A 576,716-nucleotide genomic window follows, 5' to 3' on the forward strand; every position below is an offset into this window, starting at 1 on the left:
TCTCACTTGGATCTCATACAATTTGTTCGGGAGAGATCTTACATTTGCAATAAATAAGCTGGGAAGCACTGGTCTATGGGGGCACAAATAAAGTATTACTCTAATACCTGCTCTTTTACCCCGCTTCTGCTTCCTCTCTCTCCGCGGTCTGCATTTCCATCTGGGCTTGCCTGCCCTCCGGGAGCTAGGCGACCTCCAATCATGAGCAGAATCTTGTTGCTCAGGCTGCTCGGGCTGCTCAGGCTGACCAGACTTCCTGGCCTCCTCCAACTTCCAGCAGCTGGAGCCCTCCTGAAACCACTGCAGGATCCCCCACAATTCCCCTTCCCAGAGGAGCATCCAGCATGCCCCGGGTCATCACCTCCTCCGACCTCAGAACTAACTTGTGGGCCTTCAGTAGCGGCAGCGCCCAGAAGCTGGCCAACGTCCCGCCAGCCTCCACATCGGCACCCGCCACCCGCTCTCTCCTACCGCCGAGACATTGGAAATCAGCAGGGTCCCCACGTGGCTTCCTCCGATGGCAGCGTCATCACAGAGGGACCAGAGCCAGAAAAGATCACAAGCAGCTCCCACTGTGAGTATGTAGTCCCGCATAGACCACACGGCAGCAGAGCCCCCAGGCCCCCGATCCATAAAACCAAGATAAGGGAGAATGAAATGACAGGTAAAGATGCTCCTGCTCCCATGGTCCTGTTAAACTCACAGCCACTGCGTCTGAATGCACTGCCAGCAATTGAGATACAAAGTGATAGCAAATGCTGGTGTACTTCAACAGTGACATCTTCAATTTGAATATCAGAAACTGGACTATGGATGCTCCTTCCAGCACTTGCAGAGGGCTTGCAAATGGTAGAAGGAGCCACCTCTTCCTGTCCAGTGTTGGGAAGGTCAGTCATCGCAACTGCCGACACACTTGGACTCTCCTTGGAGATTTGTGATACCATCTTAGAATGCACAGTTCTTTGCTGTGCTTTTGCCAGCTTAACTCATCATTTTTCTAGCGGCAGAATGAGGGCTTCTATCATCATGTCAAACTGAACCACTAGTCATGTGCATAGGCCAGGGCCTTAGCCATTCCTTGCTACTTCATGTTGTGAATGGCATATTGGCAAGTTTATGTTTCTCCTCAGACCATTTAAATTTCTTTTTTGGGGTCTTTTTACTGAACTTTGGCTTTTTGGATTTTACATACCCTCTACTTTCACATTGGGCATCAGCCTTGGCAGACAATGTTGATGGCATTTCATCGTCTATGTCATGACTAGTGGCAGCAGCTTCAGCACTAGGAGGAAGTGGTTCTTGATCTTTCCCTATTTTATCCTCCAAATTTTTGTTCTCCATTATTTTTCTGGCGTTATATAACACAATATGCAGCAAAGGAGAGCGTACCCCTACACCACACAGGACAAACCCTGTAAAACTTTTTTGGAATAAATATGAATAACACCTTTATTTGGAGTAAATAATACACAGCACAAGACAGTACCACTGTACTTATACGGCAGTATCACAGGAATTATATGGCAGTACCACTGGACATATACATCAGTACCACTGGACTGGATTTATACGACAGTACCACTGGACTTATACGGCAGTACCACTGGACTTATACAGCAGTAGCACTGGAATTATACGACAGCACCACTGGACTTATACGGCAGTACCACTGGACTTATACAGCAGTATCACTGGAATTATATGGCAGTACCACTGGACTTATACTGCAGTACCACTGGACTGGATTTATACAGCAGTATCACTGGACTTATATGGCAGTAAAACTGGATTTATACGGCAGTACCACTACACTTATACAGCAGTGCCACTGGACTTATACGGTAGTATCACTGGAATAAAATGGCAGTATCACTGCAATTATATGGCAGTGCCACTGGACTTATACGGCAGTACCACTGAACTGGATTTATATGGCAGTACCACTGGAATTATATGGCAGAACCACTGGACTTATAAAGCACTACCACTGGACTGGATTTATATGGCAGTATCACTGTACTTATACAGCAGTACCACTGGACATATACGGCAGTATCACTGGAATTATATGGCAGTACCACTGGATTTATATGGCAGTATCACTGGACTTATACAGCAGTACCACTGGACATATACGGCAGTATCACTGGATTTTTATGGCAGTACCTCTGGACATATACGGCAGTATCACTGGAATTATATGGCAGTACCACTAAATTTATACGGCAGTACCACTGGACTTATACAGCAGTACCACTGTCTTGGATTTATGCAGCAGTATCACTGGACTTATATGACAGTACCATTGGACTTATACGGCAGTACCACTGGACTGGATTTATACGGCAGTATCACTGGATTTATACAGCAGTACCACTGGACTTATACTCAGTATCACTGGACTGGATATTTATTTGGCAGTACCACTGCATTTATACAGCAGTACCACTGGAAATACATGTCAGTATCACTGGATGTAGGGGAAAATACAGACATGATTGTAGCAGCAAATATGTTAGCAGTTCTGCACAACCATGTGCACTGTAATGGGGCAAATATAACACATGCAGAAAGAGTTAGATTTGGGTGGGTTATTTTGCTTCTGTGCAGAGTAAATACTGCCTGCTTTATTTTTACACTGCAATTTAGATTTCAGTGTGAACACACCCCACCCAAATCTAACTCTCTCTGTACATGTTATATCTCCCCCCCCCCCCCTGCAGTGCACATGGTTTTGCCGAACTGCTAACAAATTTGCTGCTATGATCAGGTCTGAATTACCACCATATATGGCATTAGCACTGGACATATACAGCAGTACCCCAAGACTTGTACGGCAGTACCCCAAAATTTATACAGGTGCATCACTATACTGGACTTATACAGCAGTACCCCTGGGCTTATACGTTAGTACCCCTGAACTTATGCAGCTGCACCACTGTACTGGACTTATATGGAAGTACCCCAAGACTTATATGGCAGTACCCCTGAACCTATACAGCTGCACCACTATACTGGACTTATACAGCAGTACCCCTGGGCTTATACAACAGTATCACTGGACATATACACAGTATCATTGGACATATATGGCAGTACCACTGGACATATACGGCAGTACCGCTGGACATATATACGGCAGTACCGCTGGACATATATGGCAGTTTCACTGGACATATACAGCAGTACCACTTGACATATACAGCAGCACAGGGACACCACCACTGTACTGATGCAGGGCAACACAGCACCACTGCAATGGACTGGACTTGTACAGAAGCACTGGACATATGGCAGCAGAGGACACCACCTCTGTGACTGGACTGATGCAGCACAAGACACTACCACTGTACTGATGCAGAACAACACAGCACCACTGCACTGGACTTATACAGCTACACTGGACATATGGCATACAGGACATCACCACTGTGACTGGACTGATGCAGCATAAGACACTACACTGGACTGAGCAGCACAAGGCAACACTGGAATCGCCACCCCACTTTCCCTCCCACACAGACACTGAGGACAGAGACACGTCCTCTAGCTACACTCTCCAATTCTGGAGTGAATATGGTGGTGACACACGGCTACTTATATGCAATCCAAAACCCGCAAGAATCTGACAGCGGGATGATGAACTTTTGCCTCATTCTGGTTTCTGAATCTGGCAGGAAAACCCGAGCCTGACTCGGATCTGTGCTCGGGTAGTGAAGTGCGGTAGGGTTCGGTTCTCAGGGAACTGAACCTCCTCATCTCTAATATATATATATATATATATATATATATATATAGGACAGCATTGAGGACAGCACCAGATTACAGCTACTACTGTGGATAAAAAATCAGAACAGTCCTGTATGCTGTCCATATGAAATTTGGATTGTCTTGCACTGAATGCTATATCGAGTTAAATACTGAGACTTTTAATTGATTCATAGGGACTCCATCCCAACTTCTACTTCTCTTCAGTCAGAGAGTTTTTGTACTTACATATAAAAAAACACCCCTGAGGAAGTCTGTTTAGACGAAACGCGTTGGCTGATAAACATTGTGGGCGGACTGGCTGTCATATGAGCTCCTCCCCGGCTGGGGTGGACAGCAAGTCCATTTAAGATCATACCACACGATTGTTAAGATCGATGTATATGGTTTTCTATTTTAGAAAAATTTTTTTAATAAATTTTATTGGAAGCTATGGATTAACGAGTGTTATCGCTGTCTGGGTGAATCTGGTGAGAGGGTCTTTTTCAGAATCACTACTCCGTGGTCAAATTCGTTTAGGAGTATCCTTGAAGGAACCACAAAGAGACTGTTTACACAATAGAGCGCTCTCCGTACAACCATCTCTTTTTTGCTGAATTACTGGTTCTCGACTGGCAGGAGGACTTGTATTGGAGATTAGCAGCTGCTGCTCCCCAAAGACTATTGGGTCTAAGGCGGGGATTCTACAAATAGCGCAATTTGGTTATTTTATTGTTTGATAGATAGATATATATATATATATATATATATATTAGAGATGTGTAACGAAAATTTTTCGGGTTTTGTGTTTTGGTTTTGGATTCGGTTCCGCGACCGTGTTTTGCATTTGGACGCATTTTGGCAAAACATCCCTGAAATTTTTTTATTGGATTCGGGCGTTTTTTTTCCAAAAACCCTCAAAAACAGCTTAAATTATAGAATTTGGGGGTAATTTTGATCCTATAGTATTATTAACCTCAATAACCATAATTTCCACTCACTTCCAGTATATTCTGAACACCTCACAATATTATTTTTAGTCCTGTAATTTGCAGCGAAGTCGCTGGATGACTAAGCTAAGCGACCCAAGTAGGCGGCACAAACACCTGGCACTAGGAGTGGCACTGCAGTGTCAGACAGGATGGCACTTAAAAAAATTGGCCCCAAACAGCACATGATGCAAAGAAAAGAGAAAAAGAGGTGCACTGTGGTCACTGGATGGCTAAGCTAAGCGACACAAACACCTTAATATCACAGGAATTATTCATTCTATTCAATGGTATTATTGGTCCAAATCACTGGAAGAAAATGACAAAATCACTGGAATTATTTGGCAAGATCACTGTAATTAATAATTATAAATCACTGATATTAATTGGTAAAATCTCACTATCACCTGCCTAGTGAAGTGGAATCTAGATGGGATTTTGTACCGAGGACACAATAACTTCATCAATTGCCTAAATCCCAATGCACTAATGGTGGAAAATGGGCGCACGTCTAACAGCGCACGGATTATACTGAGAACTGATTATACTGATCACTGATGATACTACGGAGAACTGATACTGAGCAGCGAGAACAGCACTGGACTATTGTACTGTAGTATACTGGTCCCCATAATGCAGCAAAGATATTGAGCACTGATCCGGTGAATAGTCTGACACGGAGCTGCAAGATACAGCAATGGCCTACTGTGCTATACTACTATATATACTGGTGGTCACCAAAATGCTGCACTGTACTACTATATACTGCTCACAACAATGCAGCACAGATATGGATACTAGAAGTGACACAGAGCTGCAAGATACAGCAATGGCCTACTGTACTGTACTAATATATATACTGGTGGTCACCAAAATGCTGCACTGTACTACTATATACTGCTCACAACAATGCAGCACAGATATGGATACTAGAAGTGACACAGAGCTGCAAGATACAGCAATGGCCTACTGTACTGTACTACTATATATACTGGTGGTCACCAAAATGCTGCACTGTACTACTATATACTGCTCACAACAATGCAGCACAGGTATGGATACTAGAAGTGACAGAGCTGCAAGATACAGCAATGGCCTACTGTACTGTACTACTATATATACTGGTGGTCACCAAAATGCTGCACTGTACTACTATATACTGCTCACAACAATGCAGCACAGATATGGATACTAGAAATGACACAGAGCTGCAAGATACAGCAATGGCCTACTGTACTGTACTACTATATTTACTGGTGGTCACCAAAATGCTGCACTGTAATACTATATACTGCTCACAACAATGCAGCACAGATATGGATACTTGAAGTGACACAGACCTGCAAGGTACAGCAATGGCCTACTGTACTGTACTACTATATATACTGGTGGTCTCCAAAATGCTGCACTGTACCACTATATACTACTCACAACAATGCAGCACAGATATGGATACTTGAAGTGACATGGAGCTGCAAGATACAGCAATGGCCTACTGTACTATACAACTATGGGGTAATTCCAAGTTGATCGCAGCAGGACATTTTTTAGCAGTTGTGCATAACCATGTGCACTGCAGGGGGGGCAGATATAACATGTGCAGAGAGAGATAGATTTGGGTGTGGTGAGTTCAATCTGCAATCTAAATTGCAGTGTAAAAATAAAGCAGCCAGTATTTACCCTGCACAGAAACAAAATATCCCACCCAAATCTTACTATTTCTGCACATGTTATATCTGCCTCCCCTGCAGAGCACATGGTTTTGCCCAACTGCTAAAAAATTTCCTGCTGCGATCAACTTGGAATTACCCCCTATATACTGGTGGTCACCAAATGTTGCACTGTACTACAATATACTGCTCACAACAATGCAGCACAGATATGGATACTTGAAGTGACATGGAGCTGCAAGATACAGCAATGGCCTACTGTAATGTACAACTATATACTGGTGGTCACCAAAATGCTGCACTGTACTACTATATACTGCTCACAACAATGCAGCACAGATATGGATACTTGAAGTGACACAGAGCTGCAAGATACAGCGATGGCCTACTGTACTTTACTACTATACTGGTGGTCACCAAATTGCTGCACTGTACTACTATATAGTATATACTGGTCACACAACAATGCAGCAGATATTGAGCACTGATCAGGATACTGTCTAGAACTGAGTCTGACACGGAGCTGCAAAATACAGCAATGGCCTACTGTACTGTACTACCATAATATACTGGTGGTCACCACAATGCAGCACACTGAGCACAGATATTTGCAGCACACTGAGCACAGATATTGAGCTTTTCAGGCAGAGAACATAGCCACGTCCTCTCCGCTCAATCTCCAATGCACGAGTGAAAATGGCGGCGACGCGCGGTTCTTTACATGGAATACGAATATTGCGAGAATCCGACAGCGTGATGATGATGTTTGGCCTCATTCGGGTTAATCGAGCAAGGCGGTAAGATCCGAGGCTGCCTCGGACCCGCGTAAAACACGTGAAGTTCGGGTGGGTTCGGATCCTGACGAACCGAACCGGCTCATCTCTAATATATATATATATATATATATACTGTTTTGTTATCTGCTGGGAACAGTCCTCAAATCTGAAAAAGGGTACTAAATCTATGCCTAAACTCACTGTTGAGAAAAAGTAAAAGCTCAGCTTGCTTACATATTTTTTTTAAATCAAATTTAATAAAAGTATATTACCTACAGTGCATCCACTGTGCCTGCATCCAGATACACTGTATAGCCAAATAAGACCTCACAGAAAAGGTTATACATATGCAATGCAAGCATAGCAGGTTATGCTGTTGGCAGCAAGTACAAATGGAGAAAATGCAGAAAATTTCTGTACTGTTCTAACCTCCTATAAGGCAATTACATTTTTAATGCTTGGAGACTAAGTTTCCCTTCATAGTCAACACTAGACATGATTAAATATGGGAAGAATTTACTTAGTCAATCTGTTTGTTACTAAATATGTATTTTGCAGGTACCATCTGTCTATTAAAAAGCTGTGGAAAATGTCTATTTCCTCATTTATCTACAGGAACAATTGCTTAATAACAGGGATATGCCTGAATTAATGATTTATTTATTTATTCATAATATCTACACATTATGAAAAACCACTAAAATACCAGTATACATAAGATGTATTAGAACCCATAATATTTGTAATAAGTTTTGAAGGTCTGAAAATTCTGGTCATTCATCTAATTACAATGGATCCTTATTTACAGTAGTACCGGAGTAAAGAATCTTTCCTGTTATTCCTGGCCAATACCCCTTCAGATACCCTGACCTCTCAAGACCCTTTAAACTATAGCCAAATTGTTTATTGTATTGAAAGTGTATTTCATATATTGGATAGGTGTATCCATATGTTTAAATAAATGTTCTGGATAAAAATCAAGCAAAAAAGTTCAATAAATGCTAGCATGAATCACTTGGGGCAATATTTACTAATATTCATGTTTGATTCGGTTTGTGTAGTGTTTAAACTCGTTTTGTATCGGGTGCATTTTCATGCAACTTTTTGAATCCATATTCGCAAAGTTACGAAGCAGTCGACTTTATGGTTTTCGTGTTTTACGATGTCGATGCCAGTCGTTTTTTTTTTGGCACATTTCCGGCCGTCATTGTCGTTTGCGCATGTGTTTTTGTTGTATTTGCTGGTTTTTTTCCTAAGTTAAACGCGGCAGGGTTTTTTTTTCCCGCGGCCGCATTTTCACTTTCAGTTTTGTTTTTCATCCCCGTTCGTGATTGGTTGTGTTTCAGATGGTAGGAGTGTCTGTGCGCAACCATATAAATACGCCCCAAACCGTCCGCACCTCGTGGGTTTAGTTAGTGGTGAGAAGGAGGGAGGTTGTGCTGTGGAGGTAGGTGAATTTGTAGTTTGGTGAGGAGTGTTGGTAGCGATTTCTGAGTGTGGTAATGTGTTTAAAAGTCGTCTTGTCATTCTTGTAGTCTTGTATTTTGTGGTTTTGTTTCATTTTTAGTCCAAGTTATTTTTCTTTATAGTCCCTTGTCAGTGTTTGTTTGTGTGTGTGTGTGTGTGTGTGTGTGTGTGTGTGTGTGTGTGTGTGTGAGTTGTGTAGTGGAGGAGTGTGTTGTTTTTTTTTTTTCTGTGTTAACTGTTTAGACACACAATTATGTGTGACTCAGAGGTGGGTGAGGTGGAGGGTGTGAGTAAGGGGGAGGAGGTCGGTCAGGTGGGGAGGTGAGTGTTAGTGAGGTTGGTGAGGTGGAGGAGGTTGGTGAGGTTGCTGCAGCAGCCTCAAGTGATAGTGACAGTCAGAGTGTCCGCAGCCACGCACCACTACTAAGACTGGGCGGAATGTAAAGTTTAGTTTTGCTGAAAATGTGGCATTGGTGGTCAGCTGATGAAGTATCAGAGGCAGCTATTTGGCCCTGAGTCCGCCAAGGTGCCAACACGGAGGAAGACGGTGTTGTGGGTGAAAGTTGTTGCTGCTGTCAATAGTGAGGGGGTGGTCAAGCGGACGGAGGACACGTGCCGCAAACGGTACTATGACATAAAGCGACGTGTCAAGTCCAAAATGGCCAAGGAGGTGAAGTCGGCTCGAAAAACCGGTGGTGGGCAGCCCTATATTGCAAGATTTCTGGAGTATGAGAAGCCCATGCGGAGTGTAATACCTCCTGAAGTAGTCTCTGCAACCCATGTCCGGGATTCAGATAGGCCCAGGAAGAATGGTGAGCATGTGTATTTGCATTTACATTCTTTGACCTTATTTTTTTATTTTTAAATGTGTGTCATGTGAAGTTGCATATTACTCCCATCTTCAAGTTTTATACAAAAGCCAATGTAACATCTTACTTTATTGTATGTCATGTGTTTTTATGAAAGATATTTTGCATGTGTAGTTTGGACTTGGTGTGTCTCTGAATTGTCCTGCAATAATGTTTTCCTTTTGGCCCTTTTTTTTTTAAATAATTGTGACTATGTTTTATATTTATGTGATCCATGTGCAATGTTTAAAAAACAGTGGTTGTCATGTTAGTGGCTGGAGTAGTGGAAAGTGGTTTGGAAACCACTTGCATGTGTAATGTCATTATTAGATAATGTAATATTTTTTAACCAAATACCACTATTTCTTTGATAATTTTTAGTTTGTATTTGTACCGTGACACCACACTGCAGTGTAATTTTTAAAATATTTATACATTTTGGTTTGGCTCATATAGTGGTAATGTGTGTTTGGAGTGCCACATCACAGAGCAATTAATATATTGCATCTGTAATATTTTTCCTTTCAATACAAAATGAAGATGTGTGTGTTTTTGGTTGGTTATGTTTTTTTTTTACTTGTGGCCTATGTCAGTGTCCTGTACATGTTTTCCTGTGTTGATTTTTCCATAGTGCATATGTCTATTGGACAATGTTTATTGTTTTATGTATTGCTTTTTTTGTTTCCGGTCCTTATGTTTTTTTTTTTTTTTAAATAAAGCAAGCATTTCTTAAAGAATAAATGTTTATAAGTATAATGGGTGGATGTATCAACAATAGCATGAATATTTTTTTTTTTTTTTATACAGTGTTTGAAAAAATGCAGTACTACTCGTCGGCCAGTAACTCCTATCACATCTGATGATGATGACGCTGCGGAAGCAGGTAAAGTGTCCATTGTAGTATAGAGTATGTTTGTAAAGGAAAGGCCATAACAAAATTGCACTTTCATTAATAGGTCCATCAAAAGAAGTATAGAGCAGCAAAAGTGGGACTTCTGTAAGACATCACCACAAAAAACCTGTGGCCAAAAAGAAAGCAAGGTTGTATGGGCCAACCACAGCAGGCTACCCCGCCACGAAGATTATCGTCCGTTTGTTCTGTCCCCCCACTCCAAATTTTGGACACACTTCCAAGACGTCATCCACACTCCCCTCATCTTGATTGTGAGTATCAAACTGAAATAAATGTAAAAAAATTCTGAACGTAATCCAAATTTTTCTTAACCGCATTAAGTCAAAACACATCAAAAACTTAGATACTTACCGCAGTAAGTAAAACCTGAAATGGAATCCACGCTAAATGGCATTGTCCACATCCAGTAAAGATATGTATGTCCACTTGAGCCATACAGTATGACATTGTGTGTAAGATGCTGCAACAAAAAAGCATGCTTTTTTTAGAAAAAAGTAAGGTTGTTTTTCCAAATTACACATATGTGTTTGAGGTAACATTGCAAAATACATATAAAAACATTACTATGTTTGTTTGATCAAAGCTATAAGGTAACACATTATGGATTCCAATGTGTTTTTATGGTGGAGTATGTGTGAGCTACAATAAAACTTAAGTGTTTGCTTTCACAATTAAGTAACCAGACACATTTGCCACAAACAGTCATATGTATGTATTTAAGTTAAGAGTGATGATGTTGCTAGGCAGAATAGTTGAAAGCAACAGTGAATGACATGTGTTCCATGTGGAGTGATTTGTTTACATTTCTCAAACATATGGATAGCTAACGGAGATTTGTTTAACATTTCAGCTTCTAGTCCTGGGAACAGCATCCCTCCGCAACAACAGCAACACAGTGACATGGAGGAGACAAGCATCTTAGAAATGCAGCCATTAAGCCAAGGAATGAGCCCCCCAGCACCTGTGAGTACACCACCACCGCAAAGCACACCACCACCACAACACAGCCCAACAACACCAGTAACACAAGGCCCTGATCAGGTGTTTTGGACCATTTGGACTAAACAGCAGGCCACTAATAAAGATTGCCTGCATAGGTAGACACAAATGTTTGCAAGCCTACCATGTCACCTCAGAAGAATATCAAGAAATCTGAGTAGACAAAATGAATAAACAACCAGAATTGGCAATACCATGGAACTCATGCATACAGAAATTACACAGGTCATGGGCAACTTACAGCGCATAATGGAAGAACAGCACAGACTAATGGAAGAACAGCACAGACTAATGGAAGAACAGCACAGACTAATGGAAGAACAGCACAGACAACAGCAAAGTTATATGAACATTTTTCAAAACAATCAAAAGATTAATGAAAGTTTATTCCGAATTGTAGACAATCAAAATGCCGCTACACGTGAACTCAATGCCACCCTCACTAACCTGAATGAAACACTCAGATGCATGAACCAACAGCAAACAAGCAGCAGTTCTGGTACGACTACTCCAAATATCACGCCAGTCTCATCACCACCAAGACGCTCCACCAGAGCACGACAACATGACAGTGCTAAAGGCAAAGGGCAGGACAAGCAGCCACCAAAAAAAATGTGAAAAAAATACAAGTTAGACATTTGTGATAAGTAACTCGAAATAGTTAGTAAGTGTATGTTTGGCAAAAAATATATAACACTTAGCTCCTTGACAATTTATACATCATTAATTATAAGTGGTACAAACAACATCAAATTTGTACGTACATTTATTCTTTACCATTTTTCTTTGGTATTGGAGGAGGGAAATGTTGATGGGGCCGCATATACATGTTAGCAGGAAGTAAACAGACCACTTGATTTTTTTCTAAACATTACTCTTTCTAGATTCCAATCATTCTCATATCCTGCAGACACAATAATTGGTAGCCAGGCAGAATGTCTTTAGCAGGAAGTAAACAGACCACTTGATTTTTTTCTAATCATTACTCTTTCTAGATTCCAATCATTCTCATATCCTGCAGACAATACAAATTACAATGTTATTGATAACTATTTTACCTTTCTTCTCTATACAACATTACAAGAAGAACACAATTGAGTTGCGTAAAAAGATTTTTAATATGTTGGCATTGAATTTAAAAAAAAACATTGACAAAATGAATGTCAGTATTGTTGGGACATGTTTGTGTGTGTTAAAAATTTGTAAGAATGTTATTACACATGATGCAGAAACCAATAAATAAGAACTTTTTAATCAAAAAACAAAGAATGTGTATAATAATGTATATATGTGGCAAACTGTGTATTTACTTACACATCAGCAAGTTTACTGCATCAAACATTAGGAAATAAATTATTTCTGATTACAGTAAGTTTGTGTCCCTTAAATATGATGGAGCATCACACATAGGGACACATGTATTCCTCAAGGCTAACATATTATATGTTGAGGAGTGTTTTTTGGGAACACAGGTTCTCAAACTCGGCCCTCAGGACCCCACACAGTGCATGTTTTGCAGGTCTACTCACAGAATCACAAGTGACATAATTAGCTCCACCTGTGAACCTTTTAACATATGTCTGTGAGTAATTCATACACCTGTGCTTCTACTGGGTTACGTGAAAAACATGCACTGTGTGTGGTCCTGAGGGCCGAGTTTGTGAACCTGTGCATTAGGACGTTACACACAATGATAAAGTAAAATCCTAAATGAATTATGTGTGCTTGTAACTGCAAGTTTAAGATCACTTATCCAGACTTAATGCATGCCACTCATAATCTGTTGTTTTGAGTTTTAAAATACACACAATACACATGCGACATTTGTTTTGCATAAAGCGAGGGTATGTTTGTATGTGTCAAGGAGACAGACACATTCTGAGTAATGGTTTTGCCAATAAAAATGGCAAAACATCTATTTATGATTACACAACAAATGAAATAAGCAAACCAAACTTACCTTAGAAATAGCGAGTGATGAGCTCTTGCCTAACATGCCTCCCTACATCTGTACTCCAAGTATCACCAGATGTCTCTAATTCCTCTGCTTGCTGGCTGCTTTCTTCCTCCTCCTCCTACTCCTCAACATGTGGCAGATGTTGTTGCAAACACATGTTATGAAGAAAGCAGCAGCAGAACACAATTTGAGTCACCTTGGAGGGACTATACAACAAAAGGCCACCAGACTTATCCAGACACCGAAACCTAGATTTCAGCACACCAAAACATCTTTCTATCACATTCCGCGTGGACTTATGTGCATGATTGTAATTGTGTTCAGCAGGGGTATCAGGTCGGGACAATGGAGTTAGAAGCCAAGAGAAACATCCATATCCTCCATCACCTAAAAGACAGATATAGTAACGTGATTCATGTTAAGATACAGCAACACATAAGTAACACACTGTGGGGCAGATGTATTAACCTGTACAAGGCATAAGGAAGTGATAAACCAGTGATATGTGCAAGGTAATAAAGGCAGCAGACAATCTGTTCCTAAATGTTCATTTACATATTGGAGCTGATTGGCTGGTGCCTTTATCACCTTGCACATATCACTGGTTTCTCACTTCCTTATGCCTTCTACAGGTTAATACATCTGCACCTGTATTTGGACAAAGTATACGCAGGCCTACACATATCAAATTACATACCCAGCAGCCATCCATCTGGCATTTGTCCGTCCCCAAACTTATCAAAGAGGGGTAACTGACTGAGGATGAAGGAGTCATGGCAGCCCCCAGGGTAACCAGCAACAACACTCATTATTTTGAGATTTGCATCACAAACCACCTGCACATTTGTGGAGTGTTCGAAATGGGGATTAGTATATATGTGCTGCCTGCCCCTAGGTGGTCTCAGCTGAATGTGTGTGCAATCTATGGTCTCCAAGCACATTGGGCATGCCAGCCAGCTCATAGAAATCTACCCTGACGGCATGCCACTGAGACTCCTGGGTAGGGAAGCAGATTGAGGCCTCGATGTGGGGCTGCAAAACAGCTAACACCTGTGTGTATATTTTAAAGAACAATAAACATGAGATTTTAGGACAGAACTGGCCACCGAGAAATTAAAACAAACAAAAAACAGAAGAGGTAGTTAGGTACAGTATACATCACCTGTGTTTAGATTCTGGAAAACGAGGGCTGTGAGATTCCTATGACATCCCCAGACACAGCCTGAAAGCTGCCAGTAGCCATAAAGTGCAACACAGCCAGGAGTTATTGCAGGCCTGAGACAGAGCGAGAGCGTGCTGTCTCAGGGTCTAGGCCCAGTTTGACAAGGTCATACAGACGGAAAATGTTGTTACGATTTAGACGGAACATCTGTATGACCTTATCATCGGACAATGCGTTCAAGTTTAAACACCCCTAAAAACCGAGGCCTGCGCAGCCTCCGCGGAACCTGTACAACCTGCTGACCATGTTCAGTTTCTTGGCCCTGGGTACTTACAGGCTGATGTCTGAGTCTGAGGAATCCCACAGCACACAAAAGATCACTGGCCCACAGTCCTGCTGCCATTTCTGAGTGTAGGTGTATTGAAATGGGACTAACATCCTTTTATAGGCATCCTAATTCAGGTGTGATTGATTTTTGAGTTGCAACACATGTAAACACGATTGAAAAAAGCAGGGCCAATTCGAGTTTGTCCGATTTGTGTTTTTTTTTTCTAAGTCCCAATCCGTGAATTCACTAAGCACCAATCTCGGCAGTGTTTGGACTATTCGTAATGGTTTGATTTGCAAAATTCCGAAATACGAATGAATAGACCATCGGTCAAACGCGGCTGTTATTTCATACAATACGGGAATTCACTATCCATTCGTATTTGGGTGTTAGTTTCTGAGTGCTCAATTGCGGTCATATTTTTTTGTGAATCGGTAGAAAAAAGGCAAAAAAATAGACCTGGGGCAATATTTACTAATATTCGTGTTTGATTAGGTTTGTGTAGTGTTTAAACTCATTTTGTATCGGGTGCATTTTCATGCAACTTTTTGAATCCATATACGCAAAGTTACGAAGCAGTCGACTTTATGGTTTTTGTGTTTTCCGATGTTGATGCCATTTTTTGGAACATTTACGGCCGTCATTGTCGTTTGCGTACGTGTTTTTGTTGTATTTGCTGTTTTTTTCCCCAAGTTAAACGCGGCAGGGTTTTTTTTTTTTTCGCGCCCGCATTTTCACTTTCAGTTTCGTTTGTCATCCCCGTTCGTGTTTGGTTGTGTTTCTGATGGTAGGAGTGTCTGTGCGCAACCATATAAATACGTCCCAAACCATCCACACCTCGTGGGTTTAGTTAGTGGTGAGGAGGAGGGAGGTTGTGCTGTGGAGGTAGGTGAATTTGTGGGTTGGTGAGGAGTGTTGGTAGCGATTTCTGAGTGTGGTATTGTGTTTGAAAGTCGTCTTGTCATTCTTGTAGTCTTATATTTTGTGGTTTTGTTTCATTTTTAGTCCAAGTTATTTTTCTTTATAGTCCCTTGTCAGTGTGTGTGTGTGTGTGTGTGTGTGTGTGTGTTAGTTGTGTAGTGGTAGTGGAGGAGTGTGTTGTTTGTCTTTTTTTTCTGTGTTAACTGTTTAGACACACAATTATGTGTGACTCAGAGGTGGGTGAGGTGGAGGGTGTGAGTGAGGGGGAGGAGGTTGGTCAGGTGGAGGAGGTGAGTGTTAGTGAGGTTAGTGAGGTGGAGGAGGTGGGTGAGGTTGCTGCAGCAGCATCAAGTGATAGTGACAGTCAGAGTGCTCCGCAGCCACGCACCACTACTAAGACTGGGCGGAATGTAAAGTTTCGTTTTGCTGAAAATGTGGCATTGGTGCGTGAGCTGATGAAGTATCAGAGGCAGCTATTTGGCCCTGAGTCCGCCAAGGTGCCAACACGGAGGAAGACGGTGTTGTGGGTGAAAGTTGTTGCTGCTGTCAATAGTGAGGGGGTGGTCAAGCGGATGGCGGACACGTGCCGCAAACGGTACTATGACATAAAGCGACGTGTCAAGTCCAAAATGGCCAAGGAGGCGAAGTCGGCTCGAAAAACCGGCGGTGGGCAGTCCTATATTGCAAGATATCTGGAGTATGAGAAGCCCATGCGGAGTGTAATACCTCCTGAAGTAGTCTCTGCAACCCATGTCCGGGATTCAGATAGGCCCAGGAAGAATGGTGAGCATGTGTATTTGCATTTACATTCTATGACCTTAATTTTTTTATTTTTTTATTTTAAATGTGTGTCATGTGACGTTGCATATTACTCCCATCTTCAAGTGTGTGTCAGCAAATACATTGTTTTGGTTAACGTTTTATACAAAAGCCAATGTAACATCTTACTTTATTGTATGTCATGTGTTTTTATGAAAGATATTTTGCATGTGTAGTTTGGACTTGGTGTGTCTCTGAATTGTCCTGCAATAATGTTTTCCTTTTGGGCCTTTTTTTTTAAATAATTGTGACTATGTTTTATATTTATGTGATCCATGTGCAATGTTTTAAAAACAGTGGTTGTCATGTTAGATGCTGGAGTAGTGGAAAGTGGTTTGGAAACCACTTACATGTGTAATGTCATTATTAGATAATGTAATATTTTTTAACCAAATACCACTATTTCTTTGATAATTTTTAGTTTGTATTTGTACCGTGACACCACACTGCAGTGTAATTTTTAAAATATTTATACATTTTGGTTTGGCTCATATAGTGGTAATGTGTGTTTGGAGTGTCACATCACAGAGAAATTTATATATTGCATCTGTAATATTTTTCCTTTCAATACAAAATGAAGATGTGTGTGTTTTTGGTTGATTATGTTTTTTTTACTTGTGGCCTATGTCAGTGTCCTGTACATGTTTTCCTGTGTTGATTTTTCCATAGTGCATATGTCTATTGGACAATGTTTATTGTTTTATGTATTGTTTTTTTTTGTTTCCGGTCCTTATGGTTTTTTTTTAAATAAAGCAAGCATTTCTTAAAGAATAAATGTTTATAAGCATAATGGGTGGATGTATCAACAATACAGTGTTTGAAAAAAGCAGTACTACTTGTCGGCCAGTAACTCCTATCACATCTGATCATAATGATGATGACGCTGCGGAAGCAGGTGAAGTGTCCATTGTAGTATAGGGTATGTTTGTAAAGGAATGGCCATAACAAAATTGCACTTTCATTAATAGGTCCATCAAAAGAAGTATGGAGCAGCAGAAGTGGGACTTCTGTAAGACATCACCACAAAAAACCTGTGGTCAAAAAGAAAGCAAGGTCATATGTACCGGGCCAACCACAGCAGGCTACCCCGCCACGAAGATTATCGTCCGTTTGTTCTGTCCCCCCACTCCAAATTTTGGACACACCTCCAAGACGTCATCCACACTCCCCTCATCTTGATTGTGAGTATCAAACTGAAATAAATGTAAAAAATTTCTGAACGTTATCCAATTTTTCTTAACCGCATTAAGTCAAAACACATCAAAAACATAGATACTTACCGCAGTAAGTAAAACCTGAAATGGAATCCAAGCTAAATGGCCTTGTCCACATCCAGTAAAGATATGTATGTCCACTTGAGCCATACAGTATGAAATTGTGTGTAAGATGCTGCAACAAAAAAGCAAGTTTTTTTTTAGAAAAAAGTAAGGTTGTTCAAATTTCACATGTGTGTTCGAGGTAACATTGCAAAATACATATAAAAACATTACTATGTTTGTTTGATCAAAGCTATAAGGTAACACATTATGGATTCCAATGTGTTTTTATGGTGGAGTATGTGTGAGCTACAATAAAACTTAAGTGTTTGCTTTCACAATTAAGTAACCAGACACATTTGCCGCAAACAGGCATATGTATGTATTTAAGTTATGAGTGATGATGTTGCTAGGCAGTATAGTTGAAAGCAACAGTGAATGACATGTGTTCCATGTGGAGTGATTTGTTTACATTTCTCAAACATATGGATAGCTAACGGAGATTTGTTTAACATTTCAGCTTCTAGTCCTGGGAACAGCATCCCTCCGCAACAACAGCAACACAGTGACATGGAGGAGACAAGCATCTTAGAAATGCAGCCATTAAGCCATGGAATGAGCCCCCCAGCACCTGTGAGTACACCACCACAGCAAAGCACACCACCACCACAACACAGCCCAACAACACCAGTAACACAAGGCCCTGATCAGGTGTTTTGGACCATTTGGGCTAGACAGCAGGCCACTAATGAAGATTGCCTGCATAGGCAGACACAAATGTTTGCAAGCTTACCATGTCACCTCAGAAGAATATCAAGAAATCTGAGTAGACAAAATGAACAAACAACCAGAATTGGCAATACCATGGAACTCATGCGTACAGACATTACACAGGTCATGGGCAACTTACAGCGCATAATGGAAGAACAGCACAGACTAATGGAAGAACAGCACAGACTAATGGAAGAACAGCACAGACAACAGCAAAGTTATATGAACATTTTTCAAAACAATCAAAAGATTAATGAAAGTTTATTCCGAATTGTAGAGAATCAAAATGCTGCTACACGTGAACTCAATGCCACCCTCACTAACCTGAATGAAACACTCTGATGCATGCACCAACAGCAAACAAGCAGCAGTTCTAGTTCGACTACTCCAAATATCACGCCAGTCTCATCACCACCAAGACGCTCCACCAGAGCACGACAACATGACAGTGCTAAAGGCAAAGGGCAGGACAAGCAGCCACCAAAAAAACTTGAAAATAATACAAGTTAGACATTTGTGATAAGTAACTCAAAATAGTTAGTAAGTGTATGTTTGGCAAAAAATATATAACACTTAGCTCCTTGACAATTTATACAACATCATTAATTATAAGTGGTACAAACAACAACATAAAATTTGTATGCACATTTATTCTTTACCATTTTTTCTTTGGTATTGGAGGAGGGAAATGTTGAAATCTTTCTAGATTCCAATCATTCTCATATCCTGCAGACACAAGAATTGGCAGCCAGGCAGAATGTCTTTAGCAGGAAGTAAACAGACCACTTGATTTTTTTCTAATCATTACTCTTACTAGATTCAAATCATTCTCATATCCTGCAGACAATCCAAATTACAATGTTATTGATAACTATTTTACCTTTCTTCTCTATACAATATTACAAGAAGAACACAATTGAGTTGCGTAAAAAGCTTTTAATATGTTTGCATTGAATTTTTTAAAAAACATTGACAAAATGAATGTCAGTATTGTTGGGACATGTTTGTGTGTGTTAAAAATTTGTAAGAATGTTATTACACATGATGCAGAAACTAACAAATAAGTACTTTTTAATCAAAAAACAAAGAATGTGTATAATAATGTATATATGTGGCAAACTGTGTATTTACTTATACATCAGCAAGTTTACTGCATCAAACATTAGAAAATAAATTATTTCTGATTACAGTAAGTTTGTGTCCCTTAAATATGATGGAGCATCACACATAGGGACACATGTATTCCTCAAGGCTAACATATTATATGTTGAGGAGTGTTTTTTGGGTACACAGGTTCTCAAACTCAGCCCTCAGGACCCCACACAGTGCATGTTTTGCAGGTCTACTCACAGAATCACAAGTGACATAATTAGCTCCACCTGTGAACCTTTTAACATATGTCTGTGAGTAATTCATGCACCTGTGCTTCTACTGGGTTACGTGAAAAACATGCACTGTGTGTGGTCCTGAGGGCCGAGTTTGTGAACCTGTGCATTAGGACGTTACACACAATGATAAAGTAAAATCCTAAATGGATTATGTGTGCTTGTAATAAATTAGCACTGCAAGTTTACGATCACTTATCCAGACTTAATGCATGCCACTTATAATCTGTTGTTTTGAGTTTTAAAATACACACAATACACGTGCAACATTTGTTTTGCATAAAGCGAGGGTATGATTGTATGTGTCAAGGAGACAGACACATTCTGAGTAATGGTTTTGCCAATAAAAATGGCAAAACATCTATTTATGATTACACAACAAATGAAATAAGCAAACCAAACTTACCTTAGAAATAGCGAGTGATGAGCTCTTGCCTAACCTGCCTCCCTACATCTGTACTCCAAATATCACCAGATGTCTCTAATTCCTCTGCTTGCTGGCTGCTTTCTTCCTCCTCCTCCTCAACATGTGGCAGATGTTGTTGCAAACACATGTTATGAAGAAAGCAGCAGCAGAACACAATTTGAGTCACCTTGGAGGGACTATACAACAAAAGGCCACCAGACTTATCCAGACACCGAAACCTAGATTTCAGCACACCAAAACATCTTTCTATCACATTCCATGTGGACTTATGTGCATGATTGTAATTGTGTTCAGCAGGGGTATCAGGTCGGGACAATGGAGTTAGAAGCCAAGAGAAACAGCCATATCCTCCATCACCTAAAAGACAGATATAGTAACGTGATTCATGTTAAGATACAGCAACACATAAGTAACACACTGTGGGGCAGATGTATTAACCTGTACAAGGCATAAGGAAGTGATAAACCAGTGATATGTGCAAGGTAATAAAGGCAGCAGACAATCTGTTCCTAAATGTTCATTTACATATTGGAGCTGATTGGCTGGTGCCTTTATCACCTTGCACATATCACTGGTTTCTCACTTCCTTATGCCTTCTACAGGTTAATACATCTGCACCTGTATTTGGACAAAGTATACGCAGGCCTACACATATCAAATTACATACCCAGCAGCCATCCATCTGGCATTTGTCCATCCTCAAACTTATCAAAGAGGGGTGACTGACTGAGGATGAAGGAGTCATGGCAGCCCCCAGGGTAACCAGCAACAACACTCATTATTTTGAGATTTGCATCACAAACCACCTGCACATTTGTGGAGTGTTCGAAATGGGGATTAGTATATATGTGCTGCCTGCCCCTAGGTGGTCTCAGCTGAATGTGTGTGCAATCTATGGTCTCCAAGCACATTGGGCATGCCAGCCAGCTCATAGAAATCTACCCTGACGGCATGCCACTGAGACTCCTGGGTAGGGAAGCAGATTGAGGCCTCGATGTGGGGCTGCAAAACAGCCAACACCTGTGTGTATATTTTAAAGAACAATAAACATGAGATTTTAAGACAGAACTGGCCACCGAGATATTAAAACAAACAAAAAACAGAAGAGGTAGTTAGGTATACATCACCTGTGTTAAGATTCTGGAAAATGAGGGCTGTGAGATTCCTATGACATCCCCAGACACAGCCTGAAAGCTGCCAGTAGCCATAAAGTGCAACACAGCCAGGAGTTTGTGCAGGCCTGAGACCGAGCGAGACGTGCTGTCTCAGGGTCTAGGCCCAGTTTGACAAGGTCATACAGATGGAAAATGTTGTTACGATTTAGACGGAACATCTGTATGACCTTATCATAGGACAATGCGTTCAAGTTTAAACGCCCCTAAAAACCGAGGCCTGCGCAGCCTCCGCGGAACCTGTACAACCTGCTGACCATGTTCAGTTTCTTGGCCCTGGGTACTTACAGGCTGATGTCTGAGTCTGAGGAATCCCACAGCACACAAAAGATCACTGGCCCACAGTCCTGCTGCCATTTCTGAGTGTAGGTGTATTGAAATGGGACTAACATCCTTTTATAGGCATCCTAATTCAGGTGTGATTGATTTTTGAGTTGCAACACATGTAAACACGATTGAAAAAAGCAAATTACGTTCAGAAATTTTTTACATTTATTTCAGTTTGATACTCACAATCAAGATGAGGGGAGTGTGGATGACATCTTGGAGGTGTGTCCAAAATTTGGAGTGGGGGGACAGAACATACGGATGATAATCTTCGTGGCGGGGTAGCCTGCTGTGGTTGGCCCGGGACATACGACCTTGCTTTCTTTTCGGCCACAGTTTTTTTGTTGTGATGTCTTACAGAAGTCCCACTTCTGCTGCTCCATACTTCTTTTGATGGACCTATTAATGAAAGTGCAATTTTGTTATCGCCATTCCTTTACAAACATACTATATACTACAATGGACACTTTACCTGCTTCCGCAGCGTCATCATCATCATCATCATCATCAGATGTGATAGGAGTTACTGGACGACAAGTAGTACTGCTTTTTTCAAACACTGTATAAAAAATAAATAAAAAAAATATTCATGCTATTGTTGATACATCCACCCATTATGCTTATAAACATTTATTCTTTAAGAAATGTTTGCTTTATTAAAAAAAAAAAAACATAAGGACCGGAAACAAAAAAAACAATACATAAAACAATAAACATTGTCCAATAGACATATGCACTATGGAAAAATCAACACAGGAAAACATGTACAGGACACTGACATAGGCCACAAGTAAAAAAAAAAACATAACCAACCAAAAACACACACATCTTCATTTTGTATTGAAAGGAAAAATATTACAGATGCAATATATAAATTGCTCTGTGATGTGGCACTCCAAACACACACATTACCACTATATGAGCCAAACTAAAATGTATAAATATTTTAAAAATTAAACTGCAGTGTGGTGTCACGGTACAAATACAAACTAAAAATTATCAAAGAAATAGTGGTATTTGGTTAAAAAATATTACATTATCTAATAATGACATTACACATGTAAGTGGTTTCCAAACCACTTTCCACTGCTCCATCCTCTAACATGACAACCACTGTTTTTTAAACATTGCACATGGATCACATAAATATAAAACATAGTCACAATTATTTAAAAAAAAGGCCTAAAAGGAAAACATTATTGCAGGACAATTCAGAGACACACCAAGTCCAAACTACACATGCAAAATATCTTTCATAAAAACACATGACATACAATAAAGTAAGATGTTACATTGGCTTTTGTATAAAACTTTAACCAAAACAATGTATTTGCTGACACACACTTGAAGATGGGAGTAATATGCAACGTCACATGACACACATTTAAAAAAATAAATAAAAAAAATTAAGGTCATAGAATGTAAATGCAAATACACATGCTCACCATTCTTCCTGGGCCTATCTGAATCCCGGACATGGGTTGCAGAGACTACTTCAGGAGGTATTACACTCCGCATGGGCTTCTCATACTCCAGATATCTTGCAATATAGGGCTGCCCACCACGGGTTTTTCGAGTTGACTTCGCCTCCTTGGCCATTTTGGACTTCACACGTCGCTTCATGTCATAGTACCGTTTGCGGCACGTGTCCACCATCCGCTTGACCACCCCCTCACTATTGACAGCAGCAACAACTTTCACCCACAACACCGTCTTCCTCCGTGTTGGCACCTTGGTGGACTCAGGGCCAAATAGCTGCCTCTGATACTTCATCAGCTCACGCACCAATGCCACATTTTCAGCAAAACTAAACTTTACATTCCGCCCAGTCTTAGTAGTGGTGCGTGGCTGCGGAGCACTCTGACTGTCACTATCACTTGATGCTGCTGCAGCAACCTCACCCACCTCCTCCATCTCACTAACCTCACTAACACTCACCTCCTCCACCTGACCAACCTCCTCCCCCTCACTCACACCCTCCACCTCACCCACCTCTGAGTCACATATAATTGTGTGTCTAAACAGTTAACACAGAAAAAAAAGACAAACAACACACTCCTCCACTACCACTACACAACTCACACACACACACACACACACACACACACACACACACACACACACACACACTGACAAGGGACTATAAAGAAAAATAACTTGGACTAAAAATGAAACAAAACCACAAAATACAAGACTACAAGAATGACATGACGACTTTCAAACACAATACCACACTCAGAAATCGCTACCAACACTCCTCACCAAACCACAAATTCACCTACCTCCACAGCACAACCTCCCTCCTCCTCACCACTAACTAAACCCACGAGGTGCGGACGGTTTGGGGCGTATTTATATGGTTGCGCACAGACACTCCTACCATCTGAAACACAACCAATCACGACCGGAGATGAAAAATGAAACAGAAAGTGAAAATGCAGCCGCGGGAAAAAAAAAACCCTGCCGCGTTTAACTTAGGAAAAAAAACAGCAAATACAACAAAAACATGTACGCAAACGACAATGACGGCCGTAAATGTGCCAAAAAATGGCATCGACATCGGAAAACAGAAAACCATAAAGTCGACTGCTTCGTAACTTTGCGTATATGGATTCAAAAAGTTGCATGAAAATGCACCCGATACAAAACGAGTTTAAACACTACACAAACCGAATCAAACACGAATAATAGTAAATATTGCCCCAGGTCTATTTTTTTGCCTTTTTTTACCGATTCGCAAAAAAATACGACCGCAATTGAGCACTCAGAAACTAACACCCAAATACGAATGAATAGTGAATTCCCGTATTGTATGAAATAACAGCCGCGTTTGACCGATGGTCTATTCATTCGTATTTCGGAACTTTGCAAATCAAACCATTACGAATAGTCCAAACGCTGCCGAGATTGGTGCTTAGTGAATTCCCGGATTGGGACTTAGAAAAAAAAACACAAATCGGACAAACTCGAATTCTTAGTAAATATTGGCCTTGGTGTTAATATACGAAACATGAAATATAGCTATAGTGTTAATAATGAGATTTAGTAAAATATCTTGATAAAGAAAAAGAACATTGGTAAGTTGAAATGATTGGCGTTATTGTTTATGTTCTCTGATGAATAATAAATAAAACTATAAACCCATATCACAGAGTGCAAAATACATTATATTATGCAAAATTTAATTTCTGTGGAAAACAACATTTTTACTGTAGTTCGCCTGTAGTCATTACTAGACACAATTTTGCTTTAATCAAAGAGGGGAGGAGAGATGTTTTTTATAATTACATCTAATATGATAAACAAAATCTAAAAGTTTGCATAATAAAATTAGTGTTGACATCTAGTGATATATAATATCCATAACATTTGTCATATGCTATTGGGCAAAGCATTATAGCCATAAGCAGACTGTTTAGTACATTTGATCAAGCGCATTAAGAAGGAAAAGAAAAGATAAACATTTAACATATTTGAAAAGTAATTAAAAATATATTTCACCATATGGTCTATCTCTGTTACTCCTCAAAAACAAGTGCCTAAAGCATTTATTTTGTTTTATAATTTTAAAGGAGGCATTTCACTGGGAGACTTAAAATGAATCTCCATTAAAGAAAAGACTGTGAAATGACTGGCCTGAAATTAACTAGTTTTAACTATAAGAAACCACAAAATGAATCTATATATATTTTTCAAATAAATCAAAACTAAATAGCAGAAAAATATTGTATATGTAGTTTAGCAAATTGTATTATATAAGCAATTGCTATATCTCAAAAAATAAATATCAGTATATTGCATGTTATTTGGATTTCTTTAATATAGTAATCTGGATATTTGCCAACATTAGTCATTTAGGGACTTTTTACCGCTATGAAGCAATAGCAAACATAAACTATTGCAGCACTGAAACCCATATGTCAACTTCTAGTTTCACTGTCAATAAAAAATACAAGAGAATTCACTTTAGATACTGTATATGCATTAGCGCTTCTATTATGGGTGCAATATCTGCAGTGCACATGGGCCCCTGGGTCCAGGGGGCCCCACACCACACACACTGCACCCATGTTTCAATACTTACCTTTCTGGAGTCCTGCATAGGGATCTGCAGCCATGGCAATAATCACAGTCAAAATGTGAAATTAGTCTCCAGAACATGGCAGGCACCTTGATTAGATCTGCACATGCGCAGTAGACTCTGGCAATATGCAATGTGCAAGTATCTGCAGTATGCAATAATCTGCCAGGAAACATTTACATTATATGGAGGGACAGGGCTAAGAGGTCCTAGTGGACAACAGCACAGTGCTGGTGCTCCACCTTCACCTTCTGCTTGAGGCTTACCTGCACATTTCAGAAGCTTCCTTCAGCTGAGGGCAGACACCTATGACATAACTTCTTAGACCTGGTGACAAAGAGGTTCACTCTCCTGGTACCCAGAGATGTGGCATCTCTCTCAGAACCCTGTGGTTGCACCTTTGATTTGCAGAAGGTCTGCATCGGTACCCATGGTGTTGGCAGGTGGTCAGGATGCTTCATAGGGGCCAGCTCTACTACCAGAGCTGACCATTCACTACCAGAAAAGTATTTTTATTATCCTTTTTTTTTATAGAAATCTCATTTAATTCTAATATGTCTCTATGCAGATGTTTTTAGATATTTATTATAATGTTTATATAGTATTTTGATGGTTTTTGCAGTTCCAGATGGTGACTGGTGCTGCCCTACCCCAGTTGGGTAACTCTGCAACCCACTCTGTGATTATAGGTTTTAGTTTATTGCCTATCTGGTCCAACAGCAGTCTTTCTATCCAATTCCTGTTCTTTTACAGTATGTGTTCTAATTAAACTCTATGTCCTCTTCTCTCCCCCACACCCTTTCCTTCTGTCCCTCTTTCCCTTATCTCTCTGGTTACCATACCTTCCCCATCTGGGGCTCATGAATTCTTACATAACAGAAGTAGCTCCTTTATACATTTTCTTCACTAACACTTCGCTCTTGCTTCTATGGTTAACACCATTCCTGATTTTTAAAATTATGTTCCATTAACGTACAGGAGCTCAATGTACCCTAAAGTGCTCCACCCATTTCAAAGAGCTTCACTCATCTATCATGAATTCTGCAGTTCTCCAGGAAACACACTTTAAGTTACAGTACATGTTGCCCCACTATTAAGTAACGACTAATACCCCCATGTGTTTTGTAACAACAATACTAATGGTAAATCATTGGGAGTTGCAATCTTATTTCCCATAGGCAGTGTCATGGCTAAGTACTGGCCTAGGCCTCGGCATTTACCTGTCTGGTTGACTGTGAAAGCACGCTCGTCCCAGCAGCAAGCACTCTGGCCTCATCACTGTCACCGGAGGTGGTCGATTGCAGGGCAGAGGGGAGACTGTGTCATGCTGCTGCAGCAATCCCCATGACTCTGGCCTGTCGGACATGTGTTGATGGTGCCATCTTGCTTCAGGTTACCTGACCAGGATCAGCCTAATCCTAGTCAGGTTGTGAGTCAGATGATTCCTGAAGCCAATCCAGATTCACTTGAGGGTATACAGCTTCCTGCTTCACAGGACTCTGGTGCCAGTTCTATAGTCACACAGCAGTGTGAGAATTGTAGCTGCACTCACTTAGTGAGACTCTAGAAACCCTGCATTTTTGAGTCCAGCTACACTCCAGTGTAGCTCCAGTCCATTTGCACTTTAGTCCGGTTTTAGTCCGGTTCCAGTCCGATTACACTCCTGTCTGGCTCCAGTCCTTTTTCACTTCATTCTGGTTCCAGCCCGGTTACACTCTAGTCCGGCTCCAGTCCGTTTGCACTCCAGTCTGGTTCCAGTCCAGTTCCAGTCCATTTACACTCTAGTCTGGCTCCAGTCTATTCACACTCTAGTCCGGTTCCAGTCCGGTTCCATTCCAGTCTGGTTCCAGCTTTGTTTTTCTCCAGTATGGCTCCAGTCTTGTTACATTCCAGTCCAGTTCCAGTCAGGTTTCACTACAGTCTGGTTCCAATTCAGTTGCACTCAAGTCCAGATCCAGTATCATCATTCTTGTACCAGCTTGGTCAGCATTCCAGTCCTGTTCCAGCTGGGCAGACCACTAACCTAAAGCTAAACCTCTCCTGAACATCTAGACCAGGTAACCCAGGCAGGGGGTGCAACTGGCTCACTGGGTGCAGCAAAGCCTAAAGTTCCTCGTGGGTCTTCCTGGTAAAGACCATCGGTGGGGTAAGACTCTACATACCTATTCTGGGTCTCATCAACCTCCTGGTACTAGTTATGCCCATATTCCAGTAATCACCAAGGACTAATTCATTCTATGCAAAAGCACTATCTCCGGCCTCCCAGTTTCCAGTACAACAATACCCAGAGGACCAGCATTTTTGACACCAGTCCAGAAATGTCTAAAACCCATAATCAGATATGTAGCCTCACTGTCATGTCTCTCCCATAGATTTGAGGAGCGGCGGGTGAAGACGGAGGACAGCAGCAGCAGCAGCTATAGTGGTCGGGAAGCAGGAGTGGGGCTGGTGAGTATTTTTGTTATTATTATTTTTAAGTAAGCGTCTACTAGGGGCACATCTACAGGGTTCAAAACTACTGGGGGCACATGTTCTGAGGGCACAGCTATAGGGGAAAAACTACTGGGGGCACATGTACTGAAGGCACAGCTACAAGGGGCACATGTACTGAGGGCACAGATACTGGGGGAAAAACTACTGGGGGCACATGTACTGAAGGCACATCTACAGGGGGCAAAACTACTGAGGGCACAGCTACTGGGGGCAAAACTACTGGGGGCAAATCTACTGAGGGCACAGCTACAGGGGGCAAAACTACTGGGGGCACAGCTACAGGGGGTAAAACTACTGGGGGCACATATACTGAGGGCACAGCTACTGGGGGCACAGCTACTGAGGGCACATCTACAGGGGTAAGACTACTGGGGGCACAGCTACTGAGGGCACAGCTACTGGGGGCACAGCTACAGGGGGCAAAACTACTTGGGGGCACAACTACTGAGGCACAGCTACAGGGGGTAAAACTACAGGGGGGAAGTCTACTGGGGGCACAGCTACAGGGGGCACAACTACAGGGGGCATAACTGTGACCACACACCTTCCCTGTGAAGTCACACCCCAATTTTTTTTTGCCTATGGGGGGGACACCAAAGGAAATTTTTGCCCTGGACGCCACAAGGCCTAGAACCAGCCCTGGTCATACTGACTATCTTGCACTACAGATGTTTTTATGATTAGAACATGCGCTAATGTTGAACACACAGGCTGTAATATTACAACATATGAGGCCAACATTAGTGTATAGAATGGTAAATGAAAGCATGTGGAGCATATTTTTATGACTTATCTGTAGCTGCCCCATATATGTTCTTTTAATAGTAATATGGCTGCATATATTAATTCTAAGAAAAATAAAAGTAGCATTTTCCATTTTGAAATGACAATATTGCCAGAAGTACAGATTGTATCAAGATATTAATAATGACTGGTTATTGTAAATGTTAAACATTGACATTGTAATTAATTGTATATAATGTTCAAAGGATTACACAAATCACAGCAAATAATATAATACTGTTTTAAAATTTCATTATTTATAAGGGTTTGAAGAACATTATGTAAATATTTTTACAGTTATTTTTGGAAATACAGTAGCATGAATTTCATAATGGAAAACCTCTGCAATGCACTGTAGATGTTCTTGGCATTGTGCAGGTGCTTCTTATTTATGACAGAGCACCTAAAGTAAACTTGAATCCATCAAAATTCTTTCTTGCCTAAGTCGTATTGCTGTTTCTGAATTACTATTTGATCATTTAAATTAATTGAACAAATATATTGTGTGATATGCAGAACAATGAAGTAATTAAGCAAATAACTTTTCTACAAAAAGTTGCTTCTTTGGGACAATTAAACATGTAAAAAAATTCAGGGGGCAATTCAGATCTGATTGCTGCTGTGCATTTTCGCACAGCGTGCGATCAGATCAGAACTGCGCATGCGTACGCACCGCAATGTACAGGTGCGACGAACGGCTGCAAAGTGGATCGCTGGTCAGCAACGGGTTTGTGCGAAGGATCCATTCGCACAGGCATTCGCAAGGAGATTGACAGAAAGAAGGCATTTGTGAGTAGCAACTGACCATTTTCAGAGAGTGTCTGGAAAAACGCAGGCGTGTTGTTCAAGCGTTTGAATGGAGGGTGTCTGACGTCAAATCCGGTCCAGGACAGGCTGATGTGATCACAGCGGCTGAGTAAGTCCTGGGCTGTGCAGAGACTGCACAGAATCAGTTTGTGCAGCTCTGCTACACATGCGTTCTCACACTTGCACAACGAAAATACACTACCCCTGTAGGTGACAACTATGTGATCGCAGGACAGCAAAAATAGCTGCCCTATCGATCAGATCTGAATTACCCCCTCAGCTAGGTCAGTTAATATCGTCTGACTGAAGCAGAGGCCAGCATTTTGGAAATTATCACGAATACTCTTACCCTGGAGTGGGCTTTATGGGACATATACATGTCTCCTAGTCAAGATAAACCTCCCTTGGGTCAAAAATTTTTACTTGCCAAATTAGCAGCTGCAGTGCGGAAAACAATCTTGTTACACTGGATATCACCTGACCCTCTACAATTGTCTCTATTTTTACCTAGTATCATATCTATTTTGTATGGACTGGCTGGAGATGTCCCTTAATAGAGAGACATGCTGACAATTTTTTAAATATCTGGCTTCCTCATGTTAAATCTTTGCCCCCATCTCTCCAAAATTCTCTACGAACGGCTATATCTTTAACTTCATGGTATAACTTAGCCATACTTGGGACTGGTAGTCCTCCTTTCTAATTATGTTCAATGGGCCTAATTCAGAGTTGATTACAGCAGCAAATTTGTTAGCAGATCGGAAAAACCATGTGCACTGCTGGGGGGGCAGATATAACATGTGTAGAGAGAGTTAGATTTGGGTGGGGTGTGTTCAAACCGAAATCTAAATTGCAGTGTAAAAATAAAGCAGCCAGTATTTACCCTGCACAAACACAAAATAACCCATCCAAATCTAACTCTCTCTGCAAATGTTATATCTGCCACACCTGCAGTGCACATAGGGGGTCATTCCGAGTTGTTCACTCGCAAGCTGCTTTTAGCAGCTTTGCACACGCTAAGCCGCCGCCTACTGGGAGTGAATCTTAGCTTATCAAAATTGCGAACGAAAGATTAGCAGAATTGCGAATAGACACTTCTTAGCAGTTTCTGAGTAGCTCCAGACTTACTCGGCATCTGCGATCAGTTCAGTCAGTTTCGTTCCTGGTTTGACGTCACAAACACACCCAGCGTTCGGCCAGACACTCCTCCGTTTCTCCAGCCACTCCCGCGTTTTTCCCAGAAACGGTAGCGTTTTTTCACACACACCCATAAAACGGCCAGTTTCCGCCCAGAAATACCCACTTCCTGTCAATCACATTACGATCACCAGAACGAAGAAAAAACCTCGTAATGCCGTGAGTAAAATTCCTAACTGCATAGCAAATTTACTTGGCGCAGTCGCACTGCGGACATTGCGCATGCGCATTAGCGACTAATCGCTCCGTTGCGACAAAAAAATAACGAGCGAACAACTCGGAATGACCCCCATAGTTTTGCCCAACTGCTAACAAATTTGCTGCTGCGATTAACTCTGAATTACCCCCAATATGCAGTTATGTTCCTCCTATTACTACTCCTTTAGGTTCACATCTTGATTCCTGTATGTTCTTCACTGGCTACTTGTGTTATGTGAATTTTGTTCATATTGCTGTTCCTTTTACATCTTTGTTTGACTTTTAATTGTATTGTGTTGTACTGTCTAAACGATTGTTTGATATACATATGCAGTTCTCCAATAAAATATTATGAATAAAAGAACATAGAAAAATTGCAATTGCTGGGATGCTTCCGCCATTCTGGGTGGGCTAAAGATGTGTTGGGACCTACACTAGTGACTATTTCCAGTCACTCCCCCACCAGCCAATTGGTCCCACAGTAACTGTAGAGAGAATGAAATGCCACCGCACTACATGTCGGGTGTTTTCCACTTGTGATTGCCAGCACACATCAGCCTCTTTGTTGCAGAATTGTGCTTTGATTATACTGTGGCAATAGCATTCAGGTGATCTTAAGAGGAAATATGTTTTGTCCTGCTCACTACTGCTTACTGTGTACTTGTGTGATTATTGCAAGTAACCATAGCTCAGTCCCAATTTTCATTACGCTAGATGTGAGATTGCCCCCTATTTGGCAATCCAAAAGATGTATTGTCCTCTCAGCTTCCCACTTATGAGGATGTCCTTAGATGTTGTTTCCATGAAAGACAAAGTCTGAGAGTTGTGGAAACAAGGAACAACAATTATTGGTAATTGCCAACAAAGTAACAAAGAAAGTGATTAGTATTTATGAAAAAGCATATATTCCTTCTGTTTCTTTCACACATTGTACAAATTAGTGCAGAGGTCTACAATAAATACAGGATAGTAAAAAGGGGATTGTACAGCGCACATAGAAGCCCAGCTCTTCAAAAACATGCTGACAAATTAAGGCAAATGCAGGCAAACTATTTGACATTGTGGCCTACAAGTGAAAAAGAACTTGAAATTTACATTCCAATGTGGTACAAAATAAGGAGTAACAGTTCAATTAAGGCACTTCTTTGCATTTATCCAGTGTACTCATTACCTACTCCAGAAGTACTTATGTGTTGTTCACGCTTTAATTGCCCGAAATGCTTTCTTCACTCTCCCGGAAAATTTGCTTTTAGCCATGATGACAGACAAGTGGCTTGAAGTTCATTTAGAAGCATTAAGTAAAATTTTGGAAGCTGGAAGGATAGTCACTGGGATTGCTGGAAGTGGAAATGTACCAAGCCGTGATCTGCAGAAAATCAATTTCTATGCTGATGACTACCACAGAATGATCAATTGGTCCTCCGTTCAAATTTTGACTCCAGCAGTTTTCAAGAATGTTCTGAACAAAGAGCAGAAAGAAAAGTTGTTAGGTATCCATGAGAATGGAAATTCTCCTCCTATCCCTGTCACACTGCTACAGTGGAACTTATAGTCAAGCTTGTTACAGAAGCGTCAACTCAAGCATGCTGCAGTGATGCAATGCTTCATCTATTGCTAATTGTTATCCCGACAGTCAGTTAAGTTTTATAGTTTTACCCATACTGGGTAAGAAATTATATATTTTTCATTACTCATCATGTACATTATTCATCATTTACAAGAGTGCTCCCAAAAAACGTTATTTTTTTATTTTCTCTTTCTATCCTGTACGCCCAGAAAATGGTCATTTGACACCCACAAACGCCTTCTCCCTGTCAATCTCCTTGCGAATGTCTATGCAAATGGATCCTTCGCACAAACCCATCGCTGAGCGGTGATCCACTTTGTACCCATGCAACGCACCTGTGCATTGCGGTGCATATGCATGCGCAGTTTAGACCTGATCACTTGCTGTACGATAATGCAGCATAGCGATCAGGTCTGAATTACCCCCATTATCATGTTGAAATGGTTAATAGAGATTTGGCAAACTGTACACATAAAAGGATGCATTGCTCATTGCCATCAACATTACTCATGTAGTCTGTAACATTTAAACAATGATCAGTTGGTACTAAGAGACTTAGGGGCATATGTATTAAGCATGGAGAAGTTTTAAAGCAGTTATAAGTACAAGGTGATAATGCACCAGCCAGTCAGCTCCAATATGTAAATTTTCCTCACACCATTATTCCAACATGATCAGCCTGAAAAATGACACAAAGCAGAATTTAGCCACAAATTCATGTTGTTAATACCAAATTCTTACTCAAAAATCTGCAAGTCAAAGCAGAAGTCAAGATTTGTCAGAACAGTTGAAGTTTATCCATTCTTTTGGAGTAATTTGATTGATTGTAGAGATTGCTGAATTGTGCTATGAACATCACAGATTTGCCTTTGTGGCCCATAGTATAGGAAAATATGTGATGTTCATGTACCATAATTCCAGCAAGGTGCATACTCATATCACAGAGACCTGAATTGTTTCTTTCAACAGTCCCATATCGGTGGTAGTGTGTTCAATATAGCATCTTTACTTAGCTGATGCTATTTCACCCAGTTTGGACTGCTGCTGTAGCCCATCTAACAATGATTAATCTGGGTAATTCAGATCTGATCGCAGCAGCAAATTTGTTAGCTAATGGCCAAAACCATGTGCACTGCAGGGGGGCAGAATAACGTGCAGAGAGAGTTAGATTTTGGTGGGTTATTTTGTTTCTGTGCAAGCTAAATACTGGTTGCTTTATTTTTACACTGAAATATAGATTTCAGTTCGAACACACCCCACCCAAATCTAATTCTCTCTGCACATGTTATATCTGCCCCCCCCCTGCAGTGCAAAGGGTTTTTCCCATTAGCTAACAAGTTTGCTAGTAGTGACCTTGGTTGACATGAGAATGAGCTGTGTAATGGGGCAGTATGAACGATCTGATCTGGGTCCCGTTTACAGTATAGGAACAGCTGGATCACCAGCACTTGAAGATGACATCATCTCCATGTGCCAGCAGAACAGTTAACACTGCACAAATGTGTAGTGTAAGAGGAGCTGTCCCGTGAAAAACCAAGGTCGAAGCTGTGGTGTTAATGGTGTCTGTCCCAGGTATGACTCGGATTGGAACTGTATTCGGAATGCTGGGTTGGACCCGGGATTTTGATGTGAAAGAGGTATTAGTGTCCACTTCTTTTCAGCTTGAAACAATCTAGCTATTCTCCTCTGACCTCTCTCATTACCACATAATTTTACCCAGAAATCTACTTACTGGATGTTTTTGATTTCTGCACTATTCTCTGTATATGTTGGGGAATGTTTTGTAAATTGTGCAAGAATGTTGTGCAATCTCTAAGAAAGTTAAATTACCATGTCTCGTACTACTGTATAAATCTTTCCACTGTTAGTCATTTTTATCACATTTCTTTATCATTCTGGTGTTTTGTCTGAATAACAATCTACCCTCTTGGCCATTCCTGCATGTCTCTATCATTTACACCTGTGCATCTTCTCTTTAGTGCAAATATTTATCAACAAAACATGTTTCAGCAACTCAGTGCATTACGTAGACAGTGAGCGTACATAATAAACATAGCAATATTCAGTAATGTAATGAAAACTTTATACACATGGAGGGGTATTCAATTGTTTGAAAATCAGTTGTGTGTCTGTTTCTTCCTATCTAATAAACAGGAAAAAACAGACACCCAACCAACTTTTCAAACAATTGAATTCCACCCATGGATTTTTGTAATAGGCACAATTCTAATGAAAATGTACTCATGAGAGGAAAGTTATTTTTCATTTAGTTTTAATAAATTGTTATGACGTATGGACCTGGTGCCAGTCAGTTTTTAATTTGTGTTAAAAAAAAACATACTTTAATTGTCCTGCATTTAGGATCATCTGGAAGTGAACATAAAATAAGACATCTAACTACAGATAGGATCTGTGAAGAACATTTTTGCTGAAGGTGTGCTAATATTTGAATGGACAGTAATCTATAATTAGAACAAAAAATCATGCTGAAAAAAGCCACAACCTCAATAATTATGGCTTGGGCCAATTTTCAACAATGAGGCAATTGCATAATCTTTGCATGAAGTAGTCAAGCATGCCACAGATTTTACATCATAAATGGAAGAAATCCTCATAGATTTTATGTAATCTGCAAGTTTTGCACAATAATTTATATGAATTTTCTTTCACCACTGTACTAATAAAAAAAGTCCAAGATGTCTCCAAGATTTTGAACCCCTTCTCAAATGAGATCTCTTCTGCTAGGTATTTTTTACAGATTCAACAAATGTTCCTAATGCTGTTTGGAAGGATAAAAATAACCAGCAGATTATAGCGATAATACCTTTTAGGCTCCATTAAACACCGCAATATTGTTATGAGTGGGAACACTTGAGGTAGCAACAGAGAGAGAATGACATTGCAGATTACTGAAAATGGAAATGTTTTCTGACAGCTATGTTATATTACACTTGAATAAGTTCAATGGCTGTTAACTTAATTGTTTTGTGAAAATGAGTCCTGTGGGAAGGGTTATTTGCTCCCAAAATAAATAAATAAGGACATAAAGTTAGGGGAAAGCCAGGGTCCCCCAAAACTGTATGTATGGTGATCTGACTTAAAGTGGGCCCCACAATAGTAGGGTTACATTACTTTATGAATGTTGCATAGGCCTTAATATCCAAAATAATTCAATATTTGTCAATGTAGGGTTTTTGGTGTCCTCCAAATCCTTTTGACTCTCTTTGCACACAGATGTAAAGTTCAAGTTATAAATAGCTTGTATTTGTGGATAGCCCCAGATACCCCATCCAAATTATATTTCTATTTAGAAGTGGTTTTGTTCTACCATTTCTTTGATGGTTTATGTACAGTCATTTTAAGTGGCTTTAGTTTCAGTTGATCATATGTCACCCCTGTTGAGTTATAGTAGTAACACTCCATTGTTTGACTCCTGAAGAAGTTTAAGATTTTTATTTGTCTTTTCTTGTTTCTTTTTTGACTCCCTTGTGATTTTGAAAAGAGCATTATTTCTATTTAATTTAATTTCATTGAATTACATATAATCTAAACAGGATGGCACTAACTAATTCTAAGAAACTGTTTTGTCACAAAACTGGAGAGCAGAAGCTTAAAGCTGGGTGCTAAAGAAAGGCTTTCTATGTAAAAGATACAGCATTGCTGATGGTTACAGGTACAGCATATATTACAGTATATACTGTATTAAGTACAGAGGATGGATCTTAGAAGCTGGAAACCACAGTGGACTGGTAGAAGGAGTAGAACATGAATATTAGAGATGTGCACTAACCCCCATGTTTTGGTTTTTGGATCTTGATTCCTCTTCATGTTTTGGATGTGTAAAACCCACTTCACTTATTTTGTTTTTGGTAATTGCTAAATACATCTAAAATCTTGTAATTTGTGCCTGATTTTGGACCTACAGTATTATTAATCTACTTAACATTAATTTCCAGTCATTTTCAGTAAATTGTGACCACCTCACAGCTCACAATATTGTTCACCAATATAGGCCAATGGCTTGCTGGCTAAACTAAGCCACAGAGCAGCACAAACACATTGCAGGTTTTTTCTGTTTACTTATGGCTGGCAAAATAGTAATGTATTATAGCAATGACCAATAAAAATTATTCTGAGTGCACAATGGAGGGTGGACAGCTTAAGTAAAGCAAAGTTACATTGTACAGGGGTACCAAAATGTTTCCTCCAAGTAGTCAAAGGGACTGTCTGACCTGCTAACTTGTACATTGTTGTTAAAATAATCCCCCATCATTCTAGTGATGGTTACTGTGTTAGTTGTGTCAATAATTTTGTACAATTCTTTTAGGCCTGATCAGATGTAATCGTTTTTCACTCTGGTGCACTAAGTATACTCATCCCCATCACCAGTGGGTCTCTGGGAAAAGGTTATTTTTTTCCTGGCAGCAGTAGTTGTAGGAGAAACTGAATTAGTAGACTTTGCTATGTAATGTTCCACTTGAGCTGACAACTTGCTCTCAAGGAGCTATTTGCATCTCTTAAGATTTGTGTCAACATGTAATACATTACATACACCTTAAACCTAAGATCAAGCATGGTTGCCAAAATGTAGAGTGATATGACTGCAAGATGTTGACAATCCTTTGGTCCTGGCATTTAAACACAGAACTTGATCTACAAGTCTCACATACTTAGCGGAATTGCATAGTTCAACTCCTCCTTCAGTTTCTGCTGCATTTGTATTAGTTTAATTAAGGCAATAATCTGGCTGGCAGTGTCTGAACTCACTTCATTGGTTGCTATAAATGATTTCATTACTTTGTATAAACCGGAAAGTAGTCTCCACTATGATGGACTAAGAAACATTCCCCCTCCTCTTTCTCTGTCATGACTTCTTGTGTATGCTTGTATGGCTTGTTGCTGTTCCTCCATTCCATGAAGCATATAAAGGGTGACATTCCACCTGGTTACCACCTCTTGCTTCAGCTGGTGGCACAGAAAATTGCTGTTCTTATTACTGCAATCTTCTACATGCAGTTGCTGAATGGCGAAAACATCCAGCAATTTTTAGGGCCACTAATAACACCTTCTGCATTCCTCTCTCATTTGTTGAAAAATTCTGTACCACCAAGTTATTTCTGTTTTCAAAACATTGGACATGTTCAAATTCACCCAGTTGTATAGCTCTCACAATTTTATCCAAGAGGTGGGCTTGGTACCAGGTAGTAAGGAGTATCTGATTATGTACCACAAAAAAACAAGAGATTTGGAGAGACATGGGACAAGGTCAGGTAACAGGCACAAGACTTGAGTCAGTTGAGGAAAAGCTGAATTATTTCAGGTTCAAAGACTGCAACATAGAATAATCTGACAAAACAAGAAAAAGTTGCCTTACAGAGGGAGAAAGCCATTCTGTAAAAAAAACTGGAAAGTAGAGTAAGAAAGCATTTTGGAAATGTAAGTCATGAGAATGTTGAGAATGTCCATATGCTTGGCATGTAGATATTGGCCACATTGAAATTTTGACACTGATGAAATGTCAATATGAACAGAATGTCAACAAAAGGTTCCTGGTGGACTAGCAGTAATTTATCTGGTACGGCGGGTCCAGTGACTCCACCTTTATCTTCTGGGCCTAGCAAAGATGTCAATATGATTTCTACTGATCCTGCAGCACCTCTGGCAGAGAGTATCTCTAATCCTTAACCCTAACCACACCTTTAGTACCTAATGCTCACCTCCCCTTCCATAGCTTAACTCTCCCCCTTGTGCCTAACAATGACCCTCCACTTCAACAGCAAAACCCTATCTGTCTGGTGCTGCAGCCTAACCCACCAGTTCTTGCAGAATGTTTAAATTTAACATGTTGATATTTCACGTCATTATTGAGAATATGTCGACATTCTGCAGATGACAACATGATCAATGTTGACATATCAATGATTTTGACATAACTGTCGACATCGTGTTGGCAACATAATATACTATATATGTCAACATTATGAGTGCACCCTGTTTTTAACAGGTACAATTTTATATTCCTGTTATGGTTGGTTCTGTAAACTGAGAAGAACCCTGTTCTGCGGTATTATTCAGAATAAGGACTAAACGCCTTACAGTATGATCAAGAAGAATGTTTCTGCTTACTCATCTACAATATTTGTGTAAATCATTAAATAAAATACAAACAAAAAAAGAGAAGATTGATCATATAATTCGGGAACACCTCAAGAACCAAGGAAATGAGTTCCAATATCTTCAATGAAAAAGGAGATTTTATGTATATTTTCAAGAAAATTACACAAAAAACTAATTAAGAGTAAAACATTAAATTTGTACAGTATTTCATTCATTCAAAAACCATACATTCAAAATATATAACTGCTATATAATGCTTTTGAGCGTTTTTGAAAAATACTGTTATCGTACAAGAGACTTATCTTTTCCTGTATTATGTTTTCTTCATACCAATAATGAATGTGTATTTTTAAACAAAAATGTTTAATAACGTGAATAAGTGCATGCCAATTATGCCTGGCAACTGTGCCTCCAAGACCCCATTCCTATCAACTCCTGAGATTTGTCCTCCTGAAACATGCTCCCATCTTACAAACATACCTGTAGTATCTGTTCTTCATCATTCAAGCATGGTCTGGTCTCCCACATTCTTAAGAAACCCTAACATGACCCCTCCAAAACTTCTATCGTCCCATTTCACTTCTCCCCTATACCCTCAGCTCCAGAGAGTGGTGTCTAACCAACTAACCTCCTTCCTTACCTTCAGCTCCATACTATAGCCTCTCTGATCAGTCTCTTTATTCCAACAAGGTCACTGAAAATCACCCTAAAGCACAATTTTCTATTTATACTCCTTGACCTATAAGTAGCATTTGACACAATTTATCAGCCACTAGTTTTCCTAATCCTACACTCCATTGGGCTTCATGTTTTTCTCCTGGATTCCCTCATACTTGTCCAACTGCTTATCTGCATCCTACTTTTCCTCCCCTACACTTTCCCTTCCTGTTGGGGTCTCCCAAGAATCTGTCCTTATCTCTTTTCTCCCCTTCCTCTCTAAATCTTGCCTTGGTGAACTTTTCAGTTTCTTTGAACTTCACTACACATCCAGGGCCAGAATGGCCCACTGGGGTATAGGGGAAAACCCAGTGGGCCCCAGTGCCTGAAAGCTCACCTCCTTACATTACACTGCACAGGACTATGCTGTAAATTCTACAGTACATTCCCATTATTAATATGTACTTTATTTTGCATGCGCTAGCAGTTTTTACTTTATATATTTAACAATATATTTAACAAGTGACCTAGACAATGCACTCCTTAATGGTTAGCTCCTCTGGAGACACCCCTACCACTGCATTCCCCCGGTGGGCCCTTCATACCCCAGCCTGACACTGTACACATCTATCTAGATGATGCCAAAATGTACTGTTCTTTCCTGACCTCTCTCTCTCTGTCCCATTCTACAGTATACGGTGCAGTATGTCACCTTTTGTCTGTCAGCAGCTCATCCTTCATTACACTATACTTCCTAAAATTCAATATTTCGAAAGTTGAAATTATCTTCCTTTTCCCAGACTGGGCTCTCTCTATTACCCCTCCCTCTCTCTCTCTCTCTCTCTCTCTCTCTCTCTCTCTCTCTCTGTTGATAATCTCTCAGTCTCTTATATTCCTCAAGTAAACATAATAAACAAAGAAACATAGAATTTGATGGCAGATAAGAACCACTTGGCTCATCCAGTCTTCCCATGCACACTTACAAACTACAATTAATTTTGTTGGGGAACAATTAACATACTAGTATATTTTTGCAGGCACTGGGATATTATATACACACTCCACACAGTTAGAGCCATGGTGGGAATCAAACCCATGACCGTAGTATAGTGAGCCATTAATGCAAACCATTAGACTATCCATACTTCCCATAGTAAATGTACAGGTGTCCCCATTGACTCTGCACTTTACTTATAAACAGAACAAGAACCCTTCCACGATCCACTTCCACAACCCCATCATTTTCATGCTTGATTGGTGTGATTTGTTCCTCTCTGGCCTTCCTAACTCCTGCCTCACCCCTCTCCACTCTGTTGCCTGCCTCACTTTCTTTTCTCACCTCTACCCCTCTCTGCCAGTCACTCCAATGACACCACTCAAAAAAAAATTCACAATTATATCTCTCACCCACAAGTCTGTCAAATCTCTCAACCTCACCATTTTTCCCTACATCTCCAATCTAATTTACTCACTTTCTCTATCCTGCTCTCTTCAGTCTGCAGATTGCAATCTCACCTCCCCACTGATTAAAGCCCCGTACACATGGGGGAGATGTATGCTGAGCGATCTAGCACAGACCTCTCAGCACACATCTCTCCCCCCCACTCAGCACTCAGCGTGATGTGTGCTGAGCAAGGGGTGTGGGGGGATGCTCATTTCACCCAGTGGTGAAATGAGCGATGTGCTAGATTTAGGCATGCATACATGCCAAATCTAGAGCTGGCGATAGCGACACACAGAACTATGCATCGCTGTCTCCGGCACCCTACACACAGAGAGATCGGTGCTTAATTAGTCAGATTGCTTAGAATTTAAACACGTATCTCTCTGTGTGTACCTCCCCCCTTAACACTTCAGACTCTTAAATTCAGGATTTCTTTTGAGCTGCTCATGTCCTCAGGAATGCCTTGCACACTTCACTAGACTTTCATACAGACTCCCAACCGTCAAACTATTTTTAATTTCATTATAGCTTACTCTGCAGTCTCTGCCTTCTTCACTCATTGTGTCCACCTACAACCTCTGGAGATTGAAAGCTAGTTTGAGCTTTGCTCTCTTCTCTTTGTCTTGTCTACATAATAATGCGAGCTCTACACTGTAACTTAATATATATGTCAATTTATATCCTAAAAAGCAACAGAATTGCAGCGCACAGAAAAAGCCTCAACCAATGAATAAAAAGGTTTTTTTATTTAATTAAAACAATTTATTATAACCTTGGGACAAGTGTATAAACTTTAAAACACATCACTATCTAATAAAATTGTCTGCATTAAATAATCCAGCAATTTTAACCTATAGTTTAAAGCCAAACATATATGCAGGAAAAGCTCTGTTTACATATCCAGCGCTACCTTGTAGCTAATCTTCAACAATGTATCAGCAGTATTACTTTTATGGAGCTGCTGCCAGTGTATCACCCAAGTCAATTAAACTACATTCAGATGGACATAAATTAGTTAATGGACACCCCTGATGTAATTCTTGACAACCAGAGAGTTACGGACATTCGATTCCTATATTCGTAAGTACAGTGTCCACAATTGTGCAATTGTATGTAATCAGCTGGCCAGCTACTTTAAATATCACTGATGCAGTAAGGAGCTATAAACAATGCTCACGTCCTCCCCGGCTGCTGGTGCTGTACCTTTTTTGTGGCAGTCTTTTCAGGGGGACTGAGATATCTAATTTCCACACATTAAGTTTCAAACCCCCCTTCCTCCCCGACTGCTAGGTGCTTGATCCTTACGTGGCAGTCTTTTCTGGGAGACTGAGGTACAGAGATCCAAATGTGGAATGGTTCCCAGTGCAAACATGCAGATGCAGTCTCGTTTAGGTGGTGAGCGTCTCGGATAGAACTTTACGCGTTTCTCCGCCTTCCCTACGGTCTCAGCGGCTTCGTCAGAAGTGTTTCCATGTCTGTCTTAGATTATATTTAAACACCGCGGCTCATTAGCCGCGCAGGTGCACTCCATGTACTTCACGCCTCGTTGTCACTGCGGAGAGCAATCATCACGGTTTTGATTGCCGCATGTGTTCAGTAACTCTTTCACACTTCCAATGTAAATAGCGCTTTCATTAATGCTTTAATCATTACACCTGCTACATTAGGATACCTGTTATCAAACACTAAACACCTTGCTTTATTCCTCAATTAATATCATCTATCTTGCAGACATTAAATATATGTATAAGATTATATTATTTCAAAAATACACACTTATATTTATTTATTCTAAAATTATATATATTCCATTGATTGAGTATATACTCATATAAAAACCTTTTAACATAAAAATTAATCATATGTCACCCCTGAATGCATATAAATATAACATTTGGAGAGTTTCTTCCTCCGTCATACACAGTCTATATAAGAACAGAATAAAATAATGCTACTAGTATAACAAGAAATATTACTATAGACTTCTCCTTAAAGTATATACAAATACCCATTGTATAAGGAAAATATATATACCTATTTATCTATAAACCATAAGAGAGAAATACACAGGAACCACTTTAACATTAAAATTAAGATCTACTACTAAGGACAGATAGAGAAATTGTCTTCTATCCACCTATCAGTACACACAGTTAATTATATCCTCTGCTATTTTCTATCATATCCATGTTATTCCCACTCCAGAAAAAGACTGTTGGTATTTCACATGAATACAGCAAAGAGAGATGAAGATAATGAAGAAAAGTGAGGGGAAAGAGAGAGAAAACCCTGAATACTGGAACTGAAGGAAGATAAACTTAAAATATTATCCATCTCAATAACATCATTCAGTCCATTAGGAAATAGTGTATTCATTCTGTAGATCCAGAAGGCTTCCCTTCTACATAACCTTCCATAGCGATCACCTCCTCTTGATGTTTTTTTTATTTGTTCAATTGCCACAGCAAAAAGTCCATCAATGGTTTGATTTTGACACATTGCAATATGATTTGAAAGGGGATGTAGTTTATTTCCACTTAAGATGTTTCTCTTGTGTTCCATAAATCTAATATGGAAAGTACGTATGGTGCGGCCTATATATTGTTTTCCACATTTACATCTTAACAGGTAAATTACATAAGAGGATTGGCAGTTAAGGAATTCTTTTATCTGAAACCTCTCTCCTGACACTGATGAACTAAACTCCGTGACCTTCCTAGGTGTATTCGTGCAGACCAAACATTTTGTATTCCCACATCTGTGATATCCTAGTGGCCTGCTGGGTATCCTATTTACAGTAGGCTCACTTGAGGATTCTTTTTTTCTTTTAAAATGACTCTGAACTAATTGGGACTTCAAGTTATCTGACCTCCTAAAAGTCACCCCCCCCCCCTTTTAATTGAATTTCTGTTTTCAATACATCATCTTGTAGTAACATAAAAGTGTTATTTTTCACTATATTCCTAATTTCTTTAGCATATCAATTATATTGTGTAACAAAGTTAACTGAACGGTTATCCCTTGTTTGATTTTTATTTTTATTCTTACTTTTATTTTTTATTTCCATTTTTAACAGGGATGACCTTTCCATTGAGCTTACTTCATTGTATGCTTTTTTAACAACTACCTCAGGATATCCCTGTTGCAATAGATTATTCATGAGTTCCTTAGCTTGTTGTTGATAAGTGGCTTCTAGGGTACAGTTCCGTTTCATCCGAATCAGCTGTCCCTTGGGTATATTATTTTTCCATGAATCTAAATGCAAACTATCATAATTAAGATATTTATTACTATCTACTGACTTCTTATATGTTTCCGTAATGATTTGATCATCCCTCACCGAGAGGGCGATATCCAGAAAATTAATTTGTGAAGAACTAAAAGTGGCAGTGAACTTTAAACCATATGTGTTAGTATTAAGATCATAAACAAATGATTGGAGTGATTCTAAATCCCCTTCCCAAATAATGAATAAATCATCTATAAATCTAACGAAGAGGACCAGATTCGCATCGTAGCATACATTCCACACATGTTCGTCCTCAAAGGCGCCCATGTATAGATTTGCATAGCTCAGCGTGAACCTGGTCCCCATCGCAGTCCCCCATGTCTGTAAATAAAACCGTGTATCAAACGTGAAAAAATTGTGTTCTAAGATAAATTTAATGGATTGAATAATGAACCTACGTAGAGAGTCTGATATGTCACTTTTCATCAAAAGATGATTTTCTATTACTTTAACTCCTAGATCATGAGGTATATTTGAGTATAGAGATTCAACATCAAGGGTTAGCATATAATAATTTTGTTTCCACTTGATCGTATTAATTTTATTAAGAAAATGTTTTGTATCTCTAATATATGACTTCAGACCCTCTACGCATTACTGTAAATAAAAATCAACAAAGGAAGACAAATTATTAGTGAGGGACCCTACACCCAAAATTATGGGACACCCAGGTGGTTGAGAAAATGTCTTGTGAATTTTAGGTAAATAATAAAAAGTAAGAGTGACGGGATATTTATTAAATAAAAATGAAAATGTTTCTCTGGATATCACCCCCTCGTCCCGGGCCAAATCCAACATATTCTTTAATTTCTTTTGATATTGTGGTATTGTGATCCTTAACACTACGGACTACATTGTTGAGTCCATGAGACAGCTTGGAGATGAAACATATTATATGAAAATGGACCACAATCCCACCACCCAATATCAAAAGAAATTAAAGAATATGTTGGATTTGGCCCGGGACGAGGGGGTGATATCCAGAGAAACGTTTTCATTTTTATTTAATAAATATCCCGTCACTCCTACTTTTTATTATTTATTTATTTATATGATTAATTTTTATGTTAAAAGGTTTTTATATGAGTATATACTCAATCAATGGAATATATATAATTTTAGAATAAATAAATATAAGTGTGTATTTATGAAATAATATAATCTTATAGATAACATATTTCATGTCTGCAAGATAGATGATATTAATTGAGGAATAAAGCAAGGTGTTTAGTGTTTGATAACAGGTATCCTAATGTAGCAGGTGTAATGATTAAAGCATTAATGAAAGCGCTATTTACAAACTTGGAAGCGTGAAAGAGTTACTGAACACATGCGGCAATCAAAACCGTGATGATTGCTCTCCGGAGTGACAACAAGGCGTGAAGTACATGGAGTGCGCCTGCGCGGCTAATGAGCCGCGGTGTTTAAATATCATCTAAGACAGACATGGAAACACTTCTGACGAAGCCGCTGAGACCGTAGGGAAGGCGGAGAAATGCGTAAAGTTCTATCCGAGACGCTCACCACCTAAACGAGACTGCATCTGCATGTTTGCACTGGGAAACCATTCCACGTTTGGATCTCTGTACCTCAGTCTCCCAGAAAAGACTGCCACGTAAGGATCAAGCACCTAGCAGTCAGGGAGGAAGGGGGGTTTGAAACTTAACATGTGGAAATTAGATATCTCAGTCCCCCTGAAAAGACTGCCACAAAAAAGGTACGGCACCAGCAGCCGGGGAGGACGTGAGCATTGTTTATAGCTCATTACTGCATCAGTGATATTTAAAGTAGCTGGCCAGCTGATTACATACAATTGTACAATTGTGGACACTGCACTTACGAATATAGGAATCGAATGTCCGTAACTCTCTGGTTGTCAGGAATTACATCAGGGGAGTCCATTAACTAATTTATGTCCATCTGAATGTAGTTTAATTGACTTGGGTTATACACTGGCAGCAGCTCCATAAAAGTAATACTGCTGATACATTGTTGAAGATTAGCTACAAGGTAGCGCTGGATATGTAAACAGAGCTTTTCCTGCATATATGTTTGGCTTTAAACTATAGGTTAAAATTGCTGGATTATTTAATGCAGACAATTTTATTAGATGGTGATGTGTTTTAAAGTTTATACACTTGTCCCAAGGTTATAATAAATTGTTTTAATTAAATAAAAAACCTTTTTATTCATTGGTTGAGGCTTTCTCTGTGCGCTGCAATTCTGTTGCTTTTTAGATTTTCTATATACAGTGTTGAGTAACCTCTGTTTTTCTGCTAGCTGCACAGAAAACTGCAATTGATTAGCGCTGGTCAACCATTTTTTTGTCTATTCAATTTATATCCTGTCTGTAATAGAATAAAACACTAAGATGTGCTAAGATTAAATAGTTCTCAAATTATATATATATATATATATATATATATATATGAACCTACAAAACAATTGTAATACATTTTATAACATACTTATATAAAGAAATAATTGTAATAAAAATGCAGTAATACAGCATATCAATTCATTAATATTACATTATATTATATGCTATCATAAACGTACTTTAATATACAACATGTTCATACATAAGTCATTATATACCGTGGGAATAATCTCATAAGATATATTACTAAAATCGCTAAATATAAAAGGTGGATCACAATTGGTCCATGAATGTAAATGTCCAATAGATAATGCTGTCAGTTTAGGGCAATAATTGAGGTGGAATTGATATTACCATCTATAAGAAGTCCAGTTCACTGTGGTAGATGGGGAATTTCTAAAGGTATGAAAACAAATCCACTGGTGACTGGTTAGAATGGTATGAAGTAAGGGCCTGATTCAGAGAAGTATGCTAATGGAGCTGTAATTGTGATTTTCTATGCAACTGAACTGCAGATCTCAGCAAGTGAAATAAAAAAATAAAGAAATAAAAATAGATGCCCATCGGAGCTACCTCAACTCATTCACAATTACATACACTTACTCTATACACTTACTCTATACACAGGGACAAGGAACATCGGGTTTAAGGGTAGACCTATGGCTACAGAAGCCAAAAGAGGGAAGTACTCCTTTTTATGGGCACTCTCGGACAAATGGGTTCAAATAATTACTTAAAGTCAGATATCCTTGGATATATGACCACTAATGTAAAACAACTTTTTTTAATTGTCATAAAACATCTGCGAAAATATAGTGCAAAGTGAAAAGATATATGTGAAAAAAACTTAAAGTGAAATAAAATACTCAAACACTGTTATCTCTTATTTCTTCACTGTCTCTAGTGTTATTCTAAATGTTTCAGTATTGATGCAATATTCTTTTGCTAATACGTTTAACTGATACAGTTGTATCTAGTAGGCACCACTATGCAATAACTGTGAATCTCCTGATTTCATTCAAGGGCTGTTATCACTAATATGAATTATTCAGTGTTGGCAGCGTGCGCATCACTGCACATAAAAGCACCCTCATTTCTTTCAAAATAAATTGCCCTGTTATTCCAATAACTAGTATATTGTGTAATGTTCTAATGTCCATTGACTAATATGCCTAATTGCCTTGCGGCTTCAGATAGAAGAAGGGAAAACCATCTCTATATCATTTTTCTGTGGTTCTTGTTAATGCAGCCTCACTGAGATCGTGTTAAGGAACCATGACCATACTGTAAATTAAGGTGTACATTAGAATTAATTACTTTTGCGTTGATCCTTTATTAAACCATACGCACATTATATGCTATGTCTCATAGATCCTTCCATTCACATAGGTTTCACAAAGTTGTTGTATTGTTCATATCAATATAAATAATTTATTAAAAGATGACATCAATTGATCTATATGATACTAGACGTCTTCTAATATGTACCCTGATTTATATTTACAGTATGTTTGAGTAGTACATTTTGATATTATGTATTTCAGTGAATAAATCTGTTTCATTCAGTAGTCTTATTCAAATGTATCTCAATATGGGGTCTATTCATGCAGCAGTGAAAAGCCCTGTTTTTCGTTAAACAGGGCTTTTCTCTGCCTACTGCAATTCACAGAGCCGGTTACCATGGATAAGTCTCTGACTTCTCCAGCGGTACCCCCGCTCTCTGCCTGAATCGCATCACCATACCTTTGTATGGTGAGTGCGATTCATGAAGGTGCGGAAAGCTCTGCTTTCCGCTTCTCCATGGAGTTCAGGTTCGCCATCTCAGGACGGCGTAACCTAAACTGTAGTGCGGAGACATCAGGAAAGCTCAATGCTTCCCTGATCGCTGCTCGGCACCTTGCGCTGGCTCCGCCCCCCAACCTCCCAGCAACCACTGCGGCCTGCCAGGAGGTCAACACCCTGTGCATGCGCAAAGGTACCTGCCGCTGGACCCCGCGCATTGCTGGGAAGGACCGCTGGAGATGACCTCACCGCAGGAGCCCCAGACACCGCAGCGTATCATCGGAAGGGTGAGTATACATGAATTGCTACTTATTACAGCTATACATAGCATCGAAGCAATGCGATGTATAGTGATAAGTAGCAATTCTGTTTTCGTTTTCTGTATGAATAGACCCCTATATGTTTACTGTACACAGTTCCCTCCTCCGGGGTCACCGTCCTATATTAGTGATGTTTGAATGCCGTCCCCAGGCCTCAGTAAATGGACTACTGGATACCGCGTGTCTCAGCGCTATCCTGCAGACCGCAGCTCCAGTGACCGAGACCACACACATGGCTGACAGCATCTCTCACTGTGATTCCATCCCCGGCTTCAGCACACGGTCATCTGGGTACCGCGTGTCTTGGTATTAACCTGCAGACCGCGGCTCCAGTGACCGAGACCACACACAGGGCTGACAGCGTCTCTCACTGTGATGCCGTCTCTGGCATAACAGGTCCACGGCTGCAGTCACGATTAATATCACCTACACTAGTTATCTGGACACAGTATTGCATAAGAAATATATATATATATATATATATATATATGTATGTATATATATATATATATATATATATATATATATACAGTGGCTGAGTAACTTAAAAAGACAGACACATAGTGTTTGTGTCCTGCCTTCTAACGATCGTTTCGCATTTGCTTAATCATAGGAAACCCGAGATCCCGGTTGAAGGAAGCTATATAGCCAGTGTCAGTCTCCCATTGGTCATCATTCTTGATTGATGGGTTATTCCACCAATTAGTAATTTGAATAGGATTTTAAATGTCTATATTCACGTTCTTTTAGCTACAGTTAAGTAATCAAAAATAATTAAATTCTGTGTTTTATAAACCCACATGATTTGGTTTTTTCAAATGAGTGACCATATATCTTTTATCCATTATAAAACTGCTTTGGATATGATGTAAACTTTATTTTTCACTTCCTATACTCATATTTTTATTATTATTATTATTATTATTATTATTGTTGTTAAAAAAGCCATTCCTTGTATATATACACACCAACACTTCATAATGTTCTATAAAAACTAAATAACATGGGTGAATAGTGTTTTTTATATTTATAATAAATGTTTAAGTGTGCTTTTTTAGTGTATGTAGTGATAATAAATTGAGACTACATATACAGTACTCCCAAAATAATAATAAATCATATAACAGTGATTTCATTACAAACTATATTCTCAAATATGTGTCATCGTGAATTTTTTTTGTCAAATGATTGATTTATACCTCATATGCGACTCTCAAAAGATGTCGCACAGAGGTTTATTAGATATAAATTCATATGTGAACAGTAAAAATAAATGTGTCCATATTCTTGTCATGATTGTATACATCCAAGGAATATGGCCTTATTCATCAACAATTTTTTAAATATAATTTTCCCATCTTCCTTGCTTATATTATGCACAATCTATGTTACATGGTTCATTCCCCATGAAGGTTTCTGCTGGGCCCTTTATTTGTCCAAGAATGTTTAGGAATTTTTTCCTACCGGGCCCTTTATTTGCCCAAGAATGTTGAATAATTAATATATTCATTTAGTCCATGTGGTTGAAGTCCATCAAGTAAAAAAGTCCATCGACTTTCTTTTTTCAGTAGTTCTTGTGTAATGCTGCCTCCTCTGATCCCCAATTGTATACGTTCTATTCCAAATACTTTGAGACCAGTATGCACTACTAGCATGTTTTTCATAAAAAATGTTTGGCCACAGTTGTTAACAGTTTAAATTTATAATGCTCTTTTTTGCAGTTCCAAATGGAACCCACATGTTCTAACACTCTCTGTTTCAAATGTTGCATCATAATGCTAATATATCTTTTCCCACAGGTACAGGTGAGACAGTACACTACTCCAGATGTTTTGCAATTAATATAGTCCTTGATTTTGTGTCTTAAGGAATTTATCCTTAAACTCTGTCATTTTAATCATGAACTTGCATGCTTTACAGCTACTGCATTTATAGGATCCCATAATTGTCCTATTTTTAGTTGTTCTATTGGAACTGTTATGGCTATGGACTATTTAATCTCTTAGATTGTTAGTTCTCCTCCAACTGATAGATGGTTTTGGACCCAATTCTCTAGCCAAATCAGGATCAAATTCCATAATTCCAGAACAATTTCTGCTCATTCTCAGGAACTCCCCTTCGGGAATTCCTTTAAGTACTGGGGGGAAATGTGCACTAGATCTATGTAAGATGCTGTTTGTTGCTGTATGTTTTTTAAATAAGTCTGTTCCAATCCGACCATCCTCCATTTTTTTCACCTTCAAATCAAGAAATGTCACTTCTGACTGACTTATCTCACAGGTAAGTTTCAAATTAAAGGTGTCATTATTCAACATGTTGATAAATTCTTTAAACTTATCCCTGGGACCATCCCACAGTATCAGAAAATCATCTATATACCTCATCCAGATCAACACATGTTGGGTATATTGTTCCTTTGTATCATGGAACACAATTGACTACTCTCACCAACCCAAATATATATTTGCATAGGTGGGGGCACAAGCCGCACCCATAGCTGTGCCCCGCACCTGTAAATAATATTTGTCATCAAAGACAAAAAAGTTTTTTGGTAGTACAAACGTCAGTAATTTTAACAGGAATTCTCCGAATTCAGTTTTACCTTCTTTCTGGAGGAAATAATCAACAGAATCAATACCCCTTTCATGTTGGATGCTCGTAAACAATGACTCAACATCGCAAGAATACTTTCTCATTCACATGGGTCTCATTCAATTTACACAATACGTCTGTAGTGTCTCTTGTATAAGATGGTAAGGTGTTTACAAATTTCCTCAGGTGAGTATCCCAAAATTTACTGGCCTTCTATCGCTGAGACTATAGGGTGTCCCGGTGGTATTTGTTCATTTTTGTGGACCTTTGGGAGTAAATAAAACATGGGGGTCTTAGGTTCTTCCACTTCCAGAAATTTAAATTCTGTTTTGTTTATAATGCCTGTCTCATATGCTGTGGTTATCATTTGATCATATTTTTTTTTGTTTATCTTCATGGGATGAGATGGTAAACATTTGTATCATCGTATGTCATTAAGTTGTTTTTTGCCTCCTTTAAATTCAATTAATTATCCCAGATGATTATATTTCCTCCCTTATCGGAAGGTTTAATTTGGACATGATCCCAGCTTTTAATTTCATAAAGAGCTTTCCTTTCATTTTGCGTCCGCTTGTCGTTCAAGTGACATCTAGACTTATTTGCCCTCCATAGTGCGTCCAAATCTTTAGACACAGTCTCCATAAAAATTCCTACATTGGGGAAAATATTCCACTGAGGATAAAAGGTTCCCTTTTTCTTACATATTGGTCTAGCATTGTAATTGGGATTTTCTTCTTGATCTAATAGTTCTTGTAGTGTCTGGAGAGCTTCCAGATCTTCCACTGTGAGCTCTTGGATCACTTCTAGTTCCCCTTTATCATAACTCTGACCAGAATTAGATTTTTTCAATGAATAAAATTTATTTAAGAGCACTTTTCTTCCAAAAAAATGGTGATCTTTCTCCCATTTAAACCTGTCAAAACTCTTGACAGGAGAAAACTTCAAACCCTTGCTCAACACTGAAATATGGGACTTATTAAGTATAATATTTGAAAGATTAATAATTCTTAACTGATGACCTATGGCTACGCAGACTGGACCTGGCAGTAGTCACGCAGGTGCCATGTTTTTGTACATTAACTGACATCAGATTCATGCCCCCCAAAAAAGCCATGACATGCCTGCATTTTAACAACCACTCCCCGCTAACACCATAATAACATCCCCAAATTGACACATGCATAGTCTACAGATATTCGTTCAATTCCATGGAACATGAGCTTTGCATACTGTACTTCTGATTCAGGCCCTAATTTCCAAGTCCAATAAGTAATCCTTCTATTAAAGCATTTCCCTGCACAAGAGCATGCAGCTCCTTCAGAAGCATTCTTTACATAGCTTTTGTGCAACCCGTGGATGTAATATCAGGGCATCAGTGCCAACATCACAGAAGAGACCCCTTAGTAATTCCACATCTACCACTAGTTGTGTTTCTGTTCTCAAATTGATTTTCAGCTTGCTTCAGTTCAACTGGATGTTTCTTTCTTTTCCTATATTTCCTAAATTTGTCATGTATAGCAGCTTTGAATACTTCCCATACTATTCTTAGTATTAGGCTACTTTAACAATAATCCATATTAAGAAATGCCACTCAGTGTAGTACAAGAAGCACACAAAATTGTCATACATGGAAAATTTAGAAAACAAAGCAAAAATGAGAGGGAGAAGCATCCAAACAAGTTGAAGCTGTAAAAAAATCCTACCTTGGCTGCTTTCTTCTTGATGCTAGTACCAGTACCTACCCATGTATGTGGAATAATAAAAAAAAACATCCACTATAGATATGAAAACTTCCTTTAAAAAATGGGAAGAATGTTTAGATAACTATTTATTCCTGCTCATATAAATAATCATGTCATGTTAATCAGAAACATGTAATCAAATTAAAACTGACATTGAGACTTTACACCTCATTTTCAGGGTATACTGTATGTACCAAGCCCTTGATTCCTGGGCTTCGGTGCTGAAGCCTATGACCTCTTTCCACATTCTTCATGAGAGAGATCCCCCCCCCCCAGCACCACCTGTGGCAGCCTCATCACTCTGTGTATACGTAGACCTGACTCGTGGGTCATAAACCATATGCAGTGAAGTCATTTTTATCTATCTGTATCAGAAGACGGCAAAACTGCCATTGATCCAGTCCTTTACACAAAACCAGGATGCCTATTTCAGTTTAATAAAGAGAGAAAAGTGTACAAGTGCACTGTCAGCAGCAGCTGGTAAAGGTGTTGTCTAAACCCCAAATGGTTAAAGAGTATGTGAAAAAAGAGGATATACCAGCACTGGCTGTATAGGTTAATACACAAGTATTTAATTAACTGATAACATTTATTATCACAAATTAAAAAGTTATAATATTATCAAAAACATTAAGATCACATATAAAATAAGTATTGTGCCAAGAGTGGTCAGTGACTAGTTGCCAAGTAATAAATTTGATTTGCTTGGAAGTAGCAATCATCCCCTTGTTATCAGCTGGAATGTCCTTTTTATGCTGGTGGGGTATTCAAACCACTGAGACAACAATAACTGGTTGGGAGAAAGCAATCTCCTGTTAGGTCAGCTGGAAAGTCCTATGTGTGCCGACAGTTACTGCTGATGATACAAGTAACAAATTTCCAAAAGGGATAATAATTCCAAAGTGTTGCCGGAATAAGGAGCATCTCCTCTTGTTAGGGTACAGGTGTCAGCAGGCTCAATGTGTTTCGCTGGTATATGTCGGATTTGTCCGCTCACGGTGTCACCTCCTACTGCTGCTAGTGGCTCCCGGGTGTAGCTGTCAGTGGTGGCAGGGAGGATCTATCACAGGGGACCTGTCAGGCAGCTGGGGGGGACCCATCAGCGGTGGCCAGGGAAAGGTATCTGCAGTGGCTGGGGGTACCTGTCAGGTGGCCAGGGATACTCATCAGCAGCGCCGGGTGAGACATCTGCGGCGGTTGGGGAACTTGTCAGGCGGCCGGGAGGACCTGTCAGTGGCAGCCAGAGGAGGCATCTGCGGCGGCTGGGGGACTTGTTAGGTGGCCGGGGGGAATCATCAGCGGTGCCCGGGGAGACATCTGCAGTGGCTGGAGGACTTGTCAGGCAGCCGGGGGGACCCGTCAGCGGCAGCCGGAGGAGGCATCTGCAGCAGCTGGGTGACTTGTCAGGTGGCCAGGGGAACCCATCAGAGGTAGTGCCCTGCAGCCCGTCACCCCACTCCTCCATCTCATGTCCTCAATCTGACTTTTTTTAAAGTCAGATTGAGATGGTCGAAAAGGGGGCCAAAGCCGATGACAGAAGCATGTGGATCGGCAGCTATTCCACCGATCCACTTGCTTTTCGACATGTCGAATTCCTCGTCTTGTCAAATAATTTTGGGTTATATTGAATAGGTCGAAACCTCCTTCTTACCTAAAAAAGTTGAAAACTGCCGTCTTTTCGACAGAAGGCAGCTTTCGACTTCAATTGAATATACCCCTAAATCTGATTCAGTTGATAAAATCCACCAAATACAATTTTCTGTAATAATGTAGAAAATATCAGGGCTACAAGCTCCCCCTTCCTTCCTTCCCTGCCTTTCCATCATACTAGTATGGGTGAATAAGAAGTAGTAGCTTGGTAAGATGAACATACCATAGGCAATAACAAATAAAATAAAACAAAAGAGACTTCTTTAAAAAAAAACAACAACAACCCACGGGAGTCCTAAACTGGGCAAGATAGTAAGCAGTGCCACAGAATGCATAAGCCATTTGAATTACATGGTGTGATTTACACATAAAACAGAGCCTAATTCTATAATTATGTTTTACTCTTTTTTAATCCATTAATGTAATATGCTTTGTTTGGTCTCATTACATGCTGTGCAAAATTCATACTAGCAATTTATGTGAATTGAATCTAGAAAAGCAAAAATGAATCAGATTATTAATTTATACACATACTGTTAAATACTTATTAAGAACTCCTAGCTATAATAAAAATTATTTCTCAAAATGTATATTTACTAGGGAGTGAGTAGGTCACTAAATATCTCTGACCTTAACCACAATAACATTTCAAATGCCTAACCTTTACATTGGATATTTCTAGAGAGTTTGAAGATGTGCTCCATATCTCGAAAAAGCAATATCTTTTTCCATAATGTAGCAATAAAAATGAATAGTGGAAAGGGGAAACATAAATTACTTATATTACTACCAAGGCGATAAAATCTTTCTATGCTTTTAGTGTTGGATGTATTCTATCTGAAACACAGAGGATATTTTAATTCTGTTTTAATCTCTTATTTGTTGTTTTTCTTTTAAGGCTCTATTGAAGATCTGTGACAAAACTATTATCACTAACAGTGAGATTAATAGTTGTAAAACAAAACATCAGATACCACATAATTACAGAATTGCAGACAAAACATGATATTTGTAATAGATGATTTTCAATACAGTGCGAAGATGTTTAGAAAATATCAGGGCAATAATGTATACCCATTGTAAAAAAAAATAAGAAACATTAGATGTCATTGAGAAATGGGTGGATTTTATGGAGGACCTGAGGTTTTTAAATTATAGAAATAATAGTAAATATAATAATAGAAATAATAGTAAAGCTAAATTCTGTAATCATTACACCTAGGTAAATAAAGTGAAATAAAAAATATATCGTTTTCAAATGTTAACCAAAAATAATAACATACACTTGAACCACATACTCCAAACACTTGAACCACCTGCTCCAAACAATGTATTGTATTGTATTGTATTGTATTGTATTGTATGTAAGCAAACAGTATATGGCAGATCCATTTCAGATAAATGCCATCTTGCAGGGGTGGATTGGGATGGAAAACCAGCCCAGGATATTTATGAAAGCAGCCCTAATGTGGGTGTGGTCTGTTGAGTGGGTGGAGTCTGTTGACAGGGGTGGGATCCCTCCTCATAGGGCCTGATTATATGCAATTGTGGCCTTCCTTTCGTCTTTTGCTGCAGTTGTGTATCAGACCAGGGGCAGATTGGGAACTAAAAGTTGCCCTGTAAAATGGTGGCACGACATGAGTAGTGCAAGAGGTATACCGCATTACTGGAAGGCAGCATTGCTGTACCGCAGAGATGGAATAACAGAATGAATGGAAACAATGCAGTGTACTGAGTGCAGCAGGCTGCCTGTCATGTAGGGGGTAGGGCCACATGACAATACACAAAACCGACCCCACATACAAGTCAGCCTACCAAGAATTTTCCTGGTGAGCCCTATGGCCAATCCGCCCCTGCCGTCTTGTTTGCCACTCCATGGATTATTTATCCATCATAATTAATACATTTACTTATGTTTTATCTTTATTTTAAAAATGTAATCAAAATTCCACTGAAAAATAATGCATCCAGGGCCCCATAAGGCCATCCCAAGACCCAACTCACCTTTGTCAGCCAATAACAGAGATGGTGGTGATGGAAACTGGGCTCTGATAGGGGGAGAAGTGCAAAATGCAGTGGGGGCTGGGGCAGCTTCCCTCCAGCAGCTGACAGGGTGACACAGGTGATTATATCTTCCTTAGCTTTATTTAGCCTGTGAAAAAAGTTTGTGGCTGCAGGTTTTTCCCTGCACTATGCGAGGGTCAGCTACATACAGGATGGGTCCTCCGTTATCTTGAATGTTTCTGCACCTAGATGGAGGTTTAGTCATGCTTAGGCGATAGCTTAGGTTGTTGAGTTTATTCACGGACAGGTGCATTGAGGCACAACTAGATACTCAGCATGCAATACACATCTCCACCACTGGGTGGCTAATGCTTCACTAATCCAGTGCTTTAGTTTGAATAGCGGCGGATTGATCTATAGTACAAGCTCTGGCAAATGGTCAGTAATGACTGTAATGTTAATATACAGTCCTGTACTGCATAGTGTACACACAGATGGTGACCAATGGACAGAGTTAAAAAAAAGTTTATTCAGATGCAAACGAACGTGTTAAAACACTTGTGTATGCAGACGCAACTAATATGTGAACACTTGTGCATGCAGACGCAACTAATGTGTGAAAGGAATAATGTAGCTCATTGACTTTACAGTATGTACAGTGCACTAAATGAGCATCCGAGTCCCTTAATGGCATAAACAAACACCAATGGGAAGGAATCACTCTTTGCAGTACTTTTATGTATAATGAAGAGAGATAAAAGCTCCTCCCTAAGTTCCTGCATGCCAAATCACCTTCCTTTGTATCTCTGTACAGTATTTTCTACAGAAAAAAAATAATAAAGTGAATGTCACGGGAACACAAAAAAAAGATTGGCACTTTGGGAATAGAACTCGGGACTCTAGTGTGGCAGACAGGAGCCTTCATCGCTAGCCCACAACACTGCATGGAAGATTCTCAAGTTCATGTGTAAAAGTACTGCAAAGAGCGATTCTTTCCCATTGGTGTTCGTTTGTGCCATTAGGGGACTCGGACGCTCATTTCGTGCACTGTACATACTGTAAAGTCAATGAGCTACATTATTCCTTTCACACATTAGTTGCGTCTGCATACACAAGTGTTTTAACACGTTCATTTGCGTCTGTATAAACTATACACACAGTGATTTGGCATCCAGGAACTTAGGAATGAGCTTTTATCTCTTCCCATTATACTCAATACTATGGGATTTGGATGCTCACATATCCCTAACATCAATAGACCATACTATATCTGTAACTTGTTCATTTGCATCTGTATAGGCTGTACTATTTGCATCTGTACAGTATATACTGTTATAGACTGTATTACACACTTTAGCATAATGTAGCGTAATGAGATGCACCAATAAAGTAGTTCTTACGCTGTAGTACAGTATTGTATTTTAATGGAGAACATACGCTTGCGCATTGGTGATTTTAAAAAGCGACATCTGGTGGATGATCTTAGGTATTACACTCAAAGGTAACGCCAAACGCTCTGTGCGCCTCCCTTCGACTAGGCGCGCCTCCTTGCGCCCAGGCATGCTGCGTATGCCTGATCGTGGCTAATGCCTCGGTCAGCCAAGATAACGGAGTACCCATCTGTAGGCAGATTAGGGGTTGTCAGACGCAATAGAGACTTGGTGGTGGTAGCACAGCCTGCACAGAGAAGAAGCAGAGTTCTAAGATTCCAGTAATAAGTGTCTGCCACTGAGATTATAGTTTAAATAATTGAAATGCAGGCAATTACAGAGTGTACTTAGCAATAACCTTTGCTGCAGACTGTCATCAGGAAGCCAGGCATAAATGGGCATGAGGGGTTTCTTCTCTTGAGTTTAAAGGGGCATTACTTGGCTCTGGGCTGGCATATAATGGGGCATTACAGTATAGTGCTCGATGCTGGCATATTGATGGGCATTATGGGGCTCAGGGCTGACATATAAAGAGTCATGAGGTAGTTATGCGGCATCATATAAAGTGTGGTTTTGACCACTCCCTGGTCCCAATCAGGGAATATGAAAATGATAAGGTGGTAAACCTATTTGCCCTGCATAATATACTTACATCCAACCAAAACATACATATTATAGTGTAATAGTCAAAGTAATATTATACAAGACATATATAATGTTGACTGAGTATAATCGTATTTACAGCTGGGTGTTTTATATTAATTTGGCCAATATATATATGTGCCTGGTGTAAACCTGGTGAATATAGGGGTTATTCAGAGTTGATAGCAAACAAAAAAGTTAGCAACTGGGCAAAACCATGTTGCACTGAAGGTGAGGCAGATGTAACATGTGCAGATAGATTACATTTTGGGTGGGTTATATTGTTTTTGTTCATGGTAAATACTGGCTGCTTTATTGTTACACTGCAGTTTAGGGCCTAATTCAGACCTGATCGCTAGGCTGGGTTTTCTAACAGCCTGCAATCAGGTCTGTACTGTGCATGCGTATGCACCACAATGCGCAGGCATGTCAGACGACTGCACCGGGCATTGGTGCATAGCGACGGGATGGTGCGAAAAAAGTGATCACACGGGCGATCGCAAGGAGATTGATAGGAAGAGTGCGTTTGTTAGTGGCAACTGTCCGTTTTTTTAGGGAGTGTCTGGAAAACTGCAGGCGTGTACAAGCGTTGGATGGGAGGGTGTCTGACATCAAAAAAGGTCCTGGACCGGCTGAAGTTATTGAAGCAGCTAAGGAAGTCCTGGGCTGCACAGAGACTGCACAAAATCAGTTTGTCCAGCTCTTCTACACATGCGTTCGCACACTTGCACAGCTAAAATACACTCCCCAAGTAGGTGGCAACTATCTGATCGCAGGGCTGCAAAAATCGCTGCCCAGTGATCAGGTCTTAATTAGGCACTAGATTTCAGTTTGAACACAGCCCACCCAAATCTAACTCTCTTTCTGCACATGTTACATCTATCCCACCTTCAGTGCAACATGGTATTGCCCAATTGCTAACTTTTTTGGTTTGCTAATAACTCTGAATAACCACCATGGTATGTTAGTATTATACAGTTGGAAGCATTGTGACACGTTTACAACTGAATATATGGGATGTACACATTTTGCCACTTCTCTTTTCCTGCATATGTTCTGACGCATATGCAGCAAAAATATAAACAAGCGAATATTTCTTAAGGTATTTAAAGAGGTGTAAGTGACATATACATTTAAGAACACAAATTTAAGATACTGATCCCACTTTAAGATACTGATCCCACTATACAGCTTAGTATACCTATTTTCAATTCATGCTTTTTTTAATGTAAAGGCACTTTGATAGTACTCTAATACAGTATCCTTTCATTGTTTCTTGTGTCTATGTTTTGTATGTGTCCACAGTTTGGAGAGGGAAAGGTGAGTACAAGGAGGCATAAACGCTTTGCAGAATTGCCTCACTCAGCATTTTTATTTGTAATAACAGAAATTCAAGTACTCTCCTTATCTTCCCAATGAAAGCACATAGAAATAAAAAAATATGTAACGTACAATCTCAAATTTGTATGAGGCCTGATAACACCCCACCCCCACCCCCTGTATGAAAGAACTTCATGTTGTGAGCCAAGATCACAGTAGTATGAATTTTAGATGAATAGCTCTTTGCCTTTCCCAAATGTTCTGTCTATAGCTGGCTAATTATGAGTACCGTAGCCTGGTCTGATGATGAGCTGCCTGGTGTTTATCAAGGAATATGGTGATGCAGTGGACTAACTTTGTAGGATTTTACTGTATGTGTCAAAATAAATCATGTTGTCTTAATCTGTCTGCATTCCTTTTTCTGTATCTATGTTATCTCCCATTAATCACAGCCTATTGCTATGGAGGAGCTACACTAATTAGAAAGGAATAAAGGAGGTCAGGCAAGGTTGATAGAGGATTGAATCTTAACAATGGCTATTTGCATAATGTGATAAGGTGAAGCTTTGTATGATTGTAAGAAGTTGTGTCCTTCAAAAATCAAATGTACTCAGTAATTGTTATTAACACTAGTAAACATGGCGTGATCATATTCATAATATTTTATCACAACTTAAAACAGGTTGAACACGATGGGCAATTTGCCTCTATTCAATCTCATATACTATGTATGTTACTATGTATGTTTTTATTATGATATAGCTGAACGCTTTTCACAGCATCATGTGTTTTATACACGTCTTAAATACACCTTTCTTTGAATATGATTGTTATGGCAATATTTGTATTGTTTGCAGGTTGCCACAGTGACAGCCCCGGTGCCTGCAGGACGGCCCGTGTGACTTCACTTCCGGACACATGACCAGAAGTGGATCAGAAGTAACGGCAACGGGATCCGAAAGCGTGAAACGGAGGCAGCTGGAGGTGACTCCTGGTAAGGTATATAATGTTTGTTTTGTGCACAATTCACTGTTGTGTGTCCTGAAGATGGGGCTCAGACCTGAAACATTGACTGCAAATACACCATCGTTTTGATCACTGATTAGGACTCCAGAATGCCGCCTTATTTCGCACTGCATGCTACATACCTGGGAAGCCAGGGGATGGAGGGAGGGCACCGGAGCACATCTACTTTATAACTCAAGTGCCGGACCAGCACAGCATGCATATATATATATATATATATATATATATGGGATGGGATGGGATGCTATATATGTTGTACTTCTGCTGCACCATGATGAGTATATGCTGGATTTTATCAAGTTTCTTCAATTATATTGTTTGCTCAAATATAGAACAGTGTGTTGGTTCTGTTCATACCCACATGTGTAAGCTGTGGGATGGATATGGATATATATATATATATATATATATATATATATGAAAGCAAGATGACCGGCACTCCGTTAATAATAATATGTGCCCTGGTGCCCTTCTGAAAAATTGCACAATGAAGGTAGGAAGGTGGAATGGCACTCACGGGTCATCAAAAATTATGTAAAAATGGTCAGTCACACTGTGATTGCCGTTCCACCTTCCTGCCTTCATTATATATATATATATATATATACATACACAGTACAGTATACATTAGTAACCATCCCATCAAAATGATGGAAAAAAATGACTCTATTGGCAGCGCCATCGGCTGTGCATGCCCCAACAGAGCAACACTTGAATTGCTCTGTTGGGCACCCTCTAGTTGCTGCCAGCTTGCAAAAATTTTGAATTCCCCCCATGGTGAGGAGCAGCATTAGACTTTTAGTATATAGGTGTTACATCTCTACCATTTATAGTGTCTGGCCTGCAGTACCTCTGTGCTACCAGAAGTGCTGCTGTCTTGTGTCTACCTGCAGTACCTCTGTGCAGTCAGAGGTGCTGCTATCAGGTAGCATTAATTGTTCTGTTTGCATCCCTGCTGGTGTTAATTAGCTGTAACACTCTATACTGCTCTCCTATGTGCAGCATGTCCACTGCAATGTATTCTGTAATCAAAACTGGGTTGCCTGGCACATTGGTCTCTGCTCCTGATAAAAGGCAACCATGACTGCACAGAACTGCCAGTTATATTACTTGTGTTACCCTGTCTTGTGAACACTGTCCTGCCAGAATCCTGAGATCCCTGTATCGCCTGATTCATGAGAAACATGTCCTGCCTGAATCCTGAGAATCCTGTCCTGCAGGAATCCTGAGTACATTACCTGAGCTCCTGACTGTGTATCTGAGACCTAGTCTGAAAATCTGTTCAGCCGGCTCCAGTACCAGCCTTACCTTGGCTTGCCTGAAATCCAGGGGACTCCTTCAGCCAAGTTACCTTGTTTACTGTGCCTTGCTTTGCCCTGTCAAGTTCCATAAAGACTCACCGCTAAGTTGTTCATTGCTTGTGCTTATACATTTTTGTGGACATCATCTGTGCCTATATGCATCAACCAGAGCAACCACCGTATGCAGCATGGACAGCAGATAGTCGGGCTGGACTGTTATTGTAGACACACATCTGGTAGACACCAGGTTCATTATGACAATGAGCTGCTCCAATGTAGCGTGTTGGTCATCCCTCCCGTACCTTCGTAGCCAACGTTCATCTCTCTCATCAATGTCACATGCTGCTCAGCAGTTTTCATGTCAGTAATTTGCAATCATGCCATTTGTCCAGTCACTATACAATTTCACCACAGCAGCACACGGACAGTTCACATACTGTGCTGTTTCAATAATACTGCCACCCTTGGCCAAAAAGCTGATAATCATCCTTTTTTGCATCTTTAATAAAAAAAAACCTTTTTACCCATAACAGTAATGAGTGATATGTGTGCAGATGGTATGTTGCACACCTCAGATGCCCACCAAGCCAGCACATTACCTGTGTATTCACAGCACTTCACTTTTTCCACATTTTGTTATGATACAGACTTATTCCAAAAAATTTATGTTGTGAGGCTAAGTGAGCTTGCTATGGTGAGTGCTGAACTTTCTGTTTGTATGTATTTGGGTAGGTGGCCATGGGCTGCATGCGCCCCACCCTGTGAGTGGTGAGTGCAGACATTGCACCCCGCTTCTGGGGTGGCAAGTGCTGTGGTTTTCTATATTTGTTTGCATATATATATATATATATATATATGTAGAGAGGGGGATAGGGGTATCAGCGACCGACAGTGTCTGATAAAATATGTTAAAAATATGAAGAAACTTGCTGGATACGTAAAAAATAACAATATATTTATTTATACAATTTTAAAAAATTAATAGGGTGGGTTAAAAACCGGAGGATATATACTGCTAAATGATACCAGGTAAAAAATAGCTAAAAAAACTTGATTAAATAAATACAGTAAAAAACAATAAACAATTAAATATTGGATAAGAGAGTGCTGCTTATCTTAAAAATGGAGAGTCAATTGAGGTACACCCAACGCATTTCGTCCATCAGACTTCATCAAGGGGTAAGGGACCACTGAGCAGGCACTCTTATTTATAGCACATACAATTAGGAATAGATAATTGTGACATCACTTCCTGTAAGGACTGATACTACTGTTCTATACAAAAAAATTTTTATATAAACATATTCAAATGGTAGTGACCTAAATGACAACCTCAGAAAGCTGAAAATGATGTGAAAACGAGTTTTAAAATATGTGATATTGTAAAAACTAGTCCGGGGATGGATCCGTCGTCACTTCCGCCCCACTTTCTTTGTCCGAATCTTCATATTGTGCATGCGCATTGCGCCACACTTCCGGTAAGTGGGTCACTGTGATTGTACTCCTCTGCCCCACTTCCGAACAGGTCACCGCGTCACTTCCTGTCTCGGCCGGGATCATCGTCTATGTTAGGTATAGGCTGGGGAAGGCTGTCAATCATCACGGCGGCCATCTTTTTGGAGCCTCTTTCATCACGGACATGTAATAGTACTGAATGCCGATGCGGGAGCAGCTCGCACACAGAAACAAACAAGAATACATATATTAGTGTGTTAATTCATCTTATTAAAAATGTTTATTAATGCTATATACTAGCTGGATTCTTTATGTTAGGGGAGTTTAATAATGGTCTAGATAGATATTGCTGCAAAAAGGGGGTATTTCTAGCCACATCAGAATATAAATAGTGGAGGTTAATTGAGACAATAATTTATATAGTGCTAGATCTAGTATTACGATTGGCATTTGTCAGGATATCTAGGCCAATTAAAGTCTTATAGTTTCCAATAGTATATTACACCAGGAAGCTCTCCTCGTTCTCCATAAAAACATAGGGAATGAGAGTTTCATAGAGAGAGAGTGATAAGTGAAGAATGTGGAAACGTGTTTAATTAAAGGAGGACATCCATCAATAAATATGTGCATATGTGATAGATAGTAGAAAATGATATACATATAATATTAAACAATGCTTAAACAAGTTTGACACCTTCATTGATCTCAATAAGTTTGTGCGAAAATTAACACTAAAGAGACACTTCATGAAAAAAGAAAATACCGTCATTTCAAACTATGAAGCGAACTCCAAATCCGGACTCAAACCAAAGAGCAAGTATTACCCAGTAGAATCGAAAGGGAGCAACATAAGCGTATTCTACGATCTAGTGAAAAAAGACCTGTGCGAGACAGAACCCACACCAGTGACGAACAAGAATCTACATAACAGAGAAATAGAAGCAATGAGAAAACTCCAGAAGAACAACCAAATCGTTTTAAAACCGCCTGACAAAGGGGGATGGGGGGTTGGTGATCATGGATCGGGACATCTATGTCCAAGAAGCACAAAGACTCTTAGGAGATTCCAACTCCTATACCATGCTGCCAGACGATCCGAAAGATCTATATATAGATGAACTAAGGTTCCTACTTCTACAGGGCCTGAGAAATGATGTCATCACAAAGGATGAATTTTCCTTTTTAATGCAATCCAACCCAACGACACCCGTATTTTACTTTTTACCTACAATCCACAAGAGCCTATCCAATTCACCCGGGAGACCAATCGTCGCAGGGATAGACTCCCTTACATCTAATTTATCTAAATATGTGGATATATTTTTAAACCCGTACGTCAGGAAATTACCATCCTTTCTCAAAGACACCACCATGGTTTTGAATGAAATAAAGAATGTGAAATGGAAATTTATGGATAACCATTGACATCCAATCTTTATATACCTGTATCGAGCATAAAAAGGGAATTGAAGCAAGCAGAGAAAATTTGGACAAAGATAACTCCCTCACAGAATCCCATAGGAATTTTATCTGCGATTTATTGAAATTTATTTTTAGCCGGAATTATTTTAAGTTTTTAGATAAGTTCTATCTGCAACGGTGTGGCACTGCTATGGGAACCATTTTTGCACCCAGTTTCGCTAACTTATTCATGGGACAATGGGAGGAGAAGCACATATGGACCACACAGCACTTCAAGGAATCTATTGTCATGTATAAAAGATACATTGACGACATCTTGATTATATGGGATGGGAGCGCTGAACAGTTTACGGACTTTTTTAAACTTTTACAAACTAATGATTTTAACTTATCATTCACCTACAACCTAAATAAAAAGTCAATTGAATTCTTGGATTTGATCTTAACCAGAGAGGAAGGGATGGTGTCTACGAAAAACTTTATAAAAGATGTTGATAAGAGCAGCTGCCTTCATTATAAGAGAAATCACTCTAAAAAAATGGAAGAACAACATTCCTTATTCACAGTTCCACAGAATAAAGAGGAACTGTTACAAAACTAAAGACTGTGAGGAACAATTTGGTACATATAGAAAAAGATTTGAAGAAAAACTATATCCTAAGGCCATACTAGATGAAGCTGTTACAAAGACATGAAATTTAGAGAGACAGAACCTGCTGACATATAAGGACAAGACGGCAAAGAAGGAGTCTCTATCTACCTACAGTAATCACGAGCAAGCCATCAGGACTTCATTAAGAACTCACTGGGACATACTCTTGATGGACCCGATCCTAAAAAAGATCCTTCCAACCCAACCAGAACTTGTTTTTCGGAAGTCACGAAATTTGAAAGACATTCTCGCACCCAGCATGTTACGGGAAATATCATCAGAAGGAAACCCTCACTCTCTCCCTAAATGCACTGCATCCTACAAATGTGGACATTGCAATATCTGTAAGTTCCTCAACCCTAATAGGAAAACCTTCAGCAATACGGATGGCACTCAGGAATTCAAAATCAAAGAGTTCATGAACTGTAACATCACATCAGTGATCTATCTGCTAGAATGTACATGCCACAAGAAATATGTGGGTAAAACAAAAAGAACTTTGAAAATCAGGATACAAGAACATGTACGCAGTATTAAAAACAAAACAGAGACTCATCTGCTGTATAGACACTTCAAACTGAAACATAACTCCAATCCAGAAGAGATGACCTTTAAAGCCATCGAACACGTGACCACTGGTGAAAGGGGTGGAAACCTGGCTAAGAAGCTCTCCCAGAGAGAGATGTTTTAGATATTCCAACTGAAAACCACACACCCCATGGGCTTCAACGAGGGATACGAAATTGCACCATTTCTATGAGAGAAGTACCTTCGCCAAAGTTCCTCCGGTTACAGACTGACACTTCTTCCTTTTCTCAAGCACAATTCACCTCACTATAGAATTATCCTACGGCTAGTCACTTTTCAATAAAACACTGTATGTAATTTATTAATGTTAATAATAAAAATCTCATTACTGTGTGCCTAAGTCATTTCGCCTCAAGGTACAGTCATACCGCACTGGTTTCACGCCCAATCCTGCCAGATCTTGGAAGCTAAGCAGTGTTGGGCCCAACCAGTACCAAGTGGGTAACCACTTGCGAAGATTGGGTACTGTATAAGAGTGGACCTTGGTGGGCTCCTAGCAGTATTCATATTTGTAACATAGATATACATATACTCCATCACCACACAGAGTATTATCACTCTTTTACGTATCGTATATATAATTTAGTATGTATAAATCTCCAATATCAGTCATACACAGATGCACTATCCTTATATATATCACTAAGCTTTAGTATATGACTGATTATTCTCATTATAAATTCACCTACTATATCTCTTAGATATTTAATATTATATGTATATAATTTTCTACTATCTAGCACATATGCACATATTTATTGATGGATGTCCTCCTTTAATTAAACACATTTCCACATTCTTCACTTATCACTCTCTCTCTATGTAACTCTCATCCCCTATGTTTTTATGGAGAACGAGGAGAGCTTCCTGGTGTAATATACTATTGGAAACTATAAGACTTTAATTGGCCTAAATATCCTGACAAATGCCAATCATAATACTAGATCTAGCACTATGTAAATTATTGTCTCAATTAACCTCCACTATTTATATTCTGATGTGGCTAGAAATACCCCCTTTTTGCAGCAATATCTATCTAGACCACTATTAATCTCCCCTAACATAAAGAATCCAGCTAGTATCCTTACCCCTTGATGAAGTCTGATGGACGAAATGCGTTGGGTGTACCTCAATTGACTCTCCATTTTTAAGATAAGCAGCACTCTCTTATCCGATATTTAATTATTTATTGTTTTTTACTGTATGTTTTTAATCTAGTTTTTTAGCTATTTTTTACCTGGTATCATTTAGCAGTATATATCCTCCGGTTTTTAACCCACCCTATTCATTTTTTTAATTTGTATAAATAAATATATTGTTATTTTTTACATATCCAGCAAGTTTCTTCATATTTTTAACATATTTTATCAGACACTGTCGGTCGCTGATACCCCTATCCCCCTCTCTACATATCCAATCCAAGGCAGTTTATCCCTGCCTAATACTTAGGGGTTAGCTGATGCCTTATATCACTAAAGGAGTGTCTGAATTGTTGCATTTACCACTGTATTATTCTATTTCACATACACCTGTGGCGCCATACTTCCGCTTTCCAATATATATATATATATATATATATACAATGTGATGATCCCGGCACTCCCTCTCCCACTGATAACGTGCTGCGGTGCCCTCCTAGAGAAGCAATGCTGATCCTCAAAATATGCAGTGGAGACCGGCGGCACTCAAGCAGACTCAAATCATGTAGACAAAAAGCGGTTTGTTTATTCCGACATGTTCCCTGAAATATGTCGGAATAAACAAACCGCTTTTTGTCTACATGATTTGAGTCTGCTTGAGTGCCGCCGGTCTCCACTGCATATATGTATATATATATATATATATATATATATATAGTCTTTTGTAAAAGAGGGCACTCACCAAATTTGTAAAAAGAAGTCAAAAGGTCATTTATTGGTACAACATCAGGTTGACGTTTCGATCATATCCAAATGATCTTTGTCAAGACATCAAAGCAGTGTTGTTGGTGACAGAGCACCAGAAGCAGCATGTTTGGCAAGCTCACATACACAGCTATTTATACCATCATCAATCTGAGTTGGTCAGACACACCCACATGTGGCACTTCCTGTAAGACCATTTAGTGTGGAAGGGCAAATGACATAGATAATAACCTTACACAAACTTCTATAAGTCAGAAGAGTACACTTACAAACTTCTACTTAGTACCTAATGAAAAAACGAAGGCATAGAACACAATAACAGTGTCTTAGTGACTCAATAACGGAGAAGCAGGAAGTGCGCATGCGTTCCACCAGCCCATGGAATGCACGCGAGGGGCGGACATGATGCACGCCTGGCCGCGAGTAGCTGGAATTGACGTGTGCTGCCATGACAACGGGCTAACAGACGTGCTGTAACAGGGGCGGAAATGACGTACCGCCATATTGTGACATAATCTGTTGTCATGGAAACAGCGGACGCCGATTAATAGACTCATAGTTCAGTGCACATAGAAGTGATTTAAAGGGGTATACTCTGCAATATATCAATAAATCCATGAGTGGTGTGCTGACCCAATACTCAGATCTGTGATGGCACATAGAATACCAAAATGATGTCTAACTATCATAAAACATAACTTTTAATAATATTACAAAGAAAAACTACTAATAAAACAATATAGACTACAGTGTCATGAGATGTGAAACTGGTCTGGCATAGCCGCCATAGTAACGGCTGACATCCGCCAGGCCCGCAGACAACCACAACATACTGGGCCAAAGATACATATATATAGAACAAGACCAGGGATTTGACTATTCAAGAAGAAATGACACATCTCTAAATCATTGTAAAAATATCCCATATGGATTCGCTTCATTTAGACCTTGTGGAGTAAGTGTCTCTAACTCAAAGATCCACCGTGATTCACGTCATTTAAGCTTTAATTCCCTATCGCCACCACGGATAGAGGGAGGGATATGGTCGATCAGCATGCATTTGAGGCTGGATACTGAATGTTTATATTGTAACCAGTGTTTTGCTACTGGTTTATCATATATATATATATATATATATATATATGTATATACAGTGCATCCAGAAAGTATTCACAAAGCTTCACTCTTTCCACATTTTGTTATGTTACAGACTTATTCCAAAATGGGATAAATTAATTTTTTTCCTCAAAATTCTACACACAATACCCCATAATGACAACATGAAAAAAGTTTTTTTGAGATTTTTTGCAAATTTGTTAAAACTCGAAAACTAATAAGTCACATGTACATAAGTATTCACAGCCTTTGCCATGTTGTTCAAAATTGAGCTCAGGTGCATCCTGTTTCCACTGATCATCCTTGGAGTTCACCTGTGGTAAATTCAGTTGATTAGACATGATTTGGAGAGGCACACACCTGTCTATATAAGATTCCATGCTTGACAGTGCATGTTTGAGCACAAACCAAGCATGAAGTCAAAGGAGTTGTCTGTAAACCTCTGAAACAGGATTGTCTTGAGGCACAAATATGGGGAAGGGTACATAAAAATATCTGCTGCTTTAAAGGTCCCTATGAGCAAAGTGGCCTCCATCAGCCATAAATGGAAGAAGTTCTGAACCACCAGGACTCTTCCTAGAGCTGGCCGGCCATCTAAACTGAGCAATCAGGGAAGAATGGCCATAGTCAGGGAGGTGACCAAGAACCCAGTGGTCACTCTATCAGAGCTACAGCATTCCTCTGTGGAGAGAGGAGAACCTTCCAGAAGGACAACCATATTTGCAGCAATCCACAAATCAGGCATGTATGGTAAAGTGGCCAGACGGAAGCCACTACTTAGTAAAAAGCACATGGCAGCCCACCTGGAGTTTGCCAAAATGAACCTGAAGGACTCTCAGACCATGGGAAACAAAATTCTCTGGTCTGATGAGACAAAGATTGAACTCTCAGGCCAATACCATCCCTACAGAGAAGCATTATGGTGGCAGCATCATGCTGTGGGGATGTTTTTTAGTGGCAGGAACTGGGAGACTAGTCAGAATAGAGGGAAAGATGAATGCAGAAATGTGCAAAGAACACCTACTCCAGAGCGCTCTTGACCTCAGACTGAGGCATCGGTTCATCATTTAGCAGGACAACGACCCTAAGCACACAACCAAGATATCAAAGGAGGGGCTTCAGGACAACTCTGTGAATGTCCTTGAGTGGCCCAGCCAGAGCCCAAGCTCGAATCCGATTGAACATCTCTGGAGAAATCTGAAAATGGCTGTGCACCGACGCTTCCCATCCAGCCTGATAGAGAATGAATTTATTCCATTTTGGAATAATGCTGTAACATAACAAAATGTGGAAAAAGTGAAGCGCTGTGAATACTTTCCAGATGCACTGTATGTATGTATATATATATATATATACAGTATATCATGACAAAAAAAGTTGATACACATTATTTCAAGCACTCCAATAAATACCCAGTTACACCAGTGAGCACCAATAGGTGAACAAAAAAAGAATTTTTTTATATGGAGTTTTTTTCAGGTCTTCTGCATGAGTAAAAAAGCTTTAACAGGACCACTTTAACCAGAATATACTCCTTTCTTAGCAGAACCTGTAATAGATCGTGTCACCCTTTCATATATAGCTTAGATAGCTCGTAAAAGGGTACACCAAAGATGAGATACAATAGTGCACACTGGGCATAATTCAGTATGGATAGCAAATTCTGCTAATCAGCAGAATTTGCTCTCCATTTGCACGCACCCCCTGCAACAAGCAGAAATTGCGATCGCCTCGCAATTTCTGCTTGTCAGCAGAAACTAAGGTTGACTCCTGCCGGCGCAGCTTAGCTGCAGCCGCAGGAGTCCCAGCGCCATCTTACCTGTCACGGCGGCTGCATGTGATGTCACGCAGCCACCGTGGCCACGCCCCAACATGCCCCATTCGCGTCGCACTGCACACCGTTCAGGATGCCCGGCCCCGCACACTCCGTTTCCTCCCTTAAAATGGAGCGTTGCCGCCCCACTCTCACCCTGCGACCGCCCCTGCCTGATTGACAGGCAGAGGCGAACGCATTTTCTGCGTCCACCCACAGAAAGTGCAGATGCATGCGCAGTACAGCCCACCGCAAAAATTCCGGTTGGATCATTATTGTGATCTAACCTGAATTAGCCCCACTATCCTTTAAAAAGCACAGATTTAATAGTACATCACACTTACAATAAAAAGACGAATTTGCGCACATAAATGTATCCCCACGGGCATGAACTGCAGCTTGGTGTAGAGTCCTGGAAACACCCAGATGGACACAGGCAGTCCTGGACAGGCTCCGGTACTGAGATCCAGACCAGCAGCTCAGTACCAGCAAACAATGTCAGCCTTCTCGTGGGTCACAAAGACGAGAGACTTTCACACTTAACGTGTTTCGGACCGTAGTCCTTCCTCAGAAGCGTATATATATGTATACATAGAATTTGACGGCAGATAAGAACCACTTGGCTGATGTAGTTTGCCCCTTTTTTATCCTTTAGGTCATAGGTCTGCAAACTCGGTCCTCATTACCTCACATAGTGCATGTTTTGCAGGTCTCCTCACAGAATCACAAGTGAAATAATTAACTCCACTTGCGGACCTTTTAAAATGTGTCTGTGAGTAATTAATACACCTGTGCTAGGTTACCTGCAAAACATGCACTGTTTGGGGTAATGAGGACCGAGTTTGCAGACCTATGCTTTAGGTAATCTACATATACAAGGACAGTAAGAACAAAGGGGGTCATTCCAAGTTGATCGCTCGCTAGCAGTTTTTTGCTGCTGTGCAAACGCTAAGCCGCCGCCCTCTGGGAGTGTATATTAGCTTAGCAATAGTGCGATTGCTTCCATAGCAGAATGGCTACAAAAGAAAATTGTGCAGATTTAGAGTAGCTCCAGACCCACTGTTATGCACACCAGTGCCAGCAGGAAAGTACTGGTGTCAGAACTGTTATGCACTCCAGTGTCTGCAGGAATGTACTGGTGTTTGAACTGTTATGCAAAACAGATGGACTCACAGACAAACTGGGGGATATGACATAACGTACACAGAAGGTGATAGGGTAACAAAATACACACAAAGTGAACAGAGAAGCCCAGAGGCTAAGGAACTGGGTATCTCCCTTGTATTAGAACTGCTAAGATGGAAAAAGCAAGATGTTGTGTTTTAATACGTAGAGTACCCGAAATGCTGTTGCTAAGGGCAACAGCAAAACCCTAAAGGGTTACCAACGGGTGTGGCAGTAAACTCCTTGGTCAGAGATGGAATGATAGACACAAGGAGAATCTCCACAATCCAAATTCTCACTTGCAGTGCACAGGTTTTAGCTTACTGCCACTAAACTGACCCCTGACACCTAGCACAGTGAGACAGGATTAGACAGGCAAGTCTTAGAATACAGCCGCAAACTTGCTAAGTTCACAGAGTAGTAACAGAACCCCAGCAAGCTAAACGACTGACTCCAGTCTTACTGCTAGGTCTGGATTGGCAGAGTGTAATGCCAAATTCCCAGGCCTATTTGCAGTAAGCAACAAACAAATACAAAGCTACACAGTACTGGCTAACGTTCATGAACTGACTAACCAACAAAGATTCAGCAGCATCTGCTTACCCTGAAAAGAGGCCTTATAAAGCAGGTGCTGTCCACGCCCCACTCAGACCTCACAGACTGTGAGCACAAAAACCAGCACCGGATCCCCTGCCGTGCACAGAGCCTATAACCACTGCACAGCAAAAGACCCGAACCGGAGTATCAGCTGCGCTCAGGTTACTCCACTAGCACTTGTCTCCCGGTTGCCATGACGACGTGGCAGCACAGGGCAGGAGACCCTAACAGTACCCCCCCTCTGACGAGGGGTCAAAGAACCCCTACCACCGGGTTTATCGGGGAACTGCGAGAAGAAAGAGCGTATCAGTCTGGGGGCATGAAGATCACAACTGCGCACCCACGACCGCTCCTCCGGGCCATACCCCTTCCAGTGCACCAAAAATGACAGCCGACCCCGAGCCACCTTGGAGTCAAGAATCCTTTCAACAACAAACTCCCTCTGGCCACGTATCAGAAGAGGGGAAGGTCTTCCACTGGTAGAAGGATTACTAATCGCCCGTTTTAAAAGGGAACAATGAAATGTTTTATTGATACCCAAAGAACGGGGCAGATCTAACTGAAATGCCACCGGATTGATAACCCTGGTGATCTTATAAGGGCCGATGAACCGGGGCCCTAACTTATGAGATGGCTGTCTCAACTTCAAATTCTTGGTAGACAACCAGACGAAGTCTCCTAATTTGAAGCTGCAGGGTCTTTTCCGCTTATCAAAAACCCTTTTGGTCACTAATGACACAGACACAAGGGCTTTCTTCACTTTCCGCCAAATACCTCTAAGGACCGAAACCACAGAGGAACCACCAGGCGTGGAGTCCACGGGGTCAAAAGAATTGGCCTTAGGATGATGCCCATACACACAAAGGAAGGGAGAGATCCCTGTAGCAGAGTGAGCCGCGTTGTTATAGGCAAACTCCGCCATGGACAGATGAGCAACCCAGTCAGTCTGACACTTGGAGACATAACACCTGAGGAACTGCTCCAAGGACTGGTTCACCCTTTCAGTCTGTCCATTAGACTGCGGATGGTAGCCTGACGACAAGCTGACAGAAATCTGGAGATCGGAACAAAATGCCCTCCAGAATTTGGCCACAAACTGGGATCCGCGGTCAGAGACCACATCAAGTGGCAACCCGTGGAGACGCACAACATGCAGCATAAATAATTCAGACAGGCGTCTGGCTGATGGCAGCCCAACCAGTGGAACGAAGTGCGCCATCTTCGAAAACCTGTCAACGACAACCCAGATGGCTGTCATCCCCGAGGATTTGGGCAAGTCCACCACAAAATCCATTGAAATGTGGGTCCATGGGTTAGATGGGATAGAGAGTGGATGTAATGGGCCAACAGGAACCCCTCTAGGAGTCTTATTTCGGGCACAGATGTCACATGCCCGAACCCACTGATCCACATCCTTAGCCACCGAGGGCCACCACACCGCCCTAGATAGCAACTCCCGAGTTCTGGCAATACCCGGGTGACCTGCCGACTTCTTGGCATGGAATTCCAGGAACACTCGCTGTCTTAACCTAGGAGGCACAAACAAAAGACCTACCGGAAGGTCTGGAGGAGCCTGCTCCTGTGCTCTAAGGACTAATGATAAGAGGTCCTGGGTAATGCCCACTTTAATACATGATGGGGAAACAATGGGCAACGGCTCCTCGGTGGTCTCCTGGATTGGAGCAAAACTCCGCGAGAGCGCATCAGCCTTGATGTTTTTTGACCCAGGGCGATATGTTATCAAAAAATTAAAGCGAGCAAAAAACAAAGCCCATCGTGCCTGCCTGGCATTGAGACGCTTCGCTGACTCTAAATATGCCAGATTCTTATGGTCAGTGAGAATTGAGACCACAAACTTAGCCCCCTCAAGCCAGTGTCTCCACTCCTCGAGTGCATCCTTAATAGCCAACAATTCCCGGTTACCCACGTCATAATTCATCTCGGCAGGCGAAAATTTACGGGAAAAGTAAGCACAGGGATGAAGGCGATTATCAGACACTCCCATCTGAGAAAGCACTGCCCCAATACCCATCTCAGAGGCATCCACCTCCACCACAAAAGGACGCTCTTGATCTGTGTGTCGCAGCACCTTGGCCGAAACAAATGCCCTTTTGAGACGGGCAAAAGCCGCTTTAGCCTCACAAGACCAGTGAGCAACATCCGCCCCTTTCTTAGTGAGTGCCACCAAGGGCGCCACTATAGACGAAAATCCAGCGATAAATCGTCTATAAAAATTCGCAAAGCCCAGGAAACGCTGAAGCGCCTTCAAACTAGTGGGCTGCACCCAATCCAGGACTGCCTGTACCTTGGAACCCTCCATTTGGAAACCTTCTGGGGAGATAATATATCCTAGAAATGCGATTTGCTGAACTTCAAATTCGCACTTCTCCAGCTTTGCCCCAAGCCGGTGGTCTCTGAGTTTCTGGAGGACTAAGCGTACATGCTTCCGATGTTCCTCCAGGGAATGGGAGAAGATTAGGATGTCATCTAAGTATACAACTAAGAATCTATCCAAATATTCCCTGAGCACATCATTCATGAAATCCTGGAAGACTGCCGGGGCATTACAGAGCCCAAAAGGCATCACCAAATATTCATAATGCCCTGAGTGGGTATTAAAGGCAGTCTTCCATTCATCCCCCTCTCTTATTCGGATTAGATTGTACGCACCGCGTAGGTCAATCTTAGAAAAAATGGTGGCAGTACGAAGCTGGTCAAACAAGACCGAAATGAGAGGCAGTGGGTATGAGTTTTTAATCGTGATACGGTTCAATTCCCTAAAGTCGATGCAGGGTCGCAACGAACCGTCCTTTTTACCCACGAAGAAGAACCCCGACCCAACTGGAGACTGTGAAGGTCTGATAAATCCCTTAGCCAAGTTCTCCTGAATGTACTCTGCCATAGCCTGAGTCTCAGGACGTGACAGGGAGTACAACCTGCTCTTGGGAAGCTTAGCATTTGGCAACAAATCAATGGCACAGTCATAGGGGCGATGGGGAGGTAGTACCTCTGCAATTTTTTTGGGAGAACACGTCCGCAAAATCTGCATAACACCCTGGCAATCCTGGCAAACTTAGCTGCGAGAGCCTGACTGGAAGGCTCAAGCAACTCCTGAAACAATCAGTACCCCAACTAAGAATCTCCCCAGAGACCCAGTCAAATTGAGGATTGTGGGCCCTTAACCAGGGTAACCCCAACACCAATGGGGCAAAAGTACAGACAGTCACATAAAAGGACAATTTTTCAGAGTGTGTGGCTCCAATAAACAAAGAAATCTGGCTAGTGCAAGAGGTAATTTTACCTTGGGATAATGGTTCCCCGTTTAACCCACAAATCTCAATTTCCGATGCCAAGGGTACTAAGGGAACAGAGTGTTTCAGGGCGAATTGGCGGTCCATAAAAACCCCGTCGGCCCCACTGTCCACAAAGGCCTCAGTCTTGACAGTTTGACCGAGGATCTTCAAGGTCACCGGAATGATAAAAGTCTTCTTGGGAAATTCTGACTTCTGGCCTGACAGGATATTTCCCATCACCCTCAGGCCCTGAAGTTTTCCGGCTTTTCTGGGAATGATACTACCACATGACCTTTATTCCCACAGTACAAACACAACCCCTGCTGTCTCCTCCGCGTCTTCTCACGCGAGGAGAGGCGGGTAGCCCCAATCTGCATAGGCTCCTCAGAAAATTCCTCAGAGTCTGAGGTTCCCTTGGGAAGGAAGGAAATCTCAGTCTCCCTTTCAAGCCTACGCTCTCTCAGCCGTCTATCCACCCGGATGGATAACTGCATGAGCTGATCCAAGCTATCAGGCAAGGGATATTGTACCAGTTGGTCCTTTATCTGGTTAGAAAGACCTCTTCGGTACTGGTGTCTCAGGGCTGGGTCATTCCACTGGGTATCATGGGCCAACCTCCGAAACTCCGTACAGTAAACCTCAACTGACCTGCGCCCTTGCTTAAGGATCGAAATCTGAGCCTCGGCTGAGGCCGTCTTGTCAGGGTCATCATACAACATGCCCAGTGCCGTAAAAAAAGCATCAACACTTTTAAGCGACGGACAGTCAGGCTGCAACCCATATGCCCAGACCTGTGGGTCTCCTTGTAGCAAGGAAATCACTATGCCCACCCGCTGAATCTCCGACCCAGAAGACTGAGGCCTAAGCCGGACGTATAGCTTGCAGCTCTCCTTGAAACAAAAGAACTGCGAGCGATCTCCAGAAAAACGATCCGGGAGATTTACTTTCGGCTCCTTAACCCCTGCAGGTGCTGCTGCTGCAGGAGCTCCGCCAGCAGCCTGGGAGGTGTGCATTTTAATGGACAAATCATTAAATTGTCGAGTCAGGACCTGCACCTGATCGACCACCTGTTGCAACGTATTTTGAGGGGTATGCTCCATATTCCCACAAAATTTCAACAGGAGTATTAGGCTGCTGAATATGTTATGCACACCAGTGCCAGCAGGAAAGTACTGGTGTCAGAACTGTTATGCACTCCAGTGTCTGCAGGAATGTACTGGTGTTTGAACTGTTATGCAAAACAGATGGACTCACAGACAAACTGGGGGATATGACATAACGTACACAGAAGGTGATAGGGTAACAAAATACACACAAAGTGAACAGAGAAGCCCAGAGGCTAAGGAACTGGGTATCTCCCTTGTATTAGAACTGCTAAGATGGAAAAAGCAAGATGTTGTGTTTTAATACGTAGAGTACCCGAAATGCTGTTGCTAAGGGCAACAGCAAAACCCTAAAGGGTTACCAACGGGTGTGGCAGTAAACTCCTTGGTCAGAGATGGAATGATAGACACAAGGAGAATCTCCACAATCCAAATTCTCACTTGCAGTGCACAGGTTTTAGCTTACTGCCACTAAACTGACCCCTGACACCTAGCACAGTGAGACAGGATTAGACAGGCAAGTCTTAGAATACAGCCGCAAACTTGCTAAGTTCACAGAGTAGTAACAGAACCCCAGCAAGCTAAACGACTGACTCCAGTCTTACTGCTAGGTCTGGATTGGCAGAGTGTAATGCCAAATTCCCAGGCCTATTTGCAGTAAGCAACAAACAAATACAAAGCTACACAGTACTGGCTAACGTTCATGAACTGACTAACCAACAAAGATTCAGCAGCATCTGCTTACCCTGAAAAGAGGCCTTATAAAGCAGGTGCTGTCCACGCCCCACTCAGACCTCACAGACTGTGAGCACAAAAACCAGCACCGGATCCCCTGCCGTGCACAGAGCCTATAACCACTGCACAGCAAAAGACCCGAACCGGAGTATCAGCTGCGCTCAGGTTACTCCACTAGCACTTGTCTCCCGGTTGCCATGACGACGTGGCAGCACAGGGCAGGAGACCCTAACACCCACTCAGTGCTTGCGATCACTTCAGACCATTCAGTTCCAGATTTAACATCACAAACACGCCCTGCGTTCACCAAGCCACGCCTGCATTTTTCCTGGCACGCCTGCGTTGTTCCGAACACTCCCTGAAAACGGTCAGTTGACACCCAGAAATGCCCACTTTATGTCAATCATTCCTGTATCATGTGAATTATAAGGCAATATCACTGGAATTATTCGTTATAATCAATGGAATTATTGGTCCAAATCACTGGAAGAAAATGACAAAATCACTAGAATTAAAAGCCAGTATCACAGGAATTATTCGTTCTAATCAGTGGTATTATTGGTCCAAATCACTGGAAGAAAATGACAAAATCACTGGAATTAAATGGCAGTAATGTCGGGAATTATATAAAATGGCATTACCACTGGACATATACGGAAGTGTCAGACAGGATGGCATTTTTAAAAAAAAATAGTCCCCAAACAGCACATGATGCAAAGAAAAGAGAATAAAGAGGTGCACTGTGGTCGCTGGATGGCTAAGCTAAGCAACACAAACACCTCAATATCACAGGAATTATTCATTCTAATCAATGGTATTATTTATTGGTCCAAATCACTGGAAGAAAATGACAAAATCACTAGAATTACAAGCCAGTATCACGGGAATAATATCAAATGGCAGTACCACTGGACATATACGCAGGGCCGTCTTAACAGCAGTGTGGGCCCCTGGGCACAGCAATACACTGGGGCCCCTACCCATCCTCCATGGGTGGGGGTGCTATCAACGGCAGATTTGATATCCCACGGGCGGTAGGGGGTGTTCTAGCTTCCGCTCAGCATGTAGGACCTGGAGCAGTAATTTCTGCTAATTACTCCTTTACTCCAAAGATGGGGCGGGAGGGAGAACACTAAACTGTAGAATGTGGCATTGGGCTGAATGAAGGGGCCCCGGTACATGACTTCCAGGGTGGTATGGGGTGTTTAATATGTAAGGGATGGGTCGATAGTGGAGTGGGCTTCATTTTCATCATTTTCTGGTGGGAGGGCAGCTTGCTTGACTGCAGATATGTCAAGTTCCTGGAAAAATATTTCTTAGCTTTGCATGGGATAAAAAAATTAGAGTGTCTCACCTGTCAGGAGGTTCTGGGGAATTGGGGATCAGAGTTCAGAAGCCAGAACAATCCACCAACAAATTTACAAAACTGCATATTAGGCGTGTGGAGCTTGAGCAGGGACCAGCTGCTTGAAGGCTGACTTCTCTGGTTCTGAGCATAGTAGAGACAAGCTGCTAGTGTCCACCGAAAGGGAAGAGTCACAGCTTTTGAAATGTACCATCAGAAAAACTCTAATTCATACAAAGCCTGAGATATCTTGATGGTAATAGCAATTAACAGGCTTGGATGGGGACCACTGCTTTGAACTCGGATATCTCTGGTTCCCTAGGGCCGATTTTCAAAAATCTAGTACCCCTGGAAAGAGGGGACCCTCAGCTATCAGCCTAGGGCCCTTATGCTCCTGGGGCTCTTGGGCAAGAGCCCATTGAGCCCATACGAAAAGACGGCCCTGCATATACGGAAGTGTCAGACAGGATGGCACTTTTGAAAAAATAGTCCCCAAACAGCACATCATGCCAAGAAGTAGCTTTCCCACATGTACCAAGAAGTAAGAGGGCAATGAGGTAGCTCTGTGACTAAGCTAAGCGACACAAGTGTGTGGCACAGTGTCTGATAGGAGGTCACTTTTAAAAAACTAGGCCCATACAGCACATGATGCAAATAATAAATAAAAAGAGTTGCAAGATGGAATTGTCCTTGGGACCTCCCACCCACCCTTATGTTGTATAAACAGGACATGCACACTTTAACAAACCAATCATTTCAGCGACAGGGTCTGCCACACGACTGTGGCTGAAATGATTGGTTTGTTTGGGCACCCACAAAAAAAGAAGAAATTAATCACCCCACCAAAAAAGAAGCAATTCATATCTGGGACTGGTGGAAACAGGCAATCCTGATTACCTGGTACAGACTCCTATGAGGAAGACACCTCCACAACCTCCAAAACATTTTGTTCTGACATGACACTAACCAGTGATACTGAGCACTGATGATACTACTGAGCAGTGATACTGAGAACTGACACTGAGCAGCACAAGACACTGACCAGTGATTCTGAGCACTGATGATACTAATGAGCAGCGATACTGAGCACTGATGATGCTACTGACCAGTGATACTGAGAACTGACACTCAGCAGCACAAGACACTGAGCACTGACCAGTGATTCTGAGCACTGATGATAACACTTAGCAGTGATACTGAGCACTGATGATGCTACTGAGCAGTGATACTGAGAACTGACACTGAGCCGCACAAGACACTGAGAACTGACCAGTGATACTGAGCACTGATGATGCTACTGAGTCGTGATACTGAGAACTGACACTGAGCAGCATGATGCAGCACAAGACACTGAGCACTGACCAATGATACTGAGCACTGATGATACTACTGAGCAGTAATACTGAGCACTGATTATACTACTGAGCAGTGATACTGAGCACTGATAATACTACTGAGCAGTGATACTGAGAACTGACACCGAGCAGCACGATGCAGCACAAGGCACTGAGCACTGACCAGTGATACTAAGCACTGATGATACTACTGAGCAGTGATACTGAGCACTGATGATACTACTGAGAACTGACACTGAGCAGCACGGTGCAGCACAAGACACTTAGCACTGACCAGTGATACTGAGCACTGATGATACTACTGAGCAGTGATACTGAGCACTGATGATACTACTGAGAGCTGACACTGAGCAGCACAAGACACTGAGCACTGACCAGTGATACTGAGCACTGATGATACTACTGAGCAGTGATACTGAGCACTGATAAGATGATACTACGGAGAACTGACACTGAGCAGCATGATGCAGCACTAGACACTGGACTAGTATTAGTATTAGTGAGCAGCACAAAAGCACTCTGGAATTGTCACCCCCCAGATACCACTGTGACTGGAATGATGATGACCGATGCACAGTCACAGGACACTACTACCACAGCACCCTACAGCAGCAAGATGCAGCACAAGAGAGACACTGTACTAGTATTACTGAGCAGCACAAAAGCACTCTGGAATTGTCACCCCCCAGATACCACTGTGACTGGAATGATGATGACCGATGCACAGTCACAGGACACTACTACCACAGCACCCTACAGCAGCAAGATGCAGCACAAGACATTGTACTAGTATTACTGAGCAGCACGATGCAGCACAAGACAATGAGCACTGATACTGAGAACTGACACTGAAAGAACGTAGCCACGTCCTCTTTGTACTTTCTACAATGCCCTAGTGAAAATTGCGGCGATGCGCGTCTCTTTATATGGAATCCGAATCCTGCGAGAATCTGACAGCGGGATGATGACATTTTGCCTCGTTCGGGTTTTCCGAGTAAGGCGGAATAACCGAGCCGGGCTTGGCACCGTGTTTGACACGTGGAGTTCGGTAGGGTTCGGTTCTCAGCGAGCCGAACCCGCTCATCTCTAGTTTTTTGGAAACATTTCAACATATATTTAAAGCCATATATAAATATTTAAGCAGTAAAACTATTTACAATGAGTATTTTTTTTTATATCCCAGCATTTATAAATGCATTAAGGGACAATTCAAGGACCTATCAGATGATTTGCTTATCAGAAAAATGCTACATAAGACACGATGACACCCCCTGAGGTTAGAAGAAAATAAATTTCATACACCACCTAGAAAAGGGTTCTTTACAGGAAGAGCAGTAAGGATTTGGAATTCTCTACCAAAGGAGGTAGTAATGGTGGATTCACTAAATAAGTTTAAAAATTAATTAGATAAATTCCTAACGATAGAAATATCCAAGGTTACAGCATCTAAATGATATTTAATTTTATAATACAGGTTGAACTTGATGGACATTTGTCTTTTTTCAACCTCACCAACAATATAACTATGGGCCTAATTCAGACCTGATCGTAGCAGCAAATTTGTTAGCAGATGGACAAAACCATGCGCACTGCAGGTGGGGCAGATATAACATGTGCAGAGAGAGTTAGATTTGGGTGGGGTGTGTTCAAACTGAAATCTAAATTGCAGTGTAAAAATAAAGCAGCCAGTATTTACGCTGCACATAAACAATATAACTCAGCCAAATTTAACTCTCTCTGCACATATTATATCTGCCCCCCCCCCCCCCAGGCAGTGCACATGGTTTTGCCCATCTGCTAAAAACTTTGCTGCTATGATCAACTTTGAATTACCTCATATGTAGCACAAAAAAACACATTGGCCCTCATTCCGAGTTGTTCGCTCGGTAAAAATCTTCGCATTGCAGCGATTTTCCGCTTAATGCGCATGCGCAATGTCCGCACTGCGACTGCGCCAAGTAAATTTGCTATGCACTTAGTAATTTTACTCACGGCTTTTTCATCGTTCTGGCGATCGTAATGTGATTGACAGGAAATGGGTGTTACTGGGCGGAAACAGGCCGTTTTATGGGAGTGTGCGAAAAAACGCTACCGTTTCCGGGAAAAACGCGGGAGTGGCTGGAGAAACGGAGGAGTGTCTGGGCGAACGCTGGGAGTGTTTGTGACGTCAAACCAGGAACGACAAGCACTGAACTGATCGCAGATGCCGAGTAAGTCTGAAGCTACTCAGAAACTGCTACGAGGTGTGTAATCGCAATATTGCGAATACATCGTTCGCAATTTTAAGATGCTAAGATTCACTCCCAGTAGGCGGCGGCTTAGCGTGAGCAACTCTGCTAAAAGCGCCTTGCGAGCGAACAACTCGGAATGACCTCCATTGTGTGGCAATACAAACATGAGTGATTTCATCAAAGCTGTCTTCACAAAAAAGCAAATAATTATGGAAATGTGTGAAGCTGCTTCTGTTTCATGACATAGTGGCGGGAAGACATAGCGGTTTCAGATGAGATACAATCTCCATCTATTGTAGAAAGGAAAAAGCATTTACTTCCTATGTTGAATATTTAAAGCACAAATAGCACAATATGGTCATAGATAAAATTATGCAATTTCAATAATGTCATTAAACTGGTCTTTTAACTCAGCATAAATATTACAGAAGTATAAAAGGAAAAATCAAAATATAGTATACTGGCTTCAGGTTATTATGCACACTGATTACAATAAACAATATAAATAAATATATATATATATATATATATATATATATATGTATATATATATATATATACATATATATATATATATATATATATATATACATACAGTATAAATGCGAAAGACCTCACTCACTGACTGACCAACTGACTCATCACTAATTCTTTTTTTCCCCAATATGTTAGGAAGCTGAAATTCAACACAGGTTTCCTCCAGGTGGGAAATAGGAAAACTACGTAATCGGAATTTTAAAAAACCTCCCCTAAGGGGGTTGACATAATGACATCATTACCGATGAGTGGCTTGCATTGCGTGAACGATAACGCCCAAATGGACAATCGGTTTAAAATTTGGATTGCACCCTGAGTGTGTTTAATTAAATAAACTACAAAAATAGTCCTGTCACTTTTTACCGTATCTATCGCAGGTGCTCCTCGGGGTAACGTTACGAAACATGGATTAATATTTACTTTCATTAAGACGTCTCAAATTTACATCTCTATAGATTTACCAAATTTTTAATACTCATTTATATGTTCAAAGAAAAAAATCAGAAACACCCGTGTGAAGAATGGGCAGAACAACTAGTAAAACCGTATATAAACAATGTGTCTTCATTGGAAGGAAATTAAAATATCATCAATTACCTTCAAAAGCTATTATATATTGTGTAAACAACATGATTTGTATTTTAGATGCACTTTCTACATGCAAATTTTTCAGTAGGTGTGAAATCAATCAATAAATATAAATGGAAATTGGCTGTACCATTCATCTTTTAACAATGTGATGATATTTTGCTGCTGATTTTCCCACTTGCTTAGCATTTACTATTAAATCTATATTAAAGTTGTGTAAAAACAGGATACAGATTCAGCCAAGGTTAATTAAAATAAGAAATAAATGGAATTACTGTAACATGCAAATAATGTTATTGCCCTGTACAGTTTATTTTGGCATCTGTGATTTAAATTGGCTTTTGCACTATGTTTTTTTTATTTTCATTTTATTTTTCTCAAACATAAATCTGAAAATCTTTTGCTTTTGATTGTACAATCATCCATTGCTATTATATATAGGGGGATGTAGTTAATATCCCGGCTGTCGGGATCCCAGTGTTTAAGATCCCGACACCGGAATCACAACAGCCGAGAAAGAAGACAGCCTCACCAGGGCTATTCCCACTCATGGGTGTTCACGACACCCATAGTGTGGGAATAAAACCTTTGACAAGCGCAGCGTGCCACCATGCCCGCAGCATGGAGAGAGAGTTAGATTTGGGTGCAGTGTGTTTAAACTGAAATCTAAATTGCAGTGTAAAAATAAAGCAGCCAGTATTTACCTTTCACAGAAACAAAATAACCCACCAAAATCTAAATCTCTCTGCACATGTTATTTCTGCCTCCCTGCAGTGCACATGGTTTTGCCCATTAGAGAACAATTTTGCTGATGCGATCAGGTCTGAATTAGGCCCTATGTCTCCTAGCACAAATTTGTGCTATTGAGTGCAAAGATAATGCCTTTCATAAGTATAGTAGCATTACTGTACTATGTATAAAAAACCTGCATGTATCCACACACCTGCAGAGAGAATACATAAATAACCACAGCACTCCATTGGTTTTTCTTGTGGTTTCTGATTAAGCACACTTGGCTACTTTTGACTGGTATGTGACTGTCACAAGTTTACCTTATTGCTACCTGCATCAAATCTTCATCTTTGAGCCTGAATATTCTTTTTGTCACCTGGACCCTATTATGTCTTTGACTTCTGTTCTGCTGTACTTCTATTAGTTTCATTTGCACAAATACTGTATGCTACTTATTATGATTTTTACCTCTACAACAGACTTTCCTTCACTAATATCAGTGCATGTTATCCCACTGACGTGTCATCTGGCCGAATACCTAACTTTTACTTTTTTGGACATTACATTACTTGGATTACTGTTTTGTTCACTACTTCTGATTTGCCTAGTAACTACTCAACCATCAAAGTACTGCAACAGCATTGCTGGCCAAATGTTTGATCTACAACCTGGTATTTACTGAACATATGATGCCAAGAGAAGTACTGGTTGTACTTGGGTACTGCATCCACCTCATTTAAGGCTTGTGGTAGATTTACTACTGACACTTATTACCATAAAATCCTTGTTTTCCAAAGCCACCAATGATCTACAACTTTGACTGATAGATTTCAAAGGACAGTAGTAATTAAGATCCTGTCTTTTGACTGCTGTCTGGATTCTGGCATCTGTATTTCGACCGCCAGGATCTCGACTGTCGGGAACTTAACTGCATCCCATCATTAATACTAAACAAGGCCAATTTACCATTAATCACTAATGCTTTTAAAATCAATTGGGGGTTTTACAAAACTATCTTTGCTCTTTGACTAAAACATAATAATCTATAGTTGCAGGAATCCACAAATTATTGTCAATTTAACATCTAAATTTTAAAGTGGCAATTATTTAATTTGCTATACTAAAGATGAGTGGTTTGGATTACCTTAAGTCCAAATGCACCCGAATTTCTAAGATCTGCGTAAATCTGAGCCGTGGATTGGGTTTTCCTGTCAGGCTTGGATTCCAAATCAACACAAAATGTCATCCTCCTGGTGTCGGATTCTTACGAGTTTTGGATTCTATGTGAGGACCCTCATAGGTGACTAGGCAACATTTCACTCTATTCTCAGGCATGCTGCCGTGTACTGCACTGTACTCTGCTTATTAATTTGAATGTACTGTGTCCAGACTCATAACAAGTGACTGTGCTGTGTGGGTGTGGTTTATTAGATCTACACTAAAAAGGTCTACAGTCAATAGGTCTACCACTAATGGTAGACATGCATTAGGTCAACAGGGTCAAAAGGTCAACAGTGTCAAAAGGTTGACATAGAATAGGTAGACAGTAGGAAAAGGTGACCGGTTCAAAAGGTCGACATGTAAATGGTCAACACAACAAAGGTATACACAATTTTTTTTGTGTTTTGTCACTTTTCTGCCACAAACAAGCCCCATTAATGTACCACAACCCCTCGCATGGCTTGTTTCGCTTACCATGCTCCAGGCAAGGTGCCTCGTTCTGCTGCCGCTGCGCTCAGAACAGGTTACTGTTCCCAATTGTTGTCCACATGGATGGTAAAGTATCTTGGGCCTAATTCAGAGTTAATCGCAGCAGCAAATTTGTTAGCAGTTGGGCAAAGACATGTGCACTGCAGGGGGGGCGATATAAAATGTGCAGGGAGAGTTAGATTTGGGTGGGGTGTGTTCAAATTGAAATCTGAATTGCAGTGTAAAAATAAAGCAGCCAGTATTTACCCTGCGCAGAAACAATAAAACCCACCCAAATCTAACTCTCTCTGCACTTGTTACATCTGCCACACCTGCAGTGCACATGGGCCCTCATTCCGAGTTGTTCGCTTGCTAGCTGCTTTTAGCAGCATTGCAAATGCTAGGCCGCCGCCCTCTGGGAGTGTATCTTAGCTTAGCAGAATAGCGAACGAAAGATTAGCAGAATTGCTACTACTTAATTTCTTGCAGTTTCTGAGTAGCTCCAGATCTACTCCTAGATTGCGATCACCTCGGTCTGTTTAGTTCCTGGTTTGACGTCACAAACACGCCCTGTGTTCGGCCAGCCACTCCCCTGTTTCTCCAGACACTCCTGTGTTTTTACCTTGCACGCCTGCGTTTTTTAGCACACTCCCTGAAAACGGCCAGTTGCCACCCAGAAACGCCCCTTTCCTGTCAATCACTCACCGATCAGCAGTGCGACTGAAAAGCGCCGCACGAACAACAGCAAAACTGCTAAGTTTTTAGTTAAATAACTAAGCGCATGCGCGCTGCGTACCATGCACATGCGCATTTAGAAGCAAATCGCAGCATAGCGAAAATCGGCAACGAGCGAACAACTTGGAATGACCACCATGGTTTTGCCCAACTGCTAACAAATTTGCTGCTGCGATCAACTCTGAATTACCCCCCTTGTCCCATGTTTTGCTCACACAATCAACTTGGTGGTACAGGTTTTTTTTAAATGAAAGGGGCATGCAGGAGATACTGTCTGTGGCACAAATATTTTTGGAACATTTTAAGTATTCAGCAGCTGCATACAGGAGATTGCAATGGTTCCAATATTAGGACCTAATTTAAGGTTGATTGCAAAACAACATTTTCCTCTAATGGGCAAAGCCATGTGCACTACAGGTGGGGCAGATATAACATGTGCAGAAAGAGTTAAATTTGGCTGGGTTATATTGTTTCTGTGCAGAGTAAATACTGGCTGCTTTATTTTTACACTGCAATTTAGATTTCAGTGTGAACACACCCCACCCAAATCTACCTCTCTCTGCACATGTTATATCTGCCCCACCTGCAGTGCACATGGTTTTGCCCATTAATAAAAGAAAATATTGTTTTGCAATCATCCTTGTATTAGGCCCTTAGTTCAAGTTTTTCTGAAACCAACTGAAGCAATAGGTGGTAACAAGGTGGAATTCCACGCTTTACAAGCTGTAGCGGATGGAGGAACAGGAAAAAGCCATCCACAGGTACACAAAAATCTATGACATTGGGAGAAGAGAGGGAATGTGCACTACAGGTGGGGCAGATATAACATGTGCAGAGAGAGTTAGATTTGGGTTGGTAATATTGTTTCTGTGCAGGGTAAATACTGGCTGCTTTATATTTACACTGCAATTTAGATTTCAGTTTGAACACACCCCACCCAACTCTAACTCTCTCTGCACATGTTATATCTGCCCCACCTGCAGTGCACATGGTTTTTCCCATTAATAAAAGAAAATATTGTTTTGCAATCATCGTTGTATTAGGCCCTTAGTTCAAATTTTTCTGCAATCAACTGAAGCAATAGGTGGTAACAAGGTGGAATTCCACACATTACAAGCTGTAGTGGATGGAGGAACAGGAAAAAGCCATCCACAGGTACACAAAAATGTATGACATTGGGAGAAGAAGGGGAATGTATCTGACTCCAGCAAAGTGGAGAATACTTTATATCTCATGCAAGGTGCTCAAACAATTCTAATTAGTCACATGTAAAGTGAGTTCATACATTGTCAGTTAAGCCAGTGATTCTCCTAATTAAACTTCTGGAAAATCAGTTCAAGAAATTAAAGGAGGAGATGAAACAAAGCAATTCTGTTACATATGTCAGACTTGTAGATCAAGTCCTTTATTCCCTGTGCCAGGATCCAAGGGTTGGCAATATCTTGAAATTGGACCACTACATTTTGGTGACATTGTGTCTTTCTTTCCAACAGACCAAGATCTTAAAAGATGCAAAGAACTCCTGGCGAGCAAGTTGGTAGCTCAAGTGACACATTACACTATGACATCTCCTCCTTCAGTTTCTCCGGCAACACAAAAAAAACCCGAAAAGAATCCCAAAACCAAAACCAATTTTTTGCAAAACTAAAACCGGACAATGAATTAGAACCAAAATTAAAACCAGCAAAAATGATCAGATGCATAGCTTTAGGTTGTTACCTTGACAGAAATGTTGCAAGCTGAGGACAGCAAATGTTTATTTGTACTGTAGCAAAGGTCAGTATTACATTGACAGGTTCTATAACAGGTATACCAGCAGGGGTAAGAGTTACAGACACACGATTGTTAATTAGTATGCAGAGGTCAGGATCAGAGAGAAGATAATAGAGAGTACAATAAGAAAACTGGAGCAAAGAAAAGACAGAAAACAAAGTTAACTTAAATATGCAATGTATTTACACTTGTTATATGACTGCTGCTTTAAATCACCAACAGACATCTACTGAAGATACTCATCCATGCTTATCAAAAGTTTATTGAAAAAGATAAAGAAAGGCAGGGAACTTGTGTAGAAGTTTTTATTACAATATGGTGGCTCATGAGAAACAAGCCATCACATCCATGTCTGTATGTTGGCCTATTGCTGCTTAGTTTCCAGTATACCTGTTTATATACTACAGCAGATTACTCAGCTGAATACTTCTGTGCAGGTATTCTTTCATTAGGTTCATGGAATTAAAAGTATAAATGGGACTGGCCTCCCCACTGATGATAATTTCCGCTACTGCGGTGACTATCTGTTCTCTTTGATTCAGTTCTGTATAGTGATAATTTATAATGACTTTAGCTTTCACTGTTTTGACTTTGATTGCATGCCGCTGCCCTGATTTTTTGAAAAGTTTTTAGATACGCAATCTGTCTTTAATTCTACTCTTTTGAATTATTTCTATCTCTTTAACATTGGAGTTTGGCCAGAACAATTAGATGCACACTAAGCAATTTATTTTCATATTTTGGGCCCATCATTCCCTGAGTCACTAGTATAGCTATTGTGACTGGCATTACAGGCTTTTCTTTCACCTCTCTATCCCCTCCTTCCCATCTCTACTTACCCATATTCCCCTCTTCCTTCCACCACCCTCTTACTCTCCCTTTCTTTCTCCAATATCCTTGTTCTTCACTTACTCCATTCCTCCCCCACTCCTCTTGTACAACTGACTCAGCAGCTATAGTCTCACACCTGCTAATAAGCTTCTATTACACCTGTGTTCATGGTGGCTAGTTCTACAGGAAGGGCTAACCAGGATTTAGCATTCATAGTAATGTTATTTGTTACCTTAGGAGCACTGGCGTAACTATAGAGGGTGCAGGGGGTGCAGCTGCTATGGCCCCGTTGGCTTGGGGGACCCCAAAGGCAATCCCACTTCATCCTCTAAAATATTTTTTTTTTCTTTTTAACATTTTTACTTACTGAGGGTGCACCGAGTTCGGGGCCCAGCAGTGTACTTACTGGTAGGAAAAAGGGGGAAATAGAGCCACTTGTTCTACAGAATCTGGAAGCATGGCTGCACCTGCAGTAGCAGCACCGGAGCAGTGAGGCTGATGGATATACCTTCGAGAAAGACGCCCTGCTGGCGTTGAAACGCGTTAAAGAAAGGATACAGGCTTCCTATCATAAGGACTTATACTCTAAAGCTACGGAGAGCTTTTACACATAACAGCGACAAGCCCTGCATTTTTGGATCCACTGCTCACCACTGCGACTGGGAACATCTATGCTGCATCTCTTCACCTTTTGCAGCCAGACCGCACACGCTAAGCTGAGCGGTGGAAGCCGTTAGCCGCCTCTCCAAGTCCGGCACAGATCGGCGAACGGAGCCCCTGTCGGATGCCCGCCCAATAGAAGTTAGCCTCCTTGTGGGTCACACACACCAGGAACGTTTACCCTATTCAACTCCGGATATACCAGCTAATAGCCCCCGTTTGCAAAACACGGAGGTACCGGAGACGGTGTGAATTGGGCTAGGACGGCGCATTGAGATACCCCGCACCGCACGGCTTCCAGATTGTCCACTGAGGCTCTGGTGAGTGTCTCCATCCGGACTGTGGGACAGCACCAGGGAGCAGAGACCGTAGGAGCTCCTGCCCAGTGGTAACTGTGTGCACACAGCTATTAATATACACGTGTCTTTTTTCTGCAATAGCTACCTACTGTTATGAACTTATATTTTTGCAATTGGCTAATAGAAAACAGTTGCTAGTGACTTTTGTTCTATCAATTAGTAATATTAGTGTGCATATACATAACCCACAAAAGGCTGTTTACCTTCCAGGTGTTATTTACAAATTAATTATATGCTATTAATTAGGCTCATTCAGTGTTAATCCAGACATTGTGATGTTTTAAGATTTATTACCCCCGGGAGGTTGTTGTAATTTTTACATGCATTTTAGAAAATAAATGTTTTAATTTACTCTGGTTGTCCAGCGCCACTTGTTAATTGTTTTATTGGTTTTGTTTTAAGGGATTGGCAATTCCCTTTTTCAAGAGGCTGCTGACAACCAAGTGCAGTGCTACCCACCTGAGCGCATAGCTTTTTCCACTTTACCTAGGCTGATGGATATGCCCTGATTGTGCTTATACAGTGCCACATCCATCAGCCGCACACTGCCGGTGCTGCTACTGCTGGCGCAGCCATGCTTCCAGATTCTCTAGAACAAGTGACTCTGCCTCCCTACCAGTAAGTACACTGCCAGGTCCCGAACCCAGCATGGCAGCAGTAAAAAAAAATAAGAAAATTAATTAAAAAAAAACTACATTTTAGAGGGTGCAGTGGTATAGCCTTCGCCCTTCCCCCCCAAGCTGCCAATCCCCATAACAGCTGCATCCCCTGCACCTTGTATAGTTAGAGGGTCTGGCCATGTCTTTCTGTCTATGCAACCTCTCATCCATCCATCTATTCACCCTCCTGTCTGTCCATCTATGCCCTGTCCTGTCCATCTATCTGTCTGTCTATGCCCCATAGGGTGCTCTGTCTGTCTGTCCACCCATGCCACTGTCCATACATCTATGCCCCCTCCTATCCATCCATACACCCATATGGTGCTTTGTCTGTTTGTCTGTTTATGCCACATCCCGTACGTCCATCAATCCATCTATGCCGCTTCCTTTCTGTCTGTTTATACCCCCATATGGTGCTATGTCTGTTCATCTGTCTGTCTATGTCCCCTACCGTCCGTCCATGCCCCCTTATTGTGCTCTGTCTGTCCATTTGTCCATCAATGCCACCAACAGCTGTCTAAACTCCCATATGGTGCTCTGTCCATCCGTCTGTCCTCCCATGCCCCGTCTGTCCATCCCCCCGTCCGTCTGTCTGTCCATCTATGCCCCCACCCTGTCCTCCACTGGATCCAAGTAGTATCTCTTCTGGATGCTCATTCTCTCTCTCTCTCTCTCTCTCTCTCTCTCCCTCTAACACTCTTGCTGCTCTTTCTCTCTCTCCTTAATACTGTTTCTCTCTCCCTTTCTCTCATTCCCTCCTTTTCCATGAAAACCTCTCTCCCTCTCTCTTTAACTCACCTCCCTCTCTATCTGTTTCTCTCTCTCTCTCCCTGGCACCCTCTTTCTCTATCACTCACCTCTCTCTCCTGCCCCTAAGGGACATGGTAGTGAAGGGTGGGGAGGGGGGTACTTCCAAGATTTAACTATGGGGCCCACAAAATTCCAGTTACATCCATGCTGAGGAGGTATATGAGGGGTGTGCAGTGAAGAGGTAGATTAGACAAAATCTGACTGCCTGGTTGTGAACTGTATTCTCTGACTAAAATTCCTCTGAAATGTCAAGGCACATAATCTTATATAAGAATTACACACTAAAAAAGTCAGCATGCTCACTTCCTTTACAAACTCATAATGGAGTGCAACAGAGGCCAATGGAGAGCAATCATCTTCTATGACTGCAAGAATGGTCTGCAACAGTAGAAGAATTTTAACTGACTACGAGCTGATTTTGGGCACAAACACTGTCCCAAACCACAGTATTTGAGTGTTTTGCAGAACTTTGCCACAGGAGACAGTCTCTGAAAAAAAAGGAGTGATGTGTCCAACCTATGTCAGCCATCAGCAGGGACAATGTTGCTGCCATGGGGACTATAGTTGAGGTGCATGTCAAGTTATAGTGGCCAAGATAGAGAATGATATAGTCATCTAAGTGAATCCTTCCACTAAAAACTCCACAAAAACTTGGCTTGAGCAAGGTTTCTGCACACTGGGTGCAACATCAGCTGACTCAAGAGCAGAAGGAGGCTCAGGTGACTTGGTGCTGCAAAATACTGGTAAGGTTTTATGGCTCGAACTCTGTCTGCTAGATTATCTGTGGTGATGAATCCTGGATCACCAGTTTTGATCATAAGACCAAACAACAGCCGGCTCAGTGGACCCCTGTTGGAAGTATGCCACCACAGAAGTTCTGATGTGAGTGCAGCATGGCCAAGAAAATGGTGTCTGTTTTTGTGGACAAGACTGGTTGTGTAGCAAACGTACCACTCGTGCGGCAGTACATCATCACCGGGGACTGTTATGCTAACCAATGCCTGCCACAAGAGCTGGAAGCCTTTTCCAGGTGCTGCCCAAAAACTTGCATTTGTTTTGTCCTTCTCCATCATGACAGTGCACCTACTCACAAGTCTAGGAAAGTGGTGGATTTTCTGGCTCATGAACGCTTGGGGCTTAGTTGCAAGGAGCTTGGTACAGTCCAAACCTGGACCCCTGTTACTTCGATGTGTCCCCAAAAATTAATTGAAAGATACGTGGGATACATTTTGAATCCCCGCAATCAGCAGTGAAGACCTTCTATACAGCATGTAAAATACATACTGTACCTGCTTTGTACTGGTCCAGCTGCTTCACCAAGTGGTTTGAGTGCAAGCAACTTTGCATAGACTCCTCTGGCGAAAACATAGAAAAAAAATGATGTTCACTTTGCCATAATAGAATATGTATAAAGTAACATGTTAAAGAAGCAAATTAAGAAAAATCACAAAGCATGGCTAAATCACTAAGTCTATGGCATGCAAAACCGAGCCATACATGGTGGGATACAGCAAAAATGTATGTGGACACATCTGTACTATACTAGCTTTTTGCGAATCCAGAAATGTATTGCACTTCACTCATATTGTTAAAAATAGGGATACAGTATGATAACATAAGAAAAAATCCAAACATGAATATAGAGCACAGAAAAGGCAATCTGGTAAATTAGTCAATTACCAGATGGGCTGAGAACTGACAACGTACAGCTGTCAAATGCACTTAGTTGGTATAGGCAGCAGAAGCCATCCTGGGTAGGTATACTGATGCTTTAACAGCCTGTTCCATCAGATACCCCATCAGTCCCATCAGATACCACTAGCATCAGGTTGTCCTTTTAATGCCAACATGTTTCAACCCACTCTGGGGTCTTTTTCAGGCTATAAAAAGAAAAACCCTGTTGCAACTGTTTAAACTGTACAATACTGTATGTGATTGGTCCACCTGCCAAAACTTGCTACACTACAGTATGTATTGTCTTCTCTTTCCACTGCTATTGTACACTGTACTGTATTCAGGACTGTAGTTTTCATCAGTGGAGCATTGCTACCTGGTGGTTAAGCTGTGTATTGCATTTCATGTTTCTCTCACTTCTTAACAAGCCAAAAAGCGCTGTTAACAGTACATACCGCTTGTAGGACACCTAAATTGTACACCCAGAACAAAGATGTATGTGGACACATATGTAGACCATTTTTTGCATCTCTGGCTTTTCAAAATAAGGAATGTGATGAATTTTTTAACGAATATAGAATTGGAAGATGGATTGCTTTTGAAAAGTACTGATTCAAGCGCACTTTATACTGTGATTGGATATAAATTAGGTATTTAGGCACTAAAAAAATTGAACATTCATTTTTAAAGAACTTTTTTAAACAGTTATTTCAATTTTAAAGATGATTTTTATTTGCAAAAGCACATCAATTGGGACTAGGTTGAGCCAAGTAATAATATTATAAATATTTTATGCATTAAAATGAACTTCGGCAGACATGGCCTAATAACCCGTATAGTATGTGGTGAATCTAGGGTTCTGGCCAGGACACAGTACATGGACAATACTTTATTTATATGGGAAGGTGTCCTTTTAATACTACAGTATTTTGCCTTATTTTGATATAAGTGAGGTGTTAATCAACTTTCTGGATTTCTGGATAGAGTAATATGTACAAGTAAAGGATTCACAAAAACAGTAGACTCTAGAACATATAACTTGATACTAGCTGTGATCATACTAACTTTTTAAACTATGTTACAATTGGTCATTTAAAAAGATGAAGGAGAAACTGCACAGATCCCTTGGCTTTTTTTGAATCTGACAGATGGGACCAATTTTTTAATCAGGTAGTTGGGACGAATTTATAAAAATCTGCCACAGTATGACAAAGTAAATGTTGAAAAAGCCTTTCGAGAAGTGACATCTTTAGATACAAATACAGTGTTGATAACCTAGGAAGAGAGTAAGGAGAATAACACAACACACTTGATATGGTTTTTATAGAAGTCTGTATAATAAAATATTTGCTGATTTTAAGAACAGATCCAATGAATTTTACCTCAACCATTACATTTTTGATCAGCAAAAATTTTGTAGAAGTCAGCGTTGAAACCATCAGGGCCAGGAGCTTTTGCTTGCTAAAGGATCTAATGACTCCAATTACCTCTTGAATTGGGATTGGTTTAGATAAAGAGTCAGAGAGATCAGAAGGAAGAGAGGTATATTGAAGGTTGTACCAAAAGTCATTGGAGGATGATGCATCAGAGTTAGTAGGATCAGAAATGTGTGAGGCAGGGGACGAGTACAACTGAGCGTAAAAATCACTGATTAACTAGGAGATTTCAGCATTGGAAGTGGTGAGAGAATCATCCTGAAGATGATATATAGTCATGGGAGTGGAGGAGCCTTTTAACATAGTAGACAGAAGTTTACTAGTTTTGTTTCCATATTTATGATATTGAAAAGCAGAAATAAAATGGTATTTATCACTCATTGTCTATAATAATTCATTGAATTGGGTCTTAGCTACTAGATACAATTTTTTGTGAAGTGGGGAGGGATTGGCTATATAGGAGGAGTAGGTTTCTGTTAGAGTCCATTGAAGTGTGAGATAAGAATTGGAATTGGACTTACATAGGATAGATTCATAGGATATAATAGAACCTCGCAAAACTGGGCATATGTAGTGTATAACTGAGGACATAAAGGATCACATTAAGTAGGCCGGAAATGAGTTCTGACCAGACAATGCACAGTGATCAGGGAGAGCATGGCATTAAGTTCAGCAATCCAGATTGAAGAGGTATTATGGCAATCACGAAGAATCAAAATCTTATGTATGAGATTGTGGGGGATCAGATATACCAGCAGAGTCACTGCCACGAGAGTCGTTCAGAAATGTTCTTGCATTGTCCGGGTTGGTAAAGTCATTGTGAGTGTCACCTTCAAACAGACAAAGTCTTGCGGGGTACATTAGTGCAAATTTCTTTTTCTTGGAAACACGGCGTGAACAAATGGGGGGAAATGACTTGCAAGCTCTTGTTAACTCCACAGAAAAAATCTTGAAAGAGGCAAATCCTTTTATCTTCCCAAATAATATCTTGTTGTTTCCTAGACGCTCGCAAAAAAAGCAACCTTGTGTACAGTACCTAGTTAAATGGCATTAACCTAGGATAATTATCAGTATATTGTAACTATAAACATATTTCCCATGAGGCACTGTAAAGGTATGACATGTGATTTTGACAGTTAAACATGCTAAAAGTGAAAAATACTTTTAACAGGAACAAGTGTCCAATAGTTGAACCCACACTGATAAAACATTTTAATAATCTGACATCTGTCTTTCCACTATCATGTAAGTGAATACAGAGACTTGTAATTAGAATTAATTACAGCATAACATCTGAATGTTATATTATAGACTATAGACAAATAATGAGTAATATAGATATACTAACCGACTGTTAGATATTCCTAGAATCTTTATATTTGATGCCTATCTTTTCTGCGCATCTCTGATCAAAACTCACCAAATTTCCAGGAGTTTATACTGCTGCACCTGTGTATTATGCCCACATGTACCATTTGGCTCATATATTGCTTGTAAATATGGTTCTGGTGCTAGCCAATGCCTCCTGATCAAATTACGTGACCACACGTGTGGACCTGGGGGCACAGCTACAGTAATCTTATCAAGCTGGACTAACTTTTTGACAAAGCAGCAGCCACACTTTCGCAATTGACCACCAATAAGCCAGATAATAAATCTAATTTACTGCTATAGATAAAAATGTAGGTCTTGGTAATGGCGTCTGAGTTAGCCGGAGATGTGGTATGCCGTCCACACTCAGACATTTTTTAAAGAGACAGTCATTTACAATTATGGTTTTGCTTTAAAAAAAACAGGCAAGTTCGGCCAGCATCCCACATCTCAGCAAACTCAGAAGCCATTATATCCCACCTATAGAGTTTGTTAAGAGTGCATGCTATTATTTATAACAGTGGTTAGTTATGCTCTCATAACTATGCACCCAGTCCTCGTAGAGAACATAAATGATGAACAATACTTTGGTATTTTAAGAGGAAAATTTCCAGTAGTTTGGAATGTATTGAGTATGAAACAAGTGACACTTCTTTGGAGCCCCTTTGAATTTTGGAAAATTTGGTATGCTTAAGTTTGTAAGTAAAGCAAATTAACAAGCAACTGAGCAAAACCATGTTGCACTGTAGAAGTAACATGTTTAGACAGATTTAGATGTGGATGGGTTAGATTTTTTTCTATGCAGGGTAAATACTGGCTGCTTTATTTTTACACTGCAATTTAGATTCAGTTTGAACACACCCCACCCAGATCTAAATATATCTGCAAATGTTCCATTTGCCCCACCTGCAGTGCAACATGGTGTTTCCCAGTTGCTTGATAATTTGCTTTACTTACAAACATGAATCAGGCCCATAGCTGACAGTGAAGGAGTAATTCTACAGTATAACACAAAGTGCAGCATAAGACAAACAGATTTCAGGGTCACAGGCATAGAATTGATAATGAATATGGAGGAGGAGGTCAGGGCAGGATCTGACTGGCCCATAGGGGTACCAGGGAAACCACCGGTAGGCCCCACTGCCTGAGGGCCCACTCCTTCCTCTAGGGATAAGGTTCCAGACTGTGCACTTGTATTATACATGGTAGATATGTTGCATTACACTACACTAAACTATTGTATATTTCAAGCCTCTGTGGAGGCTGGCCACACCCCCTTTGTAGGCTGGCCACACTCCTAATTATGGGCCCCTATAACTGCTTTTCCCCGGTGGGCCCTTCATGTCCCAGTCCGACACTGGGTCAGGGTCAAAGGCAGAGATTTGATAATGAGTATACAAACAAACATCAGAGCAGATAGGGTGTGATAAACACTAGAGCGAGAACATTGGAACAAAGTATGAAATCTAACATTATAACACTGGAGGGTGTACAGATCAGGCCAAAAAGCAAGTGGGTATTTTGAATTTAGCACCAGTAAAGACAATACTAAATCACCAGCTGTTTCTTGCATTCATGGGTCAGGCACTGGGAGCTGGATGGACAGAACCCTGGAGAGCTGACAAGTTAGCAGCAGTGATAGCAGATCTTGGTGGACGGAGGAGGCAGTAACAAATCAAAGAAGCTGGCAGGGGCTGAGGCTGAGCACTGACTTCTTTTAAATGTTGATTAGGAATAGTGTACTTTAGGTCACATACAGTAGATGACTCACTGTAGTAATATAGGGTTGACTTTAAGTTCTAGCATACTTATGTGCATATTGATGCAAAGCTGATGAAACAAGTTAAACTACTTTGTCCCTCTACTCAAGTTCTGGATTTTTTCTTAATTTATCAGACTCGATTTCTTTTTTGTAATATAAATATATTGATTTATTTATTATCAATTAGTTATATAGCGAACACATATTCTGCAGTGCTTTACAGAGAATATTTGGCCAATCATATCAGTGCCTGCCCCAGTGGAGCTTACAATCTATATTCCCTACAATATATTATGTACACACACACATTCATGCAAGGGTTAATTTTGTTGGGAGCCAATTAACCTACCAGTATATTTGTAATGTTGGGGGAAACCGGAGTACCCGGAGTACACCCACGCAAGAACGGGGAGGATATACAAACTCCACACAGTTAGCGCCATGGTGGGAATCCCATAACCTCAGTGTGGTGAGGCAGTAATGCTAACCATTACCCCGTCCATGCTGCCCAATTCATTACTTACTACCAATTCCATTCATTACTACAGAGGTTAAATACCATTCATTACTACAGAGGTTATGCTGACGGGATACGGTTACATTGCCGGCAGTCGGGATCCCGGCAGTCAGGATACCGACGCAGGAATCCCAACCAATGACAATGCCAACAGCTGGAATCCCGGCTAACAGGGGCTATTCCTATTCAAGGGTGTCTACAACACCTATAGAGTGGAAATAGGACCTGTGGTGAGTGCATCGATCCGCCAAGCCCACAGCATGGAGAGCACAGCGAACCAGCAAGGGGCTTCGTTGCACTGGGCCCCCTGCTGGCATTCTGGCGGGCAGGTTGCCAGCGTTGGTATGCTGACCGCTGGTATCCACCAGCAAACCATACCCAACGCATACAGGCAAGAAACTGCTATAAAATAAAAATGACTTCTGATAAATGAAAAATAAAGCTCAAATAGGCAAATACAATATAGTATGATATTGATTACCTATAAAATTGTGTGAATCTGAGCTGACTTTTAGATCTCCATTATTCTTTCATGATAGACACTTGCTTACAGTCAATTGATCTGTACAAGGCTGGCAGATTGTTTTTTCATTCACCTTATCAGGTAATGAACTTTTTATTTTTTAATCAATTGATTTAAATGTTGAATACTAGTGCAGTTCCACTGTTAGTGACATACAATAGTTTCACTGTACAGTAGTTATATCATTAATTCTCCGTACAGCTTTTCATTGTGAAACTGTTATTTAAAATCAGTGTACAGCATAATACAGATTGAATGTTTGATAATAGAATTATATTTTCCACAAATGTAGCTGTAATCTTCGGATCAATACATGTTGTCAGCCTGTCATTTAAGATGTTACTCAGCTTCACATCAATCATCTTAACTGATGTTTATCTTCTTTCTACATCATTTTGTATCAAGTTTGCTTTTCTACTACAGTACTGTAGATTAAAATGCTTTGCTTGAACTTTTGCTTCCCAGATATACTGTACTGGCTGCTAGAAGTTGTAATGCCATCATCAGTAGATGCAGAGGCAGATTTAGACCTCATGGGGCCCTAAGCAAGACACCAATTTAGGGCCCTCCTTCCTCAAACATCCCCCACTCCCCAGTCAGTTTTCAGGCAGAGGTCATGACTGTGATATATAAAGGAACAACTAGGCACAAAAGAGGCACTCCTATCCTGTGGCTATCCAGCTATAGAGCACTGCAACAGTATGCCCTGACAAACCAGCCATGCTGTGTTTTGTAATTCTGTAAGAAATAAAGAGTCACAGGTGGCCTCATTTTGCAAACAGACTCTCCTCAGTGGGAGACATATTAGTGAGATGTACTAAACCTTTGACAGTGAAAAAAAATCACGGTGATAAAGTACCAGCAAAACATCTCCTAACTGCCATGTTACAGGCTGGGTTTGAAAAATGACAGTTAGGAGCTGAATGGCTGGTACTTTATCTCCATCCACTTTATTACTTTCTGAGGCTTAGTACATCTGGATAATTAAGATTTAACAATCACTACAGCTCATAAAGTGATGGAGTGCAAGATATTGTATTGAGGCATGGATCCACCCCACCAGACATACACAATAATGGCCAAGAGTGCCATCCCCTTCCCAGAATCCTACAAAGAAACCAAAGCATGGAAAAAAAACTCAGCCACAGCCCAGAGGGTTAATGTGCATCCTCTTCTTGGCTCCCAGGGCCCTGCTCACCTCTGCAGTATTGTGACTTCAGGGACTCAAGGTGGTAAAGGGTAATGCTGAGCAGAGAGATGAAGTTGGCCAAGCAGGAGATTACAGGCAGGAAGTGGGTCGGTGGTTCGTTAGTCCTTGGCTGTGATCTGGTCTGCTTGCACTGTCATGACACAATGCTGGCACGTCCCTTCTACTGGCAAAACAGTGCGCACGGTATGGGGAGGGCCTGTACACTTCCACAGAGCTCTATGGAGGGGACAGGGCTGAGGAGGCTGACCGGCAGCAAAGGCTGCTGAGAACTGTAATTGTTTTCATTTTCTTCATTGTAGGGCAGTGCAACTGCAGTGCCAGACACCGGCGCCAGTAACAGTGGCACTTGCCTGGATTCAGGCCTGTCGGTGGGACCCCTGGGACCTTCCAGGCCTAAGTGACCACTTGTTTGCCTAGTGGTAAATCCATTACTGTGTAAATGAATTTCATAATTAGTTTTTTTTTTATAATAGAAATTTTTACACATATTTGCAAATGTATTTGCTTTAAATACTGTTTTATAATTTTATCAAACAAAGAACTAATTCAACCAGAATTTAATAATCATTTAAGCTATTCTTATGGTACAATAGTTCATAATATAATGGAGTTCGGAAGTGGAAAAAGAAAGGGGTGGTGGAATAATATGCAGGGCAAGATGATATGTGGGTTGCGATTGACACAAGGGAAAAGTGGGTGGTGAGGAAATGAAGGTTGGGAGATAGACAAAAACTGTGTATAAGACAGTGAGACACAAAATGTAGGTACATGGAATTACATGGATTTTTGATAAGACAAGTGCTGTTGAATTAAGGGATATGTACTAATCAAAAAAAGTTTTAAAAAATAAAAGGGGTTAAAAAAGGAGAGAAAGAAATGGTACAATTAAAATCACGTTTTAATTATTTAGCTCCTTTGTAGTATTTGATTATGGAGACCAGGGCTGTTGATGAAGTATATAGTAGTAAGTTCAGCTGTCCCTATATATTTTCCCTAGCTTGTCTTCCTGGCAGTCTAGATAGGCAGGGTTTCTCTCCCTGTCCCAGCCAGGGCATATGTGCTCCTAGCAACAATGAATAGCAGGTTCCAGGTGCTTAATAGTGAATTCACTTTCTTCTGTGCTGTGAATCTATGATCTCCTGATTATCTCTCTCCAACACTTCTGCCACACTGGGTACTTTTTCATTTTTCACCTTTTTTTTCATTATCAGTGTCTATTCATATCCTTTAATTAAAAAGTGGTCATCTTATCAAAAGTCAAAGGAATCAAATCTGAGAAGCTGAACACTACATTAAGTGTGGAATACTGTTTTCTAATATACAGTAGTGGTATATATGATAGAGGTACAAATAGGAGACAAGGAGACAAACGCAAAGTGTGAAACAGGGAGTGATGAATAGAGGCACACTGACAGAAGCATGGGGTGCAGTAAATGCCACCAACCAGTGTAGTAGGAAGAAGAAACCAGTATAGAGATGTGCGGAGGGCACTTTTCGTGTTCTGTGTTTTGGTTTTGGATCTGGATTGGTTTTGTTCAAATCACCCTTTCGTGTTTTGGTTTTGGATCTGGATAATTTTTGAAAAAAACACAAACACAGCTAAAATAACAGAATTTGGGTGTAATTTTGATAATACGGTATTTTTAACCTCAATAACATTCATTTCCACTAATTTCCAGTCTATTCTGGACACCTCTCACCTCACAATAATGTTTTTAGGCCAAAAAGTTACAACGAGGTAGCTGGATTACTTTGCTAAGTGACACAAGTGTGCGGCACAAACACCTGGCTCATCTAGGAGTGCCACTGCAGTGTCAGATCGGATGGCAGATTTAAAAAATAGGCCCCAAACAGCACATCATGCAAAGAAAAAAAGAGGTGCACCGAGGTTGCTGAGCCACCAGTCATGAACATAGGCCAAGGCCTTAGTCTTTCCTTGCCACTTCGTATAGTTAATGGGATATTGACAATTTTACGTTTCTCATCAGATTTTTTTTTCTGATTATTAATTTTTGCTTTTTGGATTTTACACGCCCTCTATGACATTGGGCATCGGCCTTAGCAGATGACGTTGATGGAGTTGCATCGTCAGTGTCATGACTGGTGGCAGCAGCAGCTTCAGCACTATACTAGGAACTAGAAGTGGTTCCTGATCTTCCACTATTTTTTCCACCAAATTGTTGTTCTCCCTTTCACAGGACAGCACCCCTTTATCATTACAGCATATAGAACAGTGCCCCTTTATTTTTACAGCACCCCTTTATTTTGACAGCATACAGGAGCAGTGTGCATTAATTTTTAACTGCACCCAAACTTTTATAGCAGACATGACTAGTGTAATGTTATTAAGACATTAGTACCCCTATATTTCACAGCATACAGGAACAGTGTGCCTTTCATTTTTAACTGCACCCAAACTTTTATAGCAGACAGGGCCAGTGTTATGTTATTAAGACATCAGCACCTCTATATTTCTCAGCATACAGGAACAGTGTGCTTTTCATTTTTAACTGTACCCAAACTTTTATAGCAGACAGGGCCAGTGTATTGTTATTTAGACATCAGCACCCCTATATTTCACAGTGCCCCCTGTACAACACATTGACAGCCAGGACAGCAACACGCATGTACAGCTGAAGCACCCAGCAGTAACACCAGTGACAGCCAGAACATCAGGGACAGCCAAGACAACACCCCTAACACAGCACAGATAAACCACAGTGACTGCAGCAGCACCCCACCCGAGAACACACTAACCCCTCGCCAACACCCACAGAGAGACAGAAGTCTGTTTCCCTCACTCGCCAAGTCCAGAGTGAAAATGGTGGCAATGCATGGCTGTTTATACGGGATCCAATGCCCGCAAGAATCCGACAGCGGGATGATGGTGTTTTGCCTCGTTCTGGTTTCCGAGTCTGGCGGGAAACCCAACTAGGGCTCGGATCCGGGCTCGGGACTTGAAGTTTGGGGGGTTTCGGTTCTCAGGGAACCGAACCTGCTCATCCCTAGTATAAGTAGAGGTAGGAGGTACTGAAATAGGGTCAGGGGGTATACATGTACAGTGTGCACATGAATATATGTTGTGATTTCTCTGTAGATAGAGTGCCCACATATGGAAACAGGAAGCATTTGGCTAACTGTGAAGAGGAATGGGGTTATTTTGCTGAAAACCTACAGTATAAGGTAGAAAATATTTACGGAGTAGCCTAACAGTGTGAAGTGCAATGGAATGATGTTAGCTATATTTGTTATCTAGGCAGATTACCAACCAGGATGAAATATAATTGACCAGAGTATATGTGATGTAAGGTGTGTTTGTGCAGTTGTTTGGTGCTGGTGGCAGTTAGTCCACATGTGGTATATCTTAACTAGTTCTTAAGTTTATTGAACCAAGTAGAACAACAACACAGGGATAGAACAGGTTTAATAGCAGCAAATGAGTACTCTGAGTTTACGGTTACTGCTAGGCTTTGTAGCTTGGTAAAAGCACCACTGGATGGTTGCACTATGACAACTCATTAGAGTTGTGGTGGTGTAGTATACAGGTTTTCTCGCAGCAAACATATTGAGGTCTCAGGGATGCATCTGTCCATGATAAATGCCAGGGAAAAAGATGTGCACAGACACCACGCATATGGATGGGAAGAGGTGGCTACTTCCACCATTTGCATGCCCTCTGCAAGTGCTGGAAGGAGCACCCACAGTCCAGTTTCTGATATTCAAATTAAAGATGTCACTGTGGAAGTACACCAGGATGAGGATATGGGTGTAGCTGGCGCTGAGAAGGAAGTTGACGATGAGGATTCTGATGGTGATGTGGTTTGTTTAAATCAGGCACCGGGGGAGACAGTTGTTGTCCGTGGGACGAATAAGCCCATCATCATGCCTGGGTAGAAGACTATAAAATCCACCTATTCAGACTGGAATTGTTTCTATCCAGATCTGGACAACAACTGTCTTCCATATGTACCTTATTTAAAGGTGTAATAAGTAGGGATAAGGATGTAAACCATCTACGAGCATCCTCCCTTACATGTCACCTGCAGCGCATTCATAAAAATTTCATTGTCAAATTCAGAAACTGAGGCTAAGACCGTAAGCAGTCCAGGGACACCTAAATCCCTTTGTCCTGTTGTTTCCAAGAGCCTGCAAATGACACCAGCAACTCCCTCGATGTCCTGAAGGCCATGTCACTGGCATGACTGACTCCTCTCCTATCCGGTATTCCTCCGGAGTATCCTGCATTGCTACGCCTACTGCTGTCGCTGCTGCTGTTGCTGCTGGGATTAGTTCATCATCCCGGAGAGTAATTTTTAACACCACTACTTCTTTCACTTAGCAATTGACCATCCAACAGTCTTTTGTGAGGAGGATGAAGTACGAAAGCAGTCATCCTGACCCCATACTGCCCCACTCGATTACTGCGATCTGTAGATGAAGGACTTTTAGCAGTGCCTAGAATCTCCCGTAATTCATCTGGGGGTTGAGTTTTTAGTCATGCGGGTCCAACTGTATGGAACTCACTTTCCTGCACAGTGCGAGAGGCCCCAACTACAGAATCCTTCAAAAGTAGACTCAAGACTCCTCAAGAATTTCCATATTGTCCCTTTTAGTATCTTCATGCTTCTGTATTTTATGAAAATGTACTTCATTATTTTCTGTACTATATTATGTATCTGTTAAGCGCCTTGAGTCCTATAGGAGAAAGAGCGCTATATAAATAAAATTATTATTATTATTATTATTATTATTATTATCATCATGTTGTAAAGCGGATAACTGAATCCTTGATAGCTATGCTGGTGTTAGACGTGCGTCCGGTATCTGCCATTAGTGCAGTGGGATTTAGACAGTTGATGGAGGTAGTGTGTCCCGGTTACCAAATCCCATCTAGATTCCACTTCACTAGGCAGGCAATACTGAGAATATACAGAGACATCAGAAAAAGTGTCCTCAGTGTCCTAAAAAATGCAGTTGTACCCACTGTCTACTTAACCATGGACATGCGGACAAGTGGAACAGGGCAGACTAAGGACTATATGACTGTGACAGCCCACTGGGCAGATGTATTACCTTGTGCAGCAACAACAGCAGCGGCACCAGTCGCAGCATCTCAGAAATGCCAGCTCGTTCCAAGGCAGGCTACGCTGTTTATAACTGGTTTCAGTAAGAGGCACACAGCCGACAACCTCTTAGAGAAACCCAATGGCTTATTCCACTTAGACTCTCCTGGGGATTTGTGATGTCAGACAACACCACCAATATTGTGTGGGCATTACATCTGTGCAAATTCCAGCATATCCCATGTTTTGCTCACACAATAAATTTGGTGGTGCAGCATTTTTTTTTTAGAAACGACAGGGCCATACAGGAGATGCTTTCGGTGGCTCGAAAAATGTTGGGACACTTTTGCCATTCAGCGACTGTGTGCCAAAGACTGGAGTGCCAGCAAACACTCTTGAACCTGCCCTGCCATCACCTGAAGCAAGAGGTTGTAACATGGTGGAAATCAACCTTCTATATGCTTCAGAGGTTGAAGGAGCAGCAAAAGGCCATTCAAGCCTATACATCCACCTATGACATAGGCAAAGGAGGGGGTATGCACCTGACTCAAGTGCAGTGGAGATTGATTTCTGTGTTGTGCAAGGTTCTTCAACCCATCGAACTTACAACACGTGAAGTCATTTCAGACACTGCCAGCTTGAGTCAGGTCATTCCCCTCATCAGACTTTTGCAGAAACAGCTGGAGAAAGTGAAGGAGGATCTAAGATGGAGCGATTCTGCTCAGTATGTTGGACTTGTGGATGAAGCCCTTCATTCGCTTTGCCAGGATCCGAGCATGGTCAATTTGTTGAAATCCGAGCACTACATTTTGAATTGTCAACTCAAGAGGAATGTGACATGTTAACAGCTCCTCCATTTCCTCCCGTAACTGCGGCTGCAAAGAAAAGGATAAGATTTCCTAGCCCACTCACTGGCGGTGATGCAGGGCAGTCAGGAGCAAGTGTTGACATCTGGTCCGGACTGAAGGACCTACCAATGTTTACTGACATGTCTACTGTCACTGCATATGATGCTGTCATAATTGAAATAATGGTGGAGATTTACATCGGTGACAGCATCCAAGTAGACATGTCAGATAGTCTATACCTGCACTGGCAGAAAAAAGAGGCAATTTGGAAGCCCCTGTACAAACTAGCTCTATTTTACCTAAGTTGCCCCCCCCCCCCTCCAGTGTGTACTCCGAAAGAGTTTTTAGTGTAGCGGGTAATCTTGTCAGCGATAAGTGTAGGTGGTTACTTCCACACAGTGTGGAGAAGATGATGTTCATCAAAATTAATTATCAATACTTCCGGGAAGACCGTCCTCCAGAAAGTACAGAGGTACCTGTGGTGGTGGATTCCAGCTGGGATGAATTAATACTCTGTGAGGATGAGGATGTACACAACACTGAAGTGGAATAGATATTGGTCGATGAGGATGAGGATAACATCTTGCCTCCGTAGAGCCAGGGACAGATTAATTGTCAGCTTGTTTTGTGGGGGCCCAAATGAACCTATGATTTCAGCCACAGTCGTATAACAGGCCCTGGTGCTGAAATAATTGGTCTGTTTAAGTGTGCGTTTCCTGTTTTTACAAGATAATGGTGAGTAGGAGTGCCCAAGGACAATTCCATCTTGCACCTCTTTTTTTTCTTTGTGTACTCTTTGTGGCCTAGTTTTTAAAACTGCCATCCAGTCTGCCACTGCAGTGCCACTCCTAGATGGGCCACGTGTTTGTGCCGCCCACTTGTGTCGCTTAGCATAGTCATCCAGCTACTGTACGTCGGTGCAACCTTTTGGCCTAAAAACAATATTGTGAGGTGTGATGTGTTCAGAATAGACTGGACTTGAGTGGAAATTAATGTTATTGAGGTTAATAAAGGGATAGGAACTATGTTTTTATGCTTTTTAAAAAAAAATACAGACACAAAACCAAAATCAAAACCCGCAAAGGTGGTTTTGGCAAAACCAATCCAGATCCAAAACATGAAGAAAGATCCAGATCCAAAACCAAAACACAAAACACAAAAAGTTGCCGGTGCACACCCCTAGTTTAACGCCCTTCTATTGCTTTGACTTTTATCTTTGGCAGTACGGTTGGTGTAATGGTTAGCATTAATGCCTCACAGCACTGAGGTCATGGGTTCGATTCCCACTATGGCTCTAACTGTGTGGAGTTTGTATATTCTCCCCGTACTTGTGTGGGTTTCCTCCGGGTACTCTGGTTTCCTCCCACAATCCAAAAATATACTGGTAGGTTACTTTGATCCCAACAAAATTAACCCTAGTGTGAATGTGTGTGCATGTACATGTGATAGGAAATATAGATTGTAAGCTCCACTGGGGCAGGGACGGATGTGAACGGGCAAATATTCTCTCTCTGTAAAAGCGCTGTGAAATATGTGTGCCCTATATAAATAACTGGTAATAAATAAATAATAAATATCTTAAATTTGCATGAGAAAAAATTGGATAACATTTTACCATCAGAATCAGAATCAGCTTTATTGTCCAGGTGTACTCATGTACACTAGGAATGTTTTGTGATACAATGCATTGCCAAGCAGCAACATGAAGGGGGAATACATAGCATTTGAAGGGGGAAAAAACGTAGCATATATTACACATATGAGTTCATACTGAACATTGCAACTGTAGGATAGACTCAACATATTAGACATATTATACATGTAAAACTAAAAACGAAGCAGCACTGAGGCAGCCCTCCACGACGGCATCTTGAACCCAAACAATGCATATAATACAGAAGATTTAAGTAATACATCAAAAGATAAACCACACAGGCATACAAAAAAAAGAACCTTGATCACACAGAAAGCATAATGCATAATTGGTGTAGGCATTTTGGGTATTAACCTCCAAAGGTTGTGTATTCCACCCTCACAAGGTACCAGGTGCGGCAGCCATCTTGGGCACACTGCGTAGGATTACCCAGGGTGGAATAGTCCACCCCTAGAAGAGATAACACAAAATGGGGAGATTGCAGAGTAAGGTTCCAAAAAAACCATCAGGTCCATGTATTTTTCATCCCATCCACAAGCGCACCAGATAAGGCAGCCATGTTGGGCACACTACAAAGGTTACAAAGTGGTAGATGAGCCATATAAGGGCCAAATGCATGTATGAGAAAACTGACACATATGTAGGAGTATGCTATACCCTGCATGGAAAGATACAAATGAAGCACACCCTGCCCATGGAGGAACCATCCGAGGCAACCATGTGTGGTGCACTGCATAGGTTGCTACTGGCAGGGTGTTCAATTGATGGAGGGAAACATTACAGGAAAAGCACACAGTGGGGTGGAAGTACGCTGTAAGAAGAAAAAGAAGAGAAAAACACATTTGGAGAAAAACTGTACTAACATTATTTAGCAAAAATTATAAATGTCCTGGTCTCAAGAGAGCAGTGCGGGTGGGTGTGAGAATGTGGGGAGCACACTAATGTCCAATGGAAATGATCCAGCAAAGTCTGTTCATGGTGCGCATGCCCATCAGTTCCCTGTTAAGCTTGAGGGGTAGTCCTGGGGGCAGTCATGATGTTCTTGGACAGAGGAGTGGTAGGCATTGGTCCTGGTATTCTCAGGGCAGAGGCGAGGAGAAGCCACATAATGGTCCTGAGTTGCAGTGTTTGGGGAACTAGCTTAATTAGAGATTCTAGCATAGTCCAAAGTCCAAATCCAGTTCAAACTCCAATTCTAACTTCATCCTTAAAATACAGTTAACAAATGCTTAAGAGAATGTTTAGAGAATAGAAACATGCAAATGCATTTTTAGAGAATAGAAATGTATTGACTTATTTTGCCTTTTGTTTATTCTCTATTCTATTCTCTGCAATTTTTTAATCACAAAATATGGTCCCCACTATTCTGTTATCCCTATACCTTTGACCACATAATTACACAACTCTCCTTGTCATCCTGGGAGAAGATCATTGGGCAATAGAAGTTTATTTCAGCCAGATAGACCTGCCAGTGGGCATCTTCTAGAGAGATGGAAACCTGTACTCCCACTCCAAATGAACCTCTATTGAAAGTTTATCACTTATGTAAAGTGAAATCTAAAAAAGTAATATTTTTGAAAAATCAATAACAAACCTAAAGAAAATGGAATCAATCAGCATTTTAGAGGGTTATCTTTAGCATTTATCAAAATAATACAAATGATACATGCACAGTGCTCAATATTTTTTTGCTCAGAAACATACCAAGACAAGTTTCATATTGTAGAATATGAGCGCTGGGACAGTGCAAGCTCTGGGGTGCCCAAGGCAACAGTGACTTGTGGAGAGGACAATGGCTGGGTAGTCCCTGGCTAGTATCATAGTGAGATTTACAAACATAGAGCCAAAAAGGAGAAAAGGAACCTCCGGCGCTACTGGATAGGTTGTGGGTCGTTATTGAAAGACTTCAGTTGTGTTTAACATAAAAGAAAAATGTTTTTTAATTTATTTTAATTATGAGTAAATATGGGTAGGTAAAACAACAGTAATGTAAAAGTAATAATATAAAATTGTGGTTGGTGTTGAAACCTAATGCTATCTACAACTGCCTATTGTCAGTGTGAATCAAATATAAATACATATACTGTACATAAATTTTTTTATTAAAAACACATAGGTTCAGAGTGCCATTAATCTCAGTTGCATGTGAATGAAGCGGGTCTGAAAACTGTGAACACCATGCAACTGTGATTCCCTTGTGGTTATCTACAAAGGGTTTGCAGTGGATACAAATCAAAACATTTTTGACACAGTATTCTAAAACAGAATACGGATAGATACTGTTGCTGAAATGTTCCTCTGTTAAAAAAGTCTTTAGAGTGCATGCACAATCTGGTCGGAGGGGGAGTGCTGTCTTTCCGTTCCTAGGGTTTTCTCTAATGTCGCTCCTGTTCCATGTAAAAAATAGTGTCTTTTAATGTTTATTAGCGGCTTTTAACTGATGCAAAAAACTCACATATCTTCGTCCCCTACGGGACTGGTGAACTCGGTTCCGAGCAGTGGCGGGTCGTGTGTGCCTTTTTCCTCCGGAGCCGTGATGTTACTGCAGGCGCCTGCAGTGCTGATCCTCGTGGAGCTTGAGCGGCTGGCGTCTTCCAGGGGAGACAAACAATTTGGAAGCTGCTCAATCATACCTGGAGATAATTATATATCAGGTGCTGGAAGGGGGAGGGGTCACTGACAAACAAACAAAGAGGAAGGGGGGTGCAAATCCCCACCCCCAAATTCCCTTCCGCACACTGAAAATTACCTGTAACCATCCCTGAATCTATCTGGTAATAAAATTCAGAGAATTCGTCACAAATGTTTGCAAACACATGTTTAGCTGCTGGCCACTTCACGGCTTCTCTGATACAGCAGTCCTAACTACTTGATAGCAGTACCCACATTGGGCCATGTAATTTGTCACAGTATGCCTCATAATAAAGGCCATTACTAAAACAGTTCCAGACTGAGAGCTAACTTACCAGGGAGCCACCCCCAGGATCTCCCATTGGCACTACAAGGAATATCATGCCTTCCAAATGCTGCTCCCATTCAATGCCTCATGCACACAAGCAGACAAACAATTTGGAAGCTGCTCAATCATACCTGGAGATAATTATATATCAGGTGCTGGAAGGGGGAGGGGTCACAGACAAACAAACAAAGAGGAAGGGGGGTGCAAATCCCCACCCCCAAATTCCCTTCCGCACACTGAAAATTACCTGTAACCATCCCTGAATCTATCTGGTAATAAAATTCAGAGAATCAGTCACAAATGTTTGCAAACACATGTTTAGCTGCTGGCCACTTCACGGCTTCTCTGATACAGCAGTCCTAACTACTTGATAGCAGTACCCACATTGGGCCATGTAATTTGTCACAGTATGCCTCATAATAAAGGCCATTACTAAAACAGTTCCAGACTGAGAGCTAACTTACCAGGGAGCCACCCCCAGGATCTCCCATTGGCACTACAAGGAACAGCATGCCTTCCAAATGCTGCTCCCATTCAATGCCTCATGCACACAGGCAGACAAACAATTTGGAAGCTGCTCAATCATACCTGGAGATAATTATATATCAGGTGCTGGAAGGGGGAGGGGTCACAGACAAACAAACAAAGAGGAAGGGGGGTGCAAATCCCCACCCCCAAATTCCCTTCCGCACACTGAAAATTACCTGTAACCATCCCTGAATCTATCTGGTAATAAAATTCAGAGAATTCGTCACAAATGTTTGCAAACACATGTTTAGCTGCTGGCCACTTCACGGCTTCTCTGATACAGCAGTCCTAACTACTTGATAGCAGTACCCACATTGGGCCGTGTAATTTGTCACAGTATGCCTCATAATAAAGGCCATTACTAAAACAGTTCCAGACTGAGAGCTAACTTACCAGGGAGCCACCCCCAGGATCTCCCATTGGCACTACAAGGAACAGCATGCCTTCCAAATGCTGCTCCCATTCAATGCCTCATGCACACAAGCAGACAAACAATTTGGAAGCTGCTCAATCATACCTGGAGATAATTATATATCAGGTGCTGGAAGGGGGAGGGGTCACAGACAAACAAACAAAGAGGAAGGGGGGTGCAAATCCCCACCCCCAAATTCCCTTCCGCACACTGAAAATTACCTGTAATCATCCCTGAATCTATCTGGTAATAAAATTCAGAGAATTCATCACAAATGTTTGCAAACACATGTTTAGCTGCTGGCCACTTCACGGCTTCTCTGATACAGCAGTCCTAACTACTTGATAGCAGTACCCACATTGGGCCATGTGATTTGTCACAGTATGCCTCATAATAAAGGCCATTACTAAAACAGTTCCAGACTGAGAGCTAACTTACCAGGGAGCCACCCCCAGGATCTCCCATTGGCACTACAGGGAACATGTTCCTCTTTTAAAAAAGTCTTTAGAGTGCATGCACAATCTGGTTGGAGGGGGAGTGCTGTCTTTCCGTTCCTAGGGTTTTCTCTAATGTCGCTCCTGTTCCATGTAAAAAATAGTGTCTTTTAATGTTTATTAGCGGCTTTTAACTGATGCAAAAAACTCACATATCTTCGTCCCCTACGGGACTGGTGAACTCGGTTCCGAGCAGTGGCGGGTCGTGTGTGCCTTTTTCCTCCGGAGCCGTGATGTTACTGCAGGCGCCTGCAGTGCTGATCCTCGTGGAGCTTGAGCGGCTGGCGTCTTCCAGGGGAGTCAGGATCTCCGGATCTGAGGCGGGTGTCAGGGTGCGTGGTCAAATGCGTTTCACTCGGCTAAGGATGCCGTGCTTCGTCAGGGACTGTGACACAGTCATTGGTTAGGCAGTGGGAGAAAACTAATTGGTGGAGCAATGGGAGACGCTGGGCGTGCAGCTCCCATCAGCGGCTCAGCTAGAATGGAGCCGCTGCCGGGGAGGAGGAGCAATGTTCACAGTGTGAACATCGCCCATCGCGGCTCTGTACACACCTCGTGATGAGCAATGTCACAACTGACATTGATCATATTGAGCATGCTACACAGCTAACCATCAACCTCCAATCATTGAGCATGGGTGTGCACATTGTTTATTGGTAGGGCTATACACACTAGATGATGTGAATGATATATTATTTATAATCATTGTTATCGGCCATATCAGCCAGAAAAGTCATCTAGTGTTTACTGTATGGCCCTTTTACAGTTTCAGATTGTAGTAGGTAGATTGCAGGATGAAAGAAATGAACATACTTATGACATTGCTGAGCTGTACATTTGCAGTTGTATTAGCTGTTGGATGCTTCTAGTTAAGTTTTTGTCCATGTTAAGTCCAATGTACAGATGTAGCCATGCTTATCTTTGCTGCAATGCAGCATGCTGCATCATGGCTTAATGCATGGCATGCCAGGCTGTGCCTATTCACAGCTGGTGATTGCTCTATTAATTCTTAATGAAATTAATGGAGCAATCACAGACTGTGAATAGTCACAGTATGGCACATGATGCAGCATGCCACATCATAGTAAGCTGAGCATGGCTAAGGGGTATATTCAATAAGTGTCGGATCCGACAACGGCTATTCAATGAATGGCCAAATCTGACTGTCGGATTTGGCCGTTCCCAGTGTCCTATCCTGCAGCTGCTGTCAGCAGCAGTGGGAGGGGCTGGCAGCAGCTGTGTGGGAGATCTCTGCGGCGGGGGGGAGCTGGCAGGGCCAGGATCGTGATGTCTGCAGTGGGAATGTGCTCTGTCAGTGGCAGTGGGAGGAGCAGGCAGAGGCAGGGGGTAGATCTCTGCAGCAGGGGGAGCTGGCAGCATCCACAATCCTGATATTCCGCCGATCCACGTGTTTTCTAACTAGTCAGAAAAAAACTGCCCATACTGAATAGGTCAGAACCCCTCTCGACAGAAATCTGTCGGAAGCTGCAGCCTTTCCGACAAAATGGCAGCTTCTGACAGCTATTGAATATGGCCCTAAATCTGTAAATCCATCTTAGTTATCAAATTGTAATCACACTTATAATCTTCACACTTTGAATCTACAGACTGACTATACCAGCTTCCGGCTATTCAGCCTCCTATACCCTAATAAGTATGGCTACAAACGTGTATATGTGTTAACTGATTGAGACTCCACCCCAATACCCAACACCCATTAGTGTGGATAGCAAAAAAATCTAAACCAAACAAATATTGAGAGGGGAAAATACCATCACCGATTCACAATAAATCATGTCTTCAATCAGTCTTAAGGCTCCTAAAAAATAATGACACATTGTCTAATTTAAGCAGTAAAGTTATTCAAAGCTGTGCTGTTTAAACAAATGCATCAGTGACTTTTGAAAGCAGTAGTGGCACATTATCTAAATTAAGCAGTTTTGTTATTTAATGCTGTGCTATTGAAACACATGCATTAGTGTCTGTTGGGAGCAGAAGTTTCACATTACTGTAGATGAGAAGAAGAACATGGAAGTTACGTCATAGTCTTTTCAAGGTTTGCATATGCCACAGAACACAGAGTAAAAACACCACTGATTGTTTCCATCATTGAGTAGTAGCTCATCAGCAGATTAGTGCACAGAAACTGCTCAATGTCTGTAAGAAGCATGGATGCATGATCTACTGTACACCAATAATGGGGTACAGTATATCAAGCTAAAAGGTGCAGATACTTATACAACCTGGAATTTTGCTGTGGAAATGTAATTAACGTTTTAGATATTGTAGAAGTGACAGAATACCCTAGTGACAATACAAACCCACACTACATACAGAAAGCCATGGGCATTATTTGTTTAAGTGTAGAGCAACATGTGTACTTTATAATGCAGGGCAAATGTTAGTAAAAGCCATGTGGACAACACTCCAGACAGGATACCAGGATTGGGCCGTCATGTTTGGAATATGTATATTTAAGCTATGTGAATGAATTAGTATGAGTGACTATATTGAGAAAATTATGTCTAATTCTCAGCAATTAACATTTGTTTGAGTGCAAGTAGATGATGAAGACATTGGTATAGCAATGTTTGCAGAACTTGATACTGTACCTGAGTTTGACTTTCTAAATTAACCACATAAACAGTCACAGGAAAGTTACTACAGTTCCAAGAATGTGTGTCCAGTGAGTCAAATGCTGAGACTACTGCATTGCTTATATAAAGTGAAAAATTCAGAAAATTTAAGTTCAAGTTCTACAACTGTTGCAAGATAGGTCACAGCGCATTTGAGTGTAAGCAAAAGAATGTGAATCCTATGCAAAGAAAAAATGCAATGGCAAATATGAAATGGTCCTGAGTACCACAGATGGCCAATGAAAAGATTACTGGTAGCTTGGAAACATAGATGCATATGCAATAGAGTTTGAGTATGCCAGAGGTGCTGGATACTGGCCGAACTCTGACTTTTTTTTTAAGGAGCAATCATTTACAAGGCAAACCCATGCCTTGTAACTAAATGGTCCGTGAAATTTTTTTTCCATGTCCGGCCAGTATCCCAAACCTCTGGCAGACTCAGACACTCTTACATATGCACCATACAATTTGATAACAGATAAGAACCGCTTGGCTTATCTTGTCTGCCCATATACATACACTTACACACTAGGGTTAATTTTTTTGTCAGGAACAGATTAACTGACGAGTACATTTTTGCATTGGGCTGTACAGATGGTGTAATGGTTAGCATTACTGCCTTACAGCACTAAGGTCATGGGTTTGAATCCCACCATGGCCCTAACTGTGTGGAGTTTGTATATTCTCCCCATAGATGCATGGGTTTCCTCCAGGTACTCCGGTTTCCTCCCACAATCCAAAAATATACTAGTAGGATAATTGGTTTCTGACAAAATTAACCCTAGTATGAATGTGTGTGCTATAAATGTGCTAGAGAATATAGATTGTAAGCTCCACTGGGGCATGGACTGATGTGATTGGCCAAATATTCTCTCTGTAAAGCACTGGGGAATATGTGTGCACTATATAAATAACTGGTAATAAATAAAATAAATAATTGTGGGAGGAAACCAAAGTACATAGAGAAAACCCATGCAAGTACAGGGAAAATATATAAACTCAACATAGTGGGTATTCAAAACCATGACCAGTTGATTTGGGTCCACCAAGGACCCAACTATATTTAAGTTCAAATTAGAAGTGGCTGACAAAATTAGCTAAATGTGACTTGCAATCAAGTACTTACAGTTACAAATGTTGGAAAAATAAAAGCCTGCTTGAGAGTTGGAACAGAGACGAACGTTATAGAAATCTAAGAGGTAGAATTCTTTTTAAGAAAATATGGAATAGAGCATTACAAAGCAATTACCTATACTATTGAGCAAAAATGGTGTAATTGAATGAGTAATCCAGACACTAGTGGAGGAAGCAAGATGTATGCTAAGGTTGCAAGCCTAGACAAACAGTTTTGGGTGGAAGCCATATTCACAGCAATTTATCTTAAACTCTGTTCTCAGACAGTTGTCTTATAGGACATAATACTTATTAGAGCATGATCAAAGAAAAAACCAACTGTAAAACATCTCAGGACTTTTGGAAGTAACGCCTATGTGCACATACCAAAAAAGAAGAGGCAAGTTGGATTCAAAATTAGTGAAATGCATCATGCTTTGCTATTGAAAGTAAAGGTTGCAAATTATGGAATCCAAGTCCAAAAAAGCTTGTCAAGTCTAGAGATATAATATTCAAAGAAACCGCACAAGTCAGAAAAGTTGGAAGGTAATATGTAGAACAAGTATGTGTCAGGTGACATGCCAGCAGCTGGAGATGTATCTGAACCAGAGGCTACCACTGTGGAAGTTCAGATGCAGAAAAGTTCTTTTTCAAGATGAAAATTTTGACAAACCACCTAATAGGAATAATGAAGAATTTGCAAATATTACATTCAGTAAACCACAAGACATCCAGAGGACAAGGTCAAAATATGATTGTTTGAGGTCCAAAATGGTCCAAAATACCAAAGGTACTTTGCAAGATTACAAGGTCACAACTGATTCCAGAGTCATGAGAGTAACAGCAGTCCTGATTTTGTGAGTCAAGAGACAGTTTTAATGGTCCATGCTGTCAGTAGAATGGATCAAAACCACGTAATACAGTGTGCTGTTATTTTTCTATGTGTTTAAGCCTGTTTCCTTTTCAGGTCACTACTAGAAAGATTTATTTGAATATTTGTGTACCATAAAGAAGCATTTAGGGAAGGAGGTTGTTTAAAGTGTATGCTACTTCACAGACTCCATGTTGTTTCTCCTCAAGGGAAGCTTCATTTCCTGTTCCACCGAATCTACAACTGACCAAGTGCAGAGCCATCTATGGACTATGTGAGAAATGCCACAGTGGAAGACAGTAGTCTTGTATCCTTCAACTTAGCTCTAATGAGACTTGCAATATAATTGCTGATCCACTATCCTGCACCACTACCCGATACCTACATACACTCTCCAGTTTGTTAGCTCTATAACACTCCACTCCAGGTACTAGACCATACAGCTGTTACAGCTTTTTCTTCAATAAAACAACTCCACTGGTTAAGTAACTGTGCTGTTCATAGTTGTAAAGCATCCATTATTGTGCATGGAATCTCTGCTACATCCTCAAGATTGTCCACATATTTCCAACTCTTACCCTGGTCCCAAGATCCTGGTCCTGTGTATCCTTGTGAAATTATCTGTATTTAGTTGAGCAATATAATTATATAATGTTTACATTATTCTAGTACTGTTTTATGCTACTGCAAATTGATGTCCATATTTTAAAACATCGTCACATTTTTTATTCAAATCTGAGTTCATAAAAAGCATTTATGCAGTTCTAATATCTGTTTGTTATTTCACATTACTCAAAATATTCATATCTGTATAACATATACACCATGGTATCTAGAACAGCCTCTGCATAGAATTGCTTTCTACATAATATATAGTGGTCACTTAAAATGATATATTGCAGCATACATTGTATTAGAGAACAGAATAGATATTACAGTAAATACACAATTTAAAATAATTTATCTGAAAAAAAAATCCTCACCAATACATGCAAAAACACTTGACTTTGAAACATTTGAATATTAGCTTTAAATGATTAAATTGCACATAGTTAACATTTGGTTGCTTGAGCAAATAAGTGTTTAAGCAGTTGAAAGGAGACCAAATGAGCTATTATGAGTTTCTGAAAGAAAATACAGTTCAGAAAATGTTATTAATCTTGTTTGAGGATTAAATGCCCATTTATTGTGTCCTTCACTAAGTTTACAATTTAGTAATTTCCACTTCAATTTAATGTAGGCACATTTATAAATGTCAAGAAATCGATAAATAGTAAGGTTCTCACAGAAAAGGATAAAATAAACAAAAGAAACCATAATGATATGATGTAAAGAGGGTGAGTGCAACTGTCAACACCCTATATCCAACTATCAATTGTTATTGCTTTAGCTTTACATAGATTCTAACCCACTATATTAAATGTGTAGAACCTACATAAATGAAAATAATTTAACTCTTATTCATTCCATAATGTTTTCTAATATGTAAATGATAAATTATGAATACACAGTATGATAAATAATAAAAGCAATGACAAGCAAGGTGACACAAATATTCTAAGCATGCATCTAATTTTTGTAATCACAGACAGAAATAACATTTTGTAAAGATAATTGCCATATAAATCTTACTAAGATTATAAAAGTAAATGAATAGAAAATAAATAACACTTTTGAAATATAACTGTGAAAATGGTGATGAACTTTAACTGGGTTATCTACTAGCTCAGCTGAATGGAGATAGTAATTAAAAAAGACACACCTGCACTGTATAGCCAGTCTCCTCTCATCCCTAGGCTAGCATGGAGTATTTAAGCAAAATAAGTTAAATGGTAAATATAATAGTCTTGTAAACTCCACCATAGCCACACTGAATTGAATGTATCAAAGCTTATCGCATGGGTGGGTTAAATTGGACAACACTAAGCATGAGTGCAGAATAATAGTCTTTTTATTTAAGCAGAAATCTGAAGAATATCTTTCTCAAACTGCACCTCAGCATAGTATGCCACATCCAACAAGCAATACGTTGTAAAGTGGTTAGTGGTGGAGAGACAACCATGCAACTGTTTTCAGATTTCTTCAGCAGGCATGTATTGCCCTATACTATGTCCATGAGGTTGCCACTGCTCTGGTAAAATGCACTTTGACCATTAAGGGTAACCATAACCCTTTCTTCTCATAAGCCTTCTGTATGACATCTGTGATCCACCTTGTCATGGACTGTTTCGATGGCATAAAGCCTTGTCAATTCCCGGAAGGTATTACATAAAGGCTTAACTGTCTTTTTGAATAGTTCAGTTCTTGAAACATAGACCACAATACATCTTGCAAGATCTGGAGTATGCAATTGATGTTCTCTGTCACTGGATGAATTGATGCAAAGAGCAGGAAGAAAAATCTGTTGATTGACATGGAAATGGACAAAATATTAAGAAAGGAATCTGGGTTGATCTTAAGCACAAGTCTATCCATGTATGATGAGGAAGGGCTCTTTGTACCACAGTGCATGTAACTAATTGATGCATATTACTGAAGTGATTGTGACCAAAAACCACATTATCTGAGTCAGTCTTTTTAATGGAACATCTAGAAAAGGTTGAGATACTTATTTAGATTGTACATCAAATGCAATATTCATATCCCATGATGGAACAAATGGGATATGATGGTCTTATGTATGGCCTAATCATCCTGCAATAATTGTGTAAACAATTCACTGGATGCAAGTCCTGTGTCAAGAAGAAGAGGGAGAGTGTACACCACTGATGACACGGAGTCCCTGCGTCTGGAGAAGAATTTGGGAATTCTGTTCCATGGCCATTTGTCTACCAGTAGAAGGCCAAAAATATCCATGATCAGTCAACATTTTTCCTTGCTCAGTGCCCACTCTCCTGGGTGTACCTATGTGTTTCTGAAACAATACACCAACTATTTGTCCTGTCCTGCTACATGGAGATCTGAGACACTTCTGAGAATGTATTCTACCCAGCATATTAAACCCAAAACCTCACTGATAATTTGTCACATCTTTTGCTATATAGTCTGGTTGTCTGAAAGAACTTTGAGCTACTTATGAATCTTATGATCCACCAAGCAGACTGCTCTCATCTCATGAACATTTCTTTGGAGGTTGTACACGGATTTTTTTTCCATTTGGTTATTCTTGCATCTTATAGCTTTAATAGACAGAGATTTTTAGAGCCTGAGTATTTAAAATAGACACTGGAACTTAAAACTTTTCAAAAAATATAGCCTTGGTTTGTTTTTAGAATTCTATTTCAGTAAGTTGATTACCCAACAATCCTGAGTAGTTGAAAGCCACACATCCATAAATCTCACACTTTTTCCATGTATAGTGTTACTCAACTGACTGTAGTCATTTAGGACATCTCACTGCACCTATATTGGAACTGAAGAGACAAAATAGTTTTAGTTTGTGTTGTAAATGTAGAAAACCTCATATCCGAAAGAAGCAAAAACAGTTCCTTCAGGCAACTTCTTCACCATGGAGTCATTCACCAAACATAAGCAAAGCTTCAACTAGTAAAGTAGACAATTTATGATTAGACATGGGATTATTGGACCAAGGTTTCAGTCACAGAGACACAATGTTTCTGGCCTTAGAAAATAACAAAGTCTATAGATAACTTCCAGGGAATATCCCCACTCTTCTGAATTATATCCATGCATTGCAACAGAGCGGCTTTGCTTATACCTTCTTACATTTCTTCATATAGGCCTTCTGGTCATACTCTGAGGCAAACACACACTGCAGATGTTTTTAGAAAGGCATTTGAGTAGATGTGCATCTTCTTAAAAGAGGCCTTTATCTTCTAGTCTATGGGACTCCTTAAGGGAACCCTGTCTTCTAACAGAATTGTGGTCCTAGAATAAACGCTGAATATCATTGTATCCACTTTGGGCACAGTACACCACTTTAGCAGCAAATCTTCTCTAAAATCTTTATTATTAACCAATTAAGATATGATTTAAGATGTAATAAACTTTTTCTAGACTGAATGACCTACTGTACTTCTTTCCTTAATATTGCCAAACTCTGTCCCTGAAGAGACATACTGACCTTCCATAACACGGTTCAAATTATGGATCATTCTCAAATAATGGATGATTCTCTTCCAAATCAATTTGAAAAGGAGCACTGGTTCTCTGTTCCCTTGCTTGCTATCACAATTTTCTTGTATCCAATACAACCTCTGGGATTGCTTTATCACAACCTCCACAGCTAATAATTCTTGCATTCTTGGACTTCTTGCATGGAATCAGATCAATGCGAATACTGAATTTAGAAAAATAATGGAGCAATTGTGAACTAAGAAAATAAAAAAGAAGAGAAAAACTATCAGGACTCACCTAGAGCTAAAGCCTCTTAGTCCCCTTGCAATCAGGAGTAAGCTTAGTATCCAAAAACATTCCCTCCATTCCTTCTGATGAAACCACTTCACAGCTACAGGGGAGAAAAATGTTAAGGGTCACCCCCTGTGGAGCTGAAGATCTTCATCTAGAGATTGCCATCAAAAACATACCAGCGCTATCCCTTTGGTCCTTTCACCTCCAATTACTCTGCGGCTGTGCACAGCATTGCGGCTTTAATTTCTGCCCCGACATCCAGTGGATGCCAGCCACTTTGCCTCTACTTTCAATCGCTCCATGGATCTGTGCCACACCACTGCTGCAAAGCCCTGTCTTGGTGGCCAGACCCTGATAGCCGCTCTGCAATGTGACACGCCAGCCTTGAAACAAACCACTGCATTATTCCAGCTTTAGACATCCAGCTGTGGAGCACACAAACTCGGCTGTGTTACCCTGGTGCCTGCCCTTTTGACAGCTGTTTACTATTGGAGCCATTTCACAGGGTTATTGGGCACTCACCTGTGTTTCCATCTTCAACTGTGTCAACCACGGCCTATGTTTCAATATCACCGCTGATCGGGACCCCTACAGCAGTGAGCACTGAATTCATAACTTGAGGTGAACATTGTTACCATGTTTAAGTAGCTACACTGTTTCAATATCAACTACTTCATATTCTAAGGCATCATATAACTTCAGATGACAGAACAAACACCTTTTAGCATTAAAGGAAAGCTACAGCAGAGAAATTGTAAAATAGGAATACATGCACACTGCTTAGCACTACAACAGAGTACGGTGTAAAAGAGGAAATCCATTCTGCACATGTGCAAAATGGATTTCCTCCTGCTGCACTGCCCCCTGGGAGTGATATCATGGTCTGTTACCACCAAAATCACTCCAGAAATCATGACCCAGAATGCTATACGAAAGGCACTCTTGTGGTATCCAAAGTGTGAAAATGGGAACTTAGAACCTTATTCAGGTTTGTTAGCAAACCAAAAAAGCACACTAATGGACAAAACCATGCTGAACTGCAGGTAGGGCAGATGTAACATGTGCAGAGAGATTTAGATTTGGGTGGGATGTGTTCAAACTGAAATCTAAATTGCAGTGTAAAAATTAAGCAACCAGTACTTACCATGCACAGAAACAATATAAATCATCCAAATATAACTCTCTCTGCACATGTTACATGGATGGTATGGATGGTGACACTCGCTTAGGTTTGAGGAGAGGAGATTTCACATACAGAGATGGAAAGGTTTCTTCACAGTAAGGACAATACGTATTTGGAATTCCCTGCCTGAGAGAGTAGTAATGGCGGACATGGTCTTTACTTTTAATAATGGGCCAGATAAATTCCTAATGGATAAGGATATACAGGGTTATGGTGGGTATATCATGCACTGTAATATTAACTTAACAAAAAAAAATTAAAAGGAATTGACATAACGGCTAAACATTCACCACAGTTAAATTAGTCTTAAAAATATTACAGTGTAGGAGATCATTAACAGGTTGAACTTGATGGACAAATTAGCTTGTTTCAACCTTAGAAACTTGGGGCAGGGGGATCACTTGGTAATTTCATAGAGGGGGTGGTAGTGCCCCACTATATAATTATTGTTAAGAGGTGGTTATATACAATATATAAGGGATGTGTGCTGACCCCTGTGTTTTGGTGTTAGTTTTGTATTAACTTCATGTTTTTGGTTTTCATTGTGCCAATACTGCCTTCAACTGTTTTGCTTTTTAATCTGTATGTATTTTTAAAAAAATGTATTAAAACTGCTAAAATCACATAATTTGGGCATTTTGTGTTACGACAGTAATATCAACATCAATAACATTAATTTCCAGTCATTTCCAGTCACTTTTGACCACACACATATCATAATTTTGTTTTTACCAATATTGGCCAAAGGTTATAGCAAGCTGGCTCCTTACTAAGCAACATAACAGTGGCACAAACACAATCAATAGCACATCTGTGAAACTTTGACACACAGCAGTGACAGCACAGTATCCGGAGGTCCTCAACCACCATCTTCAGGTGACCATAACATTCCTTGTTATGAGAAGAAAAGTAGTGCAAGATGAAATTGTCCTTGGGCCCTCCCATTATGTTGGATGTTAAAAGGACATGCACATTTTTACAAACCAAGCACTTTAGCAACAGGGCCTGTCAGTTTTGTGGCTGAAGTGCTTGGTTTAAAGTAGGATCTAACCTCACTTAAAAAGTGGGTTACCACGTGCTTAATTAGAGTGATCTCTCTAAGCAGCTGTGAAAATTGTATAGTCAATCCAAATAATACACTTATACAAAAACAAACAGTGCTAGCAAAATATTATAAGTAGACAGATGTATGTGATAAAAAGCAAATGGAATTTATTTCATATTTCCCATAAGATTAATAGTAATCAATAAGTACACAATAAAAAACAGCAATACATTATAAAAAGATGTATGTATATATATATATATATATATATATATATGGAAAAATGGAGCTATTTAAAAAAAACAGTCTATTGGTTTAAACTTGGACACATAGGGCGATGGCAGTATTTATCCAGTGGTAGGTGGACCTTATTGTTAATTTGCCTTTTGCTGGTGGGACTGTCTTATTCCACAATATTAACAAGCAGAGATGGAGTACTTCCCTTAGCGGTGGTCCAGATGGCACAGGCTCCAGCGCACAGATGAGGGAAATTAGGTAGATATTTCACAGGATGGCACATCAATAAGTCCCGGGCTTTGAGGGTCCCTGTCCAATTTTTCGGGATGCTGCAATAAAGTTCTTTTAGGGTCCAAAGTGTAGTTCTTATGCGTTTCGCTGTCACAAGGGGCAGCTTTGTCAAAGGTAAAGCTCCTTCTTCCTTTTGTCCCTTTTATAGGGCTAGTGATCACATATCCTCACAACACCTATCAGCAATCATCAAAATTTACATATATGTAACATTTTATAAAAATCATATTTTCTTAAACACCACTATAATACCTATTTGTATATGTATGTTTTTTATTATGTACTTATCTAATATTGATTACTATTAATCTTATGGGAAATATGAAATAAACTTCATTTGCTTTTTATCACATACATCTGTCTGCTTATAATATTGTACTAGCGCTGTTTGTTAATGTAGAAGTGCTTGGTTTGTTTCATCTCCCACAAATCAAAGAGCTTAAAACAGCCAAGTTAAAGTGTTGTCAATGACCTCTATAGTGGCAAGATGATATCATTGACATTATCATCATCATCCTCATCAGTGTGTACATCATTCTCGCACAATATTAATTCATCCCCGCTGGAATCCACCATTACAAAAGTCTCTGTACTTTAATATGATTGACAGTAAAGCTGACTAGAATCAATTTACAGTACATGTGGAAAATTGAGGTACAAGAAAGGAAGCGCATGAAGCAGATCTATAACCAAATGATAGAGGGAGGCACCATGACAGGGCAAGAGGGTGTGTGTGGTTATTTAGTGTCTGGAAAGGTGGGCATGATCTGGAAACAAGGGCATGACCTCACAACAAGGTAGAGGGTGAGGCTGTGGTTGACTGGGAGAAATAGTGGGAGATGGAGAAGCAATATTGTGGCAATGGGTGACAGGGAGAGATAGTGGGAGACAGAGAGGCAGAGGTTTGGGCAGTGAGTAACAGGGAGAGATATATGGAGACATAGAGGCAAGATGGTGAGGCAGTGGGTGACGGAGTGATGATGTGAGATGGAGAGAAAAAGGGTGAGGCAGTAGATGACAAGTAGAGATAGTAGGAGATGGAGAGGCAGAGTGTGATGGGAATAGGCAGGAGTGAAAGGGAGATAGTGGGTGACTGAGGAGGCAGTATATTGTATGACAGCTGTGTGCCCCTCAGCCAGGGGTAGTTTCGGAATCAGGGGGTGATCAGTGAAGCATCAGTCTCCCTGTATCCACCACAGCCCAGCAGACAGCAACATGTGCAGGGCTGTGCTGCTGCTATATATGTATGAATATATATATATATATATATATATATGTACATACATACATACATACATACATATATACAGTATATGTAGGCTTACCATCCCATCCCTTTAAACTGGGACACTTATGTAATACTCAGGTGATTAAAACCAGGTGAAATGAAGGCTTTAAATCAGTCAACCACAAGACTGGTGTAATTTCTGTATTTACCCCAGATTAAAAGGATAGTATGGTTAGCTTATCAACCCACCACTGCTGGCTACCTGTTTCAGCTTCCTCAGCTTGATTTACTGTGGTAAGAGGGGCTGCCTGTGAAGCGATTGCAACAATGGCAACAATATATAAAGACACATCTGTAGCATTTTTTTTTAATATCCAGATCCAACCCCAAAACTAAAACACATAAGGGTGGTTTTGCCAAAACCAGAAAATAACAAAACACCTAGAGCGGTTTTGGTAAAAACAACCTGACGTATTTTGGTTTCAGGTTAGGATATCTAATTTATAAATATTATAAAGTATATTATATTTACCTATAAGAGACCTTCCTCATAAAAAAGTATAGAGACTTCAATAGTAATAATAGATCAGGCTGTTGTTTTTGGATATGGTTACATGATTAGATACATTTTGTATCTACAGTAAATTAATATTTAGTTACAGTGTTGCTATATTTATTACCTACTAGTTTGTTTCAAATATACAAGAAGAGAGAGTTAAGAATTGCCTTTACGTGGTGCACGTTACATAGTATAAAATATAACTTTTAATTCAATTGATATTTAAAAACTAGCGAACTAACTAGAATAAAAATAAAGACAGGTGAAAAAAGATAAGAAAAGTGTTTAAATGTGTCCATTCCACACACGAGATAACCACTGACTATAAACCTGATATGACTTGTATCAATAATATATTAGTGTGTTCATGCCAGTATTTATTCATATTGGATGTTATACTGTGTTGGTATAAATTAATATTCTTCGCCATTAAACAATATTTTGACTGAGGAGTGTCCAGTATATAAATAACATGGAATCTAACACCAACATAAGTGTCAAGGTCTCAGTTATCCGCTTTGCAACAGGATGACTGCTGTCATATTTCATCTTCCTCACAAAGGACTGTTGGACAGTCAATTGCTTAGTTGAAGTAGTACAAGTGGTCTTCTGACTTCCCCTCTGGGATGACGATCCACTCCCAGCAGCAACAACAGTAGCAACAGCAGCAGTAGGCGTTCCACTCAAGGATCCATCGGAGGAATCCCAGTTAGGAGAGGACTTGTCAGTCTTGCCAGTGACATGGCCTTCTGGACTATTGGCGTTCCTGTCTAAGGAGGAAATTGACATTGAGGGAGTTGATGGTGTGGTTTGCAGGAGCTTGGGTACAAGAGGAAGAAGGGATTTAGTTGTCAGTGGACTGCTTCCGCTGTTACCCAAAGTTTTTGAACTTGTCAATGACTTCTGATGAATGCGCTCCAGGTGACGTATAAAGGAGGATGTTCCTAGGTCGTTAACATACTTACCCCTACCTATTACGGCTTGTCAAAGGCAACACATGGCTTGACACCTGTTGTCCGCATTTCTGTTGAAATAATTCAACACCGAAGAGGTGATTTTTTTTGTATTTTGACCAGGCATGTCAATGGCCTTATTCATACCACGGACAACAACTGTCTCCCCGGGTGCCTGATTTAAACAAACCACATCACCATCAGATTCCTCATCGTCAACTTCCTCCTCAGCGCCAGCAACACCCATATCCTCATCCTGGTGTACTTCAACAGTGACATCTTCAATTTGAATATCGGGAACTGGACTGTGGGTGCTCCTTCCAGCATTTGCAGGGGGCGTGCAAATGGTGGAAGGAGCCACCTCTTCCCGTCCAGTGTTGGGAAGGTCAGGCATCGCACCCGCCGACACATTAGGACTGTCCTTGGGGATTTGTGATTTAGAACGCACAGTTCTTTGCTGTGCTTTTGCCATCTTAACTCTTTTCATTTTTCTAGCGGAAGGATGAGTGCTTCCATTGTCATGTGAAGCTGAACCACTAGTCATGAGGCACATAGGAGAAGACCTTAGCCATTCCTTGCCACTCCGTGTCATAAATGGTATGTTGGCAAGTTTACGCTTCTCCTCAGACGATTTTAATTTAGATTTTTGGGTCATTTTACTGAACTTTTGCTTTTTTGGATTTTTCATACTCTCTACTATCACATTGGGCATCGGCCTTAGCAGACAACGTTGATGGCATTTCATCATCTCTGCCATGACTAGTGGCAGCAGCTTCAGCACTAGGTGGAAGTGGATCTTTATCTTTCCCTATTTTACCCTCCAAATTTTTGTTCTCCATTTTTTAATGTGTGGAATTATATGCCAGTAATATATCTGGAATTAGATGGCAGTAATGTCTGGAATTAGATACCACTAGATAGATACCAAATACCACTGTGACTGGAATGATGATGACCTATGCACAGTGACAGGACACTACCACAGCACCCTACAGCAGCAAGATGCAGCACAAGACACTGAGCACTGACCAGTGATACTGAGCACTGATGATACTACTGAGCAGTGATACTGAGCACTGATGATACTACTGAGAACTGACACAGCAGCACGATGCAGCACAAAAAACTATACTAGTATTATTAATGTAGTACTACTGAGCAGCACAAGACAATGAGCAGTGATACTGAGCACTGATGATACTAGTGAGAACTGACACTGAGCAGCACGATGCAGCACAAGACACTGTACTAGTATTAGTATAGTAGTATTACTGAGCAGCACAAGACAATGAGCAGTGATACTGAGCACTGATGATACTGCTGAGAACTGACACTGAGTAGCACGATGCAGCACAAGACACTGTACTAGTATTAGTAATGTAGTATTACTGAGCAGCACAAGACAATGAGCAGTGATACTGAGCACTGATGATACTACTGAGAACTGACACTAAGCAGCACGATGCAGCACAAGACACTGTTCTAGTATTAGTAATGTAGTATAACTGAGCAGCACAAGACAATGAGCAGTGACACTGAGCACTGATGATACTACTGAGAACTGACACTAAGCAGCACAATGCAGCACAAGACACTGTACTAGTATTAGTAATGTAGTATAACTGAGCAGCACAAGACAATGAGCAGTGATACTGAGCACTGATGATACTACTGAGAACTGACACTGAGTAGCACGATGCAGCACAAGACACTGTACTAGTATTAGTAATGTAGTATTACTGAGCAGCACGATGCAGCACAAGACAATGAGCAGTGATATTGAGCACTGATGATACTACTGAGAACTGACACTGAGCAGCAAGATGCAGCACAAGACACTATACTAGTATTAGTGAGCAGCACAAAAGCACTCTGGAATTGTCACCCCCCCAGATACCACTGTGACTGGAATGATGATGACCGAAGCACAGTCACAGGACACTACTACCCCTGCAAATATCTAGCCACCAGCACTGGTTTTGCCTATTACATTGACAATAAATCATTTGAATTGGTCCTGGACCACCAATCAAAGGCATCCCTGCAAGTACCCCAAGGCACCCCAGGGTGCCATGGCACCCAGTTTGAGAACCACTGAGTTAATGTAAAGCCACATAAACACAGTGCAATTCTGCCTTATGGCTGCTTTTGACTTTGCAATTTTCCTTGAACTCCCCGGAGTCCAGAACCACTGATATTGACAATACACATGGTGCAAATTTGGCTATGTACAATTTTGACTACAAAATTGGTCTGCCTGCACAGTCTATTTTTTCTTGCGATAACGGCCCCATGGTAGCTTGTATCGGCATCGCAAGCTGTATGCACATGGTGTGATATGTACTATGTTTTCTACTGATATGGACTATATAGTCCATATCGATAGTTTATATTGCACCATGTGTATGCAGCTTAAACCCCAGTCATTTTAGTTCACATAGCAATAGCATATAGAAAAGAAATAAAAAACAAACTAAATAAATATATAAATAAATGTATAAATATTTATTTTTGTTAAACTGGTTTACTATAACTAATTTCATCTCCCAATGAATGCACTGATGATGGATTTGAGTGATGAGTGCTATTATCAGAACACAACACACTTCTTACATTCCCTTTATTGTTACTAGTAAAGTAAAACAAATAGTAACATCATTGAATGAAATGTTATGCATGACTTTTGCAATGAGGGTCCAAGCAGCCAGTACTGGAAATGACACCTCCTCCTCTAGAGATAAATTACCACACTGTGCACTTGAATTGCACATCATTCAAGTTACCTTATACTTAGGGATGAGCGGGTTCAGTTCACTGATAACCGAACCCGCTGAACTTGGGGATCCGAGCACGGATCTGAGTCATGCTCAGTTTTTTGCACCTAACTCGGATCCAAATACAAAGCAAACATCATCATCATGCTATCTGATCTCACAGGTTTTAAATTCTATATAAATTCCCGGTGATCAGCACAATCTTCACTCTGGACTTGGAGATTGCACAGGACGTGTTCCTTCTGTGCTTTATAGTTAAGGAAGGGGCAGGAGAGAGCAAAGGGGGGCAGGGGAAAGCATAGGGGAGTAAAAGAGAGCAAAGGGGCAGGAGAGAGCATAGGGGGGGCAGGAGAGAGTAGTGCTGCTTATGTAGGTTTGCTGTGTCAATCAGTGTGTAGGGATCTGCACAGTACAGTAGCGCACTGCACTAGCATACTGTTGCTGTGTATAGGATGGACCAGATTTTGTTCTCTGTCTATAAGGGGATGTGTACTGCTGTAGACTACTGCTATATATCTCTGTGTGATCCAAAGCCAAAAATATATTTCATTTAATTGGTGTGTCACTCAGTACTGTGTCTGCCATACACTAACACTACTGCTATATCTGTGTGTGATCCAAATTCAAAAATATATTTAATTGGTGCATCATTTTGATTACTAGTACTACGGCTGCCGTACACTACTGCTATATATCCTCTGTGTTTGATCCAGAGCAAAAAATATATTTGTATTGGTGCTTCACCCAGTGACAACTACCAGTATAGATGTACACTACTGCTATATATTCTCTGTGTGTGATCCAGAGCAAAAAATATATTTCTATTACTGCGTCACTCTGACTACTAGTACAATGGCTGCCATATACTACTGCTATATGTCCTCTGTGTGTGACCCAAAGCCAAAACTATTTCTATTATTTATTTGAAAGAGGTGCTCTGTCTTCTGTATCTGAATGGGCTGAACTGTCCATCCATCCAGGGGCTCCACCCCAGTGTAAAATGAAAATAATAAAAGCTAAAAACACAAAGCCTAAAATTATAATTATAAAAGATATTTTTTTTTTGTGCTGTACCCCAGTGTACTATACAATTTATATTTTATTTTTATAAGTACTGTGACACTGTCAGTCAGACTGCAGTATATTATTTTCTACTCATAAATGCATTGTGCGACACTGTTGGTATAGTCAACCGCAGTGTGTAACTATTTTATATATTTCTGATTCATTTGTGCAACACTCTAACTGCCGGTGTGTGATATACAAAAATGCTTCTACATATTTCTGACTCATTTGTGTGACACTGTAATCGCAGTGTGTGATATAAAATATAATATGTATATGTATATTTTGATTTAAATTAATATTTTGTGCTGTGTCATTCTAGTATACATCCAGGGACTGCAGCTGCACCATCTATCTAGGAGTGTTCTGTCAATGCACCCAAAATAAAATACATATTTTTTAATATTTTGTTCTGTATCCTCCCAGAATACATCCAGGTGTGCTCCATACATTTCAGGGTGTGGTGTCTGTAGCTCATATTCTTATTATAACTTATTGTCCTATTTTCATAAGTCTTCTTATCACCACATTGTAATTAATTCAAATTAATATTACTAATAATAATTATAAATTAGCTAAATTTAAATTAAATAAATATAAATAAACTCTTCACACTCATGTACTGATTTTTCTGCATATCGAAGATATCTTTGAGGAGGAAATTAAGAATTTGATTCTAATAAATTAAATTGAATAAATTAAATTCAAATAAATTTAAATTTAAATAAATTTAATCGAAAATATTGTCTTTTCTTATTCTTCTTTGCCTTAATCATCTTTTTGTGAGATGAAATCTTGAGCCTTGCCTAATGCATCTTTTTTAATACAGTACATTTTTTATATTTTGTCCTCCCAGTATATACATCCAATGGCTGCTGCTGCTCTGTTCAGCTACCTCAGTGCAAACTTTTGGACTAAACTAGATAAAAACATTATTGTGAGCTGTGAGTTGTTCAGAATAGTCTGGAAATGAGCGGAAATGAATGTTATTGAGGTTAATAATACTGTAGGAACAAAAATAACCCCAAATTCTGTTATTTTAGCTGTTTTGATGATTTAAAAAAAATCCAGATCCAAAACCAAAACCCGCAAGGGTGGTTTTGGCAAAACCAATCCAGATCCAAAACACGAAGGAGATTCAAATAAAAAACCAAAACACAAAACCTGGAAAATGGCCTGGTGCACCCCCCTGCTTATACTATACAAGACTATGGTGTATGGTTAGCCAAAACTCTAAAGACAGGTTACACCCCTAAACTTGAGCCCTTACAAATGCATTCCCACAGTGGGACCTTCATATTCCAGTACAACATTGAACATAGGAGATGTAGCAAGACTCATGACTGTATTAATAATAAATGCTAAATTTGAATTATACAATTAACCAAATTGAAAAGAATTTAGCAATTTCTAAAAGTATGATATACATAAGGCTATCTGTATCTGGACAGTGTTATTAATGAATACATATTTACTATAAAAAATAAAATTACATTTAGAAGCATAAACAAATTACAAGTACTAATTTGGTTCAATGAAATACAAGCATTGGCTGTCTTACTTTTTTTTAAAAGCATCGCTAGTGTCAGTGGGAGGAATCAAGACATACTCAGCCTATCAGAGGTGGCTGCCAATTATCAATAGTGTGTGACATCTGAAAGATACAGTAAATACACTTCCTGACATGCATTCTGTATATGTGTTTTGATCTGTTTGAGATGAATTTGCTAGAAAATGCACTTAATGGCAATCATTTACATGTCCACGGTCTGTGAATTTGCTCAGAAATTTTATAAATACTGAATTTCAAAGTAAAACATCTTTAAAAATGCTCTGTGTACACTGCATTAGGTCTAGCACAATAAAATAATTCCTACTGAATTAAGCATACATTACTTTAATAAAATATAATATCTACAATGAGGAAATATTAATAACTGGTACTATTGACCTGCAGCATATGCTGGTTCACCTCAGCCAGCCACCACCCAGCTACCCAGCTACCAGGAGACCACCAGTTACTATACTGGCTCGCTTAAAAGCCTGAAAGTCCACAACACTGATAGAGTGAGAATAGAACCTGTGGCAAGTACAGCGAGCCACCTAGCCCGCAAGAGACTTTGTTGTGCTCACCCCCCCCCTTCCCCCGCCGGCAATCTAAAACTTGGAATCCCGGCGTTGGTATGGTGACCGGCGAGATCCCAAGCGCCAGTCACACAAACCCAGTCCCATCATACCACTGTCTGCTATATTTTCCACATGTTTCTGGCAAAACAGTCCTCCTATAATCTTGTGATAGTCTGTCCTGTCACTGAAGTGGTGCCGTAGAAGGGGTTATCCCCCACTCTCACTGCGCAGGATGGAGATGGGTCAGATTAGCATCAATTATTATATAGATAATGCTAACTAATGTACATCTAAAAATAATAATTTTCAATTATGCTTTTAAAGTATTGTAAGTCTCTTTACATGGGAATAGTACAGCAAAGCACATTCTTGCTGTAAATTGTTTACATGTGATTTGGTACTCTTTTGAATTGAGTCTCTTAATTGCAATTTTTGCTTCTATCATTTATGGGACATCTGGCCTTATTAATTTATGCATATGCCCTTGTGCTGTAGTAAACTGTCAGCCTAGTTTAAGCTTTAATAAAAGTGTGAATTTTACTGGCAGCAAAAAATGTATCTTCAAAGATAATTATGTTTTGCTTTATTTTCTATTTATCAAAAATTTACATATAGTAGTAATGTAATATTTGTAAATAAAAAAAGCATGATATCACTGCATATATTTTAAAGTCTTCTGTGTTTTATGTTTACACTACAAATATATACTGTATGTATATATATATATATATATATATATATATAATCGTGTATATATATATATATATATATTATTTTTTAATATAACTTTTTATTAGACAGTTAGACAGCAGTAAAAATGACAGAAGATACACATGAGTAACACGTATAACAGACATACGTTCAAAATCACAATATACAGTAATAACATAAGAACAATAGTGGCTGTACATTTTTTCTTTTGGAGAAAGAAATTCAAGCACAGTTGAATGAAGATTAGACATAGCTCTCCGACATGCCTAAACACCCTATCTAACACAAGGAAATAAACACAAAATACATATAAATAGTTCCAACAACACTAAATATAATACAACAAAAAAGAAATGTTAAGAGAAGAGTTAGGATAATAAGAGAGAAAAAGAAAGGAAGAAGAAAAAGAAGGAAAGAGAAAAAAGGAGAAAGTGAAGAAGAATAGGGACAAGAAATAATGTCAGAAAAAGAAGGGTCAAACATCAATTCCACAACAATGAAAGCACATAGTAGAGACTGGGAAAGACATAAAATTCCAGGAGTAGAGGAGGATCGGAGCCCTCACAGGAAGGAATTTTGAAACATACATATAGTATCAGGAGGAAATCCTCAACTGTTTCCCCGGAAATATGGTTAATCAAGCACCACGAGGTATCCTGAAAAACTTTCCAGATACGATTCCGAGTGTCCACAGGCAGACTATCTATACCCAGAGGTTCTCAAACTCGGTCCTCGGGGGCCCACACAGTGCATGTTTTGCAGGCCTCCTCACAGAATCGCAAGTGAAATAATTAGCTCCACCTGTGGACCTTTAAAAATGTGTCAGTGAGTAATTAATACACCTGTGCACCTGCTGGGTTACCTGCAAAACATGCACTGTGTGGGCTCCCGAGGACTGAGTTTGAGAACCTCTGATCTATACAGTCTAAACACCCCATTTTTTGTGAAAAAGTTCCACTCCCTTGTCAATTCGGAAAGTGGCCGTACGTCTCTCACAAAAAAGAACATCCCATTCTCAGACTGTCGGAGCTGTTTTGGAAAACCAATGCCATAATATTACCTGTTTCGCTACCATAATCATAACTGTCAATAAGGGAACCACATGAGAGAGATAAAACTGCGAAACCCAGGGTGAGAAATCTGCAAATAGAAGAGGGCCAGCTTGTCTAGGAAGATTTATCTTGAGAGAATGTTTCAAGTATTGTAGGAGTTTATATCAAAACTTTCTTATTTTCCCACAATACCAAAAGTTATGTGAAAGGGAAGCTCCACTAACTCCACACTTAGGGCAACTATTTCCTCAGGATGAAAATGCTTCCTATGAGAAGGTGAAACATACATTCTGTTTATAACTCATAAATGCACTTCTCGTTATTTAACAGATTTCAAAACTTTCAAGACTGACTCAGTATTTGCAACTATCTCCTTCATCAAGGGTGCATCTGGGATTTTCTTTTTACAGGATAAATAAAGATAAGACCAAGAGGGAGTGGTTGCCTCAATAAGGTCATTGTAGAAATTAGAGATGAGCGGGTTCGGTTCGTCGAGAGCCGAACCCCCCGAACTTCACGTGGTTTTCACGAGGCAGCCTTGGTTCTTCCCGCCTTGCTCGGTTAACTAGAACGAGGCCAAACGTCATAATCCCGCTGTTGGATTCTCGTGAGATTTGTATTCCATATAAAGAACAGCGCGTCACCGCCATTTTCATTCATGCATTATAGATTGAGCGGAGAGGACGTGGCTACGTTCTCTGCCTGAAAAGCTCAATATCTGTGCTCAGTGTGCTGCATTGAGGTGACCACCAGTATATAGTAGTAAAGTACAGTAGGCATTGCTGTATCTTGCAACTCCGTGTCAGACTCAGTTCTAGTATCCTGATCAGTGCTCAATCTGTGCTGCATTGTTGTGACCAGTATATAGTAGTACAGTGCTGCATTGTGGTGACCACTAGTATATAGTAGTACAGTACAGTAGGCCATTGCTGTATCTTGCAGCTCTGTTTCAGACTCAGTTCTAGTATCCTGATCAGTGCTCAATCTGTGCTGCATTGTGGTGACCAGTATATAGTAGTACAGTGCTGCATTGTGGTGACCACCAGTATATAGTAGTACAGTACAGTAGCCCATTGCTGTATCTTGCTGCTCTGTGTCCCTTCTAGTATCCTGATCAGTGCTCAATATCTGTGCTGCATTGTGGTGACCAGTATATAGTAGTACAGTGCTGCATTGTGGTGACCACCAGTATATAGTAGTACAGTACAGTAGGCCATTGCTGTATCTTGCAGCTCTATGTCAGACTCAGTTCTAGTATCCTGATCAGTGCTCAATATCTGTGCTGCCTTGTTGTGACCAGTATATAGTAGTACATTGCTGCATTGTGGTGACCACCAGTATATAGTAGTACAGTACAGTAGCCCATTGCTGTATCTTGCTGCTCTGTGTCCCTTCTAGTATCCTAATCAGTGCTCAATATCTGTGCTGCATTGTGGTGACCACCAGTATATAGTAGTCCAGTGCTGCATTGTAGTGACCACCAGTATAGAGTAGTACAGTACAGTAGGCCATTGCTATATCTTGCAGCTCCGTGTCAGACTCAGTTCTAGTATCCTGATCAGTGCTCAATCTGTGCTGCATTGTTGTGACCAGGATATAGTAGTACAGTGCTGAATTGTGGTGACCACCTGTATATAGTAGTACAGTACAGTAGGCCATTGCTGTATCTTGCTGCTCTGTGTCACTTCTAGTATCCTGATCAGTGCTCAATATCTGTGCTGCATTGTGGTGACCAGTATATAGTAGTACAGTGCTGCATTGTGGTGACCACCAGTATATAGTAGTACAGTACAGTAGGCCATTGCTGTATCTTGCAGCTGTGTCAGACTCAGTTCCAGTATCCTGATCAGTGCTCAATATCTGTGCTGCCTTGTTGTGACCAGTATATAGTAGTACAGTGCTGCATTGTGGTGACCACCAGTATATAGTAGTACAGTACAGTAGCCCATTGCTGTATCTTGCTGCTCTGTGTCCCTTCTAGTATCCTGATCAGTGCTCAATATATGTGCTGCATTGTGGTGACCAGTATATAGTAGTACAGTGCTGCATTGTGGTGACCACCAGTATATAGTAATACAGTACAGTAGGCCATAGCGTTATTTTGCTGCACCGTGTCACTTCTAGTATCCTGATCAGTGCTTAATATCTGTGCTCAGTGTCATTGCTGCATTGTGGTGACCAGTATACTACAGTACAATAGTCCAGTGCTGTTCTTGCTGCTCAGTGTCAGTTCTCCGTAGTATCATCAGTGATCAGTATAATCAGTGCTCAGTAAAATCAGTGCTCAGTAAAATCAGTGCTCAGTATAATCAGTGATCAGTATAATCAGTTCTCAGTATAATCAGTGCGCTGTTAGACGTGCGCCCGTTTTCCGCCATTAGTGCATTGGGATTTAGACAATTGATGAAGTTATTGTGTCCCCGGTACAAAATCCCATCTAGATTCCACTTCACTAGGCAGGCGTTAGCGAGATTTTACCAATTAATATCAGTGATTTATAATTATTAATGACAGTGATCTTTCCAAATAATTCCAGTGATTTTGTCATTTTCTTCCAGTGATTTGGACCAATAATACCATTAATTAGAACGAATAATTCCTGTAATTTTGTAATTTTCTTCCAGTGATTTAGACCAATAATACCATTGATTAGAACGAATAATTCCTGTGATATTGAGGTGTTTGTGTCGCTTAGCTTAGCCATCCAGCGACCACAGTGCACCTCTTTTTCACTTTTCTTTGCATCATGTGCTGTTTGGGGACTATTTTATTAAGTGCCATCCTGTCTGACACTGCAGTGCCACTCCTAGATGGGCCAGGTGTTTGTGCCACCCACTTGGGTCGCTTAGCTTAGTCATCCAGCGACCTTGTTGCAAATTTTAGGACTAAAAATAATATTGTGAGGTGTTCAGAATAGACTGGAAATGAGTGGAAATTATGGTTATTGAGGTTAATAATACTATAGGATCAAAATTACCCCCATATTGTATGATTTAAGCTATTTTTGAGACGCTTTTGAAAAAAAAAACACCCGACTCCAAAACACACCCAAATCTGACAAAAAAATTTCAGGGAGGTTTTGTCAAAACACGTCCGAATCCAAAACACGGCCGCGGAACCGAATCCAAAACCAAAACACAAAACCCGAGAATGTCCGGTGCACATCTCTAGTAGAAATATTGAATCTTGAACAGGTTACATTTGCAAAACTTCAGAGTATCGTGGACTATATAAGTGTTCAATGACCTACCCAGTGGGTCTATGGGGATTGGATGTAATGACGCGTCTGGAGATACATAAAAAAGTGTTAGCGAGGCAGGGAGAACCTGTCCTGTAGTTGTGTAAAAGAGATCATCTGTCCACCAGGGTCAAAGACATCTTTGATAGCAGTTATTCCCCAGCATTTCCATGTGTAAAAGTGTCTGTTATTAAATGATGGGGGGAAATTAGGATTGCCCCATAAAGGAATATATGGGGATTCAAAAGGGTTACTTCCAAATGTCTTATGAATAAAGATCCATGCTTTATAGGTATGCCAAAATAAAATATTATTCTTTATGTCATGTGGTAGTTTAGAGAGAGGGGTGTGAAGCTATGCCGCTGCGAATATGGGAAGAACATGTCTTCCTCCAGCTCCAAATTTGTAAAGAGACTCGATTGGAGAAGCCAATCCGAAGAGAATTTGAAAAGCGCCGACCTGGCAAACATCGACACGCTAGGTCTACTTAGACCACCATTACGTTTATTAACGTAAGTATGGGCTCTGGGCATACAAGGTTTACCAATTTTCCAAATAAACTTAAAAAATAGTTGCGAGCAGAGAAGGGCATCTTTTCTAGTCATCGAGATAGTGAGCATTTGAAGCAAATAGGCCAGTTTGGGAAAGATAATGGCTTTTATCACTGTGATCCTACCCATTAGGGAAAGTTTAAGATCCATCCAGTTCTCTAAACGCTTTTTAATTTTTTTTAATAATTGGGGTATAAGTAAACGAATATAACTGAAGAAGGTGCAATGGAATATAGATTCCCAAATATTTAATTTTGGTAGGGGTTAATGTGAATTGAGAAGAGAAATCAGCATAAAGAAGTGGGTCAGTAAAATTAGTTAGAGGGAGTAGCTCAGATTTTTGAATATTTATATGATAGCCAGCAAAGTTACAAAAGCAATGTATAGTGTGAAAAATATCCGGAATGGAAGTACGAGGGTTGGATATAAATAAAATAATTTCATCAGCAAACAATCCAATCTTGACCTCCCTCCCTCCCTCCCTCCCACTAAAATCCCAGAGAAAGCCGATTGCTGTCTCAGGGCAACAGCTAGTTACGAAAAGTAATGGAGATAATGGGCAACATTGCCTAGTCCCTCTATGGATTGTAAGGGGTTGAGAGAGAAATCTGTTAGTGATAATTTGAATAGAAGAAATGTGGTATATGGTACGTATAATGTTCACAAACTGTTCAGGGAATCCAAATCGTCGAAGCGTCTTGAACAGGTGTTCCCAAGTCATTAGATCAAATGCTTTTTCTGCATCAAGTGATATCAGTAGTGTGGGACCACCTGCCGCAGTACCCTCCAAGGACAGGAGAATTATCAAAACTTTTTATGATATTAGTCACCGATTGCCTCAGAGAAAACCGTTTTGGTATTTATGAATTATCCCAGGCAAAATAGATTTCAATCTATCAGCCAGCAACTTGGTGAACAGCTTGTAATCCACATTGAGTAGGAAAATAGGTCTGTATGAGGAAGGTAGAAGGGTATCTTTACCTGGCTTGGGTAAGACACGAATCAGAGACGAAATGTAATGATGTGGGATAGCATGGGTTGAAATAATAAAATTATAAAAGGCAGTCAGGAACTCAGATATTTTATGGAAAAGTAGTTTAAAGAATTCACTAGACAGACCATCAGGATCCGGCGATTTTAGAGTCTTGAGGGTTTTCATAGCTTCCACAATTTCAGTAACTGTAAAAGGCACAATAAGGGAGTCCGACTGATCAGAGGATAGTTGTGGTAGCTGAAGATTCTTCCTAAAAATCTTTTGTTGTTAAGATCGATATCACCTTGTGAGTATAACTCCTTATAGAAAGAATGGAAAATGTCAGCTACCACTTGCCCCTCAAATTGTATGTCAGCATCGGAGTCCTTTAGAACCATTACATGATAGGGACCTCCCTCAGAGTTAAGAAGATTAGAGAGTATACGGCTAGGCTTATCCCCATATTGAAAAAACTTATATTTGACCATAGTAAGAAACTTATTACCCATCTGTGTGAGAGTGTGGTAAAAATGTTGTTTAGCTTCCCTATACTTCCTTTTATTATCTAAAGTGGGTGAAGCCTTGAAAGATTGAAAGGAATTGGCGAGTGTAGATTGTGCCTCCCTATAAGCAGCGTTCTGGTCCTTCCTATACTTCGTCATATATGCAATTATATCACTCCACATAACAGCCTTAGCAGCAGTCCAGAACAAGGCAGGGTCCGGCACATGATCAGAATTATTTAAGCAATAGGAGTCCCAGGAAGCTATCAGCATGGATTGGAAGCTTTTAGAAGCCACCAATTTAGCAGGAAATCTCTAATGAGAAGTAGTACCTAGAGTAAATTTACCCATGCTCTAAAATAGAAATAGGAGCATGGTCCGAAATACTGATGGGATCAATATTTGCTTCAATGACCCAAGGAGACAGATCGGTGGACACAAAAAAATAGTCAATACGTGAGGAGTTATAAGTTGCAGAGAAGCAAGTATATTCTAACTCAATGGGGTTACGTAATTGCCGTATATCAACTAGGCCCAGTTGGTCAGACACATAATCCAAATTAATTTTGGGAAGCCAGGCCCTCCGAGAAGAGGAACCCTTTTTATCCAAAATCAATGAGGATTATAGGTTCATATCCCCACCTAAAATGAGGGAGGTGTGCGAGTAAGACCGTAAAAGATTTGTTATCTCCAGATAAAACATCTTAGCATATACAGCAGGAGCGTAAACATTTCATAACGTAAACCTAGAACCTTCTAAGGTAATATCCAATATAATGTATCTACCTAAGGTATCAATAGCCTGATGATGGATGTCAGATTTAATACCCTTATGGATGAGTATCGCAACACCCCTCACTTTTGAAATAAAATACGAGGATGCAAGAACCTTATGTCGATGCATACCAAGTTTAGCATGTTCAGTAGGGGTCAAATGGGTTTCTTGCAGTAGCGTAACATCTGTCTTCATTTTATTTAAAAATGTAAGAATGAGTCGTCGCTTGATAGGGGAGTTAATACCCCTAACATTCCAGGAATGCAAATTTAGTTGGGACATTTATAAAAGGAGATTCAAACACAGTAATGAACCTACAAATGGTAGACTCATCCATCATCAGGGTACAACAGACAATATATCGCAGCAATTCTGAAAAACTATGAGCAAATAAATGTGGAAGAGACCGTATGCTCCAACAACCCATACGACCGAGTTGTTGTAGAGGAAAAAAGACAGAGAAGAAGAAAAACAGGAAAGAGAGAAAGACAAAGAGAAAGCAACAAGAAAAAGAGATGAAAACATTTTCATAAACAAACAGTAACTTAAGCGACTAACATATAGCAGCTGTGATGTATAACAAACAATAAATAAGCAGTACCGAAATAGAAAATCTAGAGAGAAAAAAACAATGCCCCCGAAAGGGGGGGAACTTCTGTAATCAAGAACCTCATGACAGGAGAATTATAAGCATTCCAATCCATCGGAAGGGTATAAACAATCTCTAAAAAGAGTTACAAAACCATAGATCCTTGGATCAATCATTATGATCTATAGAGACTGAACGGAAAGTCGACTCCGACCTTGACAATTCCATATTTTTGGACACAAAGCCTATAGCAGAGTCCACTGACGTGAAATCCTTTGGACATTATGAAGTGAAGATGCGCAGTCATGCAGGATAGAGAAGAGTAAATCTAGTGCCATTCTTCACCAGTTGTGAGCAAATCGATGACATTTACTTTCTGGCTCTTGAAACTTCCTGAAATAGGAATAGTCTCTAACCATCAAAGTGAAGAGGTCCTTTATTCCTGGCGTCAGCCCATATCAGTTCCTTATGTCTAAAATTCAGACATTTAAAGATAACTCGGCGGGGTCTGGATTGGGTGGAATCGCGAGGTGAGCCCAATATATGAATTCTCTCAATTTCTAGAAAATATAAGTCTTCCAGGATGCCCAAGAGATCTGGTAAATCTGAAAGAAGGAATTTACGGAGTTCAGGACCTTTCAACGTCTTCTTGAGGCTAATATTGAGCCTCAATCTGTTCTCAAGGTCATCAGTTTTTTTTACATCATATGTTGGAGAAAAAAGGAAAGAGAGGCGACTTGTTCTTTGAGATCTTCGATTTCCTTGAAATTCACTCCAATCTTATTTTCATTCACCGATATCCAGCGCGACATGGAACCAAGTTCCCATTTCAGGTCAGATACGGCTTACATAAATTTATCCACCTGAGTTTGTAGGAGAGGCTAAACTATTTCTTTAATTGCTTTCACTAGTTCCGAGTAGGAAGGGGAAGTGGGAGGTGCTTTTGGAGGCATGACAACTTGAAAGTCTGCCGCTGTACCCAAGCTGTCTGAAGCAGATGACAAGAACACAGATTCTGGGCACAGCTGTCTTTGTTTATTACCACTCTTACAGCGTTGAGGTTTTGGTGCCAAAGAGTTTAAGAATTTGTCTATAATATAACTTACAGGCACAGGAAACCATGAGGGGGGTAACGGTATGCCACTTGTAATCCACCTGGACGACAGAGATATTCAACTGTGTGTATCCGTTGTCACAAGAAACACCTCCAGCAATTGTGAGAGACTGGACAACACAATTGAGAGAGTGTCACAAACAGTAATAGTATTGAAGTGCCTTGGAGATCACGGTAATCAGACCAGCAGCATCACTGTGTAAATAGTGTGACACATAGAAAATTGCTATTAAGCAATAGTATACAGTCCTCCTCACACGTACGGGGTGATTGGGGGGTATAGGAGTTATGATTCGCTTTGTGGTGATGGACTGGAGTAGGATTTGTTAGTAAAAAGAAGCACAGGGAGAGCAACATTCTAATTGATGGAGTTTAGGTAAAGGTACCTAAAATCAGCAAATGTCCAAAAGTGCACACATACAGCAGGGGATATGCAGCAGTATTAAGGAGTAAGGCACCAATAAAGGAGTGAGCAGGAGAGAGTATAACCCCAGGAGCACAATCAGTAGAACAGTTAGGAATACGGTCATCCACAGAGGTCCACAGAGTGTGCATAGGTAAGGGCAGATGGAAATGCTGCACTCTATAATATTCACCGCAACACAATATAATGAGGAGGCTCCATACAGTACCCTTTATATCACCTCTAGAGAGCAGTGTGCTGATAAAATAATATGTGCTGGGAGGTATTGTGAGGGCAGGGAAGAGCGAGATGCCCACCAACCTTATAGTATGTCTTTGGATGCCAGCCACCCATTGCGCTTACAGACGCAGGCAGAATGCTGGAAGCGCGGTGCCGTGTCTTCTCCCGCACTGTCTCTCTGGGTCCCAGCCGCTCATCCACTGGTCATGGATAGTATAAGGGGAATAAATAAAGGAAAGTAAGCAATTGTGCCTGAAAATAAATAAATGAATGCCTATGTTCAAGCAGTAGTATATCAAACTTTAGTATAATAATATTAAAATTTTCACATTGTTACTCACAGTGTATGGCAGAGGCTCCCAAACTGTGTGCCGTGGCTCCCTGGGGTGCCTTGGGACACATGCAGGGGTGCCCTGGGTTGGTGGTCCAGGTCCAATTCAAATTATTCATGGTCAATATAATAGGCAAAACCAGTGCTGGTGGCTGCCAGTCATAAAATATGTGGCCAAACAGAAGCAAATCTTGTCCCTCACCACACAACTGACCCTAAGGATAACATATAAACGTGATCAACTTAATGTAATGTTTCCTACTCAATAAGACATTTTTGGCCTAAGGGTGCCGTGAAAAAAAATCTGATATTCTAGGGCGCCGTGATTCCAAAAAGTTTGGAAACCACTGGTGTATAGCAAAAGAAATAAAAAAGAAAAGAAAAACAGGGAGGGTATTACACAATGAGGGGAATTAGTGAACAAAAGGGGGGAACTTTCTGTAATCAAGAACCTCATGACAGGAGATTTATAAGCATTCCAATCCATCGGGAGGGTATAAACAGTCTCTAAAAAGAGTAACAAAACCATAGATCCTTGGATCAGTCATTATGATCTATAGAGACTGAACGGAAAGTCGACTCCGACCTTGACAATTCCATATTTTTGGACACAAAGCCTATAGCAGAGTCAATGACGTGAAATCCTTTGGACATTATGGAGTGCAGATGCGCAGTCCTGCAGGATAGAGAAGAGTAAATCTAGTACCATTCTTCACCAGTTGTGAGCAAATCGATGACATTTACTATCTGGCTCTTGAAACTTCCTGAAATAGGAATAGTCTCTAACCAACCCAGTGAAGAGGTCCTTTATTCCTGGCGTCAGCCCATATCAGTTCCTTATGTCTAAAATTCAGACATTTAAAGATAACTCGGCGGGGTCTGGATTGGGTGGAATCGCGAGGTGAGCCCAACCTATGAATTCTCTCAATTTCTAGAAAAGATAAGTCTTCCATGATGCCCAAGAGATCTGGTAAATCTGAAAGAAGGAATTTAAGGAGTTCAGGACCTTTCAACGTCTCCTTGAGGCTATTATTGGCCTCAATCTGTTCTCAAGGTCATCAGTTTTTTTTACATCATATGTTGGCGATAAAAGGAAAGAGAGGCGACTTGTTCTTTGAGATCTTCAATTTCCTTGAAATTCACTCCAATCTTATTTTCATTCACCGATATCCAGCGCGACATGGAACCAAGTTCCCATTTCAGGTAAGATACGGCTTACATAAATTTATCCACCTGAGTTTGTAGGAGAGGCTAAACTATTTATTTAATTGCTTTCACTAGTTCTGAGTAGGAAGGGGAAGTGGGAGGTGCTTTTGGAGGCATGACAACCTGAAAGTCTGCCGCTGTACCCAAGCTGTCTGAAGCAGATGACAAGAACACAGATTCTGGGCACGGCTGTCCTTGTTTATTCCCACTCTTACAGCGTTGAGGTTTTGGTGCCAAAGAGTTTAAGAATTTGTCTATAATATTACTTACAGGCACAGGAAACCATGAGGGGGGTAATGGTATGCCACTTGTAATCCACCTGGATGACAGAGATATTCAACTGTGTGTATCCGTTGTCACTAGAAACACCTCCAGCAATTGTGAGAGACTGGACAACACAATTGAGAGAGTGTCACAAACAGCAATAGTATTGAAGTGCCTTGGAGATCACGGTAATCCGACCAGCAGCATCACTGTGTAAATAGTGTGACACATAGAAAATTGCTATTAAGCAATAGTATACAGTCCTCCTCACACGTACGGGGTGATTGGGGGGTATAGGAGTTATGATTTGCTTTGTGGTGATGGACTGGAGTAGGATTTGTTAGTAAAAAGAAGCACAGGGAGAGCAACATTCTAATTGATGGAGTTTAGGTAAAGGTACCTAAAATCAGCAAATGTCCAAAAGTGCACATATACAGCAGGGGATATGCAGCAGTATTCAGGAGTAAGGCACCAATAAAGGAGTGAGCAGGAGAGAGTATAACCCCAGGAGCACAATCAGTAGAACAGTTAGGAATACGGTCATCCACAGAGGTCCACAGAGTGTGCATAGGTAAGGGCAGATGGAAATGCTGCACTCTATAATATTCACCGCAACACAATATAATGGGGAGTCTCCATACAGTACCCTTTATATCACCTCTAGAGAGCAGTGTGCTGATAAAATAATATGTGCAGGGAGGTATTGTGAGGGTAGGAAAGAGCCAGATGCCCACCAACCTTATAGTATGTCTTTGGATGCCAGCCACCCATTGCGCTTACAGACGCAGGCAGAATGCTGGAAGTGCGGTGCCGTGTCTTCTCCCGCACTGTCTCTCTGGGTCCCAGCTGCTCATCCACTGGTCATGGACAGTATAAGGGGAATAAATAAAGTAAAGTAAGCAATTGTGCCTGAAAATAAATGAATGAATGCCTATGTTCAAGCAGTAGTATATCAAACTTTACTATAATAATATTAAAATTTTCACATTGTTACTCACAGTGTATGGCAGAGGTTCCCAAACTGTGTGCCGTGTCTCCCTGGGATGCCTCGGGACACATGCAGGGGCGCCCTGGGTTGGTGGTCCAGGACCAATTCAAATTATTCATGGTCAATATAATAGGCAAAACCAGTGCTGGTGGCTGCCAGTCATAAAATATGTGGCCAAACAGAAGCAAATCTTGTCCCTCACCACACAACTGACCCTAAGGATGACATATAAATGTGATCTACTTAATGTAATGTTTCTTTCTCAATTTCTCAATAAGAAATTTTTGGCCTAAGGGTGCCGTGAAAAAAATTCTGATATTCTAGGGCACCTTGATTCAAAAAAGTTTGGAAACCACTGGTGTATGGCAAAAGAAAAAAAAAAAAAGAAAAACAGGGAGGGTATTACACAATGAGGGGAATTAGTGAACAAAAGGGGGGAACTTTCTGTAATCAAGAACCTCATGACAGGAGAATTATAAGCATTCCAATCCACCAGGAGGGTATAAACAATCTCTAAAAGAGTAACAAAACCATAGATCATTGGATCAGTCATTATGATCTAGATAGAAATCTAATAGAAATGATCTAATAGAAATGAGCGGGTTCAGTTCTCAGAGAACCGAACCCTACCAAACTTCACTACCCGAGCCCAGATCGGAGTCCGGCTCGGGTTTTTCCATCTGACTCGGAAACCAGAATGAGGCAAAACATCATCATCCCGCTGTCGGATTCTCACGGGGTTTGGATACCATATAAGGAGCTGCACGTCACCGCCATTTTCACTCCAGTCCTGGAGAGTGTAGTGAGAGTACGTTTCTCCATCCTCAGTGTCTGTGCGGGTGGGAAAGTGGGGTGGCGATTATAGTGCTGTCTTGTGCTGCTCAGTCCAGTGTAGTGTCTTAGCTGCATCAGTCAGTCCAGTCACAGTGGTGCTGTCCTCTGCGGCCATATGTCCAGTGCTGCTGTATAATAAGTCCCTTACAGTGTCTCTGTGTTGTCCTTCATCAGACCAGTGGTAGTGTCCTGTGCATCAGTCAGTCCAGTGACCAGTCACAGTGGTGGTGTCCTCTGCTGCCATATGTCCAGTGCTGCTGTATAATAAGTCTCTTACAGTGTTGCTGTGTTGTCCTGCATCAGAACAGTGGTAGTGTCCTGTGCATCAGTCAGTCCAGTTACCAGTCACAGTGGTGGTGTCCTCTGCTGCCATATGTCCAGTGCTGCTGTATAATAAGTCCCTTACAGTGTTGCTGTGTTGTCCTGCATCAAACAGGTGGTAGTGTCCTGTGCTGTATATTATTTACTCCAAATAAAGGGGTTATTAACATTTAATCCAAATATAATTTTTTACAGTGTTTGCCCTGTGTGGTGTAGGGGAACACTCGCCTGTGCTGCATATTATTATGATAGCACCAAATAAAAGGGTTATTAATATCCAAATTAATTTTACAGGCTTTGCCGTGTGTGTGTGTGGTTTAGGGGTACGCTCTCCTGTGCCACCAATATTGTGCATGTATTACATCTGGGCAAATTCCAGCACGTCCCATGTTGTTAATGCCGCACACTTGTGTCACTTAGCTTAGTCATACAGCTACCTTATTGCACCTCTTTTTTATCTTTGAATCATGTGCTGTTTGGGGCTTACTTTTTAAATCTGCCATCCTGTATGACACAGCAGTGCCACTCCTAGATGGGCCAGGTGTTTGTGCCGCACACTTGTGTCACTTAGCTTAGTCATACAGCCACCTCGGTACAATCTTTTGGCCTAAAAACAATATTGTAAGGATGTGAGGTGTTCAGAATATACTGGAAATAAGTGGAAATGAATGTTATTGAGGATAATAATACCGTAGGATTAAGATTACGCCATAATTCTGTGATTTTAGCTGTGTTTATGTTTTTTTTTTAAATCATCCAGATCCAAAACCAAAACACCAAAGGGTGGTTTTGGCAAAACCAATCCAGATCCAAAACATGAGGATGGAACCAGAACCAAAACCAAAACAGAAAACACAGAAAAGTGCCTGCCGTACATCTCTAATATTTAACCACATATTCCATAGTAGAACTGATGGATATATCCCACGATGTTAAGGAGTACCCCCAGAGCCGGATTAAGGCTATGGGTGCCCAGGGCACTCAAAACAGCAGTGCCCCTAAGAATGAGGCAGGCAAATTTATATATATATATATATATATATATATATATATATGCACATATATATATATATATATATATATATAAATATATAAATGCAGTGGATAAGATGCTTTAAAGTGACCAATGGTGTCATTCAGTTTTAAAAAGGAGGCTCTTATTAAAAAAAAATTTCATCAAATAAGATTTGCACCAGTAAAAAGTATAACACAAAACCACATATATAAAGAACCAAAGACTATTAAAAAGTGTCTTTGGAGATATAAAAGATTGCTCAAGTTCATATATAACAGTATTAAAAAATATATATTGTACAACATAGGAGGACCCAATCATCAAATGATAAAAGTTAATATAAGACCAACGTAGGTAAAAAATAAATATCTTAACTTAGAGAAGGTGGGTATCCCCGACGTGTTTCGTCCTATCTGGACTTCATCAAGGGGTAGTCAATTAGTGGGACAGCTCAAGTATATATACACATAGTAATAGGGAAGTGATTACTACATCACTTCCTGTCAATTAGCTGATCCAGAAATGAATACATTGATACATAGCTCAAAATAAAGTGTCAGAGGGCCCTCTCTGACCCTTGAGGTATGCTGTGCAAAACAGCTACATTAAACACTTAATTCTGTGCGCTGGAAGCTTTAAAAAGCTCCACAAATATAGACGTTCCCGGACTTCCTGTCCGTATAGTGGGTGACATCACGTCCGCCCCACTTCCGGCATCGGACCTTCGTTAATGTGCATGCGCCGGGTACGGGTGCTCCGGATCAATAGCGCATGCGCCCGCGAGTGGTGTCGGACAGTTCATACTGCGCATGCTCGGATTAAAGTTCATCGATTCTCTCTATTGTGCATGCACCCGCCTCCAGCGCCGGGCAGTTCGTATTGCGCATGCACCCGTGGTAGTTAAAGAACGATTCAGGGTTCAATCTTAACATTGCCAGTGCCCGCTTATCCCTGATACAAGATGGCTTAAGGAACCAACACAGCCATGTTCCTGGAGGATACTATTGGCAGAAATTTGTTTTGTATGGTCCCGGTGGCCATCTTTGATATGATATTCCTCAGTTGAAATTCCCAATCACATACCGAAAAAGAGAAATAGTAACAGGGTTACATAATTATAATTAGAAGTAGCTATTAAAAAACTACATGCAGCATTCTTAATTATTCATTTAGGGATTATACCCTCAGGACTGAAAAGATGTTTTTATATATCCGTGACATTAGACCTACATATGTCTCATATATAGTGAAAAATACGTACATATATAAGTATGTATATATAAACAATATGTATAAATAAAGAAAAATCTTTTAATATATATATGCAGGGAAAAACAGAACACATTCCCCTTGAAAAAAGGAGCAAGGGGGGCAGGGGATGGTGGTGAAAATTAACAGCAATAGGAGTAAGTAGAAAATTGCAAGATTTAAGGATAGTGGACGTAATTAGGGCTGTAAGAAGGATTGCATATATTTAAAGCTCATTTGCATCACCTCCAAAACACCAGAATTCCCAGATAAAGTATGAAGAGGGTAAAAATGTGGCATTCTCGCATCCCTTTTCCCAGCATACAGCACCCAGTCTTCCATAATGGTTCCCCATCCATGTACTGGCTGGGCCCAACACTGCTTGGTTTCCAAGATCGGGCGGAATTGGGCATCTCCAGTGTGGTGTGGCTGTAGTAATGGTGTAATATAGGGGTCTGCAAGATGAGACAGCGGACAAGATAAAGAAGGTCACCCTGGTGAGATGGAAGAAAGTGCAATGGGCTTACGTCACAAAAACGGGGCTATTTCATAGCCCTCGTAAAAGCCATCAGGATGCAGGGTGTTCAATTCGAAATTCCAGTACATTTCCCTCTTGGATAGGAGGTTGCCAAGATCTCCACCTCTCTCACCCAGTGAGACCAGTTCGATGCCTTTAAATGTTAGTTCATCAGGACCCGAGTCATGACACATGCGGAAATGTTTTGATACCGCGTGTGTTAGTACTTTATTTTTAATGTTCCTCACATGTTCCTGGATGCGAATCTTAAGAGGTCTCTTGGTTTTTCCTATATATTTCATTCCACATGAGCATTCCAGCATATAAATTACTGAGACCGTGTTGCAGTTAATGAATTCCTTGATCTTGTAATCTCTGGACCCGTTGGTATTCTTTAAAGTCTTTCTGTTGGGGTGCAGATACCGACACACATTGGAACGACCACACTTGTAGCACCCAATGCATTTGGGCATCCCTGAAAGTGTGTCTGGCTTTCTCAGCATGCTCGGTGCTACCAGGTCTTTAAGATTTTGTGATTTCCTAAATACCACAGACGGCTCTTTTGGGAGATAGTCCTTCAGAACGGGATCCATTAGGAGGATGTTCCAGTGCTTTTTCAGAGTTTTTTTGATGAGGTTATCATGTCTGCTGTAAGTAGTGATGAATCTAACTGTATCCTCTCTCTTTTCTTTGGATTTGTATCTCAAAAGTTGCTGTCTCTCCAGATTCTTAGCTTTTGAATTTGCTTCTCCCAAAAGGTGATTCAGATAGCCTTTTTCCCTGAATCGTTCAGTATACACCTGCAATTGTTGGTCACGATCTTCAGGGTTCTTGCAGTTTTGGGCAATTCTGGTAAACTGAGAAAACGGGATATTGTTCTTCCATTGTTGACTGTGATTACTTTTATAGTGTACGTAACAATTCATATCAACTTCCTTAATGTAGTTCTTAGAGATCACTTCATTGCCCTCATGTGTCAGTATCAGATCTAGAAACTCAATCTTTTCTGTGTTTTCATTGGCGGTAAAATGAAGATTCATTGAGTTGTTAGATAAATAAGTAAAAATTTCATTAAAACTTATATTGTCGCCATCCCACACAATTAAAATATCGTCTATGTAACGTTTATAAAAAACGATGTTCTGCTGGAATGGGTGGTCCTTAAAAATATACTCGTTTTCCCAATGTCCCATAAAAAGATTTGCGAAACTGGGCGCAAAAATCGTGCCCATGGCGGTTCCACAGATTTGTAGGAAGTCAACATCTAAAAATTTTAAATAATTGCGTTTCAAAATAAAATACATCAATTCGCATAAAAACAGTCTGTGTTCCTCTGTGATAACAGCATATTGACTCAGGAATTCATTGCAAGCCTCTACCCCCTTCTCATGTTCTATACAGGTGTAAAGTGATTGCACATCTATTGTAATCCATCTATAAGTTTCTTTCCACTCAAATGACTACATCAGGTTAAGGACCGATGTAGTATCTTTTAGGTATGCCAGTAGGTTCACCACATGTTTTCTTAAAAAAATATCAACATATTCTGACAAATGTGACGTCAGTGAATTAATCCCTGCCACAATTGGTCTCCATGGGGGGGTTACCCATGGATTTGTGTACTTTGGGTAAAAGTAGAAAATGGGGGTAGTGGGGTTGGAATTAAAAAGGTACTGGTATTCATCTTTAGTTAAAATCTCACATCTGAAAGCTTTCAGAAGTATGGTTCTTAGTTCTTCCACAAAACCTTCTTTTGCGTCTGTCGGGAGTGGGGTATATGAAGTTCTGTCGCCCAATAGTCTGTTTGCCTCTGCGATGTAGTCCTCCCGATCCATAATGACCAACCCCCCCCTTTGTCAGCAGATTTTATAACAATATTTTTATTGGCCTGTAGTTCCTTAATGGCTTTTGTTTCTCTATTTGTCAGATTCCTCTCTTTGATGGGTTCTATTTCAGTATCGCATAAATCTTTCTTCACCAGGTCGTAAAAAATGCCCACGTTGTGGCCCTTTGATTCCAGAGGGTAGAATTTTGAGACGGGTTTCAATCCTGATTTTGATTGTTCATAATTATGAATCACCACATTCTCCTTCTTGAGAAAATGTCTTTTGAGAGTCAATTTCCGAACAAATTTGTTCAGATCTATAAAGACGTCAAATCTATTCATTCCTTTAGTGGGTGCATAGGAAAGTCCTTTGTTCAATACTGATGTTTCATAATTCGATAATGTATGACTTGATAGATTGAAAATTCCATTAGGTGCCACACATCCTACTGTAGATGTCTCCTTTTGCTGTTGTAAGCATATGTTCCTCCTGCCCCCGCATCATCCTCTTCTTCTGCCGCCAATCTTCTTTTCACAGGTGTCGCATTCGTGACTCTTTCTTTCGTGATGTTTTTTGATGATTGGGTCCTCCTATGTTGTACAATATATTTTTTTTTAATACTGTTATATATGAACTTGAGCAATCTTTTATATCTCCAAAGACACTTTTTAATATTCTTTGGTTCTTTATATATGTGGTTTTGTGTTATACTTTTTACTGGTGCAAATCTTATTTGATTAAAAAATTTTTTTCAATAAGAGCCTCCTTTTTCATATTTGTGGAGCTTTTTAAAGCTTCCAGCGCACAGAATTAAGTGTTTAATGTAGCGGTTTGGCACAGCATACCTCAAGGGTCAGAGAGGACCCTCTGACACTTTATTTTGAGCTATGTATCAATGTATTAATTTCTGGATCTGCTAATTGACAGGAATTGATGTAGTAATCACTTCCCTATTACTATGTGTATATATACTTGAGCTGTCCCACTAATTGACTACCCCTTGATGAAGTCCAGATAGGATGAAATGAGTTGGGGATACCCACCTTCTCTAAGTTAAGATATTTATTTTTTACCTACATTGGTCTTATATTAACTTTTATCATTTGATGATTGGGTCCTCCTATGTTGCACAATATATATTTTTTAATACTGTTATATATGAACTTGAGCAATCTTTTATATCTCCAAAGACACTTTTTAATAGTCTTTGGTTCTTTATATATGTGGTTTTGTGTTATACTTTTTACAGGTGCAAATCTTATTTGATTAAAAAAAATTTTTTAATAAGAGCCTCCTTTTTAAAACTTAATGACACCATTGGTCGCTTTGAAGCATCTTATCCACTGCATTTTTTAGATTGTTTTTAAAGCACCTTACCAATGCTTTTTATTTAAGATGTAGCTGATGCCCTAACATAGTAAAGGGAGAGTCTTTTAAGGAGGATATTTTTCAGTTTATTGTACTAGCACTTTGGTCTACATACACACACACACACACACACACACACACACACACCCACACACACACACACACATTACACATACATATGCACACACATTACACATACATATACACACATAAAGCCAACACAGAGAGCCAAAAATTCCAATTTTATTAAAAGGGCACATAATAAATAAAATAACATTATGACAGCATGACGATTAAAAAAAACAAAACAGCCAGCTTACTTTTTTTCTCTGCAGCTGGCACGCTGCTTCAGACACAAGAGCTTGATCTTCCATGCACGCACTGGCTCCACACTCTTTTTTCCTGCAGCCTGCGTGCCTAGCCAATGACTGAGCCGCAGGTTGCACCTTCATACACCATTCGACAGCTGAGCCGTCGCTCAGCTGGCCTGTTCTTCTACATTGTGTTGGTGCCGCTGCTGTTCCATTGCTAGGGAAACCTATAGGGAGACACCGTATGAGCGCAGCACCGCAGATCGGAGGTTCGATCTGTGTGCGGGGGACCCTTTTAAAAAGGGGGGCCCGGGGTACTTACACCCAGGGCTCCCCCCTTAATCAGGCTCTGGGTACCCCTGTGTTAGTCTGGGTGGAGGGAATGTTCATCAAAGGTACAAATGATAATAACTCTGCACAAACTAACCTAACTGGGGTCTGGGAATGAGCAGGGTGATGCTCTTCCACAAGCGCCCTCCTTGTCCCCAGAACCCCCAGGGCTCAGTTGCAGTCTTAGGTGGGGGTAAAACTGCACCAGCTTCAATGCCTGTATAGGGATGTCCGCCAGGCCCAACCCCTCTCCTTACGGAGTCTTACCTGTGATCCCAGCGTGCACCGACTTCAGTTCTCTACACCTCCTTCTCCAGCTGCTGCTGTTCCCTGGTGGCTTCCTGGTGCATGCTCCTGCTCCTGTGGTCCAGCGGTCACGTGATCACAGCAACAGCTTTGTCCTGTCTTCACACACCGGTGTGGCTGGTGGGGCCCGAAGGGGGGATATTTTCAATGGAGCTCTGTGAAGTATTAGTTCTGCTTGGATGCATATAATGTTTCTCCTATGCGCATCAACCCATATGGGTTGATACGTGTAGGAGAAAAATTAAATGCATCAGAGCATAACTAATACTCATATATAGTGTGGCAAATGCTCAATTAGCTTAGTTATATCATTCAGGTGCTTGAAAGGGAGGGGTATTTCTAAGCAAGAAAAAAAGGCATTTTGTTTCCCCAAGCACACTGAATGATAACAGTAACCAGATGTAAATCCCACACATTATTAGAATTCAGAGATCTCGGTTACATATACAGTATTTGTGCAAATGTATGAATAAGCCCCAAAGCCGCATCAAGGTGTCTCTGTATATTTGGGGTCCCTAGGCTAGCGTTATATCTAGGTGCAGGGTGTGGCACCCCAAAACACAAGCGTAAGACAGAAAGCATAGGGCAGCATACCAGTGAAAAAACTATAGTGTTAATAAATTAGTGTTAGTAAGCCGAAGCTATAATGAAGGTGATACAAAAATGAGATGTAATTAAAATGGAGAAATAGTGTTAAAGACATTAGTGTGTTAAAAGTGTTAATAGAATGTAAAGGTATGCCACACTTAAGCCATCCAGCTCAGACAGTCCAGAGGCACCACACCTCACACCTCCATTACCCCAATCTGGGTCTATGATTAACCAGCAAGGAGCCACATGATAATGGCTCCTTACTTAAATATATCTAAGCTAAGAGCTACCTACCTTGGAGCAACCCCATAATACTCCATATGGCATGTCAGGGCCTGCACCTCCTCCTAATGCAGGAAACTCTCTGCCTCTTATAACTAATACTCCACACAGATCCATTGAAAAAATCCCCCCCTTCGTGCCCCACCAGCCACACTGGTGTGTGAAGACAGGACAAAGCCGCGGGATTCATAGCAGCCACGATCACGTGACCGTGGGACCACAGGAGCAGGAGCGTGCACCCAGAAGCCACCAGGGAACAGCCAGAGAAGGAGGTGTAGTGAACTGATGTAGGTGGATGCTGGGAAACAGTAGTGGATCACAGTTAAGACTCCGTAAGGAGAGGGGTTGGACCCAGCGGACATTACTATACAGGCATCAAACCTGGTGCAACCTTCCCCACCTAAGACTGCAACTGACCCCCAGGCTCTTGTGGCAGAGCATCATCCTTCTCGTTCCCGGACCTCAGTTAGGTTAGTTTGTCCGGAGATATTATCATCTGTACCAGACTAACACAGGGGTACCCCTTAACATTGTGGGATATATTCCTCAGCTCTACTCTAGCATATGTGGTTAAATATCCTGTGCACAAACTGCACACTGGACCTTAAAAGATTTTTTATTTTTGGAGCTCATTTTTATTTTTACTTCAATACCGTCAGCACAGATAGGTGGGACGCCACCATCTAGTGGACATTATTTTTATTCAATACCAATATAACAAGAGTACTTTTAGTACCAACCTTCCTAATATCACTCCACCATATTTTGTTCACTAATTCCCCTCATTGTGTAATACCCTCCCTATTTTTCTTCTTTTTTTTTGTTTTCTTTTGCCATACACTGTGAGTAACAATGTGAAATTTTAAATATTATTACAGTAAAATTTTATATACTACTGCTTAAACAAAGGCATTCATTCACTTATTTTCAGGTACATTTGCTATCTTTCCTTTATTTATTCATTTGTTAGGGAGGAAGTAGAGGTAGCTTCCCCCTTGCAATTTTGATGCCCCCACTTTATACACCTGTTGGTGAACACGAAGTGGAACAGTCTATTCAGTATGAGGGGAATGCAGGCGTAGTCCCAGGTGGGCGAAGTGAGGTCTGTCGGCCCGGCAAGTAAGAGTGTGGTTCGTGCTGGGTGGAGTTACATGACAGGCAGGCATGGGAAATGGGAGTCCGTGGCTGTAGGTCCCGGTGTCGGCTGCAACCCGTGAAAGCCAGAATAATGGCCCACCGGCTCCGCAACTTCACACCAGGGTACCCGTGCACATGGATAGGCAAAGAGGGATCACAGAGAGGTAAACTAACCATAGTTACATAGTTACATAGTCAGTGAGGTTGAAAAGAGGCAAAATGCCCATCGGGTTCAACCTGTATTCTGCGTTAATCTGTTCATATTATACTGTGCATGCTGAAGTAATGGTTTAGTACCAATTTACAGCAATGATTCCAACCACTCCCAGATTATTAATGTTAGTATGCTAAATGCTAAAGCCCTTGATACGTTTTCCAGTTAGAAATTTGTTCAATCCGTTTTTAAATGCAATTACAGAGTCTACCATTACTACCTTCTCCGGCAGTGAGTTCCAAATCTTTATTCCCCTTACGGAGTAGAACCCTTTCCTACGTTGTGTACGGAATTTTCTCTCTTCTAGCCTCAGTGAGTGCCCACGCGTCTTATACAGAGTTCTTTTAATAAACAAATCCGCTGCTAACTCCTTGTAATGACCCTTTACATATTTGAAGATATTAATAATGTCTCCTCTTAGTCTCCTCTTTTCTAGTAAATACATGTTTCATTTAGTAAGCCTCTCCTCATATTCCAGTGTCTCTAACCCTTTAATCAATTTAGTAGCTCGTCTTTGAACTCTTTCTAGTTCCCCGATATCCTTTTTGTAATATGGGGCCCAGAACTGAATGCAGTATTCCAGGTGTGGGCGTACCAATGATTTGTACAACGGCAGAATTACATCCTCATCCCTGGTCTCAATGCCCCGTTTAATGCCCGCAAGCACTTTACTTGCCTTCTTTGCTGCAGTTTGGCATTGTGTACTGTTACTAAGCCTATGGTCTCTGAGCACCCCCAAATCTTCTCCATCTAGAGTGTAGGATGCAAGTGTGTTTTTTGTCCCAAAATGCATAACTTTGCATTTTTCTATGTTGAACCTCATTTTCCAGCGTGGGCAGTTTAAATGGTCGTTATAAGCAGGAGCTCTCACTTCCTGCATCTTGCTCCTTCTCCAGTCAGGCCACGCCCCCTATATATATATAAATATAAATTCATACCCCATAGATTTTGTTACACGCCATTTATGGGCCCTCTACAAATCCAAATACAATCTGGCAGTCCCCCTTGTGGACACCAGTAGGCTAAATTTTTAGGTGGGTACTTACTCCATAAGTATGTGTTTCTAATATCCCTCACAATCTTCCCTTCTCCATAAGTAATCCTTTACAATTTTTTCACCCAGACACTTTTTTATCCCCTGAAGAAGTCCGTCAGGACGAAACACGTAGGGTTCCTCGATTATTGTACACTATACTTTTGCTTTGAGTGTCCTCCTTGAGCTCACACCGTTAGGTGAGGAGGTTATCTTGTTATACCATCTAAGCATTTTGGTGTGTGTCCAATTGATCGTGTATTTTATAAAAAACCTTGTAATGAAAACTTTTTTAATAAAAATTCTATTATTAATCTACTGTATCTTTTGTTGGGTGACTATTTCTTTCTGGTGAGTGCATTTCTCTGTAGGCACAATTGAGAAGGCAATAAGTGGAACAGAATCCAAGAGAACCTGCGATTACGTTTTGTGAATTGAATATTATTCAATCATTGTATATGCTTTAGCGCACTCTGTCTTTTATTGTTTTTATCAATTTCTAAGTTCCTACTAACAGGGGGACTATCAGTAGTGCTGCTCACTGTCAGCGCAGGAAAGGTTTTTCTCTTCTTTTGTTTTATATATATATATAAATATATGTATATATATATATATATATACATTTAAACATACTGCACCTTTTTGTGTACAGTACACATACATAGAAAACATTCTGAATGCTGATACACTATTCATCGTTAAAATTTTCATAATGTGGTGTTCAAAAGCCCCTCCTACTTCTTAATAATGTTATTTCCAGAATGAATAGTAAGACAAAATTAAACTGATGTGTGGAGTGTGTCACCTAGATCCATCCTAGTTTTTATATTGTATAATTATATTTTTATAACCTACTGTAACAGGAGTCTTGCTAGAATGTGCTCTGCTACAAAAATTCCACCAGCGACCAACTCCAGGCTTGTGCAAAAACAACAAATACCTTTTATTCAGGTTGCTCAAAAACAAAGATACACATAAAAAAAGATCAATGTCTTTAGTATAAACAACCAGGGAGGTTAAGCCTTGCCTCACTCCCTCTTACTAAATAAGGAACCCTTCAGGTCCCGGCATCCTGACACTAGTGCCCCAGTCTTCCAGATCCCACTGTCCCTAGCAGGTCTATCACCTGGACACTAACTGCCTTCAGGAGCCCTGACTAATGGGAGAGACTCTGCTTTAAACCCAGCAGGCAGGTGCTGGCTGATGAAGCAGCTTCTTGGGCTAAGAGGCCTATAAGACCTGGTCTGGCCCCAATGGATGGGAACACTGTCCATCCACACTTCCCACCTACTCCCAGGACCCTGTGAGTAGCTTACAGGTGGCAAAGTACCTCTCCTGCCAAATACCCTTTCCCTTAGCTCTTCCTGTCTCAGAAAAGTGGCATGTGACATTGGCAAGGTTTCACATTTGCTAATTATTTTGGGCTGACAAATCTTTGGGACATAACTTGGGCCCATACACCTTGGTCCCAAGTTCCTCTCCCAAGTGCACACCTGGGGCCCTTTTAACTGGCCTTGGAATCTATTTCCACTAAAGGTTGGTGGCACCGACTCCACTGTGCCACCTTCTCTTTCCCTCCACTTTGGCATAGTAGCCAAAGTGGTTGTTTTATTGAACAACTTCCCGTTGCCCACTAAACTTCCCCTCCTCTTCACCTTTCCACCTTTAGGGACGTTTCCCTTATCAGGCTAGGATTTACTGGCTACTGAGGAAGTCGCTTCATTCTTGTCTGGGTGTTTGTGACACCTGACCTTAACCAACTCTGGACTGGGCAAGGCTTTTAAGTTCACTCTGGGCCTAGTAGTCACCCCGACCCTCAGTGGTCTTGGCCTATATGGACAATTCCACCTTTTATGGTCAAGCTCTTGGCACCGGTAACACCTAGTCTCTGCCCTAATGGTTCTGAGGTCATGGTCCAATTTTGTCCCCACCCTTTCCCTCAGAGTGAGGCACTGCTCCCGAGTCTCAGAAAGTCCTTTCATTTGTTGAACTTTTAGTGCTTCCTTCAGTCTTTCAAGCTTTGGTAACATTTTCTTCATTAACGTGACTGCTTCCTCCTACAATTTCCCATCTTTGACCCTAGTCACCGACTCCTGCCGTTCTATGACTTGCACATAACCCATTTTGAGTCTCTTGTCCAGGTCTCTTATTCGACTCTGTAGTCTAGGAATCTCCTTCACTGTTTCTTTTAGCTGGCTGTTACTTAGGGCCAGCTTTTGTAACTCTCCCCTCAAAGTTTCCAGCTCTCGTGTCTCATATAGAGAACTCAAACTGCGTAGGGCAACCTCAGAAATGGGACTCTGCACCGATTCCTCTGAGACAGGTTCTTGCTCCTTACTTAGTGTGTCCTTTATGAACTGTCCCTGTTCAGGCGCCATTTGTAACAGGAGTCTTGCTAGAATGTGCTCTGCTACAAAAATTCCACCAGCGACCGACCCCAGGCTTGTGCAAAAACAACAAATACCTTTTATTCAGGTTGCTCAAAAACAAAGATACAAATAAAACAAAGATCAATGTCTTTAGTATAAACAACCAGGGAGGTTAGGCCCTGCCTCACTCCCTCTAATTAAATAAGGAACCCTTCAGGTCCCGTCATCCTGACACTAGTACCCCAGTCTTCCTGATCCCACTGTCCCTAGCAGGCCTATCACCTGGACACTAACTGCCTTCAGGAGCCCTGACTAATGGGAGAGACTCTGCTTTAAACCCAACAGGCAGGTGCTGGTTGATGAAACAGCTTCTTGGGCTAAGAGGCCTATAAGACCTGCTCTGGGCCCAATGGATGGGAACCCTGTTCATCCACACTTCCCACCTACCCCCGGACCCTGTGAGTAGCTTCAAGGTGGCAAAGTACCTCTCCTGCCACAATACCTACAAATATGAAACTTTTTCTAAAAGCATACTACTGTACTTTATACAGTGAACCAGTTAGTATTGTATGTTGGATTTTGTAGTTCTATTCATGGTGGATCATGGGAGATTTCATTTCTGAAGTTGTGCGTACATTCCATATTCCTTAATTTACTGTGTCACATGTGTATTGGGAATACCTCATGTAAGACATTAAAACTTACAGTGGACAGCACTGTGGCCGACCACTGGTGCTTAATGATCATGACCAGAGGAATCTGTCCAGAACTGTCTGCTATACAGATAAGAGACACTGACTTAAAATACATCCAAATTCAATGCAAGATGTACCAGACGCATTTCCAATGGGTTACTGCAGTGTTCTTTAGCATCTATGGGATATACAACAGAAGACCCACCAGAGTGCACTTGTTAACACTAAGACACTAGACACAGCACCACACGTGGGCATGTGATGTTGCTAATTGGACCCCAGAGTGTGTTGCCTTTGTCAATCCGTAATAAGTAGGGGTAAGGAAGTTAACCACCTAGGAACATCCTCCCTTATACATCACCTTCAGCGCATTCATCAGAAGGCATTGTCAAGTTCAGTAACTTTGGATAAGAGCGCAAGCAGTCCACTGACACCTAAATCCCTTCTTCCTCTTGTACCCAAGCTCCTGCAAGCCACACCACCAACTCCCTCAATGTCAATATCCTCCTCAGTCAGGAATGTCAGTAATCCTGCAGGCCATGTCGCTGGCATGACTGACGAGTCCTCTCCTAACGGGGATTCCTCCAAAATATACTTGAGTAGTATGCCTACTGCTGCTGCTGCTGCCGCTGCTGTTGTTGCTGATTGGAGTTGATCATCATCCCAGAGGGGAAGTCGGAAGACCACTTGTACTACTTCAACTAAGCAATTGACTTTCCAACAGTCCTTTGTGAGGAAGATAAAATTTGACAGCAGTCATCCTGTTTCAAAGCCTATAACTGAGGCCTTGACAGCTATGTTGGTGTTAGACATGCATCCGGTATCTGCCATTAGTGCAGTAGGATTTTGACAATTGATGGATGTAGTGTGTCCCTGGTACCAAATCCCATCTAGATTCCACTTCTCTAGGAAAGCGATTCCCGGACTGTACAGGGACATTAAGAAAAGTGTCCTCAGTGTTCTGAAAAATGCAGTTGTACCCAGTGTCCACTTAACCACGGACATGTGGACATGTGGACAAGTGGAGCAGGGCAAACTAAGGACTACATGACTGTGACAGCCCACTGGGTAGATGCCTCCCTCAGCAACAACAGCAGCGGCACCAGTAGCAGCATCTCACAAATGCCAGCTCGTTCCTAGGCAGGCTACGCTATGTATCACCGGTTTCCATAAGAAGCACACCATTGACAACCTCTTATGGAAACTGAGGGACATCATCGCACAATGGCTTACCCCTCTTAGATTTTCCTGGGGATTTGTGATATCGGACAACGACACCAATATTGTGCGTGCATTACATCTGGACAAATTCCAGCATGTCCCATGTTTTGCACATACAATTAATTTGGTGGTGCAGAATATTTTGAAAACTGAAAGGGGTGTGCAGGAGATGCTGTAGGTGGCCCGAAAAATTGTGACTGAAGCAAGAGGTGGTAACGAGTTGGAATTCAACACTCGTTATGCTTCAGAGGATGAGGGGCAGCAAAAGGCCAATCAAGCCTATATATCCACATACAATATAGGCAAAGGAGGGGGAATGCATATGACTCAAGCGCAGTGAAGAATGATTTCCGTCTTGTGCAAGGTTCTCCAACCTTCGAACGTGCCACACGTGAAGTCAGTTCAGACACTGCCAGCTAGAGTCAGGTAATTCCCCTCATCAGGCTTTTGCAGAAGCAGCTGAAGAAATTAAAGGAGGAGCTAACATGGAGCGATTCCGCTAAGTATGTGTGACTTGTGGATGGAGCCCTTCATTCACTTTGCCAATATTCAAGGGTGGTCAATCTGTTGAAATCAGAGCACTACTTTTTGGCAACAGTGCTCGATCCTAGGCTTAAAGCCTACATTGTATCTCTCTTTCTGGCAGACACAAGTCTACAGAGGTTGCAAAGACCTGCTGATGAGAAAATTGTCAACTCAAGTGGAATATGACCCGTCATCACCTCTTCCTTCTTTTCCTCCCTTAACTGCGGCTGCAAAGAAAAGGATAAAATTTCCTAGCCCTCCCACTGGCGGTAATGCAGGGCAGTCAGCAGCAAGTGTTGACATCTGGTCTGGACTGAGAGACCTGCCAACTATTACTGACATGTCTACTGTCACTGCATATGATGCTGTCACCATTGAAAGACTGGTGGATGATTATATCAGTGACAGCATCTAAGTAGGCATGTCAGACAGTCTGTATGTATACTGGCAAAATAAATAGGGAATTTGGAGGCCCTTGCACAAACTGGCTTCATTTTACCTAAGTTGCCCCCCTTCCAGTGTGTACTCTGAAAGAGTGTTTAGTGCAGTCGGTAACCTTGTCAGTGATCGGCATAGGAGGTTACTTCCAAAAAATGTGGAGGAGATGATATTCATCAAAATTAATTATAAATTCCTCCAGGAAGACCTTTACCAGCAATTGCCTCCAGAATTTACACAGGGACCTGTGATGGTGGATTCCAGTGGGAACAAATTAATACTCTGTGAGGAGAATGTACACACTGAAAGGAGTGAGGAATCGGAGGATGAGGTTGACATCATGCCTCTGTATAGCCAGTTTGTGCAGGGAGAGATGAATTGCTTCTTTTTTGGTGGGGGGATTAATTGCTTCTTTTTTTGTGGGGGCCCAAACAAACCAATTATTTCAGCCACAGTCATGTGGCAGACCCTGTCGCTGAAATGATTGGTTTGTTAAAGTGTGCATTCCTTTTTATATAACATAAGGGTGGGTGGGAGGGCCAAAGGAAAATTTCATCTTGCACCTTATATTTTTTACTTTGCATTATGTGCTCTTTGGTGCCTAGTTTTTAAAAGTGCCATCCCATCTGACACAGCAGTGCCAGTCCTACATGGGCCAGGTGTTTGTGACACCCACTTGTATCACTTAGCTTACTCATTCAGTGACCTTGTTGTAACCTTTTGGCCTAAAAACAATATTGTGAGGTGTGAGGTGTTCAGATTAGACTGGAAATGAGTGGTTCTGAATGTTATTGAGGGTAATAATACAGTTGGATTAAAATTACTTCAAAATTCGGTGATTTTAGCTGTTTTTGTGTTTATTTTCAAAAATCATTTAGATCCAAAACCAAAACCAAAAAGGGTGGTTTTGGCAAAACTAATCCAGATCCAAAACATGAGCGGGGATCCAGATCCAAAACCAAAACACGAAAAGTGCCTGCCGCACATCTCTATTTTAAACCCGCCATTTGTATCTATGCTCAGAGGTCGGTCTGACCCGGGGGTAAGTTTACTAAGGTTGGAGTTTTTTTTAAACTGGAGATGTTACCCATAGCAACCAATCAGATTATATATATTATCTTATAGAAGCAGCTAGATAAATGTTAAGTAGAATCTGATTGGTTGCTATGAGCAACATCACCAGTTCTAAAAAAAAAACTCCCACCTTAGTAAATTTACCCCTCAGAATCAGTCCCAAAGCGCAGTTGCTTTACTTCTGACCAGATAGCATTCTGACTAGATGATCATTTTATACAGCATATTATGGGCCTGATTCAGAGCGTCACTCAAACTGCACACATTACCAATGTTCATTTATTTGAGCAATGTTTCTCAACTGCGCATGTGCCACAATTCCTAGAAACTCCTGCAGCACATGCAATACATATAGTGTATGCATAAAGGTGCTGTAGCAATCAAGGGTGGTGATTGGGAGGTTACTAGACATGGTCCATTCAGTGGGTGTGTTATGGGAGACTTACTGGCATGTCACTGAAAGCCACTGTGTACAGAGATGCATATCCCCAAGAATATTAAACCATAGTCAGGCAAAGAGACTGCACCTGGCAGACTGCTTGTGCAAGCCTCAATGCTACGATAGATAGTGGTGACTAAGGACACTCTAATCATTATTACTATGTTTACAGAGCTCAAAGTGGGTGTCTCAGTCCTTGAACATTTGGTCACAAACTTGTACAACTGCGAAGGACTTTGTAGTGGCATAAAAATGCAGATGGGTTACCACCAGTAGTCACTACTGTGTGTGCTTCAGCGTCAGACTCTCAATGAGGCCCTTAGTTTGCATAATTTAGTCCGTTACTGTTTTCTTGTACAGTGCTATGTACACTTTATGGCACCTTTTTAAATAATAATATTAATAATAATAATAATAATAAATGATTTGAATATTACCAACTTGACTGATAGCACGTAGTGCTGCTATTGAATAGAAGTCTTGAAGAAGTTCTTTGTATAAGACCGAAACATCCAACGTACACTATGGTGAATAAACTTTGTCTTTGTATGCTTAGATTGAGACTAATGAATGTCTTCTTAAGTTATCTGTTTCTAGGCAGTAGCCTAAAGAAACAGTACTTCTCTAAAGGACTCACTTTGTAAATGAGAATCCCAGTGGATGTTTAATTGTGCTTGTGTACTGTACTTTCATGAAATATATGTATATATATATATATATATATATATAGAGGGCTGTAACCTCGTGTGTGCAGAGTGGGCATTGCACACAGCGCACTTGTGATGGAGGCGCATTGTGCGCTGACCCCCCAATTGGCTGCCCTGTTGTGTTTTAATAAGGCAGCACTGGTGAGTCCCCCACTGTGCAGAAGTGAGTTTCGCTGCGGATGCAGGCACACCTGTCTGTGTGGTTAGCTGGGGGGAGAGGCAGCTGGCAGCAGCTCCGGAACAGGTTAGCCGTCTGCTGTTTGTGTAACAGCGTGGGCTGCGCGTCTAACTGCGGCAGGGCTGACTGTAAAGGAGAGGGGGTGGGCTGCAGGGGGGGAAATGCTGCCGGACTCCGGAGTCTCAGACCACCCACCAAGCAGACTTGCCTACCCGCGGAAGGCTCCCGTATTTTGCCAGAGTGCCTCGCAAACTGAAGAGCAACCCCCGGATTCACACTGCACGCGGCCCCCCTCACCGCCCCCTTCTCACTTACCGGAATTAACGGAGTAGAAGCCAGTAGGACGGAGGGACCGAATGCTATATGTGGCCCCGCCTCCAATAGCACATCAGTCACCATACTAAACTGTACGCTGGCACCTTCCAGAGGCCTTCAGTTTGGAGGAGTCTGTGGAGCTCCTCCAATACCCAGTTTCCCCCAGCATCCACTCAGAGTTGCCAGCACCACAATCAGTGACAGGCAGCAGAACCACTTCAGTCCCATCATCCAAAAGTTCGGAAGACCCGCGAATCACAGCATTTTGGGGGCGAAGCCTAATAGAATGTTGCTTTGTCCTGGATGCAGCTGATCCCCTGCTTGGCGAGTGAGGAGGTGTGTGTGTTATATATGTGTGTGTGTATGGTGTATTGATATGTGTGTGTATGCATGCATGTACTATATATATATATATATATATATATATGTGTGTGTGTGTGTGTGTGTGTGTGTGTGTGTGTGTAATTGTACGCACCCCCCAAATAAATATCTTCACAGCCCCAAACCCCCCTTCTCCATCCGTAGAACTGACGACCCCCTGTCCCCCACCCAGATTCCCCTCTCCTGCTCTCTCTCTCTTCACATCTCTAATCCCTTCTTCTCCATCTGTAGCACCCCCGACCTCCTGTACCCTACCCAAATTCCTCTCTTCTACTGGCTCTCTCTCATCACAGCTCCAACCCTCTCCTCCATCTGCGGCATCCTCGACCCCCTGTCCCCCACCAAGATTCCCTTCTCCTGCTCTCTCTCTTCACAGCTCTAAACCCTCCTTCTCTATCTGTAGCACCCCCAATCACCTGTCCCCCACCCAGATACCTATCTTCTGCTCACTTTGTCTCCACACAGCTCCAACGCCCCATCCACTTCTCCATTCGCGGCATCCAGAATCCCTGCCCCCCTTCTGGATTACAATCTCCTGCTCGCTGTCTCGCTTCACTGCTCTAAATCCCCCCTTCTCCATCCGTGGCACCCCCGACTCCATGTCCCCCACCCAGATTCCCGCTTCTGCTTGTTCTGTCTCCTCACAGCTCCAATCCTACCCCCACCACATGTACACAGGTTCAATTCTCCTGCTCTCTCTCTCTCCTCACATCCTCCTCTTCCATCCACGGCACCCCCACTGGCCCGCAAATCTACTTGCAGCTCCTGGATTTCCGCAGTCTGCACCCCCTCCGGGAAAACATACTGTAAAATTGTTTAAAGGCCAGTGACCGCCACAGGGTTGTGAGTAGTGGTGGCTGCCTAGCACAGTAGCGCTAGCACACTGGGTGAGGCTGTTTCTCAGCAGCAGTGGGAGTGGTAGCAGTGGCATCCCCCCAAGGTGGTCTGTTTAAAAAGAAAACATGTAGGAACATTAAAGCTTAAACTTTAAAGTAGTAGGCTGGTTTAATGTCTGTCACATGTGTATGTGTGTCACATATACTGCATGTGTATAATGATGTAGGTGCAATGTCAGTATGTATCCATGCTGTGTAATGTAGGTGTGATGTCGGCAGGTATCCCTACTGTGTAATGTAGGTATGATGTCGGCGGGTAGCCCTGCTGTGTAACATAGATGTGATGTCAGCATTTAGCCCTGCTGTGTAAAGTAGGTGTGATGTCAGCGGGAAGCACTGCTGTGTAATGTAGGTGTGATGTCGGCAGGTAGCCCTGCTGTGTAACATAGATGTGATGTCGGCATTAAGCCCTGCTGTGTAATGTAGGTGTGATGTCGGCAGGTAGCCCTGCTGTGTAACATAGATGTGATGTCGGCATTTAGCCCTGTTGTATAATGTAAATGTGATGTCAGTGTGTAGCCAGTACTGCATTTTGTACATTAGTTTTCACCCCTGTGTAACAATAAATATGCCCATAGGTGGAGAGAAACATGCCCCTTGGGTGGAATGTGACACGACCCCTCAGCGGCATTCCGCTAAAGTGCAATCTATAATCTCCCTGAAATTACTTTTCAAAAGTAGGCAAGAATGCAGTAGCTGCCGCAAACCGCCGGAGGCCGAATTGCCAGGCACCCGCTGTGATATATGCTCTGCTATCAGTGTGCCTAGCCTCGGCTGACCCAGCTATCTTCATCTTCATGTCCCCAGCAGCCCAGTCTTCATGTCTCCACTGTGCCACAAGTCTGTGGGACTAGAAAGCATGCAGGAAGCTAACATTTTGGAGTTTCCTCCACTAGCCACATCATGCCAGGAAAGGTAAGTTATAAGTGTGTTGAGGCATATAATACACACACTACACCTTGCACCTTGCTCTCACACATACACACACACACACACACACACAAACAAACACACACAGTACATCTTGCTCTCACACACACTACACTTTACTCACACACAGGCCTGAAACTAGTACGCCTTCCACACTGCACATGGTGGGTTGCACCTGGGAGCTGTACACGGGTGCTTCCCGGGTGTGGACCGCCTCAGGCCCCTTTACACTGGTGTCTCCAGCCTGGCATATTGCCAGGTTTGTGATGTCAGCAGTGATGCGTGCTGGAGTGGCATTTGGAGATCAGATGATCTCCAAGCGACACCCATCCATTCAGTGTGAACAGGAAACAGGTCACATCGACCTGTCATCCCATTCACACCGCACAGCGACCAGTTTTGAAACCATGTTCAACCCCGGTTGATACCAGGGTTAAAATACCGGGTTGCTCCATGTTAGAAGCTGGCAGTCTGAAAGAGATATACATGTGTGCCAGTGGTGCCTGGCCATAATGTGTAAAAAGGTGGACTCTGCTGCCGTATTGTGTGTAAATGGGGGACACTACCTGCTGTACTGTGTAAAAGGGGCTCTACCTGGCATAATATGTGACAGGGGCTCTACCTGGCGTAATGTGCAAAAAGGGCTCTACCTGGTGTCATTTGTGTTAGTGGTACTACTGTGTGGCATAATTTGAATAATGTAGACTACTGTGCAGTGTAGTATGAATTGGTATTATTTAGTGGCCACGCCCCTTTCCCCATGAATCATGACCCTATTTTTTTGCGCGTGCACACTTGCCCTTCTTTTAAATATGCAGGGGGGGCGTTAATGCTGGTTCTTGCACACAGCGCCAAAATGTCTAGTTACGGCACTCCCGAATACATCCAAAAATTTGTGTATTCACAAGGTCAACTTATTAGTCAGGTGCGGCGTCAATGTTTCAAAGCCCGCAGGCTTTTTTGTCAGGATGTGAGACAGAATGTGCACTGGAAAAACATAACACAACAAACTTGTAAGTCCTACCTTTATATGCTGAGTGCAGCCCGGTGCACGGACAAACGTTGCGATGGTAGGAGGGATTTCCATATTGACACACATCCGGTCAGTCGGTCTCTAAGGACGCGCTCTGACTAAGCTCGTCCTCTCCAGTTGCCAGGGGGACAGCGCCGCGGCCGCTCACTCCAGCTGCACACAGCACACAAATACAAAATACAAATACTGTATAAAATACATAAACCAGTGATAAAACAATACTTTGTGTGTACATAAAGTGCATACAAATAGTGCATAAATAAAAATGATTAAAAACTGGATTGGAAAGTTATATCAGTGACCATACTATGTATATTAGGGGATATAAATTGATACAATGCATTAATAGAGTATATATCTCCCTATCCCAAGTTATATTAATCAGATTCTATTGGAAATTATGAAATCTCTAATTGATCAGATATATTTTTAGAACTACTAATTGATCAAATGTTTTATTTCAGCCTATTATTACACCATGGGTACCACTACTCAAACTCTATAGATTAACCTCAATGTTTACAGGAATATATTCCATGCTATTTTTTCATTTAGCTCCTTAGGGAAAATAGTGTCTAAAACGTGAATACATTTTGACTCACACTGGCTGAGCCATTTCTTACGCCCCCCCCCCCCTCGAATATCTATAGGGATGTGATCCACGATTTTATATTGCAAGGAGGTCAAAGTATGTTAAGCCTCCTTAAAATGGCACACTACTGGTTGGTCACAGTCTTTGTCCTCTAATGCAGCTTATATGGCAGAGCGGTGCAAAGCCATACGCTCTCTAAAAGTATGTGTAGTTTGACTGACATAATACAGCCCGCACGGACACATCATAATGTAGATCACATATTGCATTGTACAGCTCAGGACAAAGTACATTTTAAACTTGCGACCTGTATGCGGATGCTTGAAATAAGACCCGGGTTCCATAAAGTTGCATGTCGTACAAGACACACACCTATAGCAACCCGGCTTCTTTTTTTGTACAAAAAATGGAGTGTTGGAATTAGGGGAAGTATACATGGTGTTGGTTTTAACCAACAAATCCCATAAATTCCTCCCCCTCTTATAGCAGGGCATAATGCTTTTGTTCTTAAAAACAGGTAGTTCATTGTCACCTGTCACGATTGGCCACAGTGCTTTGGTAGCACGTGGCAATACCTGGCTGGCTAATGTAAATTCAGAAAAAAATTGAATATTTTCTTGTCTTTTTACTGCCTGATCCGATGCTAATAAGGTATGTCTTGGGATTTTTAACACCTGTTGTTTAGATTCTTTGAGTAGGGCGGACGGATATCCCCGCATTGCAAATTTATCAGTGACAAAATCTAAAGCTGGCTCTAACAAATGAACATCGCTAGTAATCCTAGCGGACCTGAGCATCTGCGATTTCGGTAATGCTTTTTTCATTGCGGGCAGGTGACAACTATTGTAACAGGGTATTTCGGTCTGTATTCTTATGGAAAATTTCAGTAAATATAATGTTATCCTTAATTTTGACCATAACGTCTAGATAGTTGAACTCTGTGTAGCTATAGTCAAAGGTAAATTTTACAGGGTGATTAAGAGAGTTAATCTGTGTGATTAACTGTAGCAGTTCCGACTCTGAGCCTGCCCAAATTCAAAAGAGATCATCTATATATCTCATATACAGCATGATCTATTTGGCCACATCTTGATCAGTAAAGAAAAAATTTGCGCTCCTGTTCAAACAGAATACATTGGCATACGATGAGGCTACGTTCGTCCCCATCACACAGCCAGTGCATTGTAAAACATATTTACCATTATGCAAGAAAATTTTTTTTGTAAGTATAAACTCCAATAATTCTAAGAACAGTGCTATATCAAAATTACTGAAGTGGTTAAGTTGTAGAAACAGTGTCATGCAATTACGACCAATATCATGCGGTATTATCATATACAAATTCTTGGCATCCAAAGTACAAAGGATAGCGCCTACCGGGATGTTTTTCAATTCATCAAGTTTTAACAAAAATTGAGTGGTGTCCTTTAAAAATGTTCTCTGTCTCACCACAAGGGGTTATAACAAATGGTCAAGAAACTGAGATATAGGTTGTAACAAGGACCTTCTCGCCAATATAATTGGCCTTCCCAGAGGATTCCGGGCATCCTTATGTATCTTGGGGATGGTGTATAAAATGGGGGTTATTGGATCAGACTGTTAAGGCATCAAATAGTTTTTTATTTATTAAAACATTCTTCACAGCAGTTATCAATATTAAATTAAGTTCACCCCTAAATTGATGATTGGGATTATACAAAAATTTCATATAGATATTAGAATCTGCTAACTGTTGGTCAATATCTTCTATGTACTTGCTAGTGTCCATAATGACAATCGCCCTGCCCTTATCCATGGGGCGAATGATGATATCAGAATACTTTAAGTCCCCCAATGCCTGTTTCTGTTGTCTATCCAAATTATGAAAATGTTTCTTAGGAGTCATATCAAACTTAGTGACTGATTCATCTAACAGATGGGAAAACGTCCTTGGTGAGGGATTATTCGAAGGTGGATCAAATTTTGATTTAGGGTATTTCCTGTGGAAATCCTGGAATGGAGTACCAAGAGGTTTATCTTGAAAAAAACTCTTTAATCCGAAGAGATTGGTTGAACCTATGCAAATCAATTTTCCAATTAAGATCATTATGTGGGTTACTGGGAAAAATTAGAGTCCTTTATTCAGCAATGATAATCCTATCGTAGACAGGGATCATGATGACAAATTAAACACTAATTCTTGGCCTTGTTTCTGTTTACAGGTGGTTTTGTGTAATCTTTCTGACTGCGCCCCCCCCCCCCCCCCCGTCATGTGGGCTGGGTCCAGGGGCCTCACTTTTTGACCTACTAAACCTACTTACAGGGCTTTTTGTGAGTATGATTTGTCAGAGTCATTGATATTGAAATCGCTGTCACTATTGGAATAATTCCCTCTTTGTTGTCGCTTATCATGCCAGGCCTGACGGGGGCAGCTGTATACACGATTACCATTAGGGGTGGTACCTGACAGCCACCGGTATACTCTTTGATCCTCATAATCTGTCTGTACCATGGTTAATTTCTTTTTCTTAAATTTAAGTAACTCCTGGGGATATGATTCACACTGATTAGATAGTTTTTCCCAAGTGGCTTTATGTTTTTTGTCATCCATTAATGATTTATGGTTTGTATTTATTTCGTCAATTTTGGATTTTGATATTTGTAATTCCTTCCCTCCTTCTTGTATAGCAAGGAGCATTAAGTCCAAACTACACTTCTTAAGGATAGCGATCCATTGTCAGCAAAACTCAGCACTGGGACGGCCAATAGTAGGACTATTTCATACCCGTGGTACCCGTGGTGTAATAATAGGCTGAAATAAAACATTTGATCAATTAGTGGTTCTAAAAATATATCTGATTAATTAGAGATTTCATAATTTCCAATAGAATCTAATTAATATGACTTGGGATAGGGAGATATTTACTCTATTAACGCATTGTATCAATTTATATCCTCTAATATACATAGTATGGCCACTGATAAAACTTTCTAATCTAGTTTTTAATCATTTTTATTTATGCACTATTTGTATGCACTTTATGTACACACAAAGTATTGTTTTATCACTGGTTTATGTATTTTATACAGTATTTGTATTTTGTATCTGTGTGCAGATGGAGTGAGCGGCCGCGGCACTGTCCCCCTGCCAACTGGAGAGGATGAGCTTAGTCAGAGCGCGTCCTTAGAGACCGACTGACTGGATGTGTGTCAGTATGGAAATCCCTCCTACCATCAGCAGGGCAGGAGCAGCGGGCGTCCGTGCACCGAGCTGCACTCAGCATATAAAGGTAGGACTGACAAGTTTGTTGTGTTATGTTTCTCCTGTGCACATTCTGTTTCACATCCTGACGAAAAAGCCTGTGGGCTTTGAAACGTTGACGACGCACCTGACTAATATGCTGACTTAGTGAATACACAAACTTTTGGATTTATTTGGGAGTGCCGCCTCCTCCTTTCTTGTAAAGACATTGGTAACTATTGATTGATTTGGGATGGCACCTCTATATTGTGTTCTATGAGTCCTGAGTGCCAAGCTACATTGCAAGTATATATATATATATATATATATGTATATATATATATATACACACATTAGGGATGAGCGGGTTCAGATCTCAGAGATGTGAACCCCCCCGTGTTTCAGGATCAGAGTCCTCATCCAAAACTGACTCAGGACTTTCCACCAGACTGGGGTCCCAGAATGAGGCAAAACTTCATCATCATGCTGTCGGATTCTTGCGGGTTTTGGATTCCATATAAGAAGCCGCATGTCTCTGCTATTTTTAATCTGGACTTGGAGAGTGAGACAGACCTCTGTCTCTCTGAGTGTGGTGGCATACAGGGGTGCTATTGTCCTGTGCTGTCCAGGGGTGGTGCCCTGTGCTGTTAGGGCTGCTGCTGTCCTGTGCTGTAAAGGGGTGCTGTTCTGGGGTGGTGTCCTGTGCTGTTTGGGGTGCTGTACAGTAACGCATGCAGGGGGGGTTTCTGGGTACCCAGAAACCCCTCCTGATGGACTGAATTCCTTATTTTAGAAACAGAAACAGCTGTGTGTACGTTTAAAAAAAAAAAAGAATTCACGACCGCAATTGCAATCACAGCTACCGCTGCAAGTATCTATCTATCTATTGCCGGCAAAGCTCTCTGCCTAGTGACCTGCAGATACTGGGAGCTGCTGCGCATGCACAGCACAACAACTCCGTATGTCTTCACAATTCCAGTGGCTGGCAGTGTCTCTCCTCTGCAACCCCGAGTACGTATGTGTGCAGTACAATGTACAGTATATTTTTAATTAAATGTACAGTATGTGTGTGGTCAGTGGTGTGTTATGTATGTTTGTGTGTGGAGTGTATGTGCAGTCTGTGTCTGTGTATTTTGTCATACAAAACACACATATATAATGATATATATATATATATATATATATATATATATATATATATATAATATATATGTCCAAATCACGGCACTCCCGGTTCCCAAAACTGCTGGTAAACTCCAAGTAAATGGCCGGTGCCCTCCCTGGTTGCAGCCGAAGGCTGTGTCCAAATGTAGATGCAGAGTCTGGGCGGCACTCACGGCGCAGAAAAAACAGACAAGCAAGTCTGAGAGTTTGCGGTCAACGTTTCAATGTCTTTTATAACATTTTCGTCAGGATAACAGTGCATAGTTTTACTCACCCTTTTATCTCCGTCTGACTGTCCATGGCGCCTCCTGCACGACGCGTCGCGTTCTGTCCAACTGATGACGTCATCACGGGACGCCCGCCGCGGCGTCATGGAGAGTACGGACCGGAGCACAAAAATACCAAATACATACATGAAATCTAAATAAAGTGATACAGACAAAAACACACATTAAAACTCAGACAAGACAATATAGGGTACAAAAAATGATACTTTGAAAAAAATGTAACAACGTTATAATATAGAACAATATTCCAAGATATATAGCAACAGATTATTGCACCCCTACTGCTTGAAAGGGAGTGATGCACAGAACACAATCAGTGACACCCATCAGGAATCAATGACGTAAAAATGACATTTGCTAAAAAATGAATGAATAATAACATAAGTAACAAATGAGAAAAATAATAATTTTTAGAAAAAGTGATAGTAGTAACAACGTAAATGGTTACTGATACATGTATTATAAAAATGCTGATAACCCAGTTTGTTCATTGAGCCCTTTAGGGGATAAAGTATCCAGTATAAATATCCACCTAGCCTCAGCTCTGAGTAGAATTTGAGCCCTATCTCCTCCTCGTTTTAATGGAGGAATGTGGTCAATGATCCTATGTCGCAAGGCTGCCACAGAATGTTTTGCCTGCAAAAAGTGTCTAGCGACAGGTTGGTCACTTCGACCGGACACTATAGCAGCCATGATGGAGGCACGGTGTCCGGCCATTCGTTCTTTGAACATACACTCCGTTTTCCCCACATAGTGGAGACCGCACGGACAACTCAGTGTATATACTACAAACTTGGTAGTACAGGTGACACGGTATTTAATTTTGAATTTCTTCCCCGTGAAGGGATGATGGAATGTATCACCTGTTAGCATGTGGCTGCAAGTGGTGCAGCCCAAACATTTAAAACAACCTGGACAAGAGGACTTAAGAAAAGTAGTTACGGGGATTTTTTTAGGTATGCTTTCTATGTTAGTCTTGACAACAAAGTCACGAATGTTTTTGCCTCTCCGGTAGGCTGGCATAATCCGTGTGTTAGGCTGGAGGCCAATTTGTTTATCAGTTTGTATGATGGGCCAGAATTTTTTTGTAATTCTATTAATTTCTGAGCTTAAGGTGTTAAACTGATTAACCCAAATTAATCGGTTACTTTGATCAGTTTGCTTAACAGGGTTGAGAGTGGCTTGTCTCGGTATTTTGAGAACCTTTTCTTTAATTGCTAATAACTCAAGACGATTATACCCTCTCTGTACAAATTTAGAAATCAAATTATCACATTCCACGATAAAGTGGAGGTCATCGCTGATGATACGTTTAAGGCGTAGCATCTGGGAATAGGGAAGTCCCTTGCGTAATGCGATAGGATGGTGACTAGATGACAATAATAAATTGTTCCTATCGGTGTCTTTGGTGAATAAAGAGGTGGTGATAAGGCCATCACAAATTGAAATCTGTACATCCAAAAAATTGATGCTTTCATCATGTATGGTGTACGTAAATTTAACTGGGGAATCAGACAAATTATGAGAATCAAGCAATGACTCAAGTACATTACGTGGTCCGGTCCACAACATGAGCAGGTCGTCGATGTAACGCAGGTATAACAAAACAAAGGGTTTGATAGTATTATTGGACAGGAACAACTCGTCCTCAACCACCAACATGTAACTGTTGGCGAATGAGGGCGAGACGTTACTGCCCATGGAACAACCGGACAACTGCAAATAAAAATCATTGTTAAATAAAAAATAATTATGTTGTAGGGTTAATTGTAATAAAGACATAAACAACTCAATATTTGGTCCTGAAAAAAAAAGAGTTATTACGAATCAGGGTTTCAACAGCTCAACCTGCATCCCTCATATGGAAGGACTCAAAGCTGTTGAAACCCTGATTCGTAATAACTCTTTTTTTATTACAATTACAACGTAATTATTTTTTATTTAACAATGATTTTTATTTGCAGTTGTCCGGTTGTTCCATGGGCAGTAACGTCTCGCCCTCATTCGCCAACAGTTACATGTTGGTGGTTGAGGACGAGTTGTTCCTGTCCAATAATACTATCAAACCCTTTGTTTTGTTATACCTGCGTTACATCGACGACCTGCTCATGTTGTGGACCGGACCTCGTAATGTACTTGAGTCATTGCTTGATTCTCATAATTTGTCTGATTCCCCAGTTAAATTTACGTACACCATACATGATGAAAGCATCAATTTTTTGGATGTACAGATTTCAATTTGTGATGGCCTTATCACCACCTCTTTATTCACCAAAGACACCGATAGGAACAATTTATTATTGTCATCTAGTCACCATCCTATCGCATTTCGCAAGGGACTTCCCTATTCCCAGATGCTACGCCTTAAACGTATCATCAGCGATGACCTCCACTTTATCGTGGAATGTGATAATTTGATTTCTAAATTTGTACAGAGAGGGTATAATCGTCTTGAGTTATTAGCAATTAAAGAAAAGGTTCTCAAAATACCGAGACAAGCCACTCTCAACCCTGTTAAGCAAACTGATCAAAGTAACCGATTAATTTGGGTTAATCAGTTTAACACCTTAAGCTCAGAAATTAATAGAATTACAAAAAAATTCTGGCCCATCATACAAACTGATAAACAAATTGGCCTCCAGCCTAACACACGGATTATGCCAGCCTACCGGAGAGGCAAAAACATTCGTGACTTTGTTGTCAAGACTAACATAGAAAGCATACCTAAAAAAATCCCCGTAACTACTTTTCTTAAGTCCTCTTGTCCAGGTTGTTTTAAATGTTTGGGCTGCACCACTTGCAGCCACATGCTAACAGGTGATACATTCCATCATCCCTTCACGGGGAAGAAATTCAAAATTAAATACCGTGTCACCTGTACTACCAAGTTTGTAGTATATACACTGAGTTGTCCGTGCGGTCTCCACTATGTGGGGAAAACGGAGTGTATGTTCAAAGAACGAATGGCCGGACACCGTGCCTCCATCAGGGCTGCTATAGTGTCCGGTCGAAGTGACCAACCTGTCGCTAGACACTTTTTGCAGGCAAAACATTCTGTGGCAGCCTTGCGACATAGGATCATTGACCACATTCCTCCATTAAAACGAGGAGGAGATAGGGCTCAAATTCTACTCAGAGCTGAGGCTAGGTGGATATTTATACTGGATACTTTATCCCCTAAAGGGCTCAATGAACAAACTGGGTTATCAGCATTTTTATAATACATGTATCAGTAATCATTTACGTTGTTACTACTATCACTTTTTCTAAAAATTATTATTTTTCTCATTTGTTACTTATGTTATTATTCATTCATTTTTTAGCAAATGTCATTTTTACGTCATTGATTCCTGATGGGTGTCACTGATTGTGTTCTGTGCATCACTCCCTTTCAAGCAGTAGGGGTGCAATAATCTGTTGCTATATATCTTGGAATATTGTTCTATATTATAACGTTGTTACATTTTTTTCAAAGTATCATTTTTTGTACCCTATATTGTCTTGTCTGAGTTTTAATGTGTGTTTTTGTCTGTATCACTTTATTTAGATTTCATGTATGTATTTGGTATTTTTGTGCTCCGGTCCGTACTCTCCATGACGCCGCGGCGGGCGTCCCGTGATGACGTCATCAGTTGGACAGAACGCGACGCGTCGTGCAGGAGGCGCCATGGACAGTCAGACGGAGATAAAAGGGTGAGTAAAACTATGCACTGTTATCCTGACGAAAATGTTATAAAAGACATTGAAACGTTGACCGCAAACTCTCAGACTTGCTTGTCTGTTTTTTCTGCGCCGTGAGTGCCGCCCAGACTCTGCATCTATATAAATATATATATATATATATATATATATATAGAACCCAGAAGATGTCCGGCACTCCAATGCAGCCATTAGCAACCTGTCTGGGTGCTTTTCCAAAAGGTAATGCAGGAATATGGTGTCACGGACGGCACTCCAGTAAACAAATAAAACCACAGAAGCCACTGGTGTAGTCAACGTTTCGGAGCTATACTCCTTTATCAAGACTTAGAGAATAATAACAAAAACATACATTTAAATACCTTACTGTATACTCACCACGTGCATCAGGAACCACCGCAGCCGCCTGCTCCGGAGTCCACATGACGTCATCGGCAGCCGCCGGCGCCCAGGACCCGTCACAGTGGCACGGGGCGGGGGGAGTGAAACCGTCACCATGGGAACAAAATAAACAAAACTACGGAGGAGAAAAACTGTGTCTTAGACAAAAGTATATGCTCAAATGAGATGCTGCTAATACTGTAATTGAAGAATGTATCTAACATGGCTGTTGTGTCCAATGACATGTACCAGAAAGTGGCATATACATATACAGCGTGCCCAGCGTGATGCACAGATGTAAACACAAGGAGCTGTCGATCTCATGGGGGAAAACAAATAATGCCCTAAGGACCATATGCACATGCCATGACACTAAAATAATGACATTAAGTGCAAATTATGCCTAGAGCTATGTGTCCATGGAAATACACTAAAACACAGTGTGACCTGCAACAGTAATTGACAATATATTCTGTGCAAACATCATCCCATTCATGGCATAAACTGTATATGTATACCATCATATAAAGCATGTTATAATGAAAAGAACAACCAAATAAATATGATCATAAAAAACAAGTGAGTGCAAGGGATTCATTGAGTCCTAATGGTTGGACGGTTTGTAAAATATGGATCCACCTTGCTTCTTTTTGCAATAGAATGCGGCCTCTATTGCCACCTCTGGGATTGGGAGGCACCCAATCGATAATACGATATCTGATTGAGGACAAGTTGTGATGTGCATCCCTAAAGTGGCGTGCCACCGGCTAGTCACAATCTTTTCCTTCAAGGGCGGCACGTATACTAGACCTGTGTTGGGTCATGCGTTCCTTCATTTGTCTAGTGGTTTTACCCACATATAACAAACTGCATGGGCACTTGATGTAGTATACCACAAATTTTGTAGTGCAGGTTACTGGATGCTGTATTTTTAATATCTTGCCTGACCACGGATGGGAAAAGGTATTGCCTGTCTCCAAAAAGCTGCAAGTAATGCATCCCAAACACCGATAATTGCCACCTTTCCTGGTCATAAAATGGGTGGCAGTTTTAACCGTGTGTTGTGTAATGTCATTGTGGACCACTACATCTTTGATATTTCTACCTCGAAAAAATGATGGTAGGATAGATGTGTCCTGAAGAGCTGGTAAACTGCGATCCCCAGAGATGATAGGCCAAATGCCCTTAGCGGTCTTCATTAACGTGCTGCTTGAAGTGGTATATTGCTGAGTCCATATAATGCGGTCATCACGTGTCTTGGGATTAATTTTATGTAATGCCTGTTGTCTGGAAAAGGCCAGAGCCTTTTGTTTAGCTGTTTTCAATGCTCTGGGGTGATAACCCCGGGCTAGGAACTTTATCAGCATGGCATCAATTTGTTGAATGGTATCAGTTGGATCACTACAGATACGGATTATTCTCAAAAACTGTGAGAAAGGGAGACCTTTAACCAAGGAGGGTGGATGATGACTGGCTGCATGTAGCACCGTATTGCGGTCCGTAGATTTATAGTACATAGTGGTGTGCAAGGAATGATCATCTTGTTGATTAACTGTTACATCTAGATAGTGAATGCTCTCAAAGCTACTGTCCGTGGTGAATTTGATGGGGCTGTCTCGACCATTGATGTCCTGCATCATGTCCTGGAATGATTCTGGCGTCCCATTCCAGAATAAGCAGATGTCGTCTATGTATCTAGTGTAGCCAGTGATGTACTGGCGTCGAGTGTCATCCATGAAGAAAAAGTCAGGGCGGATGACTATATCCCGATATGCTCCCAGATTTTTTAGGGCAGTTCTTTCAGATAGGGTCAAATTGTGATCAACCTTGTTGTTATGTGAACATTGTTGTTCCATGACACCCTCCATGTATCCAGTGAAACTTTTGATATTACAATTGAAAGATTGTGGTATAAACATGGAAGGTTTATGAACTGGTGCAGTCGTCATAGAAGGGGCAGTTTTTCCAAAATACTCTCTCAGTTTCAGGCGTCTGTCAAATTTGAAGATAACTACTTTACTTTGGAAGCTGTCTGGCTTCTGTGTGGGTGCAAAAGAAAGACCTTTACGTAGCACCGCAAGTTCTTCAACAGTAAAGGTACGAGATGATAAATTAAAAATTATCTCTTCTTGTTGTAATTGCGCTTTGGCTTGGCGCGCCCACTGACCCCCACGCCTGGTGGGGGCTCCCTTGTTAAATCTAGAGTGGTACGTGTGTCCACTCCTAAAGGGGGTTTTTGACTGCTGGATTTTGCCCCTCGTTCTGTACCTTCTGTCTCACTGGAAGATGCTGCTCCACTAGATTGATCAGTCTCTAATGGGAATCTGCGAGTTCTACGAAAAAATCTGGGAGCATATCGGGATATAGTCATCCGCCCTGCAGATAAGGGCGGGGGTATTGTGATCCAAAATCTTGAAGATTATACCAAGGAAATATATCGACAATTATCTGACACACAAATCTATGAACAGCTCCCCTCTGATCCAACTGCAACATACAAACGAGAGGTAGATGAAATCCTACTGCAAGGTATGGATATGCATTTCATCGATTCCAAAATCAAAGAAGCACTTACAGTTGATTGGCCAAAAGTGCCAGTATTATACACGATACCAAAATTGCATGAAAATGCTGAAAGGCCACCCGGTCGCCCCATTATTGCGGCCAGGGACTCCTTATACTATAACATTTCCAAATACCTGGATCATTTTTTGCAGCCCTTAATCACCAAAGAAGCAACTTTTCTCAAGGACACAACCGCATTTATTCTATGGTTACAGCAACTATCACCACTACCAGCAAAACAGCTTATGTGTACCATCGACGTCGTGAGCCTGTATACTTCGATTCCACAAGAACATGGCATAGAGATGGTAAAACGTTTCATCAGTAACCATCCATTATATACAGGGCCTGATGTGGAATTTTTCATACAACTATTACAACTAACGCTCATGTGGAATTATTTCATCTTCGATGGTAAATTTTACATCCAACGCTCAGGCTGCGCTATGGGCTCGTGCGTAGCGCCAAGTTTTGCGAATATTTACATGTTTGCGGTAGAAAATGACTTTTTCTTCATGGATAACACTCGACGCCAGTACATCACTGGCTACACTAGATACATAGACGACATCTGCTTATTCTGGAATGGGACGCCAGAATCATTCCAGGACATGATGCAGGACATCAATGGTCGAGACAGCCCCATCAAATTCACCACGGACAGTAGCTTTGAGAGCATTCACTATCTAGATGTAACAGTTAATCAACAAGATGATCATTCCTTGCACACCACTATGTACTATAAATCTACGGACCGCAATACAGTGCTACATGCAGCCAGTCATCATCCACCCTCCTTGGTTAAAGGTCTCCCTTTCTCACAGTTTTTGAGAATAATCCGTATCTGTAGTGATCCAACTGATACCATTCAACAAATTGATGCCATGCTGATAAAGTTCCTAGCCCGGGGTTATCACCCCAGAGCATTGAAAACAGCTAAACAAAAGGCTCTGGCCTTTTCCAGACAACAGGCATTACATAAAATTAATCCCAAGACACGTGATGACCGCATTATATGGACTCAGCAATATACCACTTCAAGCAGCACGTTAATGAAGACCGCTAAGGGCATTTGGCCTATCATCTCTGAGGATCGCAGTTTACCAGCTCTTCAGGACACATCTATCCTACCATCATTTTTTCGAGGTAGAAATAGCAAAGATGTAGTGGTCCACAATGACATTACACAACACACGGTTAAAACTGCCACCCATTTTATGACCAGGAAAGGTGGCAATTATCGGTGTTTGGGATGCATTACTTGCAGCTTTTTGGAGACAGGCAATACCTTTTCCCATCCGAGGTCAGGCAAGATATTCAAAATACAGCATCCAGTAACCTGCACCACAAAATTTGTGGTATACTACATCAAGTGCCCGTGCAGTTTGTTATATGAGGGTAAAACCACTAGACAAATGAAGGAACGCATGACCCAACACAGGTCTAGTATACGTGCCGCCCTTGAAGGAAAAGATTGTGACCTGCCGGTGGCACGCCACTTTAGGGATGCACATCACAACTTGTCCTCAATCAGATATCGTATTATCGATTGGGTGCCTCCCAATCCCAGAGGTGGCAATAGAGGCCGCATTCTATTGCAAAAAGAAGCAAGGTGGATCCATATTTTACAAACCGTCCAACCATTAGGACTCAATGAATCCCTTGCACTCACTTGTTTTTTATGATCATATTTATTTGGTAGTTCTTTTCATTATAACATGCTTTATATGATGATATACATATACAGTTTATGCCATGAATGGGATGATGTTTGCACAGAATATATTGTCAATTACTGTTGCAGGTCACACTGTGTTTTAGTGTATTTCCATGGACACATAGCTCTAGGCATAATTTGCACTTAATGTCATTATTTTAGTGTCATGGCATGTGCATATGGTCCTTAGGGCATTATTTGTTTTCCCCCATGAGATCGACAGCTCCTTGTGTTTACATCTGTGCATCACGCTGGGCACGCTGTATATGTATATGCCACTTTCTGGTACATGTCATTGGACACAACAGCCATGTGAGATACATTCTTCAATTACAGTATTAGCAGCATCTCATTTGAGCATATACTTTTGTCTAAGACACAGTTTTTCTCCTCCGTAGTTTTGTTTATTTTGTTCCCATGGTGACGGTTTCACTCCCCCCGCCCCGTGCCACTGTGACGGGTCCTGGGCGCCGGCGGCTGCCAATGACGTCATGTGGACTCCGGAGCAGGCGGCTGCGGCGGTTCCTGATGCACGTGGTGAGTATACAGTAAGGTATTTAAATGTATGTTTTTGTTATTATTCTCTAAGTCTTGATAAAGGAGTATAGCTCCGAAACGTTGACTACACCAGTGGCTTCTGTGGTTTTATTTGTTTACTGGAGTGCCGTCCGTGACACCATATTCCTATATATATATATATATATATAAATAATATATATATATTTATATATATTTCATTTGCTACTGACCTCTTTGAATTTCACACACACACACACACACACACACACACACACACACACACACACACACTCCAAGAGTAGGGGTAGCACATCTGTAAACCTTGTAATACTGTCTGTACCATCCGCAGGATCTCTTGGCACGGAGATCACAAACAGCGATACAGCATGGCAGCACACAGTGGAATAAATTAGTCACAACAAGCGGGTAACTGCAACATTTCAATGCTGTACTGCATCGTTATCAGGCACCTGATTATGCAATAAAACATCAGAATGTTGCAGTTACCTGCTTGTTGTGATTAATTTATTCTACCGTGTGCCGCCGTGCTGTAATGATAGATATATATATATATATATATATATATAAAATTATGTATGTGTGTTTGTGTACTGTATGTGGGTTCAGTTATATATATATATATATATGTGTGTGTAGAAACCCCCCCCCCACCCCCTGGAAATCCTGCATTTGCCACTGCTGTACAGGGGTGCTGCAATCCTGTGCTGTACAGGGGCACTGTTCTGTGTGCTGTAAAAATAAAGGGGCACTGTTCTGTGTGATTCAAAAATAAAGGGGTGCTGTGTCCCTGTTCTTTGTGCTGAAAAATAAAGGGGCACTGTTCTGTGTGCTGTAAAAATAAAGGGGTGCTGTACAAATAAAGGGGCACTGTTCTGTTTGCTGTAAAAATAAAGGGGTGCTGTGGCCCTGTCCTGTGTGAAGTAAAAATAAAGGGGCACTGTTCTGTGTGCTGTAAAAATAAATGGGTGTTGTGGCCCTGTCCTGTGTGCTGTAAAAATAAAGAGGCACTGTTCTGTGTGCTGTAAAAATAAAGGTGCACTGTTCGATGTGCTGTAAAAATAAAGGGGCACTGTTCTGTGCATTGTAAAAATAAAGGTGTGCTGTGGTCCTGTCCTGTGTGCTGTACAAATAAAGGTGTGCTGTGGCCTGGTCCTGTGTGCTGTAAAAATAAAGGTGCACTGTTCTGTGTTCTGTAAAAATAAAGGGCACTGTTCTGTGTGCTGTAAAAATAAAGGGGCACTGTTCTGTGCACTGTAAAAATAAAGGTGTGCTGTGGCCCTATCCTGTGTGCTGTACAAATAAAAGTGTGCTGTGGCCTGGTCATGTGTGCTGTAAAAATAAAGGGGCTCTGTTCTGTGTGCTGTAAAAAAGAGGGGATCAATTTCCTGTGAAATGGAGAACAAAAATTTGGAGGAAAAAATTGTGAAAGATCAGGAACCACATCCTAGAACTAGTGCTGAAGCGTCTGCCACCAGTCATAATATTGATGATGCAATTCCATCAATGTTGTCTGCTAGGGCCGATGACCAATGTCATAGAGGGCATGTAAAATCCAAGAACCAAAAATTAAGAACCAAAAATAAAATGCAATTATCTGATGAGAAATGTAACATTGGCAATATGCCATTCACGACACAAAGTGGCAAGGAAAGGCTAAGGCCTTGGCCTATGTTCATGACTGGTGGTTCAGCTTCTCATGAAGATAGAAGCCCTCCTCCCTCTTGAAAAATGTAAAAATAAAGCTTGTTAAAGCACAGAAAATAACTGTGCATTCAGAGATATCACAAATCCCCAACAATAGTCCAAGTGTGTCCACGGTTGCGATGTCTAGGCCTGATCTCCACAACACTGTATGGGAAGAGCAGGCTCCTACCACCATTTGCACACCCTCTGCAAGTTCTGGAGGAGTACCGCTAGTCCAGTTGCTGATATTGAGATTGAGGATGTCACTGTAGAAGTACATCAGGATGAGGATGATATTGGTGTAGCTGGTGCTGAGGAGGAAGTTGACGATGAAGGTTCTGATTATGATGTGGTTTGTTTGAATAAGGCACCAGTGGAAACAGTGGTTGGCCATGGTATGAAAAAACCCATTGTCATGCCTGGGCAAATACCAAAAAATCCACCTTCGGTGTGTAATTATTTCTCTGTGGGGATAAGGATGTAAACACTGACGGGAGTGAGGAATTGGAGGATGAGGACGACTTCTTGCCTCTGTAGAGCCAGTTTGTACAAGGAGAGTTTAATTGCTTTTTTTTTTGTGGGGAACATAACAAACCAATCATTTCAGCCAGAGTCAAATGGCAGACCCTGTTACTGAAATGATTGGTTTGTTAAAGTGTACATGTCCTGTGGAGCGTGATTTATGAAAAGTGGGGAGATCTTTGTCACTAGAAATGATGGGCCTCAGCGCCCTACTAGCCTTTGGAATCGCAGAACTGGACTAATCAAAAGTAGTGGTCCATGTGAAAACCTTCTGTTCCTCCACTTGATTTTTGGGCCATAGTAATTGCTCACGACACAATGAGAGTGCTCTATGTTTACTTGCTTCCAGATCTCTATATATACATTGCACACACACATTCATTCATACATACATACATACATACATACATACAGTACAAACATACACACACACAAACATACATACATAAGCACACACACAAGCTTCAAACTTTGATATTCGGATATACCAGGGACTGAAGTTAGACAGGCAGCATTGTGAGGACAGAGCTGCTGTGTTTAAACTTGAGCAACCAGCAGCTACCACCAGACATTCTCTTTGCAGATAGCTACAGAGCTCTGTTTTGCTGCAGCTCTGTGATTACAATTCCTAGAATGTTAGGGATTGCCCAATGAGGGGACCTGGATATTGGTGGGAAGGCCCATAACCTTTGCCAAATGTTTGCTAACAACCTATTTTATCATATTTAATTGTAATTTTCTTTACATTTTGAGTAGTAATGTTTGCAACTTGCACCTGCATCTTTTTTCTATGTGTAGTACTATAAATCTCAGCAAGGTAGCAGCTTTCATTACAAGCAGCTATGGTGTGCATTCTGGAGCCCCTCCCCCTATATATCCAATATTATGTATATATAGGTTGAGTATCCCTTATCCAAAATGCTTGGGACCGGAGGTATTTTGGATATCGGATTTTTCCGTATTTTGGAATAATTGCATACCATAATGAGATATCATGGTGATGGGACCTAAATTTAAGCACAGAATGCATTTATGTTACATATACACCTTATACACACAGCCTGAAGGTCATTTTAGCCATTATTTTTTATAACTTTGTGCATTAAACAAAGTGTGTCTACATTCACACAATTCATTTATGTTTCATATACACCTTATACACACAGCCTGAAGGTCATTTAATACAATATTTTTAATAACCTTGTGTATTAAACAAAGTTTGTGTACATTGAGCCATCAAAAAACAAAGGTTTCACTATCTCACTCTCACTCAAAAAAGTCTGTATTTCGGAATATTACGTATTTCGGAATATTTGGATATGGGATACTCAGCCTGTATATGTATATATATATATATATATATATATATATATATATACTGTATATATGTATATAAGATTCAGAGACTCAGTCGCACACTGATATACAAGTGTCACATATCAATTTAATCATAACAGTTTGCTGGTACATCATAGTCACATGATATTGTGGCTAAGATGCATTTTCAGGTAAAAGAAGGTAAAAAAGATGAACGGCACTAGTAGAGTGACATGGAACCTGACACACCAAGAGGGATGGTTTGGTGCGACTGAAGCAATATTGTATGATGACACATGTGTACCTCTACTCATTTTAACCTCATTTAATTTAATTTTGCCCAGGTGCACAGTTACTTATTTTTGCTTTACTTAGAATTCAGAATTAGGCCCATTGTTACAACAGGGGTGATTTAAGACTTTGGCAGGCCTGGGACACTAAAGATAGGAGTGCCCCTTCCCTCCTTTCATGTCAGCACTGCAATCGTGTCTCTGCCCACTGTGTATTTATACATCTATCTATCTAATTAGTAATATGTCATTATGTATATATATATTCTATTATGTGTAGTAAATGTACAGTGCCCACCCTTCCCATATATATATATATATATATATATATATATATATATATATGAAATTAATAGAGCACCACATAGTTGTCAATTAATTATATGGGTGCAGAGTTTTTTAATTATATATATATATATATATATATATATATATATATATAAAATTCAAAAACTCTGCACCCATATAATTAATTGACAACTATGTGGTGCTCCATTAAGATCCAAAGGATCAATCACTAAAAAGAATATAAATGTGCACCCAGTAAGTGGCTAATTATTACATTCTAATGTCTAGAGCGAGGATTTCATATGATGCTGGTTATTTATGGATATAGCACAGTGTGTTGACACTATTGGTCATATTGCACTGTCCTAGAGTGATTTATTAATGCCCATTAAGCATATTATTGCATTTGATATCCCATGATGCATTGGTTGTTGAGACAGGGAACTCTGGGTAATTGATGTTGGTATATATTTATGTTGGTGGTGATGGTGCTTCAGTCTGCTCTCCTGCTGCTGTGGTGATAGGATTTATTGCTGCTGGTCCTGATGATGGTCCTTTGGGGACCGAAACGTCACGTCGACAATAGATGCACACTTGCACTTTTCTATGGTCTGTGAGTACATAAAAGAGACTTTTTCTTCATTCAAGAAAATGTCATTTTTTGGATACTGAGTGCCCATTTATATTCTTTTATACATATATATATATATATATATATATATATCTATCCAGTCTCTGAGTGCCACTGCCTGTCTGATGTGCATGCTATAGCTTCTTTCCTGATAGCACCGGAGCAGATATCTGTTGTAAGAGGGTGAGTGCTGATTCAAGCTATGTGTATATATATATATATATATATATATATATAATTTAATGATCCCCCTCCCTCTTATATACTTATTGATCTCTCCACTCCTTAAATATTTAATGGCCCCCCTCAACCCACCCTTTATATATTTTATGAAACTCTCATGCCCACCTTATAAAACATATTCAATGATTTTCTCCCCACCATACTTACTGAACTCAGTGCTGACAGGACTGTCCCAGAATGATTTGGCAGCTTCAGAGTTCACTCCAGACAGTGTCAGTTGCAGAGTGCTGTCGGTGACTGCCGCAACCAGAGAAGGGGAGCAAGTAGAGCCACGAGTCAGAGCATGTGCAGCATGCACAAGTCCTGAAACTTTCTACTTCTCTCCAGGCTAAACCGCTAGCAGCAGCTCTCCCAACAGCTGCTGCTGGCTGTGGAGTCTGGAGAAGGCAGAATCGTCCTTGCACATCAGCTCAAATCTGGGGGGGACCTGAGCTTGGTGGACTTGGGGTATTTACCCCCCCCCCCTTAGTCCAGCACAGGTTTTGTACTTGCAATTTGTACTAGTAAAATTAATTTTTATGTTGAACTTGTATTTTCTTGATTTGTGTGTTGATTGTCCAGTGCTGCAGAATTATTTGTGCCCTACAAATAAATATTGATTATTCTATCACCTATCTATCTATCTGTCTATCTATCTATCTATCTATCTATCTATCTGTCATTATATAACATATATCCGTCATTCCTTATATAAATAAAATGACTATATCTTGGTTACAATAGTGTAACCTACTCCTGTCACGGAAAGACTAGTTAGAAGGTATAAGACTGTATGGAAATAGAAAGAAATGAATGCATAAAGACAACAATTAACTATAAAAACTGTCAAGGTGTCTGAGTGTCTGGAGTTGTTCATATAAGTGAACATTTTATATATATATACAACACAGAAAATTCAGCACTCACCAAAGCAAGCTCACTTATCTTCACAACATCATTAAATAGATGATGGGGGTTTAGTTAGTGAATTGGCCAATGCATTGAAGCCTGCAAACCGCTCGCCAAGGTACCCCACCTTCATGCAGGTCCTACACTATCACAGAGTCTTAAAAATTAAAACCTGGCAACTGTATCACACATAACATAACTACAAATATGCCTACTTGGTTTAATGTGTACCTGTCACACTCCTTATGGCTTTTAAAAGGTACACTAGTCACCTGACAATGGCTGATAAATTACTAAGGAACAGCTGACATAGGTTTAGGAAAATTGAGTTTACATAGGGGTGCATGAAAAAGTTTGTCACCACAGTTAATAAGAGTTAACCAAAGATTAACCCTGCAATATACAAACAAATATAAAACCACAGGACTCGCCACCCCAGAAGTGGGGTACAATGTCTGCACTCATCACTCATAGGGTGGGGTGCATGTAGCCCATGGTCACCTACTGAAATATATACAAACAGAAAATTCAGCACTTACCAATGCAAGCTCACTTATCTTCACAACATCAATAAATAAATATATATATATAAATATATATCTTAGGTTGCCTTTAATCAAATAACTCCCCATCCTTAATTATGGTAACAAATGAAAAATATAAAGGCTGCAAAAAAAACAACAACTTGCTATTAGCAAAATCTTTGCAGAACGATCAGTTTCAGTAGAACATCAAGCCCTTCGTTTGCTGACCCTTGCTTTAATCAATAATACTGTATCTCATTAAAGTATTCTGGTTTGTTTGGACAATATAACAATAAATCTTGTGGTTTGACAGACCACAAAATGAATTTCAATAAATTTCAGAGTTACAATCAGCTACTGAAGTAAAATATTTGAAACCTCAGCAACCTGGTGAAATTGAAGTATAAATTCCAAAGCTGCAGATATCTTTGAACTTACATGCTTGTAAGACAAACTGCAAGTAGCACATTTATTTATATATTTATTTATATATCAAACAGAAATATTAAGCTGTGCTAAGAAAAACAGCTATTGCTTTTATACATGTGATTTCACAAGTTTAATTTATAAGTATTAAATTGATGGAACTTCTAGACATGACAACATACAGTGTTGAGGATTAAAACAGATTGCATTTTACTAGTAGCCGGGCACTGTTCCTCACCATTCATAGTTGTGCATGAGCTCATGAACTGTACTATTGAAACACTAGGCCCTCTGAAACAGAGGATAAACTTCAATTTCTCCTTAGTTACCCAATGTACAGCACTCAGAAGATTGCTCCTAATGTATAGCATTATTACTGTGCAATTATAATAGCTGGACCATTGCTGAAATATGTTAGCATCTGGCATATAGCACTGTACAGTATATAAAGGAATTATTCAGATGTAACTTTGAAGAAAAATAATAAAATTATGAAATGTAAATAGAACAATTTTGTCAATACAATATTAGAAAGCTGCTCATTTATAAACTCCCAATAATTATATGTTCTGTAATTGTATTATTTTTATTAGTATTACTTTTATTGCAACTGAAATTGTTTAAAATTATCCCTCATTTTGGTGAAATTTAAAAGTATACGGATTCTAGTGATGAGAAAGTTTTGATAGATTTGTAAGGTATTTTTTTTTCTTTTAAGACCTTAAGGGGAATTATATAAAATTATATAAAATAGGAGAAAGCTAAAAGTTTAAGTAAACTGTCCTTAAAATACAGTTGTTTTATTAAAAATATAGCATCACTTTTACCTCCAGTTTACCATGGCTTTCTGGTTATAATATCAAGATAAATGTAGCATTTTATATATTATGTGGCCTTAATTTACCACCATATTAAAGTAATATTACCTCTACATTTTGTTTCTTCCAAATGTAAACAATTATTACCTTTAAAGTAATACTTGTACTGGTATATATTGAAATTCAAGCCTGTTTGGAAGCATTTAACAGATATTATTTGAATAATAAATTATAAGACCATAATAGTGTATCTGGAAGGAACACATAAAAATAAGAAATAAGATAAATAGTAGTACCTTGAGAAAAAAACCTCAAACAAGAAAATGTATATTTTTATTTATTGCGACCCCACTAAATATAATTAGTGTCCTATGAAGCTACATACACTTGTTATTGTTGAAAAGTGATGATTTAAGATTACATTTATTTTACTTTATTTCTGTCAAATTTTTCTGCATATAACCCAAGTTAAATGAAGATATATGTATTCATTTGTGCCACTAAAAATAAAATATTTTTTTTTTAAAGTCACTAAGAACATGCCATCGATTTCTAAGTCACATATATCGCTGGTTTCATAATCATTTTAGTAAACATAAGTGGTTCACCCCTTTCACAACATGATTTATGGGATAGCTGTTAGCACCTTTTAAAGTGGCATAGTTTGCACAAGTGAATGTACAGTAGGCAGATATGTATTTATGTGATAAGGGAGTGTAAGCAAACTGAATTGTGGTAATACTCTGTAAAGTAATGAACTTTAGTTTGCTTAATCCATCATCATTTAATTTATTCAGCTGCAGAAAAACCAATTTAAAAAAATCACTCAATATCACTGACATAGGCAATAATAGAAGTTCCTGAGTTAACGGCACTCTATTAAGAGGTGCAAAGAAATGATATTGCTTAACTTAAAAATATAATAATTTTGTAACATAAAGATTATTTGGCAAACAATCCATGACTTGCAATACAGGTCAAAGCCAACAGAAAAAGGCAATCAAAATAAAACACACTACAAGTCTATTTTTTTTTTACATGATTTAGCTATATCGAGTCAATTATTTTTTGGTTTCTTTTGGACACTTCTATGACCATCATGTTTTCTATGTACATATACATGTAGCACTTGTGCATCCAGGCCTTTATAAATTACTGCTAATGTCAAGTGTGTACTTGGGTTGAGGGGTTCCAATTGTTAAGGAACCCTCCCTCCTGGCCTATGATTGGGGTTGAGTACCATGGGGGTAATTCAGATCTAATCATCTGCGCATGCATTTATACCGCACTGTGCTGGCAAGTCGCACAGCTACAACGGGCTTCGCCGGTCAGCGACGGGATGGTGCAAAGGATCCATTCGCACAGGAGTTCACAAGGAGATTGGCAGGAAGAGGCCATTTGTGGGTGGCAACTGACCATTTTCAGGGAGTGTCCAGAAAAATGTAGGCGGTCTCAGGAGTTTTCAGGGAGGATGTCCACTGTCAGCTCCAGCCCCGATCAGCAGGATTCAATCACACTAGAAGAGTAAGCCCTGAGCTGCACAGAGACTGAGCAAAATCAGTTTGTGCAGCTCTGCTACACATGAAATCACACACTTGCACAGTGAAAAAAACACTCCCCCTGAAGGCACCGACTATCTGATCGCAGGACTGCAAAAATCGCTGCCCAGTGATAAGATCTGAATTAGGCCCCATGTCTGGTATGCATTTTCCTCTGGCTCTCTTGCTGACTTTGGATCTGGCCATGGTGCACAGCATCTAAAATGAGTGCTACACTAGTTGATTAGAAGTGAAGGTAGAGAGTAGATCCTATGGAATGTGAAATGGTTTCCTATCCAGAGCCTCTGCTTTCACATGAGCTGTGTAACCTAATTTAAGTGGCTAAGATCACTTTTGCTTAGTATCTTTAACCCAATATGTATTTTTTGATACAGTACTTCAGCCTCTGTCAGTAATATTGTATCAAGAAAAATCATTTTCCCAACAGAATGAAATAAAATAAAAAATAAAAAGGAAAAATAACTTTTCATATTTTTTCTATCTTTACAGCAAGCCTGTTGAAATCATTCTTAATTGTTTAGTCTATGTTGTCTTTAAATTCTTTAATTCTATGTTCCTAAAGTGGATATTTGGCAACAATTTTGTTATGCATACCCTCAATCCAAAGGACAAATTCAAAGGGTACAGGATATCAGTCTTTTTAACAATCTAATAAAAATTACATTTATAGACAATTTGGTGGTCCGTCTTCTTAGAGCTGAATTTGTAATGATAACTTGCAATATTCTTCAAATTCCTTCTAAAACAGTTACTCTAAATTGACTGATAACCACTGAAGTTCCCATGCAGCCAAAAGCAACAGCCTACCCTAGAACAATCAGAAAATGTAACAGTAAATATTAAAGTTAAAGAACAAGGAGATTCCAGATTTTTCTGCACTCTGTAACCCCTGCGCAGATAGCTACAAATACAATCCTGGTGAGTGACCTCCTCCAAGTAGAACACTCTCTAGCCAGTCAAGACCCAGAGACTTTCCAAGCAACTGTAACCCCTCTATTTTCCCACCATTCACATGGTTCTAACATTTTGAAATGCTCTGGCTACAACCTATCAATTCTGCAGTACAACAGACCTGCTATACATGCTCTCACATACAGCATTAGCCTGTCAGTAAAGAGCCTGAATTTGTTCTATTGTACAGTTTCTGAAAATGTAACCCTGATGGCATGCAGAAGGATTCCATTGCTGCAAGCTCAGTTCATTCTGCACCAGTGACCAATCCCTCATACTTAGTGATCTACATTTACAGGTTACACAACCGAGAAGTGAAAATTGTGAGAGCCTTACTTACATCAGGACCCTTCCTCCTAAACAAGATGTACTGTAAGGACACTTAAACAAGAGTCAATCGAAACCGAAGTTACGCAGGTTCATGTGGGCATTATACACAGGTGCAGCATTATAAACTCCTGTAAATTTGTTGTGTTTTGGTCAGAGATGTGCAGAAAAGATAGGCAGATGAGGCACTGACTCCCCTGCCATAGAGTTTTTACTCCAGAGTTTTGACCATAAAAATGATTAGAATAATTCAAAGAAGATTTTCAAGCAGATATTACACACATGGTATCATGGCTTACTAACCTCAAAGATGAAAAGGAGGTCTCTTATATACTGTACTCCTCATGCAACTGATAGACATGGTAACTTAACAAATCACAAATATATACTGTAAAATAAAAAAAAGACATGGGGGTTGGTGAAAACAACTCTGCAAAAAGTTTTTGGGACTGTCTGATGCTAAATGTAGAGATACTTTTGTTATACCAGACTTTGAAAACTCCTAACAGACAATTAGCTAAAAAAAAGATAACTGCTGAAAATAATAGTTAATGAGTACAGTATGGTAAAATGCTGCTCCTGCTGATGTATATAATATATACTGTCCAATGTGTGATTCAGAGTCCTTATAACTCATAAGTCCTCATAGCGCCTTGAGTCCTGTTGGAGAAAGAGCACTATATAAATTAAATTATTATTATTAAAACCTTAAAAAGATAAACAAGAAGGGAAAAAAAACATATACTTTTTATTGTAGTAGTCAATAAACACGCTCAGGAGGTACTGTATATATGGTTCTTCTCACACAGTAATCACTAGCAACACTGCATATAAGAGGCCTTTAAGGGTCTGCTGCTTCCTACCCACATACGATGGCCTCAAACTAATAGATACATATTTTTAATAGTGTAGTACAGGTGTGTCCACATACATCTTTGCTATATCCCCCCATGTATGGCACAGTTTTGCATGCCATAGACTCGGAGATTTAGCCATACCTTGTCATTTTTCTTAATTTGCTTCTTTAATATGTTACTTTATACATATTCTATTATGGCAAACACACATTTTTAAATTCATCCACTCGCTACTTGTGAAAAACAGCCGTGTTTTGCATGTTGTGCCAAATTTGTAAAAAAGCAAAGATGTAAGTGGACACATCTGTATATCAATTTATTAAACATTTTCTGTATAAACAGTAAATAAAATACAATTTGCTGTTTTGCTTGCTGAGTATTAATTAGTCCCAGATGGAAAAAAACAACCCTTCATTCCAGGAAATGTTCAGAAGGTAATGTTTTCTGACCCTGGTCCACTCTATTCCAGTTCTGGTCATCAGTTGCTTCCTTTTTAAAGGCTTGGAATACTATTAAGGAAGTTGTAAAGAAATTTTTAGTGAACTTTAAAGCTGTCAACTATAAGCAAATAGTGCAAAATATGCTAGAAAAATACAAAATATAATAGTTAAAAGCTTGAAAATTGAATTTTTTTAAACAATCGCTTGGAATACTTTTCTGAGAACATTGGCACTCTTACTTATGAGCTAAAAGAAATATGCCACCAACCTACAGTATAAAGGAGATGGATCTATGATACTAGGGAAGATGGAATGTCAACATGATAGGTCCTCATGTCCGCACACAGTGCATGTTTTCCATATCTCCTTGCAGAATCACAAATGAAATAATTAACTCCACCTGTGGATCTTTTAAATTGTGTAAGCAATGAACACACCTGTACACCTGTTGGGTGACCTGGAAAATGTGAGCTGTTTGGGGTCCTTAGGGCCGATGTTTGAAAACCTATATGGTAAGCTACAATGTGTATTCATACTTCAGCACTTACAGAAAAATACGACATTCCCCAGAGTTAAAGAAATTAATTGTATGGTCAAACTGTGTGAATGTCCTAATCAAAATAACTATTACATTTACAATATTTAATACAATGAAAATATAAAGCTATTCAGTAGTGCTGTATCAAGAAGAGGCACAGGGAAGGAGAGAGGTACAGGGAAGAAGAGGGAGAGGCACAGGGAAGTAGAGGGGGTACAGGGAAGTAGTGGGAGGGGTACAGGGAAGTAGAGGGAGGGGTACAGGGAAAGAGAGAGAGAGGAGAGGAAGAGGCACGGAGAAGGAGAGTGAGAGGCACAGGGAAGGAAAGGGAAAGACTCAGGGAAGGAGAGGGAGGGGTACAGGGAAGGAGAGAGAGAGAGGCACAGGGAAGGTGAGGGGGTACAGGAAAGGAGAGAGAGGAGAAGAGGAACAGGGAAGAAGTGGGAGAGGTACAGGGAAAAAGAGGGAGAGGCACAGGGAAGGAGAGGCAGAGGCACAGGGAAGGAGAGGTACAGGGAAGGAGAGACACAGGGAAGGAGAGAAAGAAGTACAGTGAAGGAAAGGGAGAGGTAGCAGGAAGGAGAGGAAGAGGCACAGGGAAGGAGTGGAAGAGGCACAGAGGAGAGGCAGTGAATGTGGGAACTGAAGAACACAGGGTGAGGGCTCTGTCCACATCCCCACACATGTGTGACAGCAAAGGGTTAAAGTTCAAAACATGGGGTACACTAATCTAAGTAAACCCATTATATAAACTATCACAAGTAAACTTTTACACTCTCTCTTTCTCTCTCTCTCTCTCTCTATATATATAAATCTGTATATATAGTGTACCTGATGTTCTTAGCTTCAACCCAGCAGAGGTCACACAGTGATGCAGGAAGGTCTGCATGGTGTATAGTCCTGCTACTGGGGAACTAGTAAAATATGGTGTTCCCACTTCTACTGTGGAAGTAGTAATATGGGATGCGTCATCACAGCACTCACCAAGCGCTCTGGTGATGATCAAGGCAGCAGCTGAAGAGAAGAGAGCCGCACTGAGAGGCCATGTTCCGGTTCCCGTCCTTGCCATGGGTGCTTCAGGGCTCAGCAAGGGAGTGATGATGGAAGGAGGAGCACACAATGCCACTATCCAGTTAAATCTCACCCCACACACTCACGGCTCCAGCAGCTTCTGGGTCACCTCCACTCATGGCCAGGACTCGCTCCCCTGGCCGTCAGATTTGCTGATACTGCTTGCGCCCAGTGCGTTCTGACTTTTTCCACTGCTTTGGGGGGTATTCTAAATGCATGGCGGGCAGCGGGTGCCAGCGGGGCATACGGCGGGGTGAGTGTGGCTGCGCCCTCAGGTCGCAGCACCCCGGGCCTAGAACTGCCACTGCACATTCAGTGTCACAATACATGTATGAGTCACAGATAATAATTAATACTTTTAAATCACTTCTTTACCCTCGCTCACCTCCCCCACTAGCTACTATCCGTGCACAAGAACTTGCTTCCTACTTCAAGGATAAGATTGATAAAATCCGAGATAAAATGGTATGCTTTAACTCAGCCAGTGACTTGCTCAATTTACTACCTGAACCCTCTGGTTCTTTCTCTTTATTTGATCACACAAGTGAAGATGAAGTAGCAACACTCTTTTCATCCTCTTACTCCACTACCTCTCCTCTTGACCCTAAACCCTCACAAGTCACTAAAACTTTGGCTTCTGTGCTTATCCCAACCTTAACTAAAATCTGTAATCTCTCACTTTATATTGGTATTTTTCCTTCTCTGTTTAAGCATGCAGTGATTACTCCCATTCTGAAAAAACACAATTGTGACAGAAACACTCTTTCTAACTACCATCCCATTTCTCAGCTCCCATGTCTCTCCAAGCTACTTGAGAGACTTGCCTACACTCGCCTTACACACTTTCTTAACTCCCACAACTTACTAGACCCACTTCAGTCAGGCTTTCGTGCCCAAAACTCCCCAGAGACGGCACTGGCCAAAGTAATGAATGATCTGGTCACTGCTAGATCGAAAGGCCATTACACACTTCTTATTCTTCTAGATCTCTCTGCTGCTTTTGACACTGTTGACCACTCTCGTCTCCTACAAATACTAAAATCCCTAGGTCTTCAGGACACAACCCTTACTTGGTTCTCATCCAACCTCTCTAATCACTCTTTCAGTGTTCAATTCTCAAATTCTACCTCCTCTTCCCTACCTCTATCAGTTGGAGTATCACAAGGCTCAGTCTTGGGTCCTCTGCTTTTCTCAATCTATACCTTATCTCTTGGTAAATGAAACATCTCCTTCGTATTTCAGTATCATTTGTACGCTGATGATACTCAAATCTACCTATCCTCCCCAGATTTATCACCATCTGTATTGGTCCATGTCACTGAATGCCTGTCTGCCATTTCATCTTGGATGTCATCTCGCCACCTCAAACTCAACATTTCCAAAACAGAATTATTTTCACACCAGCCAAGAGTAGTTACCAATCTGATATCTCCATAACTGTTGACAATGCAACTATCCAACCTACCCCACAAGCTCGCTGCCTAGGTGTCATCCTTGACTCTGAACTGTCCTCTGTTTGACACATTCAATCTGTCTCCAAATCATGTTACATGCATCTAAAAAACATATCCAAAATACGTCCTTATTTTACACAAGACACTGCATAAACGCTAATCCATGCACTCATCATCTACCACATTGATTATTGCGATACTCTCCTTACTGGTCTTCCCATACATATGATCTCACTACTACAATCCATTTTGAATGCAGCTGCGAGGCTAATCTTGCTCACTAGATGTTCTTCATCTGCAGATCCACTCTGTCAGTCCCTCCATTGGCTACCAGTATTCTACTGTATTCAATATAAAATACTGTTACTTACATACAAGGCTATTAAGCAAACTGCACAAACAAACATCTCCTCACTCATCCCAAAATATCACCCTACCGTACCTCTCAGCTCTGCACAAGATCTGCGTCTCTCATCCACACGTATTACTTGTTCCCACTCAAAATTACAGTACTTTTTCCTGGCTTCACTCACTCTGTGGAATGCCCTCCCACGCACAATAAGACTCACCTCTAGTCTCCAAACCTTTAAACGTTCCCTGAAAACTCACCTCTTCAGACAAGCCTATCACATTCCAGACCCATCCACATAACCTTCAATGCTTCCCTATCTAATCTTATCTAATCAAATCCTCTCTGTACAGTACACATAACCTCACATTTTGTCTTCCAACATTGCTGGGTGAAACCCCGAGCCACACTCGGATATGGACTTGAATCGGGAAGTTCGGGTGGGTCCATTTCTATGGGGAGCGGACCCGCTCATCACTAATGTAAGATACTAGAATTTTTACCTAGCTACTGACTATTGCTATGTTTTCTCACTTTTTTAGGTTGGCAATTTCACAACTCCTCAGTTTGCTCTTTTTGCAGTTTATACTTCTGGGACATTGGTGTTCAAAATCAGTGTTATTCCCCACAACAGTTTAATAATACCCATAGTAATATGCTATCATGTACAATATCACATAATGTTACGCTATCTTGGGTTTTGATCAACCTAAGACATTTTACCTTGTTATTCCTTGTACCTGTCCATAGAAACATAGAAACATAGAATTTGTCGGCAGATAAGAACCACTTGGCCCATCTAGTCTGCCCCTTATTTTTTTTTTTTATATTATTTTTATCTTTAACCTTATTTGATCCTTATTTCTTTGTAAGGATATCCTTATGTCTATCCCATGCATGTTTAAATTGCTCTACTGTCTTAGCCTCTACCACCTCTGATGGGAGGCTATTCCACTTGTCCACTACTCTTTCTGTGAAATAATTTTTCAGCAGATTTCCCCTGAACCTCCCCCCCTCCAGTCTCAGTGCATGTCCTCGTGTCCTATTGCTTCTCTTCATTTGGAGAATGTTTCCCTCCTGGACTTTGTTAAAACCCTTGATATATTTGAAAGTTTCTATCATGTCCCCCCTTTCCCTTCTCTGCTCCAAACTATACATATTGAGATTTCTTAGTCTTTCTGGGTATGTTTTGTGATGTAGGCCATGCACCATTTTAGTTGCCCTCCTTTGTACAGTTTCTAATGTATTAATATCCTTTTGAAGATATGGCCTCCAGAACTGAATACAGTATTCTAGATGAGGCCGTACCAATGACCTATACAGTGGCATTATTACCCCCTCCCTTCCCTCTTTATACCTCATACTGTCAAATCACCATGTTAATTTCTCCATTCCAGCACGTAACTTTTATCCTCATTACTTTACCTTTTCATTGCATGCAATTTAAATATTATCTCTCTAAATGCTACAGTGCTAAATTTCCCCAGAAAGGGACCCAAAGTGCTAAATCTCTTTATTCTCTGGGGACTGGCAAAGCATAAATAACTTTGTATCACGATACCCACTATAAATGTTCTGCCCTTGCCCTTGCACATATCTATTACTTATTATCCCATTGCATTTTTCTGTAACATCCTTCAAAGCAAATCTAAAGGTGTAGCCATTTTGTTCCCCAAACAGTTGCCTTTGTCCAATGTTCAAAACATTTATAACCCCAATCAGGGCAAACCTAGCTTCATTGACATGATTCTAGCTAAGATCAACTCAAAGCAGGAAGGGACCCGGATCATTGGTGATAATTCCAACTGGGTAGTGGATCTTCAATAGGACACATCCACAGAACTGTGAATGCTTCTAGGTCAGATCACTCCATAGTCACCAGCTATCAATTTCTGGCATATACTGCAGTCACTCAATATTCACACATACCTGGGACCTAGATACTGTGTATGTTGCCTCCAAAACCCAACCTGGCTTGCCTGTCTTAAGGAGCTGCAAAGTCATGTTTTCTGGAAAAATAGAGGTGCATTTAAAAAAGCAAGTAGCATCCAAATAAAGAGGCAACTTACATCCAACCAGTGGCAGATTTTACATAGGGGCTGAAAGAATGCATTCTCCTTAGTAAAATCTGCCATCTTCAGTTACTTCCCATTGGAAGTACTTTATGCCAATTACAAGGTGGAAAGGCCAGAGAGCACCTACCATGGAAAACAATTCCCCTACTATCATGGCAGCCCTACCCAGCTTCTAGTGGCTGCAACCGATTCAGTCTTTAGATGTTGGCCATATTGTTAATTTATGTGCATGTATAGGATGATGATCCTGTACATACGCACATTTATAGACCCCTTGCCAGCCAAGGTAGGTGTTTCCACTGCATCCAACTCTGAGTAATTTCACACATTTCAATATGACTCCTGAACTCTCGAAAACCACAGTTTGGGAAGTGCATAAATGCATAGATTAAACAAAGTGCATTCTATTTGACTAGGTCAAGTGGAAGCCCTGCTACAAAAATCCAGACTCTAGAGACTTCGCACAAAGCCTCACTTTTATGTGAATCCCTAGCAGAACTAGTTGTGCTAGATCTGCTCTTAATAAACAATACTTAATAAGATTAAATTATAACGAAAATGCAATGGGTGATTAATTTGCTATGATAACAAACCTGGAAAAATGTTATAGCTTTTAGCACTCACAGAGCTGTATACTTATACAGTGTATTGAAGAGGATGCTGTGAAACGTCATCATACAGCAAACAGGGATCATTTCCTCTGCCTTTTGATCCTATTACACCAAATTATATAATTTGTCTAGAGATGCTACTCATCCCACAATACTAAGCAACATGAGTCCATTAGCTACACTTATCTTGGATAAGGACTGGGGCTTTAAACAGAGGATATTGGTACAGTAGAGTAGAAAAGTAATTTACTCTTGAGAGCAAGAAGATGCCATCACATTTATCCCTTTAATCCAAGGTGCTTTCCATCCTATTAATGCCTGTTGTTCAGACAGGAAACTGTAAATCTAAGGAAGGAGAGAGGAAGGTGTCTACTAGTGTAAATAAAAAGAGTGCTCAGACAAATTAAAATGTATTTAACTTAGTTCATATGAAACTCTTGCATCCAGAAGCCCAAATACACAATCAAATTATAAGCACACTGATGAAATAATGTAGTGCACAACCCCCAGTGCAAAATAATAATAAATATAAACAGCTAGAGGTCCTAATACATTCCTTGGTCCCCATTAAAAAAGTTTGTATTAAATGTCCTAATTGCATTACCTGTAGATCAATGATCAGCGGGGACACATTTAGACACCCCAGATCAGGCACAGCATATAAAATCAGGTATCAGTTAACATGTACAACACGTTTTGTCATCTACATGATCACATGTCCCTGCAGTCTCAATTATATTGGTAAGACAGAGACCATGTTTAAAGAGAGAATCGCTAATCACAAGAGCGCCATAAAAAATGCGTTAGCCAAAAAACATAGTGATCAACCGGTCGCACAACATTTTCTAACAGCAGGCCATAATATTTTGCTAAGATATCGTATTATAGATCACATTCCCCCTTTAAAGAGAGGAGGAGATCAGGGTGGGGCCCTTCTTCGTTTGGAAGCAAAGTGGATTTTTCGGTTACAAACCTTAACCCCATACGGTTTAAATGAACATTTGGGTTTGAATTGCTTCTGACGTTAACTACTTCTCCCCTGTGCAAGCTTAAAATCTACAAGCTAAATACACTATTGCGAGTGTACACTGCATTCAGCCTTTCTATGAAAGTCTTTACAGTTTCTTTTTTGTTTCTTTTTTTGTTCCTTCTTCTGATGTAGCATATTTCATAACTGTTACTTAATATCAGTCCTTTGTATGCTTCTCACTCACAGCAACTACAAATGTTTTGAGGACGTTCTTCTTATATATGCTTGTTTATATTAGGACAGTTATCTGCTTAAGAGGTTTTTTAATTGCATTTTGCACATTTTAAATATAATGCTAATACTATGTATGTAATTTTTCACATATTTTTAATCATTTGTATTGTAATGATATTGGGATTGTAATTGATCCTGCTTTCACAGGTGTTTGTTTCACACCACATGATCACAATTACTTTTTACCCCTTCCGGCCGTTGAGGCAGGAGGAGGAGTTCAATGACGTGTGTTCCCTATATATTTCACTAATGTCGATTCACTTGTATCCTGACGAAAGAGTTAAAGTAAACAGCTCTGAAACGTTGACCCACCATGGGAGTGCACAAGTTCTTCACTTTAGTCGTATGAGTGCTGCCGTTTGTTTGATATATATATATATATATATATACTGGTAAGGGCTGTGTTATCGACGGCCAGGATCCCGGTGGTCAGTATACCAATGCTGGGATCCTGGCCACAGAATACCAGCAGGGGGGGCATGTGCGATGAACCCCCTTGCAGGCACAGTGGTGAGCAGTGCTTGCCACAGGTTCTATTCCAACTCTATGGGTGTCACGGACACCCATGAGTGGGAATAGTCCCTTTTATTTGGCATGCCAACTGTCGGGATTTTCAGGGTTCGGGATGCAGGTGGAGGTATTGTTACCACCGGTCACATAACTTTATCCCATATGTACCTACATACCAGAGATACAAGTAAAATGTGTTTATTACAAAGAACAGCTTGAAAGTGGACAAATATATAGAAAAGGTAAACTATTATGAGATTATTATATATTTATTAACAGTTTCTTTTGTAGCGCAGCAAATTCCATTGTACCTTACAATTGGAAACAACAGTGATAAAAGAATACAATTGGAAACAACAGTGATAAAAGAAAACTGGGTAATAACAGACAGCGATAGATAGGAGGTTTAGTAGGAAGGTCATGCTTGCAGGCTTATAATCTATAGATGACATGAGCATCTGCAAAGCAACATTTTTTTTGTAAGCACATTAAAGTCTCAGCCATTTAATTTTGAGCAACTCCATATTATAGTATGATATGGTTTGTACAGGCATAATAATGTATTACGTCTCAGTTTATTCTTAAAATTAAAGTAACATGAAAGTAATTTATTGCAATCTGTTTGTTACTTTGCTCCAAACACTGTAGAACAACAGGAACTGTGACAAAAAATTGCCATCATGTATGAGATATCAGTGCAACACTATGAATATTATTTTACAAGTCATTTATGAATACGTCTTGTTTAAAATATGTGCTTTTTGTTGATATGCTATCAAATATAATATAAAATTCTGAAAAGTACAGGTATACTATCACATTTTATGTTAACCCTTTATGACCCATTGCATGTTTTCGGTGTATCCCAGTGATGACGCTGGAAATGTAGATAAATGAGGCTCTAAGTAAACCAAAATAAAAATATGATTTGGTCATTTTGGTTATTTTCATTTTTAGTACATAAAGCAATGTACCTCGTACACCAAAACATTACGATTCAATATTTTTATACTCTAGCACCTGCTGGAAATGTTCACAGTATTTTTGCATATTTAAAGGGACATCGGGATTTGAAAAGCAGCCATCATCACAATACAGTCTATGCAATAATTGTTTTAATAATGCCCATGTAAATTGACAAAGGATCATGAAGGGTTAATCTAAAAAATAATAAAATGATAGACAATTTGATGTATCTGTACAATCCTTCACAATAAAAAATTATGACAAAAAAAAGATAGACAAATGTATGTTTTACTAGTTCATAAACAGGGTTTGCTTAAACCTGATAATCTGTGATTTATACATATACAGAATATCAAACTTGGAAACAGTTATTAATGCTACATAAAATTCTAAAATAACGATTAATATCTTGTATACAGTACTTCAATAGACTCCTTTGTAAGCCAATAGAGGACATATTACTGTGTGTATTTCAATCACACCACAAGAAGCTTATTTTTTATTTTTTTACTAAATTTTCTATTTGAATTCAGCGTATGGTAATTTCTGTGCCCAGTAATGCGGTGCTTACAGCTGTGATTTTTTTCCCCTTTATCTGAAATAAAAGGCTAAACTGCTAATTGCCATATTAATAGTAAGCAATCAAAGAACTCTGAATGAATATAAATATGCCATTTTCTAAAAGTGATCATGCATTGTGCACTTTGATTTACATGTAAAAGTGGTGATGGCAAAAAGTGTGACAATGGCAAAACATTTAAAAAAAGAAATACTGTCTTGCATACATAAGGAGCAAAAGAGATCAAAATACTTTCAGTATACTGTGTATGCTGTATGAAAATGAACTATTACAAAAGTATTATTTTATAAACAAAGAAGTAATATACAAGGCAGTGGTGTAAGTGCATACAAATTGCCTGGAGGGGAAATAGATGGTAGTGCCCACCCAAGCTAGCTCATCCTCTTTTGTCTCAACAGTCCCACAGTGTTCTGCATTACAACTTTTGTCTCCTGAGCCAGCACCCCTTCTGTCTCCCTATCCTGCACACGTTCTGTCCCCCTATCCTGCACCTTCCAGTCAGATTCCCTTCTGAATTTGCAGTCAACCCCCCTTTATTTCTCTCTACAGCCAGCTCCCTTTGTCTCTCTGCAGCCAGTACCCCTAGGGCACTCTCATTGTATTTGTGCAGACATCCCATCTCTGTCTCTCTGCAGTCACTCTTTTTTTTTCGTTTTCTGCAGCCAGCATGCTTGTCTCTGTGCAACCATCCCACCTCTGTCTCTGCAGCTAGCCCTCCCCCTTCTGTTTCTCTACAGCCCCCTCCCTCTGTCTTTTTGCAGCCACACCCCCTTTGTTTCTCTGCAGTCACCATCTCTATTCTCTGCAGCCAGCTCTCCTGTCTCTCTGCAGACACCCCCTCTGTTTTCTGCAGCCATCCCCCTTGTCTCTTTGCCATTCCCCTTCTCTATGCAGTCAGCCCCCCTATGTCTCCTTGCAGTCAGTCCCCCCCCACCCAGTTTCTCTGCAGCCACCCCACTTCTATCTTTTTGCAGCCACCCCAACTTTGTTTATCCATAGTCACCAACTCTATTCTCTGCAGCCACTTCCCCATGTCTCTGTGCAGCCAGCCCCCCTCTGTCTCTATGAAGACACCCCCCTGTTCTCTGCAGCCAGTCCCCCTTTTTCTGTGCAGTCAGCCACAGCAAATCAGCTTCTACAGCCTGCATACAAGCTTACCCTGTCTTCTGGGTAGTGCTGCCAGCTCCTCTATCAGTAGTACGGTGTGATAAGATCATGCACGCTTGTCTCAGTACAAAAACAAACAAACTTTATTGTACAAGGCAGCCGCCAAGTGACAGCAGTTGCCCGGTCCTCCCCACAGGTAGATCCAGCTGTAACTGCTGTCTAAATGGTTGTAAACTGTAATCTCTGACTAAAGTACTTGTGAAATGTCAATGCACAGAACAGTATATAAGCAGCACTGCACACCAAAGAAGTCAGCATGTTCACTTCCTTTACAAACTTGTTATGGAGCTCAACAGAGGCCATTGGAGAGTCATGATCTTCTATGACTATAACAGTGGTCTGCGACAGTAGGAGAGTTTTGAAAAACTGCAAGCTGCTTTGGGGAGGAAGCACTACCCAGAACCATTGTGTGGTTTGCAGAATTTTGGTGCTGGAGATGGTCCCTGCAAGATGAGGAGGACTGTGGCCAACCTGTGTCCACCATCACAGAGGACAATGTTGCTGCCATGTTGGCCATAGTTCAGTTGGACACTAGGGTAACCATGGCCCAGTAAGTGAAAGATATTGGCATCTCATCTGGATTTATCTGCATGATATTCCACAAAAAGATTGGCCTGAGCAAGGTTTCGTCACACTGGCTGCTTCATCAGCTGTCTGGAGAGCAGAAGATTGCTCGGGTGACTTGGAGCGGCATCATGTTGGCCAGGTTTGATGACAACTGCCCAAACTCTTTCTGGGAGACCATCAATGTTGATGAATCCCGGATCTACAGTTTTGACCACTAGACTAAACAATAGTGATCCCTAGATGGAGGTGCACTGCCAAAGAAGATCTGATGTGAGCGCAGCATAATCAAGCATATGGTTTCTGGTTTTGTGGCCAAGATTGGTAATGTAGTTACCGTATAATTTGTGCAGCAGTTCACCATTACTGGGGACTGGTAGACTAACCAATGCCTACCGCAAGTGCTGAAAGCCATTTCCAGGTGCTGTCCATGAATTTGCAGTTGTGGTTTCCTTCTCCATCATGACAATACATCTCCTTACAAGTCCTGTAAAGTGGTGGATTATTTTGGCTAAGATCAAATCTAGGAACATGGTTATCCACTGTATGGTCCAGAAATGGTCCCTTATGGTATGATTTCTTTGTGATCCCATAAGTCAAGCGAAAGATGTATTATTCTACCTTAAATAATTGCTATCAACTCAGCATCCACTGCCCAAGAGTGCTGGGGATAGCCCCAGGCTTTATCGTAGCCCTGGGAGATCCTTTGGCGGGGTGACCACTTTATTGAGGTTTCCCTATTTTTGAGGAGTCCCAAGGCTGGGGTGACTAGGGATAGTCATAGGGATAGTTAATGCTTTGGCTGGGATGACCCCAACAAGTGTGTCCCCTGGCTGTGGCATTACACCTGGCTACAGTATATAAGAGCCCAGTGCTGATTGTTTGAAAATTAGGGGACTTTAATTCATTTTACGTCCGTATTTCCAGAACCTGGTGCTGGTTCAATGAAATATGGAAACACCCACACCATCCCCCCATACTTCTTGAACCAGGAACAACTCAGAAAGCCCATTGCTTGTTTTAGTTTGGGGGCACACTGACTAAAAAAACCAAACTTTTTACTACACTTACAGTAAAACAATGTGATAGAAAAAAGGATTTTTAAGTGCTCACAGACAATACACCATTCATCCATCAAAAGAAAATAAAGGATATCACCACCGTTAATGTAACACAGATTTAAACAAGATCCCTTGGTTCTGGCTGTCTTTCGTCTTTATGTTTCTCAAAAAGAGTACTTCATAGTGTCATTTGCTTTTTTTTTTTTTAAAGGGAGACATATTCACCATGGGTAAAAAAAACTCCACTCTTGAAAATTGTATATAGGATAGCCCAATACAGATACTATGACAATCACACACCTGAAACTGAAAGGTGTTTCTGTGCGGGAACCTTGTGGGATTTGGATGCCTGTATCATGGCAATCTATTTCTTGCCATCTGGTAGACATTCTAACATACTGGAATAAGTTTTGATTAATATATTTTTAAAGTTTTAATAAATTTCATACAGTATTATATTATTTTAAGGTAAAATAAAAGGTAAGAACAATGCCTGAGGGGTCCTAAAAGGTGTGTGATTGCCGTACTACAGTTATAACGCAGAAGCCTGCATGATCTCACTGATCCGTGCAGGCTACACATCAAACATGCTTGCTAAAAGTACATTGACTTGGTGCATTGAGATGAGATTTTGGAAACATTTTGAGGGATTTTGCAAAAAAAAATAAAACATTCTTAGTAACTTTGGGGTTTGCAGAGGTACCAATTTTATTTTGACTATGTTTTTTTCCATTGGTGATTTGTGGATTTGGAGTGCAACGCCAAATTTAACATGTGATTACTATGAGATTTGGTCCTTAAATTGCAGCATTATTGCAAAAAAAAAAGAAAAAAAAAAAGAAAAATCGATCAGAATTGACTGCTAGTAAATTTCCTCCGATTGGTCCCCTCAGGTGCCTAAGAGCTAATAATGTAAAGTATGAAAATACAAGCTCAGTGGTAAATGAGGGACTGAGTAATGCCCTTTTCCAAGTTATCAATTATTCTTATGCTATTAATTCTGTGTATATTTTTTTTATTTACAATTTTGTCACTATCCACCATATGTATCATCTGTATATGCTTAATGATTAATTAGATGCTTAAAATGGGTATGGGACTCCAGGTCGACATCAAAAAGGTCAACACACCCTAGGTTGACACCAATTGGTTGACACACCTTAGGTCGACACCTGGAATAGGTCGACATGGAAAAAATGTCGACATGAACAAGGTCAACATGGAAAAAGGTCGACATGAGTTTTTTTAATGTTTTTTGGTGTCGTTTTCTTTGTACGTGGCTCGCTTCGCTGGCTATGCTTCGTGCAAGATGTCTCGCTCCACTACCGCTGCACTTGGCACAGGTTACTGTTCCCAATTGTAGTCCACGTAGATCGTAAAGTATGAAAAAGTTAATAAACTCATGTCGACCTTTTTCCATGTTGACCTTGTTCATGTTGACCTTTTGTCCATGTCAACCTATTGCAGGTGTCATCCTAAAGTGTGTCGACCAATTGGTGTTGACCTAATGTGTGTCGACCTTTTTGGTGTCAACCTGGAGTCCGGATACCGCTTAAAACTTGAGCAACTGGTGTATAATGGGAAAACTTTTGCTTTCTAGACTTTTACACAATTAAAATGGGTTTATTAAATGTGTTCCTTGTTTAAACAAGTATTGCAGGTAGAAATATAACCATAGTGCATTGCTTATTCTGTATAAAGAGAACATAAAGTATTATGGGGCAGATTTATTAAGCTGGGGGAAGTGATAAAGTGGAAGGTGATAAAGGACCAGCCAATCAGATCCTAACTGCCATGTCACAGGCTGGGTTTGAAAAATGACAGTTAGGAGCTGACTGGATGGTCCTTTATCACCTTCCACTTTATCACTTCACGAGGCTTAATAAATCTGCCCCTATATTTTTTCTTAGACTATAATAATCTACAACTTTTTACAGAACAACCAAATTACTTATAACAAATTCTACTAAAATAAAAGTTATACTACAGTGTGTACAATATATATATATATATATATATATATATATACACATACAGAAATGAATCGGCACTCTCTCCTATCACAGTTCACAGCCCTGGTGCCATCCAGAAAAATCCTATATACAACAAGCCCAGCAGCAGCGGCACACACGGGTCTATTCACAGTCAATAAAATGCATAAAGTGCATTTATTTCATCACTCAGTGTCCGACGTTTCGGGGCCACAACGGCCCTTTTTCGAGGTGATACAACAAAATAAGTGAACACAACATACCTTTTATAAAGAAGAAGAAGACCTGCGAACGGGACGAGCTCCCGGCCCCAGGCGTGAGACACACCCCCGGCCTGGCTCTACATTGCTGTGCGATGACGTACTTCCGCCCTGGAGTCGTGGAGACGTCGGCTTTCTGGAGACCAGGGTTGGTAGCGTCGCCTTGGCGATCAGCGCGTCCTGGCAACCAGGTGCATGACGGAACCCTCGCCAAGGGCTGGAATGATATGAAATGTGCAATAATTAAAACATAGAAAATGTGTACAATAAAAACATTGCTGTGCAAACTAAAATGCTTGAGACTATATCAATCATATATATTGGTTAAACTACCAGCAGTACTAACATTATATCGTAAACTTGTACTAGGTCAAGAATCTGCATGCACGACCTAACTGAATGATAGCTATATATTTACTGGAATGTATTCCATAGAATTTTGTCATTAAGCCCAGCCGGTTTAATGGTGCCGAGGGTATAAATCCACGTGGCCTCCATCTTTAAGAGGAGGCTGCCCCGATCGCCCCCCCTCACCGATTTGGGAACATGATCGATGATTTGAAATCTTAAATCACTCAGATCATGTTTCTTCTCCGCATAGTGTCTGGCCACAGGTTGGTCAGACACCTTGCCTGATAGCGCACTTTTAACAGCTGATCTATGTAGAGCTTGTCTCTCTCTGGCAGTTCGCACTGTTTTGCCTACATACTGCAAATGACAGGGACACGTAATCATGTATATAATGTGAGATGTAGTACAGGTAAGGACATGTCTAATTTTAAAAGATCTACCTGTCACACTTGAAGTAAAAATCGGCCCTGTCTGTAAACTATTGCACGTCTTACACCCAAGGCAACGATAGCAGCCCGGTGGTTTGGATAAAAAGTTGGTAACTGGAGAGACTTCAAACCCTGTGATATCAGTGTGTACCACATGATCTTTAATGCTCTTTCCTTTAGTGAAACAGGTGAGTGGTCGCTTAAGTTTAAATGCCGGTAAGCTTTTATCAGTGGCCACTATTGGCCATAAGGCCTTAAGTGCCCTGGGAACTACCGGACTAGTAGTGTTATACTTAGTGACAAGAGGTAGGACTTGTTGTCCTATTTTCTTTCTGGGTACCAGCAAGTCAGACCTGGGTATGGCCATGACTTCTGATTTGGTTCGCACTAAATCTTTGCGGTCATATCCTCGTGCGGCAAAATGCTCCACCACTGTGGTGAGTGCTTCCTCAAGTTTACTGCCGTCGCTTGTAATTCTGGCTGCCCTAATGAGCTGTGATCGTGGAAGAACCTTCTTAAGAGCCCTGGGATTATGGCTATTATACCGCAAAAGGGTATTTTTGTCGGTGGGTTTATAATAAACCTCCGTATGGATCCTGCCATCCTTCACACACACCTTGACGTCCAGATAGTTAATGGACTCAGGGTCACATTGAGCTGTAATTCTAATGGGCGAGGGCCTATTGTTGATCCGGGTTACCAGTGCATTGAACCTATCACACCCTCCCGTCCATAAGATGAAGATATCATCAATATATCTTGAGTAATGCAAGATATATTGGCTGACTTCTGGTACGCTAAAAAACATATCCTGCTCCTCCTGCAACATGAAAATATTTGCAAAGGATGGGGAGACGTTGCTCCCCATCGCACACCCACTTGTTTGTCAGTAGAATCTGCCATCACAAAGGAAATAATTTCTACTCAATGTGAGCTTCAACAACTGTAAGAATAAATCAACGTCAATTGCAGTCACATTTTCACTGGTTAAAAAAGATCTCATAGCTGCCAGTCCTTGTGCATGTGGTATACTCGTATAAAGACTGCAAATGTCTATTGTGCAAATTATTGTGCCACTAGGAATATCGCTCAAGTTCTTGAGGTGGGTCAGAAAAGAAGTAGTATCCTTGATGAAATTAGGTTTCTTCTGGATCAGAGGTTGCAAAATACTGTCCAGGAAAATAGAAATTGGCTGATAAAGTGACTGACGTGCAGAGATTATAGGCCTACCCGGTGGCCTAGTAAGGCTCTTGTGGACCTTGGGTACAGTGAAAAACACTGGTACCTTGGGGTACTCCTGTTTCAATGCTAGACATAATTTTTCAGAAATCCTACTGGATCTCAATGCTTGATCCAGGATGCCATCAATCTCTAATTTGAAACTTGCTGTAGGGTCTATCGTCACTGGTTGGTACACTGCGGTATCCGATAGTTGAGCATAAATCTCCGCCTTGTAATCATTTAGGTTCTGAACAGCACTAAGGACACTTTCTTGCTGTGAGCCTGCGAGACTATACAGGCATTATGACTACCAGTACAGCAGATTTATATAGCTTCACTGAAGCAGATACATCAAGATTACTTTTTACGGAGGAACTGGCAGAGACTGAGAGAGGCCTTAGCATGGATGATATTTACCATCAATTGCATAAATTGAAGAGGCAAGAAACGGACTATCTGATGCATGGCATCTCGTTATTGGATTATTTCCGGGATAGAATGATGCCGCGTGGGTTCAGAATCCGCAACGTGCCAACGATTGGTCGTTTCAATCCTGAGTTTTGTACTAAGTGGATGGGCATTTTGAACAAGTGCAGCTTCGACTTGGTATTATTAGTAATAGAGGAAGCTGGACGGGAGTTAAAAGTGACCAGGGACAAGATACAGGAACTGGAGACGGAGCACAAGGACACTTTATTATCAGAGACCAGCCAACAACTATTGCACAAACTGCAGACCGAGTGTGAGAATTATAGAAAGGAACTCATTAAATTTAAATGCAGTAAACATCTGACTGTTAGGGAAGATTATGAAAACAATAGAGTTTACCGCTGGGTCTCAGGTGGAGAGCCGGGCAACCATAGGTCGTATAATTATAGGGCCAAGCATAGTTGGCGGAACCGTCGTGAAATGCACCATAAGGATTCTGCCACGTCTAATAGTGACAACGAGTTTGCAGTGGCAGAATCAGAAGTCCCCTCTGACAGCAGTAATAGGATCCCTTTAGGGACCTCTCTGGTTCCCATAGAACCGGCAAAAGCAAGAGGACGCCCACCCGCAGGGGCCACCAGAACTACCGTCCAGAAATGCCTCCACCAGAAGGAAAACTTAATCTACAATCTTTCCGATAGACAGTTAAGTAGCCTATAGATGAAGGTACTTAACAATAGGCTATCTTTCACAACCACCAATAGATTCGATGGTTTTGAGTGGCAGATGGAATTGCACAAATTTGCACGCAAAATGCGACTTCAAGAATTTTTCCAAAACCGTGAGGAGGAAGTCACGAATGATCCACACCAGCACTTTATTAACCAAAGGCACAAGTCCACTTTTGACACGCAGTCCAGTAATTCTTCGATTAAGACTGTGACACGTTTACTGGATGAATTGGTTGGTAAATATACTAGGGCAAATACCAATCCTAATTCTAACCTCTTCAAATCTGAATTTAGAAAGTTGAAACAGCTGGGGTCATATAAGCATATAGTGATCCGCCCCGCCGACAAGGGGTGCGGGATTGTTGTTCAGAACCTAAATGATTACAAGGCGGAGATTTATGCTCAACTATCGGATACCGCAGTGTACCAACCTGTGACGATAGACCCTACAGCAAGTTTCAAATTAGAGATTGATGGCATCCTGGATCAAGCATTGAGATCCAGTAGGATTTCTGAAAAATTATGTCTAGTATTGAAACAGGAGTACCCCAAGGTACCAGTGTTTTTCACCATACCCAAGGTCCACAAGAGCCTTACTAGGCCACCGGGTAGGCCTATAATCTCTGCACGTCAGTCACTTTATCAGCCAATTTCTATTTTCCTGGACAGTATTTTGCAACCTCTGATCCAGAAGCAACCTAATTTCATCAAGGACACTACTTCTTTTCTAACCCACCTCAAGAACTTGAGCGATATTCCTAGTGGCACAATAATTTGCACAATAGACATTTGCAGTCTTTATACGAGTATACCACATGCACAAGGACTGGCAGCTATGAGATCTTTTTTAACCAGTGAAAATGTGACTGCAATTGACGTTGATTTATTCTTACAGTTGTTGAAGCTCACATTGAGTAGAAATTATTTCCTTTTTGATGGCAGATTCTACTGCCAAACAAGTGGGTGTGCGATGGGGAGCAACGTCTCCCCATCATTTGCAAATATTTTCATGTTGCAGGAGGAGCAGGATATGTTTTTTAGCGTACCAGAAGTCAGCCAATATATCTTGCATTATTCAAGATATATTGATGATATCTTCATCTTATGGATGGGAGGGCGTAATAGGTTCAATGCACTGGTAACCCGGATCAACAATAGGCCCTCGCCCATTAGAATTACAGCTCAATGTGACCCTGAGTCCATTAACTATCTGGACGTCAAGGTGTGTGTGAAGGATGGCAGGATCCATACGGAGGTTTATTATAAACCCACCGACAAAAATACCCTTTTGCGGTATAATAGCCATCATACCAGGGCTCTTAAGAAGGGTCTTCCATGATCACAGCTCATTAGGGCAGCCAGAATTACAAGTGACGGCAGTAAACTTGAGGAAGCACTCACCACAGTGGTGGAGCATTTTGCCGCACGAGGGTATGACCGCAAAGATTTAGTGCGAACCAAATCAGAAGTCATGGCCATACCCAGGTCTGACTTGCTGGTACCCAGAAAGAAAATAGGACAACAAGTCCTACCTCTTGTCACTAAGTATAACACTACTAGTCCGGTAGTTCCCAGGGCACTTAAGGCCTTATGGACAATAGTGGCCACTGATAAAAGCTTACCGGCATTTAAACTTAAGCGACCACTCACCTGTTTCACTAAAGGAAAGAGCATTAAAGATCATGTGGTACACACTGATATCACAGGGTTTGAAGTCTCTCCAGTTACCAACTTTTTATCCAAACCACCGGGCTGCTATCCTTGCCTTGGGTGTAAGACGTGCAATAGTTTACAGACAGGGCTGATTTTTACTTCAAGTGTGACAGGTAGCTCTTTTAAAATTAGACATGTCCTTACCTGTACTACATCTCACATTATATACGTGATTACGTGTCCCTGTCATTTGCAGTATGTAGGCAAAACAGTGCGAACTGCCAGAGAGAGACAAGCTCTACATAGATCAGCTGTTAAAAGTGCGCTATCAGGCAAGGTGTCTGACCAACCTGTGGCCAGACACTATGCGGAGAAGAAACATGATCTGAGTGATTTAAGATTTCAAATCATCGATCATGTTCCCAAATTGGTGAGGGGGGGGCGATAGGGGGAGCCTCCTCTTAAGGATGGAGGCCAGGTGGAGTTATACCCTCGGCACCATTAAACCGGCTGGGCTTAATGACAAAATTCTATGGAATACATTCCAGTAAATATATAGCTATCATTCAGTTAGGTCGTGCATGCAGATTCTTGACCTAGTACAAGTTTACAATATAATGTTAGTACTGCTGGTAGTTTAACCAATATATATGATTGATATAGTCTCAAGCATTTTAGTTTGCACAGCAATGTTTTTATTGTACACATTTTCTATGTTTTAATTATTGCACATTTCGTATCATTCCAGCCCTTGGCGAGGGTTCCGTCATGCACCTGGTTGCCAGGACGCGCTGGTCGCCTAGGCGACGCTACCAACCCTGGTCTCCCGGAAGCCGATGTCTCCACGACTCCAGGGTGGAAGTACGTCATCGCACAGCACTGTAGAGCCAGGCCGGGGGTGTGTCTCACGCCTGGGGCCGGGAGCTCGTCCCGTTCGCGGGTCTTCTTCTTTATAAAAGGTATGTTGTGTTCACTTATTTTGTTGTATCACCTCGAAAAAGGGGCGTTGTGGCCCCGAAACGTCGGACACTGAGTGATGAAATAAATGCACTTTATGCACTTTATTGACTGTGAATAGACCCATGAGTGCCGCCGCTGCTGGGCTTGTTGTATATATATATATATATATATATATATATATGAGAAATAATGCAATTTCATATTATAAAATCTTTGCATTACTCTCCTTTTATAAAGTATTTGCATATCATATACAGCATATAAATGGAAAGACTGCAATTTAAGTGAATTAGGAGAGTACATTTCATATAAAAAATAAACACTTTTTTTATTCAATAAATTTTTATTGGATTTTGAATTTTTTTGCTTTAATAACTTACACAATGACTAACAGCAACAAAAATAGACAGACTAACCAGCATACAAACAGCTGCATATATACAAAGAAAAATAAAATAAATAAAAAAAGCACACAGTACAACAGACGGATGAGAATTCAGACAACGCTATATAACTGCAGAGCACTGGTGACCTGGAGCAAAACATTCCTAATATACAGTACCACTTCCAATTTAAGTACATGTATTGCAGAGATAGCATAATAATATTGTAATATAACATAACATAACACGGCTCGCCATGGGTTATCCACCTCTTAAATATCCCCCCAAAAAAAGTAAATACAAATCTGAGCCTTATTTATCCTTGAAATATCTAGAGACCATCCACTTTCCCCAAACTATAAATAATTTTTTTCTGCTTTCCTGGCCAGGACAAAAACTTTTCATGTACACTTGTTTCATTGACCAAAGAGATCCATGCCTTAGGTGTTGGAGCTTCCCCAGCCAACCACAGCCTAGCTATGCAGACCTTAGCCAGAGCACATAGATTAACAACATACCGCCTGCTGGGCGGATCTAAAGCCTCCTCGTCTATAACCAGCAATACACACATTACAGGCGTAATTACAGGAGAGGGAATACCTGTATCAATTATGACATGTATAACTTCTTTCCAGAACAACGATAGTGTAGGGCATGACCAAAGCAGATGCCAAAAGTCAGCTCCTAGCCTTCCACACTTAGGGCACCTCGAGCTATGAGATCCCCCAATATGCGCCAGCCTCACTGGGGTCATATACACCCTATGCAGCATATATAATTGTATTTTGCTGGTATCTAACGGAAGAAGTGGAGAGCCGATGGGACCCCAAAGCATTCTTCCATACATCATCCGACAACAGACCTACATCCGACTCCCACTTACCCCGAAGAGAAGTTAGAGGGTCGGTATGATGCATCTGGAGCATACGACCATATATCCTAGAAACTAAGTGCCCAGATTCCAGCATCTGCAACATTGATTTAACCAGGGAGTCAGCGAGGATTGGAGGGCCATCAGGAAATTGGACAGCCAAAGCATGTTGCAGTTGAAGGAACCCGAAAGAAAAACCCTTGCTCTTGTTGAAGTTGCTGAAATGATTTAAGTATCCCATCACTATATAAATGGCCCAAAGAGTACACTCCCCATTTCCCCCACATCTCCCAGACTTGGAGCTGACACAGTGACGGCAGACCTTATATATTATCTAGTGGGGTATCAGGATCGATACCATGACCCTGCATCACAGAGTGCACCAGTTTCCAAATCAAAATGGATTGTTTTATAAGCGGTAGTGTTGACATTTTGACGCTGCCGCAGAGGAGTAGCTGTAGCGGGGAACCACCGGGGTAGTCATGAATCACCATTAGTGAATGCAGAGCCAAGGCATTGAGATCGTTAACCCATTCCCAAATATGTGTCACTTGCGCCGCATAATAATAAAAATGGAAGTTGGGAAGAGCCAAACCCCCCAATTCCCGTGTCCTGGTAAGGGTATCCAGTCTCAGACGTGCCCGCTTACTAGCCCATATCAGAGAAGAAAGCAAACCATCTATTTGTTTGAAGAATATAAACAGGAGACTGCTGTAAAATATATAGAAGTTTGGGCTGGAAAACCATTTTTACTATATTGACTCTCCCAGTGACCATCAAAGGTAGCTTCCCCAGGTCTTCACTTTACCTCGAAGGTACGTTATTTGTGGTGTGATGTTAAGGAAGGAGAATTTCTGAGGATCATTAGACACCCAAATGCCCAGATATTTGAAGGAGTCCACCCACCATAATGGGAGAGTAATTAATGGGGAGGCAGGAATCTCGCCCCGGAGTGGGATAATAGAGGATTTCTCCCAATTAATCAGGAGCCCAGAGTATCGCCCAAACTCATTAATAATTTTTAAAATCCTTGGCATAGACTCAGCATAGCGATCCACAAACAACAGAATGTCATCGGCATATAAGGCTACCGTATCCTCCCGACGACCCAATTTAAAACCAGAGATCCCCACATCTGTCCTCAAGAGGCATGCAAGGGGTACAATAGCCATAGCAAACCGGATAGGAGATAAAGGGCATCCCTGTCGCGTACCTCTAGATAAAGGAAAGGATTGAGATACAAAACCATTTACCACCACTCTAGCTGAAGGAGAGGAGTACATTAATCGGACAGATTTAATAAAATTTGGGCCTATACCAAATCTGCGCATGATTTCCCACAAATAATCCCACTCCACAGAATCAAAAGCCTTAGCGGCATCCAATGAAACAACCATGGAGGAGGAATAGTATTCACGGGGAATCTGTAAGTGTGTAAACAAACGTCTAAGATTAATAGAAGTTGATTTATTGGGCATAAATCCCATCTGATCCGGGTGTATTATGTGAGAGATAACTATATTCAATCAACCCGCCAGTACCTTGGCCAAAATTTTTACATCAGTGGGCAAAAGGGATATGGGGCGATAGGACTCCACTTTCTGAAGATCCTTGTTAGGTTTAGGAAGAACAACAATCATTGCCTCCACCATATATGGAGGAAGAGACTCCTGTGCAAAAATTTGGCTATACAACTCAAGTAGGTGAGGGACGAAGAAATCCAAATGTTGCTTATATACCTCAGAAGGTATGCCATCTAAACCCAAAGTCTTACCACTAGGGGAGGACTGAAAAGCGGCCATCATTTCTTCAGGTGAGATGGGTGCCTCCAAAAGCAAAAAGAGAAAGACAAAACTGCTAAATAGCGCCTCAAATAATGAATATAATATAAATGATTGTACAGTTGTTCTGTCACCTGCGCTGCCGTAAAACAATGTGTGTGTGTTTAAAATGAATAAATAATATAAAGAAGAAACGGCTGCGCAAAAAGTGGAAGAGCAACTGACAATGGCTAATGGGGAATAATTATTAATAAGAGCTGACGTAGAAGAAAAATTTATTCTGTTAATAACATTAATTAAGACATTTGGAGTCTAAATATAAAATACAATAAAAACATAGGAACAAAATTTAAATGTGTCAACACCTTGATAATAAGATGTATGAGCTGCAAATTCTCAATCTGCTTGTTGAGAATGGGAACCACAGAGTCCAGAATTGATGTAATTGAAGTGTCCACAGTTCCAGATAAACAGCCGATCAGTGTGTGGCTGATAATGAGTGTCGTGAGATATTTTCACAGACAGGTGGGCGACTGAATAAATATGAATTGGATTACCTTCTCCTAGGGCTGGTCCGTACCGAGCGTCCTCGGTATTGCGGTCCTGCAATGCCCAGTGTTCGTCTGCGCGGCAGGGAGATAACTTTGTGGTAACCAGGCAACCAGCGGTAAATAGTGTAGTTTTAGCCGCGTTCTGAGAGAGGATGTCAGAGGCCGTGTACGGGGCAGGTGTGTGGGGCTGGAACGCCGGATGGCTCTGCGAGCAATTCACTGCCTCATCCGTGGTGGTCTCCACAATATACTGAGAAGAGTAGCTTACGGCCGTATGATGAGCCGAGAAATGCAGCCGGTGTGGGGCCGGGATGTCTGTGGTTCAGTGGGCAGTCTGAGCCAAGATGTGAGGCTGGTGTGGAACCGGGATGTCCGTGGCTCAGTGTGCAGCTTGCTACCTAATAGGTAGAATGATCAAGGTGTGCAAAGAGGCGGGGTCCTGATGCATTTAATCACAGATCATGTGACTTTGTCAAAGGTATATCCAGCCTCAGAAGTAATCAGTATTTAAAGCATCAGTGTAACAATCAACATGTGTCAATAGTTAGATAATTAATCAATCCAATGTAAAAACAGATATACGTCAGCTCATGGGGATTTCACTCTCTGATGGTACAGATAATTATAAGCCCTAAATTCAATAGACCTAATGTAAAGAATACATATAGACTAAATATAAAGAGATAAGGAATAATAAATAATGAATACACATAATTAAGGTAATAAATAAACCACAGATAGAGAGGATATGCCTGTCTGAGTGTACATAAATAAACATCAATAAAAAATTATGCAACAAACATAGATAAACATAATAATAACAACAATAAAGGGAAAAAAACGAGATACAGATAATGCATTTCCATAGCCTGTAATAAAATTAATATAACAATGGAATATGTAGTGATGTAAAATTGTATAGGAGTTTATGGTGATGTTGGGCTTCGAACCCCCTATCAAGCTGAAATGTATTAACATCTACAGTCAGAGAGTCAACTGCATATCCATTGCACCACAGGGCTCTTAGATAAGTTCCACTGGAGGGGATAGTGTAAGTAGTTGAAAATAACTAATATATATAGCAACTATGTGCCAGAATCCCAAAAATAGAAAATATAAAGATAATAATAATAAAAAATGAATATAAAAGTGAATAGAAATACCATGTTTATCTGAGTGTACATGATTAGCCATTAATAATAAATAATAAATTGTATACCAGATATTAGTGAACATAATAATGACAATGAGAGAGACGAAATACAGAAAAATTTCAGAAACATTTCTATGACTTATATCGGAATTATTATAACAGGAAAATGAACGATGATGATGAATATATAAAAATTTGTAGTGGTGTCGGGAATCAGACACCCAGAATCGAACACCCAGTCAAACTAGAATAAATTGAAATCTATGGTAAGAGAATCGACCATATATACATTGCGCCACTGGCGCTCTCAGATGAACTCCACTAAAAGGAATGAAATTAACTAATATATATAAAACAGCTGTATCTCAAAATCAAATTAATGACATATAGAGAATGTATATATAAACCGTAGGGTATTAACATAAATCCATTTCAATTGATTCATTGAGTCCTTCAGGGGTAAGGGTCCTAAGTTTATGAATCCAATAGTTTTCTCTAAGGCAGAGTTTCCTGTATCTATCACCACCACGAGGGGTGGGGAGTATGGTCTCAATGCCAATGAGTTTAATGACTTCAGGATTCTTATGATGTATTTCTGAAAAATGACGGGAGACACTGTGAAAAAGAAACCCTTTAAGAATGTTACGTCTGTGTTCTAGGAATCTAATGCGTAGTTTACGTGTAGTTCTACCTACATATATGAGATTACAGCTGCAGACCAGCACATAAATTACATATGTACTATTACAATTAATAAAAGAACGAATACCAAACTGTAAATGATTAGATGAAAGAAAAACCTTAGAGTTGTTCTGAATGTAAGAACAAGAAATGCATTGTTTGGCGCTACATTTGAAGCAGCCAATGATTTTAGGGAGCCACTGTGAAGATTTCTCCACAGTAGCAGTAAGTTTAGAGGTTCTATTGTCCTTAAAGAAACTGAGGGCAAGATGTTGCTGTAGATTGTTTGACTTCCTGAAGATGATTGACGGAATGTCGCGTAATTCAGTTCAGAGGACATGATCCGTGAGGAGAATAGAGTGATTATTATGAATAATTTTCCTAATCTTTGAGGAAGAACTATTATACTGAGACATGAAATGTGGTTGGTCATTATCAAAGTTGTGCTTTTTTTCTGACTCCCCCTTATAAGTCAGAAGGGCTGTTCTGTCTAAAGAGTCCACTCTTTCTCTAGCAAAAGGTCGTAAGCTTCACAAGACAAGGTGGGGAAACGAATGGTGTCTAAATAATCGTCCAATTGCGATGAAGTACAGTCTAGTTTGGAACCGTATAGACATCTATAATATGACACAAATTCTGACGCAATCTGTGGTGTCTGCATCAAAGAAACACCATCCGAGGCTATAATCTCAATCACAACATTAGTTGCCCTATCACCCCGTGCAAGGGAAGCCAGATACATCCCTGGCCTATCACCAGTAGCGTAAAAGGTATGGGAAGAGAAAAGGAGTCTATGCTGAGTCTTTTCCATTAAGTAATCTTTCCATTCTCTGTGGGCTGATAGCCAGGTTAATTTAGAACTATCCAAAAAATCCTGCAAATATTGTGCATCCGCAGCAACACTCTGGGCCTCCAGCTCAGCCTCCCGATGCTTATAAAAGGACTTCAAATTAGACACCCGTTTAATCAGAGTTCCCCTCAGAAATGCCTTGAACGTGTCCCATAGGTTAGCGACAGCTTTTTCGTCAATATTCTTTTCAAAGAACTACCGCCAGGCGGCCACCAATTCAGAGCCATCCCCCATGTGTACAAGCCAGAATGGATTAAACTTCCATATGGCCTGGCCCTTAGAACAGTGAAAGTCTAAGGCAAAGATCAAGGGGGACTGATCCAATATACCCCTAGTCTTATATCTAATACCACCAACCCGGGGAACCATGTCGCTCGAGAGGAAGGCCAGGTCAATCCTAGAGAACGAAGAATGAGAATGAGAGAAACAGGAGTACCGTTGAAGAGACGGATGTCTCAATCTCCAGGGATCGACCAGGCCCAACCTCGATATCACGTCAGCAAAAGCGGATTTCCCAGGATACGCAACACGTGTAGATACAGAGAACCTGTCCAATGCCACATCTAACAGATTAATGAAATCCCCCAGGCAAATAACAGATATCCCGGGATACGAGGCCATAAACCCAGCAGCCTTCTTAAGAACGTCAGAAGAGTAAGGGGGAGGCACATGTATAGCTAGAAGGAGTACAGGAGCATAAAATAATCTACATTTCAAAAATACATATCTCCCCCAGGGGTCCGTTTGTATAGATTCCAGCACAAAGGGGACGGTCCTTCTAATAAGAACTGAAACTCCATGAGAGGCAGAAGTGTGCATTGAATGGTACAGTACGCCCATCCCACCCAGGGTCTCTTCAAAGAAAGAATCCTACCGCCCACCAAATGAGTTTCCATAAGACAGACAATGTCAGCAGCATAATGTCTAATCTGTCGAAGTACCAGGGACCTCTTAATTTTATCGTTGAGCCCTCTCACATTCCACGACATTACTTTAAGGCCAGCCATGAGAAGTCAGAAAGCATAAGGACCTCACCCTGCAGCCAGCCAAATCCGCTATGCAAGTGCACAAATGCCAGACACCAGTGCCTAAAAAGCACAGCAGCAATCCACATACAATCAAAACATAAATGTTCATACATAAAACAACCACAGCCTGGAGAAACCCCCCTCCCCCCACCCTATATACCACCCCCAACATGTAGCATACTTGTATCCCAGAACAAAATGCAAATTCCTAACAAATAAAACAAACAAAAACTCGTCGCACTATGGACTGGTGCAGACACACCCTAAATGAGGCCAAGAATATAATTGCTCTCGGGAAAAAGAGATAGCTTCCAGACACCAACCACAACACCCCTGAAAAAATGTAAGGGTGAATCATAAAGCTCCTCCCCCTAGGACTGTATAACACACAAAATAAAACATATACGGATAATGTAGAACCATATATATCGAACCACATATAACCCCCCAAAAAATAAGAAAAGACATATCAGATAAGTTAGACCAAAAAAACAACAACAACAACAAAAAACATATCTAAACAGTGGTAACAGAGCAGCAGGGGAGGAAAAAGAAAAAAACAAAAACAATTGAACACTCCCTCAACTTGCTACCCTACATCAAACAGCACATGATCATATCTGATACATCAAAAAAGTCCTGCAACCAGAGCTCCATGGAAGAATCAAGGATCAGCAAGAGCACACCTTGCCAGGAAACATCTGTCCAGCCATATCATAGCCTCACGAGGAGTCGCAAAAAAAAAATTTCACCATCAGCCACCACCCGCAGTCTCGATGGAAATAGCATAGCATATGGCAGGTCAAGTTCCTGGAGCCTCCATTTAACAGGCAGGAATTGAGCCCTATCCTTCTGTACATCCACCGCGAAGTCCGGGAAGACCGATATTGGCGACCCGTTCCATTTTAAAGGGGCTTTCGTGCGAGCAAGTTTCGGAACAATGTCCCAGTCACGGAAATGGAGGAATTTTGCAATGAAGGTACGGGGTGGGGACCCCAGGGGTAATGGGCGCATCGGAACTCTATGAGACCGTTCAATGTGAAGTAAGGTGAAAATTCCTCAGACCCAAAGGCATCCCTGAGCCATTTTTCGAGAAACTCTTCAGGAGACGAGCCCACCTCCTTCTCAGGTAAGCCGATGACACGGACATTATTGTGCCGTAAACATCCCTCAATATCCATCAGCTTTTTGCGCACATTAGTCATCTGAGATTCCAAAGCATCGACATTGGAGATACGGGTCTCGGCCTCTCCTACCCTCTCCCTCACCCGCTGGAGATCCTGATGAATAATTGAGAGATTAGACTGCACCTGCCAGATTTTATCATCCAAACACGCCTCACTGGCAGTCACCGCATCCAATACTCTCTGTAATGCAGCATCTGGTGGGTCAGAGGAGGCAGAACTATATGCAGGAGATGGGGGCGATGCCTCAGATCGTACAGTCTCTCCCCTCTGCTGCTGAGGGCCAGGGTTACGAACAAACTTTTCCATTGCGCCCGCCGCACTATGCTGGCGGCCTCTCACCATTTTGGACAACACGATGCCACACCACTTGACCAGCAGGATATATCAAAGCAAACGCAGAAAAAGAGGGTGGGTGCTTGCACCAACACACTATGAAAAGGGCAGCAGGTGCGGGAAAGTATATATATAGAGGATAGGACCAGGGTTCCCGGCTATATTTCCAATTATCTTCTTGATGGAGCCTGGCGAATATGGGCCAGAGCAGGGAACCAAGCAGTATCCCACTTAAGCAGATTCTGCGAGGCACAAGGGATCAGTTCCACAGCACTGTCTCCCGGGCTTGGCAAGGGAGCCCGGACCTTGCAGCAATATGGGCAGAGTCAGATAGCCTCAGGAGTAGAGCAGGAGGAGGGGGGAGAGGGTGCACACACCGCAGGAATCATCCAGTAAAACAGTGCAAGCTCCCAAGGATAGTCCTCCCCACAGCAACAGACTCACGACCCTTGTACCTGGATCACATATAGAGTGTGGGCGTATAGCACATCAGGGGGTCCAGGGAGCGATCTGCAGGCTGGCAGCGGCAGACAGTGCAGGACGATCAGGGCAGCCACTCAGTGGACACTCCGGGCGCTCACTCAGCCAAACGGAGCGGCAGACGCTGTTTCCCCACTCCCTCTCACCAGTGGCTCGGCTGGCTGTAGCGGGCGGCGGCGAGTAGCGGGAGGCTGAACTTCCGGGTATCAGAGAGTGCGAGCCCGTTGCGTCACACGCGGGCTCAGCGCACACCAGGGCACCTGCACAAAAATGGCTCCAACAGCTCTGTATATGGCAGCAACTGGTCCAAATCCACTCCAGGGGGGCAGCAAACATCCATAAAGCTATGGCCCAAATAGCAGACCCATTGGGGAAGTGCAGGATATTACTTCAGGATATAGTGGCTGGAGAGCTGCACAGTGTGAGTGCTACTCCATGCCCGTCCTGGCCACGCTCCCCAAAAATAAACACATTTACTTTAAATAAAATGTGCAGATGGAGTAGCTTTGTTTAAGATTGATAATGTTTTAATACATCTTATCAACAGAAGACTTAAGGGGTATTCAATTAGGGCCATTTATTCACCTAGGCAAAAAAGGCAGTTTTCACTATTTTTAAGGGCAAATGGGGATTTGGCCTATTCAATAGCAGGGCCCTTTTTTCAGCAGGAGCGAAAAACATGTGGATCGGTGAATCCATGTGTTTTCTCCCCTGCACCGGTGAAAACATGGGCTATTTTCACCAATTTTGAAGACTTTATCGCCAATGCCTTTTCACAAAAAAAAGTGAAAAGGTATTGTCAAAAATGCCTTAAAAACAGGCAAAAATGGCCCACGATTGAATACTCAGCAGGATAAATTTTATAGCTCCAAAATTGCTGGAGCTAATTGAATACCCCCATACTACTAATGCAGTATTCTAGCATTACAGAGGATCTCCATCTCTACAAATATACAATATATAATAATAATTTTCCTGCAAGATTGGGGAGTTAAAGCATTTTAAGGAATTTGCTGCAGAAAGCTTTTAAGGTAAAATAAATAAATAATTAACAGCAAACAATTAAAGTAAACCATCAATGAGTTATTTAATTGCACTACCCATACAGGAAGTGATGAGCAGGGAATGTTATCATGTGCTCTAGCACTGCATTTGTTCTAAAGGGTACCTAAGCTTGCACCACCTGTAGCTTTTTGAAAATAGTAAAACTGTACCTAAATACTCAAATTGCAAAGTGCTCTAAATACAGTAGGTGGTAAAACAGATATGTTCTCAAGTATTGTATATGTTTGTAAGTATAATTTTATTATAGTTCCCACTTTTTTGCAAAATGTATTCATTTCAATTAAATGTGGTACATTTGTTTTGGAAACAATGTGATTTTACAGTGTAAGGATTAAATAAATAATTTTCCAATTTTGTAGATTATTGCTAAGTGTAAAACACTAATTGATAATAGTTGAGGGAAATTATTTTTAATTTTTTTACCATATGCTACTTATTGTTATTGAAAAAGAAATGTTTTTGTGCCTGTAGCTATATTCCATACAACAAAATGGACATTATAGGTCTAATAGAAAATATTAAATGTGTTGGCCAGCCTGGCAAAAAGGCTACTGGGTAGCACTGGGCCTGCCATGGTAACCATGGCCATTAGTATTCTCGCATTCTAATGCTTGTAGAACAACAAGTGGAAGCATACTCATTACTGCCAGAGTATACTTGCACTTGTAGTACCACAAGTGTAAGAAATTAAAAATGATTGACTAATCATAAATTAAAGAAGCAATGTCCCTTAATAATAATAATAATAATAATAATAATAATTTATATCTGACTAATAAAGTTCCTAATTATAAAGATATATGCAGATAGTGAATAAGTAAATTAATGTCCCTGATATCAAATACATAAATAATGTCACAATTAATAACATCAATAGGATTGGGCCACCATAAAAATGTCTAGAATAAATACTTGCTGAACATCATAATTCATTCTTAGTCTGTTTTAATTCAATGGCAAATTAACTAGAGATGAGCGGGTTCGGTTTCTTTGAATCCGAACCCGCACGAACTTCACTTTTTTTTTCACGGGTCCGAGCGACTCGGATCTTCCCGCCTTGCTCGGTTAACCCGAGCGCGCCCGAACGTCATCATGACGCTGTCGGATTCTCGCGAGACTCGGATTCTATATAAGGAGCCGCGCGTCGCCGCCATTTTCACACGTGCATTGAGATTGATAGGGAGAGGACGTGGCTGGCGTCCTCTCCATTTAGATTAGATTTAGAAGAGAGAGAGAGAGAGAGATTGCTGTGATACTGTAGATTAGAAGAGAGTGCAGAGTGCAGACAGAGTTTAGTGACTGACGACCACAGTGACCAGTGACCACCAGAGACAGTGCAGTTGTTTGTTTTATTTAATATATCCGTTCTCTGCCTGAAAAAAATGATACACAGTCACACAGTGACTCAGTCTGTGTGCACTGCTCAGCCCAGTGTGCTGCACATCAATGTATTGTATATAAAGCTTATAATTGTGGGGGAGACTGGGGAGCACTGCAGGTTGTTATAGCAGGAGCCAGGAGTACATGATAAATAATATTATATTAAAATTAAACAGTGCACACTTTTGCTGCAGGAGTGCCACTGCCAGTGTGACTAGTGGTGACCAGTGCCTGACCACCAGTATATTAGTAGTATTGTATACTATCTCTTTATCAACCAGTCTATATTAGCAGCAGACACAGTACAGTGCGGTAGTTCACGGCTGTGGCTACCTCTGTGTCGGCACTCGGCAGGCAGTCCGTCCATCCATAATTGTATTATATACCACCTAACCGTGGTTTTTTTTTTCTTTCTTTATACCGTCGTCATAGTCATACTAGTTGTTACGAGTATACTACTATCTCTTTATCAACCAGTGTACAGTGCGGTAGTTCACGGCTGTGGCTACCTCTGTGTCGGAACTCGGCAGGCAGTCCGTCCATCCATAATTGTATTATAATATATACCACCTAACCGTGGTTTTTTTTTCGTTCTTTATACCGTCGTCATACTAGTTGTTACGAGTATACTACTATCTCTTTATCAACCAGTGTACAGTGCGGTAGTTCACGGCTGTGGCTACCTCTGTGTCGGAACTCGGCAGGCAGTCCGTCCATCCATAATTGTATTATAATATATACCACCTAACCGTGTTTTTTTTCCCGTTCTTTATACCGTCGTCATACTAGTTGTTACGAGTATACTACTATCTCTTTATCAACCAGTGTACAGTGCGGTAGTTCACGGCTGTGGCTACCTCTGTGTCGGCACTCGGCAGGCAGTCCGTCCAACCATAATTGTATTATATACCACCTAACCGTGGTTTTTTTTTCATTCTTTATACCGTCGTCATACTAGTTGTTACGAGTATACTACTATCTCTTTATCAACCAGTGTACAGTGCGGTAGTTCACGGCTGTGGCTACCTCTGTGTCGGCACTCGGCAGCCCGTCCATAATTGTATATACCAGTGACCTAACCGTGGTTTTTTTTTCTTTCTTTATACATACATACTAGTTACGAGTATACTATCTCTTTATCAACCAGTCTATATATTAGCAGCAGACACAGTACAGTGCGGTAGTTCACGGCTGTGGCTACCTCTGTGTCGGCACTCGGCAGCCCGTCCATAATTGTATATACCACCTAACCGTGGTTTTTTTTTCTTTCTTTATACATACATACTAGTTACGAGTATACTATCTCTTTATCAACCAGTCTATATATTAGCAGCAGACACAGTACAGTGCGGTAGTTCACGGCTGTGGCTACCTCTGTGTCGGCACTCCGCAGCCCGTCCATAATTGTATATACCAGTGACCTAACCGTGGTTTTTTTTTCTTTCTTTATACATACATACTAGTTACGAGTATACTATCTCTTTATCAACCAGTCTATATATTAGCAGCAGACACAGTACAGTGCGGTAGTTCACGGCTGTGGCTACCTCTGTGTCGGCACTCGGCAGCCCGTCCATAATTGTATATACCAGTGACCTAACCGTGGTTTTTTTTTCTTTCTTTATACATACATACTAGTTACGAGTATACTATCTCTTTATCAACCAGTCTATATATTAGCAGCAGACACAGTACAGTGCGGTAGTTCACGGCTGTGGCTACCTCTGTGTCGGCACTCGGCAGCCCGTCCATAATTGTATATACCAGTGACCTAACCGTGGTTTTTTTTTCTTTCTTTATACATACATACTAGTTACGAGTATACTATCTCTTTATCAACCAGTCTATATATTAGCAGCAGACACAGTACAGTGCGGTAGTTCACGGCTGTGGCTACCTCTGTGTCGGCACTCGGCAGCCCGTCCATAATTGTATATACCACCTAACCGTGGTTTTTTTTTCTTTCTTTATACATACATACTAGTTACGGGTATACTATCTCTTTATCAACCAGTCTATATATTAGCAGCAGACACAGTACAGTGCGGTAGTTCACGGCTGTGGCTACCTCTGTGTCGGCACTCGGCAGCCCGTCCATAATTGTATATACCAGTGACCTAACCGTGGTTTTTTTTTCTTTCTTTATACATACATACTAGTTACGAGTATACTATCTCTTTATCAACCAGTCTATATATTAGCAGCAGACACAGTACAGTGCGGTAGTTCACGGCTGTGGCTACCTCTGTGTCGGCACTCGGCAGCCCGTCCATAATTGTATACTAGTATCCAATCCATCCATCTGCATTGTTTACCTGAGGTGCCTTTTAGTTGTGCCTATTAAAATATGGAGAACAAAAATGTTGAGGTTCCAAAATTAGGGAAAGATCAAGATCCACTTCCACCTCGTGCTGAAGCTGCTGCCACTAGTCATGGCCGAGACGATGAAATGCCAGCAACGTCGTCTGCCAAGGCCGATGCCCAATGGCATAGTACAGAGCATGTCAAAACCAAAACACCAAATATCAGTAAAAAAAGGACTCCAAAACCTAAAATAAAATTGTCGGAGGAGAAGCGTAAACTTGCCAATATGCCATTTACCACACGGAGTGGCAAGGAACGGCTGAGGCCCTGGCCTATGTTCATGGCTAGTGGTTCAGCTTCACATGAGGATGGAAGCACTCAGCCTCTCGCTAGAAAACTGAAAAGACTCAAGCTGGCAAAAGCACCGCAAAGAACTGTGCGTTCTTTGAAATCCCAAATCCACAAGGAGAGTCCAATTGTGTCGGTTGCGATGCCTGACCTTCCCAACACTGGACGTGAAGAGCATGCGCCTTCCACCATTTGCACGCCCCCTGCAAGTGCTGGAAGGAGCACCCGCAGTCCAGTTCCTGATAGTCAGATTGAAGATGTCAGTGTTGAAGTACACCAGGATGAGGAGGATATGGGTGTTGCTGGCGCTGGGGAGGAAATTGACCAGGAGGATTCTGATGGTGAGGTGGTTTGTTTAAGTCAGGCACCCGGGGAGACACCTGTTGTCCGTGGGAGGAATATGGCCGTTGACATGCCAGGTGAAAATACCAAAAAAATCAGCTCTTCGGTGTGGAGGTATTTCACCAGAAATGCGGACAACAGGTGTCAAGCCGTGTGTTCCCTTTGTCAAGCTGTAATAAGTAGGGGTAAGGACGTTAACCACCTCGGAACATCCTCCCTTATACGTCACCTGCAGCGCATTCATAATAAGTCAGTGACAAGTTCAAAAACTTTGGGTGACAGCGGAAGCAGTCCACTGACCAGTAAATCCCTTCCTCTTGTAACCAAGCTCACGCAAACCACCCCACCAACTCCTTCAGTGTCAATTTCCTCCTTCCCCAGGAATGCCAATAGTCCTGCAGGCCATGTCACTGGCAAGTCTGACGAGTCCTCTCCTGCCTGGGATTCCTCCGATGCATCCTTGCGTGTAACGCCTACTGCTGCTGGCGCTGCTGTTGTTGCCGCTGGGAGTCGATGGTCATCCCAGAGGGGAAGTCGTAAGCCCACTTGTACTACTTCCAGTAAGCAATTGACTGTTCAACAGTCCTTTGCGAGGAAGATGAAATATCACAGCAGTCATCCTACTGCAAAGCGGATAACTGAGTCCTTGACAACTATGTTGGTGTTAGACGTGCGTCCGGTATCCGCCGTTAGTTCACAGGGAACTAGACAATTTATTGAGGCAGTGTGCCCCCGTTACCAAATACCATCTAGGTTCCACTTCTCTAGGCAGGCGATACCGAGAATGTACACGGACGTCAGAAAAAGACTCACCAGTGTCCTAAAAAATGCAGTTGTACCCAATGTCCACTTAACCACGGACATGTGGACAAGTGGAGCAGGGCAGGGTCAGGACTATATGACTGTGACAGCCCACTGGGTAGATGTATGGACTCCCGCCGCAAGAACAGCAGCGGCGGCACCAGTAGCAGCATCTCGCAAACGCCAACTCTTTCCTAGGCAGGCTACGCTTTGTATCACCGCTTTCCAGAATACGCACACAGCTGAAAACCTCTTACGGCAACTGAGGAAGATCATCGCGGAATGGCTTACCCCAATTGGACTCTCCTGTGGATTTGTGGCATCGGACAACGCCAGCAATATTGTGTGTGCATTAAATATGGGCAAATTCCAGCACGTCCCATGTTTTCCACATACCTTGAATTTGGTGGTGCAGAATTTTTTTAAAAACGACAGGGGCGTGCAAGAGATGCTGTCGGTGGCCAGAAAAATTGCGGGACACTTTCGGCGTACAGGCACCACGTACAGAAGACTGGAGCACCACCAAAAACTACTGAACCTGCCCTGCCATCATCTGAAGCAAGAAGTGGTAACGAGGTGGAATTCAACCCTCTATATGCTTCAGAGGTTGGAGGAGCAGCAAAAGGCCATTCAAGCCTATACAATTGAGCACGATATAGGAGATGGAATGCACCTGTCTCAAGTGCAGTGGAGAATGATTTCAACGTTGTGCAAGGTTCTGATGCCCTTTGAACTTGCCACACGTGAAGTCAGTTCAGACACTGCCAGCCTGAGTCAGGTCATTCCCCTCATCAGGCTTTTGCAGAAGAAGCTGGAGGCATTGAAGAAGGAGCTAAAAGGGAGCGATTCCGCTAGGCATGTGGGACTTGTGGATGCAGCCCTTAATTCGCTTAACAAGGATTCACGGGTGGTCAATCTGTTGAAATCAGAGCACTACATTTTGGCCACCGTGCTCGATCCTAGATTTAAAGCCTACCTTGGATCTCTCTTTCCGGCAGACACAGGTCTGCTGGGGTTGAAAGACCTGCTGGTGACAAAATTGTCAAGTCAAGCGGAACGCGACCTGTCAACATCTCCTCCTTCACATTCTCCCGCAACTGGGGGTGCGAGGAAAAGGCTCAGAATTCCGAGCCCACCCGCTGGCGGTGATGCAGGGCAGTCTGGAGCGACTGCTGATGCTGACATCTGGTCCGGACTGAAGGACCTGACAACGATTACGGACATGTCGTCTACTGTCACTGCATATGATTCTCTCAACATTGATAGAATGGTGGAGGATTATATGAGTGACCGCATCCAAGTAGGCACGTCACACAGTCCGTACTTATACTGGCAGGAAAAAGAGGCAATTTGGAGGCCCTTGCACAAACTGGCTTTATTCTACCTAAGTTGCCCTCCCACAAGTGTGTACTCCGAAAGAGTGTTTAGTGCCGCCGCTCACCTTGTCAGCAATCGGCGTACGAGGTTACATCCAGAAAATGTGGAGAAGATGATGTTCATTAAAATGAATTATAATCAATTCCTCCGCGGAGACATTGACCAGCAGCAATTGCCTCCACAAAGTAAACAGGGAGCTGAGATGGTGGATTCCAGTGGGGACGAATTGATAATCTGTGAGGAGGGGGATGTACACGGTGATATATCGGAGGGTGAAGATGAGGTGGACATCTTGCCTCTGTAGAGCCAGTTTGTGCAAGGAGAGATTAATTGCTTCTTTTTTGGGGGGGGTCCAAACCAACCCGTCATATCAGTCACAGTCGTGTGGCAGACCCTGTCACTGAAATGATGGGTTGGTTAAAGTGTGCATGTCCTGTTTTGTTTATACAACATAAGGGTGGGTGGGAGGGCCCAAGGATAATTCCATCTTGCACCTCTTTTTTCTTTTCTTTTTCTTTGCATCATGTGCTGATTGGGGAGGGTTTTTTGGAAGGGACATCCTGCGTGACACTGCAGTGCCACTCCTAAATGGGCCCGGTGTTTGTGTCGGCCACTAGGGTCGCTAATCTTACTCACACAGTCAGCTACCTCATTGCGCCTCTTTTTTTCTTTGCGTCATGTGCTGTTTGGGGAGGGTTTTTTGGAAGGGACATCCTGCGTGACACTGCAGTGCCACTCCTAGATGGGCCCGGTGTTTGTGTCGGCCACTAGGGTCGCTAATCTTACTCACACAGCTACCTCATTGCGCCTCTTTTTTTCTTTGCGTCATGTGCTGTTTGGGGAGGGTTTTTTGGAAGGGACATCCTGCGTGACACTGCAGTGCCACTCCTAGATGGGCCCGGTGTTTGTGTCGACCACTAGGGTCGCTAATCTTACTCACACAGTCAGCTACCTCATTGCGCCTCTTTTTTTCTTTGCGTCATGTGCTGTTTGGGGAGGGTTTTTTGGAAGGGACATCCTGCGTGACACTGCAGTGCCACTCCTAGATGGGCCCGGTGTTTGTGTCGGCCACTAGGGTCGCTAATCTTACTCACACAGTCAGCTACCTCATTGCGCCTCTTTTTTTCTTTGCGTCATGTGCTGTTTGGGGAGGGTTTTTTGGAAGGGCCATCCTGCGTGACACTGCAGTGCCACTCCTAGATGGGCCCGGTGTTTGTGTCGGCCACTAGGGTCGCTAATCTTACTCACACAGCTACCTCATTGCGCCTCTTTTTTTCTTTGCGTCATGTGCTGTTTGGGGAGGGTTTTTTGGAAGGGACATCCTGCGTGACACTGCAGTGCCACTCCTAGATGGGCCCGGTGTTTGTGTCGGCCACTAGGGTCGCTTATCTTACTCACACAGCGACCTCGGTGCAAATTTTAGGACTAAAAATAATATTGTGAGGTGTGAGGTATTCAGAATAGACTGAAAATGAGTGTAAATTATGGTTTTTGAGGTTAATAATACTTTGGGATCAAAATGACCCCCAAATTCTATGATTTAAGCTGTTTTTTAGTGTTTTTGGAAAAAAACACCCGAATCCAAAACACACCCGAATCCGACAAAAATAATTCGGTGAGGTTTTGCCAAAACGCGTTCGAACCCAAAACACGGCCGCGGAACCGAACCCAAAACCAAAACACAAAACCCGAAAAATTTCAGGCGCTCATCTCTAAAATTAACCCATATAGCAAAAAAAAATAAAATAAAAAAAACTATACAAATGCAGTAAATTACTCTAAGTTTCATCAAACCATTCAGCTAGCAGGAGCAGTCTCTTATTGGCTGTGTAAATCCTCCAATTTTGGTCTGAAAACTACATCAGATAGTGGGCGGTATTCAATTCTTTTCACCCTCTTCCACACCCATTCTGTTTCTGCTGACAGGCGTGGTGTAATCATTTCACCTTGCTACGCACCCAACCTGTTATGCAGCTAAACCTGATTACTATGGGTGCTATAATGGGGAACGAGTTAGTAAGGAAATTGGGTGTGATGTATGATTTGAATTCCCCCCACTGTATGTAAAATTTTGTACCATTTTAGTAATGTATACATTTGTCAATTGATAAAAAAATTGTAAAAAAGAGTTTATATTACTACAAAGTTCATAACACTAATTAAAATAATTGCAGTAATATATATTATAACCTAGAGCAACTCATTAGGTTAGAGATACAAAAACAAGAGTCTCTCATAAATCCATGTTTAATTCTATATGTCTCAGTACTTATATACATATAAATTCCATCCACACATCACCTTCATATGGTTTGTCTTGTTTCCTCTGACTCCCAGCTGTTGACAGTAATTTAGTGTATGCAAGGGGTGAAAACAATTGATTTCACAATAGTGAAATACTGTTTAATAAGACACAGGTGGTTGAAATTCAACAAATACTTGAACTAATACATCTACAATCTACCAGATGGGGCATTATACCAGAATGTGTGGGTCTACACAAGCACACCTAGATTCTATTACACATGTCCAAACACCTCCTGGAAACAGGAATCTGCAGCACTGTCTAGGAGTGACCAATGTCCCCCAGATGTTACCATCAGACTGGCAGAGTTCCCTCTGGATAATCCACCAATGTGTTTCAACTCTATCTGAGTATTTTTCAATGTGTTGATGTGTTGATTGCTGAAAAACAAATATGTACTAAAGTGAATTAGTAGGGGAAAAGAATACTTTTCTATAACACTGAGTAAATTCTTTGAAGTGAGTCAATATTCCAAATGCAGACACTGACAAATATTTTTCTTAGGCTTAAAAAATACTTGGAAGTGGGTCATTTTGTAGGTTATTGGTTATGTGATAATTGATATTGTATTGTGATTGATTCATGCCTGTGAACATTACTTGGAATTTTCAGAGTCTATAGAGGTGTTTTTTGACAGCTTTCATTAAGATCAGGCCTTAGGGAGAGATGTATCAAGCCTTCAAAACAGTGGAAAATCAGACAAGTGGAGAAGTTGCCCAATAGCAACCAATCAGCTTCTAGCTAACAATGAAAAAAAAAATCATAAAAATGATAGGTAGAATCTGATTGGCTACTGTGGGCAACTTCTCTACTTGTCAACTTCTCCACTCTTTAGAATGTTTGATACATTTCCATTTATTCACAGATTGAATCAGTTTATAGAAATGTTAAGAAACAATTTTCTACTTTACTCAGATCGTCTCTAATGGTAAGGGAACCAGAACAAAGATTATAGACCTGATTCAGTAGTAGATACTAACTGAACATAATGCCAATGTTTGTGCAGGTGAACAATAATTTGCTACTGTGCAAATTATTTTAAAAACCCACATAGCACATGCTTTACCAGCTGTTGCATATGGAGGTGCTGGCATCAGAGATGGCATGGGAAATTGATGGGCGTTCCTGGGTGTTGTTGAGAGATGACCTAAAGGGAGTGCAAAAAAGGACATTTTATAGGATTGTAATGGGAGGGTTGCAGTCCTGTCAATGCAAGTGATCTGCATTCTCAGACACAGAGCTGCCTCCACAGAGGCAATGATGTTTCAATGAAGACACTGCACCTGCCATTGCTGGGGGTCATAGTGCACCTATCAGGAACTGTCTGGAAACACCAATGCTGGTAATGTTCACAGGAGCACAAAATAGTTGACATCTCGGTGCTAGCACATGTCGGAATCAGCAACTGGGATGGGCTTCACCCAGCATTTGCATATTTTTGCTGATGCTACACACAAAAGTAAGTGCAAATGCAGCATCGTCTAACTCTAAGGGAAATTTACAAAGCTCCTGATTTCATTCAAGTTTGCATTTGCATCATACAAAAATGCAACGCGGTAATGTACTAAACGTAATCACAGCAGAGTTCTAACAATTTGCATTGAGAAACATAGCCGTCCACACAAATACGAATCAATAGACCATCGGCCAAACATGGTTGGTTTTTCACATATACCTCATAGAACAAGGGAATTTACTAAGGATTCGTATTCTCAATCACTGCTGACAATAGCCATACACTGAATGGAATTCATACACAAATAGAACATTCAAATAGACCTGCTCCTCTATGGTGTGTTTGGAGAATCATGCACAGATCGTAAAAGTGTGGTAAAGACTTAAAAAAAGTTGGGTGATACATTTATATAGGTTCCTATGGCCATGGCATTAGCCTCCCAACTAGTCACTACTAGCCAGGGTTCCCTGGAGGAGTGGGGACCCCTAAATAAAGGGGTCCCATCTCCAGGCACCCAAGGACCAAGGATGAAGCCTGGGGCTATGGCTGCCACCCCTGGACTGCGGGTGGTGACTTAATACTTCTTTGTGTATAAAAATAATTAAATATTGTATTTTGCTGTGAAACTACAAGTCCCAGCAAGCATCCACCGCATGCTGGTACTTGGAGAACCATGAATATGATTTTGCCTCATATGAAAAGGACTTCTTGTTTAAAAGAAATAAAAGTACCAAAGAATTGAGGGAGAAAAAGCAAAAGAAGTACTTTAGAGATACCAACCCACCTATAAATCCAGAGGATACACCAGGTCCTATAATAGCTGAACCTAATTCACAGATAGATGAATCTGCCACCCCTATTAGGAAACATACAAATGATCATCTGTGGCGAGATAGAAGTAATGAACATAGGTACCCTAATGAATATAGTAATTATTCGGAAAAAAAGAATACTAGGCCATATAACCAACAATGGAGTACTAGGAGGCATCAACATAGGAATAATTATAAATCTTGGTGACAAACTGGTCAAAATAAGTGGAGAAATACAAAAAGAGATTGGGGAAACAACAGATGGGAAAGAAGGAATTCTGACTATACACGATTTAATCAACCCAATAGATTCTCAGGTTTAGATAACCTGGGATCTCAGAGATCGTATCAACCAGAACAATCTTTTTTTATGGCATCCCAGAACCTCAAGGAGGCACAAACATTAGAAATTATTAGAAAGAGAACTAGGAGAGGAAAAAAGAGCAGGATTAAGATCAAAAGAAAAATTAAAACAAAAATCTCACAAGAAGAAAAAACGTGGTATTCGAGTAAAGGATAAAACCAACTTAAGGGTTAGTGATGACCCTTCTGAGGGAAAGGTATTTAACCTTACAGATAGAGAATTTGGATTTGGATTCTCCAAAAGGGACTTAAATTTGCCCCTTCCTTCCATCCTAACTCTTTTAACTTATTTATTGATGTCCAGAAATATATAAGAAAATTAACCATCAAACGCTTCTTTTTAAATAAATAAAAATAAAAAAATGATGCAGAATATATACCTACTACCTCCTCTACATTTAAACCACCATCCACCTTTTATCCTTCAAATTTTAAAGGAAGTTTTTTAGACTGTTTCAATAATGTTGTATGTAATGAAATTAATAAAATACTACAAAAGGACCAGAAAAACAGATATAAAAGCAAAAATAAAAATCTCAATTTGTCAAAGAAGGAATTTAGTGCATTAAAAATGTTTAAAGAGGATAAGTCGATAATTATAAAACCCGCAGATAAGGATGGGGGAGTGGTCCTATTAACACGTGAAGCATATATGGGAGAGATACACAAACAATTGGGTGATGGTGTCACATATAAAAAACTTAAGAGTGACCCTACCTTAAGAATTAGTAGAGCACTTTTGGAGTTAACCACTGATGCCCTTAATCAAAAAGTGATTATTAAGAATGAGTTTGATTTTCTGAATATAAAAGAACCAACTAATCCTTGTATATATGTACTCCCGAAAGTGCATAAGGACCCCCTCCACCCACCAGGGAGACTTATTATCTCCGGTTGTAATAGTATTACAAGTAACCTATCAGCTATGGTGGAAAATTGTCACTATATAATTGGCAGGAGGGTGACTTGCTGTGTAGTGTTGACGTGAGTACACTCTACACCATTATTAATAGGGAGAAAGGACTAATAGCAGTATCATATTTTTTTAAAAAAAGCACTTTAGATATTAATTTAAGTAAATTTATTTTGGATAGTATTGATTTTATCCTCACCAATAATTATATTTGAAGGATCCTTTTATCTACAGTGTGTAGGGACTGCTATGGGAACCAGGTTTGCCCCCAGCTACACCAATCTCTATATGGCCTATTGGAAATACAAAGTGACTTGGTAAGATGGCGTGCTGGCGGCGGGCCTGGTGTCCTGGCACCGGTTTATAGATAATGTGCTTTTTATTTGGAGAGACAATGAGGACCTTTTTAACCAATTTTGGGGGTCATTATGACCCATTCGCACGCAGCAGTTTGTGCATGCCCTGTGGCCACACTGCACCTGCGCGACAGGGGTCACCAGGTTACGTCCAGGACAATGAAGAAAGCGGTCACAGAGCTGACCTCAAGAAGATTGACAGAAAGTAGGCGTACCTGGGCGTCACCGGACCATTGCCAGTTGTTTTCGGGGAGTGGAGAAGAAAACACAGGCATGTCCATGAGAACGGCGGGCGGATGTCTGATGTCAAAGCCAGCCCCAGCATCGCTGAGATCGCCGCACAGGGTAAGTAGGTCCAGGGCTAGTCTTGTTTTGCTTGAAATTTTTTTAGCTTAGCAGGGCTGCACAAGCAATCACAGCCATGCTGAGCTAAAATACACTCCCCCATAGGCGTGTACTAATTGATCGCAGCAGCAGCAAAAAGTTGCTGGCTGCGATCAACTCGGAATGACCACCTTTGTACTAACCTTAATTCTAATGCCTTTTCAATTACATGAACTTTCTCTCATAACCCTCTAGAGGTTTATTTTTTAGATCTTAATATTTATATTGAAAAAGTTTTTTTTGAAGACTGATTCTAATCAATACATCCAGCCAACACCATAAAAACTAGCTGGATGCATTCCCATTCGGTCAATTTTCCCGAATTAAACGCAATTGTACAGATGAGTCTGTTTGTGAGGTACAACTTAATGAAGTGTCCTCTAGGTTAAGTATTAAGGACTATTCAAACGATCTCCTACAGAAGGCAAGAGACAGGGTCGATAAAATTGACAGAAATTACCTATTAGAAGAAAAAACCAAAGAGGTCAAATCAAATAACAAACATGAATGGGCATTCATTAGTCAATACAACAAGTGCCATCATGAGATTGAAAAGGTATTCAACAAGAATTGGAAATTATTACTACAGGACCCTATAATAGGTGAAGTCATGCTATATAAACCTGTTTTTGTTTATAGGAGGGCACCTTCCCTAAAGGATCATTTGGTTAGAAGTAGTTTAGAGAATGAAATGCGACAAAGTGTTAGAACAAAAGGTTTTCATCAGTGTGGGAATTGCCTCATGTGTAAAACTGTGAAAACTAAAGATAGAAAAATAGTTAGTCTCCACATAGGTGATAAAACATATCGTATTAATGAATTCATCACTTGCTATGCCAAAAATGTTGTCTATCTTTTGGAGTGTGCTTGTGGCTTGCTATATGTGGGTAAAACCATGAGAAAATAAAAAGTTAGAACAGCGGAGCATATTTATAATATTCGGAAGTCTCTTGAAACTCACAATGTCTCTGCTCATTTAAAATCTCATCATAAATCAAAGGAATGTTACAGTAAAAATTTTTGGGGCATTCAATTAATATTACCTAAATCTAGAAACCGCGATATTGAAAAACGGATATCACAAGGTGAGATGCGGTGGATACATTTTTGGGGGACCCTTGTGCCCAAGGGACTCAATGTGGATTTTGAGCCCAAATACTTTTTAACTTAAGATATTTTCCACCGATTAACAATTTTTATCCTTTGTCCCCATTGGCTTATTCATTTGATTTTTGATTTAATCTATCTCTCCTAAGCATTTTATTATTAAAATATTGTTTTTAATCTGTTGTTCTTAATCTATTTTTAATGTTTAATACTGGATGTACTGTGCCTTATATTCTGTGTTATTCAGCTACGGTGTTTTTATAACAATTTGTTTGCTTAATCTTGGAAGTACTACATCGGAACTGTTTTCAGTAGTCATAGTTTGGGAAACGGACTCTGGAACACAAAATTACCATTTCCGGTAAAGTGGAACGCAAATCGTGACATCACTTCCGGTTCTGGCTATGGCGCGCATGCATGGTCTGCAGGTGGCGCTGATGGGCATTGACCTGGGACACCTGTGATCACTGATTTCTGGAGGATATAAGGACAGTATGGAGAGCTAAAGCCATGCTACTGAGGAAGGACTTTGGGTCTGAAATGTGTCTAGCGTGGCTTCTTGAGGATACCCTATTTGGCTATAACTCGTGGGTGTGCTACCGTACTCACAATCCAGAAGTGAGTTCTGGTCGATTCCTTTGAAACATCTTGGAGATCAGAAGCTACCTGTGCTGTTTTGCCAGTGGGGGACCTATCATGCTGCGTCTTGTACATATGTTTGTAAGTGCATGATTAAGTGTATTAAAACTCTGTTTGTTTATACTTATTTGCATTATCTGCATTTCTTTTTTATGGTATATATTGCTTTACTATGGAGTCTACATGAAAGGCTGATTGTTAACATCTGGATTGATACATTTGGTACATGCTGCATTGCCATTGTGGAATTACCATCAAGCTGATTTTAAACCTTCTGTTTGTAAGTGGATCTCTTGAATAAATTCTCAATCTTGTTTTGATAGCCTGCACTATTATAGATTTTTTGTTCTTTACATGTAAACATTTTGGAAATCTACGAATTGAGAATAGCCTGCTGGCTCATATTCCAACTTCCTGATGTTAAGTTTCACAATTTAATTGAATTTCTTGTTGGTGATAGGGGTTTGTGTGGAAATCTACACAGCACAGGGTTGAATGTGGTATTTTCCCTAGTGTTGGAGTGTGTGTATCTATCGTCTTTCTATCCAGAACCACAAGTACCAGCATACATGGCAATAAAGGGCCAGCTGGTACCTGTAGTTCCACAGTAAAATAAATATAAAAAAAAAACACAGGACACACACACACCATGATAGTGTAGCTTTATTAAAACATACTTGCACACTCACATACATACATACATACATACATACATACACACACTTACACATACTGTACTTTCCTACCTCCCACGCAGCCATTCACGTCCCCTTCTCCAGTAGAATCCATAGGGTACCTGTAAAAAATATATATATATGCTCACCTATTTCCAGTGTAGGTCGGTGCTCTTCAGTCCATGTAGGCACCAAGGTGTTAAAAAAAAATGCATCAACCGAAACCAGCCAAACGTATTCATGGATCCCCTTTTTCCTCATGACTTCTGTCACTTGGAGACTTGCCAGCCAGTCAGGGAGCACCCTGTCATAGCGCTTTCCTGATAGCCTGTGCGCTCCCGGCCTGTCAGCCAAGCGAAGTGCATAGTCTATAATGGGAAAAAAATCCACATTATACACTATGGGGTATATTTACTAAGGTCCCGATTTTGACCGAGATGCCGTTTTTTCATCAAAGTGTCATCTCGGTAATTTACTAAGCAATAATCACGGCAGTGATGAGGGCATTCGTAATTTTTTGGAAGTCCAACAAAAAAAATACGAATGAATACACCATCGGTCAAAACGCGGCTGTTTAAGTATGAATCTCGGTAATTTACTAAGAAGTGCAAAGCAAAAAAAAAAAAAAACACTGCCGTGAAAAATTACAACTCGTAAAAAAGTGCTAAAAAAAAACAGACCTGCTTTTTTAATCCGTGATTGTATAGGCATGCAGGGATCCATGAGATCCGTGCATGTATATCAGTGGGAAGGGGTGGGAAAGTGGTTATTTTCTTAAAAAAAATTGCGTGGGGTCCCCCCTCCTAAGCATAACCAGCCTCGGGCTCTTTGAGCCGATCCTGGTTGCAGAAATATGGGGAAAAAATTGACAGGGGTTCCCCCATATTTAAGCAACCAGCATCGGGCTCTGCGCCTGGTCCTGGTTCCAAAAATACGGGGGACAAAAAGAGTAGGGGTCCCCCGTATTTTTAAAACCAGCACCGGGCTCCACTAGCTGGACAGATAATGCCACAGCCGGGGGTCACTTTTATATAGTGCCCTGCGGCCGTGGCATCAAAAATCCAACTAGTCACCCCTGGCCGGGGTACCCTGGGGGAGTGGGGACCCCTTCAATCAAGGGGTCCCCCCCCAGCCACCCAAGGGCCAGGGGTGAAGCCCGAGGCTGCCCCCCCCATCCAATTGGCTGCGGATGGGGGGCTGATAGCCTTTTGTGAAAATGAAAAGATATTGTTTTTAGTAGCAGTACTACAAGGCCCAGCAAGCCTCCCCCGCATGCTGGTACTTGGAGAACCACAAGTACCAGCATGCGACGGAAAAACGGGCCCGCTGGTACCTGTAGTACTACTACTAAAAAAATACCCAAAAAAAGACAAGACACACACACCTTGAAAGTAAAGATTTATTACATACATCCACACAAACATACATACATACTTACCTTATGTTCACACGAGGGTCGGTCCTCTTCTCCAGTAGAATCCATGGGGTACCTGTTGAATAAATTCTTCTCACCAGATCCAGGGTCCCAGGCTCCTCGTAGCATCCATTTGTAATCCACGTACTTGAATGAAATAAAAAAAACGGAGAGCCGAGCCACGCACTGAAAGGGGACCCATGTTTGCACATGGGCCCCCTTTCCCCGAATGCCAGAAACCCACTCTGACTGATGTCTAAGTGGGTTTCTTCAGCCAATCAGGGAGCGCTACGTTGTAGCACCCTCCTGATCGGCTGTGTGCTCCTGTACTGTCTGACAGGCGGCACACGGCAGTGTTACAATGTAGCGCCTATGCGCTCCATTGTAACCAATGGTGGGAACTTTCTGCTCAGCGGTGAGGTCACTTTCGGTCAACCGCAGGGCAGAAAGTTCCCACCATTGGTTACAATGGAGCGCATAGGCGCTACATTGTAACACTGCCGTGTGCCGCCTGTCAGACAGTACAGGAGCACACAGCCGATCAGGAGGGTGCTACAACGTGGCGCTCCCTGATTGGCTGAAGAAACCCACTTAGACATCAGTCAGAGTGGGTTTCTGGCATTCGGGGAAAGGGGGCCCATGTGCAAACATGGGTCCCCTTTCAGTGCGTGGCTCGGCTTTCCGTTTTTTTATTTTATTCAAGTACGTGGATTACAAATGGATGCTACGAGGAGCCTGGGACCCTGGATCTGGTGAGTAGAATTTATTCAACAGGTACCCCATGGATTCTACTGGAGAAGAGGACCGACCCTCGTGTGAACATAAGGTAAGTATGTATGTATGTTTGTGTGGATGTATGTAATAAATCTTTACTTTCAAGGTGTGTGTGTCTTGTCTTTTTTTGGGTATTTTTTTAGTAGTAGTACTACAGGTACCAGCGGGCCCGTTTTTCCATCACATGCTGGTACTTTTGGTTCTCCAAGTACCAGCATGCGGGGGAGGCTTGCTGGGCCTTGTAGTACTGCTACTAAAAACAATATCTTTTCATTTTCACAAAAGGCTATCAGCCCCCCATCCGCAGCCAATTGGATGGGGGGGGCAGCCTCGGGCTTCACCCCTGGCCCTTGGGTGGCTGGGGGGGGACCCCTTGATTGAAGGGGTCCCCACTCCCCCAGGGTACCCCGGCCAGGGGTGACTAGTTGGATTTTTGATGCCACGGCCGCAGGGCACTATATAAAAGTGACCCCCGGCTGTGGCATTATCTGTCCAGCTAGTGGAGCCCGGTGCTGGTTTTTGAAATACGGGGGACCCCTACTCTTTTTGTCCCCCGTATTTTTGGAACCAGGACCAGGCGCAGAGCCCGATGCTGGTTGCTTAAATATGGGGGAACCCCTGTCATTTTTTTCCCCATATTTCTGCAACCAGGGTCGGCTCAAAGAGCCCGAGGCTGGTTATGCTTAGGAGGGGGAACCCCACGCATTTTTTTTCTCCGTTTTACAGTGTTTATTTAAAAAAAAAAAATGAACCCCAGCACGGATCACACATATCCGGCCGAGATTCATTGTGATAAAGTCGGCAGTGTTTTGCTAATCACTGCCGTAAAAAACGGGAAAAAAACACGAATGACATCGACATCGTAACAAATGAAAAATCCGAATACGGCAGCTTAGTAAATTAGGCGTAATAAATTCAAAAAGTTGCAGTTTTACACTTTCGATGTCATTCGTGATTGAACTTTGACCTTTTTCCGAAAATTACGAATGTTAGTAAATATACCCCTATGTTGGGAACCTGCAGTCTACCGCAGACTGCAAGGTTAATTGAGGTCACTTTTGATGAGATCATCAGGAACCTCCTCTTCTTTGATGCAGAAGCAATATGAAACAAATACTGCTGATCTGTACTTAGAAGGGAAAGATCTATGTTGGGGAGCTCACAATCAATAGACTGAAATTTCACAAAGGGAAGGTCCTCACAACCACTCAAGAGCGTCCCGATGGGGCCAGGCAAACCCTTTGGGTCATAAGTTTTTCTATCAACATGGGTGAAAAGGTACAAAGTGGCAGTTCATTAAAATGCAGAAGGCAGATGACCCACTAAATGAATGACACCCCCATAAATGCCAGTGTTAGTATTCATTCCGCCAACGATATGAATATATATCACGCAAACATGTACCTCCTTATCATTGTAAGTATAAATACTTTCTAATATGTCAGCACTACAGCCTGAGCTTGGTGACACATGTACACTGTATTGTGAACCTGGTTCCTTAACAAGAGACTAATGTTCTTCTCTAATGGTTCTTTGGTAATACTTAACACCCTGTTTTTCTCTAAACATTGTGCTGTCACAACAGCCATCAAAGTACAAACCACCTGTACCTAAATTGAACTACTGTATGATTACACTGACTACATTGATATGATTAACAGGTATACATGTCAGATTACATCTCCTCGTATGCTGGCACACAATTTTTGGAAGAAGTGCTTTAGAAAAGAGAAGTCCCTGTGACCTGGGACTTTGAGGCTTATCTCTGCCACAGGCAAGCAGTTGAGTGCACTGTGAAACTAGTCACAGATGCTTCCAGCAAAGTCGTTGGAGCTGAAGCAAGAGATGGCTTCATTCAGGCCACTCTGCAATCAAGGAAACAAAATGCCTCATTATGACAACAAATCCCAATTCACAATATAAATGCTGATAATGATCATATACTTACCTTATACTTACCTTACACCTACTTACTTATATGTGTCTTCTTTAAATCTGACTATTACTTTAACCAATTTTGTCCATATGTCCACAAGGTAGGGTGGTTGGGTTGGGCATAGGATGGAACTCCAAGTGCAGATACCTTCATATGGTGAGTTCTGAGTCACCCAGCAAGTATAGTGTGGGCTAAAGGCAGCACAAGACACAATTTGATTTGTTTGAAAATCCTCATATTTCACTACTTTCAATGAACTCTCCACACCAATCACAAATGATTATCTGGTCATAGCAATTTTTTTTTGTACATTGGGATACCTAAAGATCAGTTTTATGACCTCCATGCCCAAGTTTGAGGTTGGACCGACAAAACTTCAAATACATTTTCACATTTTTTGCTAAAAAATATTACCTTAGAGATTTTACATTTTGCACAGTTAATATTGACCCTAAATGGCAACTTTTGGGTAATTACGCCAAACTCCACCATGACATTTGTGTTTTTTGACCCACCTTAATGTGCAACTACCTCACACACATAGCCATTGAGTCCACAAATCAGGGAAATACTCAATTGTCATTTACCTCTACCACTCTAAACCCTGCACACAGAGACTTTAAGCTAACTATAAGCAGAGACATTTTGCTGACAACTAAATTACACAGTTAAGCTCCCACAGCTTGGAGTCACTTTGATACTCTGTGCCATTTGATAGCAAGTTGTTGAACCAGTTCAAGTTCCTGACTCAGCCTGCACATATTACAAAGCATAACCCAGTCCACAGAACATTTGGCATTCAACTAAATGGACCATCTCAGTATACTTACAGTCTACATAGACTTTATCAATATAAAGTGTCAGCAGCACTGACAGGTAAAAGTGTTATTGTTGCATGCGGAAAACAGCACCATTTTCACAGTTCTTATACCAGTGTTACTGAATTACTCCATTGTAAACAATTGCAGAGGTACTCAGTCAGCACTGGGTATCATAGTATACAAGTGCCTCTTACCCCCTAGCCTTTTGCATGCACCAAGGCAAGCCTGGCCAGTGAAGTCACAAGATTGCATAGGACCTGTCAGGTCACTCACGGCATGCATCTTGCTCTGCATGGCATATTGAGGCTAGATGTATAAGGACACATCTGTACATATTACGTGTCTCATTTCGGATGTAGATTTATTGTGAACTTTGTTTATTTTGCATTGCATTGCTTACATGTTGAATGTTTATTTGTATAGTGTATGCTCATAACTATTGCATGCTTATAATTAAATATAATCTAGTTATATAGTACAACAGTCACAATGCAAATTACTCTTAAACTTTCAGTCACATAACATTTATCTAAGGTACTTATAGAACAGTAAGCATTTAAAGTAATGTGTGGAATTAATACTGAGATAGTTTTTATATGTACACAAAGAAAGGGAGATGATATAACTATGAAATATGTTCCCAGGCTCAGATGAGCAGGGCTACCTACCAGAAATGCAGTAAATTCTGCTATGTTTTTCTTTTTGATATACATCAACCTTAATAAGCTGGTATCTTATATATTAAATTCTCAAAGGAAATAAATAAATAGTCTCATTGTGTAGTTTTTAAAGGCATTTTATTTAAATGAAAGACAAACAATGTACAATCAAAACAAAAAAGTCTAATGGCGTGTCTGTTATAGGGAAGATTATCACTGAGGTGGTGTGTACCTTTACCTTCTGCCTTTTACATATCTCAGAAAGGGGATTAGGATGCATGACCGGTGGACAGGATGACAGTGGTCACAGTACTGATGCCGGAGTCACATTGGTGACATTCCCTGCAGGGGCGAAGTGAGTATTTTAACTTACCCCTAACCCTCCCTTTCCACAGCCTTACCCTAACCACCCCATTAGTGCCTAACCCTAATCTCCCCCTTAGTCCCTAAACCTAACCCCCAGTCGTGCTGAACCCTAATCCCCATCCGGACAGCCTAACCCTAACCTCTCTCAACCTGCAGCCTAACCCTAAATCCCCTGGGTGGCGCCTAAACCTAATCCCCTCCCTGCCGCCAAACCCTAATTCTCCCAGCTATACTTTCCTTTGGGATCTGGCATTGGAATGTTGACCTGGTCTGGATTCCGTTGTGTTCTGATGGGCAACAATATTCCGGCATAGGTATTCCGACTGCCGGGATCGCAACAGCTGGTATCTTGAATGTATACCCTCAGAAGCAATCCCAGTGATCGCAAAAACGCGATATAGCACGTATTTTACCCCAGAATTGACAGTGTGGATCCAAAAATAAAAAAATGCCGGGTCCTTCAGGATGTGCTCTGGCCAGCAGCACTGCCCGTGTCCTGTGCCACATGCTGCCTATAGCATGTGGTGGTGATGTGCGCTCCTGTTGGCGCTCGGTACCCGTTGTCATGGAGCTATATGGGTGCCGTGTCCATGCTGCCTGTGGAGTCTGGAAGTGAGTGCCGCACACGCATGCTGTGGCTGTGCACCACGCTGGTCAGTAGCGGGAAGGCACATGGAGCAGAGCACCCGCTACCCACCCCTCGTGCTGCAGCCCCCAGTGTTCAATGCCGCCCCCAGTAAGCTTACAGTCTGTACATGCCGTAGAGGATATAGACACGTACGCTAGGGCTATAACCTACCAGTATGTCTGAATTGTGGGAGGAAGCCAGAGAAGTTGCCCACAGCCCCAATCTGCTTCATAGACTAGACTAGATAAATGACAGTGCTGATGGGCCACTGTGGGCACAATGCCTCTCTCCACTCTCTCCCCATGGCATGATACATCTCACAGGCACTCATCCTGCAGTCCCCCAATAACAGGCTGGAGACTGGCTGGTTGTAAGAAGCAGCTGAGTGAGCCCAGATTTCCAGTGACTGCAGGGTATGACCTCCCTCAGGGACTCTCATGGGCAGAGGGACTTACCATGCTGCGGCAGCTCCAGGTATAATGCATGGAGCTATTTATTTAGTAGCCAGTTTCACCATTTAGTAGCCCCGTGATTGACACCAGGATAAGTGCCAGGACTCCAGGACCACACTACTCTATCCTACCCACAAACCTTCCCTTCCCGCAGCCTAACCCTAACCTCCCAGCAGCAGTGCCTAAACTTTTCCCTCCCCGTGGGTGCCTAACCCTAACCCCCCTACCCGCAGCCTAACCCTAACCCTCCCCACTTTCCCCGCAGACTAATCCTAACCTCCTCGGGGGTTGTTTAAAGTAACCCCCCCAGCCCCAAATGTAACGATGTAGGTATACTTACATAGGTCAGAATTCAGATGTTGGTGGTCCGACCTTTTCGGGATACCGGCGCCGGCATTGACACAGCTGTTGGGATTCAGACAACCAGTAAATTAAATGCATGTCCATTATTGTCCTGGTGCAATGTGTATAATGTGCTCTGCCTGGCGCAAAGTGCATAACGTGCTCTGTCTGGCATAATGTGTATAACGTGCTCTACCTGGTGCAAAGTGTATAACATGTTCTGCCTGGTGCAAAGTGTGTAACGTGCTCTGCCTGGCGCAATGTGTGTAACGTGCTCTGCCTGGCGCAATGTGTATAAAGTGCTCTACCTGGCACAAAGTGTATAATGTGTTCTGCCTGGCGCAATGTGTATAACGTGCTCTGCCTTGTGCAAAGTGTATAACGTGATCTGCCTGGAGCAGTGTGTATAACATGCTCTGCCTGGCGCAATGTGTATAACGTGCTCTGCCTGGTGCAAAGTGTATAACGTACTCTGCCTGGTGCAATGTGTGTAACGTGCTCTGCCTGGCGCAAAGTTTATAACGTACTCTGCCTGGTGCAATGTGTATAAAGTGCTCTACCTGGCGCAAAGTGTATAATGTGTTCTGCCTGTCGCAATGTGTATAACGTGCCCTGCCTGGTGCAAAGTGTATAACGTGATCTGCCTGGAGCAGTGTGTACAACATGCTCTGCCTGGCGCAATGTGTATAACGTGCTCTGCCTGGCGCAAAGTGTATAACGTGCTCTGCCTGGTGCAATGTGTGTAACAAGCTCTGCTTGGTGCAAAGTGTGTAACGTGCTCTGCCTGGCGCAAAGTGTATAACGTACTCTGCCTGGTGCAATGTGTATAATGTGCAAAGTGTATAATGTGGTCTACCTGCTTCAATGTGTATAACGTGCTCTACCTAGTGCAGTGTGTATAGGAGGTTCTACCTGGTGCAATGTGTATAAGCGCACTACTGTGTGGTGTCATGTGAATTGGCATGATTATGTGGCACCGCCCCTTACCCACGAAGCCACGGCCTTGAATTTTTGATGCACGCCTCTGACGTGCACTGTGCTTGCTTTGTATTACAGGAGGGGGAGCACGCATTCACTTTCTGCCAAAGGGCGCCAAAATGTTTAGTTACAGCTCTGATGCAGAGCGTCCTATATGCTACACAGCCCAGCAGCATTGTCATACCCCCTTCCCCTTGCAACACTTTTGTAGTGTCCACATCATTAATAGGATTAATAAGAATATTCATTCCAATGGGACTCAGAAAAGGACATGTTGGACCCCAACTTTTAAAAGTGAGGGGTCCCTGGGACTCACTTTTTTTGGGCTCAGCATGATCACTGTGAATCCCCTAAAACCATATTTAGCAGATGGTCTACGGTTCCTATGTAGTTATGAATATTAAATAGATTTAAGAATTCCATACGTGTTTTGTCCTCCAATGGAGTTTATCGTAAATATTTATATTTTTGAAAATCAGCATGATACCTTTCCTCAAATTATTATGAACAAATTCATTCAACAATGCTTTTTTAATACATCTCAAAGAAACAACTTCAGTTTTAAGCAATATATTATATAATCTACTGTAAATAATATAAATAATTAAACAATAATAATAATAATAATAATAATAATAATAATAATAATACATTTTCCACAGTAGTTCCATTCCTATGCTGACTGATGGTATATTGGAAAAGCAATTCAGGACTGCAGAGCTTCTCTATCTTGAATCATTTTTGAAAAGGGTTTGATGTGTGGAACAGTGAAGAAGTTTTTAATTTTCCTTATTAATGGAAATGCAATGAACAGACTGATGGATTCACACATTGCCAGGGAAGTTACTGCAAGTTTATTTATATGTTATTACATGTTGTGAACATTCTGAGGTAATAGATACTGTATGCATTAATTTACAATACAATGAAAGACAAAAATTAAACACTACATTTAGGACCTTATTCAGCTTCAGTTGCAGTTTTGCTAATTTAAACTACAACTGTCTGCGTTCGCATGTTGGGGGCTGGCCAGCACGGGGCAAGGCTGCCCAAAATGCAAATACCCATTAGTGATACATCACTGATTTGTGGAAGCCCCCGTGCCTCTGCAGCCAGGCTGTGAAGGCAGGTGCAGGTCAGCCATTTTTTGGGTCGCAGCGGACACGTGTGATGTCACATGGCCGCCCGGAACTTGCCCACATTTCCCATGCCACACCTGCCCAATGCAGAGTTGATGCCACTGCAAGACCCTGTCACAGTCCCGTGAATGCCTCTGCCTGTCATTAAGGCAGGGGCGTTCACGGCAACCAAAAATGTTTATGTCAACTCCCAAACATCGTAATATGTGGCCAATATTGTCATGTCATCTATCTGCACTTGCTTTCATATATATATATATATATATATTTATATATAAATATATATCGCAAGCACAGAGACGGCACTCCTATGACCAAATAGGTAGAATAGCTGCGGTGCCCTCCAGGTGACAGAAAATCACGAAATTGCATGTGGGGATGGCAGGCACTCGAACAGACTCAGAAGAAAAGCAAGTAGCTAGAACATTTAATGAGACCAGGCGGCCGACATGTTTTGAGGTAGTCCCCCGTCCTCAGGGCCAAACAGCAGTAAAAAAAAAACAACTGTCAGTGCACACATAAATACCTATACATCCACTTAACCTAAACATACTCATCTGTTCCACGGCACCACCGCCTGCCAGCCCACTCTGCTGTCTTCCGCATCACTGGTTGATGATGTGTGGATGATTGAAAGTCGTACCTGTAACCAGGGTATTGCATGTTGCACATCCCAAGCATTTAAAGCAGACACTTTTCTGCCTCAAAAAATGCATTGATTGAGTTTTAGTGAATTGAGTAATGTCTAATTTCAAGACGTGATCTCCAATGTTGTTGCTACGCGTAAAGCTAGGGAGTAAACAGGTTTCTGCTAAGTCCGACAGTGCTTTATCAGTTTGAATCACTGGCCAAAGCTGCTTGGCCTTCCTAATCGCTCTCCTAGAGGCTGTAGTATACCTATTAACCCAGGGTAACAGTTTTACATCTCATTGCTTAGCTTTAGTATTCAATGTCTGAGCCCTGGTTAGGTTCAAAACCTTAAGCTTAGCAGCCTCTAGTTCACCAAGGGGATAACCACATTGTGCAAATTTAATTACCATGGCATCCAATGCAGTTATAGTTTCTACCGGGGCTGAGGTGATGTGCCGTACCCGCAAAAATTGCAAAAATGGGAGCCATTTGCGTAATGGAAAAAGATGAAAGCTTTGGTAACTCAACAGCGTGTTCCTATCTGTTGGTTTAATGTAGAGGGATGTATTGAGCCTGTTATTGCTACATCTAATAGCTACATCCAGAAAGAGAATAGAGCAGTTATCTATAGCATAGGTAAACTTTACCGGCTGCCCCATGGTGTTATATTGGTCCCAGAGCTAAATAAGCTCATTTTGGGGTCTCTGCCAAAGCACCAGTAAGTCATCTATGTAACGTTTGTAATACCAAAGATGCACTGATATAACTGGATTCATGTAAAACATACTCTTCTCTACCTGGTACATGAATGCGTTGGCATATGATGGGTCCACTGCTGACCCCATCACACACCCCGCCACCTGCAGGTAGTACTGGCCATTGAAATAAAAGTAATTCATGTGAAGAACTTTGTTCAAAAGCAGCAAGAATAAACTGAGGTCTGGGCCTGTATAGTTATCATTGCCTTCAATAAGTAACCTAACAGCCTCCACACCTGCATCTTGGGGGATGCTTGTGTAGAGGCTGGGCACATCTGCACTACATAACAGTTGGTCATCTGGCAGAGGGCCCAGTTGTTCCAATTGAACTGTTGGACAAGTCCTTGAGGGTAGTTTGTTCTACTTTAGACAGATTGAAGTATATTGGCTCATTCGATGCTTGTAGTCCCTCTTGTTCCAACATTCAAATAAAAGTTTGTATATATGGATTAAGAGAAGGGGGGTCAAACTGAGACCTGGGTGCAATACTCCACACCTGTGGTGGAATGTCAATAGCAATGGGCAAGGAAGGTTTGCCATTAAAGTATTCTTTCCTTTTCAGTGTTCTGTTTAAATGATAAATGTTAATCTTCCAATCGAGGGGATCAAGGGTGTGAGTGGGAATAAATGACAGTCCCTTTGCAAGCAGGCAATATTCTAAATTTGTTAAAGGCACCAAAGACAAATTGAATACCAGCTCTTTCAGGGTCAAGATTGTTTTGGTACGTAGGATCCTCTGGTTTTGGCGCGCCCTCTGCGTCCTCTTGCGCGAGTAGATGTTGGGGTCCGATTGGACCGTGTCTGTACTCCTGAGGGCGGTTGTCCTAAAGGGAGTGAACCTTCTGTTGCTGTCATTGCTTGTGATGATGTATATTTAGAATCACTTGCTGATGTACTGGTACTGAGCTGCTGCTCCCGGCGTCTGCGTGACTGGAAGCGTCTGTTATACTGGTGTTGGTCTTGGTTAGATCTAGCATTGCTGAGTCAGGGATACACCAATCTCTGTTTGTAATCTTTCTTAACCTTGGTAAGCTTGTCATTTTTAAAACGCAGGAGGTCTTGACGATATTGCTCCATCTGTGTGGTTAATTTATTGAACCAATCAGTCTGCGTGTCCTGGCCGAGTGTCACTTTGTGTGAATTTTCAAATGCTGATAGTTGGTCTGTTACTAGGCCGAGCTCCTTAGTGAATTCTTCCACGACTAATAAGATCAAGTCCATGGAGCTTTTGTTAAGGATAGCAAACCACCTACGGCAGAATTGTGCATTGTATCTACCTATCTTAGGTGAGTTGTGTATCCTAAACCTTTAGGAAATCAAATTATTGCGGTAGTAGTCCGACAGCGAAATTCCGTGGTAAGTGTAATCGCACTCTTTATTCTTTAATTTCAACCATGTTCTAAAAAGCTCTTCATTTGAGTCTTTAGCGGGTTCATCCATCATAATGCGTTTAACAAGTATGGCTTGAGCTTCTGCATCTGAGAAGCTCAGGCGTTCGCTGTCATCTTTGTGTACCAGGTCCAGTGCTGCTTCCAGTAATGGATATAAATCAGCCATTATGCTCTGGGATAGTAGATGTCCCAATAGGCTATAATCAGATGTCTAAATAGCAGTAGTAGATGACTACTGATGAAAAGATCTGAGCAGAATAAAAACAAATATAAAACTTGAATGCTGCGTGGTTATTCAGGTCAAAGGTACATGTCTATAGGTCGGTGGGTGCCTTGGTTGATGTCCACAATGTAGTTATATGGCAGTACCGTATGTGGATCCAAATAGTAATTGCAAGCACAGTCCCGGAAATCCTATTACCAAATAGGTAGAATAGCTGCGGAGCCCTCCAGGTGACAGAAAATCACGAAATAGCATGTAGGGATGGCAGCACTCGAACAGACTCAGAAGAAAAGCAAGAAGCTAGAACATTTAATGAGACCAGGCGGTCAACATGTTTCGGGGTAGTCCCCCGTCCTCAGGTCCAAACAGCAGTACAAAACAATAACTAACAGTGCACACATAAATACCTATACATCCACTTAACCTAAACATTCTCACCTGTTCCATGGCGCCACTGCCCGCCAGTCCCACTCTGCTGTCTCCCATGATGCAGGTGTGTAGGCTGTTAGGTTACTTATTGAAGGCAATGATAACTATACAGGCCCAGACCTCAGTTTATTCTTGCTACTAAGTCAAGTTCTTCACATGACTTACTTTTATTTCAATGGCCAGTTCTACCTGCAGGTGGCGGGGTGTGCGATGAGGTCAGCAGTGGCCCCATCGTACGCCAACTCCTTCATGTACCAGGTAGAGAAGAGTATGCTTTACATGAATCCAGTTATATCAGTACATCTTTGGTATTACAAACGTTACATACATGACTTACTGGTTCTTTGGCAGGGACCTCAAAATGAGCTTATTCAGCTCTGGGACCATGGGGCAGCCGGTAAAGTTTACCTGTGCTATAGATAAATGCTCCGTTCACTTTCTGGATGTAGCTATTAGACATAGCAATAACAGGCTCAATACATCCCTCTACATTAAACCAACAGATAGGAACACGCTGTTGAGTTACCAAAGCTTTCATCCTTTTCCATTACGCAAATGGCTTCCATTTTCGCAATTTTTGCGGGTACGGCGTATTACCTAAGACCCGGTAGAATTTATAACTGCATTGGATGCCATGGTAATTAAATATGCACAACGTGGTTATCCCCTTGGTGAACTGGAGGCCGCTAAGCTTAAGGTTTTGAACCTAACCAGGGCTAAGACATTGAATACTAAAGCTAAGCAACGAGATGTAAAACTGTTACCCTGGGTTAATAAGTATACTACAGCCTCTAGGAAACCTATTAGGAAGGCCAAGCAGCTTTGGCCAGTGATTCAAACTGATAAAGCACTGTCGGACTTAGCAGAAACCTGTTAACTCCCTAGCTTTACATGGAGCAGCAACATTGGAGATCACGTCATGAAATTAGACATTACTCAAATCACTAAAATGCAATCAACGCATATTTTGAGGCAGAAAAGTGTCCGCTTTAAATGCTTGAGATGTGCAACATGCAATACCCTGGTTACAGGTACGACTTTCAATCATCCACACTCAGGTAAAAAACTCAAGCTTATGCATAGACTTACATGTACTACCACACATGTGGTCTATGTATTAACCTGCCCATGTGGCCTTGATTACGTGGGAAAGACTATTCGCCAGTTTCGGGAGAGGATGGTGCTACACCGTAGTGCAATAAAGAAAGCTTATGAGAAAGGTAGCAGCGACCAGCCTTTTGCGCATCACTGTGTACAAGCCAAGCACGGGGTGGCTAGTATAAGAGCAATCTTAATTGACCACATACCTAATATCCCAAGGGGTGGCAATAGAGCCAGGATATTACTGCAGAAAGAAACATGTTGGATATTCCCCCTGGGGACATTGTTGCCTAGGGGTTTGAATGAAAAGATGAGCCTTCAGTGTTTCTTTAGTTACCAATAGTATACTAGTCCAGACCAAGGTTCCCCAGGGGTATCTATGGTTCCATAAATCATATTCCCCTTATGACAGTTAGTACTATAGGGGATATATAATGGTTTAACTTTAACTTACTAGCTAATGTTGGATGTCCTGTTATTTTCATTCCATGTATCATGTGTTTTTAATGCTTAACTCACTTCTTTTGTAATTGTTTACTTCAGGGTTGCCAGGGCAGCGTTAGAACGGACGTTCCAATGTTTTCCATGGTTACTCCCCTGTTCACACGGCGCACCTGACACGTCATCAACCAGCGATGTGGAAGACAGTAGAGTGGGCTAGCGGGTGGTGGCACCAAGGAACAGGTGAGTATGTTTAGGTTAAGTGGATGTATAGGTATTTATGTGTGCACTGTCAGTTGTTGTCTTGTACTGCTGTTTGGCCCTGAGGACGGGGGACTACCCCGAAACTACTTGCTTTTCATCTGAGTCTGTTTGAGTGCCACCATCCCAACATGCTATATATATATATATATATATATATATATATATATACACACACAGTCCAAGTACCGGCACTCCTGCTGTCAATCAGTATAGCCCAGGTACTCTCCCAGGTAAAAACCTAGCATATCACCCCAAAATCAGGTGGCACTCACGGGTCTTCACTTCAATGGAACCGATAATAGATCAGGTAGATCAACGTTTCGATTTATTATAAAATCTTCATCAGGATCAGATAAATACAAAGACAAGATAAACAAATTTATAGCTCACCCAAAGTGATATCCCCGCCTCCTCACCATGCTGCCGGGCTCCGAGTGCCCAGCGTCTTCCGGTGATGTCACCGCCGCCGGCGTCCGTACGTACGTCACCGCGTCAGCCCGGCTTCCCGTTGCCCGGCAACACAGGTGGGCGGGCTAATGTCAGTGCTCCCTTCACCAATGAAGGCCCTCCGCCACTCCTCCTAAACCTGGTAGCGAACCCGGAGCGCCCAGCGCCAGATGACCATCACCCCGCCTCCATGTGATCAGCTCCGCTCGGCGTCCCGTTGCCCGGCAACCATGGGGGAGCAGACAATGCGGAAGCCCGTACATCAACTAAAAACAATGTAACCACAGGGAAAATTGACACAGAGCAATATATTCAATCCTGTCTAGTCAGGACTATTTCTAAAATATAGGACACCAAACAGACTGATTCTATATTGGTAATATAAACAACAACACTACACTGAAGCAGCAGATTTGCAAACACCCAGAGTTCACAGGCTGATCAACGGAGTATTTCAAAGGAAGCAATTAAGGCCTAATGATTCATTAAGGCCGCGAGGGGCCACAGTATCTAAGCGATGTATCTATTTAGCTTCCCTCTGTAACAGAGCCCGATCCCTGTCGCCTCCTCTAATGTTTTTAGGGACCTGATCGATGATTTTATACCGCAATGTAGCCAACCCATGTTTAAAAATCCTAAAATGGCATGCCACTGGTTGTTCTTGGGGCACCACCAGGCCTTCCACCGCTTTACGTATCGAGGACCTATGCATGTTCATGCGTTCCTTAAACTGTCTCATGGTCTTCCCTATGTAGAGAAGACCACATGGGCAGCGAATGAAATATATGACATGCGTATTAGAACATGTCAAAACCTGGCGAATGGAAAAACGCTTCCCCGTATGTGGATGGGAAAACGAATCCCCACTTTCCAGGAAACTGCAAGTGGTGCAACCAGTACACCGGTAGCACCCAGGACGGCGACTCAAAAAGTGCATAGAAGAAGGGATTTTTGTAAACCCTGAAATATCATTTTTCACAAGCCAGTCTTTTAAATTCTTATTCCGTGAGAAACTGGGCATGACCTCGGTCTCATGAAAGACCTTCAAGTCAGGGTCACTTTTCACTAAAGGCCACAACCTTTTTATATGCCTTACAGTATCAGCACTTTGGTTGTGAAATTTCTGTACAAACGGAATTTTTTTTAATTAACTTAGAATTCTTAGTGGTAGATTCCAGGGCCTGTTCTCTAGGGATGGCCAATACCTTCTGTTTGATGCGTATTAATTCATCAAAATTATACCCTCTGGCCACAAACTGACGGATCATTACATCTATATCCCTTTCAGTTGTCATCAAATTATCCGAAATTCTATGCACCCTGAGAAACTGTGAAAATGGAAGACCTTTTGTCATACTAATGGGATGTTGACTAGAAAAATGAGGTATGTTTATTACTAATAGTATAGGTGAATGTGTGGCCCCGGCATTCGCTAATTGTTATATGTTTGATGTCGAACGTGAATTTTTTTTTGCAGATCAAAGTATTTCTTCTAAAATTTTGTTATTTTTGAGGTATATTGATGACCTGTTGATCATATGGTCTGGTAGTGAGGTTGAGTTTCATGATCTTATGTCTAAGGCCAATAACAACAATGAATTTATTAAATTCACCTATACTATTAGTAATAAACAGGTGAATTATCTGGATGTGTCCATCCAGTTGGATCCAGATGGTCTCCATACCTCATTATTCAAAAAACCCACTGATAGGAATAATGTTTTACATTTTTCTAGTCAACATCCCATTAGTACGAAAAAAGGTCTTCCATTTTCACAGTTTCTCAGGGTGCATAGAATGTCGGATAATTTGATGACAACTGAAAGGGATATAGATGTAATGATCCGTCAGTTTGTGGCCAGAGGGTATAATTTTGATGAATTAATACGCATCAAACAGAAGGTATTGGCCATCCCTAGAGAACAGGCCCTGGAATCTACCACTAAGAATTCTAAGTTAATTAAAAAAATTCCGTTTGTACAGAAATTTCACAACCAAAGTGCTGATACTGTAAGGCATATAAAAAGGTTGTGGCCTTTAGTGAAAAGTGACCCTGACTTGAAGGTCTTTCATGAGACCGAGGTCATGCCCAGTTTCTCACGGAATAAGAATTTAAAAGACTGGCTTGTGAAAAATGATATTTCATGGTTTACAAAAATTCCTTCTTCTATGCACTTTTTGAGTCGCCGTCCTGGGTGCTACCGGTGTACTGGTTGCACCACTTGCAGTTTCCTGGAAAGTGGGGATTCGTTTTCCCATCCACATACGGGGAAGCGTTTTTCCATTCGCCAGGTTTTGACATGTTCTAGTACGCATGTCATATATTTCATTCGCTGCCCATGTGGTCTTCTCTACATAGGGAAGACTATGAGACAGTTTAAGGAACGCATGAACATGCATAGGTCCTCGATACGTAAAGCGGTGGAAGGCCTGGTGGTGCCCCAAGAACAACCAGTGGCACGCCATTTTAGGATTTTTAAACATGGGTTGGCTACATTGCGGTATAAAATCATCGATCAGGTCCCTAAAAACATTAGAGGAGGCGACAGGGATCGGGCTCTGTTACAGAGGGAAGCTAAATGGATACATCGCTTAGATACTGTGGCCCCTCGCGGCCTTAATGAATCATTAGGCCTTAATTGCTTCCTTTGAAATACTCCGTTGATCAGCCTGTGAACTCTGGGTGTTTGCAAATCTGCTGCTTCAGTGTAGTGTTGTTGTTTATATTACCAATATAGAATCAGTCTGTTTGGTGTCCTATATTTTAGAAATAGTCCTGACTAGACAGGATTGATTATATTGCTCTGTGTCAATTTTCCCTGTGGTTACATTGTTTTTAGTTGATGTACGGGCTTCCGCATTGTCTGCTCCCCCCTGGTTGCCGGGCAACGGGACGCCGAGCGGAGCTGATCACATGGAGGCGGGGTGATGGTCATCTGGCGCTGGGCGCTCCGGGTTCGCTACCAGGTTTAGGAGGAGTGGTGAAGGGAGCACTGACATTAGCCCGCCCACCTGTGTTGCCGGGCAACGGGAAGCCGGGCTGAAGCGGTGACGTATGTATGGACGCCGGCGGCGGTGACGTCACCGGAAGACGCTGGGCACTCGGAGCCCGGCAGCATGGTGAGGAGGCGGGGATATCACTTTGGGTGAGCTATAAATTTGTTTATCTTGTCTTTGTATTTATCTGATCCTGATGTCGATTTTATAATAAATCGAAACGTTGATCTACCTGATCTATTATCTGTTCCATTGATGTGAAGACCCGTGAGTGCCACCTGATTTTGGAGTGATATATATATATATATATATATATATATATATAATGTAAGGACAAACAGTATGAGCGTGAATACCAAGGTAAATGTTTTTAGTCCCGTGGAACTACAAGTCCAAAGCTGGACAAGAAACAATGTTCCTCAAAGTCACTGACGAAGTCGAATGACAAAACGCGTATGGGCGTGGTCTGACGTTTGTATCTGGAATTGAGAATGCTGTTTTGCACAGTGGGGTAAATTCTATGCTGGTTATACGAGCGGTGGTTTGACCGCCTTTTATGGTACGAGTTTTTACTTGTCAGTGATTTGGATTTTTTAAATTAAAATTACTTTACTCTTTTAATGCACTATTGGCGCTCCCTACTTCTTCAATTTCTTGGCATATATATATATATATATATATAGAAATATATATATATAAATATAAATATATATATAAATATATATATATTTATACATACTGTATATAAAACATTTGCACATCTCAACTATTTGCCGACACTCTTTGCTTATAAGTAAAGTTATGCAGCTCTAGTATACATTTCTAGTAAGAGCTGCATTATGTAGCATGTTTAGAAATTGCATCCTACAGTAAATACATTTAAAGAGCTATACCAACCAGTCCTAGGAGCGCTGCAATAATTTACTTACAGCATTGAGGTTTATTGTGCTGTTTACATCATGATACAATATGCTTACATTTGTTTTATTATATTTAAATTGCTTTCTATGCATGCTTGAGGAAAGGCAATTTTTATTCAGATATATTGTTACAGATTCATTGGAGAGTTTATTCTATAGTAAAACAGCTATTCAAATATGTATTAATCAATTCAGTTTAAATGCTTATGGGAATATATTTAGCAGTACCTAATATTAGAAATTAAGTGCTAATGTAACCATCTGAAAAGTGCTAGCATTTATACATGGGGTCTTGACTAGACTCCCTGTATATGGTATGCTTTCATATTTTGATTCATTTTATATGAGCTTTAAGAATTCTAATACCCCAGAAAAGTGTTCTTTATTTCCACAATTTTTCACTTTAGTCTTAGCATTATACAAACATGTAATATACAAAACATTTTGCAATATATATTATAAAACTGGAACTACAGAACTCTCCAGTACAGGCAGCTTTATTTTATTATCAGCTGGATTGCATATGATTAGCCTCAGAGGTTAAAGTGAGCTGGAACGGAGTGGAACTGCGTTCCGTCAGTTCTACTTGGAGACAGAACGCAGTTTCTGCCTCCTCTTGCTCACCTAACCCAATGTGTGCCCGGCACTGCACAGGAAGATGCCGGGCAACCACTGATATTGTATTACCAGCGGGAGCCCGGCTCTCTCTCCACAGTGGAAGCTGGCAGCAGGAGCTCACTACTGAGCTCCAGCTTATGGCTCTGTCAGTGTGCACTATGGTAGAGACATCATAATGTCTCTCTCCCATAGCGCCGAAGAGCGGGCGCCAAAAGGAATGCAGCGGTCGGACGTGGGAGTTGGGCTTGGTGAGTATGGTGTAGTATGCCCCCTGTAGTTATGCCCCCTGTGGTGCATAACTACAGGGGTCATAACTACAGGGGCATTACTACTTTTGGGCCCTACTACTGGTGGCAAACTACAAGGGGGCATAGCTACAAGGACTAAACTACTGGGGGCATTACTACTTGGGAGCTAAACTACAGGGGGCTGAAACTACAAGGGGGCAAAATACAGGGGGGACATTACTTTAGGGGACATTACTACAGGTGGGCAAACTACAAGGGGTCTAAACTACTGGGGGCATAACTAAGGTCATAACTACAGGGGCTAAACTACTGGGGGCATTACAACTTGGGGGCTAAACTACAAGGTGCAAACTACTGGGGGCAAACTACAGGGGGGCATTACTACTGGGGTTATTACTACTGGGGGATAAACTACAAGGGGACTAAACTACTAGGGGCATAACTACAGGGGCTAAACTACTGGGAGCATTACTACTTGGGGGCTAAACTACAGGGGGCCGAAACTACAAGGGGGCAAACTACAGGGGGGCATTACTACTGGGGGCATTTTTACAGGTGGGCAAACTACAAGGGGACTAAACTACTGGGGGAATAACTACAGTGGCTAAACTACTGAAGGCATTACAATTTGGGGGCTAAACTACAAGGGGGGCAAACTACAGGGGGGCATTACCACTGGGGGATAAACTACAAGGGGGCTAAACTACTAGGGGCATAACTACAGGGGCTAAACTACTGGGGGCATTACTACTTGGGGGCTAAACTACTGGGGGCAAACTACATGGGGGCTAAACTACAGGGCTAAACTACTGGGGTCTAAACTACTGGGGGGCTAACCAATGTGGGCAAAACTGCAGAAGCTAAACTACAGGGGGCATTACTATGGGGGCTAAACTACAGGGGCTAAACTACTGGGGGCATTTACCAATGGGAGGCTAAACTCAAGGGGGGGTAAACTACTGGGGTCATAACTGCAGGGGCATTACCACTGGGGGCTAAACTACCATGGGCATAACTACAGGGGCATAACTACTGGGGCTAAATGACTGGGGGCATTACTACAGGCAACATTACTACTGGGGCAATACTACACAGGGCCATTAAACCATTAAGGGCATTACTAATGGGGGCACAACTAATGAGGGCATTGTAAAGGGGGCACTTCATAAGGGGCATCACTCCTTGGGACATAAGGGGCACTACTACTGGGGGCATTGCATAAGGTGCACCACTACTTTGGGCTCTATATAAGGGTCACTACCACCGTGGGCACTACCAGTACAGTCGACATTGCATACGGAGCACTACTACTGTGGGCATTGTATTTGGGGTACTACTGATGTGGGCATTGTGTGTATTACTTGGTGCTACTACTGTGGGCATTATGCATATTAGGGGTGCAACTATTGTGGGCATTATAACTATGCCCCCTTTATATACCTTTATTACATGGGCGCCGGTGGGAGTTCCACCACCTCTCTAGGACCACCTAAAGCACTGATTGGCCTTATATAAATTATTTTACTGAATCCTATAAGCAATAAATGAGATTCGAGAATATATTCTAATAATAGTTAAATAGTTAAAACAGCCTTTATGAATAGGTAATACTGCAATCCAATTGTAAAGAATTACCAGAAGAGATTCCAAAGTTTGAGTTCAGAATAAGGTACTGTATTTCATCAGTAGATAGAATGACAAGCAAATATTATATCTAATGTGGTCAACACTTCTATAGGTGAGTGAAAGGTAGCCCTGGTTACCCACATTGCACACCTTCAATTTAAAGATCATTTTATTTTCTTAAATAATCAGCAATACAAATCCACTCAAACCTTCTCTTTGTCAATTAAAAAAAAAACTATTGAACACAATCAGGTCCTTAAGAGTAGCCACACAGAGAAAAAGAAAAAATGCAGGAACACACCCTAAACCACTAAGAACACTGGCAATCTGAACAATTATAATAAACTTTGCAGTTTAACATGGAGTAAAATTGAGGTACTTAACATAATTTTTGATATGGGCCCACCTACAAATTACCAGGTGACCTCATCAGGTGGGTATCTAACATTGGTGTTTTTATTTAGTATAGGGTCCATGCATATGCAGACTAAATCTTGGAATAGGCACTATGAATGGTTATGTCTGGATAAATGTATATATTATGTCAGTATTAGGAAGGGGTTTGAGGTGTGGGGCCAACATGATTGGTGTGGCCAGGCTGCTTTGGGGAATATGTATTGTAACAATTAATCTTTTAATACCAAAACTGCATTTCTCCAATGTACATTAACACTTTTTAACATCCTACTTACTATATATAACCTAGGTAACACTTTTAGTACTGAGTTGCTACTTATTAATGTATATTACAGTACTTATCACTAGTGTGATACCTTGGGGTGATTGGGTTGTGCTGGCCCAGTGGTCCCATGCTCTGGACCTGAACCTTAGATTGTTTGGGATACAAATGATGAAGTCCCTTGGTAGTGGTAAGTAGGCCCACAATTTTTGGCCAAAAATTATGCTAAGTACCTCAATTTTACTCAGTTATAAAGTACAGAGTTTATAATAATTGTACTGATTGCCAGAATTCTTAGTTTTTAGAGTGTGCACCTGCATGTTCTCTTTTTTCTGTGTGACTCTACAAGTGTCAGCATGGTAGCACCTCTTATTATGATTAGAATTAGGGTGTGCAGTCCAGCCCCCCCCCCCTTCCTATTTAGAGTTGCCACAAGCATGTTTTTATAAGGTAAATCACTCTTTGTACAGTATGTAAGTATATTTAAGGAAAGCTATTTACAGTACACATTCAAATATATAACATGTTAAGAGATGCTTGAAAATATATCTAGATAAAAGGTCTGGGAAAGTGGAAATTTTATTCGAGCTATTTAAATAAATAGGTTTCTTTACTCGATGATTTACAATGCATTTTTTAATATTCTAACATGGATTTCTAAACTCTTCCTTTCCATGAAATGTTAAAGGCTTTCAGTATTTAATTACATTTGTTTACTGAAGTTTGACAACAATAATAAAAATATAATAATAATAATAATAATATTTTCTTTCTCCAATAGGACTCTAGGCACTTAACAGATATAATGAATATAATACAGTATAGAAGTACGGCAAAGCTTTCCATTAAACGCTGAGAGCATGGAGATGCTAAAGACACAGTAAGAGAATGCTTGAGTAAATATGAAATCTTAAGTATGTTTTTGAAGGATTCTACAGTGGGGGCCTCTCAAACTGTTGGGAAGCGAGATACATAGTGTTGGAGCCACATGGCTAAAAGCTTGACTCACAGATTAATTCTGGGAGATTCCAGTTGCTGCTAAAAGTCCTTCATCTAAACATCACAGTGAGTAGGGCAGTATGGAATTGGAAGCTGCTTTATGTATCTTAGGCCCTGGTCTGAAAGGTCTGAAAGTGAGTAATCCTATCTTGAAATAGACTCGCCATCTTACAGGTAGCCACTGGAGGAGAAGAGAAAGGGTGTTATTTGGCTATTAGTTAGAGGGTATTGCAATAGTCTAATTGAGATGATACTAAATGCATGTATGACTTTTACCAAGAGTAATAATGCAATGTAATTATTCTCTCGTTGACAAGAAAGGAAGTTTAATTTTTTCAAATAAATAAGAAACATTAGATTAACATCTGTGTCCTGGACATAATGAGTAACTGCTACAAGACAAAAAATCCACAAATCCGTAGAACAACAAAGGGTTTCCTTTAGATGCTGAAGCCAAAAGCTGACCATGGAGGGAGCAATCAATGAGGTGATCACCACGTCTCTCAGATAAATATGTGACAAATGAAAGCTGAATGCCTTCTCCAATGTTGCTTCTAAGTACAGCAGTATATCATAAGATATATATATATATATATATATATATATCAGGAGAAAGTCAATACATTCCTTAATATGTTAGTATTTCTGCCTCAATAGCCGGTAATTGCCTAATTTCTACCACAGTAGGATGTTCCATTTAAGTGCTCTACTATTGGGAACCTAGTTTTCCACATTGATCTGTTTTTATCCATTGTCATATTCAAAGTATTATTTTATGGCCATGCTTTTCTATGACATTGGAAATTGGAGGTAATTTGGAAACCAGTGAATGAATCCTCTGCTTTCATTGAAGTGGAGGAATTCATGTTGTAAGAAATATTAGCATATTAAGGAATGCATTGATTTACTCCTTTTATGTATATACATATCATATGTTATACTGTTGTACTTAGAAGAGCCAGTGGAGAAAGCATCCGATTTGGTTTGTCATGTAAAAATTCAACAAAGTTAAGATGTTGAGAATGGATTTTGGATATCTAAATAGCAAAACATGGATTGGAGTCAAAATAAATGTTCTCAGTATTATCTTCTCTTTCTGTTTCTTACTTTAAATTATAAAGATTTAACATACTGTACCATCTGAAACTTTAGACATACAGACTAATCAAAATTAATGTATTTCTAACATTTACTCATTTAACTCATACTTGCCTTCTCTCCCAGATCCTGTTGGAGGCACCTGATTTTTCAGGTAATCCCCTGCACCTCTGGAAGAGTGTGCAACCCTCCCACATGCTGCCCACATCTTTTTGAAGCGGGCAGAATAGGAGAAACAATTAATCGTTTCTATTTTAATTGCATCATTTAGCCCCGCCCCTTTGCAAATTGCAACATTGTACTATGGGGTGGAGCCTAATGATGCAACTGGTCTGGCGCCACCCCTTCACTGCCCACCTTCTTCTTTGCTGTGGGCTTCTACCAGAGAGTAGAATTTAAATATTGGCAAGTATGTTTAGGGGGTGTATTTAATGGCTGTCTGAAGCTGCCGTCTTGTTGGAAAGATTGCAGCTTCCAACAGATTTCGGTTGGAAGGGGTTTATGACCTATTAAAAATGTGCAGATTTATTCCAACAAGTCATAAATTCCCGACTTGTCAGAAAACAAGTGGATCAGCGGAATAGCCGCTGATCTGCGTGCTTCTGTCAGAAATGGGTCCAAATCCAACAGGGTTTGTCCCACTTTCCGACAAACTAAATCTGACTTGAAAACAAGTCGGATTGAGGTGAGGAGATGGGGAGCGGTGCAGTGGGCTACGGAGATGAGAGGTACCTTGATGGCCATCCCCCAGCCAGGCACCTCTCTCCCTGTAGCACCTCCCAGCACCGCTGCAGACTTCACCCCCACTGACACAGATGCTGAAAGCTCCCCCCACCACCTGCCACCATCCAGCTCCCCACGCTGCCGTCACCTCCCACTGCCGGACAGCAGCAGCAGGACAGGACCCTGGTACGGATAAATCTGACAGTCGGATTTGGCTCAAATCCGACAGTCAGATTTGGCCGTCCATTGAATAGCCCTTGTGTGGAATGGATCTGACACTTATTGAATACACCCTTTATCTCAGTTATGTTTAAAATAATATGTTTGAGGATTACAGCTCAGACTTCTCTCTGAAATCTTATGTTTAAAACTAGTGTAGTTATGCATGCTGATTTAGTAGTCTGAATGATTTTTAGTTTTAGTAAAGAAATCCCTTTTATTCATCACAATTAGCAGTGGTCATTAGAAATCATTATTAATGCTTTAAAAGGTGGGGGCTTGGATCTGGTCTTTCTTTATCTCAAGGTCACGGATCCTGTTTGCCACATTATTATCAGGTACTGGAATAGTGCTGGCTGTCTTAAGATACAAACTATCTTATTTTATGCCTCATTTTCCCTGTATGTTGTAATAACATAGTACATCAATCAGTGCTTGTTGAGTGACAGTTATGAAGAAGGATTTGAAAAATTATGTTGTAATAAAAATTGGTTATATAGAAGTTTTCTTGAACTGTCATTAGGCACAAAATATTTATGTTACTGTTACAAACTAGTAGTTGTACGGTACAGTATGTTGTACATAGAGACAATTGCTCAACAGATGATAGCTTGGTTTCATTGTAGTGATTTATAAGACTTTTCAGGCTTTTTAGGATGTTAGAGACTAGTTTAGCATGGTGTAAGTTAAATTCAGGAGATACTTTCAGCAGAAGCAGCTTGTGCGTTGTCTTAACATGATTAACACAGTTACATTTTGTAAAAAAATTACATAAGTAGAATAAATAAAGTAAATGGTGTTTCTGTATGCAGCTTTATGAACAGTATTTGGTTTGGTACATAAAAGATAAATTATGCCAGTTCAAGAAAAGGAAGATGAGCTCAAATGAAAATTATTAATTGATGGAAAATTTGTTGTCAAAAACAGAAACTCTCTTGTTAACAACACCACTGCATTATACAGTAATATAATACCTACTGCTCCTCTTTCACAATAAAGAGGGTTATACTCCATTGTGTTGGAGGTGATTCTAAGATCCAGGCTACATATGTCCAAAAATATATGGGAAGAAAATAAAAAATGAGCAACACTAAAGTTGATTTTATGATGTTAGCAGCAATACATAGGCACCAGACTGCCCTAGCTACACAGGCTCTCTCAAAAGCAGTGCTACACATATGTGGTGCTGCAAGACAACACATCTGGTGGAAGATAGCCAGTTAAATTTAACAGACCCTCCTCCTCATACCACCCAGACTCCCCTGTCCATAGTAACCAAACATATGTCAGAGTCATAGGGGAGATACAAAAGCCTGTTAAAAGTAGGAATGTGTGCTGGCCCAAATCTTATGTTTGGGTTCATGTTTTGGATCTTTATTTGTTTTGACAAAACCTCCCTTGCAAGTTTTGGATCTGTGTTTGTTTTGAAAAAAAAACCCCAAAAAATCATAAAAACAGCTAAAATCACAGAATTTGGGTTTGTTTTTGATCCAATAGTATTATTAACCTCAATAACATTCATTTCCACTCATTTTCATTAAATTTTTACTTCACAGCTCACAATATTGTTTTCATCCAGTATAGGCCAAAATGTTGCACCAAGGTAGCTGGATGACTAAGCCAAGTGACAGCAGTGGGCAGCAAACACATGGTAGATAATTATATATTTTAAAATGCTGTAATCATCTTTTAAATTTATTTTCAAATTAGGATCAAGTTATTCTGTTCTTCAAGGATATATTTGACATGGAGAAGGTTCGCTAATCATCCATTCAAATTATTTTCAAATTAGGATCAAGTTCTTCTGTTCCTGAAAGATATAGTCGACTTGGAGAAGGTACGCTATTCAAGCGTGGTGAGTTTATCAGAAGATATCATGCAGTGTTTGACTTGTTTGTACAACTGCACAGAGATGTTTTGGGAGTATATCGGAGCAGGCTCACTGATGCCAGTTTGTGTCCAATCCTATGTGAATTGTGAACCAAGTTCAACCAACTATCTAAAACATGATCTGAGTGACATCTACAGAGCACCTGTCACTAACACACAATCTGGCAGACATTTTGTGCCATATCCTTATGAATATTGATAACCACAGGGAGCAGACCATAAATGGCTGCTCCCAGTGTGAATGAGTGACAGCTATGCTATATATTTTTTGTACATCAAATAGAAAGGTGGTGGCCTTTTTTTGAGGTGCTAATAGTACATGCTGTAAACAGATATTTATTTTATGCTCTGGGTGATTATTGGGAATAATGAGACCAAAATTTGCTGCTCTACATCAGAGAAAAGCAGCCTGTCACTCTCCAGCTGAACTCTAACTCTCAGAATCTATGCTGTTTGACGGCCCTGCTCAAAGTTGTTTGTCAACAATGGGTGGAGCACCTCAGGTTGCCTCAGCCACCTTTACACACAGTAAGTATGTATGTTGTAAATATGTATGTTTTTGACCAATATACACAACTAATTTTTGTGGTAATTAATTAACTAACTAGATCAAGGGCCAACTGAAGGTAGAGTTTCTATGTGGCGGAAGGAAAGATTGATTAGTAATTTGATTTAATTTGTTTGATTTTAAAAATTTAAATTAATAATTGGAGGTTTATTGCATAGACAACAATTTTTATTGGTTATTGCACTAATCTGACTTTTACTAATCTGTCTTTTACTTTTTCTTTGAATTTACATGCCCTGACTTAAGCCGTCTATGCTGTTGTGCATCGGCCTTAGTAGATGACGTTGACGGATTTGTATCATCATGACTGGTGGCAGTACCTGCAACTCATCTCTATTGTTCCCCCGCCATATCTATCAACAAACACGAACCAAGTGGTGTAAAGCACACAATACAATTTGTACAAAAAAAATGTACCACCTACAGTGTCACAATACATGTATGAGGCAGAGATAATAATCAAATGATGCAGTTTAATTTCACCAACAGTGTTGCACAATACGTGTATTAGTAGGAAATAAAATATATTACTCTGGTACCACCTTCACCCACAGTGTCACACCATACATGTATGAGTCAGAGATAATAATCTAATGCTACGGTTTAGTTTCACCAAGTGTTGCACAATACCTGTATGAATAGGATATAAAATATATTACTGTGGTACTACCTTCACCCACAGCATCACACAAAACATGTATGAGTCAGAGATAATAATGTAATGCTACATTTTAATTTCACCAACATCGTGTATGAGTAGGAAATAAAATGTATTACTGTGGTACCATCTTCACCCACAGTGTCACACAATACATGTGTGTATCACAAATAGTAATAGAACACTGCGGTTGACCTTCACCAACAGTGTGGCACAATTCGTGTATGAGTATGAAATAATAATATACTGCATTCAGACCGGCAGTGCCACAGTACTTATTAAACTAAAATAAAAATTGTATAGTACACTGGGGTACAGCACAAACAAACTTTTTTGTACTTATATTCTTAGGTTTTTTGTTTTTAGCTTTTAATATTTTAATTTTACACTGGGGTGGAGACCCTGGATGGACTCACATAGCACCCCTTTCATATACAGCAAACAGAGTACCCCTTTATGATACAGCAGACAGGACACCCCACCTTGACTGATACAGCATGGCCCCCCTTTTAGGTACAGCAGGCAGAGCACCCCTTTTTCAGATACAGCAGACAGAGCACACCTTTCAAATACAGCAGAGCACCCTTTTTTCAGATACAGCAGATAGAGCACCCCTTTAAGATAGAGCAGACAGAGCACTCTGCCTGGACTGATACAGCAGAGCACCCCTTCCAGATAAAGCAGACAGAGCACCCCTTTCAGACATAGCAGACAGAGCACCCGCCCCATGCCAGACTACACAGTACTGAGACGTACATGTCTATCCAGTATACTCTCCACAGCCGGAGTGAAGATAACAACAATCACTGGGGACCTTTATAGAATCCAAAACCGAGTAAAGCGGGAAGTCCAGAGCCGGACTTGGACCCAGATTCGGAATGCCAAGTTCATAGAAACATAGAAACATAGAATTTTGGGTGGGTCCTGTTCTCGGAGAACCTGACCCTTTCATCTCTATTTAAAAGATGTCATAGTAGTATACAGTAGCTATTGATAGACATAATTGTATTCACTGGAATAGCTATTGTACAGTACATCAAAATTAACTACATGGACACCTGCGCTCATACAAACTTTTAGAACCATAATTATTCACAATATACCAGTGGTAGGAGCAGGAAAAAAATAATCTTGCCTCAACAGATCAGGTTTGGAAAATAAATCAATTTTGGAAAATTATTTTTTCAAATCAGTACAGAGTTTGCAAACACTATAACAAATCAGACTGTTTAAAATACATTAGGAGTCCACATAATATTTACAGCATAATCTGTACTTATATGATTCAGTTTCTGCTCTCATGATTGCCAGATGCAGGGCCTAAAATTATAGATGACTCCCCTGTCTATAGCAAGAATGACATAGATACTATTGTGCAACAATGACATGGATACTATTGTAAATGCTATCATTTCTGAAATTAAGAAAAAAGTTTTCACACAGACCAGATTGCCTGGTGTTCACAATTTTTCAAAAGTCATAATGTCATATAAGTATGTTAAATTACATTCAGAAATATACTAATAATGATTATATATATGCTGTTTTAGATGTGAAAGTGTTAATTAAAAAGCAATGACTTATCCTAATAGAAACTAGGTGAAGAGCCAAGCTGGGGGTGAGCAGGCAGACAAAGGACTTACGTAGTTACCGGGGATAAGAAATTTCCATCCTGCTTGCTTCCCAGAATGCGCCTGAGTGATTTTCAGTAACAATTTTTTGCATACATACTGAATGATTTTTTTTGAACGATTTGACATTGCAAACATCTATATCAAGGGTGGCCAACCAGTCAGAGGCAAAGAGCCAGAAAAGATCTGTAGTCAAGGGCAAGAGCCAGTATCATGCGCATGCCAAAGGCGCGCGAGCAAAAATGGGGGCGTGGCCTAGTTTTCAAAGACACACCCCATTTTGTACGCACACCTTTCGTTATGACGTTTGTAGGAGTATGACCTTGTGTCATAACTCCATTTTTAATCATGTTGTACAGTGCCAAATACATATAATGCCCCAGTACAGTGCCACATACATGTAAAAATGTCAAAAAATTGGTGCCTCCACACTGCCAGAAACATATGTCCCCACAGTGCCACATACACATATGTCCCCACAGTGCCAGATGCATATATGCCTCACAGTGCCAGATACATATGACCCCCAGTGCCAGATATACATGTCCCCCCTGTGCCAGATATACATTTCTCCCAAGTGCCAGCTATGCCCCCAGTGCCAGATATATATGTCCCCACAGTGCCAGCTATGCCCCTAGTGCCAGATATATATGTCCCCAAAGTGCCAGCTATGCCCCCAATGCAGTGTCCCCACAGTGCCAGATATGCCCCCAGTGCCAGATATACATGTCCCCCCAGTGCCAGATATACATGTCTCCCCAGTGCCAGCTATGCCCCCGTGCAAGATATGCCCCCAGTGCCAGATATATATGCCCCCACAGTGCCATATATGCCCCCCAGTGCCAGATATACATGTCCCCCAAGTACCAGATATATATGTCCCCACAGTGCCAGATATATATGTCCCCACAGTGCCAGATATGCCCCCAAGTGCCAGATATACATGTCACCCAAGTGCCAGATATACATGTCCCCACAGTGCCAGATATATATGTCCCCACAGTGCCAGATATATGTCCCCACAGTGTGAGCTATGCCCCCCAGTACCAGATATACATGTCTCTCCAGTGCCAGCTATGACCCCAGTGCCAGGTATACATGTCCCCACAGTGGAAACAATGCCCCCAGTGCCAGATATACATGACCCCCCCAATCCTTCCCCCATGCTGCTCACCGCGCTGCTGCTGTCTGTGAGGGGAGGAGAGCAAAGCGGGCGCCTCTCCTGCCCCTCACTCTCCGGTGGCTGTGTCTCTCTTCGACTCAGTGCCGGTCCGTGAGCCAATCAGAGCTCGCGGACCGGCAGCTGCCAGACCGCGAGCACTGATTGGCTCACGGACCGGCGCTGTGAGCAGCACGGGGGGAAGGGGTGTCCAGGGCAGCGGTGGCCAGGACCCAGCTGAGCCGCATGCGTCTCGAGAGCCGCTGGTTGGCCACCCCTGATCTATATCATCCAAATTGGCTTGCAATGATAAATGATGATAGACTAACGTTGAATGACTGTGGGGCGTGCAACTTTCATCATCGGTGCCTCCACACTGAACAATATGAATGATACAGTATATTGTTCATTCTTGAACGATATCGTCCATACCGTTCTTAAATATCTACAGTACCAGTATGTAGAGCCCTTTTCACACTTTAGGAATTTTATGAGGCTACACCGTTACCCATGTCACTCAAAGGGTAGGGGGTTCTAGAACCACTCTACAAGTTCAGATCCCTTTCCTACAGTCAGGCCCTGCTCAGCTTTATTGCCAATGACAGTTAGGCGATACCCCAGTTATAACACAGGTAAGCACATACAATACACACACTGACAATGAGATGGAGCCAACCATTGATGAAAACCCATAGCTTTTTTGGGAGACAATGGGGTGGACAGATCTGCATTGTCTGGACTAGTCCGACTCCCACCTTCTGCAGACACCACACTTGGGGGTAAATTTACTATGGTGGAAGTTTTTTAGAACTGGTGATATTGCTCATAGCAACCAATGAGATTCTTCTTAACATTTATCCAGCTGCCTCTAGAAGATAATAGATAGAATCTGATTGGTTGCTACAGGCAACATCACCAGCTTGGTTGCTATCGGCAACCTCCCACCTTAGTAAATTTAGCCATAGGAGTGAAAGTCTCAGGTATTCCATAGGAAAATCCTATATATACTCCAACCAAAGTCACAATTGGGCCTTCAACCACAAAGCATTTATTTCTTCTACCTCAAGCTAGCACCAATATATTTCCTTGGCAGCTATTTGCTTTGTAAATTCACTGTACTACTGATGGGTTATTTCTTTTTTTTTTTTTTTGCATGATTTTTTTTTTTAAATGGAGATAAACAGGTATACAAATAGGAAATGACAACAAGAAAGACATTTTCAGAACCTTGTAATCTCACACAATAACATACATCTTGCAAGAAAAAATGTTGCAGTCAAGTTCAAGGATAATGTGTAATACATTTGATGTTTAGAAAACAAATTTACCCAATTCCTGTTTCTAAAATATATAATAGAAAATACATTTAAGCTAAGTAAGAAGAGAGTAGAGGTGCTAGAAGATAAAAGAGCGAAAGAGAGAAATAAAGATAAAGAGAGAAATGATGAAGAGGAGAGAGATAGAAAAAATGAAAACAGGAGGGATAGAAGAAATTTTGGGAAAGATGGGATGAGTGAGGAACCACCATACAAATAATTGAAGTAATCAATGCTGTTTCCTTTCATATATGTGTCTGAGCTCAAAATAAGGTGCACTGGCAATATGTTTATATTTATCCATTTCACAATATTCTAACCAAGGAAGCCAAATCATTGAATATGTGTAGAAATTATCAGAGGAAGACATTATTATTTCATCCATGAGAGCATCAGTAGTTCTTCATAGAGAGGACCCCAGAGAGCCCTCTGCCAGGTTATAGAGGCTAGAATAGTAGGCCTGTAAGGCCTTCATGATCTTAGATGTCAAGTGGAATTTCCGCCCACCAACATCCACTATTACTTGAATATGCATGGAAGCCCTTTGCACCCTCAACGCCCTCGCTAACATTTAACTGGGGTTTATTGCCCCATTGGAAGTAATGACTCCTGCATTTACAGTAGTCTAATTTAATCTTATCCAACATGAGTTTGTTGATGGCATGTCTCATCTTAGTAAGCACCTGAAGAACTACATGGGATAGGGAAGACATGTTTAGTTTATAAAGTCTGAATCTTTTGTAACAGCCTCGACTTTTGTTCCTGTTTTTGTTTAATGTATGAACCAAGTTGAATCAGCTTTCCCCTAATAACACATTTATGTGCCTCCCATAATGTGATAGCTAAGGTATCAGAACTGTCATTAAAAACAATATATTCATTAATGCATTGTTTTAATTGATCCATACAATATGCCCAATCTCTGCATCAACAGGCATGTATAAATGTTTGTGTTCTAGTAAGAGGTAGTCTATCCTAGAGTGTGTTTTATGGGAATGAGAAAAAAATGAATAATCCCGATCTGTTGGATGACATATTCTCCATGTGTCTGAAAGTTGGTGTTCATGTAGCGATCGACATATGCCATTTATCTGAATGATTTGAGTGAGTAGAGGATGAATCTAATATTGGATGTATTCGCCAATTTAGGTCTCCACCAAATATCAAAATACCAGCCTTCAAGGCATGAATTTGCTGGAGCATGTTATTTATAAAGATATGTTGAATTGAGTTTGGGGCATATATGTTCACGAATGTGAAAATTTAGTGATATATTTTGCATTTAACCAGCAAACCTCTACCTTCAGTGAGAACATGAGATTCTACATTGGATGGGGAAAGTCTATGGTGGAAAAGTATTGCCACTCCAAGTGTCTTACTAACGCTATTGTTACTATAATATGACTCAGTATAGTCACGGTTATACAGAGAAGGAGCATTGCGTTCCCAAAAATGGGTTTCCTGGATAAAATCTAAATCTGCTCTACCCGCCCTGAGCTTTCTCAAAAGTCTGGATCTTTTTTTCTGGGCTGTTTAAACCTTTAGTGTTGATAGAATTAGTTATAAGAACTGGAGCCATCAGGAGGGATGGATAGAAAGACAATCAACTGCGATCCAGATCTCTAAAGTAGCAGTTAGAAAATTAAGTTAGTCATTAAGAGGAAAAAAAACACAAAACAAAGTATTAAGAAAAACATCTGGAAAAATACCGCTCCTAAGAAGCATGGAGAGAAAACGAAAATGTCCCTCTATGTTTAGGAAAAACATTTGCAGTATAGGGACACTGGGTTGTTAGTGCCAATAATCACTCATAAGAAAAAACACATGTAAGGAACATGTCAACAGTTTGTACAAAATATAATAATACACTATCTTGAAGAAAATGTAGAAAACATTAACTATGTAGCAGAAAATCAAGCAAACAGTCTAACCAGTCTATCACATAAGGCCACTATAAAAATGTTTATATACAATTGAGAATATATCAAGATTACTTGAATTCAACTTACTCATAAGGTGGATATACAACAATCCTAATAAGTAGAGCATAGATAATTTCAACATTAAGGGACCACATGTGATCTGTGTCGATTCTTGAGACAATCTGATCTCTATCTATAACACCACTGATAACATAATGATTAGAAATCAATATGGTCTAGTTGAAGGTGATAGAATCTCAGTAAAATCAAGAAGAGCAACAACTAAAAAAAGTGAAACCTGTCCGTTGAGAAAGTCAAATAGCGTCAGATGTCCCGTCTTGGAAATTCTTTCTCTGTTGGTGTCTGCAGCCATGAACCAGTTGGAGTCCCCTCTCGTTTGAAATATCTCTTGGGGGTTGAGGCACCAAGTAGTTTTTATCCCAGTTAGGTACAGTAAATCTGAAACAGGGATTCCCAAAATGGAGCAGAAGTTGTCCAGATCAGGTCGATCTCGGAATATTGCAGACTTGGCATTGTGAGTTGATTGTAGGCCAAAAGGGAATAGCCACTTGTATTTCCTATCTTGTGAATGCAGAGCTTCAGTAAGAGGACTGAGTAGACATCATAGGTGCAAGGTGCACCATGATAGGTCTTGAAATATTTATATCTTGTTTCAATTAAAGTTCACCTCATCCAAATTATGCAGTTTACGTAATATCTCATCTTTTTGGGCCTAATTCAGACCTGATCACTAGCAAGCAATTTTTGCACTGCTGCAATAAGATAGTCGCAGCCTACAGGGTGAGGGTGTTTTAGCTGTGCCAGTGTGTGGACGCATGTGTAGCAGAGCTGTACAAAAAGATTTTGTGCAGTCTCTGGGCAGCCCAGGACTTACTCAGCTGCTGCAATCACATCAGCCTGTCCAGGACCGGAATTAACATCAGAAACCATCCCTGTTAACGCATGGACACTCCTGCATTTTTCCAGACACTTCCTGATAATGGCCAGTTGACACGCATAAATGTTTTCTTCCTTTAAATCTCCTTGCGATTGCCCGTGTGAATGGATTCGTCACACAAACCCATCGCTGAGCGACGATCCGCTTTCTATCCATGCAACACACCTCTGCATTGTGGTGCATACGTATGCGCAGTTTGTCCCTGATAACCTGCTGTGCGAAAACGCACAGCAGCGATCAGGTCTGAATTACCCCCTTTGAATATAGTAATGCAATTAGCAAATCACATCTCTTGGCTTAGCTGAGGGGTCACCATGAGGTTTCAAAGCTCTGTGTGCTCTGTCGAATGTAATACAAGCACTTGGATCATTTTCCAGGATTTCATTGAAGATCTTGGTCAAAACTTTGATTGGAGACTGTGTTGATATATCTTCAGGAATACCCCGGATTCGTAAGTTATTCCGACACCCTCTGGTGTCCATTTCATCCATTTTCTGCTGCAAAGAAAGGATACCCATGGCTTGGATTTGCACAGTGTCTCTTAAGATTTGTACTGTATTTCTTCTGCCAGTGCATCCTTGTTGTCTTTCAAGAGAACTAATCTGCTTGACAACTGAGATATGTCAGCTTTAAGTGCTGCCACCTCTTTGCAGACTGTGTAGTGGAGGTCGATTCTCAAGTAACACAAAGTCCTTTTTAGAAGGAAGTTCCTGCTTAGTTGGAAATTATTCATGAAGCTGCAGTATTGCAGTACGGTCAGGAACTCCATCAGTAGCCATGCCTGGATTGTCATCTAGTTGAGACAAGCACAGAGTTGAAGAAGTATTAGGAGAAGATGGATGTGAGGTAGCTTCTGAAGAAGCAATGCATTGGCCAGACAATCTCAGAAACTGATGTAATTTAGGATGCAGAGTGTAACCCAGTTGTTTAGGGGTATTGATTCTCAAAGTGCTTTTCCCGTGTTTACCCATGTGGTCTGCACCACTTTAGAGTCGACACTGATGTATAGAATTCAAGTGAATGAAAACTAGGTCAGACTGTAAATGCGTACTTCAGATCATACATGATCACTGGTCATATATCCCAGAGGAAAAGAGGCCTAAGCAGCCATAGGACACAGCAGTGTCAAGGCATCAGTATTAGGATCACCACACTATGGGGAGGACTTCACCTTTTTCTGTCAAATTTTTAATAACCTTTGAAGTGCTTTCAATAAATATATAAAAGCACAGGGGGAGGATTGGTTGTAATTATTAGATTTGGCCACAAGTAGGCATTGTGATCTCAGGAATAATGTCTAGGGCAGTGTTTCCCAACCTTGGTCCTCAATGCACTCTAACAGTCCTGGTTTTAGTGATATCCAGGCTTGAACACAGGTGACTATATTACTACCTCAGTTATTTTGATTTAACCATCTGTGCTGAAGCCTGGATATCATTAAAACCTGCACTGTTGGTGTGCCTTGAGTACCACGGTTGGGAATACCTGGTCTAGGTGTAAGCAGAACCAACAACTATATTAAGGTTAATAAAGACTCAATTTAGCACAAGAAAAGCAGCTCATTGCATTGTAATTAAATATAAGCGAGTCAGGGATTACATCCATATACAAGGTATGGTAGTATATATCCACAGCTGAATAGAAAGCTAATACTCAATATAAGCATCGACCATGAGTGTGACCTTTTAAGTTTAAAACATATATGTGTATAGGGGCAGACTACCCCAATGACTACCATGCTGCACAACTCAACAAGCCTCAGATATCCCCAGAGAGTAAGAGAGCTATGGGGCTTATGGTTCACACACTGTAAGGCTCAGCCGCATCTGCTCACCACTATCAGGCAGCACTATACAAGCATCCGTGGTGCATCCCAGTCCACTGCCCCGCGGCCTCCAGGAGGATCTGGTTCAGCCCAGTCATCTCCCCCTCTGCAGGCTCACCCAGCAAAGTGAACCGCCCCGCTGCCCGGCAGGTATGTGGCAGGAAGAGTCAGGGGCTCACTGCAGCAGTGGCCATCTGCAGCGCTGATCAAATGATGTAGCAGCAGGTGGGCATTAGAAATTTGGTCCCCGGCCTCCGGAGAGACGGGAGTCCACAAACCTGCGAGGACACATAAAGGGTGGAATTCAATTGTTTTATAAGTCAGTTGGGTGTCTGTTTTTTCCTGTCTATTAAATAGGAAAAAACAGACTCCCAATGGACTTTTCAAACAATTGAATATCCCCCAATGTGTCACCCGGCTCCACAGCCACCTATGTCTGCGGTGGGCAAGCACTGGGGAGACAGAAGGCTAACCTCTGGGCTCTCAAAGGGTACCTAAGAAAGGTTTTTAGGGGGGTCTCAGGTAAGAGATCCTGTGCGCCACGTCTGTCTCCACTGGCTGCTAGGCCACATCCCCAACTGATGGTGTATTTCTTAATATCACATCATCAGGAACAATTGACCTACACCCTTGCTGCTGCAATTCAAGTGAAAGCTTCAGGACCACTAACTTGCAGATGATATACTTAGTAAGGGTAATAAAAAGTGTCCTATCCTGATTCTGGGCCACATACTGTATGAAAATGATAATTGACTTATGAAACACATATCATTCGCATTAAAGGTGACCCACATTTCTATCCATTTAAACAAGTAGCTGCATTAGGAACTGTTTTGTAATTCAGTAATTACTGCTACATGGTAATCAAATTAGAACACTGTCAATTATTATTATTATTTTTCATGTAAATAAATTGTAATGGGTTGGTGGCTGCCTGATACAGACCTAATGGAGGTAACTTCATTAACTGGCAGTCCTCAATCCAGTAACAATCCTAATGTGGATAACACCAGAAGCCTATTTTTCAAATACACTACAAGGTCCAATATGCGTACCTGGGTCCCATTTCACCAGGGATTTTTAGACAATACCAGTATCTTTTTACAATAGCATAGGTTCCCAAAACATGGGTCTGTCCCCATTTATTATGTATACAATTTGTCATTGTGTTCAAAATAATGTTTACAATAGACTAAAGCTATCCATACTCCCCAGAGGGGAGTATGACAAATAGAGAGTGAAGGGAGTGAGAGACAAAAATGGTCAGTGGGGAAGAGAGAGAGAGAGGAGTAAGAAGAGAGAGCGAAAGAGGGGCTCAGGGGGAGAGAGAGAGAAAATTTAATGGAAAAAGGGAATGAGAGAAAGAGAGAGAGTGTGTCAGGGAGATAGAAGGGATGAGAGGGAAAAGAGAGAAAGGGCATCAGAAAAAGAGAGGGTGTCAAAGAGAGAGAAGTGGGATTTGCAAGAGAGGAAGGGAAATGAGAGGCAGTGAAAGAGATTGTGTCATGGAGAGAAAGAGGCAGAGACAAAGAGGGAGAGAGTGAATGAGAGAGATTTAATGAGAGAAAGAGAAAAGGGTATCATGGTAAGAGAGTTGGGGAGAGAGACATGGTGTCAGGGAGTCATGGAGGAAGAGAGTATCAGGGAAAGTGTCAGAGAGGGTGTCAGAAAGAGAATGGGGGCAGAGGAAGGGAGGGAGGGGTATGAGAGGGAGTGGGAGAGATAGAGAGTGTCAGGCATGGAGACATAAAGAGGGGAGCAAGAGAGAGTAAGAGAGTGTCAGGGAGAGAAAGTGGGAGATACAGACAGGGAGAGAGAACCAGAGAGAGAGAGAGAGAGAGAGAGAGAAATAGTCAGGTAGAGAGAGAGAGGGTGTCAGTGAGAAAGAGGGAGAGAGAGTGTCAGGGAGAGAGTGATATAGAGAGAGACTGTCAGGGAAAGAGAGATATGGAGTGAGACTGTCAGGGAAATAGAGAGACAGTGCCAGAGAGAGGGAGAGAGAGACATGTTAGGAAGAGAGGGAGAAAGAGTGTCAGGGAGTGAGAGGGAGAGAGACAGTGTCAGGGAGAGAGAGGCAGGGAGAGAGACAGTGTCAGGACAAGTGAGGGAGAGAGAGAGTGTCAGGCAGAGAGAGTGAGCATGTTGGGGAGAGAGTAAGGGAGAGAGATAGTGTCATCATGGAAAGAGAGAGAGAAACAGTGCCAGGAAGAGAGGAGCAAGAGAGAGAGAGACAGATTTAGGGAGAGAGAGAGGGAGGGGGGAAGTGAGCACTGCCTGACTCCAGCAGAGGTCTCTGATAGGGGTGGGCATTTCCCCGCATTAGACCCAATCCACTAAATGCACATAAATTGTGGTACTCAGGACTGGCCAGTTAGCCCCCATCCCAGTGCTGCATCCTCTGTGTGCTGCAGCCTTGCAGAAGGGGTGGTATTTTGCTATCAGCTGCCATTATTATCAGGGAGCTGAAAGGGAGCTACAGTCCATCGGAGGCATTCTATACCTTGGTGCATGGGAAGCAGCATGCCCTTGAAGCAGCCAGGGCCCCATAGCAGCTGCACCCCCTGCCACTGTTTGCTAATTAAACAATGATTAATACAGCAACCAGTCTGATATTTTATGACACGAATATACTAATACACTTATGGTATAATACACTTGTGGCCTAGTTAGTGGTTGCTATTTATTCCTTATGATTTTATTCATATTTGTTGTGGTTTTTAATAAAAGTACATTTTCTTTTCCGTACACCATCCATTATATATTAATTGTTTATAATACTGTAGCACTAGTTTTACTAATTATTCTTCTTCACAATTTGTGGGGGCTAACATCCCTTTTACCAGCTGCTTTGTGAAAGCATGAATAACCTTGATTTTTTTCATAACATAAATTGAGGATGCTAGTGAGACAGGATGAGGGGATATTTGTGTACTATCGAATGCTAATGAGGATGTTATTTGTGTAAGTCAGTTACCAGTTCTTGCTTATGATTAAAAAAAGTAATTTTCATGCTTGGGCATAAGACCAAAAAAATCGACCTCTTGGGTTTGGAATTATTTTTAACCATATCCTGACAAAATTTGTGACGGCATCTGTTCCATTTATGAGACCAAAGTTAGTAGTGGTAGTAGAGACATTAACCATTTCGGCACCTCCTCCTTGTTATATAATTTACAGAAAGTTCTTGACATTTATTTTACAAATAATAATAATTTGTAAAACAATAACAAGCAGTTCAGTATCAGCTACCAGCAGTTTGGACCAGCAAATGCAATCTCCACTGCCAACACCCTAATCATCAACCTCCCCAGTAATGATTGGGGGTAGTCCTTAAAAAAAATGTTTTGAGGGTCCCAAGTAAAACAAGCACTTCATCCACAAAGGATGTCCCGGTTGTTGAAGTGCTTGGTTTGTTAAACTGTGTATGTCCTTTTTAATAACCATCATAGGGATGGGAGGTCCAAAGAACAATTCCATCTTGCACCATATTTCTTTTCCTAATGGGTTGTATTTTGGGGGGGCATTGAGGATGATCTTTTTTGCACAGACAAACATATTTATTAGTTATTGCTCTAATACATTACTAATTTGCAACACATTTTTAACCAGAAAAAATTGAATACAATACTCATTGATTCTTAAGAAGGGTTAAGAGCAATGCTTATAATGAAGAATTCCAGACAAGGGTTGAAGAGAACTGTGAATATGCAAGGCTTCCCAGCAAGGCTTAAGAAATATAGGAGGTTTACCTGCTGGCCATGTGACTCCCCTCCTCCCTCATAAATTGTCTAAGTAAATCAAACAATTAAATTAAATTAACTAACCAATCCTTCCTTAAACTGCCTTCAACTACATACATAATCCGCCTCAATTTCCCTGTTCTGTTCTGTGGCCACTTCTTTAGTAAAAATCATCCTATAGGATCATGTAGTTTATTAAACTGCCATCCTCCCTGCCACCGCTGTGCCGCAATATTCTTAAAGTACATGCCGTGTGCTTGTGCCACTGCTGTCACTTCGATTTGCCAGCCAGCCTTTGGCCTATTTAAAATGAACACATTTATTATAAAACCATATTCAATATTAAAATACTGTATGTGTATACACAACTGCAATAGAAAAAAAGGGGGAAAAAAGGAATTGGATGGATAATACCACTCAGGATGTCCTTGGATTTTAGTTGGCCGGGATTTGCTTGTTGTACTTTATAGCAATATAGATGACCGGCTGATGGTAAGTTCTTAATATACCGTAATATTCATATCAGGAATCTGCTTGTTATGATGGATGTTTCCCCATAAAAGATCAATTGGCATTGAGTCTTTTAAATGGAAGTGGGGTGATTCAATTGCAGGACCGTGGTAGATGTCTCATATTGCAGCCATCTCAACGAATTGTTTGAAGAATCCTTGGATGTATAAATGCAGTTAGGATCCTGCTGTATGGTAAGGTCCAAGGGATTCGTTAACCCAATATGCCAGAATGCATAGCCGTAACTAGACTTTATGGTGCCCTGTGACAATGAGAGAATTGGCATCCCCCCATTTTACCAATAGAGGCATACAGCACATATATAGGCCACTGTAAGAAATAGATTTGGTCACAAATCCTCTTTATACCACATTCATGCACTTACATTGACAGCTCATTGTTGTTCAGTTACAATATCCTTTATTAAATTACACATTTCAATATACTGCCATACCCAGAATTCAACTCTATAACCTTGAATTCTAATCAAACACCCTACTCAATTAGCTATTTGATCAAGTCATAAAAAGTATGAACACTATATGAAGCAACTGGTGCTTTGTAAAAAATGTTATCAGCATTGCATTTGAGCAGATCTATGTAGTGTGCAGCCACACATCCAATCTCTTGCAGCCACACACTATATAGATCTGCTCAGCTGCAATGCTGATCATTTTTTTTCACAAATTGCAAGTTAAGCTTCAAAACTTTAGAATTATTTAGCTTAGAATTATCTACCTTTCTATGCAAAAGCAGATAGCTCAATGAATAGACTGTCTGATTGCAATGCCACTGGCAATGGGTCTGGAGATGCTGGGCTTCAAAAAGGGGGAAAGCTAATCAAAACAAATAATTGATAAGTGCCTTCAACAGCACCCCCTACCCTGCAGCGCTATGTGTGGTGCCCCCTCCGCACACACCTAGTTACGGCCCTGCCAGAATGCTCCTAAGGAAGCTGGACACCACCAGCAAAATGCGTTGAGCTTTACTCACCACCTGGACCTTGGTAACCAATTCTGGCATTTTGGGTTTACTATTCCTTTGGACCTTACCATACAGCAGGATCCTAACTACATTTATACATCCAAGTATTCTTCACACAATTCGTTGAGATGGCTGCAATATGAGACATCTACCACGGTCCTGCAATTGAATCACCCCACTTGCATTTAAAGGACGCAATGCCAATTGACCTTTTATGGGGAAACATTCATCATAACAAGTAGATTCCTGGTATGAATATTATGGTATATTAAGAATTTACCATCAGCCGGAATTCTATATTGCTATACAGTATAACGAGCAAATCCCAGCCAGCTAAAATCCAAAGACATCCTGAGTGGTATTATCCATCCAATTCCTTTTTTTCCCCCTATTTTTCTATTACAGTTGTGTATACATACAGTATTTTAATATTGAATATGGTTTTAGAATAAATGTGTTCATTTTAAACAAGCCGTTTATAGATACAGTTGATTTTTTATGGTTCTTCACAGCCAGCGCTGGTTTTTACTATCTAGTTTTCAGCTTTCTTTGGGGTTTTGACCATGCCCTTACCAGCTGCTGCTGACAGCGCACTTGTAAATATTTTGTTTAGCCTTTGGCCTATATTGGTGAACAATTTTGTGGGCTGTGATGTGGGCAAAATTAACTGGAAAGTAATGTTATTGAGGTTAATTATATTGTAGGAATAAAAGGTCCAGATTACATATTTTTAGCTGTTCTTAGCAATTTTTAAAAACACATACAGAACCAAAACCAAAACAAGTAAGGGTGAATCCAGATACAAAACCAAAACACAGGGGTCCACACATATTTGTACTTGTATTTTTTTCTTCAGGTAACACACAAGTTAACTATTTTGTCTCATAGATCTACCTATGATCCTACAGTATATGAAAGTTAATTCACAAATTCAATTTGATCTTCATCTGATTATATTCCTGTAATATTTGAAGTGTAATATTTTGCCCAGCTTCTGATCATTATCTGAAGATACCTGCATTTTTAGATTTTCAAATAATGCTGTTGTTTGTAGTGTCCTTATGTCCAGTATGTTGCAGTTTTAGCTCTGTAGCACAGCAAGTAAGAAATATAAATATTAACCTATAAAGATTAATGGGGTCACTCTATAGGAACAAAAATGTTGAATTATTTCCAGACTGTATAAGTAAAAAAAAAATAATTTGCTGAAAATACTGTTGTTAATTTTACTGACATAGTTGATTCTCTCAGATTCTGTATTAATTGTAAACTAGGAATGCTTTCCAAAGCATTTATATTCTTATACTGTATATTTAGTTATATAAACAACTACATTATTTTGAAATGCAAATAAGTCACATAGATCACATTTAATGTCAAAGTTGATACTATATTTCTACAAAGTTTGTGTAAAATCTTTTTCATTGAAGTTGCCACCAGTAAAGCATAGCTAAACGTAGAAAGGATTCTTGATGGTTCTTCGACAATGATGAAATCATTGCAGTTGCCAATCACATAGCCAGTGATTTCAGAGTACTGCAGACTGCACAGTTATCTCCAGTGAACAGTTTGATACAAATATGTTTCCACTTGGTCAGTGGTGTCACTAAGGGGGTGTGGGTCCTTCCTTTGTGGTCAGGCACCATTTCACAAAGGAAAGTGTTGGGAGAGGATGTGTGCTCAGAGGCATCACTCCATGGGTGCAAGGTGTACGGGCCGCTCCCGGGTGTCACCGGCTGAGGGGTAACACCAAAATGGCAGTTCCTCTTCAGTGTCAGGATCCAGATGCTGCACTATAATGATCCTGCACATGGTCCTCATTTCACTTTTCTACATTGTAATGCACTGTGTGTGAACGGATATCATAGTGTTATGGTGTACTCACACATTCCTATTACTATTCCTTAATAGGTTTTTCAACCACTTCACAGCTGCAAACTTTTTTTAAAAATTACTTATTAAGGTTTTAGCACCAACTATTATTTTAATCCTTGTTAACCGTTAATAAAGAAGCATTATTCTCCAAAAAGTAAACTTGTGGAAAGTAGATGCAATTACAAAATGAGAGATCCTCATATTAAACTACATCACAAAATTTCTACTCTATAAAGTATACTACGTTATACAGATATGTCTTCATACAGCGTAGCTGCAGTCGTGCCAAAGACCTCTCTTGTGCACTGTGTATATATATATATATATATATATATATATATATACAGCACCATACCGTAGTGACAGTGAGCTCTATGCAGTCCCAACCCCTTAAACCAGTGACATCACATCTAGAGAGTGGGGCTGCTGGCGCTACTAAGTAGAGCTCTGCTCTACAAACTGCAGGGTACCTGTTATGCAGTAGCGCTAATGGTTGCAGGATGTCATTCCAGTATGCTTGGAAATATGGTAGAGATGTATCCCAGTTAATTTGCAGTACAGGTTACAGATGTGTGGCTTATGTTCTGTATATTGTTTTTTAATGCGATATACTGAGATGTGTGGCTTTGGTGATTCACATTCATTTTTTATTTAAATAACATTAATTTTAATTGATAAAGTTTGCATTTTTCTTTTGGTAACTGCTATTTACATGGATGTCGATGTAGTTCACCAGTCAAGCCACTTTTTTTAATTCTACACTGGCTGGCTTGCAGTAGGGGTTAAAGTGAAGGACACTGGTGAACTGCATTTGAGTGTGTATAATTATAAACTACCATATCCTTATGAGGAAGTCTCTGAGCATATTGAAAGGAGGGGAAATGCGCTAAGGGGATGGTGTTTTGCTACCTTCTATATACCAGATATGTGGAGAAGCCTGCAAAATTGGGTCAAAAGAGCACAAGCAATTGGGAGACCCCAGTCTACAATATGGCACCATTTGTCCATCTCTACATTGGGACTTAATAGAACCATGAGTAAGTGCATCCTACACCAATTATGCATTGCCTGGCAAGGAATCTGGAAGAAGGTCACTATAATCTCTTTTAGTTGCTTTTATCTGAATACTTTAAACAACTACTGTGGAGTTTTATGAACTAAAATGGCAAGTGCTTATGCACTATTTATTTGCAAAAAGTAAAACTAAGGGAGTAATTCAGATCTGATCGCTGTCCTGCGTTCAGATAGTCGCCACCTACAGTGGAAGTGTATTTTCGCCATGCAAGTGTGTGATGCTATGTGTACACTGAGCTGCTAAAATTCTGTGTGGTAGTCTCTGTGAAGCTCAGGACTTACTCTTCCAGTGCGATTGAATCAGGCTGACCAGGACCGGAGCTGACGTCAGACACCCTCCCTGAAAACGCTTGAGCACGCCTATGTTTTTCTGGACACTCACTGTAAATGCTTAGTTGCCACCCACTAACGCCTCTTCCTGTCAATCACCTTGCATAGGCCCGTGCATTCTGATTTTTCGTACCATCCCATCACTGACTGGTGATGCCTGTTGTTGTTGTCCAACACGCTTGTGCATTGCGGTGCATACACATGTGCTTTTCTGACCAGATTGCCCACTGTGCAGCGATCAGATCTTAATTACCCCTAAGCGCTAACATTGTTTTCTAACCAACTGCATGACTAACACAAGCAAACATACTTATTACCAAATTACTACCATCTTGCTACAGTGACTTTTTTTTCCAGCATTTTAAATAAACACTATGCTGTCCAGGTATATATAAGTGATTTATGTTTTTACTGTTTTTTAAACTTGCTAACCGGCCGGTACTAGTTGATTGTATTAAATTCACTGTTAAAAACACCTGACTGTTTAGCAGAATATTTTTTTCTTCTTTGTGAACACTTGGGGGTTTAGTGGGATCAGTACGAAATCCCGCCGGACGGGATCCCGGTGGTCAGAATACTGACACCGGGTTCCCGACTGGCACAATCCTGAAAGGAGGGCGAGCACAACGCAGCCCCTTGCGGGCTCACTGCGCTTGCCACTCTGCGCTCGCCATGCTGCGGGCACGGTGCCTCGCTATGCTTGGCACACTAATTTGTTCTCCCTCTATGGGTGTCGTGGCACCCACAGAGGGAGCATATGTCAGGATTGTGCCGGTCGGGATCCTGGTGTCCGGCGGGCTCTTGACCGCATCCAGGTTTAGTATCCCTCTCCCAGAGGCAGCTGAAGACACAGGTGTGTATAATTACTGGTAATATTCTCAGCACCAGGGGCCAAATGTAATAGAGTGAGAGTTTCAAAAAGTGAGAGATTTGGTAAAGTTTTGCAGTTTTTTTTAAAGTGGCAATCATTTACACAGCAAGATCAACCTGATTTTGCAGTGTAAATGATTGCCACTTTAAAAAAACCTGCAAAACCTTACCAAATCTCTCACTTTCTGAAACTCTCTCTCTATTACATTTGGCCCAAGATCTTTCCTTGCTTACAATTTCACTATCTTCTGCATTGTATTTCAGTCATTAAGGCACAGTGCAAGAAATGTATATATACAAAATACTTGGTTATGGTTTTGTGTTTTTATGTATAAAGCCTGCTACTGTACATCAAGTACTTTTTTACATTTTTGATCTAGAATGTGTTTGCTACACCTTATAAAGGTCAGTACATAGATTTCAGAAAACAAGAGATATTGCTGTTTAAATAAAAAGCTAAAGTACAGAAAAAGTTTGTTATTCTGTACTTTTTATCTCTATTTTTTATTATGGAATTTATTGTAGGCAATGAAATGATTATAAACCATTTCAATTGACATGCAAAGTATTTGAGTCTCAAAAAAGGACATATGGTAAATTCTAAAATTCAGCAATTCATATTGCATTATAAAAATGATACAGCCAAAAGATTTTCTTGCTCTTTCTGCAAATGCATTTTTCTCCAGTTCCTGAGGAGCACAACGACTGATAAAATCTGCTTTTTTATATACGTTGACAGCTGTCACTAAGCATGTGTAGTGTCATTCTTGTTTGTGTTCCATTATTTCTATGAAATAATCTGAACTTGTCTCTCATGTCAAGAAGAAAGCAGAGAAACATGTCATTGAATCAGAAAAGCTGTGAATATTTGAGCTACTATCACACTGTATTCCCATTATTTGCCTAATGCCAACGTCTGTGATAAATGTTTTAAAAATGGCATTTGTGATGACAGTAGAAAAAATCTCTTCAGTAGCATTTCCTAAACTCACCCAGAAATTCTCCTGTCAATCATTCTGTAGTTTTGGCAAGTAAGTCAGAAAAAGAATGTATACTGTATGTTAGTAAGTCAAGCAGAATAGTTGAGGACTGGATCAATAGATAATCTATATTTTTAGACTATTTGTTTTTTAAATCTATCTGCTTTAATTGAATAGAGTATACCATATGTTTGCCTGATAAAATTTACATAAAAAAGCTGGACTCATGTTATGGTTATCCATAAATATGATGGCAAATTTATGTATAACATAAGAGAAAGAAGATGCATAATTCACATTTTAAGTAAAATAAAGCACATTAACCACTTAAATGGCTAATATTTGTTTTCCAAAAATTTTAAGAAAATTTTTAATTTAAAAATATTTAAATATCTATATAAACCTAATTCAGTACAGCTTTTTAAAAAAAAACAAGTATGCATATTTGTTAATAAAATTGTACTAAATCAAATTTAATATATAATGTTTATGCAATTTGATTAAATAAAAAAATAAAAATTTTGGGGACATTTTTGGAAAAACATAATTTGAGAGTAAGAAAAAAAAACCCTTACCCTGTTAAATACACTGATCAACCATAATATTAAAACCACTTGTCTAATATTGTGTAGGACCACTTTGCGCCACCAAAGCAGCTCTGACCCATTGAGCATGGACTCCACAAGACTTCTGAATTTGTCTGTGGTGTCTGGCTCCATGTCCACAAGACTTCTGAATTTGTCTGTGGTGTCTGGCTCCAAGAACTTTACAGCAGATCCTTTAAGTGTTGAGAGTTATAAGGAGGGCTTCTAAGTCTCAGACATGTTTTTACAGCACATACCACAGACCCATGATTAGATTAATATCTGGAGAATTTGGAGGCCAAGTCAACATCTTGAACTCTTTGTCATGTTTCTTAATTCAGTTATGCACAGTTTGTACAGTACGGCAGGGCATGTTATCCAGCTGAATGAGGCTACTGTTATTAGGTGTACTTGGCTAAAATGTTTGTGGTACATGTCAAAGTACAGTAGCATCCACATGAATGCCAGGACCCAAGGTTTCCCATCTGAACATTACCCAAAGCATCACACTTCCTTTGCCAGATTGCTTTCTTCCCCTAGTGCAAACTTGTGGCATCTCTTCCCAAGGTAAACAACACTCACACCCTACTGTCCACATGATGTTAATTAAAATATGATTTATCAAACCAGGCCATCAGTCCAGTTCTGACCCTCAGGTGACAATTGTAGGCTTTTATGATGGTGAACAAGAGTCATTATGGTCACCCGCACTGGTCTGTGGCTATGCATCAAGCTTTGACATCCTGTGTTTTCTGACACCTTGCTATAATAGCCAAAGTTAACTATTTCAGCATTTTATACTATACTAGTTCTTCTGTGAAACTGGACCATATGGGTTAACCTTCGCTTTCCATGTACATGAATGAGCTCAGGGTGCCTATGACCCTATTGCAGGTTCACCGGTCCTTCTTTGGACCACTTTTGGTTGGTACTGTCCACTGCACCCAACAAGTCCTGCCATTATGGAAATGCTCTGACCCAGTAGTCTAGCCACCACAATTTGGTCCTTGTCAAAGTCGGTCAGATTATTATGCTTGGCCATTTTTTCTGCATCCATCACAACAAATTCAAGAACTGAGTGTTCCCACTCTTTGACAGGTGCCATTATAATGAAACTGAGTTTTGTTGAGCTTGGTGGCTAACAGAGAATTAGCTTTCAGCAGACAGCACTGGACATTTCTGACACAGTTGCATCAGTTGCAATTTGGTGAATTAGTGGTGGACGTAGTTAAGTGGCAAATTAATTTTAATACAGATACAGTTGTGAATGACACATATCATTGAAAACAAACTAAAAGAAAGTGTGTAAATTATGAATAAAGGTCTTTTTGTACAACCAAACAAGGAATAAACTTTTCTGTTTCTTTATTTTTTTTGGTATAGCATATATGTGTGTATATATGTGTGTATATATATTTTCATTTTTTTGTGTTTTGGTTTTGGATCTGGATCCCCGCTTGTCTTTTGGATCTGGATTAGTTTTGCCAAAAACACCCTTTCGGGTTTTGGTTTTGAATCTGGCTGATTTTTGAAAAAAACACAAAAACAGCTAGAATCACAGATTTTGGGGCTAATTTTGATCCTACGGTATTATTAACCTCAATAACATTAATTTCCACTCATTTCCAGTCTGTTCTGAACACCTCACACCTCACAATATTGTTATTAGGCCAAAAGGTTGCACCGAGGTCCCTGGATGACTAAGCTAAGCGACACACGTGGGCGGCACAAACACCTGGCCCATCTAGGATTGGCACTGCAGTGTCAGACAGGATGGCACTTTTAAAAAGTAGGCCCAAAACAGCAGATTATGCAAAGAAAAAAAGAGGTGCACTGAGGTTGCTGGATAACTAAGCTAAGCGACACACGTGTGCGGCACAAACACCTGATCCATCTAGGAGAGGCACTGTAGTGGCAGACAGGATGGCAGTTTTAAAAAATGGGCCCTAAACAGCACATCATGCAAAGAAGAAAGAGATGCAATGACTTTGTTAAACGACACAAGTGTGCGGCACAAACACCTTGCCCATGTAAGGAGTTTCACTGCAGTGTCAGACAGGATGCCAGATTTAAAAACTAGTCCCCAAACAGCACACAATTCAAAAAAGAAAAAGAGGCGCAATGAGGTAGCTGGATGGCTAAGCTAAGCAACACAAGTGTGTGGCACAAACACCTGGCCCATCTAGGAGTTTCACTGCAGTGTCAGACAGGATGGCAGATTTAAAAACTAGGCCCCAAACAGCACATCATGCAAAGAAGAAAAAGAGGTGCAATGACTTTGTTAAGCGACACAAGTGTGCGGCACAAACACCTGGCCCATCTAGGAGTTTCACTGCAGTGTCAGACAGGATGGCAGATTTAGAAACTAGGCCCTAAACAGCACATCATGCAAAGAAGAAAAAGAGGTGCAATGAGGTTGCTGGATGGCTAAGCTAAGCAACACAAGTGTGCGGCACAAACAGCTGGCTCATCTAGGAGTTTCACTGCAGTGTCAGACAAGATGGCAGATTTAAAAACTAGGCCCCAAACATTACATCATGCAACGAAGAAAAAGAGGTGCAATGAAGTAGCTGGATGACTTTGCTAAGCAACACAAATATGTGGCACAAACACCTGGCCCATCTAGGAGTAGCACTGCAGTGTCAGACAAGATAGCAGATTTAAAAACTAGGCCCCAAATAGCACATGATACAAAGAAAAAAAGATGTGCAATGAAGTTGCTGGATGGCTAAGCTAAGCATGAGAAGCTGAGCCACCAGTCATGAACATAGGCCAAGGCCTTAGCCTTTCTTTGCCACTTCGTGTAGTGGCATATTGCCAATTTTACGTTTCTCATCAGATAATTTTTTTTTAATTATTATAAATTTTTTACTTCTTGGATTTTACACGCCCTCTATGACATTGGGCATCAACCTTAGCAGACGACGTTGATGGAATTGCATTGTCAATGTTATGACTGGTGGCAGCAGCAGCTTCAGCACTAGTACTAGGAACTGGAAGTGGTTCCTGATTTTCCACTATTTTTCCCTCCAAATTGTTGTTCTCCATTTCACAGGACAGCACCCCTTTATTATTACAGCACACAGAACAGTGCCCCTTTAGTTTTACAGTGCCCCTGTATTCTTACAGCACCAGTGTAATGTTTTTTAACAGCAGTACCCCTGAATATATACAACATACAGGTCCAGTGTAATGTTATTGAGACATCAGCACCCCTATATTTCATAGCGTACAGGAACAGTGCGCTTTTAATTTTTAACTGTAACCAAACTTTTATAGCAGACATAGTTAACATATGTTTAATTTTGTATTTATGTCCCGAGTGTGGATTTTTGAAAATGTGGCCAGATTCCAAATAGTTACATGTTGTGCACAAAGCACATTTGTAACATTCAGGCTTTTACTTCTGTATAAATGGAAGACTGGGGTTCACCTCTGGAGTGATGTTCATTTTTACTAGGATGTCTCTGATACTAGGACCTTGTTAATAACTGGACATGAGTGAAGAATTTTTAAAGCAAGGTAAATCCTTGTCACCTGTAACAATGGGCCAAAGTCCCTTAGTAGCTCGGTTGAGAACTGCGCTGGCCATTGTGAATTTTGTTACAAAAGGTATACGGGATGTTAGCTGCTTTTTAGGCAATAATTGTAACAAACTGGTCCTTGGAATTGATAATAATTCTTTTTTGGAGACTAAGAGATCTCGATATTTGTAACCTATTGTAGCAAATTTGTGTATCATATTATCCAATGCAATTTCTAACTGTGAAGTATTGCTTGATATCTGAGCTGTTCACAGCATTTGGGATTTTGGTAACCCTCATATCAACACTGGGGATGTCAACTGCAGTGGTTTAGTAATATATTGAAATCCGTGGGTTTGGAAAAAAGCCTAGTATGTAACTTATTGTGTAAGATTTCAGTGGTCATGTCTAAATAATTAATACTGCTTTTGCTCCATTGGTGATTGAATTTAATGGGTGACTTCTCCTGATTGATGGCATGGACCAATGATGTTAATGCCTCCTCCATTCCTGTCCAGATGAGGAGCAAATCATTGATGTACAGATGTGTCCACATATATCTTTGCTATATCCCGCCATGTATGCCACAGTTTTGCATGCCATAGACTCAGAGATTTAGCTATGCCTTGTGATTTTTCTTAATTTGCTTCTTTAATATGTTACTTTATACATATTCTATAATGGCAAACAAAATTTTTAAAATCCATCCACTTGCTATTCATGAAAAATAGCTTAGATGTGTTTTGCATGTTGTGCCAAATTTAGCAAAATAGCAAAGAAAGTAAGTGGACACATCTGTATCTAGTATAAATAAGTAATTCGTCAGTAATGGCTGTCGATGAAATAAAGAAGGAATGCTCCTGTTTGAACATGAACATATTGGCAAATGACAGGGCCACTGAGGACCCCATCGCACATACCATTGTTTGAATATAGTACTGTCGGTGGTGAATTAACAAATTTTGTGTCAAAGTCTTTTCCAGTAACTGTAAGAATAATGGAATGAGCAAAGCATCAAAATGATTTTTGTATAGAAAAAGTACCAAAGCTGCTAATCCTTGAGCATGTAGTATGACTGTATAAAGGTTTTTAATGTCTAACGTGCACAAAATCAAATTATCCGGTACTATTTGTATAGAATAAATTTGTTCAACAGTTGCGTTGTAGGGTTGGATAAGACAATCTAATAATTTTGAGATCGGCTGTAGTAATGATCCTCTCGCTGAAATAATTGATTTTTTTTGCAATTTTGGTATTGTGTACAATACTGGTGTAATTGGATGCTCCGTAGTTATTGTAGAATATGTTTTTTTGTCAATCTGTCCATTATTGTTGGACCACCAAAGCGGGTGAAAAACCCCTTGGTGTTATTCACCTTGTCACAGGGGTTAGAACACCCCAAAACATTGGAGTTTGTGATGTGAAATACACTCTACTTTTGCAGAAAGACTGAGTGCCACTGCCTTGAATTTTATGGATAGTATAATATATATATACACATATATACTCTTCCCTCATGTGTTTATCCTTTTCTTACTTTAATAATCCTCAACTGCCCAAATCCTGCAGTTTTTTGGCCACCTTGGAACTTATCTCTATGCTGTTTACTGGTGTAGTTATGCTTAGTTACCCTGTACTTGTCCTATATTGTCTTCAACTGTAAGTCACTGTTATTCTGTTTTGATTATGTGCATATGTACTCTGTAAGTGGGTGCTCCAGAACCCTTGTGGTGCCATATAAATAAAGGATTATATATATATATATATATATATATATATGTTGTAACACTGTAGGGGTGCAAGGCGCCTTTTCCTGGGGAATATGGTAGCACGCAGCAGCTGAGGAACAACACAAGTCCAGTTTCTGGTACAACTGACCCCGGCCAGTTTTATTGAAACAGAAAATAAAACAAACCCCAAAATAAAAATACCTTGCCTGTCCGGCACTAACTAAACATAAGATATTCCTAACTGTCACTAAACAAAACACAGAGTTCTTCAGTACATACTGTATAGCTTACTTGCATCAGAAAGCGTGTCTCTCACACACAGATCCCTCAGCCTTCCCAGGCAGTCTGCCCATACTAATCAGGTTAGCAGCACTATAACACACTTACACAGCTGAAACCCTGATTAGCCCTCTGTGAGGCCAAAGACCCGAACTGGGCCCAATGTCTAGAACTCGCCTTATCTCTCTCTCAGAGCCTTTACACAGCTTTTACAGCAAACTGAAAAGGTTCAGACAAAACAAAAAGCATTTTTCCTAGAAGTTAACATTTTCTAAAACATGTAAGACAAGAACCTGGGACAAATATACCTGCCCTCAAACACTATCCCAGTGTTCTTGTCACATATCCCCCTCCCCTGTTTCGACCTAGGGGCCGGAACACTTGTAGCCCCCAAACAGAAGATGCGAGACAATGCATCTGCGTTGGCCAATTGTGTTCCCGGTCTATGTTCGACAGTAAACTTAAAGTCCTGCAACGCTAGAAACCATCTAGTTACACGAGCATTCTTGCCTCTATTTACATACATCCATTTTAAAGGGGCATGGTCTGTCACTAGTCTGAATTGTCTACCCAAGAGGTAATATCTCAAGGTATCTAGTGCCCACTTAATGGCCAAAGCCTCCTTTTCCACAATGGCATACCTTTTTTCATGCTCATTGAGTTTCCTACTCAAATAAATGATAGGGTGTTCGTCCCCATCTCTGGTTTGGGACAGCACAGCACCTATCCCTACCTCTGAGGCATCTGTCTGTACCACAAATTCTTTTGAAAAATCTGGTGTTATCAACACCGGTTGTGAACACAAAGCCACTTTTAACGCTTGGAACGCCTTTTCTGCATCAGGGTTCCATTTCACCACATTTGACTGCTTCCCTTTGGTAAGGTCTGACAACGGCACCGCTGTGGTCGCAAAATTAGGAATAAACCGTCTATAGTACCCAGTAATTCCCAAAAAAGCCCTTACCTGTTTTTTAGTCACTGGACGAGGCCAGTTTTGAATAGCATCAACTTTATTCAATTGGGGCCTAATCAGACCTCTGCCTATGGTGAAGCCCAAGTATTTGACCTCCTCCATTGCGAGGCAGCACTTCTTTGGGTTAGCAGTTAACCCTGCCTCTCTGATTGAGTCCAGTACTGCTTGTACTTTAACCAAATGGGACCCCCAGTCTGTACTGTGAATTACCACATCATCCAAATAGGCAGCTGCATATTTTCTATGGGGCCTCAAAATTTTATCCATCGCCCGTTGAAAGGTTGCTGGAGCCCCATGCAACCCAAAGGGTAACATCTTATACTGGTACAGCCCCTCCGGAACCGAAAAGGCTGTTTTTTCTTTGGCGCTATCAGATAAAGGTATTTGCCAGTAACCTTTGGTCAGGTCCAATGTGGTGAGAAACCTGGCTGTTCCCAGCCTTTCTACAAGCTCATCCACACGGGGCATGGGGTATGCGTCAAACTTGGACACCTCATTTAACTTACGAAAGTCATTACAGAAGCGTATGCTACCGTCGGGCTTCGGGATGAGCACTATGGGACTGGACCACTCACTGTTAGACTCCTCTATGACTCCAAGTTCTAACATGGTTTTAACTTCCTTAGAAATAGCTTCTCGCTGAGCTTCAGGAATCCTATATGGCTTTAAATGAACCCTGACCCCTGGTTCTGTGACAATGTCATGTTTTATTATGGTCGTTCGGCCAGGCAGCTCTGAAAATACCTCCCTATTTTGGATGAGAAATTCTTTAACCTGATTGTTCTGATCAGCTGATAATGTCTCTGACACCTTCACTGCGGGAAGCAACCGGGGTGAAGACACCGAAGGGCAAGGCTCCGCTGACAGAGACAACCTATCTTTCCAGGGTTTGATTAAGTTAACATGGTAAATCTGTTCGGGTTTTCTCTTTCCCGGCTGGTATACTTTGTAATTAACCTCATTCACTTTTTCCCTAATCTCAAATGGACCCTGCCATTTAGCTAGGAATTTGCTTTCCACAGTGGGTACCAAAACAAGAACTCTATCTCCAGGAGCAAATTCCCGTATCTTGGCACTCCGGTTATAGACCCTCTGTTGAGCACTTTGGGCCTGTTCCATGTGCTCTCTGACAACAGGTACCACGGCTGCAATCCTATCCTGCATTTGTGTTACATGCTCAATAACGCTTCTATAAGGAGTGGGCTGTCCTTCCCACGTCTCTTTGGCAATATCCAACAGCCCTCTGGGGTGTCTACCATACAACAAATCAAATGGAGAAAACCCCGTAGAGGACTGAGGAACTTCTCTGATGGCCATTAACAAGTAGGGCAACAAACAATCCCAGTTTTTCCCATCTCTCTCAACAACCTTTTTTAACATACTTTTTAATGTTTTATTAAACCTTTCCACCAACCCGTCAGTTTGGGGATGGTAGATGGACGTCCTGAGGTGAGTGACCTTAAATAACTTGCACAATTCTTTCATGATCCTTGACATAAATGGAGTACCTTGGTCAGTCAAAATTTCTTTTGGTATTCCCACTCTACTAAATACCTGCACCAGCTCCTTAGCTATCGCCTTGGTTGTGATAGTGCGTAAAGGGACAGCCTCAGGATATCGAGTGGCATAGTCCATAATCACCAGGATATACTGATGGCCCCGAGCAGACTTTAACAAGGGCCCCACGAGATCCATGGCTATTCTGTCAAACGGGACCTCTATAATAGGCATGGGAACTAGTGGGCTCCTGAAATGGGGTCTAGGGGCATGATACTGGCATTCAGGACAGGAAGAACAATATTCAGACACTTCTTTATAAACCCCTGGCCAAAAGAACCTTTGTAAAACTCTTTCAGTGGTTTTTTCTGCCCCTAAATGTCCTGCGGTAACGTGACTATGAGCTAAATCTAGTACCGTTCTCCGATAAGGCTGGGGAACTACCAGCTGTTCTACCACATCCTCACCCCTTTTGACAATGTGGTACAAGAGCTCATTACAGATGGCCATGTGGGGATACGTAACCCTGTCACCTGGTACCACAGGTTCCCCATTAACAATCTTAACATTCTCTCTAGCCTTTATTAAGGTAGGATCCTTTAACTGTTCAGACGCAAACAGATCCTTCTTTACCTCCAGGTCAGGCACGCTTTCAGTTCTAACTACTATGTCTCTGTTCCCGGCAAGAGGGTCCTCACTGGACTCCCCATCTGTCACTTCCCCAGCCAAACTAGCAAAAGGCAAAGGGCCAGAAAGTTCCGAAGACCCACGTACATCCATAAAATCACCGGTATTATCAACTGGCTTTTTACTTCTCACATCTGTTGATAACCGTGATTCCCACAGTTTCCAAAAATGAGGAAAATCCCTCCCTATTATGGCCTCATGCACCAAGGTAGGGACCAGTCCCACTTTAACCATTGCTGACCCACAACAAGTTTCTATATTCACCTCAGCAGTGGCATAATGTTGGGTATCCCCATGTATGCAAGTTACCCCAATAGGTATTTGCTGGACCTTTAAGGGGTTCACTAACCCAGCTTTCACGAGGGTAACTAAACTTCCTGAATCTAGCAAGGCCTCTACCCGGTTACCCTCTAAGAACACATCACACATTTGTTTTTCCAGCTCAGGTGAAGGTACCACAGTACAGGCTAACCTAGCAAAGAAAGACATTCTGCGACATTCAAAGGCAGCATCACATTGCATGGGTTCTTGCATGACTGGGCAATTGGCAACAACATGACCTGGCATACCACATCTAAAACATTTAACCACACGATTATCAACCCGTTTGGGCAACATAGACCGTTCTAGCCCCATTGGCCTGTCTCCAGGGCCAGTGTTTACAGTCTCTCCAGCCTTGCGTTCTCTTAACCGCCCAGCAACGTTTTCCCACGGAACAGTCTTACCAGTCTTTACTGAAGGGCGCTGTCGAGGATCTATGGGTTGCTGGGTGGTCATCAGTAGTTCCTCTGCTGCCAAATACCGCTCTACCATGTCTACTAATTGGTCAGCAGTACCCGGGTTTCCATGGCTCACCCACTTGCGCAGGACCATGGGCAAAGATCTCAAGTAGCGGTCCATGACGACTCTTTCAACCATCTGGGGACCAGTTAATGTCTCTGGCTGTAGCCATTTTTTTGTTAGCTGAATAAGGTCGTGCATCTGAGAGCGCGGAGGCTTCTCCATGGCGTACACCCAACGGTGCACCCGTTGTGCTCGTACTGACAGCGTGACTCCCAGGCGGGTCAGGATCTCAGTCTTTAGTTTATCATAGTCCCGAGCCTCAGCAGGGCTTAAATCAAAGTACGCTTTTTGGGGCTCACCTGACAGAAAAGGTGCCAGCAGACTGGCCCACTGTGCTTTTGGCCAGTTCTCACGCTCTGCAGTCCTTTCAAACGTGGTCAAGTAGGCCTCCACATCGTCAGCCTCTGTCATTTTCTGCAAGAAGTGACTGGCCCGTATAGAACTAGAGCTGGTCGGAGCACTGACGGCCATATCTCCAATCCGGGCTGCAAGGCTCTGCACCACTTCTGTTAAGGCCTCTCTATCCTGACGCTGTTGCCGGTAAAGTTCGTCAATAGCCACCTGCTGCTGTCTCCTATTTTCCTCCATTGCCACCTGCTGCTGTCGGTTGGCCTCCTGCTGAGCCGCTGTAGCTTGCAGCAAGGCTTTAAGCAGATCCTCCATGTCGACAGATTTTTCAGGCGGCTTTGTAGCTGCTTTCACCCAAGACATATATCAAACCCTCAGGGGTGAGTCTCAGTAACTTCACACTGGGCTGTATCTGCATAAACCACCGTTTTCAGCAGGCCTCACAAAGCTGCTGCTTTCACTTATGCGCAGAACGGGGTTGCTCGCATTCTCCACCAAGTTGTAACACTGTAGGGGTGCAAGGCGCCTTTTCCTGGGGAATATGGTAGCACGCAGCAGCTGAGGAACAACACAAGTCCAGTTTCTGGTACAACTGACCCCGGCCAGTTTTATTGAAACAGAAAATAAAACAAACCCCAAAATAAAAATACCTTGCCTGTCCGGCACTAACTAAACATAAGATATTCCTAACTGTCACTAAACAAAACACAGAGTTCTTCAGTACATACTGTATAGCTTACTTGCATCAGAAAGCGTGTCTCTCACACACAGATCCCTCAGCCTTCCCAGGCAGTCTGCCCATACTAATCAGGTTAGCAGCACTATAACACACTTACACAGCTGAAACCCTGATTAGCCCTCTGTGAGGCCAAAGACCCGAACTGGGCCCAATGTCTAGAACTCGCCTTATCTCTCTCTCAGAGCCTTTACACAGCTTTTACAGCAAACTGAAAAGGTTCAGACAAAACAAAAAGCATTTTTCCTAGAAGTTAACATTTTCTAAAACATGTAAGACAAGAACCTGGGACAAATATACCTGCCCTCAAACACTATCCCAGTGTTCTTGTCACAATGTATATTTTATGAAGTGTCAACATGTTCATCGGAACTTCACAATATCCAAAAAGCACAGTGATTGTGTGGTCTCACACGTTACAATTTGGAGGCAGATCCAAAATGCACACTGATGATGAAGATGACAATTCCAGCATTACCTAGCAGCTTCTGTATGGCTATTTATGGACAGTGATAGGCATTGTTGTTTTGGATGTATAGTTCACATATCTTTTAATTATCAATAAAAAGTAGAAATACATTCATATACTGCTAAGGCAACAGGTATAGTTGTATTGCTAATTAATCATTTTAATTTTGATTGGCACATTTTAATGTAAAACATTTGGGCCTACACACTTTAACTACAGTATTTAAGTTTTACCTGCATACTGAATGTATCTTTGCTTTCACAAGGGTATTAACATTGTGCTTATTTCACGCACTGAGATTGGCACATTTTCCCCATAACACTACATTCACAGGGCCAGATTAAATTTACAAGGAGCCTGAGGCAATTAAGACAGGGGGCCCTACACCTCTTATTAGCACCAGCCTCGTGGCTCTGTCCACTTTGTGTGTGCATCCTTCCTTTGCAGCTCCATGAGGCAGCAGAAGTGCAGGATGTACTAATGCTGGGAAATCTGCTACTATTGGGTTACTGAGAAGAATATTTGGCTGTAGGAAGTAGGTATCTGGCTAAGTCACCCTCTGTAGCGAAAAGGGATGCAGCATACATTAGTTTATTTTATTGATAATTAATATATTGTTGGTTATATAGTGTTGCAACCTAAGGAGATATACAGCTCTAATGCTTAGAGATGCATTTGGTTACTTTAAGGTGAGATGTTAGGCTATAAATTGAGAGGTCCCCTAGCCATCCCTGATCTGTGACTGGTCAGTTAATATATTGTTGGTTATATAGTGTTGCAACCTAAGGAGATATACAGCTCTAATGCTTAGAGATGCATTTGGTTACTTTAAGGTGAGATGTTAGGCTATAAATTGAGAGGTCCCCTAGCCATCCCTGATCTGTGACTGGTCAGTTTCTGTGCCTTTCAACCTAATCTGTGAGCACAATCCTCCTCACAGCCAGATTGGTGCACTTTCTGTGATGGTGACCTCATACTTCTTCAGCCTGAATTTAAGAATGTTCACGTTTTCAGGCTGACCTATCTCACAGAGACCCCACCTGCAACACCATCTACTTGAGCGCCATGCCAACAGTAGGCATCACAAGTGATTTGCTAACAATCCATCTGCATTTTGTCTCCTGTTCTTTTTTTTCTTTCCTTCTACTGCCAAACATTTTCCATTCTCTCATGTTATGAGATTGCTAATCATGTCCCAGAGATTGACACATTTTCAGACTAATAGCTGAAGGACCAATTAGCAACAAGGAAAGGTTTGTGGGTGCACTTCCTCTGAGAACTTTTTCAAGACCCTGTCACTGTAACACAACACCCAACAGTAGATGGTCTTGCGAGGGGAATTCTGCATGCCTCCTGCAGCCAGACATGAACATGCATCTGCAGGTGGTCCGGTCAGCAGCATTGGAGAGAGGGACACCTTGGGGTTCTCACCCCCTGTGCCACCCCTTATTCTGGCACTGTACAAGCATAAACAAGAACATGTGTTTATTGTTAAATAAGTACTTAATACATATTGTATTTAACAGGGCTGATAACACTGTTTTTTTCCTATTGTTATTAGAGTAATTTCCTCTTAACTCTGCAGACAAGCGCACTATAATATTTCATTTTTATCAAGCTAAATAAATATTGAGTTCCACAAGAATAATAATATTGTGGTTATTCATGGATTGATGCATTTCTTATCGTAACACTTCAATAACAAACTATGTGATGTGTGTCATTATTTTGAAACATCTGTGTAATTTTCTTATTTCCTTATTTGACTACAGTACTTTTTTAAAAAGTTTTTTTTTTCATTTTAGAAATGGATCAGGCAAGGTATTTCATACCTGTGTCTGCCAAGCTATTCATTATAGCAAAACTTTCATAGTCAAGCACCCTTGCTTTATTTAATCTTCTGTAGCAGATTATTTGGAATTAAATAATGTACAGTGGCCCTCATCCCGAGTTGTTCGCTCGTTGCCGAGTTTCGCTATATTGCGATTAGTCGCTTACTGCGCATGCGCAAGGTTCGCAGAGCGCATGCGCTTAGTTATTTTACTCAAAAGTTAGGTATTTTACTCACGGCATAACAAGGATTTTTCATCGTTCTGGTGATCGGAGTGTGATTGACAGGAAGTGGGTGTTTCTGGGCGGAAACTTGCCATTTTATGGGAGTGTGCGAAAAAACGCTGGCGTTTCCGGGAAAACGCGGGAGTGTCTGAAGAAACAGGGGAGTGTCTGGGCAAACGCTGGGTGTGTTTGTGACGTCAAACCAGGAACGAAACTGACTGAACTGATCGCAATGGCTGAGTAAGTCTGGAGCTACTCAGAAAATGCTAAGAATTTTCTATTCGCCAATCTGCTAATCTTTCGTTCGCAATTCTGCTGTGCTAAGATACACTTCCAGAGGGTGGCGGCTTAGCGTGTGCAATGCTGCTAAAAGCAGCTAGCGAGCGAACAACTCGGAATGAGGGCCAGTATTCCTTTTTATAACACTTAACTGGTCGAAATCAAGCAATTTTAGGATTATTTTTTTAACCCTTTCATGCCTGAATTATGATAACCTTATGTATGATTTGTTTTTTTATAAGTCTTCAGGGCTTTTAAAAACACACAAAAAACGTGTTTTTTAAACTATAAAAAAAAAGATGTAGCTGCTGTCATCTTTGCCTGGAGGCATACGCATGGGCATATGCATCATGGCAAGCAGCTATACATAGCATTCTCATATAGTTTTGGATGCGATTACACCATTTATTTCCTATTGCCATGCATATGCATGTGTGCGACCAATGGAATGCACACATCGCTGCAAAGATGAGAGTGGCCACATCTGTAAATAAGTTAAACATGTGTCCATGTAAGTGGGCAACATGTATTTACAACATAAAAAATTGCCCAGTTATCTTACAACAGTATTTTACCCATGAAAGTTTTTTTGTTTTGTTTTTTTCAAAAAAGATGCTCTAGATTTCTGGAGAAAATACAAACATCCACCACTACTAGCACCACTGCTACTAATGATTCAATTATTTACAATGTCAAAAAGTTAAGATACTGTAACATATATTCAGGTTAGGCATTTTCGCTAGGATACGCCTAGCATTCAGTATGGATCTTTGTTTTACATGACTTCCACTGAAGTTGACATATGATTTTATGTCAACTGTAAAAAAAAAAATTGAGTGTACGATCAAAACATCTACCATATTATGCCCTAAATGTTGCTTTCCTTGAATTTATTTTTTTAAGTGCTCTGCTACTGTATATTTGAGTAAAAATATTTTACAGAAATCCCTGAATTACTTGGTGCTAGCAGACTTTCTTCAGCCATTTTATTGTTTTGTAGGAATTAAAATCTTCCTTCGATTTTTTCCTTTCTGCACTATACTTTCTTTATTTCACCCACTATGTGTTCTCTGCCTACCACAATTTTGCCCCCAGCCAGATTCCTGCGTGACTGTTGAATGCAGCTTCCCTTAAACCTTGCACTGCTTACCTGCTCCAGTAGTCCAGCAGTATCCATGTACTTCTCGGTATCCCTGCCAGTCTCTCACTGATCAATGAGCTGGACTGGTATAGGTGTCTCACTCCTCCCCTTCTGTGCCGCTTGGGTCAGCTAACTTCTCAGTCACCAGCATTACAGAATAATTTCCATGAAACATCTTTACCAGCACCCAGCAACCAGGTTTCCTCCCACCTCATGATGCTTTCCTCTTGCTCCACCCACACACACACACACACACACACACACACACACACACACACACACACACACACACACACACAAGCCCTACATTGACTCTTAGAAGTGTGCTGCTAATTGGTTGAATGGTGCAATCATATGCCAGTGTTAGCTACCAATAGCACAGCCCACTAGACCCCTCTGTCAACTCGGTGTAGTCTAATGCTACGTAAAAAACATTGTTTCAACACATTGTGAATAGTAGATAGACTCCCCAGGTTCTACCTGGCTCTAAAAGGCTGCCTCTTCCACCCTGTGAATAATCCAGCCCTTTTAAATGAGCCTACAGTAGATGACACATAGGGGGATATGTAATAGGTTCTGATATCACAGTACCAGCTGGATTTCAGTGAGATTTCTGCTAAATTTAAAGTGGCAATCAGTTTTAAGGCACCCAGACATAACAAATTGCTGTTTTAAATTTAGTGCCTCCCATCTAAGATCATAATGGAGACTCTAGAGAATGTCTGGAATGAACTTGAGCCTAGTTGACTCATTTATTGGTTGTTCATTTTGTGGATCTGACTCATTCTAGACAGCAGTAACTGTGGTGGAAAGATTGTCACAGAATGCTTTTATTCCTGTCCAAAAGCAAGGTTATACAGCTTTACTGCTGCACATCGGTGAGGATATTTGACATTGGCCATTAGATCGGGTGGTCTTCTGTTTGCCGGCGGTCGGGCTCCCGGCGCTCAGTATACCGGCGCCGGGAGCCCGACAGCCGGCATACCGACACTTATTTTCCCTCGTGGGGGTCCACGACCCCCATAGAGGGAGAATAAAATAGTGTGGCGCGCGTAGCGCGCCACCGTGCCCGTAGCGTGGCGAGCGCAGCGAGCCCGCAAGGGGCTCATTTGCGCTCGCCAAGCTGTCGGTAAGCCGGCGGTCGGGCTCCCGGCGCCGGGATGCTGGTCGCCGGGAGCCCGACCGCCGGCCAGCCGTAGTGAACCCATTAGATCACCATTTCCTCTTGTGTAACATCTTTGTTATACTTTTAGAATTCCTTAATTGATGCAGTGATCAAAGTGGAAATAATGGAAACTGTAAATGAATGAAATTTGAAGCAGGAGTGGTACAACAATATGGCATTTGGCTAATTATGTTTCAGCAAAAGGAGCAGGTGGCTCTAGCTCACCCACATCAGTAATTTATCACTACCTTCCAGAATCTAGTGGCATAATGTGGTCACTCATTTGTTGAATGACAAACAACATTCCTGTATAGGCTCCATTTGCTAACGCTAACCTAGAAAAATTTACCATAACACCTGCACTAGCTTTTGCTTGTCTCTTTTGCATTGTTAGTTGATTGTGTTTCGTTGCCGTAGTGCTGTCTGTCTGCAACATATCTAGAATTTTGGCCACTGGAGATATCTGGTGAGGTTTTGAGACTGAAGTCTGTGGTGATGGGTTTTCAGAGTCTATACTTAGGGAAATTAATGAAACCTTCACATCTAAGGCAAGATAAGAAATAGTAAAACATAATAAAATTTACAGTTTATGGCTTAATTACTAAATAAATATGTATGTGGCTTGAAAAGTTTTGAATCTAGTTTCTAGCAAAACATTATGAAGCTGCTAATTAATTATTCAAAAAGAACTTAAATCAAATTAGAAATGATGACTAGATGGCTTCAAAAGGATGACACATGTGTACTTCATTAAAGAGAAATCTGAAATGGTGAAAAAAAAATACAGATTACAAACTCAAGAAAGAAAAAACACAAAAAAGTTCCTCACTCATCACTAATTCTCTTACTTCCTGATATGTTAGGAAGCTGACATTTATTTATTTATTTATTTATTTATTTATTTATTAAAAGTTTCTTATATAGCGCAGCAAATTCTGTTGCGCTTTACAATTTGAAATAACAATAACAAACTGGGTGATAACAGTCATAGAGGTAGGAAGGCCCTGCTCGCAAGCTTACAATGTATAGGGAAATAGCAACATAGGTATTCTTCAAGTGGGAAATAGTAAAGCTACATAATTAGAATTGTAATAAAACTCTCCTAAGGGGATGAATAGGGGGTTAACATAATAATATCATTACCAATGTATGGCTTGCTTTGTGCGATTGATAATGTCCAAAAGGACAATCAAATCAAACTTTGGATTGCACCTCCAGTGGGTAGAATTTAATAAACTACAAAATTGGCCCTGTCACTTTTTACCATATCTGCTGCGGGTGCTACTCTGGTAATGCCAAAAATCATGGATTAATATTTACTTACATTAAGACATCCCTTAAAATCAGAAACTCCCTTGCAAAGAATGGGTATAACAGCTAGTATATGGCATTGCTAAATCTCATAGTCTATGGCATTCCTAGCTGTGCCATACACGGCAGGATAATGGAAAGGTATATGTGGACATACCTGTTCCTGAAGTCGGTAAATACCAGTTTGTAAATCTGAAAGAACTCTGTCCCAAATGTCTGTAGTAATGTTGGTATGTTTCTCTACTGGGTGAGCCTGTGAACCAGGTCCTCCTCTGTGGTCTTAAGCTGATTGCCACCCTTATTGGGTGTAGGTTCGTGATGTGCTGTGCGAGGGGCGGGGGTTTCCCAACCCTCCCAGTGCACAATAACTTACCCTACGGTGCTTGGAACCTCAAGAGAACTCTAGTGTTCACCACAGTCCCCAATAGCGCCGGGTGTTGCTGGGGTGTGATGGTATCCTCCCTGCTGGTGGCCATTGGGATCTCGCCAGGTAACGCTTGGAAACCGGAAGTCACGTTCCGGTGAGAAACTGCTACTTCTGGTCCCCATTGCGACAAATGTCTTCAGCCGCTCTACTCGCCGGCAGGTGAGGAGTCTTGGTATGGGTTCATTATAGATTATCTGGTGGGATTCCTGTGTGGGGGACCCAAGGGTGCTTGCAGTGTTGTGCGTGCCACCGCATTTCAGCTAGTGATGTGCACCGGACATTTTTCGGGTTTTGTGATTTGGTTTTGGATTCGATTCTGCGGACGTGTTTTGGATTTGGACGCATTTTGGTAAAACCTCCCTGAAAATTTTTTGTCGGATTCGGGTGTGTTTTGGATTCGGGTGTTTTTTTTTACAAAAAACCCTCAAAAACAGCTTAAATCATAGAATTTGGGGGTCATTTTGATCCCATAGTATTATTAACCTCAATAACCATAATCTCCACTCATTTCCAGTCTATTCTGAACACCTCACACCTCACAATATTATTTTTAGTCCTAAAATTTGCACCGAGGTTGCTGGATGACTAAGCTAAGCGACCCAAGTGGCCGGCACAAACACCTGGCCCATCTAGGAGGGGCACTGCAGTGTCAGACAGGATGGCACTTTAAAAAATTGTCCCCAAACAGCACATGATGCAAAGAAAAAAGAGGTGCACCAAGGTCGCTGGATGGCTAAGCTAAGCGACCCAAGTGGCCGACACAAACACCTGGCCCATCTAGGAGGGGCACTGCAGTGTCAGACGGGATGGCACTTAAAAAAACTGTCCTCAAACAACACATGATGCAAAGAAAAAAAGAGGTGCACCAAGGTCACTGGATGGCTAAGCTAAGCGACCCAAGTGGCCGACACAAACACCTGGCCCATCTAGGAGTGGCACTGCAGTGTCAGACAGGATGGCACTTCAAAAAATAGTCCCCAAACAGCACATGATGCAAAGAAAAATGAAAGAAAAAAGAGGTGCAAGATAGAATTGTCCTTGGGCCCTCCCACCCACCCTTATGTTGTATAAACAGGACATGCACACTTTAACAAACCCATCATTTCAGCGACAGGGTCTGCCACACGACTGTGACTGAAATGACTGGTTGGTTTGGGCCCCCACCAAAAAAGAAGCAATCAATCTCTCCTTGCACAAACTGGCTCTACAGAGGCAAGATGTCCACCTCCTCCTCATCGTCCGATTCCTCACCCCTTTCACTGTGTACATCCCCCTCCTCACAGATTATTAATTCGTCCCCACTGGAATCCACCATCTCAGGTCCCTGTGTACTTTCTGGAGGCAATTGCTGCTGGTGAATGTCTCCACGGAGGAATTGATTATAATTCATTTTGATGAACATCATCTTCTCCACATTTTCTGGAAGTAACCTCGTATGCCGATTGCTGACAAGGTGAGTGGCTGCACTAAACACTCTTTCGGAGTACACACTGGAGGGGGGGCAACTTAGGTAAAATAAAGCCAGTTTGTGCAAGGGCCTCCAAATTGCCTCTTTTTCCTGCCAGTATACGTACGGACTATCTGACGTGCCTACTTGGATGCGGTCACTCATATAATCCTCCACAATTCTTTCAGTGGTGACAGAATCATATGCAGTGACAGTAGACGACATGTCAGTAATCGTTGGCAGGTCCTTCAGTCCGGACCAGATGTCAGCACTCGCTCCAGACTGCCCTGCATCACTGCCAGCGGGTGGGCTCGGAATTCTTAGCCTTTTCCTCGCAGCCCCAGTTGCGGGAGAATGTGAAGGAGGAGCTGTTGATGGGTCACGTTCTGCTTGACTTGACAATTTTCTCACCAGCAGGTCTTTGAACCTCTGCAGACTTGTGTCTGCCGGAAAGAGAGATCCAACGTAGGTTTTTAATCTAGGATCGAGCATGGTGGCCAAAATGTAGTGCTCTGATTTCAACAGATTGACCACCCGTGAATCCTGGTTAAGCAAATTAAGGGCCCCATCCACAAGTTCCACATGCCTAGTGGAATCGCTCTGTTTTAGCTCCTCCTTCAATCTCTCCAGCTTCTTCTGCAAAAGCCTGATGAGGGGAATGACCTGACTCAGGCTGGCAGTGTCTGAACTGACTTCACGTGTGGAAAGTTCAAAGGGTTGCAGAACCTTGCACAACGTTGAAATCATTCTCCACTGCACTTGAGTCAGGTGCATTCCCCCTCCTTTGCCTATATCGTAGGTAGCTGTATAGGCTTGAATGGCCTTTTGCTGCTCCTCCATCCTCTGAAGCATATAGAGGGTTGAATTTCACCTCGTTACCACCTCTTGCTTCAGATGATGGCGGGGCAGGTTCAGGAGTGTTTGCTGGTGCTCCAGTCTTCGACACGTGGTGGCTGAATGCCGAAAGTGGGGTAAGCCATTCTGCGATGATGTTCCTCAGTTTCCGTAAGAGGTTGTCAGCTGTGTGCCTCTTATGGAAAGCGGTGATACAAAGCATAGCCTGCCTAGGAATGAGTTGGCATTTGCGAGATGCTGCTACTGGTGCCACCGCTGCTGTTCTTGCTGTGGGAGGCAATACATCTACCCAGTGGGCTGTCACAGTCATATAGTCCTTATTCTGCCCTGCTCCACATGTCCGTGGTTAAGTGGACATTGGGTACAACTGCATTTTTTAGGACTCTGGTGACTCTTTTTCTGAGGTCTGTGAACATTCTCGGTATCGCCTGCCTAAAGAAATGGAACCTAGATGGTATTTGGTACCGGGGACACAGTACCTCAAGCAAATCTCTAGTTTCCTGTGAATTAATGGTGGATACCGGAAACACGTTTAACACTGCACAGGGTGCCAAGGCCTGAGTTATCCGCTTTGCAGCAGGATGACTGCTGTGATATTTCATCTTCCTCGCAAAGGACTGTTGGACAGTCAATTGCTTACTGGAAGTAGTACAAGTGGTCTTCCGACTTCCCCTCTGGGATGACGATCGACTCCCAGCAGCAACAACAGCAGTACCAGCAGAAGTAGGCGTTACACTCAAGGATGCATCAGAGGAATCGTCAGATTTGCCAGTGACAAGGCCAGCAGGACTATTGGCTTTCCTGTCTAAGGAGGAAATTGACACTGAGGGAGCTGGTGGTGTGGTTTGCAGGAGCTTGGTTACAAGAGGAAGGGATTTAGCTGGCAGTGGACTGCTTCCACTGTCACCAAAAGTTTTTGAACTTGTCAATGACTTCTAATGAATGTGCTCCAGGTGACGTATAAGGGAGGATGTTCCTAGGTGGTTAACGTCCTTACCTCTACTTATTACAGCTTGACAAAGGCAACACACGTCTTGACACCAGTTGTCTGCATTTCTGTTGAAATAATTCCACACCAAAGAGGTGATTTTTTTTGTAATTTGACCAGGCATGTCAATGGCCATATTCGTCCCACGGACAACAGGTGTCTCCTCGGGTGCCTGACTTAAACAAACCACCTCACCATCAGAATCCTCCTTGTCAATTTCCTCCTCAGCGCCAGCAACACCCATATCCTCATCCTGGTGTACTTCAACAGTGACATCTTCAATTTGACTATCAGGAACTGGACTGTGGGTGCTCCTTCCAGCACTTGCAGGGGGCGTGCAAATGGTGGAAGGCACCACCTCTTCCCGTCCAGTGTTGGGAAGGTCAGGCATCGCAACCAACACAATTGGACTCTCCTTGGGGATTTGCGATTTAGAAGAACGCACAGTTCTTTGCTGTGCTTTTGCCAGCTTAAGTGTTTTCATTTTTCTAGTGGGAGGATGAGTGCTTCCATCCTCATGTGAATCTGACCCACTAGTCATGAGGAACATAGGAGAGGGCCTCAGCCATTCCTTGCCACTCAGTGTCGTAAATGGCATATTGGCAAGTTTACGCTTCTCCTCAGACGCTTTTCATTTAGATTTTTGGGTCATTTTACTGAACATTTGTTTTTTGGATTTTACATGCTCTTTGCTATGACATTGGGCAACGGCCTTGGCAGACGACGTTGATGGCATTTCATCGTCTCGGCCATGATTAGTGGCAGCAGCTTCAGCACGAGGTGGAAGTGGATCTTGATCTTTCCCTATTTTACCCTCCACATTTTTGTTCTCCATTTTTTAACGTGTGTAATTACGCTTCTCCTCAGATGCTTTTCATTTAGATTTTTGGGTCATTTTACTGAACATTTGTTTTTTGGATTTTACATGCTCTCTACTATGACATTGGGCATCGGCCTTGGCAGACGACAATGATGGCATTTCATCGTCTCGGCCATGACTAGTGGCAGCAGCTTCAGCACGAGGTGGAAGTGGATCTTGATCTTTCCCTATTTTACCCTCCACATTTTTGTTCTCCATTTTTTAATGTGTGGAATTATATGCCAGTAATATATCAATAGCAATGGCCTACTGTACCGTACTGCTATATATTATATACTGGTGGTCAGTAAAATTATGCACTGTCCTCCTACTACTGCGCACAACAACTAAAATTCACCACAGGTATGGATGGATAGTATACTTGACGACACAGAGGTAGGTAGAGCAGTGGACTACTGTACCGTACTGCTATATATTATATACTGTTGGTCAGCAAAATTATGCACTGTCCTCCTACCACTGCGCACAACAACTAAAATGCACCACAGGTATGGATGGATAGTATACTTGACGACACAGAGGTAGGTAGAGCAGTGGCCTACTGTACCGTACTGCTATATATTATATACTGGTGGTCAGCAAAATTATGCACTGTCCTCCTACTATATATACTGTGCAAAACTTAAATGCACCACAGGTATGGATGGATAGTATACTTGACGACACAGAGGTAGGTAGAGCAGTGGACTACTGTACCGTACTGCTATATATATTATATACTGGTGGTCAGCAAAATTATGACAAATAGTTTACCACCTTTTATCTCAGGCGCTCCTCAACTAATACAGTGTTCAATCTCTCAGATTTACAGGAGACATATGCCTTGGAAAATAGAACATAAAAATACATTGTGTGATATTGTAACAATGGGAGAAGACAGGTAAAACAATCTCTAGAGGTGCCAGACTCGTACCGCATCAGGTGGTCTACTAATATGTAGACAGTTGCGCAGTATTTAGAGCGGGTCACCGTCCTAGATATATCCTGACTCCTTCCAATGTCTCTGGAGTGTCTCCTTCTTATTCCAACCCAAGGTGCATGTGAATGAAAATGGTACTCCAATGGTGCATTACCATAAATAATTTATTCATAAGCAATAAAATTTTAAAAGGTGGGTTCTTACCAGACTGAGTGGTCTACATGAAACAGTAGACAACAGCATTTGTTACACATAAAACAACCAGGCATCCCCAGGAGTAGTTGTCAACAGCCAGGCAAGAGCTCCACACACGTCCTGCTACCTTCACCAACGCGTTTCGATAACAAAGGGTTATCTTTTTCAAGGTGTAGATGGTAGCAGACACCCTGTGGTATTTATCCTCCCACAAATCTAAACAACTAAAAACCTAATGCCAGACATGGATTGCCTAACTGCTAAAATTCTAAAAACCTAACATAGGCTTAATACATCAAGGGAAGTCCATTTCATGCATTCCTGGTGGCCTTCTAAACGTCCGTTTCCCGCCAGATAAACTGTCCAATAATATCGCGTGACGCTGTATTAACACGTCACCGGAAGTGACGTAGATCGGCATTTGTTGTCTAGCAGGAAGTGACACGGCTTCATGTGTCAGAGGCATGACGCGACCGTCCCCTCCGCGCGGCACGATAGCCCGTCCCTGGAAGTGACATAAATCAACATCCGCCGTCTGTCCGGAACCCGGAAGTCCCACATTGCAGATGATACATTTCTCTGGTCCCGTTTCCATGGCTATTTTCCCAGATATAATATAATAAACGGTCCATATGGTATCATTATAATACATGTCCCTTAAGGACAGAGCCATTTTGTTGTAGTCATCCGCCAATTTGTAATAATAAAAAAGAAAAACATCAATTAAAAATAATATAAAGGTACAATGAGAAGCATCCTAAATAATAATCTGGAGATCGGAATAAGAAGAGATTTTCAGTTTTACAAGAACCACTTGGTCTCAAAGTCTTTATTAAGACCTCCTGGTTCTAAGGTTTTATATTTAAAGATAGTTTGCATTTCTATCCTGGCAAGTTTTTGTTGTAGATCTCCTCCTCTAATATCTGGTTTCACACGTTTCAAGGCATAGAAATTCTTTATCTCCCTAGGGTCACAATTATGTATTTTCTTAAAATGTGCCGACAGGGCGTGGGTTTCTAGTCCTTTTTTAATATTTCGGAGGTGTTCTCCCAGTCTAATTTTCAAGGCTCTGCTTGTACGGCCTATATAGAATTTCCCACATGTACATTCTACACAGTACACTACATTATTAGAATGGCAAGTTACAAATTCTTTAATGGTGCACTTTCTTTCATTAATAATGACCTCTACTATCTTATTCCCGAAAGTGTTTGTGACATTTTTGCAAGCAATACAAGCTCCACACCTGTAAAAACCCTCCGATCTTATTATCGGTCCAGTAGAGCCAGTTTGATGGAAACTGTGGACCAATTTGGATTGCAGGTTAGGAGCTTTCCTATATATACATACAGGTCTATCAGGTAAATCTTTTCCAATGATAGGGTCCCTTTTAAGAATGGGCCAATGTTTCTGCAAAATACCTTGAACTTTCTTATGCTGAGAAGAGTAATTAGATATAAAAGCCCACTTAAACCTATTATCTACTTCTTTTTTATCACTTTTATTCACAGTGAGTAAATCTATTCTATCTAGTTTGGATACTTCATCTAGTGTTTTCTCTAGATGCCTTTTATCGTATCCACACTCAATAAAGCATTTTTCCATAGAGGAAGCTTGTGCCGTAAAGACTGTTTGCTCTGAGCAATTGCGTTTAAGTCTTTTAAATTGACCTGCAGGGACACTGTTCAGCTAGTTATCATGGTGGCAACTCAGTTTGTTGATATAGGATCTTGAATCGGTGGGTTTAATAAAATTTTTAGTTTTAATTAAACCATCCTCTACATAAATGGTGAGGTCTAAAAAGTTCACCTCTTTCTGGTTTGCATCAAAAACAAGGCTGATATGGTTACTATTGTTATTAAGATAGGAGCAAAAAAGTTCCAGAGACTCCCTATCTCCCTCCCATATAAACAGAACATCATCGATATATCTATGCCAGGACACTAGGCTCGCCCCGTATGCATTATTATTCCAGATGTAATTATCTTCCCATACCCCCATGAAGATATTGGCATAACTTGGGGCGAACCTAGTGCCCATGGCTGTGCCGCATTTCTGCAGGAAGAAATCATTCTTAAATAAAAAATAATTGTTTGAGAGGATGAAATGTATGCCCTCCAAAATGAAATCCTGAAGATTAGCGGAAAGATTAGATTTAAGCATAGTTTCCTGTACTGCTTTAATGCCCTGTTGGTGATCTATGATGGTGTATAAGGCATTAACATCAGCAGTTACAAGGAAATAATTTTCTTTCCATGTAATGTCCCTGAGAATTCGTAAGACATCGGCAGTGTCTTTTAAATGGGATTTATTCAATGTCACAAATGTTGTAGGTGAAAATCTATCATTTGTGACAGATTGGCAGTCAACGATTCCACCCCAGATATTATCGGCCTTCCTGGGGGGTTAATAAGGCTCTTGTGTAGCTTTGGTAACACATAAATGGTGGGCACGATAGGATATTCTACAAATAGAAATTTACTTTCTGCTTCTGACAAAATTCCTTTTTTATTATATTTGTCAATCAGTTCTTTTAATTGTAGCTGTATCCTCTTTGTGGGATCTCCTTGCATTTTTTTATATGTAGCCCTATCTTCTAATTGACGATATATCTCTGCCTCATAATTACTTCTATCCAGGAGGGCAATGCCTCCACCCTTATCTGCCGGCTTGATGATAAGTTCCTTATTGGCAGTAAGGGTTCTGATGGCCTGTCTCTCTTGTGAGGATAGATTAAATCTAATTTTCTCTGACTCTAATTTTTCACAGTCCTCTCTAACTAGTGAGGCGAACGTCTCTACAAAACATCCTTTTAGATGAGAAGGATAGAATGTAGATTTTGGTTTAAAGGCGGATGCCTCTAACATCGGGGTATCTTCCTCCTTATTCTTAAAAAATTTCTTTAGGGTTAACTTCCTTGTGAATTTTTCTAAGTCCACAAAGATGTCAAACTGATTCACTTTAATTGATGGGGCGTATTTAAGCCCTTTTTCCAACAGGGAGCTCTCATTCTCCAGGAGTAAGTGCGAACTAAGATTGAAGATTTTGACTTTTTCCTCTAATGCCACACTTGGGGTATCTGCTTGGGATTTGGGTTTTAATTTCTTTTTCCTATGCTTTCTCCTAAGGCCTCCCCTTGTTCCTCGTGGACGTCTAACTACCTTTGGTTGGTATATCTCCTCCCTCTCTCTAAAAAAGGTGAGGAGGCAAGAGTTTCTTTTCTATCTAACGGTTTATATCTGTTCCTTGTTTGAACAGTATTCCGCCATTCTGTTGTGTCCCATTTTCTTTGATTAATTGTATGGTCATCCCTATAGTTTCTCCAATTAGGGGTAGACTCCACCCTATAATTGGAGTAGGGATTATAGTTCAATGATCTATTAACAGGATATCTCTCTGTCTCCATGTGGAGAGGCTCCCTATATTGGACATTTTTGTTCTTATTTCTCCCATTTTTATTATTTGTTGGAACCTGTGTAGTTTTTCGGTCTCACTACTTTTTCTCTCTCTTTTTTTGTTTCATCAATGGTGTTTGGGGTTGCCTCCAATTCCCTTTAATCTCTAGCAAACTTACTGGTTTTTCTGGCTATAATTGCTTTTTCTGTTCTTTCTATTCTATAGCCTATTTTCATTTCTTTTTCTTTGAAGTCTACCTGATCCATGAAGGGAGTGATTAGTTCTCTATACCCTTTAATCTCCTCATCCAGACATTTTAATTCCTTTTTTCTTTCTGAAATAATCAGTTCCATTAATTTAAAGGAGCAATTGTTTGTTATTTGCTCCCATTCATATCTAAATTGGTCAGTGGATGTGGTGAAGCTGGCCCTTTTATCGATTTTAAGACCCTTTGGGATGAGTTTACATTCTAGATATTTTTCGAGGGTCACAACCTCCCACCACATTTTGTTCTCTTTTAAGAGGACAACTTCCAATTTATGAAGTATATTATCTAAATCCTCATCCACGGCATCTATTACACCTGGATTAAATGAGAATAAGGTATCTACCTTTTTAATTCTTTCCTCCCTATTTCGGAACATGGCAGCACCACTTGTGTTCAAAAGGTGAAATAGACAATTTTGTGCAAACAATAGATCACAATTAGTGCGCCTGAGCCGCCGAAAAGAAAAGTGGTTAGAAGTATCACCAATACTCCCGATAGACAGAAATACAACAAATAGTTTACCACCTTTTATCTCAGGCGCTCCTCAACTAATACAGTGTTCAATCTCTCAGATTTACAGGAGACATATGCCCTTGGAAAATAGAACATGAAAATACATGGTGTGATATTGTAACAATGGGAGAAGACAGGTAAAACAATCTCTAGAGGTGCCAGACTCGTACCGCATCAAGTGGTCTACTAATATGTAGACAGTTGCGCAGTATTTAGAGCGGGTCACCGTCCTAGATATATCCTGACTCCTTCCAACGTCTCTGGAGTGTCTCCTTCTTATTCCAACCCAAGGTGCATGTGAATGAAAATGGTACTCCAATGGTTCATTACCATAAATAATTTATTCATAAGCAATAAAATTTTAAAAGTTGAGTTCTTACCAGACTGAATGGTCTACATGAAACAGTAGACAACAGCATTTGTGACACATAAAACAACCAGGCGTCCCCAGGAGTAGTTGTCAACAGCCAGGCAAGAGCTCCACACACATCCTGCTACCTTCACCAATGCGTTTCGATAACAAATGGTTATCTTTTTCAAGGTGTAGATGGTAGCAGACGCACTGTCCTCCTACTATATATACTGCGCAAAACTTAAATGCACCACAGGTATGGATGGATAGTATACTTGACGACACAGAGGTAGGTAGAGCAGTGGACTACTGTACCGTACTGATTTAATACTGGTGGTCACTGGTCAGCAAAATTCTGCACTGTCTTCCTACTATATACTACAATGCAGCACAGATATGGAGCGTTTTTCAGGCATAGAACGTATAATACTGGTGGTAACTGGTCAGCAAAACTCTGCACTGTCCTCCTACTATATAATACTGGTGGTCCCCAGTCCCCACAATAAAGCACACTGAGCACAGATATTTGCAGCACACTGAGCACAGATATAGGGGGTCATTCCGAGTTGTTCGCTCGCAAGCTGCTTTTAGCAGCTTTGCACACGCTAAGCCGCCGCCTACTGGGAGTGAATCTTAGCTTATCAAAATTGCGAACGAAAGATTAGCAGAATTGCGAATAGACACTTCTTAGCAGTTTCTGAGTAGCTTCAGACTTACTCGGCATCTGCGATCAGTTCAGTGCTTGTCGTTCCTGTTTTGACGTCACAAACACACCCAGCGTTCGCCCAGACACTCCTCCGTTTCTCCTGCCACTCCCCCTTTTTTCCCAGAAATGGTAGCGTTTTTTAACACACTCCCATAAAACGGCCTGTTTCCGCCCAGAAACACCCACTTCCTGTCAATCACATTACGATCACCAGAACGAAGAAAAAACCGTGAGTAAAATTCCTAACTGCATAGCAAATTTACTTGGCGCAGTCGCAGTGCAGACATTGCGCATGCACACTAAGCGGAAAATCGCTGCGATGCGAAAAAATTTACCGAGCGAACAACTCGGAATGACCCTTATGGAGCGTTTTTCAGGCAGAGAACGTAGATATTTTCAGCACACTGAGCACAGATATTTGCAAGCACACTGAGCACAGATATTTGCAGCACACTGACCACAGATATTTGCAGCACACTGAACACAACTGAGAGAATGCTGCAAACGTCCTCTCCCTATCATCTCCAATGCACGAGTGAAAATGGTGGCGACGCGCGGCGCCTTATATAGAATACGAATCTCGCAAGAATCCGACAGCGGGATGATGACGTTCGGGCGCGCTCGGGTTAACCGAGCAAGGCGGGAAGATTCGAGTCCGCCTCGGAACCGTGTAAAATGGGTGAAGTTCGGGAGGGTTCGGATTCCGATGAACCGAACCCGCTCATCACTAGTTTCAGCCTATGCAGCCTTTGTCAAGGATACTTTCTGTGTTCAGTGGGTGGTTCATTATAGTGCAATGATATTCCACTGTGCAATACTTTATTACACACTAAGCATCAGCATACATCACATGGTTAGTGCAGGTGGTCAATATTTTCACTAAAGTTGCTCTGGTGCCCAAGGTTACAATCCACATATGATTTAATGATACATGGCATTCAGGAGACATTAAGCTGGGTACACACTGGAACAATGGGCATTCATTCAGATGCTGTCAGCCAGATTGGCCATGCACACTGCAGCAATGTTAATGAAGGATGGAACAACCATGTTCCATCCCTCATTAGACAAACAAGGATGTTAGCAATATTGCTAGGTTTGATATGCAGCACATCAAACCTAGCAATATCACTAGTGACCCCTGGATGCACATAACAGGCATACACATTGCCCAATATGCTCCATTCTGAGTGATATGCCATCTGATCCAGCAGATCGGAGTGGCACATTACTCAATGTGTACCCAGCTTTAGCCAAGCAAAAGAGTTGTGTTTTATTCTAGCCTATATACTGTAGACTGGGATAATACACAACACTTTTGCTTGACTAACATCTTCTGAGTGCCATGTATCATTTGATTATACACACACACACACACACACACACACATATATATATATATATTCTTCCGACTCCATAGAAAACCTCACACCCACTCAGCCTTCCTGTCCCTCCCAGTCCACAGTCCACAGACCCTGGAGAAGACAGAGACTGGCGAGATGATGATGTCAATATCCCACAAGATCTGAAGCGCCTCAGTGGCACTGCATTTCTACAACTAGGAAGGATGCACGTTTACTTATATAGTCTGGTCACTGACACCCCTCTACCCCAACCCCCTTCCCCTGACTGCTTCCTGCTGTCCGCCCACCCACTGGTACTTGTGTGCTGGCTCAGGACTTCTCCTCCCCCATCTTAGCTCCTTTGATAACAAATTATGCCCAAATACGCTGCTGGCCCTAGGCATTTGCCTAAAATGGATATGCCTAGGGCTAGCTCTAATATTGGAATATGTTACTTCATTTGGGATTTAAGCAAAACAAGAGCCAATAAATGTGCAAAACCATACACTGACAGTGGGCAAATTTTAAATGTACAGAGAGATTTAGATTTTGGAGGGCGTGTCTAAATTCTATAAAAAAATGCTGTATTAAAATAAAGCTCTCCATTGTTTGTGGGCTACATTCAAAAGTAGCCAGTATATACCCTGCATGCAAAAAATAAAAGTGTTTGTACCACTTGCATTGCAATACAGTATGTGTTGACCAGGTGCAAAGTTACTTGCTTTTTAAAAAAATCTCACCTCAGAATAAGACCCACAGTACCATAATCCATTTTGCAAAAAAAAAAAACTCTGATGTGTGCCATTCAGGGGACTTTATCAACGGGTGTAGTCCTCAATAATCGATCAGTAGATTCTGTAGATGATAGATAGATGATAGTTACAGTATGTAGAGTTAGAACATGAAAAAAGAGACCAACTTGTAGATACAGATGGCCTGATGCAAAGCAAATCCTGTGTCATAAAGCTTAAAGTATCTAACATGAACTTGCTGTGTGCATGCCCATAAAATTGGGTACACAATGGTAGCACTCATGTCAGCTTGTACCCAGGGTAACAAGATCATAGACAAATGCAGGGGGAGTTTCTAGGCACCCTGAAACCCCCTCCACTCAGCCAGCAGCTGAAAACATGACCACAATAGCAGTAGTATCTAATATTATTTTACTAGTGCTATGTTACAACCTACAGATGTGTCCTCCCTTATCGTTTCTGCAGTCATGTTAAACAGCCATTCTAGTTGTGCCTAGATTAGTCATGAGCACATTTACTAATGCTGAGTGTCTTTTCATGCCTTATTCAGTTCACTATTTAAATAAGACAAGCAAACATATATTATGTGTTTGACTGCAGCTGTATCTGCATATGAAATGTTATGTTACAATGTTTTTGGGCAAACAAAGATGAACGGCGCTGGCTGAGTCACATGGGAGCTGGTGACTTTCATGCTCCCTATGTGTCATGGCTCATTACATACAGAGGCTTGATGAGTCAGGACACATCTGTACATTATAAAGGATTGAATGGAGCTACTGTACATGCCCACTGGCAGCAGTAGTCTGCTGTGTGTGTGTGGATCTGTGTGGTCGATCAACTATCTGGGTCAGAGAGACCGAGAACAGCTGTGAGCAAAAAGAGACAGGCATCTTACCATTAGGTGGGAAATTGTGTACTTGGAAAGCTTGGATCAGTGTCCTAGTGGTTCTTTTATGTGTATACATTTACTGTGGGATGCTTAACCTTTTCCACTCAGATAGTCTAACCCTACTGCCGCATCTAATGGCTTCCCTTGATCATTGGTCCTGTATACTGTATGTCTGCAGCAATACATACTCTAAACTTTGTATGAGGCAAACCGTTAAGCCCTTATTATGGGCTTGCCGCACTCACAATAAATCTGGAACAAATATATTACTGTATTTTACATAAAATGTTGTATTTGTTTCTTCTGAGCAAATGTATTATGCTTTATTTAATTTATATGCCATTTTAACTAATTTTGAAAGGCAAATAACTTATTTTAGATAAGTTAAATTTAGTTTCATATGTTGCAAATTATTTTTAAGGCCATCCTTTCAAAACATATATTAGTTTTGTATGCATTGAACCTTTAGATAATATATGTGCAGTGCTGAGATTGCTTATTTCTCTTTATGACTTCATTCTATTGCAAATGTTAGAGCCTGATATAGCTAGAAAGGTCATAGTACAAAGAAAATGTCTAGATTCAGAACACAAATTCACCAACTTACATTTAGCAATAAAAAAGAGGGAAATACAAAGAAACCATGGCAAATTTCTAACTTTAAAGTGCATTTTAATTGGAATATATAACATTCATATTGGCTCATTGTTTTATACACACACACACACACACACACACACACACACACACACACACACATATATATATATTTATATATATACTTATTTGTACTTCATCCTTTATTTTCTGGATTACTTCTCTAATATTTAGTTAGCTTTTTTTACTATATTATATATTTTTTTGAATATATTATTTTTGAACACTGACAACATACACCTATATCAAACTAGCTGTTCTACCTTCTTCACATGGGAGTTTCTGTTTTTCACTGTTGTAAATATATATGAGTGTTGAGCATTTGGTAACTCTATAGAGATGTTACTTTGAGATGTCTTAATGTAAGTAAATATTAATCCATGTTTTTTGGCATTACCAGAGGAGCACCCGTAGCAAATACGGCAAAAAGTGACAGGATCATTTTTGGAGTTTATTAAATTCTACCCACTGTCGGTGCAATCCAAAGTTTGATCTGATTGTACAGATGGGCATTATCATTCATTCAATGCAAGCCACGCATTGGTAATGAAGTCATTATGTCCACCCCCTGTTCATCCCTTTATGGGAGTTTTATTAAAATTCTAATTATGCAGTTTTCCTAATTCCCCCCTGAAGAATACCTGTGTTAAATTTCAGCTTCCTAACATATCGGGAAGGTAGGTGAATTGGTGAAGAATACCTATGTTGAATTTCAGCTTCCTAATATATCTGGAAGTAAGAGAATTAGTAATGAGTTAGTCTGTCAGTGAGTGAGTGAAAGATATGGTAAAAAGTGACAGGACCATTTTTGTAGTTAATGAAATCCTACACACTGGAGGTGCAATCCAAATTTTGATCCGAATGTCCCTTTGGGCATTTTTCCAACATGCAACGCTTGCCACACATTGGTGATGATGTCATTAGAGTTTGTCAACCCCCTTTTCACCCCCTTAGGGGAGGTTTTTTAAATTCTAATTAAGTAGTTTTCCTATTCCCCACCTGAAGAATACCTATGTTAACTTTGAGCTTCCTAACATATCGGGAAGGAAGAGAATTAGTGAGTTAGTTAGTTAGTCAGTGAGTGAGTGAGTGAGTGAGTGAGTGAAGGCTTTTCACATTTGCATATATAGATAAGTGTCTACAGGAAATTAATACATGGATGGGGATAGAACAAAAGGAAATAGTGAAGTACTTATTAGTTCTTTAAAACTCTTAATTAAAGCGTAGATTTTACACAATGGAAATATAAATTAATATAACACATTTTGATATTTGTTTTATTTCCTACTAGAATGGATATTGAAATAAATATTGATAATTATAGTTACATCTACATCTTAAAGTGATACAACAAATATTTCTTGAGAGTTTCTTTAAAGTTCTGAAATAAAGAGTCTTTTTTTTTTAAGTAAACCTGGTCTATATGTTCCAAATCTTAGGATGGATGTGTATTTCCTGTGGTTCTTTTATTATATTATGTTAATTAAGCAACTTAGATCCAATGGAAAAAGTTTAATAGGGAAGCATTTGGGAATATTGAGATGTTAGTATATTGTAACCTGAGTGTAGAGAGTAGGAAAATTTGGGCCTATTGCACATGCTGAAATTTTCACATGTTCTAACTTCTTAGTAAAGGCCCGATGGAGCCCACTAATATACAGCAAAATAAAAAAACTGAAGTTTTCAGAGTTTGCCTGTGGGAATCTAAGTCATCTTCAGATGTCATTGGTTCCTGAAGCACACCTCTTCCCACTGGAAGGAAGTCTAAGTTGCAAAGATGGATCCATTTGGACCTATTTGGATTCCTTTGCCACCTCAGCTCTGAAGGGTGTGGTATGCAAGATCGACCACACTTAGGTCGACAGTGTCTAGGTCGACCACTATTGGTTAACTGTAAGTAGGTTGACATGGTTTATAGGTCAACAGGGACTCTAGATCAACATGTACTAGGTCGACGTGACAGAAAGTTGACTTGAGTTTTTCTAAATTTTTTGGTGTCATTTTCTCGGTACAGTGACCGGGAACCCCAATTAGTGCTCACATGGCTCGCTTTGCTCGCCATGATTCGGGCAAGGTGCCTTGCTCTGCAGCTGCTGTGCTTGCAAAACAGTAACCATTCCCAATTGTAGTCCATGTGGATCATAAAGTATGAAAAAGTAAAAAAAAAATGAAAAAAAGTGAAAACTCATGCCTACCTTTTGTCATGTCAACTTAGAATATGTTGACCTAAAGTCCCTGTCAACCTAGAAACCATGTTGACCTACTTACTGTCAACCTATAGTGGTTAACCTAGACATTGTCGACCTAAGTATTGTTGACCTAGAGACCGGATACCGCACTGAGTGCCCACCAACAGTGTGCATGCCTGAATTAATTTCACAAATGCACAGTAACACTGTCATGTAAAGTCCTGCTGTTACCATTTTGAGGTGGAGTTGACAGTCTTGATTTGGCAATCATGAATTAATGAAATAATGAACTATATGGTATCCATCACCACAATTTGTGGTGAGTTGAATACCAAAGTATCAGGGTACTTTAGTAACATATTGATAAATATTATGAATTTTCCATTTTTCTCAAATGAGGTGGTGTCTAAGAGTCTTATGTGTAGGTAATTGTGTTAAAGAGTGAACCCTTACATTTTGGGGTAATAAGGTAATTATATGAGTTATAATTAATGTATTATATTTAGAAAATCTCTAGTTTCATCCGTTATCTTAAAATCTTGATCTTGTTGCCCTGGAAAGAGTGATCAAATCTGCAGAGAGGATCATTGGCCAATCCTTATCTAGGTTGGTGGATGTACTCAATGCAAGGAGTCTGTTGAAGGCAATTAAGATGATTGAGGATAGGAGTCACCCTTGTAATGTTTTTTTTCTCTTTTACCATCGGGGAGATGTTATAGGTGTTTAAGATGTTGAACCACTAGGTTAAGGAATAGTTTCTTCCCTTCTGTGATTGTTAGCTTGAATTCTCAGCTTTGCTAAATTTTTATCTGATGTATTAAATCTGGTGTACGGTATTTTATCTGGTGTACTATGATATGAGAACTGCATGTAATTTCACTATACATGTTCATGCTATAGTGACAATAAATTATTCTAATCTTATCTAAACCTGGGTCTTTGAAAGATTTGTTAAGTCTGTTTATATTGTTAGAGGTAACTGAAGACATTTTTTAAATTAAAATGCTTGTTTTATAGATACTATTGTTATCATTATTGAATAATTGTTATCAAGACTTCTTTGGATTAATGCAGCATTATAATTTAAGTATTGTATAATTAAATATCTGAGTAACCCGTTGTTTACAGTAGATTTTAGAGTCTGTTAATATTGAAAATTTTCAAGTAGGGAATATACCAGCCCAAACAAAACTAGAACTGACTTTCTGGACTGGAAGAGGATGGTAATATTTACAGTATGTTGGTAGTGGCCATTACAGAAAAATAAATGTTTTAATTATCACTACTTTGATTATTCTAATTTTTAAGGTTTACTCAAAACTCAGAAATTCTGTTCATCAAGATTTGGTTACATTTTACCTCGGATGTTCGTTGTCACTGGAAATCCACCTTTCCTATGCTGTTTAAAGTAAAAAATGCATAAACATAATTTTATTGTGACCTATTCTGCAAAGAAACAATTTGCAGGCAAACTTTGCTGCTGTAGTAAAAAAGTCAACAAGTTTATAGTAGTAACAGGAAAGTCTCTCATATACTATTTCAGATAGTTATCAAATAACCACATGTTAGAATAATTTGCATTGCTCCAATATGCTGTAGCCAAATGGAAACATGTCATACATATTAACTGTGCTATCAAGAAACTGCTAGAAGTCACACCTTCATTAACATGTCAATGCATATACAGCACCATTAAGTACACAATTCACACAGACAGGAGGTTGGATTCAAACACACATTGAGACCATATCCTACAGAGGGCTCCCACATACATACTGTAGATGTTAAATAAAAGCTACAGAGCTGCTCATTCTCTTCACAGTACACTATGGATTGAGAAACTAATATCCCTTCCCCCTACTTTCTCACAATAGCAATTGAGACGCTGCATTTTTGGATAACTGTTAGCTGGCTCTTCACATATACACATGGAAACTGAATATACAAGCACTCTTGCACAATCTATTGAAGATAGAATTGCATGTGAGTAACACAAAGTATTGTGTAAAGGAGCCTGTAGCTAGATTTGTTGAGATTTCTGATGATATTGTATGCCTTGTATTGTGGTATAAAGAAGCATTGATTATGCTGTTAGTGCATTCAATATTGGCATTTTGTTTAAGATAACGTATTGGTTTTATAGAGAGGAGCTTTGTAGTCTAAAGTAGTTTATGTAATTTACATTATATTGTGTTATTTAGTAATAAAATCAAGTTTATATAATTTATACTACTAATACTGGTCTTCTGTTAATCATGTTTATTCCTTTCTTATAAACGTGTTTCATTTTTTTTCCCCGGTATCAGTGCTCTCCAGTTGTCTCTTGCATACAGTTTTGAGAGCCTTGACAATTTTTCCTCTCCTCTGGATGAACAACTAATTTAATTTTAATTCTTACCACATTGGATGACTAAATTGATTGATTAGCAACTGAGTTGCAAGAAATTCTGGTTTGTATTTGTGTTTTTTGTGAAAATTGTTGTAGCATATAAGTAATGACTATGTACCTTATCTGATAATATGTTTAGTTGGCATGTTTTTTAATGGTATGCAAATCATGTAAATTGTGTATGCGTGTATGCTCTGAAGGGCCGGATGTACTGTGGTACAATGAGGATAATCATAAGAGTTTCTAATAAAGATTAAGATATAACTAATTGGATTTAAGATACTATACATATAAGTAACCTCTATGGGAACTGCGGTCATACTGTATATAGGATGATGCATATGCACCATATCATGAACATCAATTAGCAGTTTTGTGACTAGTCTTCTAATGATATGATAATTTTTTTAATTTAATTTGTTTTAGTTTTGTAGAATCTTAGTTTTTTTATACTGGATTTTGATATGCTTATTGCTTAATATAGATATGTGTTAGGTTAACTGTTATTAGAAATGTTTTTTAACTACAGTGGGTCTAATATTAAAGAAAGTTATGTGGGGGTTATTTATGAAGCGTCGGGTTGTAAAACCCAGTGCTTTTATTGTGTTTATGTCTGAAATTTAAAGGGACAATGATTTTACTAACCATGCTTCAGTAGTAAAATCAAGGATCAATATATGATAATGAATATGACAAAAATATGCTCATTATGCAATTACACTTACCTGATACATTAATCCACATGATGTACTTTTCAATATCCTATAGAGATAGAATGCATCTCCTGTTAATTGAGAAGAGGAAGACTTGGTGATGCTTGAATTGTACCCAATCACTTCACTACCATGACCATGAGACTGGTCATGTCCCTACTGCACCTCCTCAAAGTGCATATTTCATACAGCACATAAATTGAACATATCAAGCACCAGACATCATAATGTTTTAAATTATATAATGGAGTAACGTCACGTATGTGTATTATTGGAGCGGAGCAAGATGGACATGTTGTGCTTGGTGTCAAAGTAATCAGATTAATGAGTGTGTTAATTTGGTGCCTGTGGTTAGATTGTAGCACATTGCCATGAATAGATATGATTGAATGTATGAATATGAAGTCACTTTTACTGGAACAAAAGGATTCCATTTAAAGCATGTGATAGACAGGAAACCTGAGACCAGCAACCTTGAACAAAAGCCCAAACACTGACCAGTGACTCATCATGAATGAGAAAGTTCCCTCCCCTAGACTAATAACAAGAGATCTGTGCATGCCCCCAAGAGACTCAGTGTATAGGTGATCACACACAGAGCCGGCTGCCCTTTTTGTCCCAGATGCTGAGCGAGATGGAGTGTTGGTAATATTTTTACATGGTGATGTATTACTGGCTGTGTCTGTATTTGAATTAGTTTGTAGTAACTGCTTACTGTGTAAATTGTAACCCTGTAACTATATTTATATACTGTACATTGTGATATATTGAATACATATCCTTTTAATAACAAATATATACATCAATGAGCTATGGAACTCAGATAATGTGTGGGTGTATTGTTTTTCTCTTATGGGATGCAGTGTTTTGCGATGTATAGTGCACATTCATAGCACATGGTAATAAGATGCGCAGGCGTCCACAGTATATATTAGAGCTGGCATTTTAAATATTGGTTAGAAAATAATTTGACTTGCACAGATAGGGGTGCGTCCACAATATCACGTTCTTAATGATGCACTGTACAAGCAACGCGGTGGTCGACCAGCTAATGGTGGACGCATCGTGATGCTGCCGAATCACATTTGTGTGGTTTGTTGTGTTATCGGTAAGCCGCTGATATGAAATTCAAGGGACAGTGTGTTTCTTACAATATTTAAAATGCTACAGCATATTTTTATTGTTGCAAAACAAAGTTCAAATAAGTCATATTGTGTTTGATTCAGATTGGATTGTTTATCTTTTAAGAAGATTTAAAGTACATTTAAAAGTTGCTGCATAGCCATAATATAGCTGTGTTAGCATGCTGAGAAAATTTTAATAATTTTTAAACTCAGGCCTTAAGTAACTTTTTGTGCCTGTATAGAGTGTGATTTCTTTGTGACAAAGGAGCCGCATGGTCTGTCCTCCATTTTGGCCTAGCCGCATGGCCTGTCCACCATCTTGTGCAAGCCTCATGGATGTGGAAGGGGGAGGAGCAGTGGCCCTTTTAGGAAGGTCACTTTCTAAATAGTGAAGAGGTGAGGTGTCTCATAGGAGTGCAGTAAATGGTATACATATATAATATTATTATAATTATGTGTATATTTATATCAGTGTATGTTCTGCAAGATAGCTATCCAATCTGAATCATATCATTTAAATTATAGATTATTGCAGTCATTATAGATCTGTGTGAAATCGGATAAATTTGTTTGCTATATAGAATATATTTGAAATAGTGTATTAAGGGGGTAATCGTAAAACACAAATCGCAGTTCTGGCCTGGTCACTTAGGTTTATAAGGAAAAATTGTGTGTTGTGTTTGTGAGTGATAGTAGCGTTTATTGCTCACATTTATAGAGACTGTGTGGTTTGTTGAGTTGCGGACGCACGTTTGTACAAGTGGTATGGACAAAGTACAGGAGCTTGCACGTGGCGCAGGGTCGCACACGTGGCGTTAAGGCACGCACGGTCACGTGTTTACGTAAGGTTGCGTAGGATTGCAGGCGCAAAGTAAAACCACATGATAGTTGTTCAATTAAAGGCAGGATAGTATACATTTGATACGATAGCACATAACTATCTGATTTCAAAAGCAGATTAGTGTAAGACTTTGTTTAAACGGTACTGCCTCTGGGTTAAAACCATCAATCGAAGGGAGTGATATTTTCTGTACAGAAAAGAAAAACACTGTGTAATTGAGTGAGTGAAAGTGGGAGTGAGCGGTTGTGGAACCCCGGAATTCGGGATCCCGTAGGTGACACTAAGTAAGCGGAGGCTTGGTGGCGTGAGGCGGCTGACTTATGTTAATACATAGAGAAATACGCAAATCGTGAGGATATTTGCAGAGGAGCGTGATATAGAATTGTGCATTGAGAAATATAGAATTGTGAATTGAAGTAAAGGTTTTGTGTTACGCTCCGGCTGAGGAGCGCAGCTTGTGTATTCGACTCCAGTGGTCGTAGGGCAGATAGGTAACAAGTACCTATACGCTCTGTGATTGGACAGCGTGTTTGTACGTGCAATACGTGGCGCAACGTGATACTATTTTTGCAAGCTTTTGTGCAATCCGTGGTATCATTAGCGCCGTGTAAAGCATATGCAAGCATGATTTGTGTACGTCAAAAAGGGAAGTTTTTGCTGGTCTCTCTCAGGATAATCTTCAACGGTAGATATTCACTGGAAACGGTAAGTTATTCCTAAAACTTCCAGTGAATAGAAGCCAGGTAGGGTCCTCACTGGGTACGCGGTGGTCACTATTTAAGTTAGTCATGGTACATCAGTGGAGAAGGAGCGAGTGAAAGCGCTAAGTGTCTTTCACCGTCTATTCGTGTTGTGCATTGGGGATTGCGTTAGCAATCAAAAAGTCCGCAATGAGATCCAATTGCACAAGCGGTGGGCGTTTGGTAGCCAGGGTTCAGGCTGGAGAGCCACGGCCCAAGGGGTCAGCGAGGTTTATTATGTGTGAGAAATATGGTCCACACACGGAAGCTTTTTGCAAATGAATGGGTACGTATGACTGCTGTTGATAGGGCATCATTCCCTGGGGTTGGTGAGTTTGATCCTAAGGTATTGCAGGTGGGAAGTCTAACCAAAATCATACAAGACAAGAACCGAAATATAAGAACTGTTTGAACTTGTAGCAACAATAAACAAGTAGGAAAAAAAGAGAGAAAGCAAGTACACCTGCAATATGAAGATGTGGAAGCAGTTACGGCCAGCATACAAACTATAGAAAATAATAAAAATAAAAATATGAAAAATATGAATGTAACCTATATATGTACTAATGAATGCCGAAGTTTTATCTAGGAGGAGAAGGTGGCCTGACTGGTTTCAGCCATTTCTCATGCACTCAGAGGAGTACCCAACCAGTAAAAGAAGAGCAGTAGCCTGAGGGGGAAGTGGCTGAGACCAGTGAAACTGGTAAGTATGGAGTCATTCAAGTACATATATAGTAAAACCCCCCCCCCAAATAAAATAAAAAACCAAGAAAGTAACATCAGAAATGGAGAAAAACCCGTCCGCACATTAGTATTTGCCAGTAGGAAAGCAGACAGAGACAGGGTAACCCCCGGGTATTTATTTTAGTTACGATGTAAGAAGTATTCATTCCTAGTAATGCCCCTAGTCAAGATGAGCTTGGAAATGTTTGTTGGACCATGTACAGACCCTTAATACGGGATGAGAAGGATTGAACGAATACTTCGCATGATCTAGAAGCTTGTTAAAAAATGTTTGGGTCTTTTGCAGTAATAGAAAATTCTCCATCTGGATAAGAGCACTGGTAAACACTAATTCAGCAAATGGGAGGTGCAAAGAAGTGCAACATTACCCTTTGACAAAAACCTGCTGAAGTTACGATTGGTCCCCTGCAATGCTAAACCCTTTCCTTCTTTTTCCTAACAGCATTGGCCCCTGACTAACTTAATCGACAGAGATTTTGTTAAATATGAAATACATATATTGTACTCCCGCCCAGGAAGTACAAGGTATGTTAGATACCCTCAAAGACTAATGTTGCATTACTGTGTTCTAGATTCATGTCCATCACAGGTAGAGGAAATTATCTCACAGATACCGTGTTCCCTATGAACTTAGGATGGACAGGACACTGGATTGATGGCTGAAGTAGTCCCAGTAGTGACACAGCATGCACAAGCTTTAAAGGGGGGGTAGACCAAGTAGTTAATCAATTTCCCGTAGTGCCCAATCAAGTTGTCATTTTAATAAAATCCTCTCCACCTCTACAAACTTATCTGTCACCACCCTCTATTCTGTTTCTCCACAGTTTCCTCTTCATCTTTTGCGTTCACACAGGGTGGTACAATACATGGTCCTGAGTACAGTTCAAACACTACATGCCTAATTGGTCCTTCAGAGCTCTGCCCGAACCCAGTATATATCACCAGCACGATGACACCAGTATTACTGCAGTGTGCCTTGTCATGCACAAAGGGTGGAGGAAGGATGAGAATACTGGTGAAGAGAAATTTTGCATAGACACTGATATGCCCATTGGTGAATGCAGACCTGATATTTTCTTCTTCTTTCTCTCCTCTAGAGATGTTTTTTTCTTTTTCTTTTTTTTGAGTTATGCTCATGGTACTCTACATTGCAAACACACAACAGTTAAATTAAGATACAAATTTGTGTTCCCTACAGGAAAAGGAGGTTTGGAAGTCGAAGGGGTATTATTAGGAGTCCCCAGGACTCTGGAGAGATGGACAAGGTAAGCCAGTGGCCCCCAGGACGTATCTACCAAGCCTAGGTGAGGCGGCATATTGTCTGACTCACCTAGAATAAGGAAGGTATGTGCAAATTGGTAAGAGCTTACTGGCGTGTACCAGGGTTCTCTTCTCAGGCAAGCAGGAAAGCAATGACCTGTCTTACTTGCATGAGGAAGAACATTTGGTAAGGTAGTACTAACAGAGCCATCCCATATCCCTCGTGCAGACGGACCTTTTTAGGTAATACAAATCGACTTCGTACAGTTAACACCCTTTAGGAATTATTGTTATGTATTGGTGTGCACTGATGTTTTCTCAAACTGGGTAGAGGCATTTCCTGCTGCCATGGATGCTGCTGTGTTTACTGCAAAGAAAATTGCGCAGAAATTTGTGTGTAGATATGGTACCCCAAGAAGTAGGAGCAAAGTGAAATTGGACTATTGTGGTCTTAGACACTGTCACTAGTATTATATAGCATCGGAACCACTCCCAGATCTTCACTTAACGAATCACCCTCTTCGGAAAAAAATTTTTTGTTTTTTGTTTTGTTTTTTTTGTTTGTTTTTTTTTGTTTTTTTGGAAGACAACCTCATGTCATGATTGATCCGCACAATGATCAGAAATACACCAATGAGGTGACAGTACAGTACCTTATCGAGATAAGTCAGCATTTGAGAACTTGACAAAAGAACTTGAAACTGTTGATTCCTTGTATGCCAAATACTAACTGTCTTGATTGTGAACCAAGAGACTGTGTGATTATTCTTACGCTCAGGTTGCCTAATAGACAGGTGGGAAGGACCATACCAAGTTTTGTTGACATCACTATCCCAGTGAAAGTAGCCGAGAGAGAGACTTGGGTCCATGATTCCCATTGCAGGAAAGTCGGTAGTCCGGAAGGAAGTCGTAAATGGAGTGAGATTGCAAAAGTATCACCAGAGAGTCTGTTCTGTGAAGACTGAGAGGCGGCACTGTTGAACACTACCTGAGCGTGCTAAAGGATTACAGAAAGACCAGTCATTGTAATTGATTTGCTATGGACAAGATTTGTTTTGCTCTATTTTTTTCTTTCCTCTTTCCCGCTGACAAACATTTTTTTCAGGACATTCTATTTTTGCGAGGTTTTTCATGAGGAGTCGAGTGTGGGACTGGAACTTGTTCTGGAGGAAGGAGTGATTTAGTTATAGGATCCCAGGATTAGGCTATCAGTTTGTTAAAGCCAGAGAAAAATCAAAGGTCTAGTAGTTATGGAGTTCGGATGTAACGTGATAGGCTATTGTCTGAAGAATACTGTATTTTGTAGTTATTGTGACCCAATATTTGAAGATGAATGCATCCAGAGATGTCAGTCTAGCCATAAGGTGACAGACATCCATTAAGTGATTACCACTCACTAGTTTGTAAGGTCTTAAACCAAACGGAATGTTGGATGTGCTCACAGGTACCTCTAAGACAAAAAGGTGCAGGATAAGTGCCATTTTTTTTAGAGTTAGCTGAGGTACTTTAATTACACAGAAGGGGGAGGGGACCAGTGGACAAGGAATATAATATAACTAGACCCCCTAGTCTTAAGATCCACCAGTACCATAGATAAATCCTTGGCATGTTTAAATCTCACCAATTTTAGGAAATTGGGAGGTAATCAGGAACAATCAGACAATGGCTATTCACACATTGCAGATAAATAGCTCATTAATATGTGTGGAAGAAAGGTTTATGAGTGGCTCTCCCTGAACTCTGAAGGTTTATGTTATTTAGGAAGGACACTACTTATAACCCTTGTTCAATGATGAAACAGACCTAGCATATATTCCAGAAATGGAAACAATGTTCAGAACATGATAGGAATATATATATCATGAAAATTTTATATGTCACTTTCACAATTTGTTTGTGTTTTCTCCCTCTACCCAGCAGAACCTCAATCGAATCCGAACACCAGTGTACAAAGACGTAGGTACATGTATGTGTGAAATGTTCATTCAAATCAGACATTATAGGCCATAGCACTGTCCCAGCATACTCTATAGGTTAAATGTTGTCCCACACCCAACCAGTGGTCCCGTGACCACAGAGTGCATATAGAGGATGTCTCATCCTCCTCACTGTCTTCCCCAAATATAGTCAAATGTCTGATTTGCGAAATTAATACATACTTGTGTCTAGGTCACTGTTTATTGTCTGAAATATTTTTCTTATGTTAATAATTTATGGCAGCTATTGTTTACTGCCAAAGGGTGGACTGTCAAAGTCAAAAATATTACATAGAGAGAACATACAGACTCCACACATTATGAGTCGCTAAGCTTGCAAATACGCACAGCGAGCACAGCAATATATGGTAACATACGCATTTACACAGACATGCCACAAAGATAGATTCGACACATACTTCATACAGCACATAAATTGAACATATCAAGCGCCAGACATCATAATGTTTTAAATTATATAATGGAGTAACGTCATGTATGTGTATTATTGGAGCGGAGCAAGACGGACATGTCGTGCTTGGTGTCAAAGTAATCAGATTAATGAGTGTGTTAATTTGGGGCCTGTGGTTAGATTGTAGCACATTGCCATGAGTAGATATGATTGAATGTATGAATATGATGTCACTTTTACTGGAACAAAAGGATTCCATTTAAAGCATGTGATAGACATGAAACCCGAGACCAGCAACCTTGAACAAAAGCCCAAACACTGACCAGTGACTCATCATGAATGAGAAAGTTCCCTCCCCTAGACTAATAACAAGAGATCTGTGCATGCCCCCAAGAGACTCAGTGTATAGGTGATCACACACAGAGCCGGCTGCCCTTTTTGTCCAAGATGCTAAGCGAGATGGAGTGTTGGTAATATTTTGCTGCTGTTAGCTGGAGTTGAGACACAGTTAAAGATGGAGGAACTGGAGCGATTATAAAGTGCATTGAGGGAGATGGTGATGTATTACTGGCCGTGTCTGTATTTGAATTAGTTTGTAATAACTGCTTACTGTGTAAATTGTAACCATGTAACTATATATATATATACCGTACAATGTAATATATTGAATACCTATCCTTTTAATAACAAATATATACATCAATGAGCTTTGGAACTCAGATAATGTGTGGGTGTATTGTTTTTCTCTTATGGGATGCAGTGTTTTGCGATGTATAGCACACATTTGTAGCACATGGTAATAAGATGCGCAGGCGTCCACAGTATATATTAGAGCTGGCATTTTAAATATTGGTTAGAAAATAATTTGACTTACTGTTAGGGTCTCCTGCCCTGTGCTGCCACGTCGTCATGGCAACCGGGAGACAAGTGCTAGCGGAGTAACCTGAGCGCAGCTGATACTCCGGTTCGGGTCTTTTGCTGTGCAGTGGTTACAGGCTTTGTGCACGGCAGGGGATCCGGTGCTGGTTTTTGTGCTCACAGTCTGTGAGGTCTGAGTGGGGCATGGACAGCACCTGCTATATAAACCCTCTTCTCAGGGTAAGCAGATGCTGCTGAATCTTTGTTGGTTAGTCAGTTCCTGAAAGTTAGCCAGTACTGTGTAACTTTGTATTTGTTTGTTGCTTACTGCAAATAGGCCTTGGGATTTGGTACTACACTCTGCCAATCCAGACCTAGCAGTAAGACTGGAGTCAGTCGTTTAACTTGCTGGGGTTCTTTTGCTACTCTGTGAACTTAGCAAGTTTGCGGCTGTATTCTCAGACTTGCCTGCCAAAATCCTTTCTCACTGTGCAAGGTGTTCAGGTGTCAGTTTAGTGGCAGTAAGCTGAACCAGTGCACTGCAAGTGAGGACTAGGATTGTGGAGACTCTCCTTGTGTTTATTATTCCATCTCTGACCAAGGAGTTTACTGCCACACCCGTTGGTAACCCTTTAGGGTTTTGCTGTTGCCCTTAGCAACAGCATTTCGGGTTCTCTACGTATTAAAACACAACATCTCGCTTCTTTCCATCTGAGTATTCCTAATACTAGGGAGACACCCAGTTTCTTAGCCTCTGGGCTTCTCTGTTCACTTTGTGTTTATTTTGTTACCCTATCACCTTCTGTGTACGTAATGTCATATTCCCCAGTCTGTCTGTAAGTTCATTTGTTTTGCATCCCTCTCCGTTCAGACACCAGTACATTCCTGCAGGCACTGGTGTGCATAACACTTGCACAGTACTGTATGAATACAATTCAAAATACAGTGTACAGTTATTAATTGGTTCAGAGAATATAGATAATGTTGGAGTAAAAATAAACTTCATCTTTACTTATGAAGTCAAAAACATAAATAAATAAAAAATAAGTGTAATTGGACAAAATAAGTATCTAGCACCTGTGCTATAAATTGGGTTTGCTACCACTAAAATGCTAGAGCAACTAGCATGTGGGTTTTCTGAAAAAACAATGAACAGCACCAGGCTTTGCCAGGCTTGCTAGTCACACTATAACAGGGAGCAATTCATAGGTCCTTCCTAGGGACAACCCACTCCTAGTACCACAGTTATAGTAAAATCTGTAAAATAGAATAAGTAATAGTGTGTAAATACAATTTCTTATATGAACAAACGGGTCAAAATATGCCTCTTTAACTGCAGCACCCAGTGACTAGGCCACACACGGTCAGGTAAGGAGTGCTACATTTAACATTGGTCACAGGGGACAATTATTAAACAAAACAAAAATGATTAAGTACAGTCTTGTCTTTCTTTGATTACATAATCCTACTCTGGTGAATAAATTAAATCAGAATATATGTTTTTTCTTAGACAGAAGGGTAATACATTTTGAATAGAAAAATATATGCTGTATGGTGACACGTGGGATGTGTCCATCAGCAATTTAAATTTAATGTGTAAAATATTTTAGAAACTCATCTGAGCCAATTTTTTTTATGCAGCATGTAGACATAATTGCATAATGTGTGAAAATATAAAAAATATTCTTTAGGTTATCAGGTCTTAGAGAAATTGCAAAGAGAAAATAAGACAAGGGCCCTCATTCCAAGTTGATCGCTCGCTAACTACTTTTAGCAGCCGTGGAATCGCATAGTCGCCACCCACGGAGGAGTGTATTTTCACTTTGCAAGTGTGCGAACGCCTGTGCAGCCGAGTTGTGCAAAAACATTTTGTGCAGTTTCTGAGTAGGTCTGGACATACTCAGCCCTTGCGATCACTTTAGTCTTTTTGGTCCAGGAATTGACGTCAGACACACGCCCTGCAAACGCTTGGACACGCCTGAGTTTTTCCAAACACTCCCAGAAAACGGTCAATTGCCACCCAAAAATGCCCTCTTCCTGTCAATCTCCTTGCGATCGTCCGTGTGAATGTATTCTTAGTTAAATCCATAGCTCAGCAACGATCCGCTTTGTACCCATACGATGTGGCTGCGCATTGCGGTGCATATGCATGCGCAGTAGAGACCTGATCGCTGTGCTGCGAAAAATGGCAGCGAGCGATCAAATCGGAATGACCCCCAATATTCAATATTGCATGATATGGATTTTTAGATTAAACTTACTACTGAAGTATTGATAAATAAAAATAACTTACTCTTAGAATATGTGAGGTACTTCCAAGATGAAGGGTCCAACATTGACATCACCTGCTTGATCCTAGTCCAGCAATCTTGACCTCCTCTTTACTGCTGATTTTATGAAAAATTGGGCAAAATGGTACAAATAATTATGATGTTGCACACATTAGACAAATAAATGAAAGCTCCTCTATATTGGTCAAAGCAATGAAAACAGGTTTTATGAATGCCAAAAAAGTGTTCAGTGGCCAACCTGGTGGAAGCAAGTGTAGCCCTGTATGTGAATTGTTGGTCTATAGCTAGATATAATATAGAAACTAGTCACCAAAGAAGCATTTCAGAGCTTGACCCTGGCAGCTAATGTCATCTTTAGCCTATATGCATTCACAGAATATAACAGGAGGGACCCATAGGATCCATTCTCCAGTGATGTGCGGTAAGGTCAATGGCTTGGGAGGCATTGAATAGTGTCAGAGCCAGATTTACACACACATATATGATCTTGATGGTGCATGTGAGCATTACAAATGTGCAGCGGTATATACTTTGTAACTATATATATATATATATATATGTATAGTAAAGATATCATCTTATGGCTGCCTTCTCCTTAGGTAGATGGGCACCTCCAAACACACAGCAGCTAGGAAAACAGCACACCAGTTCAGGGTTTCATACAATCTAACCATGGCTAGTTTTATTGTGCAGTATGGAACAAAACAAAAATAAATATATCCTAGCCCATCTGGGCACTAACTGATTGTAATAGTTTACCTCTCTCAGAGTGGTAGGACCTAATGCCCCTACCACAAACATAGGCATACGCACAGTACTTACAGTCAGTAAATCAGAGTGTCTCCCAACAATCTTGCTGCCTGTTTCTCCAGGTAGTGAACTCTGAGCAAAGCCCTGACAGAGCTTATATCAGCCTCCTACAGGTGAAGGCCCTAATTAGCCTGCTCTCAGGTTGAATGCCTAAAGACCAAAAATGGGCCTTGTGGATGGAGCCTTCCTTTCCATCTCACATCCACACCCCCAGGACCCATATCTGGCTTTTACTAAAAGCCCAAACTCTTATCAAGTCTGTTTAGCAAAATAGACATTTCCTAGGGGTTTAAAATACATAGGACCTAATTCAGTAAGGATTGCAAATTCTGCTAAGCAGCAGAATTTCAAAAACATGTGATTGCATGCTGGGGGCCGCCCATTGCAGTGCAAGGCCGCCCAGCATGCTGACTGCTGACCCTATGCCCTTGACAAAGCAGAAATTGGGGTTACCTCCTGCAGGCACAGCCAAGCTGGATCTTACTGATCGCGGCAGCTGCATGTGCCGTCACACAGCCGCCACGATCGCGTTTACACCACGCCCACCATTTCTCAGTTGCCATCCCCATTTCTTTGTGGCCGCGCCCATAATGCTTCGTCTCCATCTTGGAAATGGAGCGTTGCCACCCCTCACCCCGCAAACGCCTCTGTCTGATTGACAGGCAGAGGCATTCTCATTTTATGCAGGCACCCGCAGTAAATGCGGGCGCATGTGCGGGACGGGCACTGCGCACATGTGCACGCCTCTTTTTTGTATTTTTTGCAGTTGGATCGCTTATTGCGATCCAACTTAATGCAGCCCCATAGGCCAGAAACCTGGGACAAACATAACCCTATTTATCACTTTACCAGGGTTTCTATCACAATAAATATAATCACTTTTTTAAAAAATTCTTGCCAACCAATAACATCAAATTTGCGGAGGTTGTAGATAAAAAATCAGACTGGCCACAAAAGTTAAGGCAAAGAGAATGAAAAAAGTTTTTAAAAACTGCACTTTACCTTTTTGTCCTCTTGGTTCTTACAGTAGTCATGGTGCAAAGTTGAAATCTCACACTTGCCCTAATGAGCAAATCTCTTTTTTTTAAGCATGTAAACCCCTGGGCACTATTTGCTTCCTCCTTGTGGCAAGGGGGTATGTTGCCCACAGAACGGGAGTGGGCCACCCCTGTGCCCCCACCCTTGCCCAGCTCCAGCAGCCACTCACCACCATGTTCCCCTGCATTTTAGCGTTCTTGATCATCAGTGTCTTCTTCATTTTGGCTGCTAATGGTTGTATTATGGCGAACTTCCTGCACACCTGACACTGCATAAAGCCACGCCCCCTTCAGTAAGACAGATGTGATGGGTTGGTATCGGGATGCTGGTGGCCAGGATCCTGGCCCCAGAATGCTGGCAGGGGGGTAAGAGCAACAAAGCCCCTTGTGGGCTCACTGCACTTGTCAAGCTGCGGGCACTGTGGTGAGCAGTGCTTGCCACAGGTTCTATTGCCAGTTTATGGGTGTTGTGCACACCCTTGAGTAGGAATAGTCCCTTTTAGTTGGCATGCGACTGTCGGGATTGTGAGGGGGGCTGGATGTCGGGGTCGGTATTGTGACATAACTACATCCCGATGTGATAGCTGCCTATCCTTGTTTTGTTTTTTTACTGTATTATTGGCCACAGTGTGGTCCTAGCTCCAGGCATTGTCTGACTATCACAGAGGGGAGGCTGAGCTCATACTGTAGCTTCCTCAACTCTGATCTCTCTCTGAAATTCTCTGTATTCCCAGTGGAGCGCTGCAAATTTGGTGAGTTTTGACTTTAAACTAAAGTTATAAATATCTTCTTTGTTTTATTATAATCATTTTTATAGTCAAAACTCTGGAGTATACTGTCTCCTCTGTCTACCCTGACTGCACATCATTGCCCTTCACACTGCTGCCTGCTCACACTTGATTCACCAGATGTTGGTGCATGTGCTTTAGTGTAGCAAAGTGAGTGTTGATGTGATCACTTACAGTATACTGATCCCCAGGATGGGCTCTTATTAAAAGCCCCTGTCCCAGGGACTCAGTAATAATACATTCACGCTTATAAGGATTCCATATTTCTGGAGCAGCAATACGGAATCTTAAATAATGTAGGGCAGACCACATATACTACTGTAATTAACATGCCCATTTGTGTTAATAAATATTAATTTGAAGGATAACCAACTATTGGGGTATTGCTCTTTTCACACGAATAAGCCAACTGAAATCTGATTTTTGACATTTGAAGAAATTCAAAAGTTTATCGCCAAAGGCAGAAAAACAAGCTATTGTACTTTGAAATATACCTAATACCTAAGCGATTGCACTGAATCCTATTACTAGAAGGTTGGAATACATTTTGCATGTTAATTTGATGAAGTATTTTGATTTAAATTTGCTTGTGGGATTCTCTACTGTATATGGGAAAAATCATTTTGTTTTATTTTATTTAACTATTGTGGTTTCTCCATTCTGTGTATGTACCTTCTTGGATGAAATTTCAGGCTTTAATTATAAAGTGGCAACTTTGGTAAGCCGCATTTCTTAAGGGGTTGGAGGTGAAAATGTAAAATGGCACCCACGGACAGTATAAAGCACGCCAGGCTTTCCATACCAGTAAATTTAAACTAGCCTATTCTTATCCTGTAACATGGAATACAAAATTGTGTTTTCTTGTATTTCAAGTTGAACTTGGCTTTATGGACTTTTAGTTTGAGTCTGAAAAATAATTTTCACACTGTAAAACAGTCCATATACTAATAAATATAAATTAGACTATACTTACAATGCATATAAATTTTGTCATTTAAAATTGGTCTTTTGGCTTAAAAGAATGTCTCCCATCATTTAAATTGAATACTAGTTAGTGTTTAAGCTCGTAGTTCTAATTTATAATTATTTAAGAATGTCAACCCCTAACAAAAAATGTCAAATCACTTATTGTGTAATTAATTTCCTTTTATCAAAAAATGTAAAGAGAAAGACAATGAAACTCTGCTATGCCCAGTGTGAAGTGCTGTTTTTTCAGTTGTCCATGGTGGGAGGTCTGACCTTGCGGCCCATATTAGAAAGACAAACTTGCAGCTCAGTCTCCTTTAACTTCCTGGAAGGTGACTATATTTTTTTTACACCAATCAAAGTGCATAATGAGTCTCCTACTCTCAAAACTAAAATGAAAGTGAGGGAACATCATCTTCTACATCATAATGTGTTATTAAAAATATTTATTTACTTGACATGTTTTTATGAAAATGCATATACTCAGAATAACTTGTGAACGTTAAATGTGCATTAAATATCTGAACACCACTACATTATATATACAGCCTGTACAGTATTTTACCTTCATGGAAATAGAATTCCCATATTATGGGGTTTATGTAATAAGGTGCAGTGTGTATTCACTGCACCAGTGTGATCCCAGCAAATGTGTCCCAATTTTAATTCTTGAAATACAGCAACCCTATGACAAATAATAATAATAATAATAATAATAATAATAATATACTACTGGGATATCCTGGCATGTTGCTGTTAGAAAGTATATAATTTCAAGAAAGTTAAAATTGCAAAATACTCTAATACTACCATTTCTCATACTTGAACATATTACTATTTTTTCTGTTTATGCAGATTCATATAGTTATTAAATGGTCTTTGCCATTTGTTGTATCGGAGGCTTGCTGGTGTCAGTGACTGAATTGGCATGGACTGCATCTTCGGATGCAGCAGCAGATCACAACACCATGCAGTGGGTGTCTTTCTAATACAGATGCCTGCTGCTGCCTTTACATATTTTTGCACAGCAGCTGTGTTTAATCACGCAGCTTGTGTGCATTTAGCATCCATCTCTAAAGCAGGCCCATAGTGTGCAATGGGGTAATTCCAAGTTGATCGCAGCAGGAAATTTTTTAGCAGTTGGGCAAAACCATGTGCACTGCAGGGGGGGGGCAGATATAACGTGTGCAGAGAGAGTTAGATTTGGGTGTGGTGAGTTCAATCTGCAATCTAAATTGCAGTGTAAAAATAAAGCAGCCAGTATTTACCCTGCACAAAAACAAAATAACCCACCCAAATCTAACTCTTTCTGCACATGTTATATCTGCCCCCCCCTGCAGTGCACATGGTTTTGCCCAACTGCTAAAAAATTTCCTACTGCAATCAACTTGAAATTACCCCCAATGTGAGAGCACAATAGTAGCACATGAGAGCACCATGATCACATGTGGAGCTGACTGAGGGCCTAATTCAGAGCTGATCGCAGCAGCAAATTTGTTAGCTAATGGGCAAAACCATGTGCACTGCAGGGGGGGGGGATATAACATGTGCAGCAGGGACGGCTCCAGGCCTACTAGCACCCTGAGCGAGAAAATTTCGAAGTGCCCCCCCCTCCTGGAAAAGTGGGCATGGCCTCACAACTTTATATTATCAGACTATAAATATATTTTTGCACCCCTCTACACACAATTAGCAGCCTTACACATAACACCCACAGTAGTGTACTTTATACATAATGTCTCCAGTATAGTGTGCAGTGCCAGATACATATACACCCCCAGTAGTGCCAAATACACATTATATGCTCCCACCAGTGCCAGATACACATATGTCCCCAGCAGTGCAATGCTAGATACACATTATATGCCCCCACAGTTCCAGATACACAATATATGCCTCAACAGTTCCAGATACACATTATATGCATCAATAGTTCCAGATACACTTTATATTCCCCTACCATGCAAGATACACTTTTTATGCCCCCATAGTGTCAGATATACTTTAAATGCCCCCACAGTGCCAAATACACATTATAGGCCTCCACTGTGACAGATACACATTATATGCCTCAACAGTTATATGCCTCACTTTATATGCCTCCCGTTATATGCCTTAACAGTTCCAGATACACTTTATATGCCCCCACAGTGTCAGATACACTTTATATGCCCCCCACAGTGCCAGATACACATTATATGCCCCACAGTGCCAGATACACATTATATGCCCCCACAGTGCCAGATACACATATGTCCCCAGCAGTGCAGTGCCAGATGCTTATTATATGCCACCACAGTGCCAGATACACATTATATGCCACCACAGTGCCAGATACACATTATGTGCCTCAACAGTTCCAGATACATGTTATATGCCTCAACAGTTCCAGATACACATTATATGCCCCCACAGTGTCAGATACACTTTTTATGCCCCCACAGTTCCAGATACACATTATATGCCCCACAGTGCCAGATACACTTTATATGCCTCAACAGTTCCAGATACACATTATATGCCTTAACAGTTCCATATACACTTCATATGACCCCACAGTGTCAGATACACTTTAGATGCCCCCACAGTGCCAGATACACATTATATGCCCCCCACAGTGTCAGATACACACTATATGCCTAAACAGTTCCAGATTCGCTTTATATGCTCACACAGTGTCAGATTCATATTATATGCCCACACAGTGCCAGATACACATTATATGCCCCACAGTGCCAGATACACATTATATGCTCAACAGTTCCAAATACACTTTATATGCCCCTACCATGCCAGATACACATTATATGCCTCAACAGTTCCAGATACACATTATATGCCCCCACAGTTCCAGATTCACTTTATATGCCCAACAGTGCCAGATACACATTATATGCCCCCCACAGTGCCAGATACACATTATATGCCTAAACAGTTCCAAATTCACTTTGTATGCCCCCACAGTGCCAGATACACATGATATGCCCCCACAGTGCCTGATACACATTATATGCCCTCACAGTGCCAGATACATACTATATGCCCCCACAGTGCCATATACACATTATATGCCCCCACAGTGCCAGATACACATAATATGCCTCAACAGTTCCAGATACACATTATATGCCCCCACAGTGCCAGATGCACATTATATGCCCCCACAGTGCCAGATACACATTATATGCCCCCCACAGTGCCAGATACACACTATATTCCCCCACAGTGCCAGATACACCTCATATGCCCCCTCAGTGCCAGATACACCTTATATGCCCCCAGTGTTCCAGATACACATTATATGCATCAACAGTTCCAGATACACTTTATATTCCCCTACCATGCAAGATACACATTATATGCCTCAACAGTTCCAGATATACTTTATATGCCCCCACAGTGCCAGATACACATTTTATGCCCCCACAGTGCCAGATACACATTATATGCCCCCACAGTGCAAAATACTGTAATATGCCCCCAGAGTGCCAGATACAATTGCCCCCAGATTGCCAGATACACTTGCCCCCAGTGTGCCAGATACACTTGCCCCCAGTGTGCCAGATATACTTGCCCCCAGAGTGTCAGAAACACTTGCCCCTAGAATGTTAGATACACATGCCCCCGCGTGTCACGTGTGTTCGCCCGATACTGCGGCAAGCCCTGCATGAGAGGGAAGGGACAGCTGCACTGAGTCTGCAGCAGCGTCCGTCCCACAGCCTGCCTCCTGAGTCCTATCATATCAGTGGGCCAGTGGCTGTGCCAACGAGGGGGAGTGCTGGGTGAAGACTAAAGCTAAGCTACTCTGTGCACTCTGTGCATGCTGTGCAGCATTGGCATCTGACATCAGCGCACACAGAATAGTTTAGCTTTGTCCCACCGACAGCACTCCCCCCTCCCTCGTCATCATAAACAGTCACTGCGCTGCTACTAGCGCTAGGGAGGCAGGCCGGGACAGTCACTGCTGTGGCTCCAGACAGGCTTCAATATGGCAGTGCGAGCATGAGGCGCCCTTTGAGGGTGGCGCCCTGCGCAGCCGCTCTATTGGAACATGCCTGGAGCTGGCCCTGATGTGCAGAGAGAGTTAGATTTGGGTGGGGTGTGTTCAAACTGAAATCTAAATTGCAGTTTAAAAATAAAGCAGCCAGTATTTACTCTGCACAGAAACAAAATAACCCACCCAAATCTAACTCTCTCTCCACATGTTATATCTGCCCCACCTGCAGTGCACATGTTTTTGCCCATTAGCTATCAAATTTGCTGCTGCGATCAGATCTGAATCACATTCTGACTGCACAAAAGACATAGGTATGATCCTTTTAATTATATACAAAGTCAGTTTGGGGGTGAGCTTTTGGGGCGTGGAGCTCCCTATATTGCTCTGGCTGGGCCACCTTGGGGCATCACCACCTTACATTTACTTTTAACACTTATATCACATTGTGTTTGTTTTATATTTATGTAGCTTTTTTCACATATTTTTTACACTTCTAACACTGCTCAGCTAAACTTCACATTCTAATATTTTACTGCTGTCCTCTTCTTTTCTTTTACATTCAGCAGCCTCTTTCATTTGCTTAACACTGATCTTTCACTCCTATCCTTTTTTCTGTGTGATGCCCTGGGGTGGTTTGGCTGGGGTGGTCTGGGGGTGCTCTGCGTCCCGGAGGTGAACCCCTATAGTGTTAGGGACCTGTCCGATGAGGTCACCGTGAAGCAGGTGGGCAGGCTCATATACTGGCCAATATATGCCAAGAACCTCAAATATTATATTATGGTTATAATAATTTTAATGGTGTATGGTGCACCTGCACCCTTTGTTCCTATGTTGTAGTATTACAGTACTTAGTCCCAGCAAGGTAGCACATACCATTATAATAAACTAGGGTGTGCAGTCCAGGCCCCGTTTCCATATAGATCTGAATCAGGCCCTGGACACAAACCTATTTTGGATGTGTTCTTATATTACCAGTGGCAAATAATCAGTTCTCTCTACATTACTCAGCATAATTAAAGTGCTATAACGTGGTACAATTATTTACACCATAAATTGTAAACCATCTTTTCCTGTAACATTTTGGAGACTAAGCTTCCCATATTTAATTGGTCATTTATAATTGTTATGGTTTTCCCATTTGCTTGCTAATGTGATGAACTGCTATATATTGTCCAAGCTGGCAGATTCTATAAAGTTTGCTTTCTGCCTGCAACACCATATAATTTTCAAATGCAATCAAAACCATTCGTGTCACCATTATCTTTTTTTTTTCTTATTTGTTATTTGCATAATCTGATTGACTCTCAAGATGGTCTTTCATTAAGCAAAGCAGTGAGATCAAGTGCAAAGAAAATTTAAAACTCTAAATTGTCACTGTATAACGGACAACAGACTCTTGGCTTTTCAGAATGCCTTGAATTATAGATGCAGCAATTTATTCAGACCATAAATAACATAAAATCTGAAGAATAACTGCCATAAATAACTGTGAATGGGTGAAAACTCCATTGGTATACTGCATAGGAATGACTACTGATTTATTAACATAAAACAATTTATATTATCATCAACTTGACATACATAAGCTTATATGGCACAGTTTGCTAATATTTTGTAGGCTAAACAAAATTATGTGACATGACAATATTGTAAAACACAGCAGTTAATGAGTATGTATTGGTTATCAGTCTTAAGGATGGGAGGCAAATGATGGAAATAAAAAAACACTTGTTAAAAGGATGGGAAGCCCTATGTGAGGAGGTATTTTGTAACTAACAAATCAGATGTGCACTAAGAGATTGGGCTCTTTTTGCAGAGACAGAGATTTATCCTTTGGCAAAATTTGCTCTAAATCAATTAAATGACAAATGCATTTATAATTTGCTGGAAAAGCTTAAAGCAGTGTTTCCCAACTTCAGTCCCCAGACACCTCTGTTTTACAGATATCTACAGTATCCCAAATAAAATAAGAACTATCTATGGATCTTTTAAAAGTGTGTCAATACAGACAATCGAAGACAGACTAACAACCTAGTCAAAATAGCGGAGAAGGTGGCAAAAATGTTGCCCATATGAGAAGGTGGTGATGGATGGTATTGCAAGATACAGAAGACCATCAATGTATCATTTAAGCATAGTCAAATATTATATAATGTAATTGAGTCCGAGATCGCGGGAAGTACGGTATGCCGGCTGATTTTGGACATTTTTTAAAGGGTCAGTCACTTGCATGGTCAGTCATTTACCATCATTACTTTTCAGGGCCGGTGCCACCATTAGGCAGCTTTAGGCAGCTGCCTATGGGCGCTGGCCATTTGAGGGCGGCACACTCCCTCTGAATTAGAAGATTAGCAAGCCTTGAAGGGGCCGTGGGTCCAGCCAGCCGCAGCAATTTGTCACCCTCACCACTAGCAGTGCTGGCTGTCCTGTGGGGTGTTAAGCACAAGGGGGCAGTGTGAGGTAGGGGAAGGTGGACAGCAGCGCAGTGGCAGCAGAGAGCTGTGCGTCTGACAGAAGAGCCCTTATACGGAGTACCAGCAGCAGTGCGGCAGAAGAAGAAGACGGACCAGGAGCAGTGGCGTCAGGAGGAGGCGGAGCCGATCACTAGTCTCTGGGGGACAGTGCAGCATCTCTGGGGATGCTGGCTTGCCACTGAGTGATATAATCTATGTTCCCATTGAGGCCATGCCCCTTTGACAGAGGCCACGCCCCTTTACACCCATGCGCGGCACTCAGGGAATACAAAGTGCGACCCAGATATCACTAGACACTTGGCACTAGACGTGGTGACACCTCTGACCTGCTGCTGATATCAGTGCCATGTTTAGTCAGCATGTGTGGCTTGCAGATGGCCTGTTCCCATGGTGGCACAAGCCATTTTCTTGATTCTCCTCTGCTCATGACCCTCCTGAGATCCTCTCCCCACATGCTGGTCAGCAGTTCCACTTCTCAGTGAGCCTGAGCCAGGTAAGGTCAACATTCTTTATGGAAGATATGGCAACACTGCACTGGAGGACGCCGCTTTTCCTCTACGTTCACATACTCAGGCTCCATCTGAGACAGACATTATCTAACAGCATTATCACATATGGTGGCAGGCAGAGTAAAGGTCACAAAGAGGATATTGGTCCAGGCAGAGGTGCAAGATTGGGGTTCAGAACAAAGGTCTGTACAGGAAGTATACAAGTCTGAATCTGGGTCATAAGCAGGAATCAGGACTACCAGCTGAGCAGCATATACAGGAATACTGAAATAGTAGCATATTAATGCTAGGAACATTGGAGAAGTGTGTTATATTGGTCTATTCCCAAATAATTTACAGGACTTCTAATACAGAATAGCATGCCATGGAGCAGGAACAGGTGAGCACCTGTCACTAGAGAGCTGTGGTCTATGATGTTAAATTGCTCTACTGTCTTAGCGTCGTCTACCACCTCTGATAGGAGGCTAGTCCACTTGTCAACTACCCTTTCTGTGAAGTCATTTTTCCTCAAATTTCCCTTGATCCTCCCCCACTCCAGTCTCAGTGCATGTCCTCGTGTTCTAACACTTCTCAATAATCTGTGCATATTCCTATGGGGTTCAGTATGAAAAGGCGGCGGTTGGGATGTTGGCATCAGAATCCCAACGCCAGCATCCCAATCGCGGCAATGACAACAAGGGTGCGCAGTGTACCCTAACTACCCTCCCCTACCCTCTAACCCTCCCTGTCCACTACTTAATCCTAACCTCCCCTATTTGTACCTAACCCTCCCTCCCTCCCTGCAGCCTAAGCCACCTCCCCCTCCATCCCTGCAGCCTAAGCCACCTCCCCCCCACAGCCAAAATCTCTCCCCCCACCCTGCTGCTTACCTCTCCTGAGTGGCGGCAGGTCCTCGTTCGGGACCCCAGCATTCGGGATAGCTGCGCCGGCATTGTAATCCATGTCAGGATCCTGGCGTTGGTATTCCGAGCAGTGTCAGTATTCTGGCATTGATATTCCGAACGCCAGAATTCTGAACACCAGGATCCTGACCGCATCCTCTTGCACCATAGTCATAAAGATGCATGCACAGGGATAGCACTGACTCCTGACACCATAGTCATAGAGACGTATGCATAGACACCAGGGCCGATGTCATTAGGTAGCTGCATATGGTGCGGGGATCTGGGGGGTTCCCCTAAGTCTGGCTATCACAAAATTAAGGATGTCTCCGAGAGGCACCCTTGTAGCATTTAATGCAGGCGGTGGCTGTGGAACTTCTAAGACACCACTACCACCACCACACTTTCACCTGAGGAGCTGAAAAGTGGGTTTTGCTGTGTGCATGTGTGTAGGAAGGAGGGGGGGGGGGGGAGTAGACTAAAGTTTTGCCTAGGGTGCCAAGAAACCTTGCCCCGGCCCTGTTACTTTTACTATTATCCATCCTCATATTTACAGAGGTTTCAGAAATGATGGAAGTAGGCTTCTCTATGATTACAGTGTCAGAAGTGTCAGACTTACATATAGTACTCCTGGACATGCTTAGACTCTCCTCAGGGATTTGTAAAGTTTGTGAACACACATTTTGTTCTTTAGCCTTAGTGTTCTTTTTGTGTACTTATTTGCCTTCTGTGACACATCTAGAGTGAGAAGGTGTGCATGTGAGGTTACCATCTACAGCCCACACAGCTACAGTCACTTATCTTAGTGACACCCATTGCGGTTTATAGGCTCCATGTGCATGCCATAGAATCATGTTGCATAAAAGGGGCATGGTTTCACAGGAAATAGCATAGTCTCGCTGCTCAAACCCCCATTTTTGTCACAATGGGGGTCCAGGAGATGCCAGGCTGCCCACAGAGACTATCTTGTCTGTGGTGTTGGCTTCTAAACTGTAACAGGAGCTGAGTGCTGCACATAATGTTACAGTGCCGCACCAAGCTCCTGTCACGGAAGAGGAGCTAGCATTTTTAGTCAGCCCTCAGCCGGTGACACCCGGGAGCAGCCCATAGCCCTTGCACCCATGGAGTGATGCCTATGAGCCCACAACCTCTCCCTACACTTTCCTTTGTGAAATGATGCCTGATCACAAGGGAGGGACTCTTATATACAATCCAAAACACTCAAGATGCAGGATTTCTGGGAAACTGGCATTTTGCCAAGTTTGGAGACCTGACTCAGGACTCAGATCCACTCAGAAACTCCCAGTTTGGGTGTTTTCTGATTTCTCCAAAATGAATTTACACATCTATACTGTAGTTTAGATTCCACTTTAATTTATCTATTTAATGGTATTTTCGAACTTTCAGACATAAATGGTTTTAATAATACATTTACTTGGATATGAGAGCACTTACTTAACGCAGAAAGTGAATAGCAGTCACATTAAACAATATTAACATTGTATTTTCATTCCTACTCTATAAGTAGTTATTTTAATAATAGTTTAGCATTCTCTTAAGTTCTGACAAACCAAGAAAACTGTATAAATGCTTTATGAACAACTTCTGGTTTTATGTTAAGGCACACATTATTTTACCAGTGCTTATATTATAGATGCTTTGATCATTTCCTGTGAAGCATAACATATGATTGTATAATTTTCACTGCATGGGAAATGTAGGAAATTGAATTGACATAAATATGACATATGGAGAAGGAACATCTCAGCTGGTTATTACATTGGCTGTAACCTTGAATTGTAACAACTAAGATATTCTTACATCAGCTACCTGTTACTTCAAATAAAAACACCTTCCTTCCTTCTATTCACCTCATGCAGCAACATACGGTGACAAATACTATATACCAAACTAAATTTTTTTGGGCCAAATAAAGGTTATGTATATACAAGGCTAGCTCCAGATAAATAAATTAACTAATAAAACATGTCCCTCATTACTGTATATGCCCCAGTGATTGCTTTGTGTATGAATTTTTGATATATTGCGCTGGATAAAAACATATATTCAAAATAAATATATTTGGTTGTGTACATTGGTTCCCAAGTAGCTCAGCTGGTGAGATATAATGGTTTCAAAATTGTAGAATATTTATTTTATTTATTAACATTTGTTTATATAGTGCCAGCGATGTCCATAGCACTTTACAATTGGGAACTAAACAGCAATTTAACAAAACTGAGTAATAACAGTCAGACAGAGAGGTAAGAAGACTCTGCTCACAAGCTCACAATCTACAGAATTATAAACAATTACAGTATAAACATGCATACTGTATTATTTGTAACCACATTAATATGCCGAAATGGTTCTCTTATTACTTTACTCGGTGCGGATGCTTCCTTACCTTTCACCTGCTTCCCAAGGTGTCTGGATGTGTCCAAGGGCGTAGTTACCATAGCTGCAGGGAGTGTAGCTGCTATGGGGCCCAGAGCTGAGATGGGCCCACCTTCTCTGCTAAAGTAACATGTATTATATACATTTTTCATCATTGGATGTTACATTGGCACCCTAACAAACTTTTGCAATGGGGTCTGCAGTATATCTTGGTATACCCTAGACATGTTCATTGTAATGTTACATAATATGAACTGGGAACACTATAATGTGGAATAATATGAACTAGGGACACTGTATGTTATAATGTTAATCGGGGGTACTTTGTTGCATAATGTGTACTGGAAGCTCTACAATGTGACATAATGTGAACTAGGGAACTAATATAGTTCATAAAATGAACTAGGGCATTATTATGGGCCATAAAATTAACAAATGCTATGGAGAGGAGTCTCTCTAAAAGCACATGGACAGGGGCCCCTTCAATATATTTCTATGGGGCCCACAAAGATCTGGCTAAACCCCTGGATGTGTCCTATGCTGTGCTGCTGCCAGCAGGGGCTGATTTAGTGGTGAGTGTGCCCCTAGGCACAACAGTAATGGCCACCCCCCCTTTCTCATTTTATTATTTTCATTGATTAGTTATAAGCCCTAATTTGGTGATAGCCAATTTAATAGAGTAATCAAAAAGCCACTAACTATGACTTTTTTATTTTTAGTTACTGTATGTGTACATATTTACTAAGTAGGACAGCTTACATGGGCAGAATATGCATGCCTTACCCATTTACACTTCATTCAAGTTGGCATAAGGTACAGTACAGTGGAAATATTTTGTAGTTACTGGTACATTTTGGTTTGAAAGTACCAACACATACATCCAAGTGCTACCCCCCAACAAGTGCCAACTCAAGGCATGTGCCTCACATGTCTAATGGCAAATTCACCACTGGCTGACAGTAGGTGTTTATGAAGTCTGCCCGCACATGGGTGTCACCATCTTGCCTTCAGTTATCTAGTCACTTCTCAACTAATCCCAGACCTGATTCTACAGATGTGTCCTAATACATCTTACCTTAATATGCCACATAGTGGGGTATTGAGATGCCTGGCATGAGTAAGCTAAGAGGTCCCGTGCAACTATGTTAGCATCGGGCAACTTTTTTTTGCCTAAAAAGTTTGTATTTGCATCGCTATGCAAATAGGACTCATAAGAAGACTCTGCTAATTAAATGATATGCAGTATGCCTATTTTCTCTGTATGTCTGTGGCTGTATCTACATACAAAATGACATGTTACAGTGTTTTGTAGGAAAACACTGTAAAGTAGCATTTCGTATGCAGTTACAGCTACAGTCACACACAGAATATAGTTATGCTGCATATCATTTTAATCAACATAAGCTGCTTGGACGTCCAATTTAACATTTTTATGCATACAATAAACATTATAATGGAAAAAGTCACATATAAAGATGCTTGGTGCTATGACATGGTATGACTACATGGGCTGCTTAGTGTGCAGGAAGGCTAGATGTAAGTGGACACATCTGTATGCACATAACTCCAGTGACCTATCAGCAACCAGAGAGCCCTATATAATCTGTACCCATTGCCAGAACAAGTCCTACTGTAACCTTTTTGCTAACTTCCTGTTATTGTTCCAGAGTTTGGCTCCACACTCCAGTGAACTCCATCTGCTGCAGTGACTCCCAGTCATTACTAACTGGGCACTCTCCATAGTTCCCAGTGTGTTCCTTGAATACTCCAAGCATCAGCTGTCACTACTGGGTGCTCTCCACAGTTTCCAGTGTGTTTCTGTGTTACTCCCGATGCAGGTCACTTTTACTGGGTGCTCTGCACAGTTTCTAGGGTGCTCATATGTCACCAGTCACCTTTACTGGGTGCTAACCACAGAGTCCAGTCACTCATTGGTATGCACAATAGTGTATCTGACTCCTCTGGCTTCCTTCATTTCTCATTGTGCTCAGAGCTTCTCTGCCACCAGAGTGCATCTCCTATTACTTTGCAGTCTCAGCTAGAGCCTACCAGGTGCACATTATTATCAGCCTATAGTCTTACCTATGGTTTACCTAGTGCACATCATTTCTAGAGTAAAGTACATGCTATTCTTTTTTTAGCAGTATGCTTCAAGTTATCACTGCTTTCAATCCTGTACTCAGCGCTGTTCCATTCCAAGCTCTGTGCTAATACTTATCTGTTGCATCCTGCATTCAGTCTGGTTCTCAGCCACTCCAGCTACACCAGTGTGCATTTCTGCATTAGCTTGCATTCCTGCTTGCAATACCTTACCCTGCAGATTCCTGTGTGCCGTCCTAACCCTTCACATACCTGCCTGTGGACTCAACCTGTATTGTACTGTATGCAGTCTTTACCTTTATATTCTTGCATGCCCTAGTTATCACTGCCTACTTCATATAATTGTGCAGTACCAGTTGCAACATGTGTATTCCTGTGGACAGTTAAGATACAGCCTGCTAATATCATTGTATAGTACCTGTCTCAGCCTGTAGGCTTCCAGTCTTACCAAACATTATCTGCAGATGATGCATATCTCTGGTATTTACTGACTGCCTATATTCCTTTCCTATATAAAATACAATGGATTGGCACAACCTCTGTCGGAATATTTCAGTGCTATAAATCAATACTTTCTTGTAAATCCAATCAACAGTACCGTATAATCACACTGGGTTAAAGTTTCCTGAAATCTGATTGATTGAAGAACTGAAGATTTTCTTTCTGTTACAGTATCTATACTTTCAGCAGTTCAATAATGCCACACACTGTTCACAAGCAATTTAAGACTTTTTCCTCTGTGACTTTCTCTCTCCCTTGTGGTGTAGTTTCATCCACCATACACATGTAATAGAGACAAGAATTTTCAATGGTGAAAAACTATTTTATTAGGATCAACTGTATAAGACATAAAACCAAAGGTACTGTAGTGCAGTATACAGTACCAGATACTAAGGTGTGCTATGCACACCAAACAGAACTTTAGACAATAACCAGGTATCTCCTGGGATAGGAGGTCCATCATAGATCTCAAAACATCTGATCTCCTCCTAATCTCCATCAATCCATAATGGCTATTTAAGAGCTTTTGTCAAGGTGTACTGGGCTGGGTGGCTAGTGGTCATATTTACACCCCCTACTGAACTTCCATGGGTGGACCCATTCAGGGGAGTGACCTACACAATCGGTGTTTCAGTTTCAAATAAAATACTACATTCAAAACTTACAAATTAAAAGTCATTAATATTTCAGAGCATCTTTAATGCTTACAAACCCTTATTTAAAATGTAATATCATTCACATATTGCATTCCACGTTGGTTTCAGATTGCTTTACTTTCAGTATCTGAAACCGGGGGTAAATTTACTTAAGCTTCTAAAAATGAAAATTGGTGATGTTGCTCAAAGTAATCAATCAGATTCTGTCTATCATTTCTCTAATGCATCCTAGAAAATTAGAGACAAAATGTGATTGGTTGCTATGGGCAACATTGCCACTTCTCAATTTTAGAAGATTTAGTAAATTTTCCCCCTGGAAGTACATTATTGGGACATCATGGTGCCCTGTCCCCTTGTAATAAGGGATCCCTATTGTGCTCCCAATGCATTCAATCCTTTGGAACACATTGGTACCTTGTTGCTTGCCTTCATGGTGTCTAAAAAGGAAATTATGTTTTGGCAAGTAAAGTGACTTCTTGTTTCTGATACATTCCACCCATTTCGAACGTTCCAATGCTGTTTAGTGACCACCATGTTTGCCGCATAACTTATCCATTTTTTCTTATATTCCATTACTGTTGGGTTGCTAACACATCACCTATTCACTCACTCCAGTTTCAACCTGACCTGACCAGAAAACTACTATGTGACAGCCCTATACAAGTTTAGCACCAAAACAGCAATTGGATATTTCTTGCTGCTGTCACAGCTCAGATGAGCTTTTTAGTACAGTATAAGCTGCCTGTAGCCTAAGGACCTCAGGATTAGTGTACTATATATATAATACATAATTAAACCAAATGAAATATACCACCATACACTGATGTTGGAATTTAAATAAGGCCACAGCTTTTTATTGGATTTTTTTAGATAATTAATAAAGATGGACAAAGAAACCATTGCAAAATTCAACTCTAACCAGAATGTATTTTACTAGCAATGGGGAGCAACTGTACTCCACAGACGTAAACTATTGTCAGCTGTGAAAGCTAACACTCCCCTCTCTATTATCCTAGCACTACTGAGGCCCTGAGCCATGCTTATATAATGTCCTAAATCCCTCCCCTTCTGCATTATGATAGGCTAACTAACCCTAATAGAACTGTCAATTATCTATTTGAACTTAGCATCTATGAAATCACCTTTAGGCACCAAGACTCGCAACTTGTGGATCATTAGGCTTATATAGCCTCAGCCACTTTTATGCTGTTTCAGTTCATGTTGGAATACATTTTGTATGCAGTACTTACTAAGAATGTTGGCGTGCTGAATACCAAATGTCTTTTAAATTGACTTAATATAAGATTTCATAAATACTAAGTCCATATAAATATATAAAACAAGAAAAAGCAGATTGTTGCTCATAACTTCCAGTATAAAGTGTGGGTTACTAATTGAATTTTTCCAGATGGGAACAGCATTACAAAAGAAGAAAGAATAACACTTTCTATATTGAAAGGAAAATACAGTATATGTAAATATAGCAACTCTGCTTTTACAGAATACATCATTCATACTCTATGCAAGTCTGTATTAACAATGAGAATGTTAATTCAATGTATTGTGATATACATTAAGTTGACTAAAACAAATCTTCCCATGTGGAAATAAGTGTGCATTAGAGCTTATACACAATAAAGTGACTGATGCATCAATGCAGGGAATGGATCTCTCACCATGTCCCAAAAGTGCAGTGGGCTAGCTTGTTAGTTAGCAATAAGCAGTCCAAGGCTGATTAGCCTGGCACCACAGCAATGGATTTTATCAGCATGCAGCATCCGGTCACCAGAATTTTTACACGAACAGCTCCTCCAAACAACGCGTTTCAGTCGACAAATAGACCTTTTTTCAAGAATCGATCAAAAGGTCTATTTGTGGACCGAAACGCGTTGTTTGGAGGAGCTGGATGCTGCATGCTGATAAAATCCATTGCGGTGGTGCCAGGCTAATCAGCCTTGAACCGCTTATTGCTAACTAACAAGCTAGCCCACCGCACTTTTGGGACATGGTTAGAGATCCATTCCCTGCATTGAAGCACTAGTCACTTTATTGTGTATAAGATCTAATGCACACTTATTTGCATGTGGATGTTTTTATTGTGATATTAAAATATTAATTTTTATGCACCATATTCATTGTGGATATATATCCCATAGGTATATAAGTTTCTTAATATATCCTCTTAACAGAGGATCATCTGGAAGATTTAACCGTCAGTGGTACAGTACCTGTTATTTTATTCTGTTTGGTTTTCATAGAGAAAAGGTGTTTTTTCTCCCTTTTTAGGGACCAAGAAGCTAAATCTTTTAACTGTGCAATTCTGATACTGTATCATTTCACCTTAAATCTTCCCATGTGGTCATCCTTCCCAGTAATTACTCAAAGAGTAGTAATACTTGTTATGCTTTTTATCAATATTTAAAAATGGTCATTTCTACTGTATGCCATTTGTCTGGGTTGGGACTCACCTGCACATAGATTTAAAGGTACTATAAGATTTTCCCAAAGCATAGTATCTGAGGAATCATTTGACACAATTTGGATTTAGTGAGCTAAAACTGGAATGCAAGAAATGTGACCGCAAAAAAACTGTATAAACAAAATGGAATTGCTCACTGAATTTACCATATCAATAACTGTTTTTATTTTCTTCAATACAATATGATCATGTGTCAGATTATTCAAGAGACAATATTACTAAGATTACAGTATAAATTTGATACATCAGGGCTCATTTTCAAAAATCATTAGGATTCTTTTCTATACAGAAAAGGCATTTGAAATTGATAGATTTGCAGTTTCTAATAACGTTGCCCCTCCTTAGTATAAAAAAATAAATAAAATTTCTTCATCAGAGACCATCTGCAGAATTAAGAGAACCATGAGAGGGGACAGGGATACTCACTATCAGCTTTGATTTTCACAATATGCATTGAGGCAGTACAGGTTGAGTATCCCATATCCAAATATTCCGAAATACGGAATATTCCGAAATACGGACTTTTTTGAGTGAGAGTGAGATAGTGAAACCTTTGTTTTTTGATGACTCAATGTACACAAACTTTGTTTAATACACAAAGTTATTAAAAATATTGTATTAAATGACCTTCAGGCTGTGTTTATAAGGTGTATATGAAACATAAATGAATTGTGTGATTGTACACACACTTTGTTTAATGTACAAAGTTATAAAAAATATTGGCTAAAATGACCTTCAGGCTGTGTGTATAAGGTGTATATGAAACATAAATGCATTCTGTGCTTAGATTTAGGTCCCATCGCCATGATATCTCATTATGGTATGCAATTATTCCAAAATACGGAAAAATCCGATATCCAAAATACCTCTGGTCCCAAGCATTTTGGATAAGGGAGACTCAACCTGTAGAAAGAATGATATAAAGCAATCCAGATATTACAGGAATTCAGGTTTGTGAGACTGAACACAAACCTGTTCTTTTTGAAAAATACTTTTTAATTATGTCAGAAATTCTGTGGTTTCTGCAGTAGGGTACCTATGGTTTCCACATGGAAACATTGGGTTGTAGAGATGGAACTGGATCCATGCAACAACAGGTTAAGGCTTTAGCTGTCCCAGGATGCATTGGGGCCCTCCTCTATAACCCCGCCTCCAGGCACTGTGAGCTTAGTTTTGTAGTTGGTGCCTTCAGTAGCAGGTCACTAAAAAGGAGGGCTGCGCAGGCAGCCCTGAAAGCTTTTGTTTTTTTATAAGAAATTGACTTTTTTCTTTATGAGCTGGAAGCACTGTAAGTCAGGGTGACTTCAGCACTGCAGCTCCATCACCTACCAAGCGTTGCCGCATACTCCCGCTGGCTTGCCCGGGTATTTGCAATGTGGTCATAGACACAGCCGTGGAATTCTCCCTGGGTTCATGTGCCTGCTACCGGGGGACAGGTAAGAGGGTCTAGTAGCAGGGACCCCATTAGACCACCAGGGCATAAGGGCACAGGTTTAGGTGTATTAACACCTAGTTTAATAAGGCCCTGCAGTACCTGGGGTGGACTTTCAATAAAACTTTAAATAGTTTGGTCACCTTTCAAATTTCTAAATTATTTCAAAGCTTACAACATGCATTCTATATTAAATGGAATTCTTCTCACATAAAATATGTGGCATAAAAAGTTAGTAAATATATTGCTAATTTATATATATAATTTATATCTGCATGCTCTCTGTAATTTATGAAAAGCTTTTCTATACTTCATTGTCTCTGTACCGTGTTATGTTCATCCTATCTGTTAAGCACCTTGAGTCCTATTGGAGAAAGAGCGCTATATAAATGAAATTATTATTATTATTTTTTTATAGGACAAACGTTCAAGCAAAATGTATCTTTATACTTCCAAGTAAAAATGTTCTCATGAATAATAAGAATGAACATAATAAAAATGATTATCCTTCCTAAAATATTATATTATCTAAAGACTTTATACTTCTTAATACCATCTAACTACTTCAAAGAGATTCAGAAATCATCAGGGACATCTTGGGAGGTAGAAAGACATGATTTAAACCTGATATAGTCTTTAGACACAAAGTATTGGCAGATTACAACTGCTTCACTTTCTACAGTAGTATCTTGCAGTCCACTTTAACAGAATTACTGATTCTCATCTACACAGATTAAAGCAGTGGATCATATTAGAACACTCCCTTCCTAAACCAGTATAAATCCTTCCTAGGCTCAAGATTTGCCACTACATCAATTGATTACCTCCACAATATATCCAAGGAAAAATATTTCTACCGGTATCACTTATATTTACTATAAGCTTTACACCAGGACTAACACCACCAACTGGAAAAGCTTGATATAAACAACTATAAGCTTTACACCAGGACTAACACCACCAACTGGAAAAGTTTAATATAAACAACTGTGAGTTGGTCAACTAGCAGTTACTGGAGGAATCTGTTCACTACAGGCTATTTAGACTGTTCACTACTGGCTATTCACTACAGAACCTATTTAGGAAAACTAACAGAACAATATTTCCAGAAGACGTCTGACACCATCTGAATCGGTGTGCACTAACAGGTTGATGTTTCAAGCAGTGACAAGAGTGGATAAGTAGAACAGTGGAGATTTTACCCATAGCAAGCAATCAGTTTTACAGTAGCATTTATCAAGTTAATTCTATAAAATGATAGCTATAAGATGATTGTTACTATGGGCTACTTCTCCATTGGTCCAATTTTTGGTCTTTTTACTTCTTGATACATCAACCTCTAAGAACCTATATTCACTATTTATAAATCTCCAATAAATAACATAATATCTTACTCTTCTAAGGTCATACATAATTGGAAATGAGAGTTAGAAGGAACATTAGATGATTCACATAGGTTGAAATCATCATAGCAACGCCATGATAAAATAATAATAGACGATACCAATGTTCCTGATTTGTAAGCAAAATTATTATTTTTTTATAGGACAAACGTTCAAGCAAAATGTATCTTTATACTTCCAAGTAAAAATGTTCTCATGAATAATAAGAATGAACATAATAAAAATGATTATCCTTCCTAAAATATATTATCTAAAGACTTTATACTTCTTAATACCATCTAACTACTTCAAAGAGATTCAGAAATCATCAGTGACATCTTGGGAGGTAGAAAGGCATGATTTAAACCTGATATAGTCTTTAGACACAAAGTATTGGCAGATCACAACTGCTTCACTTTCTACAGTAGTACCTTGCAGTCCACTTTAACAGAATAACTGAGTCTCATCTACACAGATTAAAGCAGTGGATCGTATTGGAACACTCCCTTCCTAAACCAGTATAAATCCTTCCTATGCTCAAAATTTGGCACTACATCAATTGATTACCTCCACAATATATCCAAGGAAAAATATTTCTAGCGGTATCACTTATATTTACTATAAGCTTTACACTAGGACTAACACCACCAACTGGAAAAGCTTAATATAAACAGTTGTAAGTTGGTCAACTAGCAGTTACTGGAGGAATCTGTTCACTATAGGCTATTTAGACTATTCACTACTGTCTATTAATTACAGAACTTATTTAGGAAAACTAACAGAGCAATATTTTCAGAAGTCTGACACCATATGAACCTGTGTGCACTACTTACTAACAGGTTGATGTTTCAAGCAGTGACAAGAGTGGATAAGTAGAACAGTGGAGAATTTACCCATAGCAAGTAATCAGTTTTACAGTAGCATTTATCAAGTTAATTCTATAAAATGATAGGTAGAAGATGATTGTTACTATGGGCAACTTCTCCATTGGTCCAATTTTTCAGTCTTTTCACTTCTTGATACATCAACCTCTAAGAACCTATATTCACTATTTATAACTCTCCAATAAATAACATAATCTCTTACTCTTCTAAGGTCATAAATAATTGGAAATGAGAGTTAGAAGGAACATTAGATGATTCACATAGGTTGAAATTATCATAGAAACGCCATGATAAAATAATAATAGACGATACCAATGTCCCAGATTTGTAAGCAAAATTTTCTACAGTATCTACTTGTTGGAGATGAACTCATGCAACTGGCAAACAGTGGCATATGAGGTGGGACCTACATTGTTAATATTTTAGAAAGAGGTATTGGACATACTGTATCTAGGTAAATCCAAGCAGACTGGGTGCAAGTTGCCCCCGAATTTTGAATTATAAATATAATAAATATTTCTATCTCTAGACATAAAAGTTCCCTTTGGAAGTATCTGTATAAAGCAGCAGAAACTGTTATTCCAGTGAAATTTATGTTTTAAATAATCATAGATTAGGTACTACATAACAATGGAGGAAAACACTTTATCTTCATTTGATCATAGTACTGTACGAACATCGGTGAATGGTTTTACTGGCTATAATTTAAAGAATCAAATTATTAATTGTTTGCTAACCAAGCTAATCAGCTCACATCAGTTTCAGAATCTCATAAGTGGAACATACTTTGGCCCCCATTTATCAAGCCTTGGAGAGTGATAAATAGCACGGTGATAAAGTACCAGCCAATCAGCTCCTAACTTCCATGTCACAGCCTGTGTTTGAAAAAATACAGTTAGGAGCTGGTTGGCTGGTACTTTATCACTGTGCTATTTATCACTCTCTAAGGCTTGAAAAATCTGGGCCTTTATTTTCTTATTTATGGTTTTAAGTTGTTCTCTTTGGAATGCTTAATATTTGGTATAGATATCATAACATGTTCAGTAACCAGGGTATTTACTCTTTTTAAACTAATGAAAGTAAATGTACCGAAACTCTTCTTCTCCGAATTCACTTATTACTATGGGGCTAATTCAGACCTGATCGCTGCTATGCGTTTTCGCACAGCAGTGATCAGGTCTGAACTGCGCATGCGCCAATGCTACAGTGCACCGACACATGCCAGATAGCCGATGGCTGACTTAGCCCTGCGATCGCCTCTGATGATTGACAGGCAGAGGCGGTTGCTGGGCGGGAGGGGGCGGGCCGGTGGCGTTTAGCCACCATTTAGGGGGCGCGGTCCGGGCAATGCAGACTTGCCCGGCTCGTTGGAGGGGTGGGCTGTGGCGGCTGCATAACTTCACACTCAGCCGCTGCAACCTGGGCAGCGACGAGTAGCTCCCTGCCAGCGTGCAGGAGCTGCGCTGGCTGGGAGCTATTCTTCCAATACAAAAGCATCGCTGCTGTTTGATGCTTTTGTACTTGTGCGAGTGGGTAGGGCCTGACATGCGGGGTGGACTAGCCCTGTGCTGGGCATTCCTCTGCATGTCAGAGAAGCAAATCGTAGTTGTGCTACATATAGCACATCTATGATCAGGTCTGAATCAGCCCCTATATTCCCTCCCTTCAGGTGCATTTTAATAGAGTAGAGGGCCTGCATGCACTATGCGTTGTGGGCCCCTTTCTCTCTGGTAAATTCTGGCATTATGCCAGAGCAGAGTCTACTATGCATGCGCAGGTCTCCGTGAACATGGCACCTGATCCTTGTTACTGGGAACATTTCCAGTGCACTTGCGCAAATCACTCAGAAATGGCTGTGGTGGCCATTTACCAAGGGATTTGTGTCTTCATTACTGAAGGACTCGGGGGTGGGGGGTGGGAGTAAGTATAATACATGGGTGCAGGGTGTGCAGTGTGTTCCCTACGGGACCCAGGGGCCCGTGTGCACTGTATACAGTGCACCCATTATAGAAACTCCTATGTGTCCCTACCATGTTATTTTACCCTAATTATTGATGTTATTGTTATAATAAATAATGAAAACGATAATGGAACTTTTTATTAATTACTTTATTATGACACTGCATGGCAATATTAAATGTTACTTGTTGGCTTAAATAAAGAAAGAAAACATAACAAACAAGAATGGAGTGTTTTCTAAACTATATTCTTAGTTTATTCTGGGGGAAATACTTCAGTTATTGGTACATGGACATATTATTGCTTTGCTGCCTGGCACACCTCACAGTGCCAGCTTATGTCATTTATTCAAATGCATTTAATTTGTGCTTCCAGCTGGCATCTCTTTAGTAATATAGAAACAGCACAGGAGGTACTTTTATCATTGTGAGTAGATATAAATCATATCAAGACAAATTAGGAGTAACACAGGAATTTATGTAATTGTATAACATTAAAAAAACAGTGCTTGATAAATATTAAACTACAGTATGGAGTACAGTACATTTATTCCTCAAACGTATCATAAGTGCCTCTCTGTGTATTTCACAGGCATGGGAATTTTTATTGATGAGTATTCTGTGGCCCAGAGTAAAAACAATTAGAGCTGGGGTCAAAGCAAAAGACTTCCCTATATAAACTGAGTAGCCATCTGGTGCAGAGCTGGATTTAGATCTCATGGGACACTATCCAAGACATCAGTTTTGGACCCCATCCTCTCTACTGCATGCAATTTCACACACACACACACACACACACACACACACACACACACACACACACACACACACACTGCCCCCATAGCCACATACTGTACACACACACTGCAACTATGGGCCTAATTCAGACCTGATCGCAGCAGCACATTTGTTGGCTAATAGGAAAACCCATGTGAACTGCAGGTGGGGTAGATGTAGCATGTGCAGAGAGAGTTAGATTTTGGTGGGTTATTTTGTTTCTGTGCAGGGTAAATACTGGGTGCTTTATTTTTACAATGGAATTTAGATTTCAATTTGAATACACCTCACCCAAATCTAACTCTCTCTGCACAATATATCTGCCCCCCCCCCGCAGTGCACATGGTTTTACACATTATCTAACAAATTTGCTGCTGTTGATCAGATCTGAATTAGGCCCTATAGCCCACATACGCACACTCATGCTGTCCCATAGCCACACAAACATTGCATCCATAGCCACCCACATACACCTAACTACAGTCACACATATACACACTGCCCCCATAGTTGCACAAACACTACATCCATAGCCACCACAAACACACTACCCCATAGCCACAAAAATGCCCCATAGCCATAAACTGGCTGTCAACAAGGCTGCACCCACTGCCCCCATAGCCACACACACATATGCTGCCCCACAGTCACACAAACACTGCACCCATAGCCGCCCACACACATATTGCACCATAGTCACAAACACACACACACACACACACACACACACACACACACACACACACACTGCACTCCATAGTTGCATGGAAACTGCATGCATATCTGCCCAAACACACACTACCCCATAGCCACCCACACACACTGCCCACATACACTAACCCCTTAGCCACACACAATGCCTCCTTAGCTGCACACAATTCACCCATAGGCACACGCAAACTGCCCTCATAGCTGCACACACACAAACACACACTGTCCTATAGCCACACACACACACACACACACACACACACACACACACACAATGCCCCCATAGCTGCACACACACACACACACACACACACACACTCACTCACTCACACACACACACACACATACACTATTCTCATAGTCACTCATGCACACACAATGCCCCCATAGCCACTCACAAACATATCATAAAGGCACTGGATGAGGGCATATGTAGGAGGAAAGAGGACACAGGTAGGAGAGATAAGGGTACCATCAGGTAGCATGAGGGCACAGGTAGGAGGAATAAGGGGAAGTACATGGAAAAAAGGTAAAAAGATGAGAGCACAGGTAGAAGTGATGATGGCACAGGGATGAGAGCAGGCACAAGGATGAGGACCCATGGATGAAGATAGGTACAGGGATGAGAGGAGGCTCAAAAATGACTTGAGGTTACAGGGATAAGGGGAGGAACATGGAAGAGGTAACATGAATAAGAGGAGGCACAGACTGATGAGATGAGGTTACAGGGATGAGGGGAGGAACAGAGAAAAGATGACATGGATAAGGTGAAGCACAGGGATAACATGAGTTTACTGGGATGGTGGAGGCACAGGGATGAGGTCCCATGGATGAGATGAGGTTACAGGGATCAGGGGAGGCACCGAGATGAGATCATATGGATGACAAATAGCACAGAGATGAGGGGAAGCACATCAATGAGAGAAGGTATAGTATGAGGTCACATCAATGATATGAGGTTACAGGGTTGAGAGGTGGCACAGGGAGAAGGTAACATTGATGAGGTGAGACACAGTGATGAGATGAAGTTAAAGGGATGGGATCACATGGATAAAATGAGGTTACAGGAATGAGGGCACAATGAGATGAGATTACAGGAATGAAGTGTGGCACATGGATAAGAACAAGGTAATGTGCATATACTAAATGACCAGGCATTATGCAGCTCATTGCTGGCACAGTGGTGCCTCATGGTGTAACCTGCAGGAGTGGCTCTATCTCTATTTCTACCCACCCAGCCTGGAGCCTTACTTACTATATGCTGATGCCACCACCAGGCCAGGGATGTGCTCCTGAAACTCCCTCCTCTCATATGCCCATGGCTCTCCCAGCACCACTCCACCAGTGCACACTATGTATAGTCCAACTTTGTCAGTCACTGTAGCACTGTGTCATTATAGGAAGTAAGGGGAGAGGAGACACCTGCTGCTCCAGTATGTTATATCCCTTCCCCCACGTGACCCACTGCCATGCTCCCTTACCCTCCCCAGACAGTAAGATACACTGGCAGGAGCATCTGAGTGAAACAGAGTGGCATCCAGCAGCTGTCCAATCAATGTGCTGACTGTATGCCAGGGCCCAGAACTATCCCACAGGCCTCCATTATAGAGCCCTAACAGCAAGACCCCAGGGACCCGCTGAATCTAAGCAACTGCTTGTGTTGCTTAGCAGTACATCCACTACTAATCTGGTGGCAAAGACTGGGGCAACAACCTGACTTCTGGATTGCTTGTTGCCATGTAGAGGAGCTTGTCATGCAAAGGTACTGTAACTGAAGTAACTGATGGCAACCATAGGAGACCACCCAGACATGGCAACCATAGGAGACCACCCAGACAGACTAGGCCTTGAAATAATACTTATGTATATACTATATGTTGATTGGGTCCTAAAATTTCTAAAACCTTCAGACTGAGGCTTATAGGAAAAGGAAGGGGTAATCATTCCAGTACTATAAGGAAAGTAACAAAATATGCAAAAAAGCAATCAGAGCGTCTAAAATAGAAACAGAAAAGCTATAACAAAAGAAAGTAAATCAAACCACAAAAAGTTTTTTAAATACATTAACAGCAAAAGATTAAAGAAAGAGTATAGGTTCTTTAAAAGACAAGTTGAGTTTCCTAATCAAAGACGACATTGACATAGTGGAAAAAATTAAACAGGTTTTTCTCATCTGTATTCACAAGAGAGGACCAGATGGCGGGATTGACGCATAACCTCAGCAATGATAATGTCCCACTGCTAAATGCTTATTTAAGTCAGCAAATAGTCTGTGACCAATTAACAAATATTAAGATTAATAAATCACCTGGTCCCGACGAAATTCACCCAAGGGTTCTCATGGAGCTACACTCCAAATTAGAAAGACCCCTATATTTGCTTTTCATCAACACACTTACATCAGGCATGGTTCCCAAAATCTGGTGTATAGTGGAAGTAGTGACAATATTTAAGAAGGAAAGTAAACCTGAACCAGGTAATTATAGAACAGTTAGTCTTACATCTATAGTGAGGAAAGTACTAAAGGGTATCTTAAGGGATAGTATACAGGTGTTCCTTGAAATCAATAAGGTTATTAATAGGAACCAACAAGGATTTGTGAAGGACAGATCATATCAAACTAACTTAATAGGCTTTTATGAAACAGTTAGTGCGAACCTAGATCAGGGTAAGGAGGTGGATGTAATCATTTTAGACTTTACTAAAGCTTTCGAAACAGTACCTCACATGAACTAATCTATAAATTAAGAGAACTTGGGCTAGAGAGCACAATATGCACTTGGGTTAGCAATTGGTTGGATAAAAAGGAGCAGCGAGTGGTGGTAAATGGAACTTTTTCAAATTGGACTGAAGTACTAAGTGGTGTGTCACAGGGGTCTGTACTTGAACCACTATTATCAACATATTCATAAATGATCTAGAGGTAGGTCTAGAGGGCAAGGTGTCAATTTTTACAGATGATACCAAACTGTGTAAGGTTATAAACTCGCAAGGGGATGCTGAGTCTCTTCAGAATGATTTATTTAAACTGGAAGCATGGACAGCAAAATGGAGAATGAGGTTCAATATAGACAAATGTAAGGTAATGCACTTTGGAAGCAAGAACAAACATACCACTTACACACTAAATGGGGAAAAACTAGGGGATTCTGTATTGGAAAAAAATCTAGGTGTTCACACAGATAACAAACTTAGCAGCAGTACCCAAACTAGGAATGCAACAAAAAGGTGTTAGCATGCATAAAGCGGGGAATTTATGCAAGGGATGAGAGTGTTATACTCACATTATATAAATCACTAGTGAGGCCGCATCTCGAATACTGTGCACGTTTATGGGCACCATATTATAAAAAGGATATCCTGGAACTAGAAAAGGTTCAGAGACAGTCAACCAAATTGATTAAGGGGATGGAGATGCTAGAATACGAGGAAAGGCTCGCTAGCCTGCGCATGTTTACACTGGAAAAATGGAGATTTTGAGGGGACATGATTAACATTTACAAACATATAAGGGTACAATACACAGAGCTAGCGGGGTACTTGTTTTTTGTAAGATCAACACAAAGGACACCCGCTTAAGAAGGAGGAGAGAAGATTTCACAGCCTGAGAAGGAAAGGTTTCTTCACAGTAAGGACAATATGTATTTGGAATTCCCTGCCTGAAAGTGTAGTAATGGCAGACGCGATCGTGACTTTTAAGAATGGGCTAGATAAATTCCTAACGGATAAGGATATACAGGGTTTATGTGTGGTAAATCATGCACTAAAGAAAAAAAAACACATAAACATTAAATAAAAGAAAAATGGGCAAAATGGCTAAACATTCACCACAGTTAACATTAGTTTTAAAATTTCACAGTATAGGAGATCACTAACAGGTTGAACTCGATGGACAAATTGTTTTTTTTCCAACCTCATAAACTATGTAACACTACGACTGTGGCTAACTGTGACCAATGCAAAGGAAAGCACTCAGGTTATAGATTATATAGATTTATGGTGATATGCATTCTGAATTTATTATGATGCACTGTACATTTTAGTAACTTGAAATAAATTGTGTCATTTACATTCTTGACTATTGTACACACTTATTTTATAATGCAGTTTCCTAATCTTGTCCATTTAAACATTACATGGCTGCTATTTGAATGACACGGTTCCTTAATCACTTAATTTGTAAACTTCAGTCATTGTAAACTTCAGTCAGTTTGTGCAATAGATGTTCCTTTGCACAGAAATACTGTATAGAGGGGGTCATTCCGAGTTGATCGCTCACTGCCGATTTTCGCAGTGCAGCGATCAGGTGAAAAAACTGCATTTCTGCGCATGCGTATGTCCCGCAATACCCACGCGCGACATACGGGTACAAAGCTCTTTTTGGTTGTGCTCAGGTTCTAGCAAAGTTTTTCTTCACACTGGCGGCTGCTAGAAGATTGACAGGAAGGGAGCGTTACTGGGTGTCAACTGACCGTTTTCAGGGAGTGCTTGCAAAAACGCAGGTGTGTCTGAAAAAACGCAGGCATGGCTGGGCGTTCGCTGGGCGGCTGAATGACATCACATCCGTACACGAATAGGCTGAAGTGATCGCAAGCGCTGAGTAGGTTCAGAGCTACTCTGAAACTGCACAAACTGTTTTTGCAGAGCTCGGCTGCACATGCGTTCGCACTTCTGCTAAGCTAAAATACACTCCCCAGTGAGCGGCGGCATAGCGTTTGCACGGCTGCTAAAAACTGCTAGCGAGCGATCAACTTGGAATGACCCACAGAGTGCACAAAGTGAACAACAAGTAATGCAGTTGCACTTCTAATACAAAAAAATTAAATTGGAATTTTTTTTTTGTAAATAAATGATGAGTGTTCTACATTACAATCTCTTGTGGTATTGCAACTAGAGATGTGCACCGGAAATTTTTCGGGTTTTGTGTTTTGGTTTTGGATTCGGTTCCGCGGCCGTGTTTTGGATTCAGACGCGTTTTGGCAAAACCTCCCTGAAATTTTTTTGTCGTATTCGGGTGTGTTTTGGATTCGGGTGTTTTTTTTTTCAAAAACCCCTCAAAAATAGCTTAAATCATAGAATTTGGGGGTAATTTTGATCCTATAGTATTATTAATCTCAATAACCATAATTTCCACTCATTTTCAATCTATTCTGAACACCTCACACCTCACAATATTATTTTTAGTCCTAAAATTTGCACCGAGGTCGCTGGATGACTAAGCTAAGCGACCCAAGTGGGCGGCACAAACACCTGGCCCATCTAGGAGTGGCACTGCAGTGTCAGACAGGATGGCACTTAAAAAAATAGTCCCCAAACAGCACATGATGCAAAGAAAAGAGAAAAAGAGGTGCACTGTGGTCGCTGGATGGCTACCAGTGACGTGCGGTGGGGTGAGACAGGTGAGGCAGAGCCCTTCCTGTCATACTATCATTTGTGCCAGAGTTTTGACTGTATAAAGTATATGATAAATACAAATAATTTGTTTGAAATATCTTCTTTGCATTATTCTAATCATTTTTATAGTCAAAACTCTGGAGTAAAATGTCTATGGCAGGTGAGGCAGTGCCTCACCTGTCTATCTTTTCCAAACATCTCTGATCAAAACTCACCAAATTTCCGGGAGTTTATACTGCTGCACCTGTGCATAATGCCCAGATGTACGTTTTGGCTCATATATTGCATGTAAATCTGTCTCTGGGGCTTGCCAGTGCCTCCTGAGCCATTTAGCTCACCGCACATCCCTGGGCTAAGCTAAGTGACACAAACGCCTCAATATCACAGGAATTATTCATTCTAATCAATGGTATTATTGGTCCAAATCACTGGAAGAAAATGACAAAATCACAGGAATTATTCGTTCTAATCAATGGTATTATTGGTTCAAATCACTGGAAGAAAATGACAAAATCACTGGAATTAAATGGCAGTAATGTCGGGAATTATATCAAGTGGCAGTACCACTGGACATATATGGAAGTGTCAGACAGGATGGCACTTAAAAAATAGTCCCCAAACAGCACATGATGCAAAGAAAAGAGAAAAAGAGGTGCACTGTGGTCGCTGGATGGCTAAGCTAAGTGACACAAACACCTCAATATCACAGGAATTATTTGTTCTAATCAATGGTATTATTGGCCCAAATCACTGGAAGAAAATGACAAAATCACAGGAATTATTCGTTCTAATCAATGGTATTATTGGTCCAAATCACTGGAAGAAAATGATAAAATCACTGGAATTATTTGTTCTAATCAATGGTATTATTGATCCAAATCACTGGAAGAAAATTACAAAATCACTGGAATTATTTGGCAAGATCACTGTAATTAATAATTATAAATCACTGATATTAATTGGTAAAATCTCGCTATTGCCTGCCTAGTGAAGTGGAATCTAGATGGGATTTTGTACCGGGGACACAATAACTTCATCAATTGTCTAAATCCCAATGCACTAATGGCGGAAAACGGGCACACGTCTAACAGCGCCCTGATTATATTGAGAACTGATTATACTGATCACTGATTATACTGAGCACTGATTTTACTGAGCACTGATTATACTGAGCACTGATTATACTGAGCACTGATTATACTGATCACTGATTTTACTGAGCACTGATTATACTGATCACTGATGATACTACAGAGAACTGACACTGAGCAGCGAGAACAGCACTGGACTATTGTACTGTAGTATACTGGTCACCACAATGCAGCACTGACACTGAGCACAGATATTAAGCACTGATCAGGATACTAGAAGTGACACGGTGCAGCAAGATAACGCTATGGCCTACTGTACTGTACAACTATATACTGTTGTTCACCAAAATGCTGCACTGTACTACTATATATACTGCTTACAAAAATGCAGCACAGATATGGAATGGATACTTGCAGTGACACGGAGCTGCAAGATACAGCAATGGCCTACTGTACTGTACAACTATATACTGTTGGTCACCAAAATGCTGCACACTGAGCACAGAAATTTGCAGCACACTGAGCACAGATATGGAGCTTTTCAGGCAGAGAACGTAGATATTTGCAGCACACTGAGCACAGATATTTGCAGCACACTGAGCACAGATATGGAGCTTTTCAGGCAGAGAATGTAGATATTTGCAGCACACTGAGCACAGATATTTGCAGCACACTGAGCACAGATATGGAGCTTTTCAGGCAGAGAACATAGCCACATCCTCTCCGTTCAATCTCCAATGCACGAGTGAAAATGGCGGCGATGCGCAGCTCTTTATATAGAATACGAATCTCGCGAGAATCCGACTGCGGGATGATGACGTTCGGCCGCATTCGGGTTAACCGAGCAAGGCGGGAAGATCCGAGGCTGCCTCGGACCCGTGTAAAATAGGTGAAGTTCGGGGGGGTTCGGATCTCAACGAACCGAACCCACTCATCTCTAATTGCAACAGACTTAACTTTTCAAAAGTGCAACACATAAGATAAGAATTGTAAAAACAACGGAGGTAGTTATTTATAAATTATGATTCACATTCATCCAGTTATTATATGTTCCTCTACAGTCTGGTTGTAAAAAGTATATTTACAATAAAAAATTGTACCATAAGCAAACTATGAACAACACATTGGAATATAAAAGCAACATAATATATAATATGTTGTGAGTGGAGTAGAAATATTACATTTAAAGGAAAAGTTTCATCTGGGGTAGAGTATTGAACATAATATGAGGGGCATGCAATATGTTTACAGATGTGCAGTGCCTAGGTAGAGTAGACACAATCTGATGGTCTGGTTGTGAACTGTAAACTCTGACTAAAGTGCTTGTGAAATGTTAAGGCACATAACCGTATATAAGTAGCACTGCACACCAACTCATCATGGAGCTCAAAAGAGGCCATTGGAGAGCCATGATCTTCTTTGACTACAAAAGTGGTTTGCAACAGTAGGACAGTTTAGACTGACTGAGAGCTGCTTTTAGGGAGGAAGCACCATCCTGATCCACTGTGTTTAAGTGGTTTGCAGAACTTTGTTGTGGGTGATGGCCGCTGAAAGGAGTTCTGTAGCTAACCTGTGTCCACCATCATCAAGGACAAAATTGCAGCCAAGTAGGCCATAGTTGAGTTGGACGCCAGGGTGACCATAGACCAGTTAGATAAGAAGATAGGCATCCCATTGGGATCCATCCCCTTGATATGCTACAAAAATCTAGGCTTCTGCACGCTAGGTGCCCCTTCAGCATACTCAAGAGGAGGTTCATGTGGCTTAGTACTACAACATGCTGGCCAGGTTTGATGGCAGTCTCTCAAACTCTGTCTTGGAGATCATCAGTGGTGAAGAATCCTGGATCTACAGTTTCGACTCCAAGACAAAAGTCTGATGGATTCCAGTTGGTGGTGCAATGCCACAGAAGTTGCATTGTGAGCACAGTGTGACCAAGCAGATGGTGGGTATTTTTTGTGGCCAAGAATGGTCATGTAGCTACCATACCACTCATGTAGCATCGCACCATCACTGGGGACTGATAAACCAACCAATGTCTGCCGCAAGTGCTGGAAGCCATTTCCAAGTGCTATCCAAGAACTTGCACTCATGGTACCTTTATCAATCAAGACAATGCACCTGCTAATATTTCCAGAAAAGTGATGGATTTTCTGGCCCATGAATGCATCCAGGAGCTTGATAATCCACCTTTGGTCCAGAACTATCCCCTGCAACTTCTTCATGTTCCCACAAATCAAGCACAAGATGCATGGGAGTTGTTTTGAGTCACTGGAAACCACAGTTCATTCAGTGTATGGAAAACATACCTTTTTTTTACTGTTCCATCTTATGCACCAAGTGGTTTGAGCACATGCAACTTTGCATAGACCCTCTGGTGAATACTTTGAAAAAATGAAATGCTCACTCTGTACAGATAGGCTTTGCCCCCATGACTAATTTTGGGTGTGACTACAGATGTGTCCACATACAGCTTACTAAAAATGGTACCATGGCACTCAATTTGGCCTGACATGGCCTGAAATGATGTTTTAATGCCGTGCAGTCAGCCAAGCAGCAAAGCTGCAAAGTTGGAAATCTGAGTTTTACCACTGGGTTGCCAGTGTATCATGTAATATACAACAAAGATCTTTGCAGACCATGGACAGAATACTTCATATGAAAAGATAGCTTGCTTCCATCAGTAGTCATTGTAAATTAGTGGTAAGGTCACTGACCATCAGAGCTAGAGGTTTGCGGTTCTAGTCTTTCAATTCCATGTAAATATTTTTTTCTCCCCAACTTCTGAATGGTCCACGGGCCCCTGAGAGAGTGTGTAGAAGGAAACAAGGTGTAAATGACATTGGGGTTGATTCAGATTGAATCGCAGCAGCAAATTTGTTAGCTAATGGGCAAAGTCATGAGCACTGCAGGTGGAGCAGATATAACATATGCAGAGAGAGTTAGATTTGGGTGGGTTATATTGTTTCTGTGGAGGGTAAATACTATCAAATTACAAAAATGTGGATATCCTATCTCCTGCGCTCTCCTAATTTGCTATATAAAAGGGAAAAAAACATCTACTTATCTTTAAAAAGTAAAACTTTTCCTCACGTCCCACCTCCTTCTCAATAGATTTTGTTGTGGGTGATGTTGAGTGGTATGTTTCCAATGGTCCCATAATAAACCGTGTAAGAAAAGATAAAACACAAGCTAGGGTAAATACTGGCTACTTTATTTTTAAATTGCAATTTAGATTTCAGTTTGAACCCACCCCACCCAAATCTAACTCTTTCTGCACATGTTATATCTACCCCCCCCCTGCAGTACACATTGTTTTGCCCATTAGCTAACAAAATTGCTGCTGCGCTCATATCTGAATTAGGCCCATTGTTGGGTGCAGCAAAACTTCCTACAGATACTATTATTATAGTGTATTTGTTGTGTAGCCACTCTCTGTGATGGTGGCAGCATGGGCAGCCCTGTGCATTTGTGCAGTGTCAAATATAAACTAGTGATGTGCACCGGAATTTTTTTGGGTTTTGTGTTTTGGTTTTGGATTCGGTTCCGCGGCCGTGTTTTGGATTCGGACGCGTTTTGGCAAAACCTCCCTGAAAATTTTTTGTCGAATTCGGGTGTGTTTTGGATTCGGGTGTTTTTTTACAAAAAAACCCTCAAAAAAAGCTTAAATCATAGAATTTGGGGGTCATTTTGATCCCATAGTATTATTAACCTCAATAACCATAATTTCCACTCATTTTCAGTCTATTCTGAATACCTCACACCTCACAATATTATTTTTAGTGCTAAAATTTGCACCGAGGTCGCTGGATGACTAAGCTTAGCGACCCAAGTGGCCGACACAAACACCTGGCCCATCTAGGAGTGGAACTGCTGTGTCAGACAGGATGGCACTTCAAAAAAATAGTCCCCAAACAGCACATGATGCAAAGAAAAAAAGAGGCGCAATGAGGTAGCTGTGTGACTAAGCTAAGTGACCCAAGTGGCCGACACAAACACCTGGCCCATCTAGGAGTGGCACTGCAGTGTCAGACAGGATGGCAGATTTAAAAAATAGTCCCCAAACAGCACATGATGCAAAGAAAAAAAGTGGCGTAATGAGGTAGCTGTGTGACTAAGCTTAGCGACCCAAGTGGCCGGCACAAACACCTGGCCCATCTGGGAGTGGCACTGCAGTGTCAGACAGGATGGCAGATTTAAAAAATAGTCCCCAAACAGCACATGATGCAAAGAAAAAAAGAGGTGCACCAAGGTCACTGGATGGCTAAGCTAAGCGACCCAAGTAGCCGACACAAACACCTGGCCCATCTAGGAGTGGCACTGCAGTGTCAGGCAGGATGGCACTTCAAAAAAATAGTCCCCAAACAGCACATGATGCAAAGAAAAATGAAAGAAAAAAGAGGTGCAAGATGGAGTTGTCCTTGGGCCCTCCCACCCATCCTTATGTTGTATAAACAGGAGATGCACACTTTAACGAACCCATCATTTCAGCGACATGGTCTGCCACACGACTGTGACTGAAATGACTGGTTGGTTTGGGCCCCCACCAAAAAAGAAGCAATCAATCTCTCCTTGCACAAACTGGCTCTACAGAGGCAAGATGACCACCTCCTCCTCATCATCCGATTCCTCACCCCTTTCACTGTGTACATCCCCCTCTTCACAGATTATTAATTCGTCCCCACTGGAATCCACCTTCTCAGGTCCCTGTGTACTTTCTGGAGGCAATTGCTGGTGAATGTCTCCACGGAGGAATTGATTATAATTCATTTTGATGAACATCATCTTCTACACATTTTCTGAAAGTAATCTCGTACGCCGATTGCTGACAAGGTGAGCGGCTGCACTAAACACTCTTTCGGAGTACACACTGGAGGGGGGGCAACTTAGGTAAAGTAAAGCCAGTTTGTGCAAGGGCCTCCAAATTGCCTCTTTTTCCTGCCAGTATACGTACGGACTGTCTGACGTGCTTACTTGGATGCGGTCACTCATATAATCCTCCACCATTCTTTCAATGGTGACAGAATCATATGCAGTGACAGTAGACGACATGTCAGTAATCGTTGGCAGGTCCTTCAGTCCGGACCAGATGTCAGCACTCGCTCCAGACTGCCCTGCATCACCGCCAGCGGGTGGGCTCGGAATTCATAGCCTTTTCCTCGCAGCCCCAGTTGCAGGAGAATGTGAAGGAGGAGCTGTTGACGGGTCACGTTCCGCTTGACTTGACAATTTTCTCACCAGCAGGTCTTTGAACCTCTACAGACTTGTGTCTGCTGGAAAGAGAGATACAACGTAGGTTTTAAATCTAGGATCGTGCACGGTGGCCAAAATGTAGTGCTCTGATTTCAACAGATTGACCACCCGTGAATCCTGGTTAAGCGAATTAAAGGCTCCATCCACAAGTCCCACATGCCTAGCGGAATCGCTCTGTTTTAGCTCCTCCTTCAATGTCTCCAGCTTCTTCTGCAAAAGCCTGATGAGGGGAATGACCTGACTCAGGCTGGCAGTGTCTGAACTGACTTCACGTGTGGCAAGTTCAAAGGGTTGCAGAACCTTGCACAATGTTGAAATCATTCTCCACTGCGCTTGAGTCAGGTGCATTCCCCCTCCTTTGCCTATATCATAGGCAGATGTATAGGCTTGAATGGCCTTTTGCTGCTCCTCCATCCTCTGAAGTATATAGAGGGTTGAATTCCACCTCGTTACCACCTCTTGCTTCAGATGATGGCAGGGCAGGTTCAGGACTGTTTGCTGGTGCTCCAGTCTTCGGCAAGCGGTGGCTGAATGCCGAAAGTGGCCCGCAATTCTTCGGGCCACCGACAGCATCTCTTGCATGCCCCTGTCGTTTTTTTAAATAATTCTGCACCACCAAATTCAATGTATGTGCAAAACATGGGACGTGCTGGAATTTGCCAAGATGTAATGCACGCACAATGGCCCTCATTCCGAGTTGTTCGCTCGCAAGCTGCTTTTAGCAGCTTTGCACACGCTAAGCCGCCGCCTACTGGGAGTGAATCTTAGCTTATCAAAATTGCGAACGAAAGATTAGCAAAATTGCGAATAGACACTTCTTAGCAGTTTCTGAGTAGCTCAACACTTACTCGGCATCTGCGATCAGTTCAGTCAGTTTCGTTCCTGGTTTGACGTCACAAACACACCCAGCGTTCGGCCAGACACTCCTCCATTTCTCCAGCCACTCCCGCATTTTTCCCAGAAACGGTAGCGTTTTTTCGCACACACCCATAAAACGGCCTGTTTCCGCCCAGAAACACCCACTTCCTGTCAATCACATTACGATCACCAGAACGAAGAAAAAACCTCGTAATGCCGTGAGTAAAATACCTAACTGCATAGCAAATTTACTTGGCGCAGTCACACTGCGGACAATGCGCATGTGCATTAGCGACTAATCGCTCCATTACGACAAAAAAATAATGAGCGAACAACTCGGAATCACCCCCAATATTGGTGGCGTTGTCCGATGTCACAAATCCCCAGGAGAGTCCAATTGGGGTAAGCCATTCTGCGATGATGTTCCTCAGTTTCCGTAAGAGGTTGTCAGCTGTGTGCCTCTTATGGAAAGCGGTGATACAAAGCGTAGCCTGCCTAGGAACAAGTTGGCATTTGCGAAATGCTGCTACTGGTGCCGCCGCTGCTGTTCTTGCTGCAGGAGGCAATACATCTACCCAGTGGGCTGTCACAGTCATATAGTCCTGAGTCTGCCCTGCTCCACTTGTCCACATGTCCGTGGTTAAGTGGACATTGGGTACAACTGCATTTTTTAGGACACTTTTTCTGACGTCTGTGTACATTTTCGGTATCGCCTGCCTAGCGAAATGGAACCTAGATGGTATTTGGTACCGGGGACACAGTACCTCAATCAAGTCTCTAGTTCTCTGTGAATTAACGGTGGATACCGGAAACACGTTTCTCACCACCCAGGCTGCCAAGGCCTGAGTTATCCGCTTTGCAGAAGGATGACTGCTGTGATATTTCATCTTCCTCGCAAAGGACTGTTGGACAGTAAATTGCTTACTGGAAGTAGTACAAGTGGTCTTCCGACTTCCCCTCTGGGATGATGATCGACTCCCAGCAGCAACAACAGCAGCGCCTGCAGCAGTAGGTGTTACACTCAAGGATGCATCGGAGGAATCCCAGGCAGGAGAGGACACGTCAGACTTGACAGTGACATTTCCTGCAGGACTATTGGCTTTCCTGTCTAAGGAGGAAATTGACACTGAGGGAGTTGGTGGTGTGGTTTGCAGGAGCTTGGTTACAAGAGGAAGGGATTTAGTGGTCAGTGGACTGCTTCCGCTGTCATCAAAAGTTTTTGAACTTGTCACTGACTTCTGATGAATGCGGTCCAGGTGACGAATAAGGGAGGATGTTCCTAGGTGGTTAACGTCCTTACCCCTACTTATTACAGCTTGACAAAGGCAACACACGGCTTGACACCTGTTGTCCGCATTTGTGTTAAAATAATTCCACACCGAAGAGGTGATTTTTTTTGTAATTTGACCAGGCATGTCAATGGCCATATACGTCCCATGGACAACAGGTGTCTCCCCGGGTGCCTGACTTAAACAAACCACCTCACCATCAGAATCCTCCTTGTCAATTTCCTCCCCAGCGCCAGCAACACCCATATCTTCATCCTGGTGTACTTCAACAGTGACATCTTCAATTTGACTATCAGGAACTGGACTGCGGGTGCTCCTTCCAGCACTTGCAGGGGGCGTGCAAATGGTGGAAGGCGCTACCTCTTCCCGTCCAGTGGTGGGAAGGTCAGGCATCGCAACCGACACAATTGGACTCTCCTTGGGGATTTGTGATTTAGAAGAACGCACAGTTCTTTGCTGTGCTTTTGCCAGCTTAAGTCTTTTCATTTTTCTAGCGAGAGGATGAGTGCTTCCATCCTCATGTGAATCTGAACCACTAGCCATGAACATAGGCCAGGGCCTCAGCCGTTCCTTGCCACTCCGTGTCGTAAATGGCATATTGGCAAGTTTACGCTTCTCATCAGACGCTTTCAATTTTGATTTTTGGGTCATTTTACTGAACTTTTGTTTTTTGGATTTTACATGCTCTCTACTATGACATTGGGCATTGGCCTTGGCAGACGACGTTGATGGCATTTCATCGTCTCGGCCATGACTAGTGGCAGCAGCTTCAGCACGAGGTGGAAGTGGATCTTGATCTTTCCCTATTTTAACCTCGACATTTTTGTTCTCCATTTTTTAATGTGTGGAATTATATGCCAGTATCAATAGCAATGGCCTACTACTATATATACTGTGCACAACTGAAATGCACCACAGGTATGGATGTATAGTATACTTGACGACACAGAGGTAAGTACAGCAGTGGGCTACTGTACCGTAATGCTATATATTATATACTGGTGGTCAGCAAACTGTGCAAAACTTAAATGCACCACAGGTATAGATGGATAGTATACTTGACGACACAGAGGTAGGTACAGCAGTGGCCTACTGTACCGTAATGCTATATATTATATACTGGTGGTCAGCAAACTTTGCAAAACTTAAATGCACCACAGGTATGGATGGATAGTATACTTGACAACACAGAGGTAGGTACAGCAGTGGCCTACTGTACCGTACTCCTATATATTATATACTGGTGGTCAGCAAAATTATGCACTGTACTTCTACTATATACTACAATACAGCACAGATATGGAGTGTTTTTCAGGCAGACAATGTATACTGGTGGTCACTGGTCAGCAAAACTCTGCACTGTACTCCTCCTATATAATATACTGGTGGTCCCCAGTCCCCACATTAAAGCAGTGTGAGCACAGATATATGCAGCACACTGAGCACAGATATGGAGTGTTTTTCAGGCAGACAATGTATACTGGTGGTCACTGTCAGCAAAACTCTGCACTGTACTCCTCCTATATAATACAGCTGCTCCCCAGTCCCCACAATTAAGCAGTGTGAGCACAGATATATGCAGCACACTGAGCACAGATAAGGAGCGTTTTTTTCAGGCAGAGAACGGATAAAACTGGTGGTCACTGATCAGCAAAACTCTGCACTGTACTCCTCCTATATTATACAGCTGCTCCCCATTCCCCACAATTAAGCAATAAGCAAGCACAAATATTTGCATCAACAATAAACGGAGAGGACGCCAGCCACGTCCTCTCCCTAACATTTCCAATGCACGAGTGAAAATGGCGGCGACGCGCGGCTGCTTATATAGAATCCGAATCTCGCGAGAATCCGACAGCGGGATGATGACGTTCGGATTAACCGAGCCATACGGGAGAATCCGAGTATGCCTCGGACCCGTGTAAAATGGGTGAAGTTCGGGGGGGTTCGGTTTCCGAGGAACCGAACCCGCTCATCACTAGTTTTTACATACTGCAAGTGTTATGATTCCAGCACTCTGGTCTGAGGAGATCTTATTGCGAGGACCGGAGCACTGGAACGTAATGCTGGGGAAGGGAGCGGGAATGGAAAATAGCCCCTGGCGCCCTAACTCCGTTGTCTCGCCCGTGCTGTCAGAAATCCCCTGCTAGACTATGGTTGCTTGAGCCCATGGCAGCCGTGTTTGAAGGGCGGATTATGTCTGCCCAACTCCGATGCCCCCTCAGGTCTTAATGGGAGACAAAGGGAAATCCGAGACAGGGTGATAACAAGGGGCCCTCTGACTAAACAACCAGGCCAGGGGCTACAAGAAACTAAAAACTAGAATATGTGCTGAAAAACCGCCAGGGAAAAGGACAACCAAAATATCCACTTGTCCACTCTCCTACCCGGCACCGCCGAGTTCCGGAGAGGACTTGTGGAAGCGGAACCCTCCGCAAATGCTCCAAAATAGAATATAAAGATAAAGCAGCTGAGCCGCAACATACGGCAGAGCCGTAACTCACGAACACCACACGATATTCTCTGGTGATCGTTGAGGACAACAGGGGACCAAACGACTTCTTGGGATGAGATGACAACTCCAAGATACAAAACTTCTGAGGACAGGAATGACCGGATACAGCAGGACAGGAACAGACGTTCAGCAAACCAAGGTAGCATGCAGGAAGCTATTACCGGCGTCTGTGTGCAGCACTGAGCAGGTATTTAGCAGGGAGTCCTCCAATCAGAAGCTTGGAGCCTGATTAACAAGATGCCGTGCAGCTAGCTTGCTGCACGAGCAGAAGACAAATGAGAAAGTTTAAACTGATTAGATTGACCCTGCAACGGGGAGCGCGGTCCGCCCGTGGCGTCCCCGTTGCTAGGGTCCAGGCGGCTTAGTGTTACTAGGGAGCCGGCGGCTAAGCGTGCACGGCGTCCCAGCGTTGCTAGGGACCCGGCGGCTCGCACGCCTGGCGTCACTAGTTGCTAGGCGCCGGGCCGCAAGGACGTCGCGGACCACGGCGCCTAACAGCAAGATGACACACAGAATTAGCAAGAGTGTGAGCAAAATCATTGCTAATATGAAGAAGGTGAATAAATAAATCAGCAAGATACTGTACAACAGTATACTAAACTACATAGTGTAAAGACAAAGGGCCTAATTCAGACCTGATCATGGCAGCAAATTTATTAGCAGTAGGGCAAAACCATATGCACTGCAGGGGGGCAGATATAACGTGCAGAGTTAAATTTGGCTGGGGTGTGTTCAAACCTAAATTGAAATTGCAGTGTAAAAATAAAGCAGCCAGTATTTACACAGAAACAATATAACCCACCCAAATCTAACTCTCCCTACACATGTTATATCTGCCCCCCTGCAGTGCACATGGTTTTGCCCATCTGCTAACAAATTTGCTGCTCTGATCAGGTCTGAATTAGACCCAAAGACATGGGGTGACAAGCAGTATACTGTAGTGTTCTGAAAATGCCACCTGCTGTCTGAAAAGCAGTACTGCACTGTTTTTCAGTCTTTATACACATGGCTGGACATGGCAGAGATAATCTCATGCCATGAATGGCAGGCCATATTAGAATTTTCAGTAAGGTGTATGTGGACACATCTGTAGTTCACCCTGATTAGCATGAGCATAGCGAATAGTCCCAAACATGATCCATAGGAAATGTATGCAATTGTAGATGTGACTATTCGCACACGGCTGCCTGTAGTTGCTGCCACAGTGCATGTGCTCATATGAATGCATTGTGCTAATGATAAGGGTAAACATATCTTTAAATATAATATTTTTTGTATATCAAGAAACTTATTGCACACCCCTTGTACCAGTCACAGAATCATAGATCACCAAATATGTTGTACAAGTTCACCACTAGTTGTTGTTTAAGAATCTTGAGATAAAGAACATAAAGGTTTGAAGAAGCTCATCTTTAGCAGTCATTATATCGACAGTGACAATGTCAACATTCATGATGTTGACATGGATAAAATGTCAACATCATTAACATTAACACCTGAAAATTTGAAAATGTTGACATTTAGGCTCAGGGTTAGGGTTACCATTCAGGTTAGAGTTAGTAAAAACACATTTTCAACATTTCAACATTGTCAACAATACATTAGTGTCACCATGCTGAATGTCAATATGCTCTAAGTGCTGTAGGAGTTATGAGTCAAAATATATCATAAGTTGTGAGTGTTTAGAAACATTACATTGTAAATAAGGAAAACTTTCCCCTAGGATAACTTATAGAACATAATTACAGCCACAGAGTTAAAGATAACAAAATCTGTTGAATTAATTTAACGTCAGTAGATTCAGAATCTGTTGACGTTTGAAGAAGCTAACTTTTTGACAGGATTCTGTCACCAAGTTGACAGTGAAATGTCAACATTCATAATGTAAACACCAGAAGGTCGATATATATGTCAGCATATGATGTGTCAACATTGTCAAAATTTCAACATTTGCATTTGCACTTAGGGTTAATGTTAGGGTTACCATTATTGTTAGAGTTACTGTCAGGATTATGGTTAGGTTCAATGTTAGGGATAACATTACATCAGTGTCGACATGCTGAATGTCAATATGAACATTATGAACAAACTGGCATGTTCAATGTGACCATACAGTAAATACCATGTTGACATTTTAACTTTCTCCTGTTGAACTAATGAATGTCAACATTCTTACGAGAGACAAACCCCTTTATGTTAGTGCTTCTCAGCTGCAGTCAGTTACTATATTTGGGTTGTAGACATAGCAATCATTTTGGCATCGATTTATGACTAGATGTTCTTTCCTGTACAGAGAAAAATCACTCCATGGGGTAAATTTACTAACATTCGTATTTTCCCGTTTCAGGTCAAAGTTCAATCACAAATGACATCGAAAGTGTAAAACTGCAACTTTTTGAATTTGTTACGACGGATTTACTAAGCTGCCGTATTCGGGTTTTTCTTTTGTTCCGATGTCGATGTCATTCGTGTTTTTTTTTTTATTTTCACGGCAGTGATTAGCAAAACACTGCCGACTTTTTTACAATGAATCTCGGCCGGATCTGTGTGATCCGTGCTGGGGTTCATTTTTTTTTTTTTTTTTAAATTAAACACTGTAAAATCCAGCCTCGGGCTCTTTGAGCCGATCCTGGTTGCAGAAATATGGGGAAAAAATTGACAGGGGTTCCCCCATATTTAAGCAACCAGCATCGGGCTCTGCGCCTGGTCCTGGTTCCAAAAATATGGGGGACAAAAAGAGTAGGGGTCCCCCGTATTTTTAAAACCAGCACCGGGCTCCACTAGCTGGACAGATAATGCCACAGCCGGGGGTCACTTTGATATAGTGCCCTGCGGCCGTGGCATCAAAAATCCAACTAGTCACCCCTGGCCGGGGTACCCTGGGGGAGTGGGGACCCCTTCAATCAAGGGGTCCCCCCCCCAGCCACCCAAGGGCCAGGGGTGAAGCCCGAGGCTGTCCCCCCCCATCCAATGGGCTGCGGATGGGGAGGCTGATAGCCTTTTTTGATAATGAAAATATATTGTTTTTAGTAGCAGTACTACAAGGCCCAGCAAGCCTCCCCCGCATGCTGGTACTTGGAGAACCACAAGTACCAGCATGCGACGGAAAAACGGGCCCGCTGGTACCTGTAGTACTACTACTAAAAAAATACCCAAAAAAAGACAAGACACACACACCGTGAAAGTAAAGATTTATTACATACATGCACACAAACATACATACATACTTACCTTATGTTCACACGCAGGTCGGTCCTCTTCTCCAGTAGAATCCAAGGGGTACCTGTTGAATAAATTCTACTCACCAGATCGCGGGTCCCAGGGTCCTCGGGGCATCCTTTTGTAATCCACGTACTTGCATAAAATAACAAAACGGAAAGCTGAGCCACGAACTGAAAGGGGCCCCATGTTTTCACATGGGACTCCTTACCCCGAATGCCAGAAACCCACTCTGACTGATGTCTAAGTGGGTTTCTTCAGCCAATCAGGTAGCGCCACATTGTAGCACCCTCCTGATCGGCTGTGTGCTCCTGTACTGTCTGACAGGCGGCACACGGCAGTGTTACAATGTAGCGCCTATGCGCTACATTGTAACACATAAAGTGATGTCACCGCTGAGCAGAAAGTTCCCACCATTGGTTACAATGGAGCGCATAGGCGCTACATTGTAACACTGCCGTGTGCCGCCTGTCAGACAGTACAGGAGCACACAGCCGATCAGGAGGGTGCTACAACGTAGCACTCCCTGATTGGCTGAAGAAACCCACTTAGACATCAGTCAGAGTGGGTTTCTGGCATTCGGGGAAAGGAGTCCCATGTGAAAACATGGGGCCCCTTTCAGTTCGTGGCTCGGCTTTCCGTTTTCTTATTTTATGCAAGTACGTGGATTACAAATGGATGCCCCGAGGACCCTGGGACCCGCGATCTGGTGAGTAGAATTTATTCAACAGGTACCCCTTGGATTCTACTGGAGAAGAGGACCGACCTGCGTGTGAACATAAGGTAAGTATGTATGTATGTTTGTGTGCATGTATGTAATAAATCTTTACTTTCACGGTGTGTGTGTCTTGTCTTTTTTTGGGTATTTTTTTAGTAGTAGTACTACAGGTACCAGCGGGCCCGTTTTTCCGTCGCATGCTGGTACTTGTGGTTCTCCAAGTACCAGCATGCGGGGGAGGCTTGCTGGGCCTTGTAGTACTGCTACTAAAAACAATATATTTTCATTATCACAAAAGGCTATCAGCCTCCCCATCCGCAGCCCATTGGATGGGGGGGACAGCCTCGGGCTTCACCCCTGGCCCTTGGGTGGCTGGGGGGGGACCCCTTGATTGAAGGGGTCCCCACTCCCCCAGGGTACCCCGGCCAGGGGTGACTAGTTGGATTTTTGATGCCACGGCCGCAGGGCACTATATCAAAGTGACCTCCGGCTGTGGCATTATCTGTCCAGCTAGTGGAGCCCGGTGCTGGTTTTAAAAATACGGGGGACCCCTACTCTTTTTGTCCCCCGTATTTTTGGAACCAGGACCAGGCGCAGAGCCCGATGCTGGTTGCTTAAATATGGGGGAACCCCTGTCAATTTTTTCCCCATATTTCTGCAACCAGGATCGGCTCAAAGAGCCCGAGGCTGGTTATGCTTAGGAGGGGGGACCCCACGCAATTTTTTTAAAGAAAATAACCACTTTCCCACCCCTTCCCACTGATATACATGCACGGATCTCATGGATCCGTGCATGCCTATCCAATCACGGAAAAAAAAGCAGGTCTGTTTTTTTAAAGCACTTTTTTACGAGTTGTAATTTTTCACGGCAGTGTTTGTTTGTTTTTTGCTTTGCACTTCTTAGTAAATTACCGAGATTCATACTTAAACAGACGCGTTTTGACCGATGGTGTATTCATTCGTAATTTTTTTGTTGGACTTCCAAAAAATTACGAATGCCCTCATCACTGCCGTGATTATTGCTTAGTAAATTACCGAGATGACACTTTGATGAAAAAACGGCATCTCGGTCAAAATCGGGACCTTAGTAAATTTACCCCCATGTCTTTTTCTTTTGGCTTAAAAAAATGGAAGAGAAAAAGTAGGAAGATGCTCTTTAACTGAGATTATTCTTTGAATTTATTAGATGTCCCCTCATAAAAATAGAAACAATTATTTAAATGAAAAATTGCTAACACACAGAGCAAATTTGTACCACAGTATCCTTTCTGAATCTGGTCTAGGTGCAATTTTGTTTTGTATTGTGATTACTTGCCAAGAAAGACCTTTTTTTTATTATTTTTTGTTTGTTTAGCTGTGACTATTTATTTTAATTGGCAAGAGGTTTCAGTTTGATTTAAAGGGATTAGAGAGTGATATTTAGTAAGAACTACAAAACATACTGTAGCCTATAGTTTCATTAGGATTTTTTTTTTTGTACAATTAAGGTTTGTTTTATATAGAAGAGTTCAATGTTCAACACATTTTGACCAATATAATACAAATAATACATTTGACAAAAGTAGCACAATTAATAAAAGCAACAACCTATGAGGAGCCATGAATAATAGTAGTAATTGTGAATTCCTTGTATAACAAAATCTCTCTCTCTCTGTCTCTCTTTCTCTCTCACTCACTTTCTCTGTGAGACTACAGAAACTACAGTATACTGAAAGAGCATATTGTGTTGTTAAAATGACATTAAAAGGTAAAATGCACTTGTGCATCTTGATATAATAAACTGTTTGTGTCATTTTAATTACAGTAAGTGGAAATTAACCACAACATATTTTTTATATTGTAATCTTGTGTAAAACACAGTTAAACAAACTTGTAAGACTTTCTTAAACCTTTAGTACTGCTGATCAAAAGTGTTCACATTGTGGAGTATTAGCCTGCATCTGATTCAAAGTTCTTGTAGTATTTTTATGTGTTTATGAAACAGATACTACATTTTACATTAACATACTTTAATTCATATTTTAAACATTTTACTTTCTTTTGGAACATCTATTATCCATGCTGTTATGCTGTAACTTAATGGTAAATGCATTTTATGTTTAACCTTGCCAAATATTGCAATATCTTATTCAGTCTAATGTTTTTTATTCCCTATTTTGAAAGTAAACCAGAATGTATAGTGCAATAAAATTGCAAATATATAGGTTTTCATTCAGTGTATCTATTGGGTCTATAGACCAGATGGGCCTTTGCATTAAAGTGGACTGTAGGCCAGTCATTATTCAATATAAAATCCCACTGCACTTTGGCAATTCCAGTAATCTCTGGCTGTTCCTTCCATTAGTCTTTCATCTTGAGGTTGGCTGGCATAGCATGTAATGAAGATAAAGGGCAGCCATCTGGCTACTTTGCTCCCATGTCACAGTAACACAGAGTGAAGTTACAGATGATTTTGGATCATTTCCTCATAGATTGTTTTTGGCATGTTTTGCACATTGGATGCCAACACTATGGTTCAACAATCTTTGGCAATAGAGCCAGTTAAAGAAAGCTATCATTTACAAAAGATTTTCCCTTTCACACTTAGTGCTTAAGCTATGCAGGATAAAGAAAAAAGAAAGGATTTTATTTTTCTATTTGGTCAAGAACAAGAAGATAATAGTTTTATAATAAATAAAGCGGTGAATGCAGATTTTGGGAAAACTTATTTGATTAAACATTAGTATAAAATTGTGTGGCCTTTTTATCTTTTTAAAATATTCTGGTACATTATACTAGGCAGGGACCATAAGAATTTCTGACCAATGTCATAGCCAGCTTTTGACATGATTGGGAGTGAATCTGGATAAATCTGATCCTCATTTACCTCTTTTAAAGCCTATCAGACTCCCTACATGCCAACAAGTCTGTATGATTGTATTTTCTGTTTTGTTCTCGCCTGTCTATTTGTCTTGTATTGTGCTCTCTTCATCACCTGTTTGATCAAAATTATGTTCCATAGCCGCACACCCAAAAAAATACCCTGTATGTCCTGTAGTGTACACCCCTCCATTTGTTTGTTTTTGTATTCTACTCCCATACCCTTATCTGTACAGCCTGTACTGGGCTCCCGCAATTAATGTATTGCATTGTCCACACACTTAAAAAAGAAGATTCTATGCACCAAGACAAAAAAATGAGCACTGAGCATGCTCTTGCATAAAACATAAATAAAGGTTTTGTTTAAAAAGAAAAATAATTTACACCAAACATGCTGTATCTTGGGGCATTGGAAAAAAATGTGGTAAAAGAGGGTAGTCAGGTTGGGGTTTGAAGTGTATCTCTTGCAGTTGGGTAGACAGGAAAGGGAGGGATGATTTGGGGTCATGGAGAGTGTTTGGTGACACCAAGGATTGTTTAATATCTAATTTGTATAAGTTATGTCTACAGTAGCTAGCAGCCAGTCTGAGATATAATGAAAGAATACAGCATGGGAGAAAGTAGAATGTTTGAGGAGTATGGTTATGGTATACAGGTCACTTCATTTGGAAGGGCAATTGCCTATGTATTGCCTAAATATATTAGCTTCATTGAAGTTTGGTGAAAATTAGTGATAGCTGCTGCAATTTCTGGAGAGAAAGGTAAAGAGGAAAGAGGGAGAAGTTCAGACTTCATATTTATGTTAAATGTGGTAAAGAGGTAATTATATCAGTAATTGCAGGAATGGTAGTGGCAGGGTCAGAAATAAAAATTTGATCCTCTCAGGAAGTTTTTTAAAGACATTAAAATCAACATAAAGAAGTGAAATGGGTCTATAGGAATCCAGTAACACCAAGGGCCAGATGTAATAGATAGTAAGTTTGTGGTACATGCGATTTTTACGGCAAAATCGCACATTTTCCACAAAATTGCAAATGTAAAAGGGTGTGGGAATGGGCAAAATCACAAGTTTTCAGCTTCTACCAGAAAAATACAACAGATAAATTGCAAACAGATGTTTTCCCATTGAAAACAAACCGCAAATGTAATAGGGTGCAATTTTCCCACTTGCACAATAATAGACCAGGTTCAGACTGGAGATTTACCCAGGAACATGAATAGATCAGTGAGTTCTGTGCATGGTTCTGACTGTAAAAGTAAAGAAATAGTTAAAAATACAAAATATAAATATGTGCAGGTTCCGCCCCCCAAAAAGCATAACCAGCCCCGGGCTCTTTGTGCCGGTGCTGGTTGCAAAAATACAGGAAAAAAATTGATTAGGGGTTCCCCATATTCAAACAACCAGCACTGGGCTATTAAATTGGTCATGGTTCATAAAATATGGGGAACAAAAGAAATATGGGTCCCCCATATTTTTAAAACCAGCATTGGTCTCCACTAGCCAGGGAGGTAATGCCCCAGAAGCCAGGAAACACTTTTATATAGGTCCCTGCAGCCGCAACATCACACAACCCAACTAGTCACCCCTGGCTGGGGTTCCCTGGGGGAATGGGGACCCATAAAATAAAGGGTTCCCCCATCTGGGCAACCAAGGGCCAGGGATGAAGCCCGAGGCTGTCCACACCATCCCTAGGCTGTGGATGGTGGGCTGATAGCCATAAATGTGTAAATAAAAGAATTACAGAAATATTGTTTTTTGCTGTGGAACTACAGGTCCCAGAAAGCCTCCCTGCATGCTAGTAGTTGGAGAACCACAAGCACCAGCAAGTGTGGCGATAAAGGGCACGGTGGTACATGTAGCTACACAACAAAATTAATATTTAAATAAACACACACCATTAAAGTAGAATTTTATTAAAACACACACACACTTACACACCCACACATACTTACCTACATCCTATGCCGCGATTCACCTCCACTCCAATCCATTAGGGTACCTGTAAAAAAACTCACCAACAATCTGTTGTAGATTGGTCCTCTTTGGTCCATGTAGGCATCCAGGGGTTAAAAATCAAAAAATCCCAGTCCACACAACTAAAGGAGATCCATGTTTACACATGGATTCCCTTTCCGTGAATGTCGGGAACCCTTGTGACTTCTGTCAGTTGGGGACCCACCAGCCAATCAGGGAGCCACACATCATAGCACTCTCCTGATTGGCTGTGCGCTTCTGCCTGTCAATCAGGCAGAGCACATAGGCTATAATGGAGGATCATGATCCTCCATTATAGTCAATGGTGGGAATGCAAGGTTAATTGAGGTCATCCACAAGAGTGACCTCAGTTAACCTTGCAGTCTACCGTGGACCGCAAAGTTCCAACAATTGACTATAATGGAGGATTACGATCCTCCATTATAGCCTATGCTCTCCGCCTGATTGACACCTGATTGTTGGTAAGTTGTTTTTTAACATGTACTCTAATGGATTCTACAGGACAAGTGGATGTGAATAGCAGCATGGGATGTAGGTAAGTATGTGTGAGTGTGTAAGAGTGTGAGTGTGTTTTAATAAAATTCTACTTTCACGGTGGGTGTGCTTGAATATTTATTTTGTTGTAGAACTACAGGTACCAGTGGGACCTTTAATGCCCCGCATGCTGGTACTTATGGTTCTCCAAGTACAAGCATGCAGGAAGGCTTGCTGGGACCTATAGTTCCACAACAAAAGACAATATGTAATTCTTTTTTTACACATTTATGGCTATCAGCCCTCCATCCACAGACATGGATGGCGGGGTCAACCTAGGCTTCATCCCTGGCCCTTGGTTGCCTGGAGGGGGGACCCCTTTATTTTAGGGGTCCCCACTTCCCCAGGGAAGACCCACCATGGGTGACAAGTTGGGGGGGGGTGATGCTGCAGCCGCATGGACCTACATAAAAGTGTTTCCCGGCAGCGGCATAAAAGGGTAAAGTGTAGCTAAGAGTGATTGAAATAATGGTTTAGAATAGGTGTTGGTGTTGAATAGGTGTTGTGGGTTCTGTGGGACGCAACTCAAACGGCTATTTTATGTAGTTAGTTCAAACAGTGAAATAAAATGACCCTTGGACCAAAGATGTGTTGTTATTTGTCAGGATCAACTCTGTCTGCCCTCTCAATGACCAAATCTTTGTATATTTTCCAAATATTCAGTTGGTCAGGAAGTGTAGTATGGATGAAATGGTGAAGTGAAAGACCTTTTAAAGATTTGGGAAGTCCCACAACTCTCAACTTATTGCTGCATGGCCAGCTCTTAAGGTCACAGGGTTTAGACCAAATGTACTGCTCAGATTTCTGAAGTATAGAAGTGCAGTGTAGAAGTGTAAAAGTGAGATCAGCAATGCCTTTAAAGTTTCCCCACACATGTGCCCTACAGTACGACAGAGACTCTGTGGCGGTCATTCCGAGTTGATCGTAGCTGTGCTAAATCTAGCACAGCTACGATCAGGCACTCAGACATGCAGGGGGACGCCTAGCACAGGGCTAGTCCACCCCGCATGTCAGTGCTGCCCCCCCAGCCGCAGAAATGAAAAATTTGCATTTGAGTAACTCCCAGCCAGTGCCGCTCCTGCGGCTGGCCGGGAGAACCTCTTTGCTGCCCGGGTCTCAGCAGCTATGTGTGATGTCACGCAGCACTGCGGCCCGCCCCCCCCAACAGTCTGGCCACACCTGCATTGGCCGGACCGCGTCCCCTAAACGGCGGCTTAATGCCACCGTTCAGCCCCCCCCCCCCCCGCCCAGCGACCGCCTCTGCTTGTCAATTAGGCAGAGGTGATCGCTAGGCAATGATGGCCTTCGGCCATCTGGCATGCGTCGGCGCACTGCGGCACATGCACAATACTGACCCGATCGCACTGCTGCGATAAACTGCAGTGTGCAATCGGGTCAGAATGACCCCCCTGTGAGTGAGCTGCTTATTTTTAGACTTTATATCAGCCACTGCCTTATGTAATATAGCTGCCTGCTCAGTAGCCTGTTCCTCTAAAAGGAGATTACTGTTTTTATAAAAGCATGGAAAATGTCTGCACAGTATATGTAATGGGAGGCAGAGGTACAGTATCTGCAGTAGAGGTAGATGATGTTGTTATACACGAGCTCTAGCATCTGCAATACAGGGTGCTGTTCAGAGGCTCAGGTGTGTTTGGAAGCTGTGGCAGCCAGAGTCAATTTTGATCAATGTTTGGTAGATTTTTTTATCGATTTTGTGTTTCGGGGTCTAAATCAAGCAGTAAACAACAGCTGATTTTTTTACATTGTTTACATATATATATTTTAAATCATCTATTAGTAAATGTGGAATTTAGAGCCTGAAATACAAAATTGACAAAATATCATCCAAACATCGACCAAAAATCGACCCTGTACGATTTTTATAAATATTCCCCTAAATCTCACATATACAAACAGATGATTTTTTACTTTTTGTTTAAAGCATTTCAAAACTTATCTGTTAGTATATGTATGATTTAGATCCTGAAACACAAAATTAATAAAAAATCAACCCAACTCCAACCAAAATCAACTTTTAGTAAATATACCCCCTAGTGTTTAGTGGGCATCGGGGAGGATAAATACCTCTCCATATACCACTGAAGTCGACCAAAGAGTGGGGACACTGGGATGGCTGCAAAGAAGATACTGTAAGTGACTGTAGTGCAGGGTATGTCTGATTCAGCCTTGGAGCAGTGAGAGTTGCTGGAACTGAAAATCCTCCAGCTTTCTTACATTTGAATTTTGAATTTTATGTTTAATTTAGACACACCCTCTAAAAACTAAATCTCTGCACATTTTTAAATCTGCCCCATCTGCAGTGCAACATGTGTTTTCCAAGGTGTTCTTTCCAACTTAGAATCAAAAAGGGAGTATACCAAGAGCGCTGTTTCCACCACAATTCCTACTATATTATTTCACAGGGAGATTTGAATGATGAATGGTGTATATAAGGAGATCGAGTAGAGCTGGGTCATTTGAGCTGAGGAAGCCGCTGAGGGAGCATCAAGGCGGAGAAACGCGTTTTCGAGTGACCGTGGTAACTGATTTCTACCTCCGGAACGCTGAAATACGGGGTCGGCAACAGCATCATACAGTGCAAATTGCAATACGGGCTTATACCAGCGGAGGGAGCCTGAGCACTGTGAGTAGAAACAGATGATGACTGATGGTTTGCGACTACCAAAAGAGCCGTAACAGCAAGGAGTCCAGTATTGGAGGTGAAATCAACAGCTGTATGGTAAACACCAGTGAATATAAAGAACTGTATGTGTGCACACATTATTAGGAATCCAAGTAAATTGGGACACTTTTGAAGATAATACGCGTATCAACTTAATCAAATCTTGGATCACTATGAAATGAAAAGTTTCTACATTCTACTGGGACATATTGATTTAATGTAGATATTACCCAGCTAAATTGATTTTATTACAAGCCTCATTTGCATACAAATAAGCCTCTTAGGTCTTTTTGTTTTGTTTTTTAATTGTTATGCTGCAGCATGTATTGTATGTGATGAATTTCTTTGTGTCTATTTAAAGTATTATGTTTATATAAACATTCTTTTTAAAATAAAAAAGTATTGAATATAAACCGGTTGTGAAATAATATAGTAGGAATTGTGGTGGAAACAGCGCTCTTGGTATACTCCCAAGATTATATCTTGGAGGGTATGTTTTTTCAATTCTGTCTTGTATAAGGAATGCAATTATCCTTAACCAAAGAGCAGCAGTATCCACTTAGTATAGGGGTAGAAATCTCCTCCATAAGGTAAATCCAGCGCCCTTTCTTTGTATACACCGGAGTCCTTGTGCAATATCGGGGAATACGGTGTGTGCAAATATATGTGTTTTGTGTTCAGTGTTAATTGCAGATTGGGCAGCAGGTGATTAAGAGTATGACTGCATTAAAATGTATAGCGGAACGTCTAGAAAGACGGAATTTATATTTAAAAGGGACAGATGAAATGCAGACTACTGATAGAAGTGAGAATTTGGAAGACATGCATGGTCTATTTAATAGAGTGGAAAATTTGTGTATGGAGGAGACTAGACATTGGTGGGACCAGGTGTCCTTACAAAAATATTTGGATCAGGGGATTATTCCGAGGGGATTGAGGATCCTCAAAACCTCCACATTTAAGGAAGACAAGCAGTTTTCAGATGAGTGGAATGTGGTTTTGGACAATTGTTCTAAAAATCTAATGCAATTACTTGTGAGATATAGAGAAAAGAAAGTAAATGAAATACAAAAGGAAATTGAAAAAACACAGGAACTGCTTAGAGCATTCTCTAGTGACAAGGGGTTTAATGAGAGAGATATGAGGGTGAATAGAAAAGTGGAGGATTTTGAGAAATCCTTAATCCTTAGGAAAAAGAACAAAATGTACCGTGATAGAATAGATTACCAAAAGGGGGAAATACATACCTTTAATAGGAAAATGGAACAGGGGGGACGCATAAATCCTCCGTATAAAGAATATGGGCAGACAAGGAGAGAACCACAGAACATTCAATCAAATCATATTTCTAGGGGACCCAAAACACCGGGACAATTTAGGAACTATGGGAGAAATAAATACTATGAGAAAAATAGATTAGAACCCATTGCATTAAAAAATAGATATGAGGCATTAGTTCAGGAAAAGTACAGGTCTCCAATGGAGAGACGAAAATGGAGCAGAAGGGGCTCCGATAGGAATGAGTGGATAGATGTGGAGGACATGTGGGAAGAATCACCACAGAAGAATGGTGAGGTTTTTTTGGGGGATGGATACAGACACATGAACCATCCATACCAAAAATTCGACCGGACAAATTGGTCAGGAAAAAGACAAAGGGAACAAGAGCCAGAGGAAAGAGGGGCGGAAGGAGGAAGTCAGGGAAAAAGTATGAAGCTAAAGTAAGAGGGAAGGGGGTCTTCAATTTGTCCTCTAAGGAACTATCACCAGATCAATTGAGGTTGTTAGAAAAAGGATTACATTTTGCCCCAGCACAGAAACCGAACCTCTTTGAATTATTTGTTGACCTAAATCGATATATTAGAACCTTGAGTCGGAAGCGATATTTTGCTTTAAAAAATCTCAAAAAGAAAGAACAAACTGGTATGGCAATTATAATGGATCGAGATGATAGGGAAATGCTAAGTATGTTGGAATCTTTAGCAGCAGAATCAACAGATGTTTATAAGGATGAATCTTACTTGAAAATTTATGATGTTAAAAAGGCAGTAGAAGAAGAAAGTAAGTTTAAAAAGAAATCAGAATTTTATCCACTGGCATATCGTGGCCCATATATTGAAAGTTTTTACAAATCGACTATGGAGCAATTTAGAATCATGTGTAGTAGGACAGAGAAACAACCTCTTAAGGATAATCTGAATAAGAAGGAAAGGATGGCTTTGAAGGAACTGAGTGAAGATCCCTCCCTGATGATTAAACCAGCGGATAAAGGCGGTGGGATTGTAGTCATGGATACAGTTGCATATTTGGCAGAAGCAAAGAGACAACTAAATGATAGTTGTCTATATTCAAGGATGACATGCAATCCCACCGCCAGGTTCCAGATAGAATTGAAAACTATACTGAATCAAGCGTGGAAGAAGGGGGCTATATCAAAGGAAACATTAGGTTTCCTATATTGTGATTACCCTGTAACCCCTATATATTATTTTTTGCCAAAAGTGCATAAGACTTTGATTAATCCACCGGGTCGGCCCATAATTGCGGGTATTGGGTCATTAACCAGCAATCTGTCATTTTTTGTAGATAGTCACTTACAGGGTTATGTAAAGAAATTAAAATCGCACATTAAAGACACCACACATTTTTTAAATTTAATTAAGACAGTAAGATGGAAGCCTGATTATTGCTTTATCACGTGTGATGTTGTATCACTGTATTCCAATATTGAACACAAATTGGGGATGGAAGCTATCGAAGTCTATCTTTCTGAAGACCCCAACGTTACAGATGAATTAAAATGGTTTATAATGGAAGGAATTAAATTTATTTTAACGCATAACTATTTTCTTTTTGATCGTCAGTATTATTTACAGGTCAGGGGAACGGCTATGGGGACCAGGTTCGCCCCCAGCTTCGCCAACCTCTTTATGGGTCGCTTTGAGGAGCGGCACGTTTGGGGGGGCGGGGTGGGGGCGGGCCTGGTCCTCTATGGCCGTTTTATCGACGACTTATTTTTCATATGGGAGCACTGAATCAGCAGAAATTTTCATTGATAATTTGAATTTAAATCAGTTTGGTTTAAAATTTACGGGTCACTGTCACCGCACTGAGATAACTTTTTTGGATATTGCACTTAGGGTAGAAAATGATATGATAATGACAGAGACTTTTGTAAAGGAGGTTGATCAAAGTAGATATATCCACTACAAAAGTAGTCATCTCCCTAGGTGGAAAGAAAATATCCCCAAGGGCCAGTTTCTTAGAGTTAAGCGAAATTGCTCCACAGAGGGAGCAGCCCGCAAACAAATGAATTCTATGTATGGGTCGTTCATCTCGCAGGACTATCCTAAGAGAATATTAGAAAGGGCTATGAGGGAAGTGGAAAAAGTAGAACGAGACACGTTGCTAGGAGATACTCAAAGTAGGGGAGTAAAGGATGAAGAAAGAGGAAAGGATAGGACATCTATGTTTATAACTAAATACAATACCAGTGCATACGAAATAAAGAGAATTATTAAACGAAATTTTTCCATTCTTAGATTAGATGAAACTTTGAACTCCAACATAAAATTGAATGAACAGGTCATTTTTAGAAAATCTGACAGTTTAAAAACTACACTAGCCCCTAGTTTCTTTGATCAGACACGAAATAATAATAAAAATAAAAATGAAAATAAAAATAAAACTAAAAATCTATCGCACGAGGGTGGGAAAACGACACATATGTGGCTACCACCGATACCAGTAGGTTTTCATAGGTGTGGGCGGACAGGATGTGTGACATGTGTTCATACCACCAAGAAGACTACTCATATTACTTCTGCGGTGTCTGGAGAAGTTTGCAGGATAAAAAACTTTTTAAATTGCAAATCCACATTCATAGTGTATGTGCTGGAATGTGGATGTGGATTGCAATACGTGGGCCGAACCATTAGAACACTCCATATAAGGTTTACGGAACACAAGAGGAATATAGAAAAGGAGACAGGAAGTACGTATTTATATAGACATATTCTGAACTGTGAGAAGGGAAAGGGTGGAAAAAAAAAAAAATTACTGCTATAGAACAGGTAATGGAAACAAAAAGGGGGGGGGATAAGTTCAGACGTCTATGCAAAAGAGAGGCGTTCTGGATTTTTAGACTAAAGACCCTGGTGCCGTACGGATTGAATGATACAGTGGAACTAAATAATATATAGGGGGGAAAGGAAAGGGAAGGGGGAGGGAGGTAAGTGTGCTGTCCGGGGGGGGGGGGGATGTTGATGAGAAGTTATTTATATGTAAGGAAAAGTAATGATTTATCTAAAATAAATATATATATAAAAAATATAGAATATCCCCTGTGACATAATTAGGGGAGGTGTGATTTGTCCCCATGATGAATGTATTATCAGGATTTAGGTCTAACGAGAGAATAATGAAGGCTTTATAAAATGTTTTTGTCAGGTGATTAGTAATATTTCCCCGGTTTTTTTAGGTAATGTAATTTAAATGCAGCGCAGTACATTATGGATATACATAAGGGAGAGGAATCTCTATAGATTTAGATATAAGAACGAGATGTATATGTATGCTGCACTGTATATTAATGTAATTTAGACTTAATTTTAAGATATGTATATTTTATATGAAGTCTGGATACCCATGACAATACAGCCATTGGTATTCAGAAGGAGGCTTGAACAATAGAGGAAACAGAAATGAGGCCGATGGCAACATAGTTGCACGATGAAACTTGTATGTATATATTGAAAATGAGGCTTGGTGGTGAGCGGAGAGATGGCCGCTGTAGAAGACAAAAGGAAGTGATTCAAGTGGAGGTTTGGAACGCACGAAAGAGTGCGCATGCGCATAATGGCGCGGGAGATTTGAATGATGAATGGTGTATATAAGGAGATCGAGTAGAGCTGGGTCATTTGAGCTGAGGAAGCCGCTGAGGGAGCATCAAGGCGGAGAAACGCATTTTCGAGTGACCGTGGTAACTGATTTCTACCTCCGGAACGCTGAAATACGGGGTCGGCAACAGCATCATACAGTGCAAATTGCAATACGGGCTTATACCAGCGGAGGGAGCCTGAGCACTGTGAGTAGAAACAGATGATGACTGATGGTTTGCGACTACCAAAAGAGCCGTAACAGCAAGGAGTCCAGTATTGGAGGTGAAATCAACAGCTGTATGGTAAACACCAGTGAATATAAAGAACTGTATGTGTGCACACATTATTAGGAATCCAAGTAAATTGGGACACTTTTGAAGATAATACACGTATCAACTTAATCAAATCTTGGATCACTATGAAATGAAAAGTTTCTACATTCTACTGGGACATATTGATTTAATGTAGATATTACCCAGCTAAATTGATTTTATTACAAGCCTCATTTGGATACAAATAAGCCTCTTAGGTCTTTTTGTTTTGTTTTTTAATTGTTATGCTGCAGCATGTATTGTATGTGATGAATTTCTTTGTGTCTATTTAAAGTATTATGTTTATATAAACATTCTTTTTAAAATAAAAAAGTATTGAATATAAACCGGTTGTGAAATAATATAGTAGGAATTGTGGTGGAAACAGCGCTCTTGGTATACTCCCAAGATTATATCTTGGAGGGTATGTTTTTTCAATTCTGTCTTGTATAAGGAATGCAATTATCCTTAACCAAAGAGCAGCAGTATCCACTTAGTATAGGGGTAGAAATCTCCTCCATAAGGTAAATCCAGCGCCCTTTCTTTGTATACACCGGAGTCCTTGTGCAATATCGGGGAATACGGTGTGTGCAAATATATGTGTTTTGTGTTCAACTTAGAATCAGCCTTTAGGACTACCAACAGTATGTTACTATTATTCAATATACTTTTTTTATTCTGTGTAGTTTAGTCATCCCTACGAGTTTTTGCACCAATTTTCCTTTTATTAAACAATAGATTGTATAAAAGATTGTATTTCTGATTATAGTTTTCTGAATCCACAAATCTCTACTACACTATAAATATTTTAATGGCATGCAGGGTAAGAACATTTTTATATTAATCTGCATCTTCTGCTTATCTGGATTTTTAATCATTGAAGAGGGCAGAAATAAAATTCGCTGTAGACAATCAGATTTTCTGCATATTCAAAGCTACACAAACTTTTTTGGGAGATGCATCTTCTGATCTTGAACAGTTTGTCCTGTTCATTCACATGTTGATGAGGACAAGGCTGCATGTTATAAGAGCAATGTCAAATTGTTTAGAGGAGAATATAGGCAAGAGGAAATTATAGACTTAAACTTATTATGGCAATGATGTTAAACACACAAAATGGCATGTTTTGAATTAATATTATTTGTGTTTTTACTTACAAATTTAAATGCACTAAGAAAACCTGCCACTTACATAGAAACATAGAATGTGATAGCAGATACGAACCACTTAGTTAATTACAGTAACCCCAAGTGTTGGAGAAGTGACTTCTGAATGATTCAACTTAATATTGATGTGTCAGAGATTGCTTCTCATAATTATTGACTTCAATGATTGCATACAAGTACTAAGCAAGACTTAACATTACATAAATGTCATAAATAAGGACATTTGGTATAGGAAATTGAGCAAAAAGTAGGGCAACAATGAACATGAAAAGCTATGTTTCAATACCAAATATTTATTTGACACGCACATATTGCTGCCATTTATGTAAAACACGTTGGTGATGATGGAAACACTTTATGTTGTTCAAATGGTGCCCCCCCAAAAGTATTACCTTTTTGCAAATTCAAATCCCATTTTGTACCACTAGATATCATAATGAAGCAGTCCAACAGTTATGTGACTGAATGGGAAAACTCCTACTCGGCAAGAATTAAAAAAAAAGAAAGGTGATGGTGTTACTGTAGCTGAAAAACCAAAAACCAATATGAGAGCTAAACAGGCTGGGTGGTACTGCAAAACTCCCTCTCATGGTGGACACTTGACCCAGCCTGGTAAGAGCATGACCTCGCAAAAAAATACTGGACACCCCGTTTCTCTTCTTTCTGTAGAAGAGCTGGGGCTATGCCCATCACCCATAAAATGTGGGTTCCAGTATAATAGGAATGGGTTCACTTGAATAATACCACTGTTGTAGCAACATTGTATAATTAATTGTATACATTTAGTAATACAATGAGTTAAAAATTAAAAACTCTTAAATACTTTTGATAACCATTTCTTTCCCTGTTAAAGTACTACTGTCCGTTTCTGTCAAACAGTGATTTTTTTTATGTGGATTTTAGCTAGAGCAATATGCTGATGTATTTATTATTGTTTATTACTACTACTATAATTAGTTTATTACATAGTATTGACATTTACTGCAATGAGATATTCATAACATGACTACGTGAATAACAAAGCTGCATATAAATTGGGAATGTACAAACAGAATACAAATTAGTGGACTACAGTAGATGGGCAAACAGTAAGCCAATTAGTAAAACACAATAATGGAATAGTATTACATTATAATTGCAATGTTTCTTCTCTACTACATGATAAAGGTTATAGCATATTCAGAAAGAAAATATTATTGTAAAATAGTTAAAACTACAATATATATATATATATATAATTATTAGCCCTATTGAAATGAATGTAAGCTCCAGCTAATTAATGACACAGTCGTGTATTACAGTATATTTTCACCAGATCTTGGAAAATGAGTATATAAATCTATAAGTAAACAATTGAACCAATTTGTTGCAAAAATAAATACCTCATTAACTAAAACAAACATGCTACATCTAATCAGTTATGATAGAGATTTTATCTGACCATAGATAGCAAAAGCTGTCAGAATATACTAATACGTATATAAATAAGACTGCAGTAAATACATGTTAAATGATTTTATATATATATATATATATATATATATATATATAAATAATAAAGTTCCATTAATTATTTAGTCAAGGTTTTTGTTTTCGATTCATGGTTTATACCATGCCTCCTATTCATACAATGATAACTGATTTGTGTGAAGATTGCATTTCTGTAAGCACTTTTCAAATTTCACACAGACCCATTTTTTGCTTTGAACACATCAGAGATATCCCAGAGCAGTGTGAAATCACTCTCCCAATGGCCCTCATTCAGAAGTGGATGGATTAGTGGCTCATGCAGCAAAGGACCTTTGTACATGCACTGGACCCATATAGCACATGCTGTAAGGGTCTGCAATGTGGATAACACTATGGGCCTAATTCAGACCTGATTGCAGCAGCAAATTTGTTAGCTAATGGGCAAAACCATGTGTACTGCAGGGGGGTGGGGCAGATATAACATGTGCAGAGAAAGTTAGATTTGGGTGGGTTGTGTTCAAACTGAAATCTAAATTGCAGTGTAAAAATAAAGCACACCCTAGATGCAGAAAAGGCCTTTGACCTTTTATTGTGGCCCCCCCTATTTCGCACCTCAGAAAATTTTGGTTTTCCAAAAGGCTTTATTTCAATTGTTCAATATCTCTATTCGTCTCCATCTTCCAGTGTGGCTTGTAATGGTGTTTTTTCATCCCCCTTTCTTTTACAGAGAGGAACCAGACAAGGTTGCACCCTTTCACCTCTCTTATTTGAGTTATCTACTGAACCCTTGGCTATAGCAATTCGGACTTCCCCTTTGATCCATGGAATTAAAATTGGATCAGAGGAATTAAAAATAGCTTTATTTGCCGACAACCCTTTGTTGTTCATAGCTAAACCAGAACAATCACTTCCAGCTTTACTTAATTTAATAGACTCCTTTGGTAAAGTTGCTGGCTATAGAATTAATATAACTAAATTGGAAACTCTCCTGTTAGGGAACACCCTCAATCATTACTTTCACAAGCTGATATCCCTCCCTTTCGATTGACACAATCCCATTTTAAATTTTTAGGCATAAACATCTGTTCCAACCTTACAAATTTATATAAAAGTCACTTTTAACTTGCTATATCTAAGATAGCCTTAAAATTGGACTCATGGAAAGATCTTCCCTTATCACTTTTAGGTAGGCTTGAAGTCATCAAGAGTATTATTTTTCCTAAGATTTTTTATTGTTTGCAAATGCTGCCTATCACCCTAACGCAACGCGATATTTTAAAATTGGAATCCCTTTTCTCTAAATTTATTTGGCAAGATAAAAGACCTTGTATAGCTAGGCAAAAACTTAAGTCCCCCCAAAAAGATGGCGGATTTGGAGCTCCAGATCTCAAAGCCTATTCTAACTCTGTTCATTTTCGATATGTTTGTGATTGGCTCCATAAGACATCCATATATACCGATTATAACTTAGATATGGCAATATTTCATCCTTATTCGCCTTCTGCTCTGTTACATTTAAAACCCTCATGCATTCCTTCTATGGTAAAAGATCATATCTTATTTAGAGGTACTTTTGCTGCTTGGACTACTATTAACAAACAATGTCATAGACATCCCCAGGTCTCTCCCTACATTTCAATTTTGGGTAATTCAGTTTTTTTTTCCTTCGCTACAAAACTCTGCATTTAATCTCTGGAGAACTAAAGGCTTAGACTTATTTAATAAAGTTTTTGACCCAGGAGGATGTCTATATTCATTTTTAGACCTCTGTCGCCAATATGACCTTCCTAAACAACACATGTTCATGTACTTCCAGGTGCATCACTTTATTCATTCATGTTCTTCTTCTACCTCTTCTTCTAGTACAGAATCTAAGTGTGTATTCTAAGGCAATTGATAATCTTCTCAAATTATCTCAATCCAGGCCCTTTAAAGTTAAATATCTCTATACAATATTACTGACTTGTTCTGCCTCTCCTCAGTGGGACAATTTATACTTAAAGTGGAAGTCAGATATTCCTACAATATCTAACATTTCCAATCTTGCGGATCCCTGTGAAAAAGCTTTTAAATACCCATCCTCTTCGTATTTGCAAGAGGTTCATTTGAGAACCTTGCACGGGGCTTATATGACACCTCTACGATGCATAAATATGTTACCTAACGAATCAGGACATTGTGTTAAATGTGGGATGTCTTCAGCTTCATTTATACACTGTATGTGGGAGTGCAGAAAACGTAAACACTTTTGGTGTAAACTTTTGGCTTACATTGGGCTAATGCTTTCAACTCATCTAACCCCTGACCCACTAGCTTTTTTATGTTTGAACTACAAGAATTGGCCTATTCAGTCGGAACATATACCCTTACTTTGTAAAATACTTACTTTAAGTAGAAAATGTATCCTAATCAGATGGGTAGAGTGTTCAGTTCCATCTTTATCAGAAATAAAACAAAAGCTTTTTCAGATACTTTATTACGATAGAAGAACGCTTTACACATCATCTAACAATGGTTCTTGTACTTTTTGTATTAAGTGGAAGGCTTTTATTGATAAGTTGGATCCTCCTACAAAATCACATGTTCTAAAAGTTTTAGATTGTAATTTAGCTTCCTATCAGACTTGTATTCGGACCCAATAAGGGACTCATATTCTCTGTTCTTTCTGACTTCATTGATAATCTTGGGTTATATATTATACTAATTTCCTCTTATACCACCCCAACTTCCCTCACGTTTTCTTCCCTTTTGTCATTTTGTCTTTGTCCTTTTGTCTTGTTATTTTCCTTCTTCCTATTAGTTAGTTGTCTATCAATACATAATGTTATTCTCCTTCATTGTCACTGAGATATGATATATCTATAGTTAGTTATGAGGGACATAATAGCTTGTTATCACTTTTGACGTTAATGAGCATCTTAGTATGTTCATTTTAATGCTCCGAAATTTATTCACAGACAAAATGCTAAACTTCAACTTTGCACAATGGTCCTTAATTGTCTCAATGGACTCACTAACGACTGTAGTTGCCGTTTTAGGGTTAACTGTGTGCATAACTCTTGTATATTGGATAATCTTAGTTGTCTTGGGTCAATGGATGTCTTATATTTTCTTAGGTTTCCTTATGATATATCGCACTCGTGTCATATATACTGTGCTTATGTCAGATTTGTATGTTAAATGCATATTTCTTATGTATTTCTTTTTTGAAAAACCTTAATAAATATATTTAAAAAATAAAAAAATAAAAAAATCAGCCAGTATTTACCCTGCACAGAAACAATATAACCCACCCAAATCTAACTCTCTCTGCAAGTGTTATATCTGCCCCACCTGCAGTGCACATGGTTTTGCCCATTAGCTGTCATCAGACTGTCAGAGAGTGACAGTCTGATGCTGTTTGGGGGTGAAGAGGGTTGTGGTGATGACCTCCATTTCACCAAACAGAGTTGTGTCACCACCATTACAGGAGAGAGATGAAGCCAGGATCTCTATCAGAGTACAGAGATTTTCTAGCCTCTATGTAGGACTTGCAATGTCTGGCTTGCATGACCCCATGGGTCATGCAGACAGCCTATGGTGCTAAGGAAGATATGATAATGTGTCCTTGGATGCAGTTCAGACAGGGCTATCTCTACCATTAGGCAGCTGCCTAGAGTGCCGGGATCTGGGGGGTAGAGGTGGGGCACCACTGAGTCTGCATATGAAAAAATTAAGGATGCCTCTGAAAGAAACATCCTTATTGTATTTAGTGCAGGTGGAGGCTGTGGAACTTATAAGTCACACTATCATCTGAAGGGCTGGAGAGTGTGAATTGGTGGTGGTCGGGGGCCGTAAGCTGAAATCTTGCATAGGGTGCCCAGAAACCTTACACCAGCCCTATGTACATATCAGTAATGCAGCAGGAGATGTGATGCCTCCTGCTGCATTACCATACTAGAGCTATCACTGCTGCTTCCACATAAGCAGCAGTGATACCAACTACAACCATATCCAAATCAGACGCAATGTGCAGTATGAGTCTTCAAATCAGCACTGGTACAGTACATCAGAAACATGCGTTATTGTAAAAATTCACAAAATGGTAATGCATGAACCAATTGGCCATATAACAAATAACCATACAAATAAATAAACCATACAAATCACTGTATGCAATAAAATTTTCTCTTGGTTTTTGTGGCTTTGTGGAGATTCATTATCTATACCCATCCTGTATTTTAAATCTATCTTTTACACTCTATCAGAGAGCAGTAATATTATATTTCATAGGCAAAAAATAATTTAATATGAAATGACAGTGATGCTCCTTGTTGTATACATTGTATGTATAATAAAATGAAGAGCTGTATGTTAATGCATACATTTACTTAATTGAAAAGGCATGTACAGTATAAATAACATGCATACAGTATATTGCTCACTGATGTGAGCAATCTACCGTTAATCTTATATCTGGTATTATATTTGCAAAGTTCTAATTGATTTAAGAGAAATGTTTATTTTTATTTATGGATGCATTTATGTTTTATCATGTCCCTTTATTACTGCATACAAATAGTGCTGTCAGCAATTACAGTACATCTCATACAAAGAAGCATTAGCTCTTAAGAATTCATGGAAAAATACTTTGAATGTTAGATGTTGCTTATTTTATTATTATTATTTATATAGCACCACAAGGGTTCCACAGCACCTAACAAAGTACATAAATAAATGAGACAAAAAGGAAAACAATGACTAACAATACAGGATAATGTAGGACAAGTACATGGTATAGAAACATTTCTGCATCAGTGACAGTGAAATAATCCTGACGTTGGCAAAAACTGAGGGTTAGGTATGGAGTAGAAAGTAGTCTAAGATAGTAAAAGCACATGAAGGGAGAGGGCCCTGAGAGCTTACATTTTAAAGGTGAGAGGCAGACAGACAATGGTGACACTGAGCATGAAACAGAAGGTTGGAATGAGAGATGTCTGGTTTTTATGAAGAAGTGGGTCTTCAAAGCCTGTTTGAGGTTCTGCAAAGAGATGAAGAGTCTAATAGGGAGAGGTAGAGAAATCAAAAGGTAAGGAAACAAAATCTTGGAAGCAGGAATTGGAGGAAGTAATCAATCAATTAGCAGGAGAGGCAGCTTGCATGTTTGGAGTGAATATGGTGTGTGGGAATGTAAAGGCAGATAAGGTCAGATATGTACAGATGTGTCCATGATTACCTTTTTGAAAAAAGTGTCATGGTCTGCCATTCATGGCACTAGATAATCTTTCCTACCAACACATACATGGCAGGCCATGTGTAAAGCATCTGAAATATAGTGCAGTACCACTTTCAGATAGCAGGAAACCGAGTAAGTAGAAAGTCTGAGAGAAAGATTCTTGGGGTAATTTAGACCTGATCGTAGCAACAATTTTGTTAGCAGATGGGAAAAACCATGTGCAGTGCAGGGGGCGCAGATATAACATGTGCAGATATAGTTAGATTTGGGTGTGGTGTGTTCAAACTGAAATCTAAATTGCAGTGTAAAAATAAGGCAGCCAGTATTTACCCTGAACAGAAACAAAATAACCCACCCAAATCTAACTCTCTCTGCACATGTTATATCTGCCTTCCCTGCACTGTACATGGTTTTGCCCATCTGTTAACAAAATTGCTGCTATAATCAGGTCTGAATTAGGCAGCCAGGCTTATAAAATGGCCTTCAGAGTTTACCTTTACATACTGTACAGTAAAAGGTCCTACTGTAACTGCTATCACCATCTGATACTAGCAATTGTAAAAAACTGTTTTCAGTTTTTGAAATCAGATGTATTAAGCCTGGAGAAGTGATAAACCAGTGATAACTGCAAGGTAATGGTGCACCAGCCAAACAACTGCAATATTTAAATTTACAGTTAAGAGCTGATTGGCTTTCTCATTATCACCTGGCACTTATCACTGCTTTATCACTTCTCCAGGCTTAATACATCTGCCCATGAGAGACAAAGTCAGGGAAGAGAGAGCCAGGAGGAGAGAGATACAGTAGAATCAGAGGGAGAGAGGTAGTCAGAAGGAGAGGGATAGAGTCATATGGAAAGAGACAAAGTAAGAGGGAAAGACACACTGAGAGACAGAGTCAGGGGAGATCAATAGTGTCAGGTGGAGAGACAAAGTCATGGGAGAGAGACACAGAGAGATAGTCAAGGGAGAGAATTAGTCAATGAGAGAGATAGACTTAGAGGGAGAGAGAAAATGTCAGAGGGAGAGACACTGAGAGAGAGAGTCATGTGAGAGAGATAAAGATAAGGGGGAGAGAGAGAGTCAGAGAGAGATACAAAATCAGGGGAGAGAGACACTGAGATACAGAGTCAGGGGAGAGAGATAGAGTCAGGGGAGAGTGAAATAGGCAGGGAGAGAGACAAAATCAGAGGGAGAGACACATAGTCAGGGGGAGAGCAATAAAGTCGGAGGGAGAGAGTCAAAATTAGATTGTGAGAGACATTAAAAGATAGAGTCAAGGGAGATAAAGTCAGGAGGAGAGAGATACAGTAGAGTCAAAGGGAGAGAGACAAAGTTAGAGGGAAAGAGACACTGAGAGAGAGTCAGGGGGAGAGACAGAGTCAGAGTTGGCTGGTTGGAACAATATCATTCAATGTATGGACAGCTTTAGCAATGAATTCAAAGCAGGTCTCTTCCTCCACACCCCCTTTCTGATCACAGCCAGCAGTGGCTCTGTGTGCCCCTCCCCCACCATAAGCGGGATGAAAGTAATCACAATACCCTGTTTGCCATTCCTGAAAAAAAATTCCTTTGAACAAAGCAGCTGCTTATATTTAAACTCCTTTTTTAAGAATTAAAATTTACATAAAAGAAAGTTGCTTTCCTGGGGTCTAAACCTGGGTACTTGATTTACTAAATCAAAGCATTAGTCCACTAGACTACCTTAGTGTCTAGTAAACGTACTTCATTTGTCCTCTTTCTGTATTTGGAAAAATTATGTTCTACAGCAAATAAAGGTTGAAAGCTACACTACGTAATGCACTGGCCACCCAGTGATGAAACTATGAATTGTCATGCCACAACATCATAGCACAACAACACAAGGAATTTATGCCCTGCCAAATTGAGTGCCATGGCACTGTTTTCAGTAAGGTAATCATGGACACATCTGTAGATGGGTGAGGAATGGGTGAGGGCTTGAAAGTGAGTTTAAGAAACTTGACATGGATTTTGAAGGGGAAGGGGTGCAAGTATAGGACTTGTAGGAGAGGGTAGGTTGACATAGTGATAATGCCGATATTATCTTAAACCATAAAGCTATACCTTTAAACACACTTTTACCATTGAGCCGCTGCGGCCGCTAGACTTATTACACATGCTACGCACTTTGTACGTTATTTGCGTACAGAGTCCCATACGTTGTACGTACTTGGCGTACACACGCCGCGCTGGGTGTACAGAGTACGCACAGCGCGCGCACACACTTTTAATAAACTTTAAACCTTATTCGTAATGCAATGCAATGTTATTCTTACACTCTAAACCATGTGCCGCAAAGCACTGTAATTATGTTACACCTAAAACCTTACGCAGCACTGACGGTATAAAGTACCCGCTATGCGTACACACCTTATCAATACACTCTTAAACCTTATACAGTTAAATACACTTTAAACCCTAGCAGGGAAATGAGGACACTACACCGATTTGTAGTTAACCGCTGGGTTCTAACACCACAGTGGATTAATTGAAAGGGGATAACAGTACAAGTTATACACTACAAGGCTAACAATATAAATCTACAACAGAATAATGGCTACAGTCAATGTAGATACGTGAGAATATTCGCTTGCGCAACCTGGACCAGTCCTCCGCTCATCCGGTAGATAGCGTTCAGAGTCTTGTGTGACCAAGCCTGCTGCAGGCTCTCTTTATTCACTTCATCCAAAACATAACACAATGGATACTGTAATCTCTTTGTTCATTGGACACAGGGATGGTCATTTACAGTACAGGAGAGGTCATAGGTCTATTTGAATAGGTGGGTGATGTCTTTCTTAACTGCTCTTGTGGGTGGTCTCCTCTGGATTCCCCCTGCATACATAATATACAGTAAATACAGTGTAAACCTATATTCTGCTTCTGCATCTAACTATCCTCAGGAACATGCGATCTTCCTCAAACCAACACCGGAATGTTTCCCTTAAAATACCCTTCAGCTGGATACCAAACACCACCTTGTAACCTTGTTCTGTCCCCTCCTATCCTGTAAAGGTGAATCCCTTTGTTCTGTAACCATTTTAAACAGCTATTTCTTTCTGATGTGGTGCAGGGAGCTATGTGTACAATGTGCACTATTTGGGTTAAATATGTAGTGTTCTGATAACCCTCTATGCGCTCACAAACTCCGCTGTAAATACCCATACCACGCTCAGGTCCGCGGGAGCGATCATATGCAAATTGCGGATATGTGCACGAACGGCGGAACAAGTGCATGCGCAGCGGGCATGTGTGTGTGTAGTACGTGGTGTGTGTGCTACAATATTTTTTGACTTTGACAGTCCACCCTTTGGCAGTCAACAATAACTGCCACTATTTAAACATTAAACAGAAAAATATACAATACAATATCTACAGATGATTGGATGGTATGAGGAGAGGTGTAGGTGGGAAATGTATGACCTAGTGGGATAGTAAAAGCATGTGTGTATAAATTTTTGTCTGAGGGGCATGTTTCATCGTGCCGTATATGTTCTAGATAAGCTTCGAGGTATTGCGAAGTATTCATTAAATCCTTCTCATCCTGTATTAAGGGTCTGTAAGTGGGCCAACAAACACTACCGAGCTCTTTTCGGCTTCTTGTTCCAACAAATGGCGTGCACATTTAGTTGATGATACATGGAGGGGGAACATATGTGAGTGCTAATATGTGGATATCACCTGTCGACTATGTGTGTCATTAACTGAAGGTTGTAGAGATGAAGATAAGACACATATCTAAAATACATTCACATAACATTTTCATAATCATTCTTGGGTGTTGATCGAAGTCTTTTCTGTATGGGTGTATTTTTACTGAGGGGGAAACAAAGGAAAAACTTCTGAAAGAAACAGGCCATGGAATTCATTTGCAATCCTTATCATAACATTGTTTCTATGGATGGGTCGTACATTAAATCTGCTGCTGTAACAATGCCCCCGCTCCTTAGACTTATCAATTTTGTGCTGTACTTGCGCCACATTAGAATTTGAACACACCTAAATATCAAGCCAATAATTATGACGACTCCCAGGATACAAAGGAGAAACTTTCCTACACTCATAATAACATTTTGAGCCCATTCTCCTAAACCTGAGAACCAATTGTGTAGGTTCAACCATGGGACCCAGCCGGTCAGTTCATTACTCACAGCTGTCAGGGTAAGGTTGTGTCTCCTTCGGAACTCCCACTTCAACTGCAAGATATCGTCCATCTTTTGATCAATGAATTGAGGACCATCCTGTGCTGGATCAGTTCTGTTTTGTAAGCTTGCAACTCCCTACCCATATGCCTGAAGGTGTCGTCATAGATCTCAGTGATATTATCTATAAGGTTCGCTAGCGCATGGATGTACCTATAATTTATAATTCCTCAGGCAGTACGGGTGATGTCTAATGCGAGAGGAATTGAATCCCGGTGGATTCGTGGATCAAATCAGAGGCTACATGCTCTGTCCTATCTATGAATTGCACCACGGACCCATACCTAGTATTAGGGACCCCCAGTGACGAAGAAGCCTTGTCGATCGGCCTGGGGGCTTAACCCTATATCTGCATATATACGCAACTAAGATCTCCGTATTATCTGACTATTATGTAGTAATATTTTTCACTCGGTGTGCATTAGGGAACACATTGTTTTTTCCTACACTATCTATGAATTGTCTCTTAACGATGTGTTCATAATGAGTATGAGTATAAGGAGCTTGAGCACTGCGGTGAACGTCTTTCATCTTATCATGGGTTATGGTCATGACCTCTGGCAACACTCTTCCAATGTAACACAATCCCTCTGAGTTTGAGGCAAGCCACTAATACGCCTTCCTCCCACATATGAAATAGGCATCATCGGGGAGAACATATGGGACAGAATATGACATTACCATATTACAAACTTTCCAAGTGAAAAACCCTATCCCTAACTATCTCATCTGTTCAGTACACGTATCAGGCTGTATGATATGCGCACAGTACCCTGGTGATACTTCTCCAACCCGCATGGTCTTACTTCCTTGAGTATACCTATACCGAAAATACCTTCCACTGTTGGCTATTTGGCGTATAAGTTAAGAGTCTACGGGTATCCTATCAGCTCTGTGCTAAAATGCCATGGTTTGGTTATTCCATGTCACCTCCCAATTTCCCGGCTTTCGGGAATTGGAAATGTTGAAGCACACTAAGGATCTATCTACATGGTACTGGTGGCGCTTCAAACTAGGGGGCCTAGAAATATTAAATTTCTTGTCCACCGGTCTCCCACCCCGTAATTCGAGTACTTCATCTATTGCTAAAGGGTACGGTACTAATCCTGACTTGCTCTGACTTTGAGGTACTTGTGAGCACACCCAGCATTCTGTCTGGTTTAAGACCTTACCCACTAGTGAGTGGTAATCACTCAATGGATGACGGTCCATGTTGATATTAAGGCTGGACTGACATCTCTGGATGCACCCATCCTCAACTATGTTTTCACAATTCCTACAAATGCAATTTTCCTCAGCCAATAACCCTTCTCAGTGCCTGCTAATTCCCTGACTACCAGATCATTTTCTGATACTCGCCTTTGCTCGAGTGATGTGTTGCTCTTGGAATTCTACAAATCCATCCTTGCCCTCAGAACCCATTCCAGATCCTTTCTCGACCTCTCTGGTGCTCTCACCGAAACAGACTGCTCTGGTCAACAACAGGGTTAACAGGAAAACCCGGAACGCAGTCTCTTGGGGTAAGTCCATCTTGTTAAGGGGAGATAAAGGAAACAAGAAGGGGGAGGAAAGGAGGGTAGTGGGAGATGGAGAAAAAAAAAAAAGGAAAAAGAAAACTGGTGCGACAACCGTCTCTGGTCTTGTTGTTCTCCGCACTCAGGTGCCGTCTCAACAGTACTGCCTCTCCACCTTCCCGGAACAGACACTCCAGTGATACGATGTTCTCTCCGAGTCAGCGACCTTTCTGTAGGGAACATAAATCTTGCATTACAATGTGTTTAACTGTTGTGTATTATCAGTTGTGTGAAGTAAACCATCCGTGGAAAATGAAAAAGAGAGAGAAAATAATAAAAAGAAAATTTGTCAGAGAGGAAATGATAAAAAGAAAATTTGTCAGATTTGCGTTCACCATCAGGCTGTCACACCATCATGTCTATCGGTATCTATGCACCAGTCTCCCTTCACCAGTATTTCCACTCTCCACCCTTTGTGCATGGCCAGGCACAGTGATGCTGGTGAGATATACTGGGTTTGGGCACCTCTGAAAAGACCGAGTAGACATGTGAAGTTTGAGCTGTAATCCTGTCGGTGAACGTCAGAGATGAAGAGGAAACTTTGAAGACAACTCACAGAGCTTAGTAACAAAGAATATTTTACAAAGTTTGACATCTGGATTGGGCACTACGGGGAATGATTCCCTAAACGGTCTGTTCCCCTTAAAAAAATGTATGTGTGTTATATCTCTACTGGGACTATTCCAGCCATCAATCCAGTGTCTTGTCCATTCTAAGTTCATAGGGAACCCGGTATCCTTGAGATAATTTCCTCTACCTGTGATGGACATGCTTCTAAAACAGTGAAATGCAATATTAGTCTTCGTGGGTATTTTAACATATTTTGTGCTTCCTGGGTGGGAGCACTCTATATGTATACCATCTCTAACAAAACTCCTGTTAAATTACTTAGAGGTCACTTCTGCTAGAGAGAGAGAAGCAGAAGTTTAGAAGCCTCCTCCTAATCTCCGTAAATTCTGTCAAAAGGGTAAAGTTGCATTTATTCTGTTCTTCCCATTAACCGATTCTATGTTTTTCTATACTGTATCGTGATTCCTTACTATATGTCCCTTGATCCCATCTATGTGTTTAATAACATGGCTTGTTTACTCTGTCTAGGGGTCTAAATTGGCTATGTGCTCTACTACTCCTAAAATTTCTAGCAAAATGTCCTTTATTTTTACAAATGTAACATATCTTCGGTCTTTTGTTACTACTAGGGTTTTGGGGTTTGGGCTGATGAGACTTTGGTGTAAGAGCCTGCATACTTTCAATCCTCAGCCTCTCCTCTTGCAGTTTTCTACGCCTAGCAATATTCCTATGGTGTTCAATTGCGCACTCTCTAAGGCAAGCTACTGTGACCCCTCTCCAATTAGGCAAAGATATTTGTACTCTGTCCCTCACTGTCTAATCGAGTCCGTCCATTAGCACAGACACAGCTACCTTCCTGTAATTCGTATTATTCCCTGCATCTAATACCCCCATGTAGCTGTACATTTCCTGCAGTGCTCGGTGGAAATATTCAGATGTCATTTCATTTTCCCTCTGTTTTATGGAGAAAATTCTTCTCCACTCAGTAGGAAAACACAACTCTAGTCACTTATTAATTCGTTCTATATTTTCCTGATTGTTTCTGTCAGTCATAGGACTATCCGACTCTAATCTACAATCAGTGATGAATTTTTGGGTGTTAATATTAGGGGGTAGGCCTGTTTTCAAAAATGTCCGCCAATGTTGGTTTGTCAGTTCATACACATTACCCAGATCTCTGATAAATTTCTGACATTTGGCTAAATGCTTCCGAGGGTCTGGGAATTCTGAAATGATTGATCGCAGCTCATCTCTGGGCCACGGGCAATACATTGCATTATTCTCGGTGAGGACTACTTCCTGACTATCGGTTCCCCCATTGGGAGTTACTATTTCCTAGACAGGGTGTAATCCTACCATTCTGTTCCTAATCTGTTTACTGTGTGGTGTTGTTGTTTCTGTGCAATGAACTGTCTCATACTTACCGGTAGCTGTGACCTCACCAGTTCTTTCATTGGAGAATATTGTTACTGCGCTACCTGGTTGGACAGGTCCCACCTGAGTTTCCTGCAACATGACAGCTTGGAGGAGAGCTGCGATTTGGCTGAATCCTTCATCTTCCTGTGACCTAAAACCTTGGAGAGACTTCAAAACAGGATACATTTTGCAAAAGTTAGGGTTAATAGATTGCTCTTTCATATTACTGTCATTTACGGATGTATCATTGACTGTAGCCTCCTGTTCCCCTTCGACCTGTGTCGACAATGGTGTGTTTGTGTTCTCATTCCCACTAGGTTTGGAACTGGCTGCATATGTTACTTTCCCTTGCATATCGCTCTCTTGCTGCCATAAATTTAAACAGTATGTGTGTCTGACTCTTTGTTTTCGGGATTTTATCAGACATATCCTAAACCTTAAATTCTGCAACACCTCTGGTTCAAAACTGCCTACCCTAGGGAATGGTTCCCTATCTTCTGCAGTCATACGTTCCCATTCATTGCAAAAAACTTCAGTGTGTGATCCATGCTTCTCACACATTATGTACCTCGCTGACCCCCTGGGCCGCGGAATATCAACCTGAACCCTGGTTGCACATCTCTTACTTGAGCAACTGGCCCCCAAAATTTTGCAGGTATTGCCGTCTCAGCTAATTCCCACGAAAAACAAAAATACTCAATATAAGGCAACAGTGAAAGTTCAACGAGTGCTCTCACCCACTCACACCCATGTTGGCCAATACCCCCAAACACTGTTGTCAGCGCCGGTACGTACCCAACCTAGGGTCCCTGTGTAACCTCTATTCCCTGGAAGTATATGGGAGTGACTTACCCTTTCCAGTAAATATTGGTTGTTGGAGATTTCCTGAGTGACCAGCGAAACTCCCTTAAAACTAAAAAAAATTTACACAAATCACGCTTGCGTATGCTACACCCAGCGCTAATGATCTTGCGATTTTACGCAAAGCTCGTAACAAGGGTATCACGTTGCGCTAAGTTTTGCACTCACGAATGCACGGTCCAATCGCACAGCGTATAGGTAACTGTTACTTATCCGCCGTACGACCAATGGAATCGTTTTTCAGGCTGCGAAACCTCAGCCGGAGCGTATCAATCAAATGGCCTATATGGGTTTCTTCGCTAACCCCCTGGGCTGCGGCACCTAAACAACAACCTTGCTGACCTTTCAACTGCGGTACTCTAAACCTTCTCTGACCTTCTGGCCTGTGGTATCTGCTACCTTGCTCCTTTGTACTTTAATCTATGTTAACGTGAGCAAGCCAGTCTCATGCCACCAAGTGTCCACTCACCTGGTGTGGTCTCCTACATGATCCCGAATTCCCTGGGTCCACAAAACCTTTATTGTTTGCACACTCACGCTCGTTCACTCAAAGACACTTTGTTTTTTTTTCTGTACAGAAAATTAACTTTCATTCAGATAAACAGCCTTAGTAGCAGAGGTAATACAGTAAAAAAGGTTTTATTTAAACTAAATCTTGGACACTGAGCAATTTGTGCTATTATCGCGTGGCTACTGTTTCGCGCCTAAACCAAACACTGCTATTGTGTAATTTGTACTTAGCGGACGTATCCTTACGCACGTTGCGTAAACATGCGACCGTGCGTACGTCTTTACGTTGCGTACGCAGTCCCGTACTTTGTCCAAGACACGTGTACAAAGACCGTACGTCCGCAGTAGTACAAATCCCACACTTCTATAAATGTAAGTGATATTACCTATAATCGTTTACTTAACACAACACAGTATCTTTCTGTATAAACCTGTTTAACTAGGCCATACTGTATTTGTGTTTTACGTTTTACTTCCTTAATTTTTAGTCTATATTTTTAATCAAACACAACATGACTTATTTGAACCTTGTTTTGCAACAATGTGAGAGAGTATGCAAAGTATTGGTGCCGTGTACGCTTTTTGGCGCCAAAAAAAATTCACAGATTTTAAAAAGCTTTTTTCCTGTTTACCTTACGAGTTCTACCAGCATCTCTACAAACCATACAGAGCAGACTCCATCTAATCAGCAATTAGGTAGGGGTTTCAGTGCCTCCACCGACCAAGAAAAGGACACGTAGGATACCTGTCCACCCTTATGCTGATAGATTAAGGCTGCTGTGACCTGTTAGGCAGTAAGAATGTGGCAGACCGGACGGCCCCCAATTGATAATGTCGATATTATCTTAAACCATAAAGCTATACCTTTAAACACACTTTTACCATTGAGCCGCTGCGGCCGCTAGACTTATTACACATGCTACGCACTTTGTACGTTATTTGCGTACAGAGTCACGTACGTTGTACATACTTGGCGTACACACGCCGCGCTGGGTGTACAGAGTACGCACAGCGCACGCACACACTTTTAATAAACTTTAAACCTTATTCGTAATGCAATGCAATGTTATTCTTACACTCTAAACCATGTGCCGCAAAGCACTGTAATTATGTTACACCTTAAACCTTACGCAGCGCTGACGGTATAAAGTACCCGCTATGTGTACACACCTTATCAATACACTCTTAAACCTTATACAGTTAAATACACTTTAAACCCTAGCAGGGAAATGAGGACACAACACCGATTTGTAGTTAACCGCTGGGTTCTAACACCACAGTGGATTAATTGAAAGGGGATAACAGTACAAGTTATACACTACATGGCTAACAATATAAATCTACAACAGAATAATGGCTACAGTCAATGTACATACGTGAGAATATTCGCTTGCGCAACCTGGACCAGTCCTCCGCTCATCAGGTAGATAGCGTTCAGAGTCTAGTGTGACCAAGCCTGCTGCAGGCTCTCTTTATTCACTTCATCCAAAACATAACACAATGGATACTGTAATCTCTTTGTTCATTGGACACAGGGATGGTCATTTACAGTACAGGAGAGGTCATAGGTCTGTTTGAATAGGTGGGCAATGTCTTTCTTAACTGCTCTTGTGGGTGGTCTCCTCTGGATTCCCCCCGCATACATAATATACAGTAAATACAGTTTAAACCTATATTCTGCTTCTGCATCTAACTATCCTCAGGAACATGCGATCTTCCTCAAACCAACACCAGAATGTTTCCCTTAAAATACCCTACAGATGGATACCAAACACCACCTTGTAACCTTATTCTGTCCCCTCCTATCCAGTAAAGGTGAATCCATTTGTTCTGTAACCATTTTAAACAGCTCTTTCTTTCTGATGTGGTACCAGGGGCTATGTGTACAATGTGCACTATTTGGGTTAAATATGTAATGTTCTGATAACCCTCTATGCGCTCACAAACTCCGCCATAAATACCCATACCACGTGCAGGTCCGCGGGAGCGATCATACGCAAATTGCGGATATGTGCACGCACGGCGTAACAAGTGCACGCGCAGCGGGCATGTGTGTGTGATTAGAACGTGGTGTGTGTGCTACAATATTTTTCGACTTTGACAATAGTATGCTTGGAGGGGAAGATAAACTGGCAGCAGCATTGAGAATAGATGGGAGTGGAGAGAGGCATTTGTCAGGGAGGCCAGATAGAAGGAGATTACAGTAGTCCAATCTGGAGATGACCAGTGAAGAGATGAGGACCTTACTAGCATCTAGTGTGAGCAAGGTTCTGGTCTTGGAAATATGTTTGAGATGGAAATGGCAGGACTTCAAGAGGTACTGAATGTGTGGTTTGAAGGAGAGGTAGGAATCAAGAAAAACTCCAAGAATTGAGGTTATGAGGGAGGGTAGGAAGATAAGATAGCACTGGGACATCCAAGAAGAGATTGCAGAGAGACAGTTGGAGATATGAGTGAACAGAGAGGTAGAGGTCTGGGGAGGAATGGTAGATTTGAGTATCATCAGCATAGAGATTACATTGGAAGTCAAAGAGCAAATAAACACACCTAAAAAAGGACATATAGAGAGAGAAAATTAGAGGTCTAAGATCAGAACCTTGGGGGAAACCTACTGTTAGAGGAAGTGTGCAGGAGGTAGAGTCATGAGAGGAGCAGTCAGAATGTAGGAGGTCAGCCAGGAGAGGGTAGTATCATGCAGACCAATAGAGTGAAAGATTCGCAGGAGGACAGTCCAGTGTCAAAAGCAGCAGAGAGGTCATGGAGGATAATCAGAGAGTAGTGTCCTTGGATTTGGTTGCATGGAGGTCTTTACAGACTTTTGTGAGGACAGTTTCAGTGGAGTGAAGACAACAGAAGCCAGACTGGGCAAAGTAGGGAGTAGGAGGAAAGAGAGGCAGTTAGGCAATTGCAGATAATATCCTCAAAGAGTTTGGAGGCAAAAGGGAGGAGAGAGATGAGCCAATAGTTGAAGAGAGTGTTAGGATCAAGGGAATTGAATGGGAATTGCTATATTTGCATATGATTATAATACACTTAAAAAATCTTTAGATGTGTATGCCAGTTTGTATAGTGTATTTTGTGCACTGAGCATGTCCTGAAACCATGCGTGTGCAAGTAGAGTAGGAGTGATGCAGAGCTGTATGTATTTTTCTACTTGTGATTAAGGATGCATAACTACACTGTGACTTACAGATGTGTCCACGTACAGTACATCTTTGCTATATCCCAAAATGTATGGCACAGTTTTGCATGCTATAGACTCAGAGATTTAGCCATGTCTTGTGATTTTTCTTAATTTGCTTCTTTAATATGTTACTTTATACATATTCTATTATGGCAAACAAAAATTTTAAAATCCATCCACTTGCTATTCGTGAAAAAAAGCTTATCCGTGTTTTGCATGTTGTGCCAAATTTAGCAAAATAGCAAAGATGTAAGTGGACACATCTGTAGTACACACATGTAAAGTAGCATCATTCAGAGAATGAATGTTATTGAAAATATGGGCTATGCTGAGTTGAACAAAAGTATAAATATGCCCGCTTGCAGCTGTATTTGGACCAAGTTTAGTATAGGCTGGTGAAATTGTGCATTGATGGTAATGACATATGTCAAACTAAGCATAAGGATAACGGCAGTCCACACAGAAAGATGAGTAGAACTCTTCATATAGCCATATACATTAATTTATTATTGAGCACTCACTGCATTTACATATGACATATGGGTAACTGAATAAAAGTTGGAAGCTGAATGATAAAGAATGTAAATATAAATGTAGTTTTAACTAGAGATGTACACCGGAAATTTTTCAGGTTTTGTGTTTTGGTTTTGGATTTGGTTCCGTGGCCGTGTTTTGGATTCGGACGCGTGTTGGCAAAACCTCCCTGAAATTTTTTTGGCTGATTCGGGTGTGTTTTGTATTCGGGTGTTTTTTTTTCAAAAACCCCTCAAAAACTGTTTAAATCAGAGAATTTGGGGGTCATTTTGATCCTATAGTATTATTAACCTCAATAACCACAATTTACAATCATTTCCAGTCTATTCTGAACACCTCACACCTCACAATACTATTTTTAGTCCTAAAATTTGCACCGAGGTCGCTGGATGACTAAGCAAAGCGACTCAAGAGGGCAGCACAAACACCTGGCCCATCTAGGAGTGGCACTGCAGTGTCAGACAGGATGGCACTTAAAAAAATTGGCCCCAAACAGCACATGATGCAAAGAAAAGAGAAAAAGAGGTGCACTGTGGTCACTGGACGGCTAAGCTAAGCGACACAAACACCTCAATATCACAGGAATTATTCGTTCTAATCAATGGTATTATTGGTCCAAATCACTGGAAGAAAATGACAAAATCACTGGAATTATTATTTCTAATCGATGGTATTATTGGTCCAAATCACTGGAAGAAAATAACAAAATCACTGGAATTATTCGCAAACATTTGTAGAAAGTTGCTGCTTTCTGATTACAGAAATGCTCAGATAGTCCTGCGAATCCACAATCCCTTCCCAGAGGAAAAATAAATTGAGAAACCGTTGTTTGAGAACGTTTGTTCTCTTTCCCTTACAAAGGAACAAACCACTTTCCAAGAAGACTGACGTTTTTGGGATTATGGAGACATAATGTTTTTGAATATAAATCCTAAAGCGGGTGGTGTATTAGAGCAAAAGAGTGCAAGAGACCAGCCATGCAGTTTCTGAAATATTATGACAAAATGTTACTGTATTTCATAAGCACTCATTCCTAACTCTGCTAAGTACTGTTTGGTATACTGTATCTGGCTTCCATGAGGTAGTTGTCCATTATTTCAGCTTCCATTGACCTTTTTGAAAGCTCTAGAAGTTATTGATTCTTTTTTTTTTATTTTTTTTTTCCCCTATTTTTAATTTTCTCCTGCATAGCCCAGTAAAATGTTGCAATGTTAAGTATTGACTTGTGCCTTCTGGGGGTCCACTTCTTCACCAAACCCAGCCAAATCTCATCCTAACCCTCTGTTCCACATTCTCTATGTACCCCATCTGTGTCACCCATGTCTGTCTACCCCTCCCCTTTAGATTGTAAGCTCTCACGAGCAGGGCCCTCTTCCCTCATGTGCTTATCCTTTGTCTTACTTTAATAATCTTCAACTGTACCACATCCAGCAGTCTTCTGCCACCTGATTCTTATTCCAGTGTCATCTGCTGATGTAACTATGTGTATTTACCCTGTACTTGTCCTATACTGTCATCAACTGTAAGTTGCTGTTTTCCTGTTTGATTATTTATCTACTCTGTAATTGGGTGCTGCAGAACCCTTGTGGCACCATATAAATAAAGGATAATAATAATTATAATAAAATAGGGTGTATAATCCCCAGGTGTATCTCACACATCACACAGTACAGTGTATAGGGTGTATAATCCCCAGGTGTATCTCACACATCGCTCAGTACAGATTACAGGATGTATAATCACCAGGTATATAACACAAGTCGCACAGTACAGTATACATACTGGTCACAACAATGCAGCAGATATTGAGCTCTGATCAGGATACTATAAGTGACACAGAGCTGCAAGATAGAGCAATGGCCTGCTGTATTGTACTATATATGTATACTGCTGGTCACCAAAATGCTGCACTGTCCTACTATATACTGCTCACAATAATGCAGCACAGATATGGAATGGATACTTGCAGTGACACAGAGCTGCAAGATACAGCAATGGCCTACTGTACACAATTATATACTGTTGGGTCACCAAAATGCTGCACTGTAATACTATATATACTGCTCACAAAAATGCAGCACAGATAAGGAATGGATACTTGCAGTGACACAGAACTGCAAGATACAGCAATGGCCTATTGTACACAACTATATACTGTTGGTTCACCATAATGCTGCACTGTAATACTATATATACTGCTCACAAAAATGCAGCACAGATATGGAATGGATACTTTAAACAGGAAATTTTCCCAGCGCAAAGAACCAGAATATATAAGTTGTTCAAAGAATTAATTGAGAATAAACACTTAAATTCAAAAATCTTATTCTTTTATTGATTACTTATTCAAGATATTTAACTCAATGATATAAAATCAGAACCAATAGTGTGACTTCCTATTACCGGTAAACAGGGACATAACTCACATAAACAAAACATATAACATGTATGGATGGAGTGAAGAAAATCTTATACCCCACTGTATTGTGGTGGTCTCCAGTACATAGAGATCGCTGTAGATGATATAATTGGAAAAGGACGCGCTGATCTGCGACTTACTCCCTCTACCTAAATGATGCCTTTTCAGGGATTATATGGGCACACTTGGGCTATATCAGATATCATCGATCCCGAGCAACGCTGTGCAGCGCTACGAGCAGCGGGCACGGGATTTTCCGCCGGCGGAATCCGGACTCCTTCTCAGCGGCCTTGGGGACCTCACAGCCAGTGAAGGAACTCCACTGAAGACGTCCTTGGAGAAACACCATAAGTTATAAAGGTACCTTTACATCGTGAAATGGACTGATCTAACTACATTACCAGTGACTGTGCAGGTGCACCATACAGTGAATGTGGATTTTTCACTGACAGTGACTTTTTAGCCCATTCCAACATAGCCCAAGTGTGCCCATATAATCCCTGAAAAGGCATCATTTAGGTAGAGGGAGTAAGTCGCAGATCAGCACGTCCTTTTCCAATTATATCATCTACAGCGATCTCTATGTACTGGAGACCACCACAATACAGTGGGGTATAAGATTTTCTCCACTCCATCCATACATGTTATATGTTTTGTTTATGTGAGTTATGTCCCTGTTTACCGGTAATAGGAAGTCACACTATTGGTTCTGATTTTATATCATTGAGTTAAATATCTTGAATAAGTAATCAATAAAAGAATAAGATTTTTGAATTTAAGTGTTTATTCTCAATTAATTCTTTGAACAACTTATATATTCTGGTTCTTTGCGCTGGGAAAATTTCCTGTTTATTGTATCTTCCATAGCGGAGCAAGGTAGTAGCCCCGCCTCCTTCAGCTGCATTGTCCAGGATTAACCTGTTCCTTTACTATAGCGCAGTACCCTACACCCCTCCCCTTGTCTCAATGGAATGGATACTTGCAGTGGCACAGAGCTGCAAGATACAGCAATGGCCTACTGTACACAACTATATACTGTTGGGTCACCAAAATGCTGCACTGTAATACTATATATACTGCTCACAAAAATGCAGCACAGATATGGAATGGATACTTGCAGTGACACAGAGCTGCAAGATACAGCAATGGCCTACTGTACACAACTATATACTGTTGGGTCACCAAAATGCTGCACTGTAATACTATATATACTGCTCACAAAAAATGCTGCACAGATATGGAATGGATACTTGCAGTGACACAGAGCTGCAAGATACAGCAATGGCCTACTGTACTGTACTACTATAAGTATAATTATATACTGGTGGACCCCAGTCCCCACAATAAAGCACACTGAGCACAGATATTTGCAGCACACTGAGCACAGATATGGAGTGTTTTCAGGCAGAGAACGTAGATATTTTCAGCACACTGAGCACAGATATTTGCAGCACACTGAGCACAGATATTTGCAGCACACTGAGCACAGATTACGGAGCTTTTCAGGGAGAGAACGCAGCCACGTCCTCTCCATTCAATCTCCAATGCACGAGTGAAAATGGCGGCGACGTGCGGCTCTTTATATAGAATACGAATCTCGCGAGAATCCGACAGCGGGATGATGACATTCGGGCGCGTTCAGGTTAACCGAGGAAGGCGGGAAGGTCCGAGGCTGCCTCGGACCCGTGTAAAATAGGTGAAGTTCGGGGGGGTACGGATCTCGGAGAACCGAACCCGCTCATCTCTAGTTTTAACACAGAATTCTAGAATTCTGCACAAAAGTTTTGTTTTTGATTACCTTTTATACATACTGTACAGTATTTATGGAATTAAACGCTAGCTATTGGTGATCCACCAGAGTATTATAGTTTGTGGATTGGGAATTTTAAGAAGAAATAGAGAAGTTAGAACTTATGGAATATTTTTGATATTGTAATCATAATTATAAGTTTGGGAAACTGCCATTAGCCGTGTATATTTTAGACTTTGACCAGCATATGTTTTTGGCAAATCTTTAGGTAAATGTAATAGGGTGTGAGAAGCCGGAGGTGTGTGCGATGGAGGAGTGATGAATGATGGAGGACATAGTATTGTTGTTGCTGCAGTTACATTAAACAGCCCTTCTAGTCACACCTAGTCCCAAGTTAATTTACTAATGCTGAGCTTCTTTTTGTGCATCTTTTACCCCAAAAATACATATTATTCATATTCCTATGCTAGTAAGATGCACAAGCAGTCTACAGTGATTAAAATAATATTTTTATATTCTTTGTAGGATGGCCGCTGTATCTGCATATGAAATGCTATGTTACTGTGTTTTCCACTGACTGTCATGGCTACCAGTGAGTCCGGGCATAGGCCTAGGCATTTACTTGTCTGGCCAACTGTGTGGGTGCACTCGTCCCAACGGTGATCACTCTGTTTGGCTGCAGCACTGTTCTCAGAGGTGGTTGGTGGCAGGGCACAAGGCAGAGAAGACACTGTGTCATAATGCTGCAGCTTTCCCCATGACTCTGGCCTGTTAGGACATGTGGTGTGGATGGTGCCATCTTGCTTCAGGTCACCTGACCATGATCAGCCCAATCCTGGTCATATTGTGAGTCAGCTAATTCCTGCAGCCAATCCGGATTCACCTGAGGGTATAAAGCTTCCTGCTTCACAGGACTCTGGTGCCAGTTCCATAGTCACACAGCAGTGTGAGCATTGCAGCTGCGCTCCCTTAGTGAGACTCTAGCCTCTGTTCTAAGTATCACTGTGGAAACTCTGCTATACAAGTATTACTCCAGTCTGGTTACACTCCTGCTCCAGTCTGGTTACACTCCAGTCTGGCTCCAGTCTGGTTACACTCTAGTCCAGTTACACTCCAGTCCAGATCCAGACTGTTTCCAGTGTAGTTGCATTACAGTCTGGTTCCAGTCCGGTGGCACTCCAGTCTGGATCCAGTGTCATAATTTCAGTACCAGCCTGGTCAGCACTCCAGTCTGGATCCAGCTGGTCAGACCATGTAACACAGACAGGGGGCCTCGCCTGGCTCACTGGGTGCAGCGAAGCCCATAGTTCCTCTTGGGGCTTCCTGGTGAAGACCAACAGTGGGGTAAGACTCCACACCCGTGTTCTAGGACTCATCAACCTCTTGGTACTAGTTCTACCCATAACCTCATAACTTCTTAGGGTTAGCCCATTCTATGCAAAAGCACTATCTCCAGCTTTCCAGCTTCCAGTACAATACTAACCAGAGGGTTAGTGTCTCTGACACCAGCCCAGAGACATCTGAAACCCAGAATCAGAAACTGATATTATAACGTTGCATTTTGTATGCATATACAGCTGTATTTTTTTTTTTTTACATACTGTAGCAATGTGAATGAGATTCATTTTTGTTAAAAAAATATGACCTTCACTGTCTGAGTCACATGGGAGCTGGCAGCTTTCATGCACTCTGTGTGCCACGACTCATAATGTATAGAGGCTAGACCAGGAAGGATTCAAATACAGTATCTACTTATAATACTATTATACACACTTTTGACACAGCATTTAATAATGATGATAACATGTTGGTTCAATATTGTTCAGAGAGTAATAAAGACAATGAATTAGTACCACATAAAGTGAAAAGTCATACTAAAATGGGAACACATTATGCCAAGATACACCCAGACAAAGTCACTAAATCAGGTAGTACCCAAAGTAGGAAAGAACAACAACAACAAGCATTTTTATAAGCTGCCTTGAGAGTTGTAGACTATAGGAAAAGACCAGAGGAAGTTACAGATTTACTACAATGCCTATACAGAACGCGAACATCAACATATATTGACATGGTACAAATGTTTACCAGTTTATTCATGTCTGAGGAATATAAGACACTTATTGCAGATGCCGATGAGAAAAACAGTGTTTTAAACCACCAAGAGATACTGATACTGTAGATCAGTTACAGATGAAGAATTAAAATGGTCAAATAAAGCATATACAATTACATTTCCATGCCTGCCTAAATGGGAAAAATAATATTGATTAAACAGGGACCCACAGAACCAGTAAAAGATTACTTGACCTGGTTTAGAACAGAGGTACAAAGCCATGGAGGTTCAGATGATTCCTCATACATCCTGCCTCAATAAGCCACACAGCTGGAGCCTGGCATGAGTGTGCAACTCCTTTATCAGCAGGTGTCTTTTTTTGTTGAAAATTTATCTTAATTGCATTGCTATGTGAATAGGATGCACAAGCAAACTCTGCTGATATAAATGGTATGTGGCATGTCTGTATTCTTTGTGCATCTGTGGCTGCATCTGCATATGACATTGTAAATTTGTGCGTCTGTGGCTGTATCTGCATACAAAATGGTATTTTACAGTGATTTGTAGGAAAACAATGTAGCATAGCATTACATATACAGATATAGACACAATGATATATACACAATGACACACAGAACAGAGGCATACTGCAAATGAGTTTAACCAGCATAAGCTGCTTCTGTATCCTGAGGGTAATTCCAAGTTGATCGCAGCAGGAATTTAGTTAGCAATTGGGCAAAACCATGTGCACTGCAGGGGAGGCAGATTTAACATGTGCAGAGAGAGTTAGATTTGGGTGGGTTATTTTATTTCTGTGCAGGGTAAATACTGGCTGCTTTCATTTTACACTGCAAATTAGATTGCAGATTGAACACACCCCACCCAAATCTAACTCTCTCTGCACATGTTAAATCTGCCTCCCCTGCAGTGCACATGGTTTTGCACAATTGCTTACTAAATTCCTGCTGCGATCAACTTGGAATTACCCCCCCTGTTCATTTTAATAGAAAAAGTTGCAAAAAAGGATGCTCGGCACTACTGAGTCAAGCCACGGCATTGCATGACTAGAAGGGCTGATTAACATTACTGCAGCAAGGATGTAGGAGGACACATCTGCATTAAGAACATATTTGAACAAATATTTCTCTTTCAAGTGATTTTCAGTGTTTTTTGAAGGTCTTAAACCTGATATAAAAACTTGATTGACTATTAATGATCACCTATGACAAACAAAAGACCCAGAAGATCTTGCAACCAAAACTAAAACAAAACTAAAACTAAACTAAACTAAACCACTTGTGATATGCAAACAAAAAATAAGGTTTGTCAGTGCTCTGTAGGCGGGTGTAGATTAACACCTGCAGATCAGCAGTGCCTGTCTTATGACTGTTTTTGTCACTGTTATTGTTTTATTATACTGTATGTATTAAATTGTATTTTTATTAACAATTGCCTCTGTGGTATCGAGCGCCAACCTAGTATATTCTATACCACTTGTGATATGGCTGGACAACAAAAAAAAATGCTTTTGCCTGTCACCCTAAATGTGATAAATCACAAATTATGTGTTTCAAAAGTCAGGGAAGGGGCACTTTGCTAGCAAAAGTAAATACTTCAATAAACCTAGAGAGTTCCCTTCTAAAATGAAACAGCAGAAATTGAAGATCGATTGATACTGGGGCTGCAAGATCACTAATAACAGACATAATTTTTATTACCACAAATAATATGCATGCAGTAGTGGTAACTAAAAAAAATATTCCATTAAAATAGACACCATAGGTAAAGGTAAAAATTAGCCTACTAATCAATGAGTACTCATTCCTATTTCCTGCAGATGTCCAGGCTAATTTATTAGGAAGATACAGTATTATTGTGTAAATTTGTGTGTACAGTATTCTGCACCCCAGATGGAGTACATTGTTTATCTGAAGGCCTGATACATCTATCTCCAGATAAAATTACATACATTCAAGAAAACATAACTTATTAAAAAAAGAAAATTAAGTGGTTTACTGGGAATCATAGAATACAGTAGAAATTACAGTAGATACATAACTATTAAAAAAAACTGCATCTTTTTATGACTTGACTAAAGAATCTTTGGTGCAGTCTCAACAAACTACTATAAATTGACATATTAACTACTGAAAAAAATGATATCAGAATCGACTTTATTGGCCATGTATACTCACGTATATTAGGAATTGTTTGCGGTTTACAATGCATCACCAAATAACAACATAAAAAGAAAGCATAACATAATACAGTGCATACTGTAGCATACATACACACATAACATACATTAGTATAAAACACTGTTTACAATTACAGTACATAGCAGTTCATTGAGCCAGACTTGTTAAAGTCAAACTGGCGAGAATGGACCTATAGAGCCTGCCTGATGGAAGTGTTTCAACAGGACATGGCCAGGGTGCAGCTTTTCTGCCACAATTTTCCATGCACGCTGAGGGGGGGGGGGGGGGATGGGGGAGGGGGGAATCATAAGAACCTCAGCTTTAGGTTTAGCCAGTTTTCTTTATTTGTCACAATTATAGAACACATGCAGCTGGTGTCCTTACACAAATTACATTGAGTGACATTTGTGATACATACTCTCTGCTCAATTCTTATGTAACACTTATTGACACTTTAAACCCTCACTAATGTAATGCTTTGGGGAAGTTGACCTGTGCCTGTCACACGCCCTGGACTTGAACTTTAGTTATAGGGATCATCAAGATGAGGTCTCTGGGTCGCTGTTGGTGGGCCCATATTTTTGGGCAAAAATTCTGATAAGCAGCAATTTTGCTTTCTGTTAGATTTTATAGTTTTTATAATTATTCTGGTTTGTAGTGCTTAGTATTATAACGTATGCATCTGCATTTTCTGTTTTTTTGTGTGTGGAACTACAAGTCTTAATATAATAGCACATCTTATTATTTTAGAATTAGGGTGTATGGTTCAAGGTCCCTTCCCCTCCACTATTACATGGTGTGCACAATTAGACCCAGCAGCAAATGTATCACCGAGACATGTTAGAGCAATTCCATCAGCTGCAATTCTTGTAGACGGATCTGAAAACACTGTTTTGAGTTGCAATTTGCAGTAGCAGTTCTACTAACATGCCAGAAAACTTGACATGTTGTTGCTGCATGCTTAACAAAATGGGAACTAGCTCTCATTATGACTACTAACATTACCCTGATCATATGTAATATTTTGAACCTCGGTACTCAAAGGGAAGATTTGTAAAAGGTACAATTCCAGAACCCTGACTTGTTCTACTATATTCATGATTGCTGCATTAGGCAAACAGAAACTTGGACAATATAATTAGGGTATGCTGTGGTTTATATGTTTTTTATTACACCTATATTTTACCACCACACTCAGCACAAATAGCAGAATTAAAGGCAGTTATAAAAGCATGCCTATTGGCAGAACAAAAACGTTTAAATATATATATATATATAAATATATATATATAATATATATATATATATATATATATATATATATATATATCATATTCATAGTCTCTGGCACTCCTCGCCTCCCTGCGTTCAAATGACCAGCTGCCCTCTGTATTCCATATGCAAAGACCCACAATCAGTCGGCAGCCCTTAATAGGTACTAAAAACCAAACGTACTAATCCATAGTTCTACGTTTTGGTTTTATTTCTCTAAACTATCATCAGGAATAAAATAGTACAAAACATTCCTACCTTAAGTAGTTTTCACACACCCAGTGTTCTGGAGCAACAGCGCGCCAATTCTGATTTGAGCTGACGAAAAAAGCACTTATACAATATGCAATGTAAATTTCTTCAAAGGGGTTACTCTAGCCAGTTACTATCAAAGACTATGCAACGTGCACTTTTAATGCCAAAAATCCCTGAAACAAAGGATTGTGGTGAGCGTCAGCACAATCTGTTTATTTGGCTGAATAATTTCAATACTGGCAGTAGACAAATTTGTGCAGAGGCTAAACGATACTGGCCTCTAGTGCAAATGGACCTGAAACTGCCATCATTAGAAAATAAGAGGTTAATGCTTTGCTACCATAGAGGAAGGAATATACGAGACTCCGTAGTAGTGACTGACATTGCTAAATTAAAAAATCCGCAGGCACATTTTTTGACAAAGAAACCTGGTGTCTTTAAGTGTCTAGGATGTTCAACGTCTACATATTTAGAAGTAGGGAATTATTTTCTACATCCATTTACAGGTAGAAAAATAATGATAAAACATATTCTCACGTGTACTAGTAAGTATATAGTTTACTATGTTCGATGTCCGTGTGATCAATTATAAGTGGGCAAATCAATAAGGACTTTTAAGGAAAGGGTGACACAGCATAGGAGTGCCATTCAACAGTGTATTGCAGGTAAAACTATAGACCAGCCAGTTGCTAAGCATTTTAAAGAAACAGGACATAATTTACAACAGCTTAAGTATAAAATCATAGATCATGTCCCTGAAAATATCAGAGAAGATTGTGATAAAATCCTCCTACAGAAGGAGACTAAATGGATCTATTTGTTAAATGCATTACAACCTAATGGGTTAAATGAATACTTATCCTATAGTTGCTTTCAATGAATGTATATTTTGCAGGTACAGGTTGAGTATCCCATATCCAAATATTCCGAAATACGGAATATTCCGATATACGGACTTTTTTGAGTGAGAGTGAGATAGTGAAACCTTTGTTTTTTGATGGCTCAATGTACACAAACTTTGTTTAATACACAAAGTTATTAAAAATATTGTATTAAATGACCTTCAGGCTGTGTGTATAAGGTGTATATGAAACATAAATGAATTGTGTGAATGTAGACACACTTTGTTTAATGCACAAAGTTATAAAAAATATTGGCCAAAATGACCTTCAGGCTGTGTGTATAAGGTGTATATGTAACATAAATGCATTCTGTGCTTAGATTTAGGTCCCATCACCATGATATCTCATTATGGTATGCAATTATTCCAAAATACGGAAAAATCCCATATCCAAAATACCTCTGGTCCCAAGCATTTTGGATAAGGGATACTCAACCTGTATTTGCTGATTCTGTGTAACACTGCAATCATTTGTAACTAAAGACGTCTTGTTATAGTTTGCAACAGTGTTGCAAATAACTAGTCTGAATAATGCAAGAAGCTGAGCCCTTTGACTGTACCTATGGTGATGGGTATACACTTTTTTTCTGACAGGCGCTGATGTACAGATGGGTCCACCGTTATCTTGACTAGTTTTCTGTACCTAGTCACAACATGACTTATTAGCATAAACCCTTCATCTATTGTTCTCAGCTGTAATACAATACAGAGAACAATACAGCAGGGGATTAAGTGATTAAAGGAGGGGATTAAGTCCGACTGGCCAGTCTCAGTTAATCCTATTAACGGTCAAGATAAATGTGGACCCATCTGTAGATGCGGTTGACTGGAGTCCGCTGCAGATGATGTCAGCTCAAATCAGAATTGGCGGGCTGGTGCACCAGCACACTGGGTGTGTGGAAACTACTTAAGGTAGGAATGTTTTGTACTATTTTATTCCTGATGACGGTTTTGAGAAATAAAACTGAAACGTAGAACTATGGATTAGTACGTTTAGTTTTTAGTACCTATTGAGTGCCGCCGACTGATTGTGGTTTTTTTTATATATATATATATATATATATATATATATATATATATGGTACTGTTCTGAGGGCGCTATCCATGTGATCCTAAACAATATAATGTCTCAACAGTAGTGACTTAAAAACTGTTGTGAAACATAGAGACAGTGTGATATACTGTATACAAATTCAATATAAAATAGCAAATATGTATACATATACATATTTTCACAGAGGTGCAAGGAAGCTCTTTCCAGTTGAAAACGGCAGATTTCTTTGCCGGAATATTGCTCAAGTGATGATACAGATATCAAAAGAACATAGGACCCAACGAGATTCCTCCCAAAGGACCACCTCAGGGGTACAATTTCAATACTTATTAAGAGAACATGATATATAGGATATAACCCTAGAAGTGCCGGCTTGAAGCAATCTGGAAACAAATTGGATTATTGCCCATAGACAGTTAATAAAGGTTTCGGGTAAAATTCTTCAACTGAAAATAGTCCTTGGAAGGAACTACAGTATACAATGGCCAACAATAATGTTGGACCAAAAAATGTGTAAATGTGGAGAACACTACTGAACTCTTACTGGTTCCAGGATGGTATACTGGTCTCACCAAACCAGCAGTGGAGGATAATAATAGCCTGATGTATGTCTGTCAGAGTTCAGTAATAGAAACATATATACTAGCTGTTTTACCCGTTCTTAACCCGTTCTTCGCATGGGAGTTTCTGATTTTCACAGTTTGGTAAATCTATAGAGATGTAAATTTGAGACGTCTTCATGTAAATAAACATTAATCTATCATGGCGTTACCCGAGGAGCACCTGTAGCAGATACGGTAAAAAGTGACAGGACCATTTTTGTAGTTTATTACATTCTACACACTAGAGGTGCAATCCAAATTTTGATCCTATCTTGTCCATTTGGGTGTTATCATTCATGCAACCCAAGCCACGTATCAGTAATAATGTCATTAGGTCAACCCCTTTTCATCCCAGTAGGGGAGATTTATTAAAATTCTAATTATGTAGATTTCTTATTTCCCACCTGAAGAATACCTATGTTACATTTCAGCTTCCTAACATATCAGAAAGTAAGAGAATTAGTGATGAGTCAGTAAGTAAGCAAGTGAGTGAGGGTTTCCGCATTTACATGGTGTCAATTTTTGCAGATGATACCAAATTGTGTAAGGCTATAAATACAGAGGAGGATGCTGAGTCACTGCAGAACGACTTAGTTTAATTAGAAGCATGGGTAACGAAATGGAGAAAGTGCTTCAATACAGACAAGTGTAAGGTAATGCACTCATAGATAGCAAACTAAGCAGCAGTACCCAAAGTAGGATTACAGCAAAGAAGGCTAATAAGATATTAGCATGCATAAAATGGGGAATTGATGCTAGGGACGAGAGTGTCATTCTCCCGTTATATAAATCACTAGTGAGGCCACACCTTGAATACTGTGTACAATTCTGGGCACCATTCTACAAAAAGGATATCCTGGAGCTAGAAAAGGTTCACAGGCAGATGACCAAACTAATTAAGGGCATGGAGACACTGGAATACGAGGAAAGGCTTGCAAGACTATGCATGTTTACACTGGAAAAGAGGAGACTAAGAGGGGACATGATCAACATCTACAAATATAAAAGGGGACAATACACAGATCTTGTGCAGGACCTGTTTTTCATTAGATCAACACAGAGAACTCGTGAACACTCGCTCAGGTTAGAGGAGAGGAGATTCCGCACAATATGGCGTAAAGGCTTTTTCATGGTAAGGACGAGACGTGTTTGGAATTCACTGCCTGAGGGAGTTGTAATGGTGGACTCAGCCAACACCTTTAAGAATGGGTTAGATAAATTCCTAATGCATAAGGATATCCAGGGTTATGGTGCATAGTCACGCACTATAGTTCTAAAAAGAGGGATAAAACGTAACGGCAGACATCAGCATCAGTCAAAATTTTAGACCAAATAATCCTGCATAGGAGACCACAAATAGATTGAACTCGATGGAAAATTGTCTTTTTTCATCCTTAGATACTATGTTACTATGTATGTTACATATATATATATATATATATATATATATATATGTATATATATATATAGATCATCCGCGTGGAAATCTAAACACAATACGACTCTATGCATTGCACCCATTGTTCAAGTTCACTACCCAACCCCTAAAAGAATTAGCATGAAGATCCATAGCCTATATGTTAACGGACAGTCTAAGGAACATATCAATTTTCAAAATGCGATCAGTTTAGCGACCCCAAAAACTATGGATTTGACACTAATGTCGGTCATTTTGGACAAATTATTTTTAACCCCTTCCCTTCATGCTGATGGGGGCTGAACTTGAACTTAAAAGAACACATGTGGAATTATGTTGTAAACAAAAAAGTGTTAAACAAATCAAAATATGTTTTATATTTCAGATTCCTCAAAGTAGCCCCCTTTTGCTTTGATGATAACTTTACACACTCTTAGTATTCTCTCAGTCAGCTTCATGAGGTAGTCTCCTGGAATGGTTTTGAATTAACAGGTGTGCCTTGTCAAGAGTCAATATATGGAATTACTTGCCTTCTTAATATGTTTGAGACCATCAGTTGTGTTGTGCAGAGGTAGGGTTAGTACACAGTTGACATCCCTATTTGACTACTGTTGTAATCCATATTATGGCATGAACCACTCAACTCAGCAAAGAGAAATGACAGTCCATCATTACTTTAAGACATGAAGGTCAGTCGATACGGAAAATTTCAAGAACTTTCAAGGTATCCTCAAGTGCAGTTGCAAAAACCATCAAACGCTATGATGAAACTGGCTCTCATATGGACCGGCTAGGAAAGGAAGACCAAGAGTAACCTCTGCTGCAGAGGATAAGTTTATTAGAGTTACTAGCCTCAGAAACCGCTACTTAACAGCACCTCAGATTAGAGCCCACATAAATTCTTCACAGAGTTCAAGTAGCATACAAATCTCAACATCAACTGTTCAGAGGAGACTGCCAGAATCAGCCCTTCATGGTCGAATTGCTGCAAAGAAGCCACTACTGAGGATGAACAACAAGAAGAAGAGGATTGTTTGGGCCAAGAAACACAAGGAATGGATATTATATCAGTGGAAATCTGTACTTTGGTCTGATGAGTCCAAATTTGAGATTTTTGGTTCCAACCACTGTGTCTTTGTGAGGCACAGAGAAGGTGAGCAGATGGTTTCTGCATGTGTGGTTTCCACTGTGAAGCATGGAGGAGGAGGTGCGATGGTGTGGGGGTGCTTTGCTTTTGACATTGTTGGTGATTTATTTAAAATTCAAGGCACACTTAACCAGCATGGCTACCACAGCATTCTGCAGTGCCATGCCATCCCATCTGGTTTGCGCTTACTGGGACCATCATTTGTTTTTCAACAAGACAATTACCCCAAACACACCTCCAGGCTATGTAAGCGCTACTTGACCAAGAAGGAAAGTGATGGAGTGCTGCGTCAGATGACCTGGCCTGCACAATCACCCGACCTAAACCCAATTGAGATGGTTTGGTATGAGTTGGACTGCAGAGTGAAGGAAAAGCAGCCAACAAGTGCTCAGCACCTCTGGGAACTTCTTCAAGACTGTTGAAAAACCATTCCAGGAGTTTACCTCACAAAGCTGATTGAGAGAATGCCAATATTGTGCAAAGCTGTCATCAAAACAAAAGGGGGCTATTTTGAGGAATCTAAAATCTAAAATATATTTTGATTTGTTTAACACTTTTTTGTTTGCAACATAATTTCATGTGTTCTTTCATAGTTTTGATGTCTTCCGTAGTAATCTACAATGTAGAAAATAATGAAAATAAATTAAAACTCATTGAATGAGAAGGTGTGTTCAAACTTTTTGACTGGTACTGTATATATATATATATATATACACTGCTCAAAAAAATAAAGGGAACACTTAAACAACACATCCTAGATCTGAATGAATGAAATATTCTTATTAAATACTTTGTTCTTTACATAGTTGAATGTGCTGACAACAAAATCACACAAAAATTATCAATGGAAATCAAATTTATTAACCCATGGAGGTCTGGATTTGGAGTCACACTCAAAATTAAAGTGGAAAAACACACTACATGCTGATCCAACTTTGATGTAATGTCCTTAAAACAAGTCAAAATGAGGCTCAGTAGTGTGTGTGGCCTCCACATGCCTGTATGACCTCCCTACAATGCCTGGGCATACTCCTGATGAGGTGGCAGATGGTCTCTGAGGGATCTCCTCCCAAATCTGGACTAAAGCATCCGCCAACTCCTGGACAGTGTGTGGTGCAACGTGGCATTGGTGGATGGAGCGATACATGATGTCCCAGATGTGCTCAATTGGATTCAGGTGTGGGGAACAGACGGGCCAGTCCATAGCATCAATGCCTTCGTCTTGCAGGAACTGCTGACACACTCCAGCCACATGAGGTCTAGCAATGTCTTGGATTAGGAGAAACCCAGGGCCAGCCGCACCAGCATATGGTCTCACAAGGGGTCTGAGGATCTTATCTCAGTACCTAATGGCAGTCAGGCTACCTCTGGCAAGCACATGGAGGGCTGTGCGGCCCCCCAAAGAAATGCCACCCCACACCGTTACTGACCCACTGCCAAACCGGTCATGCTGGAGGATGTTGCAGGCAGCAGAACGTTCTCCTTGGCGTCTCCAGACTCTGTCATGTCTGTCACATGTGCTCAGTGAGAACCTGCTTTCATCTGTGAAGAGCACAGGGCGCCAGTGGCGAATTTGCCAATCTTGGTGTTCTCTGGCAAATGCCAAATGTACTGCACGGTGTTGGGCTGTAAGCACAACCCCCAACTCTGGACATCATACCACCCTCATGGAGTCTCTTTCTGATCATTTGAGTAGACACATGCACATTTGTGGCTTGCTGGAGGTCATTTGCAGGGCTTTGGCAGTGCTCCTCCTGTTCCTCCTTGCACAAAAGCGGAGGTAGCAGTCCTGCTGCTGGGTTGTTGCCCTCCTCCACATCTCCTGATGTACTGGCCTGTCTCCTGGTAGCGCCTCCATGCTCTGGATACTACGCTGACAGACACAGCAAACCTTCCTGCCACAGCTCGCATTGATGTGCCATCCTGGATGAGCTGCACTACCTGAGCCACTTGTGTGGGTTGTAGACTCCGTCTCATGCTACCACTAGAGTGAAAGTACTACCAGCTTTCAAAAGTGACCAAAACATCAGCCAGAAAGCATAGGAGCTGAGAAGTGGTCAGTGGTCACCACCTGCAGAACAACTCCTTTATTGGGGGTGTCTTGCTAATTGCCTATAATTCCCACCTGTTGTCTATTCCATTTGCACAACAGCATGTGAAATTGATTGTCAATCAGTGTTGCTTCCTAAGTGGACAGTTTGATTTCACAGAAGTATGATTGACTTGGAGTTACATTGTGTTGTTTAAGTGTTCCCTTTATTTTTTTGAGCAGTATATATATGTATATATATATATATATATATACAGATAGTAGATATGCCTCTTGTGTAGTGCCCAATTTTGGAACATTGTAGCAAAAAAGAGATTGTGAGGTCTATTTACTGATCCTTGGATGGAGATAAAGTGAAATAAAGTGTTGATAATTTATCTCAATTCACTTTATCTCCGTCCAAGGCTTAGTAAATAGACCCCTTTATGACAGCATGCAGAAGCAGTAAACGAGTTGGTAGAAGCTTTACAATTACTGTGCAGATTAGGGATTAACAGGAATGTAATAAGTGGGGAAATGCACAGTGTACACAAGACAATGAAGGCTTATGGTGAAGATCTGCAGTTAAACCTGTTACATCAAAATCACAGCCAGTTAAATAAGCCCCAAAGCACCCCAAATTTCCTATTATTGGACCATTATTAAGACTTTAGTGGGGGATTTTTTCAAGTCCCAGTCCCTTAGTGGCCTTGAGCTTCCAGATTCTTAATTGAAAACCTTGCTGAAAACTGGGATCAACCTCCTCCTCCACCCTTGCATATGGTTTTGTCTAGTGATGAGCGGGTTCGGTTCCTTGGAATCCGAACCCCCCGAACTTCACCCATTTTACACGGTTCCGAGGCAGACTCGGATCCTCCAGTCTTGCTCGGTTAACCCGAGCGCACATGAACGTCATCATCATCCCACTGTCGGATTCTCGTGAGATTTGTATTCTATATAAGGAGCCGCGCGTCGACGCCATTTTCACTTGTGCATTAGAGATGATAGGGAGAGGACGTGCAGCGTTCTCTCAGTTTCTGTGTTCAGTGTGCTGCAAATATCTGTGCTCAGTGTGCTGCAAATATCTGTGCTCAGTGTGCTTGCAAATATCTGTGCTCAGTGTGCTGAAAATATCTACGTTCTCTGCCTGAAAAACGCTCCATATCTGTGCTGCACTGTAGTATATAGCAGGAGGAGAGTGCAGAATTTTGCTGACCAGTGACCACCAGTATTATATAGCAGTACGGTACAGTAGTCCACTGCTCTACCTACCTCTGTGTCGTCAAGTATACTATCCATCCATACCTGTTGTGCATTTTAGTTGTGTGCAGTATATATAGTAGGAGGACAGTGCAGAATTTTGCTGACCACCAGTACATAATATATAGCAGTACGGTACAGTAGGCCACTGCTCTACCTACCTCTGTATCATCAAGTATACTGTCCATCCATACCTGTGGTGCATTTTAGTTGTGCGCAGTATATATAGTAGGAGGACAGTGCAGAATTTTGCTGACCACCAGTATATAATATATAGCAGTACGGTACAGTAGGCCACTGCTCTACCTACCTCTGTGTCGTCAAGTATACTATCCATCCATACCTGTGCTGCATTTTAGTTGTGCGCAGTATATAGTAGAAGGGGACAGTGCAGAATGTTGCTGTGACCACCAGTATATATATAGCAGTACGGTACAGTAGTCCACTGCTCTACCTCAAGTATACTACAAAAGTTCAGTAAAATGACTCAAAAATCTGAACCAATAGCCTATGTTCATGGCTATTGGTTCAGATTCACATGAGGATGGAAGCACTCATCCTCTCACTAGAAAACTGCAGTGCCACTCCTAGATGGGCCAGGTGTTTGTGTCGGCCACTTGGGTCGCTTAGCTTAGCCATCCAGCGACCTTGGTGCACCTCTTTTTTTCTTTGCATCATGTGCTATTTGGGAACTTTTTTTTTGAAGTGCCATCCTGTCTGACACTGCAGTGCCACTCCTAGATGTGCCAGGTGTTTGTGTCGGCCACTTGGGATGCTTAGCTTAGCCATCCAGCGACCTTGGTGCACCTCTATTTTTCTTTGCATCATGTTCTGTTTGTGACCTATTTTTTAAATCGACCATCCTGTCTGACACTGCAGTGCCACTCCTAGATGGGCCAGGTGTTTGTGTCGGCCACTTGGGTTGCTTAGCTTAGCCATCCAAAGACCTTGGTGCACCTCTTTTTTTCTTTGCATCATGTGCTGTTTGGGGACTATTTTTTAAATCTGCCATCCTGTCTGACACTGCAGTGCCACTCCTAGATGGGCCAGGTGTTTGTGTTGGCCACTTGGGTCGCTCAGCTTAGCCATCCAGCGACCTGGGTGCACCTCTTTTTTTCTTTGCATCATGTGCTGTTTGGGGACAATTTTTTAAATCTGCCATCCTGTCTGACACTGCAGTGCCACTCCTAGATGGGCCAGGTGTTTGTGTCAGCCACTTGGGTCGCTTAGCTTAGCCATCCAGCAACCTCGGTGCAAATTTTAGGACTAAAATTAATATTGTGAGGTGTGAGGTGTTCAGAATAGACTGGAAATTAGTGGAAATTATGGTTATTGAGGTTAATAATACTTTGGGATCAAAATGACCCCCAAATTCTATGATTTAAGCTGTTTTTGAGTTTTTTTTGTAAAAAAAAACACCCAAATCCAAAACACAAAGAAAGAAATTACTTTCTTAATACATAAGTGGGGTAAGTTGCTATATGTTCTTTTTGTCACATTTATTTGGATTCTGCTGTTACACCCTGATGACGGTGATTGAGTCATTGAAATGTTGATGATGAAAAGCTGTGTTGTATGTTGATAATACACGTATTACAAAAACCTATGAGTGCCGACCCAGTGTTTGGATTCACAGAGAACCCGTGATTGGACTGGATCACCGAGGTATATAATTACTTTTATTGAGTGCCGATACTCCATTGCTACATTGTGATGGAGTTCTTCTATCAAATTATATGGAAACATGGAAATTATTGAACTGTAACCCATCTTGCTTTTATGGTGTGCACTAGGAAGCCTGAGTCTTTCTTCATTTTTTCTTGTGGATTACAAATACTCACCATATAACATAGTGGCACATGATACAGTGCAAATACCAACATTGCCTCTAGGTGAAATGATGAGCTATACAGATAAATAAATTGATAAAATTATGTTTGTTGGTGATCCTCAATATATGGAACAAACTCTATTGCTGGTGCTAGATTGATCTGCATGCAGGCCAATCTAGCAGGTAGCTCACTTCACCCGCTGGGTGAAATGAGTGCCCCTCCCCGCAAGCCCAGCACACATCGTGATGTGCTGAGCGGGGGGAGAGATGTGTGCTAGGTGGTTCGCGTGAATACGGGCCTTAAGAGACCACAGCTGCCTTTTCGCTTGAAATGATGCTGGCACAGTTACTAACTACGGTATAATTAGTGCGAAGGCTGTCTAATGGTAGCCGGGACTGGTGTAAGGCTTGCTATGCCAGTGTTTAAGGCTAGTTCTGGTCACTTACACTAGCCGTGGTTGCTGTGTAGTCATCTGGCTCTCCCCCGACTCTTTCCACCTTCGTGTTCCCAGCCTAACAGCAGGGCAGGGATGCGGATGTCCATAAACTTCCTGCGATCTCCTGGCAGCGCCTAACTACCGCTGTGACTCCAGACCTCTCCGCTGATGCTGCCTGATCTCACTGGCATCTCTCCACACCAGGTCAGCAGAGCCGCTTCTCTCTCTTTCACTAATCTCTGCTAGCTGCTGCCACCCTGTTCAGACCTGCGATCGCACTGGAAGATCCTCTGCTCCACTGTGCCGCCTGCCCACCATTCAACTGCTCCTCCTCAACTGTCACCCCCTGGGCTCTTAACTCCTCTCAGGTAGCTCATGCTCCCCTCTCGTACCCCTCTCCTCACGCCATAAACTAGAAAACATAGGCCCTCATTCCGAGTTGTTCGCTCTTTAATTTTCTTTGCATCGCAGCAATTTTCCGCTAATTGCGCATGTGCAATGTTCACACTGCGACTGCGCCAAGTAAATTTGCTAAGAAGTTTGGTATTTTACTCACGGCATTACAAGGTTTTTTCTTCATTCTGGTGATCAGAGTGTGATTGACAGGAAGTGGGTGTTTCTGGGCGGAAACTGGTCGTTTTATAGGTGTGTGTGAAAAAACGCTGCCGTTTCTGGGAAAAACGCGGGAGTGGCTGGAGAAACGGGGGAGTGTCTGGGCGAACGCTGGGTGTGTTTGTGACGTCAAACCAGGAACGACAAGCACTGAACTGATCGCACTGGAAGAGTAAGTCTCAAGCTACTCAGAAACTGCACAGAAAAATCTTTTTGCAATATTGCGAATACTTCGTTCGCAATTCTGCTAAGCTAAGATAGGGAGGCGGCTTAGCATTTGTAATGCTACTAAAAGCGGCTAGCAAGCGAACAACTCGGAATGAGGGCCATAGTTCATTGACACTGCCACATCCTTAACTTCAACACGGTATTATTGTACTATTTTCATAACATATACTATTACCAAAATGAGTATGCACACACTTAAGTATAATTTACCCCAGATCCCAAGTGGTATGCCATAAATATTAAGCATGGCTACATAGGGATAGCAGGACAGTGATATAGGGACATCTACAGACACAGGTGGGTGGCATAGAGACATGCAGGGACAGGAGAGTGACAGAGAGACAGGTACAGACCCAGAAGAGTGACAGAGAGACATATACAGACCCAGTATGGTGGCAGAGAGACTTACTGGGACAGGAGTGTAATAGAGAGACTTCTACAGACACAGAATGGTGGCAGAGAGACATACTGGGACAGGAGAGTGATAGACATCTACAGACACAGGAGGGTGGCAGAGAGACATTCAGGGACAGGAGAGTGACAGAGAGGCAGATACAGACTAGAGATGAGCGGGTTCGGTTCCTCTGAATCCGAACCCGCCCGAACTTCATGTTTTTTTACACGGGTCCGAGCGACTCGGATCTTCCCGCCTTGCTCGGTTAACCCGAGCGCGCCCGAACGTCATCATCACGCTGTCGGATTCTCGCGAGGCTCGGATTCTATCGCGAGACTTGGATTCTATATAAGGAGCCACGCGTCGCCGCCATTTTCACACGTGCATTGAGATTGATAGGGAGAGGACGTGGCTGGCGTCCTCTCCGTTTAGAAATAGATAGGAGAGTGAGAGTGAGACACTTCATTTACTGGAGCTTAGGAGGAGTACTCAGAGAGTGCAGAATTTTGCTGATAGTAGTTAGTTAGTTATACTAGTGACTGACCAGTGAGACCACCAGTGCAGTTTTATTATTATTTAATATAATCCGTTCTCTGCCTGAAAAAAACGATACACAGTGACTCAGTCACATACCATATCTGTGCTCAGCCCAGTGTGCTGCATCATCTATGTATAATATCTGACTGTGCTCACACAGCTTAATTGTGGGGGAGACTGGGGAGCAGTTATAGGTTATAGCAGGAGCCAGGAGTACATATTAAACAGTGCACACTTTTGCTGCCAGAGTGCCACTGCCAGTGTGACTGACCAGTGACCTGACCACACTGACCACCAGTATATTGTGATTGTCTGCCTGAAAAAGTTAAACACTCGTCGTGTGACTTGTGTGGTGTTTTTTTATTCTATAAAAAACTCATTCTGCTGACAGACAGTGTCCAGCAGGTCCGTCATTATATAATATATACCTGTCCGGCTGCAGTAGTGATATATATATATATTTTTTATATAATTATTTATCATCCAGTCTATACTAGCAGCAGACACAGTACGGTAGTTCACGGCTGTAGCTACCTCTGTGTCGGCACTCGGCAGTCCATCCATAATTGTATACCACCTACCCGTGGTTTTTTTTTTCTTTCTTCTTTATACATACTACATCTCATTATCATCCAGTCTATATTAGCAGCAGACACAGTACAGTACGGTAGTCCACGGCTGTAGCTATCTCTGTGTCGGCACTCGGCAGTCCATCCATAATTGTATACCACCACCTACCCGTGTTTTTTTTTTCTTTCTTCTTTATACATACTACATCTCATTATCATCCAGTCTATATTAGCAGCAGACACAGTACGGTAGTCCACGGCTGTAGCTACCTCTGTGTCGGCACTCGGCAGTCCATCCATAATTGTATACCACCTACCCGTGGTTTTTTTTTCTTTCTTCTTTATACATACTACATCTCATTATCAACCAGTCTATATTAGCAGCAGACACAGTACGGTAGTCCACGGCTGTAGCTACCTCTGTGTCGGCACTCGGCAGTCCATCCATAATTGTATACCACCTACCCGTGTTTTTTTTTTCTTTCTTCTTTATACATACTACATCTCATTATCATCCAGTCTATATTAGCAGCAGACACAGTACGGTAGTCCACGGCTGTAGCTACCTCTGTGTCGGCACTCGGCTGTCCATCCATAATTGTATACCACCTACCCGTGGTTTTTTTTTCTTTCTTCTTTATACATACTACATCTCATTATCATCCAGTCTATATTAGCAGCAGACACAGTACGGTAGTCCACGGCTGTAGCTACCTCTGTGTCGGCACTCGATCCATAATTGTATACCACCTACCCGTGGTTTTTTTTCTTCTTTCTTCTTTATACATACTACATCTCATTATCAACCAGTCTATATTAGCAGCAGACACAGTACGGTAGTCCACGGCTGTAGCTACCTCTGTGTCGGCACTCGGCAGTCCATCCATAATTGTATACCACCTACCCGTGGTTTTTTTTTTCTTTCTTCTTTATACATACTACATCTCATTATCAACCAGTCTATATTAGCAGCAGACACAGTACGGTAGTCCACGGCTGTAGCTACCTCTGTGTCGGCACTCGGCAGTCCATCCATAATTGTATACCATCTACCCGTGGTTTTTTTTTTCTTTCTTCTTTATACATACTACATCTCATTATCAACCAGTCTATATTAGCAGCAGACACAGTACGGTAGTCCACGGCTGTAGCTACCACTGTGTCGGCACTCGGCAGTCCATCCATAATTGTATACCACCTACCCGTGGGTTTTTTTTTCTTTCTTCTTTATACATACTACATCTCATTATCAACCAGTCTATATTAGCAGCAGACACAGTACGGTAGTCCACGGCTGTAGCTACCTCTGTGTCGGCACTCGGCAGTCCATCCATAATTGTATACCACCTACCCGTGGTTTTTTTTTTCTTTCTTCTTTATACATACTACATCTCATTATCAACCAGTCTATATTAGCAGCAGACACAGTACGGTAGTCCACGGCTGTAGCTACCTCTGTGTCGGCACTCGGCAGTCCATCCATAATTGTATACTAGTATCCATCCATCTCCATTGTTTTCCTGAGGTGCCTTTTAGTTGTGCCTATTAAAATATGGAGAACAAAAATGTTGAGGTTCCAAAATTAGGGAAAGATCAAGATCCACTTCCACCTCGTGCTGAAGCTGCTGCCACTAGTCATGGCCGAGACGATGAAATGCCAGCAACGTCGTCTGCCAAGGCCGATGCCCAATGTCATAGTACAGAGCATGTCAAATCCAAAACACCAAATATCAGTAAAAAAAGGACTCCAAAACCTAAAATAAAATTGTCGGAGGAGAAGCGTAAACTTGCCAATATGCCATTTACCACACGGAGTGGCAAGGAACGGCTGAGGCCCTAGCCTATGTTCATGGCTAGTGGTTCAGCTTCACATGAGGATGGAAGCACTCAGCCTCTCGCTAGAAAAATGAAAAGACTCAAGCTGGCAAAAGCAGTAGCACCGCAAAGAACTGTGCGTTCTTCGAAATCCCAAATCCACAAGGAGAGTCCAATTGTGTCGGTTGCGATGCCTGACCTTCCCAACACTGGACGTGAAGAGCATGCGCCTTCCACCATTTGCACGCCCCCTGCAAGTGCTGGAAGGAGCACCCGCAGTCCAGTTCCTGATAGTCAGATTGAAGATGTCAGTGTTGAAGTACACCAGGATGAGGAGGATATGGGTGTTGCTGGCGCTGGGGAGGAAATTGACCAGGAGGATTCTGATGGTGAGGTTGTTTGTTTAAGTCAGGCACTCGGGGAGACACCTGTTGTCCGTGGGAGGAATATGGCCGTTGACATGCCTTGTGAAAATACCAAAAAAATCAGCTCTTCGGTGTGGAAGTATTTCAACAGAAATGCGGACAACAGGTGTCAAGCCGTGTGTTGCCTTTGTCAAGCTGTAATAAGTAGGGGTAAGGACGTTAACCACCTCGGAACATCCTCCCTTATACGTCACCTGCAGCGCATTCATAATAAGTCAGTGACAAGTTCAAAAACTTTGGGCGACAGCGGAAGCAGTCCACTGACCAGTAAATCCCTTCCTCTTGTAACCAAGCTCACGCAAACCACCCCACCAACTCCCTCAGTGTCAATTTCCTCCTTCCCCAGGAATGCCAATAGTCCTGCAGGCCATGTCACTGGCAATTCTGATGATTCCTCTCCTGCCTGGGATTCCTCTGATGCATCCTTGCGTGTAACGCCTACTGCTGCTGGCGCTGCTGTTGTTGCTGCTGGGAGTCGATGGTCATCCCAGAGGGGAAGTCGTAAGCCCACTTGTACTACTTCCAGTAAGCAATTGACTGTTCAACAGTCCTTTGCGAGGAAGATGAAATATCACAGCAGTCATCCTGCTGCAAAGCGGATAACTGAGGCCTTGACAACTATGTTGGTGTTAGACGTGCGTCCGGTATCCGCCGTTAGTTCACAGGGAACTAGACAATTTATTGAGGCAGTGTGCCCCCGTTACCAAATACCATCTAGGTTCCACTTCTCTAGGCAGGCGATACCGAGAATGTACACGGACGTCAGAAAAAGACTCACCAGTGTCCTAAAAAATGCAGTTGTACCCAATGTCCACTTAACCACGGACATGTGGACAAGTGGAGCAGGGCAGGGTCAGGACTATATGACTGTGACAGCCCACTGGGTAGATGTATGGACTCCCGCCGCAAGAACAGCAGCGGCGGCACCAGTAGCAGCATCTCGCAAACGCCAACTCTTTCCTAGGCAGGCTACGCTTTGTATCACCGGTTTCCAGAATACGCACACAGCTGAAAACCTCTTACGGCAACTGAGGAAGATCATCGCGGAATGGCTTACCCCAATTGGACTCTCCTGTGGATTTGTGGCATCGGACAACGCCAGCAATATTGTGTGTGCATTAAATATGGGCAAATTCCAGCACGTCCCATGTTTTTCACATACCTTGAATTTGGTGGTGCAGAATTTTTTAAAAAACGACAGGGGCGTGCAAGAGATGCTGTCGGTGGCCAGAAGAATTGCGGGACACTTTCGGCGTACAGGCACCACGTACAGAAGACTGGAGCACCACCAAAAACTACTGAACCTGCCCTGCCATCATCTGAAGCAAGAAGTGGTAACGAGGTGGAATTCAACCCACTATATGCTTCAGAGGTTGGAGGAGCAGCAAAAGGCCATTCAAGCCTATACAATTGAGCACGATATAGGAGGTGGAATGCACCTGTCTCAAGCGCAGTGGAGAATGATTTCAACGTTGTGCAAGGTTCTGATGCCCTTTGAACTTGCCACACGTGAAGTCAGTTCAGACACTGCCAGCCTGAGTCAGGTCATTCCCCTCATCAGGCTTTTGCAGAAGAAGCTGGAGACATTGAAGGAGGAGCTAACACGGAGCGATTCCGCTAGGCATGTGGGACTTGTGGATGGAGCCCTTAATTCGCTTAACAAGGATTCACGGGTGGTCAATCTGTTGAAATCAGAGCACTACATTTTGGCCACCGTGCTCGATCCTAGATTTAAAGCCTACCTTGGATCTCTCTTTCCGGCAGACACAAGTCTGCTGGGGTTGAAAGATCTGCTGGTGAGAAAATTGTCAAGTCAAGCGGAACGCGACCTGTCAACATCTCCTCCTTCACATTCTCCCGCAACTGGGGGTGCGAGGAAAAGGCTCAGAATTCCGAGCCCATCCGCTGGCGGTGATGCAGGGCAGTCTGGAGCGACTGCTGATGCTGACATCTGGTCCAGACTGAAGGACCTGACAACGATTACGGACATGTCGTCTACTGTCACTGCATATGATTCTCTCAACATTGAAAGAATGGTGGAGGATTATATGAGTGACCGCATCCAAGTAGGCACGTCACACAGTCCGTACTTATACTGGCAGGAAAAAGAGGCAATTTGGAGGCCCTTGCACAAACTGGCTTTATTCTACCTAAGTTGCCCTCCCACAAGTGTGTACTCCGAAAGAGTGTTTAGTGCCGCCGCTCACCTTGTCAGCAATCGGCGTACGAGGTTACATCCAGAAAATGTGGAGAAGATGATGTTCATTAAAATGAATTATAATCAATTCCTCCGCGGAGACATTGACCAGCAGCAATTGCCTCCACAAAGTACACAGGGAGCTAAGATGGTGGATTCCAGTGGGGACGAATTGATAATCTGTGAGGAGGGGGATGTACACGGTGATATATCGGAGGATGATGATGAGGTGGACATCTTGCCTCTGTAGAGCCAGTTTGTGCAAGGAGAGATTAATTGCTTCTTTTTTGGTGGGGGTCCAAACCAACCCGTCATATCAGTCACAGTCGTGTGGCAGACCCTGTCACTGAAATGATGGGTTGGTTAAAGTGTGCATGTCCTGTTTATACAACATAAGGGTGGGTGGGAGGGCCCAAGGACAATTCCATCTTGCACCTCTTTTTTCTTTAATTTTTCTCTGCGTCATGTGCTGTTTGGGGAGTGTTTTTTGGAAGGGCCATCCTGCGTGACACTGCAGTGCCACTCCTAGATGGGCCCGGTGTTTGTGTCGGCCACTAGGGTCGCTTATCTTACTCACACAGCTACCTCATTGCGCCTCTTTTTTTCTTTGCGTCATGTGCTGTTTGGGGAGGGTTTTTTGGAAGGGACATCCTGCGTGACACTGCAGTGCCACTCCTAGATGGGCCCGGTGTTTGTGTCGGCCACTAGGGTCGCTTATCTTACTCACACAGCTACCTCATTGCGCCTCTTTTTTTCTTTGCGTCATGTGCTGTTTGGGGAGGGTTTTTTGGAAGGGACATCCTGCGTGACACTGCAGTGCCACTCCTAGATGGGCCCGGTGTTTGTGTCGGCCACTAGGGTCGCTTATCTTACTCACACAGCTACCTCATTGCGCCTCTTTTTTTCTTTGCGTCATGTGCTGTTTGGGGAGGGTTTTTTGGAAGGGACATCCTGCGGGACACTGCAGTGCCACTCCTAGATGGGCCCGGTGTTTGTGTCGGCCACTAGGGTCGCTTATCTTACTCACACAGCTACCTCATTGCGCCTCTTTTTTTCTTTACGTCATGTGCTGTTTGGGGAGGTTTTTTTGGAAGGGACATCCTGCGTGACACTGCAGTGCCACTCCTAGATGGGCCAGGTGTTTGTGTCGGCCACTAGGGTCGCTTAGCTTAGTCATCCAGCGACCTCGGTGCAAATTTTAGGACTAAAAATAATATTGTGAGGTGTGAGGTATTCAGAATAGACTGAAAATGAGTGGAAATGATGGTTTTTGAGGTTAATAATACTTTGGGATCAAAATGATCCCCAAATTCTATGATTTAAGCTGTTTTTTAGGTTTTTTGGAAAAAAACACCCGAATCCAAAACACACCCGAATCCGACAAAAAAAATTCGGTTAGGTTTTGCCAAAACGCGGTCGAACCCAAAACACAGCCGCGGAACCGAACCCAAAACCAAAACACAAAACCCGAAAAATTTCCGGCGCTCATCTCTAATACAGACCCAGGAGGGTGGCAGTGAGACATATAATGACAGGAGAGTGACAGAGAGACATCTACAGACACAGGAGGGTGGCATAGAGACATACTGGGACTGGAGAGTGACAGAGAGACATCTACAGAAACAAGAGGGTGGCAGAGAGACATACAATGACAGGAGAGTCAGAGATGAGGACAGGCACAGGAGGGTGAAAGAAACATACAGGAGCAGGAGGGTGATAGAGACATGCAGGGACAGGATAGTGATAGAGACATGCAGGGACAGGAGATTGATAGAGACATGCAGGGACAGGAGAGTGATAGAGACATACAGAGACAGGAGAGTAACAGAGACACATGTACAAACATGGGTGATGACTGCATCTGCAGCCTCCTCCTCCCCCTTGGCCAGGTACCCATGAAGATCCACAGTCAGTGGGCACCTGGCTGCAGCTGAAGGGTCCGTGGAGCCCACATTGTCAGTATGGGGCTCCGGATCTGCAGCCGGGCCCACATCCAGGCCAGGCTCAGCACACCAGAGGAGGTTCCCCACTGCCGTCTCACCTCTCCTCGCATCTCTGAATGTAAGTGATATTGTGAGATCATCATGGGGGTCTGGGGGGTAAAAAGAGAGAGATCATTCTGTCTGTACTTTTGATTCCCCCATGCAGTGGGTGCCAACAGCACCACCTCCTTCGTAATCTCGCTTCTCCCCACTCTCGTATCCCTGCCATTACATCTGTCCTGTCCCCGCCATTACTTCCATGCTGTACCCACCATTACCTCTGTGCTGTCCTTCCTGTACCCTCTCTTCTGTCACTGCATCCTCTGTCCTTGTCCTGTCCCCACTGTCATGTCCCTGTCCCACATACACAGAAAATAAAGCGCTGTCTTATCAAATGTCTTTTTATAATTTTTATATATAAATACTTTATAAAAACATTTAATGACCATCCAACATATACGCAGTCAGTGTTTCACATGCAGTTAAAACCACCTCATAAAATATATATCATATCTTTGTTACTATAATACAACTACAGTGTTCCATAGTATAAAGTACTCAGTAGCGGATCTTGGTACGGGCAAGCAGGCTTTTTGATTGGGGCGCAGCCTTCCGGAGGGCACCGCCACCGTGGCAAGATCCTGGTGCAGCCCGGTGCTGTGTAGATGCCAGGTGCTGTGTGGTGCGCGATCAAGTCATCGCATACCCGCACTGCATTGTTGGAGCGGCACATAGACACTAGGGGTCATAATTGACCTCTAGTGTCTATGCGGTGCTATGGGAGAGACTTCATGACATCTCTCCCATAGATCTGAGGAGCGACGCTGGCGGCCAGAGATGGAGGGCAGCAGCGGTCGGGAAGCAACCAGGGGGCACAACCCTACAGGGGGCCCAGTGCTGGGGGCAATATTACTATGGGTACAACTCTACAGGAGGCACAGTACTGGGGGCAATATTACTGGGGGCACAACTCTACAGGGGGCACAACTCTACAGGGGGCAATACTACTGTGGGCACAGCTACAGGGGGCACAACTACTGAAGGCACAGCTACAGGAGACATAACTGACCATTCTCCTTCTCATGAAGCTATTTTTTCACCCTGGGCGCCACAAGGTCTAGATCCTGCCCTGATAGCATTAGGTTACTTTTTATATTTTATTGTAACCGCAATGTAGCCATAAAATAACAGCTTCCTTCTACAACACACACAGATGTATATTTGTATAACTGTACCATATGACTGGTTCTCCACAAATAGTTACTTCATATCTTGCAACCTTAGCAATAATGTAGTGATATCACTGTTAAGGTCCTTACACACTATGTGATACGCTCCATGAGCAATGTTGCATAGTATTCTCCCTACACTCCAAGGTGGCTAACCCAGGGCTTACACACTGTACGGTATAGCTAGCGATATCAAACAGTCAGGGCCGATGCTAAGGTGTTCGGCGCCCCCCTGCAAACTATAAATTTGCGCCCTGTCATTTACAAAAGGACAGCACACATAATTCTTATACACATAATGCTCCCTGTAGTAGTGGGACTTACACACGTAATGCCCCCTGCAGTAGTAATGCTTACACACGTAATGCACCCTGTACCAGTGCCACTTATACAAGATGCAGTGACGCTTACACACGTAACACCTCCTGAAGCAGTGACGCTTACACACGTAACGCCCCCTGCAACAGTCATGCTTACACACGTAAAGCACCCTAGCATTGATGCTTACACACGTAATGCTCCCTGTACCAGTGATGCTTATAGAAGACACAGTGACACTTACATGCGTAACGCCCCCTGCAGCAGACACTTACACACACGTAACGCACCCTGTAGCAGTGACACTTGCACATGTAACGCCCCCTCTACCAGTGATGCTTACACACGTAATGCCCCCTGTAACAGTGACGCTTACACATGCAATGCCCCCCGCAGCAGAGATGCTTACACATGTAATTCACCCTGTAGCATTGACGCTTACACATGTAATGCACCCTGTAGCAGTGATGCTTGCACATGTAACGCCCCCTGTACCAGTGACACGTGCATGCGTAACGCCCCCTGTACCAGTGATGCTTACACACGCAACACCCAATGTACCAGTGATGCTTACACATGAACTCCGTCTGTACCAGTGACGCTTGCACACGTAATACTCCCTATACCAGTAACGCTTGCACACGTAACACCCCCCGTACCAGTGACGCTTATACAAGATGCAACGCCCCCTGAAGCAGTAACGCTTACACACATTATGTTGCACAGTCACCCATACACCACATACACATATACATACACACACATGTACATACTGGCGGTCATTCTGAGTTGATCGCACGTAGGAAGTTTTGCTGCCCATGCGATCAACTAGACGCCGCCTATGGGGGAGGTCTTTTTTTGCATAGCAAGGCTGCGAACACTTGTGCAGCCCTGCTATGCAAAAAAAGTTTTGTGTAGAACTAGACCAGGGTAATAGTTACTTACCCTGTGTAATCGATCCAGCAATGCAGGTCCCTGAATTGACGTCAGACATCCACCCTCCAAACTCCTGGACACACCTGCGTTCATCAAACCACTCCCACAAAATGGTCAATTGACGCCCCGGAATTCCTTCCTCCTGTTAATCTTCTTGCGCTCGCTGCTGTGACCACTTTCTTCATTCGCGGCGTCGCTGCCCAGCGGCGGCTATCGCCGGGCAACGACGCACCTGCGCAATGCAGCCGCCGTGCATGCGCAGTTCCAACCCAATTGCATGGCTGTGAAGAAGTGCAGCATGCGATTGGGTTGGAATGACCCCCACTGTACATGCATACAGTCACACAAACACACGCACATGCACACTCTTTCCAGCCACTTACATAAAAAAGTATGGAAACTCATCCTCCTGTGATGCAGGCTGCAGACTGGTCCTGTGTAGCTCCGCCCCTTGTTCCCATGAAGCTCCACCCCCTTTTTGATCCACCCAGCACACTGTGACTGGCTGCACTGTGAGTCTGTGACAGGGGTGGAGGAGAGGAGGCTTCATGATGTCAGCGCCACTGCCTGTCATAGAGTTTGACAGGTGGAGCAGCTGGTATCAGAAGGGCAGGGGAACTCAAAGGGATACAGAGTGGGTAGAGCGCCTCTCCCCCTGGCACCTACCTGCACTGCATCCCTTTGCTGAGCGGTATGCTGTAGCCAGCCCGTACATGTAGTTTTGGATGATAAGTAAAAATTTAGCTGCATGTATGGGCAACAGAGGGGGGCAATAAGCAATGGGTGGGATCGCGTATTGTTCATCATTTGTAGCGTGCACACTGGGTGATATTACAAATGATATCACTCAGAAGGCTGAAAATGAACTATATTGTTTGTGAAATCGCATAGTGTGTGCGCACCATTAGTATTCCCACACACACACTCAATTCGTTAGTAGCCCAAGGATATTTTTCAATCTTCAACAGATTAATTAGCCGCTTGCTTATTGCTCACAGTGTCGTCCATTCACATTGACACAATTTATAAATATGTCAGTTCATGCAAGCCAAGAGTAACAGTATTAGAAATAGTGCAACATGCAGTAGGCTTAGTTGTAACTCATCACACACATGTAGATACAAGTCTGGTGGGTCAGAGTCCACCTGACCATTAGTGCTTAGGTCTAGTGGGACTGTGACATAATTTACTGCACTGCAAATAGGACAGTTGGATAGTGCGTCACAGAGGATAAATGGGATGGAGACTGCTCTGTTTTCTATACATTCTGACTTGTATCCACACATGTGATGAATTACAACTAAGCCTACGGCATGCTTCACTATTTCTAACACTGCTACTCTTGGCTTGAATGAACTAACATATATATAAATTGTGTCTATGTGAATGGACGACACTGTGAGCAATAAGCAACCAGCTAATTAAGCTCTTTAAAGCTTGAAAAATATCCTTGGGCTACTAACCAACCAAGTGCATGTGTTGAAATACTAACAGAGATATTGCTACATTGGGGGTCATTCCGAGTTGATTGTAGCTGTGCTAAAGTTAGCACAGGTACGATCAGACACTAAGACATGCGGGGGGAAGCCCAGCACAGGGAAAGTTCACCCCGAATATTAGTGCCGTCCCTCCGCAGAAATGCAAAAGCATCACAGCAGAGATGCTTTTGCATCTCAGGAGTCACTCCCGGCCAGCGCAGCTCCTACAGCTGGCCAGGAGAACCTCTTCGCTGCCCTGGGTTGCAGCGGCTGCGTGTGACATCACGTAGCCACCGCGGACCGCCCCGCCCCCCCCCCCCAACGGTCCGGCCATGCCTGCGTTGGCTGGACCGTACCCCCTAAATGGCGGCTTAATGCCGCCATCCCGCCTCCTCCCGCCCAGTGAATGCCTCTGCCTCAGAGGCGATCACTAGGCAACGACGGCTGGCATGCGCTGGCGCACTGCAGCACTTGCGCATGCGCAGTTCCGACCCGATCGCTGCGCTGCGATAAACTGCAGCGAGCGATCAGGTCGGAATGATCCCCGTTGTTGCTAAGGCTGCAAGAAATGAAGTAACTATTTGTGGAGAGCTATTCATATGATACAGTCATACAAATATACAGCTGTGTGTGGTACAGCTTCATTGCAGTTACAATAAAATATGGATAGTGACCTAGTGCTATATATTGTGGGACGTTATAGCTGTATTATAGTAACAAAGATATGATATATACAGGTTGAGTATCCCATATCCATATATTCCGAAATACGGAATATTCCGAAATACAGACTTTTTTGAGTGAGAGTGAAATAGTGAAACCTTTGTTTTTTGATGTCTCAATGTACACAAACTTTGTTTAATGCACAAAGTTATAAAAAATATTAGCTAAAATGACCTTCAGGCTGTGTGTATAAGGTGTATATGTAACATAAATGCATTCTGTGCTTAGATTTAGGTCGCATCACCATGATATCTCATTATGGTATGCAATTATTCCAAAATACGGAAAAATCCCATATCCAAAGTACCTCTGGTCCCAAGCATTTTGGATAAGGGAGACTCAACCTGTACTGTATTTTATGTGGTGGTTTTAACTGTATATGAAATACTGACTGTGTGTATTTTGGATGGTCATTAAATGTTTTTAGAACAAATTTATATTTATATTGGATTGATGGCACATTTTTTCTGTGTGTTAATGTGGTTAATACGTTCTATGAAAAAGTAGTGAGCTCCTTTTTTAAAGCTGCAGTCGCTCCAAATTTATATGGAGAATATATATAAATATTTTTTCATTATTGCAATATATTAGTTCTGCACTTGAATACAATACTTTTTTGGGTTGCTTTGTCCCTGTCCCAATTGTTATGTCCCTGCTGTTACCTGTGTCCTGTCCCCTCTGTTCTGTACCTGCTGTTACTTCTGTCCTATCACTATATAATGGTTTCCATGTAACTGGCAATCTACTGGGGGCATTATGTTTATCTGGAACTATAGTGGTGGTATTGTGTATAATGGGCATTACTGGTGGCAGTATGTGTAAGCAGCTATTACTGTGATCATTATGTGTAAGGAGCACTAATGTGGGCATTATGTGTACGGCTTCTAATTGTATTTGTGATAATACAAATACATAGTTGCAAGGTGATGGGCAGTTTCCCAGAAGCACACGCGCCTTTGGGGGGGCGCTTAAAATAATCTTACTCGGGGTGCCAGCAGGTCTGGAGCCGGCCCTGCTTTTAGCGCATATTATTGTATTATGTCCTTGCTTATGGAGAGAAGTACTGTAAGCAGGCTGGGTAAAGCTAGCATAAATTGAATGCTATAAGGGGGTGCTTACAAAATGGTGACTCAATTACTACTGGAGGGCTGATGTAACATTGGGTGTCATTCAGACCCGATCGCATGCTAGCTTTTTTTGCAGTGGTGCAATCGAGTCTGAACTGCGCATGCGTATGCTCCACAATACACAGGCGTGTCATCCACCAGCATCTGGGATCGTGAGACAGCGATGGATTTAACAAAGAAAGCAATTGCACTGGTGATCGCAAGAAGATTGAAAGGAAGAGGCCGTTTGTGGGTGTCAACTGACTGTTTTTAAGGAGTGTCCGGGAGAATGCAGGTGTGTCCAGCCATTTTAAGGGAGGGTTCCTGACATCAGCTCCAGGCCGGATTGTCACAGCGACTGAGTAAGTCCTGAGCTGTGCAGAGAGCTGCACAAACTTTTGTTTGTGCAGCTCTCTGCACATGCATTTGCACCCCTGCACAGTGATTACCCCCTCCCCCTGTAGGCGGCAACTACCTGGTAGCAGCAGTGCAAAAAACGCCTGCTTGTGACCAGGTCTGAATTAGGCCCATTATGCTGTTGTATCAGGGTGGGTTAAAGACAATAATGTGCCTTTTATTAAATATTCTGATTGTCTGAATCAAGAAAATGTCTTTGTATTGCTAAGAAACAACTAAAGGCCTTTGAATACAGATCAAGTATTACCATAACAGTGTATCACCATTAGAACAAAGAACACTGTTAACTGTTGTTATTCACAGTCATACAGTATCTAATACTGCCCCCTGTTGCTAATTTAGAGCAACAAAGTATGTATTATATACACTTGCATATACTAACTGGGAAGTTATCACCTCTGACACTGGTGCTATTGCCCTTCTGGAGGATAAAAGGTACAGATGTGTCCTAATACACCATTCCTCAATATTCCATGCAGCATGAGATGCCCAGCATGAATGAGCTATGCCTAGCAGTATAGCATATTCATTTTTATTTAATCTTCTGGTGTATTTTTCTTTAACGTTTTATTTGAACCACAGGCACAATTAAATACCACTCAATATTTACCACAGATGCTGGGTTCTGATTTTAAACACACAGAAATTAGTTTCAAATATGTACAAAGTTACAGATAAGGCACAATGGAACTTGGCTGCTGCATTGTAGCACTTCATATACAGATTCAGACTCATTCACTCACATATGAACAGTGCAGTCTTGTTAAGTTGTTAAGTTGTTTTGTTGCATCCAATTGCTCTATATTTGTCACTAAGATGCATATTGGAGTGAAAAAGATGTTCAACACAAGCCGAATCACATGGGTCCTCGTATGCCGAGAAGGGCTGTTTAGTTTGAATGTGGCAATAGTGTATAAGTATATATCTGTAGTTGGAAATAATAAATTACAGTCCTTGTGACTGTAGCCAATGCAGATAGATGGTGTTCAGTATCCACATTCTTCAATATGGGTGTTTAAATCACTTAATGTATGCAAAGGAGGTTGAATGTTGAAGTTGTGGTTTATTTAAGCTAACCTTAGTTAAGTATATCTTATATATCTTTTGATAACCTTTATCTGCTTATATGCATAATACTTATTAATAAAATTCTTGAATATTAGTTTTAATAATATTGCTGTGCTGTGTGTAATTACCCTACTCACATAATAAGTTTAACTGATATCCCGGTGGGAACAGGAATCATGGTGATGACTATCAACAGAAGTAACTAGCTGCTTCTAATTAACTGAAAGTTCTTTATTCTTCAGTGAGGCAATTAAATATGCGAGATCTTGGTCATTTATTTATATTATTTACAGTAATTGACATATCCATTTAGACTACTGCAATGAAGAAGACTTAATTTGATTATTAGAGGTGTAAACAACAGAATGTGCTTCTATTTAATTTAACCAAGTGGTTCTTATCTGCCGTCAAATTCTATGTTTCTATGTTTACATTGTATTTCAAAAATGTAACTTTTTACACATCATTATTTTATTAGGGATACGGTCATTAGGTCAACAACATTTGGGTCGACAGTCAATAGGTCGACCACTAATGGTTGACATGCATTAGGTCGACATGGTCAATAGGTCGACGTGTACTAGGTCAGTGTAAAAAAAGATTGACGAGTTTTTCAATATTTTTTCTTTATTTTTTTAACTTTTCCATACTTTACAATCCACGTGGACTACAAATGGGAACGGTAACCTGAGTGAAGCAAGTGAAGCGAGCCATGCGAGGGGACACGGTGCACTATTTGGGGTTCCCTGTCACTTTACAAAGAAAATTACACCAAAAACACTAAAAAACTAATGGCCCTCATTCCGAGTTGTTCGCTCGCAAGCTGCTTTTAGCAGCTTTGCACACGCTAAGCCGCCGCCTACTGGGAGTGAATCTTAGCATAGTAGATTTGCGAACGAAAGATTAGCAGATTTGCGAATAGACAGTTCTTAGCAGTTTCTGAGTAGCTCGAGACTTACTCTGCCACTGCGATCAGTTCAGTCAGTTTCGTTCCTAGTTTGACGTCACAAACACACCCAGCATTCACCCAGACACTCCCCCGTTTCTTCAGACACTCCCGCGTTTTTCCCAGAATCGGCAGCGTTTTTTCGCACACACCCATAAAACGGCCAGTTTCCGCCCAGAAACACCCACTTCCTGTCAATCACACTACGATCACCAGAACGAAGAAAAAACCTCGTAATGCCGTGAGTAAAATACCTAACTTAATAGCAAATTTACTTGGCGCAGTCGCACTGCGGACATTGCACATGCGCATTAGCGACTAATCGCTCCATTGTGAAAAAAAAATAACGAGCGATCAACTCGGAATGACCACCATGGTTTTGCCCAATTGCTAATAAATTTGCTGCTGCGATCAACTCTGAATTACCCCCCATATTCATACTGCTGCTGAACTGCATCAGGATTATGGAACCTGTGATTACAGAGGAAGCCGCATGCTGGTTTCCCTTTCCTGCTGTGCTGAAATGCAGCTGAGGGTGGAGAGAGATAGGAGCAGGTGACAGTGCAGTGAACCAACGGCCACAGCCATCCGACACTACCATGTGTAAGCTCTCCACGGTGCACCGGATGGGTGGACTCATTGCTGGAAATAAGTTTGTTTCGATCTAAGGTCTATTCATAAAGCAGTGAATATAGTGGAGAAGTTGCCCATGGCAACCAATCAGCTGCGTTGTATAATTTTATAGTATGCAAATTATAAATGTTACTTCAGTGCTGATTGGATGCTACGGGCAACTTCTCCACTGGCTCACTTCTCCACACTTTTCACTGCTTCATGAATATACCTCTAAGGAAGGTGATATCTATAATACCCCTTTCACACCCTTCCCGCATGTGACTCACCTAGGGCCCCTTGCCGTCTCTGTACCCAATTCTGCATATTGCCAGGTTGGTGATGTCAGTGGTGATGCAGCGGGAGCAGTGCTTAGATCTCACATGATCTCCAAGTGCCGCCTGTCCACACAGAGTGAACGGGAAATGGGTTGCATTGACATGTTACATCTGCCCCACATGCAGTGCAACATTGTTTTGCCCAGTTGCTTGATTTTTTACTTTACTTACAAACATGAATCAGGCCTTAAGTGCATAGAAAAACTGCTGTGTAATGTAATAAGGATTGTATAAACAGGGAAAGATACAATTAGTGGCTGTTAGTGGCATGTAACACTCTTATATGTCATTGCTCCTATTAAATGAGAGTGAAACAGCAACTATGGAAAAACAGATACAACATTGAACTCATGTTGAACCCATATCACTAGCAGTGGCGTAACTACTGCCCCCGCAGTCCTCGCGGTGGCTTGGGGGCGAGGGGCTGCGGGGGCGCCACTGATTTACAGCAGACTGACATGCGGACGAGCGTCCGCATGTCAGTCTGCAGTCTCCTTCCCTCCGCCGCTTTTTGGAGGGACACGGAGGGCACACAGCGCGCCTCCCTGTGTCCCTCCTGCTGCATCATCTCCGGCGGCCGCGGGTCTAATAGGGGGAAGTGCCGTCCGTGAGCTCTAATTGGCTCACGAACCGGCACTTCCTCTAGACCCGCGGCCGCCGGAGATGATGCAGCAGGAGGGACACAGGAGAGACGAGCCGTGCCCTCCTCCGTGTCCCTCCAAAAAGCGGCGATGGCGGCAGGGGGGGGGTAAATATCTGGCACTGGGGGCATATATGGCACGGGGGGGGAGGGAGGAATATCTGGCACTGGGGGCATATATGGCACGGGGGGGGGGGGGAGGAATATCTGGCACTGGGGCATTTCTGGCACTGGGGGGAATATCTGGCACTGGGGGCATATATGGCACGGGGGGGAGGGAGGAATATCTGGCACTGGGGCATTTCTGGCACTGGGGGGAATATCTGGCACTGGGGGCATATCTGGCACTGGGGGGGATATCTGGCACTGGGGCATATATGGCACTGGGGGGAATATCTGGCACTGGGGGCATATATGGCACTGGGGGGGATATCTGGCACTGGGGGCATATATGGCACGGGGGGCATATATGGCACTGGGGGGAATATCTGGCACTGGGGGCATATATGGCACTGGGGGGGGGATATCTGGCACTGGGGCATATATGGCACTGGGGGGAATATCTGGCACTGGGGGGGGGATATCTGGCACTGGGGCATATATGGCACTGGGGGGAATATCTGGCACTGGGGGGAATATCTGGCACTGGGGGGGGATATCTGGCACTGGGGCATATATGGCACTGGGGGGGAATATCTGGCACTGGGGGCATATATGGCACTGGGGGAATATCTGGCACTGGGGGCATATATGGCACTGGGGGGGATATCTGGCACTGGGGGGGGATATTTGGCACTGGGGCATATATGGCACTGGGGGGAATATCTGGCACTGGGGGCATATATGGCACTGGGGGGGGGATATCTGGCACTGGGGGCATATATGGCACGGGGGGCATATATGGCACTGGGGGGAATATCTGGCACTGGGGGCATATATGGCACTGGGGGGGATATCTGGCACTGGGGGCATATATGGCACTGGGGGGGAATATCTGGCACTGGGGGCATATATGGCACTGGGGGGGATATCTGGCACTGGGGGCATATATGGCACGGGGGGAATATCTGGCACTGGGGGGAATATCTGGCACTGGGGGCATATATGGCACGGGGGGAATATCTGGCACTGGGGGGGAATATCTGGCACTGGGGGCATATATGGCATTGGGGCATATTTGGCACTGGGGGGGAATATATGGCACTGGGGGCATATCTGGCACTGGGGGCATATGTGGCACTGGGGGGGAATATCTGGCACTGGGGGCATATGTGGCACTGGGGGGGTATATGTGTACCTGGCACATGGGGACGACGACTATATTTGGCACTGGGGCATGTAAGTACCTGGCACCATGGGGGAATATCTGGCACTGGGGACATATGTGGCACTGGGAGCACAGCCCTAGCAACAAGGACTACCTCCTAGCAACGAGCATGACACCCAGTGCATGAAACACCTGGCAACGAGCATGACACCCTGTGCATGAAACACCTGGCAACGAGCATGACACCCAGTGCATGAAACCCCTGGCAACGAGCATGACACCCTGAGCATGAAAACCCCTGGCACCGTGCATGGAACCAAGAGCATGAAACCCCTGGCAACGAGCATGACACCCAGTGCATGAAACCCCTGACAACGAGCAGGTAATTGAAAAGTAATTAGAAGCCTTACTGTAGGACTTAATGTGTAATGGGCATTACGGTGTGTGGCATAATGTATCACGGACATTGCGGTGTGTGTCATAATGTGTCACAGGCATTACGGTGTATGGTATACTATATCGCGGGCATTGTGATATGTGGTATAATGTCTCAGGGTCATTGCAGTGTGTGGCATAATGTATCATGGACATTGCGGTGTGTGTCATAATGTGTCAGGCATTATGGTGTGTGGTATACTATATCACGGGCATTGTGGTATGTGGTATAATGTCTCAGGGTCATTGCAGTGTGGCATAATACATAACGGGCATTGCGATGTGTGGCATAGGGTATAACGGGCAGGGCATTGCGGTATGTGTCACAGGCATTATGGTGTATGGTATACTATATCACGGGCATTGTGGTATAATGTCTCAAGGTCATTGCAGTGTGTGGCATAATGTGTCACAGGCATTGTATGTGCTATAATCTATCGGGCATTGCAGTGTGTGGCATAATGTATCACGGACATTGCGGTGTGTGTCATAATGTGTCACAGACATTGTATGTGCTATAATGTATCAGGGGCATTGCAGTGTGTAGCATAATGTATAACGGGCATTGCGATTCCTGTCATAATGTGTCACAGGCATTACGGTGTGTGGCATAATGTGTCACAGACATTACGGTGTGTGGCATAATGTGTCGGGGGCATTACAGTGTGTGCATATTGTGTCGTGCATTATTGTGTGCGGCATAATGTCTAAGGGCCATTGCAGTATGTGGCATAATGTATACTGGGCATTACTATAAGGAGGAAAAATGACAAATAATGTAAGGGGCATGAATCAGGATTATTTTTCTTTCCTGTGGTGGCCAACGTATGGGTGTGCAGGTTGCAAAACTGGGGTATAAGGTAGTCTTTTCCTGCAATGCCACGCCCCTTTATGCGAAACCACGCCCACTCCAACAAAATCACGCCCCTTTTTTGGCGCGCGCCTTCGGCGCGCGCATATTTATCCCTTTCTTGCTCCCAATTATGGAGCATGAAGGGGGGGGGGGGGGGGGCGCCGAAGAATTTTTTGGCTTGGGGGAGAAAAATTTCTAGTTACGCCACTGATCACTAGCAATGGAGAACAGGAGGATGAACAATGACACTCACTGACCTCCTCACCACCTACTACTGTATTTCAGATCCTTCCTCAACTGGGCAACTCCTAGAGGTAGTAAGATATGGTAAAACACATAGTTATCACAGAGCAAGTAGGACAACATCAACAACACCTTAAGCTGGGTACACAGTAGGCAATTAAACTATTAACCAGTTTTATGGTTCTTGCTAGTCTAGATTTGTGTACTATCCTGAAGCCAAGGATGAGTTTTCTCATGGCTGGACACACAAAGGGGTATGGGTCATTAGGTCAACCACACTTAGGTCGACCACTATTAGTCGACATGCAGTAGGTTGACATGGTCACTAGGTCGACATGGTCAATAGGTTGGTTCCACAGGATGGCATGTACTAGGTTGACATGGAAAAAGGTCGCCATGAGTTTTTTGACTGTTTTTGGTGTCGTTTTCTTCGTAAAAGTTACGGGGAACGCCAATTGGTGCACCATGTCCCCTTGCATGGCTTGCATCACTCACCATGCTTCAGGCAAGGTGCCTTGCTACGCAACCGATGCACTCGGCACCGGTTACTGTTCCACGTGTATCAAAAAAAAATGATGAAGTTCAAAAAATGATTTTAAAAAAAAAACTCATGTCGACATTTTTTCATATCGACTTAGTACATGTCGACCTACTGACCATGTCGACCTAATGCATGTCAACCAATAGTGGTCGTCCTAATGACTATCAACCTAAGTGCTGTCGACCTAATGACCGTATCCCACACAAAGGGGGTTATTCAGAGTTGGTTGCAGATTTTGCAATCTTATTAAAATCTGCGACCACTAAAATCACATGCTGGGCGCCGCCCAGCACAGGGTAAGACCACCCAGCATGTATTGCACTGTCCCGCACTCACAATTTGATTGCAATCATACTGCAAAAACCTCAAATAGGGATTGACCCCTGCCTAAACAGCATAGCTGCGTATGCAGAGCCACTGCTGCCATGTTTCCAGTCACAAGAAGTGCAAGTGATGTCATTGGCTGTCCCTGAATATGGCCATGACATGCCTGCATTTCCTGTGATACCCCACATGCTGCGTTGCCGTCCTGTTAACCATTGCCTGTCAATTATGATGCAATTACATCCTTCACAAAAACAAATGAAAAATAAAATAAAAAAAATATGTATTATTGTATTATAATCTAATTGGTTACATTTCTGTATTTTTGTGTGAAGGGCAGTGTCTTCAAATCTCTTATATCAAAATAATGCTGTAGACATGTGATTGTCTGGATTAAAGCAAATTGCAGAAAAAAAGTAGTTTGATAATGCCAATAATTAAACACTAAAATGTCAGGAATACGACTTCCGGTTCCGGGTGCATGGAGTGAGCTGCTCCATATCACAGCTCCGCTCCGTGCCTAAACTGCCACTTTTACAAGGCCCTACCGCCTCCAAACCTCACCACTTTAATCCTCCTCACCTGAGGTCCATCTGGGATGGACAAATTTGTGACCGCCACGCAGCCGCCGCGCTTGCAGAAGCAGGTGCTGTTACAAGTGAAGAGAGGAGCGGTCCCTGTCATGGCGCCGGACGGCGTCTCCCTCGAACACACCCCGGCGTCCAAGAAGTCTTTGGCGGATACGCAGGACTCTGACATGACGTCCTCACCCAGGCACCGTGACAGCCCGCTTCTGTATGGGGATCTAGTGGACGCTATCTCATCCACCATGGGCCTGCTGCTGACCAAGGCGGTGAGTGATATCACAGCGCAGCTGCAGCACTTAAACACATGGGTCTCCACAGCGGAGAACAGGATATGCTCCATGGCTCACAATATCGCTGATATGCAGTGTGAACTTAAACGTCTTGAAAAAGATAACTATGCCTTTATTAATAAGCTGGAGGAAATCGAAAATCATTCCAGACGGAATAACATTAGGATTGCCTGAATCCTTAAAAGGGGTCTCCTTGGAGAATTTTGTCACTCACACATTACCCAACCTCCTTTGCATTCAAGATGCCTGTAAAGATATGGTTATAGAACGGGTACATCGTATTGGTCCCCCTCCCCGTCCGACTGACATCCGCCCCAGAGTGACCATCTTTAAATGTCTGAGTTACACACATAAGTTGGAAATATGGCATGCCTCCAGGAAACAGCCTGTCCTGAATTGGGAAGGCAAAAACCTCAGACTTTTTCAAGACTTTTCTGCCGAATTGATGAAAGCACAACGTGTTTTCTCTCCTATCTGCTCCCGGCTCATTGCCGACAAGAGAAAATTTGCATTGATATATCCCGCTAAATTACGTATCTTCAACAAGGATAGACATTATGACTTTACCACCCCGGATGATGCTGCTGACTTCCTCTGTGAAGGTCGCTCACGCTCAGATGCGGACATCTCTGACCCTAATTGACACTGCGGAACACACCAGTTTTCATCTCCCCACTGTTGTTGCTAACCGCATGCAAGCTGCTCTGTCTCAAAGCTTTTGGCTCATGTCATTGCAATTTATGTTCTTTATGCTCATACATGGCTCCTGGCCCAGTACATGTTGTCCCACCTTAAGATGAGGATTCATGATCTCAATTCTCCCCGGGCATGGAGGGAGTAATGCTCCGGGTTTATGTTGGTTTGGTCCCTGTACCTAATGGTTCTCCAAATTTTTCCGGGCATCCGGAAGTTATGTGATTGTTTCATAGCTATCCTGAATGCGCTAGTCATGTTCTTTAGTGTTTTGTCTTTGTCTTTGTGTCCCCCCCCTTTGTTGTCCCCCCAGTGTCCCCCCCCCCCTGCCTCCCTAGGGGCTCTACTAGTTCTACGCTCTTCCTCCCTGGATACCTTACAATTCAGATTACAATGCATGTGCATACAATATGGCTGAAATTAAGATTGGGTCCTTAAATGTGGGGGGGGGGGTTAACTCCCCTGCGAAGCGGAGGAAAATTTTGCTGTACTGTAATAGATTACATTTAGATATTGTTTTTTTTCAGAAGGCACATTTGGTTCCCGCAGAAATGCTGAAATTACAAATGTTGGGATGGAAATTATTAGCTAGTGCTTCTTTTAATTCCAGGTCCCGTGGAGTAGCCATATTGATTAAACGCCAGCTCCCCTGCGAGCTTCTAAAAATGATTCCTGACACGGAAGGCAGGTTTGTCATCGCACACATTACACTACACTCCAAACGTTACACCTTATGTAATGTATATGCCCCGACAGTGTGCAAAAGACACTTTTTTGTAAAACTGATTACGTTATTGACACCATATGTGGATGAAGGTCTGATGGTCTGCGGTGATTTTGACCTCATCTCAGATGTTTACCTCGACAGGTCATCTGCCCCCTCACACTCTCTCTCACTTCCCAAGTACGGTATTCTCCATTTTGCCACACAAATATCCCTAGTGGACATCTGGAGAGTTGTTAATCCCACTGTCAAGATGTATACCTGTATGTCTGCAGCCTATCACACTCTGTCTCGCATAGACTATCTGTTGCTTCCCTGGCCTTGTTCACGAGAGTCTCGTCCGTGGAGATTGAGCCGATATCTGTCTCAGATCACTCTCTGCAGTGGTTCTCTTTGCACGTTTCTGACGAACCCCCTAACAAAATCATATGGCGTTTCCCATCCCACGTTCTGACCTCCTTGGAATTTAAAACAATGCTTCAAACTAGTTGGGAGGAATACAACGTAAATAATCGGTCCCACGCGATTGACAATCCCCCTCTATTTTGGCAAGCAGCTAAGTCGGTTCTACGGGGAAACATTCTATCATATGTGGCCCGTCTAAACAAATCATATGCCGCCACTTATTTATCATTGCAGAGTTTGCTATCCACTTCCTACTCAGCTTATTGCCAAAGCCCTACTATGACTAATAAGCAGGTATACCTCACTGCTAAGACTCACTTCAATGAATACTTAAATACCAGAGATAATAAATCCTTATATGCGCTAAATTATCGTTATCACCGGTTTGGGAACAAGTCCGGTAAACTGCTAACTAATATGTTAAACGGCACGAGACCCTCTTCTTTAGTTCACCCCCTAAGGAAACCAGACGGATCCCTAACATCCTCCAATGTCCAGATTGTCTCAGTCCTCAAGGACTTCTATGCTTCCCTATACTCATCTGGCCCTTCTCTTTCCCCTGAGAATGACACATTCACTTCCTCCATGTCTCTCCCTGATTCTGAATACGCTCCCCCTAGATTAGCCACAAATTTGGATACAGATTTGACTGCTCTCATAAGCCCAGCGGAAGTCGCCTGCGTGATTAAGTCCTTAAAACAAGGTACAGCCCCGGGTCCCGATGGGTTTGGTGGTAGCTTCTACAAGTTGATGCTTCCGTACGTTCAGGACACATTGGTGCTCGTTTTTAATCACATATTGCGGTCGGGCCAGGCCCCTTTATATTTTAATGCCGCTTATATCAGAGTCTTACCTAAGCCAGGGCGGGATCTGACCCTACCTGCCTCTTATAGGCCGATTTCCTTGTTGAACTCGGATTATAAGATTCTTACTAAGATTTTGTCTGAAAGGCTTAAAAAGATTTTACCTTCTATTATACATTCGGATCAAACCGGATTTATTTCGGGGAGGCACTCGGTCCTGAATGTGCGGAAGGTCATATCGGCAGTACAACACTCCTCAGGCATTTCCCCAACAGGTGCCATCCTGTCACTAGACGCAGAAAAGGCCTTTGACCTTGTTCTGTGGCCACACCTTTTTAATACCATGTCTAATTTTGGGTTTTCCTCTACCTTCATCTCTTATATTAAACTTTTATACTCCAATCCCATCTCACAGATACTATGTAACGGACAGATCTCAGACCGCTTCTCCTTATACAGGGGTATGAGACAGGGGTGCCCTCTTTCCCCTCTCCTCTTTGCAATTGCCACCGAGCCACTTGCCATCCTATTGCGCAATTCTCCTGGATTTAAGGGGATAAAAATCTCCAACTGTGTATTAAAAGTTTCCCTCTATGCAGATGATATGCTGCTCTTCATCACTGACCCACTTACCTCGATCCCACACATTATGACCCTGATCGAAGCCTTCGGCTCAGTTTCCGGCTATAAGGTAAATGTAGAAAAATCGGAGTTGATGCCGATAGGTTCATACTCCTTAGATCTATCCTCTGTTCCTGCTTTCTCCCATTTTCAGATTAAATTGTCCCAGATTAAATACCTTGGTGTCCATGTCACCAGCAGGGTAGAAGACTTGTATAAGGCAAATTTCTCCCACATTATTCAAAAAGTGTCTGCCTTGATGCTGTCATGGAACCATCTTCCTTTGTCTCTATTGGGGAGGGCGTCGGCAGTGAAGACCGTTATCTTCCCTAAAATATTTTATATGATTCAAATGTTGCCTTTTGCCCTCACCAATGGTGATATCCTTTCTATCAACTCCGCCATCTCCTCATTTCTATGGAATGGAAAGTGCCCCCGAATTGCTCTGGACAAACTTATGCTTTCTAAAAGATTTGGAGGCCTGGGGATACCTGATTTCAAGTCTTATACCACCTCTGTTTTCTTCCGTTATGCCGGTGACTGGTTGCTAGATGACTCCACCTTCACGGATGTAGCACTTGACAATGCCATTTTTTCTCCTCTCTCCCCCGCTGCTCTATTGCATCTCAAATCCGCTAGTATCCCCCACTCAGTGTATACCAATATCATGTTCCATGACACTTACATCAACTGGATAAGTCTACACAAAAAACTGGGAAGAGTTTTTCGATTCTCCCCGTATCTCCCTCTCTGGGGTAATCCTGACTTCTCCCCCTCTCTGAACAATCCTTCGTTCCGGGTTTGGAGACGAAAGGGTGTGGCTCTCGTGAACAAGGTCTTTGACCCAGGTGGCAATGTCCTCCCCTTCGCTGATCTCCAGCAATAGTTTTCTCTTCCCAACAGCATGTTTTATCTATACCTCCAGGTCAGACATTATGCGCAATCACTCCCCCGCCGGGTTCCCCCTCTGCCCAACAAACACATCATTCTCCACCTCTTACAGTCTTGTTCATCCATAGGATACAGACTTCATCACCTCTAACCCCGACTCATCTCTGCCAAACCAGAGGCCACCCTACTTTCGAAGAAAATACTCTGCAGCTGGGTCGCGGATATACCTTCCCTCACTACATGCTCCGATCTTTTGTTCTCCCGATACTTCTCATACTCTAATCACTTGAAATCTGCCTACTTACAGGAGACCCACTTTAGATTTATTCATAGGGCCTACATCTCTCCCGCCCAGAGGAAATACATGTCCGATAATGAATTAGGCGACTGTATGAAATTCTCTATGTCTAATGCAAAAAAATTTCACTGTTATTGGGGTTGCTCCAAAATATACAAATTCTGGTGTAAATTAATATGTTATATTAACGAAATTCTCAATGTCTCGCTCTCACCCTCACCTGAAGCATGTTTATTACTTTGGTTTGACAGTTGGGAGTTGGGTCCTCGCCCCCATACACGAATCCCCTTCCTTGTCATTACTTTAACTCTGGCAAAAAAGCTAGTACTACTCCATTGGATTAAAAAAAACGTCTCCCACTATACAAGAGTTGAAATCTCGTCTTCTCCAGTTAATGTATTTTGACATGAGATCTTTGCTTCTCAATGAACCATTGTCCCTATCCTCATACCACAATAAATGGGACTCGTTTCTGTGCTCTCTGGACACTCCATCAAAACGAACATTTTCACTATACTTTGGGAACCAAGAGTGGTCCAGAATAAAATCCCACTTTGTTTGCTGAGGGACTCCTGATATTCCACCTCTTTGCTTTGTACCATTATCCTGAATCTGTTACATTACTATGAACTTATGTACTCCGGCAAATGCTTCCTCTCCTTTACGGATTTAGAATGTAGCTATCTGTTGCTCATTTTCCTATAATACACTGTACACTGGTATCCTTGGTCTAACTCCCCCCCCCTCCCATTCTATCTTAGTTCCTCCCCACATACCCCCAGTTCTACGTCCTTTTGTTCCTGTCTCTCGTTTCTTGGTTTGTCTGTATTGTCTTAACAAATCCACAGTTTGAAGGTTATATGGTACTCTCTCTCACTCCCTGATCATATAATTTGAGGATTGGTCTACTATTACCTATTGTAGGGAGTGTCTCCCACTGTGACTGTATAATTTGTTCACCTTTGAAATACAATAAAATGTGTTTAAAAAAAAAAATGTCAGGAATACTGACAGAGGAATAGTAATGTTAGAGTTTGGACTTGTTGGTGGAATGAGATACAGCTAAAACAGCTATAGAGGAATACCCCTAAAGTCAAGGGTGTTTTTAGAGATGAGGGGACAGACTCTGTGTGAGCCCCTTCCCCTCTGCAGTCCCATAGGTTTCCAGAAACATGGCACCTGCCACATTCCAGGTGACTAATCTCTAGTGCACATCTGCAGGTTTCCAAGAAAATGGTTTCAGTCATGTTCCCAGAGACAAATCTTTACTGTGCATAACCAAAACACTTGGAAAATGGCTACTGCTCATTTTCGAAGTAACTACACAAGCAGCACCGATAAGGGACTACAGAAAGGTAATGTAATTGATTAAACATGGTTGCAGTGTGTGGGACCCCCTGGACTCCTGAAACACACACACTGCACCCATTATATAATTGCCTATACTTATATCTACTGTAAATCCAGTCCAGTGGTACTGCCGTATAAGTACAGTGGTACTGCCGTATAATTCCAGTGATACTGTCATATAATTCCAGTGATACTGCCGTATATTTCCAGTGGTACTGGTGTATAAGTCCAGTAATACTGCCGTGTAAATCCAGTCCAATGGTGTTGCGGTATAATTCCAGTGATACTGTGGTATAATTCCAATGAAACTGCCATATAATTCCAGTAATCCTGCCATATAAATCCAGTGATAATGCCGTATAATTCCAATGGTTCTGCCGTATAAATCCAGTCCAGTGGTGCTGCCATATAAATTCAGTGGTGCTGTCATGTGCTGTATATTATTTACTCCAAATAAAGGGGTTATTAAGATTTAATCCAAATCATTTTCACAGGGTTTGCCCTATGTGGTGTAGAGGTACGCTCTTCAGTACCGAATATTGTTATATAACTCCAGAAAAATAAATAGAGAACAAAAATGTGGAGGATAAAATAGGGAAAGATCAAGAACCACTTCCTCCTAATGCTGAAGCTGCTGCCACTAGTCATGACATAGACGATGAAATCCCATCAACGTCGTCTGCCAAGGCCGATTCCCAATGTGATAGTAGAGGGCATGTAAAATCCCAAAAGCCAAAGTTCAGTAAAAAGACCCCAAAAAATAAATTAAAATGGTCTAAGGAGAAACATAAACTTTCCAATATGCCATTTATGACACGGAGTGGCAAGGAATGGCTAAGGCCCTGGCCTATGTTCATGACTATTGGTTCAGTTACACATGACGATGGAAACCCTCATCCTCCCACTAGAAAAATGATAAAAGTTAAGGTGGCAAAAGCACAGTAAAGAACTGCATTCTAAGATGGCATCACAAATCCCCAAGGAGAGTCCAAGTGTGTCAGCGGTTAGATGCCTGACCTTTCCAACACTGGACGGGAAGAGGTGGCTCATCCCACCAATTGCACGCCCTCTGCAAGTGCTGGAAGTAGCACCCACAGTCCAGTTTCTGATATTCAAATTGAAGATGTCACTGTTGAAGTACACCAGGATGAGGAAATGGGTGTTGCTAGCGCTGAGCAGGAAGTTGACGATGAGGATTCTGATGGTGATGTGGCTTGTTTAAATCAGGCACCAGGGGGAAACACCAGTTGTCCGTGGAATTAATAAGCCCATTGTGATGCCTGGGCAAAATACCAAAAAAGCCACCTCTTCGGTGTGGAATTATTTCTCAACAAATCCAGACAACAGGTGTCAAGCCATCTGTTGCCTCTGTCAATCTGTAATAAGTAGGGGTAAGGATGGTAACCACCTAGGAACCGCCTCCCTTATATGTCACCTGCTGTGCATTCATCAGAAGTCAGTGTCAAGTTGTGAAACTTTGGGTAAGAGCATAAGCAGTCCACTGGCACCTAAATCCTTTCTTCCTCTTGTACCCAAGCTCCTGCAAGCTTCACCACCAACTCCCTCAACGTCAACTTCTTCCTCAGTCAGGAACATCAGTAGTCCTGCAGGCCATGTCACTGGCAAGACTGAGGAATCCTCTCCTAACCAGGATTCCTCTGGAGGATCCTTGAGTGGTACACCTACTGCTGCTGTTGTTGCTGCTGGGAGTCGATCGTCATCCCAGAGGGGAAGTCAGAAGATCACTTGTACTACTTCCAGTAAGCAATTGACTGTCCAACAGTCCTTTGTGAGGAAGATGAAATATGACAGCAGTCATCCTTTTGCAAAGTGGATAACTGAGGCCTTGACAGCTGTGTTGGTGTTAGATGTGCGTCCGGTATCCGCCATTAGTTCAGTGGGACTTAGAGAATTGTTTGAGGTACTCTGTCCTCAGTATCAAATCCCATCTAGGTTCCACTTCACTAGGCAGGCGATACCGAGAATGTACAGAGACGTCAGAAAAAGTGTCCTCAGTGTGTTAAAAATTGCAGTTGTACCCACTGTCCACTTAACCAAGGACATGTGGACAAGTGGAACAGGGCAGACTAATGACTATATGACCGTGACAGCCCACTGGGTAGATGTATTGCCTCCCGCAGCAACAATAGCAGCGGCAGCAGTAGCAGCATCTCGTAAACTCCAACTTGTTCCTAGGCAGGCTACGCTATGTATCACCGCTTTCCATAAGAGGCATACCACTGACAACCTCCTACGGAAACTGAGGGACATCATCGCACAATGGCTTACCTCAATTAGACTCTCCTGGGGATTTGTGATATCGGACAATGCCACCAATATTGTGCGTGCATTACATCTGGGCAAATTCCAGCACGCCCCATGTTTAGCACATACAATTAATTTGGTGGTGCAGAATTTTATGAAAAATGACAGGGGTTGCAGGAGATGCTGTTGGTGGCTTGAAAAAATGTGGGCCACTTTTGACATTCAGCCACCGCGTGCTGAAGACTGGAGCACCAGCAGACTCTCCTGAACTTGCCTTGCCATCACCTGAAGCAAGAGGTGGTAACGAGGTAGAATTAAAAATTCTATATGCTTCAGAGGATGGAGGAGCATCAAAAGGCCATTCAAGCCTATACATCTGACTATGATATAGGCAAAGGAGACGGAATGCACCTGACTCAAGCGCAGTGGAGAATGATTTCCATCTTGTGCAAGGTTCTCCAACCCTTCGAACTTGCCACACATAAAGTCAGTTCAGACACTGCCACCTCGAGTCAGGTCAATCCACTCATCAGGCTTTTGCAGAAGCAGCTGTAGAAATTGAAGGAGGAGCTAAGATGGAGCAATTCTGCACAGAATGTGGGAATTGTGGATGGAGCCCTTCATTTGCTTTGCCAGGATTCAAGGGTGGTCAATCTGTTGAAATCAGAACACTACATTTTGGCCACCATGCTCGATCCTAGGTTTAAAGCCTACATTGTATCTCTCTTTCTGGCAGACACAAGTCTGCAGAGGATCAAAGAGCTGCTGGTGAGAAAATTGTCAACTCAAGTGGAACGTGAACCATTAACAGCTCCTCCTTCATTTTCTCCCGCAACTGGGGCTGCGAGGAAAAGGATAGGATTTCCTAGCCCTCCGACTGGCGGTGATGCAGGGCAGTCAGGAGCAAGTGCTGACATCTGGTCCAGACTGACGGACCTGCCAACGATTACTAACTTGTCTACTGTCACTGCATATGATTCTGTCGCCATTGAAAGAATAGTGGAGGATTATATGAGTGACAGCATCCAAGTAGGCATGTCAGACAGTCCATAGGTATACTGGCTGGAAAAAGTGGCAATTTGGATGCCCTTGCACAAACTGGCTTTATTTTACCTAAGTTGCCCCCCTCCAGTGTGTATTTCAATAGAGTGTTTAGTGCAGCAGGTAAACTTGTCAGCGGTCGGCATAGGAGGTCACTTCCACAAAATGTTGAGATTATGATCGTCAAAATGAATTATAAATTCCTCTGGGAAGACCTTGACCAGCAATTGCCTCCAGAAAGAACACAGGGACCTGTGATGGTGGATTCCAGTGGGGACGAATTAATACTCTGTGAGGAGGATGTACACAGTGAAAGTGGTGAGGAATCGGAGGATGAGGTCGACATCTTGCCTCTGTAGAGCCAGTTTGAGCAAGGAGAGATTGATTGCTTCTTTTTTGGTTGGGGCCCAAACAAACCAGTTATTTCAGCCACAGTCATGTGGCAGACCCTGTCGCTGAAATGATTGGTTTATTAACGTGTGCATGTCCTACTATAAGGATACTAAAATGGGCATCATTGTCTCCCCTTACCCTTTGCTGCTTAACTTTTGCAATCAAGAAACATTGTTTATCATATACAGTCATCTGTATGACATTTCCTCATTTTATTGATTGTGTTTCAATTTCTTGTACCTTCTTACATAAGTTGTGTAAACCAAATAAAGCTTTGAAATCAAAAGTGTGCATGTCCTGTTTATACAGCATGAGGGTGTGTGGGAGGGCCCAAGGACAATTCCATCTTACACCTCTTTTTCTTCTTTGCATCATGTGCTGTTTGAGGACTAGTTTTTTAAAGTGCCATCTTGTCTGACATTGCCGTACAACTCTAGGGGTTATGCGGTATAAGTCCAGGGGTACTGCCATAAAACTCCAGTCCAGTGGTGCTGTCTTGTGCTGCATCAGTCCAGTGGTGGTGTCTTGTGCTGCCATAAGCCCAGTGGTGGTGTCCTGTGCTGTATATTATTTACTCCAAATAAAAGGGTTATATACATTACTTATATTATTATCCAAATAATTTTAACAGGGTTTGCCCTCTGTGGTGTAGGGGTACACTCGCCTGTGCTGCATATTATTATATTAGCTCCAAATAAAAGGGTTATTATTATCTAAATTAATCTTACAGACTTTTCCGTGTGTGTGTGTGTGTGTGTGTGTGGGGGGGGGGGGGTTAGGGGTATGCTCTCCTGTGCCACCAATATTGTGCGTGTATTACATCTGGGCAAATACCAGCACGTCCCATGTGCCACACACTTGTGTCGCTTAGCTTAGTCATACAGCTACCTCATTGCAACTATTTTTCTTCTTTGCATGATGTGCTGTTTGGGGCCTTGTTTTTTTAAGTGCCATCCTGTCTGCCATTGCAGTGCCACTCCTAGATGGGCCAGGTGTTTGTGCCGCACACTTGTGTCGCTTAGCTTTGCCATAAATCAACCTAATTGCACCTCTTTTACTTCTTTGCATCATGTTCTGTTTGGGGACTATTTTTTTAAATCTGCTGTCCTGTCTGCCACTGCAGTGCCACTCCTAGATGGGCCAGGTGTTTGTGCCGCACACTTGTGTCGCTTAGCTTAGTCATCCAGCCTCCTCGGTGCAACCTTTTGGCCTAAAAACAATATTGTGAGGTGTGAGGTGTTCAGAATAGACTGGAAATAAGTGGAAATTAATATTATCGAGATTTAGTAATTCTGTAGGATCAAAATTACCCCCAAATTCTGTGATTTTAGCTGTTTTTATGTTGTTATTTTTTTAAATCATCCATATCCAAAACCAAAACACGAGAGGGTTATTTTGGCAAAACCAATCCAGATCCAAAACACGAGCATGGAACCAGAACCAAAACCAAAACACAAAAAGTGCCCGCCGCACATCTCTAATATTTGGACACTGATTTGGTTTTAAAAAGGTTGTCTCGATATTCCACCACAATGGATTTGACATAAAAATATAGAGATGCAATTAAAATGCAGACATTCAGCTTTAATTCAAGGGTTTGAACACAAATATTGTATTAAACATTTAGGAACTGCAACCATTTTTATACACAGTCCTCTATTTTTAGGGGCTCAATTATACAACAAATTAAAATCTAAATAAAAGTAATTTTTTTAATACTTTACCAAGAATCATTTGTAATAACAGCCTGAAGTCTTTAACCCATGGACATTACCAAATGCAGGGTTTCCTACTTTGTTATTCTTTGCCAGGCCTTTACTGCAGCTGGGTAACTTTCGCAGTATGCTTTGGGTCATTGTACATCTGCACTTTGAAGTGCTGTCCAATCAACTTTGGCTGAATCAGAGCAGACAGCATATCTCTACACCCGTACTTCCCAAACATGGTCCTCAAGGCACCCTCAACTGTCCAGATATTAGGGATACCACTGCTTCTGCACAGATGGTATAATCAAACTGACTGAGGTACTAATTTGGGAACCACTCCTCTACACACTTTCATCTGGCTGCTTCTGTCTTCTGTCACATCATTCATTAATACAGTACTAGTGGATTAGTATGATTGGAAGCCATATACAGGTATGCCTATGCCATAACCACTTTTTACAGATGATATGGAATACTGCAGATCATGAGCATGATCATATACTTTTGTCTTTCCTTCAAATTAAGTATCCCCCCCAAAAAAAATAGAAAAAAAATCTTAATATGGAATGTGCAATGATAAAATATTTTAAATGAATTTCCACAGAACAGTATTTAGTATAGGAAGACGTGTCTCCCTCCTCAGTGTCCTCAGTTGTAGTGTCTTGTGCTGTATCTGTCCAGTCATAGTGGTTGTGTCCTCTGCTGCCATATGTCCAGTGCTGCTGTATAAGTCCAGTCCTGTGGTGCTGTGTTGTGCTGCATCAGTCCAGTGGTGGTGTCTTGTGCTTCATCAGTCCAGTCACAGTGGTGGTGTCCTCTGCTGCCATATGTCCAGTGCTGCTGTATAAGTTCAGTCCAGTGGTGCTGTGTTGTGCTGCATCAGTCCAGTGGTGGTGTCTTGTGCTGCATTAGTCCAGTCACAGTGGTTGTGTCCTCTGCTGACATATGTCCAGTGCTGCTGTATAAGTCCAGTCCATTGCAGTGGTGCTGTGTTGTCCTGCATCAGTCCAGCGGTGGTGTCCCTGTGCTGCTGTATATGTCCAGTGATATTGCCGTATATGTCCAGTGATACTGCCGTATATGTCCATTGACACTGCCGTATATTTCCAGCGGTACTGCCGTATAAATCCGTTGATCCTGCTGTATAATTCTAGTGATCCTGCCGTATAATTCCAGTGGTACTGCCGTATAAGTCCAGTGATCCTATCGTATAATTCCAGTGGTACTGGCGTATAAGTCCAGTCCAGTGATACTGCCGTATATGTCCAGTGATACTGCCGTATATGTCCATTGATACTGCCGTATATGTCCAGCGGTACTGCCGTATAAATCCAGTGATCCTGCCATATAATTTTAGTGGTACTGGCGTATAAGTCCAGTCCAGTGATACTGCCGTATATGGCCAGTGATACTGCCATATATGTCCATTGATACTGCCGTATATGTCCAGTGGTACTGCCGTATAAATGCAGTGATCCTGCCATATAATTCCAGTGGTACTGTCGTATAAGTCCAGTCTAGTGATACTACCGTATATGTCCAGTGATACTGCCGTATATATGTCCAGTGGTACTGCCGTATATGTCCAGCGGTACTGCCATTTAAATCCAATGATCCTGCCATATAATTCCAGTTGCACTGGTGTACAAGTCCAGTCCAGTGATCCTGCCATATATGTCCAGTGGTACTGCCATATTATTACAGTGATACTGCCGTGTATATATATATATATATATACCCTGTTGCAAAGAGGATTACTATTACTGAGGCCATAACAACTATGCTGGTGTTAGGCGTGCATCCAGTATCCACCTTAGTGCAGTGGGACTGCAGTGCCAACCCTAGATGGTCCAGATGTTTTGTGCCGCATACTTGTGTTGCTTAGCTTAATCATACAGCTGTGGTGTTTGTGTACTATTTTTTTTAAGTGCCATCCTGTCTGACACTGCAGTGCCACTCCTAGATGGGCCAATTGTTTGTGTCGCTTAGCTTAGTCATACAGCTACTTCATTGCACCTCTTTTACATCTTTGCATGATGTGCTGTTTGTTGCCTTTTTTATATCTGCCATCCTGTCTGCCACTGCACTTCCACTCCTAGATGGGCAAGGTGTTTGTGCCGCTTAACTTAGTTATACAGCAACCTCATTGCAATTGTTTTTCTTCTTTGCATGATGTGCTGTTTGGGGCCTATTTTTTAAATCTGCCATCATATCTGCCACTGCAGTGCCACTCTTAGATGGGCAAGGTGTTTGTGCCGCACACTTGTGTTGCCTAGCGTAGTCATACAGCAACCTCATTGCAATTCTTTTTCTTTTTGCATGATGTGCTGTTTGGGGCCTAGTTTTTAAATCTGCCATCCTGTCTGACACTGCAGTGCCACTCCTAGATGAGCCAGGTTTTTGTGCCGCAAACTTGTGTCATACATACATAGTAACATAGTATCTGAGGTTGAAAAAAGACAATTGTCCATCGAGTTCAACCTATTTGTGGTCTCCTATGCATGATGATTTGACTAAAATTTCTTACTGATGCTGCTGTCAGCCGTTGCATTTTATCCCTATTTATAGGAACTATAATGCATAACTATGCACCATACCCCTGGATATCCTTATCCATTAGGAATTTATCTAACCCATTCTTAAAGGTGTTGACAGATTCCGCCATTACAACTCCCTCGGGCAGGGAATTCCAAACACGTATTGTCCTTACCGTGAAAAAGCCTTTACGCCGTATTGTGCGGAATCTCCTCTCCTCTAACCTGAGCGAGTGTCCACGAGTCCTCTGTGTTGATCTAACCAAAAACAGGTCCCGCGCAAGCTCTGTGTATTGTCCCCTTATATATTTGTAGATGTTGATCATATCCCCTCTTAGTCTCCGCTTTTCCAATGTAAACATGCCTAGTCTTTCAAGCCTTTCCTTGTATTCCATCGTCTCCATGCCCTTAATTAGTTTGGTCGCCCTCCTCTGTACCTTTTCAAGCTCCAGGATATCCTTTTTGTAGTACGGTGCCCAGAATTGTACACAGTATTCAAGGTGTGGCCTCACTAGTGATTTATATAACGGGAGTATAATACTCTAGACCCTACCATCAATACCCCGTTTTATGCATGCTTATATCTTATTAGCCTTCTTTGCTGCAGTCCTACTTTGGGTACTACTGCTTATCTTGCTATCTATGAGGACACCTAACTCCTTTTCCAGTACAGAATACCCTAATTTTACCCCATTTAGTAGGTCGGTGTAATTTTTGTTCTTGTTACCACAGTGCATTACCTTACACTTATCTGTGTTGAAGCGCATTCTCCATTTGGCTGCCCATGATTCTAATTTAACTAAGTAGTTCTGAAGAGACTCGGCATCCTCCTCTGTATTTATAGCCTTACACAATTTGGTATCATCTGCAAAAATTGACACCATGCTCTCTAGACCTTCTGTTAGGTCGTTAATGAAAATATTGAACAATAGCGGTCCTAATACTGAGCCTTGCGGCACACCACGTAGCACTTCAGTCCAAGTTGAAAAAGATCCATTAACCACAACGCGCTGCTCCCTATTATCTAACCAGTTTTTGACCCAAGTGCATATTGTGCTTCCTAGCCCTGATTCTTGTCGCTTAGCTTAGTCATACAGCCACCTCGGTGCAACCTTTTGACCTAAAAACAATATTGTGAGGTGTGAGGTGTTCAGAATAGATTGGAAATTAGTGGAAATGAATGTTATTAAGGTTAATAATACCGTAAGATCAATATTACCCCCAAATTATGTGATTTTAGCCATTTTTATGTTCTTTACAAAAATCATCCAGATCCAAAACCAAAACATGAAAGGGTGGTTTTGGCAAAATTAATTCAAAACCAAAACACGAGCAGGGAATTAGAACCAAAACCAAAACACAAAACATGAAAAGTGCCCACCGCACATCTCTAGTATATAAGAAGAGGTGCAAGGTCTTACACTGTTAATACACCTGACCTGTGCTCCTATGCCCTGGTGGTGACAGTGTCCACCCCAGCACCGTGGTCCATCTCCCCAGATCACAGCGGATCATAATTTCAATGGTGGGTCCTGCTAGGAGACCCTCTTACCTGCCCCTCGGTGATGGTCACGTGATCCCAGGAAGTGTCTCACAGTAGTGCCCAGCGCCATGGACGTCCCCGCCGCAAGTACCCGGGCAACCCAGTGAGAGTATGTGGTGCCGCGTTGGGGGGTGTTGGAGCTGTAGCGCTGAAGTCACCCTGACTTACAGCACTGCAAGCTTAGGAAGGAAAAAGTAATTTCAATCCAAAAAATAAAAGCTTCCAGGGCTGTCAGCGCAGACCCCTTGTTTAGTGACCTGCTTCAAAACTGAGCTCACATTGCCTGGAAGCGGGGTTATAGAGGAGGGCCCCGATGGATCCTGGGACAGCTAAACCTTTGCCTGGTGCCTGGATCCAGATCTATCTCTACACCCCAGGTGTAGAGACAGATCGTTTCTGTCTCCTTGTGGAAACCTATGTACCCTGCTGCAAAAAGATAGAGAGATAAATACTGTATATATACAGTTTATAAAACAATAGTTTAATGATCATCTTTATCAATTCATCATGTACTGTAAGTAGGAAAAATATTATCTGCATATTGATTTGATATCAATCTTGGAGCTATTAAATACAACAAACATAAGTCCTTTTGCCAGTAACCAAAGGGAAACTGAGAAGATATCACATTGTGGGGACATTGATGTCTTGTTTGATCATTTTTTATCAAATATTATGAGTATTTGAGCATGAGAAAGCATTTCCTGACTAACTATTTGATTATTTCAATAATTGTGGTCCACAGGATACTGATTTTTATGTTGCAGTGTAAATATGATATTTATATATTCCTAAGGGGCATAGGTTTCTTGTGTGATAGATGAGATTTGTATTTTCTAAGAAGGAAATTCTAGGGGTCAATTGTTAGTTGTTTGTCAATATGTCTTCATTGGTAAATGATCTGTGACTCACAAGAATAGAAATGCTGCATTATAACTTTGTCTTTATTTCTATATCAAAGCAATCAATAATTGTTTCATAATGTAGATCTCATTTGCAGAATATTTACAGAACAAAGAACATATTGTAAAACAGTAAATTCAAAATAATTTCTACATTATTATGTCCACTATGGTACATACTGTACACTGAAACTACAGTACACTATTTTTGGAGAATAATAGCACAATTTATTGTTGGACCATAGGATAAGTGGAGTAATCATTATGATAAAGCCAAAAAGAGTGGGGTGGCATCAGGAACATAAATTGTGTTTTGTTTACTTCTTTGTACCATGGTCACTCACTGACAGCCTCTCAATTTCTGTCAGAAATTCTGTGGTTCCTGCTACTTGAATCCAGGGGATCAGTATGAAATGCCGGCAGCCGGGATGACGGGTGCTAGCAAACCCACAGCGGCATCTCAGCCACCAGTATGCCGGTAGTGAGATGAGCACTAAAAAGCCACTTGTGGGCTTGCTGCATTCGCCATGCTGCCGGCATGGTGGCTCGCTGTGCTCGCCACAGGTTATATTCTCCATCTATGGGTGTCGTGGACACCCACAGAGAGAGAATAGCCTGTGATGCCGGTATTCCAGTGGTGGCATTTCACCACTAGTTGTTATTCCGACATCAGCATTGTGACCTCCTGGATCCTGACTAGTGGTATTGTAACCGCTTCCCGAATCCAGGAAGGGGTACATATCATCACTGGAATTTATTGAAAGGGTACTTGCATTTTCTTTGTGTGTTGATATAATATGTTAAAAGGAAAGGCTTGGTGAGGGAGGAACAATGTGTGATAAGGGGAAGGATTGGGAGGCATAATGTGTGATAAGATTAGGGTTTTTGGGGGCATAATATGTGATAAAGGGAAGACTGAGGGGCATAATGAGTAAAAGAAGAAGGGTTTGGGCAGTGGCGTAAGTTCATCCCAGTTGCCTGGAGGCAAGTTAAATATTGGTGCCCCCCCTATATTTAGATAAATATATGTATGAATATATATGTGTGTGTGTGTGTGTGTGTGTGTGTGTGTGTGTGTGTGTGTGTGTGTGTGTGTATAGAATATTCTGAAAAAATGTATATACTGTATATATAGATTTCCTTATCTTTTATTTTACATTACACATTTCTTAGCAGTCATACCCAGGATTAGAACCCATGACCTGTTGCACTGACAGCAGACACTTTACTGATGGAGCTATTTGCTCCTGTACAGGAAGCATGAGAATAACTATATGAAGTTATGTGTAATTGTCAGAGAAGTAACTTCATATAGTTAGAATTCTCATATTTTCTATACAGGACAAATAACTTAATCAGTAAGGTGTCTGCTTCCAGTGTAATAGGTTGTGGTTTCTAATCCTGAGTATGACACTTGAAAAATGTGTATCTACAGTATAATAAAAAGGGTGTGATTTGTAAGGTGCAGGGACCAGTGTGGAAGTCGGCCACTGAAAAGATAGCGACAGCTATCAATTAACTTAATTCAATTTCTCACAGAATGGGAGGAGAGGTGTCCCACTTCAGAACAGGAGCCCGGCGGCAGATGACTCCGTTGCCTCCCAGAGTTATGCCTCTGGGTTTGGGGCATAATGCATGACAAAGGGAGGGTTATGTAAATGCCTGGTTAAAAAACCTCAACACATCAAGAAATAAAAAGCAGTTTCTAATCTTAATGGCTTAGTAAGTGTCCTAAATATATTTAGATCAATGCCAATAGTCTGCTACAGTGTATGTGCGCTGTGGTATACCACATTTGAGAATATACTGTAGTTATTGTGGATAAAGTATATTTTCTAGTGCACAGTTTCATACCCGTTTCAGATAGAAATCCTGGGTTTAGCCCAAATAACTGAACATGGGTTTCAAGCCCAGTTTGAAACCCGTTCATTCGGTTGACTGTGCCCGGGATATTACGGGGGCTTTTTCTATGCTGGCGCTTGGAGATGACATAATCTCCAAGCACCTGGACTGCGACTCTGCAGTTAACAAGACTTGGGTTGGAAGAGTGATTTTCCTTGTGAGAAAGCACCCACAGGCGAAACGTAGGTGTACCCGCTTTCTATGCAGAGGGGGACACCACAGCACTCGGATCAAGTATGGCAATGCATGCATGTACCTCCTAATGAATTTTACTTTTTGATACTTAAAGAACAGTAAGGTCAGTGGCACTGAGAGGAGGGTACTATTTACCTTGGCCCAGAACCACTGGAGGGGCCCGGGTCCTGCTGCCCTCCCCCTAACCCCTTGCTTACAGCCGCATGTGACATCGGGTGTGGAGAGAGAACTGGCCGCCACTGCAGCAGCCTCTTTCCCAGCCCAGCACACACTTGTATGTGCTGGGGAGAGAGGGAGTTCAGTGGCGGCCAGTTCTCTCTCCCTGATAAAAGGGAAAGGAGCGGGGGCGTGGCTTGGCTGCTGAAGGAAACAGTTGTGCTCTGAGAGTGCTCCTGGGACCAACAACTATATATTACATATATATTCCTTTCCTGCCCTCTTCCAACTGCCCCAGTACTTGCTTTACCCCTGCTGTCCCCCCTGCTGTCCCCCCCTGGGGTGCCGCGGAATCGGGGAGCAGTTTTCACTGCTCCTGCGGGTTGCGGCCTGCGGGGAACACAGAAGCCGGGACCTCAATTTCCCTCTCATTCCAGACGTGACACCGGGACCCACAGTTCGGGCTGCTGACTCCCCCCGGAGCTCCCTTATACACGCCGCCGCTGACCGCGGCCAGAAGAAACCTCCCTGCTGCTGGCTGCTCGCCTCTGCGCGGCGTGGAGGACTCACCGCTCGGGACGGAGCTGACGGAGGCCTGGCGGCCATTACTATACCGGGTCAGTGTCCCCCATCCTCCCTCCCGCACAGAGCGATACGCCTGAGTGCTCCCCCGTCCCTGCCTTACCTCCGTGGCACTTCCTCTGCCTGACGAGCCCGACGGGGGACCCTCTGCCCCGCTGTGCGGCCTGGAACGGGGCCCTGGGGATCGGCGCCGGGTGACGGCGGAGCACAGGAACTGGCGCGACCGCGAGAGTAGGTGCGCTGGACACAGCCGCCCGCTCAGCCTCCTGGTCCTGGCTGCTTGGGGAATATCTTACACTGCCACCAATGCTACGGGCCACTCCAGGGACACATTAGAAAACACAGTCCCGGAGGCCCCATAAGTGAAGCCGACGCCGCCATATTAACTATGGGCTGCATGCCCACTCAGCCCCCTATACGTCCTGGGCTGCATCTATAATACCCTGCTGCAAACTAAAATAGTCAGGAGACTAATTATAGGTGGGGACAACACCCCAGTCATATGGGCCCCCCTGTATCTGCATATTAAAAACTGCCCAGCACTCTTGCTAGCTGAGAAGCAGGCAGTCAGCCTCACCTCTCTATACTGCTGCTGGGATTGGAGCTCCCTCTTGTGGCGAATCTTGAAACTGCACCCCTTTCCCCAGATTCTCTTATACTACCTCACTTTTTTGGCAGAGAGGCTAGGAAAGCATCAAGATGGATGAACGATATGCCGACACTCTCCAACTACGATACTTAACCCTTCGCTCTATGGTACCTGGACTTTAAACTACAATGATCTGATCAAGCCACGCTGGGGGGAACGCGCGTAATGACACCCGCACCTGTACGTGGATGCCCAGCTCGACGATAACCTCCTCCGATCACGCCTAGCATCGTGCCTCATGCCGGGCAGACGGTCTACCAAAAAAAGGTCATCTGCCTTAGCCAACTCATCCCGAACCAAGGCCTTTCAGACGCTATTTCGACCGCCGACACCTGTTCCTACTTCCACCACTCCTTCCTCGTCCTCCTTGCCCTCCAGAGCTATGGCAGACAAGACGGCTGGGGAGAAATCTGCTCTCCCTCTGCCATCTTCTCCCGTGGTGGAATCCTCAGACTTATCTACGATTCTCTCCACATTGCGGTCCCTGCCCACCCGGCAGGACCTTCAATCCATGGAACAACGAATACAGGATTCTATCCAGACCCGTCTCTCATCCTTGCAGTCGGACATCACGCAAGTCGCAGATAGAGTAGCAACACTAGAAGGTTGCGCTGAGAAGACGGATACAAAAATTTCAGACCTTCACGATCTTATCTCTCGGCAGTCGTCTTCTCTGGTAGCCATGGGTCGACGACTCGATGACGTAGATAACAGAGGTCGCCGGAATAACCTAAGAATACGAGGTTTGTCTGAGGACGTAGCACCCCAAAACCTTGAGTCTGCCCTAACCAAAATATTCAATGAACTTTTGGAGATGGACTCGGAATACCAGATAGTGTTTGACAGAGCACATCGGGCTTTACGTCCTAGAGGAGCGCCGACGGAACGACCCCGAGACGTTATCTGCAGACTCCACTACTTTCAAGAGAAAGAGGAGATCCTCAGAGCAGCTAGACGAGCACCGGGCATTATTTTCCAGGGCCAGAGGATACAAATCTTCCCGGACATCTCGTGGTCTACCTTACAGCAGAGGCGTATACTTCGCCCCATCACAGATGAACTTAAAAGCCGTAACATCAAATTCCGCTGGGGTTTCCCAATATCTATCCAAGTGACCTATAAAGGTTCCCTTTATGTTCTGCAGGAGTATGATGGCGTCAAGGACTTCTGCTTAGCTCTAGATATCCCGGCCCCGACCCTCCCTAATTGGCTAGACCCGTCTGAACTTTCACTGGCTCCTCCACCCCAAAGGGAGCGATGGCAAAAAGTCCGTAATACTCGGAGGCGTCGGCGGAATGACACATCCGGAGAGCCCCCACCTGTGCCTGATGCTGCGAATACCACAGATGACATGAGATGACAGGACCGGACAAGAGTTCCGGCTAAGATCCATAAAGACGCGTGACTAGTAGATATGTTTATTGAATAGTGATATATTGTTTTCTCTTTTACGCTGTTCTTTCGATACAGGTTGAATAGTCTACTCTGACGGTTACTCAAACACGCGATTACCACTCATAGATGCCTACGTATTGATACCCCCTACCACATTATAATACCCTGGCTTATGTGTTTGTTTCCTGGTTTCTAGGTTACCATTTTTATACTGGACTACCGATTCCTGTTTCGTTGTCTTGCCCCCATAGACCTACTGCCCTACTGGGTTCTTACAATTTACCGATCTAGTCTTTCCCTTACTAGAACTATTATATCCACTGATTAGCATTGAACAGTACTGTTTATATCACAATGCTACCTATGATGGTGTGTCCCGGTTCCCCCCAGACCCCCCCCTTGCTCTGCTATACATTCGTAGTTCATGGGCCTTTTCTGGTTTCCCATGACTAATGATGCAGAGTATTGCTGTTGCATTGACAGCAGCAGTTGTCTTTATCTCTTTAAGTCTCTGTTACCCCCCTCCCTCCCTCCCTCTTGTGTTTTCCTACCCCCCTCCCCTTATTTAGATAAGGTGTTCTGGGCGGCTGCTCTTTTCGTAAGACTACATGGGTATCACAGCGAACCAGCAATGCTGGTACCCATGACCATCAGACCAATATGGCTACCTTAAAGCTGGTATCGTTTAATGTGAAAGGCCTCAATATCCCTGAGAAGAGGTCCCGGCTCCTACACTCTCTACACACCGACAAAGCGGACGTGGTGTTCCTTCAGGAGACGCACTTTAAAAAAGGAGCCTCTCCGAAGCTACACTCTCGTCATTTCCCGCAGGGATATTATAATGATTTCTCTGGGGCTAAGGCCAAGGGAGTTGCAATCCTGTTTGCCAAACATATTAGATTACAGGATGTGTTAGAAATCCCTATTGGAGATGGGAGGGGCCTGATGGTGAAGGCTACCATTGCTGAACAAATTTTTACATTTGTTAACCTTTATCTTCCTAATCAGGGTCAGATTCGCTTTATGAGGGAGGCCTTGGAGTTGATAGAACAATCTTTGACAGGGGTATTAGTGATAGGAGGTGATCTTAATTGGGCATTGGAGCCTCTTCTAGATACTTCAACTGGAGCACTTAGATCCTCTAAGACTGATGTTAGACGCTTCAAGTCAATTTTGCATGATTTTCAGTTAATGGACACCTGGCGCCTGCTCCACCCCAAAGATAGAGACTACACGTTTTATTCCCACCCACATAATTCCTATACCCGTATTGACTATATCTTTATTGACCATAACTCCCTCGATTTTCTAGTAGATGCCACAATTGGTCAAATAGTCGGATCTGACCATGCCCCAATAACTGTTACCCTGTCCTGGCGCTGTCCCCCCCCACGTCAATGGCGCTGGCGCTTCAACGAGCATTTCCTTAGAGACCCAGACTGCCGAGCCCAACTGGACAGTGCCATTGAGGACTATATAGCTCTTAACATGACTAATGAAGTCTCCCCAGTGACGCTGTGGGAAGCCCATAAATGTGTGATTAGGGGCAAGTGTATCCAACTGGGCTCCCTCCTTAAAAAACAAAAAAACGAATGTCGAGAAGCCCTACTTACTAAAATTAAACGGCTGGAATCCATTCATAAATCCACGCTAACTTCAGACGTGTTAGCAGAATTGCAAGACGCTCGATCTTCTCTTAATGGCTTGCTAGACGAAGGCACTCGTAGGGCATTTCGCTGCTGTCGACACAAGTTCCACAGATGGGGTAATAAACCTGGGAAACTTCTTGCCCGCGCCCTTCGTGCCCAAAGATCCCTGACTTATATCAGAGAGATTAAGGACTCCTCTGGTGTCCCCCATGCTTCTGACGACAAGATGGCTGGGATTTTTCATACGTACTATACGAAACTCTATAATCTGACCTCTCAGCGCTCCCAGTGTGAGCAGTCGGTACATGGGAAGGCAATAGAGGATTATCTAGAAGAGATTAAATTCCCGTCCCTCTCCCCTGCTATAATTGAGGCCCTTGACATCCCTTTTACATCCGACGAATTGCTGTCCGCTCTGAAATCCTCCCCGTCTGGAAAGAGCCCAGGTCCTGACGGCTTTCCCATATCCTATTACAAAGCATTCCAAGATAAACTTCTCCCCCTCCTGCTCCGGGCATGTAACGCGGTCTCTCCACAGATCCCCTTCTCAAACCAGTCCCTGGAGGCCCATGTCACGGTCATCCCTAAAGACGGAAAAGATCCTTCATTACCATCTAATTACAGGCCAATCTCCCTCCTTAACGTTGACCTTAAATTATATGCTAAGCTCTTGGCGAATCGCCTGTGTCAGCTGCTTCCAACAGTAGTGCACCCGGATCAGGTTGGTTTCGTACGTGGTAGAGAAGCGAGGGACAACACCATACGAGTGATTGACTTGATTGCCCATGCGAACACCGCTAAGGTCCCCATGATGCTTCTCTCCATAGACGCTGAGAAAGCCTTTGACCGCATTGACTGGGTCTTTATGGAGGTCGCGCTGCGTCGGTTGGGCCTGGGAGAGGTGTTCCTGCAAAAAATATTGGCGCTATATCGAACACCCTCAGCACAAGTGCGGGTAAACGGAATACTATCTGACCCGATAGTCATCTCTAATGGGACTAGACAGGGATGCCCGCTGTCACCATTGATATATGTTATCTGTATGGAAGCTCTGGCAAGAGCAATTAGACAAAATCCGGATATCACTGGCCTGAGGGTGGGCGGAAACGAACATAAACTTGCATTATTTGCGGACGACCTTTTAGCGATAGTTACAAACCCTGCTGTTTCCCTGTCTGGACTTATGAAGGAATTTACACGCTTTGGAGCATTATCCAATTTCAAGATTAATTATGCTAAATCAACGGCTCTTAGTATCTCTCTCGCCACAGACTTAGTCTCGTCTCTAAAAACATCATTCCCATTTGCCTGGCACCCCTCACATATTAAATACCTAGGTATTCTGATCCCCTCCTCCCTCTCGACCACTGTCACTCTGAACCATATTCCTTTATTGCAAAAACTGCGTAAGGAAATGTCACAGTGGCTCCAACAGAAGTTCTCCTGGCTAGGCCGTATGAACATTGTAAAAATGAATATCTTACCACGACTACTTTATCTTTTCCAAACTATTCCCTTAAAGCTCCCCCATCAGTTTTTGGCAAATGCGCACAAAGCAATCAGCCACTTTGTTTGGAACGGCAGAAAACCCAGGTTTAAACACTGCTACCTATTCTTAAAGAAATCTCAAGGGGGCCAGCAGCTGCCCATGATTACGGCATACTATCAGGCTACAATTTTGAATAGGGTCCTGGATTGGTCACGGCCTGATGCCGGCTCTAAGCGGTGGGTTGACTTGGAGAAACGCTCTTCAGGTTTGCATTTACAGGCAGTACCCTGGCTTGGATCCATTGGCCGCTCTTCGCACCTGACGGTTGGGCCCACCTTGGCTCTATGGAGAACACTGAGATTCAAAATGGGTCTTTCCTCATCAACTTCTCTGCTTCTCCCACTCCTTGACAACCCACTGTTTGGACCAGGCATGGGTGGGGGTGTGCCCACTAGGTGGAACAGGGCAGGTTTGACTAGAATAACACACTTGCTCTCTGGAGGGAAGATTAAAGCTTTCAATGACATTAGAGAGGGAACTGATATTCCTGCGACTGACTTCTGGTTCTATCTCCAAACTCGCCATTTTATTTTATCTCATAGGACAGCTACTACACTGACTGGTAGTCTTACCCCTTTTGAAGCAATGTGCACCCAATCCTCTGAACCCTCACATGTCATATCAGGTATCTATAAGATATTACTGCATGGTCGCTACACCGGTAACCCGGCTTTCTGCGCGAAATGGGATGCAGATCTCAAACCTAGAGGTATACACATCAACTGGCAGAAGCACTGTGAAGCTATGTCCCGTTGTTCTACTAGCTTAGAAGTTATTGAAACACAGTATAAACTTCTTACCAGGTGGTATCGCTGCCCTTCCCTTCTTCATAAGTTTTATCCCTCAGTATCCCCCTTGTGCTGGAGGTGTGGGAAAGAATGTGGCTCCCTTCTTCATATATGGTGGGACTGTCCCCTGATCACCACCTTTTGGAACCAAATAATTCAAATATCCTCCAAGATCCTGGGGTTTCAGGCGCCTACTGGAATCGACTTCTGGTTGCTCTCCCACACTACAATCCCACTGGCAAAATATAAACATTCCCTTCTCAAACATCTCAATAACGCAGCGAGAGCTGTAGTGCCAGTCCATTGGAAGTCCCGGGCCCCCCCTCAAATATGGGAATGGTTTCAGCGGATAGAATTCTATAGATCGATGGAGGATATTTTTCACTCTGTCCTTGACTCACGTGCCGATTATGTTGCCACGTGGTTCTCTTGGATAGAGTTTAAGTCTACCTCTACCTACAAAGACCAGATCCCACTAGACTCAACATGATGCCGTTTATCTGTGTATCACACCTCGCTACGTGGAACCCGCGCTAATATTTAATAAAGACTGATTAGCTTGCCCATTTCCCCCCCTGTTTCTATTCCCATTCCCCCCTCTAACCCCTGTCTTGTTTAGTGTGTAGATGTTGGATGTTTTATATTTTACAGTTACCTTAACCCATGTATTTCTACACTGTACGACTTGTTGTACTCTTGAAAATGTCCTAATTTTTTCTGTAAAACCAAAATAAAGAATATATAAAAAAAAAAGGGAAAGGAGCGGTCGTGCAATCCCTCCCTCATGCCACACACTGCCCACTACCTACTGACACCATCTCCGCCCCCCCCCCCCCCACACCCCTTACCTGTCAGTTATCTTTTTTATATATTTTCAACCGAGCAATCTGGCCATGCCCTCTTTACCGGGGCCCAGCAAAGCTGTCAACACCCTTGAGTATGGTTAACATTTAATCAGATTAACAGCAAATGTAAAGCTATGTTTTGAATGCTAATGTGAGACTTAATATACAGAATCTATTTTCCAAACTTGGATTATTATTACCTACAATAGTCTCATTCGCATATGTACCTGAAATTTCTTTGACTCCTTTAAATTGTGAATTAAGTGACATGGGGGCAGATGTATTAAGCCTAGAGAAGTGTTAAAGCAGTGATAAGTGGAAGGTGATAATGCACCAGCCAATGAGCTCCTAACTGTCATTTTTTTAAACCTGTAATGATTGGCTGGTGCGTTATCACCTTCCACTTACCACTGCTTTATCACTTCCCCAGGCTTAATACATTTGCCCCGATATACGGTATCAATCTGTAGATTTTGTGGCGTGGATGCAGGGGGAACCGTATTGCTAGTGCCACTGCTGGCTTTGTGGCACACAGAATTCCAGTGCTGGAAACGAGTGCATGGTTTCCCTACTGTAGCCAGTATTTACTGGCTCTTTCCAGCTTCGACTATCACTCTCCTGGGCTTATTAGTTTTAGATTTTGTGCTCCTGCAGGTGCAGATCCTGATTTTAATATGTATCACTAAAGCTAACATACCTTAGGTGATTTTCTCTTAGATATCTAAATTCAAAATATTATTTTGAATGTCCACCTGTATCTAGGATGAAAACTGTTTTAGAGAAGAATGAGGGCAGTTATCCTGGAGATATACAGTATGCACTAATATGTAAGGGCCTGCTCAAAGCATTAAGCTAATGTAACTGTTGGGCATGTTTGTCACCCGTATTTAATTTGTACTTGCAGATGACACAGTATGTATGTTCTCCAAAACCTATTTCACTCTAATTACACTGGCATCCAGCATGTCTTTACTGATTTTGCACTTTCATAAAATGTTTTTTTGCAAAATGCGGATGTGACAAAGTTTTGTTACTTTTAAACACCACACCCTCTTTTTTTGTTCTTATTAGGTGACTTGCCACCAATGACTTCAGCCACCAGTTCAGTTCATTCTGAAGGTAAATTAGGATATTTTTATTATTACTAATGGTGAATATATTTATTTTGCTAGGTATTCTTTTCAAATATTTTTACCTATATAAGTAATTTCCTAATACGATGCTTCATGCCTCTGTACATCACGGCCAAGGTGAGGCTCAACCCACACCTTTTGACAATATTGCAGAGGTTGCCCGGGCTATGGACACTAATCAGGAGATGCATCGAAGAAAAATGGAAGTATGATTTTTCTAGGACAGTGTGTTGACAGGCTCACGGATATTCTGGATGAGCATACTGGAGAGCAATGAAGGAAAGAGGATCGCAATGAGTCAACATTTGCAAATTATTGAGAGTTTGAATAAAATCAATGGAACTCTGAGTCAAATGAATATGTGGCTAACACAATCAACATCATGCTCCATTTCAATGGCTACAAGTCTGTCTGTAATTGCAGATGAATTGCGAAGAGCACATGTTTCCCTGACTGATTTTCCAAGTCGGTTCTTGCCGAACACACCACAGGAGTTGTATGGTCTTCTAGAGTTTCACAGGCAACCACAGAGCCATCAAGTTCCTTACGCAGAAGATTAATGGTGGAGGTCACTGGTTCACACCCTACAGGAGGTAAATTAATTAAACAGACCTTATAAAATAACCCTGAGCCAGGCCCATGCTTTCCTTAGCCACCCCCTTTTTTGTAAAATGTAAATTTAGGCAGTCTTGTGTTTTTTTTTTTTTTTGAATCAATAGTTTTTATTGAAAAGATAAACATTTTTATGGGGTACAGAACGAAGAAAAAAGGGGGGGTGATACATCAACACAGTGTAAGGGTCGGTATGGTAGGGATGTAGAAGAAAGAGGGAGGGGGGGGGGGAGAATAGGGGTCCAGACTAGAATTGGAGAGTGTTACATCGGAGCCTTGTATACATAATACATCAGAGAACAGAGAAGTTGGGACATATAGAAAAACTATACATTGCAGTAAGGTAGTAGTGGCCTAATCCTGTTGAGCAGAAGTTATAGGTACGCTTTAGAAGATGGTGTTGGGGGGAGACCTAGTAGGGGTCGACTCTTAACAGGGAGGGGAAGGTGTAACTGCCTAGGTAATGGGGGGTGTGATGATAGGTGTTGTATTTTAGATCCCGAATGGGCTAAGTGGGGGTGAGGTGGATTTATGAAGATACTGAGACCCTTCAATCGAGGAAATAAAGGTTTGCCACGCGAGCCAGCGCGTTTTGAGGGAAGAGAAGTTGGGGGAGGAGGAAGCTGAATCTGTCTCCATATGGAAATGGTGGTTTATCTTATGTATAACTCTTAGCAGGGTAGGGGGAGTGGATTGTTTCCACATTTGGGCTAGGTTTGCTCGAGCGGCTATCAGGATGTGGCCCAGGACATATCTTGCAGGTGGCGTTATTGAAGCGGGGACGACTTGTAATAATGCTAGAGTTGGGTCTGGAGCTAGGTGGGTGGACAGAACTTTGTTTATTAGCTCAAATACATCTAACCAGTATTTAGTGATCTTTGGGCACGTCCAGAATATGTGGAAGACATGTCCTACCGAGCCGCATAGTCTCCAGCATTTATTACTGTGAGAGGGCCAGAATTTATGTATTCGGTCCGGGGTTTGGTATAGTCTGTTCACTAGTTTAATATGCATTTCAGTGTGGTTTAGGCACTGGGACATGGAGTGCGAGGTTAAAAAGATTTGACGCCAGTCGTTTGGAGATAGGGTTTTTCCTAGGTCCTGTTACCATTTCTTTTGGGCGTTTGACTTGGAAGGAGAGGTAGGGGTAATCCGAAGTTTATACCAGTATGTGATGTCGCCTTTGGAATCTGGTAAGGAGAGACGAGAAAAGAGAGTATGTGAGGATGTGTGGAGCGTTGCGTAGGTAGGAGGAATCGTCTTCCACCAGTGTGCTACTTGCACATAGTGGAAGAGTTCTGTAGCTGGAAGAGAGTAATGTGACTGGAGAGTAGAAAAAGATTTTAGAGAAAGTCCATCGAGGAGGTCTCCTAGGGATAATACTCCTGCGCGTCTCCATTTGGATAGGTTGAGATGTGGAATCATCGATGCTAATGTGGTGATGGATATCTGGGAAATATGGGAAATGGGCGATGTTAGGGAGGTCGATAGGGAGTCCCAGGTTTGTAAAGCAGCTTGCGTGGAGGGAAGGAGGGACGGTTGCGTAGGTCGGAGCGATTTTGGGATACGGAAAAGGTCAGCTAGGGGGATTGGGTTTGATCGAATTTGCTCCAGCTCCATCCAACCACTGTGCAATTGGGTTGAGAAATAGTATTTAATGGGGGCTAGGAGGGAGGCTTCTTGGTATAGAAGAATATTAGGTATATTAAGACCCCCAAACGCTCTTGGCAAGGTCATTCTTGAAAGAGCCATTAAGGGTGGTTTTGCAGACCAGATATACTTAGTCATGATAGAGGAACAAGTTTGGATGGCTTTCTTTGGGAAGGGGTATGGTATAGTTCGGAAGAGATACATTAGTTTAGGGAGTAGGGACATTTTAAATGCCGCCATTCGTCCCAGCCAAGAGACCTCATAGGATGACCAGGCTTTCGTAAGTGCTTCTAATGACTTCATCAAGGGGGTTAAGTTGGCAGAGAAGGCGTCTGTAGTGGATATAGGGATGTTGATACCCAGGTATTTAATTGTATGAGTTCGCCAGTTATATGGAAAGGTAGTTTGGAGTGCTGGGGTGGAGTGAGATAAATTGAAGGGGAGGGCGTCCGTTTTAGTAGTGTTTAGTTTATAGTAAGAAGCGAGGCTGAAGGCTTCTAGGACAGAGTGTAAGACTGGAAGAGTTGTAGTGGGGTTGGAGATAAATAGGAGGACATCGTCTGCAAAGAGGCTCAGTTTATGGAGGGATGAACCGAACTGAATCGCCGGAATGTTGGGATTGTCTCTTATTTTAGCTGCTAGGGGTTCAATTGATAGGACGAAGATCAGGGGGGATAGGGGACAGCCTTGCCTGGTGCCATTTGTAATAGGGAAAGGGTCGGATAGGAAGCCTCCATTGAACACCCGGGCCGTGGGGAAGCTGTATAACGCTAAAATAGAGGAAAGAATCCGATCCCTAAATCCGAATCTAAGGAGGGTTTGGCGCATGTATGTCCAGTTTAATCTGTCAAAAGCCTTCTCTGCGTCTAACGAAAGCAAGAGAAGGCCCTGGTCTTCAGATAGGGAGTCTATCAGGTTGAAGACCCGACGTGTGTTGTCAGACGCTTGTCTCCCAGGGACGAAGCCAGTCTGATCCGGGTGTATCAGTGAGGGTAGGAATTTGTTAATGCGTGTTGCAATAATTTTGGCGTATAGTTTGATGTCGCAGTTTAGTAGCGCTATTGGTCGGTAGTTGTGTACGTGGGCGGGGTCTTTGCCGGGCTTAGGAATAGTAACAATACGCGCTTCTAAGAGTTCTGGGGGAAGGGAGCCTCGATCTGAGAATGTATTGTATAGCGAGGTCAGGAGGGGAGAAAGGACGTCATGGAAAGTAGTATAGAAGTCAGAGACAAAGCCGTCTGGGCCGGGGGCTTTATTCCTGGGTGTGGATCTAATAGTTGTAGAGATTTCATCCGCCGACCAAGGGGCATTCAGAGAAGAGAGCTGGTCCTGCGTAAGAGTAGGGAGGGAAAGGTCATCTAGGAAGGACGAGATAGACGGAGGGGAGGGTTGTGGGGTGGACGGGTCAGTTGCTAAGTTGTATAATTTGGCGTAATAGCTTGCAAATTGGTTCGTTATATCTTTTGGGTTCAAGATCTTTTGTTTGGTGGGAGAATAAATACATTTAATTCTATTTCTGGCTTGCTGAACGCGGAGTTTGCGCGCAAGCATTTTGCCAGTTTTATTTCCTAGCAGGTAAAACTTGTGGCGCATTCTATTCAAGGCCGCTTGGGTGCGTGCGAGGAGTAGCTTTTGTAGTTGTCCTCGGACATTAGAGATCTCAGTTTTAAGTGTTTTGGAGGGATGGGCCCTATTCTTAGTCTCAAGGTCTAACAGGTCAGCCTCCAGAGTCTTCTGCTTTTGAAGGGCTTGTTTTTTGAGAGTGGCTCCGGCCTGAATGGCGGCTCCACGGGTGACGGCTTTAAAAGCACACCAGTGATTGATAGGAGAGGTATCTTGGGGAGAATTAGTGGTTAAATAGGAGTCAATAGAGTCAGAGATTATTTTTTTAGACAAAGGGTTATTTAGTAGGTAGGGATAAAGGCGCCATTGTCGGGGAGGGTTGTAGTTGCCCTGAAGGTTCCATTTCCAGAGAACTGGGGCGTGGTCCGACCATGTGATTGGTAAGATATCTACGTTATTAGTTCTCTGGAGAGACCATTTATCACATAGAATCAGGTCTATTCTGGAGTAGGAGTTATGGACAAGGGAGTGAAATGTGTATTCTCGACCTGAGGGGAATTGTGTCCTCCAGACATCGTATAAATCGAATTCTGCAAGCAGGTTGCGGAAGGCTAGGGAGGGGCCAGAGATAGTGGTTGGAACAGGCTGGGGGAATTGGCGGGACTTGTCCAATTTAGGGTCTAGAACAAGGTTAAAGTCCCCCAAAACTACCAAAGATCCCCTTAGAGCATTCCGTATATTGAGGAATAATTTTCGCAAAAAGGGGACCTGGTTAGAGTTAGGAGCGTATAGGGATACCAGGGTAACCGGTTTGTCATTGAGGAGGCCAGTTATGATAATATATCGGCCATTTTTGTCTGAAAGTTGAGAGTGTAGGGAAAAGGAGACATTTTTGTTAAAAAGGATGGCTACTCCGTTTCTTTTGGATGGGCCATTAGCATAGTACCCCACTGGGAAATGGCTGTCTTTAAAGAGGGGGGGATTAACAGAAGAGAAGTGGGTTTCTTGTAAAGCTACGACATCAGCTTTTTGCTGGTGGAAGAAGGAGAGGGCCAGCCTACGTTTGTTGGGAGAGTTCAGTCCCTTGACATTGAGAGATATAAGGTTCAACATTGAAAGTCTATATTAGACATGAGAAAGAGGGGTCTATGGAGATCTATTGGAGCGTATCTGCTCCGAGTGCTAATAGGCACTGGTAGCCAGGGATATGATTCAAGTCTGGAGCTTGAGGAGGAGGGGAGCATGCGGGAAGTGGATGGGTCGGGTTTAAAACAGGAGAGGAAGAGGTAAACAACGAAAAGAAAAGGTCCGGTATATTGGACCTGCATGACTACTGCAGGGGAAGGGAAAAAAAATTCTGGGGAATGCAGTAGTGCAGAAAAAGGTGAAGGCGGGCTGGATTAACCTGCGCCGCCACTCCAAAACAACTTCTGAGAAAGTAACCTTAGGGCATAGGCATCTATTGAAGGCTTCTCTAATTAGGAAACATATGCACCCTAGGGCATAGGCAGGTAATTAGTATGTGTCAGTAAATAACTGGGCAAAGTGTCGCCCCTTAAGATATAACAACAGTTGAACAACATGTGAGGGAGTAACCCCGTAACTTATAGACCTGGAAAACAAACTTATAATAAGGCACAACATTGCATTTGTAGAAAAGAGCATAATGAGGATATTTTCAACTCCCCACACTAGGGGGGGAGGAGGTCTACAGCCTCCGTGACTCGGAGGTTTTGGTGCATGGATTCCGAAAAGACCCAGCTCGGCAGTCCAGTGATTCAGGTGTTCGTCCAATCATGGCTGACGTTAGCAGCACAAGACGATGAAGACGGCTTCGAGATGGAAATGTCCCAGTCCATCAATAATTTCACACCTGCATCTAGGGAGGAAATTATGTAGGTCGAGTCTTCATACGAGACTATCAGTTTAACTGGGAATCCCCAGCGGTAGTGGATGTCGTGGGATCTCAAAGCAAGGGTGATAGGGGTGAAAGCACGTCTCTTTGCTATGGTAGCGGCAGAGAAATCTTGGAACAACTGAAGTCCCCCCAGAGTGTCTGAATTTTTGGATTCTCTAGCGGCCCTCATAATGCGTTCCTTAACTGGGAAGAAATGGACTCGAAGGAGGGTGTCTTTAGGGAGGTCGGATGAGACAGTTCGGGGTCTGGGGAGGCGGTGAATGCGGTCAATCAGGAGTTCCGAAGGATCCGCCTTTGGGAGGAGTTTCTTGAATAGGACAGTGGCGTAGGCTTCCAGTTCAGAGTTGGTGACTGAGTCTGGGATGCCTCGAATTTTGATGTTGTTCCGCCTTGATCTGTCCTCCATATCTGCCAATTTAGATTTAAATTGGTCTAGATCTTGTTGTTGGCGATCGTGAGATGAGAGTAGGTCGTTGTGGGAGGTAACCAATTCCTCCATCTTGCGTTCCAAATGATCCGTCCTATCTCCCAGAGATATCAGCTCAGTTTTGACCTCACGGATGGCAGAGGTCAGATCTTTAGAGAGTTCAGACTTGAAGGCGGAAAGTATCTGGCAGAGGGATCTCACGGTTAGGGGGGCATCCGACTCGCAGTCTACTCCCGAAACTGAGAGAGCTGTGGACAGGACACTAGATCCCAAGGGGTCCAGTGTGGCGGAGGGGGAAGGAGCATTTTGTAGCGGGGAGATTTGGAGAGATTTTCGCGAGGGGTAGGCGACTTTCGGGGGAATTGTCTCCTTTTTTTTTGTAGGAGCCATTTCTCGTCAGTAGCAGTGCACTTAGAGTACTCGGAGAGACGTGCTTCAGGGGAGGGTCCAATCGGCTGGTAATAGTGAAACAGGGGTGCTCAGTCACATTGATGGATATTTCGTGTTATTTAGACAAGCATGAGTGGCGACAGACAGGTTAGAGAGCGCTCACATTGTGGAGGTCACTGAGGTCATAAAGCCGGAGGGTGTGATTGCAGGAACAGATCTGAGCTGGGCGGGATGACAATCAGGCCTGTTAATCCAGAGGGGTAAGGGATCTGGTTTTGTCCCGAGGGTGGTGCGGCAAGAGTAGTGGGAGTGCTTCTGGTCTCCGATCTCGTGGTGTTTGGGGTGGTCTGAGTGTTGGGTGCGGGGTATAATAATCGCCGCACGCAGCCGCTAGAGCTATTCCGTCTGCCTTTCTCTGGAGTAGGTGCTGGCTTCAGGAGATAAGAGAACAGGCAGGGTTATAGAGATAAAGTATAGTGGCTGAGTTGACTATACCAGTATTCGCCACAAGAGGGAGCCTTAGTTACAGCCAGCACCAGTCAGGGAGTGAGATGTGTGCTTTGCCAGTCCCAAGATGGCCGCCGCTTATCAGTGAGAGTTAGGCCCACCGGAGGACTCCCGGTCGTCGATCCCCGCCAGCGGGGGAAGAGATCTTGCTAGATCTTGCTAGCAGTGTTGTGTGAGACGGGGGAGGAAGGGCAGGCGCCTGGAGAGGTCGGGAATCAGCCAGGTAAAGTCTAGAGGCCGGGCGGCGCCAACCGCAAGATGGCCGCCGGCTGCCAGCCAGACACTTCTCGGCCCTTACCTCCAGCCGATCGTCCGGTCCCTGGTCTCCTGCGAGGATCAGCGCCCGGTGGGTGAGTCCCCCAGTGCCAGGGAGAGCCTTTCAGGTGGGTGGGAGAGTATGCAGGGTCGCCGAACCGGGTCCCAGGAAACGCCGGCACAGCTCCAAAATCGAGGCCCCGGCTTCTGGGGCGGAGGTAGGCCGCAATCCGCAGGGGGCAACGCAGGGCCCCCCCGATTCCGCAGCTTCTTCCTCCAGGTGCTGGGTGTAGTGGTGGGGCTTAGGGGACTAGTCCCTTGTCGGTGGGCCTCCAAATCTGGTCAAAAAGTGGGTTTTAATACAGTGCCAGCCAGAGCTCAGCAGAGACCCGACCTTCTTCTATGCTAGCCAGGCCACGCCCCCGCAGTCTTGTGTTTTTGGCAGATAAATTCTAAATTGATCAAAGGAGAATTTGAAGGATGTAACCCAGTCTCAAACCTTTAGGCAATACAACTTTGAACTCAAAATTAAATTTTTCCACAAAATAGAAATGGTTATAATTAATGCTTATTGTGGAGAGTGGCTGGCGGGCAATTGATAGTGATTGGTAATGTTGTTTGGCTAGGAAACTTTTTTAAACGCATACCCATGTGAAATAGACAGGTGATAAATCCATTGTACACTCTAAAGATTTCAAACTACTTACCCACATTACTCTTTCTCCTTTGCAGAAGATACGTGATGCAGTTCACCAAGAATCTGAGGGAGAAAAATATAGCAAATTTTATGAGTTTGCCTACAGTTATTGTTTTAAAAATATGCATAAATGCAACTGTTAAATGAGACAGCAACTGTGTTTGAAGGTTTAACCTGTTCTTGGCAAAAAAAGAGATTCCCAGATTTCTATTGTTGTATTTGTTCACACACACACGTTTAAGGGAGATGATGCATAAAAGCATCGGTTGGCTGTGTGTAGGGAGAAAAAACTTTTTTGCTGGAGAGGTTACAGTCTATTAAAAGGTTTAATAATGAAAAACTTTACTTTTGAAACAAATTTTAGAAAATTCTCACCCCTTGGGAGAGTTCAGGCTTTAAGTTGTCGGGAACTACAATTCTCTCCCCACCCGCGAATGATTTGACTTGGTCTGGACCATATACAGTAACCTATAGAGAGAATGAATTGTCGGGAATTAACAAACATCGCTAACTAACAATTAACATCGCAGAGGAATGAATTAGCGGGAATTTCAATTGTCGACAAAAGTTGCACAAAACTCTACAGTACTGCAACATGTCAGAGAATTGAATCGACCCCTATGATTGTTGTTTGTTGTTTGTTACATTGTTACAATATTATATTTTATTATATTTTTGTTTATATTTCGGCACGACTTGAGAATTTACTACTCTCTCTATAAAGTCTGTCTTGGTGGCAATGCTTTTTGATTAAAGGCATTGCTTTTTCTTTAATACTGTAGATATTAAAAGTTATGTTTTATTCACATTATATCCCATCCTACTGCTATCATTAAGAATGCCCCAGTCCATGAGAGTCTTTTCCATACTACTGTAGGTTTTTTGTTCCGTTCAAACTGCCCTGTTAACCCTTTTAAACTGAGGTATGACCCGGGTTAATCTAGCAATATCCCTTTTTGTGCGGCAATGTGAAAAGAGTATTACTAGTAAGTACATAGCCAATTGTCTGAAGCTATTAAGGGTTTTCTTTGGAGTTACGCATGTAAAAGTCTGCTCTTCCATAAGAAGGAACCTTGCTGCTTTAAATCTGTAACATTCTAGTAAAATTTTAATTAAAACAAACTGGTTCCTTATGGGTATGCTTTTTTCATGTTTAGTATATTTATATGGTGGATGTACTGTGGTTTACAACAGTACCTCTATCAAATGACACTATATAGTTGGTGTCAGAGCCTTATTTGCTAAGGGGGTCATTCAGACCCGGCTGCAATAGCGGCCTACAGTGCAGTTTGCCGGTGGTGGCAAACTGCGGATGTGCAGTGGCGGCACAGCGTCTGCAAAGCCATACACATTGCAGTCGCATCCCCGCTGGATGAGACCGCAATGTGATTGACAAGTGAAGCCAATGCGGGGGCGGGTTTATGGCATTGTGTGGCCTGTGTCGAAAAAACGAGTATAAGACGGGTCAGTTTTTGGGGCGGCTGTGTGATGTCACATGCAGCTGCTCTGAAACAAAAATGGCCACTGATTACGTGACAGTGTGCTGTGGCCAGGGGTCAACCTTACTTCCGATGTGTCCGCAATTAAATTGAATTGCAGACGCATTGGGAGGCAGCCTTGCACATGCTGGGTGGCTTTGCCCTGTGCTGGGCGGCCCTCAGCATGTGCAGAGATGAACGCAGATCTGGTTGCGAACACAGCGATCTGCATTCATCTCTGAATAATCTCCTAAATCCAGACTGGTATGCATCAGTCAAATTAGAAAATAATAAAAATACTGTAAAGTTTGTGTTGTTGTTCAGTATTCCCATTACAGAAGCACTTACTAGAACAAGTTTAAAAACTGGAATGCAAGCTCATGAGAGTCGCTTCTTAGTATACCCTGTCAGAGACTTAGCGACAGTGCTCAAGTTGGAGACGGTCAGTAAATGTACTTTAAAAAATGCCCCTGGAATTGAGACTGACCTCAGCCCATGATCAAAGGTCGATTTTATTCAATTTAAAATAGATGAAAATGTATTAAAATTGATCTCAATCTATGTTGGTTTTCAGGGGCTGAAATACACATTTGCTAACAGGTGCTTTTTTATATTTATTTTTAAATCTAAATAAATGTGTGTTTTTGCCCTGGAAGCACAACATTGATTTTAATGTTTTTAATTGATCAAAATCATCCCTTATTAAATCGCCCCCCAATCTTAAAGGTGAATACACACTAGGCTATGTGCTCTATGAGTGGCGTCACCTAGTGTTTCCCCCTCCCAGGCCGGTCGGTCGGCGGCAGTGCATACACACTGAGCGATATGATGACCATATCACTCAGTTACATCACGCCATGGCAGGGCTATGCAGGTAGCTCTTGGATGACAGTCCAAATTGAGCTGCATGCACAGCCGACAGCAAGGGTCGTTAATGACCCGTGGGGCCGCGCATCGCTTGTTGTCAGCAGCACACACTTGCTGAAAAAGTAAATGATGTTGCTCAGGAAAGGTGAAAATGAGTGACGTTGTTTGCTTTCTCAGCAAGCGTGTATGCACCTTAATTCCTATAATAATAAAAAATATACATACATATTTCTATACATTGTTAATTATTTGCATTTTAATCTGTAATTCATCTCTCAAACTATTACTGGTTTCTTATGTCCATTATTGAAGAAAATTGTTCACTGCATATAGACCTTAACCACATTTCTAGGAATGAACACACTATGTAATGTCTATCCCAGGGGGTCTGTCACTGCAATTTAATGTTTTATTCACAGTTGTTTGGTTGGCTATATTGCTTCTCTATAAGGCAGTCCTTTTAGTAGATGCAATATATTTCCCTCTGGTGACTAGACATAAATTACTATGCACTTGAATTTGGTCAACGTGATGACCAGTTATTAAAGCTATTATTTGAATTTTATGTTTCTTATTTGAATGCCTACAACACCAACTGTATCATTTTTGTAATACAGTATATATTGTTTGTTGTGTCTGGCTTTGCAGGGTTAAGCTCTAATCCATGTCTCCGTATCAATTTTCCTTGAAATATTGTGATTAATAATCAACAATATTGTCCCATGCACAATGTTCTTTTCCTGCACACAACAGATTGACACTATAAATATAGATTCTGCATGTAGGATTCATTTGTGTACAGTACTTGAACACTTGAACGCTGCTTATAGGGCCTGATTCAGATTTGTAAACAAACCCAATGGTCTATGTACTAATCAGATGGTATGTACACTGTGCATGCACAGGACCCATTCTGCACATTTGCAAAACATGTCCTGCTCCATCACTCACAATGCCCCTTGAGCATTTTGGGATGGGGCAGAGCAGATTTGTTCAGTGTTCCAAAAAATTAGGTCATGTTGTCCCGTTTTTATAGGTGTGCCATGTCTAAGTTCTGTAGCTCACAGAAATATTCAGGAGGTGTCTCTTTACACAAGAGGTCTCCTGCTGCTTTTGCATAATTTAGCAGTAGTGGCTGCAACAACCATCACAGTTGCTATTGTATTGATAACCATAATCAGCCCTATCATAGCTCTCACATAGGGACTGTTTCTGAATTGTAACACATTTTAATACCCTGCTTATTACCTCTCACCTATATACAGATGGGTCCACGGTTATCTTGACTAGTTTTCTGCACCTAGGCAAAACATGATTTATTAGCATAAACCCTTCATCTATTGTTCTCAGCTGCAAAACAATACAGGGAACAATACAGCAGGGGATTAAGACATTACAGCAGGGGATTAAGTCCGATTGGCCAGTCTCAGTTAATCCTATTAAAGGTCAAGATAAACGTGGACTCATCTGTAACACTCTCAATACATAGCTGCTGCTTCTTACTAATGTAATACTTTTTACCCTTAAACCTCTCACTAGAGTGATGCTTTGGGGTGGTTGGCTTGTGCTTGCCTTGGGTCACATGCTCTGGACTTAAATCTTAGACCGACCCAATGAGGTCATCTAGCGTGGTGGGTGGGCCAATATTTTCAGTGAAAAGTATGTAAGCACCTCAATTTTACTATATGTTATATTGCAGAGTTTAGTATAATTATTATGATTAGCAGTATTTAGTTCTTAGAGTGTGCACCCACATTTTCTCTTTTTTTGTATGTTGAACTACAGTTCTCAGAATGGTGACATCTCTCATTATGTTTCGAATTAGGGATTTCCCTCCAACCACCCCCTTCAAGGTAGAGACTCCTTTCCACTTGGATTAGCACCCCTCCCACCTGCCCAAGGGTGTTTTTAATTAGCTTGGGTTTCCTTAATTTGCAGACTGTATAATGGAAAAGGCACTATGAATGGTAGTCTTGAATAAATATATGTAATTAGTCAGTTATAGGGATGAGTTCAGGGCATGGGACCTCCAGGGATGGTGTGGCCTGGCTGATTTGGGGTATCATATTGTAACACCTAATCTGGCACTTTTTTTAGTACCAATTTTTTTTACCAATAATTTACCTCTCATCTATGTAACACTCTCAATGCATAACTGCTGCTTCATACTAATTTAACACCTTTTCTCACTAGTTTGATGCCTTGGGGAAGTTGGCTTGTGCTGGCCTGTGGGGTCCCATGCTCTGTAATTGAACCTCAGGAATATTAGGGACCCACCAGATGAGGTTACCTGCTCACAGTTGGTGCGACCATATTTTTTGCCAAAATGATGGTAAGCACCTCAATATTGCAGTTTATTATAATTATTTTAATTATCAGCGTTTAGTACTTAGTGTGTGCACCTGCATTTTCTCTTTTTTCTCAGTTAAATTAAGGAATGTCAATCAATGGAATGGCTATAAAACATATACAGGAGTATTGTCTACCATAGTCTCATCTTTACCACACAGGTTTTTGAATGCATGCCAAAAGAAACCAAAGGAATTTATTTTAGGAACCCACAAAATTACTTGTCAGTGCTCATCAGGCTGAAAAATATTAAATAATGGTTTCTAAAGGCTTTTGCCTTCTGCAGACCACTATCTGCCAGAAAGTGTATATTATTGTTATTTTCAAAAAATCATGCCTTGTACTGTAAGTAATTGCCCTTTTAAAAAAAAATTCAGAGATCGGCCTGCATCCTGTACCTCTGGTGATCTCGGCCTCCATTATATCATGCCACAAATCTCAGTGCCAATGTGTTGACTAATGCTGTCTTAGTTTCATTTTGAAAGCAATACATTGAATGCCTACTCTGGCTGAAAGCAAGTAGTAATATCTATTTTCATTTATTGTATAATTTACAGTAACTGATTGCAATCACAACTGATGAAAGCAGGTAATGTTATGTAATATACAGTATTTTCCCACTGATAAAACATGTACCACAATATAATATAAATATTTTATGATGTCTAGTTATACAGATTCCTTCCAAGTTTAAACATATGATGAAAACTGAAGCACATGAGAAGATTTAAACATTTGTTGGTCCCATTAGAACATTTTATAAGGTCACATACAGTGAATGAGCCATGAGCACACCATGCTTACATTTAAAGAAAAAAAGAACAGTAACATTACAGTAGTTCGTGTCTTGAGTTCTTTTGGTGAAAGCACTATAAAATAAAAATACAATTATTATTATTATTATTATTATTATTATTATTTTTATTATTATTTTTATTATTTCTGCTACTACTCATTTTCTGTAAAATATTCAATGTTAGAAAAGAATGCATCATGAAATTGTGAATGAATGCTAAACAAATTAAACTATAATATACTGTAGTAAAGCTATCCAATGAACAAAAAAATGCATGTGACATTATTTTATTGTTAGCATGTTATCCAGAATAATGCAAACATTACAATTGAATATATTGCAATGAAAATTATATTTAATGCTACCTGCAGGGCCATGCAACCTGCTCAGTGAAGCAAAGCAATGCAGTGAGGCGCTGGGCATGAAATGCGCTTTCTCTGCGCCTTTAGCCTGCTGCTGTGCATTGCTGCCGGTGCACCTGTCAAACTGTATGACAGGCAGTGGTGCCAGCAGTGGTTCCCCTGAGCAGGGAGCTACTGGGCTCACTTTTGCCTGTGAAGCTTGCTCACTACCTGCCATAGACTGATGGGGCGGGGAGGAGAGAAATAGCTGCCACTGTGATCGGGAGGGAGGTGAGGTGTGGGAGAGATTGTTGCTGCTGTGTTCAGTGGGAAGGGGGGGGGGTTGTGAGATACCCACTGCTGTGATCTGGGAGGTGTGGGGTGGTAGAGATTGTTTTTTCCACTGTAATCGGGGGGGGGGGGGGGGGAGTGGAGACAGGCTGCTGTGGTAAAAGTTTTCTATGTGCTGGGCTGCTGCTGTGTGTGGTTCCAAACACACAAAGCTGTCTGACAGTGGCTAAAGCAGGAGTGGGGCTTCACTATTGTGGGCCATATGTGTAGAACTACTACTGTGATCATTATGTGTGGCACTACTACTGTATACATTAAGTGTAAGGGGCACTTTTACTGTGGGTTTATGTGCGGCACTACTACTGCGGGCATTACATGTAAAGGGCACTACTACTGTGGGCATTATATGTGGCAATAAACTGTGGGCATTATGTGTGGCACTACTATACATTGTAATGTAATTTTATAATCTGCAACAATTGTGCAACCATTCTTTGCTCCCCCACTACATTTGTAAGCATCATGAAACTTAGAAATATATTTCCAGTGTTTAATTCTACTTTATATGACTGCATGTTCTATAATTTCCCAGAGCTGCAATATTATCACTTGTGATAATTCCATTTTTAGAATAAGCTTGGTCTTTATATGGATCTAAAACATTTCAAGATGGAGAATTCCACACTCCAGTGTGCTCAGTCTTATAGATACACAAAATCATAACTATAATACATAATTCTATTGTTTAAATGCTACATTAGACAGGTTTCTCTGTTAATTGTAGTGACTGCTGTTATCAGGATGCAGTGAAGATCCCGCCGGACAGAATCCCGGTGGTCAAAATACCGACACCGGGATCCCGACCGGCACAATCCCGACATATTCTCCTTCTGTGGGTGTCCACGACACCCATAGAGGGAGAATAAATTAGTGTGCCGAGCGTATTGAGGCACCGTGCCCCAGCGTGACGAGCGCAGCGAGCCCGCAAGGGGCTGCATTGCGCTTGCTACCCCCATTGGGATTGTGCCAGTCGGGATCCCGGTGTTGGTATTCCAACCGCTGAGATTCCATCCGGCGGTAATACGTACTGATCCCCTGTTATCATGACCAATAGGAAACAACAGAAACAAACACATGCTTTCTATTTTGTTGCAGTGACAGTAAACATGGCCTGATCGCTAATGGGAGATTTAAGGGTCTATTTACTAAGCCTTGGATGGAGATAAAGTCGATGGAGATAAAGTACCAGCCAATCCGCTCCTAACTGTAATTTTTCAAACCAAGCCTGTGAACGGTCAGTTAGGAGCGGATTGTCTGGTACTTTATCTCTGTTGACTTTATCTCCATCCAAGGCTTAGTAAATAGACCCGTTAGTAAGCCAGAGGTAGTGAGAAATTATCTTAAGACTCATGTTTGATACACAAAGTTTGCAATGGGTGGTGTGTAAACCACATGGAAGCTGCATCCCTGCTACAATGTGTTACGAACTCTGCATTCTGTTATGTTCTGGCTTTGGGCTGCTAGGGTTGATGCTATTGTGTTCTTGCCTGCTGTACATCTGGGCTGGCAAGTGTGCTATTTTGTTCTTGCCTGTCATACCTCTGGGCTGCCAAGGGTGAAATTACAGTATGTTCTTGCCTGCAGTACCTCTGGGCTGCCAGGGCTGCTATTATGTTCTTGCCTGCAGTACCTATGGGCTGCCAGGGATGCTGCTATTACAGTATGTTCTTACCTGCAGTACATCTGGTCTACAGGGGTGCTGCTATTATGTTCTTTCCTACAGTACCTCTGGGCAGCCAGGGGTGCTGCTACTTTGTTCTTGCCTGTTGATTTATGGGCTACCAGAGGTGCTGCTATTGTGTCTCTGACCTGCAATACCTCTAAACTGTCAGAGGTGCTGTTGTTTGAAGAGCAGTCCCATCTGGGGTAATCAGCTGGAACATGCTTCTCTCTCCTGATTACTTTACCCAGCTGCAGCACATTGCTGTTTGGGGCATGTTGTTGTGATTGGCCTTAATTTATGTTAATTATTAGTGAGCCTTGAGAGTCAGGGCCAGTTATAGTTTTGTTTCAGCTCTTGTTAATGCTGTTGTTCCTAGTCAGTTTCTCAGTCAGTTTTCATATTTCAGTTTTCAGTTCCTATTTGCTTTGTCCAGTTCCCGAATCCTTGCTGTAGCCACTATCCTGTACCTCTTCTACACCATCCTTCAGAGACTGTTACCCTTGCCCAGGTGAAGTAACCCACTTGTGTGTTTCTTCATATTTGCTTCTTTGATTACCCTGTATGCCTTGTCTGGAATTCTACTTCAATACAGTTTTATTTTGAACCAACTTCCTGGCTTCTGTTTTTGGATCAACTCCAGCAGTAATTTAGTCTAGCAAATCACCTGCAGTCAGTTAAGGCATGTGAATCCATAACACCATTGAGGTTCTGCCCTAGTTGAAGAATACAGAGGTTGTGAAAATGTAACTTTTAACCAATGCTTGTGCTGATGACATTAAAAATGCCTAAGTATCAAAAATAACTTTAATGGAAGAATTATTCACAATAAAAGATTCAGTTAGGAAATTGTTGGGGAAGGACTAATGAACTTTATAATTAGATAGGTGAAATGTCAAAATATAATTGTACATTAAGAATGATCTGCACCTGCATTCCATTTAACTGTGGTTAATAATGTCTAAATTAGCCTTTGGTATATATATTTCTAAATTAGATTGTACCGACAGTAACTTAATTCCTCTATTTCCTGCTATAGTGACCTTATGTTAGTATCAATCAGAATGTCACATGGTTTTTCATCGTGTTCTTATGTGAACTACAGGATATTTTTGGTCTACTGTTCTTTTTCTCTTGCTATTAGTTTTTTTAAATAGTCCTGAAGGTGTCCAATATTCAGCGCAGTCCTTTTTTAAATAAAAAATATATATTTAGCTTATTTATAATTTTACAACATTGTATTAAGCTACAAAAACAAGCAAGTCGTGAAAAGGTTGTGAAGAGACCTTAAATCCTTTTAACAAATGGATACAATCTAATTGTCTCATCTGTTCAGTGGTATTATGGTTTTCCATCAACACAGTGCTGCTGAACTAGTATACTCTCAGAGTCACAGATAAGCTTTAAAGAGAGAAGATAACTTTTATTAGTTATGGGCAATAAAACTGGAGTTTCTACAGCCTTACTGTCAGGAAGAAGCCTTATGCCATGGATCCAGTCAGGCAGAACACAAATCGAAATACTGTCTGAAGGGCAAGGTAAAGAAGGAATGAAAAGTACAAAGCCTCCACAATAAAATTATATAGCATTGGAAGGAAATTAAAAAATGAAGAATAACAGCTAAAATAAGATTAGTTCCATATAAAAAAATGTAATATAAATGTGACACCATGATACATACAAAACAAGTACTGTAACAATGTAAAGTTGTTACTTATATTGCATACAAGAACCTTTCACAGACTTTACCCTTTTTAACGATAACTTATTAAATGACAAAATAATCACTTTAAAAAAATGTATAAAAAAATGTATGTTTGCCCAACATAAGAGATGTGTTTATTAATAATGATAACTGCTTCTTTTAATCAAAATGTATATTTGACAATACCTCAGTCATATATGCTTAAATTAAAATTAGAGATGAGAGGGTTTGGTTCTCAGAGAACTGAACCACCCCGAACATCACGATCCGAGCCGGGAACCGAGTCCAACTTGGGACTTCCCACCAGACTCGGATGCCAGAATGAGGCAAAATATCATCATCCCACTGATGGATTCTTGCGGGTTTCGGACTCCATATAAAGAGCTGCGCATCTCCGCCATTTTCACTCTAGACTTGGAAAGTGAGGGAGACAGACCTCTGTCTCTCTATGTGGGTGGTGGGGTTATTGTGTGCTCTCTAGGGGTGCTGTCCTGTCATTGTACTGTCCTGTGCTGCTAGGGGTGCTGTCCTGTCACTGGTGTCATGTGCTGTAAGGAGTGCTGCAGCTGTACATGGGTGTTGCTGTCCTGGCAGTCACTGTGCTGTACAGGGGCACTGTCCTGTATACTGTGAAAATACAGGGGTGCTGTAAAAATACAGGGGTGCTGGCCCTGTCCTGTATGCTGTAAAAATTCAGGGGTGCTGTGAAAATAAATTTATACTGGCCCTGTCTTGTATGCTGTCAAATTATAGGGGTGTTGTTAAAAAACATGGGTGCTGAATCTATCCTGTATGCTGTAAAAATTAAGGGGAGCTGTGAAAATAAATGTACACTGGCCCTGTCTTGTATGCTGTAAAAAGTCAGGGGTGCTGAATGTACACTGGCCCTGTCTTGTATGCTGTAAAAAATCAGCGGTGCTGTGAAAATAAATGTACACTGACCTTGTCCTTTATGCTGTATAAATACAGAAGTGCTGACCCTGTCCTTTATGCTGTAAAATACAGAAGTGATGTGAAAATAAATGTACACTGACCTTGTCATGTATGCTGTAAAAATACAAAAGTGCTGTGAAATAAATGTACACTGGCCCTGTCCTGTATGCTGTAAAAATACAGAGGTGCTGTGAAAATAAATGTACACTTGCCCTGTCCTGTATGCTGTAAAAGTACAGAGGTGCTGTGAAAATAAATGTATACTAGCCCTGACCTGTATGCTGTAAAATTACAGGGGTGCTGTGAAAATAAATGTACACTGGCCCTGTCCTGTCTGCTGTAAAAATAGAGGAGTGCTGTGAAAATAAATGTACACTAGCCCTGTCCTGTATGCTGTAAAAATACAGGGGTGCTGTGAAAATAAATGTACACTGGCACTGTCTTGTATGCTGTAAAATGACATGGGTATTGGTAAAATACAGGGGTGCATTCAGAGATATCACAAATCCCCAAGGAGAGTCCAAGTGTGTCCGCAGTTGCAATGTCTAGGCCTGACCTTCCCAAGACTGTATAGAAAGAGGAGGCTCCTACCACCATTTGCACTCCCCCTGCAAGTGCTGAGAGGATCACTGCCAGTCCAGTTGCTGATATTGAGATTAAGAATATCACTTTACAAGTACACTAGGATGAGGAGGATATTGGTGTAGCTGGCACTGAGGAGGAAGTTGACAATGAGGATTCTGATGGTGATGTGGTTTGTTTGCATAAGGCACCATTGGAGACAGTTGTTGTCCATGGGATGAAAAAGCCCTTTGTCATGCCTGGGCAAAATACCAACAAATCCACCTCTTTGGTGTGGAATTATTTCTCTGTGAGGATGAGGATGTAAACACTGAAGGGGGTGGAATGAGGATGAGGTTGACATCTTGCCTCTGTGGAGCCAGTTTGTGCAAGGAGAGATTAATTGCTTCTTTTTTGGTGGGGGCCCAAACAAACCAGTCATTTCAGCCACAGTTGTGTGGCATACCATGCCACTGAAATGATTGGTTTGTTAAAGTGTGCATGTCCTGTTTATACAACATAAGTGTGGGTGGGAGGGCCCAAGGACAATTCCATCTTGCACATTGTTTCTTTGTCTGCCACATCATTCCAGGAGTGCTGCCTTATATGGGGTGCTGCCCTCTGCCCTATCAGTTAAGGGGTGCTGCCCCACTGATATTTAAGTCCAGAGGTGCTGTTGCCTGTCTGCTGTGCTTTGTAATTCTCCAGGGGTGCTGCCTATACTATATAAATCCAGGGGTGCTGCCTATCTGCTGTGTAATTTCAGAGGTGCTGCTGTTTAATTCCAGGGGTACTGCTGTACTTGATATAGGTTTAATTTAAAGCTTAGAGCAAACTATGAAACAAGCTTCAACATCACAACCAGATTTGTGAAAACATAGCCGCAAAGGTGGAAATGGAAAATGCAATTTTGACTAAGTGTTTTCCAATGAGACCATATTTGTGGCCAAAGTCAGTCAGACTCAGAAGAGACAAAGTCATAATCCAGTGCAACTGCTGGAGAAAACTAGATTTTCCAAAAACACCTATGTCTATCATATAATTCCAGGGGTGCCCTATTTGAACCAGCTCATCTGAATCTTCTAGTGTGCACTGTGAACCCAGCATTAGAGAGAGGTTCTTCTCAATTATTTCATGTTAGGGATTCAAATGAATGGCTCCAATTAATCAACCTTAATTTTGATCTATTATTAATGTTCCACATTTTGGGATTATTTACCAGATGCATATTTGTTATACAGGGTTCTTTTCCTTTATTTTATAAATGTTTTCTTCTTAATTAATGTACAATGTAAGGACTGTGTAAGATTATCGCAAGACCTTGCGGTGTTAGAAGAACAAAGTTTCAGTGATCTTACATTGCTTCAGCTTTCCATTGCACTGCAGCACTAGATGGTCCAGGAGCTCCTGTGAGGCACAAACAGTTACTCAATAAGGCCCAATATGAAGTCTCATGGTGACTGGCTTGCCAGGCTGAGGCATGCTGTTTGCACAGTGGTTAGCATTGCTTCCTCCCACAGTCCTACTTATAGTATGAAATGAGTTTGGACTGTAGAGTGGTAAGCTCCACTAGGGCAGGGGCTCATAAAAAAAAAAAAATCCTGCACCGTCCTGCTCAGTACTGTACCTAACCCACCTGAACTCAACTTGCCCAATCTGGGGCTGCTGTGGGGGCTCACAAGCAGCTACTAAAACATGTAAGGGGCTGCTTTATTTAAAAATAAAGTATGAATAAAATAAACAAGACACACAGGTATGCTCACATGAATGTAACTGGGAGCTGTGATAAACTAAAATAAGGCACCTGCCACAAAATATGTAAATAAAAATGCAATAAAAAAAAATTTAAAAAAAGAAACCCATGAGATTTTCATAAAATAAGTCTCCAGACTACGTGGAGGGAAAAAATATCAAATCATGATCCTGTGGTATACACCAGTTTATTTGCATCCCAGCATTAAATCCAAGATTATCTTAAACCCTGAAAATGGGGAAGGGGGTACAAATTCAGAGGCTTTGGCCCCTAGTTTTTCAGTTTGTCCAGTAATGTGGTAATTATATATTTGCTTGGTTAAAGTCCTTTCTGTTCCCCACCAAAATACAGGGTGATACAAAAGTCACAGTAGACCCTTTTGTTTCAAAAACTGCAGGAAATGGGAAAACTGTATGGGTATGGGTGAGGTGGATTATCTTTTAGGGTATGTACCAAACATGGGCACCATCTTGAAATCGGACATATTGACTCTAAGTCAGTTTTTTTAAATGGAAACGGAGTTGTGTAACATGTCAAGAAACATCAGAATTTGCTGCAAATTGTATTGCTGCAAACTGATTTGAAATAGCATTTATGTTTCAAAAGTTACAACACTTTTTTCTTAGATTTACAGGCTGAACTGTTCTCCAAAAAGTACAGTCATTTAATGTGTTCAACATGTTGTCCGTCTTGGTCAACACAAATTCGAAGGCGCTGGATCTAATTGCCATGCACTCGCAGAAGGATTTTTAAAAAAATGCTGGCAAACACTTCTTCAATGCATTGCTGGAGATAATTAGAGATGAGCGGGTTCGGTTTCTCTGAATCCGAACCCGCCCGAACTTCATGGTTTTTTTCACGGGTCCGAGCAGACTCGGATCCTCCCGCCTTGCTCGGTTAACCCGAGCGCGCCCGAACGTCATCATGACGCTGTCGGATTCTCGCGAGACTCGGATTCTATATAAGGAGCCGCGCGTCTCCGCCATTTTCACACGTGCATTGAGATTGATAGGGAGAGGACGTGGCTGGCGTCCTCTCCATTTAGATTAGAAGAGAGAGAGAGAGAGAGAGATTGACCTGATTTACTGGAGCTTAGGAGTACTGTAGAAGTGTAGAGAGTGCAGAGTTTACTAGTGACTGACCACAGTGACCACCAGACAGTGCAGTTTTAATTAATATATCCGTTCTCTGCCTGAAAAAAACGATACACACAGTGACTCAGTCACATACCATATCTGTGTGCACTGCTCAGCCCAGTGTGCTGCATCATCTATGTATATATATCTGACTGTGCTCAGCTCACACAGCTTATAATTGTGGGGGAGACTGGGGAGCACTGCAGTGCCAGTTATAGGTTATAGCAGGAGCCAGGAGTACATATTATATTAAAATTAAACAGTGCACACTTTTGCTGCAGGAGTGCCACTGCCAGTGTGACTGACCAGTGACCTGACCACACTGACCACCAGTATAGTTAGTAGTATACTATATTGCAGAGATTTTCAACCTTCTACAACTCGCGGCACACTTAACAAGATTTAAATATTGCCAAAGCACACTCAAATATAATGGTGATGCATGGTGCAGTTGCGTGTCCTAGGATGTCATGTCACAGCTTCTTCATATGTAACGCCTGAGCCACATCTGAGAAAGTCAGAAGAGCCCAACACTGCTCTAGCCCAAAATTAGAACTGGCTCTACAACTTTTAAACCCACCAGTATTGATCGATCCAGGGCCTCAGTTGCGGCAAAACACTGACGGGCCTGGCTGTGCTTCTATGGCGGCACACCTGGAGACTGCTCAGGGCACACTAGTGTGCCACGGCGCAGTGGTTGAAAAACACTGCTATATTGTGATTGCCTGAAAAAGTTAAACACTCGTCGTGTGACTTCACTTGTGTGGTGTTTTTTTTTTATTCTATAAAAAACTCATTCTGCTGACAGACAGTGTCCAGCAGGTCCGTCATTATATAATATATACCTGTCCGGCTGCAGTAGTGATATATATATATTTTTTATATCATTATTTATCATCCAGTCGCAGCAGACACAGTACGGTAGTTCACGGCTGTAGCTACCTCTGTGTCGGCACTCGGCAGTCCATCCATAATTGTATACCACCTACCCGTGGTTTTTTTTTCTTTCTTCTTTATACATACATACTACTACATCTCTTTATCAACCAGTCTATATTAGCAGCAGACACAGTACAGTACGGTAGTCCACGGCTGTAGCTACCTCTGTGTCGGCACTCGGCAGTCCGTCCATAATTGTATACCACCTACCCGTGGTTTTTTTTTCTTTCTTCTTTATACATACATACTACTACATCTCTTTATCAACCAGTCTATATTAGCAGCAGACACAGTACAGTACGGTAGTTCACGGCTGTAGCTACCTCTGTGTCGGCACTCGGCAGTCCGTCCATAATTGTATACCACCTACCCGTGGTTTTTTTTTCTTTCTTCTTTATACATACATACTACTACATCTCTTTATCAACCAGTCTATATTAGCAGCAGACACAGTACAGTACGGTAGTCCACGGCTGTAGCTACCTCTGTGTCGGCACTCGGCAGTCCGTCCATAATTGTATACCACCTACCCGTGGTTTTTTTTTCTTTCTTCTTTATACATACATACTACTACATCTCTTTATCAACCAGTCTATATTAGCAGCAGACACAGTACAGTACGGTAGTCCACGGCTGTAGCTACCTCTGTGTCGGCACTCGGCAGTCCGTCCATAATTGTATACCACCTACCCGTGGTTTTTTTTTCTTTCTTCTTTATACATACATACTACTACATCTCTTTATCAACCAGTCTATATAAGCAGCAGACACAGTACAGTACGGTAGTTCACGGCTGTAGCTACCTCTGTGTCGGCACTCGGCAGTCCGTCCATAATTGTATACCACCTACCCGTGGTTTTTTTTTCTTTCTTCTTTATACATACATACTACTACATCTCTTTATCAACCAGTCTATATTAGCAGCAGACACAGTACAGTACGGTAGTTCACGGCTGTAGCTACCTCTGTGTCGGCACTCGGCAGTCCGTCCATAATTGTATACCACCTAACCGTGGTTTTTTTTTCTTTCTTCTTTATACATACATACTACTACATCTCTTTATCAACCAGTCTATATTAGCAGCAGACACAGTACAGTACGGTAGTCCACGGCTGTAGCTACCTCTGTGTCGGCACTCGGCAGTCCGTCCATAATTGTATACCACCTACCCGTGGTTTTTTTTTCTTTCTTCTTTATACATACATACTACTACATCTCTTTATCAACCAGTCTATATTAGCAGCAGACACAGTACAGTACGGTAGTCCACGGCTGTAGCTACCTCTGTGTCGGCACTCGGCAGTCCGTCCATAATTGTATACCACCTACCCGTGGTTTTTTTTTCTTTCTTCTTTATACATACATACTACTACATCTCTTTATCAACCAGTCTATATTAGCAGCAGACACAGTACAGTACGGTAGTTCACGGCTGTAGCTACCTCTGTGTCGGCACTCGGCAGTCCGTCCATAATTGTATACTAGTATCCATCCATCTCCATTGTTTACCTGAGGTGCCTTTTAGTTGTGCCTATTAAAATATGGAGAACAAAAATGTTGAGGTTCCAAAATTAGGGAAAGATCAAGATCCACTTCCACCTCGTGCTGAAGCTGCTGCCACTAGTCATGGCCGAGACGATGAAATGCCAGCAACGTCGTCTGCCAAGGCCGATGCCCAATGTCATAGTACAGAGCATGTCAAATCCAAAACACCAAATATCAGTAAAAAAAGGACTCCAAAACCTAAAATAAAATTGTCGGAGGAGAAGCGTAAACTTGCCAATATGCCATTTACCACACGGAGTGGCAAGGAACGGCTGAGGCCCTGGCCTATGTTCATGGCTAGTGGTTCAGCTTCACATGAGGATGGAGGCACTCAGCCTCTCGCTAGAAAAATGAAAAGACTCAAGCTGGCAAAAGCAGTAGCACCGCAAAGAACTGTGCGTTCTTCGAAATCCCAAATCCACAAGGAGAGTCCAATTGTGTCGGTTGCGATGCCTGACCTTCCCAACACTGGACGTGAAGAGCATGCGCCTTCCACCATTTGCACGCCCCCTGCAAGTGCTGGAAGGAGCACCCGCAGTCCAGTTCCTGATAGTCAGATTGAAGATGTCAGTGTTGAAGTACACCAGGATGAGGAGGATATGGGTGTTGCTGGCGCTGGGGAGGAAATTGACCAGGAGGATTCTGATGGTGAGGTGGTTTGTTTAAGTCAGGCACCCGGGGAGACACCTGTTGTCCGTGGGAGGAATATGGCCGTTGACATGCCTGGTGAAAATACAAAAAAAATCAGCTCTTCGGTGTGGAGGTATTTCACCAGAAATGCGGACAACAGGTGTCAAGCCGTGTGTTCCCTTTGTCAAGCTGTAATAAGTAGGGGTAAGGACGTTAACCACCTCGGAACATCCTCCCTTATACGTCACCTGCAGCGCATTCATAATAAGTCAGTGACAAGTTCAAAAACTTTGGGTGACAGCGGAAGCAGTCCACTGACCAGTAAATCCCTTCCTCTTGTAACCAAGCTCACGCAAACCACCCCACCAACTCCCTTAGTGTCAATTTCCTCCTTCCCAAGGAATGCCAATAGTCCTGCAGGCCATGTCACTGGCAATTCTGACGATTCCTCTCCTGCCTGGGATTCCTCCGATGCATCCTTGCGTGTAACGCCTACTGCTGCTGGCGCTGCTGTTGTTGCTGCTGGGAGTCGATGGTCATCCCAGAGGGGAAGTCGTAAGACCACTTTTACTACTTCCACCAAGCAATTGACTGTCCAACAGTCCTTTGCGAGGAAGATGAAATATCACAGCAGTCATCCTACTGCAAAGCGGATAACTGAGGCCTTGGCATCCTGGGTGGTGAGAAACGTGGTTCCGGTATCCATCATTACTGCAGAGCCAACTAGAGACTTGTTGGAGGTACTGTGTCCTCGGTACCAAATACCATCTAGGTTCCATTTCTCTAGGCAGGCGATACCGAAAATGTACACAGACCTCAGAAAAAGAGTCACCAGTGTCCTAAAAAATGCAGCTGTACCCAATGTCCACTTAACCACGGACATGTGGACAAGTGGAGCAGGGCAGGGTCAGGACTATATGACTGTGACAGCCCACTGGGTAGATGTATGGACTCCCGCCGCAAGAACAGCAGCGGCGGCACCAGTAGCAGCATCTCGCAAATGCCAACTCTTTCCTAGGCAGGCTACGCTTTGTATCACCGCTTTCCAGAATACGCACACAGCTGAAAACCTCTTACGGCAACTGAGGAAGATCATCGCGGAATGGCTTACCCCAATTGGACTCTCCTGTGGATTTGTGGCATCGGACAACGCCAGCAATATTGTGTGTGCATTAAATATGGGCAAATTCCAGCACGTCCCATGTTTTGCACATACCTTGAATTTGGTGGTGCAGAATTATTTAAAAAACGACAGGGGCGTGCAAGAGATGCTGTCGGTGGCCAGAAGAATTGCAGGACACTTTCGGCGTACAGGCACCACGTACAGAAGACTGGAGCACCACCAAAAACTACTGAACCTGCCCTGCCATCATCTGAAGCAAGAAGTGGTAACGAGGTGGAATTCAACCCTCTATATGCTTCAGAGGTTGGAGGAGCAGCAAAAGGCCATTCAAGCCTATACAATTGAGCACGATATAGGAGGTGGAATGCACCTGTCTCAAGCGCAGTGGAGAATGATTTCAACGTTGTGCAAGGTTCTGCTGCCCTTTGAACTTGCCACACGTGAAGTCAGTTCAGACACTGCCAGCCTGAGTCAGGTCATTCCCCTCATCAGGCTTTTGCAGAAGAAGCTGGAGACATTGAAGGAGGAGCTAACACGGAGCAATTCCGCTAGGCATGTGGGACTTGTGGATGGAGCCCTTAATTCGCTTAACAAGGATTCACGGGTGGTCAATCTGTTGAAATCAGAGCACTACATTTTGGCCACCATGCTTGATCCTAGATTTAAAGCCTACCTTGGATCTCTCTTTCCGGCAGACACAAGTCTGCTGGGGTTGAAAGACCTGCTGGTGAGAAAATTGTCAAGTCAAGCGGAACGCGACCTGTCAACATCTCATCCTTCACATTCTCCCGCAACTGGGGGTGCGAGGAAAAGGCTCAGAATTCCGAGCCCACCCGCTGGCGGTGATGCAGGGCAGTCTGGAGCGACTGCTGATGCTGACATCTGGTCCGGACTGAAGGACCTGACAACGATTACGGACATGTCGTCTACTGTCACTGCATATGATTCTCTCACCATTGAAAGAATGGTGGAGGATTATATGAGTGACCGCATCCAAGTAGGCACGTCACACAGTCCATACTTATACTGGCAGGAAAAAGAGGCAATTTGGAGGCCCTTGCACAAACTGGCTTTATTCTACCTAAGTTGCCCTCCCACAAGTGTGTACTCCGAAAGAGTGTTTAGTGCCGCCGCTCACCTTGTCAGCAATCGGCGTACGAGGTTACATCCAGAAAATGTGGAGAAGATGATGTTCATTAAAATGAATTATAATCAATTCCTCCGCGGAGACATTGACCAGCAGCAATTGCCTCCACAAAGTACACAGGGAGCTGAGATGGTGGATTCCAGTGGGGACGAATTGATAATCTGTGAGGAGGGGGATGTACACGGTGATATATCGGAGGATGATGATGAGGTGGACATCTTGCCTCTGTAGAGCCAGTTTGTGCAAGGAGAGATTAATTGCTTCTTTTTTTGGGGGGGTCCAAACCAACCCGTCATATCAGTCACAGTCGTGTGGCAGACCCTGTCACTGAAATGATGGGTTGGTTAAAGTGTGCATGTCCTGTTTTGTTTATACAACATAAGGGTGGGTGGGAGGGCCCAAGGACAATTCCATCTTGCACCTCTTTTTTCTTTTCTTTTTCTTTGCGTCATGTGCTGTTTGGGGAGGGTTTTTTGGAAGGGACATCCTGCGTGACACTGCAGTGCCACTCCTAAATGGGCCCGGTGTTTGTGTCGGCCACTAGGGTCGCTTATCTTACTCACACAGTCAGCTACCTCATTGCACCTCTTTTTTTCTTTGCGTCATGTGCTGTTTGGGGAGTGTTTTTTGGAAGGGCCATCCTGCGTGACACTGCAGTGCCACTCCTAGATGGGCCCGGTGTTTGTGTCGGCCACTAGGGTCGCTAATCTTACTCACACAGCTACCTCATTGCGCCTCTTTTTTTCTTTGCGTCATGTGCTGTTTGGGGAGGGTTTTTTGGAAGGGACATCCTGCGTGACACTGCAGTGCCACTCCTAAATGGGCCCGGTGTTTGTGTCGGCCACTAGGGTCGCTTATCTTACTCACACAGTCAGCTACCTCATTGCGCCTCTTTTTTTCTTTGCGTCATGTGCTGTTTGGGGAGTGTTTTTTGGAAGGGCCATCCTGCGTGACACTGCAGTGCCACTCCTAGATGGGCCCGGTGTTTGTGTCGGCCACTAGGGTCGCTAATCTTACTCACACAGCTACCTCATTGCGCCTCTTTTTTTCTTTGCGTCATGTGCTGTTTGGGGAGGGTTTTTTGGAAGGGACATCCTGCGTGACACTGCAGTGCCACTCCTAAATGGGCCCGGTGTTTGTGTCGGCCACTACGGTCGCTAATCTTACTCACACAGCTACCTCATTGCGCCTCTTTTTTTCTTTGCGTCATGTGCTGTTTGGGGAGGGTTTTTTGGAAGGGACATCCTGCGTGACACTGCAGTGCCACTCCTAAATGGGCCCGGTGTTTGTGTCGGCCACTACGGTCACTAATCTTACTCACACAGCTACCTCATTGCGCCTCTTTTTTTCTTTGCGTCATGTGCTGTTTGGGGAGGGTTTTTTGGAAGGGACATCCTACGTGACACTGCAGTGCCACTCCTAGATGGGCCCGGTGTTTGTGTCGGCCACTAGGGTCGCTAATCTTACTCACACAGCTACCTCATTGCGCCTCTTTTTTTCTTTGCGTCATGTGCTGTTTGGGGAGGGTTTTTTGGAAGGGACATCCTGCGTGACACTGCAGTGCCACTCCTAAATGGGCCCGGCGTTTGTGTCGGCCACTACGGTCGCTAATCTTACTCACACAGCTACCTCATTGCGCCTCTTTTTTTCTTTGCGTCATGTGCTGTTTGGGGAGGGTTTTTTGGAAGGGACATCCTGCGTGACACTGCAGTGCCACTCCTAAATGGGCCCGGTGTTTGTGTCGGCCACTAGGGTCGCTTATCTTACTCACACAGTCAGCTACCTCATTGCGCCTCTTTTTTTCTTTGCGTCATGTGCTGTTTGGGGAGTGTTTTTTGGAAGGGCCATCCTGCGTGACACTGCAGTGCCACTCCTAGATGGGCCCGGTGTTTGTGTCGGCCACTAGGGTCGCTAATCTTACTCACACAGCTACCTCATTGCGCCTCTTTTTTTCTTTGCGTCATGTGCTGTTTGGGGAGTATTTTTTGGAAGGCCCATCCTGCGTGACACTGCAGTGCCACTCCTAGATGGGCCAGGTGTTTGTGTCGGCCACTAGGGTCGCTTAGCTTAGTCGTCGTCACACAGCTACCTCATTGCGCCTCTTTTTTTCTTTGCGTCATGTTTTGTTTGGGGAGGGTTTTTTGGAAGGGACATCCTGCGTGACACTGCAGTGCCACTCCTAGATGGGCCAGGTGTTTGTGTCGGCCACTAGGGTCGCTTAGCTTAGTCATCCAGCGACCTCGGTGCAAATTTTAGGACTAAAAATAATATTGTGAGGTGTGAGGTATTCAGAATAGACTGAAAATGAGTGGAAATTATGGTTTTTGAGGTTAATAATAATATGGGATCAAAATGACCCCCAAATTCTATGATTTAAGCTGTTTTTTAGGGTTTTTTGAAAAAAACACCCGAATCCAAAACACACCCGAATCCGACAAAAAAAATTCGGTGAGGTTTTGCCAAAACGCGGTCGAACCCAAAACACGGCCGCGGAACCGAACCCAAAACCAAAACACAAAACCCGAAAAATTTCAGGCGCTCATCACTAGAGATAATGTCTGTTTCTTATTTTCTCTGCATGCATGAGTTGCTTTAAATTACCCCACAGATAAAAGTCAAGTGGTGTGAGGTCAGGTGATCTGGGTGACCATTCCAAAGAACCACGTCGGCCAATCCAATGACTAGGAAATTGACCATCTCACCACTGATTAACAACTGCTCCGTAGTGTGGTGGAGCCCGATCCTGTTGAAAGTAACAGGGGAAGCTGCCATCTACATTCATAACTGAGGGGAACACCACTTATTGCAGCATTTCGAGGTAGACCTTTGCATTTAGGTTCTGGTCAATGAAAATGGGTCCAATTACACGGGTATCCAAGGGGACCACCTGTCACTGAAATGATGGGTTTATTAAACTGTGCTGTCCTGTTTAAACAACATAAGGATGGGTAGGAGTGCCCAAGGACAATTTCATATTGCACCTCTTTTTTTTCTTTGTATTATGTGCTCTTTGGGGCCTAGTTTTTAAAACTGCCATCCTGTCTGCCACTGCAGTGCCACTCCTAGATGGGCCAGGTATTTGTGCCACCCACTTAGCTTAGTCATCCAGCTACCTTGATGCAACCTTTTGAACTAAAAAGAATATTGTGAGGTTTTCACAATAAATTGGAAATGAGTGGAAATGGATGTTATTGAGGTTCATAATACTGTACCCCCAAATTCTGTGATTTTAGCTTTTTTATGTTTTTGTTTGTTTTTAAATCCAGATCCAAAACCAAAACCCAAAAGGGTGGTTTTGGCAAAACCAATCCAGATCTAAAACACAAATGGAGATCTAGATCTAAACCACAAAATGCGAAAAGTGTCCGCCGCACATCTCTAATTAAAATCACTAAGCTACAGTATGGTGAAAATTACTGGAACATCTTCTGTAAATGAAATATGCATTAAACATTTTCCAAAACTGAATTATGTGATGCCCCACCATAGCTTAGTATAATTCAAAGAGCCATAGCAGTGGCAGAGACTGGGGTTGCTTAACAAACAGGACTGAATCAGCATGAAGAGACAGGGTGGGGGGAGAACATATGCTGCTTGTGGGAAGGTGAGAGTTCTCCTAACAGTAAGCATTTAAGAGGAGGAAACCATAAGTTGAGTGTACTGGATGATGTACTGTACCTGACTAAGAGGTGGAGCCCATAAGAGCTGTTTGAGGGATCTCAATTTGGTTACAGTGGACATTTTTCTATCAAGGAGGATGGATTGGAGCAAGTGAGAGGGAGTAAGAATGGAAAGAGTATACTTCATCCTTGAGACTGGGATTGCATGCTATGCTAATCCATGGTGAGAGACCTAGCCAGAAGTTTGTCTAAAAGGCAGGCATACACATTCAGAGTCACTGGTGCTGAAAGGCCTGTTTGAGAGGGACAGAAACTGCAAGAAGCAAGTCAGTAATTAGCACTTTGCCACACCTTCCTCACAGACACAGTGCATAATGCTGCTGTTTTACATGCTGCTTATAACCAAAGCTAGCTAGAGACTGTGACATAGGACAAATATCCAAAAAGAGTTAGCACATTGGGGGTAATTCCAAGTTGATCGCAGCAGGATTTTTGATAGAAACTTGGCAAAACCATGTGCACTGCAGGGGAGGCAGATATAACATGTGCAGAAAGAGCTAGATTTGGGTGGGTTATATCGTTTCTGTGCAGGGTAAATACTGGCTGCTTTATCTTTACACTGCAAATTAGATTGCAGATTGAACACACCACACCCAAATCTAACTCTCTCTGCACATGTTATATCTGCCTCCCCTGCAGTGCACATGGTTTTGCCCAGTTGCTATCAAAAATCCTGCTGCGATCAACTTGGAATTACCCCCATGGTTCACACTATTAAGTACCATAAATAATGCAGAACAAAGTATTCTCGATTAAATAAACATTTATCCTAAGGGAGAAGGATAATCCACACAGGGAATAGAAAGGATAATCTTTGCTGCAGAGGAAGAAAATAAATAACGACCAAGAGTTAGAGACAGACACAAAAACAATAGGAATAGTCTATTTTCTATTGGAAAATGCAACTTACCATAGGAACTAAGACTCAAGGAATTCACTTTACCAATGTGGTAAGTACATCTGTTAGAATAGCCACTGACTATCACCTCTAAGGGAAAAAGGATCCATCAATAATATAAGGATAATGTTTTATTCGGGTGGTATTCATGTGACCGGTGGTCAGCAGACTGACGGTCACATGGCCTCCCCCAAAATCCCACCCCCTCACTATCCTGACGGTCGGCATGCCGACCAACAGGGACTATTTCCACTCGTTGGTGCCCATGACACCCATAGAGTGGGAATAGAACCTGCGGTCACCACCGGGCCCGCAGCGTGGCAGGTGCAGCGAGCCCACAAGGAGCTTGCCACACTCGCCCGTCCCCGACAGGATCCCACCATCAGTATGATGCCAGGATCCCGGCTTCGGCATGCTGACCGGCGGTTAGGAGACCATAGGTCAGCCATACTTCACCCATTTCATTCAACTGCTTATTGCATTGGCCATCTTCACAAGAAAGTGCACCAAAGTCAGAACCTTCAAACAAACTTGGTTAATGTAAACAGAAACCAACTAGAATATAGATATTTTGCTTATAACAATTTCTTTATGTACTTTGAAATTTGTGTTTAATTGCCTTAATTTATTAAATAAAGTTGTTAAAGCCTGTAGTGATAAACACATAGCTATGTGTTAGAACTACTGTTAGGAAAACAGTTTTGTAACAAATATGCCCAATAGCTTTCTTTTACTGTATTTATGAATAATATTGTTACATACTTCTTAAATGTCATAAGTTATATTTGTCTGAAATTGTATAACCTGCTTTACATTGATTGTTTTTGAAAGACCAAAAAGTAAAGATCTGTTGAGAACAATGAATCTAGTTTAAACAAAATGTCTAAAAGTCATCTCCATAACACCATAAAATAACTGTCAATTTTGTTTAATTACTTGTGTTAATTACTGTGTGTGGGGAAGGGAACCCTTACCTCTCTGCCTTTGGGAAATCCAATGGCACATCTGTGAAAAGTTAGAGAACCACATATGGGCTGCAGATTTACAGGTAATTTTAATGTGAATTGTACCATACCTATACTTATTTGTAGGGTGTTACAATTTCATCATGAAATTCTTAAACATTTTTCCTATATGTCCAGCAAGATTTGCTCTCTCTCTGTAGATACACGTAATGGTCATGGGAACTAAGGCCTAATTCAAGTTTGTACACCATGCTGATGTTCACACAACTAAGCTATTATCAGCAGACTATGCATGTACTGCAATCAATCTGCCACATGCCAAGGTACCTTTGCAATGCCGCCAAGTGATTGACAGGAAGGGACCATTTGTAGGAGTTAACGGGGAGTGGTGTTCAAAATGTAGACATGCCATGGCCTTTTTTGGGGGCATGTTTCTGCCCTAGCTGCAATTATGTATTCAGAAAAACATAGTGCATGCATTGCTGCTGCAACAGCCAGTCTGCATGAAAATAAACTCACTTTGGAAATCAATGTTCCTTGTTATTGCATAAACACTGCAAATGTGTATGCAGTTGCTGAGAACTTTCTAATTGCTCTCGTAGGTATTTTTCTTTTTTTTTTCTGGGTGGCAGCTTGACTTGTGATTATTATCAAGTCCGTAGCCTGAAAACTCACAGCTGTTTAGGAATGCTTGTACAAACATCAATTAGACCCCAAGATGCTGGTGCCATGATTTCTGCATATGGGATCATAGGTTGTAGGATGACCCTCTCCCCAAAATAGAACAACACACCTGTATTTTTTCCACCACTCCCCATAAACATCCACAATCCTCATAAACATCCACAAACTATTCCTGAGCGTCAATCATTATGCAAAGAAATCCGCACTGTAAATGTCATCAATAAGGTACCTTTGCGTGTACTCATTGTGACAATGATGCATGCGCTGTTGGACGATAATTGCTGTACTCCATAAACCATAAATATCAACACTGTGTACACTTAACTATACATTAAAGAGATTTGGAAATTTAATTAGCGAACTCATTTAGAAATCAACTGATTACAGTAAAATTAGTTCATCCACATATACACGTACATTAATGTAAAAGAATATTTCTGGTCAAACTTTATGTAGAAATCACAAAAATCATTCCAAGACCTTTAATGTGATTTGTATTTGAGTGAAAGTAGTAGTTATAAAACAGGCAACATACAGTAGTGTTGTTCATCTGTGTAATGAAATAGACTCCAGAGTAAAAAAATAAGTGACTATCAAGTTACTCAGATTGGCTAACACATCTCCACTTCTGAAGCCAGTAAATCTACATAAGAAGACTGAGTCACTGGCTTTGGCACTCCCACAAAACAGGGGCATCACACCTCTATTTTGTGAAACAAACCCTGTCTCCTCTTCCAAATGGACACTGTGGCTGGGGTCACAGTGACATCGCAGTACATGTGCACTACAGCCCCAGTGATATGGCAGTCCTCAAAACATCAGTGAATTGAGGACTGTATGTGGGACTGAATCAGGCCCTATGATGTTTTTTGTATTCTTGATGTTAGTGGAAGTTTCTATTATTTAGTGTATTAAATTTACCTCATATTTGACATCTTTCAGTTACACAGATATACAGTATTAACAAGGATAATATATCAGTATATAAAGGGTTTGGAGCATTATTTAACTTTTAGTAGGATCCTGTAAGGCCTAAAAATAAATAAAAAATCCCACTTTCGAATTAGAAAATACAAAGTTCATAAAGCAATAGGATGGCATTTTACATGAAAGTTCATTAAACCTGATGAAAGTGATTATTCAGAAAATAAATTAACCATTTTAGAGAAAATAGGTCAACTAAAAAGTACAAACACATTGATGAATAAACATAAAGATAGTGAAGAATTTAAAGCCAATGAACTAGTTCTCAACAAGAAATAAAAAAAAAGTAGAAGAGGAGCGGATGATTGGGAATACAGAAAGAAATTTGACAGGGACACATTTGATTATCAGACCAGTAAAATAAAAAAATGGCCTAGACCTGTACCTCGTGCTAGAGATCCAAGTTGGAATAGGAAACACACTTATAGACAAACTATGAATACTCATTACAAACACTTTGTGACATACAAAGATATTAGATTACCAAAGAAAGAATACCTTAACATTACAAACAGATTTTCTGCCTTGAGCAAGTCGGACTCATTTAATGATAGTGATTTTTATCTCCGGCCCCCACAGCCTACCCAAGAGAGATGAAAAGAAGGTGTGGGTTAATGGAAAATATAAGGACAGCCTCTCCACAAAAACAGAAAGAGAAAGAGACCAAAAAAATAGTTACCTAAGGTAATAGACCCTAATATACAAGGTATCTTTAATTTATCATCACATCCTTTATCTGAACCTGAAATAACATTGTTAAGCAATGGTTTCTCATTTGCACCAGTACAGTAGCATAATAAGTTCCAAATGTTGTTAGATTTTAATATATTTTTTAGATAACTAATGCTTAAAAGACACCTAGCTAAAAATGTAAATGCTGTCATAACTAATTATTACTCCCAATCAGAAACCAATTTCTAAATTTTATCCACTTAAGTCCAAGGGTAACCATATTTTTTTTTTTAATAAATGGTAAAGAAAGACCTTATAGATTAGATGGACCCACTGTCATTTAGAGATAATCTCACAAATTCAGAAAAACATGCACTGAAATTCCTGAAAAATATTGACAATCTGGTATTTAAACCATCTGATAAAGGAGGGGGCCTTGAAAACCAAGACAGAGAGGATAACATCAAAGAGGCCTTAAGACTGAAACAGTCAGAGTATCCTGCATGGGTCAGTAAAGGCGTGTCAATTAGAAACCTGTCTATCAAAATCATTATTTTGGCAATTAGCCTAGAAAATATATATCACCTAAGGTGCCCCATGGATTTGGATATTTAATACTCTAAACAACATGATGGACAAGAGGCCATCAGAAGCAAATTAATCCCATTGTGGGACACTCTCTTTATGCTCAAATTGGTTATGAGTATAGTTAAAACCTAACTTTTAATGGTAAATTCCTCTAAAAAAGAAAGGTCTATATAGACTACTATTAGAAATATTAAATAGTCCTCCTTATAGAAAAAAGGAATAATCAATTATACCCTCATCATCACCACCTTTACTTGTACTGCTCCCAACATGTGCAGATGGTGCAGAAATGGTGGGAGGAGGTTAAAGAGTCTTCTCTATGAGGACAATGTGAGAAATGTTTGCCTCACACATAGCTGACGTGGACACCCCTAAATGTTCCTCAAGAATGTGTGATGGTTACATAGTAACATAGTAACATAGTAACTAAGGTTGAAAAAAGACAATTGTCCATCGAGTTCAACCTATTTGTGGTCTCCTATGCAGTCTTATTATAGGACTAGTTATTTTTATGTTAGGACTAGTTAAATTAACTATAATGCGTGCCTACACACCATAACCCTGAATATCTTTATCCAATAGGAATTTATCTAACCCATTCTTAAAGGTGTTTACTGAGTCCGCAGTTACTACTCTCTCAGGCATGAAATTCCAAACACGTATTGTCCTTACTGTGAAAAAACCTTTTTGCCTCAATGTGCAGAAACTCCTCTCCTCTAACCTAAGCGAGTGACCACGTGTTCTCTGTGCTGATCTTATTGAAAACAGGTCCCTCCCAAGCTCTGTGTATTGACCCCTTATATATTTGTAGATGTTGGTCATGTCCCCTCTTTGTCTCCTCTTTTCCAATGTTAACATGCCTAGCCTTGCAAGCCTTTCCTCGTATACCAGCGTCTCCATGGCCTTGATTAGTTTGGTCGCTCGCCTATGAACCTTTTCTAGTTCCAGGATATCCTTTTTGTAATATGGTGCCCAAAATTGCACACAATATTCAAGATGTAGCGTCACTAGTGATTTATATAATGGGAGTATAATACTCTCGTCCCTTGCATCAATTCCCTGTTTTATGCATGGTAATATATTATTAGCCTTCTTTGCTGCACTCCTACTTTGGGTACTGCTGCTTAATTTGTTACCTATCTGAACCCCTAAGTCTTTTTCCAGTACAGAATCCCCTAATATTACCTCATTTAGTATCTAGGTGTAATTTTTGGTTTTGCCCCCATAGTGCATTACCTTACACTTGTCTGTGTTGAATCTCATTCTCTATTTTGCTGCTCATACTTACAGTTTAGTTAAGTCATTCTGAAGAGACCCAGCATTCCCCTCCGTATTTATAACCTTACACAATTTGGTATCATCTGCGAAAATTGACACCATGCTCTCTAGACCTACTGTTAGGTCGTTGTTGAAAATGTTGAACAAAAGTGGTCCAAGTACAGACCCTTGTGGCACACCACTTAGTACTTTAGTCCAATTTGAAAATGATCCATTGAACACAAAGCGCTGCTCCCTATTATCTAACCAATTACTGACCCAAGTGCATATTGTGCTCCCTAGCCCTATTTCTTGTAGCTTATAGATAAGACGCATGTGTGGTATAGTGTTGAAAGCTTTGGCAAAGTCTAAAAAGATTATATTTACCTCCTTACCCTGATCCAGGTTCGCACTTACTGTTTCATATAAGCCAAGATCCGAGTAAGGCAGGAAATCCCGAGCCGGACTCAGATCCTGGCTCGGATTACAATGTTTGGGTGGGTCTGGTTCACAGTGAATGGAATCCGCTCATCTCTAATCACTAGCAGCTGAGGTGGAACTTGTGAGAGATGTCCCAGTGAATCAATGAAGTTGGATGGCAGGTTAGTCAGATTGTTTATCTTCTGACAGAGATTCCTGGCCTCTGCCACAGCCAGTATGCATGACCTCAGGGTTACTCAGCCAATGGTGTTGCAGCAGTGGAACACATGCATGCATGAGGCATCTACAGTACTTGTACCAGACGCCTCCTGCTGCAATAAACCAACAGCAATGCTTTCTACAACTTAAACAGAATGCCCATAATTACTTACAGTAACTATCACTGACTATAGTCCAATTTTACCATTACAATAGTTAAACAGTATGTTAGACACTGTGGTGTAGGGAAAAGAGGGACTGATACCTTGTAATTCAATAAAAGAAAATGTATACAGATGGGTTACTAAAAATATATTTTCTTAGATTTTTTTTGTTTTCATTTTATTTATTATTTTCCTGCATGGTCTAACACCAACAGAAACCCAGTTTGCTGCTGCTATAAAATGTGTGATACTGGATCTCACACTTTATTATTATTATACTCTAATTCCTTATATTTTTGGGGTGGTGTAGGTTTACTGTCAAACACCAGGGTAGTATCCCAGCTTCCTAGGTAAAGTGTAATGCTAATAGTCTGCACACAGTATAGGAGGAACAAGATTAGTTAAAAGCAGATTGGGACCCCTTTAATTTTCTGGGGATTAGTTCAATGTGAATAATTAGGGTATTACCCTAAATGTTTTCAGTTTTCTAGGAAAACTTTGATAATAACAGTCTGCACATAATATAAGTACAGTAGAACAAGAATATTTTTTAAGCAGTGTGGAAACCCTTTAATTTTTGGGGTTTAAGTTTACTGCCAAATACCAGGGTAGTACCCCAAATATTTACAGTTTACTAGGTGAACCATATCTCCCAACAGTCCCAATATTGGCGGAACAGTCCCACTATTCACGGTCTGTCCCGCTGTCCCACCCCTGGGTTGCAGTGTCCTGCAGTGAGGGGGGGGGCAGTTGGGAGATCCCCCCTGTCACTCGCTGCTCTGAGCAGAGCAGCGGTGAATAGATGCTGTGTGCAGACAAAGAGGGACAGGGGGCAAACGGGAGCATGGCATGTGATGACCACATGCCTAGCTAATAGACCATGCTGCTACGCATGTGCAGACTTATGCCATAACTGTGTCAACCTCAGATCATGTGCTCTGGTCAGGCAAGCTCCTTAGTCACAGCACTGCAGATCTGAAAGGCGCTGATTATTCATCACCCTTCATTTTATCCTTTGCTCCAACAGGTAACACCCAGTCACTGGATATTGGTGCCAAACCCCTCTTGCCTATCACCTGGAGCACATGACTCATATGACCCTCCCCACCTACACACACACATTCACACTCGCTAGCTTCATCTATTTGGTCACCAGTTTTCATTATAGAATTAAATACTCCTGTGCAAGAAAATTACAGAGTACCATAGAGCAGTGGTTCTCAACCTCAGTCCTCAAGCACCCCCAACAATTCATGTTTGCCTGATATCCTCACAGGATTGCAAGCAAAATAATTTTCTCCACCTGTGGGTCTTTTAAAATGTGTCAGTGAGTAATGAATACTCTGTTCAACTGCTTGGTGACCTGGAAAAAAATGAACTGTTGGGGGTACTTGAGGACTGAGGTTGAGAACCACTGCCATAGAGCACAGTTTAAGGTTCAATTGTATTGTAACTATTTAAAATAGTATTGTAACTAATTAAGGGAAGCGCACAGGGCCATTTTTCGGGTTTTGTGTTTTAGTTTTGGATCTGGAGCTCTTTCGTGTTTTGGATCTGTATTGGTTTTGCCAAAACCGCCCTTGTGGATTTTGGTTTTGGTATTGGATCTGTATTTTTTTATGTCATAAAAACAGCTAAAATAACAGAATTTAGGGGTGTTTTTCTTCCTGCAGTATTATTAACATTAATTTACACTAATTTCCAGTCTATTTTGAACACCTCACAGCTCACAATATTGTATTCATCCAATTTATGCCAAAAGGTTGCCCCTGAGTTAGCTGGATAACTAAGCTAAGAGATAGAAGTGGGTGGCACAAACATGTGGCACTTCTAGGAGTGGCACTCCAGTGTCAGACAGGATATCAGTTTTATAAACTATGCCAAAAAATGCTCCAAAGAGCGCATAATGCAAAGAAAAGAGATGCAAGATGGAATTGTCCTTGGACCCTCCCACCCACCTTTATGTTGTATATATTAAACAGGACATGTACAGTTTAACAAACCAATCATTTCAGCGACAAGGACCATCACTTGTGGCTGAAATGATTGGCTTGTTTGGGCCCTCACAAAAATTTTTTTTAAAAGGACTACCTCCGTTAAGTAATTACACTGAGGATGTTTATGATGAGGTGTTAATTACATTATCATCTTATACAATAAATGTCATGTCTTTAACGCAAATGATGTAACATGGAGGAGGTGCCTAAATGGCAACCGTTCCTACTCTACTAAATTTGGCCTCACAAATGGAGCAGATGCTTTCATAAACAGTGTCAGGAATGGGATTAAAAATAATCCCACACACAAGAGGTGTCTTTTTTGGTTTTATGCCCAAGCATTGCAATGGCTTTCTTTTTATCACGGTCAACAACTGCAGCCACTGGTGGCTGACTTACACAAACAACATCATCATCAACATCCTCCTCACTTTCAGATAGTACACACATATCCCCCTCATCCTGTCCCACTTTCACACATGAATCCTCAATTTGTATTTAGTCTTCCTCATCAGATTCATCACCATCTTTGCTTGTTTTGCTCCCCACATGTGCAGATGGTTCAGAAATAATGGAAGGAGGTGAAAGAGACTTCTCTTTGAGAGCAGTGTGAGAAATATTAGACTCACACATAGCTGACATGGACACTCCTAAATGTTCCTCAAGAATGTCTGATGGTTCTGATTCTGAATGTGCAGTTTGTCTTATTGCCTCTGCAGCAAACTTTCCTTTTGATTTTTTTTCTTTACCAAATCTAAACTTAAATGATTTTACATACACTGACTTAAGCCCTCTATACCCCTGGGCATCTGCTTTAGTAGATGATGTTGATGGACTTGCATTGTCAATGTAATGACTAGTGGCAGCAGCTTGAGCACAAGTAGTAGCCTTCATCTCTATAAACACAAAGTTGGGTTGACCTTCACTGACAGTGTCGTACAAATGAGTTAGAAATAAATACAATAATTACACACTGAGGTTCACTTCAACAACAGCATCGCACAATACGTTTATGAGTAGGAAATAATATAATGCAGTCTGACCGGCACTGTCACAGTACTTATAAAAATAAAATAACAATTGTATAGTATCTGGGGTTCAACACAAACAAACAAAAAATATATATTTTTTATAATTAGAATTTTAGGCTTTTTCTTTTTAGCTTTTATCATTTAAATTTTACATTGCGTGGAGCCCCAGGATGGATGGACAGATCACCCCTTTAAAATACAGCAGACAGAGCACCCCTGGACTTACAGTATGCCGCAGTCAAAGCATCCCTGGACTGATATGACAGACTTATCAGCACCCTTGGACTGATATGGCAGACAGGGTACCCCTGGACTGATACAGCAGACAGGGCACCCCTGGACTGTTACAGCAGACAGGGCACCCCTGGACTGATACAGCAGATAGGGCACCCCTAGACTGATACAGCAGAGAGCACTCCTTTCAAACACAGCAGACGGAGCACCCACCCCACACTACGCCACACCACCCAGTACTCCAGATGGACACATCCATCCAGTACACTCTCCAATGCTGGGGTGAAGATGGCACCAATCATGGGGACTTATTTATAATCCAAAACCCGTGAGAATCCGACAGCAGGATGATGACTTTTTGCCTCATTTTGGTATCCGAGGAAGGCAGGAAGTTCCAAGCCGGACTCGGATCCCATATCGGATCACAAAGTTTGAGGGGTTTGGTTCCTCGGGAACCGAACCCGCTTATCCCTAGTAACTATTTAAAGAGAGGGGATACAGTGAAGGTGCCGGCTTTCGGGATACTGGCAGTTGGAATCCTGATGCCGGAATCCCAACAGCTGTCAGAATGCCGATGGCAGAATCCCGACAGCCGGCATCCTGACCGTAAGTATATTGGGCAGGCTAGGGTTAGGGCCAAGAGGGGGGTTAGGTTAGGTGCCAGCCAAGGGGGGTTAGGGTTAGGCTGCGGGGGTGGGAGAAGTTAGTTTTAGGCTGCGAGGAGGGGGTGTTAGGGTTAAGCACCACCGGAGGGGAGGTTAGGTTTAGGTGCTAAGGGAGAGGATTAGGGTGAGGTTACAGGGATGGGGGGTTTAGATTAAGGCACCACCGGGAGGAGGTTAGGGTTAGGCACTAAGTGGGCAGGTTAGGGTTAGGCTGTGGGAATGGCAAATACAGAGCAAGAACATGAAAATAGAAAGTCACAATGCATTTCTTAAATGTATGTTTATTTTTAGTGTTTTAACATTACAAATGATCTGATTTTTTTTCCTGAGGCCACTGGATTAAGTATCCTATGTCATTAGATATAACTTTTCAAGTCTTAATTTCAAGATTACTCATTTTCATGTAATCATTTAAAGAACATAAAACATGATATACATTTTATTTGACGTTATTTTGTACACGTAATTATGTTAGAATCACAATTATTGACAGCAAATGAAATCAGTATATATATATATAAAAGAAAATAAATAAATCCTTGACTCTGTATGAAGTCTTTTTTTTAGTAAATGTGGCTTCAGCAAACACTCTCAATTAGTGTTTCAATTTTAAACTTGGTTGCTTTTTTCTTAAATATTATAATATCGTTGGCCTTGTTATTATCATATCATTTAGTAACAATTTAGAAGTCAATGAGCATGATTTCCTTTAGAGTAGCACATCTATCTAACACTTTGGATATAGAGGGTAATTCAGAGTTGATCGGAGCAGCAAATTTGTTAGCAGTTGGCCAAAACCATGAAGGTCATTCCGAGTTGATTACTAGCTGCCGTTGTTCGCAGTGCAACAATCAGGCTAAAAATCGGCATTTCTGCGCATGCACCGCAATGCGCACGCACAACGTACGGGTACAAAGTCCTTTGTGGTTTTGCACAGGTTCTAGTGAAGTTTTCAGTCACACGGCAGAATGCAGGAAGATTGACATGAAGTGGGCGTTTCTGGGTGGCAACCGACCATTTTTAGGGAGTGCTTAGAAAAACGCAGGCGTGTCGGGAAAAACAAAGGCTTGGCTGGGCAAACGCTGGGCGGGTGTGTGACGTCAAAAGCCGTCCCTCTATTGTTAGAATCAATGCACACAAAGAGTAACTACAGGGCTGGTCTTGTTTTGCACAAAATGATTTAGCAGCCTCTCTGCTGTACAAGCATTTGCACTTCTGCAAAGCGAAAATACACTCCCTGGTGGGTGGCGACAATGCGTTGGTATGGCTGCTAAAAACTGCTAGCGAGCGATCAACTCGGAATGACCCCCCATGTGCACTGCAGTGAAGGCAGATATAACGTGCAAAGAGAGTTAGATTTGGGTGGGGTGTGTTCAAACTGAAATCTAAATTGCAGTGTAAAAATAAAACAGCACAGAAACAAAATAACCCACCCAAATCTAACTCTCTCTGCACATGTTATATCTGCCCCACCTGCAGTGCACATGGTTTTGCCCAACTGCTAACAAATTTGCTGCTGCGATCAACTTTGTATTAGCCCCATAATTCAAATACTGTAGGTTCGAAAGCTTACCACTTGATGACAAGGGTGGTGTAGTCTTGGACTTTTATACCCAGATATATTCAATTACAACTCCTTTTCCTTGCATGATAAAATTGCAGTTAATGTGCTTTAACTTAAAAACTCACAGACTATTGCATTGGCAAAGTTTTGGGACAAACTTGCACCTTTTAATGTGCAACAAAGTATGAGTGTGTCCCACACAAAAATCTCAGACCCTATTAAACTTCCCCATTGATGAAAAAAATATACACATCATTTAAATCAGTAATATCAGTCCAAAATAAAACAAATGTGAGATTTTTTGAGTTTTTAGAGGGTAATATAATGTGGAGTGAGAATTAGGAAATCAGAGATTTTGTGAGAGTTCTCCTTTTTTTTAAGGTGGCAATCATTTACATGGCAAAACCAGGGCCTAAACTAGGATTTTCATAATCCGGGGCGAGTCAGTAATTTGGCAGCACCCCCCCCCCCCCCAAAAAAAAAAACAAAAAACACACACATAAAAAAAAAACACAAAACAGAAAAACAAAGAAACCCTGTCAGACTAAAATAATCAGATTATCAAAAATTTTGCAGGGCTACGATCAGGTCTTAATTAGGCCCTATATCATTACATTTCATCACTGCACTACATTCCCCTATCCACTGCATTACATCACTATACTACATCCCCTACATGATGAACTACATCACTACACTACATGCCCCTATGCACTGCAATACATACCCTATATGCTACACTAATTCCCCTTAAATGCTACATCACATCAGTGCACTACATGCCCCTATATACTGCAATACATTACTATACCACATACCCTATATGCTACACTACTGTACATCACTGCACTACACCCCCCTATAAGCTACACCAAATCCCCCCATCTGGGAGGCAAAACGGAGGTTGATACTGCTAACTGGGAGCACAGTGCGATTCTATAGCTTGTACAGTTCACTGCACTGCATGGCAAATAAGATAATTTAAGACAGTAGCCGACATAGGAGAGATCCCAGGTACTGGAGCTCACCTGTACAGCATCGGAGCCAGCTGATGGCAGACAGGTGGGTCAGATACATTGCCTTGGGAGCTGTCTGCTGTCTCACTGGAGCAGCATGCCCCCTTAGGACCCCCCCACCCACCAGAATTGGCCCTGGCTAAGCCAGGTTGGTTTTGCCATGTAAATGATTGCCATGTAAAAAAAACAGGTGAATCTCTCACTTCCTAATTCTCACGCCCTATTACATTCCCCTCTTAGGGCTAGTTGTAATAGGGTGAAAATTTGAAAAAAATGTGAGCTAATTATCAAACGCACACATTTTTTAACCTGGACAATGTAATATGGTGCGAGAACATGCAAACTCGCATGTTTTCCGCAATCCCACAACTCGCAGTGGACAGACTTGCATCCAGGTGTTTTACAATTTTGTGTATAAAACTCGGTCAATGTAATAAGGTGCGAGTTCTAAATTACATCTAAAACTTTACTAAATAAATTGCCAAAAAATAGACCAGGTTCATATAGGTGACACTTCGTTAAAAAATAAAAAAATGCACTGTAAAACCCCATTTATAATAAACAAACATATCTAAAAATATATATATATATATATATATATATATATATATAAGTTTAAAATCCCATTTACAATAATGTAACCCCTAAAAATAGTATACTTACATGTAAGTGTTAAAAAATCCAGTAACCAAACCAGTTGCCCATAATGTAATCACTAAATAGTGTACCTACATATGTTAAAGAACACACTTACATTAATGTACCTTACCTCTTAAAAGGGTATGGGACTCAGGGTCGACACACAGTAGGTCAACACCTATTGGTCAACAGTGACTAGGTTAATACAGGAAATATGTCAACATGGCCATTAGGCCCACCCAAACAAGGTCAACACGGAAAGCAATAACATTAATTTCCACTCATTTTCAGTCAATTTTGACCACTTCACAATATTGTTTTCATCCAGCATCAAATCTTGCAGGTTTTGGATTCCATATAAGGGAGCCACAGCCAGGACTTGGTGCAATTTCACTCCCTCTCTGCCAGAATGTCTGCAATAAAGTAGAAATTTGTTTAATTAATACATAAAATGTTGTTTAAAGGGGTAAAAACAACCATAAATATTTATTTACATGGTACATGCATTGCGTTAAGCTGGCTGAAGCAAACTGAGACAGTCCACCCATTATTGCCAAACTACTCCAACAGGGGGATCCTTCTCCAGTTCAAACATGCCTTTCAGGAACTGATCCCCTACATTGAGGCTGAAAATAACCTGTATAGATTATTACAGCATCTAAATATATATATATATATATATATAGACACTAGACAGACATGTAGAAGTGGCACTCAGGGTTCCAGTTGAAATGCCGGGGTGCCTTCCAAAAAGCAATTGTATACCATACCAGTTCCCTTAAAACAAAGGAGAGGCGGCCCTCATCCGGTCTTGAATAAAGCTGGAAAGATGCTGTTTTAATCACAACGTTGCAAAGCTCACATGCTTTGTCATCAGGTGCATAGTGCACCTGATGACAAAGCATGTGAGCTTTGAAACATTGTGATTAAAACAGCATCTTTCCAGCTTTATTCAAGACTGGATGAGGGCCACCTCTCCTTTGTTTTAAGGGAACTGGTATATATATATATATATATATATATATATATATATATACACACACACACACACACACACACACACACACACACACACACACACACACACACACATACATATTGTATAATATATATTTTTCATTATTTGTACTCTGGTCAAAATTGCATGCAATGCTTGTTGATTAATGTTATTGGGGATAATAATACCCTAGGAATAAACAAAAGTCCAACATCATGAGATTTTAGCTTTTTTTTCTAAATATGAAACCAAAATCAGCACAAATAGTCTGACACAGATCTTTATCAAAAACTAGCTCAGGTGCACAAGGGAGGTAGAGTATGTATATAGTGGATGGAAGAATTGATTAGTAATTTAAATGAATTTGTTGTTTTACAATTTTTTTTATTTATCATTGGTGGCATTGGTAGCAGTCTTTATTGTATAAACAACATTTTTTCTTAGTTATTGCTCTAATCTGAATTTTACTAATCCGACTTTTACTTTTTCATTGATTTTACATGTCCTGACTTACGCCAGCTATGCCCTTGGGCATCGGCCTTAGCTGATGATGTTGATGGACTTGCATTGTCAGGCATAGTGGTAGCAACTTCAGCACTAGTATGTGGTTCATGATCTCCTCTCAATTGTTCGTCCTCCATTTCTATCAACAAGTGGGTTATAGCACACACCACAATTTGTACCAAAAATGTATTACCTGCAGTAACACACAATATGTAACATAATGAGTCACAAAGACATCAATAATGCAAAGACATCAATAATGCACTTTCACCTACAGTGTTATGTTTTATTAGGTTCTATTTTTTATTAACACTGGGGCAAAGCCCCTGGATGGAGGGACAGAGTACATTGGGATGGATGGAGCACCCCTGGATGGATAAACACAGCTGGCCTTTGTCAGATACACAAACCCCTGGATATACTGGGGTATAGCACTAAAAAAAGAATGTAAATGTTTTTGTTTTTATTTATTTTTTAGACGCTATGGGCAGAGCTCCCTAGGACAGATGAAGAACCCATGGATGGATGTATAAATAAATGGACACATCTGCCCCTTGTCAAACATACCAGTCCATGGATGTACAGTATACTGGGGTACAGTACAAAAAAAGGAATGTCAATTTGTTTTTATTTTTTTTATAATAATACGGACAGAGCACCTTGGGACAGACAGAGCACCCCTGGAGACCACAGCAGCCCTTTGTCAGATACAAAAGATACAGAAGATGACAGACAGAGCACCACTGGACTGATACTGATAGGACACAGCAGTCCCTTGAGTTGTTAGACACACCAGCTGCTAGATATACAGAGTACTGGGTTTTAATTAACACTGGGGCAGAGCCCCTGGATGTATGAACAGATCACACTTAGCCCATCCCACTCCCTACACCACACAACCCAGCACTGAGATGGACACGTTTGTTCAGGACACTCTCCACAGCCAGAGTGAAAATGGTGCTGATCACCGGGACCTTTACAGAATCCAAAACCCCGTGAGAATCTGACAGTGGATGATGATGTTTTGCCTCATTATGGGCTTAGAGTCTGGTGGGAAACCCCAACCCGGACTCAGATCCGGATTTGGATCCAAAAGTTTGGATGGGTCTGGTTCTCGGAGAACCAGACCCGCTCATTGCTACATGGAAGTAAGGATGAGTGTGTCCTCATTGTCCTCCTCCCTCCTCAGAATAGGTCTCCAAGCCAACATGTTTGGCTAAAACCTCAGGTGCTGGTGATGGTGGGGGGAGTGGTGGAGGAATCCAAACATGAAATGGAGCCTGATTCAGACCTGATTGTAACAGCAAACTTGTTCTCTAATGGGCAGAACCATGTGCACTGAAGGGGGGGTGTACCTATAACATGTGCAGAGAGAGTAAGATCGGGTGGGTCATATTGTTTCCTTGCAGGGTAAATACTGGCTGCTATATTTTTAAACTGTAATTTAGATTTCAGTTTGAACACACCCCACCCAAATCTAACTCTCTCTGCACATGTAATATCTCCCCCCAGCGTGCACATGGTTTTGTCCATTAGAGAACAAATTTGCTGCTGCGATCAGTTCTGAATTAGGCCCATGGTTCGGAAAAGTAAAAAAAAAGCTAAGAAAACATATTTGTACTCTGAAAAAAAAATACTGTTACTATTGTACTAATTTTGTCCATGTAACAATGCATGTGTTAAAGATATCCACGCTTGATGACAGGTGTGTTCAGTAGGGACTCCACAATTTAAGCATGGTTTTTAATGTCGTTTTTCAGGGGAACTTTTTTCTTTTTAAATACTACTTTACATATCAGTGTGTTTAAGTAGGGCAGTAAAATAATCACTGATGTTTGTGTCATAATTACATTATATAATAATTACAATATGCAATAGGTAGCAGGCCTTAATATCATAATGGTAATGGTATTGATGCTATGTGACATTACAGTTATATTACTGCAGCCTACTGACCCATGGAGAGGCATGTAATGTTGGGTGTTTTTTCTACTCACCAGCCTCCTCCACACCCGTTTGAATGCACAACTTGTTGGAGACTTTTTCCTTGGTGCAGCAGCTGAGAAAAAAAAGTATAAAAAAAAATCAGTGCTGTTTAGTGGTTTGTGATACATGTACCTTTGTTGAATAGACATCATAAAGGATAATAAACACTGTCCATTATGTGCTAATGGCCTTGCCTACACAAATATAGCAATATATTCAATTAGGGTTGGATCCATTACAACATTCATGTGTCAGAATCGATCCGACTAGGGCTATTCAATGCCCATCTCGATTCGACTTTAAAAAAGTCGAATTGAGATGAGAGACCAGAGAGGGGGGAGAGGGGGGAAAGCCGCGGGCAGACGGGGGGCAGACAGGGAACAGCAGCGCTGCAGGAGGATATGGCACAGCCGCCAGACCTCATGGCAGCGTCCACCCCGCTCCAGCTAGCGGGACCTCTCTTGCTAGAGTCGGGTGGACGCTGCCGTGAGCAGTGGCTATGACCAGGGACGGATTGGGGACTAAAAGTGGCCCTGGAAATATTTCTGGAAGTGGCCTCACATGGGCGGCACCAAATCAACTGTAGGTGGAGCCAACACCAGAGTAGGCAGAATTACTACATCACTATACCTGGAGAAACTGTATGTTTGTATGGGGAAGATAACATAACAGGATAACAATTTAAATACAACCCTCTGCATTTAAGTAAGGGAAGAATTTGTTAACTTTTTCGGGAAAGGTTACATTTCCCCCATCATTTATAACAAAAAGACCTTAAAAAAACAATCCTGATATTACACCCAACAGTTTATGTAAAAAACTTAAGGAAGAAATATAACGACACAAAGCAAGTCAATAATTTTAAACCATGCATTTGTCTTACTTTTTCACTTATTTCCTTTATTTTAAAATATTTTGCTTAGTAATTACAATTTTGAATGATACACCCTTTTAAAATGTCTTTATTAAGGGTTACGTTTTAACTAATGGAGGATATCTATACATCAATAAAAAATTAAAACAATAGCAATTAGTGGTGAAATTCCACCACGTTACTCTGCGGGGTAAATTTACGAAAATGGGAGTTCTATTTAAGATGGGATGTTGCCCATAGCAACCAATCAGATTACAGGTATAATGTTCTAGAAGGTGCTAGATAAATGAGTAGAGTCTGATTGGTTGCTATGGGCATCATGCCATCTTAAATAGAACTCCCATTTTAGTAAATGTACCCCTTCGAGTGCACTGCAAATAGAGGCATAGCATGGGCTGATGGCATCCATGGCAAATTTTTTTAAAATGGTGTCCCTTAAAAACTGTTCTAATCTAGGGTAGGTGCAGTCTCTCTTAAATAGAATAGCTTATCTACCTTGGGACAACAGTCTGCCAACCGTTAAAAAATATTTCTACTGACCATGTTATTAAAAATGACTAACAGCATTTTTACTGGCATTTTACCATGCTTTATGTTGTGATGCAATATGTTAATTTTCCATGGCCTGATATTTATTTGACTAGTAATTATTTTATAATTTAGTAATAATAATTTTAAAATTAACAAAGATTGGGCCTCAATTTGAAATAGCAGATCCTCAAGATATTGGGGGTGATTCCGAGTTGTTCGCTCGCTAGCTGCTTTTAGCAGCATTGCACACGCTAAGCCGCCGCCCTCTGGGAGTGTATGTTAGCTTAGCAGAATAGCGAACGAAAGATTAGCAGAATTGCGAATAGAAATTTCTTAGCAGTTTCTGAGTAGCTCCAGACCTACTCAAAATAGCGATCAGTTCAGTCAATTTTGTTCCTGGTTTGACGTCACACACATGCCCAGCGTTTGCCCAGCCACTCCCCCGTTTCTCCAGACACTCCCGCGGTTTTCCCTGACACGCCTGCGTTTTTCCGCACACTCCAAGAAAACGGACAGTTTCCGCCCAGAAACACCCACTTCCTGTCAATCACACTCCAATCACTTCAACGATGAAAAATCTTCGTTCGGACGTGAGTAAATCTACTAAGTTTTGAGCTAAAATACTAACCGCATGCGCACCGCGAACCATGCGCATGCGCATTTTTGCCTTAATCGCTCCGTTGCGAAAATCGGCAACGAGCGAACAACTCGGAATGACCCCCATTATTAAGAAAAGAGATGAGGAGAGACAGGAAAAAGGGGGAGGTAAAGAGAGAGTGTGCGGATGAGTGAGAGAAATATGGAATAATGAAATGGTGAAGAGGTGGGAGATAAAATTCCCAGCTTATGCCCCCATTATCACAGCCTGCCTCTCCCAGCTAGGGTTGCCACCTCTCCCTGATTTCCTGGATTCTCCAGGATTTGGTGGCAACCCTCCAGGAGGCTTTTCCCTTCACCCGGATTCCTGGATTCTCCAGGAATAAGGGGACCCAGGGAGCACCAGCAGTGCTTCTTGGCAGCCGCGGAACTCAGTAAACTACAGTGACTGTCTTGCGAGATGATGGCATCAAATCTAGCGAGACTGTGCTCAGCCCAGACTGAGCTGAAGCTGCCGTGACTCTGCCATCGGCAGCTCTTCCTTAGCGTTTGCCCGGGCTGCGCCTGCGGACCACAGATTGAGCCGAAGCTGCCGTGATGATGCCATCGGCAGCTCTTTCTCAGCGTTTCCCCAAGCTGCGGTGGTGAAGTAACGCCGGCCCGGCTCATGTGAGAAGAGCAACGAGAGCTGGCAGGCATGTCACACATATATTTATAATATAATGAGCATGCATGAAACAAATAGAGACTCAAGTTATATATACTGTAGATATATGTATATTTTTAGTCACTAACAGACACCTTTTAGTCGTGCATTTGTTTGTGTAACCTGTTTTAGCCTGATATTGATTAGGTTGTGTGCAACACTTACTCTTCCATGGTTCTTCCCTCTTTCACACAATCTAGTTTTAAGGCACCAAGTGCCTGTAATTTATCCAAGTGGCAACTACTATTTTCCTATTTATATAGACACACTGTTTCACTTACATTGTTTGTACGTAAAACTTTTTATAAATATTGTACATCATTTTATTTACATGAACATTGCTTGGTGCCGAGGGGGGGTGGATCTCCAGGAATCGATGATGCTTGAGGTGGCAACCCTACTCCCAGCTCACGTCCCCACTTTCACTGCATGCCATTGCCAGCTCACGTCCCAACTTTCAGCATTCCCAACTCTTGCCCCCACTCTCACTACCTGCTGATCCCAGCTCCTGTCCCGACTCTCACTACCTGCCGCTCCCAGCTCCTGTCCCGAATCTCACTACCTGCCACTGCCAGCTCCTGTCCCGACTCTCACTACTTGCCACTGCCAGCTCCTTTCCCGACTCTCACTACCTGCCACTGCCAGCTCCTGTCCCGACTCTCACTACCTGCCACTGCCAGCTCATGTCCTGACTCTCACTGCCTGCCACTGCCAGCTCCTTTCCTGACTCTCACTACCTGCCACTGCCAGCTCCTGTCCCGACTCTCACTACCTGCCACTGCCAGCTCATGTCCCGACTCTCACTACCTGCCGCTCCCAGCTCCTGTCCCGACTCTCACTACCTGCCACTGCCAGCTCCTGTCCGGACTCTCACTACCTGCCACTGCCAGCTCCTTTCCCGACTCTCTCTACCTGCCGTGGGGGGGTGGTGGAGACACCGCATCCAGGAGACTTGCCTGCCCTTCTGGGGGGCCGGGAGTGCCACCTGATTTTCAGGAGCCTCCAGGCAGGAGAACAGGTATAAGAGACAGACAGACAGACCAGTGCCGTAACTAGGCATTTAAGCGCTGTGTTGCAAGAAATGGCATTGGCGCCCCCCCATGCAACATAGGGGCAGTGCTCGCCGTAGGTGTGCGGAAAATATATAGGGTTGTGGCTTCATGGGGAAGGGGTGTGGCCACAAAATAATACCAAATCATACTACGGGTCACAGTAGTCTCCATTATTCAAATTACGCCGCACAGTAGCGCCACTACACCAGGTAGAGACCCTTTTTACACATTACGGCAGACAGAGTCCCCTATTTACACATTACGGCAGACAGCATCCCCCTTTTTACACATTACGGCAGACAGCATCCCCCTTTCTACACATTACGGCAGACAGCGTACCCTTTTTACACATTACGGCAGAATGCGTCCCCTTTTTACACATTACGGCAGACAGCGTCCCCCTTTTTACACATTACGGCAGACAGTGTCCCCCTTTTTGCACGTAACGACAGACAGCGTCCTCTTCTTACACATTACGGCAAACAGTGCCCCTTTTTTGCACATTACGGCAGACAGCGTCCCCTTTTTAAACATTACGGCAGACAGCGTCCCCTTTTTATATATTACGGCAGACAGCGTCTCCTTTTTACACATTACGGCAGACAGTGTCCCCCTCTTTGCACATTACGGCAGACAGCGTCCCCTTTTTACACATTACGGCAGACAGCGTCCCTTATATGCAAGCACCTTCCTTCCTGCCCTCCCCCCTGACACTGACAACCTCTCCACATCCACTGTGACAGCGCACTTAAAGAAATCCTCACAGCGCAGTCAGCCCTGGGACCATCCGTCACACAGCGTTTCCTGTATTTGAGCGGCTCAGTTAGGGAGGTGGGATGCAGCGCACCGGTGTTTGGAACCACTCCCAACGCCGATATGCACTGTGCTGCAGGGGGCTCCACTTCTCTGCCCTCCCGCTGCCGTCTGTCCGTCCGGCGTCCGCTGCCACTCTCTGTTCTCCAGCTGCCGTCTGGCCTTCCGCTGCCGCTCTCTGTCCTCCCGCTGCCGCTGGAGTCTGTCCTGACTCCTCCGCTGCCGCTCTCTGTCCTCCCGCTGTCGCCTGGCTAGGGATGCTTGGTGGGAGTGGCAGCGCAGCACTGCTGTTCAAATATCTGGCTGCTAGCGAGGAAAGTGACGACGATGGTGCCTACAGGGTAAATGCTATTACCCTGCTTGCCTGCTTCTTGTGTGTGCCAGCGGATGCGCCCTCAGTGCAGATGCGCTGTGTGCAACGCGCCGCTGGCCCACACCTAGTTACGGCACTGAGACAGACACACACACACACACACTCACTCACTTTTCCAGGGGGAGCTGCACACTCACAAAGGCTGGGGTGCCAAACCTTCAGGAATGATAGCCAGAACAGACCGGTCTACTATAAAACATGGATGGATGAAGTGTACTCACCAGGCTAGTTTGTTTAAATGCAAAAAAAGTCACATGTATTTATTTCGTATAGTTGACGTTTCGGCCTTAAGCATTGGCCTTTATCAAGACATTATCAGCATACCTCCAGTATAACTACCACTTCAAACATCGACTATACAAAATAAATACATGTGACTATTTTACATCTAAAAAACTAGCCTTGCTGAGTGCACTTCATCCATCCATATTATATATATATATATATATATATATATATATATATATATATATAATATATACATACATTCTTTCCATATTAAAAAAAATATTGCCTTTGAAGGTGAACATAAGAAAAAAAAAAAATATATATATATGATGAAGTCCAGATAGGACGAAACGCGTTGGATGCTGCCTTGATCTAACCTCAGTGACTAAGTTAAGATACTTTACTCCTCTTTTTTAACCTTTTAAAAAAACTTTTTAAAATTTTTTTTTTTTCTTACGTATTTTTTGTCATTTGTACCCCTTTTATGCTTTCCAGTCTTTCCATGCAATTTTTTTTATATATATATGTTTTTTTATGTATGGCATTTGTACCTACTTTTACTTTGTAAACACTCGGTTTGTTTTAGTGCCTATTGTAATAAATGTAAACAATTTTTTATAACTGCCTAGTTTTACAAATGTTTTTTGCACCAGTGGTCGCTTTTTACTACCTCATCCTTTGTTCCTATATATATATATATATATATATATATATATATTCGTTGCAAATGCATTTGCATGGTGGTAATGCTGATCCCGAGCACCTACTTTTACTTACTTGACACTTTTGGACTTGGAGTCTGCAGCAGGACTTCAAGTGTTCGTTTGAGCCAGGCACCTTGCATAATTAAGCCCCGCCCCCCCGCCGCATTTTTCCGCGATTTGCGGGCCTTTAGGGAGGGGTTGGAGCCAAATGGATATTATGGAAATTATATTACATTGCTTCTGCCATCTTCTCACAGGCAAAATGCCGTCGGGGGAGGTGCTACGATCAGAGGCTGGGGGACAGTGGTAACAATAAAATAAATAAACATATGTGTTCCATCGGAGAGGGGGGGGGGTGTTTCTGGGTGCTCCCGGCTCCCGCACCTCTGCTGCAGCGTGTCAAACCTTTGGAGCCGGTATAAACTGATCGGTATAAACTCCCCACCTGCCACTGCTTGTATTCAGAAAGTATTCAGTGTGCTGGAGGAGAGTGAAAGTGAACAGTCTCGCAATTTCAGAAACACGGAGCTTCTCCAGTCTGCGGGGCCGCTGACAGGCACTGGCTGCAAACAATGAGTGTCTCCACTCTGGGGGCGGGGACACATGCATCAATCGGCCCCACAGTACCATCGGCCTCCCAGGGAAGTTCCCGGTAACTATAATGGCCAATCCGTCCCTGGCTATGACACATCCTCCTGCAGCACTGTGCTGTAGCGCTGCTGTCCCGTCTGTCCACGGCTATCCCCGTCTGCCCGTGGCTCTCCCCCCTCTCTCCTCTTAGGTCCTTCATCTCAAATCGACTTTTTTTTAAGTTGAACTGAGATGGTCGGAAATGGGGCCAAAACCTGTCAAATTTGGCCCCGTTTCCCTCAGAAGCACGCGAATCAGCAGCTATACAGCCAATTTACCTACTATTCGACAAGTCGAATTCCCCATCTTGTCGTATAAAAATGCTGGGGACTGAATAAGTCGGAACCCCTTCCGACCAGAAAAAGTAAAAAACTGCCATCTTTTCAACAAAACGGCAGTTTTGACCTTAATTGAATATACCCCATAATGTTTTTTTTGTTGTAGGGCACACGTTGCACATATTTATATATGTTCCTTACTCTCACACTCATGTGATTAAAAGGATAACATTTACAGGGTTTCCAATATGCAATTATATTCAATATTAGTGATGTGCACCGGACATTTTTCGGGTTTTGTGTTTTGGCTTTGGATTCGGTTCCGCGACCGTGTTTTGGATTCGGACGCGTTTTGGCAAAACCTCACCGATTTTTTTTTGTCGGATTCGGGTGTGTTTTGGATTCGGGTGTTTTTTTACAAAAAACCCTAAAAAAACAGCTTAAATCATAGAATTTGGGGGTCATTTTGATCCCATAGTATTATTAACCTCAATAACCATAATTTACACTCATTTTCAGTCTATTCTGAACACCTCACACCTCACAATATTATTTTTAGTCCTAAAATTTGCACCGAGGTCGCTGGATGGCTAAGCTAAGCGACACAAGTGGCCGACACAAACACCTGGCCCATCTAGGAGTGGCACTGCAGTGTCAGGCAGGATGGCACTTCAAAAAAATTGTCCCCAAACAGCACATGATGCAAAGAAAAAAAGAGGCGCAATGAGGTAGCTGTGTGACTAAGCTAAGCAACCCAAGTGGCCGACACAAACACCTGGCCCATCTAGGAGTGGCACTGCAGTGTCAGACAGGATGGTAGATTAAAAAAATTGTCCCCAAACAGCACATGATGCAAAGAACAAAAGAGGCGCAATGAGGTAGCTGTGTGACTAAGCTAAGCGACCCAAGTGGCTGACACAAAAACCTTGCCCATCTAGGAGTGGCATTGCAGTGTCAGACAGGATGGCAATTCAAAAAAATAGTCCCCAAACAGCATATGATGCAAAGAAAAATGAAAAAAAAAGAGGTGCAAGATGGAATTGTCCTTGGGCCCTCCCACCCTTATGTTGTATAAACAGGACATGCACACTTTAACGAACCCATAATTTCAGCGACAGGGTCTGCCACACGACTGTGACTGAAATGACTGGTTGGTTTGGGCCCCCACCAAAAAAAGAAGCAATCAATCTCTCCTTGCACAAACTGGCTCTACAGAGGCAAGATGTCCACCTCATCATCATCCTCCGATTCCTCACCCCTTTCACTGTGTACATCCCCCTCCTCACAGATTATTAATTCGTCCCCACTGGAATCCACCATCTCAGGTCCCTGTGTACTTTCTGGAGGCAATTGCTGCTGGTGAATGTCTCCACGGAGGAATTGATTATAATTAATTTTGATGAACATCATCTTCTCCACATTTTCTGGAAGTAACCTTGTACTCTGATTGCTGACAAGGTGAGTGGCTGCACTAGACACTCTTTCAGAGTACACACTGGAGGGAGGGCAACTTAGGTAGAATAAAGCCAGTTTGTGCAAGGGCCTCCAAATTGCCTCTTTTTCCTGCCAGTATGCGTACGGACTGTCTGACGTGCCTACTTGGATGCGGTCACTCATATAATCCTCCACCATTCTTTCAATGGTGAGAGAATCATATGCAGTGACAGTAGACGACATGTCAGTAACCGTTGGCAGGTCCTTCAGTCCGGACCAGATGTCAGCACTCGCTCCAGACTGCCCTGCATCACCGCCAGCGGGTGGGCTCGGAATTCTTAGCCTTTTCCTCGCACCCCCAGTTGCCGGAGAATGTGAAGGAGGAGATGTTGACGGGTCACGTTCCGCTTGACTTGACAATTTTCTTACCAGCTGGTCTTTGAACCTCTGCAGACTTGTGTCTGCCAGAAAGAGAGATACAACGTAGGTTTTAAATCTAGGATCGAGCACGGTGGCCAAAATGTAGTGCTCTGATTTCAACAGATTGACCACCCGTGAATCCTGGTTAAGCGAATGAAGGGCTCCATCCACAATTCCCACGTGCCTAGCGGAATTGCTCTGTTTTAGCTCCTCCTTCAATGTCTCCAGCTTCTTCTGTAAAAGCCTGATGAGGGAAATGACCTGACTCAGGCTGGCAGTGTCTGAACTGACTTCACGTGTGGCAAGTTCAAAGGGTTGCAGAACCTTGCACAACGTTGAAATCATTCTCCACTGCGCTTGAGTCAGGTGCATTCCCCCTCCTTTGCCTATATCGTGGGCAGATGTATAGGCTTGAATGGCCTTTTGCTGCTCCTCCATCCTCTGAAGCATATAGAGGGTTGAATTCCACCTCGTTACCACCTCTTGCTTCAGATGATGGCAGGGCAGGTTCAGGAATGTTTGGTGGTGCTCCAGTCTTCGGCACGCGGTGGCTGAATGCCGAAAGTGGCCCACAATTCTTCGGGCCACCGACAGCATCTCTTGCACGCCCCTGTCATTTTTTAAATAATTCTGCACCACCAAATTCAATGTATGTGCAAAACATGGGACGTGCTGGAATTTGCCCAGATGTAATGCACGCACAATATTGGTGGCGTTGTCCGATGTCACAAATCCCCAGGAGAGTCCAATTGGGGTAAGCCATTCTGCGATGATGTTCTTCAGTTTCCGTAAGAGGTTGTCAGCTGTGTGCCTCTTATGGAAAGTGGTGATACAAAGCGTAGCCTGCCTAGGAATGAGTTGGCATTTGCGAGATGCTGCTACTGGTGCCGCCGCTGCTGTTCTTGCTGCGGGAGTCAATACATCTACCCAGTGGGCTGTCACAGTCATATAGTCCTGAGTCTGCCCTGCTCCACTTGTCCACATGTCCATGGTTAAGTGGACATTGGGTACAACTGCATTTTTTAGGACACTAGTGACTCGTTTTCTGAGGTCTGTGTATATTTTCGGTATCGCCTGCCTAGAGAAATGGAACCTAGATGGTATTTGGTACCGGGGACACAGTACCTCAATCAAGTCTCTAGTTGCCTCTGAATTAACGGTGGATACCGGAACCACGTTTCTCACCGCCCAGGCTGCCAAGGCCTGAGTTATCCGCTTTGCAGCAGGATGAGAGCTGTGATATTTCATCTTCCTCGCAAAGGACTGTTGGACAGTCAATTGCTTACTGGAAGTAGTACAAGTGGTTTTCCGACTTCCCCTCTGGGATGACGAACGACTCCCAGCAGCAACAACAGCAGCGCCAGTAGCAGTAGGCGTTACACTCAAGGATTCATCGGAGGAATCCAAGGCAGGAGAGGACTCGTCAGACTTGCCAGTGACATGGCCTGCAGGACTATTGGCTTTCCTGTGTAAGGAGGAAATTGACACTGAGGGAGTTGGTGGTGTGGTTTGCAGGAGCTTGGTTACAAGAGGAAGGGATTTAGTGGTCAGTGGACTCCTTCCGCAGTCACCCAAAGTTTTTGAACTTGTCACTGACTTCTGATGAATGCGGTCCAGGTGACGTATAAGGGAGGATGTTCCTAGGTGGTTAACGTCCTTACCCTTACTTATTACAGCTTGACAAAGGCAACACACGGCTTGACACCTGTTGTCCGCATTTGTGTTGAAATAATTCCACACAAAGAGCTGATTTTATTTGTATTTCGACCAGGCATGTCAATGGCCATATTTGTCCCACGGACAACAGGTGTCTCCCCGGGTGCCTGACTTAAACAAACCACCTCACCATCAGAATCCTCCTTGTCATTTTCCTCCCCAGCGCCAGCAACACCCATATCCTCATCCTGGTGTAATTCAACAGTGACATCTTCAATTTGACTATCAGGAACAGGACTGCGGGTGCCCCTTCCAGCACTTGCAGGGGGCGTGCAAATGGTGGAAGGCGCAAGCTCTTCCCGTCCAGTGTTGGGGAGGTCAGGCATCGCAACCGACACAATTGGACTCTCTTGGGGATTTGTGAATAAGAAGAACGCACAGTTCTTTGCTGTGCTTTTGCCAGCTTAAGTCTATTCATTTTTCTAGCGAGAGGATGAGTGCTTCCATCCTCATGTGAATCTGAACCACTACCCATGAACATAGGCCAGGGCCTCAGCCGTTCCTTGCCACTCCGTGACGTAAATGGCATATTGGCAAGTTTACGCTTCTCATCAGACGCTTTTAATTTTGATTTTTGGGTCATTTTACTGAACTTTTGTTTTTTGGATTTTACATGCTCTCTACTATGACATTGGGCACCGGCCTTGGCAGACGACGTTGATGGCATTTCATCGTCTCGGCCATGACTAGTGGCAGCAGCTTCAGCACGAGGTGGAAGTGGATCTTGATCTTTCCCTATTTTACCCTCCACATTTTTGTTCTCCATTTTTTAATGTGTGGAATTATATGCCAGTATCAATAGCAATGGCCTACTACTATATATACTGTGCACAACTGAAATGCACCACAGGTATGGAATGTAGATGGATAGTATACTTGACGACACAGAGGTAGGTACAGCAGTGGCCTTCCGTACCGTACTGCTATATATACTGGTGGTCACTGTGTCAGCAAACTGCACAACTGAAATGCACCACAGGTATAGAATGTAGATGGATAGTATACTTGACGACACAGAGGTAGGTACAGCAGTGGCCTTCCGTACCGTACTGCTATATATACTGGTGGTCACTGTGTCAGCAAACTGCACAACTGAAATGCACCACAGGTATAGAATGTAGATGGATAGTATACTTGATGACACAGAGGTAGGTACAGCAGTGGAATTCTGTACCGTACTGCTTTATATACTGGTGGTCACTGTGTCAGCAAACTGCAAAACTAAAATGCACCACAGGTATAGAATGTAGATGGATAGTATACTTGATGACACAGAGGTAGGTACAGCAGTGGCCTTCCGTACCGTACTGCTATATATACTGGTGGTCACTGTGTCAGCAAACTGCACAACTAAAATGCACCACAGGTATAGAATGTAGATGGATAGTATACTTGACGACACAGAGGTAGGTACAGCAGTGGCCTTCCGTACCGTACTGCTATATATACTGGTGGTCACTGTGTCAGCAAACTGCAAAACTAAAATGCACCACAGGTATAGAATGTAGATGGATAGTATACTTGACGACACAGAGGTAGGTACAGCAGTGGCCTTCCGTACCGTACTGCTATATATACTGGTGGTCACTGTGTCAGCAAACTGCAAAACAAAAATGCACCACAGGTATAGAATGTAGATGGATAGTATACTTGACAACACAGAGGTAGGTACAGCAGTGGCCTTCCGTACCATACTGCTATATATACTGGTGGTCACTGTGTCAGCAAACTGCAAAACTAAAATGCACCACAGGTATAGAATGTAGATGGATAGTATACTTGACGACACAGAGGTAGGTACAGCAGTGGCCTTCCGTACCGTACTGCTATATATACTGGTGGTCACTGTGTCAGCAAACTGCACAACTGAAATGCACCACAGGTATGGAATCTAGATGGATAGTATACTTGACGACACAGAGGTAGGTACAGCAGTGGCCTTCCGTACCGTACTGCTATATATACTGGTGGTCACTGTGTCAGCAAACTGCACAACTGAAATGCACCACAGGTATGGAATCTAGATGGATAGTATACTTGACGACACAGAGGTAGGTACAGCAGTGGCCTTCCGTACCGTACTGCTATATATACTGGTGGTCACTGTGTCAGCAAACTGCAAAACTAAAATGCACCACAGGTATAGAATGTAGATGGATAGTATACTTGACGACACAGAGATAGGTACAGCAGTGGCCTACTGTACCGTAATGCTATATATTATATACTGGTGGTCACTGGTCAGCAAAACTCTGCACTGTACTCCTCCTATATAATATTATACTGGTGGTCCCCAATCCCCACAATAAAGCAGCACACTGAGCACAGATATGGAGTGTTTTTCAGGCAGACAACATATACTGGTGGTCACTGTCAGCAAAACTCTGCACTGTACTCCTGCTATGTAATACAGCTGCTCCCCAGTCCCCACAATTAAGCAGTGTGAGCACAGATATATGCAGCACACTGAGCACAGATAAGGAGCGTTTTTTCCAGGCAGAGAACGGATAAAACTGGTGGTTACTGAGCAGCAAAAGTCTGCACTGTACTCCTCCTATATTAATATTAAGCTGCTCCCCAGTCCCCACAATGATATAAGCAAGCACAAATATTTGCATCAACTCAACAATGAATAAACGGAGAGGACGCCAGCCACGTCCTCTCCCTAACATTTCCAATGCACAAGTGAAAATGGCGGCGACGCGCGGCTGCTTATATAGAATCCGAATCTCGCGAGAATCCAACAGCTGGATGATGACGTTCGGGCGCGCTCGGGTTAACCGAGCCATACGGGAGAATCCGAGTATGCCTAGGACCCGTGTAAAAAGGGTGAAGTTCGGGCGGGTCGGTTTCCGAGAAACCGAACCCGCTCATCACTATTCAATATTAAAATCTATTTACAGGCAATGCAGTTAAAATGTAAACTAAAAATATATAAAATATCTGTCACTGAAGTGGTTAAAAACAATTGACACTGATTTAGGTTGGGACAATTAAAAGGAAGACTTTTTATTTACTCAACATGATACCTTGAACCTGGTGGACAGTCTGAGTCCACAATATGACTGTCTGGAAGGATTTCAGGAGGGTGATCTGCTTCAACTCCTATTCAAAACTTGTATAATGGATGGGAGCTGCTTATCCACTCCCTGCCCTGCATCCGTTGCAGTGCTTCTCGGACATTTTTGCACTGAGGACCCTCTTCACATTGTTATTTATTTTATTTGTTTATGTTTTTAGGTACCGTTGGCATGAGATGAACGCATTTGGGCAATGAGAAGGAATGGGAAATCTGCCAACATGACATGAACCAGAATACAATTTTTATCATGGAATCCGTGAACCTGACATTTCTGCAAGTGCACATTTTCCCAGGTGGTTCTCCTCCTCCTCCTCCTCCTCCTCCTCCTCCTCCTCCTCACGTATCTACTCCTCATCCTGCATCTCCTGCTACACACTTCCTCCCTCCTCCATACTCTCAGGCTGCATGATCACCACCTTCTCCTTCGCCATCCTCTGCTGACCTCCAACTCTCTCTCACTGATACTATACTCTCCTTCCCAAACGCATCGCTAAAGGTCAAAATGACTGAGCTGGCACTTATATAGGGTGCGTGAAGTACAAATTAGGTGACTTTTTGGTGCAAATTAGTGACTTTTTTCAAACTGTGCAACTCACATTCTGAACTTCACATTCCAGTTGGTCAGAAACTTTCATGCTTCCTAGTGTGAATTCTCACGAGAAGTCACATGGGAGTTATGTTTGACCCCGAAAACTCACACTCTAAATATGCAAGAAGGTGCAAATTTGACTCACACTTAAAACTTGCACCCTATTACATTTGGCCTTTAGTCATGGGTCAATGCAAAATGTATATACTATGCAAAGAGTATTATAAGTGTATTATACAATTGTGCAAGTTTAAATGGTATTTTCTGCCAAACAGCTTGATTTACGAAATCTCTACTTGCAATTTATTTTCTATCTTTCAAGACTGAATATTTACAACATATTGTCTTATTAATTGTATGTACTGTAAATTGCAACTGGTGTAAACTAATAGACTGCCACATAATAATTTTGTGCTAACCATTGCTAGCTGCATAATTCAAAGATAAGCACTCAAAAAAGTGTAAATTATTTAGAAATGTACAAAATATCCTCATTCATGATTGCCAAATTCATAATCTTAAAAGTTTTACATAATAAATAAATAGTATATGAAAGCCTGTTAAGAGCTTTCTTTTCTCTAATTACAAATTCATATTTAGAAAGCCTATTCTCTGTATTTTATCCAATTAAAAAATACCCAACAGATCATTAAGTTTTAGCTATAGCAAAGACTTCTTTTTGAGCAAATACCTGAATTAATTGTTAACCTTGTTTTTATTGTAATCATTAATATGAGACAAACTAATTTTTCAAAGGCCTCCCAGAACATATTGCATCTGGCAACAACATTATACAAATGTGGGCATTGCATCTCAATTAAATATGCCCATTTACATAATGGATGTTCATGATTTTGGCTGCATACCATCAATTAAGCAGTGTTTTGTGTTTTTAAATAATAAATTTAAAATATGAATATAGAACTTCTTTTCAATGCTGAAAACATATTGGCAACTTTACTGAATATTTTTTTTTAAATGGGGTTAAAGTAAATTGGACTGCAGGCAATTCAGACATCGGTTACAATATATTTAGCATAGTAAGTGCTCCCAAATAAAAGACAATATGAAAATATATGCACATTAACTATTGAAAAAAAATGTATTATGGGATTCAGTGTACACAGGCGAGTTTATGACATACTGGCCCTCATTCCGAGTTGGTCGGTCGCAAGGCGAATTTAGCAGAGTTGCTCACGCTAAGCCGCCGCCTACTGGGAGTGAATCTTAGCTTCTTAAAATTGCGACCGATGTATTCGCAATATTGCGATTACTAACTACTTAGCAGTTTCAGAGTAGCTCCAGACTTACTCTGCCTGTGCGATCAGTTCAGTGCTTGTCGTTCCTGGTTGACGTCACAAACACACCCAGCGTTCGCCCAGGCACTCCCACCGTTTCCCCGGCCACTCCTGCGTTTTTTCCGGAAACGGTAGCGTTTTCAGCCACACGCCCCTGAAACGCCGTGTTTCCGCCCAGTAACACCCATTTCCTGTCAATCACATTACGATCGCCGGAGCGAAGAAAAAGCAGTGAGTAAAAATACTTTTTTCATAGTAAAGTTACTTGGCGCAGTCGCAGTGCGAACTTTGCGCATGCGTACTAAGCGGATTTTCACTGCGATGCGATGAAAAAGAACGAGCGAACAACTCGGAATGAGGGCCTCTGTATTTTATACAGTCACAGAGCCATGTAGGAAAAGTCCTGCCATAACTTAACCATTTGCCAAACCAATTTCCCCCCACAAATCCTACAAGCACAGATGGAAGCAAAAAGTAACTGGAGGCCAAATATTCTGGAAAAAAAAGCATAAAGGGAAGCAGTGAATACTAAATTAAGTACATGTAAACAAAGTAACTGTTAAAAGATTTATCATTTTCTGATGGTCATTAAAGTAAGATACAACATTTCCACACAAAATGTTGTTCCTGTTACTTTTCATCTCTTTAAATATGCAAAACTCAAAATGGTCAAAATGATTTGCCGCGATAATCTCGCGGTGCAAGTCATCACTGCAGTGACCACACTTTGCAGCGGTCTGAATGCGCACAAAAGGTGCTCGCAATTTTGTGCGAATTGGGGCTGAAGGGTGTGAGATCGGGTGCCGTTGCCGGCATTGATGTGCCACGGCAACACCACATTGCACCCTTCGTGGCCTATTGGATCGACCACAAAGACTGGAAACTGAATTGAGAGAAGCGAAAACCTCTGAACTTTTTTAAACACACTTTTACTTTGCCAGGTCCCAGTTGTTATGGAATGTTGAATAGTTGTACCCCATGTATAGAGTAGTAGTAGTAGTAGTAGTAGTAGTAGTAGTAGTAGTAGTAATAATTAGTGATGTGCACCGGAAATTTTTCGGGTTTTGTGTTTTGGTTTTGGATTCGGTTCCGCGGCCGTGGTTTGGATTCGGACGCGTTTTGGCAAAACCTCCCTGAAAATTTTTTGTCGGATTCGGGTGTGTTTTGGATTCGGGTGTTTTTTTAACAAAAAACCCTTAAAAATAGCTTAAATCATAGAATTTGGGGGTCATTTTGATCCCATAGTATTATTAACCTCAATAACCATAATTTCCACTCATTTCCAGTCTATTCTGAACACCTCACACCTCACAATATTATTTTTAGTCCTAAAATTTCCACCGAGGTCGCTGGATGGCTAAGCTAAGCGACCCAAGTGGCCAACACAAACACCTGGCCCATCTAGGAGTGGCACTGCAGTGTCAGACAGGATGGCAGATTTAAAAAATAGTCCCCAAACAGAACATGATGCAAAGAAAAAAAGAGGTGCAATGAGGTAGCTGTGTGACTAAGCTAAGCGACACAAGTGGCTGACACAAACACCTGGCCCATCTAGGAGTGGCACTGCAGTGTCAGACAGGATGTAATATTTAAAAAAAATAGTCCCCAAACAGCACATGATGCAAAGAAAAAAAGAGGTGCAATGAGGTAGCTATGTGACTAAGCTAAGCGACCCAAGTGGCCGACACAAACTCCTGGCCCATCTAAGAGTGGCACTGCAGTGTCAGACAGGATGGCAGATTTAAAAAATAGTCCCTAAACAGCACATGATGCAAAGAAAAAAAGAGGTGCAATGAGATAGCTGTGTGACTAAGCTAAGCGACCCAAGTGGCCGACACAAACACCTGGCCCATCTAGAAGTGGCATTGCAGTTTTCTAGCGAGAGGATGAGTGCTTCCATCCTCATGTGAATCTGAACCACTAGCCATGAACATAGGCCAGGGCCTCAGCCGTTCCTTGCAACTCTGTGTCGTAAATGGCATATTGGCAAGTTTATGCTTCTCATCAGACGCTTTTAATTTTGATTTTTGGGTCATTTTACTGAACTTTTGTAGTATACTTGATGACACAGAGGTAGAGCAGTGGACTACTGTACCGTACTGCTATATATATACTGGTGGTCACAGCAACATTCTGCACTGTCCCCTCCTACTATATACTGCGCACAACTAAAATGCAGCACAGGTATGGATGCATAGTATACTTGACAACACAGAGGTAGAACAGTGGACTACTGTACCGTGCTGCTATATATATACTGGTGGTCACAGCAACATTCTGCACTGTCCCCTCCTACTATATACTACGCACAACTAAAATGCAGCACAGGTATGGATGCATAGTATACTTGACAACACAGAGGTAGAACAGTGGACTACTGTACCGTGCTGCTATATATATACTGGTGGTCACAGCAACATTCTGCACTGTCCTTTCCTACTATATACTGCGCACAACTAAAATGCAGCACAGATATGGATGCATAGTATACTTGACAACACAGAGGTAGAGCAGTGGACTACTGTACCGTACTGATATATATATACTGGTGGTCAGCTAAATTCTGTACTGTCCTCCTACTATATACTACAATGCAGCACAGATATGGAGCATTTTTCAGGCAGAGAACGTAGATATTTTCAGCACACTGAGCACAGATATTTGCAGCACACTGAGCACAGATATTTGTAGCACACTGAACACAGAAACTGAGAGAACGCTGCACGTCCTCTCGCTATCATCTCCAATGCACGAGTGAAAATGGCGGCGACATGCGGCTCCTTATATATAATATGAATCTCGCGAGAATCCGACAGCGGGATGATGACGTTCGGGCATGCTCGGGTTAACTGAGCAAGGCGGGAAGATCCGAGTCTGCCTCGGAACCATGTAATATGGGTGAAGTTCGGGAGGGTTCGGATCCCGAGGAACCGAACCCGCTCATCACTAGTAATAATAGTAGTAGTAGTATCTTGTGGTAAAGTGAGAGTGTATCAATACCTACCAACAAAGGGCCTGATTCATGGTTGCACACTATGACAATTTCTTCGCAAACAATCGATTGTTGTCAAACTGCATGCATCTGACTGCATGTGCACAAAAGCCAATTTGTAAACCCGCATGAGCTGCTTATAACTTGACAGGTATGCACCATTTGAGGGAGGTAATAGGCAGTAGTTGAAAAAATTCAGGCGTGTTGCCATGTGATGGGGCATGTCAATGGCTGTGTCTGCAACCCCGTACATTGTTAGCTTGTCTTCAGCATCTTATTTTGCGTAGACATGCTGCATAGCCATACACTCACTCAGAGCTCAATTATCAGAGGATCAGCTCATGCATTGCATGTGTGAATGCAGTTGCTGTTCTTTCGTGATGGCTCAGGTGGGCATCTCAACTCCCTTTTAGGCTGCTGCTACACATGTACACTTTCTCACATCTGCAGGCAGAAGAATATAAGCTGTGATCAGTATATCTTACAACCATGAGTCAGGCCCAACAAGGCTTATTTACTAAAATTGTGCAATGTGTATGAAAATACTATAATCTATAGTGGCGACTCAGATTTGTTTTCCTTGCACTTTAGGAAGCATAGCAACTTACATGACCTTATAGAGATTGTTAGTATCGTTATATTCCATAATGCAAATCATTTGCATTATTAAATAGTGTTCCTAACAACCTCCATAAGTTGTGGATATTTATTAGAGAGCCTGATACATTTCAGGGTTTGTGTAAGACTGAACTCCTTTTCCCACTGAAGCAATCTCTCGCATTACATTAGCTACAGGTAATTAAACATATCCAAGATGTAGTTATCTCCTTCAACTGTCTGCCTTTTAATCAGATGAACTATGTCTATAAAACAGGAATGCAGATATCCTCCATTAAACATTATTTGGTATCATTGTGAGAGCAATACTATACACTTCCATTGCTAGTTGTGCAAAGATGTTTTACTGTATGAATGAAGTTTCTTTAAACATACTGTATGTAACAGTAATTTCATATTACTCCTGCCTATATTTGGACTTCTCTGACCTAGAATTACATTTCTTTATTTAATATATTTACCTTGCTCAGCACAGCATCTGCTTAATCTGTGATTTATCTCATAATAAAGTCTGCAAATAATTTAAATTTATGGGGCAGATGTACTTAGCCTTGGAGAGAAATAAAGTGGAGAGAGAAACTATCATCCAATCAGCTCCCAACAGTTATTTTTCAAACACAGCCTGTGACATAGCAGTTAGGAGCTGACTGATTAATACTTTCTCTCATTCTACTTTATAACTCTCTCTCTCTCTCTCTCTCTCTCTCTCTCTCTCTCTCTCTCTCTATATATATATATATATATATTAGCTGAATACCCATGCTTCGCTACGGAATTGAAAGAATAATGCCAAGCTGTGTGTCTGGCCAAACCTCTGGGCTTTCCCGGATTGATGCTGTCAAAATGCTGGTGCTGAGGAGAATAATCTGCCTTCTTCTCTGCCCCGTCCCGCATCTGCTGCTGCCTTGTTCAGTGCTGTACATGCTGGGATGACAGGCCAAGCTCCGCCCGCTGTATGTTAAATATGTTAGGTTTGCAGGCGACTCTATGTCAAAGGGCCTGAGGTCTCCTTGCTTAGCTTTGACACTAAAGTATGCCTCTACCCCCACCCATGTGTGCCTCTGCCCCTACCCATGTGTGCATTTGCCCTTACCAATAGGTGCTTCTGCTCCTACCCATAAGCCTCTGCCCCTACCCGAGTGTGCCTCTATCCTTTCCTGTGGGTACCTCTGTCCCCACCTGTGTGTGCCTCTATCCTTACCTGTGGGCGCCTCTGCCCCTACCCACTGACCCTACCTGTGTGTTCATGTATCCTTACCAGTGGGTGCCTCTGCTCCTACCCATATGTGCCTCTGCTTCTACCCAGGGTGCCTCTTCCCCTACCTGTGTGGTTCTCTATCCTTACCTGTGGGTGCCTCTGCCCCTACTCGTGGGTGCCTCTGCCGCTACCCAAGTGTGCCTCTGTGTAAATTGCTCCAGGCATTCCAGAGTTATATAGAAAAACTATGGATTTTTACATGTTACCCCCTTCCTACCCCCACCCCTAGGAATGCTAGGGGTGTGTTACCCCCACAGTATTTTTTTCCAGATTGTAAGATATATGAGTACGAAGTTTGGTGTAAATTGCCACAGGCATTCCAGAGTTATACCTGAAAAACTATGGATTTTTACATGCCACCCCCTTCCCATCCCCACACCTCAGGGTGCTAGGGGTGTCTGACCCCCACTGTAATTGTATTTATTTCTAGACTGGAAGGCATATGTCTACCAAGTTTGGTGTAAATTGCTCCAGGCATTCCAGAGTTATGCTGAAACATATATACATACATACATACATACATACATACATACATACTGTACGACTTATATATCTGCCTGTACCAGAGTCATTTCATTAGACACCAGGAGTGCCGCGGCTGTTGTATATATTATCCATTTGTTACGGAGGCACCAGGTGCAGCAACTATAGTCACAGGAGAGCCGGATCACACGGACATTTTATATATATATATATATATATACATATATATATATATATATATATATATATATCATCCCATTCCTGTTAGGATATATATATATATATATATATATATATATATTAGTAACTGTCAAGGTATTATGCTTGGTTAATGTTCTGTGGTACAGTATTCAGGTGCTCAATAAGGGTCACCATACAGCTTGTTCTCTTATTGAACAAGTAAATCATGCTTTAATGTCAGTATAAATGAAATGAAATAATATACAGCTTGGTCCCCATCAGGGCACTACTTCAGTCCTCCCAATAGGCAGCTAGTCTGCAAGAAGATTCACACAAAGTCTCTTAGACTACATCCTGATTTTTGCAGGTCTAGTCTCTGGCCTGGCCATCAGTGGCTTCACTAGGCTTTCTCGCACTAAGCTCCTCTGCCATGTGTCTTATGCAGGATTCCAGTCTTTTTTTTCTTTGGACAGACTCCCTGTCCATCTCCAAACTGGTCTTCAGCTTTCCTGCCTCTTGACAGTCTAGCCTCTTCATCTTCTGGCCTGTCTACCTCCATTCCACATGGGCTGTATCCTGATGGGATCCTTTGGAAGGATCCCACCATCACAGCACACAATTAGTGTCTTTCCAGAGTCACCTAGCCTAATTTTACCAAAATATTTACAGTAAATATCTATCTATGTCTACTAATATATGTAATCTAATGCAGAGCTCAGCATATGCCTCTTTGTCTAGCATATACTGCTTGTTTTACATTGTGTATTAGTAGGGGCAATACAAGGTCATAAGCATGCTAATCAAACCTACAGCATGCCCACATAGGAAAAGTACTGTCAAGTCTGATTAATTGTTGGCTGTGCAGAGTAATATAGTATAGTGCAGGTGAAAATGTGCAATAATAATGATAATAAGTAACAATCCAAAAATACACCTACATGCACATCAAAAGAACACTGCACATGGGCAAATATACTGTACACACACAAATTGGGGGCAATAAATTCTAGAGATGTGCACTTGAAATTTTTCGGGTTTTGTGTTTTGGTTTTAAGTTCGGTTCCGCGGCCGTGTTTTGGGTTCGACCGCGTTTTGGCAAAACCTCACCGAATTTTTTTTGTCGGATTCGGGTGTGTTTTGGATTCGGGTTTTTTTTTCAAAAAACACTAAAAAACAGCTTAAATCACAGAATTTGGGGGTCATTTTGATCCCAAAGTATTATTAACCTCAAAAACCATCATTTCCACTAATTTTCAGTCTATTCTGAACACCTCACAATATTATTTTTAGTCCTAAAATTTGCACCGAGGTCGCTGGATGACTAAGCTAAGCGACCCTAGTGGCCGACACAAACACCTGGCCCATCTAGGAGTGGCACTGCAGTGTCACGCAGGATGGCCCACCAAAAAACACTCCCCAAACAGCACATGACGCAAAGAAAAAAAGAGGCGCAATGAGGTAGCTGTGTGAGTAAGCTAAGCGACCCTAGTGGCCGACACAAACACCTGGCCCATCTAGGAGTGGCACTGCAGTGTCACGCAGGATGGCCCTTCCAAAAAACACTCCCCAAACAGCACATGACGCAAAGAAAAAAAGAGGCGCAATGAGGTAGCTGTGTGAGTAAGCTAAGCGACCCTAGTGGCCGACACAAACACCTGGCCCATCTAGGAGTGGCACTGCAGTGTCACGCAGGATGGCCCTTCCAAAAAACACTCCCCAAACAGCACATGACGCAAAGAAAAAAAGAGGCGCAATGAGGTAGCTGTGTGAGTAAGCTAAGCGACCCTAGTGGCCGACACAAACACCTGGCCCATCTAGGAGTGGCACTGCAGTGTCACGCAGGATGGCCCTTCCAAAAAACACTTCCCAAACAGCACATGACGCAAAGAAAAAAAGAGGCGCAATTAGGTAGCTGTGTGAGTAAGATAAGCGACCCTAGTGGCCGACACAAACACCTGGCCCATCTAGGAGTGGCACTGCAGTGTCACGCAGGATGGCCCTTCAAAAAAATACTCCCCAAACAGCACATGACGCAAAGAAAAATGAAAGAAAAAAGAGGTGCAAGATGGAATTGTCCTTGGGCCCTCCCACCCACCCTTATGTTGTATAAACAGGACATGCACACTTTAACCAACCCATCATTTCAGTGACAGGGTCTGCCACACGACTGTGACTGAAATAACGGGTTGGTTTGGACCCCCACCAAAAAAGAAGCAATTAATCTCTCCTTGCACAAACTGGCTCTACAGAGGCAAGATGTCCACCTCATCATCATCCTCCGATATATCACCGTGTACATCCCCCTCCTCACAGATTATCAATTCGTCCCCACTGGAATCCACCATCTCAGCTCCCTGTGTACTTTGTGGAGGCAATTGCTGCTGGTCAATGTCTCCATGGAGGAATTGATTATAATTCATTTTAATGAACATCATCTTCTCCACATTTTCTGGATGTAACCTCGTACGCCGATTGCTGACAAGGTGAGCGGCGGCACTAAACACTCTTTCGGAGTACACACTTGTGGGAGGGCAACTTAGGTAGAATAAAGCCAGTTTGTGCAAGGGCCTCCAAATTGCCTCTTTTTCCTGCCAGTATAAGTACGGACTGTCTGACGTGCCTACTTGGATGCGGTCACTCATATAATCCTCCACCATTCTTTCAATGGGGAGAGAATCATATGCAGTGACAGTAGACGACATGTCCGTAATCGTTGTCAGGTCCTTCAGTCCGGACCAGATGTCAGCATCAGCAGTCGCTCCAGACTGCCCTGCATCACCGCCAGCGGGTGGGCTCGGAATTCTGAGCCTTTTCCTCGCACCCCCAGTTGCGGGAGAATGTGAAGGAGGAGATCTTGACAGGTCGCGTTCCGCTTGACTTGACAATTTTGTCACCAGCAGTTCTTTGAACCCCAGCAGACTTGTGTCTGCTGGAAAGAGAGATCCAAGGTAGGTTTTAAATCTAGGATTGAGCACGGTGGCCAAAATGTAGTGCTCTGATTTCAACAGATTGACCACCCGTGAATCCTTGTTAAGCGAATTAAGGGCTCCATCCACAAGTCCCACATGCCTAGCGGAATCGCTCAGTGTTAGCTCCTCCTTCAATGTCTCCAGCTTCTTCTGCAAAAGCCTGATGAGGGGAATGACCTGACTCAGGCTGGCAGTGTCTGAACTGACTTCACGTGTGGCAAGTTCAAAAGGTTGCAGAACCTTGCACAACGTTGAAATCATTCTCCACTGCGCTTGAGACAGGTGCATTACACCTCCTATATCGTGCTCAGTTGTATAGGCTTGAATGGCCTTTTGCTGCTCCTCCAACCTCTGAAGCATATAGAGGGTTGAATTCCACCTCGTTACCACTTCTTGCTTCAGATGATGGCAGGGCAGGTTCAGGCGTTTTTGGTGGTGCTCCAGTCTTCTGTACGTGGTGCCTGTACACCGAAAGTGTCCCGCAATTCTTCTGGCCACCGACAGCATCTCTTGCACGCCCCTCTCGTTTTTTAAATAATTCTGCACCACCAAATTCAAGGTATGTGCAAAACATGGGACGTGCTGGAATTTGCCCATATTTAATGCACACACAATATTGCTGGCGTTGTCCGATGCCACAAATCCACAGGAGAGTCCAATTGGGGTAAGCCATTCTGCGATGATCTTCCTCAGTTGCCGTAAGAGGTTTTTAGCTGTGTGCGTATTCTGGAATCCGGTGATACAAAGCGTAGCCTGCCTAGGAAAGAGTTGGCGTTTGCGAGATGCTGCTACTGGTGCTGCTGTTCTTGCGGCGGGAGTCCATACATCTACCCAGTGGGCTGTCACAGTCATATAGTCCTGACCCTGCCCTGCTCCACTTGTCCACATGTCCGTGGTTAAGTGGACATTGGGTACAACTGCATTTTTTAGGACACTGGTGAGTCTTTTTCTGACGTCCGTGTACATTCTCGGTATCGCCTGCCTAGAGAAGTGGAACCTAGATGGTATTTGGTAACGGGGGCACACTACCTCAAGAAATTGTCTAGTTCCCTGTGAACTAACGGCGGATACCGGATGCACGTCTAACACCAACATAGTTGTCAAGGCCTCAGTTATCCACTTTGCAACAGGATGACTGCTGTGATATTTCATCTTCCTCGCAAAGGACTGTTGGACAGTCAATTGCTTGGTGGAAGTAGTAAAAGTGGGCTTACGACTTACCCTCTGGGATGACCATCGACTCCCAGCAGCAACAACAGCAGCGCCAGCAGCAGTAGGCATTACACGCAAGGATGCATCGGAGGAATCCCAGGCAAGAGAGGACTCGTCAGAATTGCCAGTGACATGGCCTGCAGGACTATTGGCATTCCTGGGGAAGGAGGAAATTGACACTGAGGGAGTTGGTGGGGTGGTTTGCGTGAGCTTGGTTACAAGAGGAAGGGATTTACCGGTCAGTGGGCTGCTTCCGCTGTCGCCCAAAGTTTTTGAACTTGTCACTGACTTATTATGAATGCGCTGCAGGTGACGTATAAGGGAGGATGTTCCGAGGTGGTTAACGTCCTTACCCCTACTTATTACAGCTTGACAAAGGCAACACACGGCTTGACAAATGTTGTCCGCATTTCTGTTGAAATACTTCCACACCGAAGAGCTGATTTTTTTGGTATTTTCACCAGGCATGTCAATGGCCATATTCCTCCCACGGACAACAGGTGTCTCCCCGGGTGCCTGACTTAAACAAACCACCTCACCATCAGAATCCTCCTTGTCAATTTCCTCCCCAGCGCCAGCAACACCCATATCCTCCTCATCCTGGTGTACTTCAACACTGACATCTTCAATCTGACTGTCAGGAACTGGACTGCGGGTGCTCCTTCCAGCACTTGCAGGGGGCGTGCAAATGGTGGAAGGCGCATGCTCTTCACGTCCAGTGTTGGGAAGGTCAGGCATCGCAACCGACACAATTGGACTCTCCTTGTGGATTTGGGATTTCGAAGAACGCACAGTTCTTTGCTGTGCTTTTGCCAGCTTGAGTCTTTTCATTTTTCTAGCGAGAGGCTGAGTGCTTCCATCCTCATGTGAAGCTGAACCACTAGCCATGAACATAGGCCAGGGCCTCAGCCGTTCCTTGCCACTCCGTGTGGTAAATGGCATATTGGCAAGTTTACGCTTCTCCTCCGACAATTTTATTTTAGATTTTTGAGTCCTTTTTTTACTGATATTTGGTGTTTTGGATTTTACATGCTCTGTACTATGACATTGGGCATCGGCCTTGGCAGACGACGTTGCTGGCATTTCATCGTCTCGGCCATGACTAGTGGCAGCAGCTTCAGCACGAGGTGGAAGTCGATCTTGATCTTTCCCTATTTTTGGAACCTCAACATTTTTGTTCTCCATATTTTAATAGGCACAACTAAAAGGCACCTCAGGTAAACAATGGAGATGGATGGATACTAGTATACTTATGGATGACGAGCGACTGCCGACACAGAGGTAGCTACAGCCGTGGACTACCGTACTGTGTCTGCTGCTAATATAGACTGGATGATAATGAGATAAAATTAAAATATATATATATATCACACTAGTACTGCAGCCGGACAGGTATATATATATTATGTAATGACGGACCTGCTGGACACTGTCTGTCAGCACTGCAGACTCCTAAAGTAAGCTACTAGTATCAAGAAGATAGAAAAAAAAACCACGGGTAGGTGGTATACAATTATGGATGGACCAGCGACTGCCGACACAGAGGTAGCTACAGCCGTGGACTACCGTACTGTGTCTGCTGCTAATATAGACTGGATGATAATGAGATAAAATTAAAATATATATATCACACTAGTACTGCAGCCGGACAGGTATATATATATTATGTAATGACGGACCTGCTGGACACTGTCTGTCAGCACTGCAGACTCCTAAAGTAAGCTACTAGTATCAAGAAGATAGAAAAAAAAACCACGGGTAGGTGGTATACAATTATGGATGGACCAGCGACTGCCGACACAGAGGTAGCTACAGCCGTGGACTACCGTACTGTGTCTGCTGCTAATATAGACTGGATGATAATGAGATAAAATTAAAATATATATATATATATCACACTAGTACTGCAGCCGGACAGGTATATATATATTATGTAATGACGGACCTGCTGGACACTGTCTGTCAGCACTGCAGACTCCTAAAGTAAGCTACTATTATCAAGAAGATAGAAAAAAAAAACACGGGTAGGTGGTATACAATTATGGATGGACCAGCGACTGCCGACACAGAGGTAGCTACAGCCGTGGACTACCGTACTGTGTCTGCTGCTAATATAGACTGGATGATAATGAGATAAAATTAATATATATATATATCACACTAGTACTGCAGCCGGACAGGTATATATATATTATGTAATGACGGACCTGCTGGACACTGTCTGTCAGCACTGCAGACTTCTAAAGTAAGCTACTAGTATCAAGAAGATAGAAAAAAAAACCACGGGTAGGTGGTATACAATTATGGATGGACCAGCGACTGCCGACACAGAGGTAGCTACAGCCGTGGACTACCGTACTGTGTCTGCTGCTAATATAGACTGGATGATAATGAGATAAAATTAAAATATATATATATATATCACACTAGTACTGCAGCCGGACAGGTATATATATATTATGTAATGACGGACCTGCTGGACACTGTCTGTCAGCACTGCAGACTCCTAAAGTAAGCTACTATTATCAAGAAGATAGAAAAAAAAAACACGGGTAGGTGGTATACAATTATGGATGGACCAGCGACTGCCGACACAGAGGTAGCTACAGCCGTGGACTACCGTACTGTGTCTGCTGCTAATATAGACTGGATGATAATGAGATAAAATTAAAAAATATATATATATCACACAAGTACTGCAGTCGGACAGGTATATATATATTATGTAATGACGGACCTGCTGGACACTGTCTGTCAGCACTGCAGACTCCTAAAGTAAGCTACTAGTATCAAGAAGATAGAAAAAAAAACCACGGGTAGGTGGTATACAATTATGGATGGACCAGCGACTGCCGACACAGAGGTAGCTACAGCCGTGGACTACCGTACTGTGTCTGCTGCTAATATAGACTGGATGATAATGAGATAAAATTAAAATATATATATATATCACACTAGTACTGCAGCCGGACAGGTATATATATATTATGTAATGACGGACCTGCTGGACTGTCTGTCAGCACTGCAGACTCCTAAAGTAAGCTACTATTATCAAGAAGATAGAAAAAAAAACCACGGGTAGGTGGTATACAATTATGGATGGACCAGCGACTGCCGACACAGAGGTAGCTACAGCCGTGGACTACCGTACTGTGTCTGCTGCTAATATAGACTGGATGATAATGAGATAAAATTAAAATATATATATATATCACACTAGTACTGCAGCCGGACAGGTATATATATATTATGTAATGACGGACCTGCTGGACACTGTCTGCAGAATGCGTTTATAAAAACACCACACGACGAGTGTTTAACTTTTTCAGGCAGACAATCACAATATACTGGTGGTCAGCAGACAATCACAATACTGGTGGTCAGTGGTCACTGGTCAGTCACACTGGCAGTGGCACTCTGGCAGCAAAAGTGTGCACTGTACTTAAATGTACTCCTGCTATAACTGTTTCCCAGTCTCCCCCACAATTAAGCTGTGTGAGCAGTGAGCACTCAGCACAGTCAGATAATGATATACAGTATTACATATGATGCAGCACACTGGGCTGAGCACAGATATGGTATGTGACTGTGTCACACTGTGTATCGTTTTTTTTCAGGCAGAGAACGGATTAATTATTAAACTGGTGGTCACTGGTCACACTATCAGCAGCAAGTAGTACTCCTCCTAATAATATGCTCCCCAAAATTTGTGTCTCTCTCTAGTACTCTAGTCTAAACGGAGAGGACGACAGCCACGTCCTCTCCCTATCAATCTCAATGCACGTGTGAAAATGGCGGCGACGCGCGGTTCCTTATATAGAATCCGAGTCTCGCGATAGAATACGAGCCTCGCGAGAATCCGACAGTGGGATGATGACGTTCGGGCGTGCTCGGGTTAACCGAGCAAGGCGGGAAGATCCGAGTCGCTCGGACCCGTGTAAAAAAACCTGAAGTTCGGGCGGGTTCAGATTCCGAGGAACCGAACCCGCTCATCTCTAAAAATTCCCACTTTATTTTAAACTTCCAATCATCTCCAGCGTATTTTTTAAATACAAAATTTATATAAATACCTTTTCTAGTTTTATGTTATAAGTGTGTTTGTAATAGTTGTACAAAAATCCATATACATAATATATTGGTTTATTAATATAAATCCTGGTTCTGATGCTAATGTATTGGTCTGGATAAATTTCAAAGTTAAAGGACTATTTTGGTAGGGCAAGGGCAGCTACAAAGAAATATATAAAACTGATAAGATGTCTCCTTATTTTAATGTGGCTCCAGTTGTTTTAAATAACCCCTCTTGACTAGAGATTTGTGCTGGCTCATTTTTCCTGGTTTTGTCAGTGGGTTTCGCTTTTGCCAAATTCACCTCACCTCAGTTTTGGTTTTGTATATGGATTTAAAAAAAATTGACAAAACACCTAAAATCATGTTATTTCTTTAAATCTTACAGTCTTCTCAGCAGTAGGAACCTATTGGTTGGCACATGCACATTTTTCTACTTATGATCTCACTCTAATCTCATCTCTACCATCACTGGGCAACCAATATAGGCTTGGGTAATTTGTATCTGGTCATCGCTCCAAAACGCACAAATAGTTATGGTTTTGTACTGCTCAATAGATTTCAGGTCTATGGAAAGCCAGGATATCTTTATCTTTTAGTATAAAAATATAAAAAGTAAGCTAGCTGGAGCTGGGTTGTCAGAAGAGGACATTCTAATAAAATGTAAAAAAAAAATTAAAATAAAATAAATTATTTGAAAGTAATCATGGGAATAACATAGAACAGTTTATTTTGTTTAAGTTTTTTTGTAAGTTAGGTTTTACAATAGAAGAAAAAGAATTATAAAAAAATACTATTATAACATATTATATGAAAGCTAAACTCAAATAATCAGTACACAGCAAATGTGTTAAGATAGTAGTCACAAACGGTCATGGCTGTTAAGGGATTAATGGTGCAAAAATTTCTATCTAGTCTGTTTATTTTTGTCATTTGAGCAGTGTCATTTATTTCCCTAATAGAAATTACATCATGCTGATTAGTACGCATACTTTGTGATAGAGAGCAATTATTGTTTTCTTACCTAAAGGCAAAGCAAAAGGTAAAAAAAGACAATAAAAACAATGAAAGCCCAGTTTAATAACACAGAATTGTAATATATTTCAGTAATAAAATGATCTTTCCTTAATTATTTCTGAAACTTACATTGCAAGCTTTTATTATTCAACAAATTACTGTACCATTAAAAGAATTTTAATACAATATAATATAATCACACATTCAGATATAAATGTATTATGTTATTTTGCAATTGAAAATTGTTATAGAGGTTTCCAATTAGAATTTATAATTGGGCAATTCCCCAAGGTTTAATAATATAACAATTCATTATTTTATGTAACCTAATCATGCTAAAAAAAAAATCAAGTTATACACAAAGTATCATATAATACCCAATTTATATAAATGGAATATTTAGGTTTCTTCAACAAATTATACAAAAATTATGATACATCTTTCATTGCTGTTTAACTTCTATTTAAATTACTAAGTCATTTAAACATTACAGAATATGTATAACTTGGGTATGTTTTTATTTTACATTAAAGAGATCCTCAATTAACACCATAATTAAGCCCCTTCCACTTCAACATTTACTTATTATAAGAGCCGGAAAGGAGTGTGCCTGGATAGCTAATCACTCATTGGGCTGCTCTCTATTCACTGCTTACCTAATGCTGCAAATCCATGTGTTGTATTCTGATGTATCTTTCATTATGGCAATGAATCATCAAGTATGTTGATTATGTATTTTATTTCTTAATGGTAATACTTGCATTACTACAGATAGATAAAGGCATTATCTTCTCATGGCTGTTCTTCTTCTCCTTTCTTTCTCTCTATCTATCACTACTTCCTGCTCACATGTCCTTCTGTGCTGCAGGATTCTTCAAGATACACTACAGATGGAGCCACGCTGAACGTGGCTCCATCTGTGCCTGGGCCCGCCCACCTGGGTGCAACTTCCATTGCATCTGGGGCGCACGCATGTCCCTGATGCGCACATGCCCCATTCACTAGAATGGGAGCATCTCTGTGTACTCCCATGGCGGGGCTAGGCGGGACTAGGCGCCAGATTGCCTTGTCCTGCCGGGAGTGCACATATGCAAAGGAGCCGCATTAGCTGAGTGCGGCTCCAGCTGTACCTCATCTTACTATTACTTGTAGTGCACATAAACTATCTATATACATAAGATACTACATCAATTGCAATGAAATTGAATCTGTATATAAATAAATAAATAAATAAATAAAAATCATGCTCTCAGCTTTTTTTCTGGTTTACAGTGCTGAGAGTGCTGATGTAAACAGGAAGCGGTTGTCACTGTCCTAATTATAATAATGATTGAGGATGGGGGAAAATAAATTTACTAAGAATCGTATCTCACCCATGTTTGGCTGTGATAAAACACGGGTGGGATTAAATGAACATGGGGCATTTTATTTAAATGAAATTCAGAAATTTACTATGCTCCCGTGCTTTGGGGGATTGTGTTTTTATGATTGTGTATTCAATCGTATTTTACAGACATGTTTCAGGTGAGAATCACTGAACACTCCGATATATGTATGAGTAGTGTTGAGGCCGGTCTATGGTGGTCATTCTGAGTTGATCGCAGCCAACAACTTTTTGCTGCTGCTGCGATCAACTAGTCCACACCTATGGGGGAGTGTATTTTAGCTTAGCAGGGCTGCGATCGCTTGTGCAGCCCTGCTAAGCTAAAAAAAAATTCAAGTAAAAGAAGACTAGGCCTGGACATACTTACCCTGTGCGACGATCTCTGCGATGCTGGGGTCGGCTTTGACGTCAGACATCCGCCCTCCGTTCTCATGGACACGCCTGCGTTTTCCACTTACCACTCCCTGAAAACGGCAGCCAACGATCCGCCCAGGTACGCCTTCTTTCTGTCAATCTTCTTGCGGCCGGCTCTGCGACTGCTTTCTTAGTAGGATGCGATGCAATGTCACGCACGCGCAGTGCGGCCGCCGTGCATGCGCATTCCAGACCCGTTTGCCTCGCAGCGACAAACCGCTGCGTGTGAATGGGTCGGAATGACCCCCAATGTGTATTCTGGTCCATGTTTGTAAAATTTACATACTGTACACCATTGTTATGAAGTGATATCTCAGTTCTTACAAAGTGCAACCTTTTCATTTATGTTAAAATGTTACCAAAGGATGGTTTACATGAACATTGTTTTGTGATTCATGACTACAAAACCCATTTAGATATTTACATGTGTAAGTATCCATGGGAAGTTTACATGTGTATTTAATTTAAACAATTATATGGGTAACCCAAATGAAAAAAACAAAACATGTTACAACACCTTCACATTTAAAAAAAAGGACCTACTACACAGTTTATTAAGTTAAAACTAAAATAAACATGTATGGTTATTGTATCCGAAATTATTGGGAACTGATTTTTTGTATTGATTTTTAATGGGTGTAGTATGGTATGCTGGCGGCCGGGCTCCCGACAGCCAGCATACGCACCGGAATCCATACCCACAGCTGGTTGAGCGCAAATAAGCCCCTTGCGGGCTCAATGCTCACGCCACGCTGTGGGCACAGTGGCGCACTACGCATGCCACGGTATCTATTTCCCCTCCAGGGGAGTCGTGGCCCCCCAAGAGGGAGAAAAGGTGTTGGTATGCCGGGTGTCGGGATTTCTGCGCCGGTATACTGTGCGCCGGGATCCCGACAGCAGGCAAACTGAAGACCACCTTTTTTTAATAACTAGATTAGAAGGGCAGTTTAAAATGACTGCAGGAACAATGGTGGGGTACACATCTGTAATAAATTATATCAATTGTAATTGTATACATACAGTATATTTGGTGTTATGAACAGTTAATTTACTGTATAAACTAATTTGGATAAAAAGCAGCTGTACTGCTTGGATTGAATAAGTTTAACTAAAAATATATAGCCAACCTTGTGTTAGTAGTATATATAGATATTTGTCTGTACTACAGTATATGAATAGATAATAATAAGAGAGCAATTAAAGTCTTGCAGATAGTGTTTATAAAGATGGCCAACTAACTGACCAATTGTGGTTGCCTGTCTTATTAATTAATTTACAGTTTTTTATGTAGCATACACATATTCTGCAGGGTTTTACAGATAATACAGAATGTGGCCATACAGATCAGTCTCATCCTCCAGTGGAGTTTACAATGTTTTTCTCTACCAGATGTATACACCAAAAAATACACTAGGGTTAAGTTTGTTTGTCAGAGACTAATTAACCTACTGGTATGTTTTTGGATTGTTGAAGAAAACTGGAGAACCATGCAAACACACAGTAGAGAGAACAAACACACTCCACACAGATATGGCCTTGGTTGGCTTTGGTGGGAATTGACAGAAAGACATCAGTGCTTTGAGGCACTAATGCTAACCGCTATGCCAACCATCACCAACAATCATGTGATCTGACTTAAAATCTGGGTAACTGATGGAACCTGTGAGTACAATCCAGAAACCTGTGATCCAAGTGTTGGGCTGTAAAGGGCCCCAGTGCTCCAAATTGTCAAGTGGCTGATGGCAATTCAGCAAGCTGTGCATCCAAATAATAGTGTCTGAATAGTCAGTCTTGCATTGCTAATTAAAGTTTACAATATAGATATAGTTTCTTCACCAGTAGTGATTTCTTCAGGGGGTCAATATCAGTCTGCAATGAAGATATTTTTTATATACAGAAAGCCAATTAGGTTTGATGGGCATTAAACCCCAAGCTTGACCTTGGGGGCAGGGGCGTATCTACCCATTGGCCAGGATGGCACTCGCCAGGAGCGCCAGGCTTGGAAGGGGCGCTGCCTGGCGGTGCCACCCGCAGCCAAAAGGTAGAAAAGTAGTACTGTCAGACAGTGACTGTACCTGGTCAGAGTCTGTTACTGCTGGAGCGGCAGCGCCACACTTGTAATCAGACTCAAAATAAACTACAGCTCCCAGCAGTCCTTGTTGCTGGGAGCTCCCAACAGCAAGGGAGCCGCATGGGCAGTAACAGACTCTCACCAGGTACACAGCAATTGTTATATGGCACAGTGCTATAGATCTATTTGTTGTTGAAGATAATAAAAAAGTGTCAGTGTTTGTGAGAAGGGAGTGCAGTACCTGGAAAACTACATGATTTTCATGCATGTTAGATGTAAGTAAGTAGTAAGTAAGCGAAAACTTTACCTTGTTGAGTGTAACAAAGAAAATACAAATCTTACCTATTTCAAGGTCAGGTTCAAGGTAATGTATATCAGTTAATTGTATAATTGATCATTTTATCTTGGAAGTGATGGCACCCTGATGTTTTTTCTAACAGGAAGCACTTCTACCATCCAACTAATGGTGTTTGGTTAATGGCTGGGTCCATTTGAGTCTCGTCTCACAGCATCTCATTAGCATTTAATTTGCGATGCAGTCAAGATGCCAGTGTTTGGCATCCCGGCGGTCGGAAAGCTGATGCCAGCCTCCCCGAAACTGCTCACATAGGCCATGATGGATGTTTCAGTCATTGATACAGTTGCCTCTGTAGGGCTGGCACCCTGGGGTGGCTTTGCTCCTGGCGTGGAGGAGGTTGGTCTTAAGTGAGGCCTGTCTTACTGCTGTACTGCAGGCCCTTCTTGATAGAACTAATACTTATCTTGTGGAGGCAGCTATGCCTTCAAGTACTGTAGCAACCTTAGTTCTGCTTGAATGGAGGGTAAGCCCCAATGGGAGCTGGGGCTCAGTGACGTGCGCAGGAAGGTTTTCCGAGCACCAAAAAAGTTTTCATTTTTTTATTTTTTTTATTTTGCTGCATGAGTATTTTTATTTGCTGTCTAGTGTCCTCTGCAGCCTGCTGTCTTCCTGGTGGCACTTGTAAAAGTTTACTTTATTTTAATTATAGTACATGTATATCCACGTGCATACATATATATATATATATATATATATATATACACATGTACTGTATATATATATATATATATATATATGTTTAATAAGCTTTGTATATGTGTATATGTATATATATATATATATATATATATATATATGTATGTGTGTGTGTGTGTGTATATATGGTATGTATATGTGTAGATATGTATATATATATATATATATATATATATGGAAAACATAAATGTGGGCATCAGCGACCAATGGTGTCAGATGTAAAGGAAAATATAATAAAAAAATCAAATGTGAGTTTATTCTTGATAAAACCAATATTAATGATAAAAATGACAAAAAGATGCAAACCAGACTGGATCTAGCAAAATATTATAAACACATTATATAAATGGTAGTTAAAAAAGGTATTTTCTAAAAGTAAGAAATAAAGTATATAAAGTGCATAAAGTAAGCTCTTAGCTTGAGTATGGAGGTCAGTCTAGGGAATGATCATGGAGGTAACCAACGCGTTTCGTCCATCAAATGTTTGGCAAATTACCCTAACTGGGACAATATGATCTGTGTGTATCAGGGTTTTTGTGAGTTTTAGGCTGTTTAGTAGCTGCACTTAATTTAAAATCTGAATGGCAGTTGCCTTTGGTGATGCAGAATTTGTGGAAAGAGGTTGCTTTGGGTTGCATGAGTGATCCATTTCCTGTGACCCCTCTTTTTCAGCCTGGTGCATTCCTAGTGTGGTTTATCCCTAAGAAAGAGGTTGGAAAGTTTTGTCGTGTTCAGCCCTTACCCAGATAATTTTTTTATGAATATGGCCATCTGTGGGGACGTGTCTAGAGTGACACATCAGTCTTTTGATGAGTCTTTTTGGGAAAGATTGATGTTGTAACAGCCTTTTTCCTCATGCATGTACATCCAGATTCCTTCTTTTTATGAGCTTTGAACAGGAGGATAGTTACTATTGTGTTTGCTACCATCACGTGGTATTTTGTGTTCTGAGCCTTCATTGAGTGCTGTAGTATTTATCTTTGTTGTTACATCTTGGCTGAGAAGGAGGAGCAGGGCTAATTACACTTTGGACACTTTTCTGCTGTTCTCATTGTAACTCTTTCAGCATTTTGCTATCCCAACTGACATGACTGAAAGGCCTCCCACCAGGTTGACATACTTGGTCATCGAGATTGCTACCAATGCTTGCTATTGTAGCCTCCCATAACAGAAGGTCACAGAGTGTAGTCAGGTGGCTTGCTTTGGTGCTTCCCAGTGTGTCTTTGCAGCAAACACATATTTTTCTAGTGTTGCTGAACTTTGCCTGAAGGGTCATACTTATGGACTCCATATTTGCAGGAAACTTGTAAGTGGAATGTACTGGGTGTTTTGGCATCACCAATTGATCCAGGTGTTCGAAGAACTAAACAAGTATTTGAATATATGGGATTCCTTTTTGGATGATTTTCATGTTGTTCACTTTTGGATTTCTTTGCTTTTTACTGATGTTGTGGTGTCCCAAGTTACCCTGTGGTAATACTTTCTAGGCATAATGTGCTATGGTGACATTTATTATTCAATCCAAATAAATGCATGCAACACCTATTACAGACCCACAAGAGCATTTCATGCACATATCTACATAAGTAGCATTACTTACTTTGTTTAACTGTTTTATCACTTTGATGCATACATACCTACTCTCCCAGATCCTGCCGGAGACACTTGATTTTTGGGGTTGTCCCCTGTAGTCCTGGAAGAGTGGGCAGCCCTTCCACAGGGTTCAGTATGGTATGCCGGCGGTCGGGCTCCCGGTGACCAGCATACCGGTGCCGGGAGCCCGACCGCCGGCTTACCGACAGTGTGGCGAGTGCAAATGAGCCCCTTGCGGGCTCGCTATGCGCGCCACACTATTTTATTCTCCCTCCAGGGGGGTCGTGGACCCCCAAGAGGGAGAATAAGTATTGGTATGCTGGCTGTCGGAATTCTGGCGCCAGTATACCGGCGCCGGGATCCCGTCAGTCGGCTTACTGAAGACCACCCCTCCCACATCCTGCTTACTTCCTAGTGAAGTGGGCAGAATGGGGATTTTAATGCAAAAAATCCTGTGGTCTCTTTAGAAGGTGGAGGGGTATAGTGACACTCTTCTATGAAAATGTGTCATTCTGGCCCCACCCATATGTAAATTTATGCCAACTGCGACCATTGCCCAGTGATAGGATGAGACTTAATGACGCCCCCTGTGGCCGTCCACCTGCATCTTCTCTCAGAGAAGAGAAAACTAAAGTAGGCAAGTATGCTTTGTTGCGTATGTATCACAAGCTACATCGCAGATGCATATAGGATGGTGTAAAATAGTCGCAATCCACAATGCAATAATTGAATACAGAGCAGGGATTTTTTTAATAATCGCATGCAGAGACAGATTTTGTGAGAAAGCTTTGTCCCCGGAAATACACTCCACAGACTTTTAAGGGTATTTTTCCAAAAATACCCAGAGTATTTGCTGCCCAAGAGCTGCCACCAACACTGCCGCCAAACCTGCCTTGCCTGTTGTTCAGTGTCCCAGTGAGCTCCTGTGGCACCGGTCATCTGATTGCTGGCTTCCAGTTTTGACCAGCAATCTGATGTCTGCTGTAAAATGAAATGGCAGTTTTCAGCAGACACCAGATGATTGGGGTCACAGTGCAGGAAGCTGGCAGTCAGATGACCAGAGGCATGGAGGAGTTCACCAGGTACACTGATCAATGAGGTGTAAGTATATTAAAAAATATATAAACTGTATATCATTGATCAACCTGTGGTCTTATTAGACATGCATGGCTGATCACAGGCACCAGCTCCTGACTCTGCTGTGCCTGTCAGAGTGGAGAATAGAGTCAGAAACTGAAGGCAACCAGTGGATAACGTTGTATGTAGATAGCGTCATTATCATAGGGCTGCCTCTGGTATTTTTTCACTTTTTTTTTTTTTGTAAATTTGTCCAGATCGCATTTCCCATTGCAAGTGTGGGAAATGCAATCTGCTTACTCAAAAAATTTGAATTATCAGGTTTGGAGTAGTTTTTCATTTCAGTGGAACTAAAACAAAAAAAACCCTTTTCTCATTATTTTAGTAAACATAATACTAATAAATATTGCACAGAGGCTTTTTTAAAAATCTTTGTATCCATAAATTATACATTGATATGAAAAATCAGTATTGGACATGGACTAGTTCATGGGATAGCGCTTTATATGATTTACTATTGGTTTGCTTGAGAGATATGTTTCTTCCTAAATGAAATTGGTGAAAATCACACATTTCTTGTATGTAAATATCACAAAATTTATTTTCTACCATGGTAAAGCCAGCAAGGGTATAGAATACACATTTCCTCTTATTCCTCATATTAGATGTACAGTGCTGACAATTTGTTAAGAAATGTGAATGCTGTAAACATGAAGATTATTTTTATGCAACTCATATTTGTTTATGATTGCATTGTACAGTACTGCTATACAAAGTTACAGCCCAGCTGGTGTCTCACAATCTGTATGCTACTTCCAAATATTGCCATGCTGCTAATTTGATGCATTCACATTCCATCATTATAATAACTTTGTGCCTCTACCAGATTCCTTACTCTCTGTAAATGAACAACAAAAACAGAGATTAATTTGAAGAAAAGAAGAGTACTGTACTCATACCTCCCAACATTCCGGAGAATCATTTGCAAAGGGGGCAATGCTTTGTGGGAATGGCGTGATCAGAGGCGTAACTAGGGTTGGTCAAGCAGAGCATGTGCCCTGGGTGCTATGTAGATCTGACAGTGGAAGGCGCCACTAGGGCAGTGTATACAACAAAGTGTGATTTTTATGCTGCGTCCTGTTGCTACTGTGGTCCCCGATGCCCCCGCGGGAGCTGTTGTAGGATGAACAGGTTGCAGAGTGCATGAGGGCCTCCTGGCTGAAGACAAGTGTCCGTGCGATGCTGGAAGGGATAGGTGGTGCTCTCTCAGTGCTCTTAAAGCTGACTGTTCCTGTGGTACCAAGAACAGACTGTTGGACGCGCATTCTCCATCACTGTGTTGGCGCGCTACCTGGCCGGCTTCAACCATAGGGACAAGGTTGCCCTTCTGCTGCTGGAGACCTGCTTCGGTCTGGCCTATCTGGGGGTTGTCGCTGCCTTCCTGAACCCCTGAGGTAGTGCCAGAGAGCCAGCTGGGCCTGAAGCCTTATCACCAGTCCAGATATGTGACCAGGTCTGTCTAATGTGTGTGCCACATATACTTTATGTATTTCACGTATACTTTATGTATTGTGCATGTGTGTGCCATGTATGTATTATGTACTGTGTGTGTGACATATATGTATTATGTTCTCTGCGTGTGTTATGTATGTATTATGTACTCTATGTGTGTAACATGTATCTATTATGTAGTGTGTGTGTGTGTGTGTGTGTGTGTGTGTGTGTGTGTGTGTGTGATGTATGTATTATGTACTCTGTGTGTGTGACATGTATGTATTATGTACTGTGTGTGTTTTTTATGTATCATGTACTGTGTGTGTTATTTATGTATCATGTACTGTTTGTTTGTTTGTTTGTTTGTGTATGTGTCATGTATGTATCATGTACTGTGTGTGTCATGCATGTATCATGTACTGTGTGTGTGTCATGTATCATGTAATGTGTGTCATTTATGTATCATGTACTGTGT

The 576,716-nt window shown here is 41.6% G+C and overlaps 2 pseudogenes; one reads left to right on the plus strand and one right to left on the minus strand.

Moving 5' to 3' along the window:
- The first annotated feature begins 67,227 nt into the window (after positions 1-67,227).
- Positions 67,228-67,347, plus strand: LOC134930633 (5S ribosomal RNA; annotated as a pseudogene).
- Positions 67,348-150,480: 83,133 nt separating this feature from the next.
- Positions 150,481-150,599, minus strand: LOC134930560 (5S ribosomal RNA; annotated as a pseudogene).
- Between the last annotated feature and the right edge of the window lie 426,117 nt (positions 150,600-576,716).

The sequence above is a fragment of the Pseudophryne corroboree genome, chromosome 5, assembly GCF_028390025.1.
Source record: "Pseudophryne corroboree isolate aPseCor3 chromosome 5, aPseCor3.hap2, whole genome shotgun sequence".
Classification (NCBI taxonomy): Eukaryota; Metazoa; Chordata; class Amphibia; order Anura; family Myobatrachidae; genus Pseudophryne; species Pseudophryne corroboree.